The sequence below is a fragment of the Candoia aspera genome, chromosome 1, assembly GCF_035149785.1.
Source record: "Candoia aspera isolate rCanAsp1 chromosome 1, rCanAsp1.hap2, whole genome shotgun sequence".
Taxonomy (NCBI): domain Eukaryota; kingdom Metazoa; phylum Chordata; class Lepidosauria; order Squamata; family Boidae; genus Candoia; species Candoia aspera.
In genome coordinates, this window is record NC_086153.1 from 225,190,703 (window position 1) to 225,702,738 (window position 512,036).

Below are 512,036 nucleotides of genomic sequence, written 5' to 3' on the forward strand. Positions count from 1 at the left end.
AGATGGCTTACAAACTTAAAATGCACAATATAAAAACCTGTCAACCCCCCACCCCGACACCCGCAGTGGCTACAACACAATCAAATCAACCACTTGATCGGCTCCATCTCAGCCTGGGGTCCCCAAGCCTGCTGACAAAACCACATCTTCAGGGCCTTTTGGAAAAGCATCAAGATGGAGGCCAATCTAATCTCCGAGAGAATGATGTTCCACGGGGAACTGATACTAAGGGGATAACTCTATTTGTTTTATGTATTTTATTGGTCGATGACTGGAATAAAGTTTATCTATCTATCTTCCACAGGGAGGGAGCCACCATGGAGAAGTTGATCATATACATTGGTTAAATGAACAAACAAACAAACACATGCTTAATATTGGTTGAATCCCACCTTGCATTTGTAGAGTAGCTTTGGGCTGTTATGCACGTGATAGTAAGATGTCTGGCAAACATATACATAAAATGTTCTCCTACGACAAAAAATAAGTTTGCTGAAGAACACAGTTCATGTGTCTGAAGAACCAAGAGGAAGAAAGTCTAAACCCTCCCAAGCTTGCCAGGCACTCTCTCTGGGACAAATTTCATCCTCAACACACAGTATGGAAAATGGGAAAAGCCAACATGAAACCAAACAGCATTTGTTGAATCCCTCTCTACAAACAGAAAAGAAAAATCCATTAGAATGGAAACATTTTTTACAATTCTGCTGTAACTGTCTCTCACCAATATTGGTGTTAACTGGATTCTAAATAACGACGGCATTTCAGGGCCCCACTAATGGCTACCTTGGTCACTTGTATAATGGCTGTTTTCTAATGAAAAACCTTTTGGTGTGCCTTAGTTTATGTGATGATGCAGGAACAGAGATAAACATGATTTTCATCTACACTGTCTAAGAGCAGCTTCTAGTGTAGTGTGTAATTTATTCTCACATCAGATTTTCAGCTTGGCCACCCCAGACATTTGGCTTTCAGCCCACAACCTGCTCAGGTTCTCTTCAAAACGTTTGGAAAATTATCTCCATTGGGCAAGTGATATTCCCCCAAACTGCATGTGAGAGCCTGTTTTTGAGCTCTATTTGCTAGAGCAGGAGTACAGCTCTTCTCAGAAGGCTCTGTGTTCCCATCCTAGGGCATCAAAGCAGCTGGGTTCGATCTTCACTTTTGCCAAGCTAAGAAGTCTCTGTACTGCATTTGACACACTAAGAGGGTCCCTTGAATCCAAAATATTTTCTGGGCTTCAAGAATTTCACAGCTGGCTCTTGTCTGTGACTGGCTTTTTTAGCTGGCATGTATCTCCCCCACCCCTACCCCCCATAAATGAGAAGACAACTGGAACAATCCACTGCCTGTTCAAGAATTCAGCAAACGTTTCTCTACAGTGAAGTTTCTAGTTAGATGGAAACAAATCTAATTTCCCATCAACCTAAACATGGCTGTATAGTTAACAACACACCGTTGTGCTGATTTGAGTATTGACTGATCTTTGTTCACTTGTTCAGAAGTGACACCGTTGACAGTCAGTTCCTTTCAGCAAAATCTGGATCTTCTAAAGTCATCCATATCTTTCTGTATGGATATAAGGGAGGAAGAAGTGCTGTGTGCATGACAAAGATGGGAACCATCACAAATGTTTCCCCATCAGGGAAGACATGGCCAATCAGAGATTAGCTCTCCTTTGCAGTGGGAAGGTGAGTCTGCCTGATTTTGGTCACCTGACACCATATCTTCCCTGTTTGTAAAAAATACGGGTCAACTAAGATAGCTATGTTTTACAGAATCATAGAATTGGAAGGGACCTTGGAGGTTTTGTAGTCCAAACTCCTGGCCAGGGCAGGAATCCTCATGTCATCCCAAACAAAGGGTGTCCAACCATTGCTTGAAAATCTCCAGTGATGGAGCCCCACAACTCCAGGAGGGAGGCTGTTCTACTGTTTCATAGTTCTCACAGTCAGGATACTCTGGTTTTCAATGCTACAGCTTGAACACCTGCAACCAGAGCAATGGCAATCTCAGGTGATTTAAGTCTTCTCCTTTCAAAAAAGTCGGGCAGATAAGACAGATACATGCTCATTGGTAATCTGACTTGAACCCTTGTAAGCACAGTTCTTGCAGATAAAGGAGGAAGGCAGTTTGGAATACAGCTTTTGGGGAAAAGTTTCATTCAGGTCCCCAAGACTTGTCTGCCTGGCTGTGGCAAACTGATTTAGGCTCTTAGGGTGTAAAAACTAGTTTTTCAATATGAATAAAGGATCAATCATTTCTTTCAGAGAACTCGGGGGAGAGAATCTCATGAATGGAATATGATGTTATATAGCTACCTAGTGGCCAAGTGTTTTGGGGGTGTGCATGTGAATGTCCCATCTTTCATACTAGAACCATCCCTTCAGTGCTCATAACCCCCAGGGAAGATATGATAACTCTCTCTAGGCTGGACTGCCAAGGAGGTTCTGATTGACAGAAGGATGCATTGTAGAAGATAAGAACCTGTAGAAGATAACCCCAGCAGTAGCATTGTCCACCACCTCCAGCAAGGGTCAGCTCACAAACTCCATTAAGAGGCATTTGAAATTAGATCTTGGGCAACCTGAGATTGAAGTAGAAAAACAGAAGCTTTTTTCACCAGGGAACAAAACTTTTGAGAAACTGCTACGGTTTCAGTACAACTTCAGTAAAAACACAGTGATATAATAAGCACTGATGCCTTTGGCAGGAGTCCTCTTTTCTTCCTCTGCTCCTGGTATTTCATATGGATAAGGATAACATCAGTTTAGCCCAAAGTTCTGGCACTATGCCAGTAAAGACACTCTTGAGCGTAGGAATGATGCTATCTGAAACAGTCTCCTTTGCCTTCTACAGCAACGTCATCACCACCACCACCCCAAAAGCAACACAGCAAAACAGCAGCATTGTTAGTTTTAAAATGGCTGAAGCAAGGGCCTAATACTACTGCAGACATCATCTAGTCTCATCTGCAAACAAATCCAAATGGTTGGCCCTTGTCAAGAATGGAGGAGGACGTACCAGTAATGGCACTAGGAATCCCATCTGAAATGCAGCTACAGTTAAAATGTTGGGATTAAAGTTTGGTTTACTTCATTGGCTTACATCCCAGAATTTTGTTTTAACTGCACTGAAGGAGTGGCTATTAAAAAGAACATAGCCTAATCCTGTCCACCTCAGTCTGTGAATGTGCTGTAACAAAGCAAGCATTGCACAAGGTGTGTGGTTGCATCAAGAAGATTCGGGCTCATGGCAAGTTTGAGGAGTGTCAGGCAAGAATTCAGCCTACGCACTTCACACTTACCTCAGGAGGAAATGGCTGCACCATCAGGAGAAGCTTCCTTGTATTGATAGGGTGCTGCAGGTCAAATGATAGTCCCTGAAGAAGGCAAAGGTAGTCATGGATTGAAGCAACAACCAGGAAAGCAACTTTTGCTGCCAATGTGTATCCTGTGAATTCACTTCATTACCTGTGAACATGTAATGAAATCCCCCTGTTAACTAGCAAGTGGAGATCATCCTAGTAATGCTCAGAAACCTTTGAGCCAATCTTAGTGCAAGGGTGGCTCCCTGAACTACAGCTGCCATCAGTCCCAGCACCGTGGCCAATTGTGAAGAATGCTGGGCGTTATAGTTTCAGCAACAACTGGCAAGTCACAGTTTCCTACCTTGCTAGGACAAAAAGAAGGAGCCATCAGGTAGGATTTCCAGCTTCTAGGGTCTATCCTCTGTGGTACCGAGTCCCTTCCTCCTTCTATGCTCATCCACAACAACCCAATGCATTCACAGCTGCAGGTACAAAATTCATTCATATTATAAAGTAGAGTTGCCCCTCAGTGGAGCTTCCCTCCTGGTGACTGCATCAATGCAGCTTTTTTGGCAGTTTATGCCAATTTGCTTTCTACCATGATTTGGATTTCAACTTCCCTTCTTCTATAGTTAGCAACCTGGAATTCCCAGTCCATCCCTCTTGCAAGTACTAATCAGTACTTGGAAGCGTATATAAATGCAATCCAACCAATCAGTCAGTCAGTCAGTCAGTCAGTCAAATCTAATAAATAAATAATCAAATCAGCCAAGGTACTTCAGCCACACTTCAAACCTTTTCAGGAAGAAAACAGTGCCAAGAAGCTGGCAACCAGTCAGTTTTCTCCTCTGACTCCCCACCTTTCTTTCTAAACAAATTGCTCTCTGTGGTGTTCAACCTTTGACTTTCCAGAATAAGGCCATGCTGATTAATGAGCTGCCATTCCAAGTAAATGAAGCTCTTAGGAATATGAAGGTTGTCCTAACTGTGGTTCCTCAGTGAGAACAGCTACAGATCACTTCGCACCATTAAGCACAGAATTTGCAGAGAATCCTTAATGTATCATGGAGGAGCTGATGATAATGACTTTCAAGTCATCAGTAAGGCTGATACTCTTCCAGAGCACCCACAACGGATGTGAAGAGGGGGCCTTGCATGCTGCAAAACAATTCTGGTTCCATTCTAACTTTTTTCAGGATACACCTTTTGGCAATCAAAAGCTATTTTCCATTACAACTAGATTGACCTTCCATGTTCAGAAGCACTGTACAGATCGGATGTTGGAAACATGTGAACAGGGAAGCTTTTGAAGGCAACTGAATGATAGCTGTTAGAAATGGATTATGATGAGTGTTTTACCTGATTCACTGCAGCACTTCTTTGGGATTCTTTTTTCCAATGATAAAGTTAATTGAAAACTAACTTTAGTTTTTGGTTAAAGTTAGTTGAAGAAATAAGTCAGGAAAGTGGAATGGTGGTTCTTTTGAGGTTACTGCACTACAGCTCTTAGTGTCCCTCACTATTGACCATCCTGATTCTGACTGCTGGGAATTGCAGTTCAGCAACAACTGGAGAGCTGAACTACCCCTGCTAAAATTCTAGACAACCACTATGTCATGCAAAGTCACATTTCAGAAATGAGCATCACAGCCAGCCAGAATTTCATAGTGCTCACCTTCCAAAGAAGACTGATATAGCAACAGTGATTTCTTTTTTCCCAGCTCAGATTTTAATTTTAACCAGGAAAGATCTTGGCCTCAAAGTTATTTTCAGATCCACGGAGTTCTCTCTCTTATCCTGGAGCAATTCTATTGTTTGTAATTAGGTTGCAGAATCAGTGAATTGGAGGCTCTGGCAGCTGTTTATGTCCAAGAAATAACATGTGAAGAGCACAGTTTGCTGTCCACTACTTTTTAATGTCTCCATTCTGCCTTAAAATTCTTCCTTGTTTTCAGAGAATCCTTGGTCAGGATGCCTTTGGAGAAGGAAACAGATGGCAACCCCAAACAGCCCTGGTCATGTGAAACGGATGTGCATTCACCCATGGATCCCAGACAGCTTTTCAAGGTTTGATGAGCTCTCTGTCCAACATAATTGGTAAAAATCAAAATAAAAAGGCTGGTGTGGTGGTGGTATTCTCCTCCATAAATTGCAAACACTTCAGTTTTAACTCATCCTGATATGATATCAGTTGCTCCCCTACAACCCATTTACCAAAAACAGAAAGTACACTCTTCAATCTTTGTGCAAAGAAAAGTGTTCTGCCATAAGTGAGAAGATTAGCAGGAATATGCTCCAAATTACCCAAGGACAAAAATCCCAAGGATTGGGATTTTGAAGACCAGATAGCTCCTTTCCACCATATTACTAGTTAACAAATCTATTCTACTTGAATGGTTTAATTCTACAGCAAATCAATTATATTATATGAGACTGAAGAATATTTCCTTCTATATATTAAAAGAATTAAGACATAACAATTCAAATAAAAATGACAAATAGAAATCACACATTAAATATTGAATGATTGCATCCATTTACTGAATTATAGAAATGGGCTAATGCAATTAAATTATAAAAGTTGGGAAGAATCCCTGTAATGTATCTCCATCGTCATGGAACTTATTGGTAAGCAGGCTTATGTTGTATTATATGTGTAGATCCTATTTTTGCATCTAAAATTCTAAAGCCAGAGGAATCATATTAATAGATTTATTCCTATTCTATCCATTATCCAAAGATCCCCAAGTGGTGCTCATAGGCTTGTTTGCCATTGCCTAGTGTAGGTTCAGACAGTGCAGATCTGCTGAAATTTGGATATTAAATTATATGGAATATCTTTCATCTCTGCCACAATAATTTTACATTACAAGATGGAAAAGCTCACTATCCTGGGATTTAAAAAAAACCAAACTGTTCTTTGAGCAAAAGAACATAATTAGGAGCTCAGGTTGCAATGAATAAAGCCAAAGATTGAGTGGTATGAAATTCCTTAGCTTCTGAGAAAATAGTATCTTCAACTACAGACTTCCACAGGGGGAAGGCTAGGGAGACAAATGATGAAATATGTGTGATGATGTAATCACAGAAATTTTGTGACATATGTGCTTGTATCACATCAGAATGCAGTATAAAAGGTTGGAACTGGCTTTGTGACATCACAAGCACATTTTGGCATCATTGGGAATGGAACTATAGCATTTATTGTCCTAGGATGACATTTCCCTTCCCTTCCCTTCCCTTCCCTATAGGAATAAATTCTTCAAAGCTATCAGGGTTTAAATGAATATAAAGATGGCATATCCAAAGGCTAAAAGTTAAAACTAGACAACTTTATTTTGGAAATCTTATTCATTCTTTTTGGGTCATATTAGTAATCAGTACAGTTGTATCTGCAGCAAACTGATGACACCAACATGATGATGTGCACATGGTAATGTCATTGAAATGCCACCCTTATGTATTTGTGTCCTGATATCTCACACAGTACATAATTCACAGTATTTGCATAATGACATCATCATGCACATTTCATCCCTTGCCTCCCTACAGACATCCATGTATCAGCATGAACATCAGAAGAGATCAATGGAATCAGATCAGGTTCATATGTAGCTTCCCATCTTTTTTAAAAAATCCATGGTTAATCCTGTGTTTACTTTGGGAAATAATTATGGCTTATAGCTATAGATAGATCTATTCTGTATGAATTGCTCTATCACCTATTAAAAGTCATCTGTCTGAACTGCCATCACCATTATATTGCAGTTTGGGGAAAAGTGTGAACTCACAACCTGCTGAACTTTATTATTACTGTTCTTGCTAAAGTCATAGAATAATAAATCTTAGGGTTGGAAGGAATCTTTGAGATCATCTTGTCCAAACCCATGTTCAGTGTAGAATCTTCTAAAGCATCTCTGACAGATGATCATCCAATTTTTTAAAATCCCTCTAGCAAAGGAGAATTCAGCACTTCTTGTGGCAACCTGTTCCACTGGCTGATAGCTCAGACCATAAGGAAGTTCCTTCTAAAGTTTAATGAACCTCTTTTCTTATACTTTTCACCCACTGGTTTTGTTCCTGCCCATTGGGGCAATAGAGAATAAGTCCATTCCCTCTTCTGGGTGACAGCCCTTCAAATATTTGAAGTCTGTTATTGTATCTTCTCTCAGTTGTTTTTCCATAGGCTAAACATACCCAGATCCTTTAATTATTCCTCATAGGGCTTGATTTCCAGACCCTTCACCATCTTTGCAGTCCTCTGAACATGCTCCAGTTTTTCAGTTTTTTTTTTAATTGTGGTACCCAGAACTAAATGCAGTACTCCAATCAAGGCAGAGTGCAGTCAAACCATTATTTCCTGTGATCTGGGCTCTGTGGTCTTGGACTCTTATGATCCCACCCCAAGATAGCATTTGCCTTTATAGCAGCTGCATTATCCTGCTGGTTCATGTTTAACCTGTGGTTGACAAGGACACCTAGATCCCTTTCACACATACTGTTGCCAAGCCAGGTCTTCCCTCATCCTATACTTCTGCCTTACTTTTATTTTCTCCCCAGATGAAGAACTCTATATACCATTTTTCCTTGGAGAATCACTGAGTGCTTTACAAAAGCAGAACAACAATTTAAAAACAAGAGAATATAAACCATTAAAAATATTACTAAAGTTCTCTATATTTAAAATCATCTTGATCAGTGCATCAAAATCCTGAGTGGAGAGATTTTCATCTTATATCTTAACCAAGTATGGCAAATCCTGCTGGTGCTGTCTCTGTAGCAAGTCTGCCAAAATCTTTGGGCATTTTATCCATTAGAATTATCACAAGTAAAGTTCCCTCCATAGATCTGAAAGGTAGGCTGTGCGGGCTGTGCAATTTATGTTGACATTCTTACATCCTGACTCTCTAATCTCTATACTGCATTGGTTCTCAGTAGAGTACACATGAGGTACCTTTTCAAAATGTAAAGCAGCCCTTTGTAGCTTCATATCTGTTCTTCTTCAAACTCTTTGGGGGAAGACTTAGAGCTACAGGACATGCTGACTATGAAAAAGATCCTCAGAATCTCTAGGTATTGCTGAGCAAGACAACGATCTAAAATCCTTAGCCAAATGGACTATCAGCTTGTCTTTGTGTAAGTGGATACATGTTTATATATTATAAAATATTCCTTTCCCCCATCTAATTTTTTTGTATATTGAAAACCTCCTGAAATCATCTCATATAAACAATGCATCAGATGGTCAAATATTTTTTTCTGGATTCATTTAACATGTGCACAACTGAAAATCTGTTGTACCTGTGCCAGTGGGAGAGCTGCATTTCTCCTATCCAATCATTTGTTCCATCTGCTGTAGCTTCCTACAGCCTCTTCCTCTGAGAGACATTCAGTGGATGGGTATCTAAAAAGCCTCTTCCAAAAAACAGCTACTGTGCCTAGATTCCATTCTTGATCAGTCCATTAAAGCAGCTGTCTGAATGAGCTCTCTCTCTCTTTCTCAAACTGAATGAAGATGCAACAGCTACAGTGAACACAGCAAACTTTTAAACAGAATCACATTAACGATGCCCAGGGAGATTCAGCACCATATTTAAATGTTTGTTAACCTTGACAAGCCATATAAATGTATCTTGGGTGTGTTCACTAGGTGAAGCTAACTTTGTAGGGCCTAAGATGAAATAATGCTGAAGACAATGCGATCTGACTGGTCTTGAGAACAGGAAATAATTTCCAGGGGGAGTTTAGAAAGCAGGAGCACAGGAAGACAGACTGCATTTGCTGTTTTAGGCAAAAGCTCAGGTTTTGCGCAAGATGTAATGAGTTTAGCTTCTGCCTGAGTTCGCTGAATCAAGAAATAATAAACCAGCACATTCTGCAGGGGCAAGTAAAATCAGGAACAAGGCTGGTAACGTGTTGCAATGAGATAATAAATCCTGGTATTAATTAACTTATAGGGCCACGTTAAAAGAGGAAAAGTATGAAGACAGAAAAAATAGTGATGATAGATAAAAGAAAGGCACAATGGGCTAGCAATTCTAAAACCAAAGGCAAATATTCTTGCAAGCATTGGCAAATCATAACTTGAAGCACGACACTTCCAGGTCTAGCCCTTGATGAGTTCTTTGCGCTTTGTCCTCAGAGGACCTAATGAAGTGCACCTCTTCAACCTAAGATAGCAAAGAACTCTTATGCAACACTTGGCTGAAGACTGAACTGGAAGAATATTGGGAGCATATATTCGGTGTGCATCTATCCGTTGTGCTTCCATTGCATGTGTATGCAAGTTCTGAGTGGGGATCTGCATTACACCATCCAAAGAAGTTCAGGATCTGAAGGCTGGCTGTGTTCCTATCCACAACGATGTTGAGAAACGATAGCTTAGATAAGGACCCTTTAAAACATGGATCAAGCCAGATTCTCCAGTTATTCACTGTGGAAAAAAGCTGTTTTGGGGGGGAAGGGGGCTTTCCTGGATGCCAGACTCTTTTTTTCTCAAGCCATAATTCAGTTCCATATGCCAGTAGCTCCATCCTTTGTCACTACATAGTGACAAAACAAGTTTGTTAACAGCGACTTCCTGCTGAATGTACCTCTATCACTGAATGTGAGAGCAGGTATTTATTGCATTCATGCTTTAAAGTACTTAGTATACCTATGAGGTATTTTAGTTTTATAACTGAATTTATTATTATGTTATATCCATCCTTTTCTCTTGAAAGCTCAAAGCAGTGTGTATGAGTTGGCTGAGAGAGAATACTATCTCAGAATCACCCAATGCCAAAGAACTCCACGTTCAAGTGGAAACTTTGGTCTGAATTTTCATAATCCAAGCCCAACTCTCTAATCAATCGATAGATAGATGATAGATAGATAGATAGATAGATAGATGATAGATAGATAGAGTAGATATAAGTTCTCAGTAGAGTACACATGAAGTACCTTTTCAAAATGTAAAGCAGCCCTTTGTAGCTTCATATCTGTTCTTCTTCAAACTCTTTGGGGGAAGACTTAGAGCTACGGGACATGCTGACTATGAGAAAGATCCTCAGAATCTCTGGATATTGCGGAGCAACACAATGATCTAAAATCCTTAGCCAAATGGACTATCAGTTTGTCTTTGTGTAAGTGGATACATACATATATACGTATACATATACATAAATATTCCCTTCCCCCATCTAATTTTTCTCTATATTGAAAACCTTCTGAAATCATCTCATTGTAAACAATGCATCAGATGGTCAAATATATATTTTTTTCTGGATTCATTTAGCATGTGCACAACTGAAAATCTGTTGTACCTGTGCCAATGGGAGAGCTGCATTTCTCCTATCCAATCATTTGTTTCATCTGCTGTAGCTTCCTACAGCCTTTTCCTCTGAGAGATATTCAGTGGATGGGTATCTAAAAAGCCTCTTCCAAAAACAGCTACTGTGCCTAGATTTCATTCTTGATCAGTCCATGACCTTTCAAAATCAGATTGTTCATGACATTATTTCTGTTTCTGGTCCATTAATGTTTCTGTAATTATAGAATACCATCCATTTGTGGCTTTCTAGGAAGTGACTTTGAGAGGAGCAATGCTTTCCCTAACATCCATACAAAAAGTGTCATTTATTTTATTAGAACAAAATTGCATTCAGGTTTAAGTATCCGCAATGTTTAAATACGGACTGCAGTTTATAACTTGTGGTGGAATTTGTTTTTGTATATGTTAAACCCAACACAGATTCTGAAAAATGATCAGGTGTGCAAACCAGCTGGTAGCCATAACTAACATGTTGTCTATCTCTTTTACAGTTAGAGTTAGGGCCACTTCTCCACGACTGATTTAGCTCCTGAGGGTGGATATTATGCAGCTGTCTTCTGTCTCTGCATATCCTTGATTCCAGGCTGTCACTAGGAGCACAGGTGTCTTTGCCAGCAAAAAAAAAAAAGGCCTATACTTCTACTTGAAGACAGTCCAGAAGCTGCAGCTGATGAATAAATGAGATAACCTAACATAGAATGGTAAAGAGCTTCACTAACGACCAAGGTCAATTTAAGGCAGCGACCATAATCTATAAAGGCCTAAATAGCACCTGATCCAAATATCTGAGAGACCACCTGTAATCACACCACCCAATCTATGTCTTAAGGTCAGTTGGGAACCTTACAGTATTTGTGGCTCCACATGGGATCTGGCTTACAATGAGGTGAGCAGAAGTAGGGCCTTCTTTGTAGTAGTGTCCTAATGGAAGTCTCTCCTGGACATCTGGATGGTAATAATTGCTCCAGGACCCATGGCCTTTCAAAGGATTTTTTCTTTTCTTTTATGGCTGTATAGCTGTGCACTTGATGCAATGGTTGTGTACTTTTATTGTTACAGTAATTTGTTTCACCGCAGATTGATTTATTGCTTTTGTCTTGGTAACCCGTCTAGGTATTTGTGGGGAAAAGAACAATAGGCCAATAAAATAATAAGTAATAATACTAATTCACCAATGCTACTACAAATCTTTCACTTCTAAATGTAAGTGTGAGTCTCTGGTAATGAAGGGGAGAGAATTTTTCTTCTCCTTTTTAATCCGTTCCATGTGAATGTCAGTCAGGCAGAGAAGGACTAATCTCAAAAGAAAGGTGAGTGAAGGGAATTGTGCGTGCATCCCAATTAGTCCAACAGCCTGTGTCTAAATAGACCTGCAGACGATGTCTCCTTTTCTGCTTTTCTGGATCCTGATTCAGTCTTCCCCCCGCACTCCACCATTCAGCCACAATGTCTTACACACCCAGAGACTATGCTGTTCTGCAATGGTATGTGGGAATGACCTTGGGGGACAGGAGGAAGAGCCACAGCCTACACGGTGGTCTGATAAATGAAATCTGAGTCCGAAGGAGGGATGGGGGTGGAGGGAGCATCTCAGAAGGGACCCTCCCTAGTTTTCAGGAGAGTAAAAGTAAGGGAGGGGAGCGGTACTTTCAGACTTGCAAGATTCTGTTACTATAACCTTACAATAGATGGCGTGTTAGTACTCATGGTTGGTGCTTCTTGTCTGGACTACCTCAAAGGGCTGACATGTTCCTTCACTGAAAAGCTGATCAGCTCATTCATCAACTGCATTAATGCATACTAAGGTCCCAGGATGCGAGACTGGCTGAAACAGGAGATAAACCCAAACAAAGTAATATTTTACCAAATGCCACCAGGCTTAAAAGCTTTACAGAGATGTTTGCTTTTCTTAACAGAATCGACATTTACACTGACTTCTCAGTCACATAGCAAACTATCTTTTCTAGCCAGGCAGTGGATTGCTAACTGTGATAATATTACAGATGCTCACGGAGTCAGGAATTTTCTGGCTTATCAGCTGTGTTTCCCTCCACTGATTTTCTTTAGTCTGGGGGTAGGCAAAGGGGTGGCCTCCAGGTGTTTTGGATTTCACCTCCCATCAGTCTCTGCCACCTTAGCCAGGGACAAGGGACTATGGGAAATGTAGTCCACAACATCTGCGAGCAGCATGTTGGCTAACCCCGCTTTAGATTATGAAGTACCCTGGGAGGAAGGAGGAGGAAGAGTGAGATTCATCTTGGCAGAGAAAATGCAACCTGGCAGAGGGACAGGAACTATAGGTTTAAGGGTAGTTGAGTCACTGATATGGGCCAGACAGAAAGCCTAGGTCAAAGGAGACAGGAAGTGCCCCTCAGAATTTGCTCTCCCAAGAAAGAACACCTTGGCCCCTCTAAATAAGAGAAAGGAAAAACTGCTTGCAAGAAAGTGGTTTCTTGTAAAAGAAAGAAATGGAAGCCAAATGCCACTGGCAAGCTGTTGAGAAGAGGCAGAATCAAGGCCACAGACAGCTGTATCCTGCACAGCATCTCTGAGCCAAAGGCAATGGCCCACAACATTTCCTGTGGCTGTGATAGGTCTACTTCATTCATATGAAAGAATTTATATTCATACGGACAGTAAATTGCCTAAATGGTAAAAATAGCAAAAAGCACATGGAAAGATAAAACTGTGGGACAAACACATGGTTGGCATGTAGGTTTAGTTACCAGCAACTCTGATCAACAGGATGATGGCAGTCTGACACCTCTGTCACAGATGCCCTAGGATCTTTTGTAAACAAAATAAATATATACATTTGCTAAATAAATAAATTGTGGGGTAGACCTTTAATAATAAGTAAGATGGAAAAAGTATTATCAGGGGACTGAGAGCTTGACTTGGCATATGGCAACATGAAAATGTATAAATCTGAAGGTGACTGAATGGAAGAACCTGAGGTAGGCTCATTAATTTGGAAGGAATCCCATACAGCACTGGGTCAGAATCAGGCTGGTCATTCACTCAGTTCTGTTCCCAGGCTGCAGACATGGAAAAGCCCTTTTTGGAGCCTGGAGAAGTGGATATGAGTCACTTGTAGTGGCCTTCCAGGTTCACTTTACATCACCCAGACAAGAAAAGAGGCAATACCTGGCTACCTCAAAGAAGAGGGCAAATTAATATGCACATAATTTGCATATGTTAATTTATTGTAGAACTACACATTTATAAATCACTAAAATTTAACCATAGCGCAAACGTCTGTGACAAAGTGTGTGGTATACTTGCAGTCCGAGTGCTAGCAAATCTCTCACTGCCCCAGTCCTTATCATTTTTGATTTTCAAAGTGGATTTCAACACTTTCCAAACAGAGAATTATAATGGAGGAAACATACCATTGTTTTTAAATAGTAATTTTATTAAAGATTATAATTACAATAAAAACTAATACAAACTGAAAAAATAGAAGAATAAAAAGAAAGGGTAGAAGGTGCAGAAAAGAAAGAAAAATAGGGAAAAATAGAAAGAAAAATAGAAAAGAAAGAAAAAATAAAAATATTGTAAAGAAAAAGAAAAGAAATATATAAATAAGTGACCTCCCACCTTCATCACAGCAAGAATAAACAATTTTGGTTAGTTATCACCTTCTCCTAAAATACAGCAAATGATCTCTTCTTCCCATGTCCCATCTTTTATCTATAAACAAATCCATAAAGCATTGTCATTTCAGTCCTGATGTCAGTGAAAGTCCATTAAGTGTTACCAGAGATAACAACGTATCTATTTTAGCCTTGATCAAATAAACCAACGTTATATTCCTTTTACTTCTAACAATCTTGATCTTTAGTCCCTTCAAATAATGTTGTAAAAATGTATTTCTTTTCATTTATCTTTGTCCCTTCTCACAAAATTCTTCAAAACTTTAATAAGCCTCTTTTGTAAATCTCATATAGGAAAATTATCCAAGTCACTCTCTTGGTTTGTTGTTTGTATATCCATTTCTTTTGTATGTCCAGTGTAACATCTTTTTCCATGTCATTCTTGTAGAAATCCACTTTTAACTCAGTCTCTTTCTTGTTAGGTAGAACTTGTTCCTCATCCATAACCTCTTTTTGACACAGTCTATCTATAGAGACAGACACATTTAAAATTAACTTCTGGGTCCATTGTTCAAAAATGTCCTTCAATACATCCAGTGTTAAAGTACTTTGCTTCATTCTGTACTTTTAAGTTGAGTTTAAGTGTTCTTCTCCTTTAACTGTAACCTTTAGTTCTTTCTAGTTCCCTCTAGTGTCCAATTTTTAAAGTCTTATTATGCTTTTTAACAAAAGAATTCAAAACAAAAGCATTTTCCCATGGGAAGGATTCTTTATAATTAATTTCAAAATCTTATTTCAAATTTATCTGGACCCTTAGTCCATTTGTAACTTTCTAAAATCAAAGTTTAAACCCCCTTTTGCTGTTTATTCCCCCCCCCCATTTTTTTTTAAGTTCTTAAACTTGTAGATAAAATTTTTCACTAAGGATTGAAAGAAACTCACCCAGTGCTGTAAAACTTGTTGATCCAAAGATTCCTAATAGCTGAAAAGTAGTTAGCAAGCAATTTCTGAAAATGATTAGAGAAGGAACTATGTGAACCCAGTGTCCTTTCAAAGGCACCGACTGTGGTTTGAGCAAGATGAGTATTCCCTCATCTCCCACAGTTCTAAACCCACCAAAGATTGCTGTCTTGCAATCTCCTTGTGAGGAGCAACTGTCTGTAGCATTTGTGGGCGATCTCAACTCCTCTCCTTGCCCAGAGAGGAATTATCAAAGAGCTGGTCCACTTGCTGGCTCTTCATTTCACCACAGTCACCAGCTCCACTTTTCATGGAGCCTTCTTCAGTCTGCCATTTCTTCCTCAAAAGTCTGAAATATGCCACTGTTTGCTATAAGCAATACACAAGTTTCCTCCTCTTGCTCAGGACAGACAAGGAAAGGGTGAAAGAACATACCCAGATGAATTACACCCTAGGGTACTGAAGGAACTAGCAGAGTTGATCGCAGAACCACAACTGCAGAGAGAAGATGGAAGACACAAGTGTAGGATTGGAGAGACCTGACTTGGCAGTAATCCATGTAAAAAGGATCTAAGCGTTCTAGTACATCAAGGGTTGAACATTTTCCAATAGTGTGCTACAGCTGATAAAAAGCCAAATATTTTTTGGGATATGATGACAGCAGCACAGAGTCCAAATCTCAGGAAGTAATTGCCCCATTTTACTCTGCCTTAATCAGACTCCACTTGAAGTACTGCATCCAGTTCTAGGCATCACACCCTGAAAAGGGTATTAACCGAGTTCAGAGGATGGTTAGGAAGTGTTCCAGAACCAAATCCAATGGTACTGACTTTTCAGCAGCTCTCGACTTCCACACAGAAAGAGAATACTTCAATTTCCAACACTATGATGGTGAGAGGTTTGGATACCAAACCCTATTGGAAATGGTTAAAAGTATATTCAGGTTAGATATTAGGATGAATTACCTGATGAAAAGAGTTGTCAACCAATGGAATAGGCTGCCTCATGAGGAGGTATGTTCCCCTTCACTAGAGGTTTTCAAATCTAGGCCAGATAGTTTGAAATATTTTAACAGATGCATCACCAGATGGAGGGGGTTGAAGAGATGACCTCTGAGTCTTCAACTTTATCCTCCCTCCCTTGTAGGACATGAGATTTCAGATAGCTCACAAGCATAGGCTTTCTCTTTAGCACTTTATCCAAGACTTCTTATACTTTTAAATCTGTTTAACTGCTCCTTTTACTGGGTTTTTCCAGTTGAAAAGCCCATTGTCCTCTTTCAGACAGTTTCTTCTTCTGAGGAACCATAGGTCCATTTCTAAAAAGAGAAAATGGCCCAGATATTTAAAAAAAAATGAGACGAGAATATGAAGTCTGTCTGCATTACTGGATCTGATTGCTGAAGGATACATATTGAAGTCCCATTCCCCCTTGAAAGTGAGCTCAAATTCCTCCAGAGCTTTCTGCTTTGTTTTTAACTCCCCATTCCTTGTCAGATTTCCCTTTTCCACTGTTGTGATTCTACCAAAACTCTCTTCTGAAAACATTCACTCAGTCCCACTGTTGACTGTCTAGGCCTAGGAACTCAGAAAGGCTGCCTTTTGCCAGGTTAGATCAATTGAGGGACCACCTCTCTCTTTTGGCACCTGACTATGTTTTGGAGGGGGTGTTAAGGCAGCCTTAGTTCTTTTTACAGTTTAAGGTTTTACCCATACGTTTATGGATACTTAAAAGATTTGTATGGCTGCCCATCTTAAACACAACTCAGGGTGGCTCACAACAGTAAAACCCAGTAACTATAAACCACAAAACCATAAAATCGAAACAAAACTTTAATCTCTGTTTTATATTTGTTATGTTTTAATTTTGTTTCTATGAATTTTTTTTCATTGTACCTTACCAAGTTGTCCAGAGCCATGAAGGAAGAAGTTAGCACATGCATTTTCTAAATAAATAAATAAATAAATAAATGTTCCTTCCCATACCTGAGGTGTGTTGGGCGGCTACTGTATGGAAAGCCTTCTGGTGGAAAGCCTGAATTTTGGGGCCTCCTTTCCCACTGTGGAATGTGTCAGGCACTCATTACTAGCTTCCAAGACTTGTTAGCTTTTCCACTTTTGTTGAGGTCTATCATTGGGGTGCTGCACTTATAGACATGCTGTTTGGAGTTTATTTTTCTGATTATCCTAAAACTAAATTACACTTTTTCCCAAGTAGGATCTACAACAAAGGAGTGGTAGAGATAGCAACTACATTGCATTGCATCATTCCTTGTTGGCAAAGACTCTCAGTGGCATCCAGAAACAAAGGATGTGACCATGAGAAAAGCCAGTAACTTTATGCTGTCAGTTACAGATCTGGCACAGCTATGGGCTCTTCAAAATGCCCAGACATTGCCAAAGTCTTCTAATTTCACTTGAGTGGGCTACTCAGTCTATTCAACAATTCAGCCTTGGGCATTATGGATACTTCTGTGTTGTCAGTCTGTAAGTTAGGAAGAAATGAGAGGTGATAAGTCTCAGCCATTTGGTGTTCAACTGTTGGCCAGTACCTGAGGTCAAAGTGAAACCCAGTTGCTTCTGCAGTCACATTCATTGCTTATGAAAGATACTAAAGGAAGACTCAAACTAATCCAACAACAATGGATGAATGGCAGAGTGGGGGGTGAATTCAGTCTGTGAGCAAATATGAATGCTTGTCTGGAAGTGTTCTCTCCATCATATACAAGTGTGTATTTCTTAAACTGTGTGCTAGAGGACACCTGTATTCCTGTTTTGCCACTAAGCTGCTGGTCAACAGAGCCATTGCTAACTAGATGATGGTGAACAATTGGGCAAAAGAGAAGGTGTCAGTAATGTTTGTCATTTAGTGGTCCTGAAAAGAAAGAAGAGATTAATTTTACTAAACAGCTTGAAGGTGGTACTGGTTTGACAAAACAGGCTCAGATGAGGGGCAGAAAGAAAAAGCTATTTAAGCTGCATGGGCATTCATTAGAATCCATTATGACATCACACATGTCATGACTTACATAATTTGATGTCACTTGTCCCCTCACCCCCTACCCCTTGCTCTTCATTCCCAGACATCTAAGTTGAGCAAAGATAGTCCTGGGCCTTTCACTGCTGTGGGGCCCTTTTATGTTTCCTCATGTTCATAGCAACATAGCAACCCATTTCTCTCTCAATTGTTCTCCTCAGTTTGATGTGTTCCATAACTACATTAATGGAAGTTATGAATAAGGCCAAAGAGAAGAATGAAGGTTCCAGATTATCTCAAACTGATCACTGTTATTCTCTTGAAAATTCTGTCACTCCAGTTCAAGGGATATTTTGTTTCAAACCAAATTAAGAGACCTTTCTTTAGAACCATTTGATTTTACTAGCCAGATACTACTGCATGAATGCAAGAGATATTGGTAGATTTCTCCTCATCATATCGAATATTGAATATTATTCCTACTGAACAATAGAGGGAAAATAATCATTAGAACTCTTTTAGGTGAAAGTTATTGGAAAATATAAGGTTTTACATGAAGAGGCTGTGTGGGTCATTTTCTCTTCAACATTTCTTTGGGTAAGCAGATTTTTAGCACTTGCTACAACCAAGGTCAAATATCTAAATTGGCTGAATGTTATGTCATCTCTATGACTTCCTTTAACAAATCTCACTTGATGAAATATGCTGTCTTATGTAAGATCTTAAATCCCATTAAAATTTATACCAATGTATTACATGTAAGGAGAAATAGAGTATTATTAAAACATGTTTTTCAATATTCCTTTTATTCCCCCCCCAATTTTTTTTAACAGAAAGAATCATAGTTTCTTTTCATGAAATTGTGTGATGTTCCGTAATCTTGACAAGTTTGTTGTTGTTGTTGTTTTTTATTCGTTTAGTCGCTTCCGACTCTTTGTACCTTCATGGACCAGCCCACGCCAGAGCTTCCTGTCAGTCGTCAACACCCCCAGCTCTCCCAGGGACGAGTCCGTCACCTCTAGAATATCATCCATCCACCTTGCCCTTGGTCGGCCCCTCTTCCTTTTGCCCTCCACACTCCCTAGCATCAGCATCTTCTCCAGGCTGTCCTATCTTCTCATTATGTGGCCAAAGTATTTCAGTTTTGCCTTGAATATCATTCCCTCAAGTGAGCAGTCTGGCTTTATTTCCTGGAGGATGGACTGGTTTGATCATCTTGCAGTCCAAGGCACTCTCAGAATTTTCCTCCAACACCACAGTTCAAAAGCATCAATCTTCCTTCTCTCAGCCTTCCTTATGGTCCAGCTCTCGCAGCCATATGTCACTACGGGGAACACCATTGCTTTAACTATGCGGACCTTTGTTGTCAGTGTGATGTCTCTGCTCTTAACTATTTTATCGAGATTTGTCATTGCTCTTCTCCCAAGGATTAAGCGTCTTCTGATTTCCTGACTGCAGTCAGCATCCGCAGTAATCTTCGCACCTAGAAATAGAAAGTCTTTCACTGCTTCTACATTTTCTCCCTCTATTTGCCAGTTATCAATCAAGCTGGTTGCCATAATCTTGGCTTTTTGAGGTTTAGCTGCAAGCCAGCTCTTGCACTTTCTTCTTTCACCTTCATCATAAGGCTCCTCAGTTCCTCTTCGCTTTCAGCCATCAAAGTGGTATCATCTGCATATCTGAGATTGTTAATGTTTCCTCCAGTGATTTTAACTCCAGCCTTGGATTCCTCAAGCCCAGCATGTCGCATGATGTGTTCTGCATTCAAGTTGAATAGGTAGGGTGAGAGTATACAGCCCTGCCGTACTCCTTTCCCAATCTTAAACCAGTCCGTTGTTCCGTGGCCTGTTCTTACTGTTGCTACTTGGTTGTTATACAGATTCTTCAGGAGGCAGACAAGATGACTTGGTATCCCCATACCACTAAGAACTTGCCACAATTTGTTATGGTCCACACAGTCAAAGGCTTTAGAATAGTCAATAAAACAGAAATAGATGTTTTTCTGAAACTCCCTGGCTTTTTCCATTATCCAGCGGATATTGGCAATTTGGTCCCTAGTTCCTCTGCCTTTTCTAAACCCAGCTTGTGCATCTGGCAATTCTTGCTCCAGGAATTGCTGAAGTCTACCTTGCAGGATCTTGAGCATTACCTTGACAAGTTTATGATGATATAAAAAAATACCATCATTTTCTTTGTCAGTGCTGGGGTGTGGGGAAGCTCTTCTACACTTAGTTCTTAGTGGGGTGTGGAGGAAAAGGGACTGTGCATGTTGCTATATGCAACCAAGAGATCACTCTCAGGCCTGCAACTAGGGTCTGTGTCACCCGGCGCAAACAGGGATTCCGCGACCATTTTCGTGCCCCCCCGTGCTCATTTTGGCGCCCCCCCAGTGCGGCGCCCAGGGCACATGCCCCACTTGCCCACCCCCCTCCCCCAGTTGCAGCCCTGATCACTCTGCAGTTTGTTTTGGAGGAATATGAAACAAATACATGGTATGCTCAAGGCATCCGTTTTGGAAAACAGTAAAGACTGAGATCCTGCACATGTGCTATTAGAATAGAAACTTTTTTGGACTTTAGAATTCCACACCTACCCAATCATCTTAAAACTGCTAAATACTACATCTTGGCAATCTCAAGATTAAATAATTATATATGGGAGAATGCCAACATCTCATATGAGATTCTGCTGTTCCCTCCCAAGACTGCAAGTTTGCAAGATCTCATGGGAGGCTGTTGAAATCTCATGAGATTTGATGACCTTGCAAAACTGTGGGGCATTTCCAGTTGGGCTTGCAGCGCCTTTCAAATACTGTTAGCGGGTAGGGGCTGCAAGCATTGTGACTCATCCTCACCGGCAGAGCTAAGCAGGATAAGCAAAAAAGGCTGGTTCACTTTTTTTGTGAACCAGCAGATCCAGTGGTACCAAAGTCTATGTGGAAGCAGCTTTTCAGCCCAGAAGAAAACCTAATGAAATGCATTTCCCCCCTTTGTTTAAAGTATTTCTCCATGAAGACTTCAGGTTCATATTCAGACTATTCATGATGCAGGGGGATGAAAAAGGAAACAGGTAGGCCAGCCAGTGACCGTTTTTTCTCTTTACAGTATAGTAGAGCAACATCACCCTCTAGAGATTGATTGTGAAATTTCAAGAAGGTTGAAGCTGCATTAGCCTCAAGGCAGTGAAACAGACGGGTCTTTTGCTGTAACTTCATCATTTAAAATCAGGGCTTTGATCAAGAGTGAAATATACAAGCATGAACTATACAAGATGGAGTGCCTGCTTTCTCATTCAGCCTAAGCTGCTGGTTGCCTAGCTGGGCCGGTCTTTCAGTGTTATACAACAGTATCCAGAAATGTTTGGTTCCACACAGTAAACCTATTTATCCATTATGACTGCTGCATAAATACTGTGAATTTCAGGAAAAGGGGGAATTATTTTGTATTTCCAGATTGTAATTTGGAACCCTCATCAGAATGTAACATTCTCTAGGCTTGTTTGTGAAAGCCATTTGGTGTAGTGGTTAAGGCATCAGGCTAGAAACTGGGAGACCAGGAGTTCTAGTCCCGCCTTAGGCACAAAGCCAGCTGGGTGACCTTGGGCCAGTCACTCTCTCTCAGCCCTAGGAAGGAGGCAATGGCAAACCACTTCTGAAAAATGTGCCAAGAAAACTGCAGAGACTTGTCCAGGCAGTCTCCGAGAATTGGACACGATTGAATGGATTTTTTTAAAAGGCTTATTTGGAATTCTTATACAAGGATGTAGCTTCCTCCTCCTTCTCCTATGCTAGGGCCGACAACTGTTAGTTACTGGGGTAGGCCTTTTTTTTTTTTACTTAAAAAAATAAACTTCTAATGGCCATGTACAAGTGACAGCAGCGAGATAGTGACATCACTGGAGAAAGCCCAACTCTCCCCTTTCATTTTGATGCCTTAAAGATGGGAGAAATAAAAAAAAATTATCACTATGAAAAATCAGATGTACTGAGTTTCTATGTTTCGCTGCTAATTTTCAGTGAGGTGATCTGGAGCTGCTCCAGAGCCTGTACACAGCTGGTGGCCAGAAAACTCCCACCCATGATCTAAGCAATCTGTCTTACCATTATCCCCAAAGAGGAAATCAGTTTCTAATAAGAGGACCTTATGATTGTCCTGACCAATAACATATCCTTGATGAACATATCATGCATTACATGCTTGCGTGTTCTGATATATTTATAGAATAGTTGATTTGTAAGAGTATTTTTCAGTTTTTACAAAATAAAATGTTGATGCAATGGATTGCAAGGCATTCTTCTTACATACAAGATACTTTGTTGCCCCCACAATATCCTAAATAAAACCAAGTCTACTTCAAGCTATGCTTGACTACTGGTAATGTCATGGACACCTGGATGCATTTTTCACGGCAACAGCATGGCATTGGTTTGCCGCTGTCGTCTTCTGTGACATTTTTTTTTAATTTCCCAGGCTGGCCTACAGCCTAGGATTCTTTGAAGAGCACCCATCCAAATACTAACCAGGATCTGCTTTGCTTCCAAGCTGAGAGAAGATTAACTACCTACTGCCACCTGCTGATACCATTATGTCACATGAAGAGCATGACATTTCTACTCAATTTCTTTTTTGTTGACAGTTGATTTGGGTTCTTCATAATGCATATCAGCAAGAGCACCTGTGAGGCAACCAAGTTTTCCTTTCGTTTGCCATTTTCTCAGTTTCTGAGGGTATTCCTGTCATCTGTCTTTTCTTATGCAAGCTAGGTTATAAACTTCTATATAACTCCCCCGTTGTTGTTTTTTGCAAATAGATTTCAGCAGCTAAACCTTCCACATGGCAGGAATAACAATGGCATGCTAATTCAAGACATGTATTTTGACTTTCAAAAGTGCTCCATGTCGTCTTTGTTTTGATGTTCCCAAGCTAGAACTTCTTGCGGTTTCTTTGTCTGGTCACATTAATAACATAGCATGGCATTAGCCACATGGCTGACAAATGTGGCAAGCCTGACCTGACCACATAACCAAAGTAGTCTGAACAGAAGACAATATGCCTTGGGCTTGTTCCATGAAAGAAGTGCTGATTCAGTAATATGTAGGCTTTCTTCCAAAAGGTCAATAAGGGCTTCAGTTCTTAGTAGTATCAAATTGCGACATCTTTTTTCAATTATTATTAAGACCTTCTGATGGGATAGCTAACTGAAAGGGTGTCGTGTCTCATATTTTACTGCATGCAGAATGCCCAGTGGAAGCACAATGGACTCAGTACTCTGTGGATATTGCTTTTTCTCATGGTAAAGCTCAGTTTATGTTGCAAGGCATGCCATGTTTTTATCTGTGCTCAATTGCCACTTCTTAAATGTTTGCTTAAAATAGAGCAATCCAGATGGCTGCAACTGGTTTTTGAACAAGACTGTGGTTTCTGTTGCTTGAGTTGTTTGGGTTAAATCTACCCCAAGTCACATTTAATGGAGACTTAAGTAATTAACTTATGTTCCATTAATTTCAAAGGGTCTGCTCTAAAGAAAACATATAGAAGATGTAAACCATTGACTATTTTGGTTGTTGTAGAGATGCTTTCTCCAACCTGATGCCCTCCAAATCTGCCAGGCTAGAATCGCCATAATTCCTAAGTAGCACTGCGACCACCAGACTGGAGAAAACCAACATGAAAGGAGGATAGTAGTGGCAAGGCTGACTCTGAAAGGTAAAAAGTTTGGAGGTCTTAACCCTCTTTTCACAGAAGGCCTCTGGGTTGACACACTGTTGCCCCTTCTTCCTGCCTTAGCGTAGCACCTTCCTTGCTGCCACCACCTATCTTCCAAGGGGATGCTTTTACCTAGCATCTTCTTCCTTCACCACAGAATGTGAGAGAAATAGGATCCTGTTGGATCCTACATGCCTCAGATCCCAACAGCATATGCAACTTCCTGGCAACTACAGGAGTAAAAAGGAAGATTCGAATGAAATGAATTCTGTAGATCTAAGGCATGAGACACCTCTGAGATCTAAGGTGTGAGACACATGACTAGGAATATCAACCCTTTTCCCCTTTAGGGAGTTAGATCAATATTACAAGATATAATTAAAATCAAAAGAAAGAAAAAAAGAATAGAATGTTGAAAGAAAAAAGATTTTTTTTTGTACTTTAGGTTTAAAAACAACCAGAACTGCAGGAAATAATATATATATATAAATTAAAAATATAAAGCCACTAAAATCACAGTACCTTAAAGGAATCTGTCATAAAATGCTATAAAAGAGAATATAAGCTTGGGGCAGATCACAAAATGTGATGGATCTGCTGCTGAAAGATCTCTAGAGGCATCAAACACATAATAACTGAACTTGTAGAGATACAATAAACATCAGAGGCAATAAAAGAGCTTAAACAGCACACAGGAAATAAAGAATAACCATAGTGCAATGCTAAGTAGAATTACGTCTGCTCAAGGAATAGTTCCTTCAATCAGAAGTCCTATTTTCTGATTCAATTGTATCTGGACTAGCTTTTTAGTTTTCTGGAAATTTCAATCTTAATTCTGGGGCTTAAGGAGAATTGTCTCAGCCTCCCCATTTATACACCTCTGGCACACATTTCTTGCTTCTTCTCCTGTATTTTGACTTCTCCTCTATTTTGACAATAGAGCTCTTCAACAAAAGCTCTTCGACCCAGAAAGGAACAGCTTATTGCTGGGTGACCCAAGGCATGCAATTTTCCCTCATGGAGATGCATATTGGAGAAGTCTTCCTGAAAGGATGTATATTGGTAATGTCTGAGTTCTGTCAGATGGCATGAGAAGCTGGCAAGGAGATGGCAGAGTTGTGAGATCCAGCTGGCTATTCACAACAAGCATAGACATCCATTTTATCTGTCCTGGTATGCTGCTATAGCGTAGTTCCCATAGACTTCCCTTCCCCATGGAAGTTTGTGCTGTATGTGTGGGCAATGGACCATATCACATAACCCAGTATTAGGTTGCAACTATGTAGTATAGTTTGTGTGTGTGTGTGGTCAAGTAGTGTAATTTGGGAGTAGAAGTGTGGTCATCATACTAAAGTGGAATTGAAGGTCATTCTTCCTGACCATTCAGTCTTATCTGACCTCTTACTTTTGGCCAGGAAACCAAAAATATACAGCAAAAGAAAAATATTTTTTAAAAAATGAATGGGCTTTATCAACCCAAGATCAGGAAGCATGGACTGCTGAAAGGAATCTCAAAAGATCCTTAGACTTGAATATTTTAGGATTATTTGAAATGAGAAACCATTTCCTCTTGGTATTCTGGCCTTTCACATCCAAAATAAAATCAATTTTACTGAAGAATAGAAAGTTCTACATGAAGTTATCCAATGGCAGATGAATCCAAGTACAGTATTATTATTATTATTATTATTATTATTTATTGATTAGTCTATTTGACCATATCAAAGCATCAGCTGCAGTAAAATACAGTATGACAAAATAAAGTAAGATACAATATAATGAGATAAAATGGGCTACAGTGAGATAAAATAGATAGAATATAGTAAGGTAGGGTAAAATAAGGATAAAAGGTAAGATAAAATAGTATATGATGAAATAGAGTACAGAGATATATAATAAGATGAATATTAGGCTCAAAAACAATATATGTTTAGGTGAATTGCATGCAACCCCAATGAGTTCTATAAAATGTATTCTCTGTGTACGATGTTAAAGAATAGCAACGTTGACCCAATATCTGCAAAGAAGTAATATCACAGATTCCAAGTCCAGGGCAGATGCTAACAGTCCACTTTGCAGTCAGAATACGGTTGTTTCTCTGTATACTTAGGTGACAGAATGACATTCCATAAAGATGCAATGCCCAAGATGCAATGACCCCATCTCTTCTTTGTAGCGGCGGAAAATAGACATTGATAATTAGCAGAGTGGCAGAACCCAAGTCAAGCAAAAAAGCCAAGGCCATTTGCCTCAATGAGGGTATAGATTTGGGTACTACTCTTAAGAGGTGGAGATGAGGAGGCCCAGTCTGCATGAACCTGTGCAACTACAAGAATTTTTGATTTTGAAGCTTCTAGTAATTTCAGAGGGCTATTAGGACATGAATTAAAAACAGAGAAGTCCACCACATCAGACCCTGCCTTAGAATTTTGTAGCTCTGTACAGTAGTATCTCTGCAACAATATTTTTTGTCAATGCTTTAGAACACTCGATCCCAGCCTCTTGCTCTCTAGATGTTCCCACAGTTCCCCAGCCAGTGTGCCCATTGAAGATGATGGGAGTTCATCCAACACATCTGGAGAGGACCGGATCAGAGAAGGCTACCATAGATATAATCTTGGCAACATCTCCTTCTCCTTCAGTAAGACTCTGAATTCTTCTGAGGGTGCAGTCTAAACATCTACTCAGCTGCTTTGCTGAAAAAGGATAAAAAAATAACAATATCTTTACAAGTTCAACTTGCTTTTGCTACTTCCTTTTGCAGGCAATAATTCTCTCCAAAACAAAGAAAGAACACATTCTGCCCTGATATGGCTCTTAGAACTAGGAAACTCTTCGGAAATGTGGATGAGCATACAACCCATTCAATCTGTTATTACTCTTGCTTAGAATCATGGCCACAATTCTAGGTCTTCTTAAGTCTTCAAAATGGTTATCAATTGGCCATGATCATCTTGGTTCTGTCCTAGATTGTAGTTCTAGACACTCTGTGCATGACTGACTCTTTTCAGCTCTGTTCTCTCCATATATTCCTCTTGGTATACTAGATTTAGAGATTTGTTATGATTTACTGTATTTGCCTGAGATATTTTTATTTTATATTCATTTACAATTTTGCCTGGAAACTCACTCTGAGAACCACAGCTGAAGACTAGTATAATTATTTTAAAAAGTCATGGTAAAATAGGAATTATACTGATTTCAAAGTTATTTGGGGAGAATGAACTAACAGCTTAATTAGAGATGGCACTGAACTTTGCCCACATTTTTAAGTGAACTGAGTTAATTTGAATTTCCTGGACTGCAGTGCAGATTGGAACCCAGCTATTTTTCAGATTCCCCAGCTTAAAAATAATATAGTAGGAAACACTGCATACACTAATGCATGCATTGGGAAAAGATGCCTAAAGAAGGTATAACAGTTGCATATGAAAATATATCTGAATTTTCTTACTTTTGCACCTATATTGTATGACATAGTTATATCAGTGGGACAGACTTATGATTGAGTGCATGAGAAACTGTAATTAACCTGGTATAAATAGATTTCCTACACCCACAAAATAAGCAAACAAAAAAACAAAGGAAACAGGCAAAATGGGATGTCCCAATCCCATCATATCCACTTTGCTTCACTGCCTCATCTAATATGGTCCTTGCTACCTTCCCTCAGAACTCCTTCTTGGTATCCCATGAGATGCTTTGCAAGGCAGTGTGATGTCATGGGGAAGGGGTTGGACTAGAACCATGGAGACCCAAGTTTTAGTTCACCCTCAGCCAAGAAAACAAACAAATAGATAATTGAACAAACAACCCAGAGTTCTCACTCAAGGCACAAGTAACCAGGCTCAAATTATCCTACTTTGGACACATTATGTGAAGATCTAGCTCTATGAAGAAGGCTCTAATGCTGGGAAATGTGGAAGGAAAGAGGAGGATGTTCATCTGCAAGGTGGATGGACTCTGTTACAGTGGTGATGTGTGCACTGCTGGAAGACCTGAAAGACCAGGTCTTTTGCTATGGAGTTTCTCCATGACGATCTGTTCCTAAGCAAAACACTTTCTTACATACAAAGCAAAAGGGAGAGAGAGAGACCATGATTTTTGAACATGAAATCCACCAAGAAGTATTTAAGTCTTCTCCTCTATATGATACCAGACCACCTTGGCTCCTGAGTTTTGTTATTCGCTACAGGAAATCCAGTAAGAGTTTCCTGCTGGCAAAGCAGCATTCCTGAACTTCTCCCTAAGCTTGGTCTTTCATGCCATGCATGATATTGAGGGGGTGGGTGGGGAATCCTCATTTTGCAAGGGGACTAGAAGGTGGCATACTTGAAACTAGTTTGCTGCTGACATATTGTGACTTTCAAAATGTGTTAACAACTCAGTGTGGGGTAGGATTCAAGGAAAACCAAGCTTGCATAGTGCCTTTCTGGTACTGTTTCTTAGGCATTTGCTGAACACAGCACATGGAGAAATTGGCTGATCACATGGTTTGATCAAGAACAGGTATTGAAAAGAAAATACTAAACCGGACGATCAGAATGAACTACTTGAGAGGAAAAGATGGGACACTTAAGGCCAGGATATGATGCATGAGTAAATGCAGTACAGGAAGGTAGTATAGAAATGCATCAAGTCCAGTTCAAAACTTACTTATTAACAAAGCCATGTTCTCCCATTACTTCTGATGCATGTTTAAGCAAATTACTTTTGAAAGCTTCCATTGATGAGACTTGTAGCTTTCTTTGGCATGGTAAGATGAGCTGTTGGCTGGGATAGCATGTGGTTAAAAATCCTTCCTGATCCTACAGACATTGCAATCCACATGTACTTGTGGAAGAAAAGAAAAAAAAACTCTGTTAACGCCAATTATCCCAGTTCAAACTTCCCACATCTATACATGGGGCAGAATATATCTACCCAATATCAGTTTTCTAAGGCTGGGGCATAAAGTGCAAATGTAAAGAAATACATCCCAAACTTTGCATACTAAGAGGAAATGTGAACAAAAATACATGTGTTAAAAAAAAGTGTGGGCAAAATTGGATGATATTAGAGAAAAATCACTTGCCCCCAAAATGTTTGTATTATTAATTTGTTCATTACAAAATTTTATATAAATCCCATTTCCAAAGAACTTGAGGTAGTTTACAAAGAGAAAAAGAATACCAACAGTGAAATCAGAAGCATACCGTACAAAAATGTTTCTATTGGGGAATGAGCAAGCACATGGATGCAAATTTTCACAAAGACTTTACAAAAGCAGAAATTGATGCGGAAATAGGATGGAATCTTCATTTCAGTCTGATAAAGTTTGTCCAATAGGCTTTAATATAATTTGGCAGGACTTTTCTTACATATATAATGTGTTCTCACTCCAGCTGCCGCTGCTGTTCCATAGATGGGAAATCTTCATTTGTTGAATTTAACCTGTCATGAACCTGTTAAAATCACAACAGCTGTTCCAGAATTGGGAGATAAGGAGACAACTCATCTTTCTGCCTCCAGCTAACCATCCAAGGTGCAGCATTATTACAGAATCAATCAGCAAGGCAGCACTGAAAAGCTTAAAGCCATTTCTAGGGCTTCTACCAGGTGTAGCAAAACCTGAAATAGCATTTCTCTCTCACTGCAAGTATATGTCATGCATTTGAAGGTGTCCTACCAGTTTAAAAAACGCCAGCTAAGTGTGATTCACATAATTAGAGAGCATATGTAAAAGAATGTCCCACTGAATCCATTTCATGACATTTTTCCACTTGAATGAATACAGTAAGAACACGCTCAGTAGAGAGGCACTTTTAATCAGGCATTTTGTACAAAGTGGATGAGTTAGCTATAGTGGAAAATCTCCAGATTGGACCTCCTTAAATATTCCACGTAAGAATGCTCTCCTTCTGTAGAAACAGAGCTACATTCCACTCCTAAAAGCCAATCAAGTCTTTCACCAATCTTATTACACTCCTAAACCCTTTCCTTCTTTTTGGTTCTCTTATATTGCAAAATAAATTTCTCTTCCTTATTTTAAAACAAAGGTAACTGTATTTGTTCCTGGGAGAAGGTGATGGTTTCATTGGTTTTTGGTTTTTCATCTTTTTCTCCTTTCCTTTTTTTGAACTTCTAAATCATCTTATATTTTGTTGCAAGATGTTACTTGCATTGTAACTGTTTTTACAAATCCACATTTTAAAAAATAGTCTGATCTAGTCTTTATTAATCTTTTCCTTTATTATGTTTATAATCCTGTCCTCATGATCAAACTCCAGACAAAGTGAACATGCAGAGTGGAGAGCATGGATGATACCCATCTGCCCTACCTCTGAATGCACAGGGGCAATGAACATAGAGAAATCCAGTGATCAGCAACCATTATCCTTTTCCTTCTCCTTTGCCTTCTGCTGGACTCAGCTATGCTTCATATGCTATCAGTGATGAAACCGTTCAGATTAAAATTAAAGCAATGGACCTAAAGAGAAATGCTCCTTAAAACTCACAAGAGAGATTGTGTGCAACCCTAATCATGCTCCCAGTATGATTCAAACTTCTATGATAACTTTTCTCTTGGAACGTTTTTGATAATTTGCCCCTTACCCATGAAGAGATGCACCTAGTCTGCTCCCAAATTCTGTCCCATCTATTTATTTATTTCAGCAAAATCCATGCACACCTCAAAAAACATTGAGAGAGGAATCTGAATGTCTTTTCTCACAAGGTATGCATTTGCAGATGCATTTCTCCCAGATCAAATATTTTTAAATATATGTGTTTTCTTAAAATACACCTTTTGAAATGCATTCTGATCCCATTTTTCCAATCAAGAAATATATCACAACATTTGGAGGACAGCAAAATCCAAGCAATAGTTGATTACATTCCCAGCATTGCTTCAATTAGTTGACTGAAGATCACATCAACAATTACAGTAGTATAATTTGCAAATATCAGAATACTCAACCATTTCTACCTTTGAGTACAGAAGATTCCAGGGAATATTTTAGGACTCATTACTAAGAAAATTCACAGTTGTAAACATTGTTAAACAACTCAGAACTAATCCAGAATTATAGGAGTGACAGCCATATTTTGTCCAACTCAACATGAGTCCTAAAATAATAGCCCTTATTACACTTCCAAGGAATCTAATGATTCTTTGCAGAATACAGCAAGCAGTTTGTCCTAGTACCAGAGTGGAATTATACATGATATAGAAGATCCTGACATGCAGCATGGCAACATAAATGCCTACATTCATTTCTACCTCTTTACACTGTGATTCCCCCTGCAACACTGAGTGATTAACCTGAGAATTCTAAGAGGATGTCACTTTTCACTACAAATTTACACAGTCCATATCCATATAATCTTCCTGATTATTATGAAGATATAAATTAATTGCTATTAATTGTGTTGTTGATGGTGGTGGTGGTGGTGGTACTTTTAAGGAGCAAACCTCCAGAGACAGTTGGTTGAATTATTGCTTTGGCATTCAATTAGTTGGAATGCATAATGGATCATCACAAAGCAGATAATTTATTTCACTGGAAGTTAGCTGTATTGTGCAAAGTTTAAGATGCTACTCAGGCATGCTCATGAAACCAGGGGCATTTGTCAAGGGGGAAGCCAAAATTGCAAGATAGTTGCACTTACTACCTTGGCTTTTTGGGCCCCCATCTGTTGACACCTCTGTAAAAAACTAAGTCAGACATTGGGGTCAGCTGAAAATAAGATGTACACTGCCTGATTTTTCCTCCTGAAATTGACTTGACAAAAAACCCATACCAATGACTGAAGCGAATGAAGTAGTGTACAGTATAGAGTACGGGTGATAAAAGTAGATGTCAAAAACCACTGCAGTTTTTGTATGCTGAAATGTAGGGTACTGGAGTAAGTCTAGATCTTCACAAGGAGTTTAAAGAAAATGGCATATACTGATCTTTGTTTAAATTTTGGAGAGGTGGTTAGACTACAGCTAGACATGAAGACTGGGGATTGTTCTAGATGGACTGTAGCTAGATGATTCTGTCAGTGTTTTGCTTTTGAGAACATCTTGATTTGTTACCACAAGGATCACTCTGTAGATGATAGTTGCATTGGAAACTCAGGTACTCCACTTTCAGCAGCTTGGCAGAATATAAATAGAAGTATAAGAAATGAATAAAGTAAGTAACATCTCCCATGCTTTTCCAGAAGATTCCCCAACACTTCTGGTGCAAAAATGTTAGAATCTTTTCCCTATATCCATAAGTGGGATTATCCCATGAGCGGTATACTGGATCACAGAAACCTCCTTACCATTATCTAAAGGGTAACTTAAAAACATCTCATGATCCTGAACACAACTTTGAGGGATAAACACCACCACCACCACCACCACCACCCAGGACATCTGTGGGTCTGTGTGTTGTATGTCAAAGGTAAGCACCCTGGTGTTCTCCAGATACTTTAAGACTGCAACTTCACAGTCTTGGCATTAGCTAAGCTGGTAAAAATTGATGAGGACTGAACTCCGTGACATCTGAAGGCATGAGGTTGACCAATCCCTGTCTTAGGCTTCACAGTTCACCTTACCAGAAATGAGTGTTGTCCATTTCCATCCCCACTGTAAAGCCTACAGTAGTCCTTCAGTGGCACTTGGGGGGTTAAATGAGATGAAGCGTGCCTTAGAAAGCAGACTGGAAGTGTAACTTTTGCTTCCAAATAATCCCCTTTGACTCCAGAACATGTCTTCAATCCTGTAATTACACTCTGAGCTTGCTGTTTGCAGTTAAGGAAATGTGAGCTCCTCTCCAAATGGCACCGTTGTTGACCTGAAATTATAGGGTATGCTTCCCCGAGTGGACACTCTCCCTGAGAATCTCACTGCCTTCAGCCTGATCTCAAGGCCTTGGGTTGAATGCACGCAAGTCTGTGCCTTCTGTGGCTTTCCAGAAATCTAGGGAAGGAAACAGATAATTTCTGGAGCAAATGAGTCCCTTGGGGAGAAAATTTACATTCTTGAGTTTGGCTTCAGGCACTGCAGAGCGCAGCAGTCCAAGTGAATTTGAGAGGGGAATTCTCAAGCAAATTCTCCAAACATGCGTGCTTGTGCAGAAATACTTATCCTAATCTGGCTTGTCTTTCCTTTCCCTTATTTCTCTGTCTTGCTTTCTCACAGTCACATACTTCCTGAATTTGCACAATATCTAAACGTGGATTAACCAAACACTTTTAACAAAACATGCTATAACTGAATCAGCCACATTATGGCTTAACCTGGTTTCATCCTTCACACACCACCCTAAGACAGTGACTGAGTCTGTCTATCAGAGACCACCACCTACCTAATATTAGCCTATTCTGTTAAGACAGCCAAGCAGGATTCATTGATACATCTTTAAGGTTTTATAGTTGGCCAACCAGATTTCAGTTCTGTGACACATATTTTACCAAGTAAGCTCTCTTTTTCACTGAAGACCCTGAGGTTGGTTCTTAATTTGCTCTAGTTGGTGATGTAATTTTCTGTGTTGAACCTCACTGTATTCAGTTTTGCCATCACTAATGTTTGTTGTGATGGGGTGGTAACACATGCCCAGTGGCCTATACAGCAAATGCAATTTATTGATGGGTCATTAATACCAGGATGTAAGCATGGAGAAACAGTTTAGGTAATGATGGAACAGGGCATGTCTCTTAGGTCTTACAGCCCAGTTTTATATATTGCAAATGTCTTGGGGCTGTTTTATCTTATCTGTTTTATTTTATTTATTTATCCCCATGGATGAATACCTGAAATTAAGCAGTTGAATGCTATTTATTTATTTATTATTTATTTATCTGCCAACTCAAATTACATGACCCTGGATGGAATACCTAGATGCTCCTATGAACAAATTCCATCAGCCAGGCCCTTATAAGATATTGCATTTATCCACATGGTAACTGAAGGAATGAAAGATAATTCATCACTGGATGGTTACCCTGTAGCCACAGACTATGTGTGTTCCCTTCCCTGACAAACAAGTCTCCTCCTCATTTGCAATACAAATTTTCAAGGTGTGATAGCCAATTGCTTGAAAACTCTCTGCAATGTTTAAGGGTGGAAAAAGACAAATAAGAATTTTAGACTTTAGTGTAATTTATATTACTGTACATTTTAGGAACAAATGGCTTTATCTGTTTACTTTTAATTTGTATCTTCTTCATGCCGGTTCAATCTAGCAGGGTTGGTGCACTCCAGGTTTCATTGATTAAACAACGCCGTCGGTCTGGACCCCAGAAGCACCCCTTCTCTGTAGCAGCACCTGCCCTCTGGAATGAGGTGCCCCCTGAAATCCAAATGGCTCCCACCCTATGGGTATTTCAAAGAGCCCTAAAGACCTAGCTTTTCTCTCAGGCCTTTGACGAGGATGACTGACGCCCCTTTTTTCCTTTTTGTTCCCCTCCAGATTTGTTTTCTTTGCCATCATTGTTCTGCCTTGTGTTGCTTTTTATGGTTTTTGTATTGTTTTTTGTTCTTAAATGTTTTTAATAATTGTAAATCACCTAGAGTTGCTGGGAGTCAGGAAGCATATTATTATTATTATTATTATTATTATTATTATTATTATTATTATTATTATTATTATTATATACACAGCAATGTGAAATCACAGCTGCCAGTTCTTTAGGGGTTGTCTGTTTCTTTGTTTTGCAAAATTTATATACATTAACTGGTAAGGATGTGCAAGGGTGCAAAGTGATACATATTGACCAAAAGGCAGTTCAGAGAAATGGGCTTTATGCATAAGTAGCTTATACACAGGGCCATTTTGATCCAGCAAAGCAAACCATTGCAATCCCTCTGTTCTGCTGCTGGAAAGTAGCCCTATTCAAAGCAAGGTAGATTTCCTGCAAGGAAGCAGTTTGGGCCAGGAAAGCAACAGGATTCATTCTGCCAATCTGAAAAGGTCACCTGATTGACAAAAAAAAATTGGGTGGCCTCAAGCTGCTTTGGGCCAGTGCCACAGAAGGTTCCCCTCAGTCTTCTCCCCCAGCAATGATCAAAGGACTTTGAGACTGGGCAATTTGTCTATAGCAAGTGCCAAAGCAGTGCAGCCTGGAAGGCCACTCTTCAGGCATTGCTCCTTGGCACATGCCAAGGCAGATCCTGGCTAAGTGCTTCTAGAGCATGCAGTGGCACTGCCACCTGCAAAACCACTTGAAAACCACTTGCTGGAGAAGAAATAGACCTGTTCTTGGGCTGTTCTTGCATCTAAGGTGAGATGCAAAGTACTCCCTTCAGTACAGCTGCTTCAGGGAAAAACAGCCCTTAAAGAATGGGTCTAGTGTGCACTGAAGGACTGTTTTTTAAGCATGCTGCTCATCTCCTTCCAAGCACTTTTACAAATGGTCCAGAGGAGGGTGGCTTTGGAGCATGCTATGGAATTGCCTGCAGCATGTGTTGAAGCTGCTCAGCTGGGATGACCTTTGGTCAGTGCTGGGGGAGAAGGCTCCTTTCAGCCTTTTTCCTCCAGAATATGAGCTGTATTAGAGAAAGCTGAGTGGCTTTCCACAGCAGAGGAAGGCAAAGTATCCAATCATCTCCACATCACTCTTAAAAGCAAGAGCTTCATGAAGCAGCTTTGAGGGAATGCTTCAATCAAAGCCTCATATAGCCTTACTAAGAAACAAGGGAACAACTTCACGTTTTTATCTCAAGGGAGTGTTTCTGTCTTTCTACTCCTTTGAAGCTCCACTCATCTATCCTAACTGGTTTTGAACAGTTATCTTCACTTTTAAGGGGGGAGAAAACAGTGTCTTGTCCTGTGTCCTAAATTTTTCAGCCCCTCTTCTGAACTTCTGGTTTGCCACCACTACAGGCAAACCATTTATTTATTTCTTTGATGAATTTATTACCCTCACTGGCCCTCTCTTAACCTCCCCATATATTCTATCAACTGCTGAATACAACAAGTACGACATGCCAATGTTTGTGTTATCAACACTCTGGCTTTTTGCAAGGATTGCAACTGAGTGGAGAGAGGCTACATACTCACTTTGCCTTTCTGGCTCTGCCCTGGCCCACTCTCTCCTTTGAGCCTCACCTATTTCTTTTCCTGGTCAGGCACAGTTTTTTGAGTATGTCTTTTTGGAGAGAGCTGGGGAAAGGGGACCAAATTTATTGCAACACTGACCCAGCCTTTTGACCTTGAGAGAACTGACAGTTCTAATTCTACAGCTGTGCAAAAAAAAAAAAAAGATTCATAGGAGGCAGTGAGCCTTTTTGTAAGATCTTGTCAGCTATTCTGATCAGCCTTCTGAGGAAAATTCCAACAGGCTTTTATAGAATTCCAGCATTCCACAGCAAAAAGGAAAGCGTAGAATTAGAAAGATGGAGTTTGTCCACCTAACTGACTATGCATGGATGGGCCTTTCTCCAATATTTCAGATGAATATTGAGTGTTTCTGGGACCTTCCATCAGAATCCTTTGAAGGAAATGCAGTGGATTGAACTAGTCATTTTTTGCATGTAAAACAGGTACCCATCTCTGGACGATGGAGCCTTCTGTAAACAAAAACAATGTTCTGGCTTAATTGATGAGGGCAGTATCTACAGTAAGTGGTACTCCCACCTATATGTTATTATGTGAATCACTCAACTTTATTTTAACAGACATATCAAAAGAGTAGAAAGAGCAGTGCTGAAGAAGCACTCTGCTTAAGCAACATGGAAAACACTGGGAAAGCCATCTATTTCTCTCAGAGATAAGAGAGACTTCTGGTAGTCCGTAGCTCCAGATCTGCCATGAAAAGAGATATCCCTTCTGTGAGCACAACACTCTGTCAAGCCACTTGCTAAAACCTGCTTCCACTAGACCCCGGTGCTTCTGGTGTGAAATATCAACTGCCAAGAACGTTGCACTCAGCGCAAAGCTTGACGAGCCGTCTTCAGAAATGCTGGCTCTACATTGCTTGGTGGTGGTGCTTAGCATTTGGTAAAGACAACTATGCATCACTCAAGCTGTTCTGTGTAACTTAAGTCATCCCTTGTGTTTTCAACTACTTTGTAAATCTCGTCTATCCTCTGCTTTCTGCACCAGCCATATGGCTCGGGGGCTTCCTTTCCCTAAAGCAGCCATGCCGAAGGGATCACTTCATGTCTCAGCCTAGCATTTTCCAGCCCAAGAACAGGCCTGTATCTTCTCCAGCCCTGTGTGGTTTTTTTTCCAGAAGTTTCTTATATTATCATTCATACCCTGTGGGATACAATAGCACATATGTCTAAACTGGATGAAATGCACAGCCGCAGCTCTGACCGCTTGGCCATAAAGATTGCTACTGAGTTTAATGTCAGGGCAAAAGTTGAAGTCAAATGCTAACTTGAGGAATTCCAGTCTTTCTATCATACTTTATGAATTTGCTCACTATTTTGGCTTGTTAGAGAGAGCTGCAATCTCCAGAGGTTTCTTATCTGGTTCCTGTTTTAGCACTTTGGTGAATATTTAGGAAGACTCCTTGTTCGGGCTCTGGATGAAATTCATTTGGTTCATGTTTTAATATGAATCTCCTGGTTCACACTTCCCAAACTATCATGGGATATGGCAATTATTCTTTTCTGAACTTTGCACTTCTCTAAATTTTGCAGTGCAGGTCTCCAATCAACACACATACACAAAATGCACATATTAAAGAAAAAAATGGGTAAAATAATGTACATTTGAGGAAATGGTTTCCATAAAGGCATATTGCATGCACAAGCTTTTGACTGTAACATGGTCTGTATGGGTCTGTCTTTTTAAAGGAGTCAAAAAGTAAAGCTTGTCCAAAATGCTACAATCAGGTTGTTGATTTGGACCAGTTATAGAGAATATATGACTCCCTTCTTAAAAAAACATCCATTGACTATCATTGTGTTTAATGTTATGATCCTTAAAGCCCCATGTGACTAAGGGCCAGGTGCACACACTTGGAGGCTGCAGTTGTGGTACACATTTCACTCTGTCCTTTCTTAATAGAATAGAATAAAGAGGACACAATAGCAAAGATGGGGCCACTTTTAGAAAACTTCCAACTTTTTAACAGGGATGTCTGGCGGGGGAGAGGGTGTCAGAGTAGATAAATTTGGTCTAGTGGTTAGGGCAACGGGCTAGAAACCAGGAGACTGAGAGTTCTAGTCCCGCCTTAGGCATGAAAGCCGGCTGGGTGACCTTGGGCCAGTCACACACTCTCAGCCCAGCCCACCTCACAGGGTTGTTGTTGTGGGGAAAAGAGGAGGAGGAAGGAGTATGAGGTATGTTCACCACCTTGAGTTATTTATAAAAAAAATAATAAAGGTGGGATAGAAAATAAATAAATAAATAAATAAAAGTTGATTGAAACTCTGCTTCTATTTTATGTGCTTTTTCTGGGCAACACGTGTAAAGGGGCAGAGGTTTGATTATGCAGTCAGACCTGCCACGTTGACATTTTTTTATTCCCCCTACAGATGCCCCTGTTAAATATCCACAGGATTATCATGTATAAGATAGGCGGCCATATAAATAAATAGATTTCTTTAAAAAAATCCAAAAACAAGGGAAGTAAGGGAATCTTGGATCTCCATATATTCTATTAATGCAATATGTTATGTGGATATACACATGAGCAAAAACGCTGATTTTTTTGCTGGAGGTCTCAATAGAGTGGGAAAAGATTATGTATATATACCTTTTACATGTATTGTTCTGACATTTCAGCTGCATGTGAGAATATTCGAACTGGGGGTGGGGGGAAGGAATTAGCTGCAACCTCAATGGAATTTTTGAATTTACATATAATCTAGGTTTAGGCAAACAGTCTATCAACTGGTCCCCATCAACCTAGGAAAGTCAAGAATAGCCAGGTAGGGTCAGAACACATTCCCCCTTGCCAGCCCACTAAGCGGCAATAATTTCAGTCACGTCTGTTTTCCTTGAATATATTTTATTTAATGTTTTTATTAACCAAGGGGTGGGCAACTTTATTCCACTTGGTGCCAACCTTTCAATTTTTGAGTGGCATCTGAGGAATTCAGTGGGTGTGGCTATAAGATCATGAGGTCCCAGAGTGGGCAGGGCCAAGTGGCCTTTGGGGAAGAGGTTGATAGAAAAATCAGCACAATTTTGGAGAGCATGCCATTGATTTCCTCCCATAACAACTCTCCCACAAACCTTATAAAGCAAAAGAAGGAAAAACCTGTTTAGCCCCAACCACATCCTTTGATGGCCAACCACTGTGTTCTGGTGGCCATCAAAGGATGCCTAGGATTTGCATATGAGCCAGGGGTTGTCAGCCCTTAAGACACAAAAAAGCCCAAGCGCTCTGCCAGATCACTGTGACTCACTAACCACCTCCAGGCATTATGTTATATTTATGGGCAGGCACTGGGGACATGTTCTACAGCTTTACCCTGCTATTTTCAGTCTAGACCAGGGTTTCTCAACCAGGGTTCCATGGAACCCTAGGTTCTGTGAGAGGTCTTCCTGGAAGATCATGATTTATTTGAAAAATTATTTCAAATTTGGGCAACTTCAGGTAAGTTTCATTCTTTATTTTTAGTTTAAGAACACTCTTAATGCATACATACAGGTCTACACATGAAACAAATATAATAATTTTGTTCCTTCTGGCCTATGTTTGAGCCTGAATGTGCAGGGGTTCCCTGAGGCCTGAGAAATATTTCAAGGGTTCCTCCAGGTTAAAAAGTTGAGGAAGGCTGGTTTAGATTGACGGGGGAAGACTGACAAGCTGTAACTGGGTTCAGCTAAAGCTTGATTTTACACAGGATCAAGAACCTCATGGTGGTTGCAGCTAATCTTCATAAACATGGAAAAAACAGGAGTCAAAAGATGGGACCAGAGAATATGATGGATAACAAACAAAATAGCCACTATACTGATTTTTATACTATATATTTTATTCATACTATACAGTAATTTCAAATAATGATTCTTCATCAAGGGAAACTCTAAAATGCAAGCAACAGACCAACAGGCCTTATTGTTTCTACCATTTTATGAAGCTAAATAAAACATGTCCCTAGTTCACAACAACAGTTATTGAACACTAAAAAGGGCTACTATCTTCCAAAAATGAGTAAAATCCAAAACCAGGTTAAAAAAACAGAAATAAAACTTGGAACAGAGAAAACACAAAATTCAAAATAACACTTCACAAAAGATGGCAAGAAAATCATGGAAAGGAAAAAGGCCCATTTAACATGTTGGGGAGCCATTCTCAGGAGTTTGCAGAGCCCTTGTAGCACAGTCCTTGAGGTCTGGAATGTATCCAACCAAATGCCTCCAGGACCACAGCAACCTAGAGACACACCAGTTCACCAGGGGTGAACTGATAGAAAGAAATCCAAGGTAACAGAAAAAAATAACCACACATATACAAACAAAATGTGCTACATCCTGGGATTTTGTCTAGACGACAAGCCAGTGAAAGGCTTTGAATTGATGGAGTCAAATGGAACTTGGCTCATCTCTCATGTTCTCTAGGTAATTGGCTGCCATATTGAAATAAGGTCGTTTAAATGAATCTTTTTTTTAAGGTAGAACGAAGTTGGTTGGTAATGAGGCTGAGCTGTCCACGGCATGGTAGTCACTGGGGGATGGACTGTTCTGATCAAATTCTGAATTCAGAGAAGAAGGACAGAAGACCCTAGAAATGGTAGTAAAAATGGCAGGGGACTAGAAAAGGCTGCAGGCGTGAGGTTCATGTTCATGTGAGTCTTCAATCCTAAACCAAATTGGACTAATTTGGACAGTTTCAGGAAATGTCTGGATTGTTTTTTCCAAAGCAATTTTCATCTGAATAGGAACCTTCCAGAAGTCTCTGTGATTTGTAGGGACATTGTGACACAGGCAATTTTTTTCACAGCTCTCCACGAACCTGCTGGAGACTAATGGTTCTGACTCTTCAGCACCACTTAAACAACTGACCACAAGGGGGCAGTAGGGGTAGATAGAGAATTAAGGATTTACTCTGAATCTCCTCTTTCTGCCTGCTTTTTTACTAAGAGATTGCTGATCTCAGGTGCCTTCGGTATGCCTTCCTTCCCAGGCACACACATACGCTTTTGGACTCCTGGTAGGATGTTGTTAGCTGGTGCTGGGCTTTGCCTATTTGTATAATATATTTTCTGTAAATAAATATTCTTTCTTTATCAGTAGAAAACCTCCTTAAATGCATTGCATCTATCAGTGCATAGTAAGTCCAGGACAGGGAGAAAAGAAAGTTGGAAGAGGACTATTGTTTTGTAATTAAAGCTTGAGTTTTCCTCACTGTGAAAATGTTTGCCATGGTTTTCCTATCATAAAGCTTTCCTGAAGGGATTTAAAACTTACCAAAACTGAAGAGCACTGGAACAGAATTGTTTTACGGTTTGGTACTGTTTGCTCCCTTCAGCAAAGGATCATTACCTTGTCGTGGTGCTGGAGCTTGAGCACCTCAATGATGCCATGAGCTAAACCGTGAAGGGCCACCCAAGACAGGAAGGTCATGACAGAGAGGTCAAACTAAATGCAATCCCTGGGGAAGGTAATGGCAACCCACCCCAGTATTCTTGCCGTGAAAACTAAATGGATCAGTACAACCAGAGATATGTTGGTATACCATTGGAAGATGAGACCCCCAGGTCGGAAGATGGTCAAAATGCTACTGGGGAGGAACAGAGGATGAGCTCAACTAGCCCCAGACGTGATGACGCAGCTAGCTCAAAGCCGAAAGGACGGCTAGCGGCTGACGGTGCTGGTGGTGAACGGCGAATCCGATGTTCTAAGGATCAACACACCATTGGAACCTGGAATGTAAGATCTATGAGCCAGGGCAAATTGGATGTGGTTATTGGTGAGATGTCAAGATTCAAGATAGACATTCTGGGCGTCAGTGAACTGAAATGGACTGGAATGGGCCACTTCACATCGAATGACCACCAGATCTACTACTGTGGACAAGAGGGCCATAGAAGAAATGGAGTAGCCTTCATAATTAATAGTAAAGTGGCTAAAGCAGTGCTTGGATACAATCCAAAAAATGATAGAATGATCTCAATTCGAATTCAGGGCAAGCCATCTAACATCACAGTGATCCAAATATACGCCCCAACCACAGATGCTGAAGAAGCTGAAGTAGAGTGGTTCTATGAGGATCTGCAGCACCTACTGGACAACACGCCTAAAAGAGATGTTATTTTCATCACAGGAGACTGGAATGCTAAGGTGGGCAGTCAAATGACACCTGGAATTACAGGTAAGCATGGCCTGGGAGAACAAAACGAAGCAGGACATAGGCTGATAGAATTTTGCCAAGACAACTCACTCTGCATAACAAACACTCTCTTCCAACAACCTAAGAGATGGCTTTATACATGGACTTCACCAGATGGACAACACCGAAATCAGATTGACTACATCCTTTGCAGCCAAAGGTGGTGGACATCTATACAGTCGGTAAAAACAAGACCTGGAGCTGACTGTAGTTCAGATTACGAACTTCTTCTTGCACAATTTAGGATCAGACTAAAGAGATTAGGGAAGACCCACAGATCAGCTAGATATGAGCTCACTAATATTCCTAAGGAATATGCAGTGGAGGTGAAGAATAGATTTAAGGGACTGGACTTAGTAGATAGGGTCCCGGAAGACCTATGGACAGAAGTTCGCAACATTGTTCAGGAGGCGGCAACAAAATACATCCCAAAGAAAGAGAAAACCAAGAAGGCAAAATGGCTGTCTGCTGAGACACTAGAAGTAGCCCAAGAAAGAAGGAAAGCAAAAGGCAACAGTGATAGGGGGAGATATTGTCCTAACAACCAGGAAACACTCTGAGACAAGGAACTGGTCTCTAATGCTTTATTGCTAGTACATAACAGGAATCCTAACAAACTGAAGAAGCGTGGGAAAAACCCAGACATATAAAACCCAAAGGTTAAGGCGGTCCCGATCTGTGTCTCTTTGAATGGCTGCCCAATTCCTCAGTGCTACGCATGCGCTTAACAGTCTGGATGGGAGCCCCCTGCTCGCCATCCTTACTCATGACATCTATGCCCAATTAAATGCAAAATTCCAGAGGTTAGCCAGAAGAGATAAGGAATTATTTTTAAACAAGCAATGCGTGGAAGTGGAAGAAGACAATAGAATGGGAAGGACGAGAGACCTCTTCCAGAAAATTAGAAACATCGGAGGATCACTCCCTTCCTTAATTCAAAGGCTCTTATTCTATAAAATCCACAGCTATTAATCACATGAAGATCGGCAATTCCTTAGCTAAAATTACTTTTATCTTTTTCATAAAACGAACAAAACCTAAAGAAAGGTACATCATTTTTGGGGAGAGAGGGAACATCCAAAATCTAAACACTGTTTTTTCATATCCCTCCCCAGCCATTAATCTCAAATTTTTAATCCCAAAATTGGCAAGTATGGTTGCAAATTCCATCCATCTCAAAAATGTTTAAGTTATTTTCCACATTCTTTATTTTTTTTCATGAAAAAATGCATTTTAAAAAACCCTTTTTTCCCAAAATTTGTCCAAAAGTTGGCAGATTTAGTCCTCCATTTAGATACTGCTGTATGTGCAAATATCCTTTTATATCAAACAGCCACAAAAGCATAGTCCTCTGTTTATTCCTAGTGCTAATGGAGGTTTTAGGTTTTCAAATCAAGATTTAGATTTGAACTCCCGGTCAAATTAGCTATTTTTGACAAATACTTCAGTACAGAACTATCCATTGCCTTTCTGCAGTCATTTTGCACTTCTTAATATTTCTCCATCTATTTCTCTACGGTTAATAGGTTACACATTTTCACCTCTTTGCTCTAGTTTTTGCCATTTATATAAAACTTGAAATCATTTAATCTATTTTCCCTGTCAGACACAACTGGCTGGGACCTTGATACATAAATTTTTAATCCATGCTCATTGTTGCATCATGCAAAATTGATATAGCATTTGCTGCAGATCATTCTCTTTCCCAGCTAACAACACAGTAGCAACTGCAACCAAAAGTTATTGTGCATTCATGTCTCCAACCAACAAGCTGCTAACATCACCACAAGCGTTCCTTATATACTGATCATAAATATAGTAAACAGCCAAGGGTCATGATAAATTCTTGACTTACTTTCTGCTCAGTATTGAACTATTTGCTAAGCACTCCATTTATGCTCAAGCTTGCTTTAGTTCCATTATATACCAGGCTTATCCAGGGGCATCTTTGGGTGATGGAGGTCAATGACATTAAAATAGCAGGCACAGCCAGATCGTGGGGGCCTAGCCCCTCTTCAATGTGTGCAACATGCATCGCCTTCAGCAAACAACCTTAAATTCCATCTTCATGCAAAGCCACACTGCCCCCCCCCAAATGCTCACTGTTACTTCTAGTACCTCTGGATCAGAATTCTGCTAAACTCTGTATGCTTAACAAAGTTAATCCCCTAGTAATTTTCACATCCATTTTGCTATCTTTCTTTTAGCATGAGGAAGAGTAATAGCATTCTTCTGATTGTCAAGCACATACATACTTTAAGCCAAAACTCATCCCTCTTTCGTTCATTATCACCATTCACAAAAGCATATCATGACTACAACCTATGAATTTTCAGCAAAGGATCGTTACCTTGTCGTGGTGCTGGAGCTTGAGCACCTCAATGATGCCATGAGCTAAACCATGAAGGGCCACCCAAGACGGGAAGGTCATGACAGAGAGGTCAGACTAAATGCGATCCCTGGGGAAGGTAATGGCAACCCACCCCAGTATTCTTGCCGTGAAAACTCAATGGATCAGTACAACCAGAGATATGTCGGTATACCATCGGAAGATGAGACCCCCAGGTCGGAAGATGGTCAAAATGCTACTGGGGAGGAACAGAGGATGAGCTCAACTAGCCCCAGACGTGATGACGCAGCTAGCTCAAAGCCGAAAGGACGGCTAGCGGCCGACGGTGCTGGTGGTGAATGGCGAATCCGATGTTCTAAGGATCAACACGCCATTGTAATGTAAGATCTATGAGCCAGGGCAAATTGGATGTGGTTATTGGTGAGATGTCAAGATTCAAGATAGACATTCTGGGCGTCAGTGAACTGAAATGGACTGGAATGGGCCACTTCACATCGAATGACCACCAGATCTACTACTGTGGACAAGAGGGCCACAGAAGAAATGGAGTAGCCTTCATAATTAATAGTAAAGTGGCTAAAGCAGTGCTTGGATACAACCCAAAAAATGACAGAATGATCTCAATTCGAATTCAGGGCAAGCCATCTAACATCACAGTGATCTAAATATACGCCCCAACCACAAATGCTGAAGAAGCTGAAGTAGAGTGGTTCTATGAGGACCTGCAGCACCTACTGGACAACACGCCTAAAAGAGATGTTATTTTCATCACAGGAGACTGGAATGCTAAGGTGCGCAGTCAAATGACACTTCGAATTACAGGTAAGTATGGCCTGGGAGAACAAAACGAAGCAGGACATAGGCTGATAGAATTTTGCCAAGACAATTCACTCTGCATAACAAACACTCTCTTCCAACAACCTAAGAGACGGCTTTATACATGGACTTCACCAGATGGACAACACCGAAATCAGATTGATTACATCCTTTGCAGTCAAAGGTGGCGGACATCTGTACAGTCGGTAAAAACAAGGCCTGGAGCTGACTGTAGTTCAGATCACGAACTTCTTCTTGCACAACTTAGGATCAGACTAAAGAGATTAGGGAAGACCCACAGATCAGCTAGATATGAGCTCACTAATATTCCTAAGGAATATGCAGTGAAGGTGAAGAATAGATTTAAGGGACTGGACTTAGTAGATAGGGTCCCGGAAGAACTCTGGACAGAAGTTGGCAGCATTGTTCAGGGGGCGGCAACAAAATACATCCCAAAGAAAGAGAAAACCAAGAAGGCAAAATGGCTGTCTGCTGAGACACTAGAAGTAGCCCAAGAAAGAAGGAAAGCAAAAGGCAACAGTGATAGGGCGAGATATGCCCAATTAAATGCAAAATTCCAGAGGTTAGCCAGAAGAGATAAGGAATTATTTTTAAACAAGCAATGCGCGGAAGTGGAAGAAGACAATAGAATAGGAAGGATAAGAGACCTCTTCCAGAAAATTAGAAACATCGGAGGTAAATTCCAGGCCAAAATGGGTATGATCAAAAACAAAGATGGCAAGGACCTAACAGAAGAAGAAGAGATCAAGAAAAGGTGGCAAGAATATACAGAAGACCTGTACAGGAAGGATAACAATATCGGGGATAGCTTTGACGGTGTGGTCAGTGAGCTAGAGCCAGACATCCTGAAGAGTGAGGTTGAGTGGGCCTTAAGAAGCATTGCTAATAACAAGGCAGCAGGAGACGACGGCATCCCAGCTGAACTGTTCAAAATCTTGCAAGATGATGCTGTCAAGGTAATGCATGCTATATGCCAGCAAATTTGGAAAACACAAGAATGGCCATCAGATTGGAAAAAATCAACTTATATCCCCATACCAAAGAAGGGAAACACTAAAGAATGTTCAAACTATCGAACAGTGGCACTCATTTCACATGCCAGTAAGGTAATGCTCAAGATCCTGCAAGGTAGACTTCAGCAGTTCATGGAGCGAGAATTGCCAGATGTACAAGCTGGGTTTAGAAAAGGCAGAGGAACTAGGGACCAAATTGCCAATATCCGCTGGATAATGGAAAAAGCCAGGGAGTTTCAGAAAAACATCTATTTCTGTTTTATTGACTATTCTAAAGCCTTTGACTGTGTGGACCATAACAAATTGTGGCAAGTTCTTAGTGGTATGGGGATACCAAGTCATCTTGTCTGCCTCCTGAAGAATCTGTATAACGACCAAGTAGCAACAGTAAGAACAGACCACGGAACAACGGACTGGTTTAAGATTGGGAAAGGAGTACGGCAGGGCTGTATACTCTCACCCTACCTATTCAACTTGTACACAGAACACATCATGCGACAAGCTGGCCTTGAGGAATCCAAGGCTGGAGTTAAAATCTCTGGAAGAAACATTAACAATCTCAGATATGCAGATGATACCACTTTGATGGCTGAAAGTGAAGAGGAACTGAGGAGCCTTATGATGAAGGTGAAAGAAGAAAGTGCAAAAGCTGGTTTGCAGCTAAACCTCAAAAAAACCAAGATTATGGCAACCAGCTTGATTGATAACTGGCAAATAGAGGGAGAAAATGTAGAAGCAGTGAAAGACTTTGTATTCCTAGGTGCAAAGGTTACTGCAGATGCTGACTGCAGTCAGGAAATCAGAAGACGCTTAGTCCTTGGGAGAAGAGCAATGACCAATCTCAATAAAATAGTTAAGAGCAGAGACATCACACTGACAACAAAGGCCCGCATAGTTAAAGCAACGGTGTTCCCTGTAGTAACATATGGCTGCGAGAGCTGGACCATAAGGAAGGCTGAGAGAAGGAAGATAGATGCTTTGGAACTGTGGTGTTGGAGGAAAATTCTGAGAGTGCCTTGGACTGCAAGAAGATCAAACCAGTCCATCCTCCAGGAAATAAAGCCAGACTGCTCACTTGAGGGAATGATATTAAAGGCCAAACTGAAATATTTTGGCCACATAATGAGAAGACAGGACACCCTGGAGAAGATGCTGATGCTAGGGAGAGTGGAAGGCAAAAGGAAGAGGGGCCGACCAAGGGCAAGATGGATGGATGATATTCTAGAGGTGACGGACTCGTCCCTGGGGGAGCTGGGGGTGTTGACAACCGACAGGAAGCTCTGGCGTGGGCTGGTCCATGAAGTCACGAAGAGTCGGAAACGACTAAACGAATAAACAACAAAACCTATGAATTCCTTCTTTTGTTCACACCCACAACAGTCTAGATGACAACAATTAATGCTTTCTGACATACAGGTGGTTCTTGTTTAATGACCACTCATTCAGCGACCATTTGAACTTGTGACAGCGCTGGATGAGTGGTAGTTACGACTAGTCCTCAAAGTTCTGGCTGTCGCAGCAACCCCACGGTCACATGATTATGATCTGGGTGTTCAATAATTGGCCCATATTTCTGACCATTGCAGCATCCCATGGTCACATGATCGCAATTTGCGACCTCCCCAGCAGGCTTCCCACAAGCAAAGTCAATGGGGAAGCCAGTAGGAAGTCAGAAGTTGTGATCACATGAGGTCCTCACTTAACCCACGCAGTCCTCACTTAACAACAGTAACAGGGGGCTGCCGGGACTGCCATTGCTAAGTGGCGTGGTCATGTGACATTGTACTTTATTATTGCATTGCTTAGCAACGGAAATTCCAGTCCCGATTACCGTTGTTAAGCAAGGACTTCCTGTACATGTTAGCATTTTTGCACATAACTAAACCTGCACCTTCATTTCCATGCATGTAATCTCAAGGACACTTTCATTCAGATCTATTACATCATTGGCTTTCTTCTTCAGTCACAAGCTTCCAACATATGTCTTGTTATTTTATCATTACTTCATGTACTTTACCATATACTCCTCTTACATTTTAAGTTGAAATCTTCCATTTACCATGGTTGTCATCAGATGGGCCATAGATATTGACTTCTATAATCCATCATGATTTTGGTTAATCAGAGGGAAGGTATAGACTAGGACACCAGCTTTTGTCCCACCCTTAGTACATGGACCATTCCTGACTATTGGGAAGAACAATACCAACCAGTTGTAGTATGTTCTGTTCAATATGCCAGAACAGTAACCAGTTTTTCTATAGTCTTCATCCTCATCCCACTAACTAGGAGGTATACCCAGTGTACTAATGATATCAGGGTGCCATGTGTTTATTCTGTTTTATGCCTTGGTTTAAATTTGCACAGAATTTAATACACAAGCTACAAATAAAAAGGAAAAAAGCAAAGAAATATGACAGGAGAGTTCACTGTTGCAAACACCAAATGTCTAAGCAAAATTCCTATGAGCTCACAATGGTTCTATCATGAAGGCTTGCAGCCCAGAAATCCCACAGTTCAGCCTGACCAGAGATGCAGCTAAAAGAGAACATGAAACAATGAAATTCTGCAATCCAAGTTGCAGGATTTTTACGAGGTTCTTAAAACTGGAACTCTGAAAGATTATCTGGAAACTTCAATACAGGTCTTCTTCTTTTTCAATAGAAACATTTCAAATAATCAGGAGCTCAATCCTTCATCTATAACCTTCCTGTGGGAAATGAATGTAGTGTGGCCTTGTGGTTAAGAGACAAATGAACTTTTGAAAGTCCAGTCAAGGGATTTGGGATGTTTGAGGTCATTCACTTGGCTTGCTGCATGCATCTTGGGGGTGAGCCAGGCCGAAAAAAAAAAAGGCTGTTTCCCTTAAACTTATCTTGTAAAATCAGTAAATTTCTCAAACTATTCTCAAAGTCATTTTAATGACAAAATGTGAGAACCTATATTTTACCAAACCTTGGCTTTTCCCTCCTAGAGTAGGCTACTGGTCCAGCTCGTCTGTTGTTCTTCCTGTGGCTGCAGCCAATTCTTTGTGTCTCAGAGGAAGACAGTCAGCCTCTATAAACACCTGGCCAATTCTACTGGACGGCATATTTGCGGCAAAGAGAGAAATAGTTCTTTCCTGGCTCCTGCAATGATCTTAATGTGCTGAAGCAAGTGATCTGGTTACTACAAGTGGTAGTGATCAAACACACATTAACTCACCCTCGGCATTTAAATTCACTTTGTGGGGTTTGACAGACGGTTCAAGAGTTCCTAGTCCATTTGCAACTAACAACTCGCCTTTCATTTCTTTCTGATCCCCCACCCCAGAACCGGTGCATCTAATCTGAAATCCAATCCAATTTTGATTGGATCACACCAGAGATATCTCAGGGAATCATTTTTGGACTCTCATCAAGTTCAGAGCTAGATGTGGGCTCTCCAAAGATCTTGCATAGATTCAGATTGGACTAAACATTGCATTTATAAATGTTTATATTTATTTACTTTGGACTTGGCAGTTAAACTCTGAAGGAGGTAGTACTGGATCCATCCAAGAGCAAACAGTCCTTAATATCTAAGGTTAATATTTGCAGCTGGCTCTAAAGATAAATATTCTGATACCCCAGTACTACATTGGGCAACCGAGTCATTAAAAATCTTCCCTCTAATAAAATGTGTAAATGCTAACCACAAAGAAAGTTTGGCAAGTCCATGCAGTAGTTTTGAGATCTCTTGCTCAACTTTTAAAAGCTTACAGACAATCACATTTGTCATTGCAGGAAAATATTTTCTGCAAAAAGAGCATTGTACATGGGTGTATGAGATCCAGGGGAGAATGGTGGAGCAATGTTAGTTTGTTAGTAGAGTTTTAGGCAGTTCCTAGACAAAATGGTGTCAGCTATAATGTACTGTACCTCATAAACGTCCTGGACAAAATGGTGGCAGCCATAAATATGACCGATGGCTCCCACATTTACCACTCAACTCAGGCTTCCAGTAAAATGCTACCTACCTGTGTTAATCTGACATGGCATGCCAATGCAGCCACATTCACTCTCTCCCCAGCTCTCCATAGCATAAGAAGGCAGAATCTCTATCCAAAATCTCCTTCTCCACTTCATTCTTCAGTTCTCTCTTTCCACTTTTCTTTCTCAACCCTTCAGCTAGACTTCCATACTCATTATCTTGAGAAGTAAATGAGAAAGAAAGCAGGGTGATGAATGTGGGAGCCATCTGGCATACTTATGGCTGCCACCATTTTGTAAAGGAAAACAATGAGAAATGGAGAAATGAGGGCAGAGATGGTTGCCAGTGTTCCATCTCCTTGAAGCCAGAACAGAGGAGAAAGAGTTTCTGGAGAGCTGCAACATGGTGGAAAGTGTACTGTGGTATAAAGACCAGGTAGAGAGAGCTGTAATTGCATGATTGTAACTGGGATTGAACTGGACTTGCCTTGAGCAAAATGAAACTAGGAAGGGCTAATTTGAGCAAACCTGTTGAATCCAGCAACGTTTAACTGTCTGCCTCCTAGGATACTGGAGCAACTGGAATGATTAAAAGTTGGAGAGGGGAAGAGCAGAAGTTTGATACTATGGTGAGAGACAAGGACTGACCCCTTCCCTCTTGAGAGAACAGATAGAATAGCAGGTTGGGAATGCCTGCTGAGATAATTTGCTGAGAGATCCTGGCAGTTACAAGGAGCACTGCACCACCTCCATACGGTGCCAGATATGACACCTTATTCGTGAGCTGAAGATGCTGCTGTTGTACCATCCTTCCATCTGCATAGTAACATCCCTGACTGAACTCCTTGATCTCATTGCTTGAATGGTTGTGGATTTGCCCTGGCTGCTAATCAGGAGCATTACTGCTGCTGCAAGAGTTCCATTGACTTCCCATTTGTTTGCAAGTGCAGTTGAAGGGGCTGGTTATGAGCTGTGAAGCCTCGTAGGGCTTGGGAGTTTGGTCTCTTTGAAACCATCTATTCTGGGTGAAATCCACCCACTCAATAAGTGCAAAGAGAGAGTGCCTGCTGAAAGTTCCCACTTATCGCAATGTCTGGCAGAGGAGGCATGAATGAGAGCATGCTTCATGGGAACTCCCCTTCTATAGAACAGCTTCTCCCAGAAGTGAGGGAGGCCCCTTCTCTCATAGCCTTCCAAATACTTGTCAAGGCCTGGTTATTTCAGGTCTTCAGAGATTAAACTGTTATGTGAAAGACACATTGCCATGAATGTGTCGTTAATATATACTAGGATGTATATGGTTTCTGATAGTTCCACTGTGCTATGTGATCATTTTATTCTGTATTCTCTATTTCTGACTATAAACCACTTAGATTCAATGGATTGAAGTGGCATAGAAGCCTCATAAATAAATGCATTTTTGAAAGGGGTTAACAATGACTTAAATCCAAGGAGAAGTATTCAGTGAGGTCCTGGTATGAAAGCTCCAGCATTCACAGAACTGGGAAGCTGCACAGTCTGTATTATCTGAATGATTCTAAAAGAGAAGGATATGAAGCAAAACCTCAAATAAAAATAATTGTAAAGTGAGTAGTCTGCCTTCTATGCCGTCATCCCGTGCAGACTTTTGAAGAATCAAGGCCAAAGTGTGTAATTTCCTAAGGAAAGTTGAGTTAAACTTAATATTACGTCTATCAGATCTGTGCTGCAAAAATCCAGATGACTACTAGATGGCATCAAACAATTAGAGCTTTCTTTATCTCTTTTCTGCCATCTGGTAGTCATCTGGGTTTTGCAGCACAGATCTGATAATCATAATAATAGTAGCACACTAAAACACAGATGGTACAGAAAACTGGAGAGTAATTCGTATTTAGGGCAAAGGGGGAGAGGAGGAAGAATCTTAGCTGATTTGCCTTGTGATCCAAGCATGGAGTCCAGGCATAAAATGGGAAACTTCAAGCAAGAGAAGGATTCAAGGTGGCAAATTGTATAAATACCTAATGGATGGGTGACTTATATTTGCATTTGATATGCTGCCAGCTGGGCAGTTTTCTGTTAAAAAGGAACTTTCAAGACAACCCTAATCTGGAATATTTCTCTTTGTTGGCATGATATTTTGTTATGTATTTATTCATTTATTATTGGATTTATAGGCCGCCTGACTCCTAGTGCTTCTGGGTGGCTTGCATCTCTAAAAGTAGCACCAGTAAAAGGAAAGGGGAAAAAAAAGAGATGCACATCCAGAACAAACAACCCAATACATCAAAAGAAAATTAACAGAAGCTTGACAGCTCCTTAACCCTAGGCCTGGGAGCAGAGCCAGGCTTTCAGAGACTTACAGAACAGCTGCAGCGTGGGAGCCATATGGATCTGGGGGGGAGGGGAGTCTATTCCAGAGGGCCCAATATAGAAGGTGCACTTCCTAGGTCCCAAAATGTGATGTTGTTTAATTCAAGGGACCTGACGTGTTTGCCCACTCTCCTTGAACTTACTGGGCAGGCAGAAACAATTGGAGACAGTTGGTCCCTCAGATGACCAGAGATGATCATAAAAACCTATTGTGGGAGCCTGGGTGCATAGACAAAAGGAAGATGAAGTCATTACGTCACAATCTTCCAGGTGCTTACCTTCCAGGTTGTACAGAAAGAAGATAGTTATATCTAGAATTAATGTAGAGGCCTCTATCAGCAGTGGCATCCTCCAGAACTAACTGAACCCCCTCCCCATTTCTTAGGCATTTGCAAGCCATTCTCTCCCTGCCAGAAGTTCAGCTGAGGAAGTCTTCAACTTTCCCTCATATATGGCTATTGCTAGGCCATACAGAGAGGTTTCATCCTCAGCTGCCTCAGCATACCCAGACTCAATATAATCTTACAGATAGGGAACAGAAAGGCTGTTGGTTCTCAGTGAACACTATAGACGCATAAGCCAGTAATCAGGACTGCTCCCATTGCATTCTGGTATTTTTGCAAATCTGGAAATAATTAAAATAGACCCACCAATCCCTGCTGCATTTTAATCAGAAAACTTGGGCAACAGAATACCTGTTAGGTTATCTGGAATTGTTCTTAGTTACTGTGTAAGAGTACAGTTCACACAATCTCTTGGTTGGGACCAATTGGAGAGAAGTTATCTGAAGGGCCTCTCCCCCCACCCCCCCATCTCCACTCCCCAGGTTACAAAGCACAATGAAGACTATACAGCATTCTTGGTCAACAAAGTAGGGTACTTTATCAGAAGCAAATATAGGTGGAAGCTTGAGAAAGAAGTCAGAATGTCAAGAAGTCATAGTCAGGAATCCACCAAAATATAACCAAGCCATTTCACATAATTTGGCAGACTGCCTTAAAACTTGGATTAATATGTTAGACAAGTAGCATAAACAAAACAATTGCAAAGGATGTGGAATATATAGGGTTTCATTGTATTATTTGTTGCTTTGTAAGTAATTTACTATTGAGTCAGCAGTTGTCATGAGTTTCTGGCGGCATATTACTTCCATTTGTCCAGCATGCAAACGTTTCACAAAAACTGAATTTCATGAGTGCTCCAAATATTAAAGATCTTGGTTGCAACAATCTTCTTTGCTCCAAGCATGAAGCTTTCACAGACTATTTAAACACACACACATGCACACACAATTTTTCATTCCCACCAATAGACATATGACATACAAATTGGCCGTAGAAGATGAAGAAGTGACTGGCTCCCCCTTTTTTGATGTCATATTCATCATTTTGACATTAGCAGATGGAATGGTGGAGCTGGAAGTTGTTACAGTAGTTAGGATGGTCTACAAGAAGCCATTCTTTATTATTTATTTTTATTTATCAAATTTCATAATCGCCCATATCCCCCCAAAAAGGGACTCTGGGCGGTTTCCAATAAAGCTAAAAAGATTAAAAAACAATAAAAAACAAGATATATTACATAACATATAAATATTAGTATAAAGTATAAAATAGCATCCAAGATGGCAATCAGATTCCTAAATACATGGGGACCACTTTAAGGCACCAGCCACCCCCAGGATTGACTACCCCACTTCCTGCCCCAAGCGAGATGGCGGAGCCAGGTCTTTAACTTCTTCCAGAAAGCCAGGAGAGAGGGGGCCTGCCTTATCTCTGGGGGAAGAGTGTTCCAAAGGGTGGGGGCCACAGCAGAGAACGCCCGCTTCCTGGACCCCGCCAATCGACGTTCTCTCATGACATTTTCTCATTCTCTCATTAGTAGCTCTCAAGGAAATTTGGGTGTGCTTTTGAAGGGAATCAGCTGGTGAAACTGAAAACAATAAAACTTTTATTTTCCCCTAATGCTAATTTTTTGGGAGGAAAATGCAGAAAGGAAGCACAGAGAATTAAGTATAGAAATAGAATTTTTAGATGGCATTGTCCAGGTATATATTGCTATATTGCATTACTGTTGTTTAAGTTTCATAAGTGCAGTGACACAAAAGTTGCCACTCTTTCAATTTCTAGATTTTTCCAAGAATTTATGAAGGTTATCAGTACTAATGGTGACATATCACCATGATTGCTTATAGATTGCAGGTAAAGCTTCAAAAATAATTCATGATTAAATACTATTTCATGTGTTACAGTTTTGGTGTACAACCCTACTGTAAAAGATAGGATTCTTATCAATGTTTTTTGTAACATATCTGCAGGAAACTCCTACTGGACTGTGGTCCTATGCTGTGTATAGTTATAGGAAAAATGTAGTTTGTATACAAAAGTGGGTTGTGCTCATAGGTCATATTGTGAGATAGATTATGAATTAGGCTTAGGAACTTCAGGCCCAGCAAAGTCCAAGGAAGCTCTTATTAATTAATTATCCTGAGTTTTAAAAAATGTCTTTATTAAGTTCTAAATTCTCTCCTTTCTTTCTATGATTTCAGAAAAAAATCTAAAATAAAAAAGGTGTAGCTGTTGTTAGAGGTACAAATTAGAGATAGTCACAATATATGGATCCATATATATCCCCAAAATGTAAACTTTCTTGTGTTATTGGTAGAAAGATGAAAAGCACTTTTTCTATTCGGAAAAGCCAAATTATATGATAAAAGAAAGATACCTTGGGGAGGAACGTGACATACCTTTCTGAAATAAAGAGAAAGATTGATCCAATAAACGCTATTCAGGAAGCAGTGCGGTATCATGGAGCGAAATAAATTTCCTCTACAGGAAAAATAATGAGTAGAGGAAAGGTGGAAATACATGGTCCATCCTGGCCCTGTAACATCTTGTCCTCAACCTTTCATCCCACGTTGATGGGGAAAGTTTCAAGCTTGTGCACAAATGCATTTCACTGCATGGTGATTGCAATCCTCTTTGCAGGAGGGAACCCTAATGAAACAGGATTTCTGACCCCGTGCAAAGGCTGTAAGTATGTTCAGAAGAATGCAGACAGTCTCTCACTTTACTTTCTCTGGTGACAAGAGGAAACTGGGAATTGAGGGGCAAGAGTGGAGGAGGCACTCCTGTTCCCCCTGCAAATATTCATTTCCCAACTGACTGAAGGGTTAACATGACCCAGAAAAGTTCCTTTTGACCAGATTGCAACATAGCACATTGCAAAGCAAACATTCCCCCACTCCCCACTTCCTTAATTTTCTGGTATCTGCTAGCCCCAAGTTGCAAATAAATTTTGCAAAAAATAAAGAGTATATTCCAGGGGAGGCTAAGCATTTTTACATCCCGTTGATTTCCACAGGAGAGAATTAACTATATACTGGTGCACCTGCAGATGATAATATGATTTAAATATGCATAACTTTGGCTAGAAAGTTACAACAATGTCTCCTGCCACAAATTTTAAAAAGGAAACAAAAAAGAGACAAGAGGTCGCACCACAGGAAGTGTATCTGAACTATGCAACTCCTGTGCTAAGAACATAAAATTAGAAATTATGCTCTGTTTTTCCCTGGGATTATCAGTGTGTTCTTCATGAGCCCCAATATCTCATGGACACCTTCTTTGGCATCCTTGGGGCTTCCTTTCCAAACTTCTTGTTTGAAGGCTGGCCATACATCATGGTAACCATTTTGTGAATGTGCAGCTCCCTTTATTGTATTTTATATGCTCTCAGTATTTCAAAACAAAATAATTGAGGACTATCATCCAAGATAGTGTTCCTGTAAATTAGAATTGCAAAACACCAGATATTTACACTTTAGATAGAAAGACAAACAGACAGACAGACAGAATCTCAACAAGGGTCCTGTGGAACCCTAGGATTCTGCGAGAGGTCACTAGGGGTCCCTGGGAGATCATGATTTATTTAAAAAAATATTTCAAATTTGGGCAACTTCACAATAAAGAGGTAAGTTTCATTCTTTATTTTTAGTTTAAGAACAGTGTTAGTGTCATGAGTAAGGATGGCGAGCAGGGGGCTCTCACCCAGACTGTCAAGCGCATGCGTAGCACTGAGGAACTGTTCAGCCATTCAAAGAGACACAGATCGGGACCGCCTTAACCTTTGGGGTTTATATGGCTGGGTTTTCCCACGCTTTCTCAGTTTGTTAGGATTCTTGTTAAGTACTACTAATAAATATTAGAGACCAAGTCCTCGCCTCAGTGTGTTTCCTGGTAATCAGGACAGTTAGTGCATATATACAGGCCTACACATGAAACGAACATAATAATTCTGTAACTTCTGGCCTACATTTGAGCCTGAATGTGCAGGGGTTCCCCGAGGCCTGAAAAATATTTCAAGCGTTCCTCCAGGGTCAAAAGGTTGAGAAAGGCTCGATTAGACAGAAGGAAAAAATATGAGAGTTCTCTGTATGTATGTATGTATGTATGTATGTATGTATGTAACATTTGGATTGTAGCATCCCAGATGGTGTAGCTCTACTGTAAGTTGCCTCCATACATATACGTTTTCATGGAATACATTGATTTCTCTCTACCAAGTGGACCACTTACTACTCCCATTTCCTGTCTTGGAATTTGCTCCATAAATGTTTCTTTGCCCAAAGTTTTGCTTTTGCCATGCATTACCAAGACACTAATTTAAGGGGGAAATGATTCACCAGATATTCAGAACAAAGCAACAGCAGCCAGGGGGCATATAAAATAAAATAAAACTTGATTGAGAAGGACACTATTTTAAAAATTACAGAGGCTCCTAAAGGATATTAGGTAAAGATAAAGGTTTCCCTTGACATTAAGTCCAGTCGTGTCCGACTCTAGGGGGCGGTGCTCATCTCCGTTTCAAAGCCGAAGAGCTGGCATTTGTCCATAGACACTTCCATGGTCATGTGGCCGGCATGACTAAGCAGAACGCCATTACCTGCCCGCCGAAGCGGTACCTATTAATCTACTCACATTTGCATGTTTTCAAACTGCTAGGTTGGCAGGAGCTGGGACTAGCAACGGGAGCTCACCCTGTCACGCGGATTCGAACCGCTGACCTTCCGATCGGCAAGCTCAGCAGCTCAGCGGTTTAACCCGCAGTGCCACCGCAGTGCACAAATGATAGAAGACAGATGCAATGAGCAAAATTAAGTTACAAAATGCAGCAAGATTCATCAATACCCCTTTTAAATGGTGTCCTTTGTCTATCATCTTATTCTTGCTGCTGTATTGTAGCATGAGTGTAAAACAGATTTCACTCTGCCCATGACTATATCTGTGTCCTCCCTCTTTGCAGCTGCAGAAGTTTATTTCTTCCTTTCTTTGGTTTACTCCATTTCCCCATTCTTTGACCATTTCCTAGGAACACAGAGACATCTGCTGGCCTGGAGAGGCATCTGGGGTGCTCAGTATCTCTTCCTCATATGTCTTGGTCTAACAAGCTGCAGAGAGGATTCTAACATATGGTTTTTAGTCAACATTGAGGGTTTCTAAAGGTTTTGATTGCCAAGAAGTGGGATTAACTTTGTTTACTTGTCTGCTTTTCTGTGCAATATTGCTGAGATCAGAAATATTCTGGTCAAAGTGTGCGGGCTCAACTTCTCTAAAACAAAAAAGGTGAATACTCTAGGATCCAAAAGAGCAATGCTCTGCACTGTGAGAACATTTGGGAGACCTTCAAATTGGCTATATAAATAAATTGCTAGGAATGAAACTGTTGCAATACTAACTGGGTTAAAAAGGCTATCAGCCCTAGCCTTCTTTCAGATCCTGGGTTAAGCATTTTCATGAGTGCAGCTTCTCAGCTTCTTATACCTCTTAATAGTGTCAATCAGTTCTGTTAGATTTAAATAGTGGGCTTTTTGAAAAAAAAAAGTTGTAAATGTGAAAACCACTGCTATTGGTAGAGAGGGCTGTAGAGGACTCTTGGAGCAAGAAGGCCTCTACGGATGGTGGACTTTGTTACTCCCAAATGAAGTAAAAGCTGCTCTGGGTCAGGGGCCTTTCCTAAGTCTTCATGATTCCTTGCTGCCTTTTGCATCCCTGTGTGGCTGAAAGAGGCCTTAGAGAGACTTCTTTTGACACACTTATCTATCATCTTGGAGGCTTTTTGATGACTGAGTAGGAAGGAATATGGTGGGAATTCTGAGTTCAATTAGAATCGGAGCCAGAAGAACATTTGGGAGTTAGCTATATGCATTTCTTCTTAATGTCTCTCCATCTAGGAGCCCCTCCATTCCTCAACCACATTAATGTGCCTTTTGTGGGTATCATTCTCTATTGTTTGTTTTGCTTCAGAATCAGGGTTGTGTTTATCTATCTATATCTTCGTATCTTCACTTGACGACTCTACAGAGATCATCTAAACCACTTCAAAGACTAGATCTGAGGATCAGGAAATAGCTTAACTCCACCTCAGCTCATTTTAGAACTAGTCAGTTTTAACCTGTTCCTACTAGTTTTTTGTTTTAATGGAGGTTTATTCTTGCTGGAAGATTTTTTTCAAAAGTCTTTCCTGCAAGGGTGAGATTCCTTTTTCTGCTCTTCAGCTGAGAAAATGGTCAGGGCACAGCCACTGCAGTACAACCAGGGCTCTTTTTTAGTGCCTCCCTCCCAGTCCTGGTGGAATTGACATAGATATACTAAACTATGATTTTGGTTTGCTTGTTCAAAGCATGTCAACAACATTTCCCATTCCCAATAATAATGGGAATTATTATAACGGGAATGGGAATGGGTTTGTGCTGGTAATGTCTCAGTGACATTACAGGTAGGTGACAATTGCCTCAAACACCTTAGAATTCAGATTTTGTCCAGATTCAGGGTACAGCCATAGATTATATCTTTCTATCAATTTTGGTGTTTAAAAAATCTGGCAAATACAATAAAACAATATGAGGAAAAGAGATGCTGGGAAAGGTGGAAGGAGAGAGAAGACGAGGACGACCAGCAGCCAGGTGGGAAGGTTCAGTTACAGTGGTAATGAGACCACTGATGGAAGACCTGAAGGACCAGGTCAGGGACAGATCATCATGGAGAAGATCTATCTATGCTGTCACTAAGAGTTGACATAGACTTGATGGTACATAATCCATAATCCAAAACAAATAAAAACCTCATAAAATCATAAAATGTTAAGAATAAAATAGCTCCAACAAAAATTAAAAATAAATTCAACTGCTGAAAGAACTTGTAATACCACCAGCCAACAATCAAGCCTTCTCCCAAACTTTCTTTGAAAGGAGTGAGAAAACAGGCAGAGAGCAAGCTACGGATTCTCAACGTTTTTTGCTCATGGCTTTCTTCTGAGCCCCGTTTACCTCTGTGATCTCTCTCATAGTCATTGTTAGCTGGAAAAAAGGTACTTTTTCATCTACACATTTAATTCATTAATCTACGCTGTATCATCTATTTTAAACTTTGTAATTTGCAATGTTTAAACTGCTGAAATTAGCACGAGAATGAGATGTGAGGATCATGACAAATTGATCATTTGCCTGGCAGTAAAGTTTGGCTAGACCCCTCAGAAACTTACTGTGGCCCCCTAAAAATATAGCAAGCCCCCCCACTTGAGAACCACTGAGCTGGGCAGCCTTTCCAGAGGTAAGTCCTTCCAGAGAGACAGGCCTACAAAGGCCGACCAGGAAAGCTTCTTAGCAGATTATTGTTTTGCCAGTGGTATCAAGGAGCAGAATATTCAAAGATGCTTAATGGAACCATAACAGTATTGCAGCACATAAGCCATTCTTTCAGCTGTGTCCAGAGCATTTGGCCAGGAAGGCCTGTGACAAACTTGGAAGGGCAAGACAGGAGGGATGGCAGCTCCCAGAAGTCAACCAGGTGCTACAAGAGTGAGAAAGGGTTGCATCATGAGGTGCAAGCAATGTCATCATCTGTGCTAAAGTTGACCTCACTGGCTGTGTGCTATACACATCAGTCATGTTACTAGTTCGCTGTGGCTCCAGGGAGGGCATTCCAGTGTGTACACTTTGTGATGAAACAAAGGAAGGCACACCCAACATGACAAAACTACAACTAAGTACCTGAGAGAATAGTTTCAGATCCCTTCAAGTACAATACAGTCAACATACTGTGATGCTGTCCCATCTTATGAATCCCTTTGGTAAACTGTATTTTGGAGAGATACGTATTAGATGGGGCTTCCACTGCTGAACACAAAATATATAGCTAAGAACCTGTGGGGTGTGTCCTATAAGCGTATACTCCTTGACATCTGGGCTATTCTGTAGAAATTTCAAGAGAGAAAGATCAATTACAATGACTCCTTCATGGTTATTTGGATTGATTAAGAAGAACTCTTTTCTCTGCTATCACTGATACTGGGAGAAGATGACATGTATTATCCATTTCTTCATTTCACAACTGCCTCTAATGACCCTACAGTTTCACCACCGGATTTGCCGAGATTCCTCCAATTCCTTTAAGAGGAGACAATTTGTCTCTTCCAGAGCCTTTCTCTCATAGGATGGAGACTTGAGCTTAGTATCAGGTTCACGAGAAGAGCACCATTTAGATTACCAGAAACCCATGTAAAGCTGGGGATGGGGAAGCATCAGTCCAACATAATCCCTTAGCTAGCCATTCCTGCTTCCTTTCCCCTGTTGGCAAATGGGGAAAAAATTTATTCACAGCTGCTTAGAAAGTGAATGAGTATTTATAAACTAGGCTGGATGATATTCCTCCACCGCAGTCATGTCCTCTATGTAATATTCTCCAAAAATCTGTGACGGAAATCAAGACCAGATCTCACTTGAAATTTACCAGAACCTCTGGCAGAGGAAAAACATGAAAGGAAAAAAAAAAAAGCCATCCATTAAAAAAAAAGGAATGAGTCTACACTTTATACTTGAGCAGAATTTTAAAGAAATGCTTTCAGACTTATGGGGGGTTTGCACCACAGTACAATTTCCTTACATTGGATTTTCCAGCACAGAAATTAGTTCAGTTGGATTCCTGGAAATCTCAGTTGTCCCAGAAATCGTCTTCAGCACCACCAACACAACCATCTTCATCAGTAGTAGGAGTAATAATAGCATAGGGGGCAGGGTGAGAAGCACTGCAGTTTTTGCAAAATGGTGCAGGAAACCTGAAAGCAAATGAGCATGGCTGTCTTCACTTCTGGGAGATGACAATATGTTGTTGCAGGCAGTGAGAAGCAGGGAGGTGAGAAAACACATTTATTGTCTACAACTTGATGGAAAGGTTGTTTTTAGGATAGTGGCATCTCTCCTCTTGTTAAAAAAGAACTGTGCTATTTAAGAAATACATCTTATATGGTTAAAGCACCTTCTTCAATCAAACTGACCATCTGTTGCCTATTAAACCACTGTCTGTTACTGCTGCATTCTTACACAATCCTTTTGGCAAGTAAGGTCAACATGTGCTTCATCTTCCAGTGTGGCCTCCTAAAAGGGAATGACCCCAATTTAGCATTTCATAGAGGCTGCAGGCTTGCTTTTTTATTTTCCCCGTTGGCCATTGCAGAGGGACTGGAACGGAACTGTTATCATTGCCTCCAGCACAAATCAGCTCACTGCTATTCTTCCCCAGCTGGAATTAATTCACCTATCTGTCCTCCGGATTATATATTTAGAACAAATTTTGGTGCTATAGGCTGGAACTACATACTTCTTGGGAAAAAACTGAGAGTTGGAAGAAAAAATGATGGTCAGTTAGCCCAGCCCATACCCAGTATTAGAGTCTGCAGCACCAGAAATAGATGGCTGTCCAATCTCCAGGAAACTCCTTCAGGCAGTTGGTCTCCTTCTCTAGCAGCCCTTATCACCAGTATGCTCCTTTTAATATTTAGCCAAAATCAATTATCCTGACACTTTTGTCACTGATTCTCATCCTGTCCTCTGCTGCAACATAGAACATTCTGTTTTACCTAGCCCTTAAGATATTTGGAGGCAGCTATCATCTTTCCTCTCATCTTCAGGAAATGTCTACCCAGATCTTTCAACCTGTGCTCACAGAATTTGGTTTCTAAACCCTTCCCATTTTGTAATTACTATTCTTTGGACAAGCTCTAATTATCGAAGAATCATGTCATTCTTAACATGTGACTCCCAAAGGTACATACAAGATTCCAGAGTAGGGTGATGCATTAATTTGTTTAATCCAATTTGAATAAGAAGTAATTCCACATTTTCAAAACATTTTCAAAGCATACATATTAAACCTTATTTATACTTCAGAATTCACATATTTCTGACTTCTGTAATGTAGCTTTCCTTAATATACCTTATTTTTTACTTGGCAAAGTCTATAAAAACATTTAAGTTTATTATTAGATCTGGTAGGGAAGGTTTGCTACAGGTTCCATCAGCCAGGGACTTGCATTTGGTGGGTCCCAGGAGGCAGGCCTTCTCCGCCATGGCTCCCTCCATGTGGAACATTTTCCCCCCTGAAGTTAGGCTCACTCTTTCCCTGCTATCTTTTAGGAAGTCCCTCAAGACCTGGTTATGTCATCACACCTGGGGGTCTTTGGGAACCAGAGACATTCTTAGATGGCTGTTTTATCTAATTGTTGTATGCTGCCCAGAGTTGCTCTGTGTGAGATGGGCGGCCATATAAATATGATAGATAGATAGATAGATAGATAGATAGATAGATAGATAGATAGATAGATAGATAGATAGATAGATAGATAGATGATAGATAGATAGATAGATAGATAGATAGATAGATAGATGATAGATAGATGATAGATAGATAGATAGATAGATAGATGATAGATAGATAGATGATAGATAGACAGACAGACAGACAGACAGACAGATAGATAGATAGATAGATAGATAGATAGATAGATAGATAGATAGATAGATAGATAGATAGATATTCTTGAAGCAAATGCACAAAATGAATACAATTTGAGAACACAGTTTTAAGAAGCTGTATGTTGGGCAAAATTACAAGAATCTGTATGTATGGAGAAATGTGCCCAAAAGGGCAGGCAAATTTTAGTGTGAAGTTTTTTAAAACAAATCTCAAATATGAGAATAGAGACCAAACCAAACTTATGGATGGAAATTAGCCAAACCTAAGGGTTACGAAAGGGAAGAAACTGAAAGAAACCAAAACAGATTCACAGAAATGAGAAATCAAGAGAAACCCAATTGATAAAATAGTTCTTTCTTACTCCAGATGCAACCTGCAAAGTCCAACTGGAAAGAGGAGCTGCAACAGATCAGGCAGAGATGATGCTTAACCCTTCCACTGGGGTTCCAAAGGAGTGTTTAAGATTGCAAACACATGTCTGGAAACCAGCTGGCGGAAAGGCTTAAAGCTGGAGATGAATTGCAATGGGAAAGCAGGAGGTAGGAATATTTTAAAAACACATATTTATCCTGAATTAGCAAGGGGAAATTAGTACCTGGGGACATCTGTTCAGGCACAAATTATTCCCACCCATAGCCATAAAGCCAGTGCATGAAGAATGCTTACTCTCTCGTTGGGTAGGTGGTATTTAACCAAGTGACAATATTCTGTCCAATCAGACTTTGCTGACTTTGGTGTTTGGGAAATGGACTAATCCATAGTTTTAGGGAAGCTTTTTGGCTACCCTTGGAAATTTTACATTGCAAGCCCATCCCTTAAAGAGCTGTGTTTTTCTTCTGTGAAGCCAAGAGCCAAATGAGCTGAAGCCTGAGAAATGGGAAGTGAAAGCAATCATGAGCAGAGAACTGTCCAACAGCCAAAAAAAGAGAAGGAAGATGCCTTGTTCTCCACAAAGTGATTAAAACGTAAGAAATGCTTGGAAGCAGCAATTACCAAGATGGGAATTATGTTGTGAGGATCATTGGCCCAAACCAAAAGCTAAAACATTGAGGTAAGAGCATAGGGGATGCCTGTACAATACTGAAGGTGTGCATCTGAGACAGAAGTCTCCCTGCTCCACCATTTTTTTAACCTATGAAAAAATGGGCTGGAAAGCAAAGTTCTAGTCAGATTGTCTCCTGCAGGACTGTCTCTCCTGATCAGCATTCGCCCATCTTTGTGTTCATCTCAAGAGGGGCTTCTCTGCATCCTCAAGCCCCATGAGGTTAAGGAGCTGATGCCCAGCAATTGCCTTCTTAAGTGGTCCCCACATTAAATAGCTTGCCACCTAAAGTAAGGGGAGCCCCCTGACCCACTGCTTGCATTTTATAAAGCCATGAATTCCACCCTATCCTGTAGGGTCTTGAGGACAGACAGTGGAGGTTGAGGGCAACTCCCAATAAACTGCATTTCTTATCTTGGACACAACCCAAGAGAAAGCCCATACAGATGACAAGCAGACCATGGAGAGTGAGGGCATCTTTTAGAGGGTCTTTCTGTTAACCTTACTGTCCAAACAGCTCCTCTCAAGAGGGGGTGCACTGGTGCAAGATCCCAAATCTCTTAAGACTTTAGAAGATTAACCCAACTTCTTAAATTCTGTTCCAAAAAGGACTGCCAATCAATTCAGGACTTTCAATATACATGTGACATGGCTTGGTATCATACACTATTTAATAGCCTGGGTACCACACTTTACCCCAATTCAAATATCTGGAGATTCGTCAAGAGCAGTCAATAAATAATGCATTGCAAGTAGTCAGGCATGGGGAAGACTGGGTAATTGTTGCTACATCAGACACAGTGGTAGTTAATGTGCTGGATTGTGCAAATATACTTCTTCCCCCCACTGCCATATGGAATTCAGAGGTATCTAGGACTCAAGAAGCCCTCACAGACTGTTCTTTCAAAAAATGCAAACCACTTCAGAAGAGATTGACACTCAATCCCAGAGCCTCACTGCCTAGCAACCAAGAGCACTTCTGTCTCACCTGGATTTAATTTCAGGTTCTCTACTCTCATCCAGACCATTAATAAATTTATCATTGGTTAGTGCCAAGGAGCAGTGACTGGATGACTGGATCAGCATAGTGAACATACAACACTCTAAAGCTCCAAATAAACTCACCCAGCAGTTTTATGTAGATTCTGAACAACACAGGGTACAAGATGGGGCCTGTGGGTCATCACAGACCAATGGCCAAAGATTAGTCCCCCAACACCGCCTTCTGAACATAGCCTGGCAGGAAACTTGGAACCACAGTAAAATAGTGCCACAATGCCCATCCTCTGTGATGTTTGTGGGAGGTGTCAAAGTCACATTGCTCAATGTGTGCAATGTTGCAGCATTGTAATGCAGACCCACTCCTTTTCTACATGTGATATGATGTCACACACATGTCCTAAAGGTTTGGAGCTTGCAGAAGCTGCTATCCAGCCCTGCCATGCAGTTCAGGAAGATAACACATCAGTGACATCAAATAACACAAGAAAATCCAAGAGAACTAGAAAGGGCACCAAAATACTTTCACTACCTTATTGCCTTGGTGAAGTCAGAGGTGATGCCCTTTTTCTCATCAACACATTTTGTGTCCTCTTGAGGTCTCATCTGTCATTTTCAATATCTAGAGGAGATTTTTTCACATGTGTTGTACATGCCCAGAAGGAACTACTTGATGGGGCCTTGTAGTGAAGCAACTTGACTATGGGAATTGGGGGTGACACATAGGTTGGCAAAGCACTTTCCCTGAAGTGAAACAACCCCTTGAAGCTTTGCTGAATCCTAGATGTATAGAGTAGCCAGGAGTTGGATTGGCTGTGACTTTACAATGATTATACACTCAGAGTAAGTCACTGGTTCATTGTCATTTCCTTCATTTGAAGAGCATCCAGCATCTTTGCAAATTTTATATAGAGCAACAGAAAATAATGTAATACTTAATTTCATTCTGATCTAAATGTCACCAGTGTAAACCATAACGAGGGAGTTTTCAATTTAATGTCTGAGTAAAATGAATCCTATTTGGAAAGCCAATTGGAATGAAACCAAACAAAAGCCACCACACATTTCATGGCCAGACTAGATATTACATTCTGGTTGCATATGACTTTCCATCAATCCTTGTTCTTCTTCTTCTTAACCCAAAGCAGCCCTGACAGATTACAAGTATGAGCAAAGGAACAGCAGGAGGGAAGAGACACTTTATCATTTATCATGCCAGTGGTGTGTGTGGGGGGGGGTTTCTATTTTCTTTTCCTTTTTTTGCCTCTTGTAGGAAGAAAAGCTCCTGCTTTCAGATACCCATCTCAGTCTCTACATGTGACTGGCAGGCATGCCGCGTATCCTTAGATGGACATGACAAGCTGCATCCCTTCTACACCACTTCTGTTTCTTATAATTCTCCCCAACAGCTGCTCCATCTGGGATGAACTTTGGCAGGTCTCCCATTATGCTTAACAATATCTCTGTGGCATCCGGTTACTGATGAGCTGAAGCAGGACATGGGAGGCCCTTGGGAATCAGCGTGGGGATTCAGAATCCGCATCCTGCCCTATGTTGATAAGCCATGAGCTTGTTCAGTGAGGAAGTGGTGCTCAATGTAGAATGCAGCTGTGAGCTAGCCACCCAGATGCTTTCAGGTGATCAGGTCAAAGGTTCACCACCAACCTTGTCTCTTCTAGCAGTCGGCATGGCACAAGGAAGGCAGGGGAGTACGGAGGAATGATCTCTCAGATATTCCCAAGGAAAGAAGCAAAGTTAATAGTTTCCACAGTGAAGGAACCAACAAAGACACAACATTTTGTCAGGAGTAGAAGGGACGAAGAGAAACTGCTGTTCCTGAAGAAGCTGAAGGCTTCGTTTTAAATGGCAAATGCCTAGGGCTAACTGCATAATTTGATGGAGGGCGTCCATCACTCTTTTCCTTCCCCAAATAGATATTAATTCTGTCAGTTTCTTTTCAACTGAATCTTGAAAGTATGTGTTTTGACATGATTCAGGGTAAAAAAGTAAGCTGTGTTGACTCAGGTTCATAAAGGAGTTGAATAGATCTTCTGGTTGGTTGGTTGGTTGGTTGGTTTATAACATAATTTTATACTGCTCCAATCTCACAACTCTGGGTGACGTGTAAGAATCTCACAAGCAATCTTACCATAGCCAGACCAATGTAGTCAATTAAAAAAAAAAACAATAAATAATGGCCATCCTCCTTCTCCACTAGGCCTCAAATCCATCAAAGGAAAAAGGACATTTTTCAAAAGCTTCCTATGAGGAAGGAGGGGAGCAAAAGTATCTCCAGAAGGAGCAAGTTCCATAGGATTAGAGCCACAACCAAAAAGGCCTGTCTTCTGGCCCACATGCCCCTCATTTGCCATGGGGATACCATCCTGAGCAGGGACTTTCTTGATGACCTAACAGGAAGGGCAGACTCATTATCAAGAACAGGGCCCCTAAGTAACCTGGTGCCATGCCATATCTGGTGATTTGTTGAAGGGTACAAATTAGCCAAGGATGTCTGAGATTCAGCTTGGGATAAATGGAGGAGCACACATCTAAAATGCTATAGTTGCACTGCATTCATGCTTAGTCTGCTTGTTGAATTACCCCATTTCATGAATGTAGAGAACACATTGTTATTAATTACTGTAATTATTTATTTCCCACCATGCAGAATTAGAGAAACTTACAAGCAATATAAACAATAATAATAACTATGCAATATATGTATATTATTTTAAATGAGACGATAACAAACATAGGATATTTCCTACAGGGCAGGTAAGAGGGAAGAATCTAGCTGAGTGGGCACTGAGCTATGAACTAACCAGATTAACTGGGCTTGCACAGAGTATGAAGCCACACAAAAACCTAACCATTATTATCCCTTGGTATGTTAGGCAAATGCAGCTTATAGACCTTGAGCTGACCTGATTCTGCAGTTCTGCTAACACAGCATTACTGTAACTTCATTGGGTATGTAATAGTACAAGTTTCCATGATGTCCAGAAGAAATATTTTAAAATGCAATCAAAATATAAAGGCCTTCCAGTATAGAAACAGGAAGGGGGAAATCAGTGGCTTGGAAAAGGGACAGCAGATGTCGAGATTCATTTTCCTTCCTTAATATGAAATAATCTTGGGAGTAGAGTACTGAAGTGACATACTGGGCAAGAGAAATGGTTAGAATTGGAACTTCTTTCATCTTTCAACTCCTGTCTAATTCTTTAACCTTGATACATATATAATAAAGACTTGAATTGTTGCTGACTCAGCACTTTCCTTCTGAAAGAGTTTAACTTTAGGATGTGCATCTCTCCTCATGGCTAAACTACAAAAAGGAAGACAAGCAAGGGGAGAAGTCACAACCCATTCCCGAGTGATTCAGCACAAGAGAGGATTTCTTTGGAGAAAAGTGGTTGACGTTAGCTTACCAGATAGACTTTCCCCAGGAGGGTGGGAGGTAGAAGTAGAGACTGTGGGGGAAGGGCTTAGGAACCCCCATTCAAGGGAACAAAATGTCTGTGTGTGTGTGTGATTTCAGCTAAACTTCTAATCTGAGGTAAAACAACTCTTAGCTTGCTTTTTAGAAAGCCATTAAATTGATTGTTTAGCAATTCGACAAAATAAATATAAATGATGTTTTATAACTAAAAATAAACTATGAATTACACCAAATCACACCAAATCACATCTAAATAAACCATGCAAATTTTAAAACTGATTTAAAATGCTTTATATTAAAAGATTGTTTTTAAAAATGGCACACTAATCCTAAAGTTGATCAATGTCCTCTCATTATTCTAACGTATTAACAGAGCTATCATTTATTTATTTATCCCTAGTATTTTATATTCCTAATAATTGCTGCTGGAAAAGACAACAGTTTTCCAGCCTCATTCGAATAATGGCAAAAGGCTACTCCTATGAAATCCCTTTGCTCATTAGCATCAAGACCCCTACTGCAACATTGGTGACTGAAACCATATTGCACCTTCTCCAAACCACTTTCTTTCCCCTCCACCTAATCCAAGTAGAGCTGTAAATAATGTGGCTTTCAAGATCCTCCTCCAAAATGATGTCCCATCACTTTTCTCTATCACAACCCCAGGGAGCATAATCATATGGTGAGAAAGGATAGCTGGAGAAGTGGCCAAATGCAGGCATAGCCATTTTCTTGCCTGTCACATACAAGTTTGCAGCAATGGCTCCTTTCTGCATGAGGATCTTCTTTCCATCCATGTTGCTTTCTACAGGTGCAAGCAACACTTGATGGCCACCATCATCACTTAACCCTGGGAACAAAGTCCTGCCCGGGCTCCTTCTCACTTGGATACTTGGACTGGGGAAGGCCCTTTGGCCTACCCCCAGAATAGTGGCTGCCAGAGAATTGCTATTAGGAGCTGGATGTTCAGATATTGTTCCTTCCAGCCAACATTCTAACTGAGTGACTCCACCAAAGCAGTCCACAAGATGGACAGGAGTCTCTTTGCCCCATGTGTGTCACTTAGTGGAATTCGGGCTACTTTGACCTATAGCTTTAGAAAGAAACCCCAGGGCTGTGAGTAGGTTTCTGCTTCCGAAAAGGGACTCAGGGCTTAGCAGCCAATGTTTCCATTTTCTCTTGTCAGTTCCCCCTACAAGCCTCCCCAGCTTGTTTCAATGTCTGGGCAGAGGTTGCTTTTTCTGTCAGAAAGCAATTAGACCCATCCAGCTGGGATGCAAAATTCTGGATATGGAATAGAGGAAGGGAACAGGAAGCAGCTGCAATCAGAGTTCTCATTTCAGCATGAGTTTAAAAGCAGTATCAGCCAGTACCCAGCACAGCATGAGTGGGGTCTCTGTTCACATACATGCATACCTGCTTGTTTGCAGTTCAAAGGAGTTTCCTCTTCAGTTACAGAGGATCACTGCTAAGGAGGCATTCAAGGATTGCATTCCAAAGTCCCAGCTGGCATCCGGAGATGATTACAGGGGTGGATTTGTTCACTGTTTGCCCTGTGCTGACGTTGGTCAGTTCTTCATGGCTGGCTGGGTTCACAAATTTTTTAGGCCGTAAAGTGTCCAAACAAGGTGCTTCATAATACATGGAAGCATGAATGAGGTATCTCTCTCCAGATCATTAAAGCAGCTACATCTTTTGCAAAGTTCATATGGCTGCTTGAAATGCGGCTCCTGTGTCTCCTCACCTGTGCAACTGCAGAAGCAAACTGGCTATGTGTGCACATACATGTGGATCAGCTTTTGAATAAACCATGAGTCTTGCAGAAGACAAGACTGAATTAATGATCCGAAGAGAGGTGTTTTGTCCTCCTGAATGTTGCAAAGCACCTTGTTCAAATGTTTTGCACCCATCCACTGTGCAAACCAGACCCATCCACTGTGATGTGTATGTGATAGTTTATAGCTGAGCACTACATATGAATTTGGCCAAAAATGGCTTATTAAGCAATCATGAAAATCAACTATGGGTTAGGGTGAAGGATGAACTTTGCCTACATGTCCTGAGTTCACGCATTGCCTTTTGGCCTGAAGCAAGAGGAAATGATGAAGGTATTGTTTTATAGCTATCCCCTCACCCCCAATTTTGCTTGTTGTAGGAGACATCTGGCCTCTTCCTATTGACTGCTTTTGACTCCCAGTGGAAAACCAACTCTGATTTGAAAAAAATATATACAGAAATCAACATAAATTGTGTTGGGAGTGATAATCATTCCCTGGAGCTCTGTTCCAAGGGTTCCTGAACTAATTTGATCCATAAAGAGGTTACGAACATGCCTAATTCTGAAGTTATTTTTTTTAATGGCAAAATAAATAAATAAACAAAGGCCACATCACCAACAGAGGAAAAATTGTAATAGGGATTATATGGTGAAGAAAAGAACTAAATATATTACTAAATATGATTATAATAAACATGACAAAAAACTTAATTAACAGAAAAATAATCCATACAATAGCTATAAATGGCTATATAATTCAGTCATAATGTTTATCATTAAATCTAGACCATCTAGCAACATATCGTGCCATCTTCTCATTTTTAGAAGACAGATTTTTCAAAAAAATAGATAACAAACTCATATCAAGGATCCATTTCTTAAAATCAAAATTCTGAAATATTATATTTGGATAGGGCAGCCAGTTAGAGAAGAAGCCATGGCACACTTGGTAAGACTAAAAGTTTTGGAAAGGAAAATGAATGCATGGGCCTCCCTTTCAAGTGTATTTTGAATCACACCAAACACTGTTATTTTATCATCTTGTATCATTATGGGAATTGGGGGTGGGGGGTAGGGAGGATGTTCTTACTTTTTACCCCTTTTACAACATGGCAGGCACCGTTTAAAAACAGTTGGTTTTCTTCTATATTATCTTATCCATGAGTACATTATTGCAAATCATTCTTTTAGCAGTTGCCAGTCCAATTTTGAGAGACTCTATTTGTTAAGATACATATTTACAGACATCTGGGTTGTAGAAAGCATCTTTACTTTGTTTTCTTCTGCTGCTCAGCTTTTCCTACTCTGCCTTTACAGGCTGCAGGAAGTAAGGGTATCTTGGGAGAGTTCCTGGTCAGAGTTTCCTAATCCCGTGCCCAATAGCTTTCCACCTGGAAGCCCAAGTCAGAAGCCAGTCACAATGTCTGAATATTTTGATTGCTTGTGTTACATTCCCTATGATTCTATGCAAATATTACCCTGCATTTTATCAGCTATCTAACCAAAATAGCATTTAACAAGCATTATGCCTTGCTGGCACAGTAGTGCCAGTGGGATACCAGCTGATAATAGGCATGATCTCTGAAAACAGTGGATGTAATATTAAATCACTGAAGATTTCTATTTTCAAGGAGTAGACTGCAAAATGACCTTCTACTGTAGGTTGCAAGAAGGAATTCTAAACTCTCTTGATCCAAAATTGTGTGTGTGTGTATGTGTTTGTGTGTGTGTCAGAGAGAAAGAGAGAGAGTTATTCAGCTCCTAAATTTGCCATCAGCAGCTCATATAAAAGGTTGGCTTGGCTGATTGCCCTGACAGAAATCAGTGGGAGTCATGTGACCATCAAGATGGAAAAAAGCAATCCAATTCAAGTTGTATTATTTGAGGGGTTCAAGACTGCAGTTGCCTGTGTGGTATATCATGCCAAAGCGGCTGTGGAAATGGAAATAAAATAAAATGCAAAGGAGGCACTGCATCAAAGAGAGAGCAGATCCATATACAGTACTTATGAGCATATGGAGGTACTGCAGGCCTGCCAAATGATTTACCACTAATTGGAAAAGGCCTGACTACTCTCTTATTGTGGCCACCAGGAGTAACCTCAAGGTTATGGAGAGGGAACAAAGGATTAGAATGGAAGACACTAGTTTGTGTCTCAAGACCCTTGAGATAATTTTAGCAAAGTTCAGGAAGTTACTGAATTCAAGAAAGAGTACAGTGGCAAATGTAAGTGCATGGCCCTTTTCAAAGCACACCATACATATATACATACCCATCATACTATTCCCTTTCAAGGTAAACAGCATTATGCAAAGTGCAGATAGGGAGTAATAAAATCTAAGAAAAACAAATTAAAGGTAATGGGTAACACAAAAGAAACCACTAGTTTACACCAAATATTTACTGTGAGCTCATCCTGATAGCCTGTTTGCCATAGCATGAAGATGCCTCACCAACCATTTTTGAGGGAAATGTCTTCATAACATTACCTCCATCTCATCCCCAGCATGCTTCTAGCACAACTTAGAGCTGTCTTTATTTGTTCCTGTTTAGTAATGGTGCATTCTCATATATATGCCACTGTGATGTAGTGGATAAGGTGCTGGTCTAGGAGACTAGACCCAGATTCTACCCCTCCTATAGTTACAGAAACCAGCTAGGTAACTTTCGACTAGTCACCATCTCTCAGCCCTACACTGGGAATCAAAAAACAACTGTCCCCCAACCTGCCCTAGACCAGCATGGTAGATTATGTTATATAACCTTCAGTGAAGAGGCCCACATCCTGCAGTGGATTCATTTATGGATGTTTGAAAGATTTACAATGTTAATTACCTTTTTAATACCTTGTGTCTCATCTAAACTACTTCTGAGTCCCATATGTGGTACATGTCCATCAGTTGAGATCTACTGGCTTAGGCAATTCAGCATTCCATATGTGCTTAAGCTTCACTCTGTAGCAGCTTTCCTCAACCTGGCATTCTTCAGATGTGTTGGGATTGAAATTCTTAAAATCCTAGCTAACAATGAAAATTACTTCAGGTGACTTTTTAAAAAATACAATATAATCTTTGGAGGCTGATGGCATGTGATGTAGCCAAATTGTTTTAGTCTGGCTGATTGAAAATCCTGTGTACTCTGAGTTCTAAGATAAAGGAAATGTGCGACATAGATAGTAATTAACAAACAAATCAAGAAAATGTTGTTGCACACATCCTGTAGGAAAACTTTCTCCCTCTGGATCAGCTCCAGATGTGTGGACTTCTAATTCCCAGAATTCTCAGTCATGCTGTACAGTACACAAAGAGTTATCCAGTTCTGAAAGGCTGCTGTAGCCTAACCTAACCCTAAGCCTGCCACAAGAGCTACTGGGGAACTGGTTTAGAAATGGGAAACCTAGATATGCCACCTTTACCTGGACCACAGTGGATAAAAAGCCTTTCAGGAGTGCCTGCAGGGCCAAAACCTGAGAATCTACCTCCATTTTTTATAAGACTTTGCTCCAATTTCCCTTCTCTCCCCAACACAAGTCCAATTAATTTTACTATTTAGTTTTACTATTTTACCAACACAACTCCAATTAATTTTACTATTAAATATCATATCTTTTTTTTTAAAAAATATTTTTTTAAATGAGGGAGTGGAGTTCAGCTACTTCAGAGACTTTGAATTAAAAAAGAGGTGCTGATGTTTTAATTAATTCATAAATGCCTTTCTACCTCCTTTCTACCTGGTTTATTACTAGAAACAGCATTACATTTAAATGAAACAGAAAGGATGTGTTTGATGTCAAATGCTCATTGTCCACAGGGTTTTGCTAAAGGTTGATTATCTGTTTGTAACAACTGGGCAGCCCAATCCTTAAAAATACATTGGAAGGAAATAATCATGGGAAACATTCCCATGAGTACCATCATAATAAAAGTGAAAATGATGAGTGGTCAACAAGGTGCTCTGTCATTGGGCCCAAATCTAAACCTGGAGATATAAAAGCACCTCCCCACATTCTGCTCTGGAAACTGAGTCTGCAAGCAGAGGAATTTGCTCCAGAATAAAGATGCATAAGATTACTCTGTAAATGGCTGTGACCATTTGGAAGTATATCCCGCTTTAAACAAAAGAGAGAGAGAGAGAGAGATGAATATGTGTGTCGGGAGGGAGAAAGACTGAGACTTTTACAGCTAAACCCCCATCTCTTGGCATGTTTGTAACAAGAGAAGGCAAATGGTTTTTGGACTGGGACCTACTTTGCTGGCAGCAGCCCTCATCAGACTGGAGTAGACTGCTGGATAGCAAAGAGTGATGAAAGAGCTCCAGTCCCACCTTCTTCCATCTCCCAGAGGAACCTCAGATTTCACTTCTGGTTGCACAAAGTTCATGGCTCTTTGCCAACAGCCAAGCAGCTATCAGAGCCCTGATGGATGACGGCACGAACCACCTGAGCCAATTTCCACTGGCAGCACCACAGACCTAGCTTTCATCACCCATCAAGCCATCTGTTGGTGTCCACTGGGGGGCTTCAGGTCTCCATTTCAGTGAGGGATATTTTTACAGCTGAATGGTGGTGGAGCTGGGATAGGTGAGAGAGGAAGACTGGACTGAAAGCAAACACTCAGGACAGATTTTGGAAGGGGGTGGGTGGGAGGGTGGGTAACCAACTGTTTTCTATAAACTCAGTAACCAAAGCCAGTGAGCCAACTGACAAAGAGAGTGCTGACAAAGGAGAGTCCTAGGGTAGGCCTTTTTCCTCTAAAATGTACTTGTGCAGCCCAGGAAATAAAACACTTGTGAACACATTTACCCAAAGTTAAGGATTAGAAGCTTAGCAGATCTTCCAGAGTAGTTCTAAGCAAGTACTTAGCAATGCAATCCTACGCATGTGCACTTAAAAGTAAACCAGACTGAGTTTGATGTGACTTGTGCTCATGACAGTGTAGATACAGTATAAACCTGTCTCAGTGAAAGTCATGGAATTTGAAGGTATGCTGGATATACTGTACCTTATATCTCCAGTTTCTGCAAAGGGTTGATGAAATATGCTTCTCTCTTCCACTCACATTTCTTTATCAAATGTTCAGCAAAAGCTAAAACAGAGGGGTGACTGCTGGCAAGACTAAAACTTGACTAAGACTGATCCAAACTATTCCAATTAAGACACCCCAAATATTGTTTAAGGCCAGTCTGAATTCTTGATTATTGTCTCTTAGCCCTAGGAAGAATGCATTGGCAAGCCATTTCTGAAAATGTTATCAAGAAAACTGCAAGGACTTGTTCCTTTAGTCACCAGGAGTCAGGGTTGACTTGATAGACCATAACAAATGGAGGGCAAAACCCATAGAAGGATCAGGAGAGGTAGACACATATCTAGATGATGAAGAGTAGGAAAGGATTCTTTCTAGTAACATTCTTGTTTTTAAAAAAGTGAAGGGGCTGAAGGTCCAGTAAAGTTAGGAGATGGTTTTATGTTCACTTAGAGGTTATCTGAACTTTGTCTTCAGACTATTCCAAGGTAACTTGATCCTCAGAACAAATCTTCTTAAGGATATTGAGAATGAAGCATTCAAATAAAGTTCATATTATTTACCCCACTGGAAGAAAGCATAGCCCACAGTATCTTTCTTTGCACATTGAGTTTGCACACACACAGTCTGCTTCTAATCCTAGTTTGCTTAGAAGTAAGTCATATTGATTTAAATGGTTTGGCTCACCCTTCAAATCACAGCTAGCACAAATGTAGTGATGAAGGGAGTTAAGGCAGGCAGAGTGAGAGGTCAAGGGAAAAAAGAGTTATGTTCTGGTGCAGTGATCATAGGTGAGTATTTCAAAATGTCGAACTTGGTTTAGAATTTCTGAATGATATTACTACTGTATATAAATGACTGACATCTGAGAAAATAGATGGCCCTTTTCAACCCCCACTGAATATTCATGCTGTCACTCAGAGACAGCTGGTCATACTTTTTAAACTTGGCCATTTAAAAGGCTAATTTCTTAGATGTTCAATGTGCGAAGGGCATCAATACATGCTGAGTCCAAATCCATTCACTGACATCAATCTCTTGTTAAATTGAACCTAATTCTCCCATGCATGGACTAGCAGAAGATTTGAAAAGATACATTAAGACAAAATGGTTTTCATGTTATTTCCAGGCATGATCATCAAATCCCTTATTAATAAATTGTCCTTTGCATATTCACTGCCCCCATGGGGGTTAGCAGAGTGTCTCAATAAACATACCGAACTTGGCAAAACTTTACTTGGTTAAAGAGTAAAACAGGATCAACAGATGGAAAAAGAGATGGCTTTTGGCGAATGGAACTGCAACCGAACAGATCAGGATTGACGCGGAAGCATTTTTTCAGCATTTGGACATCTTGGACGTTTTCTTTATGCTCACAAGAAGGCTAACACAAATTTCCTTGGCTTTACTAGGTTACTAGACCACATGGAAGCAGGGCACCTAATTATGTCTGTATTTTGACCTCCTGTTATACATTTAAGGTTATATAATGAAATTAAGCCATAGTGTGCTTCCCTCCCATCTCTATTTCAACATGACAAGATCCAACTACTAGGTGCTTGGCAGAAGGACTGCAGGGGTAGCCTTCATTCATTCAGCTGATTACTTTGGGGTTCCACTGAAGATCTATCCCATAACTTATGGGAAAGCAGAGCCAGTGGTTGGATCTTCTCCTATCCATATACTCTTGAAGAACTGGACGGGAATTTATCAGTAGGAAGAAACTTCCTAACAGAAAGTTTAATCTGTTTTTGATATGAAGGTCATTGCTATGGAATCTGTGGAATGGTTTTATGATTTTTATTTTACAAAGTTTTAAATCATCTAGAGTCAGTCTAAGTGTGAAATGATGGAAATCTTTTGATCAAAGATCAGTGCAATTGGAAGTGGAACCAATTACTAAGCACCCCTTTGCTGGAAGTTTGGATCAGCCCTCTGCCAGGAATGCTTTACTATGGATTTCTGCCCATACAAGGATACAACCAGCCCAAATGACTCCTAATTGTTGATTCTGTGTGTATGTGTTGTTCTTTAACCCTTTGTAATCTTTTCCACACTTTCACAAGCTGTTGCAGCAACAGTAGAGCTGCAATGTGCCAAACTTCTCATAGGCAACCTTGGGCTGAACTTGGTGATTTGATCCCTGGACCAAAGCTCCAAGCAGGCACCAATGGAAATGTGTGTGTTTATTTATTTTTGCTGGCTTTCTAATTGTTGCCAACAGATGCTTCCAGAAAGATTAGATTGGGTACCCAGAAATCCAACACAACATACCTCCTCCCAACCTCGGTTTACAAAACCATAAGCTTTTTCTCCTTCTCTTTCTCTTTCATCCTGGCCATTCTCCTGTTAACAATAATATTCTTCATCTTCTCTCTGAGTTAGCACATGGAAAAAATGATTTCACGCAAAAAATATTTCTGATGATTCAGTCTGAAGAAAGCACAACCCAAGCAAATGAAGAATGCTTGGCTCTCTGGGGTCACTCATCCTTGAAGCATAGGCATCTCACATGTGAGTGACACAAGCAAGTAAATCACCCTGAGCCATTTCCAGATGGAAAGGAAAGGATATATTTCCCAGACAGCATTTTGCACATTGCACCTATATTTAAAGGAGTTGGGGTTTTGTCCATGCCGTAGGACAGCCATAACTTGAAATTTGCCCAAATTGCAAACAAATGGATGAGGAAATACTGTCCAAAATTGACCAGAATTGAAATAAAGGTACAAATTCAGAATTATGAGCCAGGCAGAGCAATCCACAAATTAGTTAAGTCTTTGTAGCCGGATGGAGTTGGTTTAGATCCAGTAGGTCAAGGGGAGTAAAGTGGCTTCATATCCAAGTATTCCAACTTAAATCATTTGTGGGTTGGGATTAAGCCAGATGCTAGTAATTTCTCCATCTCTGGGAGGTTTCTTGAATTAATTGCTGCTGTGTTTCCTTGCACAAAGAAGATGGAAGGCAGAACCTGTATTTGGCAGGGGTATATATGTATTCATAGTCCCTTCCTGATGTCCCCTTTTTCTAGCTTGGCTGCAGCCCTCATCTTTGCCCCTTTGTTCCTTTCTTTCAGTATTATATTCAGTATTAACAGAAATGCTCCCCGAATGGTAGCAGTAGATAAACCATGGCAACAATTTTTAGGAACTAATGATAATAGGAGCAGTAAAAAGAGACTTCTGCATCCAGATCTGATTTTGACAGGATTCTGCCTATTCTAACAGCTCAGTAATCAAGTTATGATTTTGATATGTTGCCCAAACACTTTTTTTGGTTATATTTTTTCCATGAATTAGTTGACTTGTGGAAGAATATAACTAATTTAATTATGTACAGAACAAATCATTTACTCTGGATACAAGTTGCCTAGCATTAGGTAGAACAAAAAAGTTTGTGTTGGACTTCTTGCATGTGTAGACAAAAAGCAAAGCATGCTCTGTTCGGGATTATAATGCTTCTCTTGCTATTAAACCTCACTGCTTCCAAGAACTTTGAAGAACTGGTACACAGCAGGAATCAGCAACCTTCTGGGGCCCATTTTGATCAATGGCTCCTAACATTCCTGAAATCGCATGAAAAATTATTTCAGGTAAAGTCACATGTAAAATAGTAAAATCTCCTGGACTACCATGAACTCCAAAGGTTAAAAATCATATTTTTGAGAGGCATCTTTTGTAGGGTCCTGGTACATTGAATTTTTAGCAATTGACCCAGAGGAAGGGTTAAAAGCTCTTGACACATTTTCACTGATGAAGCTATACCCATTTGACTGACATCCCTTTCTGGATGGTTGATTGCCTGGAACACATATGGAAACAGATTTGGAAGAGAGCTAGTAGAAAAGCAAATTCCAGTATACTTCCTAAATTAGTTGCAGATGCTAAATCACATCCACACACTACAGAATACAGCAAGAAACAGAAGGTTTTCAGTGCTGGCTGTTCTGGGATTTTTAGGATCCCCAGATTGGAGCTGCAAAACTCCAGAGGACCAATGGATGACAGCAAAGAGAAACAAAAAGCTACTCCATTGCTGATCTATGTGAATTTCTATTGCCCCACTTTGGGACCCCTATATTATCAATGCCCTCCCTCCACCCAATAAACAGGCAGCCTGCTTTGCAGCCCCCTTTTCCTTTGCTCTTTAAAGAACTCAACTTGTCTGTCTTGCCAAAGGAACAGAACTACAGCAGGAATAGCACCAACCCTAGAAAGCTGGCCTGGAGAAGGAAAAAAAAAAGTATATTTGAAAGGAAGTAGCTAACTTCCATGCACACACCCACATATCATCCAGTGCGTCCTCTGGCCAAACTATTTGCACTTGGCCCTTTCTCTTCCAGCATTGCCTCATTTGTAGGAGATGACTAACCCTTAGCGGCAGAACCCCATCAACAAATCTGAAAGGAATGTGAAATTATATAGCTGTTGACAATCAAATAGCCATGTGAAATACAGCAAGAGGGGAAAGAAAGGAGGGAGAGTTTGGTCTGAGGGTGATCCCCTGCCTAATAATGCCAGCATTTTCATTTGCTTTCCATAATATATCCTGCTTCTCGAATTTAGACGCCTAAGGTCATTGGCAACCTTTCAGCAAGGGCTGTGGCAGGAGAAGGGGAAAGAGGTGAAGCTGTGGGCCTGCAGAGTTGCTCAGGCAATCCCAGGCAGCATGGCTGTCGATCAGGAATGATATGGATTACAGTCCAACAACATATGGGAGGTCACAAGTTTTTCCACTCCTGGTAGCAGGTTTTGGAAACTGAGATCAGATAGTATTGAGAGAGACCAAGAGGGATCACTTTGAATCTTCTAATCTTCTAATCTTCCCTCATTTTTTATTCATTACAAAACAGTAGTACGTGGAAATAAAGGAAGAAATGTCCATTCAGCGATAAAGCATGTGTTTTGCTTGCAGAAGTTTCTACATTCAATCCTTTGCCTCTGTACTGTGGTTGAAAGGATACAGGCTGGTTGGGGGTAAGGAACAGCTCTTCACCATCTGCAGTCCTCCAGGATCAGGAGTGGGGAACCTGTGGCCCTGCAGATGTTGCTGAACATTGCTCAGGCTAGCTAAGATGTTGCAGCTTGATAACATCTGGTAAGTCACAGGTTCTTCATCCCAGGTCACTAAAGTGACATAAAATTTGCCTTGAGCTCAGTAGAGACAGAAGCTAAGGCAGGAGAGGCAACCTTATTTAACACTCTATACTCCACATGCTCCATATACTATACCTTATACTCCAAATGTGTAATTTTCAAGAAACAACTCCAACTGTACTTTTTCTGCATTTCGGGAACCCTGTTTCCTCTTCACATATAATGAGAGGATACTGAAACACCAAATTAATTGGAATCTTAGTTGGAAAGGGCTATTTAGGTCCCTGAGTCCTACTCAGTGCAGGAATCCAAATTGAAGCATCCTTAACATATGCTTTGAGGGCTACCCTCCTCTTGAAGAGAACAGATGTTGACCTTTTTCTGTGGACATCATTTCAGGTAGGTAAGGAGTGCTGTTCTACCACCTAGTCGTAAATATCCTCCCTCAAATTAATGCATCTCATGGAGAGCTGGCATATACCTTTAGCTGTCACTGGGCAACCAGGTAAGACTAAATTGGCTAACATGTACTTTAGGATTCTAAGAGGCAAAAAATGTAATGTTGTGTTAAACGTCGTAGGAGAAATACAGTGAAGCTAGAATTTAAAAGGAAAACGATTAATATAGTAGGGAAATGTAAAGATACCTGAGGAGTTGGTATTATGAAAGAGAGAGTCCCATCACTGTCTATCTCATTATCTCCTCAAGCATACCAGGGTTCAGTTGTTTTCTATATCCTAACTTTCATTCAGGAGCACAAGGCAATGCACATAGCATTTCCTCCTCCCATTTCCCCCCACAACAATAATCCTATAATCTAGGTTGGATTGAATGAGAAAGGCTGGCCCAAAGTAATTTTGTGAGCTTCTGTGGCTGACGTTGGGCACATGTATGTTTGGATGAGAGTATGTGTGCCAGGGAGTGATGGTTAACATCTCCAGAATTTAGGGATGATAGTGCTCCTAACTGATGGCATGTTTTACTCCCATTTTGTTCTTAAAAAAACAGAAGCCTCAACCAACCACAAATAATTAGGAAAAGAAAGAAAACATCCCAGCTCTGCCTATGTGTGTGACACAGCCATGTATATATTCCATTCATTATCACCACACCCAACATGGCCCTCAGCCCCATGAAAGAGATGTGGCCCCAGACCACCGAGAGATGTCCCACCCTACCAGAACTGAACTCCACTGGCAGAATCAGTTGTTTCTGCAGCTCCTAGTTGTTCAGTCAATCACTTCTGATTCTTCATGACTTGATGGACATAAGTTCACCAGGACTGTCTGTCCATAATTGCTTCTTTCAAGTCTTGTAAGTTTATCTTGTATTATCCCTAGTAGTATTTAACTACTTGTCCTCTGTCAGCTACTTTTTCAGTTGTCCTTGATTTTTACAAGCAACAGGGTCTTTTCCATTGACTTCACATTTATGTTGTAAATATTTTAGATTTAGCTTCATTATTAGTGCTTCCAATAAGTAGTTTGGGTTTACTTCATCTACTATAGAATTTTTTTTCCCTTCCAGTAGTTTGAGATATTCTCAACAATTTTCTCTAGCACTACAATTCAAAGGCATCATTTCCCCCCATTCTGCCTTTCTGAAGATCCAGCTTCCACAGCCATATGTTACAACTGGGAAAATCATAGCTTTGACAGTACATATCTTTCTTGTAAGTATGATGTCTCTGCACTATATTTGTCATAGTCTTCCTTCCAAGTAGCAGTAGACCAGCTTTCCTACTCTTCTTTTTTTTTATCTTCAACAAGAAAGTCCACAAATCTTTCTTGCTTCCTGCCACTGAAGTGGTATCCTAAGCTGGTCTCTGGAGTCATTGATGCTTCTTCCAGCAATTTTAATTCCAATTGCTATTTTCTTGTGGTCCAGCATTACTCATGATATATTCTACATATATAGGTTAAATAAATAAGAGGACAATGTAGAACCTTGGCACACTCCTTTCCCAATTTTGAACCATTTAGTTGCTCCATACTCACCTGCTTCTAGACATTTTATAAATTCTTCAATAGGCAGATGCGGGGGTCCAGTACACATGCTTCTAAGGGTTATCCACAATTTGTTGTGGTCTATGCAATCAAAAGCCTTTGTATAAACAATAAAGGAAAGAAAGACATATTTTTGGAACTTCCTTGCCTCTTCCATTCTCCATCAGATGTTAACAATGTGTTCTTGGATGCTCCTACCGCTCCTGAATCCAGTTTGTACATCTAGCAGTTCTCATTCCATGTATTGGTGAAGTCTGTATTGCAAAATCTTGAGCATTATTACTAGCATTACTAGCATGGAAGATAACTGCAACTAGTTGGTAGTTGGAGCATTCTTTAGCACTGCTGGGTTTTGGTACTGGAAAATAAAATGATCTTTTCCAGTCCTTTGGCCCCTGCTATATTTTCCATACTGACTTACAAACTGCATGTAAGATAGTAAACAGAACAGCTTGTATTTCATCACCTCCTGTAACTTTGTTGTTAGGAATATATTTTAGGGCCCATTAAGCTTCACTTTCCAGAATGTCTGGCTCTAGTGATGATCAAGACTTCATACATACAATCAATTTGTGGATTTATTTATTTTTTTGGTACAGTTCTTCCATATATTTGCAGCATCTGTTCTTAATATCTTCTTTCTTCTCTAGCTGTTTGCCTGGCTTTTTATTATGTTCTTCTTTCCCTTGTTTTCTGTAATTTTCTTAAATAAGTCTCTGATCCTTCCCATTCAATTGTGATCACCAATTTCTATGCATTGCTTATTTCTCTTTATTTCTTTGACAAAGAGCTGCAACTAAAAATGCAAAGTGATTCATTGTTCATTAGATTCAACTCCTTGTCTCTTCTTGCTCTTCTCTGGAATTTACAGTTCAGCTGATCAAACTTTCTCTGACTCTGTTATGTTTTGTTTCTGCTTTTTTCAACATGTTAGCAGAAAACTATTTTACCTTCTTTTGCTTTTTGCTTTTCAGGATATTTTTGTTTGCCTCATCTTTAATGATGTCACAAATTTTAGTCCAGAGTTCTTCAGGCATTCTATTAAATGTATCTAATCCATTAAATATTATTTACTTTCACTATGCAATCAGATAGAATATTGCTGAAGTTGGATCTTTTTGGTCTGATTATTTCATTTGTTTTCTTCAGTTTAAGTTGCCATTTTGCAAGGATGAGTTCATGATCTGAGCTGCAGGCAGCTCCAGATCTCATTTTTGCTGACTGAATAGAGCTCCTCCATCTTTGCCAGTAGAGTGTATAGTTAATATGATTTTGATATTGTCCATTCAGTGATGTCCATTTGCAGAGTCATCTTTTAGATTACTGGAAGAAGGCATTTGCTCTAAATCTTGAATCTGTTTTTTTAGCAGAACTCTTATCAGGCTGTCTCCTATTTCCTTATACACACCAATGACAAAATTTCCCTTATTTCAAACTCTATTTTATTTCTAACTTTAGCATTCTAATCTCCTGGTTTGTAGTTTCCACCTCCTCTTCCTCTCTAGTTGGACCATAGACAGATTACCTCAAGACTAATTAGCTTGCCTTGGATTCAGATTGCGATAGTTTATCGTTTTAGAGAGCTGGGGAGTGCTAATTTGGACAGCCTTTTATTATTATTTATTTATTTCAATCCTGCCTTTATTATTTTTATAAATAACTCAAGGCGGCAAACATACCTAATACTCCTTCCTCCTCCTATTTTCCCCACAACAACCACCCTGTGAGGTGAGTTGGGCTGAGAGTGAGTGACCTGCCAGGGTCACCCAGCCGGCTTTCGTGCCTAAGGCGGGACTAGAACTCACAGACTCCTGGTTTCTAGCCCAGCACCTTAACCACTAGACCAAACTGGCTCTCTCCACTAGGCCAAATTTTATTAATAATGCTGGCTATTACATTTCTTCTTTGATTTTCTTGTCCACAGGAGATCTTATTCACTTTGGATGTGAAGTGTCCTATTCCAGTCAATTTCAGTTCACTGATCCCCAGAATGTCACTGTTAAATCTTTACTTGTAGAGATGAATGGGCTTGCACATCCTACTGATCCTATGAGCTGTACTATGGGAATGTATTCCAGGAGGGACATGCTTGTCAGGCAGGTCTGGACAAGGACTTGGACTAAGTACAGTCCACTGGAGAAGGAAATAGCAGTGCTTTTCAGTATTCTGCCAAGAAAACCAAATGCAAATTCACCGTCTGTAGGTTCTTGTCTGCCTCCCAATCTGCTCCTCACGTTTGGGGAACCCTCTAAGAGTAGATTTTTGGGTCAAGGTCCAATTTGGGGGCAGGTAGAGAATTACAGGGATTAAGAAGGAGGAGAGGTTCCACTTTATATGATGGAAGATCATTTGTATGGCATTAGATATAGTTTGTCATCTAGACTCAAGTGGAAAGTAGAAGAACCCTGTTTTGCTTTTATCTGACTGTACTCTACTGATATGCTCATATCATTCATTTGGATTATGCTGTGGGATATTCTTACCAGGTGGGAAATTGAGGTATATCAACGGACTAGGGGGAGGTTGATTCTCAACAGCCAGCAGCCTGTTCTCTTTCATTATCTGTATCTCAAAGGGCTCTGTATCCAAAACCAGATATTTTTCTTTCACTCTCTCCCTCACACTTTCTGATCCTGTTGTTTTGCCGGGAATCAAAACATGCTGGTAAAATCCTTAAATGGAGCAGCATGTAGTTCAAGACAAAATGGAAGGTTGCTTAAGATCAATTGATGCATAGTAAATCTAACTTGGATCTACCTATGTACTATGATATTGCAGCATTTGTAGGAGGTAGTAAACTGCTCCAAAAGCACATGCATTAATCCAGGCTCAAATAGCAGGATCTGCTTGATGAAGGGACCTAGTTTAGCTATCGTTAACCATTATGCAGCAGGTGTGACTTCCTGCAGTGCTACTGCATCCTACCAACCATGAAGGCACAGGAGATCCTCCTGCATTCAACAGATAATCCTACAGAATATGAATATAGAAATAAATCAAGAAGGGATAAAGTGAGAAGATCAGTTCTAAATGTCTTTAAGAGGAAACAGAACAAGAATCAGTTAAGCCAAACCAATCTTCCACAACCTGGTATCCTCCAGGTGTGTTGGACTGAACAAAGGACATGGTTTACTTTGGAATAATGGTGAAGTCTTGCTTACTGACAAAGAATTAGAAGGTTGTCTCTATCACAGAGCTTACTTTAGCTTTGTGCAACCATAAAGTACAATGCTGCCATCTAATGGATAGCAAAGAAAAAGGAAAAATGTATTTGTATCAGATGGGAATTCCCATTTTAATGCTTTGTTGAAGGAAGCATTGCCAGTGCTAATATTAAATTAAATATACACATGCATACATACATACATACACACATACACACACATACCCTAAGTCAGGTACAGACATAGAAAAGCACAAAAGATGAAGGTGTACTTCATGGGAGTGGAGAAGAAAAGAAATGTCTAGCAGCTCTGATCTAAATTTTCTGAAGCTAAATTAAATTGAGAGCCAGTTTGGTGTAGTGGTGAAGGCACCAGGCTAGGAACCAGGAGACTTGGGAGTTCTAGTCCCACCTTAGGCACAAAGCCAGCTGGGTGACCCTGGGCCAGTCCCTCTCTCTCAGCCCTAGGAAGGAGCCAGTGGCAAACCACTTCTGAAGAACCCTGCCAAGAAAACTGCAGTCCAGCCTGTCCAGTCCAGGCAGTCACCAGGAGTCAAGACTGACTCAAAGGCAAAAGAAAAAAAAGTCTTTTTTAAAATTATTTAAGGAAACTTTAGAAACTCTTTAAAGATGGCTTGTGGGAAAGTGATAGCTACATTTCATCCAGAAATACAGGACAAGAAACATAGTTATTTCAGAGCAATAACATATTGTAGACTGATCCACACAACCAGTTTGCCAGTATGAGTAAGGGCCACAGATGATTTCTCAAGGACAGAAACACATGACAATGTCTTCTATCCAACCCCAGGCCCTCAGGAAGGCAATTTCTACCTATATTTTCCTGCTGTGTGTAAATAGTAGAGTTTTCTGCCTTGTGCTGGCACAAGAGGTGCTTGCTGGTTCATTTGCTGTGCTTCATTTCATTGCAGACAGACGTTTCCCCTTCAAATGGCTATTCTGCCCTATGGCAGAAGTGCCCTCTTCCCTCTAGTCAGTTTGCAGCACTCCAGCGCCATTTTTATTACAAGTTTAGTGAAGGAATAGTGGAAGTGTGGAATAGTGGATTTGTGGTTTGTTTGTTTAGAAGTTCACTGATGGAACAGTGAAATAGTAAAGATCTCACTCCCTCTCTGCCTGCCTCCCTCTCTCTCTCTCTCTCTGGTTGTCAAGAGTTCTGCCACTTTCCTTTTCCAGCTGAAGAGACAGGAAAATGTTAAATGGTGGAGTTTTAAAAATTGATCCACTGATGGAAGCACCTGACAAGAAAGTGTCAGATACAAGGGAAAATCAGCTGAGGGAAATGTTCAGACAAAAGGTTGATCAATCGAAACCACAACTCTCATAGATCTGCTGTATGGCTATGGCTATAGCTATCTATATCCATCCATCCTCATGAAAGGAAAGTGATTGGTGCTTGTTTGCTGCCATGGTTGGGGCAAAGAAGCAGGGCAGTCCATTGATTAGGGGCATACTAAAACATCTGGCTAGAATATCAGCGCATCATTGTGGCCAAAGTAGAGAAAGGGGTTGAAGTCTGAAAAGGGATTTGAAGCTAGTTTATGCACTGGGATCAACCCTCTTAAGACCACAGTGTGCAAAAACCCTCAGTTTGTTAATTTGCATTTGCAGGAGAAGGATGTGGGATTCATTTGTTGTGATTAAAACTTTGTGTTCCAGTCCCTGAATGTTTGGGGAAAACAATGGAATATTCAGAATCAGAACAAGGAGCCTGGAATTCATTACAAAGACTGCATGAATGTGCTAATCTAAACAGCAAATTGTTTCTCTTGGGAAACTGTATCAGGTGAAATTACAGAAAGGCAAAGATATGCAAGAGCACATGAATACTATGTTAGAAATGTGAAACAGTTTTGTGGTATTGGAGAAGATAGGAAAGAAAACTACATGTCAACACACTTGCTGAGCAGTTTAGCACAATCATGTAGGGAGGGGTCTCACTGTGAAGCAGAATGGATACTGGATCTGGTAAAGAGCAGGCAAACTGATGAATTCAGTTCAGGATGGTGTTATGGAAATTTTATGTTCCTATAGCTTTTCTCTATTAATTTTGTTACCTTTATGCTATTGTAGCTTTACAAAGAAAAGTCTCTTCTCATTTCCCTTGTTTTACTCATGGCCACCGTGGGTTTTAGAAAAGGTGAAGTCTGCCTCCCTATTTTTTCCCTTCTTGTCCTTCTACCCTGGAATTCCCCTCCTGGTTTTTCCATTGTTTTCCAGTGCATCCTCAGCATCACCAGATCTTTCCTTCAACAGTGGAGAGATTAAGTCTCTCAGAAGGAGCTTGACTAAGATTGACCATTACCTTATCACAAGCAGGCATGGTTTAAAATTTTTCCTTTTTATGCTCCTCAAGGCTTTTTTAAGTGCCTATATCGTCATAGGTAGATATTGAACAAAAATAGATAGTATCAATATTTCTATCTCTATAATGAGATAATTTTGACCATTACATCTCATCAGGATATTCCTTCAGTCATTGTTTCTATGATTTCCTGTCCTTTGTTTGTATTGTCCAACCCCAGGCTTGGGGCAATCATAACTCATCCAAAACAATCAAATCACAAAGTTTCAGGAGATAATTTAACACGACATTACCGAGTGACTTCAGGATTGCTCAGTGTTAACTCAGGCCATCCAATATTGGAGACCTCAGTTCATGCCAAGAGATTTGCATACTACAGAATTGTCCACACAGCACACACCAGTTCACGTGCAAATTTTTGGTGAATGATCTGCAGGAAAAAAGCACTCCCACCAAAGGCTTTGGTGAGGGTTGTATAAGACGAGTCCGCCACATTCTCTGGATCACTTGCCAAAGTTTCTGAACCAAAAGCTTGTGTGAAAGGTACGATGGAGGCTTCAGACTGGGCTACTTTGGTGTTTACTGCCAGATGGCCTGGAGCATTTGCAAAGCTACCCAACTTGGAAGATCTTCAGGAGAAGGAGAGGGCCTCAGGCGTCAGTGCACAGTGTGAGCAGTTCAACAGAGTTCATTCAAACTACCCAGCCTGCAAATACTTCAGCCAGTCCTGTGAGAGAAGTCTTTCAACTTTCTCCTCACCAAAGAAATTTCTTTTCAGCCTTCTCTCATAGTACAAACTCTGCAGGAGAAAGTTGAGAAGGACTTGGAGGCAGAACAAAGTGAAAGAACATGGTCACTTTGCTGTCAGTGTCTATGGGACCACGTTGCTTTGTGAAGTACCACTGATGGGTTTCAGTCAAATGTTTTTCAAAGCAAAGTATGCCCATCTTTGTAGCTTCATACAGCCTTGATTGGCTGGTGATATTCTATGCCTGTTCTCAGTTGTCAGAAGTGAAAGCAATTGCATAGCCAACTTCAAAACTGCTTGAAAGTACTGGAGTGTGGAAACAGCACTATATGGAAGTGGTCCAAAATGCTTCCATTGTGAAGGACATCAAGGCTGAGCTGGCATAATTTCCCAAATTAGAACAGGAAGAATTATAAATAGTTCTGAGTCAGTGAAGGAGTTGGATTGAGCTTGAGAAAAGTGGTGAAGTGGCAAATAAGAATATGATGAATTTTGAACAGAAGACTGAATATATTCAAGGGTCCTCAAGCCCTTCAAGAAATATCAGGAAAAGGAAATTGAGTCAGACAATAATCTTCAAAAACAAATTGAGACCAACACATGCAACAAATGAAGAATCTCTGACTGAGAATTTGCAGAAGGAGAGTAAACCAGCTGAAGCTAGCAAAACAATCAGTTGTTGAAAGGATAGTTATTGGAGTTGCAATGGGACTATTGAAGCAGAGCATAGAAAACAAAAAGCAAAGAATTGCAGAATTAGAAACCTCTATATGGACAGAAACAAAGAAACTGGATGATTTTTGCAATAATGAAAATGCAAAAATTCAGTATGATTTAAATAAGAAAAGATAACAACTCTAAGGCGAATATTGTGTATTAACTCATATGTTGTTATAAAGGGTGGGGAAATGCTGTGCATCTTTGTACACCATGTTTCTATGTAAGTCCTTCCTGTGAGGGCAGAATAGCTGGCAATTTCCAAGAAACCTAGATGAAAACAGTCCAGCAACAGATTTGTACTATAGTTGCTATACAAAGAGGCAGTTGGTTAGACTTTAGGCAAGTAATCTGTTGTGTATCTTTCTTTCTTTCCAGTTTGTTACAGAGTGAAGTCTGTTATTTTCTATATATTTCTGCTATCAGTTCAAGTCATTTTTAGGTTTATAAACAAATTCTGCCAATAGACTCCCTTGAATTGAGGTCATCTCCTGGTTATTGTATATGGACAGGTCCAGATAGTTTTCTTGGCAACAGTACAACAGTATTTTCCATTTTCTTCTGATTTTTTTTCTCATTTTTTTAACTTCCAAGTCTACTCTAGAATCCTGGGATTTTCTGGTGATCTCCCACCCTTCAATTATAGATAGAGGAAAATGGTTTGAGAAAGAATCTGCATGGTTTTGCCAAAAGTACACTCTGCTTCACTTACCTTTTAGGGAAAATGCAGATACTGATAGACTTACAGCCATTTTGAAACAGGATGGAATGAAGGTGACCTTGCAGTCAAGGTCTGATGAGCAGATAGCTGCTATTGAAGAAGAAACTTGCTGGGTCTCTTGTTCACCTATACTGTACTTCTTTGGAGAATGGAAGAAAATGCTGTAGGACCTTATTCACCTAGGGCGTGTGGCTCGAGTAACAACCCCAAACACCCTCAGCTGAATTATTTGTGTCAATTTTGTTTAACATTTTTGTTCTGCATAGTTTTGTGTTTTTATTAACATGTCTTTATTTATGCCACAAGTTGATTTGATGCAGGCCCAGAGTAAATGTATTAGTGGTATCTCATGTCAATTATCTCTGGCAATTCAATGTGACTATATAGAGACTTCAACAGTAGCATATTAAAAATATATATATTTTATGATGAGGTGGGATTGACCACATCTGACCTGAAAAGATAGGTTCAAAAGGAAGCCACTGCATAACTAATATAAATGCAAATAAGAAACTTCCATGATTTCTCTGCCTAGACAATGCAACACAAGCAGTTGATGGAGTTCTGATAGGATACTGGAATGGAAATGGACAACTAGCTCCCTACCAAAAATATGTCAGTCTTTTCTGGATATGGTGAAGTTCCTTAAACTGATGTTAAACTTAGTTTAACTGATGTTAAACTAAGTTCCTTAAACTTAAACCATACCCTCTGCTTTCATTCAGAATTGAGACATAGTTAGCCACACTGCAGATGGGATTATCAGATCCAAGCCATTTTAATTATTGTTAGAGAAAGCATGATATTTAAAGGAAATCAGACCTCTTAGTTACCTGCATGCCGTTGGATGAGATAATGGAGTGACTGTGAAGTTATAAGCCTGGAATCCTTGGTCAAATCTTGCCAAAGTGAACAACTTTTGAGTTGTTGACTGACTTACAGAACTAAGGTGAAAATGATTGTACCAGTATTAGAAAATATTTTGAACCCTTAGAATATATAACTGTAACCTGGATTTGAAATTTTGTTTTTCAGTCCTTATAGTTGTGATTGGCACTGTCATAGCAATACGATGTTTAAGAAAAAATAATGTATTGTTTGGGTTTTCCAATTCAACAGCATGTAGCTCTGTAGGAGATTACTGTGGCATATGGTTTTGGTGGTCTGGCATGGCTGCTGTTCTGCTGGTGTGAGCCAGCCATTGGCATGAGTAAAAGCAGCTCAGTTCTGCCCTTGAAGGGCAGCTGCACTGTAATAAGGGCTGATGAGCTGACTTGGCTGCTAGTCAGGGCTGGCATGGGGAGATGTCAAGGTAACAGTCCCATTGGTCCAGCCAGGTATATAGATGTTGGGGACTAAAGCTTTGGCAGGGGGACACCTACCTCCTCAGATGGTGGGGCACATGCTGCCAGCCTAAAAATTGGAGAAAGAGAGGAGGAGAGGAGAGAAACAGTCTGTGCAGAGTGAATGGAGTGGCTAGTGAAAAAAGTTGGAAAGAGAAGTTAAGCGTGCAGAGTAGTAGTCAGTTCCTGGTCAGAAAGGGAGAAGAAAGGCCCACCAGTGGCTTCCCTGGAAGAAGGGAAGGGAAGACCCAGACTGTTAAATTGTTCATGGATTGTGCTGAAGTCAGTCCACTGTTGTTGGCTTCCTTATTGGGGTTAGTTCAGTTGCTAGGGCACAAAAGGCATGCTTACCTGTTGCTTCCATTGTTAGTTATGGAGATTTTAAAAATGTTTTCATAGCTACTTTTCTGTAGGATAGCCAGCAGCTAGCACTTAGAATGGACTAGTTGTCCATTAGGAACAAAAAGTGCAAGGCCATATACTATATTGTTGACAGAACTTACATTGGCATATAAATCCAATGAATAAGTACAGAGTTGTGGTGGGTGGTGACTACAGAGAAGATATTTTCAGTGGTGACCCCCCAGGTTTTTTAATGCTTGCCTCAGTAAAACTCACCCTGTACTCATTCTGATATCTTTTTGCCTTTTTTATAAAGCATGTGTTATTTAGATGCTACTTTTGCTGGGTTAACACATTATACTACACCCACCTTTAAAACAACAGTGTTTAATAAATATTAGTAGTCTTGTTCACACAAAACATGTCACAATGATGCATGCTGTGTGAAACAAAATTGACCCACATTATGGTTTAATGCAGTGTATAAAACCAGACATAGTTTCTATTTTAGTAGCTTATTTTAATTTATTTATTTATTTATTTATCAAATTTGTCACCGCCCATCTCCTCCCACCAGAGGGACTCTGGGCGGTACTAATATCAAGTATCAATATTACTTGATATTAGTTTAAACACTTGTGATCTTCTCTTATAATGGCATTCAAAAGGTGGAATTAAAAATAAATACATAAATAAGTACACATATTTTTTCCACCATTATCTTTTCAGTTCAACATGGTTTCATCAAACTACCTGTTGGCACATTTGCTTTACTCACTGCACAAAATGCAGTAAATTGGTACCTACTACCAAATTAGTTTTCCTTTGAATGTTTCTCATCTGTTGTCATGATCGCCGTTGCGATGTTTGCGACATTGTAACGGCTCGCATGACAAAGTGCGGATGCGTGTCAATGGCTGGAGAGGTGCGGGCGATAAACCGGACAAAGAAGGTAATGGGGTTGGGAGATCTACTGAACAAACAAGGTCCCATCGCCCGGTAATCGGCCATTGACGCCCCTGATAAAGAAAGGATCAGGGCGAGGTTCGGAAGGGCGCGTCTGGGCTTTCAAGGAATATCGAAGTCTAATCGCCTGGTAATGGACCATTACCTCGCAGGAAGATAAACGGGGCGATGCCCGGGGCGAATGGGGCTGGACGACCTCTCACCTATCAAGTCTTGATGGCCTGTCACTCCGTGGAACTCGTGGGGCACACCCGGGGAGTGTGGGGGTGGAGCGCTGTTTGGCGCGAGACTATTTAATTCAACTTTTGGCGCGCTTCCCTCACTCTCAGCTTTTTACTGGTGTGCATTCTATTCTAAGTAAAAGCCAGAGCTTAAACTTGATTTAGAGTCTGAGTCTTTTATTTGGTCTTAGGCATTCCTTACATCTGTGCAGAAATGGCCAGATCCACCTCAAATTTCTCTTTGGATAAATCTCTACTCATCCCAGTGCTTGGGTATGTGAGGTTCCGTGGTGAACAAAATTTTCAGTGTAAGATTGTAAGAGTGAATACAGCCACCATCACAAGTACCCTGTGCAAAAGGTAGAGAGTCTTTATTCCTTCCCTCCCTTAAAGTCTGAGATACAATTCCAACAATCCAGACACCAAACTGGGCAATTCAAGCAACAGTATATTTGATATAATTGATTTGGTTTAAAATATTATCATTGATAAAGCCATACATGGAACCACAATGAGTCAAGAAATAGATGTACAAAGGGAAAGGAAAGCTTGGGTGGTGAAATATAAAGAGAATTCTGTCTATATAAATACAGAAAAAGGGGGTTTAGTTTGAGTTTTTTCCTTCCTTCTTGCTACTCTCTCTGTTATGCGTAACTGAGCATCTACATACTTCTTTCTGGGTTTAAAAAAATGAAGATGCAAGAAGGAAAAGAAACATGGTTTCATATAGCCATAAATACTGACAAGAAATCTGTAACAACAGTAAGAGTCAAGTCAAGTAACAACACAGAGTCAAGAAGTTACAATTTTAATCTGGATCTCCCGTTTATATTGGCAATTTTAATGAAAATCTTACTAGATATAAACCCAACCAAAATCCATTGGATGTATTTCTTCTACCACGACCTGCCCCCCAACCTGGATATACAGTAGATGCTTGATTTGTGTTGTTTGGAGTCAATCTGAAAGAGCAGTCGTGAAGTCAGTTTATGGTACACGGCCACTGGTTTACAAGGGATCATCCATATAAATAATGATCACTCCATTGGTTTGGAAAGGCCCTGCTCAAGCAAAAACCACCAACCAATCCTAAATACATTACTTGTTAAGCCTCCGTGATTTCTGGGGTGGTGGTGGTGGTGCTGGTGAAAAGCAAAATGTCATTTTTCAGTTTCTAGGTTCTCAACATTTTAGAGAACAGATGATAGGGAATAGTGGGATGCATAAATTGCAGATTTGGACAATTATAGGAGCCTTGTTAGGTGTATTACCACGTCATCATTACGGGGCTCTGGATTATGGACCATGTTGAAAAGTGAGGGTGAGCAGATCAAAAACTCTGCAACCACTATGATGGCAAAGAATAGAACCAGTGTTTAAAATTGATCAAAATTTTGCAAACAGCTGCAGCAGAAGAAATGCTAATATTCATTGCTTTGCATTATACAGAAACTCTTAAGTCTATATCTAAGGCAGAGAACTTACAATGCACAAAGTTAATTTATTCAGTGATAGTTCTGTCCCTACTTCTAAGTTTTAACTGACTTTTCTTAGCTCAGTCAGAACAGACTTCCTCCCTTCCAAAACTATTCCCTTTTATTTTTTTTTGTCTGTACTAATACTAATGAAATCACATACAGCATTTCATTTAAAATTCAAATGAAACAAAGCAAAACAGCATCTCTTATGAAAACATAAATGTAGAAAAGAGAATCAGTAGATGGAATATTTCATGGTAGGAACTGACTTGAGAAGTTGCTTTCTGCTACTTCCAAACAGTTCAAAGCAATCTTCCATTGCAAAACATCTAAAACACAATTCTTTTTAAATTTGTATTTAGAAACTTCATAAATGGTTGGTTGGTTCCTAATTCTGATTAATGGATTGTGTTCTGGTATGTCCACTGATGGTCCTCTACAGCCAAAGAAGTGAAATCTGAGTAGTTTTGATGCCAAGGTGGACAATGCTATCTTTAGACCGCACCATAGATTTTTTTGAAGTGCTATTACCCAGCAATACTGTACATCCATAGGAATAAAAAATATTGTTTCTGGAAACATGATGTAATGAAAGGGATGATGACCCACATCCCGCCTGTTTCATGCTATCAGAAATAAGTTGGAGGAGGCCTGCAAGCCATTTAACTTCCTGTTCAAATCAGGAAATCCAGAAAAAGAACATTCTTATCAAAAGGATGTCCAGCCAGTATTTTAAGACATCCAGTGAGGGTTCTGCAGCCCTCTAGATAACTATGCATGATTAATATAGAAGACATTACCCAAGAATGGCAAGAATGCTGATAATATAATTATGTGTTTATTTGTTTAAACCACTTCATTTAATGCATAGAAGAAAGGTCCAGCAGTGGCTCTTGATCATGTTAGCAAGGAGATAGTCTTGCTTTTAATAGTGAAAGTGACAGAGGGCAACAGATCAAAAGCTAATATTTCAGATTACTTTTCAGTGTGCCTTACATAGATACTCCATGAAGTCAGTGTAACATTTGCTCTGAAATTTAGCAGGATACATCTTATCACCAGCTTGTTCTTTTGCCAAACATTTCTTAAATACACAGCACAAAAATAACTTGAATTGAGCCTGTTTTGAATCAACCTTTTATGAACTATTCAAACTGATTACTGCCAGAAGATGTAACTTGGCCCTGCTTCCTCTTCACATTTGTTTCTCCAGTGCATCCAGATTAACTGTGGATGGGAACATATATCAGCTGGTTGTCGGGATATTGGTCCAGGATGGCTGTTTTTTATGACTTGGGTCAACGTCTGCCCCAGAACTAAGGACTATCAGTGAACCATGATATAAAACAACAGCCTGGTATGTCAACCTCTGTATTATAGAGAAATGATGGGAAATTATTCCTCATGTCTATATTGAGTTGGATGACCTCTATAGAAGAAGAAGATTGAAAATATTTGCCAAGCTCTGTCAGGATAAAGAGAGACATTTTTGACTCTAACATTAGGCTGATCCAAGCCATTTTGCTGCTTATGAGGAAGGACAAGATGGCGACTCCTTTAATCTACATTGGCAAATCAGGCAGTTGAATTTTCCTTCAATATTGACAATGAGGATACACCTAAGGGCAGCAGGAGGACTTAGTGGCTAGAGGGGAGACTGAGAAGAAGAAACACACTCTGTCTGCTAATGTTCTGTCCCAGCACCCGCTGCTTAATGCAGATGACTTTCTTTGCTACCGATAAGGCTGGGCCTGCTCAAATGTTGTATTTGCCAGATATTTATCAGAGCTGCTGAAAAGGAAATCAAATGAGCCTTAGAAAACGGCTACTTTTAGACATGATATTTAAACAAACCACTGTGAGAGTTTCAGACAATAGTTTGGAGGGAAGAAATGCTGAAGTTCAAGGTCTGTGGAGTTTCCAGTGCCGCTCCTCCTGCTCCCTCACAAACGCTATGTGTTTTAGCTGTTTTACTGCTCAAGAACTTTCTTCAAATATCAAGCTACATATACAATTAGCTTAATCACCCGGTTATTCTAAGGGTGGACACAATTTCAGAAATTGCTAGAGAAAAGTCACTAGCAAACACAGTTCAAACAATCAAATAGCTTTTAAAAATGGAAGAAAAGGGCAGAGCCACACAGAATAAATGTACAACCATGAGGAAGAGAAAAGTGCATTTCGAATAGATTTCTTTGGCAAGATTATGTAATACTCTGTGCACAGAGGGTGCTTTGAGTGCATTCTGTATAAAATCTAACATCTTCTAAATAACCACGTAACATACATGTGCTAAAATTACATTAGACCTGAGTCCCAGGCATTGGATGTGTAGTGGGGTGTTGTCAAATAAAAGCCTGCTTGCCTGTATCCCTAAAAACACAGAAGCAAAACAGCAGCTCTCCCAGGGTTTGAAGCTCACGAGAGGCAAAGTAAATGAGCCTAGAGCAGAGGTTCTCTCCTCTGCATCACAAAAGTTTCTTTGTGCCACTGATAAAGTTGGGCTTATGAGTAAGTCCAAAAACAGAAGATTGATATAGCCAGCCATTCACTCACATCTGGAGCAAATCACTAGATAAACCAGGGAATAAGGCACATGAATTAGACCAGCCTTTCCCAATTTGCTGCTCTCTAGATAGCTTGGTACAGGCACTCCTAGAACTCCTACCCACATGCTGGCTGGGAATTCTGGGACTTGTAGTCCCATTGGGAGGACATCAGGTTAATGGAAGTTGGCTTAGCCTAACAACCCCCATGTTAGAGATTCTAGAAAAGGAAGGAGATAAAACAGGGTGGTGTTGCCAAAATTGTGGCAATAGAATGAAAACTAGTTGCCCTTTTCAGTTCTCACATATCCAAGACAATCCATTCTGGCATGGCTGGATCAACAGTCCATCGTGATGGACCAGGGTTGAGTTTTGAGTCTTTGGTCTACATCCTCATATACAACTGGAGTAGCCCAGCATGCCACTTGAGGAAAGTTGATTACAAGTCATAATTTTCTGACCCAACCAACATATGCACAAAGATTGTAGGGTTTAGGGGAGAGTCAGATTTCCCAGTAGCTCTAGAAACTGCATGTGTCTTTTTGGGTGTTCTGCCTCATGTACACTTTAAGAGCCCTAAGCTGAGAGGAGCACTGGAAAGGTGGTCTACATAAAACCGGCATGATAAGTACAAGGTTATTCCTAAAATGCAGCACTGTCTTGATACAAGCTGGACAAGCAACAAGTTATATAATGTGATTAAGCTTTGCCTCAGCAAATAGGCTAAAAAGAGAGGGATCTTAAACTTTCCATCTTTAGCTCGTGAGTTAGTATAGGAGCAGTGCGCAGGGCATGGCTGGAAGCAGATATTTTGTTGACATGCATGTGCCTACCAATGAATTTACTTCTATGTGACTACTGGATACTTCTGTCAAGTTAACTTCATCAAAAAAGTCATGAACCATTAATTTTCAATATATTTTTCGTGTGACAAGGTAGCAAACACTGAGAAGGGGGACAATTTTGAAAGCAGTGAAAAAAAAATGAAATCTGAAAAATAGAGACTTTCAAAAAATATATATATTTATAATATTTATATATCTATATAGACACAGTATTTTTCTAATTGGTTAATGGCAGGGTGAGACAGTTGCAGGTGAGGGAGGGGGACTCATCTTGCTTGAATTTTTCAGAAGGAGAGAGACATTTATAACAAACATAAAGAATAACTCTCTCAGTCTCCAGCATCCCATCTGGGTGTGGATGGGGCACAGAGCCTGGGTGATGACACCAAAAACTGATGTTCCCACTCCATCCAAGTACCTGACTCAACAACTCTCAGATGCAAAACCCATGCTTTATACAACAATATCCGGAAATGAATCTCTCTTCACACACTTTCACACATACACACACCGTTATCCCTCACATCATTCAGCAATAAAGTACAAATGCATTCATGCTCATTTGCTCAGGCAGAAGATGAAAAATGTGGGGGTGGGGATGAGGAACACTGTGTAATGACATTGCCCTGGGGCACAGTATTAGAAGCCACCGCTTTTACAGCATCTGGGAGGTGGAACTGACCTCAGGTTTTGAACAGCTTAACAAAAGGAAAGCTTTGAACTGTCACCACTCCCCAGACCTGATATTCTCCAGATATATTGGGACTTTAACTCCCAGAATTGCAGGAGAAAATCCCAGAGCGTCTGGAGATGGCAGGTTAGCTATACAGGGAGTATTATGGGGTAGGAGAAATGGAGGGAGCTGCAAATATTGGAGGTGAAAGATAAAAGCAACAGGGCCAAAAAAAAAAATAAATACTTTGTGTAAATTTCATTTTTAAAAAAATTGATTAGCTTACATTATTTTGTCAGTATATTTCATACATACTTACATACATACATATATATATTATATAAGAAGGCAATGAAAAAACCAGGGGAATTGAGGTGACTGCATGTCTCGCAAGTTGTACTGATTTGTAGTGAATATTGCATAAGTTTGTATGAAGGGTCTCATCGACATGGGCTCTATCCCAAAAGGTTTCTGTTCTCTGCTATTTCATGTCCTATTCATGTCAGAACAAAATTGATGCTGCGACCAGTTTCCATTAATGGTTTCTAGTGGAGGCCACTAAATTGTGTTGGAGGGCATCTGTCTGTCCCACCCAATACCATTAACTCACTTAGACTTAGATCCACCTGGCTATATAGCACATTGGACAGTGAGTGCTCTCAGTGATTTCAATCAGATCTTGTTGAGTTGCATCTGTCATTTCAGTAGCAGTGAACAAAATGTATAGAGTTGGGTTATTAACCAAGCATGGGTTGAGATTTCATACTGTTTCCATGCATGATGGGCTCTTCAGTAGTTTTTTACCAGTCTGCACTAGGTCAGCTGATATATAGCAAAACAACAGTGGCTTCCTTGAGTCTAATTTAAGTAGATATTGAAAAATTCACAATAAACTCAAAGGATCTGGTAGAAAAGAACACCTCTTTATCCACTCAGCACAGTATTTTTATGCCTAAAATTTGCCAATTGTAGATATCTGGGAGGATAGTGAGACATTCTCACGACACTACAGACATTCTATGCAATAGATCAATCCACATTATTCACTCTCTCCTTGACATATACCAGGGATGAACAGTTTTTAGACAGTGTATATGTGGCCTCCATTAGAAATGCCAAAAATCATACTAGTAGAAGGATTCAACTGTGATGTTAAATATAAAAAGGTACAGCTTCTCTGCAACCACTACACTTTCTCATTTAGTCTGGAAAGGATATGAAGTTGCTTTGCATGAAATGATATGCAAGATAAAGGAACAGTCTCCCTTTTTACTATAAATGTCAATCTAGCATAACATTATTAGCAGGTCAGTGCAAAATCTAATGTTTGATGCCTCCAAAAGCAAAAATAAAGCGTTATAATGCAACAATGAACGAACTAATTTTGCTACATACTGAACCTCCAATGGACAAATTAATCACATATGGCCACTGTTTTTGAAACAGCTAGGGCCATGCTTAAATCAAAGTCTCACATCAACCCAAGTCTTTATAATGGTTATTCTTAGTGATTTCAAAACAGAATCCCCCTTCCCAATTATTGGATTATTCATCTTGCCTTTGCTCTATTGAATAATTTCCATGCAACTTCCAAAACCACGTATATATCTCCCAAAGGATAAGCCTGGGCAGGACTGCCTTTATCCTAAACTCAAAAGGAAAGGCGTTCCCTAACTCCTGGTGTTTTAACACTTTAGGGAAAGAGTCTTAGGACAATTTATTCTGGACCCCATTGTGTAGACTCTGATAGATACTACTGGATTTTGCTTTGGCTAGCATGCTCCTCAAATTATTACTGAAAAAGAGATTCTCAGCTCTGAAACTCTTTTGCACAGATTGATAGGTGCACATGCATGTGTGAATGAGTGTGACTACTGATTAAAATAAATATTTCCCACTTTCACTGTAAATCTCACACTGCTACTAGATGTTCCTAAGTCTTTCCTTGATGTGATGGAGGCCTATGACCTCAGGGGAATGGGATCATGTGGGTTTCAACAGATACATTTCTGAATAGCCATCAGAGGCAAGAAGCCTCACATTAAAGCCTCACATTAAATACTGAAATATGTGCATATTACAGACAGACACACATGCATGTGCACACACACTCATACAGACACACTTCATACTTTCAGCAGTAGTTGAATTGGGAGCATTTGCTTTTAAAAATGACTGCTTTTTAAGCATCTCTCTCGATATTATTCCTGAAGCTCATATATTCAATGGGTATTTTTGTGTTGGTTTTGTTTTTGCCTTATTTTCTAAATAAGCAACTACTTAGATAGTACTATCCCACAAAGATTACTAAGATTCATACTTTGGACTGCGGGGCTGTATTCTCTGATTTTGTGCTGATCCAAAAGCTAACATTGTTTCCATCTCTTGATCTTGGCAAGGAAAGGCAATGGTGTCAGTTCCTTGGTTTCTGCTACATACATGTGTTTGGTTGGTTTCAGCCTTCCAACAATTCAGATCACCTTTTTTTTAACCTCCCCTTCCCCCCATCAGTTCATGTCACTCCTTCACAATGCACTTCCTCACACTACTTCTCGGAACAACTCCAAGTCCTTCGTCAAAATTCAAGGGCAAGAAGCCCCCTGCAAGGGGGAAGCCACAGTTCATCTCTTGTGAGAGGAGCCAAGCATAACTCTGGAAACAAAATTGACAATGGCGGCAGCTGGCTGATCTGGATCCAGCTCAGCAAAGAGGTGGCAAACGTTGTCCGTCGTACTGCCTTGCTTCCTAGCCACGAAGCCAAAGAGTCTGCATGGATGACAAAGAAATTAAGGAGTAATAAAATCACGTGGGTCAGAGAGAAGACAGGAAATGCCCATTGCTACTTGTGATCACTACTGTACTTAACACTTGTATCAGATAAATGCTTGACACACTCTATCTTCTGTCATGCCATCTGAAATGTACAGGAGCTCAAGAGAAATAGATTTCATTTTCAGTTGCAAAGGATGTGAAGTTTAATTCCCTGAGTAATAAAGACAAGGACTACTCAATGCTATAATTCCGTTCTTTCACTGAAGGCAAAAGACTGCTAATTGGCACTTTCAAATCAAGTTCTAACTACTAAATGTAAGGAGGATAATGCTACTCTGCACCTGTCATTTCCAGATGGAGAAAAATCAAGGCAGCTGGAGAGTCTAATAAAAATACTCATTCCTGTACACATTGCCTAAGATTAGTTTATGGAACCTGTTCCAAAGTTTATGGAACCTCTTTATGGAACCTGTTCCAAAGGGGCTAAACTAGTAGGACATCAGGTTAAACCACTGCTTGACAGTGGAAGCGGTTCAAACATCTTCAATGTGTTTGATTTTTCATGAGGTTTTTTTTTGCCCAATTATAATACATATACACACCCATGCATGCAAGTATACACATACACCACTTGGTAAGCCAAATTATTACATGACCTGAATTATTTAGAGCTCCCGGGGATAGATCATAGCATTAAGTCAGTGTTAGATCCTTAATACAGAGGCAAAATTAGTAATGACATTTGGCATTTATGTTTGAATCCTTTTCTATTGATAAAAAGGGTAGGGTGGGGAAATCTTGAGAACCTAAGAACACAAGCAGATGCTTTGAACATTCTGAATAGAAGGGAATTACATTTTCTTACAGCTGAAATATTTTTTTCAGTTTCTTGTCTTTGGTATCCATCTGAAACCCTATTTCATCAGGAAATATGAAACTCCCAGGGTAAACATATGGATGCTAGAGGGAACTATAGTTTGAGGTGAACTGAAAGTGGATGTTAGTAAGCCATTACTGCTCACATTATACAGACTTTTTATCAGGTTCTGCTCGTGAAATTCTCTAGCTTCTGAAAGCATTGCAAAAAAAATATCACTGAAGTGATAATGGGGAAAGATGGGCATTGTAGGTGATGACTCTCTTCGATGACATTTAATATTCTGGGAAAAACAAATAACTACCATCTAATTCCAATCCCAGTGGAAATTCATCTGTCAATGCCCTGAGTTAGCAAAAGTGATTTCACAATGGGAAAGTGTGTGTGTGTGTGTGTGTGTGTGTGTGTGTATCACTGATCTTTCTGCTGGACCAGAAGCCGGGCATCTGTGTGAATCAGCTTACCTTCTGCCTGGATTCCAAGAGCATCTGTACTGACTCTACTACACCTATGAGTTGGATGGGCCATTTAGGTCATTAAATCCAAACTCTTATTCAGGGCAGGAATCCAAATCAAAGTGATCCTGACAAAGGTTTATTCAGCCCCTGCTTGAACACATCCACAAAAGGAAGCTCACCACCAATCTTGATAACAGGTTCCACTGTCAAACTGCTCTTGTGATTAGGAAGTTTTCTTACATTCATTTAGAATCTGCATTTCTTAAAACCTTAAAAAAAAATCTTAAAACCACTATTGTGTGTTCTGCATTCTGGAATGACAGAGAATACATCAGTCTCATTGCTCTTCTTTGCACTTGTTCTAGCTTCTCTGACTTCTTCCTAAAGCAATGTGCCTACTTTAAGGTGGAGGTAGGGTCTGACTAACGCAAAATGTAGTGGATCTATTACATACCATGCAACTTTCTGCAGCATAATGTTTGGATTGGGTCATTACATTGTTTTGGCAATCATATCAATTAATATGTGCTTTATATTGCTATTCTTGTAATGAAAATTTCTCACTGTAAATAAAGTGAAATATTGTATGTATTATATACTTTTCTTAAGTGAGCAATGAATAAAATCCAAGCAATCCTGAGAATTCACAGACAACAGAGAATTCAACCAGGAGGCTTTTCCTCAGAATACTCATACAGAATTAAGCATCTCTGAGCTACATATCTGAAACTATAAATTCCCTTCACATCATAGTAGGTAGCTGACTCCACCCCGCTTGGTTACATAATATATGAATATATTATCTGGAACAATGGAAGATGACTTAACAGGATAGATTATGGGCCATAGAAGAAAGTGTGTCTTAATTGTACAAGCAATTTGGCTAAGAAGGAGCTCTACATTCAGTTAAGAATTTGTGAGCAAATCAAAACTAGAGGTCACCAGGCTTCACCAACTTTGCATTGTATTCCTTAGGTCCAATTGGAAAATAAAATTGAATGAAACTTAAAAATTAAGTAGTTTGGTTTTGCATAACTTCAGGCTTCTTAGACCTCAGACTTAGGAGGGCATACATGGACCAACTGTTGAATGAATCATTCCTTAATTTACCTCTGCCTCCTTTCTTAGATCAATGTCTCTGAAAGTGTCTTTGAAAGCTTTGGTGGATTTGAGGACTAGGAGAAGGATCCCCTGTCCTGTGTGGCCATATTTATATTTATCCAAACTCTGACATTGATCAAAGTAAACAACTTACTTGGCAGCACCACCAGATTCTGATTTAGTCCACCTGAGGAGAAAACAAACAAACAAAAAAAGTTCTATTTAATTTTCACAGGGAGGACGATTTGACATTTTTTAAAACAGTGAGTTAAATACAGGGTGTACGTAAGAGAGAGGGAAGCCCTGAATGGAATGCCACTGGTTCATTGACTAAACACTAGATCCTTTTCTCTTTAAAAAAATGACTACAACAACCAGGATAGGGGATGAAATCCTTTTATATTTTCCTACCATTTGAAAATCCCCTATTGTCCCTTCATTCTTCTGAGAAATTATCTGCTGCTTAAAAAGTATCATGATCTGACTTTTATAAATATTGGGATTAGAAATTGTTTGGAAGAGTGTTCTAAAATTCAACCCTCAAATGCCAGTATAGTGCCTACTGACCACTAAAAAAATAGATGAACAACAGTGTAATTGTTTCAGTCCTTCCCTATCACAAACCTGCAACTTCATTGACCTGTATCAGTAAATGCCAGTATCCTGGGTGCATTTTACCCGAGACTGAGTTATCATTACTCTGCAAAGAAACAGATTAACAATTCTCTGTTCTTCATTGGCAACTTAGTTTTCTACAGAGCAGAATCAAGTTGTGGGAGGCATCTGTAAATATCAACTGCTGTTGATAATTTCCTGTATATTTGCTTCAACATGGAACAAACTCATTTCTCGGAAATCAAGGAGATCTGGCAGAAGCACCATAGGGGAACAGATGTTTAATTACAGATGTTTCTGCTCATACATAGAAACGAAGGGTCTGCAAGAATGATTAGTTCCTTTCAAGAGGACAAATGAAAGTAGGATTCCATGAATCCTGTCTTGGGCAACTTCCCATTTTTTCTACTAATCTATGTGTTCCTGTCTTCCCATTCCAGCCAATGGTTTTTATTCGTTCTGATACTGAAGCATATCTTGCCATTTCTACCTCTCAATTTGTTCAGGTACAGACTATAACTCATAGTGAGGACCCTGCTGGATATTTGCAGAAGCTCTGGAATTAGTATAAATCAGATAATTTTAAATATATATTAACCTCTTTTATGAATGTATTTGTTCAAGAAACATGCATTAGAGGCATTCTTCCAGATCCAATCACCTGCAAAAGCGGCAGAACCTTTTTGGTGGTGGCTTTTTGGCTGTAAAACCCTAAAGAGATTTTAGTTGGTTCCTTCTCTACTAGCTTTTAAATGCCAAGACACCATGTTTTTAATTCATGATGCATTTTACTCCCACTTTCACTGTTGCTGTTTCAGCCGCTAAAGAATTCAAACTCTTTAAGGATATACAAGACATAGGAAATAAAAAATATGAGGACCATGCCCCCATCTACATACATACTGCTACCAGGAGTTTCATTGCTTGAGTTTACATAAGAATTGAGCAAACAACTTCACTTACTTTCTATCCTGTGGGTCCACATCACAGAAGGTGACAGTAATGATAGGGTAATGTCGTCTGAAGAACAGCCTGAAACAGAAATGTGGATAAGGATTAATTAGACAGCCATCTGAAATAATGGCAGTTGAAGGATGGTGAATCCATGCACACAAATAACTAAACCATCCCAAGACAGCTCATCTACATGAGCAAGAAGGAAAATTCTGACTATATGGCAGATGGTGATAATACTGTAAGACCTGTATGGGCTCTGTATTTGCAATATTCAAAGCTGATGAAACAGTTCTTGGTAGAGATTTATTCTGGTCAAAATACCCTGACCTTTTTTGATACCTTGCAAGTAACATTTCACTCATTGTGACCACAAAGAACTCTGCAATATGATGCTAAGAAATGTTGTAGTGAAGTAAAGAATACATTGGAGAACTTGTCACCAACAAGATACTGGTGTCAGATGCACCCAGGCTTCTCCAAACCCTGAGCCCCAGGCCATCCTGTTCCCTTACTTCCTCTGGTTGTCTGTCAAGGTGATGCCTTGTGTGGAGACTTTGAAGTGGACAATAGTAGCAGAGGGAGGGATGTCAGCAGCCAGCGTCTCGGTGATTGCCTTGGCGATGGCCTGTGGGCCTGTTAATGATTCCATCTCCACTGAGTTTATAAACAGCACATTGCAGGCTGGGGGGGAAAAAAGGGAAGTATTTTTGGGATGGTGGAATGAGGGAGAAGAACAACACTGAAGCATATATAACAATGCTGCTTGCACTACAAGGAAGATAACATATATCAGCATTCCCCTTTGGCTATGCTGACCAGGAATTCTGGGATGAATCCTGGTAACGTATCTGGTGAATGCCAGGCGAGGGAAGGGTGGTGTATGTATGTCATGATTTTCTCTTACACAGCAAACAATACTAAGAAACACAAATACACAGAAACATTTCGTGATGGCTAAGTTTAACGCAGGATTCCCACTAGTCAGAATAAACCTAAACCAGAGATTTATTTATTCATTCATTGGATTCTTACCAACCCTTCCTTCAGGAGCACCCCTCAATTCTGCCCTCACAACAACTTCATGAGGTAGTTGGGCTAAGATTAAGTGACTGGCTTAGTGATTCGGTGAGTTTTCTTTGCCTTGTATGAGCTTGAACCTGCAATTTTCTGGCAATAGTTTAACATCCTAACCATTTAGGGTGCCTTAGATTTTCATTTCTGTTCATTCAAAATGAGTAATCTCAAATCGCTCACCTGCTCCCTGTTTGAGCAAATCAGTTGCTGAGTTGTTGGATGATGCTGTTTCTTTTGTTTCTTCCATAGGATCTTAAAATAAAAACGGAAAGGAGATTATTGTCTATTAATACACACCTATGTTGTTTTTCTGTGTTCACAAAGAGATTATATTTAACAAGCTATATTTATGGAGAAGATTCATTTTCATCTCAGATTTCTGGAAACTGAATAAAAGGGTGGCAACTTTTTTCAAGTTAACTAAAAAAAAGAGGAATGTCTTGATTTACAATACAAGGATCAAAAGACAGTATTTTTTAATATAATTTTTATTAAGAATTTTAATTCCAATAGTAAAAACTAATAAAAACTAAACTTAGAGAAAGAGAAGAGAATGGAAAGAAAGAATAAAAAGTGCAGGGAAAAAGAAAAAGAAAAAGAAAAGAAACAATATAATAAAGAAAAAAAAAGAAATATATAAAGAAGTGACTTTCAAACTTCATCACACCAAGTAATCATGTATAAACAAATTTAATAACTCTTCACCCACTGTAAGGTTAAATAGGTATCTCTTCATCCCATATCCCATCCCTTATCTATAAGCAAATCCATAAAACATCAACTTTTCAATCCTGGTGTCAGCAAAAAGTCCATAAAGGGTTGCCAGAACACTGCAAAAATATGTCTTATTTTAACCTTGATCAAATAAACCAACTTTATATTCCTTCCTTTTACATCTAACAGTCTTAAACTTTAATTCAATCAAATATTGTCATAGGATTTGATTTATTTTCAATTCTTCTTTATCCTATTGCACACATTTCTTCAGGGCTTTAATAAGCTTCTTTTGTAGATCCAATAAGAAAACATTTTCCAGGTCATTCTGTTGGTTTATCATTTGTATTTCCCTTTTAATTTTTAAAACTTCAGCCAGTTTCTTTTTTTATATCCAGTAAAGCATCCTTTTCAAATCATTCTCATGACCTGTCATTTGTAGTTCCACATTCTGTACTTTCTCTGCCTTATCAGATAAAACTGGTTCCACAACTGTCATTCCTTCATTAACATATTTTAGACATAGTCTATCCATAGAAGCAGACATCATTACTGACAGTGGTGATATTGTAATTACTAATTTTTGGCTCCATTCTCCAAAGATCTCCTTTAATATTCTGATGTTATAACTTTTTGTGTCATTTTGTAAGTCCCAGTATTAACTGACATCAAGAACAGGCTTGTATATTTTTTTTCTTTCTGCTTAAAATCTTTAGTTCCCTCTAGTGTCCAGTTTCTAAAAACATCACTTATCTTTTATTATGGCTTGCCAAAATAAATCTGTTTCCCAGAAGTAGTTGTTCGTTTTTTATAATTACTTCCAAAATCTTATAGTAAAAGTAAATATTCTAAATTTATCTGGACTCTTAATCCATTTATAACTTTCTTAGATCAAAATCTTATTTAGCTTTTCGATGTTTATTTCAAATTCTTTAAGTTCTTAAGCTTGTAATTAATTTTTCTTTTGTTCAGAGTTGAAGATACTCACCCGATGACTTTGCAAACTTGTAGTTCCAAAGGTCTCTAAGATGGTTAACAGGCAATTTCAGAAAGTGATTAGAAAGTGAGGTTTGCCAACTTAGTGTCCTTTAAAAGGCTCCTCCACAGTTTCAAGCAAGATGGCTGATCCCGTTGTCTCCTGGCGCTCAAACCCACACAAAACTGCTGTCCTGCAGTTTCCTTGCAAGGAGCAGCTGTCTGGAGCACATGTGGGGGATCTCCCATTTTCTCCTTATCTGGAGAGGTTCCAAGGAACTGGTCTAGTCACTGCTTCCTTGGTCTTTGCCACGGTCATCAGCTCCACTTTCACAGAGCCATCTTTAGTTTGCCATACCTCCCCCAGAAGCCCCAAAAGATAGCATTTTAATGGCTCTTAAGGCCTATATGAACAAATGCATATGAATGCCACAGAAATACCACCCAGGTGTTGTGGACTAAAAACATATCTGGCTTTCAATTAACTACTAAATGGCAGTAGAATTTGTTTATGAAAGGTATCACTATTCCTTTTGCTTTATTAAATATGGGGAGATTCTTATCTTCTGCTCCCTCACTATAAGCCAGCAATTCTCAATCTGGTTCTTGCTGGGAGTGCTTGAACTTGGGGAAGACTAACATAGGGAACCTTTGTCAATCCCTTAATCATCTGATTGAAGGCTCATGTCTTCTAATATGGGCTGAGATCAGCTTTCAAGGACTTCAGGATTTCTAACTGGTCATCTTGACCAAAGTAGGAATTTAAAAGGAGATTTCTCGTGTCCCCGTAGGAATACATAGAAAGGAGATCTTCCTGCCTTTAACACAGATGGATGATATTTCCTGAGCTGTAGTGCAGAGGTGAGCATTCTTTACACTGACACATACTCTGTGAAACAAACTCTCAAGAGAGATATCAAATGTTTTCACTAGAAATTGAACTTATTTGCTCCAGTCTTTCCTCAAGATGATCAGCTGCCCCAGTTTTTACTTTTGCTGTTTCCACTTTTTCTAAAATATTCTCTTTTTATTCTACATATTGTAAACCAGTTTGATACTTTAATAACAATGGATATAAAATACTATATATAAATAAATCAAATAATGCCTGTGTCTCTGTGCACATTTGCCCATATTTCTATTTCAGTGCAGTATCTCCTAAATCCCCATGAGATCTTTCCACACTGTGTATTATAAGCCCCCACCAGGAATTCTCCTTAGAGGATGAGCAGAGTCCTAGGAGCCTCCTGACTGATCATCCAATTCTGGCCAAGACTGGGGCTTACTGAGTCAACAGCAGGGAAATGGCAGGTATAGAGATACTTCCATGCATGGAAAAGCCTCAGTGTGCATGATGGGTCTACTCAAGACTAAGATATAGCTTGTGAGTAGTCCTTTTTTCTGGGTTAGTTTTTGAAGATTTACAATTGGGCTGGCTGGATGCCTGAATAAAGATATATATTATCATAAGCATCCATGATGACAAAGAAATGATGGCACAAGGACACAAGTAATGAGTCATGAGGTTTGCAGTGATTTCCCCTGCCCCCACCCCTGCCCCTTTGCAGGTGGTCTGTCAGTCTGTCTGTCTGTCTGTCTGTCTATCATCTATCTATCACCTGCAGAATGCAGCAGTGGACTAGTACTGGAACAGTATCTGGCATTATCTTTGTTCCTCTATGCATGCAACATGGTTGCTAACTCTGGAATAATAAACTTTCTGTACCTGAATCCCTCAGACTACACCACTAACTCAAAACTTGATACACTCTACCTAATAACTTCTCCTCCATTTGCAGAATATTCTTGCTGTTGCTTCTATTTCTTTAAGTTAAGGCTGACTTAAGACTTTCTTGGTGTTGTCCCTGTGCTTGTCAGGATGAAAAATTCTCTAAGACGACATCATGCTCATGTAATGATGCTGGGAACTTTACCTCTGTCAGGGATGACCAGCTTGCAAGGCAATGCCAGAGGCATGATTGAGTGCTGATACACCAGAGCAGACAGGCAACCTGGGCAGGGAAAAAGACATCTGGTCAAAGCTAAAGGCAACTGATGATGTTACACTGTCATGGCACCTGTTTTTTGGAACATCATCCCCCCCAGAGATTAAATTAGTCCCAACTCTAGTGCCCTTTTATATGGCTTTGAAGACCTGGTTATGCCATTGGGCATATATGACAGAGGCTGGAGGAGGGTTGCACTGATGGATCAAATGGTTTTTTACCTGGCTACTATTCATGTATTTATTTGGGGTGTTACTGTTGTTTCATGTTTTTTTTTAATTGCTATTCACTGCCCAGGGTCACCACACTGAGCTGGATGGCCATATAAATTGAAATATTTACTTATTTAAATTTATTATGGCCACCCACTCCAAAAGTAATAGACACACATTTATTAAACACATTTCTGCCTCTGTATTCTGTCATGATGTCATTAATCCCTTGCTGATGGTCACACAGTGCAAATAAATGGGATGTTCACTGAACTAAACTTAAATGTTCAGAGTCTCATTCTAAAACCTGTTGCTTACATTTCAACTTAGTTTATCAGACACATTCTACTAATCTATTTCTTGGAAATACCTGGTTCTAATTTTCTCTTGTTGTAATATTATCCATTCCGATGTTTATAATATGCTCTGTTTTTACATGGCATCAGTGCTTAGATTTAGCCAGCCTATGCCTATGTTGTATTAAGCCCACAGAATTCTGTGGCAATCAGTTGTTCAACAAGGAATCAAGAAGGTATTTGCACAAAAAGTCAATTCATGAACTAAGCTATTCTGTTATCCAATAGCATTATTTATGCTGCTTCAGACTAGCAAAGAATAATTCATAACATGCACTTAGAAGAATGAAAGGATTGAAAATATTTACAGAGAACTGGAAATGATACCTACTCTGGTGAGAAGTTGAAATTAAATGACAGTGGTATATAATCTGTATTCTATACACAATACTGACAAGTAAGCAATATCACTGCAACCGTGCCATGTTTAGTTATGTTTGAAAGAAATGTATGTTGTACAATAATGCTTCCTGTTCTTGCAAACAACTGTGAGTGAATTTCTGAGACCTCAGAAGTTTAGACTATTTAACCAAGAAGCTTCAGTAGATGCATGTTAGTCAAACATTAGTACCCTGTTCCTTACTTCTAAAAGTCCAAAAAATACCCATGCTGTTGCTACAGAATTCCACAAGAGGGCAGGATGAGACAAAAGCCATGAAGACAAAACTATAGGAACTCACCAAAATTGGGTTCATTGGGACATCCTTTTAGTTTCACACCTTTGGGGCTGGTTTCTATCAGGAAGTGCCTTACCAGCTCATTAGTAATATCTCCTAGAGGGATCAATCAGAATTTCAATATAGATAGGCTTGATTAAGCTTGTCAAAGAAATTGCCACATAAAAGACAGGGTAAACTGGCTATTTCTAGCACAAGAAAACAATGACTTTGCTCCCAACAGCATATTCGCTGGGTCAGTGCACAGGATGGCATAGCTGTTTACAGTTCAGATTGAGGAAAAGCTTTTATAGTGTAGAAAGCTCATTATAAGTCACAATCCCAGGTTTCTCATGCCACAGCTCTACAAACAATTTAGTCTCTGTTCTACAACTACACAATATATTCTCCTGGGATTAACATCTGGATTTTCTATCACCAAAAACCACCTTTGCTGGTCCTAGCTCAAACCTATCCCCTGGGGACTGAAACTGCTGGTTGATTTGAAAGCAGTCTGCTATGCCTCCGTCCTGTGAGGGCAAAGGGGAGAGGTAGTGGGAAGCTGTATGAAGGCTGTACCTTTCTTGCTCTGTTGTACAACACCTGGAGGCGGCGAAGCTACTTTCATGGCCAACCCATAGGCTCCCCGGAAGGAGTGGCTGTCTCGAATGATGAAGGCCCCAGGTTCCTTGTCTCTGAGCAGTGCAATGGCTGGGAAAGAAATAGAGCACACTACATGAACGTAAACGTATCTAAGCTTTTAATAACAACAACATATAAAGAAATGAGTAAGTAAAATTATTATTAGCGGAAAGAAGGGATTTAAGCTCTAACTGCTTCGGGGTCCCATAATGAAGCTGGGCGGCCCCCATGAACCCCACTAAATACACTGCTGCTCCCCCCCCCCAATATGTCAGGAACTAGAGAAACTTTCATACTTTTATGACACCACTATGCGGTTTATGACAGAACTTCGTACCTTTATCGTGTCGTATCACCCATCAACATTTCTGTAAATCAGAAAGTCCCCTGTGCTGCAGCCTTTTCTTATAGGGAAAGTTTTTCACGTATTTTCTATCTGTCACTCATCTGTTTACACACTTTTAAGAAATCATCTGCACTGACTTCTGTAGCATTTCTTCCTAGATTTGATAGGGGGACCCCAGAGTAGGTTGGCTCTTTTCTTCCATGGGCAGAGAGAGAGAGCTCTGATTCTGGAGGAAGAGATACAACCTTGGAATCTTCCTCCCAACACTTACAGAAACATCTGCAGCTTTTGCCTCTCTGATGTCGGAGAGAGAGAAAGAGATTCCTCCAGTAAAAGAAAACATATGCAGCTCAGGGTTCAACTGTGGAGTCCTTGGTGCTCTCTGAGCTTGGTTGTTTACTTGCAGACGTTTCACTGCCAGACTAGGTAACATCATTAGAGAGATCCATGGGAATCTCCAAGATCCAAGGAATAATAGGAAAGACTGAATCCACCACCCTTAGAGCAGCAGACATACTCCCAATATAGGGAGAAATGTATATATGCCCCAAGTTGGCATAACGATGTCCTTTCCCCATAAGGAAGTCACCAAGTGACCAAGTATGAAAAACAAATAAAAAGCTTCTCTTTTCTACCCTATTTGGTGGGTGCTGACATGGCTTTAGATAACTTGGAAGCGCAGAAGCTAGAGCTATCCAAAATGACAGATGTGATTGCCCTGTCCATGGCCATTTGTTTGGGAGATCAGCTATTTCTCTGTTTCTTCTCTGACTTACAGCTCAGTTTTCTTTCAGAAAGATGAGATGAATTCACCTTTATAAGTCTCCCGTGTAACATCTGGAGATTAAGGTGGTTATGAATAATGGTGTCAGGTATAAAAACTTTTGGGGGACAAAAAACAGCAGCATTCAGAGGACAGTGGGAAAAAACGCGTATCATTAGCAATGTCATGAATAAGGAACAAACATGGCCCTGGATGAGTGCATTCCATTCTCCCCTTAAGGGGGATCTTCTAATCAATTCCTGTGATCTAAATGTGAAAGCTCTTTTGTGGTTTGATTCCGGCAAGACTGAATTATACGGAGGGACAGGAATGACCCTGTTGCTGAGAGTCTGATCTGAAGCAGGGCCAACGTTCATTCAGTAACAGTCACTCTACCCTTGAAAGGGGAGATATGAAGGAAATGAGGGATGTGCCAAGCGCTTCAGCTGTTGAATGGATGAAAAGAACTGCTGTTGACAGATACATGAACTTACTCTTTTAAACGGCTCACTCCCAATTATCTGACAGGCAGCTTATCAGCAGGAGCTGGGGAGAGAAGTTTGCTGGGGAGAGAAGTTTGCCACTGTCATGTTCACTGTTTCAATGTGCACTGTACATCGTAACATTTCACATGCCATGGCGCTGACACGCATTTCTGTTTGGGAGGGAGCTGCTGTGAAACCGTGTACCAAGCTCTGTATCTCTGTTCATTTCAATGGAATGTGTTTGGGTTATGTGCTCTGTTCAAGGACTTTTCCCACCGACCAGCAGAAGCTGTTAGGAGCACCTGGGATTGTGAGCCTGGGAAGATTCTACGGGGGGAGGGGATCTCGTTTGTACCGAGGGTTTTTAGTTTGCATTTGGCGCGCTTTTATCATTCTCAGCTTTCTTTGTGATCCTGCATACTATTCTTTAATAAATCAGATATCTTTGCATTCCTGCTCATGAGTCTGAGAGTGTTTTAGAATAAAGCTTGTAATGAAGATTCAACGGCGGGGGGGGGGCAATGGAGGGGTTCAATGGTGGGGGGCGGCGGCAACCCATTTCACTGGAACTGTCGTAATGCAAATGGGCAGCCACTGTGAGACTTTAAAATTTGTAGTGGCACCTGTTGGCTTTCCCTTGGTAATTCTGGGGATCCCCTGGTTGACCTATCGAAGCCCCTATATAAACTGGGAACACAGAACTCTGACTTTTAAGGATGGGTTTTACCAAGCTCCTACAGTGGAGAGAGCTTCACGTGGGGGGGTTGGAAGGGCTGCAATTGCCACGCCGCGCCCTAGTTTGGCACATTTAGAAGGCTTGCCCAATCGATACCAAGACTTTGCAGACATCTTTGGGGAAATGGAAGCAGGTCAGCTACACCCCCATCAGAAAACTGACTGTGCAATAGAGTTGGTTCCCAACACTCAATTGCCCAAGCCAAAAATTGATCCAATGACTCAGAAGGAGCTTGAGGCATTACGGGACTTTATTGACAAAAATCTGTCAAGAGGGTTTATTTAACCTGCAAATTCCCCAGTTGGGGCCCCTGTGCTATTCCGGGAGAAGAAAGATGACACGCTTCGACTCTGTACGGACTATCGGGGGTTAAATTCCGTTTCAATTTGCAACAAGTACCCTCTTCCGCTCATGAAGGACATGTTAGCTCACTTGTCTAAGGGCAAGATTTTCTCCAAGCTCGATCTTCGTGAAGCCTATTTCCGCATCCGCATACGGGCTGGAGATGAGTGGAAAATCGCTTTTAATTGTCCACTGGGTTCATTTCAGTACAAAGTCCTCCCTTTTGGGTTGGCAGGGGCGCCCGGAGTCTTCATGCAATTGATTAATGAAGTATTACATGATCATTTGTTTAAAGGGGTCCTGGTTTATTTAGACGATGTTCTCATTTACACTGAAACCAAGGAGGAACACGAACGCCTCCTCAAACAGGTGTTAAGCAAGCTTAGAGATGCCAAACTTAATGCCAAGCTTTCCAAATGTGAGTTTCACAAGACCCAACTTGACTATCTGGGCTATAGGGTGTCTGACAAGGGCATTGAAATGGATCCTGCAAAAATTCAGGCGATTTTAAGTTGGGAATGTCCCTGCACCCGGAGGCAATTGCAAAGTTTCCTCGGGTTCAGTAATTACTATCGCCAATTTATCCAGGGGTTCGCTGAGATTGCTTTGCCCCTCACTGATTTACTCCGTACCAAGGGCTTGGGGGAGACACACAAAATAAAAAACCCTGGGGCAGTGCTGAATTGGACACCTGAATGCCAGGCAGCATTTGAGAAGTTAAAAACCCTCTTCACTGCTGAGCCTATTCTACAGCACCCCGATCCTGAACGCCCCTTTGTGGTCCAAGTTGATGCTTCTGACTCCTCAGTTGGGGCTATATTGTTACAGAGAGATTCTGAAAATCACTTAAAACCCTGCGCTTATTTGTCCAGAAAATTTTCTGAAACTGAACGCCGGTGGCATGTTTGGGAAAAGGAGGCTTTTGCTGTAAAAGCCACTTTGGAAGCCTGGCGTCACCTCCTGGAAGGCGCTAAATGCCCTTTCGAAGTTTGGACCGATCACAGGAATTTGGAAGCCCTCTGCACCCCCCGGTGTCTCAGTCCTAAACAAATTCATTGGGCTCAATTTTTCAGTCACTTTAACTTTCAGTTAAAATTTATTCCGGGAAAGCAAAACTTCCTGGCCGATGCTTTGTCACATTTACCTCAGGACCTTGACCACGTGGCAGATGTGGTTGGGACTGTTCTCACTGAACCACAAGTGGGCTTAGTTGCTGTCACCCGGAGCCAGACCCGTGCACAGGCATCCCTGCCCCCAGCCCAGTCTGGGAAGCGGAAAGTGCAAGTTCCTTGCCAATTACAGAAAGACTTTCTCCAGGCGCTGAAATCTGACACTTGGTTGCTAGCTAATAAAGACACTGTTTCTTTTGAAAACGGTCTGGCATGGGTGCAACACCGCCTTTATGTACCCGAAACTTTACGACCTGACATTTTACAGCGTTCCCATGATGATAAACTTGCTGGGCATTTTGGTTTTGTTAAAACATTGCATTTGGTTCGTCGTCAATTCTGGTGGCCCACCTTGAGATGCGATGTAAAAGACTATGTGGCTTCCTGTCCTGTTTGTGCAATGTCAAAGCGAAAAGGGGGGAAACCGCAGGGGCTTCTGCAGCCTGTGGCCAGCCCGTCCCATCCCTGGGATGAGATTTCTATGGATTTTATTGTGGATCTTCCTCCCAGTCAGAAGAAAACTGTCATTTGGGTTGTAAAAGTTTTGTTTTCAAACAAGCCCATTTTATTCCATGTGCGTCCATCCCATCGGCCCTGTAACTGGCGCACCTATTTCTCATCCACATCTACCGTCTCCATGGTAGCCCCTCCCGTTTGGTCAGCAACCGCAGGACACAGTTTACTTCCCAGTTTTGGAAATCATTCTTAAAATTGATTGGCACCAAACAGGTGCTGTCCACCTCGTCCCATCCTGAGACTGACGGATCTACTGAGATTTTGAACTCCACCCTTGAACAATTTCTTAGAGCATACATTAACTACCATCAGGACAATTGGGTGGAGTTACTGCCTTTTGCTGAAGTGGCTTACAACAATGCTGTCCATCAGAGTACTGGGCAAATTCGTGTGGTTGCTGGTCACAACTTTGTTCCCATCCCTGAACTGCCACAACCCCCTCCCCAAACATGTTCTGCCTCTGACTGGGCTGTTAAGCTTGCTGATTTTTGGCAGGTGATTCAACAGGCTTTGGCTGATGCCCAGGCTGCTTACAAGTTTCAAGCTGATAAGCATCGTTCTTTGCAACACGATTTCAAGATTGGGGATCAAGTGTATCTATCTACCAAATTCATCAAGTCCCCACAACCCTCTAAAAAACTTGCTCCCAAGTTCATTGATCCTTTCCCTATTGTTGGTCTTATCAATCCAGTTACTGTTAAGTTGGATCTGCCTCACAATTTGAAACGCTTGCACCCTGTTTTCCATTGCAGCTTGCTCAAGCCTGTCCACCACTCTTCCCGCTGGCATCCCCGACCTCCTCCTCCTGCTCCGATCATGATTGACAGCCAACAGCACTTTGAGGTCAAGGAGGTCGTTGATTCTTGCAAGCTTCATGGCACCCTCCAGTATCTGGTCCGATGGAAACACTTTCCTCATCCTGAACGGGTGTCTGCTTGGCATGTTAATGCCCCTGATTTAATTAGCCGTTTCCACTTGGCGTTCCCTTTAAAGCCTGCTGCTTAGTGTTTTCTTTCTTTTGGGGTGGCAGTATGTCATGTTCACTGTTTCAATGTGCACTGTACATCGTAACGTTTCACATACCGTGGCGCTGACGCGCGTTTCTGTTTGGGAGGGAGCTGCTGTGAAACCTTGTACCAAGCTCTGTATCTATGTTCATTTCAATGGAATGTGTTTGGGTTATGTGCTCTGTTCAAGGACTTTTCCCGCAGACCATCAGAAGTCATTAGGAGCACCTGGGATTGTGAGCTTGGGAAGATTCTATGGGGGGAGGGATCTCATTTGTGTTGTTGTTTATTTGTTTAGTCGCTTCCGACTCTTCATGACCTCATGGACCAGCCCACGCCAGAACTTCCTGTCGGTCGTCAACACCCCCAGCTCCCCCAGGGACGAGTCCGTCACCTCTAGAATATCATCCATCCATCTTGCCCTTGGTCGGCCCCTCTTCCTTTTGCCCTCCACTCTCCCTAGCATCAGCATCTTCTCCAGGGTGCCCTGTCTTCTCATTATGTGGCCAAAGTATTTCAGTTTTGCCTTTAGTATCATTCCCTCAAGTGAGCAATCTGGCTTTATTTCCTGGAGGATGGACTGGTTTGATCTTCTTGAAGTCCAAGGCACTCTCAGAATTTTCCTCCAACACCACAGTTCAAAAGCATCGATCTTCCTTCTCTCAGCCTTCCTTATGGTAGAGCTCTCGCAGCCATATGTTACTACAGGGAACACCATTGCTTTAACTATGTGGACCTTTGTTGTCAATGTGATGTCTCTGCTCTTAACTATTTTATTGAGATTTGTCATTGCTCTTCTCCCAAGGATTAAGCGTCTTCTGATTTCCTGACTGCAGTCAGCATCTGCAGTAATCTTCGCACCCAGAAATACAAAGTCTTTCACTGCCTCTACGTTTTCTCCCTCTCATTTGTACCGAGGGTTTTTAGTTTGCATTTGGCGCGCTTTTATCATTCTCATCTTTCTTTGTGATCCTGCATACTATTCTTTAATAAATCAGATATCTTTGCATTCCTGCTCATGAGTCTGAGAGTGTTTTAGAATAGGCATTCATTACAGCCACCCTGAAAGCTGAAATGGGGGCCAATCTGTTTTGTAGACCTTTAGACCATGCCACCCTGAATTTGGAAGGATATCCTTGCGTACACAATTGCTAACCAATCTGAATGTAGAAATTCACTTCTTTGATTGGAAGAAGAATATACAATAAAAACTCAATTCTCCAGACATTTCCTCAGCAGACTTTGGATGCAATGGACAACATTTTACTTGGGACTTTGACTGCCAACTGCTATTTATGAAAATTGGTCTGGAAAATTGACAGAATTTATGTCCTTTGTGTCAATTGATGTCATTTACATCACTACATAATTGATATTTTCATGCTTTTGCATTCATTTGTGTCATTACATAATTGATTTCTATGTAATGACACAAATTGATGCAAATTATGTATGTTTGGATTTAATATAGATTTGGCTTTAGCAAGCACGTCTCCCCACAAATGGACTGTTAAGTCAAGGTTTTACTGTAGCTTCACAGTAATGAGAGATACTGTCCATACTGTGATATATTTAATTCTGTTCTTTGATATCTCTGATTCTGAATTCTTAGGTCTTTTTCTCTTGTCAGTAGGCTTGTGGCTCTAAGCTGATTTGTAGATATGCTGAGGCTCTGGTGTGCAGTAAGAGTTGAGGCCTTTTCCTAGTTGCACCTAATCATGGCACAAGCATGCCTTGGACATCTTTTTGCTGCCATGTCCCCATGATGTCACCTTCATTGCATCCTCAGCGCATTAGTAAAACGAGATCAAGTGGTTGTTGGCAGTACCAACATTAAAGTAGGCTTTTCCTCTATTTCAGCACCATGAAAGGGCAGCCTCAAGATGTGCAAAATCATTGTGTTGGAGGAAAGTTGTGTGACCGCAGTGCTTGAAACAGAAGTACAGTTGTATAGTATAGTTTTTCACTAGCTCAGGGATGGATGGATAACATTTCAACTCTGCAGTGAGGAAAGGCTTTGAGGCTGAGCTAAGCATTGCATTATGCACCTGGTTATTTGTCAGAAGCATGCATAAACTGGCTACATCTACTTTAAAGGAAAAGTAGTCATACAGTATGTAAGGTCCCATCTGGAGTGTACCCTGCAATTGTCCTACTTCTTGGGCTAGTTTGCTCACAAAGATACTGTTTGTTGTAAATAGCCATTTGGGGGAGAAACAGCTAAATTAGATCCATTTTATAAAATCTCAAAAGTTTTCAAAGTATCACTACTTAATAGATGATCAGAGATAATGATCCCATACGAGCCCAGATTCCGCATACCCTCCCAAAAAGCATTACCAGACATTTTTAAAGAAAAATTGCTCCAGTGTGCCAACTTTACATGAGAGGAATAATCAAATTAAGTTTTCTGCCTAATAATGTTCAAGTAAGTCTAGCTACCTTCAGTGCTGGAAAACAATTCCTGCTGTAACAAGAACCAAGAACTTGACAGGATTGTAAGGGTACTAAATAGTAATTCTCAAGTTAAATCCATAATTATAAATAATCAATAAATATATAATATTGTGTACTTCTGCAGAAAGTTTTTCTGAATGTAGGTGGGTATTGTGAAAAGGGTCCATTTGCTGAAGATGTAATTGCTTTTAAACATCAAGCATTTAAGCTATGTGTTACATGTACGAGAGATAATTATAAGGAGTCCAATTTAGCTACAGCAAGTTATCTTGACTTGAACTAAGGCCCCCTCCCCTTCTCACACCCAAAATTGTAAGAAACATTTAAGCAAGCATCTGTCAGAGGACCCAGTTCATAAGGCCTTAAAATAAAGATTAGGAGAAGAAGAACTTCAACTGAAGTTCTTGCAACTTTATGAGTCCCCCTTTTGGGGGAGATGAGCGGTAGCAAAATTTGAATAATAAATACATTTGTTCTACATTAATGCTCTGGGTTTTATTGTGTTCCCTCTGAGAAGCAAAGAAGTATTCCACAGCTTGGGTTTCATTTGGGAAATGAATAGAGGGGAAAACAACCATTTCTGTTCTAAATAACACAGGAGCTCTACACGTGCCTACTGCAACCTAAAATAACTACTAGATACAACTGGCCACTGAGGGACATAGGTGTGAAATAATATATTCTTCAAAGGATTAAGATACTTAATTACAGTTTATTTTTAATATTGCTCACTGGATAAGTTTAGAGGAGAGAAACAAGGTTATATTTTTAGAAGTCCAGTTCTCTCAGGAAGTTGTTGAAAGAACTAGGATTTTAGCTTAAAGATGGAAGGAAGAGTGAGATGAGGCTTTTTTTTTCCAATTAAGAAAATAAACTTTTCTTAATTTCTTAATTATATAGAGAAAATCAAATTTTGTACTTGAGGAGGGACAAGAGAAGAAGATCTACGTGGCACAAGGTGATGGTATAATCACTCTGTCTGATCCCACGGTCAAGGAAGGGGGAGGAGGAGAAGCCTCTCCCAACTCTGAATCCTCCAACATTTTCTAGTTACATCATCTGAAGACACACTGTCAACAATCAGGGATAATGAAAACTGTAATCCAACATCTAGGGTCCCAAGGTTGGAGAGAGGCTGATTAAGGAGTTTGATGCAGACTACTTAATTTCTCAATATAACAATTACATTACTGATATCTGATAATGACAATATTGTCAAGTCTAATGACAATAATGCCATGTAGACACCCAATCTATTCTTCATGATATGCTCTCTCATTCAGAAGTATTCTAATCATTGGTATTATTCTGCCAACTTGTAAAAATAAGGTTATCACATGAGCTGCAAAAACTAGGAGACATTAACCATTCTGTCCATCTTGTGCCTCAGAAGAACCATAGTTATCCACAGAGATCCAAAAGGAGTTATCATAAATCCTGTCATCATGGGGATTCCTGGGGGGAAAAAAATGTTCTAACAGAACATTTAGTGTTCCTCATAGTTTTGTGATTGCTTTGTTTCTATGGAAATCAAAGAAAATCACATCATTGCCTGAATTTGTTTTAAGCATCAGTGAGCCATAACCCTCTTTTGGGGGAGATGGGCGGTAATTAAATTTGAATCATCATCATCATCATCATCATCATCTTATTCTGCTAGAGCAAAAACTCACCTTGTTCTCTGGAGATCTCTGGCTTGTACCAGTACTTCGAGGTATCCTGGACGAACTTTACATTTGCTCTGGTTTCAGGACTGCTGTCTAAGGAACAGAAAAAGAGAAGCAAGGAGAAAGTGACACATTTGTGTAACAGAAATTTTGTGGACTGGGTTTTTACAACATACCTAACCTGGTTACTGAATTAGCCTATTTCTAAGTTTGCACAACATACTGAAAGGTAAATTGACCAAACTCACTGAGTTCACAAAATTTGAGCAACTGTAGAAAAATTAAATCACTAAAACTAACCAGTATTTGCATATATGAATGGAGCTACTAGGTCTTTAACCAAACTGATTAAAAATTGTCATTTGAATTCAGCTACTGTGCACTCGCCCCCAGTTTTAATTGAAGTACATTAATTTGAAATAAATTCTACTTTATGAAGCTATAATCTGTAACTTCTCCTGTTTTTATTAAGCAAAAGAATAATAGTGATGATATAGTAGTGGCACAGAAACATTTAGAAATATCAAATTCATCATTCAGTGTTAAACAAAATATATAATTAATTTTATAAACAGACCATGTAATGTAATGTAAGATTAAAATTGGGAAGAGATTGGGGAGTGGAATAAAAGGCTTGGAAGTTTTATCAAACAAAGCAATGCCATAAAATTTGACGGATAGTTAAAAATTCCTTTTCCTTGCCCCTCTGTTGAAGGGAAGTTAATGAAACACTGGCAAGTAACTTATAGTAGCAAACCACTGCTGCAGATCAGGTGTGGACTTACTCTTCCAAGGTTCCAAGAACACTTGTCCTAAATGGACAAAAGATCTATAATGTACCTCCTTGATCCCTGACACTTAGCAAACACTAGTCCTCTCTCATTGCAAACCACGTACTGAAACTATGATCACATTAAGAAAATTCTTAATGGTGATCACTCTTCATCTGCTAAGTACTGATAGGCAGAGCAAACAGAAAGATAAGAAAACATCTCCTCTTAACTCAAGGGTTCTCTAACTGTGGGTCAGGACGCCCTGAGGGGTGATGAGGAACTTAAGAGGACAATCACATATTTAAAAAATCTGGCCAGGCTTGTGCAGAAAGCGGGGATACTGTGAAAACTTGCTCTGGGTTCTGCTCCTCATTTTGCCTGCACAGCTCTGAAGTAGATAGTTGCAATCTTCTGAGAAATTAAAATTTATATATTTGTTTAGTTTCATATCATACAAGTTCATTTTTTTTAAGAAGGTCAAGATACCACAAAGTTTGACCCTTTGCTATCATCCATTATTCTTAACCCTCAAGTGAGAACGAACAGGAAATGAGGTTTTACCTGGCATTGAGAATTTGGAAAAATCTGGCAGAGTATGATGAAAGGCCATACTGTTTCCACTGCTGGGACTGGACATGCCACTGGAAATGGGTGATGAAGTCTTGCCATTCACTGTAGCATAGTTTGGCAGGCTGTTGGACCTATCCCCTGATGACATCCTTCTTTTCTCCGGAAGCAACGGTTGGGTTGGGGTGGGGCTGCCCTGTCTGTAGACTGCCGAGTCAGGGGAAGAGGAATGTGGGGTAACCCCATGATAGTATGCCGGGGAGACGGGAAATGATGGGGTAGAGGGAGCTTGATAACCTGAAGCACTGCTCTGGCGAGACAATGTTTGGTGCTTTTCCTCCAGAGTCGAGTACCCACATATCATGTGTCGATCCAGACTGGGACTCCCAGAAATAATGGCTGTGCTGCCCCCTGCTATGGGCTGGTGACGAGAATGGCTTGGACTCCCAGGTGATGAAACAACAGTGCCATGGGGACCCATTAAGTGCCTGTTCATACTTGGGCTTCCTGGAATGGCCACCATGTTCGTGCTAACAGTCCTTCGCCCAAATCCTGGGCTAGGGGGAGTATTGGTAGCTACTGTTCTATGGAGGGCATGGGGGCTTCCAGGCATGACATGGACCCCAGATACATTGATCTGGGCTTGAGACCTCAGATGGTTATCTTGTTGAGTGCTGGTTCGGCCATCAGGGAAGTCGGCATTCATATAGGCCGGCAGGCCCTGAGTTGACGTAGATGTATTTTGGTAACTGCTGTATGCTGACGGACCCTGAGAAAGATTAGCAGATTGGAAGCTGGACTCGGCAGATGGCTGGGAGGAAATGGCTATGCTGGTACTGTTTTCTGAAGGGTAGCTACCTATAGAGATCCTGGAGGAAGCAAAGGAACGTATTAGAATACTTTTACCAAGCGATTCATTCATCTTCTGAAATAGCATTTGAAGTTGCAAGAGGTTTGGGGCACAAACATAGCATCTTCATGAATTCCTCACAAAATCAGGGGCGAATATGCTGTGGCTCTTGGACTATATGCAGCCCGCAGTTTCATTTTGAAAGCCTTTAACATATGATGGTTTTGAGTTCTGATAAGAGAGTTGTGTCTTTTCCTTGATTTCCCCCTGGGAAATGTGAAAGTGGGTGAGTGAGAGGGAGCTAAAGGAATGGGGAAAAGAGAAGAGAAGCTTCTTTCTTCACTCTGGTAGCACCCACTGCTCCAAGGTGGTTCCCAAAAGCTTTCTCCTGAGAGAATGGGGCCACCTTGCCCCATTCCCGCTTTAGATCATAGTGATTTAAAATCATGCTCAGACTTCTATCTTTAACATTCATTCAGATAAGTGACCATAATTATTTGTTCTCAGGGGTATTTTCATTTGTGTTCTTCTTTCTGAAATAATATTTAAATAAACTTATTAAGCAATTTCCTATGAGACGGTCATTTTGACTTCATCCTGTAATTTCACAGTTTATAATCCATTCTGGAGCACCCTCTCTCTATTGCAAACGTTTTAGAGAGGAAAGAATTGCACAATTCACTTGGAGTATGACATTTGCACGTGGAGAAATGTGAACGGTGAATATCAGCATGCAGTTAAAACATGCCAGTATTTATAAATTTATGAACAGTTTGGTAAAATCAAAAGTCAGAAGTGAATATAATCACTTCATCTGTCTATACCTTACTATCCTCTTACATGTAGATATCCACAGTTCTATATAGGTCATATATTCAATAGTTATCTCACTTAGAACAGCAAAAAAGGCTCGATTCCCCCACAAGATACTCATAGAAGCACTTTTTTACACAGTGCAAAGCATGTGCCACATTGTATGTGTTTTAAATACTTTCTTGAAACAAGAGGTCACTCTCTTTGCTATGTTGAATGCTTACAGCTTCAGGCTCTTGAGTACCTCTTCGTCCCACAGTCCTTGAGGCATACTTCCTTTCTTTCACTCTCCTTTGGAAATACTATTTACCCACACATTGGGGCAAATCTTCTTTAAGTGATGGCAAGTCCCTCTATTCAAACTTCTAGTATGCTGATGTGGAATGATCTGCCATAGATCACAGCCTTGCATCACCTCCCAATGTGGCCCTGTTCTGAGGCGCTAGGAAGCAATTTCTTGATGCGCCTTCATAGGATTGCTGTGGTTCAATTCATGTCACCATGACATCTCATGGGTTACCATGAGATGTCTTATTTATCCTATTATAGTAATGTGGTAAAACAGTGTTGAGAAACTTGTCACCTTGAAATAAGACAGCTGCTTAGTATCTTCTGAATTATAGAAGAACAAAACTGCTGTGTGCTTTTTTTCCTCATCACAAACTATATTGACACATGGTACATTTTGGAATCCTCCAGTGGGGACAATGCTTAATAATGTGTTTTGAAGAAAAGAAATAATGAACCAGTTCAATTGGGTCAAACTGTCCTGATAGCTAAAGATATGATACAAGAAAGAGCAAGGTAACCTAAAGTTATTGAAGAAGCTGTTACGAGGTCCTTGCTCCGTGGAACATTCTTCCTGATCATAACTGGGAATACCCTCACATTTTCTATTTGGGGAAAATAAATTCCCCTCATTGTCATTGCTTTTGTAACTACTACTACTACTACTACTACTACTACTACTACTACTGTTTTCATTGTGCACAGTTGCTGTTCTTCCTCCTGGAACACGAGCGGATGAATGTAAGCAAAAAGGATGCGGACCAACTGATCTCAGTCACAGAGGGCAGTTCCATGCATCTGGCAGCCGAGTCTCTCCTGCAACTTACCCATCCGTGCTATGTATGGGGCTGCTGGCAGAGGCTGGGCTAGGCAAGGTGAAGGAGTTGTTGAGGGATTCATTCCTTACAGGTGTCTCAGTGCTGTAGGCCTCTGGAGCCAAGGATGCCTGGGGCTTCCCAGCAATACCGCTACTGCCGGCTGCTGCTGTACGCGCCACAGATTCCACGTAGCTCCGGGGCTCTAAATTGACATGCGGGGAGAAAAACAAGCAAACAGAAGAATAATGCCTACGTCACCTGGAGCTATAAACCCTTCTTGAACCACTAATTTTATTTTTTCATTTTTTATTTTCTATCCCACCTTTATTATTTTTACAAATAACTCAAGGCTGTGAACATACCTTCCTCCTCCTATTTTCCCCACAACAACAGCCCTGTGAGGTGAGTTGAGCTGAGAGAGAGGGACTGGCCCAAGGTCACCCAGCCGGCTTCGTGCCTAAGGCAGCACTAGAACTCACCATCTCCCAGTTTCTAGCCTGGTGCCTTTACCACTAGACCAACTCCATTGGAGTTGGGCGGCTAACAAATTTTAATAATAATAATAATAATAATAATAATAATAACAATAATTTTACCCTTCAAACCCTTATGCTCTATTTTTCTTTGCCAAATAAATTCAAAGTGACTTAGAGATAACAACAACAACAATATAATCAAGATAGACCAAAGTACTAAATTAGTTTAGGTACTACCCAGGTCCCCAAAATTAATCAACTTAATCTGTGGGAAGTTTCTTTCTGAAAGTGAGATGACTAAGGAAGCTGTATTGAGACCTTCCGTTCCACAACAATCAAATCCTTCTATGCACAACAAGTACCTCACTGATTCCAGAGACACTGTGCTTTCCAGAATGTCATATGCCAAGATGAAGCTGCACGGATTTGTGTGAAAACTGTGGCTCCCTGAAACTAGTTACAAATATAAAGACTGTTGTCAGCTAAGGCTATTTTAACTGTTGTTTGAAGACAAACCCTGCTTGTGATTGTGAGCTTGTGTGCAATTGCTGTTCTATCCTTATGTAAGCTTCAGTAATAGAAATCTGGCAGATGCTTTTTTACTTTCTCTTTCTCTTCCACTGCCTTTTTTATTTCTTTGCAGGCATTCCTGAAGTTTCCTTTGGGTACCTGCTTTATTCCCTGGATCTTACAGCTGGGGTTGGAGAGGGGAGATACTTTCTCAGAACTGACATTCTTTATTTCATCACATTTTCTTGCATGGTTTGTACTCCAGACCCTTCTACAAATCTGCCATCTTTTAAACACAGGATTTAGATTACTGAGAGGGATAAAGAGAGACAGCTTTAAACCATATGACTTCCAGAAATAGTCATAAGGTTGTAGCATTTTTTTACCCAGTCATGACCAGGACCTGCACTGTTGCCTTCTTCTAATCCTTCATGATTAGACTACCTTAAACACCTTCTTCTCCTTGATTGTCTTAGGATTTTGCTGCCATAGAATTCTACAGTATTCTTGTCCTATGCATCCTTTTTTTTCTTTTTCATTTTCTTCCTGCTCTTCCTTCCAGCAACTGCCAATTCAACATCTGTTACAGGCTCATGCTCTTGCCTAAAATGCCCTCTTCATGCATCTAAGTTCCTTTCAGAACTGTAGAAGGTAATGTCCCAAGGCAGTTGTTCCTATCTCAGGATCCCCAGATGCTTCACATCTTTCACAACCATGATGGTCAATGATCCAAACAGTAATATTGCAGCCTAACATCTGGAGAAATGGTTGGAAAAGACTGTCTTGAAACAAAAAAATCATTCCCTCATACACTCCCCACTCCCAGCTGGAAATGTGGAAGAATTCAGTTTGGTCTTCAAGAGAAGCAGCAATGCAATTAATAACGTACCTACAGAATCCTCACCCTACAGATCCTTCTCTACCAAATTATGAAAAAGACAAGGCCAAATTATATATCCATCTATAAAGTGTAGCTGTGTATTTTCTACCTTCTTATTTACCCACAAATATATGAGGTGCAGTGAGGCTTCTCTCCCTTCCTTCCTTCCTTGATATAGAGGAGAATTAAATCTTCCCTCTCCAATCTAGTCTAGGGACCTGTGTGCTGACTTGCACATAAGAAATAGAGGAACAGCTGCATAAAACATCACATTTGTAGTTTGGGTCATAAATAAGAAGTCCATTACAAGATGCCAGCTGCCTAAATTTAGGCCAGCTACCTTAATTTTAGATCTGAATTAAAATTTCTCAGAAGAATTTTTTTTCATTGAAATGTTCAATTTTCATCTTTTGTGGATTTTTGGCTTGAAAGAGGGCTATTTTACTGAAGATTGTATTTATTTATACTGTTTTATTGAAGAGTCCCCTTTTCGGGGGAGATGGGCGGTGATGGAAATTTGAAATATAAATAAATAAATAAAGATCTGTTTTGTTTTGTTGTTGTTATTTTGTTTTGTGTTTTGTTTGGTCAGCTCCACTTTCACATCTCCATTTTATATATAGTGGAATATATTTCCATTACCTACAGTGGATATAAATTGATGATTAGCTTGACTGCAAATAAGCTCTGGTGCTGGTTCTGAGAGGAGGGAAAAAAGAGGATGTAATATTGCTAAGAATGACCTTCCTCCCAGAAGCAGTGATAGAGAATGCCTCTCTGAGAATATCTAGCAAAATGCCCTCTCAGTTTTATCTCCATATATGAAACTGGGAATTTCAGTGGCTGGGCATTTCTGCTTCCTAAACAAACCATAATTCCCAGGATATTCTGAGAAAAGTTATAAGCACCGAAGTGCTTTAATATGAAGATATAATTTATATTACAATTCAGACCCAAGAAATTGTTTCACATGCATTCAAATCTATGTGGTCTCAATGAAAATGCTGATATTGTTAATTAATGCTAAAATACACTCTCCTTTTAACATCTGTTCAACAACATCATGTTTAAATGTACCTCTTGAGATACTGTAAAATACACAGAAGGGACAATTGAGAACACATTCAATTATCCCCACATCCAGGCCAGGTAGTTGAGGTAGTCTACGGGGCGATTTCCTCTGAACCTTGGACTTGGTAAAAAGAATGTAAAGTATATAGGATAGTACTGTAAATGGTATGCTGGGAATATTCATAACACAACTAAGCTGGAAGCCAGCTAAATAAGGGCACAATTTTACGAAGATGAAGCAGGATTTTGGAACGGGCAAGATCAGACTGGTGGCCGTTCTCCTGCCATGTCCAAGGTTGCTTTTGCCAATTGGCAGAAATGGAAGGAGAGAAGGGAAGAGAATGAGGAGGAGGAGGAGGAGGAGGAGGAGGAGGAGGAGGAGGAGGAGGAGGAGGAGGCGGAGGAAGCTTGGGCTGAACGTTCTGTGAGGCAAAAGCCCAGAACAGTTAGCTTGGCCAAACTGAGAAAGGCCAAAGATTTTGGGAAGACTTTGGTGCTAGGCTGAAGTGCAACCTCAAAAGTTTGCAATGCGTATAATGTGCTAGTATGCCACTTAAAGTAATTACATCTGTTCCTGCTACACATTTCCAGCTCCCCTCCCTATCTAAAAATAGCATGGTTCGGCATTAGCTTGCAAACTAATGAGAAACTGCCAGGAAAGCCAAGACCTCTATGAAATGGAAAAAGGAAAACCAAACCAAACCAAAAACTTCTCTTGTTTATTCCAAAGCTAGTAAGTTCAGAGACTGCAGGAGAAAAGCCAACAAGGAGGAGTGATACTAGGTTGAGATACATTATTTGTTTCTTCTTCATGTATAAAAGTTAAGGGTCATTTTCTCATTGTTTAGAGTACTTTTTCTTTGTGACTATTTTTCTCAGACTAATACGTATACTAAAATCTTGTTCAACTAGCACTGAAGCATATACCAGTGCTAAGCTCTAAACCTCAGCTGCATGCAAATTATTGGAGGAACACTGAAAAAAAAATGACAGTGGAATTCCATTGCCAAACAGAAGAGAAAATGAACTCTGGGAACTCACACAGGGGTTCCTCAATGAAATCCCAAGTTCTGCACCATATCAAACAGTATAAAGAACCAACTTCTCTCTGATTAATTTGAGCAAGTGAACAATTCGTTGTGTGTTAGAGAAGAACCAAGAGGAAGAGTCTAAAGGGACAATTACATGGCCTAATAACATTTTAACTACACAAATTATATTCTGCTACATTTTTCCTTATCCTACTAACAAGAAAGCATAAAAGCACAATAATAGTAGCATTCAAAATACAACAGAGTCTGTGCCACCTTAAAGATTAACAAATCCATTATTACAGCATAAGCTTTCATACTTCTAATCATCTGCATCAGATGATAGGTGGTAGTCCATGAAAACCTATTCTGTAATAAATGTTTCCTAATATTTTTCGTTTACCATAAAAGTGTAATTTCTTTCTGCAACTCACTGATGTGGTCATGAAGATATAGTCCAAATATAGGCAATTATATAATTTTGCTAAAATCAGACCATCAGTTTGACTATACTAATGGTGGAACTCATATTCCCCAGATATTGTTGAATTTCAGTCCACAGCATCTCCAGTCAGCATTGGAGATCCACATATTCCCTATTTCTGCCATTTGGAAAAATTGTATATTTATAGAATTATAAGGCTGAAAGGAGGCATTAAGTCATCAAGTCCAATTCCTTGCTCAGTACAGCAACTTGACTATTTAACCTGTTTCAGCACTACCAGTGAAGAGGAATCTACCAATACTCTGGGTAATTGGTACCATTGTTAATCTCTTGTTAGGAAGATTTTTTCCTAATATTCAGTCAGAGTCTGCTATTATACTTGTCCTGCATTTTAGGTCTTATCCTTCTCTGTGACATCCTTTTCAGTGCTATCCTTCCTTAGCTTTCTCTTCCAAAGCCTAAACTTTTCCTTCACTCTTTTTTTTTCAGAAGCATTAGTTTCTAATCCTTTGATGATCCTTATTGTTCCTCTCTAAACTTATTCTAGTTTGTCTGGATCCTTCTTAAAGTGTGGTGCTCAAAATGGGACATGACAGTTGAGATGGCATCTGTTCAGTGTAGAATAAAGTGAAATAATTACTTCTGTAATTTGGAAAGCATACGTCTCTTTAAGAAATCTAAAACCACACTTTTCTTTGTGACCACATCACACTGCTGACTATTCTGGTTTTAAACATCTACTATTCCGAGACCTTTCAAAAATGGTCTTACCAAGCCAGTTATTCACCATCTTATGCATGTGAAGAATTGTTATGTGAAGAAATTTACCCTTGCCTATTCAATTTCATTCTGTTATTTCCAGCCATTTTCTCTAACTTATTAAGATTGTTTTGAATTTTAGACCTGTATTCTATGGAATTAGCTATTAAATCCCAGATATTAGCTCCCACCTAATTTTACATCATTTGCCAAGTTGATAAGCAATCCCTCACTCTCTACACTCAAGTCATTAATAAAAATGTTGAATAGGATAAGATTGAACATTAAATCTCCTGTCATCAATTGATGAGGAACAATTGATGATTACTTTTCAGCACAATTTTTGAGCCAGGGTAGGTATCCACTTGATTGACACATCATCTTATCCTTTAATATCAAATAGACAACTTTCATAGTGGTTATGATTAAAGAGCAGGAACTGGTATGTTTTCCCCACATCTTTAATGTCTCTAAATGAACTGGAGATTTGAAGGGAAATATTACTACATTTAGCAACTGAAGAACCTTTGAAACAGGTGGGGTGTGGAATCAAACAATGTTTCCCATTTTATTTTGTTCTTTTTTATTTGCTTACTCAAGCATTCTATAGTTTACCAAAAATGGCCTGGGGTTACTGTGTTTGTGAAGCCCCTATTTTTTTTTATTGTTATGGTTATTTTTTAGTCTTGGTGGTTATGCTTCATTACTATTATTTTAATTGTATAGTTTGATATTGTAAGCCACCCCAAGTCTTCTGGAATGGGTGGCCATAACAATTGCAATCATCATCATCATCATCATCATCATCATCATCATCATCATCTCTCTGTTCTGAAATGAAATGAATATGGAGATTTTAAAAATGTATAATATTGGACTATGGACTAACAAAGTTTTATCAGGAATAGGGTGATAGGCCAAGGATGCTAGGTCTCTTGGTATAGATTATTACCTTAAAAAGAAAAAAATAATGGGTTTTTGAATATATCTCACCAACAGTAATCAACTAGCCTTCATAAATTTTGTCTCAAGTTAACATTGTCAACCTAGAATGAGATGGACATCCTGTTCAGGGAATACTTAGGATTCTGTTTTGCTTTATTTAGAATACCTAAAAATGCAGCTGCTTTCTGAAAGATTAAGCTGTATCCCAGCTGTATTCTGTCCTAAACAGCTTCTTAAACATGTAAATTCTTGCCTTGGGTTTTTGTTTATACTGATTTTCTTAAGGTCAGCAGCGGCCTTGCTTGGGGGTAGATGGGAAAAATAATTAATAAGAAAGCAGATCTCTTGTATAGTTACAGAGCAATGCCGAAATGTGAACTCATACACAATGCCTTAAGGCCAAACTGCCCCTAAAGCTGAATTGTGGCCTAGTTTCCTCCCCCCGCCCCCCTTCCTATTTTTACTGATTTTTACAAAATGGAGCTCCAGGAACCTTGTATGGGAAAAAAGGAAATTTAGCCATTGTTTCTCTAGCATGGTGTTGTTTGGGGCGAAGCAGCAGGGAATTTTTTTCATATAAAATAAGCTATACTTATTAAAACATAAAGAGCTCAGAGAAACCTCTATAAAATCCTAAGGTCTGTAATCAAACAAGAGGTAACCAAAGTGATGGTTACTAAACATTCAGATTAGTAGGACTAGAGATATTTACCTAGGAAATAATTTTGAAGAAGGAAAAACAGTCTGCCCATGTTTATATCAAGGAGTTGGAAAATGCTACTCTTAGAAAACTAATAATTTCCTTGCCACTTTCTCTGTCACATTTATTTGAGATTAATGCCTGAGTACAGCAACCCTTGAACAATCTGTGATGCTATTAGATCTATGACAGAAATGCTGTTTTGTTTAGCTTTCTGACAATGCACAGCAAGCCAACCAGGTATCCCAGCAACTGAAATTGTTCCGTTCCCTTCACAGTACATCCAAACTGTTCTAATAAAAGGAAAAGAATGCCCTCCTTACCTTGATAATATTCAACTACTGTTTCCCCATCTACCTCTGTGGTGGAGGGAGGGAGGGAGGGAGGGAGGGAGGGAGGAAGGAAGGAAGGAAGGAAGGAAGGAAGGAAAAGAAAGAGAGACTGATATTAGCAAGCTTTTGCTAAACAGTTGGAGAGTATCAGCAGTGGCTGTGCCTGATGAAAATATCTTTATTATACAGTGGAAGACCTGCAAATTATTATTGAGGTGAGTTATACATGCACTAAATAACATGTGCTGAATGCCTGCAAAGTAATTTTATGAGAAACTACAATGTACAACCAATAAGGCTCATCTCTGGCTAAAGGTTCCTTGTTCTTCAGAGAATTCTATCCTAGTCTTCAATAGACTCAGAAACACGGCACTTGGATTTAGAATTCTGGGTGTCATGGAAAAAAAAATAATAAAGGGGAGACTTAATTTTTAAAACAGGTTGTTTCTATGTTTTTACTATGCTCCTTTAAGCCAGTGCTTAGTAAATAAAAGCAATAAGCTTCTGGGTCTCTTCCAAAACTAACAGGCCTAAATATGCAAAATTATTATTTGAAAAACATAACCTGATGCCCAAGGATGAGTTTCTGAGGATGACAGCCATCACATTAGGGTGAGGCAAATCTCCTTAAAAAAAAAACAGTTGCAGAGTTGTTAAATCTGTTTTCCTCTTCTCTGATTACTACATAATACATTCCATTCTATCAACCTACATTTAAAAGGTGCACAAAAATTGTATTTATTTCACCTTAAATAATATTCAACCAGCATTCTGCATTCTTGTATGCATTTTAAATTAAAATATGCATTAATTTTTATACACATTTTGGCACATTTTTAAAGATGGTATCAGAGAGATTTACATGGCTTATAATGTATGGACATGAAGAAGTATCATAGTGCAAATTTTCATATTAATTAATTAATTTTCATATTAATTCCAGATGTTGCAGGCTCTCTGATTGACTCCCACCTGCTCCAAATGAAATTGGATTCAAACAGGTTTGATGTCAGGAAGCCCTCAATCAATTTGAGAGAATCTTTTCTGTCCTTGAGAGGAATGTTCTCCCCAAAAGAGCAAGTTGGCAGTTTTGGGATGATCTTAGACTGTGTTGCTCCAAGTGCTCAGGTCACTGTGACAGACAGGAGGGCTTCTTACCAGATGCAGATGATGTACCACTGCTGTCATTATCCATGAACTGACTGGATCTGATTACCCTGTTGCAATGGATTCTGCAGGGGGACATCCTTGAAGAAGAATAGGAAATTGCAGCAGGTCCAAAATACAGCAACCAGGCTCTGTCTGGGATATCCTACTGGGAGCATCTAACATCTCTTTTGGGTCAGTTACACTGATTTCCTCTTGCATTCCATGCCAAATTCAATTTATATTGCATATAAATTCCTATATAGCTCAGGTCCCTTCTACTTGAAGGAGCATCTTCCTTCTTATGTTGTTACCTAGGAGTGTCATTCTGCAGATAAGGGCCTTCTATAGGTGGTGAAAGAAGCTGCCTGGAATCAACTGGCTATAGGGCCTTTTTGGTGGCAGCTCCAATACTCTAGAACTCCCTCCCCCTATCAGTCTATCAGCCTTTTCTTCACTATCTTTTAAAACCTTTTAAAAAACACATTTTGATTTGTTAGCATTCCTCCACGTAGCGGTCATGATTATTTTGCTGCCAGGTTTTCATCTGTTGATGCCAAACAATCCTAATCATTTTTTAATTGTCTTTGATCTATTATTTTAATTGTTTTTGTTATTATAAAGCTGTTACTTTGTGATGCTTTGCTCTCATTTGAGACATGATGGCTGTTTGTGTGTTGTGTATTATTTTCAGTTCTGACTCTGAATGTTATTAGTTGGGAGACTGTGGTATATAAATTAACAAAATAATCCAGCAAACAAGTTTCTTTGCTTTATCATCCTAATTGCATTTTAGTTCTGCCATAAAGTGGCCCCTCAAGAAATAAAACCCAGAAAATATGAATTAGATTGTGGGCTTTTTTGGGGCTCTGTGTCATTTAGCAGTGGACCTGATAAGCTTCTTCCTTCAAAGACTTGCTTTCCCCTTGGATGTGTGACTAAGCACATTTTCCATAAAGCTTCAGATCATCCATACAAAGCAAATATGAAATTTCACTAGCATTTTTTTGCTGTTTGATAGCCAAGATTTCTTTTCTTCAAGATCACTGAATGTGGGATCATAGCAATGACAAATAATAAGCGTGATAAGGAGTCACCCTGCCTCTCCTAAGGTTGACAAGCTGATTATTGATTGATTGATTGATCGATCTATCAAATTTCATCACCGCCCACCTCCCTCAAAAGAGGGACTCTGGGTGGTTATTATGGTTGATCACACAGTCAGACAAATGTTTAGACTGGATTTGGCATTTTTGTCCACCTATCAACCTGGACTGCAAAACTGATTTATCTAAATATCAAGTCCAGGACTGAGGCATGCAGAAATTAGGTACAAGATATTTTTATTCCAACCTGATGATTCTGGTCTGTCAGGAAAACTATTTTTCCCTCCATTTTGCTAAGATTGTCAAAATCCAGACATCAAAGATCTGTGTTAGATCCAAGGAGTGGTGGTGGTATTGAACCCTAAGGGTAGTGCAGACGAAGTTCTTCCCTCTTCCTTTGTCCTCAGCGACAGGGTTAAGTTGTGTATGGATTAGAATTATTTTCCTTTGACATGAGTGATCATACACAGTTGGATAGCTATACCAGATCCTAATTAGGGAATCCAAGTAAAAGCAGATTCAAATATCCAGGAGTGCATGGGATACTTGGGATTTACCATTCCAGGAAATATATGGAAGCCTGCTTGTTTAAAAATGCTGCAATATAAAAATGCTGCAGTGTAAAACATCTCTCTACATATGGATACCCTTACATAAAAAACTAAAGGCCTCCAGCCTTAAACTTACTTATTTCCCAATCAAACCATCATGTCCAGTACTATGCAAAAGTTAAGCTCCTTGATCATGTTGCATATTTCAATTAATTCCTAAATGAACAGAAGCCAGCACAGGCTCTACATGATACAAAGTTAAAACACAACGTCTTTCTGCAAATGTCAATGCCTATTTACTACTGATGTGTTTCCAGATTCAAAATCAGAAAGCACTGAATATAAAATACCACTCTGTGAACAAGGGTTTAACATCATGGAAGTTGAAGTAGAAAGTTCAGCCAACAAGTTTTTTAGTCTCCACTCTCTGCAATTGAACAGAGTTTGTACATGCACTGAGGTTTCCTAAGTAAATGCTATAACTAATCAAGATAAGCATGTTAATTGTTCACACAGCTAAAATGTCAGGCTGTTAATTCTTCAAAAACTCTGTTCCTCTGCATTTCAAGGTTGGCAAATGCAGCTTTATGAACTGCACATAGGATTGAGGTCTAGAGCTTTCGTGCATAGAAGCTCTGTTTTTTTTTTAAAAAAAGGAAAGAAACCATCAGGTTTAAATGTACATAGAAGGCAGAAAACTTTAAATTTATTTTAAAATTAAACATATGACTCAATGCCATATTGGACAGTCACAAGTGCTAGACTGCACACCTATTCACAATATTTAACTGAATCCTATTATTTTAGCGTTCTGGGCCATTTAAAACAAAGGGTGATGAATTTCCACAACACAGACCACAATTTGTTCAAATGACATAATCGTTAAGTGCTGGTGAATGTGCCCAGACATAGAAATTATTCAGTTTGTTTGTGACTTACCATGGTGTGCAAATTTGTTTGTTTGTTTGTTTAGAAGATTTATACAACTGCCCATCTTACGTATCGTAATCCTGAGTGGCTTACAAACAACCACAGAATAATAAAAAGGATAAAACCAACATAAAAACTCCTGGTGCCCTCAAAAAAAACATAGTCCTCACATCCAACAGACAGTGTTATCTGGGCTCTAGGTAACATACTACCCAAAGCCAGGTCTTCAAATTTCAGGCCAACAGCATCTATAAAATATGTTGCTGGCTCAGGGAAGCTTTCAAGGGCAATACTAAAGCCTGGGCTTATTAGACTTGGAGAGAGACTGGATGTTAACCTGAATGCATTTGCCTTTTATTGTAACTATAAGAGCAACCAGTGAAATCAAACTAAGGGAAAAATATACATTTCTGATAGAGCTACTATCCACCTGGTAAGAGGAAAAGGAAAAATGAATATAGCAAACATCTGCCTGGTGTTAATCCCTGCTTATCTGGGTGTGGGCTGACAGGCAGAAGACGAGCAGAGCGCATCCATGAACCTTGACTAGCAGTCAGAAGACACGATGAAACTCCTTCATCTCACAACACATGGACAGACTCAACCATACTTTCAACTGGGAAACTGTGAGCATCCTAGACCAAGCTACATCCCAAAACGCTAGGGAATTCCTGGAAGCTTGGCACTCAGATAAATCAGCCATCAATAGACACATAGAGATAAACCATATTGATACACCATTCAAAAGAGGCAATAGAAAAGCTAAGAAGGAAACAAAAAGACCAGAACACATCCTTTCCAGCAGCCAACACCCAGATAAGCAGGGATTAACACCAGGGAAACAATCAAGCAGAAAACAATACCCTAATCAAGGCACTCCCAAGGAGAAAAACACCCCCACCAACACTGGCAGGGCAAGCTACTGTATATAAACAGGGAGCAAACCCCACACTCACCAGCACTGATGATGTTACCTAGTCGGGTATTGAAACGTCTCCAAGCAAACAGCCAAGCTCAGAGAGCACCAAGGAGTCTGTGTGTGTGTGTGTATCAGTTGATGCCCTATTCCTGTTACACAAACCTTTCCACTGTAGCAATACTTTCACTCACCTCCTGTCTGCTGCAACAAAATCTCTGCTGGATTATGAGGCTTCAGCCCCAGTGCTGAAAGTGGAGTTTTGGCCAGTCCTGGCGGAGAACGCACTGTTTCAGATATAGAGAGGGAGAGAGAAAGAAATCAGCAGACCAGAATATTAATAAATTAGTAATACACCCAAACATTGGCTTGTTTCTTAATCGCCAGGATATAGCAAAATCTAAACATGATTGTAAGGATACATGGGCTGCTGGAAATGCCCAGCATGGTTGTCCTTCTGAAACCACAAGAGAACTGGCCCTTGTCACTGAAATGCCTCTGGCTAAGAAACCACTTTTCTTTTGTAGAAAGGAAATAAAACCAACCCCTAATATGCTGGAGAACAAAACTTTCCCTCTTCAGCAAAGTATAAGTTCTTAAGACAACCGAGATAGTAATTCAAGATAACAAAAGGCAAGGGTATATTCTTGGTGTATTGGGAGTAAAGACTTATTAATAACACAGTCTCACCAATATTTGGTATGAACTTTTGGCAAAAGTCTCTCTCAGGCACAGCTGAGGGATGTACTTAAATGGTGTCTTCTCCGTCATCTCAAGAGCAGTGGGGGGGAACCACCTGCTGATAATAGTACAGCCTGATACTTTGTGCTACCACTAACCTTCTAATCTTGGCAGAACAAAAGAATAAATAAATAACTAAAATAACATTAAATAATAATATTTAATAAAAAGGCACCCCAGGCTATTATGCCTAATACCTGCCAAACATTACTATGCCCTTAACATCATGGCTAACAGAAAAAGAGACAAGGAAGAAAAAATAGGTGCTTTTCTGGATTTCCATACAACCCCAGTCTGACAGGTTTTTCAGCAGGTCACAGCCTATACCCATCCAAAAGAATCTGCATCCCCACTTTCTAATAACATAAAAATGGTTCCATGTTATTTGTATCTTTCATCTTTGACTGACATCTACATATTACATTAGTTCTAATTCCAAGGATATAACTGCAAAGGTCTCTTCCATATTTAGCCATACCAGCCAACCAACCCATCAATTATTTAGTCCCAGTGATAGGGAATTTAGAGTGTATATTCCGAAGCAGGACAGGGCTGAAGCCTAGCTAGTTTTCCTGGATTGCAATTAATTGCAATCTCCTACGCAGAAGATATCCAGACAGTGAACACATCCCCATTTCCATTTCTCTCATTTATAAAAAATCAGAATGATTTCATTAAGCTTTCTTAAGTATACTTCCTATTGGCAGCTGTTTTGGAATTTACAGAACAATGCAAAACACAATACCTATTAACTTCCAGATTATTCTTTATGGACCATAAAAAAGCAAAAATATTCTTGGCAATAAATGTCCATAGCCCACCCATCCCATTACCAGTAGTATGTTTGGAAAATGTCCATGAATGAATGGATGACATCATCACATGTTACAGTTTTGCCCAAAGGCAGATATGGCATCTGTGAAAGTCATGATCGTGAGACGGAAAGGGGGACCACAACCACTACATCAAGCCATTGTATATCATAAATAGTAACATCATATACACAGCTGCAGAAGTCTATATTTATAACATGTACATCAACAAAATATTTGCACAATTACATCACCACATATCAGATTTTATGCCTTCCCAATCTAAAAGGAGAACAACATGTAGGCCATTCTTGCATATATACCCAATATATGCAGCAAGGAGCAATGGAGCAAACAGATGCAGATGTATATGTGAGATGTGTTTGAAACAGCAAGTCTCACAAAAGTACTTTCTAACCTTCATGATTTCTTTCAGCTGCTGGTTGTGTTTGTTACTGACAATTCCAAACAATTCAGGCTTTTAAACTTAAAGTCTCATTTTAAAGATTACTGGATGGAAGCAAACAAATGAAGAACTTTTGTCTGTTGAGGGAAGTTTAACACATTTTTCATGGCTTGCATTGCAATCATCTGACTTACGGCTTCAGATGGGTACCCACGCCGGGGCACAGCAGGAGGAGAGAAGAAGGTAGGCAGGCATATTAAAGGAAAGCCAGGAGTTACCAAGAGCTTGCATTTCATCATGGATCAGCTTGGCTGACTAGCATTCACTGCTGAGGGCCAATGAGCAATGGGGAAACAAGCAAGTTCATGTCCAGGATATTATGTAGCCCAGTGATCAACTGGGATTATATACATATACCACTGAATTTTTGATCTCAAGCTCCATGGGTCTCATGCACTTTAGTTTAGTTTGCTGGTAGAGAAGACAAGTCTTCACCAAAGAGTTCACAGAGCAGCCATACACATACATATTGAATATTAAAGAGACCTCTGGCCTGCTACTCTAAGAGTTTAAAAAAGCATATGTCTTGCACAGCCGTCCCCAATAAATGCCCTATAATTATAGGCTCTAATTTTCAATCCCTGGCTATGATGAGGGTGAATTTGGGGAGTTTTAATCTAACACGTCTGGGGAGCACAAGGTTAGGAAAGATGAGCTAACTAAATGGAACCAGAATGCATGTTGTCCCTGATCCACGTATGAAGCAAGGGATAGTGTTATAAAAGTTGCAGTCCTATACCTGCTTATCTGGGATTAGGTTTTAGTGAATTAATAGAAATTAGTTAAATCAAGTTCCATGAGATAAGGGAATATGTGCCACAGAAAGCAATGAATGGACTCAGTTAAAACTAGGTTGGCCTGATCACATTTGTGTTCTACCAATGAAAGCAGGGAAGTGTCCCTGAGAATGTCTGGAGGCTCTCCCAAACACTTGCCTTAGCAATGGGCTGCTTGCCCGGCATATTGCACAGTCCAGGCAATCTTATATTAATCTCTGTTAGTTTTGGGGACTGGAACAAAATCAGAATGTATGAACTTGTAAGAATCACATATGATCTTGGTCAGCTTTTGAAAGAAGCCAATGAAGAGATAGTCCTTATATTTCAAAATGCCAGGAAAGGAGACTACATGAGAAGCTCAGAAGACTAGTTCTATTCTTAATCTTTAATAATCCTTGGGAGGTTATTCATGTGCTGGTTACTATTATTTTTCAGAATTGTGCTCATCTTGATGCTACTTAAACATTCATATGTTATAATTCACTATGTATTGGGAAGAAGGGTAGCTCTTTAAGTGTATCTTATTTAAAATCTACAAATGAAAGTTAATACTAATGTTTAGCAAGCTGACATTTGAGAGCACTCAGGCTGTTCAGAAATAATCCAGTTTAGACATGTTATTTAAAGAAAGGGGTTCTTCCACCCCCACCCCTTCGGGATCTTTGCTTTTTCCCAGTTGCTTAGTGGCTCACTGATGTTGGTTCATATTTAGCCATGTTAGCACTGCCCTGATGAAATACTGGCAGAACTGTTCAAAGCTGATGAATTTTAAAAACCCACCACCAAGTTACTAAAGGTTAGTCACTCAGAACCATGCTTGATCAGAAGAGGAAGACAGAGAGGGCATGCAACAGGTAGGCTGAGATCAGGTTTTCACCAACAACTTCAGCAGCTAAATGAGATCTATGTCTGATCTTCTCAGCTGTTATGCCTTCACTTAAAGCAGAAACATCTACAGAATTCATACCAGATGTGCACAGCCTAACGGAATGAGCTTATTCAAACAGTTAGGCTGTTGTGGTTGCAAATGCAATTACTGCACTACAGTTTGCAGAGAGATAGGACTACTATGGATTAGTTTGTCCATTTGGAGCATTCTCAGTCATGGAAAGCTGATTGGTGCACTGGGCCTCAAGGCTCACCTCTGCTGTTAACCAGCTTGCAAAATTCCAGAAAAGTTAGCAATTAGCTCTTGAGAGCCAGCATGAGCTGGCTCCAGCACACCACTGGATGAATGGCATATCTCACAGTTGAGGTTAATTAACAAGTGCATCTGATGAATGGGGCAGTGGTTCTATGGCAGCTTAGTGGAATTTCAACAGTGAAATATTATCTAAATACAGGAAATTTTGCTTGCAGTTTTAAATACATACAGTATATCTGCAATTAGATTTATATCTTGAATGGGGCAACACAATCCAAAGAGTGCATTTATCTCCTCAGTTTGGGGCTGCAAAGATACCTATCAATGTTACGGAATCAACATTCTTGCTAGGAATCGCTGCTGGCATCAGGGTGGAGTAGCTCATACTGATGGATTTTCTATGGTTCTGCCCCCTTCATGATGGAAGCTTTCATTTGCATTTTGGAGGATTAAGAGATGTGCAGTGTAATAACTGCCCTAAAGCCATCTCCATCAAGGTGAGATACACAACACTGCTGATTGATATATTCAAAATGCCATGCTTTATTTATTTCTACAGGTGCATTTTATAGGACGCATACAGGTCTACCTGTGGAATAAAATGTGGCATTTTGAATAGATGCTTTATTTTCTTATTTATTTATATTTGCAAATTCTTGCCTTCCCACCTCAAGTTGTTTATTTTATGGTAAATGTCATTCTACAGTACACTACAGTACTGTATGAACTGGCAAAGCAAGGCTAAATACGGTATATTCAGAATGGATCTTTTAATACAAAAAGCTAAGGCAACTCTTTCCATTGCTCTCTGCGGGTATGTCTTCTCTAATAGAGGTGTATGTTACTGAAACATCTACAGTATTTCAAGTGTATATTTAGGACTTGGATTAATTTTCATTTTCTTCCCACCTGCAGAGGACAGCTGACCCCCCCCCCCCAATATTCCCAGCATAAAAAGAGGCTCAGAGGAAGAATTACAACTATTACCTAAAATAGGATTTATTTGCCAAAAACCATAGATTTTTCCTCTGGGACATTCCACAGCTAGACTCAGGGGTTAGGTTTAATTAAGACCGGATCCCCTTTACTCTCCCATAAATGCTGTTGGGATATCAATTTTATACTTAGAAAGACTGTTAGTGACAGTGAAAGTAAAATATATATATATATAAAAAAAAAACCAGATCATTTTCTGGAAGCATGTGATTTTCTAAAAACTATACACTAAAAGGAGTATCCCTCAGATATCAGATCAAAGGAATTTCTGTGGCTTATACATAAGAACTCGCAGATTTTAAATGTAAATGAGGATAGGTAATTATTCTTTTAGTTCACAATCCTGCCAGATGCTTCACAGGATGGGGAATTCTTCCCTCATAATAACAAGGACCAGAGCAATTTAATACATTCCCATGTAGAATTTCAGCACTAGGACTTTTCACAGTGAGGAATAATGTTTCCTTAGTAAGGAAGTAAGCCTGCAAATATATTTTTAAAGAGGTTAATAAATTATGCTTTTGTTATAAATACCTTAGAGAAATTCGTATCTATTATGGGTTGCTGATGAATGTAAGAAAACTACTGTCAGCCTTATATACCATCATCTTGTTGATTCCGATAATTACATATTTGCCAAAGTTAGTGGGAGCAAAATTTTGACCTACATAACTAAATTAACTATCAAAAGGGGATTAATTTAAATTATTACATCATTTGCATTTTGTTTAAAAGAATAATTATCCCCTGCTCTCCCCCAAGATTTAGAAGATATGTAATATATTGCTTCCATTACTAGTGGTAATAGTAATCCTGCCTCATTAATGATATGCAAAATCAAGTAAAGCCCACCATATATGTTGTATTTTAACCAGCAAGAAGCTTAAAGATGCAGCAAAACAGAGCAGGCCCCCAGCAGATGAGTCACTTACATGATTATAAGTTGTGTAGTTCTGCCCTACTTTAACTCTATATTCTTGGTGAATGATCATGTACCTTTATGTACTATGGGCAACAAGAAGAAGAGGACAGAGGGCAGAATGGGGCTATATTATTGTTATTGTTGTTATTCAGAAAGGAATATGCCTTTATCACCATCTGGGAGCTACCGGCTGGATTTATACAGTACTTGCAAAACTTTGCCGTTGTGATTATTATGATGGAAGGATGCATATTTCATGGTGATTGCATAAGAAGAGTGCACCAAGCAGAGATGAAAGGTGGTGGGGAAATAGCTGAGATGGGCCGATGGATAGAAGGGAGAAAATAAGAGTGCAATTAAAATGGTGGTGGGTGTCAGGAAGCTGAGAACGGTTTGCCTTTAAGTATGGCTTTACCAAAACCATGTGCCAACCTCCCTCTCCCACCCCTTTGCCCAAGCCACAAAACTTACACACGTTGCTGTAAGGGGTTTGTGGTGAGACAGGGAAGGCAGGGGTTGGGGGAGAAGTCTCACCACCACTGGAAGGTGGGCTGCTTGGAGAGGTCCCCTGTATCTCCTCAAAAGCCTCTTTGTAACTATGGAGATGGGGCTGTGAAAGAGAGGATGAAAGTATAATTAGTTACCAGAATTGAATAATCTACCCTCCTATTCATTCATGCCAACTCTTAGCAAATTAGACAGCAGGAATTTTCTTTTTTCCCCTACATGTCTTCCCCTCTCCTTTGCTCCAGTCCTTTCCTCTGTCATATTTTCACCTCCTTCTCACTCCTCATGTCAAAGATCTTTCTGCTACTACCTTTTCTTCAACTAGTAGCAAGGTGGGGTGGGGGGGAGGCAAAGAAGGCAAGTTTCAGCAGGTATTCCACTATTTATTTTGCTGGGAGGAAGAATAAGCATGGAAATTTCACTGCCCCAAACCAGTACATTAAAATCCCAAGCTTAAGGAAGAACCGGCCATGGGGATGGCCAAGTCAATTTTATGCAGTCTCTCAGTTTTACAGATTTCAAAGCAAGTGTATGAAAATTTACACACATTCTCATCTGTATTTCTTCTAAAGTATACATTTTTGTGTGTATGGTATTTTGTTGCCTTTCCAAGCTGGATTCCCTAATATAATGCGGGTTTTGTGCCCATTATTCCCAATACTTTTGTGCATTCCTTTATCTAAAATACAACTCTTACTTTTTTTTGTTTGAGTGGCAAGCTGCTTCATAATATTCTGAAAAAATGAGGATTTCAATGCACAAGAATATACTAGACTGTGGGTAGGTTTATATTTAAATTCAAATTCAATTTCTTTTTCATTTCTATCTCTACCCAACTAATATTTGAGGAGAGCCTTCTATGCCTGTCTTGTTTGCTTACTCCATTCCAATGCTAAACAAAATTTCCCTTTAATACCTGGGACTTCTCTATCTTCCACCAAGTATCTTTATTGCTGTGCAAAGAGTTAAAAAGGAAATCATCTTTTAAAAAGTACCTCCTTGGGTCTTCCTCCAGGATTGGCAGAGATGGTGCTGACCACCTCTGGTGAGACACAGTGAATTGGTGATCGAACAGTCGGGCTTCGTGGTGAACTGGGTTCCTGGGGACTGTTCTCATATTGACCTTCACTGGTGGTACGTCTCCGGACAAAAGCTTCAACTTCCTCCGGTGACTTCTCTTGTTGTTGCTGCACCCCTGAAAATTCAATGACGTGAGGAAGAAGGATACTAAGTATGGGATGAGTTTTAATACATACAGTATGGAAGATCTCTGAAGGTTGGCATTCAGCTCTTAGGCTGCATCTTAGCATGGGAAAGAAAGAGGCAGTGAGATCTAATAACTTATTAGTAAACAGTATGCAAATTACTCTTCAACAGCAGGTTATTGTAACAATCAAAATGCCACTGATTTAGTTCATACAGTTTTAAAAGATCTTTTAGATTGGGGTACATAAACTCTTTCACACTAAAGACATGTGGCCTCTGAGTGGTACACTATGGAATACCCTCCCCAGAGTAAGCGGACTTGCTTTTATTCAGAATTATAATCACCCAATAAACACTCCTGAGAAGAGCAGTTCATTAAGTATTGAAAATATCAGGGAAACCCCAGGGTACTGTTTTTGCAGCATTTAAATATCTAAATAGAGTTAAAAGAACAGCTTCTTCTCACAGTTGTTTGCTAAGTTGGGGAGAAAGGCAAGAGCTTTTTAAGAAGTTGGGAAGCCTCTAACTGATCTATGTTCACAGCAACACCCCAGGTGCAATAAAAACCTAGAGAACAGACTAGCATTTGCTTAATCAAGCCCAAATTCATCTGTTTGAGATGAGTCCACTCCACATTGGGCTCAAGGAAATTCTTTACTGCTAATACAATACCAGTTCTTCAAAATGTTCACCAGTAAGTTCTGTTTCTTCTGACAACAAAAGGAATGTCCGATGCATAGCAATGAGGTCCTGAAAGTCAGTTGGTGTATTGGATTTTGTTACCGTAGAAAGATGGTTGCAGAAGCAACACATGCAACCATTCAAATATGTCCTATTGCTGCACAATAAACCATGCAGTGAAGGAACACATTTGATGGAGAACCAAAGGGTCAGTTATGAAGCCAAGTTGTGTTTGTTGCAATATCTGGAACTTTTTACAAAAATTTTTTACAGGGGTAGATTCTTCTCACCTCCTTTCTTAAATTTGCAGGCATACACTTTAGAGAAACTACATTCAAGCCTGTTCAGCCCCCACCAAGGAAAATGCCAGGCACCTGGACCTCAACCCTTACCTATTTCTTCTTGTTTATAAAAACAGTAGTGGATGTCCTCCTCGTGCAACCTATCTCTCAAATATGTTTAGGTTTGTATTTGTTTTGCTCTTATTAAGGCAGCCAAGATGGTAATGCATTGGGAGAGATCCTTAAAATGTTCATCAAACAAATTCATGGGACTTTCAATCTGCATTTGAGCCCTTGGCAGATATGGATCTCTCATTAATTCATACCAGCCATACCCCCTTCTTAAGATGGAGAGAGGAGCAGGGACAAGTGGAGAAGCCAGATTTTAGGCAATCCCAATAGAGAATTAAGCAGAAGAAGAGATTCAAATAGCCAAAATATATCAGCCAGAACAAAGGGGGAAAATCTATCCATTTAGAGACAAAGAGAGTTCAAACAGCACCACATGTAACAGTCATTAAGTAAGGCAACAGCAGAGTTTTTTCTTAAAAAGAAGACAGATCATTTTCTGCACCTGCCAGGCTTCAAATCTTTTAAACATCCTTCAGAGCCATTTTCCTTTAAAGCCTTAAATGGCCAAGTTTAAACATAATCACAATTCAGTGAACTAATAAATGCAAAATACACACAGTTTTTCCTCCTTTACTCAAGCCTTATTGCTGGAGCAACACTCCAGAATATAATTATACAGCTGCAAGAGATCCAGTAAAGACTGGATTTAGAACTGTTTTCACCTATCTCTGAATTGTACCATTTTCTTTGAATTACATTTTTGCAGATGAATGTTATCTAATCTATTTAAATAATGCCTCTTTGAGTTACAATTCCTATATAAACTATAAAAGAGTTGCATAGATGGAAGCTGATTTCCTTGGTTAATTAATACAAGCCCATGCACACACACCAACTCCCCACCCTGGTTTATCCTGAATCAAATGAGCACTGAATCAATGCAAGAAACTAGTGGTCAGGTCCAAGCGTCTCTGAGAGAAGGCACAAGCATGTCCTTGAGGAAGAGAATGGAGATTATGATACCACGTAGAGAAGGAATAAAAGAAAGCAAGGGACTACAGTTTCACTGGAGAGAAATTTATTTGGAAGCAGCAAGGCCTAAGCAAGAGATAATGCCCAATATAACAAGAGCAAAAATCAGAATGAAACTGCTCATGTGTGAAGAAAAACCCTGAAATGATGCCAAGGTTCTGTGAAGCAATGCATTCCACTTCTCTCCCACCTCAAAAAAAATGATCATTGCTGGGCTTCTGGTCTTGCTGCTGCAGGCATATTTCAAATATCTCTTGCACCAAACTCCAATCCTCTCCTCTTTCTCCAACTTCATTTTTCCCCCTGCCCTTATGTGCTTTGTTTCCTCTTTCCTTTAATGTGTGTAGGCAGTGGGGGTGGGGGAAGGACAAGGAAGAACAGAACCAGTGTTTCAGAGCCAAGAATGACGATGCCTTGCCTTACAGCAACCAGGCTTGCCAGAATGATTGAAGACAAGCTGAAAAAGATGGGCCCATTTAGTAAATTATATTTATGGCATTCTCTCCCTTCTACATTGTATTTGCTAGCAAAATTATAAGCTTAGTGTTGCATGTCCTTAGGGTAAGGCCATAAAGTATTGTGACCTTTAACCAAGCTTTTCAGTGGTAGGGAAACAATGGGGCCCTCGGGCAGTAGAACAAAGCACACCCCAAGAAAACTTGTCTGTCCTCATTAAAGTTTGGATAATGAAAGCAATTTCAAGCTGTACCACAAAGGACTCATGGAGAACCCTACCTATCATGGCCAACCAGTCATGTTGGGGCATGATGTACATATTAATTTATGCACTCTCTGCATTATCATTTTATAAAACTAGGGATATAGAATATGAAATAGAGGTTGCAGGTGTGGATTGCCAAACCTTTCAGTTTCTTCCTCTCTCTGTGTCCCATTTCTTAAAAGACTTTGCATAACAATGATTCCAGAGACAGGATAAATACAGTAAGAAGTGGCAAAAGCAAAAAAACAAAAAGTTTCCATATCATTCTATTCAAGTGTGATAAAACCATACCTATATTTTATGTTATTCCTATTTAACTACAAAGAAAGCCTAACCTGATGATGTAAAAGGCTTTCTAAGAACACAACAGCAGCTTTAGTAGATGAGACCACATGTCCATCTAGTCACCCAGAGTCACTGGTTTGAGATGGGCAGCTATATAAATAAAATAAAATAAATAAAATCTAATCTAGTATGTTACATCCAGCAACCACTAGACAGATACTCCAGAGAAACTAACATAGCTAGACATGAAAATAACTAACTGGTATTCAGAGGGGCAATGAAATAACTTCTATTTTGCTGTCCTGGCTAACAACTATAATCCTATTTTATATTTCTTGATTCTGCACAGATCTCAAAAAAAATTTGAATTCTATTTTCTATCAAAACTTCTTTCATTCATTCTGGAAGAGACACCAACCCCACCTACTTCATTCTCAAAAATAAGCTGCAGGTTTTTTTTGGGGGGGTGTGTTAAAGAAGAGAATAGAAGTCTAATTCACAAGCCCACACTTGTGCACATATGGGACATTCCTTCTGTAATATACTTTTTTCTCTATTTCATATAATGGCCGAACCTTGATTTATTAAGGCACAATCCAAACAAAACACTGGACATTACAGAAAACAAAAGCAAGGAAACAAGGGTTGGTAAGGTGCATAAATAAATAAAAAGAAGATATGAGATCTGGTGCAATCACTGAAATGGTAAGGAATGGGAAAACCACTTAATTGTTAAAGTTGTAAAATGTGTAACACTTATTTAAGTGGTATCATGAGATACAGAGCTGTTTTTGGTTTTTTAAAATATTTTTAACATGAGAAATAAATGGGACTTTGGACATCTATCCTCTAGCGAGCACATTAGCCTTCTGTCCTTCTCAAAAAAAGCTAGACCTTGAAGTTAAAAAAAGACAAAAACAAAACAGGGAAAATGTGAGGATTATAAATGGATGTTGATCTCATATAACTCACTTTCCTCCACCTCATGGCAATTTCACAGTAAGTACCACATCTGGAAGCAGCCAAAAACAAGATACAGGTTCAAATATCATTCAGCCCTAAAACTCATTGGATGACCTTGTGTCAGTCACTCACGCTAATTCATCTCAGAGAATGGAGGGAGGGGAGATACATTCTTTGAAGGAAATTCATTCTATAAGTATAAAGTGCCACTTGGACATTTTTAATTTTTACTATTTATATTATTTATTACTATACTTTTATATTGTATATTTTATTCATTGTATGATTGTTGCTTTAATTGATTACTGTAAACCACCCAGAGTCCCCCGAAGGGGGGAGATGGGCAGGGACAAATTGGATGGATGGATGGATGGATAAATAAATTAAATAAAATAACATCTATGTAGTTCACCACTTGTATAAGAGTAAAGGTAAAGGTTTCCCTTGACATTAAGTCCAGTCGTGTCCGACTCTAGGGGGCGGTGCTCATCTCTGTTTCAAAGCCGAAGAGCCAGCATTTGTCCATAGACACTTCCATGGTCATGTGGCCAGCATGACTACACGGAATGCCATTACCTGCCTGCCGAAGCGGTGCCTATTAATCTACTCACATTTGCATGTTTTCGAACTGCTAGGTTGGCAGGAGCTGGGACTAGCAACGGGAGCTCACCCCGTCACGCGGATTCGAACTGCCAACCTTCCGATCAGCAAGCTCAGCAGTTTAACCTGCAGTGCCACCACCACTTGTATCCTGCCTTTAAAAATCTCTCAAGGTGGTTTTGCAAAACAAAACAGCAGTAAAAACGCATTAAAAACAAATAGTGTCAATTAGCATATGGGAAATAGTAAAACCAATCACAATAAGCCTCACAGGAAGAAAAGTTTCCACAGTATCTAAAATGAGAATTTAAAAAGCTAGATGGAATTCCAGAATAATGGTGACATCAAAGGGAAGGTCTCCTGATTAGTTCTCCCTCACCGGATCAAATTTGAAAGATAGTATAAACTGAAGGGAAGTGCTAATGTTGTTTTTAATATTAACACGTATTGACAGTGTTTCTTGTTTTTAGACTGACGCTAATAGCTTCACCAGATTTTACAGGAAACAGTATCTGATGGGTTATCTCTGTGCTATGACTCACATGACAATAGCAGGTTTTTAAACTATGATTGCTTTTTAACAAGCCATAATGGCTTGGTTCACTCCTAATATTAAATCATAATGGGTGGATCCACATGTTTCACTAAAGCAACAATTCATTGGCTTAGAAACCAGGAGACCGAGAGTTCTAGTCCCGCCTTAGGCCTGAAAGCCGGCTGGGTGACCTTGGGCCAGTCCCTCTCTCTCAGCCCAACTCACCTCACAGGGTTGTTTTGTGGGGAAAATAGGAGCAGATAGGAGTACTAGGAGTACTAGGTATGTTCACCTCCTTGAGTTATTTATAAAAATAATAAAGGTGGGATAGAAAATAAATAAATAATAATTTATCTTGGGAGTATGAAGAAGAAGGTCCAAAGAGATATAAAACGGCACTAGGCTCTCAGATTACTGTGAAGTTCCCATGACCATTGAGAACCAATAGGGAATTGCCAGATGTTGGTTCAGATCTGCTTGAATTGCAGATTGTCACTCCGAACATTGTTACTGGACACTTACTGCTGTAACAGGTCCTGGCTTCCTCCATAAGCACTCACGTGGTTTCTTGAAAATAGCTAACTTTAGTTTGCAAGCAGTGAGCTTTGCAGGAGAAACAACTGACTTTTGCAGTAATTTCTAGTCCTGAACAACCTGTGTACCCATTGGTGGGGTTGCCTGGTTCACCCTGCTTCTCAGCTTGTTGGACCCTGGTGTGATAGCTGAGTCAGAAATGGGTAACTGCAAAATTCTTCACAGCAGAAAGAGTGTGTTGGTGGCTTCCCTCCACAATGCACAGTGATGCCAGCAGTGTCATAACTGTTTTAATACATGTTTACAAAGGGGGGGTGGGTTCTTTTTGCATGAAACTGAGGAGGTGGCAGGCAGTCCAGTACTGATTGTATAAGACATCTCACTGTTCATCTGTTGGCAAGAAAGGGAAGGTTAGCTATCACATCTTTGCTAGCACTGTTGACTCGCAAGGGAAGAAATCAAACCCATTCCCATGTTGTCTGTTGTTTAAACAAGAAAAACAGCCCCTGAGCACTCTTTCCTTTCAATCATTAAATTTGAAGACTTGGTCAGTAGAAACACTAGCACTCCAAAAGTGCCTTTGCTTTCGAGGAAAAGAATATTTTACAGTTCGTATGAGGGAACCCTTACAGTACAGAACACATAGCTTGATCTGCCTTTACCAGTAATTTGAGCAGTTAAGAGATTAGGACTGGACCCATGCTGGGAGAAACATGGCTAGCACAAAAGCAGCCAAATATTAGCCCCTCCCACTCCCCAGGAATACTAGTGCCTCTCAGGAGAAGAGATAACACCATTTAGAGAAATCTTTGGGAATCACAGGGTGTATGCATTACAGTAGTGCTGAGGCTTTTTCCTATGTGTGAGTGGTTTCCATCATTCTAACAATATTCTATAAAGCTTATGTGCATGAGGCCTAAAAGTGTGAAGTCAATCATGCATGCACTGGTGCCCATTCCAGTTCTCTTTCCACTCCTTTAGAATTTGCGGGGCAGGGGGGTGATGCTTGCATGTATACATTTTCATTCCACAGTGAGGCCAGAAGCCAAAGTGACAGGCTATCAAGCAAACAGCCGTGCTTTTGCACTAATTCTGGAGCTGTCTGTCAGACAAGCAAAGTCTAAATGAGATCACTGTGCCCAGGCCCTCAGGAAGCAGAGTGAAGAAGCAAAAAGCCATCTTCCAAACCAACTAAAGCACTGTGAAATTTTGCAGGTGTTCAAATTCCAAACCTGTAGGGACAGAGCTGGGTGGATTCAGAAGGCCCAAGTATCCTGTAAGTGGCACAAATAAAACAGATTAAACAGTAGTATTTTCTGTTAGAATGGCATTCCTTCTTACTGAAATACAGAGATTGACACAAATCAACACAGTCCTAACTGTTTAAAAGCGGTCCTAACAATGATGCAAAGCTAACTGCAAACATCTATATACCATGGGGGTTGCATTGGTAAAAAAAAGTTGAAACATAACAACAGAGTATTCAGGACTCCCTGCTGCTGAAAAGGAAGTTCCAGTGAAAGGTCATTCTTCTCTGGAGAACTTCAGGCTTGCTGTTCCATAAATTCCAAGTATGTAATAGGACACTATGAAGCAACTGCACTTTCGACATCCATTGACAGCTTCCTGTCTCCAGAGTGGCCCTGGTGAATCAGATCTTCTAGAATTTACACACCCACATGCTCACACTCCCTCTGTTTGCCATGCAGAACTGGAAGCCTCTATCCTGATTCCATTCAGTGCTGCCAGGCTCCATGGAAAGATCTGAAGTAAAACGCCACAGCAGTGCTATAGAACACACACAGGCCCTTGAATAACTCTGGCATCTGGCCAAGCTGTGTGGAAAGTGAATATGCCATTCCTGAACCTTTGCCTCTTTCCACAACAATCCCATGCAAACTCCTCCCATTCACCAGTTCCATGCACACTCCTCCCTTCAACATTTATGGAAATATTGACCCAGTGCCAATCACAAAGCAGTGGTGAGTGTGGTCACCCTGAGGAAGACAAGCTCTCCCCAGCCAGTCCTTGTGCAAGTGATTTCTAGCTACACACCACAGATGAGCATCACAAAGAGCAAATGGGTCTCTCAAGGAGCTCACTAGACACGCTGTAATAGAAGAAGGGAAGGGAGGAGGAAGAGAAGAAAACACAACCAATGATAGAAAGAAAAATGTTGGTGTTGGTAAGGCTGTTTTTAGAGTCCAGTCCTGGTCAGCACATTGATTTGAGACAGATAAACATGGACATCTTTTATTCAGGGTGGTCTCCAGAGCATTGCATATTTGCACCTGAGTAGGGACCTATCATTGCCTAAAGCAAAGATAAAAAAATGTAATGCCTGCAGGAACTGGTCTTTCTGTAAATCCCCACCCTGGATGTTCACCAGGCTTCCCTTCATTTTTTTAAAAAAGACTCTTTGGATGAGGATGAGGATGAGGATGGTGAAGGAATCTGGCCAACTGCAGGGAGCAGGAGTGCCTTTGGTCCCACACAGATACAACGGAATAGTAAACTGCATCTTCTGAGGAAGTTTGCCTTCTAGTTCATGGTGTTTTAAACATGCTATGGGAGATTGTTTGTGAATAGGCAAGTCTGCCATTTTGTGAATGCAGCTATTACATGCTTTCCAAATTCCAAATGTAGCTGCAGGGGAGAAAAAATGCTTGTTTGTGGTGTGAAGTCATCCCTTACACTGAAAAAGAACATTAACTTCTCAGACCTTACTTTCTACAATGAAAGTTAGCTAGTAAATAAATAAATGGTGCCATGTTGGAAAGGACTCTAAATTAGCCATTTCCTTCCACCCCCACTGTATAGAAAAAAGCTGCACCTCTCCAATTTAGGGTTCATGCCACAGCAAGGGAGCCTGAAGCCATGCTAGGAGGATCTACAGCAGGAAAGTCAAGGGAGAAAGACGGAAAAGCAGCAACAGAACAAACCAGAAAAAGAGAAGGATCGCTGTCGGTGAAGAGGAGGATGGGGGCTTTTCATGCTCTTCCGGAGGTCCCGGAGTTTGGCGTTGTATTCTGACAAGGTGAGATGGAGGTAGGGTGGATAGGAGTAGAGGAGCAGAAGGTCAACCAAGGATGAAACAAAATCCATCAGGGAGAGTGTGTGGGAGAGAGAGGACACAGAGAAAGAACAAAATTACAACAGACAAGGGAGAAAAGAACACAAGATAAAATATTAGTTGAAATTTTACCCCAGACTTTAAGACACTGTGATGCGGCTTGAGAGTGGGTCATAAAACAAGACCTGGAGAAAGCTCTTCTATTATTAGTTCTTTCACTGCACCTTGGATATAGAGGGTAACCTCAGGAATAACAATTCTGGGGTAACAAACACCATTCAGACTGCTAACTTCCTTTGGACTCAAACCATGCTTAGGACATAACCCTTATCAGCCTGGTATTTGGACCTCTGTTTCACTCTGGGAATTAAGGAAGACACATGGTGGTCTAGCTCACGATAAAAGCAGGATGTGGTCTGTTGTGGCTTCTTCATCTGTATTCCTCTCACATGTAAACAGGGTGGAAAAGAAGAACTCCACTGGGCAGTGGTGCAGACTGAGCCCAGAGGAAGAAATAAATGGAATGAAATAGAGAGGAACAATAATACCAGGAGGTGAGGGGCCTTGTGGTTATCTCACCTAAGTTGCTGATAGTGTGACAGGATACGGCCAAAGTGCAACAGCGATCATGGTGTAAATGTGGCTCTATGCCTACTCATATTATAAGGAATGGAGTATCTGTGATACAGACATACCTGGACCTCATTCAGCAAACGTTGCTGCACTTCCACTTGACCTAAGGCTCAGCCTAGCTCTCCTTCCTGTCCTGAGTTTCTTCCCCTCCATCACTAGCACTTACATTTCAACGATTGTTTTATGATTTTTTGCCATTGCAGCAATGTGCTCATTTTTTAATATTCATCTAAGTACCCATTTATTAGTAATTACCTTAAGTAGAAAATGCATCTATTTCACAAGCCTGACTCAGTCCTCACGTATTGCCTTTATCAGATACTTTTGCACAACTGTCAGTTCTGTCAGTGTGCATTAATTAGCTAACAACATACATGGAAAAAGTTAAGGTGGCAATTTAATTACGATTCTATTATAATTCCATACTTTTGAAGAAAAGCTTAGACTCAGAACAATTTGCATTTCTTGGAATGTTTGAGAACTGCAATAAACCAGTGGGGATAACAGAGATTGCCTCAGATATATCAAGTACAAAAAAGTTAATATTAAAAGCATTTCTCTCAACCTCTGCCTCAGCAGTTCCATACAGGTTGTAGTCCTATACCTCCTATACCTAGGAATTGCCTTTTGGTGGGATAGAGCAGACATATTTAAGACTGTGCTACATCTGTCATTTGGCAATGAAAAAGTTATGTATTGCTATTAATATGCTTTCCAAATATTTATTTTAATAACAACACTTCAAAACATATGCAATCTCCTACTCCTAGATAGCAAATCTGGATTCAGGGTGGATTTTAATCAGTCCTGAGTACCAGGGACTTTGGGAGTTTCCTCAGCATGCACTTCTACCTCCCATCCCAAAAGGCTCTCATAGGAAGTGTATAATACAAACTAAATTGTATAAAGTCTCTCATAGGAGAGGTAAGCGTATAATACAAACTAAGTTGTATGAAGAAGTCCATTAATTCAGAGGAAGTTAAACTTAGCCCCAACTGTCCCAGTCCTTTGTGGGATGGGGGCTAAATTACTTTGCTTCCCTCTCATGTTGTGTGAATGGCTTACCAGGGTATTAGTTCATTCTTGTGCTAGAAACTGAGATGATGTCCTAGAGAGGCAATATGAAAACAGCCCCTCTGCAGGAACTCCTCTGTAGTTTTCACTTGCCTGAAGCAGTTGGGGGTTGTGAAAAAGGGATGGAAAGTGATATGGGGTAATCAAGCCTTCCCCCTTTGTCTGTACTCACACACCATGAATTGTCACCACTCCAGAAAATAAGGAAGAGAAGAGGGCAGGGAAGCAAGAGCTTCCCGGCATCTTCTGGAATGGTTGGAAAGACTAAAGCAGTGTTTCTCAACCTTGGCAACTTTAAGATGAATGGACTTCAACTCCCAGAATTCCCCAGCCAACCACGCTGGCTGGGGAATTCTGGGAGTTGAAGTCCACACTTCTTAAAGTTGCCAAGGTTGAGAAACACTGGACTAAAGGATCCAGAGGGAAGGACAGAGTTGTTAAGTCTGGCAAACTCAACCCAACAGTAGTGAAATGGATTGTGAAGCAGATTGTGCTAATTGTTCCAAGGCTTCCATGTAGACCATGGCTTCTCCTGGGATGCACAGGATTTTCAGTGATGCTGAAAGTGATGCTTAGCTTTTACTGGGAAGCAAGTCCTCCTAGAGACATTTTTCTGTAATCACTACAGGGGGGCTCCCCTGCCCCTGAATAGGAAACTGGAGTTCTCATGACAGTGAGAACCAGGGAGAATTATCTGTGAAATTCCACACATACTTGCCTTGGAACAAACAGGCAATTTATAGCAAGTCATTGCAAATAACATGCTGGCCCTTGCTCTTTCAGCTTATTCTGGGCATTTCCTTCTCATAATTCTCCAGCATCTGCCAGTTGTTTGTTTTCAAATCAGGCTGCATGATGGAATGGGCAAACCTGTTCATTTTCGTTTCATCTGAGTTTTCATTTTTCCAATCTTATATTTGGGTTCTCCATCAATTTGCAACTAAAAACAAAAAGTCGAAATGAAATTTTGTGTGCCTTTTGTGTGCATTTCCCTCATATACATGCTTTTCCACGTACCATGTACTATTTTTCCTGAGCGGTTTGTCATAAGTGACTTTGTGCATGCTTTTTCTAATGTGTCTATTTTAGTGTGCTCTTTTACTTAATGCATTCATTTTTATGTTTCTGTTTTTGAATTGTCAAACTACATCTTCAGGTCCAGAAACCTGTATTTGGCACATTGGTGCATCAGTTCACATACATGTTCAAGTAGTACAAATTGGGTAAGTTCACCCTGAATTGAAATGTGTACTGAACACATTTCTCTTGTAACTTTATTAAAATGGAGGTTTTGAACATGTTCTAAAAAGTAGTTTCTTCTGCAAAACATTGAAGCTCTCTTCTGGAGAGGATGAACAATCAGTGGATTATGGGTATTACTGCCAATTTCCAGGCAAACAAGCACTACTTACTGCTAAGTTTTGTGTGAACAGACACAACTCCTTTTATCTGAGTTCAGACTGTGAAAGTACACTGAACACCTAAAGTAAATGCAGGGAACATATTTCTACCACTGGTTCACTACTTAAATTATGGGCACCTATACACATTCTAAGTTAGCACAGTGAATCAGCCTTGAGCTTGGCTTTTTTCATCTTAGTGTTTTCTTTATCCCCAACTAAACCATTTTCTCTCTGCTGAATACTTGTAATGCCCATGGCCCAGAGGCTGAACAGCAGCCTTGGCTGGCACTGATGGCTGGATTAGATCCGGGACATTTCTGAGTAACTCTACAATTAAATACTTTTTCATCTAATTACCATCACTGAGACTGCTGAGGCTGACACTGCATACTGAATGCAATCACCACAATATTTCCTCACCGCTATGTATTGTGGTTTACAGAGAATTCCAGAGCTTTAATCCCAAAGACAGTTTTGGGAAGTGTACCCTCCGTAATTTCTGCTTGGGCGAAGCCTATTTAATATGCATCCTTGTTCAATATGATGATGGCACTCACTGAAGAAACTATTGTTTCAAAATAATCTGTCCATGTCAATTAAAAGGGAGGGTTGCTGGAATACAGTATGTATGTATGTATGTATGTATTTATATTTCAAATTTCTGTCACCGCTCATCTCCCCCCAAAGGGGGACTCTTTTAAAAACCTTCATGGTATCCAAGACAAAACATATTTATTTGTTGTCATGTACTGCATGGAATAAAATCTAGAATCTGTATGTAAATAAAAACTCAAGTCTGTTTTAAGATGGCAAGGTTCTAGTCATCAGGTTTTGGATAAGCATTTGTTTAAAGGTGGCCAAATATACACTTATCAAGTACCTGAAGAACTGGGTTTAGTAAAATTATCACTAGGGGTGGAAGAAAAGCTGTCAAGAATGGCATTAGTCATGGTGCAGGAGTGAGGATCTTGAGGGCTAAGGCTTTTTAGTCCACCATGATTCCCTCCCACTGATTATAGCAGGGGCAAAGGTGCTTTGGACGAGGGTTATAGGCCAAAGGGTTAGGTACCTTGTCCTTTTAGGCACTCTTCAAAAAGTGGGATGCTGCTGCTTTTTCAGATATCTAGTCACGCTACTACTCTTCAGCAAAGCCTTTTTCACCGGAAGGGAAACAATTATGGGAATTTCACCCATTTAATCGCATGAACAGTACTCGTTTTCAGTGAATACCACCTTCTCAGTTTGGAGAATGCAGAGCCCTGCTCAAAACTTCCAGTGCTCTGGAAAAAGACATGAAAGACGCACCCGAGGCTATGGAATATCAAGCTTCTGTGGGTGTGGTAGACACTTCCTTCCTAAGTCAACAACTTGCAGCAAAGACACTAAAAGCTTTTTGCCGCTCGCTCACTGGATATAAAATCAAATCAAAGCCCTGCCTTGTTTGCCACAGTCATCCTTGCAGTTGCTGGGTAATTTCTCCCTAGGATCCAACCTATCCAACAATATTGTATTGTATGTTTTAATGTCAACTGCAAACAATTACACATTAAAAATGCGGGCTTTCATAGGTTTAAAGATGTAAATTTGGGGCAAGGGAGGCATAGATGCATGGTACCAGCCCACTGATTAGCTGTGGCTATCAGAACCGAGGAAGAACATTCAAATCCAGACAAGTGAACCCAATGGCCCCCCAAATCAACTCTTCTCCTTCTGGGAGAAGGCAGGAAGGGAATTCTCTACAAAAAGGCGTGGGGAAAGGTTTGTGGTGCTCATTGTTAACTCATGTTATGAAGAGACTATGTACAGATTACAGATAGCCAACCTCTAACAATGCTACCCCAAGTTGCAGGGACTCACAGTATTCCTAGGTTGAAGTGGTGGTGGGGAATCCTCTAGTCTTCAATATGGAACAATTAGGGCTGCAGTCCTGTAGTCCTCTTCCTCCAGCTTAGCTGGCAACAGGGGCAGCCTATCTGAGCTATAGTATGTACTATGCTGGCACTATCAAATACTTGGTGTTTGAATATGATACACTTGCTAAAAATGCTAGCCATTACTGACCCAAGACAATAACTTATGTGAAATATCTGAAACATTTTCACACCCCTATATTGATTCATGCATTGCTACGCATAGTTAGGGGAATTCTTCAGCTCTGCATTTTTCTCCATGAATTGCCAGAGCAGCCCTTCTTCTAGCTATATCAATACTTGAATCTCTTTTATTGCACCACCAATTGCCCCCTTCTAACCTCTCAATCCTTAACCTCCTAGAACACAACTCCTTGGGCATGACATGCAGATAGAGTACGAGGCACAGTGCCCAGGCCATTGTTTAGTACTGAATAAATAGTCAATAGCAGCCATTGAAAAATCTGTGCATGCTTAGACAAAGGCCATTGTGGGTGAATGAAACATTCTTATTTTCTGTGCTACAGTATTTTCACTCTGCCTTTTATGGGAAGAGTTGTTTATCACTCTAATTTGAATGAAAACATCTTGACAAAACAAGTGCCTGAAAAAGCTTACATCCTACTACCTACAAAATTCACATTTAGGTCCCTAAAACAGCCTGTTTATTCATAAGAAAACACAAAGCCCAAACTTTCTTACCTGCTATTCTGTGGGCCACCAGACCTTCAAGATGCAAAGGCTCTTCCCCTGAGGCCTGAGAGGCTTCTCCATGATTCTCAACTTCCTTTAAGGGTGCCTGGGGTTGGACTGCTGTTGTGGATGAGGGAGGTGATGTTAGCAGAGGATGCTGCCCTTCCATGACCTTGCTTGCTGCTGCATGAGGCCTAGGAGATGTGGGAGGGTTTCCTGCCATCTGCCCAAGGCTCTTTCCTTGTATTACAACTGGCTGTTGGTTCTGATAACCATATGGAGAATAGGCCTCTCTGAAATCTTGTGCTGGACCTTCTGGTTCTCCAGCACTGTTGAGCAATAGTTTCATAGGATGAGCTTTAGGTACTGGTTCAGCCATCTGGGGCACACTCGTGCCTAGGGAGTTTTGTGAAGGGCTTCCTGGGATCAAGCCAAAAACATTGGTAGCCTTTGGCTGTACCACCTGAGGTCCAATCACAGGTTGGGCAGACATTGAAAGAGCTACTGGATGTGGCCTGTCTTCTCTGGAAGCCAACGGAACACTCTGGGATTTGTGCATCATGGAGACAGAGGGATCCAGGTCATGCATGAGCATGTTCAGGGCTTCAATGGATTGCTCTATTTCCTTCTGGGAGGCAACTCTAGGGAATTCAGGGATGCTGATGCTTTGAGAGAGGGCTGCTTGTGAAGGGCTGGACTGAGGGCTAGCGCTGGCAATGCTTGAACTTTGGCTGTCTCGAGCACCATCCTGTTGACGCGATGGTGGCCTGCTACCTCCACCTTGTTGCTGCCAAGAATTGAGTCCCCTCTGGACAGCTTCCCGACTGCTTGTGCTCCGGGCTGGTGCTTGGGGAAGCTGGGAAGTTTCAGCAGTAGCTGTGGGGAAGGACTGGGAGCGGTACATGCTGTCTGAGTCACAACCATAGGGATACTGCTGGCTGGAGGCTGGTGGTTGGGGTTGTAACCAGCCAGGTGTGGGGAAGCCATGCTGGTGGTAACCAGCCAGATTTTCTTGGGCAGACACAGAGGGCCTGATGTGCCCATAAGGATCATGAGGGTGACGCCCCATAATGTTCCGCAAGGCATTCTGGTTGTTGTAGGGATAACCACCATTGATAACCATCTCTGAATCATGCAGCTTGTCTAGGCCATTGAAATTGGAGGAACCATTGGGCAAGGAAGTGAGACTCTCCATCCGGGGGGCCTCATGGTAGCCCATGTCACTGGTGTTGGTAGTGCCATCGAAAGAGGAGAGGGTACCTAAGCTACCCACACTGTGTCCATCCTGGTTGGGCAACTCATCATCCAGAATGTCAGTTTCCCTCTCAGCCACTAAGCCAGCAGCTTCCCCATTGACATGAACCTGGGCTGGTATTATATGGCGGCCTGATGAAGCAGAAGCAGAAGCAGCCGCCGGTGCCTCGCTGGGGCTGTGGTTGTGCATGGCAGCTTCGTTTTCCAAACCAAACCCACTGAGCAAGCTCTCAAGCTCCCGCTTTTCTTCAGGGGTCAACACAGGGTTGTTTCCTCCACTGCTGCTGGGGACTGGAGGGACCACCTGCTCATCGGTCTTGTCCGTCTTGGTGGAAGCTGTTGAGTTCCCTGAATCACTACTGACCGAGAGTGTGTGCTCAATGTGGTTGGGGGCGGCAGAGAGGGCAGCGCGGTTGGGGTGGACCGTGCCAGGGCTGCCGTGGAGCGAGTCTTTCTTTTTCACCTTGGCATAGAGGCTTCCGTCTAGGGGCCCTTGGGTGTGCCCAACTTCTGCATGGAGGGTCAGAGAAAGAAGACAAGGAAATCAACAGTTAAGCCAGACCTCCCAGTTTAGACTTAAATGATATCTGGGCTACTGTCTGCTTTTAGCTCCCAAGAGGAGAAACACTGTGACCCTGCCAACTCACTGCCAGGCGCATCATATCATGCCCCCTAGTGTCCTCTGCAGAGAAGAGACACCAATCCGTTCCCACAGGAACTCATTGCAGCTGAAGAAGCGCTGATGAGAACTGGGCCAAAACAACTGTACAGGACTCCTCCCCGCTTTCTTTTTTGCCCCCATCATCTGAACACAGGACATTTTGTAGCAGATGCACTTTACATTGATCCAAGGACACAGGAAACCTGGGAGGGGGGAAAGGGAGGGGGATGTAAAACTACAAAAATATAAACAGTCTCCCATGAATTGCATTCTAGGAGAAGCTGAACCTCTGATTTTTGCTATAAGCCGGGAACTACAAAATGCAGGAGCACCAAGCAGGCCCCTCTACAGGTCTGTTTGGTTTTACTTGGCCAGAAAATGGATCCTGGCAACTGCAATGGAGACTGTAATGAAAAAGTTGGCTGAATGTGCAAGCTTCTCTCTACTGGTTGCTGAGGAACATAAGCGGGAGGGTACTGTTATCTCCAATATTCTGTTTGTGAGCTTTCTGTATGCATTTGATCCACCACCGTGGGAACCAATGTTAGACTAAGGCCATGCATTTCCGACATGTTAGTCAGGCAACTTGACAGGTGGTTAAACACACTGCTCCACATTTACCTACACTTGTCCAACCCAACTCACCCAGCATTAGGGACAGTGATTGTGGTTGTTTTTCCACTGGCAGCTGAAATTCAGTAGGAGGGAAATGAAGGAACCCACCAATCATATTCCTTAACTTGTCCCATATTAAAACTATACTGTCAGCACCAGTTGTTAGCCTCATTACAGAGATAGAATAGGACTTGGTGATCAATGCAGCAAATTTTATGCCAACAGAGTTTTCTGCCAGCTCAAAGACTGGTGAGTTGTCTGCCTGTGCCCTAAATAGGACTTTGGTCATAACTGTCACAAGACAATATTTTCTGAATATTTTCAGAATATTCTCTTTGATTGGTACAGTATTTTCTGTTTTAATGATGAACAGATAGATAGATAAATAAGTTGTTCTAAATAAACAGAACAACTTACCCAGAGATCTTGTCAGATCGGTAAGATTAAATGTGCGATAGATTTAATAGATTAAACCTCTATTTACTTTCTTGTATGAAAGATCCCTGATAAAATTCATAGTTGCATTAGCTCACACAATTGATGCTTCAAAACTGCTTTCTGTGTGGATTTTAGGCATCTTCGAATAAGGCTGTAGCGTTAAAAAAAACCCTTCTATTTAATCATAAAGAAAATCAGGCAATATGTTTTTTTTTCTTCTATTTTGAAGCCTCTATGAAGTTTCCTGGAACTGCTTGAATACAACATGGAATGCACTTGTTTAGGGGGGGAAAATGACTTCTATCTGGCAAAAAGCCAAAGATTGATTCAGGAACAGAAGATGAACTAATGGAAAAATATAGAGTCACAAAGAGCTTATCTGCAAAGAGCAAGCACATCCGAAATGGCCTGACAATTCTAACCTACCACAATTCTTTCCCACAGAACACAAGGGCGCATACATACATGTATGCATATGCATACACACATACATACCCACACAGACACACATCCAAATAGCAGCTATGGAATTAACATGCATTCCAAAGCAGTAACTATACAATTTACGTAAGCAAAAAACCCCAAAAAAGATGAATCCAGCATATACCTTCCTTTGCTTGCCCCAAGAGGAGGCTAAAGTAGTCTATGTATGTATGTGTGTGTGTGTGTGTGTGTGTGTATACACACACACACGTATACACACACACACGTACATATACATAGACACACTAAAAATCATCATCAGAGCACCAAGTGCACCTCAACACAGAGAGAAAATGTTCCAGAAATACACAGTAGTACTCAACATTTAAAATACAAAGCACTTGTTTATTCCATGGCCAGCTGCATAATGGTGGTGTGCATACACAATCCCTCATCTAAAATTTGTTTTCAATAACTATTAGGTGAGGGGAGCCACACACACATCCTTACAAAGAGGCAGTCATAAAACACTTTCCAGGGTTTTCTATGGATTAACATTTAAACCTACCAAATCTTTTCTAAGCTCTCTTGAAGAATTTTCAACATAGTTTTTCAGAACTGACCTTTCCCAGAAGGCTGTGTGCAGCCCAGGTTGTCCAATTTCAGGCATTGCTTTAAAAAGTTAGAATGAACCTCCCACATTCTTCCCGAGGGTTGGGCAGCTGCACATACAAGACCCAAACAACCGATGAATGTTGTAGGGAAGCCACAAGAACAACTGAAGAAAAACATATACTGCAATCTGCTTCTGCTCTCGGAGTCATACCATCCCTTGTGTGCTCTTACAACCTTCCTCTATCAACCTCTTGGAGCTATTAAGTGTCCTTGGTGAGGTTGTATAATCAGAAGAACTGATGCTGCCACAATGGGCTGATGGCACAAACTACCTCTTAAGAAGTGAATTGTTGGGCATACAACAAAACACATTTGTATTTAGTTAGCAGGTCCATAAGGTGCTATCTGGTGCTTATAAAACTCTCCCAAAGTCATCTTGCTGTCAAACGATTATTTTTAATTTGAAAATGCAGCCAGAAGACATACCAGAATGCATCCTGCATGTTGTTCTATTTCAAGGGTCCATGGGAAACTGAGAGGGGCGAAGAGGAGAGAGACTAATCTTGTCCCCAAATACCTCTTCAAGAGGATCACCCACCAATTTAGGATACCCATTAAAGGAATGGTGGGTATCTTTCAGGGTGTTCTGGATATCAAGCTGACCTTGTTCTGTCCTTGCAGTATTTCTATCAAAGCTGCCCCTATAAATAGCAGGTTGGGTCCAGGGAATCATTCCGTGTATCCAGAGGAGGTGGTGTTATTGTATAGAATATGTAGTGGTGAAGGCATCAGGCTAGAAACTGGGAGACTGTAAGTTCTAGTCCCACCTAGGCACAAAGCCAGCTGGGTGACCTTGGGCCAGTCACTCTCTCTCAGCCCTAGGAAGATGGCAAACCACTTCCAAAAATGTTGCCAAGAAAACTGCAGGGACTTGTCCAGGCAGTCTCTGAAAATCAGACACAATTGAACCAATTTTTAAAAATGCTGTTCTGTGCCCGTTACTGCCAGCATTGTTTGATATATTCCCAAGATAACAGTGAGCCTCATAGAGGTGATAACTTCCTGTTCCATTGTAGGGATTGGCATCTGAGAGTGGCACTGCCCCATCCCCATGTCCCCACTTGGAGAGCTGAGCCAATGAATTTTTATCTCAGGTCCTTTCCAGAGGAAACACTGGGATACAGATGGCTTCTCACTTGTGCAAATTCCCATTTCTTTTTGTCTCCTGAGATTGCCCCATTCCTGCGTGAAATCAAAATGCCATGGTGCTTAGCTTCCCCCCGGCCCTCCCCCACTCTGCTTTTCAAGAGTGTCCAGAAGGTTGCTTTGCTACTATCCTGGAGAATTGAGTTTTAGTTTCCTTGTTTCCTTGCTATGAAGGAAAACGCATCAAGGAAATTAGGATGAATGTTGGCAGAGACAGAGATTTTCCCACTTTCTCACTGACAAAATAAATGGTCCTTCCTTCCCTTACTTATCCACCAAAGTCCCAGAGAGTAGCCAAGAGGGTACTCATACAGTGGCACAAAAGTGCAGGAAGTCAGAAGGGTGAGGTTGGTAGCTGTGTGCAAATGCCCACAGTAGTTAAGCCAGAATGGAGGGCCTTTGCCTTCTACTGGCAGTAGCATGCAACAGGGTTGATGCGGCATTCCGTTCTTCTGCACTGCCTGCTCTATGTTATGCAGAACTGTGAAACAGAGAATCCTGCCCACCCACTCCCGCCAAGCCCATACACACTATTGATATGATGATAATGCAGGTTTATCTCCAAAGCTTAAATGCTGAAAACTGTGGCTATGGAGGGAAAATTGCTCTTTGTTACTCAGCTTGCAATGAAATGTGAATGGAACTAATTTCTCACCCACCCTTATTGACATGCCGAGGAGAGGAGAGAAGAAGCATTAGTGTTCCACGTGGTCTGCTTGATTTTCCAGGGGAGATTAACACAACAACACTGCTTACAAAAAGAGTATATAAATGCTGGCAAGAAATAAATACATAAATAAAAACTACTGGTCCTTCACTGTGATAAAGAACTACAGTAGGTGCCACGAACAGGACCTAAATGGTTACAAACCGCCCCAACACGTGAACACCTTTGTTGTGACTTTTAATTAAATGTCATTTCTTTCTCTTTCTTTTTCCTATTTAACAAAAAATGTCCAGCTTAGGTCAAGCAGTTTCCCCCTCAGCCATTTATAAAAAAAGTCTGCTTCAGTGCCCGGTACTAGTAACAGGTGCCTCCCTTGTTAATCTCTATTACAGTAATGAACGCCAGCAGACTCATTCAGTCAAGTGACATGCAGGGAAGAGAGGAGGAAGAACACCCGTTTGTTTATTGACCCAGCTGCCAGAGTTGTCAAAGGTAGTTGATACTGCAAGGATATGAAAGGGGAAAGCGGCTAAGTTTTCTGTATCGATTCAGACAGCAAGAACAAGGATCTCAATGCCAAGAGTAAAGAATCATTCTGTCTCCAACCCTCCCTTTCTGGCTGTGCTGATGGAAGTTAACAGCCTCGTCAGGTAAAGATAGATTCCTTATTCTGCTCTTGAATGTCACACCGTTTGCCCAGATGGGTAATACTATAAGCCATATAATGTAGACATATGGCTGGATTATTTGCTGTGATTCCCCGCTTTTTTCTATATATCTACCCTGCACATCCCAACATTCTTAGAAGGAGGTTCACGCCTTGATATACAAAAGATATCAAAAGAATCTATAATGAAAAGGTGCCGCCAGTTGGGACCACTTCCAGCTCTCTGGAAACGATGGGAGTCAAATCCAATTATAATTTTGCAAACCTAGATGGCGTCAGTCAGTTTACCCTGCTTAAAAATATTAATAAAAAGGGATCAGTTACATGGCAAACAGCAGCTCTGGAGCAAATCCTTTTCTTCTTCAGGTCCTATACGGTGGGGTTCCCAGTTCAGATTAAGTTTAGCTTTTAAGTCTTGTGCAGTAAGGAGCAGCTGAATCAATCAATCAATCAACCAATCAATCACACACATGCACGCACACACACATTCACACACACCATCAGCCATATTTACCCCAAAGCTACTTCTGCTAATCTGTCAATCTAGATAAAGATTTACATCCCTTCTCCTTTGGGCTGTCCTCAGAAATTCAGTGACAAATCATAACATAATAATAATAATATGATTGGCTTTGTGAAGATTAATTTATAATTTATCTCATACAATTAATTTATAAGAGAGTGTGCATGCAAGTTTATAAAAAACAACAGTGCTTCTCACAAAACAGCTTGTTTAAGGCAACATGTAGAGTAGCATCTCTCGGTACTAATCCTCACTGCCTTAAAGAGACTCTGCTGGCCGTTGGGATGGAGGACCCAGCCGTGTAGCAGACCTATGGGAACAGCCCTGCATACTCTGTATTAGAGACCTTCATGCCAGCCTAAAAGTGGTCTACTGTTGCATTGCCTTCTGGTTAAGGAGGTGGGCAGCATCAAGAAGCCCTTCCTTACCTCAGCACCTTCATTCCAGGCAGAAAAATAGAAATCGGTCCCATTTGCCATTCTTTGAGCATGGATCACCCCAAGAGCGGAACTAAACCCCAACACAGGGAAGATGAACTTACCACCCAGGGAAGACTTTGCAGCTGGAGAGGAACTGGGCTTGTTTGTTTACTCTTCAGAGTTGAAGTGCAAGGGTGCTCCTAGAAGAGCTCGCTGGAGCAGACTGTCATTCCATATGTCTTGGGCATGGAAATTAGGTTTATTTTTCCCTTGGCTTGTAGGAAGCGAGTGGGATAAAACCCTGTCTGTAATTTCAGCCAGTCAGATCCCGAGGGGTTCACTTATCATCCCGTAGTTATGTGATTTCAGGATGACATCACAGAAGAGGCTGAGTGACTGGAGTGCAGAAGGAGTTTGCTTCAGCTCCCAGCCACTAAAATGCAGTACTCCAGTCACCAAGAGAGGTGGGGGGGAGGGGGGAAGAGGTGGAGAAAAGAGACAGAATGACAGGAGGGAGTGGAAAGAGAGTGGAGCAAGAGAGGGAGGGTGAACAGAGAGCTCTACCCTAAGGGGAGGAGATCAGAGACACGTCCAAATCATTCCTTTCCACTCCATCCTCGCCAAAACTTTTCTCTTTCTTCCAGAGGGACCTCCCATAACCACAGCAGCATTTTCCAGCTGCTAAACAAAAAAGACATGGGAAGGGATTTATCTATTAAAAAATGGATAAAAAGAAGGGGAAGTCACATCCAGTTTGAAATGTGACATTAGGAGCAGCTGACCACCTCTAGCTGATGATATGATGGATTTAGCCCATCCAGGGTGGGAAAAAAGTTCAAAGCAAAAAATAACACTTCTCCTAATTTCTGGCACTGGTATTTGGTGTGAAATTTTCTTTTTTCTCCTTATCAAGCTTCTAGTGCATTCCCATCAGCCCTGGTAGTGGAGATGCCAGCTTTCTCTCACCTCATGTAGCAATGTGAATGCTTTAACTCGAGCCGGTACATGTACCTTAAAAAAAAAAAAGTCCATGGCTTGAAATTCTCCATGATGGGCCTAGAGGAGAAAGCAGTACTTCGGTGGAGTTTAAAACCTGCTTTTCAAAACCTCGAACTTTGGACCCTCCTGAGTGGCAGAGTTACTTAATGCTTCTGTTAACAGCCAGCTGCAAAACAAGGAGATCTTTAGGACTTGGGTTCCCCACAAAAATTCCAGCAAACACACTCAATACTCAGCTTGCATTTGAAGGCAATCTTGAAGTGAAAGGCAACATTTCTGTGTTAGTCAAATAACAAGGAAAAGAAGCTCCCTTGTCTTTTGGACCGAAAGATCAGTAGTGCCAGGAATAATCTGGGGAGTTGGAGTCTATCTGCAGCATGCACCACTATGCTCAGTTCTACTTCAGGTATCCTGATCCCTGGATTGAAACTGAAAGATAGGATATGCAAGTTCTACATGAAATGGAAGAGTTACCATTTCACCAATGCTAAGGCTAGCTCCAAAAGGAAGGAGACTGGACATTTGCTGGGGAATTCCTGATTAATGACAAGTTCTTGCTCCCATCACACTGTTTTCATTTTTCACAGACCATCCAAAAGGATCAGAGGTCTCTTGAGAGGGCAAGAGTATTGAGGTTGCCTTGCCTGAAGCCTTCCTACCACGTCTTGAACCAGCTCACTTCTGGCTTTTTTATTCATTTGCATTCCACAGCATTGTGAATTGGAACACTTGTTACTGGCAATCAAAACATGGGCAAGGGGAAGTTGCTGTGCCTGTCTTGCCCAGCATGGTGCCCTCCAGATATCTTGAAACTACAATCCCAAAATTCCAGCTAAAGCACCAATTTGGAAAAGGCATGCCTGCAGTAATTGCAGTCAGAAAGCAACCTGGCACTGAGGTTTATTTATTTATTTATTTTTCAAATTTCTATCACCGCCAATCTCCCCGACAAGGTTGTAAAGCCAGTGCTAAAATCCCTCAATAATAGTGCCTCTTCCTTGAAGTTATCCTCTCATTATTTCTCTGTGTGACTTCTGAAAACCAGCTCAACTAGTGCAGAATTTTCAGAATGGATGTAATGGGGATACTTCTTCCTAAAGTTCTAAGAAAAGAATTATTGAGAAGCCTATATTATTTCTACATCATTTTAAGTCTGAGAGGACCCACGCTTCAGAGATATAACGTCCCCCTCCTAAACTCCAGAGTTGAATGCTACTTTAAGAGGAGACATCATATTTGCAGGTTTTCTCACAATGCATTGCATTTCAGGGCTGGGCTGTGTTTTTTTCCCAGCAAAGGCTTCCGCATTGCGGCAATCTAGAAGATTCCCTGCCAGCCCCTAGTCCTGCACCTTGACATTTCAAACCACAGCGGAGGATGTCCATGCCAACAAAAGGAGAAGTAAGCCAAGAAGGCAGATTTCTCTCCCTTTAGTCATCTGCTCAAAGGCAAGGAGACAGCTCCCATCTCCCTATAGGCAAGAACAAGGGGGAAGGAGGGAGGAAGAGTAAAGGAGTCAAATGCAATGATGGAAACAAAATCCTTATGCTTGCTAATGGGAGTTTCATATGGATTGTTGATGGCTTTAGCAGGTGAGGCAGACCGAAGCCACTCCTCAGAAAAATTAGCAGTCAACCACTCTCTGTCCTGCTCCATCTGCTTTCTGTGGTCTGAAAGTGCATTGACTCTTGTGGTCTTTTCACTCATGAGATTACTGGCCCTCTTGTCCTCGCTTGAGACAGACTCCTGTTTTCTCTCCACCTCCCTTTCTGGAGGATGCTGAAAAGTGAACAGAGTTCCTCCTGATTCCTTTGTCTATATGCTAGTAATCAAGGACTACTGTAGGAATACCAGATTGTCTGTCATAAAATCCTTAAGTGAACAAAATCCTCCTCCTCACTACTACAGACACAGACAATACTAACTATAAAGAATCCAGGTGCAAAGAAATAATGGCTGCACAAGAGAGATGGTTTCTATTAAACTTCAAATCAATCTACATTCAACTTATTTGTGTTGAAGGATAAAAATTGTCCCAAGCATATTACCCCCAAGCAATAAACCTTCCACTGATAAGGAATTCTCTCAATGGTATAGCTTATCATTCCTTGGCCACTAAGCAAACTAATGTTCAAGAGTGTACAAAATTTGCACTTAAGAGCTTGCGTTCACACATGTCACTGTGTATTTTATTCCTCTCTAAATTCTATCAAGGTATGTTTTAATCTTCTGCATCAATGAACTCTTTCCTATTCACCCCAGTGCTTTAATATCCGCCAGTCCATATGCAGATTCACTTGATAATTTAGAAAAAGATCAGACTATCACCACTACACGTGCTTTTAATGGTAAAGGTAAAATTAAAATCCATTGTATTATGCAGAAAGGCAATCATGCAGCTGAGAGGACATAGACTGTGAAAACATACCCACCCACTATTTTTATTCAGGCTTACAAGCTATTCTTGCAGTGTATTTACCTTTGGACCGATCACTAGCAGGTACAAGAATGGTGGGTTCAGTAGAGTTCAGACATAAGAATATTGAGCCAATATATTGTCAGCTTATGAGTGACAATATAAAAGATTATAGGTCATAAAAGGTAAGTATAACTATTTTACAATATCCTGCAGCTGCTTTTTGCATGTAGCTGACCGAAGAAGAGGTTGCGCATAAAGATCTGGGAATTATGGGAACTGAAGTCCAGTACATCAAGAGGGCTCCAGACTGAGAAAGGCTGAATTATGGAATGGAATTTAGAGCACATCATGCCTACATGATGCTAAATATGATATATTAAAGTCATGCCTATCTCCTGACAATGTTTCTGTGAAGGTTGAGAATATCTGAGGAACAAAATGAGTGTTGTGGGCATAAAAGAGTCAAGAGGAAAGGAGAGGAGAATTAATGAGACATGCCTGGAATGAACAAGATTTCTTCGGGCCAAGTTGGGTACAGCTATACTGAACGAACCCCAGTCTGAACTCACTTCGGTATGTTTGCAAAGTGCATCTGTCAGCAGGAATCAGGATTAGATAATGAAGAAGAACTGCAGGTAAATGCCTTACAGTTCTTTAGAGTTGAATGTGGATTAAAACAACAACAATTTCAGCAATTTCAAAATGCTTCACTAAACATTCAGAGAATTACAGTACCACTGACATGATAGCAGATTATAGGAAAAACAGAGCAACAAATTGGACTATTTCAGCAGATCTACATAATGTTGATTTCCTAGCAAAACTGGCCTACAGAAAAAGTCATTTCACCCTTTTTGTTAAACTCGCATTGGAGGTTTTAAAAATAAATACTGTGTGGCCATTCACTCCTAGAGATGTAATCAACTCTATATAGTGGTGCTGTGTATAATTATCCAATGGGTATTTGGCATAAATCAATTGCTAAATATGAACAGCACCCGCTGTAATACAGTACTTTATTTAAAAGTATTTAAGCAAGGTGGCATATACAAATGAGCCATGAGCATGATTCTGTGCCACCACCCTCACCCCACCCTCCCTTAAATATGATGCATATGAGATTTCATACATTTCCCAGGATAACCAACCCAGCCTAGCAACACAGGATGGCCACAAATACACAGTGACTGAAGTTGCTGCTAGGAGTGGTCTGTTGATATTCAATCTTATACCTTTCCCCCATGAATGTCCCTTACCCATTTCCAATTCTCCAGTATCCCAGCATGAATAAGATACTCACAGGAGTTCCCACTCCTGTCTGCCCTGCATGCTATTTATGAGGGAGCTACAAAACCCTGGACAAACAGGATAAATATGGTGTCTTACAGATAAAGTCCCTTAAATAAACACCAAGGAAGATCCATTTCAACTGGACCTACATGATTGAGGCCGGATTTATTTTCTCCCTCTATGGCAGAAGAGATCAGACTGAAGTTTTAAGACCATGAAAGGGGCCTGAATTAAATTCAGGATAGTTTAGCTATTAGATGACAGAGGTTCCTGTTTAGGACTTACCAGACAATCAATAAATACATTATCTATACACAGTTACTGTAAGAGATATATTTCTGAGTTGATTCAGATGGTCAAGGGGGTATAGTGACTTGAGGATGATACTAGTTTGAAGTTCACCATTCTGGTTTTTGACATTTAATGTGGGACTGGATTGCCCCACTGTTACAGACCAGGTCAGTTCTCAGCCCTTCCCTTGCATCAGAGAGTTCTGCTGGGTGTGCATTTCAAATAATTTAAAACAATTCATTATTATATTTATTTTAATTTGATGGTAAACTGCTTTGAGGTGCATTTGTATGGAAATAAATTAAATAATAGAAATACGTTAAATCATATATTATTTTGGTCTGTGTCAATCTGACTTCTGGACCATTTTGGTAAATTATTGATGCTGAAAGACAGACAGAAAGGAGCTGAATCTCTGATTTTCTAGAACAGCTCAGTTGCTTTCACTATAATTCCTTCATTCTTAGCAACGGAAATAGAGAGCACTTATGTTAAGAGAACTTTAATAATTCCAATTTGTTTTCAAGCACAATGCAAAGTAGTGCTGAAAATATTTATAGCCTTAATTGGCCTTGATCCAGTTTAACATTAAAGAATATCTCCTCCTATTCACTGACGACAGTAGCTACAATTTTCTTCATGGTGAAATTCACTCCCCAAAGAGGCTCTCCAAACCAGCCAAGTTTATTATTTAGAACAATATTACAAACTTCCCTGTTTCAACAGACTTTGGGGATTAGGAGCTTTACCACTTGTCTAAGCTTCCATATATTGTCTAAATCTGTTTTTAATTTTTTTTACCGTTTCTTTAAATGTTTCAGAAATGAGATTGGGGAAGTACAGGTTCAAATTGCACTCAGCCATGGAAGTCACTAGGTGATTTTGTGTTAGTCACTACGAGGCTATTGTGGTGAAGTTAAAACGAGGAGCAAAACCCAAGTTGCTGTCTTGAATTCACAGAGAAAAAGTGGTATAAAAGATAAAAATGTATGCTTCTTAATGACATAATCATGGTGCCAATATTCCTGAGATTCCAGAGAGCCATGTTTGAAATATTTATTTAATAATGAAACAAGTAAAAAGAAGAAGTAGCTGATAAACAAAGGAAGATTGTGACAGGTAAGGAAGCAGCCAGCAATTAGTATGTGTGAATTTCTACATATAACTCAGCTACTAAGACTGATTTATTCATAATAGATTACACAAAAACCAAGAACACAAAAAAGTAAACAGAAAAGGATGATACATTATTGTGTGTGTGTGTGTGTGTGTGATAATCCTTTGTAGATATCTTCTAAAACTTCAAAAATCATGATCTGCATTTTAGAGCCTTCTCTGGATCAATTTTCATCTCTCTGCGTGCATCCCAGCTGTTGTGCTTTCACACATCAGCAGAATCTGAGGTCTCTTCCTCCATGCCACATAGATGGTCTGCATAGGAATGTTTCTGCTTTCTCATGAAAAACACAATTTTTGTGCCCAATCACCTTAAACCATCTTCAGCCTGCCTGAGCAATAATGTGGCACCAAGAGGGAGGCTCTGTTGTGAGAACAGTAGGAGCATTTCAAAACCAGAGCAAGTGGATGAGCCCTCTGCCCAACTTGGGAACTTTGATCAATTATTGCAATATTACTATATTTATTGTCTAATACAAAGTTAGGTATCCTCTTGGTGATATTTGTTAGAGTAAACAATTTATACACACATGAAGCAGGAAGGGCTAATCACTGCAGCACATGGAACCCTCCAAGTCAGCAGTTTGCTCTAATAAAAGCTATAAGGGTGAGGCTGGTCAGAAGGTTCCTATACAGATCCTGGGATAAGTTCTGTGCCACTTGACTTTTAGGCTCAGTTTCAGATTCAGGAATCTGAGCCAATTTCTTCTATGGTTCTTCCTCCTCTATCTATCATTCCAGTCCATGATAACAGTTGCACTTGGCTGAGGTCTTTTTGTGAGTTTGGATTTAGTCTAGTAATCCTCCTTCCAATATACATATCTAACAACAAATGCTAAATGTGAAATGCAGTGGGCATATGGGATTTATCCTGGCACATATCCCAAACAGAGTATAACAATGGTTTCCATTTAACAGAGAAGTATATTTAAACCTATGAAGGGGGACTTGAATGAAGCATGTCTGCTCCATAGTGATACTCAAAAACATTTAAAATCCTACCTAAAGCCAATATTTATATCCCAATGTGTACTAGCAGGCCAGAATGGCAAGATACTTATATCTTAAGCAGCTGTTGTGTGTATTTTCCATGCTACAACCTGCCATGACCTCACTCACAAACCAGATATAGCACTGCTTACCACTCTTCATTCCCCTGGTGTAAAGGGGCATGATTTACAGGGAGGTTAGTACTTAATTTAGTGAATTAAAAATGATACCAACAATGGGGAGAGATCAACACACTGGACTGTAAATAACAGTGTGAACTCAGCAAGGAAAGCACGAAAGATATCTGAGGGCAAAGTGCCTGGCTGAAAAATATGGATGGATAGCTATGAACAACTATTGTATGAGTTCATGGTACAAATATGTTGATTAGTGAGAAAATATATACAGTACATACACTTTCATTAATCAAGGATGTCTCCAAAGTGCACAGAAGTTTCTATTTATTCTGTAAAGCCAGAAGGTTTAATATTCTCTTCTAAAAATATCTTTTTAACTCTTTATTATGTATGCATTTCTAGAAATCAAATTTATTCTGGAAAATGTATAATCTCTATCTGTATACTCTTAGACAATCTTCATGGGTGTTCTGAGTCACAGATTTAATGTGTAATATATTTTGGCAGGGGATTGCAGAATTGGCATTTGGGGCCAAGTAACATGTTTCACAGTATTTAAAATTGTGGGAGTTACAGGTATTCCATCTAGTAGAAATTCTCCATTGACTCATTTCTTATGGCGGTTTCATATAAGATGAAATCCTTAAATGGAAAATAATTCTATAAGATATCATCATATTGCAATATCAATAAGTATGTGTGGACATACAAGAAGTCTAGGACAGGTCATAGTGTCTTAACATGTCAGATTATCTGAGAATGCACAACACAATCTTCACATGACAATTAATATAACAAGCTACTCCTCAGTTAGCAGCTTTTTATGTTGAATTTTATGTGGCAGTTCTAAATTCTTTGCTTGCTATGTTACAGACAAAATTATGAAGCTTTACTGTATCTTTCTGGGTCCTTGAAAACGTTGGAAAATTACTGTGGGTAATTTCCAGTTTAGTTTGGACCCAGCACATTCCCAGTCAATTCTTATATCATGATCAGAGCAACCATACATGCCACTCAGTACAGCTAGTAAAAATATAGCTTGATGTTTATTTGCTAAACATCAGCAGACATCAAAAACACTTAACAGGCAAAACAGGGAGACAAAAAGGTATGAACAACGGGCAAGAATGTACATTATCTATATATGGACAGTCCCAAAGGGAGCAGTCTTGGTTATTCTACCTTAAGCCTTTTATGTACATAATGGCATCAGAATACTGTAGAGGCAGGAAACAGGACACCAGGTGATCCCCCTATTCTGCACCATAAAGGAAACAATTTGGTAGATGGGGAAGATGTATTCTTTTATATATATAATAACTTTTATAAATGCAATAACCGACCATGAGGTTGCAACATCTGTTCCGTCCTGCATCATACTGCAAATCTTGGAATACTGTGTGATACTTGGTACACTGTACAGTTGGTTTACTGTGGGCTACCATGCTTGCAAAGTGAATGGTAAGGTAAAGGTAAAGGTTTCCCTTGACGTAAAGTCCAGTCGAATCCGACTCTAGGGGGCGGTGCTCATCTCTGTTTCTAAGCCATGGAGCCGGCGTTGTCATAGACACTTCCGGGTCATGTGGCCAGCATGACTCACGGAACGCCGTTACCTTCCCGCCGAAGCGGTACCTATTGATCTACTCACATTTGCATGTTTTCGAACTGCTAGGTGAGCAGGAGCTGGGACGAGCAATGGGAGCTCACCCCGCCGCGCGGTTTCGAACCGCCGACCTTCCGATCGACAGCTCAGCGGTTTAACCCGCAGCGCCACCGCGTCCCTGCATCATACTGCAAATCTTGGAATACTGTGTGATACTTGGTACACTGTACAGTTGGTTTACTGTGGGCTACCATGCTTGCAAAGTGAATGGTAAATACTGTAAATTGGAGGACAGACAAGAAAAAATGTTCATCCAAGCAGCTGAGAACCAGTTGAAGTTCTCAGGTTACAGCATTCTGAAGAGATCTGTTTTATTTATTTATTAAACATACTTGTATGCTGGTGTAATCAAAAATAATTCTCGACGGCTCACATAGAATAAGATATAATAGCAATATAGACCACACTCACATTGTTCAATTTGCTGAGACCCAACCCCAAAGAAGTACTTGAAACCATAAACCCTGCCTTCTACACAAAAAGTGCTAAAGTTGTTCCCATAAATGCCAAGCAAGACACAGGGCAATGTATCTGAGCACTCAGCTTACAGTTTAATCAAAAACTAAATATATAGCTTACTTAGTACCTAATGTAAAAGGTTAGGAAAAGTCCAATAAAACATGCCATCTCCAAGTAATGCTAGCAAAACTATTGCTCATTTTGTTTTTATTGGGCAATCCAACTTGTTGGGCCTTCTTGGGTGTATAACACAGTATCTGGATATACAATGTTTATGGATGCTTGTACATAAGTCAATGCATCCCTGCCTTTTTTCCAAGGAAAGCTTGAGCTGGCATACATAGTCCTGCCCTCCGATATTATCTTTAATCCAGGGAAGTAGGCTAGACTAACATATGGTAACTATTCCAAGGTCACTTAGTAAGTTTCACGGCTGACTGGGGATCTGAACCAGCAATTCCTCAGTCTTTCTCCATCACTCACAGAAAGAAGGAGCCTTTAATTAAACTATAGCTCCTATCTATAAAGAGAAAATATTAGAATTCAAGCTGATGTTTCATGAGATTGCTCAGTGATAGGGATATTAGCCACTGCACATGACTGGCAGCTGAGGATAAATACACATTGAAGAGTACAGGGTCATCTCTCCGTCAGCACAAACAAATGGATTTACAGTCATCCCCCCACCTCATTTTAGTCCATGATCCCAGTGAAACCCCTGATGCCCCCCCTCCCCCAAATCCTTCAGGGCATACAAATATAAGAAATTGCGCTGTTGCCTGCCTTGCAGTAAGCTCTCCTGACAGGAATGCCTGTTGGCATGACACCACTTGATAATTAGAGTGCAACAGGAGTGATTGCTCCTGGCAGTCTGTCACGGCTGTAGCAAAGATACATTCTTCAGGCTGCTAATCCAGTGTTTCAGAGGAACAAGCCTGGGAGTCGTCAAAGGATCCTACCAAGAAATTATACCTGCAAAGGGCTTTGTGTTCTTCTTGGAACATGGAAGGAGGTTTCTTGGATTGGAGTTCATTGTCCCCCCAGTTTCTTTTTTCTCAATTTATTCACCTAAAGGCCAGAGTTAAAGCCATGTTATGATAAACTGAAAAACCCACCAAGGCACATGCTGCCTGATGAATCAGGCTGACAGCTAAAAAATTTACCTTTTTGTAGGTGGGATCAAGCTACTACTAGACTCAATTGCTTTTTTTTCCAGTTAAGAAAACCAAAAAATCCCGCGGCAAACTACCAAAAAGCGTAAGTTTTTGTGAACAAGAGCCTCTTCTATTAAATGCCTGAATTATCACAGTGGGCTGTAAGCCACTGCCATTACAGTATTACATAACAGGTTGTTTTGCTACAGCAGATCAGTATGTTTAACTCTGTGGAGGGTCTAAATCCAGTTACTTCCCCTAAACTTTCAAGAAAATGTATTTTCTTTAACTGTTTAAAAGCTACCTTTCCAGACCAATTCCTGAAAAACTATGAGGTTTCTCCATAGCACTTATATATTAAGGCCATGGTAGGTTTGATTAGCCTTCCCCAGTCACTATAGTCTGCCAAGAAAATGTCGTGAAAGTGGCGTCCCCCCCAAGGGTCAGACGTGACTGGGTGCTTGCACAGGGGACCTTTCACCTTTCACAGGTTTGATTAGCACCAAAGCTTAGGCTGTGGTGATACATTTTTGATTGGGGGGGGGCAGGAATCCCACTATGATTTATAATATATGACAGAACTTGTGAACTAACCAACAATTCAGTGCCTCTGACAAAGTGAGTTCTTCTGCATTCCTCTACTTATCTTAAATGCCACAGCATTCTTAAGTATTGTTAATTCACTGTGCCAGACTGTAACCTTCCGGAATTTGTGATTAAAGAACACATTATAAACTTCATGGTATTAATAATCACATGTTATAAACTTCATGATATCTAAACTCCATGCTAATCAGTTGTTGAAATTCTGAAGTCCCTAATTCTTTGGCATTTACTGGCAGTGGTCTTCCCAAGAAAGCAGAAGGAAAAGGGGCAATATTCTGACCACTGTGAGCTTCTGATTTCTGGATCTACGGCACATTTGCATTGGTATTCTGATAGGCTGGTATGATTTCTGTTTATTTAGTCCTCCCTTGTTCAGTGCTGTCTGTCAGTTTCACAACTGAAATTGCATCAAGATAAAAGGGGTACTTAAACAGGTATGGGACCAGACTCAGCTTTCCTCCCAGGACCCAGATGGAGTGGGCAAGTTCTCGAAAACAATGCAGCATCTGAGGCGAACCTTCCTTTGGGAATGTCATTGGCATTGCCCCAGTCATGTGACCAGGCTTATCATGGCCAAAATGCATTTGCAAGAGAAGTGAAACAACTTGCCAGTGGCAGAGGGGCATGAGATACTTGCCTTAGGGGAAAGAAAATAGAGTGGGAACTTAAACTTAAAAGGGTGGCATTTCTCAAAGGTCAAAAACTCTAAACTGGTAAGAGTTATAAGGTCCAGGACTTGTTTTCTAGCCAAACACAATATCTCTATCTGTTCTTGACTTTTACCCGAAAATTCCTGGAGTTTTTCCCCAGACTTGATATGGATTTTCTCTCTCTACACCTGGAAATGCTATATACTAGTTAAAGTTCCCTTGATGTGTAATATTCACAGCTTTGGAATCTTAAGTTGCAGAACAGTTGCATCTTTATAGTTTGAAGGATAACTTTTAACTAAGAAATCTCTTCACTCATTGTCATCTATTATTTTCTGGCCTGTTTTCAAAGATAATACTCCTTGCTGTTTTGCAGTGTGCAGCTAGAGTAAAGGATAATGCAGTACAAACGACCACTGTGGCAGCAACAGTCTTCCTTTCATGCAATAGTTCCTTGTCGTCTTCTCCTTGTGCACCTCCCATGCAAACCCAGATCTGTTCTAGGGAATTCTCCCAGCAGTCTGAGATGATTTGAGGTGTACCAGGAGAGCGAAAATCCATTCCAACAGCGTGACCACATCTTGCATGCAAAGAAGGCTCAGGAAGAAGGCTCAGGTTCAGACATCACAGGAAATCTTGGCTATACTATCTTCAAGATAGTGTGCTCAAATCTGGCACCGTCCAGATCTGTTGCATAACAATTCTCATTATCCCCAATCATCTCAGTCACTGAAATGACAGTAGTTGTAAACTAACACATCTGGCAGGTCCCAGGCTGGGAAAAGTTAATTTAAGACCTTGGAAATCCATTATCTGGCAGAGCAGATAGGATTGTGTTAAATGTAAGCCCAGACAGGAGAGTTTTTTTGCTAGCATTTGTAACATATCACCTGCAAGCTGACAGTTTCCAGTCTGCAAAGAAAGCAGCTTACAGCCAGATAGCAATTTCTGGTTCTTGATAATTTCATTACTTGTACTACAATAGAAAAAGGTAATTCAGTCTTTGATAATCAACCTCCATCGAAGTTCATTCCTCTGTTCTTCTCTTGAGTCCTCCCACTTCATTAAGGCAAATCCTACAGATTCACATTTCACAGACAAATTGCCTGTACAGGCCTCTGACCTTCCAGTGTGCAGCAGGAAATTAAACATAAGCTTTTATATCTATCCCAGCTCAGCTTCTCTTAAAGTACAAGGTCTGGAAGAATATTGTACTTTGAGAATTAAACCACCATGGCCCAAAGCCTTGCCATTTCTCTTCTATGCAAGCTCTTTGCATCTTTCACATGAACAAGTTTTGTGAGAGAAGCTCCCATCTGTCCATTTTTGTTCTGACTTCTTCAGATTTATGCCAGTCCTTCACAACCAACAGCCAAACTTATGCTTATTCCTGAGGGGCCAGAAAGATGGTGTTTAATTCCCTGATCTTATAAGGCAAGGAAACTGTAAATAATCCATGTTCTGCCTCCCACTTTCAGTCCCACTGTGCTGACCATGTTGCTTCTTTTTCAAAGAGCTTCTATAAGACCGAATACAAAGAGAGACACATTCACGAAAAGGCAGGGCTCCTCACCACACTGGGAAATGTTGTTAATCAGAAAGATCATTTGCTGACATCCTTCATATTTTTCTGCTGCTCTCAGAACATTTCAGACATTACATAATATCTGAAGCACAGGAAGCTTCAGATTATTTGCTTTGGATAGAGGCAAAACCGACATGGCTCGCATTTCCATAGAAATTCACACATTCCAAACAAATAAACGAACTGCAACACAATTTCCAATTTGGCACATTTTCAAATGTTGTGATGCAGTTCTTTGATTTTACAAGAAGTATATACAGTGGTCTTCAATGAAGGTGGTGGAGTTAGCTTCAGTACCCAGAGGAAAGTCTGTTCACTCTTTTAAAACAAAACAAAACCCTCACCACTTTTGCTCATACCCTTTAGAAATTAAGTAGGAAGTCTCCAGTATCAATACCAAATACAACAGGAAAATGAACCAAAGTCCTTTGAATAGATTTTTGGTCCAATTCATCTGAAATACTGTTTATTTAACTGTCACACAAAGATAACTGTCATTAATGAAAAGTTCAGAATTAACAAATAAAAATCCAGTCATTGCCTCCATACTGTCTTTGTCTCCTGAAACTTAGGACAAGTCTATCTTATCTGAGGTTAAGCACAGACTTACAGAAATTTTCACAATCTATCCATTATTATTAATGCTTCTTTACATATCAGATCAAATGCCTCGAATGGGAAGCTTTGAGAGCTTGCAAGGGAATGGGATATTCTACACCTGAATATTCCAGGACAATGTTATGGGGCAATTCAGCACTGACAAATACAACAAGCTTTGCTACTTCCCCATGTCTGAACATTTCTCCATACAGTATGCCCATAAATTGAAAACGATGTTTTTTGAAAATGGGATGTGATTTTCCAAAGGGCTGAAGACTCTTCCTATTAAGCTGTGGAAATCTTCATCTAAGTATTGTCCTGAAAACTATTCTCTTTTGTTCTGTCCAAAACTTAACTGCATCCAAATATACTGTTTTGGATATACTGTTTTTAAATAGCCATTTAGACACATGGGCTGTCAGTCCTCTTAAATACTTTTTTTGTTTTGATGAAAGAACAAGAACAAAGAAAACTGAGAGGTTCCTTTTTCCAATACAGAAAATATTACAGTGTTCTTTTTCCACAGTATGAAGAGGGAAGGACAATAAGCCATTCCTGAGAATTTGAGAGGAAAAAATCTGATTTGTGGTCTTAGAGGGCTGATTCTGTGAAGTGGAGGTGATGAATACATATAGGGAAATGAAGGTACCATTTTAATCCTCAATGAAAAAAGCTAAACTGTATGGCAGGAATTATGAAGTAGTGTCATCAACATTGTTGTGGGTGCATATGACAGTAAGAATCCATAGAATGGAGATAGTGGCATGTTGAGTAAAGGTGAAAGGTCCCCTGTGCAAGCACTGAGTCATGTCTGACCCTTTGGGAGGACGCTGCTTTTGTGACATTTTCTTGGCAGACAGTCGTCACCTTCCCCAGCTGGCTGCTCATTTTACTGACCTCAGAAGGATGGAAGGCTGAGTCAACCTGAGCCGCCTACCCGAGAATCCAGCTTCTGCTGGGATCGAACTCGGGTCGCGGGGAGAGTTTCGGTTGCAATACTGCCACCTACCACTCTGCGCCACACAAGGCTGTAGTGGCATGTTACACTCCCATAAATGCTGATAATGTAAGAACCAGAAATGAGTTTTGGGAAAATTCTGCAAATTGTGTGATTTTCTGCTAGGCAACATGAATGAGATGAGATGGGAATGAGATTTGAAAATACAGATAAAGTGATTTAGGGACCCCAGAATGAATAAGGATGATGTCAGTTTGGTGAGTATCTGCTTAGAAAATGATGCTTGATTTTAATACATGTTTTTATGCATAAGTCTATTCATATATACGTATGGCAAAGGAAGGAGTATACATCTAAAAGTGTGATTTATTTGTTTATGATGAAAGAATGAGAAAATTAGTCAAGGATATAAAAATAATGAAAAGCTCTGAATGTGGGATGAACTTAGCCTTGGTAGTGTCAAGAATGTACATGGCAGAAAAGAGGAAGGAAGGAAGGAAGGAAGGAAGGAAGGAAGGAAGGAAGGAAGGAAGGAAGGAAGGAAGGAAGGCAGGCAGGCAGGCAGGCAGGCAGGCAGGCAGGCAGGCAGGCAGGCAGGCAGGCAGGCCAGCCTGTACAAGAAGTCCTATATGAAAAGAGTTTTATTTTACTATATTTCATTTACCTTACAAGCCACCTCAATCACAACTGCAACTTTATGTGGCTAGAAGAGAGATTAATCTCCTAATCCTAATAGCATGGATGAAAAATGAATATAAGAAAAGAGGATGTGGAAGTTGCCTGGAACAAATAGAAAAGGATTAAATTATGAAGTGCAAAAGAATTATGTTAACGGAAAATAAGAAAAAAATGATTGGTGGAATGATGAAGTGAAGGATGCTGTGCTTGGGGAAAAAATGCATATAAGAAAATGGTCTTTGCAAAAAATGAGAACAAAAGAATGATATTGTATACAGAGAAAAAAACAGCTGCAAGGAATGTAGTAAAAGCAAGAACAAACAGTTAACATTAAAAGAGAAAAATCAGTGATCTTGATGGAAATTTTAAAAATGGTTTTCAAAATGCATGAAGAGGGCTAAACATGGAGCATTCAACAGACTGTATGAAATTTAAAATAACGGTGATTAAATGATTTGAGATTAAACAAATGAAGAAAGGCTGGAAGGGATATTTTAGAGATTTGTATGGGAATGATGTTGAAAAGTGGAATTTCTTATCACAGGCCTTTCATTTTTTTGGCATAGTATTTCTTACTCCTTTTCTGCAGTCTGCATAACTCATAAGGGAACAGCATGATGGGAATGCATATATCTATGTATGTAGTAGTAAAAGGTGATCCACATGCATGGCATGAATTGTCTTCATTGAAAGAACAGATGTGTGCACATACGTCTGTGTGTAAATAATATGTTTCTCTTAAGTTTCCAGGAAAAAAACCCCACCATTGTAGTATGATCCCTTGTAGTCATCTCTGAGATTCAAATGGAAGGGCAATCAACTCCCATTTCAAAGTACACACAAATCATAGACTGAGAAAATATGCATCCTGAATTAAATAGGCCAACATTAGCCAACATTCCATTTTTTCAGTTCAGTTAAGTAGTAATTATGCTAACATTCACTGTATTCAAACCACCATTCATTAAATACTTCATTATTGTGCTTATTAATAATCATTTATTATAAGAATCAAAGTGTTCTTATTGAAAGTGCTTTTTCTTGATCTTGATCGCTTTTCAAATACTCTGTTTTTCTCTTGGGGTTTAGGTGATCGTTGCTTGCCAACAGAGACACTAAAATGGAATTCTCTTCTTCTCCTAGTTGTTTTAGCTAATGTCACAAATTAATATAGCTGAAGCGATTTAGACTCATTCCTGTTTCTCTAGACCAGCATCCAACTGGTACTGGATGCCTGGACTATTAAAATAATAATAATAATAATAATAATAATAATAATAATAATGTTCTTGGTTAGGACTTGAATTATTATGTTTTTACCAGTCTTAGACTGTGAATCTAACTGTAGATTACTACTACTACTACTGTAGATTACTACTGTAATCTAAACTGTAGATTACTACTACTACTAGTACTACTACTAATAATAATAATAGTACAATTCCTTGTTGCTGAAGAAAACAACTAATGAGATTTTCTCTCAGTGAGCTAAGTAGAGGCTAAATCTTCTTAGTGCCAAAGATCATTAGGGGTGAATTTTCCTTCTCTGCAGTGAGTTCTCTTCTTTACTGCTTAGTTAGACACAAGGACATTTCATATTTTAAAAAAACCTTTAAGAGAAATCTTTCCTTGGTTTTAGCAGGCATTTACACCCATCCAAGTGAAAACATTGAAATCTTGTTGTTTGAAAAAGTGGATAGAATGGCAATCTGTTTTTACAGCAGCAGCAGCAGCAGCAACAGCCTCATAGTGAATATCCATTACACACCCAAGCCTGCATTCCCATTTTCTGCTGACTAGAATCCAGAAATTATTCCATGCCAGCTTTTTCAGACCCTACTTAAGAAGAAGAGATGGGAAGGAAACAACACCATTTATTCCGCTCAGTTTGAGGATCACAAACTCAGTTTCTCCATCCCATAGGAACGTGAGGCATCTTGTTTCTTCAGAACCCATTGCTCATTCAGAGGACTCAGGTGACAGGCCCCACAGAACATCTTGGCTTTATTTTCTGTGACTTATCATACACACCACTCTGGCACTCTGCAAACATTTGACTCACGCCATCTGTTCCTCAGGCAGCAGCCTGTGACCTTCATGCTGTCCAGAAAATACATCTGTTCCCACCATTCCCCATTCCTCTTCCTGCACTGGCTCCAAGACCGGCTGCCCAGGATGGAGCCTCTACTATGTATGGGGGCAGCAGCGGCAGGAGCAATCGTGACTTAGCTACTGAAAGAACAAGGCAAATAAAAAGCTGCTGCCGAGCCTTGCCTCCTGGGCTCAGTTAATATTGGCCCTGGCAATACGGGCCATCTTTGGGACCGTAGTCCATTGGACTCTTCTAAAGGAGAACCAAAGAGTAAATTAATCAAATCCAAAAGGATTCTTCTAGATGCAGAGCTCAAGGCACTGAGCTCTCCTACAAAATATATTTCCATGAGCTGTAGACACTACCGTTTGCCTCCCTATTTCTGTCCAATTGATTTCTGCCTGCTAAGAGGAATTTCACACAGAGTGCTAAAAAATGCCTTTTGAGCCCCTTTTGTGAATGTTGTTTAGGGAAAACAGAACAGGGTCCTCATAATTCTAGCCAATGTGCCATAAATCACTTTTTAAAAAACTGACTGAGGCTGTGCTATGACTAGGAAACACGATGTGTCTCAGTCTTTCTGCATAATCCAGAGCAAGTAGCTCTCCTGATTTGCTGTATCAAATATAGATTGTAAACAATGTAAGATGGTGTCAATGTCAGTCTTACGCAACTCAGAAAGCACAGAGTGTCTGCTAGTCATACAATGGAAGCAAAGGAAAAGATGCTTGCTTGCTTGCTTGGAGATGGTACTGTATCTATTCAGATGGTGCATAAGCGTATTTGTGCCTGAAAGCTGGGTTATGTCCAATGGCAGTCTGTGTCACCTACCGTCCATGCTGTCTTCACGACGTATATTGAAGTTTTCATAGGAATCTCTGCGGATGAGTGGATCTGAAGTGTTGTAATCCACTGAGACGCTTGGGCCATTCTCCAGATGTTCCATGCCTGAGAAGCAAGGACAGCATAATTTCAGCAAGAGAGCTTTTTGTGTGGGGGAAGTGAGGAAAAAAACACTAACATGATAAAGCAAAGAAGAAAAGTCAGAAGAAGTAAGATAAAGGGGTAGCAGGTCCAATGGGTCATAGATACACCACAGTGGAAGAGAATCAAGATCTTGAAGCTCAATTGCCAAGTCAAGCTACTGAAGCAAGGAGGAACCATATCTAGAATCGAAGCAATAGCCAAAGAACTTGGCCAAGGAGTAAGAAAAAATATAGACCAAGGAACTCCCTGTTTACTTACAAATAGAATCAATAGTAGCTATTCAGGAATGTAATGAATGGAGTTTCAATTCACCAGGCAAAGGGAAATGGCAGTCTGTTTGTGAGGACTTGCAGCACCTGGTGACTCAGTGGCTATCTGCTAATACTGACTCTAGTATGGATTTTGAATCTTTCATACAGGGGAAAGATGAGGAAATTATATCAGGCCACTTATCATGGCAGCAAGTTTAACAAAACAACAAGTGTACAATTTCTGAGGCCTGTAAATGGGGAGGGGTAAAAGGAGGAAAGCAAATGAAAGTGCTAAGTACCAATGGCTGACTATTAGAAAAAAGTAATACCTTGAATCTTCTCAGGACCATAGGAGAATACAAATTCCACCTTCCCATACTCGGGAAACCGCTCATCTGAATTTTTTAAAAAAGAGACAACATGGTATTCAGTAGGGATGTTTAAAATGTTCTGTGAACGGAAGAGGCAGTATTGAGTGGTCTGTGCCTAGACTGAAACATACAAGGCCATTGGTAGTACAATCAGTGTCTAAGCAGAGGTATAAGGGAGAAGGTTCTGGAAAGACCATGTGAAGTTGGACCAGCTAGGGATGCCAAGCCTGAATTCAACAACATGGCAGGGAGGTAAGGCTCTGGGCAGATAAGCTGGTGGGCTGGCACACAGGCCATGTATGGAAGGGCACATTAGTTTTGCCCTAATCCCCCATAGGTCTCCTCTAGATACTTTTTCATCCAAAATCCAGAACAGCCAAAATGCTCCAGGTTTCAGTTTGGCTGGATCATGACTTTCCCAGGACAGTCCAGCCAAACTTCCAAGCCACCATGCATTTGTTCTGCACATGAAGTGAGACAAATGTTCTAGTTCACACCTCTAAATGTCAGTTTATAAATATACTCATGCTGATAATGGTACATACCAACTGGTAATGGCCTAGTTTGCAGAACCTGTTGCATTTAATAAGAGATATTACAGAATGTGAACAGAAGGTTCTCAGTTTCCTGACAGGAAAATTGACTTCAGCGTTGTCATACCAAAAATATTATATCCCTCTCCTTGGGCAGTCCTTTGGTGAGGATTTAAGAACTTCAGTGTTTGTCTACCCTTATATTCCATTACAAGATGGCTCATCCTCAGTCAGCATTGGTGGAGCCACAGGTAGAAACCCAATTTGAGTTCCAAAATTATTTTTGTACCGGGTCTCTGAACTTTATTTTCTTCTGAGAAAAGACAGCCCCATTTGTCTTGCTGACTGCGCAAAATGAAAAATAAGATCACTGGGGATCTTATCCTCTTCAAGCATGCACTGAGATTATTAATAAGGCACAGGAGACCTTCTTCTTTCTAGTGGAGCCAAGAATTTCCTTTTGGATAGAATTGGCCCTGGAATGGCTGACAGCCATATGATCATTATTTTCTCAAGCACTGATTTTTGTCCACTACTGGCAGAACAATTAGAGTTAGGTCTGCTGTCTGATATTTCAACGCTCCATAAAAGCTTGGGGGAAAAAATTAAAAACTCCTAGACTGCTTTTGCAGATTTCTAGACAGATATTTATATCATACTATATAAAGATGACAAACTAAAGTATCATTCAGCGAACAAAAACAAGATAGAGATGGCAATATAAAGAAAAGGAAAGGAAAAAATATTATAGGCCTAAATACCAATTTCAGTACATTTCAGATATAATCTAAATTAACATGATTAAAAACTACATACAGTATTTGGAGGTGACAATATAAATCAATGGAATGCCATGTAATGGTTACAGCTACAATACCTACAAATCTGTACCTGAATTTTTCACAAGTGCCCACTAGATAAAGGGAAATGTCTTCTAATCTGATGATATACTAAAAATATTGATTTTTTTTCCTCCTTAGCACACCTTTGTACCATATCATTCTAGAAAAGCTACAACTTGGTTAAAATGGCCCCCACAAATCCTGTCATGCATTTTATTACTACATGTCACCCCCACATACACTTCCTTTTCTTGAACAAAATTGTTTTTACCTCTAAAAGCATCATCCAGGTCTTCCTTATTGAAGACAATAGCCAAATCATGAATGGCACAAGTATGGAACTGCACCCGAAAGATTACATCCCGAGTCGGGCTATGGAATTCCTTGTGATAGCATTTCAGCTGCCAGAGAAAAACAGGGTTGTCAGCCTTCCCAGGTAGAGCAGACAGGAAACAAAGTGAGATGAGCTAGTTCTACTTTATTGTATGGCTACATTAACTGAATCTTGCAAGTCTGAAAGTACAAATCTCCCACCGTCTCCTTTACAGCCTAGAAACTAGGGAGGGCCCCTTCTGAGTTCTTCCTCTTCTCATTATGCAGCTGTGGGCTATGCCCTCTCTTATCTGACCGTTCCCTAGGCAGCATCTCTTCGCCCTGTCTCCCAAGGTCTTTCTCACATACCATTACAGGGGTAGAGGGAACAAAATGAAACATGCCATCAAATGGGGACCTACCTGGAAGTATGAATGATTCTAGCCACCTGCAGGAATACTATAACTTCAACCCTTGTGTGCTGCAAAGACATCATTTCTCTGCATTTCACCACAAAGACTGTGAACTCTTCCTGAGTACATGGAATGCAGACCACAGATTGTGAATTTGTTAGGCCTGGAATGTCTAGATGGGGTGGCCAACTGAAGCGATACTGTATGAACCAAAGCTCCATAGTGGTAAAAAATGAAAACATAAAAGTCTTGCTTGACTCTTACCAAAATATCTCCCTTTAAGAGGAGTCCTGGTTCTATGGTGATACAGATGCTTGTTTGGCTATCTCCCTGCACATTGCTATAAAGAAGAAAAAAGAAGTTAAATGTGGAAGATAATCAAAGCAACTCAACAGCTAAGATGTCTTTCCATCTCCCATGTCCAGGAACCAGGTAGTGTGGTGTCGTAAAGTATCAGACCAGGATCAGGACAACCCAGGTTTCATATCACTGGATGACTTGGGGCCAATTACTCTCCCGCAGCCCAACCTACCTCACAGGGTTGTTTGGGGGGAAAAATTGGAGGAGGGACTGCTATATACAACTCCTTGAACTCCTGGAGGAATTTCTTCCTTAAAAGAAGGAACTAGTCTGCCATTTTGATGTTTCCATTTTTATTCTGTGCTACATTCGCTAAATTATTTTTACTAATCCTGAAAGACTGCTGAGATCTGCTGAGACTGATCCAGTAGATACCTGTAGCAAACAGTTTCTATTCTCAAAAGGGTGATGATCCACAAAAATATGGCTTTTCAGGAATGCCCTTGCCAAATTTTGTTGCATCTACTCTTCATGAAATCTACTCCAGAATATACTGTGAGCAGTTGGTATATCTGGACCTGGTACACCATTTCCACTTCTAGGTTTTCTGTTATGCACAGGAATACCTGAGAAGCAAAAGTTTTCTTGCATGTACATAGACAAAAGGTTGCCATAACCTTCGTTTCATCCAATATCTTGTTGCTCTTCCATTGTTACCACAGCTTCACTGAGCAAATTCATTTAATAAATTCAATTTTAGTTGGTCAAGGTAAATTGTAATTGATGGGATTATGATTTAATGGTACATTTGCTGATTTGAATGGGAGGGAAAGCAATAAAAAAGACTGTATTTCACATTTTTCTTCAATAAAGGTTTCATGGAGATTGATTGTACATGTACATCAAACTGATTAATAAATGGTTGATTTAAATTCAGGTAGGTAGAAGGGGAAAAAAAGACATTAATCAATGAAGTCTTGTTTCACACAAAAACAATGTGCTATTTTCTCTCTGGACAACTTGGGCCAATAATGTTTTCTCAACCCAACCTACCTCAGAAATTAAATAATAAAATGAGAGATAATCCCATAACTTCTGGAGCTATTTAGGGGAAAGGCAGTATATAAATGTAAGCAAAAATGCATAAATAAAATTAAGCTGAAAGCCATGAAGAGAAGACTAGGAAAGGCTGAGATAGAGCTGCTAAGTCTCCTGAGGCCCATTATATCCTTGGTTATAATAGTAACAACAATAGTAACAAAAAATGCAGCCTCCAGGCACAGCACAAGTCCTGCCCCAGCCACATACTCTAGAGCAGTGTTTCTCAACCTTGGCAACTTGAAGATGCATGGAATTCTACTCCAAGAATTCCTCAGCCAGTCTTGCTGGCTGAATTCAGGGAGTAGAGGTCCACACATCTTTAAGCCACCAAGGTGGAGAAACACAGCTCTAGAGGCTCTAGGGCAAAGCTCAGAATAACATGCAGAACAAGGTCTGCAGGATATCACCTCTACCACAAAACTCATAGAAAGTTCTACTCTGATTTGCATCATGGCTGAGAAGAAATCTGAGTGCTGGAAATAAAAAATAATAATGCCAATTCCATTTACTAGATTCCAGATGTGTAGACTGGTTGCATCGCCTGATATATCTTGAGGAAGGGCCGGCAGCCTGGGAAACATAAAACAGAGACAGAGAGAAAGGGACCTTCATTAGTCAGTGAGATTAGTTACAGAGAAGGGAACACAAACAGTAAGGGGCCAAGGCAAACAGTCTCGCTGGAGGAGAAGCTTTCAGTGACACTACCCTCCTTGTAATAAACAATACGAGGCTTGTGACAGTGATAGATGTTGTGAGAAACAATAAGGCATGGTCGAGCAGCAGGATTATGCTTTATTTTGAGGCCCAGCCTAACAGTTCCCCTGCTCAGCTCTGATACAGCACTATGCTAAGTGCCGAAGCTCAGGAAACAGAAAATGAAATGAGCTAAGGTAGCCTTTGCTTTACAGTTATATGCCCAACATCCAGATCAACATGATCAAGTTAGGTAGAGACAAATATTTCAATGAATCTAACCATATACCTTTTAGACTGCTGAAAGCTTATCCTACACTTTAGCATATGAATCACTCACTGCATTATGTTGATGTTACACAGGGTAGCTCTATTCTTTGCTCTTCTCAAACATCCCGATTAGGAATATAAGAGCTGTATTCTGATTGAATAAACCATAATCATTTTTAAAAGAAGTGGTGGTGGGAAGCTGGCTTGATTTTTGAAGTAGGTAACATCTGATTCAATCTCCCCAAGTAAAGTAACAAGCACGCTAACTTACACTAGGAAACAAAAGACATGTTTTAAAAGTAGAGGTTGTGACTGTGACTAAAGCCCATTCAAGAGTTACAAAATGAGCTTAGCTCTATATGAAAGCAATCCCAGTTTGAGAGCCAGTTTGGTCTAGTGGTTAAGGCACCAGGCTAGAAACCAGGAGACTGAGAGTCCTGCCTTAGGCCTGAAAGCTGGCTGGGTGACCTCGGGCCAGTCCCTCTCTCTCGGCCCAACCCACCTCACAGGGTTGCTGTTGTGGGGAAAATAGGAGGAGGAAGGAGTGTTAGGTATGTTCGCCACCTTGAGTTATTTATAAAAATAATAAAGGCGGGATAAAAAATCTAAAAAAAAATCCCTAATACCCTGCCCTCAACCCTGCCATTACTTCATCCTCTGCTCAGCATCTATATGTACATTGTGAACATTAGAAAAGGATCTTAATAAAGTCTACTATTACTACTACTACTACTACAGCATTAGGAAAGAAGTCTTTGCTCACATACCTGTATGTTTAAAGGTTTGTTTTTATATCTGTTCTTGCTACATACATGGACTTTTGGAAGAGAATGATGAAACTTATTTGTCACTGGGAAGGCCTTGGGCCTCAGGGTTCAAGAGAAATTCACCACCTACTGTATTTCTATGACAACGGATTTAAAATGTATCAAAGTATCTCTCCATAGCACAAACAGCAACACTGAACAGAATCCACTGGAATCCCTGTTTCTCTGCTCAAAATCCACACCTCTTCCCATACTTCAAGTCACCTTAAAAAAATACGAATTTGCATTGAGTATATGTATGCTTTTCTAAATCGTTTTTAAAAATTCTACAGATGGGATTTTTTTTTTAAATCCATTCAATCTTGTCTGATTCTTGGAGACTGCCAGGACAAGTCCCTGCAGTTTTCTTGGCACCGTTTTTCACTACCCAACTAAAACAACAGGTGGAAGCACCTAGCCAGCTTAGTCTGGGTCAGGACTGGTTAGTTCTTCGATGGAAGACTACCAGGAAACTCAGGCTGTAGGATGGATTAGAAAGTTGAAAAAAAAAACCCTATAAGGCAATTGATAATGTGGGCAAAAACTTGCATGAATGTGTCCAAATAATCACACTGAGCTTGACTCTACATTAATAACACAGACAATAAATCAGATTTTATATCAATCTGCTCATCCCTTCTTGGGTCTCCTTACACATACAGTTAAGCCCTTTTTATAGTAACTAAGACTGAAGGCAGTCCATGCAGTAGCAAGGGGAAGCAGAAGTGGTAGAAGTGGCTTCACTATTTTCAGCTACAAATGTAGGGTGCTACTCCCAGGAAAAATGAAATCTCTTCAAACACAACCCTAGTACATCAGTGGGAGCAATCCCATTCCCTATCTGGCTTTCTATTTCTACAGAGTTTTTACCATAGGAGATCATTCAAGAACAGGATTCCTCCACTGACACTTGAAAATGGTGTAGTCTATTCTGTCATTTCAGCATGCCTACAACCTTATTCCCTTGGCAGATGCCTGGCCATAAAGGTAGTCAGTAGAGAAAAGGAAGAAGTTATAGGGAGTGGTACGGTATTTTTCCACCCAGTGGAAAGCTATAATTGAATGATATATACAATGTGTGATGGAAAGGTCGATTACCTCCTTTAGATTCAAAGTTGGGTATTCCATGCATGATGACATGATGCAAGAAGAGGGGCTTGTTGTTCATTTTGATGGTGCCAGACAGCAGACCGCTGAAGTAATGGACATATCTAGAACCAAGATAGTAGCAGCGCAGTTAGCTGGAGTCTCTTGGAATATTTATATTTCAGTGAGTCACTAGGGATGAAGGGGGCATTTATGCCATCAAGTCTAAAACCATTATCCTGTATGCTACAGTTTGGAATAAGAGACCATATTGTGACCTTCTGCATGAGAGCTTTTCAGATATTTGAATAGAGGGAAAGGGATGGATAGATAGATAGATAGATAGATAGATAGATAGAAAGAAAGAAAGAAAGAAAGAAAGAAAGAAAGAAAGAAAGAAAGAAAGAAAGAAAGAAAACATTGCCTTGTCAAATAATCTAAGGATTTGGGGAGGGTGCTTCTTTTATTAAAATGTCAGGATTTCTTTATGATTTCAAGTGATATAATAATTTTGTGGGGAAAAAAATTAAAAAATTCTCATACTTTTCTTTCTGTTTGTCTTGTTGCCTTTAGAGCAAACATGAGAAAGAAAAGCAAAATGCTGCTGTTATTTTCAACCATTACAGATAAATCTCTGGTCATGCCATTTTCTTTTCCCAGTATTGTTAGCACTAATGAGTCTGTTGACCTTGAAAACCTATGACTGGACATCTGGATCAGGCTTCTAGATGAATACCAAAAAAAACATAAAGATGGCCATTTAAGAAGATGGCCTCCCAAATTTCATACAGCAAAGTGGGACATCTAACCTTTTTCCTCTGTTGTTCCTTCATAAGTACTTTCTACAGTGCAAGAAGTTATCTAACCCTATGTATGTTTAGTTTAGGATGAATCCCTTTCAACATGACTGTACAAGTATAGGCCTCAAAGGGCTATTAAGTCTCCATTTTATTTTATGTAGAACTGTGGATGGCCTAATTCACAATAAATAATTAGTGCTAATTATTTTCAGTACTCAAAAGACTGTCATAAGAAAGATTCTTTAAAATACTACTCAAATTTCAGATGTTGATGTTGAAATTTCCATTGTGTCCTTTAAAAGGAAAATGCATGCAAAGAGGTTTTAGTGGCTGCAAGACTGGAAAGCTTTTGCCCAAGAAAAATGATAAGTATAGATCTTTGCTGGCTCAGCACCACCAAGCGAAATTGAGTGGAAATACATTAGAAGCTAAATAGGACCCTGGTAGCTTAATAAAATTCAGCAGGCATTTGCAGCATTGGAAGTGTTCTGAACATCATTATCTACATTTGCAACTACAGTATCTACAAATATTAAAGGTCTCCAAGCAAAAAGAGTTGATTTTAGGTTAGTTAAATACGTTTGTTTTACAAGCATGTATGCCATATCTACAATGTGCAGAAGCAGCCCAGAACCCAACAGAAATCTGTGGGTCTTGTGTTTGGAAGCTATGGTTCTGATCTGGATTATAATTGGAGTTGAAGCCTACTTCATCTCTCATTACAACTACTCTGTGGTTTGTTAAATTCTGGTTCTGAACAAGTAATGAATAATAAATACTGGGGCTTTTTCTTTGTACACAAACAGAAAGGATATTTTTTATGTGAATGGAGAGGCTCAGTGTGCCCTCTGAGCATCTCTACACATACGTATGTGTTGAGAGCAGCATCAGTGTTTGTCCCCAAAAGGGAAGGAAGGCTAACCTCTTCTGAGATGGCTGCCCAGCTGGGATCACCTTGTCCTCGTAGAACCTCTTCATGGCAAACCGGTCCAGAGCCTGATCTGCACTGTGGAATAAAGAGAAGTGTCAGTACAGGTCTGCCTAGAAGTTCATTCTGCAGTACTTTGGCCCACCCATCCACCACTCTTTGTTTTCAATCACAAATACTAAAATTGCATCAGTAAAATTAAATTTGCTGATTTAAATTTAAAACTGCATTGGGGCAGTTTAAAAACAACAATTTAAGCTTAATCATCTCTGTACCAGCCTTTCTCAACCTGGTGCCCTCCAGTTGGGTTAACTAATTCCTACACATCAGGAAGGTACCAGTTTTGAGACAAGTATTCTGTTTTAGATCTACATCTAGACCATGAGCCACTGCCTCTTTGTCTTTTGTAGCAAGTATATTATCTTGCCCCCCGTTTGAAGTTGTGACTGGGGTTGGGATGGATTACTTAATTGTAGAAATGCAATGTGACATCTCTCTATCAATAATGAACCTTTAGTAATCTAATACTGAGAATAACACACACACACACACCAACACTTTGCACCCCAGCTCAGCAGCTCTACAATGTAAAATATATATTTCATGTGGGTAAAGCTCATTAACAGAAGATGGTCTAAGCAATTTCCTGATCCATGTAAGAATTTTAGGCAACATAACAGAAATATGTAACAATGCCACTAACTTTGATAATCATGTCAGAAAGCTTGGAAAATATGTGTATGTGTGAGTATGTGTTGGGAGGAAAGGCAGGCTTTGCCTAAGATTTGGGATTCTGTCATACTTCTATCAAGCAGTCCTGCTAAGTTTCTAAACAAGCAGATCTCCAATATCATTACTAATCCGCTGTCTCAAAGCCACTGCTTTTCTAGCTCTGCGTACAAAGTCAACATGAGGTTCTCTTACCTGGCTGAAATATTGCTATAGTGCATGTAAGCAGCAATAACAACCCCTGTTCGGCCTCTGTTCCCCTGCAGACATGAAGAAAGGGAGAAAGGAAGGAATCAGTTAGCACCCTCAGTAATCACACATGATGGAGGAAAGACTACAGTACTTGTACCTTCACTAATGCCATTTGGACAACACTTTCTGAAGGGAAGAGATTTTAATTAAATGGGAGAATTAACCTGTTCCCAATATATTCACTCACAAGTCCATTTTGTCCTCTCTCTCCATTAATCTGATTTTTAAAACTCCACACAGAAATGAGCATTCAAATTCCTATTTGTAAATGTGCTTTTCCCATACCTTGCTTCTCTAAATATGTTGGCCACAAAATGCATAAGAACTTTCTGAAAAAGTGAAAGCTAATCCATAATAAACTCCATGTATTAGTGCAGGGCAATTTTTCCCAATCTGGCATCTTTCAGATACTGTATATTGAGATCCCAGCTCTCAGGATGCCTCGTTAGCATCCATCATCTGATAAAGAATTTTGGATGCTTCAGTCCACCTCTGGACACCTCTGGAGGGCATCAGGTTAGGGAAATCTGGAGTAGGTGGTGCTGATCTGTACTGAAATTAGAAAAGGTTAAATTCCTTGCACATTTCCAAGGATAACTTCCCATAATGCGGACATGTTTGAATGGGAACAGACTCCACTTGGACCAGTCAACTATTATGAGAGATGAACAGAGGCACAGCTTAAGTAAGTCAGCAAAGGTAAACAACCAGGAATGTCTTACAGGAAGGCATGGCTGAACAATAGTTTCCAAAGGGGTGGAAAAGCTATAAAGGGTGCTATAAAGACACACACACTTTTTTTTAATCCAATCGTGTCCAATTCTCAGAGACTGTGTGGACAAGTTCCTGCAGTTTTCTTGGCAAAGTTTTTCAGAAGTGGTTTGCCATTGCCTCCTTCCCAGGGCTGAGAGAAAGTGGCAGGCCCAAGGTCACCCAGGGTGCCATAAAGATGAACACATGTATTATTCCATGAAGGCATATGGATCATAGTCTGATGAAGCAAATTAAACCAATAGATGGCGCTGCCCCCTTGAATAACTGTACTGAAGGGATTTTTGGATTTTGCTTTTGTATGTTTTGGTATTTCACAGTTTTCTTCTGGGAAAAATTGTGGAGAAAACCTGTGTACCTCTGCTACCCCTCAAACATAGAGATGAAGAACAAATTGTTTTGGGCATTATCACAGGGTTGTTTTAAAATCAGAAAGCCAGTACAAGGCGACGGACAATTCAGAATGTGGAACTGGGAGTGTGACAGGGCAGCTATGTCTACTCTCTTTGCCCCACTCTCACTGACAGGAGAATATCTGCCTTCTTGGTCCTGATCTGAACTGATGGGGGTATTTAACTAAACTCCCCTCCTGTCCTTCACTTCACAATGTTCCCTGGCATTAAGCATGTTTATCTCATCTCAGCACAAATGATAGAAGTGAAAGGAACAGAAAAAGAAAGGTAGTGCATCTGATAAAATGTTAGTACCCTCGTGCATCTTCCTATTTCAAACTTTTTTTAAAAAAATGGATCCTATCTGATCCAATTCTTGGAAGCAGAGCAAATATGTGAGCAGCTGCAATGTCTAATTTGGCTCTGAGTCTGTTGTCAGTCTTTATATGTTTCAGGGATAAATAACTTGGAGCCTGCAGATTAATTTTATGAGGCCCTCTGTCTACAGGTAGTCCTTGCTTAATGACCATTAATTTAGCGACAGTTCGGAATTACCACGGCATGAAAAAACCTGACTTATGACTGGTCCTTGCACTGATGACTGTCGCAGTGTCCCCATAGTCATGTGATTGCAATTCAGGCACTTGGCAACGGTTCGCATTTATGACCATCACAGTGTCCCATGGTCACGTGATCACCATTTTCAACCTTCCCAGCCAGCTTCCAGCAAGCAAAATCAATTGGGAACCGCATGATTTGCTTAACGACCACATAGTTTGCTTTATGACCGTGGTGATTCACTTAACTGCCACAAAAATGGTTGTAAAATTGGGTCAGATTTGCTTAATGACTGCATCGCTTAGGGACCATAATTCCAGACCCAAGTGTGGTCATTAACCGAGGATTACCTATATTTCAAGAGGCTCCTATAAGAAATCAATCACATCATAAGGGGATTTGAAACAATAAAAAATCGGTAGTATTTAAAACTATCTATATTCCTTTACTCACGATCAAATAGGCCACAATATCAAATCATGAAAGACATCAAATCATTGAGCCACAGAACATGGAGTTGGAAGCAGTCTTAGAGGTCATCTAGTCCATCCACTGCTCACTAAAACATAATGTCTTCAGTACACTCACAATCTTCTAGTCAAAGTGATCTTAAATGGTGGTGTAGTTCCGCCAGAAAGGCCAAGTGTGCAGGTTAGGAATTTTCCCAAATGCACCACTCCCTGGGGAATTTTGGGCAGTGATTGATGAGCTGGAATGCCTACTAAGTTGAACAACTACTACTCATCCAATATCTTCCCTACATCCCTAGTGACACTTTGGGCACACTGACAAACTTCCCGCTTCTCCCATCCCCATTACATTCCCTGATTTAATGTTACTCTCACAGGAGAACAACATACCTGCTTTTTCCACTGTCTGCAATTCAGCCTAGGGGCTAATGTGTTTAACAAAGGAGCAAGAACACACACATATATTTGTTTCATGAAAAACTTAAACTGTCTGTGCCTTATAATGCAAGTGGAAAGAACAAAAAGTTCAAGTTACAGCAATAATGCTGCCTTATCAGAGTAAGACAAATTGCACACTAATAGCAAGAGAATGGAAGCATAGAACAAAGGTCTTGACATCTAGCAGCTCCAAAAGAATAAAAACAAACTGAGTTGCAGCAGAGTCATTTTCAAAATCTGGCAACCAAGGATAACGTTCACACAACCCTGGTTGATGAATCCATCCATTTTCTGGGCTTGCACAAGACACTAAGCCATAAGCTAAATAGATAGGCTGGGTTTGCAAGCATGCTAAGTCAACCAACAGACAGACCAACCAAGGCTAAAACAAGCAAAGTTTGGCCCATTGGACAAGTTGAGATGACAGCTCTTCAACTGACTGCTTATACACCTTACATTAACCCAACCAAAGAATATCACCCAAGAACAACAAGCACTGGAAGAAAGCTTCTAGTGACGTATTAGGCACTGCAGACTCACTGAATTTTATCCCAGTTTCACTGTTAAAGGTTTTTCTTCAAAAATTCTTGGAAGCCTAGTCTGATGCAGCTGCTAAAACTCATGTTTTATGTCTCTCGAGGCTACAGCATTCAGAATGTCCAGGGGAGGGGGAATAACTTCTAAACTACATCAAATCTGGTACACTACAGAGCATCTTTAAGAATAACAGTATCAAATGATGGAAGCACCAGCAGTGCAGATGCATACATAGGCCAATCACAAATGCACAGCAACAAACAATGATACCAGAGTCCTGAATAGCGCCATAAAGCTGAAAACTAAACAGTGAGAACAGGAAGTTTGTTGGAAAAAGCAGAACATATTCCCATCACAAGAAAGCTGTGCTGAGACTACACATCCTGTTTTCACTACTATCTATAACACAGGCTGAGCATCCAGCTGAGGCAAATTCTAGCACAAAATTTGCAGAAACTGCTTTAAAGTAATCAGGGAGGGGGAAAAACGTATACAGTCATGCATAGCAATTTGCTGTAAGTATGGCAATAGCATGCACGTACCAGTTAGATCATTGCAAAAGTAAGAATACGTTTTCTATTCATGGATGACAGTTCAGAAGATGATCCTTTAGCCATAAGCAAGAAAGTTGTGGGCAGGAGAATGAGGGTGTCCTAGCCATAAACAAAGCTGTCCTTGAGATCACATGCACTGGTCACGTATTTGCTTCACAAAATCTAAATTAAAACTATTCCGAGGCTCCATTTGCCACTGTCCAATCTGTTTGCCACGTGATCTTTGCCTTAACTGTGGCACCTAAGCAGAGGCAATCCCACAGTTGCCCCCACAACCACCATCCAGGGAAATCCTTCTCTTTCCTCTCACCTTATTATGCAGCACTACCACATTGTGTGGGTCAGCATTGAGCCACGTGTCCATGGCCTTGCAGATGCTGCATATCTTCTCCAGGGCAGGTGTGTGCAAGTCAGGCCATCCAAAATCCAGCACCTGTCACAAAGAGAGAGGGGGGGTCCAAGCAAGAGAAGAAAGGCATGAAACTGTTACGAAAGGTTAAGATTTCTCAAGTTCTTATGGTTACCAGACACTGTCTCACAAGTTGTTCAAGAACACAACATCTGCAGGATTGGTTCTACCATTAGGCAAATTCTTTGGAGGTATCATTTTAAGACAGTCATTTTCCCATTCTTTTTTTTTTTATTATTATTATTATTATTATTATTATTATTATTTATGATTGCTGACTGCTGACAAAGGCACCCTTTGGATGTTCTATTTCAGTCATTCGAGACACAACTGCAAATTCCCTGGATTGGCAAAACAAGACAAGTTATGTCACATAATGACCTGCAAATTCTGAGAAATCCTTGTCAGAAATTGGGGGGGGGGTACATTCTTAACCAAGAATGAAATTGCAGTACCAACCCTCGTGAATCAAGCCCGATCAAAACTGCTATCAACCTTATCTTAAAAATTTGCTGTCCCACCCAAAAAAGTTTAAGAAGAAAAAACCATGCATAATCTGGGTGGATAATATGAAATGAGGATTTTTCCTAGAAAAAGAACTCACCCTGGAAACCTGTTTCATTTCCAATTACACACACCATTTAAAAGAGTGGAGCCTTGCCCTAGTTCCATGGCATTTTCTCAATTTCTCTACTCTTAATCCTTGCGGAGAGTATCCCTGCAAACAGATCTTATGCAAGAATAGAGAGCTGCATGCCACAAAGATGTTTGGCATACCAGAAAACATGAGGCTGTAATTCGGGATGAGTGGATGGATTTCACTGACTCACTTTTAATTGCTTTTGAGTATTTCAAAGTTTGTTCGGTCTCATTTCTTTCATTAAAAACTGTGATGGCGAAATTTGTATGAAAATTAGTATGTGTGTTTCCATAGGTTCTTCTCCAGTAAATACATATTTGCTTGGCATTTCCCCCAACATCGGTATTTTGATAGAATAATTTGACTGGACACCTCCATCACAAATTTTGGAGAAGTGCAAAAGAAGGGTAATTATCTTTCAGCTGGCACATCAGTACACATAAGGTCAGTTAATAATAAACATGAAGCAAACCATGGTTTATTGGTTTATGGGTTTCACTATGCTCACAATGTCACAAAGAGACTTTAATTGCCACAAGCCCTGTGCTTACAGCACTTTGAGATGGCCCTGCTTTCCATCTTCCAACCCTTCTGATTCTGGTTTGAAACACATTTGGGACTCATCTGGGTAATGTTGATGGCTTGCAGATCTCCTTTCCTTTCCTTTCCTGTTTCCTTTTCCTTCCAACTCTTCCACACATCCAGTAACCCAAGCAGGGAGAGCAAGAGTGAAAATGATCCGAGTTAATTAGCTACAGACTAACTGGAACTGTTGGTTTCTTTCTGGGTGTTTTCACAGCTTGTCAGTTTCCAGGACAATAGCTTCCTCAAAATGGAAGTTTCTTGTCCATGGAAACAACAGTGATATATCAAAATTTTGCCCAATTTTGAGACCTTGGTAACAATCTTTTTTAATCACCAGGGGGGAATCTCAAGCCCAAATCAGGACTACATCTTCATTTAGTAACTTCCTTACAACAGCATTTAGTCAAAGGATCAAATTCTTCTCTATTAAGTTGAGTTACGTTGGAAGAAGCGGGCAAGAATCGACATTAGTTCCTCTGAGTAAAAATGTAGCTTCCTTCTCAAATTACCAAAGTTTATTTGGTGGTTTGCAGTTGCAAAATGTTTGACAAATGCTGCCTTATAAAATATGAAGATTACTAATGCGGTCAACCTTCATGGGCAGATAATGGACTTTACTCCGGAGGGGAAGATGTGTGTTGATTGACTATGAATGTGAAGACTTCTGCTATGACTTCTCTAAAGATTTTAGTACAGCATTTTGCTACAAGCTTTGGAATTTGTTGTTTTTTACTCTGAAAAGTCAGGATTTTTAAAATAAGTAAGTTCCCATACCCAAGAAGTGTTATGCAAATGCAGAGTAATCAAGGAAGTCAAGATCATGAAATATTACATGTAATTCATCTCACTTTTCCATTTATTATTGCTGCATTCCACTCCAGTAAAACTGCCTTTTTAAAACCCTTTCCTTTCTCTGCCTCTCAAGCATAGAGGTTCACCTTTCGTTCTTCTTCTGTTACTCCATCTTGCTAATTCAGCATGAATAACCTCCTGCCATAATCACCTGATAAATACAGTGGCAAGCCTAGAATACAGTGGTAGGGGCATTTCCAGAATTTAGAGCAGAGGCAGAGCCAAGTGCCTTGGGGAACAATATCTCTGGAGGACAAAGACAGTGGCTATACAGTGGGATTAATGGCCAAAAAAAGAGTAGGATGCACACAAAGAGAAGGCAGCCCTCTCTGATTGCCCAATTTCAAGGCAAAAGTAGCTGAAAAAAAGTGGATCAGGTGCCTGGGCTATGATCTTGAAAGACAGTAAGTGTATAGTAAATGAAACTGGTCATGTCTCCATAGTTAGCATGGACTTTTTAGAATACAGTCCAATGAATCATATGTAAACAGTGAAGCCTATTTCTTCATTTCAGGATCTGAAAAGAATTATAGCTCTTCTTTTGGAGATGTACTGTCTGGCCATCAAAAAGATGCATAGAGGAAAATTTGCATAATCAGTGCATAAATCTACACAAGCCTTCCTAGGCTATTGAGACCACTTATTTTATTATTCAAAATAGCAACTGGAATGCAGACATACTAGTTTCCTAGCAAATATTGATTTCTCCATTCCGAGAAACAGTTTTGGAACCTAGGGCCCAAAAGCTCATTTTTCCTGAGTTACAGAACACAGAGAAATTTAGTTTCATAGTTCCATCACTAAAAGAGTAGGAGGAAAACATTAAAATGTACAAACTCTAGCAAGCCTGCCATAATTGTAAACTGCACAGAGTCCCTCTGGGGGAGATGGGCGGCGATGACATTTGATTGATTGATTGATTGATAAATAAATAAATAAATAAATAAAAAATTGTAGAATTTTGACCCCTTGCAATTTCATGAGATTTCAGATAAGACTGCCAACATCTTGAGAAATGTTGGTAATCTCACAATAATTAATTTTATCATGAGGTCCTGCAGACATCTTCTTGGTCATGGGCACCTAGTGCCCACAGGTGCCCTGCTGCTGACCTCAAATTTCAGGCAGTACAATACATGCTTACAGGAGGTCTTTCATTATTCAATGAATGAATAAACTAGTCCTTTATTTACCAATTACCGAGGCTGAAAGATGTAGATGCTGGAGGTAGGGAGAAATCAAGGACTATGGTTGGGTAATAAATCCAAAGGATAGTATTTGTAATGTACAAACTTAATTTGTAGCTGAAAAGAAATAAAAAATTATAAATGAGTTATTTTCTTAGGCCAATCCTCTCTCTCATTCAACCACTCTACTGGAAATGTTATTTGTCTAAGTAAAAGTCCATCTTACCTTGGAATGCAGCTTGCTGATGTCATGCCTCCTCTCTGACAGATTAAGAAGCTAAGAGAGAGAAAATAAATAGACAATATTAGAAGAGTTGCCTTGTGTGGTATATCTTGGGCTTGGTACAAAATGGTGGAAAAGCACCTGGAAGCAGAAAATAAATAGTTTCAGGCCAGTGAAATACATACATACATATACAAGTTTCCTCTTTCCAAACTTTCCAAAACTTTAAGCATGAGTTTTTTAACTTTTCTTTTCATTATTAATATCCCCAAGCACACTAATTATATTACATGCAGCTTACTGAAATTAAAACTGAAAAGGAACTGTGACAGATGAGGATTTTCTTTAAGGATCTTGGCCCTGTTAGATTTACCTCATATTAAAATATGGTGTTCAGAATTGATAATAAAGGTAAACAGATGAATTGGCATAGGGATGCCCTATCACAAAATAACAATTCACACAATAAGGGTAAGTAATTAGGAAAGAAGTAAGCCCAGAAAGAAGTTCAGACCAGTATCCAGAAGGTATTACAACTCTTTCTGAAGTGAACCCTTAAGACAGAATGCACTCATTTCTTGGAAAGTTTTTCAAAGCAAGTTATGAAATTGAGTCACAGTCTTCCAAAGTTCTTACCAAGTAACTGTCCCCATGCTTGGATTTAAGCATCTGAGCCACCTCCTTCAGGTTGCTGCAGAAGGTTTGCTCTTCCGACAAACTTGCAAAGTTGACAGCAATTATCCGTTCTGTGACATATACCAGGTCTAGTTCACAAGTGTCTTCCATGGCCTGGTTTAGGCTCAAGTTCCTAGCCAAAGAGAAACAACTGAATAATCAACAGTTGAGATAGAAGAGCAAAGATCTAAGTTGTGAAGGATCTGCCTGTGTACTCATCAGCAAGCACTGTTTCATTTTACTTGTGCTGTCAAGTCTGAAGTGTGATCTTGGAGTGTTAACAAATCAGCTTCTCAAATTCTGTTCACGCCCATTTTTTTCCAGGGGGTCCTTTCAATTACACTTCCATGTATGTTTTTGAACCTGAATTGGGGAAACAGGGTATTCCTTTCAAAATTACACTTCTCCCCATGATGATATTTGTAGCTTCCTTTTTTATTGGAATGCTGGTACAACATAGATTATTTTTCCATCAGGCAGTATGGCTGGTATTCAACAGGATATGAAAGCAAGGGATTCCCAGGGACCACTGCAGCAGGGAAAATACATTTCCACCAGACAAGCGTTTCAAGAAGTATCATGGCAGCATAGGATGGGGGCAGGAGGGGCAAGGGAAAGCCAGGAAGGAGTGCTGAGTATACTGCCTTGAACACCTGATGGTAAGTCAGAATTCAAATCTAACATAAAGACATCAAAATTAAGCCTTTTGTACAACTGGGTGGCAAAGCGCTAGCTGTTCAATAAACACAACGAAGTGTCTTCTAGCGCTTATAAAGCCACTGCAAGGTAAGCATCCATGAATTAGAGACCCTTCATGAACTAGAATAACATCTACATTAATGGCTTTGCGTAGGTATAAAATTCATGGAGGACAAGACTCTCAGGGGTGTTGTATATCCCTCCACATTGACAGCAGCAAACCTCAGAATAATAATTGCTGGAATTAGAACTGCTGGTGCTAGAATGCTCATGTCCTGCCTGTGGGTATCCTGGAGACATCTGGTTGACCACTGTGGGAAGAGAATGTCTGATCTAGTCTATCTCTCTTTTGCTTTTCATATCAATTTACAGCAAGGCTGAAATATTAATGGTACTAATAGCAAATGGATTGTATTCCTAATTAAAAATAAATCAGTGGTTGGGGCTTCATAGATAAGATGCTTAATACAGAAATCTCATCCACTCTTCAGCCTTACCTTGAAGGTTTACGTTGTGGCTGCATAATTTTGGGGGATCTTGCAAACACCTAAGGTAGCAAAAGAGGGAGAGAGAGAGAATGAATTCATTTTTTTTCCCAACAGAGATTGACACAATTAGCAGGAAAACTGAAGAAACTGAACTTCTGCTTATTTTCCAAATCCTATATGAATAGCAAAAGTACAATCTAAGGTGTGATGGGATATGGAGAGTTGTCAAGTTTGCGGTGGCTCATACAATCTCCACTTTCTAAAACATCCCATTATAACTGATGCTGGAAAGTTTATTTTTAAAGTACTTAAAATGTTTTCTTTTTTTCTCATTTCTCATACATTTGCAGCACTTTTAGTGTTGCAGCTTGCACTTCATAGCATATTGAAAATACTCATTGAAAGTAACACAGGAGGAAAATCAGGGAAAATGAAAAATCAGAGCAAGTCCCAATTCGTTATTCCTTTTGGCAGACCAATTCATATAGAAAAGATTAAATATATTTGGGTTTTGTTCAGTAAGATGCTCAGACTAAATTACAGATCTTTTCTGCTGGTGTCCTTAGAAAAGTGGAAGGCAAAAGGCATACAAGATGTAAATTGCCTCTTGAAGCATCCTGCACCTACTCACATACATTTGGTATGAAATAGCCTAGGAACTTTAGGGAACTTAAAGGGAAATTATTTATCTTCCTTCATCCATGAAAAAACAGATTGTTCTGTCCACAACCACCTCTGCTCCAACTAATTGCTGGCCTTTGTTGATTCTACCCTTTTCTTCAATTAAAAAAAAGTATAAATAGAAAGAAAGAATTCCATGTGTGATCTCATTTTCTGAATTCCTTAGTCCAAACAGAAGAGATAACTGAGTAATTAGCAGCCCCAAATTTTACAGCTCCACAATAGCAGACATGAGGCTATTTATCAAGCTGAGCAGAGCAAAAGCCACAAGACAGAAACGAGGAGGTGGCACCCTGTGGAAAAGTCAGTTAAGACAGTGTTGAAAGCATCATGTTCTTGAAAGAAGTCAAGATAACAGAAGCACTGGAGATCCAGTGAGCTACACATCAACATAAGCCTAACCACCCACCCTTGGCACATGGAGTAAGTAACAGCCATTAAGTGGTTAGGGAGCCTATTTCTCTGCAAAATATTTCCACTACAATAAAACCCATTGTACTAAATTTGCTGGTGCTCTCCCCCATTCATTTTCTTGTATAGAATATGGCTATCATTTCCACACTAATGCAAGGACAAACCATGAGGCACCCTGTCCTGTCTCCTGTATCTGATATGCTGTAGGAGACCAAGAGAATATCCATTACACAAATGCTTAGGTTCAGTCTTGACACAACACTTGAGTGTGCATGGCTAGAGGATGACCTGTCCTATGACCATATGTTCACTCACACAGAAGCAGAGTGCATCCATATTCAGCAAGCCTCAAACACTCACAATATACCTTACATAACCAGTGGGGGTTCTGAGAAAATTGATGAGTGACTGTGAACATTCTCAGTCCATGGGGCATCTAGTCTGAATGAGCACATTCATTTGAAGGGTATACGAATCAAAAAATTGGATGGAAAGTGTGAAAAGAGTTTATAAGGTCATAATGGGATTTGGAGGAGTGAGAAAGGAAACTATGCTGGCTGATAGCACATTTTCTTAGCAAACTTGTGAAAAAGGAATGATTTATTTATAAAACTGAATCTCACTTGCTCCATGAAAACACCTTAGCTAAACTCAGTTTTAAAAAGACGTTTGGGGACCTTTACAAGTTGCCATCTTAATATGCACTGAACGATTCAAAGCACACCTTTGCAGTTAGAGTTCCTCTGAATAATTCAACCTCTGATAGCATTTACAGATTAGAAGAAAAAAAAGATTGTATGAAATCTGGCTTCTAGATTTAATCTTAGGCCACCAAGTACTACAGATTTCTCAGAGAAGGGAATTTCACAGAACCTTGGAGAAGCACAGTCATACTGAGCACCAAGAGGAAGCATTATAATACACTGCAAGGTCTCTTCATGCCATTAGAACTGTACTCTGCTTTACCTTGTCTAAAACCTTCACGGAACAAAATAACTGAGTAGGAAATGTCTGAGTTGTTGGAGCAGGAAGTTTATAACTATACACTGTTCCCATTCCACCCCCCACCCCCCAAATTCCTTATGTGCTCAATGCTTTCAGTGACTTTATGACCCAAGCAGGAGCACTAAGTAGGGGTTCTAATTAAAGAAATATATGAGGAGAAAAAATATATTCACACCCCGTTTGTTTTACAATCTTTCATTTAAACCAAGAGCAACCAAAAATAAAGTGTAATTTAAACTCCCATCCTAGGATTTCTTGCCACTCACACCCAAACTTGGTGTTAATTTTGCAAAATTTCAATCACTAAAACTAATCATCTCTTTTCAGATAGCTGTTGAATTATAAGTAATCATATAAAGGAGCCAAGACAAAGCAGCATGATATACATAAAAACTAATAAATTAGTAATATCAAGTTAACATCATCCAGTGATTCATACTTTTAGAGCTATCTGCCTATACATTTTTAGGGTTTTAAATGGGTTTAGACTTTCTGAACCTATGTTGTTGTGATAAACCAAGATTAATTCCCATACCCGATTCCCAAATATAATTCATGGTGAGGTACCTATCCTGTTTTTCTTACAACTAATTCATACTAAGATACTTACTACTTCTTAGAGAGATATGAATGAGTTTGTCCCATCCCATCAGAAGGCAAATTATTTCTTAGCCTGGGTCCATTTCACATGAAAACTCTAATCCTGAGTTACAACTATCAGTTATGGTGTTTACATAGCTATGCCCAAGCAAACAATCTAGATAGTGGCTTAACTCAAGGGTGAGCAACATTTATAGGGTCATGTGCTGCAAATTAGTCTCCTGATTTCCAAAGGTCACAGGAGGTCACCCCATTTAGTCTGATTTTTTGGCTTTAGCGGGGGCTAAGGAGGAGGATAGAAACAGGAGGCCTCCCAGAAAGAAACCTTCCCATTCTCAATCCCACCTTAACCCTCCCATAAAGGCCAAAAATATGTCAGTGAAATTCAGACATGTTGCCAGACAAATTTCAGCAACATGATCTCAGGCACTAGCGGGGTGCAATTGAGATGCTGGGGGACTATGGGCACCTCATAGATTGTCCTATGGTCTAGTCACTAGTGGTTAAGGCACCAGGCTAGAAACCAGGAGACTGAGAGTTCTAGTCTAGAAGTGGTGGTGGGAAGCTGGCTTGATTTTTGAAGTAGGTAACATCTGATTCAATCTCCCGAAGTAAAGTAACAAGCATGCTAACTTACACTAGGAAGCAAAAGACATGTTTTAAAAGTAGAGGTTGTGACTGTGACTAAAGCCCATTCAAGAGTTACAAAACAAGCTTAGCTCTATATGAAAGCAATCCCAGTTTGAGAGCCAGTTTGGTCTAGTGGTTAAGGCACCAGGCTAGAAACCAGGAGACTGAGAGTCCTGCCTTAGGCATGAAAACTGGCTGGGTGACCTCGGGCCAGTCCCTCTCTCTCAGCCCAACCCACCTCACAGGGTTGCTGTTGTGGGGAAAATAGGAGGAGGAAGGAGTATTAGGTATGTTCGCCACCTTGAATTATTTATAAAAATAATAAAGGGATAGAAAATATATTTAATAAATAAATAAACAAACTTGATGGCCTTTTCACACCATATGCTAAGATAAAGGACTGCCTCCCATAACATGTTGAACTGCAAACTACCCAACCATATTCTTTTCACCTAGTCTAGGATGTTGTGTGAATCAGGACATCAAATGGAGTTGACATCAAATGTGGGTTTTTTATGCTATTCTCCTGGAGAACTCTAAACTGGGCTCATGTTTCCTGAATAAGGTGTTTTTAACAATATTGTAAAAGCCATGCACATTCACTTCAAGAGTGACCGTATCATAGAGCCCTGAAACACAGAAGGAGAATCAAACACATATAAAGCAGCAGGGTTATGTGTTCGGTTTTCCTGAAAAGCATAGAATACTTTTAGAGCCACTGAGCTGTTGTATTTGGAGAATGACCTCACCAAACCTAGAGAATCCCATACCACCAATCACATCAAGTCTACCTTTTGTGGTTTCCTCCAGTGCACCTCTATGCACTTCTAATGTCTCTGATTGTATCTGGCCTTAAGGCTGTAATAAACTTGATTTGATCTGAATATCTCTGATGGTTGGTAGAAGGAGGACACTGAACTAATGTGGAAATATTGAAATGGGAGTCTCCTGCAAATACACAGAACCTACTAAAAGTGGTCAGAAAGGAATAAACAGTATCTCATACAGTATATCTGGTCCATTTCAAAAACAAGATGAAAATAATTCAGAACTTTAGAATTCAGTGAAAAATTCAGATGAAGAGAATTTTAGAAGCATTTTAACTTGAAATAAATGCAATGCTGATGACCCAGAGTGAGATTATGCATACCCTTTCACTTTCTCATACAAAGTTATGAGTCTCTTTCATACAATTACATGAATATTCTTTCATATACTGTACATGCATACAGATCCACAAAAGTTCTTCCTTCTTCATATGTACATGGAAAGACATATACACAGAAGGTCATGAACTATTCTCACATACAAACACAGTGAAACACCCATGTTTAAATTTGGTCTGCTGAAGTTAGTGGTGTATAAATATGAAAAAGTTCTTTCTCCAATGAAAAAATATTAGCTGGCTTGTGCTGATACATAGGCACTGAATACCTTTTTCCCCATGCTGTAGCTTTGGAAGAGGATCCGGTTTAAAAAACATACTAAGTTTGTACAACACATAAACCTTGGTTAGCATTTTTCCAAACCTAGTCCATTTAGTTTGTGATTCAATGTATATTGTGAACCCAGAAAATGGATTAATTCAGTAACCAAACCAAACTTTTTATGAGAACATAGCAATCTATAGTCAGATCTATAGGCAGTATGATCTTCCCCACATTTCCCTGATGATTGCAATGATCCCATAATCCTAAAGCCTGATCCAAAAATTCCATCCAGCCAACCAAGGACCAGAGACAGATGCAAATTCCTTTTGGTAGATGTTTAATATATTTCCCACTTTCTCCCAGGGGGTAACTCAGAATGCAATTTGGCATCTCCTTCCCACACATACCCACTATCTGGCCTTAAACAAAGACTTACCTTGGGCAGAGATAGAGTTTTCCTAATCCAGTTTGAAGCCAAGGTGTCCATCTTTCTGAAAACGCCATCCAAAACAATCCCTTTCTCTGATGCTAAAAATCAGTCCCAACAAGTACACAGTAATAAAAGCAGAGTATTTGATTAAGCAGCAACATAAGCCTGGCATACAGCAGGCATCATGCTTGTGGTAGATAGCCTGTGATGCAATGGCTTTGGTCCCTGGCTCTCATGGGGCAGCATCCTAATTATAAACAGTTCCCCTTGTTATTACTTCCAGTGGAAATAAAGCCCTACCCTTCCTGAAACTCCCTCCAACACACACACATACACACACACACACACCACGAGAAACCGTCAGGCAGATATCAGCTGATAGGAATAACAGCTTCCAGGCAAATTAAGCCATCAGAAGAGATATTGTCCAGAATTCAGGTCGAGGCAGAAAGATGAGAGGGACTGACTAATCTCTTAGAAGGCTGGGATTGCTCTCAGCATCACTTCCCTCTTTCCTAATTGTCTACAGTTGAAAAGAAGGTGTGTGCCAATCTGTTGCAACAAAAGCCACAAAACAACCAGTGAGATGTCAAAGCTATTCATATAAAATAGGGGTGGGTCACATGCAGCTTCCAAACTACATTCATTGTGGCCTTGGTGCAATAGACAATCACTGATCAAGTAGTTACTTACAATTTCAAGGAGAGAAATAACAGGAAGCATAGGATGAGTCCTAAAATAAGCTCATATCACAAAACTCAGAGAAGTGAAGGATTAGGGAAAAAATGTTTTTCTGAGGGTTGTTGGGTTTTTTTGGCCCCTTCCTGCCCCTCCAAAACCTGGAAACCTGAAACATTTTGGAAAGCATTAAAAAATAAAAACACCACCAACAAACTATTTTCTTTTAAAATCATGAACGAATATTTATTGCTTATATACTACTGTTCTTTAATTCTTCCGTAATGTTTTTTATTAGCTTATAATAGGAAGGCGTACTGTATATCTACAGTTCCAGAGTGAGGACAAGCAGCATGGATGCAAAAGTAAGGTGCTCTCTATGGATGGTCCCTCCTATGTTCATCGAACAAGAAAAAAGGATTCAGTTTGTTCAGGGTATGCATATGGCTGGGGTTTGGGGGGGGCATTGCTCTAGAGCAGTGTTTCTTAACCTTGGCAACTTCAAGCTGTGTGGACTTCAACTCCCAGAATGGATCTTGTGTTCCCTAGGCCTCACAGGAGAGAAGCAGCACAAAGGAGTAAGTTTTAAAAATTAAGCCAGTAAATTTAATTACTGTTGAACTAAATTATATATTTACATTTAATATACCAAACATAACAGTAGCATGAGTAACACCAGACAAACAAGCAAGCAGAAAACAATACCCCAATCAAGGCACTACCAAGGAGAAAACCACACCCCCACCAGCACTGGCAAGGCAAGGTGCTGCATATAAACAGGGGGCAAACCCCACACTCACCAGCACTGATGATGTTACCTAGCTGGGTAATGAAACGTCTCCAAGCAAACAACCAAGCTCAGAGAGCAGCAAGGACTCCACAGTTCAACCCTGAGCTATGTATATTCTCTTCGATTGGGGAAGTATGAGTAAATCAAATTTTACAGTTAAGCAGCTGCCATTCTTCCCCCGTTACCACTACTGAAGTTGCATTTGGCTAACTGGGGAAGAGATCAGAGGAGGAGACACATTATGGTCCCCTAATAACTTCAGCACATACAGTCCAGTATTTAACTTCATCTAGGACCAAGGCAACAGATTTGTCTCCAGGACTTCTTCACTGTCCTTGTAATTCATCCATGGTTACTTATTCCTACAAACACACAGGAAGTTACTGAGTAATCTCTGGCAGTCTGCAAGTAATTGATTTCACACAGATGTGTCTTTACTGAAGCGTTGTTTTGAATAGTGAACCACCATAGAAAATCAATAGGAAAAAATATAAAAGTTAGAAAAATATAAATGGAAATGGGTATTTGGGGGAGAGATCCTCCCATAGCAGCCTCCGATAATAGTTGTTTTATACAATAATTATTTTTGGAATTCTGGTATTATTATTATTATTATTTTTATTTTTAGGACAGTCTATTACGCATGCATCTGCCTAGTCTCTCTAGGTAATAAAAAATTCCATACAGGAATTTTGCAAAAGCTGGACAGAGCATCTGCCCTACCTTCAACAAACACTCTGCTTCTGTGTTGGTCGTGATGGGAAGATTTCACACTTCTTGTCAATACCAGGAACTAGTTGGAGATGGCACTGGAGAAATAGAGCAGTTCCAATTCTCCCTTATGGGCCAAGGGCCTTTTTTCGAGGAAAAGCGGGTCAGTAAAGTATTTATGCAGGTTGGTAACTTCTGGGGTCTGATTTATGACAGAAATAGGATCATACTTAAGGGTATGATATATATATGATATATCTTAAATATACTTAATCAGTTTGAAGGGTGATGAGATTCATTATTTATTTTACCGCTGTGTCAAACTATTTTGATTAACTTTAATTATGCTGTTAAGCATGTTGACTTTCCTCAGGGGCCACAAGCAGGGTATAAATAATGGAAGAGCAGAAATGTATTGCGGCAAGTAATGGAAGATGTAGGATTGATTATCTGCCAGAGTATCAGACTAAACTGGCTTGCCTTGGCTATGTTGTACCTTCACTCCAAAGTAATGGAGATAAAATATGCTGTTTTCATTGGATCAATGGTGTTTTTTCTGCTGACAGATATCTGAGCTCAGTTCTTCATGGTTCTGCCATCTCTACTCAACACTTTTTCAAGAACTTCGAAGGGCTGCACTGGAGAGGAAGGAAGGGCAGTCTCCTTTTATTAGGTACTTACAAGACACTTCCTTGACTGAAGCCACTACAGTTGCATATTGCAGGTAAATATGAGTAGTACAAAAGCTTTTTTCTGAGAAACTGGTCCACCTCTGGTGCTTTCCTTAACAAAGAAACCCTAATATGCTGCCTGAGAACCCCTGTACTCATATATCAACCACACTGAATAGATATAAAAATAGATTAGACTCTGTTGCTGGCCAGTCAAATGAACTATCACATGTCAGATTAGAACAGTGCTCTCCAAAGACATTGCTAAAAGGCCATGGGCTAATAGGCCGATGACAATAAACTTACGGAGGAGCTTCTGTTGATGCTTACAGGTTACATATCTAATATATAAAAGAGTCAGTGCCAGAAGATTCTTATTTTCCAGAGCACACAGAAGCCCTGCTCAGTTCACATCCACATGATTTGATTTTAGCTTCCTCAATTGTTAAACGATTGGATGGATTGCCAAGAAGAAAAAAAAGGCATCTCATGAGCAGCAGCAGCAGCAGCCAGCTCATCTCCTCTTTCCTCAAGCAATGGGATCAAAGATTCTGAGGTGCCAAAACAACTGCAAATGATTAGATATGCTTATCTGGAGAGGCATAACATAGTATCCGACAAGAATGGACAGAGCTAATGCAAGATAACCTAACCTACCAATCTGGGCAGTCTTGCTAAAGGTTTTAGGTGAGGGTCTAAGCCACAACCCTCTTGGACTTTTGGAAGGCTGTTTAAACCTGGCTTTCCCCCAAGCATTAGGGTCAGAATGTTAGGGGACCTCAATACAGCTAGTCCTTGGTTAACAACAGTAATTGAGACCGGAACTTCCACTGCTAAGCGATGGAGTTGTAAAGCGCGACGTCACGTGACCACATCGTTTAGCAATGGCAATCCTGGAACTCCCCACTGTTATCGTTAAGCAAAGATCGTGGGTCGTTAAGCGAGTTCCAGGTGGCTTGCAAGCAGGCTGGCAGGCAGGTAAGGTATGGCACAAGCATGGCAGGGCCGGGGTGGCTGTTGCTGCGCAGGGGAGAGTATGAGCAACTTACTGGAGTGACTTGCAACCTTCTCTGTGGTCTTCCCCACTGACTTTGCTTGTGGAAAGCTGGCAGGGAAGGTTGCAAATGGGGATCATGTGCCCACAGGACACCGCAACCATTGTAAGTGCGAGCTGGTTGCCAAGTTGCAATCACATGGCTGCGGGGGTGCTGGGATGGCCAGAACTTCAAGGACTGGTTGTAAGTCTCTTTTTGCAGCACCATCATAACTTCAAACAAGTGCTGAACGAATGGTCGGTAAGCGAGGACTACCTATATACATGTGGTTGTTTTTATGGAATTGCTATGTAGTACCCAAGCTTTTCTTATACAGGCATACCTCAGAGATATTGCAGGTTCAGTTCCAGACCACTGCAACAAAGTGAATATCACAATAAAGCGAGTCACACAATTTTTTTGGTTTCCCAGTACATATAAAAGTTATGTTTACACTATACTGTAGTCTATTAAGTGTGCAATAGCATATGTCCAAAAAAACAATGTACATACCTTAATTAAAAATACTTTATTGCTAAAAAATGCTAATCATCATCTGAGCCTTCAGCGAGTTATATCTTTTTGCTGGTGGAGGGTCTTGTAAAAAAAACCTCAATATCTGCAAAGTGCAATAAAGTAAAGTGCAATAAAAAGAGGTATGCCTGTATTAGATTACTTTAAACTGGTTGGGGTGGTGATTTTTTAATTGTTTTGTATGGAATAGTCCCCACCCAGAGTTATGTATTTAAGATGGGCGGCTATATACATTTTCTAAATAAATGAATAAATTTCCTCAGGCAAACTGGGATGGCTCTTTTCGCAGGGAGTGCCTCTTCATAGCCTTGTCCTTGAACAAGGACATCAGGCTTAGGGCAAGATATTTTTCATTTTTTCCCAAAGAAAAACAGTTTTGTTTCCAGACACTCCTTGACTCTCAAGAAATTTCCATCCTCTCAGAGCTGATCCAGATGTTACATTTCAACAGACTGGGCCTTTTCTTTCATACTTCCTTCTTTAAAGCAGGAAATCACAGATTGTACTTGCTAATTTTGTAACTAGAAAAAAATGTTTCTTGCATTTATGTAGTTAACAGAAGATACCTCGGTGACTTTCCATTCCCTACCAGATATTACAGCTACATGCAACCAGACCACCCATGGGAGCAATGCTAGATACTAAGTGCCCAGGTAACCACTTTCCAATACTTTTTGACAATGACTTTTATAAGATTGATATTTCTTAGATGTAGAATGAAGAATGTGGTTGCTAAAGAGTTGACAACGACTTGATGTCACATAATCAATAGTGAAAAAGCACCTTCAGAATTCAGAATTGCATAATATTGTCAAGCCACACATATAGTGTACATACACACACACACACCGTATATTCCAATTATTCTCCAATAAACAGGAAAACTATCACAATAGGTTTGAAACTTAGCTTTCTTTTCTCGGGGTAACAAAGTGAATATACACTTCGTGTAAGGCCTAGATGTCAGTGTATTTGACTTCTGGTTTCTTTGTAAGTGCTTCACAATGCTCTTAATATTGAGTTTCCTAAATTTGTTCCCATATTAGTGAATGTTATGTTCAGAATGTGCAAGGATGATTTTATTGCACTGTCATTGGAAAAACAATGTTGGATTTTTTTTCTGTTTAGGACTTGATGCTCTAGTTCTACTCTGTCTCAACAAGGACCATTGAATTGAATTTATGACCCATGCATAAATCTACTAAATAAATTAGGGCTGTTCATGCTTCAAAAATAATTTGGGGAAAAGTGTCTTGGATCTTGCATAAGCCTGACCCCAGCACCTCTCTACTTTTCATTAAAGCAGCCCATAATTTTTCAGGTTTCTGTGCAAATCTAAGAAAAGTTGTCGTTGTGCCTGAAAAGCCTGAAAAAACAATAGGCTGCTTTAATGAAGCAGAGAAGTGCAGGGCTCTGGTCTATGCAAGATCCAAGGTGCTTTTTCCAAATCATTTTTGGAAAAATGAGAAGCACAACTCAAGACGGCTCTTCCAAACGTGCCTGTTCACAAAGTCAGCTTGTAATGATTTTAAGTAAGGTTATATAGACTGAATCTTGAGTGCAGTTAGGAGAGGTTGGAGCTCGTTTAAACTGTGTTAGCTGGGTTTCTCCTGCATTGTTTCCAGGCTAGGAACACCTTCCTCAGGAGTTATGCTTATTCCCCAATTTCTCTGTCTTTAGGAAAGAAGGCAAAACCTTTCCCTTCAGTTGGGACTTTTAGACTGAATTAAAGATAATTTCATTTGGGTTAATTAAGTGGATTAATGGGTCAAATTAACGATGATTTTAGTTGCTGTTTCAACCAGATTTTAACTATTTTATATTTTGCTTTGGCTTTGTATCTATTTCCATCTTCCATTTCCTAGGAGTGGAAAGGCAAGGCAGAGTAAAATGAAAATGTAAATAAATTAAGGTGGATTCAATTAAGCTGGCTTTAATGCAATGTCAGAGAAGCCATTTCCTAAGTCATATCACTTGCCATTTCCTAAGTCATATCACTTGCCAACTGTTTAGCAGTGATGTTTCATTCCTGATACTAGACCAAAGAGCTGCACTATGTTGACAGGCCTTAGGGACATCCCCCAGCCCCACCCTTCAGTTCAGCTGGCAAATAAGATGCAGTTCTACTTCCAAATGGGTTAGAAACGTGATAACACAAAGGAAAGACTGAAATAGCTGTAAGAGCCAGGGTTTGGGCAGCTCTCATGGCCGGAAAGGTTGCAGAGAATTAGAGGGTGAGCTACCTGACACGGAACAGAAGAAGTGGGCACAATGTAATGTGGATCACTAACACCATTTCCCCTCCAAACTCTAAAAGAGGGAAACTTACCGGGGTATCTACATGCTTTGCAGGGCTCTCCTCAGTGGATGGCTGTACAGAGAAGAAAAACAGAGAAAGCATGAAAGCCAAGTTCAAATTTAAAGCTCCTGTTTATAAAACAAACGTTCATATTCCCAAACAACTTTCCTATGTCCCTCTTCCTTCCTGTAACTGTGGTAGCAGATTCAAAAGGTCTGGAATCCCTGGAAGCCGGGCCAGTCTCCCCAGTTAATGACAAAGTTGAATTTTAAAGGATAGAGAGGAAGTTAATGTTGAGTGCATAACAAATCATTCAAGCCAATTTTAAACATGTATTAAGTCAAAAGGGCTTTATAACTGTGCACAGTGGTTTGCTACAATTTTAACTCTGTGTTTTCTGTCTGGTCCTTTTTCTATCATCTCTCTCTGAGCTAATGCGTGAACCCTCCCTTAGTTACCCTCAACAACTCCATCTCATAGTCCTTCTGCTTCAGTTCCTTCAGCCTCAGGAGACTCTGACGCCTCCAAATTCACTGTCCATCCTTTCTCTCTCTCCAGTACCACTTGTCTTTCTGCTCCAATTTTGACAGCAGCTCCTTATCTCTCATTCCTTACCACAAAAGTATCCTCTATCTTTTTTCTTTTTCTGCACTCCACAGAAGTCTCTGGACTAAAAGTCCCGTGTGGCAACTACCTGAAAAAATGGTAGCTTTTACTGGCAAGACAGGATGAATTATTTTCTCCAGCACCGTGGTTCTCATCTGAATCCTCATCTTCAAATCTTGTCTTTGTTTTGCTAATATCTGCATGAGATCTGATCATGGTGGATCACTCATTGACATGTTTACTTGTAATGTTAAAAAACAATCACCTCATGGGGCTCTTAGGTTCTTCAGCCCTTCCTTTGAGGAAGTACAAGCCATCAAATTTGTTCAAAGGCTCCAGTGGTTTCCTGCAGTTGGCTTTGGCAGCAGAGAAGCTTCAAACCCCAAGCCAGAGGCTTAACAGAATTGGGTAAACTACTGGAGAGGATATAATTCTGGTTTTTTTTTAAAAACGGCACACAACTGATGTCCTAGAAAACTGGAAGGGTTTGTTTCCAAAGGCCCCCTTCACTGATTATAAAACGATACAACTGTACCCACATGGTTTTTTTTTAATGGCTAGATGCCTGAGCTTAGCCTATTCTGATTTGCAGATTGCATACACGGCATACTGGGATAACAGCACAGCCAACACAGGTTTTGCCTTTTCTTCAGCACTGTTTGTCCTGAAATGCTGTGGCAGTATCTTAAGCCCTATTGCCAGGAGCAAGAACATGCCTCTCCTTTTATGGGAAAAGCATTACACACAGCATTCAGTTTGCTTGCAGAAGGTTCCAGGTTCAGTCCAAGCTTGTCCAGTTAATAACAACTCAGGGTCAATGTTGAGACCTTAGAGAAGTACTGCTAGGTCAGAACATACAGTACAAAGCTGAGGGAATATCAGTTTCGGTAACTGTCGAAGAATTTACTCCAAAGCAACTTAATTTCTAATCTTTATCCATGCCAGTCAAAACTTGCATCAAGGCCTGCCCGTGCATAGTCTGACCCAACTGTGGCCTACAATGAGTGTTCTCTGATCTAGAAAACCAGCTATTTTGCATATAACCACATCAATTTGCAAATAAGAAAATCCATCAATAAAATCCATATTTTTATGGATTGCACGCTTCATATTACAAATGATGACAACATACCCGGGCATAAGTGGGGTGATACAAATGGGGAAAGACTGATCGAAAATCATACCCAGCAACTTGCAAACGTTTCTGGGCTAACTAAACAAAATGCGCTGTTTTTGCAGACTAACTGATTACCGCCAGCTTTTTCTTAGTGCGAGTTGCATTTACAAAGCTATGTTCATATGACATACTTAAACAGATAGTTTAAAGATACCACAGGCAAGAACAGCCTCCAATTAATCGTGAAATATAATTGTGGGTGCCTTTCCTTGACCAAGCCATGTCATGTTATCTGAACTCTGAAAAGAGGGTTAACTTTAGGTTCCCTCTCTCTCCAGCCTGCAAACATACAAAGGCCTTACAAAAAACATAGCTGCTACAGGCATTCTATCTATTGTGGGAAGCTCTCTTCATCTCATGCACCTGCTCCCTAGTAAATTGAGGTAGTCTTCCATATGCTGGGCTGCCTGTTTTTTGTTCACAGATGAAAATTTACAGCATTTAGAAGTGGTGGCAACCCCAGTTAAGTGGCTCTGTGGATGGGAGCATTTATTTATTCACTTATTTATTTATGTGCATGCCACCCAATCCTAAAAGTCTCTACAGAACTACCTCCCTGGGCAGCTGAAGTGCATGCCTAGAAGTGTAGACAGCTGCCTATTCTTGGTCCATTCTAGCCTAATGGTATCAGCACTGTCAGGAATGGCATTTCAGGGTTTCTGTCTGAAGTATTTCTCTGTTTTATTTAGAAAGGTCAGGAATTGAATTTAGAAAAATAAAAAAGAAAGAAAGAAAGATAGAAAGAAGCCACTTCTTTGTATCTTTTTTCTTTTTCTTTTTTTCTTTCTTGCACTTTTACCTTTCTCTTTGATTTCCTTTTCTTTTTTCTTTCTTACTTTTTATTAGTTTGTATTAGTTTTTGCTTTTTTAAAAACGTTTAATAAAATTATTTTTAAAAAATTAAATTTAGGACCTTTTGCAATGTTTGTGTTTTATGACTGATCTACATCAGTCCAGCAGTTTCCTTTCAGGTATTAGAACAGCATTTAAGTCCATTTTATTTGGAAGTAGTTTTATTATTGGCTAACTAAACCATTCCCTGAGCAGCACCTTAATTTAATCCTAATATAACAGACAATATTTCACTAGCATATTTATGATATGAGATTGCCTTTTTAAAAATTCATCCATAGCAGTCAAAGCATGGGTAATATTAAAATTAGTACTTTAAATCCACTTTATTGAAAACCATCTTGACAGTTAATTACAAAATCATTATTTAAAAAAATCAAATCAATAGGCAAATAAACACAATTTCTTCCTGCTTGGTTCTTTGCCCAGAATGATGTTAAATGTTCAAAGCATACTGCAATTAACAACCTGAAGTTTGATGAAGCAAAGAAGCATGGGTTCCTAGCTCATCTGAATTACTTGTAAAAACTGCTTCCTCTTTGCTGAACTGATACAAATAATAAAAGCACTGAGGCTCAGTGCTACTGAAGGTACTTGTTTCCAAGCCAGCAATCATGAAATGTCAACCATACCTAAGGCTATTTGGAAGCTTACAATGGGCCAGTGTTTTCTGTGGTTTATGTGCCGTGCTGTCAGAGTCTTGGTTAAAATGGAAATAAAATTAAAGCTTTACCCATTAGATCCTGCAACAGTTCCAGGTTCCACTTCGTGTTTTAAATTCTCATGTTGTGCACATATATTAATGCATCTTTTGTAAGATTTTCCTCACAGCTTTTTTTATCAAACTTTTAATCATTATTTTTAAGCAACTCAGTTCTTTCTTAGTTCAGAAATTGTTTCCCCATATCTGTGCCACAAGATACCATAGCTCTTGTGCACACTGCTACAGCTACAGTAAATGACTTCCTAAATTCCTAAAAATTGGTCCCAAATCCATTGGCTTCTGCTAATAAGAAAGAAGATTGAGTCAGTGTTTACAATTCTTGTTCAGCTGTTCAGTTCAAGTTCATTATTTGCAGCATCAGTACCTTCCTGCTTTCTTTCCATTCAAAGCTCAGAACAATGTATCACAAATTGAAGATGCAACCATAGCATGGGAGAATAGATGAAGTCAACTCAATATCCTGCAAACTCCCGCCAGGGTCCCCATGTCTCAACTCCAGCCAATAGAATTTAGACATGCAAGTCAAAAGGAATGTTCCAGATGGAATGCCCCTATTGCTATCAGACAAAGGGCATGAGGCAGCTATTCTGTCTTTCCTCTCCTGAACAGATTTTCTGGGAAAGAAAAAAGATGGAAAATGAGCAGGCAAATAGGAAGGTTAGAAAAAGGAGATAACAGTGTCTGCATTGCCAATAAATTCCATGAATAAGTGCAGGACGAGTCATCTACAGCTTCTACATCCACAACATTTGTACTGATCCAGCATGGATGCTACCTGTTCTGAACTCTTGCCTCAGCGTGCCCCCCAATTTCTGGACTCAAGCAAGCAGTTAAGTTTCTCTGCCTCATTCATATACATTAGCTACTAAAAGTGATAACCCTGATTGCAACTGTTGGGGAGAGTGCCTGGCTACACAACGTTCGTGTCATGCCATCATTCCAGTTTTCAGTGTGGATTTATATGAAGGAAAATTGACAGTGGAGGTGGTATGGGGAAAGGCAAAGGATAGCAATTCATTTCTTTTCCCTTTTTCTATGCAGAACAAGGGTTCCTAAACTTTTTGCCATCACACGTCCCTTTAATGTAATTTAATGTACACACCTCCCCTAAAAATCCAAACACCAAAATGAACACAAATAAACAATGAAAACAATACAATAAAACTTTGGGAAAGGTGGATTTAATTGTAACAATGTAACTAAAAGCTTCTTCACACCTCCCCTGGACTCTGTCTGCACCTCCCCAAGGGAGGTACACCTCACCATTTGGGAAACCCTGATGTAGAACAAGGGCAAAGTTGCCAGGCTCGGGGTGGGGGGGGGTGCGGGGGAGAGGCATGTTTGATTATTTTAGTAGCCTCCCTCCCATTGGCTGGCTATAGTGAGCATTTAATGGGTTTCAGTGTTCCCTGCCTGCTTTCAGTGTCCTGAGAGTAGCAGGCTTGAAGATGATTTCAAGGGTCAATTCAAAACACTTTGGAGGGATTGTAGGAACACTATAGTACAGTGTTTCTCAACCTTGGCAGCTTGAAGATGTGTGGACTTCAACTCCCAGAATTCTCCAGCCAGCATAGCTGTGTAAGTATCCCTGTAGGAACACCATAGTGTAAGTATCCCTGAAAGGACCTTCAGGCAAGGAAAGTGTGATGTCCTGGGTTACTGAATATATGATCATGCCTTGGTTTAGGATTGCTCATAATGTTACTAACATTCATTTTTTGGTGTTGGCTTTTTTCCTCCCTGCAAGTCACAGACCAAATTCTGTGAAAAGACACATCTCAACCCTATGTATTTAAAAATATGCAAGACCAATTCAGGAGGAGATCTTGACCTAATATGATAATCTCTTTCATCTCTATGTAACATGGGGTTTTCAGGCAAATTATAAACAGGCAAAAACTCAACAACAGGGGACAGGGACCAGTGCAAATACTGCAGGATGGGAAGAAAAGGAAAGGAGTATCTATTTCAGGAGAAGAACCTTTGCTAATGGTAATGTGGATCCTAAGCATTAGGAATTTGGCGCAGCAACTGCTTTCAGGAGAAGCATTCCCTTACTAATGTTGGGAAGTAGAGTTAGAACTCTGCTCATGTCAAGGAACTCTCAACATGATAACATTCTGCCAGAATAATAGAGCATGGCAGATATCCTTGGACGCAGGACAGATCTCCACAGGGAGCTTTCAGGAGAAGAACTTCTAACATCCCCCAGTTTCCTTGTCAAGCCCACAATAACGGTTCCAAAGTGGCTACAGCATGTGCCTTCTACAGATAAATTTCCATGTCATCCTGGAAAGCTCTCTCAGGGACCTACATCTGGTGTATTTAATACTGAAATATGCCAGTGTGTGTACAAAGATTAATCTGTGTACTGAGATAACAAGAAGCAAGTCACTTATGGAAATAGTCTTTCAGAGCATCTTGCCAAGAGAAGCTTGAAACCCCGCCCCCCCCCCAAGTCAATTATTCTCTCGAGGGGGGATGCTGGATTTGGAGGTACATTGAATATGTTTGGGTCTTGGCCAAGTTTTCTATAGGCGCCACCACAAGACAGGTCCCAAACGATAACTTGCCTAGTTCCCTTTCTGCCAGGTAAATCATTAAATGGCCCCCAAAGCATTCTCAGTGCTAGCAAGCAAGTTTCCCACATAAGTTGCTTTTGGCAAAGGATCGCAGCATATTTGGAAGACCCCCCTGTGCCCACCAAAGAATGGAGACACATTTAAATTCTCAGATTAGAACATTAAAAGCTGAGCATTGGGAACATGAGCTTTGCCTGTTCTATCTGTTCTGCTTATTGATATAAGTGTAGGATAAAGCAATTCTACTTCTATAATTTTGTATTCCTAAATGGGGCTTCTGAGACAAGCATCTCTTTTTTATTATCAAACCCCAGTAATAAAAGATATATTGCCTCTGTACAAGGGTGTTCCATTTCAAAGCTATGTAACCATCAGGGCAGTTACAAATAAATGTGTTCAGAGGCAGGACAGTGTATCTTTGATTACAATGCAACAGATGCTGATTCACAGATGCCCCCTTTTAGCAGCAAATGCCTGCTTCTTTAGCTGCCATATGAAGTTGTGGTCAAGATGCTCACTGGATCCTTGCATTGGAATCTGGGCTGACATGCAAGCTGCTCTCGTAATGCATACAGAGCAACCCCCTAGGACACGGGCTGCCACTCCATCCACATGATCTTTCTGCCTCTGGAAAGATATGGGACAGATGAGGAGATGACATCACCTAGAGCTGACACATGGACCAACCACTGACCACATCTGTTCCCCTGTCAAGCTGTCCTGAGACTGCTTGAGATTTCTCAGCCCTTTTGCAAAACTGAAACAACAACAACCAAATACTTTGCAGCAATTTGAATAATAACCCCATCTCTCAAATGCATGGAGCAGAGTCCCAAAAAAGACAATGCTACTCCTCCAAAAAACCTTTTCCTCCACTGTTCAGCTTCCCTGAAAACCTTGCCTGGATAATCACAATAACTAAAACAAAGTTCTCTTTTTGAATGGCAAGCCAAGCTCCTACCCAGTTTTGTGCTACATGATCACAGGGATGCAATTTTCTTACACATGTTGTTTAAGCAAGCCTACATCAGCATCAAATTTGTCACCCCTGTGATTTCCAGATGCTACCCCATAGTGGAAACTCTTCTCTCTATGAAAGGCTGTGCTTATTTTAAGGGCAAGTATTGGCAAATATTCATCCCCTGAATAGAAAACATTTGCCCTAGTTATCCCAATCAAGGAAATGATCTTCAGGTTTCTTCTAAAAGTGGCTTTTCTTACTATATAGCTGTTACGGGGCTGACCCCAAGCATCCATCCCACCCACCCCCACTTCCTGGGTAAGCCAAGGACACAGTTTCCACCACTAAACTCTGCTTGAGTCACACTTGGCAGAGCCAGACTAGGGCTTATAGTATGATTGGCCCAGCAAGTGGGTGGTTGTAATATGCAAGAGTTACCAAGCAATTTGAAGCTTTTGCTAAGACAGACCCCACCCTTCCAGGCTCAGTAGAATATAATCTGCCAAAAGAATCTGCCCTTGAAAGCTGGACACTTCCCACACAAAAACAAAGCAAAACAAAATAAAAACCTCATTGTGTTAAAGTATTGTTATATTAACCATAGTGGAATGCAATGTAAATATGATGGGAGGGCAACATCCCAATAGAGGTAATGATTAACTTGGTGCAGGAGATCCAATGTGTACAGCAATAACCTTCAATGAAAGGGATCACTCCAAGGGGCTTGCCCAAATTTGTCACACAACTGAAGAATGCAGGAAAGCCCAACGTGGATGGCAAGAAAGAAGTAAGCACCAGCCCTTGGGCTACAGTTTGCTCAGAATTGCATGGAATAATTACACCCATTAAATGATCAACTGATGTGAGTGTGTACATGTAGGTGTATGGGTGATGAAAAAACTCTCAGTTCTAATTTATCTAAGGACCTACTTTGGCTATCCTTTCACTATTGCTCCTTGAGTACATATCTCAAGCATAATAAGTCCTGGATACCTGAGACTAATTCTGGTATCTTGATTCTGAGGAAGTGGATAGGGTGATCTGTGGGATGAGTTCTACCACATGTGGTCTCAATCCATGCCCAAACTGGATCTTTCAGGAAGCACAATGCAGTAGGATGATGGCTGGATCAAAGAGATGATCCCTGCCTTTTTGGGGAAGGGTTATGCCTGTTGCCTTGAAGAGGCCCTTCCTGGATCCAGCTGATTTGGACCAATAGTGTTTCATCCCAAACCATCCCTGTTTAGAAAAGGTTGTTGAGAGAATGATGGAATTGGAATTCAATGTCCTAGCAGAAGCAGATTATCTAGTTCTTTTCCAAACAAGATTCAAACCTGGGCATGGAATAGAAACCAACTGGTCACCCTGACAGATGACCTCTGTCAAGGCTTGGATAAGGGACTGCACCCCTCCTGGTCCCTTTAGACCTCCTGATGACCTTTGATACCATTGACCACAGTACCCTTCTGAGCCGCCTGCCCAGGGTTAGGAATGGAGAGCATGTTCCACTTCTTCCTAGGCAGATGATATGAGGCAGGAGAGTGGGAGAGCAGAAGACATTCAAAAAGCTGCTCACTTATGGGTTGTCACAGGGAGCATCCCTTTCCCCTCTGCTGTTTAATATCTATATGAAGTTGAGGGAGAAGTCAGTTAAGGATGAGGCATCACCAATATGTTGATACTACCAAATCATATGTCGCCATCCCTGGCAGAAAAAGTCTTTGCCTGGAGGTTGTGAGGAATGGGATGGGAAGAAACAAGTGATACTGAAACTTGGAAAACTGGACTTGCTGCTTACCCAGAAACCATCTAGCATTTTGCCTGACCCACCGATAGCTCTCATTGGGGATGCACACCCTCTGAAGGGGGAGGTCTGTGATTTACTACTAGATAGGCAGGTAGAGAAAGCCAGTTTGGCATAGTGGTGAAGGCATCAGGCTAGAAACCAGGAGACCGTGAGTTCTAGTCCTGCCTTAGGCACAAAGCCAGCTGGGTGACCTTGGGCCAGTCACTCTCTCTCACCCCTAGGAAGCAGGCAACGGCAAACACTTCTGAAAAACCTTGTCAAGAAAACTGCAGGGATTTGTCCAGGCAGTCACCAGGAGTCAAGACTGACTGAAAGGCAGCCCCCACCCACAAAAGAGGGCAGGTAAAGGCCATGCCCAGGCCTTTGCTCAGGTGCAACAGGTCTGCTGGTGTTTTTAGGGAAGCTCTAACACAGGAAGTAGTGGCTCTGCCTGAAGATTATCAGCTAGATATTGAGAAGGCTCAGGACATTCCATCTTCTCCTTTTTGTACAGCTGGTAAACCTCAACCATTCATTATGAAGTTTCCTATATTTGTTGTGAAGAATGACATTTTACAAGAAGGACTGATCCGCTGAGTAACTGAAAGTAGAGATTATAAATCTCGTATTACATTTTCCCAGATCGTACGAAAGAAGTTCAACAACACAGATGTTCAACACCAAGAGAAATATTGCTTGAATCTTCCATATTTCACCAGGTCTCTAGTTGATTTTTAAAGTTATAATTATGCTTATCAAATGGCACTTAGAAATCATTTTGTAATCATGTAAAAAAATAAAAAAAATCTTATCCCTTTAAGCTTCCATGGAAGGAGGAGGATTAATTATTTTTTCTCATGTTTTGCTATTACTGTATGATTATTTCTATCCAGGCTTTTAAACTTATCTCTGGCTCTTAATAACACACATGCTTATTATATTTATATATGTAATCGGCTACAGGGAATTATTACAAACAGCAGGAGTTTTTACTATCCTGTATTCCTTTTTCTCCCCTTGTGTTTTCTCCTCCTGCCCCTTCCTTTTCCTTTTTCTCTTCTAAATTTGCCTTCATTAAAAATCCATATAGGCTGATCAGTAGAACTTTTTTCCCTTCCCCTATTGGTTTCTATAGTATTTAATCATGTGATTAGCTTATCTAACAATTTTAACTACTGCAAAACAGGGTTTAGAGATATTATTTTTATTATTGCTTTTTTCTTAATTAATGCATTTTTCTCATTTTGGGAAGAAGTAGCTTGTCTTTTGATACAATCCAGATGCAGCATGGATGGATATAGCATATGCCATTTTTCTTTATCATTGCTTTTAAGACTATCTGATGGCAGTCTCCTTAGTAACATGAAATATTAAAGGACTTGGTCTCCAGCTAAGCCTAAACAAGTATGAACCAAGTTTAAGGAAAAGGGTAGGAAGAGAACTGAACTTGTTTATCTGTAGGACCCCTATTTCCCCTTTTATGGAAAGTTTGGATGGAAGAGGTTTATATAAGTGACAATTCTAAACAGTCAAGAAGTGTTGTCATTTTAATTAACAGATTTTCTAAACTGAAGAAGTATCAGATAGAGAAGTCATTTTTAAATACTTATTGACAAACTGGGTCATCAGTATTTAGGAATCTTGAATTTATATGGTCCAACCACAAACACATAATTGTTTTTAATATCTGTAAACTAAATCAGCAGACCATGTAATAGCTGGAAGTGATTTGAATTAAACTTTTAATCCCTTTTAAGATTTCACTACCTAAATTATATTCTCAGATTCATAATATTTTGCAAGACTACATGAATGAATTTAACTGACTGAATATTTTGTGTTGTATTAATCCTCCCCAAAGGGAATATACTTTCCTTCCTTCCATGCAGAGAAATTCTTTTTGGTTAGATGATTTCCTGATAGTTCATTCTTCGGTTTCTAAATTTAAAGCATGTGATTCTATTACAATTTCAGTCCATGCTTTTGCGAATCATACTGTTTTATCTTTTTTAAAAAGTATGTACATTCTTTATATGGTCCTTGAATGTATCTTTGCTGAATGGAAAAGATTTTATTAAACAGATGGAACAGGAAATGGCAGAATTTTTTTCTATTAACAGTGATTCAGTTACATCACTGTCTTTGATACAGGGCATCTCCAAAGTATTTATCTGAGGTTGAATGATCACATATGCTGCTTATAAAATGAAGCAACAAGCTTAAAGGGAAAAGTTATTGAATTATTAATTCCTTATTATCCCTACCCATTTCCTGACCAATATCATTAGTTTAGTCTCTGTTAAATATGAACTTAATATTGTCTTATGATTCCAAAGTAGAATTTTATTATATTGCACCAAGCAACAAGATTGAAAAAGGGATTCAATACATTCTTCAGACTCAAATAAATTAATATTACACCATTTATTGGGGATGCAACTGATATGCAGATTCCCATTCTTCAGCAATAGATAGTAAGATAGAGTTTGCTTTTAACAGAAAGTAAAATTACCATAATTATCAAAGGACCAGATCATATATTAACTTTTACAGACAGACCAAAACTCTCTATTCCTAATCTCATTTCATTAATGCGTGAGTTTCATATCCTCTCTGGTTATTCTACAAATTGGAATAAATCAGAATTTATGCCAACAGGCCATAACAATAATCTCAACAATTATTAGTATTGTGGTTTTAGGTTGTGTTCTAACTATTTAGTTTATCTTGATTAAGAATTCCCAGGGAGCTTTCAAAGAGATGTGTTATTAAGATATAGTTTGGACTTGTCTTATTGCCACATTTTAGGGTAAAATCAAGAAGATTTTTAATATGACTCTGTGCAGATTGCTGTGTTAAATATGCATGTGCCCTTCTTTCCTTTATACATACTATTTGAATCTAGTGACATGAAGAACTGTGGATTTTTCAGATAGCAGGGCTGGCTGAGAAAGTTATCTCTGAATACCTGCAATCTACACATGATCTGTAGCAATGGATTATTGATATGTGTCACTTGTCAATAACTCAAGAACTTTTTTCAACAAAAGGGCAAGGAAGATTTTAAAGCAACATTGTGACATTAAATTCCCATATGGTCTGAAGGAAATACCCTGTTACCAGCAGATACCATCCCTCCTGTTGAAAAGGGAGTGGTTTCTAGGCCATTATATCACATAGACAAGGGAAAGAAACACAATAATTTGAATTTTGAATTCACTGTAAATAGTGACTACTGTGCAGTCATTGGACTGTTACTGGGCAGTCACTGGAATTCTTTTGTAATGATTGCATTACTTTTGCTGCAATAAATCTACCTATTAAAGGTTTGGTATTCTTGGAAATCTGTTTTTATGACTTTTTCCCTACTTGAGGTCATCCAAACTAGGAAGATTTTATATGGGCTTCACTCCAACTCATCAGCCAAATCTTACAACATCCAGGAAATCTCAGGATATCATTTTCTGATCTTAGGCTTCTGAGCCATTGTGAGGTCTTAGTCCTAATGTCACAGGATATATGAGAAGTCTTCTAAGCAAGGCAAATCTTGACAGGCTTTCAGTAATCTCTCACCTGTGAGAAAGGTAAACAAAGACAATATTGCTTCTTGCTAGCCCTATAACAGCTCCTTAGCCCATGCAAACTTCATTGCTCAAAGGAGAGAGAGGCTCTTCTGTGTGTATGTTACACTCCTCCTCCTCCTCCTCCTCCTCATCATCATCATCATCATCATCATCATCATCATCATATCCTGCCTTTATTTTGTACAACTCAAGGGAGCATACATTATTCTCCCACCTCTTATCTTCACCATAACAAAAACCTTGTGAGAATGGGTTGGGCTAAAAGAGAGAGAGAAAGAGTGGCCCAAAGTCACCAAGCCAGCTTCCACATCTAAGAGAAGACTAGAACATACTATCTCCCAGTTTCTTATCCAGCACCTTCACAAGTACACCAAATTGGCATGGAACAAATCTAGATCAGTATCCAAATAGCATAGTTCAACAGTTGATAATAAGTCATTGTATTTTCACCAATGGAAGAATGGCTAGACAATCTTTACAACCCTAATGTGATATCAAAAGCAAGATGCCGAGTTGAATTCAATGGTATAATTATGTTGGTAGATCCAAAAAGTAGAAAGTACAGGAGGGATCCAGCATATTGACAGAGAAGACCAGTCAGAAGCCCTAGTGCATAATGGGAAATATGCTTCCTTATCATCCATTACACATGTTGAAAATGATGTATACCAGTAAGTATACAAGCAGTAAAATACGTATCTATAATTACATTCTCAAAACAAATATAAGAATATTCCTGCTTTTCTTTCATGTTCAGGTTTTAATGGAAAGGTATACAGATCTTGTTTGTATGCAACCAAACTCTATGATATGAAATGTGCAGGGTTTTTTTTAATATTTTCTCCATTTGTCATATTTTTGGAAATGTTCAGAAAAACCCATTAAGAACATCCATACTTGCAGCACAGTTTGCACACATATGGGTGCTTTTCCAACAAGCTGTTGCCTCTTATAATTCTTAAACTTCACCTACATATCTTCATCTCAAAGATCAAGTCCTTTAAGCAATTTCCTGGGCAGAAAAGCAGGATAGACAAAAGCAAAGGACAAAGAAAAGAAGAGGAAAACACACTTACCAGCTCATGATTGCCAGCAGGCATGCAAGGTGTGGCAGCCTATAAGAGCAAGGCACAAAAGAGACCAAACATTAGCAATGGGAACACAGAAAAAGCAAGATAACATACACATCACCTGAGCAATGGAGGTACCTCCCTCTTTACCATCTAACAGCAGTCACATTGATGCTGAGCTGCTCTATCTGTAGGTGGAAATTATTTGCTCCCTGTAAAGCAACTGAAATTTCAGCAGATTTTGGAGTAGGTGCTTGGGAAAGGATCCAAAATGTACAGAGATTGCATGACCCCACTGTAAGAGCCCGCATAAACTTGTTTTCTCAAGCAACTGCCCAGGAGTGAAAACTCTTATCAAGGCTGTACTCTACAGAGGATTTGCTTGCTAGACAACATGTTTCAAGCTGTAATTCAGAGAACAGAGGAGCACAGTATGTCCAAGAGCTGCCAAGCCCAGAGATTGGGTATTATAAGTAAACATCAGTGGGTAAGGGCAGGAATACTGCAGTTTTGACACTTACTTTAATTTTTTAGTTTTTACAACTTTAAAGAAAGCAACTACTTGACAATAAGGCAGGAATTGGGCAAGTTGCAGTTGTGGGCTTTGATTAGGCCCTGAACCCATTTTTTGCATCCTTTATTTTCAAATTTTAGTGGCAGCTTTCAAAAACAGCCCAGTTTATGGCTGAAAATAATAATAGTAATTGTAATAGTAGTAATAATGTGCAGTATGAGAACTGTGCAGTTCTCATACCATGAAAACAGAAGCAAACATAAACTATAAAAAATGCCACTCCAAAAATCAAAGTAAAATAAAATGGGAAATTTCAGCCCATTTGGGGGAAACCACCGTGTCAATCTCTTGCATCTTGTGTCCCTTAGCTTCAAAAAAAAAGTGTTGCATCTACCACCAAAACTGGTTATCACATTTATACCCTATGGAATTCAATAGGGCTTACATTCAGGTTTCCCTTCATTTTATTTCCAGAATGTGGAATGTGAAGAAGCTGAACGAGAGAGTGTGATGGACCCAAAATCACCCAGTGAAATCTATGGTTGTGTGCAGACATACACAAAGATATGAAAGAATAAATGCTAAATCAGGTACATCCTGACTTTCTAGAAAGCGGCAAAGAGATGGAAAAGCCCAGTGAATTTTTTTGTACAAGTCCTGATAGCTCTAATTTGGAGTAAAAATATAACGTTGATCTTGCTCAGCTTTGCATTACATCCTGTTGAATACTAGCATGCCTTGCTCAACACCGTAAGATAACTAGTTTACATCAGAAAAGTATGTTGTTTCAGATCAGTGCTCAGGAAGCATTTCTGCAAACTCTCTTTCATATGGGTTCATTTCACAGTGCTGATCTAAAATAACAGACAAACCCTACGTTCTGAAGGTCTGTAACATCTGGAAGATGTTACATCTTCTCACAGCCATAGCTACTTTTTAAGATAAAGAAGAACAGGGAAACAACAGTGGCATGATGGCCCTGAATTCCACTGGAATACATGATAGCCAGAGATTTAAAGTACCCTAGATTCTGGAGCATAACAGTGGTTTAGTCTTTGACATGAATTTGTTATCCACATATTCTCTTCATCATCATCTCAGATTTAACGAATAACCCTGACATAGGTGTTGGGTACCACCTTTAAAGCCCTACATGGCATGGGTCCAGGTTACCTGAGGGACCATCTCATCCCCATTACATCGATCCATCCCACTCGGTCATGCAGAGAGGGCATGTTATGGACCCCGTCTGTAAGAGAATTCCGTTTGGCGGGGTCCAGGAAGCGGGCCTTCTCTGCAGTGGCTCTCACCCTTTGGAACATCCTGCCGCCGGACGTGAGGCAAGCCCCCTCTCTCCTTGCCTTCCGGAAGAACCTGAACATTTGGCTCTGCCGCCTTGTTTGGGGTGGGAAGGGTAGCAGTTATTCTTGGCGATGGCTGGCACCTTAGAGTGCTCCTCAGATACATATGAACTGAATTAGATCTTTTACTGCCATCTGGATTTTATTTTTATTTTTATTTTTTTATATTTATATTTTGCATTTGTATTTATATTTTATATACCATTTATGGCTATTGTTTTTAACTTGTTAGCTTTACTGTAAACCTCCCAGAGTCCCTCTTTTGGGGGGAGATGGGCAGTGGCAAAATTTGAAAAATAAATAAATAAATATATACCATGAGCAAGTAATCATAATATGCTGTTATTAGTATTAGTATTAGGGTTTAAGTACTGGGATTTCTTCACGAAAGTTATTGATTTTGAAGCAACTGACCATGGTTGTTGTTTTCTTCCTGGGCCATCATTAACTCTGAATTTCAGGGAACTCTTTGAAAAAAAAAAAGTTGCTACATAGCATTTTAGAATATTAAAAATGTTTCCCCTTTGCCTTCATAGCTCAGGGGCCTCCTAGGTGATCAAGAAGCTTCCCCAACCTAACTAGCTCATCTGATCCCCAGAGGCCCTTTATGTGGAAAAACTATTTTGAGTACTTATAAAATAAGTAATAATAAAAAAGAAAGTTGGCCTCAAGTAAGAGAAGTCTATCCACTTAATTGAACCCCCATGTTACAGAATGCTTATAGAACAAAAAGGGATGAGGAGGGTTTTTTTTTTTCCCCCCACAAATGCCATGTAAACATCAAATCCAGCCAAACTTTAGTTTCAATCATTTCCAGAGGCAACTGCATTTGGCCTTTTGGTCTTTGGGAGATGTCCTTCTATAATGAGCCAGTTATTTTCTCCTCTTTGTACTGGAAACTGCTTATAATCTTTACTGTTGTAAACAGAAAAGAAGAATGAACTTACTGACTTCCAAACAGCAGAGGGCCTCAACAGATTAGCTTGTGAGAGCACATGAAATCTAACCACATTTTGGAGTGGTTTGCAAACTGTTCCTGCATCTTCATTAATAGATACAGGTTCATTTGCCAGATTAGGTATGCCTGACAACCGTGTATCTTCTGAACATGACTGAAGGCAACACACCAGCTTGCATCATTCAGCAAAGACATTACATCTACTCCCATCGCCCCAGTATTGTCTGCCTGCCACTGTAATGCCTTATGTCCTCACTCATTCAGTACATACAAAGGTATTCTCAGAGCCTTTCCCCACTTGCATGTAATTCTGGTACAGACATATCTCAACTTTTTTGTTTTCTCTTTTCTGTTGTATCCTCTCCTTTGCACTGGCAGTCCAGAAATGCAAAAGTGGGGCAATCTGTTTAGGAGCTGCACATGCCACTGCTGTGCATGCAGGGCCAACAGAGACTTCCATGAGCTGGCTAGAATGGGTATCCGGTAAAATTCTGGTACACCTGAGTTTTCTAACTGGCTAGGTCCCACCAGGCAGCTGTTTTGTGAACAGGCAAGCCCCTAAACAACCATTTTGTGGGGGCACTAATAACATATATTCAAAATTCCAAATGTGTCCCCAACCCAAAACATTTGAGGACCTTTGGTGCAATAGCGATGGCCAGATCTTGATACGGAGAATAAATAAATTGTTGACAACAATTTGCCAATTGCATATGCATGTGTCATTAGGGAACCCAGCTGCCAGTACTGAATAATTACAAATGAAGCACTTTTAAATGCTGCTCTTAAATCTTAAGATGCATTCCAGTACTGAAGATCTGTAGGTGACGCCCAGCTTTCTTCATGGAATGAAATGGGTGGCATCATGGGGGGAGTGTCAGCAGTACAGAGAAAGAGCACACTTAAACTATATTATGTATCTCTTCTATCCATGACTTTACTTCCATAAACAATCCCAGACGTTCCACATCACAGACCATAGAACATAACTTAATTGAGTGTACCATAATGCGTAACATCACATCTCAGAAGACAGGAAGCACTCCATAGGACTATATAAGTGAAGACACTGCAGTTGCTGCCCACAAGAAGCTGAAAGAGCTGAAAGGCAATGACAGTTCATCTTAGGACACACAAGGGTTACTTGGACTATGAGTGGGCAAATGTATTTGGCATACAAGGGAGAGTGATGCTAATACCAGGAGATATGAGCCAGTCAGTTGAAGACAGGGAGAGAGAGAGAGACACTTAGGTCATATTTTTGCAGCCCTATCAGGCAACAAGCTAGGGCTGGGATACCCCTGAACAGCTGATAGTTCCAAGCAAGTGTGAGCAGGTTGCCCCCTACAATGTTCTTGTTGCTTGCTGAGCTGTGTCTGGGGAAAAAACCCTCCCCTTGCCTTTGATGGAGTTACATCTTAAAAAAACAAACAAAAGGGTACCACCAGGCAGCCACATGAAGGTACAGTCTAGCAGTCCTTGAGCCAAAAGAAAAGAATGCCAGCAATTTGGTGCCCCAGCAGGCCCTTGTCTCAGTAACAAGGTTAGTGAAGAGTGCTGTCCTTACAATTTTCTAAGGGTGGGGGGCACATTAAGGAAAGTGATTAGTGAATTTCCTGGGTTCGTCTTCCTTTTCACCAAGCATCATCTGCCAGTGGGAAGAACAATCACCAATCACTCTCCTTAATGTAGGGTGGAGTGGTGCTGAGCAAGTATAGTCAGGTGCTTTGAATAGTAGAGCTAGTATGGTGTGGTGGCTAAGGCACCAGGCTAGGAACTGGGAGACCATGAGTTCTAATCTTGGGCTATTTCTGAACAGAGGACTAGCACTCATTTCAATGAGTACGAAACTTATGCCCAACAGTAGCCTAGCTGGTAAATCACAGGCATGGAGGAGCAGCGCAGGAAGAAGTAGAAAGAAGAAATTAATAACAAGTGATCTCCGTCCTCAACTAGTACTGCATAGGAACTGCCGCGTGGCCAGTCAGCAGCAATGGCCAACAGCACCCAGAAGTATCTTCTGAAATTATTTCCTGTACCCCCTTAAAAACATGTCAGATAATTTACCAAGTAATTAACAAGTCTCATTAGGAAATGTTTACTCCCCACTCCTTATGTAGCGACCTGCCCATCAGATGCACATTCCTGCATTATCTTCCTACTGAGGCCAGAGAAGAGGTTTTTGCACTCCTAATTGTTTTTATGTAATAACTTTTTAAAGCTTTAACAATGTATAAAGAAAACATATACTATAAACCAAGGAGGCAAAATGTCAGTAATAAATGTAATAGCACCATCCTTTATTAAAGTAATAAAACAGAAAAAAGTACAACCATATGAAATCCCTTGTTGGGAGAAGCAGTGGGAAACTTGGTGACAGAACCAGTAACACAACCAGCAAAACATGGTCCTCTTTCCCAGCTTAAATCAACTGTCTGTGCAGCACACCACTAGCCCTGTCTTTGAAACACAGGTTTAGCACTCTTCCAAAAGCACTAAATCCACATTTTAAAAAACAGGTCCAGCACCTTTCAGAATACAGTAGTGCTAAACCTGTATACAGGTAGTCCTCATTTAGCAACCACAACAGAACAGCAACTCAGTCATTAATCAAGGTGGTTGCTAAGCAAAACCACAACTGTGCTTATGATCCTACTTCAGCTTTCCTTTGCTTGCAGACCTTGAAAGGTCATAAATGCGAGGATTGGTTGTAAAGTTACTTTTTCATCACCGTCGTAACTGCGAACAGTCACTAAACAAGGTGGAATAAGGAATAAGGAGTAAGTATAGGAATAAGATTGATCCCCAAGACCTCTGGAATATGAAACCTAAGCTGGCTTAGTCTAGCTACATTTCAGGCTGGATCAACTGTGACCCTGTATTTATCATAAGGTTGGGGAGCTGGCCATAGTGGTGGTAAGGGCAAAGAGATGAATGCTTCATGATAAGCCTGATTATATGCCTGCTCCTGAGTTCCAGAGGCACAAGTCTTTGAAAACACCATAATGGACCTTATTTGATCAGACAGCTTCCTATGTACTTAAAAAAAGGATCCAGCATCCATTCACATCCACTATTAATGTAGGGATAGTAATATAGGGAACAGGCATATGTAGGGAGCTGCTCTGTGTGGTCTGCAGACTGGATTTCAGTTGAGAAAAAAACTTGGTTTTGCCCTAACCATGCCAGGCATAGATAATGAGTGAATGAGATCCACCCTTGCTTTTCCCAGGTGGATCTCAGAGTCACAACTCTTGCTTACAACTACACAATCCATTTGACCCCGCAAAATAGTTTTGAGGCAACTGTCACAAGGCAGATACATGTCCATTTGGGACACCTATTGGTATACACCTGAGAACCTTAGGTGGTGTTGGTGGTTATCATCATTATCATTATCATTGTAATAGCAACTATGGCTTCTCTACTTGTAGAAGTTCTACCAATCTATGAATGCTTTTTTTTTTCATTCCTTGTCCTCCCATGTTCCACAAACTGTTTAGACAGGACTAAAACACTAGGCATTCCAGGTTCTTTTGTGGTCTCCAGAAAGAGACAAAGACATTCTACACTCCCACAGAAGAGACAATTTGTGGACAGATTATTTTTTTAGTGGCAAGCCACTACTGCATTATCAACACAGTAGAACTATGTCTGGGTAACTCACGTTGGCTACATGGGCGATGTCTCTGGAATTACAGCTTGGCTTTTTGACCATTTGGACACAGTAAGAACCTGACTGCACCCCTACTATATGAAGGGAAAAGAGGAACAGTGAGATGATAATACTGTTTTCCTATTTCATTTGATTAGTTAGGCTTTCAGATTAGACGGCAGCAATGTTACAGATGCTATTTGTACTAAGTACTAAGTAGCTGATAGCACTGAAAATACACAATAAAGAATGTTTCCTGAGGCTAAAACTATTTGCTGTACCCACTAAAAAACATCTCTGATAATTTACCAAGTGACCAAACAAGGCTCATTAGGAAACATTTCCTCTCCCCTCCACATGTAGCAACCTGCCCATCAGATGCACATTCCTGTATTATCTTCCTACTCAGGGCAGAGAAGAGGTTTTTGCACTCCTAATTATTTGATCTCCCTTCCCACCCAAAGGCTCCCTGCAGCATAACTGTTCCCTGGCCAGCACTGTACACATTCCAGGGTCTCTGTTTGTGTTCTCTCCTCTGTTTTGTTATGGGCTGAGTGGTTGTGGCTTTTTTAAAAAAAAAAAAACCCTAATGGAGAAATGCTACCATAAAAGGGCCTACTCCTAGCCTTCAGGGCTGGCCCTGATCCACAAAGCACAAGGAATGTTCTGCTTGGACCCACTTGTGAGTTACAAGCAGGGAGAGATTTTGGCTCAGGGAAGAGATTATGTTTACACAGCATCTCCAGGCAATTGCACAGAGAAGGCCAACATTTCAGAAGCATCCCTGTGGGGTCCTGCTGTACACCTGCATTTACTGTAGCTCCTTCATGAATTCAGTGGATTGCTTCCTTCCATCACAATTTAGGTCATCAAATTATGGTTGAATCATGTGAAATTCGGAGAGCAAATGACACGTTTCCTCACTGAAATATTCTTCTTGGATGAGATTCCCCAAAGCATGACACCATTGGGTAACCTTTTTAAGCTTGAGAAATTCATGCACAAATAGCAAACAATATTCAAGAGACGTATTTCCTTTTCAATATAGGAAACACCAGGAAAAAGAATACCACCAATATAATATCCTGCTCCTGAGCTGCAGAGGCATGAGGATTTGAAAACAGGTTAATGGATCATTATTTGATCAAACAGAGTGCTTCTTACGTCCTTGAAAAAAAGGATCCAGCGTCCATTCAAATCCACTATTAATGTACAGATAGTAATTTACAAAATAGGCATGACAAGCCCTCTCACCAGGTTATACAGTTTTGGACTATCTGGTGAATCCAGCACCATGCCTGGCAGAAGGGCTGAAAGAAATGGTCATCTCTCCTTCCTTTCCCAGAAGTTTTTAAAATCATTTTCCCTGCCATTGCAAAGACTGGTCTCAGTCTTCCCCTGGATCAGCAACAGAATGGAGGGAAGGAAGGGCTTTGAATCCAAAACTTCCCACAACCCATCCATACCACACCTTTTCCAACATCAGAGTTCTAATACCAGCGAGGGAAAAACTATGGATTTTTCCATGGCAACTGGTAGGAAGAAACAGATGAGGAATTTATATTTCTCACTGAGATGCTGAAACTCTCTCTAACTCTCAGCTTCCGGTGGAGAATGGCAGACTGAGTGGCTGTGCCTGTGGGCTTAGCGGGTGTAGCTGACATCGCGGCAACTTTTTTCGGGCTCAGGCAGGTTCTCCTGAAGCTCAGAAATGTTTTCCAGATAAAGGAAAACACCTGGAATCACCCCATCTGTCCTCCAGATGGCTGCTTACAGCCAGAAGATCGCAAACAGTGTTTCGCATTCAACTGGTAAGAGCTAGCCGGGAGGTGGGGAAATAATCACTTTCCAAGCTGCACTGTAGCTTTAAAGGGACACTAAAACTGGCTACCCCATTTCTAAATCACCAATTTATATTTTTTTTAAGTACGCGTACCCTAAGAGAGGCTTTCTACAGCAAGGAGAAGCTGGCTGTCTCGGTGCTTATCATTATTTTTGGGATTACATTTTTTAAAAAATTCTTTTTTAAGTTTTGGATTTCATTCTCCTCCCAAATATAAAGGAGGATTGAGAGCAAACAATTGTCTTCCTGTTATTATTTTTGTATTAAATTTGAAGGTACTAACATTTTCCTACAGGTTGAATCAGCTGATTTGAACCTTCAGCTTTCTGTTTTCACTTTCCCTTGGGAACTGTCTATTTCACTTTCACTTTGTGTAAACACACTGCTGAACTTTTTCATATCCTCGACTTCTGCTGGTTAAGCTCCTAGGTGGCGCCATATTCTACTGTGTGAGACATGGAAGATTTTAAACAGATTTTTTCTGACTTCCACCATGATTTTAAATAGATTTCTTCTAAATTCTACCAAGCTTTTATGCAAGATATTCAGGACACTGTGGAAAATATGAGATTTAAAATGTGCCATCAGGTTGTGGATGTGGTGGACGAAATTGAGAAATTCAACAGTTATAGAAATGTTTAAGAATGAGATTGGAATTTTTATTGAGATGCTGGATGAAGATTGGATAGTGGACTTGGAGAAATTTAAGGGAGAGAAAGATCTGCAAGCCACAAGTGAAACTGACTTTCTGGTTGAATGCCATGAAAAGAAGCTGGAATTTTTGAGGGGGGCAGTCAGGCTGTTTGATTCTTTTAAGAGAAAATCTCTGTGCACATTGTGGGGATATGTAAATGCTCTGGTTTATTTTGAAGTGGGATAAGGGTTAAAGAATGCTTATTTGGTTTGCTTTAAGGGTCTGATTGATGTCATTTGCTTTTGAAGATTTGGATTAAGATTATTAGGGTAAAAAAATAAAAAATGTGTTCATTGGGATGGAAGATTAAGATTACTAAAACTGTTGTATTATCAAGTTATTAACAGACAATCTATGTGCTTTTTAATTTGATTCTTATTTTAGTAGACAGAAATGTACAGAATAGTGGTAGGAAGGGAATAATTAAATATGTTTTATCTTTTGGAGGGGAGAAAGATGTTTAGGAGGTTTATATATTTTTTTTATTCTTTTAATATAAGGGGGAGGAGTAACTGTACTTAGTGATTTTTATTATGTGCCAAAGTAGAATGATTTATAGCAATAATGTGGTTTTGGTTTAATATAGAGTAAGAGATTGATTATGGAAATTTTTCTATATCCTTGCTGTTAAAAGTTGGAAGCCACATCTTTCTGTAAATTTGAAAAAAAAAAATTCTCTTGTGTTTTTTTACCTTTTTAGTTATTTTTTTCTTCTTTGCAGTTTTTTTTTTGTAGTTTTTATTCTCTCTTGAAACCTAATAAAATTTATTAATAAGAAACTCTAACTCTCAGGGACAAATCCAATTGGTCCTTTGGTTTTTAGATACAATCTCAGTGGTTACAGATTGAAGCCTAAACTACTTGAAACAAGCAAGTTACTCCGTTTCCCTTTTATTTATTGACTGCCAGAGTTGGCCTCTTGTGTGTTTTCTGCTGCTTTTAATTTATTTTAAATGTATTTTAAGGATTGATTATTATTATTATGTTTTTATATTTGATAATATGGAAAAACAACTCCTTTTTTGGAGGGGAATATCAGGGCACACATTCCTTAAATAAGTAACACAAAAGCTAAGTGACATTCCACAAACAGTGAATCCCTTTTGTTATGCACTTACTAGGGAGCTCTTACGAAATACCATCTATATTCTGAAGACTTAAACAACTCTGTGTAATTTTATAAAAAGACTTTTGCTACTTTTCCAAAACCATGTTTGTAGCAATTTAAAAACACACATAACAATAGAGTTTCATAACCAGACCACATGGACACCCACCCACCAGAAAAGCCTGGCATTTTCCCCTGCAAGAATGTGGTCCAGATAGTAAGTGCCTTTTACAGACTTGCTTCAACTGTACATCTCTAGCCTTAGATGGAAATACCGTATGTTTTAGTTTTGAAGATTACCCAAGTAATAATTTTAACAAAAATAAGGGGCAATGGTGGTAACTTTATTAATCATGTATTTGCCAATGAGGCTGACAGTTAGCTATCTCTGCTCCACTCTTTGTAATTTTATAACATATTTTCCCTGTACTTTGTACATACAGAGCTCATCAAGTTCTTGACAGCACTTGTAGTTGGCACACAAGTATTATCTACGGCATGGAGTACTGGAAGGAGTTTGCTCAGATGTTAGTCAAGGACTCAGAAGTGCTGCTGAAATGACTAAGGGGGAAATAAAGGATTGTTGCCACGCAGAAATCCAAAATGCAAAAGAAATTCTAAATCTCAATCCATCCATCCACTTTATAGCAACAAAACAATGCAAAACAAAACCTCAACTGAGTTTGTACGCTGTACTCAGTAGTGGTGGTGGTTGACCAAAATTGTTCTTCCTCCAGATGAAATCATGTGTTATTGCATTGTTAATCCTTGTGATTCTGGAGGATCAAATGAGGCATGTTTCCCTGCAATTTATCTAAGATAAAAGTGTCCTACTAAGCTGTCAAAAACCTATCATACAGGCTCTGGGCCTGCAACTACACTTACAATACAGTGGAGGTAATTAATTTTCACTTCAACTTCATCACATGTATTCAAGAGCCAGCAAGATAAAGGCTGGCAGCTTTGTCTCTTCTTCATAAAGGCAGGTTAACACATCACAATGAAGAAATATGCTAAAAATATGCTCAACAGACAAGTGACATTCCACACCCTTTCCTAAGCTGGAACTCTCCATAGTGACTGGAAATCTTAGAAGTGGCACTCTCAGTGCCTCTGGGGGGTTCACCTATTGGGAGGATAAACTGTAGTCTAAATTGCCTTCAGAGTGAACAATGTGAGTCAACACAGTTGATTCTGCATCTGTTTGGTGTAGTGGTTAAGGCTCCAGGCTAGAAACCAGGAGACTGAGAGTTCTAGTCCCGCCTTAGGCCTGAAAGCTGGCTGGGTGACCTTGGGCCAGTCCGTCTCTCTCAGCCCAACCCACCTCACAGGGTGGTTGTTGTGGGGAAAATAGGAGGAGGAAGGAGTATTAGGTATGCTCACTGCCTTGAGTGAGTTATTTATAAAAATAATAAAGGTGGGATAGATAGGAAATAAATAAATAAATATCTAGATATGCCTCCCTTCCCATTTGTACAAAAGTCATACAAAATCCCCAACATTTGGAATATACAGCTTGTGACTTTATTATGTCATTGTTTCACACATCTAGAACATGTACCCTGAGAACGCCATGAACAGCCAAGAAAACAAACCAATGGATCATCAAACAAATCAACCCAGAGTTCTCACTCAGGGCACAAATGACCAGGCTCAAATTATCCTACTTCAGGCATACAATGTGAAGACCCAGCTCTCTGGAGAAGGCTCTAATGCCAGGAAAAATGGAAAGAAGGAGAAGAAGATGACCAGCAGCAAGGTGGCTGGACTCAGTTACAGTTGTGATGAGTTCACCATCAGAAGGCCTGAAAGACCAGGTTAGGGACAGATCATCATGGAGAAAATCTGTACTTGTGGTCACAGAGTTGACAACGACTTGATGGCACATAATCAATCAATCAGAACATTTACATTCTGAGGAAGAACAGAAACCCAAGTCAAGGACGTCATGATACTGGCTTCTAGAGAGGCTGTCAATGGGTCTGAGAGAATCAAAGGGGCACACACACATAAAACCACGCCATCCCGTGGACTATTTAAGGCCTAAGTGCTCAGGAAAATACCAAAATAAAGAAGCTCATGCCATTGGCACCAGAAAGGATCATCAGTCAGCTTAAAGCAACACAGTTTTATCTATTTTTACTATTGGCTTGTTTGATTATTTTAAACAACCTCAAATTCACTGGCAACAATATGTCAGCGCATTTGATAAGTGCATTTATTGTGCAGATAAATAAATCCAAGTTAGTGACACATGACTACTTTTCTGTTATCATTTCTGGCAATACAGTGTAAGTCTTCAGACAGAAAATATTAAGTATTTGATAAGTTTATGAGTTCAGCTAAAGAAAGCGGACATTTCACAGAGCCTACAGAATGTAGGATGAATAGAATTCTTTGCTTCTGACTCCAAAATTAATAAAATAATTCTGTAAGTTATGCATTTGGACTTTAGGGCTGAATTCTGAAATTTCTTTCTCAAACAAAAAATGAAATTCAGTTTCTGCTGATAGATTCTGGATCAGGTTTTGAAAGGCTGCTGGAAATGGAGGAGAGAGGAAGAGGTGGAGAAGATCCCACTGTGTGAGTAGTCATCTGCCCATGTAAGATGTGCAGAGAATAAAAATATCATTGTTTTGCTACTCCACATTGAGGATAAGCTCATCTTAGATACTAGACTCTAATCTGCTTAACAAGGTTCACTGTCTTGGACTTTAAATAAAGCAGAAGTGAACAATATGTGGTCCTTCAAGTGCTGTTCAAATCTAACTCCCATGAGTCTTACCCATCCAGAAGTATGGAATGATGGGAGATGCAGTCCAACAATATCTAGCGGGCCACCTCCTCTCTGTTCCTGACCTGAAGGCACCCAAAAGGACCTCTCACACTGGATCTACATGGATCTGTTAGCATCCTTTCATCTCCTCTGAGGCAAATTGGTAATGTTCCTCCTCCTCAGGGGGAGCTGGGCGGTAGTACAAATCCGAGACGTACGTACGTACATACATACATACTATACATACATACATACATGTTTTTCAATCTTGTTGCTGGCCACTGAGGAGAAGATATCTCATTTTGATCCAGATGACTCCTCAGCTGTCTGCTAACTGTTTCCTGTGTCACCTATCTCATAATAGCACCAGTATATCTTCAAAAAGCTCCCATAATCTCCACTTCACCCAAACTCTCTACAATCTGCAGTACTTCTGATCATTGGCTCAGCATAAAAGCCACTACACACATGTCTATGAGCCAGATACAGAACAGCGTTGATAGTACACTGGGAACATATTCCGTATTTCACAGAAGCAAATTTATGCAGCAGAAGTCGAGAAAAAATTAGCATATACAACATGCATTGTGAAAATGAAGTAGGGACACTGAGTGGCATCAGATATTTGGACAAGGGGACTGAGCAGCACAGCACATTTATTACATCTGGACAGAACTGGCTGTTCTACAACCAAGGCGAGTAGCCAATTCAGAGATTTTCAAAGTCAGGATGATTGCAGAGGTCATCTGGCCTAACCTCTCATCTAGCACAATTTAGTACTTTTTTCTTTTCCAATTTTAAGCACAGCATTTGTGGCCTGGTTACTTAATGCATAAAGACATGATGGATTATCTTCTGTGTGGGTGGGAGTGGAAGAAAAGTCTTGTTTTTGGATTTTGAGCTTCCTCTGAAAAATTATAATGGAAAGTCACATTAATTTGAATGCTGAGGAGTAACACATGCCCATTGGCCTGAGCTTGCAGACTTTCTGTTTCTCTTATATTTGCCTCTGTCCACACCAGGATGAATTCCCCATTAGGTAGTCCTCGACTTATGACCATTTGTTTAGTGACCGTTCAAAGTTACGACACACGCTGAAGAAAGTGATTTGTGACCAGTCCTCACACTTACGACCATCACAGCATTCCCCAAGGTCACATGATCAAAATTCAGGCATTGGCAACTGGCATGCATTTACAATAGTTGCAGCGTACTGGGGTCAAGTGATCACCGTTTGCAACCTTCCCATCCAGCCTCCAACAAGCAAAATCAACGGGGAAACTGCATGATTCACTTAATGACCACCACAAAAGATGTCATAAAATCAGGTGCGGTCACGTGATGCCTCACTTAATGACCGCACTGCTTAACAACAAATTTTCCAGTCCCTATTGTGGTTGTAAGTTGCGGACTATCTGTATTTTATTAACCTCTTGCCACATACAATCAGCAAAGGCACCCAGGAAGATCTTGTTCTACCAGCTACCCCTTGAAGCTGCCCTCTGCTGGCATGGGCCAACATATTTGTCCAAAGTTCATCTGCTTTAAAGTCTAGTGCATATGATCCTCACTGTCAAGCCTTAATTTAAAGACCATGCCATTTCCCCAACACATGGTCAGCCTCTATAAATCAAAAGCAAAGCATTACTATCTACCCCATTTTCTCCTCTCGCCTTATAAAGGCCTGAAGCATGCTTCTCCCGGGTGGGGGCTACACAGTGCTGATGGAAAGCAGGCTGTGTGTGGCTAGCCGCTCCTCCTCTGCCAAACTGCTGAGTAAAGGCACAGCACCAGGATGCTAAGAGATCATGCCATTACTCATTTGCCTTGGAACTGCTGCCCATACTCATCCATCAAGCTCCCCCATAATTCTTATCCTCCTCCTCAGTCCTGCTCCATTTATTCTTAATTGCTGATTCCTTCCCTTATATAGATTTTTCCCCCTGCAGCCTTAGGAAGGGAAAGGGGGAAGCATGCAAGGGAAACATTGATCCTAGAGGTCAAGGCCACCACCCACTGGTTGTAGCTGCTTAACTGGAACGCCTTGGGAGTGAACCCACGGCTGGAACAGGGCACTGCACCTGCCCCTTATTCATCGGCTAAGTGCTCCGTGTGGAGCCACAGGCATGTAACTCTGATCCATGCGTGCAGGTTGATTGAAGTCTGGCACCCACGTTTTACAAGCGAAGATGGGAAAGGGGAAGGCCAGGCCAGGAAAACAAGGTTCTGGAAGGGTCAGACCAACATTGTAAAAGAACATGGCATTTTGAAAATAGTGAATATGATGGATTTGAAATGCTGCATCATTACTATGCATGAAACCAGGCACAGCACCTAATAAGACAAGTCAGGGTTATGCAAGACCCCATTCCCATGACTGAATGCTGAACATTCAACAGAAGATGTAAGAACTATAGCTGTAAACTTTTACATTTTATTTGAATGTTCTCTTGCAATCTGATGAGAAAGCAAAATGATCTGCCTTTCTCTCCTACAAATAAAGGCAAGTGGCTACCCTCAGAAGCCATCTACTGTATAATTTTTTCAAAATTTTGCTTGGAGACATGCTAGGTCAACATACAGAGGCATTCCTAGCATCACTCCTAAAAGCATTTAAAAATGACTGGAACCTCCACTGAAGGTCATTACTCATCTATGCTTCACACTAAACTGAAAAAGCAAAAAAAAAAAAAAGTGACATGACCATTTCATCAAATGGCAAACCGCTCACTTTCCAACCATTTCAGTATTTGCCTACCTTTCTTGATCTTCAGGAGGGCTTTCTCATATGATCAAGAAATTCAGCTTGGTCACATGTTTTGATCAGCCCCCCACACACACTCATTTGCACATACTCTCTTTTTCACACACACATACAGAGAGAGAGAGAGATCTCGCTGAATCAAAATTGCATTTAAAATTCAAAAACTATTTCAAATTCTGTTTTCCAAACATTTACGAGAACTCCAAATTATGACATAACATTATGCATAAGTACAAAAGCACACAAACGTGCAAAGATAATATTTCTATCGGTGCAAGTTCTATACAGCCAAATGGCTTATAAACGGAAATGGTTCATAGCAAGTAAACTTTTTCACGTACCTATCTATCTTATAAGCTGTCCTTTCTTGAAGTTGTGTGTGAGTGTGTCTGTGCATATGGATATGAATTCCAAACACAGATGCCCAAACCCCATTAAAAGCAATGGGTATTATATGTGCAGCCTGAATACATGAATTGTGCTTATTTCAGTGGGACACTGGCAGGCATTCTTGTGAATTGCTCCCTTAGCTCCTTAAAGCATTTTTATGGGCACTACCAAACAATTGTTTGTTTGTTTGTTTGTTTGTTTGTTTTCACAAATGTGTGGACTGATTCAGTTCTTAGAGGGCAACTCCATGTGATAGGAATAAGAATAGGAATATGATTCAAGATATTAGGGGATTAATGCAGCCTGTATGGGTGGCATAACGGGCCAAAATCAGACGCACACTTGTATCTCCTTCTAGGGTACTATTTTCCATACCTCTGGTTTATTCCTAAACTAAGCTGTCCCAGCACCGCAGAAAGCTACCATTCCAGACTCAACCTACAGTATAGCAAATGCCAAAATGAGTCACTTCATATTGTAGAAAGTCTTGTACACAGAACTTGAATTTCTTAAATGGAAGCCCACTCATTGTCTAAGATTGATTTGTTCTTTCTGTGTGCAGATTTTCTATCCTGTCCACAATGAATGGATCTGTTTGTCATATGTGAACACACTGAAATGCTAGAGAAGTTATTTCCTTCTCTTCTTAAAACTCCCTGTTATAACAAAACGGTTGATTCATCCTATATTCCCATTACTTGCTGCCATCTGATTCTTGCCTCTTCTCTTATGTATACTGTATATTCTTTCCATTTATGTAGGCTGTAAGCTTTTTGAGCAAGCACTGTATTACTTCCGTGCAATACTGCCAGTACTATATAAATACTGAATCATATAAGCAACATCTCTGTTAATTTGGCAGCTTCCAGATGTACTGGGAGTCTACATCCCAAAATTCAGCAGGCTGGAAAGGTCTGGGAATGGCAGTCCCAGTATATCTAGACATTTTCTAAAGGCTTAGTTAAATTTTTCCACTTTGGCCAATGCCATCAACTAAATACCAACAAATCTGATGTTACAACAACTTTTGTGGAATCCTGCTGGTTAGAATGGATGTTTCAAGATATAACCAAGGCAGGAGCAAAAGCAATTAAGTCAATTGAAGAAAGAAAACAGCCTTGAACAATGAGAACTTAAGCTATGAGCACATTACTTCCATGTTCATGTTGGATTTGGGAGAATATTGGGTAGGTAAGAAACATTTTCTGTGGCCAGTTCCCTCTCTCTGCCTCAGGAACTCCTCTGGTTGAGCATATTGGAAGACCTCCCAGTGCCCTCGTGTCACAATGAATGGCTCAAAACTTACCTCTGATGCAGATAAAACTCTTTTATTTTTTCCCCACCAGATTGTCTTAAACCAGGGTTTCTCAACCAGGGTTCCATGGAACCCTAGGGCTCTGAGAGAGGTCACTAGGAGTTCCCTGAGAGATTACAATTTATTTTAAAAATTATTTCAAATTCAGGCAACTTCACATTCAAGACGTAATTTTAATTCTTAATTTTCAGTTTAACAACACTGTTAATGCATATATACAGGCCTACCCATGAAACAAATATAATAATTTTGTAACTTCTGGCCTATATTTGAGCCTGAATGTGCAGGGGTTCCCCAAGGCCTGAAAAATATTTCAGGGGGTCAAAAAGTTGAGAAAGGCTGGCTTAAACATTCCACCAGTGTGCAACATCATTGAAAGTATAGGCTGTTGATGAGTAGAAAAAGAGCCAAGTTCTTTCAGGTACAAGCTGAAGGTCAAAAGTAGTTATTTAGCATGAAGCTTCCTCAAGTCTTTCCCAAACTCTCTCTGCTTCAAAATGTAATGACGAGCCATCAGTTGCTTCACTGCAATCATTATCCTCAGCACTTTAATTTCTCCTATTCTGCCTCTTGACTGTAAAATGAACTTCCCTTTCTTCTCTCCCTCCTACTTCCCTGAAAACCTTATACATCCTTCCTTATTAGATTTATATTGCACCTTTTTTCCAGGAGCTCAAGACAATGTAACTAGCATTCCTGTTCCCATTTTTCTCCTACAACAAGCCTGCAAGTAGACTGGGCAGAAAGTGGCCTTAAGTCATTCAGAGAGCTTTCATTGCTGACAGGCAACTTGAACCTATTAGGAGTAGCCTTCCTGGGCCTAGTCCAATACCTGGACCACAACATCACAGTAGCTTTTTTAGCCCTGATAAAATTTTACTACCATTTCAATTTCTGACTGTAGCAATTCATCCAATAACAGCCTGGTTTATGAATAGTGAGTCAAACTAGACGAAAGATAAAATATGAGTGTAACATGTTTTCATTTTGATGGGAACAATGGAGGGGATGCAATCAGGACTGGAGTTTTGGTGTCCTGCAACTTCTAATCTTTCCCGTCTATATCACAGTCCTGAAGAAGGTCTAATGCTATTCTCTGAAGCTTCTATTTCATCTAAAAGACAGAGTGTGACTGGCATCTGTCACATAGTTTGAGAATCAGTGCATCATCCTTGAATACATACAATTGCAGCAAAAGTAAATTGAGTTTCTGTGGTGCCATCACTGACAGAATAGGAATGATACCTTCGTGCAATCCAGGAGAAAAGAAGTCAGGGAAAGAAGGGGGATTATGTATTTCTGTTTATATTTTCTACAGGTCTAACATGTACTTGCAAATAACGTGGAAAACTGCCCCATGTGTCACATAGTGGTCTCAGTCTTCTAACTCAGTAAATTTCCTCTGGCACTGCTTGCTTTCTTTGTAAAACTGAAGGAAACATGGTCATTTATGCATAACACATTTCCTCCCATTTTGGAATTTCTAAGAAATGCTGAAAAGTCAAAGCTGGGGTAAGGAACGAGGTATTCAGTAAGTCTGCCTCCACCCCCCCCAAAAAACCATGTAATTAATAAAGTGACTTTTTATCTTCAAAATTCTAGAGGCCTGGATCCCCTCAATTCTAGATAATTCTCTATTTTGTATTTGTAATAACAATTCTCCCTGATTTAAAATTTCTAAGTGTGGCTTAGCTGCACAATATAACCATGCTTGCCTGATATATGTGTAAAACTGCTGACGTATGTGAGTGTAAAATATATTGAAACCTCTAATAATCTGAGAAAACAAAAAGACAAAATAGAAGAAAACATAAAATTATTATTTAGTGTTTATTACATGTTAGGTGCAAATTCCTTAAGCACCTCAGAACTGTGAGGTTTTTCCCCCCACATTTTAAATTATTTATTTATTTATATCGTTTATATAGCTACCCATCTTATACCGAACTCTGGGTGGCTCCCAACCAACAGTTAAAACAGCATCATTAAATACATTTTCCCCCTTTGGATTGTATATACAGTACCCCTGCTATTGACTCCAGAAAACCATCACTTTTTATTACACATTTCTAACCACTTGGACAATTGTATAGAAAGGCAAATAGCTTTCAGTATAGAAGTTGCCCATTCCTACTTTAGATCACAGTAGTCACCCTTCCTCCCTATAATCAATTATTTCACGGCATTAACTGTAATGTGGGAATCACTGCCAAAAATTAAAATGAGGAAACAAAATTCTAAACAGCAGAGGAATTTCAACCTAGCATGCAGCTCCTATGCAAACCAAACATTAATTCCATCTTTCATTAATCTGGTGGTCTCCAGACGTGTTGGACTACAGTTCCCAGAATGCTCTGCCTGCTATGTTTCTAGCTGAGGTTTATAAGAGACATCTTTGAAGAGTGCAAGATTAAAAGAGTCACCAATTGCTTCATTACACAGTCTCCAAAATCCTGTCACCTTGCAGCAGAATGGGACAGATTGTCTTCTCAACAAGATAGTTGATTTTTCAGTGGATAGTTCAGCTCTTAAGCTTTTAAGAAAGTATTAACCAAAGTCCAAACATCCCAGACTCTTTGATACGGAATGCATATAAAAACATGACTGTCACTGATTCAGCTCAACATATCTAATGTAAGCACTTTTTATTACATTGTCTCAACATATCACATTTATCTGCATCTTAGACATACTGGAATCAGGCCGTTCATTCAATTCATCAACCATGGAGCTGGGGAAAATGCACATCCAACATTAAATGGGCATTGAAAAATTAATTTAAAGTGTTAGGATTATTTTCCTTGATTCATTTTTGCAGCCCTTGGAATCAATTAGAGCTAGGCTGAAAGAGCAAGAGACCTGTTCAAGGCCATACAGTGAACTTCTGAGCAGAGCAGGTATTTCTATCACTCAACCAGCAATGGTACCTTTAACAGCCCATTAATTTTCTCAGTTGAATGTGGGCAGGGCAAAAGAAAGCCCTGAAAGTAAGGTGTTTGCTAAATTTGTTCCAATAGAAGATCATATCTGTAGCTCAGGGCTGAACTGTGGAGTTCTTGGTGTTCTCTGAGCTTGGTTGTTTGCTTGCAGACCTTTCATTACCCAGCTAAGTATCATCATCAGTTAAATTTGTTAAAATAAAATTATCTCAGCCAGTGTCTAGATGGAAAATTCCTGGAAGCTTCTTATGAGAAAATTCAAATATACTGTAGGTGCAATAATCAATGTTTTCCTCCAAGTGATGTGTGTTTTCAGAGAAAAGGGAGCCAAAACTGTCCTGAAGTCAACAATCCATCAGATCTGGTTTATACTTCTTTTCAAAGATTAGAAAAAATAGTTTCAGTATGAAATTTGGGGGGGGGACCTGTTTATATCTCTTCTATTTAAATGGAACTCAATGCAACCAGTGACTTATATTTATACCCTAAACATACGTGAAGAATTTCACACTCTATTCTATTACATGCATGCAAATCTCAAAGTTGACTCCCATTTTCTTATTACAGATACACAAATCAGTTCATTTTTTACTGTTGAATGTACTGCCTTAATTTCACTAGATTACCCCAAACTCTAATTAAGCGTGCAAGAATTGGCTTTCTATCATCAATAATTTCATTTAAAATTATTTCCTCTTTGCCATTAGAAAAGAGATCGAAATGATTTAACTTTCCCTTTTAAGAAAAATGAACCAATTTCTTGTGCATTTTTTTGTCTTTTTATAACTTGTCCCACCCTAGATACCTTTTCTGAGATGAGGCAACCAGAAATGTATACAAAATTCAAGATCTAGCAATACTATAGTTTTACAGAAATGATACTCCATTATTACACTGGAGTTCTACCAAATAAACCCTAACATGGATTTTGCATTTTTTCATAACCACTAGTCATTGAGTTGATATTTTCATTCTAGTATTGGACCCCAAGATCACTTGCCCAAGATATTCCTTTACATACATGGTGCATCATTCTAAGCTTACATTCAGAGTATGGAGAGATCTCTATGAATTGTGTCACACTCCACTTGGGTTTTCATTATCATAAATAAGGTGCTAATATCTGCAAATAGGCCTGCCTTACTGCTCACCCCTAACAGTGGAATGTACGAATAGATCAAAATTCTCACAGTGTCAGTACAGATCCATTTTGAAACTGCAACTCTAAAATATCAGATTGGCCTCATACATCTTGATACTTTCAAAGCCCTTCAAAGTGTTGGTGAGGCACCCATTGGCAGGCCTCCATATACTATTTACCTTTGGAATATTAAGAAAATGTTTTCACAGCTCTATATTAACAATATTCAGCTATGCTTTCCCTACTCTTTCTCTATTTCTGTAGAAATAGAGCCTGAAATTATTATGGAAAGATGATCTGTCTAAAAGGGGGAATTATCTTTCTGATATGAGGGCTGAGACTGGAGAAACTACACATCCCACTCTGGAATAGGGTACTGCCCTAAAGTGTTGTGATCTGGAAGAAAGCATGGTGTCTCACTGAAGTACAACACTGGATTAAAACAATCAGATTCTGAGTATACACCTGTAGTAAGTCCCAGTCCCACAGGGAATGTGGACATCAGTTTAAAGTAGATCTTGCTATTATAGTAACAGTTTCAGGATAAAGGTGATTTGAAAACAGCAGTTCTGCAGGATGGAGAATCAAGTTAAGATCTACTGAGTTTTGGGGTCTGTTGTTGTTGTTAGTTGCTGTCGAGTCATTTACGACTCATGGCGACCCCATGTATAACAGAACGAAATGCTGTTCAGTCTTGCGCCATATGCCTGACTGTTCCAATGTTTGCGTCCATTGTTGCTGTAACTGTATCAATCCATCGCATTGAAGGTCTTCCTCTTTTCCGCTGGCCCTCGACTTTACCAAACATCATGTCCTTTTCAAGCGATCGGTCTTTCCTGATGATGTGCCCAAAGAATGAGAGTCTAAGCTTAGTTATCTTTACTTCTAGGGAACATTCTGGTTGTATTTCTTCTAAAACTGATTTATTTGTTCTTCTGGCAGTCCATGGTATTTTCAGTAATCTTCACCAACACCACAATTTGAATGCATCAATTCTTCTTCTATCTCCCTTTTTTAATGTCCAACTTTCACAGGCATATGTGGCAATTGAGAAGACCAGAGCGTGAGTCAGACGCACCTTTGTTTTTAAACTGACATCTTTACTTCTGAAAACTTTAGATGGCAGATTTTCCCAGCATGATACATCGTTTGATTTTTTTATTACTACTACCCTTGGCATTGATCGTTGGTCCAAGTAGAATGAAATCGTTGACAACTTCAATTTCTTCTCCATTTATTTTACTATTCCCAAAATGAAAAGAAAAGTTGTTTCACAGTCTCCTTTGCCTTGTATATTCATTCCTTCATGTACATAGATACACTATTTAGGCAAAACTTGTGCATATTTGCAAACTTGAAGTTCTCCAACTCTACTGACTTCCCCAGACATCCTTAGTTCTTTGATCTACCATCTGTCTTCATATTGGGTATACTGTAATGCCTCCATCAGCAGTTTGCCAACATCTCTCACTCTGAATTCTTTGCAGAAGCCCAATAATCTGCCTCTATCTTGTAATATTCATTATACATGAGGTACTTTCTTACAGCCTTGGACAATCTTTTGTTTATAATAACATGAGTACAGGATTTTTTTTTTTGCATTAATTTTTCTTTCCATGCATGGATTATTTTCTCAACTGTTTTTTTCCATTACAATCCTGAGCCTTCAAATGCTCAAATCTTTGAGTGGATATTCCCATTCCAAGATCAAATAATACCAATTACATTATAGATCTGTTCTGAAACCATACATCTATGGATGTCAGATTGACAATGTAACAATACTTAATGTCAATGTAAATCTGAGAAATGGGACATCTTAAGAAAGAAAAACAGATACCCTGGAACAGAGGAGGCCTATAGTCCAAGGATACACACCTAAGATGCTTCCAGATTGAAGGCTCCTAACACCATCAGGCAAAATATATTGTAGGGCTGGTCTTCCTTTGGCTAGTCTACTCCTTACCCTTCAATGGTATTTTTAGTAGAAGCCATGGGAAAATACAGGGGGGTATCAAAAGGAAGACCATGACATCTGGAACCCTTCACTATTTCTCTAAATTTGGCAAGGCAATGGCAAAATTAAAGCCTCACATAAAAGTACCTGTCCTAACAGTGAGACACACACTGAGACGAGGAGTAGTTCTCTAGTGTTTATTACTGCTACATAAACAGAATCCTAACAAACTGAATAAGCGTGGGAAAAACCCAGACATATAAACCCCAAAAGCTAAGGCGGGCCTGATCTGTGTCTCTTTGAATGGCTGCTTAATTCCTCAGTACTATGCATGCGTTTTCCCCCCTGGATAGAGGCCCCCTCCTGCTCACCGTCATTACTCATGACATCACTCTTTGGGAATTTCTTATACTGTATGCTTCTGTTACTAAGGGCCTAAAATCTGCTTTCTGAATAGGGCCACACTTTTCCCCCCATGTTCTGGACATGGGGAGCTGAGGTGGTTTGGCCTGAGTCAGAGAATGAGTCAGTGGCTTGGGATCTACAGAGATTTCCCCTCCGCCCTCTTTGAAACACCACACCCTAGACAGTATGCTTGCTGAGTTATTAAAACAAGATGCTAGACTCCTAATTTATCCAGCTCAGTGTTATCAGATACCAGCACCAGCCATTTCAAGGTACAGTGGAGGTAATTTTGCAAGATACATGGACAAGTAAAAAGTGTCATTTTCTGTTTGAACCCAGCTTTTCTAACCAGTTTATCTCAGTAAGTACTGGATCAACTCTCCTGAATCCCAGTTTTTATGAATTTGTCTAGAAAATATGGAGCTGGGTTCCTTAACTGTTATCTAAGATCAGGAATGGGTTTGATGAGAATAAACAAATTAAAATTATAATCCAGAGAAGATCAAATTTTGTTGTGTAGTAGGAAACCAGATTGGACAATTGGGATTGAGTCTTTCTTAATGACATTCCCCTGGAAAGAGCAAGTACCCAATCTGGGAGTGCTTTTTGAGCCTACGTAGCTGCCTCTAGAACTCCAGATGGCAACAAGTCAAGGTTGTTGACAAGAGCACATTTCCACAAGAGCACATGCCGCAATTGTTCCTAAACTATTCAGCTTTGGCGATGGTCTCCCTTGGTTGCAGCACAGTTAGACTATTGCAATGTGCTTTGCACAGGGCTCCCTTAAAGAGTATCTGGATATTTCAAGTGGTGCAAAATACTGCTTCGTTTGGCTGCTAAGCAATACAAAATACCACAAACATATTATTTCTATATAGAAAGATTTATACTTATTGCAAGTGTCTAGGCACAGTTCAAGCTTCTGGCTTTAGCCTTAAACCCCTAAGCAGCTTAAGGCCTGATTATTTGAGGGGATCACCTATCTCACTAAAAACATTGTCTAGATACTACAGTTACTAGAAGAGACCTTCCTAAAGATAACTTCTGTTTCTGAAGTCTTCTCACCTGGCTATTGGTAAGCTAATAATGTCCCAGGACCAATTCAGTTCCACGCAAAATGTCCACACAACTAATTGTCAGGCCCTCTGGCTGCTGCATGAACTGAAAATGATTCTTTTCCAAGCATGATTCCCCAAGAGTTTTCTTTAGTGAGGTCAATTAGAGATGAATGGGACAGAGTTACAAGAATTCCAGTAACTGCACTATTTTCTATTTAGAACCAATATTTCCCTGCCTACATTAAAACAGAAGAACAAACAAATCAGTTTTAGAAGAAATACAACCAGAATGTTTCCTAGAGGTGAAGATAACTAGGCTCAGACTCTCCTACTTTGGACACATCATCAGGAAAGACCGATCGCTTGAAAAGGACATGATGTTTGGTAAAGTCGAGGGCCAGCGGAAAAGAGGAAGACCTTCAGTGCGATGGATTGATACAGTCACAGCAACAATGGATGCAAACACTGGAACAATCAGGCATATGGCACAAGACCGAACAGCATTTTGTTCTGTTATACATGGGGTCGCCATGAGTCATAAATGACTCGATGGCAATTAACAACAACAACAACATTAAAACAGAGACATTTTTATTTTCTTTCTTATGATCTGGCAAGGAGGCAGGTCTTTTTACTGAAAACAGAGAAAGTTGCAACTGACTGTTTCACATACTGGTCTCTTGAATCTTTTTTTTTAAATAGTTTTTATTAAAAGATTTTATATATATAATAAGAAGTACATTCAAAGAAAATGATATAGTCAATGTGGAAGAGAAAAAAGCAGAAAATTAAGAAAAAAGAGACAAAGAAAAAAGGAGATAGAAAAAAGAAAGCAAAAATAAAAGAACAGAAAACATGTAAAGAACTATAAAGACATGGCTTCTGATCTTCCTCTTGGCAGTTATACATACAATTCTAATCAAACCTCTCTAAGATTACATCATAATCCCATTCTTTCTATAACCGATTCTTTCTAATCATCAAAACCATAAGTCACAAAATCATTTTCTTTTTTATGCAAAAATATGTGGCTTTTGCCTGTATCTTTACCAGTCTAGGAACACACTATTACAGTATATTAATTTCCAAAAGTTGATGGAAGATTTTGTAATCGTTACACAGATAGATATTATATTTTTATGGAACACAGTCCCTTAGGCATTTCACCCCACTCTTTCCACCTTCTCACTTAGGCCTTTTGGGTTAGCTACTTGTGATTTTAACTATTATTTATGTATTTTAACCAGATTTTAATTATTATATGCTATTTTGGTACAGGCCCTGAGCAGCCCACAGATAGGCAGGAAGACTATAATTTGAAATAGAAAAGAAAGTTTGCTTTCTCTGTATCTTCTTCCCTTCAGAACCAAAAATGCAAGCATTTCTGGTGACCTCATGACCAATCACTTCTCACCTAATGCATCATTAGTTTATGTGACTTCATTTGCCAGACAATTCTGACACCTTTCTTCTGCTGGTAGCCAGGCACCATTCAAATTCAGATTCAATTTGATCCAGATGTGAATTCTACAAACTAAGTTTTTTTCCCCCTGTTTGAAGATCTGAAACAGGAATATATGTGTGCTGGGGGACAGAGAAGGGGCTCAGCTGAATTTATGCTTTCGTACATGATGTCATATGAAAACTGTTTAATGCAGCAGTGACAACAATCTGGCCCTAAGCAAAGTGTCTTGTTAGCTGTTGGGATTTTTTCTTTGCATTTCTTTTGGTGGGGGAGGGGAGAGGCTATTACCCAGCAGGGCTAATACAACACAGCACACAGCCACATGGTTGAACTATTTGCATGCCTAAATGCAAGATAAAGAATCGTGAGTGCAGGCACAAGGCCATGATGACAGCAGATAGGAATCTCAGGGTCCATAACAAGATCATGTACACAGCCATCCCTTTTCTGTACATTGTGATAAGCACACAGTCTTGTGCCCAGCACTGATAGAAGGGGGATGATTTGATTGGCATGTTTATACAAAGAGATAAGGAGAATTGTGACTATTATTATTATTAGCTAAGAGGTAGGATATACTGATGAGCCCACACAATTTATCTTAGTTTGGAACAGCTGGTTTCATTAGCAAATATGAAAAATGAAGGTTTTTGTTCCTTTCCATTAAACAATATTTTCCTCTAAAAAGAAAAAAAATGGAAGACATATGTCATAAATACCTATCCAACAGGGACTGAAGTTGGCCCACTATAGTGTAATTCAACTTTCATCCCCGACCACAGTGAACAGAGAAGCAAAAAAATGGCTGAATATAAATGACCAGTAAGTAGATATAACATTATAGAACCATGTTATTTCCCACTGTTTAAAAAAAAAGTCTTGTAAGACCTGCAGTTTAAAATTATGTTTTAATTCCACGTCCAATTAACTGTGGGAAAAACTACATGTTAACAGCACTAACAAGCTCTAATGTGAAGGTAATCAGAATTGTTGCAAAGAATGATGAACTGTCAGGATATCTTGCTCACTGGAAATTCTCCAACTCAGTAATGGTAGATGAATTTCTCTGAAAAAGACAGCACATCCACCATTTCTAACTCCCTGCTACGCAAGGTTTTACAGATCTTGAGAAACCCACAGGAAACCTTGGGAGTCAAGTCACTGTAGAAAGGGTTGCTTGCACTCAAAAAAACGTCCTTTGTATGCAAAGGGGCTGTTTCCTTGTTATATGTACAAATATATAAAATAACAGGAACCAAGGCTGATGTTTTCACCTCTTGTCCCTCACGCTCAGGAAGCTACTGTGAGAATCTAAATCTAACTGGAGAGGAAAGTACAAGAACAGCATCAGCAATTACTATCTGCCCCCCATCCCCCAAAATACGACAAACAGCCTGGAGGACTAGACACAAAACTGCCTGGAGAACCACATAAAGCTCCACCTATCTTCTTCTGCCCTTGAAGGCTATACAGTAATGATTTAGGTGCAGAAAGGAGGAGAAACAAAGTCGTAATTACATACATTTAGCATGACTCCATAGGTGCTGTGCAGCACAGAGTGTACATTCCAATCCCGAATTCTACTCCCTAGGAATCTCAGCCTACATTATGATTCCCAAAAAAGGCAAGTTTCTGGCTTTTATAATATCTGAGAAAAAGTCTGGAAATATGCAAGGGTGTCTGCTAAAGGTTATGAAATCAAAAGGGAGCCAGAATTCCAGTGATAAAGGTTGGGATGCCTGTTCTTGGCAGATATAGCCCTATTCTTCATCCTGCTTTCTAACCCTTTCCTGAAATCCTCCACCTTCAGGTTCTGGTCCACCTGAACCCTTTTCAATCTTCCTTTAATAATTCATTTGTTATGTGCATCTTGATGAACTATTCCAGCAACAACCACAGCTAAATAATTTAGAGTGAAAAATAATTGCCATATCTATTCATTAATGAAGAAAATGCCTCCCCTTGCCCCCAACCTCTTTCATCTACACATAGGAATTTACACACAAATCTGCCATAGGGAAATATCTGGAATCCTTTCATACACCAGCAGCACCATCTCCCACCAGCTGTTCAACAAGTCCATTAGCAAATCAGCACTTAACTAAAAGAGCTTTCATGTTATTAATACCAAACTCTTCATCAGTAAACCGAACAATACTCTACTGCAAGGGTACATGCCATAGTTAAAGTGTCGCTTGTTTATATTTTGAAATGATTAATCCACTGCATTCCTTTGTGTGTCTTATTAGGGAACAAAATAATAAAACAGACTCAGCCATGCCACTAGAATCTCCCATTAAGACACTGGCCTGATCTATGTTTGATTTCAATGTTTTTAATTCCTGTCAAGCTGTAACTTGGCCTGCTGTGGAATCCTAACTCTTTTTGGATAGATATTTTTACTTATTTTACTCAGGATGACTGATAAAACATTACTAGCGCTTCAAAAGCTGTCATCTGAACTTGAGTCATGCATTATAAATGGCATGGGGAAGTTGCTGTTTACTCCAGATCAAAATTTGAAGAGTTTACAAGAAAAAGCAAGAAAAAAGAGCATATGTTTTATTTTTCCTTCTCATGTTATTATTTGAGCTAATCTGCCAACATCCATTATTAGGCTGCTCTTTTGCGATCAAATGTCAGGAAAGGATCTTTCTGGTTCACATAAACTCTGCTTAGCTACCGATTCTAACATAATGGAAGCCCTCCTTAAAAGCTAGTGATACCCTGACTCCTGCAAGGCAAGAATAAAACAAGGCTGCTTTTTAAAGACCAAACATGATGAACTGAAGATCTGTGACTGGACCTCTGGTCTCCCTAAATATTAACAGAAAACACGAACTAGGTGATACAGTTCAAGATCCAGGAGCTAGGTGAACGATAATGTAAACTCCAAAGAGGATTCTGTTCAGCCCAAGTCTTTTGCCTCCTTCAGAAAAGTCAGTGGAAATGGTAAGAAGAAGCTTCAGGTCAGAAGGAGCAATTGCTGTCAGCACCGTGCTTTGCTTTCTGGCCTTTCAAAACAACATGATTGCTATACAGTACATCTCACCCAGCAACTCTGGTGTCCACAAAATAGCAAAACTGAATGCTTCCTAAAAAAAACCCTCCCATTTGTTGTGCTCTCTTAAACCAGACACCAGCAAGTGGCTGCTCCCTACCAATCACTGTTTGCATAAGAGGAGGCATTTCATTCGCTGCCAGGACCTTCAGCTTTCTGCTGTTGGCTCCCAGGCCTAAAAAGGCAAAGTTTTCCAAGTACCTCCTTGGTACTCACACAGGGTGACGCTGAAAATTGGCTTGGACCCATCCATTCCGAAGTCTGCAGAAGATCCCCTGATCTGAAACCTGCCGCTTTGCCTCAACTGTTTACCAAAATCCACTCCTTGCAGCGACCTACCTTAAAGACAGCCTATGATTATATGTATGGAACAGCTGATCTGGAGGAAACCATATTTATTGTAAAGAGCTGCTAAAGAATGCCAGACAAGTGGTCCACACAGCCTACGAGTATTGTATCTCCAAGAACTGCTAACATCGGATTCTGAACAAAGCAGAAGCAGATTATGAAATAATACAGACTACCAGTAATCCATTCATGTCTCTTTCTAAATAACAGCAATAAATTAAAAATATATGAAGGACTCTACTGAGGCCATATGATCATAAGTTTGGTGGGATTGCTACTGCTTTAGAAATATATGCATGTATCACACTTCCATTCAGGTTGAAACCTATTGGTTAACTAATAAACTGACTTATATTTATACACTTGTAGACTTAAAAGCTGACCTATCTGTAAAACAAGAGGCAGTTCATGTAAATATTTTCATGGGAGGTGGAAATGAACTTTTCCCTTATAGATGTATTTCCTGCTCTTCAGTCAATTTCCCAGGTTTCAGCAACGACATTCCCACCCAGATTCACTCAATTTTTAAGAGGCAACTCTAGCAATACTTTAAATGACAACATTGTGCCAACATATATCATGTTCATCTTTATTTTTGTGAAAAATTGCCTCCTCTAATTGCTGAATATCAAATTCATATAAAAACAATTAATGTGTGTATGTGGCCTTTTCCTTCTGCAGCCCAACAGCTAGATCCCATTCTCTGATAAGCTCTCGTTCTCATATCCTGTACGTTGTGCATGCCTCATAGAAGCTCTTAGCATTACCATTAAGAAACCAGTTTAACTAGCCTGAGTCCTACTGCAGTTAGGAAAAGGAAACAGAAGCTGATGTATTAATTAAATTGAAATTAATTCATGAAATATGATCTATTTTGTCTGCTATTTCCATTGTGCTATACTTGTGCTATACTACACAATGGAAATAGCAGGAATAGCAGTTTTAAGGAACTTGTCCTTAAAAATCTCCAACCCTTCAAATAGTTCTCTAGATGAACATCCAGGGCATTGCTTCTCTGATCTCCAGGCCAACAGCCCCCTGTTCTGCCCATACAACACAAGCTTTAGGGAGTTTTCTTCCAACACTGTCATCCAGTTACCCATTCGTCCTCTTCCTTATGCAAACAGCTTCCCACTCATCCTCTTTCTTGTAAACAGAAAATTATTTCTATTTAATGTCAAGTGGAAGCAAGAGCGTTTTTCAAAAAATGTTTGTAAATAACCACTCGCCTGTTCCAGGAATTATCTCAAGGTGACCAGGCTGGGAATCTTTCTTCCCATTGATCCCTATGTCCATTTTAGGCCATTAATGACTCACATGGATATGTGTCAGAAAGAGTCCTAGGAAACATTTCAGCAGGCTAGCAACTTTTGTGGGCTTCTTTTCAAGATTGCTTAAATGTTATGGAATGTCCACTGCCCATTTCAACATCTACAGATCCCAAGCCTGTCTATTCTCTAGAGCCGTGTTTCTCAACCGTGTCAACTTTAAGATGTGTGGACTTCAACTCCCAGAACTCCCCTGGCTGGGGAATTCTGGGAGTTGAAGTCCACACATCTTAAAGTTGACACGGTTGAGAAACACGGCTCTAGAGGCTTAAAAAGTAACTCCCATTTATACCACTTCTTGCAGAATCTCAAAACTCAATATATGCTAGGAAAGTAGTCTGATATCCCTTTTACAAATCCCCCAAAATCTATTTTTATCACCAGCCAGATTCTAAAGAAACATTAACAGCGCAGGTACAGGATTATTATATCTTAGCAACCAATATGTGCTATGAACCATAGGTGATATTTACAAAGGGAAAGCTATGCAAACTTTTGACATTTAGAATGGATCTGAAAATTCACAAGTAATGTTTCAACACACTCACCCCAAACACCTGGAGTTTTAACTTTTGGAAGAAATGTTGAAAGAGATGACAAAGGCACTGTAGAGTTTTAGCCTACTTCATGTGCTAATGAAATTCTGTTTGCTCCAATTCTCCCAACTAGGCGGATCCAGAGTTTGTTATGTCTGTCTTTCCAGATAAATGATTTACCAGGTCTGACTTATCTCAAGCAGTAACTACCAGGTGGGTGGCAAAGGGGCAAGAAGGGCAGGGGGGAGGGAGAAGTCTTAGTTTCAAACACTTGCCTTACCTGAGGACTTCACTTCCCAGGCTGAACCTTATTTCCCAAGCAGAGCAATGACCCCCAGCAAACCACATGCTGAAATATCGTATGAAGTTAGGAAGTCAGAGTCAGTTTCCTCCATTTATTTCAGGTCAGCACACAGCCTCAGGGAATGCTACTTACATCCCCAACAAAGCAGGCTTTACCTGTCCTTCCTTCACTCATTCATTCACTCACACACACAAAACTCAAAGCAAAATCCCAGACTGAGAAAAAGGGCTGATCAATGCGATAACTCTTCTACCAGTAGCATATGTTTTCCCACTCTTTATATTGTATATAATTGATCTTACATAATAGTTTCAACCATGTTCTGTACAGGTAGTCCTCACTTAACAACCACAATTGGGACCAGAATTTTGGTTGCTAAGTGGAGCAGTCATTAAGCGAATCCAACCCAATTTTATGACCTTTTCTGCAGCGGTCGTTAAGCAAATCACTGTAGGCATTAAGCAAACCATGTGGTCGTTAAGCAAATCATGCAGTTCCCCATTGATTTTCCTTGCCAGAAGCCAGCCAGGAAGGTCAAAAATGGCGATCATGTGACCACAGTACGCTGCTACAGTCATAAATGTGAACTGGTTGACAAGTGCCCAAATCATGATCATGCAACAGTGGGGATGCTGTGATGGTCCTAAGTGTGAGGACAGGTCATAAGTCAGTTTTTCCCACCACTGTCGTAAGTCTGAACCATCACTAAATGAATGGTTGTTAAGTGAAGATTACCTGTATACCTTCCTACTTTCCACATTCTTATCCAGTTGGTACAGGCCAACAGAAGTTCATATAACAATAACTGTTTTTGGAGGTCTGTGGTGCAAATTAAGCTAATTTTCCAGAATCTAACATTCTTATCCCAAGTTTCTATAAAACATGCAACTAATTTGAATATCTGTTGTTCACAATGTACCTTCACATAATATAGCCTTGCTTTAACCCCTTAATCTCTGACGTCCAACCAAACCTTCTCCCCTACTTTCCCCTATATTGTCTTCTAAAGATCAGAAGATTTGGATTGTAACTTCTTGGATTAGCTACTTGGTCTTTTTCCCCCTTTTTTTAATGGGAAAGGGGGGGCTGTCTGTCTTGCTCATGATGCATTGGACCCAAGAACTCTGATAGCACTGTATAAATAAAAACAGCACCTATCTTGTGGTTTTTCAGTATTCTTTCAAACTTTCAGCTTCTTGCACTTTTGTTACATTAGGAATCCTTAAGTGAACTAGCTTCTATTTTCTTCTGAACTTGTGTATAGCTTTCAGGCAAACTGAAACTCCTCTGTGCTAGCATATAACAAATAAACATGTCCATCCTATAATGAAAAATTAAATTGCATCAGTGTGTCCTTTTTGGCAGTACACAGAAACTATGCCAAAGACCACATCCAAGTCAGCTTTCTGATGATGCCAGGTTCAGCAACTTAGTTGGAGCATATTCCCATTTTCTTGTTTCCTCCCTCCTAGGCTGCAAAGAGTTTTTGGATCTATATACCCTACTGGAAATTCAGGCAAGGGATCACATCCAATCCACTCAAATCCTGTCCAATAACTTGACACAGACTTGCCAATACTCCCAGTAGTGCCAGCCAGTGTGCTTTTTAGCCATCTAGTTCCCACCCTGGTTGTGTAATAAAACAAACAGCATGACCCTATGTACTGGGCCATGCAGATGGAATATATGCATTCTCCCCTGAGCATTTCAATGCATTTTTTCCACCTCATAAACTTAACACAGCACACAACTCCAAGTGAGAGATTCACATGTTTAACCTTAAGCTGTCAGAGAGAACAGTGCCAGGGCAGCAGCTGCACCAAGACAGCTTTTTATGGAAAAGACGACCAAAGAGAAAAGCTGCAAGCCGCTAGAGCAATTCAACACATGAACCTCCTACCAGCCAGAAAAAGAGTGGCAACATCTCTAGAAGACTTTGTGTAGTGATTCTGATATGGAGAATGCCTTGTTTCACCGGTATGAAATTTGCCATCACAAAATTGAAAAAGCCAATCATAGTTCAGCTCGCAAATCAGACCAGTTCTGGGTTAGTGTGAACAAGACTGATCACTTCTGTTTGGCCCTTCCTGCTTTAGGAGTGTCTAACTGAACCTCAGAAACAATATCTTATTTATTTAGCATAAGGCTAATGTTGCCTTGTTTGCCTTCCAATAAACCAGAGTTGGAAGGTATAGTTTGTTCTCAGCTTCCAACTCTGGCTTGATAGTAAGTGCTTGCATGTTAGCCACTCCCAGTGGCAGAAGAGACAAACAGCAGGAAAAAATAAGCAATATAAACCATTTTAATTCTTGTTCATGGTAAGTTCAGATTCTTAAGAATTCTGCATTACCGTAATGCTCACGCATCACAATATTGACTGGAGTGCTAGATTTTATTGAAGAGAACTGTGACAAGATGGGGTGGCCTGCCTGGGACAGGATTATAAAGCTTGAGAGGTGGGATGCCTACCTGTCAAAACTATGCAAAGTATCACATAAGCACCTAGAAGCTTCCTGTCTAATTAAGACACCTGAGAGTAGGCAGTCTGCTTTTAGTGAAAGTATATAAAAGGGCAGCTCATTGGAGGGGGCTGCTGTGTGAATCCAGACACAGTTGGAGGAGGAATCTGCAGCTGAGGACCAGGCAGGAGGAAGCAGGACCAAGAAGAAAGATCTGCGGAGCAGACTGGCTGATGGAAAAGATTTTTCTGCCTTTCCTCTCCAGACGAAAAGTAAGCCCAAGACATGAAAGTACTGAAGCTTTTAACAGAGTGAGCATATCAAAGTATTAGGAAGAAGCACTTTGGATCTCACACAAGCCTAGGACCTCTCTGCTATTTATTAAAAAAATACCCTGACTGACTGACTGATTTATTTTACTAAGCTAATATGCTATTCCAATCATGAGTGGCTTACCAACCTCCAAAATAGTAGTAAGATTGAATACTAAAACACAACAATATAACAATATAACCTTTCAAGCACCAAGGAACAATCATAGGTATATATGCACAGTCATTCCCCATGCCAGACAAGAACAACCCTTCCTGCCGAAAAGGCCCACTGAAACAGCTAGATCTTGATGGCTTGACAAAAAATGAACAGGGTCTGGGCCTGTCTAATATTAGGAAGAATATTGTTCCAAAGAAGGAGGAGGAGATCTGACCCTGGATTCCTATGACTGACATTTCATAATGATAGGGACCTGGAAGGAATCTTCTCTTCCAGATCTCAAAGGATGCGTAGAGAAGATTACCTCACAGATATTCTGGTCCTGAACCATGAAGGGCTTTCAAGGTGACAACTAGCATCTTCAAAACAAACTGGTAAGCAGCACAATTCCCAAAACAGGGGTGCTACTTGAGCAAATCAATTGGTACAGATAACTGCTTGAGCAGTTATGAGCATTCTGAGCCACTTGAAGTTTCTCAGTGGTCTTCAAGGGAAGCCCCATATAGAGCAAACTGCAGTAATTCAAACAGGAGACCAAGATATAAACTACAGTGAGCAAAACTTCCCAATCCAGAAAAGGCTATAAATGGTGCACAAGGTGGATCTCTGCAAAACCCCTCCTAACCACAACTGCCATGTGCTCTTCAAACATGAGCTGTAAGTCCAGGACAACCCAGCATTTATAAACCATCTCTGCATGGAGAAGCATAATTCCATCCAGAGCCAAAGGTGAAATATCTGTCACTAGGTAGACCAGACCAGGAAATCACTCCACAGGAAAAGAAAAATCACTTTTATTGAGATTGGCTATAATAACAGAAACTTGCAAGTCTGTGCTGTACCCCCTCCTCCTTCTTATAGTTCAGTGGATTAGGGAGGTGTCTTCTGAACTGCTTCCGAATGCTGTCTTGTTCTGCATGAAATATTTCAGCCTCTTTTGCCTAGGTAATGGTTCCAACTTATCTCCATCAAGGTCATCTTCCTTACTGTCTACAGAATCTCTGGAATCAAATGGCTTCTGCACCCAAACCCACTCTGCTTTGTTAGGATTCAGTCTAAGCCTGTTCATTTCTATCTAGTCACTTTAGTCTTTAGTCATTGGGACAGAACCTAAACTATATATTTTGTTTGGCCTGGAGTCAAGATATACAGCCAAGTATCACCTGCATGATCATCATAGAGAAAATCTATCTACGTGGTCACTAGGAGTCAAAAACAACTTGTTGGTACATAATCAATCTATCCATCACCTGCATATTGATAATACCTAATTCCAGACTAGATGATGACCTCTCCATGTGGTTTCATGTAGATGTTAAATAAGAGGAGGGAAAATGTTGACCCCTACAAGACCCCACAACAGAGGCCCCAGATCTTGACCTCTTACTCTGCTCCCTCCCCCTTACCACCAACTGGAACCACCAAATTGGAAGGAGAAAAACCACTACAGAATAGCATCCCTACACCAGCTCCCCATAGTCAGTCCAGAAGGATATCACAATAGATGGCATTGAAAGTCACTGAGAGATCAAGCAGAACCTGGAGGTTCTCCTATCCTGGACCAGTCACAAGTCATCATAACAGAAACCAGTGTAGGTTCTGTTCCATACCCAGGCCTGAGCTCCATCTGAAAAAGGTCCATATAATCCACTTCCTCTGGAGTTCTCTGCAGCTGTAACACTGCTACCTTTTCAACAACCTTCCCCAAAATGCAAGATTGAACACAAACCAGTAGTTGTATAAAATGAGCCTGAAAAAAAAGATGTGGAACTTCCACATGAGCCTGAAAAAAAAGATGCAGACATTTTAAGAACTGCATTAGCTTTAATGAGTGGACCCCTGAAACCAGAGATACGTTTTTCTCCAGACTCACACAGAAATCTGAAAAAAAAGTCTGGCTTTCATGAGTAGCAAAGAGATGCTATGCTTCCACCAGATCTAAAACTCTCTTTCCAAACCTTTTTTAAACCCTGCATAAACTATGACACTGTACACATCTGCAAGAGGGAAGTGAAGATACGGTGTGAAATAGGCAAAGAACAAGAGGGCATTGGGTGAATATGAAAAACATAATTGAAAAAAAATCTATCTCCTTTCTAAATTACATGCTATTTACCAGGTAAAATAAGGAGGTGCAAAGAGAATCCACCTAAGCACCCTTGGGAGTAAGCAGGCACACTTCTGGTAAACCTCCAATCTAGAGCAATTTTAGGATATTTGATCTGAGCTAAGATACTGCAAGAACCAGCAAGCTTGTGAAAGAAGAGCTGTCTCAGAGGCAAATACCACTAGTCTATCTCAAACATTTTTCAGTGCCAGTCTCCCTACAGAAGATTGCTATACCACCATACCTAACGGGAAGGGAACTGAAGGAAATGAAAAGTAAATTAAAAAGGCAGAGTGAATTTTCTTCCCATATTTTAATAAGAAATTAGGGGGAAAGTGGTTAGCATTAGGCTCAAGAAAGGATGATTGAAATATAAAACCATGATTTTTCAAGACATGAATGGTAAAAAGAACCTAAATGTAAGTAGGTTTTCATCGTACAGAGGTGCATTTAGGCTTTGTGCTATGCTCAGAAGTGTTAGTACAGAGAAACCTTTAACATGATGTGTGCTTAATGGCTCTTCCAATACATAAGAGAAAGGGGGCAAGACAGAACCAACACCTTTTGAGGTTCTTCTTTGGGAAACCATAAAGCTTTTGTGTCACTGAATAAATTATAACAGAAGCAGACTGCAAAGCCCTCCCCTGTGTGTGCCAATCTCTGTGTGCCAATTAATTGTTCAGTTTATTAGATTCTTGCCTGATAATTCTAGTGTCTGGTATTTCTTCCCTATCACCATTCCAATTATTGGCCAGATCCATTTCAACAGAGTGGAATACTTTCTAATACTTAAGACCCTTGCCTATTTTTCTCTCAGAACAGATATAGAATACCACTATTAATACTCAATAATATCAGTCATTGATTCTGAGCAGGCGTAATGCAGACACCAGGGGCTAGAGTAAATAGTGGGACAGGGAAAGAAGATATCAAAGTTCAACTTAAGTAAGCACAACATAAGAACACTTCCCAAGCAGGCAGAAAAAAAAACTTGGAACGGAACTTCTGAAAGAGTTTCAGCAACCCCAGGAAGTCTCATTAATGTTACACCCTTCCACAAAACAATGCATCAACCGCCCTGTTTTAATTGCCAAAGCAGATTTGTTTAAAATAAGTGTAGCTCTTGGCTAAATATTTGGACCACTTGCTGCAGCTTGCCCTTTTTTAGCCCACTTTAGGAACCTGGGAAAAGCCCAAACTACACTAAAGCTTCTAAAAGTTAAGCATCACTTCACTCCTTGCCGTATACTTCCACCTTATATATATATATACGGTTTATAAGGTTACAGAACCTTATAAGGTTGAGCATACCATGATACATGAGCCTTGATTAGAATCAAATCAGGGCCAGGACCATAATACCATTGAACTCAATTTCCTCCATCAAATAGAAAAAAGCTATGGTAGCTCCAGACAAAGCAAGCCCTACTTGCAATTTAGTATAAAGGTGGATTATGGTTTCTAGGCCAGGGCTGGATAATCTTGTTCAGATGTTTTTGCATGTTGACTCTCAAAATCTACTACTATTGTCTATGCCGCTGGAATACTTAAAAACGTCTGAAGGGCATTAGGTTGCCTACACCTGGATCTAAGGTCCAGGTAAACTACAAAATTAGTCTCTCCAAATCCCAGCCTGTATTAGCAATACTCAGTGCAGGGTGTTTCATCTGAACAAAATGATTCTCCTCAAGACTGAAAGTGACGGGTTTTGCATTGAAACTCATTTGTTCTGCAATGTGGCCAGAATTCCTGCATAAAATGTTCAGTCATTAAACATTCCTTTTCTTTTTCGCATACTCGGTGCATATTCTGCCTGAAGCTTGTTGATTTCTGCAACCTCTGGCCAATCATTAACAGCTTCTAACTGTGGCCTCTGTTTTGTTTTTCTGAAGAATGATGTATCCATTTCTAGGCTTACAAGAACTGTTTCTTTTTTCAAAGAACAGCTGAAACCTAAATACATCTGTGCTGAAGTTCTACCCTAAAGTGCAAAACCAAGCCAGATGTTTTATTGCATTCTTCTGGCTGCTAAGGAGTGGCATATACCTCGAGAGAGAATGAGAGCATCTAAACTCAAGAAGGGTTTTTGCCATGCTGTGGAACTGAAAACTCTTCCATTTCATGCTCCAAGTGGCTTCAGGATTCTTGAACTTGCAGTATCAAGTATTCTCAATGGCAGCCAAAATTGAAAAAAAGAGACTCTACCAAGGGACACCCCAATCTGAAGAGTGGGCAAAATTATTCTGTATCTACATAAGTCAGGATTATACTAAGAATGAGTTTATTGCTCTCATTAGCATATAAGTAGGGATAGTTTTACAAGTTGGTTATAACATGTATTGAATAGTGGCTGTCTGCAGCCTGGTTAATGAAATGATTGTAATAAAATCTGAAGCAAGTTATACAACCTATTATTTCAAAACACAGCTGATATGAATGTGAATAATTCACACATTTTGTGCATTTTACAGATCTACATGTGGAGCTATTTCAAAACGTGACAGGTAACTTCAGCTTGTTGCAACTGCAACAACAACAACAACAAAAAAAACCCTACCAATTATCTGCGTCATACTGATCCTGCCACCAACATTTCCTAATTATGCCTGCTGCTTTAACACACCAATCTTGGAGAAAATGAACAATCCTAAAAATTTTTGCAACTCTGTTTTTATTCAAACATAAACAAGCTCAGTAAGTAATGTGTATTCATGTTTCCATGTTGTGTTGATTTATGGTCAATCAAAATTTAACTTTGCTCTACACATTTTATCTAATTTTAAGCACTCTGGAAAAAATCAGAACTCCTAGCAACAAGGAAGAATATTACTTTGAATTCTATCTCTGGTACTCTCTCCTTATTGCTTGCTGCCAAACCTCACATATCCTTGCAAATAATCTGCCGCCATTCTTCATCTTCAGCTAATAAACAAACATGTAGAGGAGTAGAGCTTAAGTGAAGATACTCATCTTCAGCTCCTGATTCCTCCTCTTCACCTTCTTATTGCAGCAATTGCTAAAACCGCAATTACCCAATCCTGGCATTGCTTTACTTCAAATAAGGGGTGATGCTATGAGTTGAGTGTGCAGAAAGACAGATAATCGTTTCTAAATGCCAAGGAAGGGATATGCTGCTCCAGCAGAAAGTTACACAAATGCACATAATTGAAAATAGATTAGGGAAGAGAAATAGAGGAACAGAACATAATCTTTCAACTAAACTGTTTCTCCCATGGGGCATGATTATTTTCTCAACCTTTCAATGGGCAGAATCAGCTTAGTAGTAGTTGACTCTTCCCCAGCACACAAGCACCAATGCCAATTTAAACTAACCTCCGCAATCCAAACTTTCTCCAGAAGTTTACTACTTCCTTAGAATGTCCCATTACCTTTGGAACATCTCATCATTTCACAAAGAATTGTACCACCCTTGTCTGATTCCAGCCCCCTAGAAATTCACTTTTTTTTAAGAGCAGGACCCAAGGATCTCAAATGAGTAATTATCTTCTCTTCATAAGCAACTACCCAGACCTTCTACAGCTGCTTTCCCCAGCTTCCCTAGACAATCAGGAAAAAGAATTGACAGATGAACAATACCTGCTTCATTACACTGCCAAAATCCATCCTTCTGGGCTGTTTTATTTAAAATGGTCACCTCCAAGATGGTGACTACCTCCAAGGGGACAGGAAACTCTTGATCTCACCTTAGTTAAGCTTCTCCCTCCTTCATGATGAGCAAAAACCAGCCATTGCTTGTGCAAAAGTTAACCTGAGCAGAAGATGTTAGTCAAAGCTGGCAGAGGAAAAAGACGTTACACACTATTCAGTCGAAAATGGAGAGAAGCCAGGGACTTGGATTCAGACATTGGTGAAAGGGCAGCAGACCTGTTCGCCTGAGGCTTTTGGGGCTGGTGAGCTTGGGAGAGCAGTGTGCAGTGATTAAGCAGAAAGGAAAAAGCTTTCAGAACTGTCTCAGAAGGGATTTTCCTTTCCAATCTCCACCTTATTAGCACAGCCTCTTCCCACCCACCCCCCTCCATGCATCGCTGTCCAAGTACAACATCACACACGCCCAAAAACAACACCACTGGCTGTGCTGGGCTCTTTTTTTTTTCCCCTCCCTCAGCTTTAAAGGGCATGGCATCCATAAACTAGCCTGTAGGAAGAATCAGGGTGGGAGTCAAAGGAGGGGATAACAAGAATAGATTGAAGGGGGAGTGAAATAAAACATTGCAAGAGTCCTGTGCAAACTGGCTGCCTGTCTGAGCCTTATCAGGCAGTCCAGACATAAGGCTGGAAAGCCTGGCATGCAGGAGAGGTTCTACCAGTCCTGACAGGGCTGGGAGACCCCTGGCAAGTAACCACCCACCCTCCCTTTCAGAAAGTCATATTTTCATAGAACTCAAATTGGTCTGCACTATACATGTGCTCACACAAAGCTGGAGGTGAGTTATGAGGAGCCAGAATGGACTGGATGACTTTTGATTACAGATGGGAGGCTCACATATTTAATGTGTTAATTTTCCTGCAAAAATAAGACCAATAGATTTAGCCCGAACACTTTTTTCCCTGATGTTACCCACTCAATTACCTTCCTACCTCCCTACCTATTATGCAAGGGTTCTCCAACCTCTTTGTTGTATATATTGGCCACCATAGAAATTTCTAGTAATTTTAGAATAACAATCAACTCTGCCTAAAATGTGTAGATTCTGGTCTAATAAAAGCAGATGACCCACTTTTAATATATACACACATATTAGTCATAAAAGGCACCCCAAGCATACCTTCCTGTCATTTTTTTTCATAACTACTCCTTGAAGAATAGAGAATGATGGAAAGATACACACATATACAACTATGTATCTGCTTATCAATTCTTGTCAGACTGTATGCCGAAAAACTGAGAAAGCCACAGTGTCTTCCTCCTTAAGCCATAATTGCAGGATTAGATATTTGCTATTCCTAGACCACTTGGTAGAATTAAGAATGGTCATAGTTATTAAGAATGTATGCAGATGAAGACTGGGTGCTTAAAGTTTAGGGAAGTCTGAGAGAGAGGGAATAGAAAGGGTGCACTTCTCAAGGACAAACTTCTTGTTACACACCAAAGCTTCATCTTTTTTTACCATAATCTCTTTTTACTGCCTGCAAATATGTTCCCAGCACAGATTTGTCCATTACAGATAGTCCTTTGTGACAAAGGAACTTTAACTGCTAATCCTACAGAAGGCCATGGCTGCAATTAAAAATGTTTGACAAGGAACAATACTCTGTTTGCTTGTTTTAGGATGTCACCTTGAAATCTTCAAGAAAAATCGTATCAGATTCCATTATGTTACATAATTCACACCATTGAATTCACATCATTGATGACATCATCACACATGCAATGTCACTTTGACATTACCGAGTTGCTACCAGACACCTATGCCACTGTAATTTGAAGGAACCCCTTTGGAACACGTCCTTTTAGCTGGGACAGATGCTAGCATATAGTACACTGAGTATCAGGAAGAATCCGTGGAGCTTCTTTAAACCTGCTCGAGTATCTGGGCAGCAAAATTCCTTTAAGTGCAATTCTCTAAAATATACCATTGGGAATGCCCCCTCCTTCATTTATTTGTTTATTCATCTGCCTAGTTTTTAATTCCATCAGCTGAAGGGGAATCACTCAGCATACACCGTATCACCCCTCTACACAAAATGCACACATACCCCTCCCTGGCTAGAAGCCTGCTTCCCAAAACACAGCCAGCCTTGATGAGTCAAGCTTTCCGGGTGCCTCCTCCTCTTCCCATCCCTACGACAGACTTTGTTGCACATCTGGATCCACTTGTGGCTTAAACATTAGGGGCACTCAGAGATGGCTGCCTATAAAAGCTAGAGCAGCCAAATGTTTCTAAGAAAGAAGATTTCTTTAGATTTTTAAAAACCTACTAAGTCAGGAAAGAATTTCTGCTGTTCCTGAGCTCACTCATGAGAGGCTGCAGAAAAATGCAGCTTCCTTGGAAAGTCTTGAAAATGGCATTTCCATGCAGAATGTTTGATCACGATGACATCATTTAGAAAAGGACAGCTAACATACCAGGATAATATGAATGAAGAAAGCCAAAGATGAAGAAAACCAGATATCTCATACAGTGGTTTTCCCAGGTTTTAATGGTTAATAAAATTAATATTCACAAATCTCACTACCTTGTAACTTACTCCTCCACAATCTTTTCCCTTTGTGTTTAGATTGTTTTGCCTGTTTTTTCCAAAGACTATTACTCCATTTCACCTTTATTCTGATCTGCCTAGAACATAACTGTTGAATCGTGCCATACATGTGCAAACCTGGATCTGCCTCTGGAGACACCCCTGCTGTTCTTTGTCTGCAGCCTGCAATTTGCTGATCATGCATCAGATGTAGGCAAAACATCTGCTGGCTAGCTATGCTGTTTAAAGTGCCCCAGACCATTTTGGGCAAACATGGGCCAGAAGACCTAGTCTGTGAAAGTTGTGATTGTCTGACCAGGTATTTCATGGGCAAAATTGCTTGCATTCATTCCAAGCTGGAAGCCAAATGGACAGAATCTCCTGAGATGAGAGAGGTGGTATCTTGTGTTATCTGGGAAGCTTTTGAGCACTAGTCTTGGACTGACCATAAGTTGTACGTAAACTGACCATTAAGTTATCGAAGTATATTCTCTCTCCTCATACCTCCTCAAAAAAGAAGACTAAAACCATCACTCAGCTGATCACACCCTAGATACTATTGGTAGGCACATTCCCTTGGTAAGTACATTATTTTTCCTTTTCCACTCTTAAATCGCATGTAATATCCCTTTTTCATATCTATTTCCTTTTTTACATCGATTATATCCCTTTTCACATCTATTCCCATCCTCTTTTCTGCATCTTTTCCTTTTCGGTAGATGTGTCTCATATATTGTTCCTTTCGACTGCTTTGACCCCAAGATTTTTCTGACTTCCTGACTTTTTAATCTTTTGTTATAGTTACTTCCTCTCAGGATTGTGCAACTTCATTGCTCACCTCTGCGTTTTCTGGCTTGGCTATTTTGCTCAACTATGGCATCTTTTTTTCCCTCAACCCTGGCTTTCTCCAAGTGTTCACTGGCTACATGTTTGTACTTTTTCTGCAGAATATCTCTGATATAAAGTCTGCTTTGCTTATGATTATTTTTCAGTAAAGGTCATGCTTCCTTCTCACAGACACTGGGTTGACTCTGATCAAAATGAAACAATTTTACTTTCGTTAGTAATCACTCCTCACTACCAATGCAATTTTTTCCTATTTTATTTTCACAGTCTGCTATACATCTATTCTCATCCTCTTTTCTGCATCTTTTCCTTTTCTGTAGACATGTCTCTTCTATCAGTATTAGGCCCTCTTGTCTTTATTCCTAATATTCCCATATGGGGTCCCATTATCTATCAGTTTAATCTTCAGTTTCAGTGTATATAACAATTACTTATACCTGTTTCCTTCTCCTCTCCTTATCTCTGCTATTTTCTCTGCCCTCTCTTACTAGAAAATCTGTCCCCTTTGTTTTTCAAACTTTGTCTACTAAACTGAGCTTCTCAGTTTGTCTTGTTTTGTAGCCTTTTTCAGCCATTATCTCTTGTTCTTGATAATGGCATTGTTTGTTCTGTTCTCATTTACAAACTTAGACTACTTTTTAAATTCCCGTCATTTCTTTTCTTCCTATGTTCAGGCACTATGCACATTTTGGCATTTCAGCTGATGAGATATAGTTAGAATTCACTCCTTTTTTTTTTCTATGCAAACAGACAACATTTCAGTTAATTCTCCTATTATTTACCACATTGGGAGTCTTATTATATTATTCTTGTTTTTTTCCCACCTCTACTCTTAAGCCTCTCTGTTTAATCTTAAAGGCTGCTGCCCATTTCCTCTACAATCATAAGAACATAAAAACCATGCTATTGCTTTTTTTTCATGTGACCCTCCTTTCGTTTTAGTTTCCTCCTTTCCCTAAAATATCTTATATTCATATTAACACTGTAAATGCAAGCTATTTTTAAATATAAACCATTTGCAGTTGATATGTAAACTGCTATATCTGTAGAGTGTCTGCAACATCCATAGACAACAACTGTTTTGTGAACGGCCACTATCTTTACTGAATGGTCATTGTCAATACTTACTTCTCATTCCTCAGTGAACTCTTACTTTTCTACCAACTGCCTCAGCCAAGGAGGGGAATCATGCATACATTTTTGTCTCTCAGTACAATACTCCAAATACTGGATGAAGAAGAATATTACAAGTCATAATAAATATGATAGCTTTTGAAGTGTCCAAGGCTGCTTCTTGCTTTTGCTACAACAAGACTTTCATGGTAGTACTTTTAGAAACAATAGCACTTTTAGCACTTCATAAATGCATATATAAAAAACATTGTAGAGAGCAGTTGCTTCATGTCTGTGCCAAACAAGGTGCAGGCTTGCACAGAATGACCAAAGATGTCATGGTTTCATGATTTGTCATGTCTGGATTAGACTGGTTTAATTTAACTTTAAACACAGGCAACATTAAGCAACATGGACTGTGTCATTAGGCATCTGAGAAAACTTGTGATTGCCTCCTACCAGCTCTCAGCAACGGTCAACATTTCCCTCTCCTTTTCAGTGAAGAATGTATATACAATGACCAGCTCTTTATTTTATGTCTCCCGTTTCCTTCCTTGCCATTTAAGGTCTCTTCCTATCTACAGCTACAATTGGCAAGCCTTGTGAGGACAGGAAACATCAGGGATCCTCTCCAAGGCAAGATGATTATTTTTCTGACCCTGCCTATTTGAAGCTGACTTCTCCCCCTGGACCAAAGTGTACAGCAGATGGAGGCCTTTTAGATGCTATGTGCTACTTATCTGTCTGCTAATAGCCTCCTGGAAATCACCAAGTTAAAGTTTCTGTATAAAGCACAACACACAGGCAGACAATGCTGACTCGGACAACATATCCCTCTGAGTCATTCTGCCAGCCAGCAAGAGAGTTCCAATGAAGCAGATGATGCAATGAAGCAGAGGAATGACAGAGTATTGACCCTGAAGAGATGTAAAGTCATACATGGGTATTACCACTGGATATGGAAGAGTAGCTATGAACAAAGCAGCACACTTTAAAACCGTTCTTATTCATGCTCATGAAAATGATGACAACACCAATGACACCAATAACAATACCATAAAGGTACCAAGAACAAGGGCCTAACTGTTCAATGATTACTTTCATACATTTGAAGGAGTCTTCTAATGCCTGACCTAAGAATGTTGTTGGCATCCCAAAAACATCTCAACCCATCCAGTTTTTACATTTTATAGATTTGGGTGGTCTCTTGCAAGTAAAAACAGCTTGATTTTGCAAGGAGCTGTTACATTTTTTTATACTGATTGCTGAAAGACTTCCAGATTTCACTACATGCAATCAGTTCACTTGAACTTTTACTGAAAGGGACTTTGGTATACAAATCTATCTATCTATCTATTTATTTATTTCAATAAACATTTCTCAATAAAAAGTTCACTGAATGATCCATAACTAAAAAATGAAAGCCATAAACCAAAAACAAGTTAAAGAGCACCAAAAAACAATAATTACGTTGTGAACAGCCAACCTACATTCACAATACTGCCAGTCTTAATGCCAGAGAGGGTCTGAGTTTGAACAGGCCCCTCAGGCACAGGCTTTAGAGTATGCTTTCAGGAGATATTCTCACCTCTTAGGGAAAAAGAAAAGACTTATCCTCTTTATAGACAAAAAGCAGAACACTGGGGATATGGAGCAAGAAGTTTCTGCATCTGAGCTGTGGGCAAAAATGGAGTCTACCATCTCCTCAGTAGCTCCGATAAACGGCAGAAATAACCATGAGAAGCCGGGGAAGGTCCATAGACAAAGGAATACATGGGGTTGCCCTTAAAGACCATCCAGAAGCTGCAGCTGATTCACCAGCAGACTAGTCCTACCTTGTGGTTTGCCTGGAGCACTGCAGGTATGTTGTAAATCAGGCTTCAGATATCGTAAGTTTTAAGGTACTTTTTAAAAAAATTAAATGTGTTTCCCTCTTATGAGATTGATTCATCTCCCAAAGGAGGAAGAAAGCATCACACACTGTACGTTTTTCCCCATTTTTCCCTTTTACAGCCACTCCTCATTTAGCAGCTACCTCATTTAGTTCACAAATACAACAGTAATAATAAATTTTTTAAAAAGTCATTTTCTCACCAATGTGCACACTTACGCCCAAAATTCTGCACCTGACAATGCACGCCAGAGTGAGAGTAACATTGGTGCTGCTGCATGAGATAACTTTATCTGAATGAGATGGCAGCAACCAGTGATCTTTGCAACGTCTCACTCTTGCTCTCGCTCTTTCAGTCACATGGTTCACTTAGTGACCATTTTGCTTAGTGACCATTTCCTTCCGATTTAGGGAGTGAATTGCGGTCACTAAACGAGGAAAGGATGTATTCACCAGAATGGCAATACAGGTTGTGGAAGCCCCATCTCTCTTAAAGACCAAGCTTAGGGGAAGGATGCCAGGCGTGATGCCCTCTGGCACAGAGGTGGTGGCAGCATAACTACAAAGCACCTACACCAAGGCAGGAAGGTGGGGCCAGAGTGAGTAGACCTGAAGACCTTCTGGGAGACAAGGTTTAAGACCTCCAGTCTTTCCCCTTAAAGACCTAGCTGTGCTGCTACAAATGTAAAGACATTCAAAAGCAGTAAAATAAAGATGCCTGGAAGAAACGTATATAATGCCAAGAAACTACAATAAACACACTAGGCAATCCTCCCTGAGAAGAATATCCCACAATTAGGGAGCCACCAGGGAAAAGGAAATCTGCCTACTAACTGCTATAAACTGGACTCTCATCACATAGAAGCAAATAGATTACATCAAACTACAGTAAGCAGCAATCAGGACTGGCAATTCTGGACTAGAAACAATTTACATAACCTATCATAAATTCTTACAAAATTCAGCCTGGGATAACAATACTGCCTAGATCACTGTTCCCATTTCCTACATAAATGCTGCTCAGTTTTATGCAGATAGGATTTCAGTCTCTGGAGCCAGAGGTTCTACAGGATACTCTGAACTGGGTTAGCATTACTTCCATTTGCCTTGTCACTAATGAAGTGACCAAAAGAGAAGTGAGTGTCCAGGGATCCGCATACACTCCATTTCTCCAAGTGTGACAACATTCTTGAGATTCCAAAAGCTGCTTTCCAGGCTCTGTGAACTCCACTTCCTTGAGAAAAATATATAAAATCTTTACGGCTTCCCAAAAATAGAGGGAGGGGGAAATTCTGGGAAATGTTGGGAGAAAGCAAAATCCTCCTATTGAAAGAATGCAACTGCATTAACAGCAACCAAACTTCAGGATCTGGAAGGAAAAGGTGATTCCTCTGAATATGATTCCCACAAAGCCAGCCAAATGTATGGTTACTTCTGGAATCAGTTAGCAGTAGATCTGATGGTATCTCAGAACAGGGAAATTAGACAGGAAAGTTGAACAGGCTCCTTCAGCCAATAGATGAGGCCAAGCAATGTTTTCAATCACCAAGGGCCAGGGTTTCAGTTTCCTACCCAGAACTGCCTTTCTGCATGAACAAAACAAACAGAATTATGTTAAATGTACACATCTGCTTCATTTGCATAATTTGCAAAGGCTGTTAGAATGTTAGGTTCCTTGGCTGGAGAAATTGAGGAGGTACCTTCTCCACACTTGAGCACAAAGACCAATAGCTGCATGTGCCCCTTCTGTGCTGCCATTATTTTGCTGGAATTATGACGATTATGTGATAGAAAATGAAAAACACGCATACAAAAAAAAGCCCACATTTTTATGTACTTTCCAAAGAAATGTCAACATGAGGAACTTTATAGAGCTACAGTGATGTGACTGAGGCCCTCCCATTCCCATAAATTTCAACACCCATAGGAACCATCTACACTGTGTTGTATCAGAGGAAATCCACACAAACTGGTGCTTCCTTTCCTTGTATACTCCTTGATACCCTAACAGATTGTTATAATGCCACACCTCTAGTTTAGAGCAAAACCTTGGTGGGGACATGCTTTACAGCCATCCTGACCAATAACAATGTAATACAAATAGTTAGAAGAGCTTCTTAAGCAATTCATTTCCATTCCTGAGGCCAAGGTGGGTATATTTTTATAGTGGCAGGAGGAGAGGGAAGACCTCCTTAACTCAGAATGTGATTAATTGCTGTGTTTTTTTCACCCTCTAATGTACACTAGGGGTTCTTCTATTAAAAATAGTAGGGGTAAAACTAATAGTAGTAGTAGTGAGATATATAACTAAGAATAGAGTCCTGGAGCCCCAAATAGCTGGGGGTAGGTATTTCAGAGTTGCCCTCATAAGTGAATAGCAATGACACATCCCAGAAACATTCCTCCCAAACCTCACTGGAGTAATACATTGCCTCTGAGCCAAACACTGACCTAGAAGTTCACTTCCTGTTCCCAGCCTTTCTCAAGACCCAGGCCAAATCTTGGAGTGTGAATAGCAACTGATGTTAGAGGAGAGGCTCTTCTGAATGTTTAGCAGAGGCTGGGGATGGGGAGGAGAAAAGATACCTCTCTACAGGTTACCAAGGGGGAAAATTTCTCTTTGCTTTCTCAATTTGTAAGAGATTTCAAGCCACAATGGGCTTGCACCTTCTCTGGAGAAACTGGAGGAGGAGGGATGAAGTGTGAAAGAGCAATGGAGCATGAGCATGATATGCTGACTTTCTGAGCTCCTTCAGAAGCCCAGGACTGCCACCCTGAAAGTGCAGAGCATTAATCCCTTTACAACATCCCTCTGCCTCACTCTATTTAACTGTAATGGTATGTGGGAAAGACCTTGGGGGATAGGGGGAAGAGATGCTGCCCAGGGAACAGTAGATAAGAGACAGCATTGCCCACAGCTGGATACTGGGTGAGGCAAGAGGCTCAGAAGGGACCCTCCCTAGTTTCTCAGAGTGTAAAGGAGATGGCGGGAGAATTGTACTTTCAGACTTGCAAGATTCTGTTAATGTAGCCATACAATAAAGTAGAATTAGCTTATCTGGTCATGTTTCCTGTCTCGTCTACCTGGTTATGGTGTCATTAACAGAGCAAAGGAGGACAGTGGGCACAGTCCATTCAGGAAGGCCTTAGATAAACAGAGAGATGAGACTGAGCTTCTGTCCTCTAGGATGACGTTCTCAGCACTACAAGGATTCCCATTCCTCCTATACTATTGAGTATGATTGAATTCATGCAACAAAGAATGGTTACCACACATCAGGTCGCCCCTAATGTGTGAAGGTAGTTGTGGCTATGGAAAGTAAAGAATTATAAGGGAGACAAAGACTATGGGTAAAGCTGCCATTGAGAAACAGTCCCAGGCATGGAAGTTCAAGAGTAGGCCTGAAATTAATAGGATTTCAGTGGCACGGGAGTTGCTGCAAAATACTGATTATCAAGAAGATGGAGCAACTTCCCTATGAGAACAAGGTAACAACCCTGGTGTAATCTTTAGTTTAAAAAGACTCAGTAATTACCAGATTTGATAAATGTGTATAAAACAATGTGGAGAAAGTAGAACTACACAATAAAGCTGGGAGATCAAGGGGGATTCTATACTATATGACTACAAGATATTGTGGTAGCCACCAACTTCAATAGTTTTTAAAAGACTAGATAAATTCAAGGAGGAAAAGTCTTTGGTGGATGCTAGTCATGAAGTCTATATATTTCAAGAGACAGTATTTCCTGAAGAATGCAAACGAGAGGATGCAATTGTCCTCATGTCCTGTATTTCTGTATTTGCTAGTTAAGAGAACAAAATGCAAGACAGATGTAACCTTGCTCTGATCTGCGATGGTTTTTTTTACATTCCAATGTTCTTATATCTGCCCATTATAAATGTGAGAAAAGAATAGATTTGAAGGATGGAAAAGCTTTAAGAAGCAGAAAGAGGCCTCTCCCTCTTCATTTTTAAAAGTATTATTCAAATGTAAATCCCAGAGAGAAAGGAAAGGGGGTTTTTATCTTACAGAATAAAACTGTAAATCAAACATGTTGCAAACTGGACCCAAAACAACCTGCAAAAGTATCACAAAGTGCAAATGTAAAATTGTGTCCTTGCTTCTGTTTGTTTTTCTTCATGCTGTTAAGGCCATCAATAGGGTTTAGAAACTCTGCAGGTGTTTTAAATGTTCCCCCCACTCCACAAAAAAGGACGAGCTCCAATCTTGTTCTTTTCAGCCCCAAGACAGAAGCCCATTCCTTGGCCGCTCTGCTAGATATAAGAACATGTGTCTGGAGTTCCCAGCACAGGAGTGGATGGGCCTGTGCCGAGTGCTAATAGAAATATACAGTATTTTTAAGCTCTCCTCTATCACCTCCAAGTTAAAGAGGGGCACAGGTAAAGGCAGTGGGGAACCCTATATTGCTCCTCACTCTGCTCCTGCAAGGAGTTTGCTCAACTTTACCTGATTTTGTTGAACAACTGTTGTCCTCAGAACACAATGTTCAGGCTCAACTAAATCTTGGCATCCAGGCTTCTCTGGCTGCTGTCCAACAGCCTGTTTAATAATGTACACATGGCTGTTAACTTAGATTTCAGAAGAAAACGCAGGAGGGGACGGAACAAACAGCTTGTGGTTCAGTAACAGACCAGGCGGTGCAGATAACCCACTACAACAAACGGACAGAAGGAGGAATGAACAAGGAATCTCAGAAGAGCAGTTAGCTCTTGGGATGTAGAGTGTTTGCGAGCAGGGCAAAGTTATCAAAGCAAGTGCCTGCTGCAAGGCCCACAAGATTTCTAGCCAAATGGAAATAAGAGTCTGCAAGGATAATCCAGTGGAAGTGACTGGACATCGAAATAAGCCATGGTGTATAGCCCTGGTAATAAGCCAAGGAAATTTTATACTCCCACACACTACTCTCCCCCTCAGGGCATTGCTGTGATAAATACAGAAGTTTTCTTCCATTTCTGAGCAGCAGCTTGCCATCCAAACCTGGGCAAAAGTATTGTTAATCTTAGATATGTTTTGTTTGAAGCAAGCCAACTTCACATCATGGTTTATGAAGCAGGCTTGGCTCAACAAACCTAAATTAAGAATAACTATTGTTTAGAGTTCAGATGTAAAATCCAACTGCGGTTCATTAAAAGTGAGAGCAGTAGTTCAGAATTCCTCTTTGTGGACAAAATGGGGAGGCGGGGGGAATGGAGGAAAAATGCCTAACATGATAAAACATGGTTTCTTGTCATGTTCAGACTATTAATAATAGCATGAAGAAAAACAGATGCAAGCAGAGGGCGGAGGAAGAATTTGATACCATAACTAGTGCTGGGCCAGACCCTTCTTCTGCATTTTTTCAGTCATTCTCATTCAACCTTTTTTCATTCATTTTTTCGTCCAAAGGAGAATACAGTTTTGGTGACGTTCTCCTCAGGGTGGTGGGCAGTTCTTGGCCTAAAACCCCTCCCTATGATGCCTTTCAAAATAGGAAGCACAGGGAACCAGCGAAACATCAGAGTGGTGGACAGGTGGGTAATCAATAAAACTCCCAGAGGCAACAGCCCCCTCCACAAATTCTAAGGCACTTGGAGAATGAAATAGAAAAATAGGAGCAACTTTCTCAGGGGGAAAAATGGAGGGGGGGGGCAGAATTCAGAAGATAGTTTCAGCACATTATTTTGGGAGAAGCCATATTTAATGAAGCTCTTTTAAAAACTGAGCAGGACCCACTATCTTACATTTCGAGTGAGCATTGCTGCTGCCTCTATGGCCTTTATTTTATCTGTACCTCCAAGAAACACACACACACATATTTCCAGCAGAGAAGAGAGAGTTGGCAGGGACTGGTGCTTTCCTGAACAGCAATGCTTTTCTCCTGTTATGAAGGGGACCACGGCTCCTATACCATATCCTCACTGGGAAAAGGGATGGTTCTAGTTTAAGGTCAAGATGGCACTGGCCTAGGGGCACCAAATTTTAGGGGGCACTAAAATGGAAAAGACTTCCGAAAAAAACAATAAAAAAGCGAAAAGCAGTAACAGAACATTCCGTGAGCCAGCGCACCCGCTCAGGGGTTAAATATAATTTCGCAGAATTGTTGCCATATGAAAACAATGGGTGATGATGTAATTAAAATCACGTACTGTGTAGATAGGGTAAAAATGTCAGAGAAAAGAAAAAAATGTCCAGGGCTGAAATTGGCCACACTCTTGAACTTTCAACAATTACTTCTTCTATTTCTTCTGCATCAGTTTAAATAAGTGGTCACTCTTAATAATCAATCAATATTCCAGACCCAGAAAGGATCTTAAAAATAACACTTGCAGAGTAATTACTTTCCTTCTTCTTGGTCTCCTTGCTGTGCCTTCCACTGAGAATTTAAGATCAACTTAAGGCTGCAGTGAAAAGTATGGGGATCCAGCCTGCAGAACCCCACTTCTACAAAGTGTTTTGCTAATTTCATCCTGAGTTGAGCCGGAAAGTATGCCTGGACTGCAAAATACCTGGCTTTTAAGCTTTCAAATGGCCCAGAATGAACAACCACAGTCTTATCTGTAGATAGAAACTTTACTGGACCTATAGTTTAGAGTTCTAAGAATCAAACATAAAATTCAGAACTTCATAAACAGAGCTCTATGTAAGAAGATGAGAAGCCAAAATTCAACACAACAGCCCTCTGGAACCAGTCAAATTTCCAATCTAGAACCTCATCTTTAGTACTGGAACTCATTCATGAACACATGAGATAATAATGAAGAGCAAATAATATGTTTCTGAGAAAATAAGGAGTGTAATTCTTTCTCCAGTGAGTATTCACAGACAACACCAAAACAAATGTAGAATTAGAGCTTCAAAGTCAGAGGATCCAGCCTAAAAGATCAGTACCCTTGTCCTCTTTAGAGATTATATTCCAGAGGCCAAGGAAAGTCCTGGAAAATGCTAAAAATGTGAGAGAGCAAAACAGAAGAAAATATTTGTACAGTATAGTGCAGACAGAAATAACAAGGGACATTTTATAGCAGTAATTCAAATATTCTATGGATTGAGGCAAACAATTAAAAACCCTCACTTCTATTTCTACTATGATAGTTTCTATTAGGATAGTATTTTATTAGGGTAGACTTCCATTAAGAAACATGAAATTATTTCAACACTAGACTACGCCTCACAGAGTTTTCTGACAACAGGGTTCTATGGAATGTCATTAATAAGTAGATTTTTGTCACCCAAAACATATATGAATTATTTGATGATATGTATTTGACATTTGACAGTAATCAGAACTGGCCTTCTGTAAGTGTGTATGTGTATGATCATAACTATTTCAGGTTATACATTAAATATGCAAACATAGACACAGAGAGAGAGAGAGAGAGAGAGAATTTTTAAGTAGCCCCAATTGCTATCTTATATTTTGTACCTGTATTTGAAAGCTGAAATATCAACTGGAAAAATTTTCACTAATATTCCAAATGTGCAAGAAACACAAGTTGACTGAACATTTTCCAGCCCAGTTACAGTCCGCTCTCCCTCCACATGGCTCATACATGATACATACTGTTTAATTCTTCCTCCCTGTCTTATCTTCACAACAGCCTTGGAAAGCATATTCAGCTGAGAGGACATGATTGCTTCAGGCTGTGAATGTTGGGGCTGAGTGGGCACTGGAATCTGGGCCTCCCTAGTCACAGTCCCACTCTATGCCATTCTGATTCCCTTTGGCAGCAGAATATAAATGACAATTCAATTATGCATTATACGCAGCCAGTGATAGGAGAAAACACAGCTGATTTCTTGTTCGATATATTCTACTATGAAATGACCCTTCACTCAGATTTGTGACCTTGGGTGGGAGAAAAGGGGAGAAAAAAAAGTGAGGGGAGGAAATGGAAAACTATGCTTGTATATTACAAATTCAAAGCAAGCCAAGTTCCTTCATAACCTTCCATTCCATGACCCATGAAAACAGAATGTGTTTGTTTTGCTGATCTCTCCCAATCTTCAAACTCATGAGCATCTCAGAGTCCCAGAAGGGAGAAGGCCCAGGGGCAGAGTTCATCACTTCTCATGCTCTTTCCATCCTGGAATCTGGGAAGAAACCTAGCTCCAGTGGCAGATGGATGGATGCAAATCAGTGCAAAAAGCATCATCTTTGTTTAGCTTCTCTAGGCTTCTGTCCCTCTCTCTCTTTCTCTCTAACTCTTGAAACCAAACTTCCATGGCAGAAAGCCACACAGTGGAAATTTTCTGTAGCTAAGTACAGCCTGAGGTTAATAACTTTAATATTAAACACTGGCTACTGGTGTCATGAGTTGCTGCTGAATAATAGTAGAGGGTCAGCCATCTCACTTTCTCACAAACCAAGACAGTTTTGTACTGACTTCCCACCTACCCAAACTACCAAAAGCTGCTAGAATATGCTGGTATACTACTAGTACTGACAAAGGCACTGAGATATCCAAACCTGGCATATGCACTATGATCACAAGTCCTGGCCTAAAGACAACTGAGGTTGAAGAACCGAAGCCAGCAGACAGAGATTTATGCCAACAACCATCAGATCCTCTCCATTTTTCAAAACAGAGAAAATTGTCTAAAACTGAACTTCAGCTTCATTAGCTTAAAGGAAAAAAGCAAGAGGAAGGGGAAAGTGAAGAATAGACACGATCACAAGGAAACTGCCCAGGATGAGTACTGATCTGGAAGACCTTAGCTATCAACCTATAAACAGCTGAGAAAGTTGACAAACTTCAACCAGAAGGCTTTCCTCATTAGCTAAGGCTCTAAATCCCAAACAATGCAGCGCTGAAAGAAACCTAGGATGGTAATACTGAGTAGATATGTTTGTATAGTTTCTTGGGCCATGGTGCCAAGCAATTTGGCTGAGGAACTTTATAATATCAATGCTTTAAAATAGCACCTCTTTCAAAAGTAAAAAATGCTCAGACTTTCAGATAATTTTTTCTGGCATTCATCTACTTTCTTTCCTCCTGACCAAAAGTCTAGCTTCGTTTTAAATTTATCAAGAGGCCTGCCCAGAGTTCCTCCAATACAATTGCTCCAAAACGTAAGATCACAAAGAACAATCTAACCATGCCAAGCCAAGATACAAAAACAATTCAGATCATCAAAATGGAATAGACATCCAAAGTTGTCTGAATGTATCAAACAGCGCTTGAAGAGTAATAAAAGAACATCTGAATGTGCGGCTTACTGGGTATTTAAGCCAATCACAACATTTGCAGTCAAAGTTAACTGGCTCAGACTGAGCGCATTCACTCACTTCTGTACACCAAAAGAGTACACATCTTTGCCTTTACTCCAGCTCAAAATAAATAAATAAATAAAATCCACTGTATAGTTATGAAAACAAATAACAGTGCACAGTTACAAAATATAATTTTAATACAAATAAACAGAAGAGTGCCACCTACTGATACAATTCAGAACAATCTCTGGTGGTCTTGATTCAGCTGGGGATTCATTCAATGTGTGTATGTGTGTGTGTTTATGCTAATGTGAAATCAGACATCAAAGTAACTTGCAGAGCTGAATTTTCATGGGTTTGGGGGAGCTACTTCCATTAAAAATTGTTTTCTTAATTATGCTAATTTTTTTGTTGAAACATTATAAAGACACCCTCAAGTTCAGCTTGATTCTTTATGACTGCATCTGAGCAGCTTTCCTGGCAACCGAATACTATTGGTTTGGCGCCACACAGACACAAACACACACACACATATATATATATATAAATAATTTTTTCACTTCCCAGCCCTGGTATTCCGAGATGGTCTACCATCCAGCTATTAAGCAAATGTAATCCTGCTTAGCTTCCAAGCCCAGACATGGTTAGCAGGTGCTACCACTTGCTGAATAAAATAACATACAAGCTATTAATCATACTAACCCAGAATTTCTCAACCAGGGATCCATGGAACCTTAGGGTTCCGCAGGAGGTCACTAGGGCCTCCCTGGGAGATCACGATTTATTTAGAAAATTATTTCAAATTCGGGCAACTTCACATTAAAGAGGTAAGTTTCCTTCTTTATTTTTAGTTTAAGAACACCATTAATGGATATATACAGGCCTACACATGAAACAAATATAATAATTTTGTAACTTCTGGCCTATATTTGAGCCTGAAATGTACAGGGGTTCCCCAAGGCCTGAAAAATATTTCAAGAGCTCCTCCAGGGTCAAAAGGTTGAGAAAGGCTGTACTAACCCAAGGGTAGGCAACTTCTTCATTGGCCATTCCAGCTGGGATTACTGAAAGCTGTAGTTTAGCAACAGGTTGCCTATCCTTGCCATAACCTATCAAGGAAATCTTGCCACTCTACGTAGGGCATATTTGCAGAGAAATTGATAGAAAAAAACAGTATCTATCATGCATACTATACAAAGACCAGTTTTGCATTTCCCAAACTGGGAAACCGTGTTTTTCTTGTTTTAGAGATAAAAGCTGGAAGATAGAATCTGAAGTGTGAAGGCACCCAGCTCCAAATTTCTCTCCCTTGTCCTCAAACACAAGCAAATAAAAACTATGTTCAGTAGGGATTTTGATGCAGAGTAGATTCTAGCTAGGTAGCACAAGATGTTCTTTATGTGTATCTTGGGGAAGTATTTTACTGTAGAAAGTGACCCCATCCTTCTCTTTCACCCAGCATCTCAGCCTGCCCCCAGAGAGAGGGATCAATGTTACTTTCAAATATTTGACATTTTGCAGCTGGCCAGGAACAAAAGGATTCTGCAGGAAGAAGGTAGAGGCTTTGCTTAAAAATCAAGCAGATGAGCAACCATGGAATAAACCAAAACAGAGAAGGATGGGATTGAGGAGAGGAAAAGATGCAGCCTCTTGCAAATGAATTAGTTCCTCTACCCTGTACAACCCCAGGAGTTTGTAAGCAGACAAAAATTCTCATAACTGTGTTGACCTTTGGGATAAAACCTTTGCTATAAGAACAGCCTTACATGGACATTCTCAGCTCTTAATAGCTCCCAGCTGATAGACTGTGTGTTCCCTGGACTGGTATAATTTCTTTTCTTGCACAATTGGTTTTTCTCCCTGACAACTTTCTTCCTAAAGAATCAGTTCATTTCAGACTGACTGTTCTTGGTTTTAAGTATCCACCCAGATACAGCTATAGAAACTGTCCACTCAAAACCTGCCTTCTTTTGCTGCCATCATGAATTTGATTTGAATCCTGGAGCCAAGCTGAATGTTTATGTGCTTGTTTAACGGACTGGCTCTTAAGCAGAGGCAAGGAGTCCTTCTTTTACACTAAATAGGCATACCAGGCACACAACTGAAACCTTCCAAGACTGAAACCTTGCTCTGTTATTTGAATTTTATTTTTTCACTAGCCAGCTCCCAAAGGCCAATAGTACAGACAGGACTGTAAATTGCAAATCAGAGATTATACTCTAGAACAGGGTTTTTCAACCAGGGTTCCATGGAACCCTAGGGTTCTGCAAGAGGTCACTAGGGGTTCCCTGGAAGTTCACGATTTATTTAAAAACTCACTTCAAATTCAGGCAACTTCACATTAGAGAGGGAAGTTTCCTTCTATATTTTGAGTTTAAGAACACTGTTAATGCATATATACAAGCCTGCACAGGAAATGAATATAACTAATTTTGTAACTTTCATACTTGAGCCTGAATGTGCAGGGGTTCCCCAAGGCCTGAAAAATATTTCAAGGGTTCCTCCAGGGTCAAACGGTTGAGAAAGGCTGCTCTAGAAGAAGGGCTATCTCTGCTTCAGATAACCTAAATATGAAAATAATCTCCTAAGAACAAATTCTTTAAATCAATGATGCTTGAAATTTAGAACAAAGCATTTAAAGTACTTCTGCTCCATTCCATCCTGTCGCTCTTCCACCACAACCAGCTCTGAGGATCACGGCATGATACTAGGCAAAGCTATGTACACCACGTGGTACAGTTGGTTTCTCTCTTCATTCTTCTCTGCAGTGGAAATGAGTTGTGTATTGCTTATGTGCCTAGAGACCCCTTTTTGCTTTTTTCTGCACATGAAAGCAGGTGTCAATCAGAAGTGAGAAAAAGGAGGTGCCTTGTTAAGGCTTATAGTGAAACGCTTACTAGACAGATGGTTATAAATGACCCACATTGTTTCTTAGATCTGGTGCAGCCAGTCCTGGCAGAGTAGAAAGAGTAAGTTGACCGCTTCTCAGACACCAGATGCTGAGTGACACTGCATTCCTACCCACCCACTAGAGTACATATACTATTCTGCTTGAGTCCTCCAAACTACATGTAGTAGAAATAATACTGAAGGCAGAGTAAATTACCAATCTAGTCAGATTCTGTTCATGAATTAGAGTTTTTCTTCAGAATCATACTATAATCTAAACCATTCTAAGATTGTCTCATTATGCAACAGGGTGAACCAACATATTTCAGATGGCAATGTGAAGAACAGAGAAAAGTTGAAATTGTATTTCAGCAACGCATCAAGGCTCAATTCTTGGCAAAGCAGGCTATCATATTATCACCCAAATATCTTGATCCTACACTGTCTGAGATCTGATTAAAGTAATTATTTGGGAAACATGTAGGCATGTGTATTTATAAAACTATCTAGTAGTCACAGGATTATAATACTGTGAGTGCTACTAAGACTAATAGAGGAGGAAACAGGCATTTAAGTAAAGGAGTAAGTTTTTGTCTGGTGTTTTACTGATGCATTTGTATGCACTGATAAAGCATCTTTGAAGTGATGGTATATATATTTATACATAGTACTCCCCAATTATAGCTGGTGTGCAATCTGGGGGTCCTCTTAGACTCACAGCTCCTGCTCAAAGAGCAGGTGGCAGCTATGGCTGGGGAGCTATTGCACAGGTTCATCTTACGCATCAACTGTACCCATTCCTGGACCAGAGGACTTGCTCACAGTGACTCATGTTTGGATTACTGTAATGCACTCCACATGGGAATGCCCTTGAAGAACATTCACAGAAGCTGCAGCTGGTCCAAAATGCAGTAGCATGGGAAGTTTTGGGTATCTTCTGATACTCTGATATACGCTTCACTGGCTTCCAGTAAGCTTCCAGGTCCAGTTCAAGGTGCTGGTTACTCCCATAAAGCCCCACATGGCATAGGAATAGGCTATTTGTGGGACTGTCTGTCCCCCATTGTTTCTGCCCTTCCCATCAGGTCTAGCAGAGAAGGCATGCTCCAGGTACCCTCCATTAAACAATAGGCAACCCCAGTCATGCCTCTCTGGGCTGTGCCGGCCCTGTGGAACAGTATCCCCCTATTGATCCTGATGGTACCGACCCCGTTAACCTTTCATAAGGCACCAGAGACCTGGCTGTTCCCCCAGGCATTTGAGCCAGGAAGTTAGATGAGCTCTACTGGTGATGTGGCTCTTTGTTTTGGGAGTTATTGTTTTAATCAGGGCATCATGCGTCATATCTTTGTACATCACCCAGAGTCACTATTGTGAGATGGACACTTCTGTAAATCATTTAAATAAATAATAAATACTCAGATTCTTTTTCTGTAATGTTTTAGCAAAGGGACATAAATATACATGAATGCTAAACAAATAAGAATCATGATACAATTTTATATAACTCATACATCGTGTTTTTGCAGTACATGTGCCCATTTCCACAATAGCAATGTGGGGATGGGAGAGAGAAGCAGATGAAATGATGGAACCAGAAAACGTCATTTCTTTCAGTTCAAGAATGCATTATTATTATTTGTTTGTTTATTTAAATATATTTGTGGTCCAACTCCAGTGCCCAACTTGAATTCATTATTATTATTATTATTATTATTAATTATTATTATTATTTCTTTATTTCTTTATTTAAATTTATTGGCTGTCCAACTCCAGATCAACTTTCATCTTAGAAATGCTCCTAATCAAAGAAAATCTCAGGGGATAGGGAATACAGGGTAAAGAAAAATCATAGAGCTATAAAGGAAACAGAAGAAACCCCTTGTTCCTAAATCAAACACTCAAACACAATTGCAAAATTTTCCAAGACATTTTCCTTATTTTATTTGTTTAACATGGGAAAGCAGTAGAAATTGTGATTTGAAAACTAGAATTTTGGAATACAACATTTTGATACATCTGTAAAAAATTATTCCCAGAGATAAGTGAGTACTGGGACAAGCTTTAATTCAAGGAAGAGGGAGTTGCAAAATTGTGTATAGGAGGGGTGTTCTTCTCCCTGCATTCCTCATAAGGCCCATAAGCTAGGCCAGGCTGCTTAAAAAAACCTTATGTAGATTTTAAGAGGGTAGGAACAATATTCCTTCTGTTGGGCTCTGCTTTGCCCATATGTTTATGCAGCTGAGGGTCTGCTCCATTACCTGTTTATACCAGGATCTGCCCAGTGAGCTCGATCCCCACCCTTTTGGCCCTTCATCCTTCTCACTGCCAGCATTTTGCTCAGAAAAAAATTCCCCCCTTGTAGTTTCAAATGGATCAAGTGTGCTAATCCTTAATTCAACATACACATATACTTTATTGTGCTTCAAAAGCATCTTTCACCTTGGAACTTCAGGGGTGATAACATCACACCAAGAAACTATTGATCTCTGCCATTAAGCATGGAAGGTATTACAAGGCAATGAGATATATCCCTCTGGATCTCAGGGGTAGCATCTTAAACAAAGATATATATACATCTAGCAAGGAATCAAATCTGATTTTCTTCCATGCAGGGCTTTTATTGTGGACATTTTGCATTTCTTCAGCACACAAACAGCACCATTTGGTTATTAAGAACATGGATTTCCTCCCACGTCTTTTAGACCTACAGGCCACCCAGCAAAAAGACAAGCCCATACGCCAGGCCTTGCAAGAAAGCTAGAAGCCAGTGCATAAAAATATAAGACATTCTATGTGTATAAACTACAGCCCTATCTAGTCTAGCATTCTGCAGCCACAGTTGTCAACCAGATCACAAAAAGCAACTGTCTTATATTTTAATAGGCTGCGTTATGACAAAATATTGTAATATTATCAAGGTTCCTTCACCTACTTCTCTTTTAGCAATGCTAAAAGCAATGTTAATCTCATGTTGGCAATGCCAGTCTGCACTCTACATTCTGCATGACAAGCAGGTAATCTGTGTACCTGGCTGCATAGGGGGTGGGACACCCCACCCCCAATGAGTCCACATATACAAATTGCCTCTACTTCTGGATAAATTCTTTTCCCCTCCCCTCCTTCCCCATTTGTGCCAGCACAGCTTCAACAGTGCTGGGGAGGAGGGCATGGGAAGAAAATCCTCTGCTTGCCCCATTTTCCAGCGCCATCAAAATCCCAGAAGCCACACATCTCGCAACAAGAAAGACAATACTTGGAAACAAGTGAGAGAACACTTTGACCTTCTATGGCATTCTGGTGCTGACCTAAATGAAGCCATTCTTGAAAAAAGGAACTTCAAAGGCATGATTGCAGCATGAAACCACAGGTGACAACTAATCCAAATATTATTTTCTTTTGCCAATGGCTTCAATAGAACAAAGCTTTTGAATCTCACTACAGGTGTTGGTTAATTTAGTAACAGACTGAGAATAAGACAAAGGATTGTTAATTCTACCTCTTGCTGTTGAGGAAGTCAGTGGCCATGACCCTTGAAGCTTATGCGATAATAAAAGAGTGAGTTTTTTAGGAGTCTCAGAATGACAATATTGCCTTCAAAAGGAACGGTAAGCTGTAAAATACCAACATCTGTAAAACTTGTCCTGTAATGCAATGATGCCAAATGACTATTTGCTAATATATTCACCAATTTTTGGTGGGTGGACCCTCCCCTCCAAAAATCTGTCATCACCTCTTCATTCTTCATGCACCAGTGTTTCTCAAATAGGCCATGGGTATGCTGGAAGAGCCAACATCTTTTGTACCGCTACTGCAGGTCACTACCAAGTACAAGATGTAAGGCAGCCTAAGCACCCACGTGTACCCATTCCACACCCGTGTGGCCCTGGTGGAATTTCTCATGCATATCTGACCTTCTCTAAGGCTGAAAAGGATTCAGGAAGCCCTAGCCATCTGGCCAAAAATTTATGTTTACAAGGGCCAACGGCTGGTCACATAACCATAACTTTCTCAGGCAGAAGAGGAAAGGAAGAGAAACCAACAGTTGAACAATTCCAGAAAGCACTTGCTTAGCAAAATGGGCTCTTCCAAAAGTTCCAAACTTTTGCCTTCACAAAAGTCTAAGCCCCAGTAAGCAAGAACTCCTCTGCCCCCCTCAAGCTCATTCCTACTGGTTGCTTCCGAGGCCTGCTTTTTAACAACCAACCTCACAATGTTTAAAGCATAACACTGACCAGATGTCAGCACTTTTAGCAATCAAGCGCCAAATAAGTTTGAAGCCAATTCAAGGAAAGCTGCTCCCTTGGGAAATGGGGTTGGGGTTAGGGAGGTAGAAAAGAGAGACCAAGCTTCATATCCCCATGACCAGGAACGCAAGGAAAGAGAGATGCCAAAATGTTGAGGTAAGAGCATATGAATAGCACACAACAACTTTATGGGCAGCCCAACAACCCTATTGTGAGTGACAAGCAACTTCCTACCTCTGCATTGGAACTCCCAACACATCAACTGGGGCAGCCAGGTTTCCAAGAAAGGAGCATTCATAAAATATGCCAAGCAAAATCCTTGTTCTTGGAAGACACTAAAGAAAGTAGAAAAAACCTCAGCAGAGGGCAATACTGGCTATTTCTACTTTGAAACAATAATAATGAGAATAACAATAACTTAGTAGAATAAGCTACTAAGCTACGATTCCATAATAAATTAGCTTAATATTGGAAAAAGGAAAAAAAACACCCTCAGAACGTAGCTTGTTTCAAATTATCCCAGAACCTTGTTCTTTAAATACTTAGCTCTGCAAGTCATTTTTCTATGGTACTTTCCCTCATTTTTTTAAAGCTACCTTTCTAGCCCTGAAAACATTCAGGCAATTTAAAAATCAGAAGCAGGGAATTCAGGGTGACTTCAGTGTTAGCCTCAGTTGAATTTATTAAAAAAAACATTTTTAATCATTTCCAGTCACAAAAATGTAAAATGAACACAATATAAACCAGTAATAAATCCTAGTAGGAGTCAGATTTCCAGTGGTCAGAGAAATAAAGAGATGTGGGTGATCTGTAGAGGGCCACAAATCCCTGTTCATCTTTCTCTACTGCCTAAATCTCCTTCCCTTTCATACCCATTCCTGCACCACAAACTGATCCGCTATCTGAGTTCATGCTTAAAACGATGTTTGTCTTGGTGTGGAAGTTTGACTCTCCTGTGTGGATGTAGAACAGAACAGAGACCAAAATCCTCCACAACCTGAGCTCTGTTCAGCAGAGGTTGGTCACAGGCCCTCAAACAGAAATTGTGTGTTTCACACATGGAAAGGAGCTTTTCTCTTTAAATGTCTCCCATTAAATAGATGCTTCAGATCAAAATTTCCTGAAGGAACCCCAGTCATCATAAATTTAAGCCTGCTTAGAGAAATAAGAGACAAATGTGCACCAAATGCAAGGCATAATCAGAGAGCATCACAAATCAATTGCATTCTATGCCAGGCATGGCCAAATTTCTCTTTCCTGGGGCCCCATTCTATTCCCTAGATACAATTTCAGGAAACAGATTGGTTTAACCTCATTGTGATTACTTAGGTTCTACAATAAAGTTAGCATCACGTAGTTGTATGAAGGACTTGTTATATATTCAGCACAAGGGCTCAGAAATGTGCAGTCGTCAACTTGAGGAAGAGGAATGGGATAAATGCAGCTCAGGAATTCAAGTGCTTCCTGCATTACTTCTTCAAGAGGCACATCTACAGTGGCACTTTTCATGAATGAGCAAAAATTAAAGAATGGCAATCACTCTAGAAAGGTGGCAAAATTGGTTTTAAGTCCTGCTGTGCCTTTTGTCTAAGAATGACCAAGACAAAAGTTGGACTAAAAATGCAAAGTTTGGTAATCCTATTCTCTATGAAAAGTGTATGGAATCCAGACTTCTAGCCTTATGCACTCTTTATGCACTTAATATTCATCATCAGTCACAAAAAGATAACATTAGAAAGTCCAACAAGCCATTCTAAAAGTCACTAAAACTGCTGTCACATTAATTAATTAATTCATACATTCATCCATCCATCCATCCATTCATAAGATTTGTATGGCTGCACATCTTAAAACACAACTCTGGGTGGCTCACAACCAACAGTAAAACCCTGAAAAAAAACATAAAACCATAAACACAATCAAAACCCAGCACCTCAGGCATCCCCTTGGGATGCCCCAACAACCAACCCAAAACATCCTGACTCTACCCCAGTGCCTGGATAAAAAGCCTTGATGGCCTTCTGGAGGGCTAAAAGGGTGGGGGCCTGCTGGATCCTCAGGGGGAGGGTGTTCCATAAGGTAGGGGCAGCCATGGAAAAGGGATACTTCCGAGGTATCACTAGATGGCAACATTTCAAGGAAGGGACCTGGAACATGCCTACCCTATCCAATCTGGTAGGATGGACCAATACCCTCAGGGAGAGGTGGTCCCGCAGATACCACAGTGTTCTTTTCACTGAGCATCCAACTATAATTGCTGGCCCCTACCAGAGGGTAACCTACATAATTTTTTTTAAAAAACTTGGTTTAAATATTGATCCAATAATTATTCCACCTCCCCATTCCTTTTCTCACATGCACTCTCCCTTACCACCTCTTCTCCAAGCATATTGTTGTATTTACAGGCACTGCCCATTAAATGAAAAGTTGAGAAATGTTAAGTAAAGCAAATATAGCATCTTTTAAAAACAAAGAACAAACAGAAGACATCTAATATTTAATATTTAAAAGATTCCAGTCATGTGACAAGTATCACAATGCTAGCATTGAAAAATGCATGGGTTTAAACACATGAAAGGTGACCTTAGCAATGAAATCATGTGCCTTTGAAAGGCCATCAATCAACTAAGCGATAAACTCTCAGAGTGACCTTGGCCACGGCAGTAGACCTGTCTTGGGCCCTCTACTCTTGCCCTAATCTTTTACTAAGCATAGTTGGGTTGGCCTTTCCTCACACTTTGGTTATTTACTCGTCCTCCGAAAAGTTAGTATCCCTCTTCAGTTATCCCTGTTAATCAGTTTATTTTTGTCCTCAGCCTATTTTAATTCATATCCGTTGTTCTTATAGGGCACAAACTTGTCAAACAACCATGAGATACACAGGGAGAAAAAAAATCTGAACATTTTTTTTTAAAAAATGAAGAAAGTTGGGTAAGTTGGGTAAATATATCATCCCATGCACCCCTTATGCAATGCATGGGATGATATATTTAGATCAGATCAGAAAAAGGAAATATTTCCAAACATTTCCTACCAATGATACCTAATATAAAGCATTAGGTACCGGATAGGGCCAAACACTGTAGTAAACTATTGTGTGGTTTGATTTGGATTCAGCATGTTGTGGGAATCTGTCATTGAGGTTTGCAAACTATGATTAATGACATACTACACTGTACAAATGCAGCCAAACATGATTTATGCAATAAGCCAAAATTAAACAAATTATGGCTTAGCATATGTGAATCTTGTCTGTGTAATGATCTGCACTGACAAGTAACATAAATATAACCACCACCACATCTACATCTGCCATTTGAATGAGTACATACAATTCCCGATTTAACTTGACAAGTGGAAATGACTCCACCTGGCCTACTTCAAAGAACTGCTGTGAAGCAGAGTCAGGTGATCTCACATTTGCTGCCCTAGGCTACTGAGGAGGATGGCACACAAATGAGAAAGTTCAATAAGCATTTTACCTCAAAATTCACTTTTTCTATGAATTATCAGCTTTAAACATGCATCAAATCCAATGAACTTATGTGCACTTACATTAATTCCTGCTTCTCCGCTTCTTTTAAAATTTAGATTGTAAATTGTCATTGTTATGTCACTCTATAAAATTCCAGATAGGCTATTGGTGCTAGATAAATACAAATTATAACCTAGAATGTCAACCTGGTTTGGTGGCTGATTCTTAAGTTATGGTTCTGAAGAAATATTCTCACAATGGTAGCTCCGCTTTACAACCATACCATAAGAGACCTTTTCATCACTGGCATGGAAAGTCACTCTTTACCAAAGCATCCCTTGTAGTTGGTGGTGGAGCTGTTGACTCCCCCAGGTGTCGGATTTAGCCATGGAATGTGCTTCTCTAAAACTGTGTGCCTTCTTTCTGCAGCTGCCAGCACATGAAAGTATTTCCAACCCTTGTCAACATGGTGACTATATTCAGGGGGGTTGGCATTAAAATAATAGCAGCAGCTCCTGAAAGCGAAAAAGAATTGTTAGCAGCTATTGTAGTAAGAGGCAATGGAAGGAGAAAAGGGGCAGGACATGACACAAAGGCTTCTCTGACAAAACAGGTGATCTTTATCTTTCTACAAAGGAGAAAGCTGTACATGCCACATGGAGTCAATAAGAATCAAACACAGAGTTCAACTCTTTTGTCTACATTTAAGGTTGTGTCCTCCAAATGGGTGCCCTCCAGATGTACTGAAAGCGCAGTTGCAAACAATACCTACCAGAAGAAAAATGAGCAACTTCTAAAGAAACTAGTGTGGATACACACCCAACTCTATAAATTGTTCAAAAGCAAAAGGCAGATTTATAGGAAATGTACATAGCCAAAAAAAAAGGTACAAGAAAGTCACCAAGCAACTGTAGGGACTGTGTCAGAAAGGTTAAAGCACAAAATGAGCAGAGGCTCAAATGATAAGAACGAATTTTCCAGGTATGTCAGAAAGAAAAGGAAAAGCAAAGAGGTTGTAGGTATGCTGCAAGGGGAAAGGGATGAATTCATAACAGGTGATAGTAAAAAGAGAGAAAGTTTCATGTTGTTTCACAAAAGGAAAACAGGCCTAACTGGCTGTTGTCATGTGGAAATTGCAGATCTGGATAGAGGATAAAAGAACCCTTAGTTAATTTAAGTGAATTCAGGTCTCCAAGTCCTAATGAATTACATCTCAGGGTACTAAAGGAACTAGCAGAAGTGATCGTAGAGCTACCAACAGTAATCTTTGAGAATGCCCATCCCGGAAAACCGGTGGGGCCCAAGAAGTGCAGAGGTGGACAAATGTTGTCCCTGTCTTCAAGAAACGAAAGGAGGAGGACCCAGGAAATTACAGATCTGTCAGCTTGATATCTATGCTGAGCAAGGTCCTTGAGCAACCTATTAAACAGCATATTGGTGAGAACTTGGACTGGAATGCAACACTTAACAAGTTTGTTACAAACAAGTCATGCCAAACTAACCTTATCTCTTTTTTTTCTGCAGAGTTACTAGCTTAATAGATCAGGGGAATGCAGTGGACATAGAGTACTTTGACCTCAACAAAGACTTCAATAAATTTTCTCATAATATCATCATTAATAAAATGGTAAAATATGGGTTAGATGATACAACTGTTAATGGGATTCATAATTGGCTAAATAACTACACCTAGACGGTATACATAAATGACTTCACATCAGATGGGACAGTATTATTGAGTGGAGTGTCACAGAGCTCTGTCCTGGCCCTGTGTTGTTCAACACCTTTATAAATGACCAGGATGAAGGGGTTAAGGGGATGATTATCCAATCTGAAGATGACACAAAACTATGAGGAGTAGCTAACATTCCAGAAGAGAAAGAGACAATTCTGAAAGATCTAAACAGGCTTGAACAGTGGGCTAGAACAAAGAGGAGGAGATTTAATAAGGAGAAATGTAAACTCCTGCATCTGGGGAGAACAAATTCAGATTAGCTATTAAGAGGAATTCCTTGATGGTAAACACTGTTAACCAGCTGTCTCACAAAAAGGTATGTTCCCCTTTACTGGAGCTCTTCAAACAGAATCTGGATAGACATCTCTCTGAAGTGCTTTAGCAGATTCAACATCAGCAGAGTTTGAGCTAGATGATCTGAGGTTCCTTCCAACTCTATGATTCTGTAAGATTGAGATTCAGTCCTGTCCTACTTCCAGCTCATAAAACCGCTTGAAGTTGTTTTGGCTAAAATTCAGAACAACCAACATGTTTCTAGGCTACCACTGCACACTTACTGCACTTAAGCAATGTGCTAGAGATTTGGAAGCCCAGCTGGGTTAATCTGCCCTTCTCAGGAATGTTAGATTACAATTCCCAAAATTTGCAACCAGCAAGGCCATGATCTCTGAGAATTCTTGAGGGTGGCTTGCGCCTTAGAGCCCCTCCCACCGGATTGGAATTTTTATAGCCACTTGGATTCTATATTTATTTATATTGTATTGTATATTTGTAACTTGTTTTTACTTTTTATGGGATTTTAACATTATTGTCATAGTATTAATTTTACTGTAAACCGCCCAGAGTCCCTCTTTTGGGGGAGATGGGTGGTAACAAAATTTGAATAATAAATAAAATAAATAAATTATAGGAGTTGTGGTCCAATGAACCTAGCAGATATCAGGTTGAGAAAGGCTGAACCTATCTTTGAACTTTTGTGGGGCACATGACAATTGCATCTTCAGAAATGCAAGCACTTACATTCAGTTTCAAATAAAATATATGCTAAGGGCTGTGATCCTAAGCCATTAAAGTACACGTGAAATCATTCCACTGGAATCAATGGAATTTATTTCAGCATAATATCTTTGGAGGCTAAGGTGATGAGAATAAGTCAAAGCATGAATAATGTATCAGTGGTTAAAAACTTAATACAGAAATTGAGTTAAAATGCATTAAGTTAATGGACTGTTTGAGCTTGAAGAAGTATAATATCTTAACTCTTAATGGAAATATTTTTGTCTTTTATTTTTTTTAATTAGCTCACAGTTCAATTGTGTAGATTTGGCAAAGCTAAAGAATAGGTTATGGTCACCAGAAATGCCCCCCAAATGGGTATGCCAGATGGCACATCATCTCCAAGCTGGTTTTAATGCACACATCCATATAACAGGTACTCAAAGTAAATATTGCTGCAACAAGGATGATGTAACACAAGAAAACTATTACTCAGTGACAACTGCAAGATAAATTATTAATTCTCAGATTGTAAATTCTCTCCCTCATGTTGCCAAATGCTAAATTTCTAGCCCTCCAGCCAGCCCTTTCTAGATCTAACTTTCTGAGGAAATTTAACATACTTATTAATTCTGACTGATGCTGTAAACCAACATTCCTTATGCCAGTACCTTCCAGATCCACTTCCATCATCCCCAGGCCAACAGGACCATTGAGATAACAGCAGTGGTTCTTACACATCTGAAAGGCACTAGCTTGGGAAATCATCTATAAATTCAAGAAAAGGAACCTGCACCCCTTAAAATATTTATATATTTGTTAGATTTACATCCCCTCCTTTGTTCAAGTGCTGTAAAGTAGGTCGGACAGAAAGAAAGAGATCGGCCCAAGTCACCAACTGAACTTCCATGGCTAATGGCAGACTTGAACCTGTCTCTACCCAGCATCAGTCCAGCACCTCAACTTCTGCACTAAACTGGTTCCAACAGTATCATTTTTATATTTTCTATGAAGATGGCTGACCAAGGTTAGGTATGGGGCAGGCCATTCAGAAAATAATACTGAAGGATTATGATTTCTTTGACTGAGTCAAAATAGTAACACATGGAAGGAAACCCTTCTAGTTTTTAAACAGGCTCCATCTTATTAGATTCCTCTTACCTGGTAATTCACCATACTGTGCTCTCCATCTGTTCATTTTTTTTTCCAAACATACAGATACTAACTTCTATACTGATGTTTCTACTAGTCATTGAGACAAAGACAAAATAACAGCTAAATCAACTCAAGGTTCTCTGCAAGGCTTCAACTTCTCAGCAGGTCAATTAAAGGTAGCAGAGGCATGCAATATTTCACTTCAAGGAGTATACAAATGCTATACGCTCACACATGTGTGTATATATAAGCACACACACATATACACACATTAACTAGTGCTGTCTCTACGGCAAACAGATTTTCAAAATTGTTAACATAATACAAAAACATATCAACCTTATTTATCAGAGGCAAGTGTGAAATGAGTAAATACACCATAAATAGAAATTCTTGTTTCAGTCTACAGCTCTTCAAAAAACAGCTTGTAGCTCTCTGTCTTTATCTATAGATTACAATCAGAAGACTGAGATCTGCAAGAAAGCTATTATAATGCATTTGGAGAACAAAACAAAACTTTCACAAAAACCATAGATCATCCATAAAACATGATATGAATGCATCTTAATCTATCAGGAATGAGCCTGGAATGTATACAAATATTAGATCATCTCAGGTAAAGAAATTACTTTCATCATGGGGCAGGGACATGGGGGAGTGATATTTTATGTTTTCATAGATTATATATTATTGTAAAATGCTGGGAGTTTGTATAAAGTTGGCAGAAATGAAATGAAATGAATCTATATGTGGGATTTGTTGTTGAAAAATATTGAATTGAATCTAAGTGATCCTCTGGAAAAAAAATGATGAAAATACTAGGAAAGACGTATCACATTTTGTGATTCAGAAGGATAATAAAAAACCAGTTGGTAGGGACTCAGGAATAATTATTCTGGGATAGCATGGAAAGGATATACATTCAGATCATCATCATTGCCATTATTATTCTTGTTTTCCTGCATATGTTTAATGGCAGACTAATGCACCAAAAAGAAAAAGACAGACAAAGTGATGGATAAGCCATGATTTCTTATGCCCTCCCAAACTCAGAGGGGATGCCTTTCATCTTTTCTTCCCTCCTTCCCTCCACTCTTCACAATAGAAAGGAATAAAATAAAATAAAATAAATTCCAGGTTTAATATCATTTTTTCCCATTACAGGAATATATTAACAAATGAGAGATCTTTGGATCCTACAGATCTACAAACTCTTCCAGTCTACCCTGGAATGCCTTCATCTCAAATGCTTCCATTTTCCCGCTTTACATTACATATATCTGAGGAACAATGCTGTAGAGACAAATTACAAAATGCTATTATTCCTGAAATGCTTTCAGGGATCAAAGGAATGCATCCAGGAACTAGCAGAGGCCATGACTATTTATTTATTTATTATAGAACCCTCACACTCCCAGGCCTCTGGTAGAGGACCAGAGGCTGAGGAAGACACATACCACCCATATGGGTGAGAAGGGACTTTTTTTTTTTAAATAAGACAGCGGTGGTGATAGATGTAGCGGTGCCAAGTGACAGCAACATCAGGAAGAAGGAGTATGAGAAGCTGGAGAAGTACCAGGGCCTGAAGGAGGAACTGGAGAGGATGTGGAAAGTGAAGGCCAAAGTGGTCCCAGTGGTGGTAGGAGCACTCGGGGCTGTGACTCCTAAGCTGGGAGAGTGACTCCAACAGATCCCAGGAGCAACATCAGAGCTCTCCGACCAGAAGAGTGCAGTGCTAGGAACAGCTAAGATACTGCGCAGAACCCTAAAACCCCCAGGCCTCTGGTAGAGGACCCGAGGTTGAGGAAGACACATAGGGGTGAGAAGGGAATTTTTATACATACATACATACATACATACATACATACATACATACATCTTTCTTCCAGGAAAGCTCAGTTTGATGCTCAGTTATTGCATCAAAGGCATGGCCAGTGGCTGACCGTGGAACAGATCATGAACTGCTCATGTGCAAGTTCCAAGTTAAGCTACCACCGTTTTCAAGGATAATATCAGGAATCACTCTGAAGTCCTAAACTTCATTGATAAGGAATCAGAGGAACCATGAAATGAACTTAAGGAAGTTGTTTTTTTTAAAGAATTTTATTAAATTTCAGAAAAAGATAAAAGATACAGAAATACAAAAAGTTACAAAAAAAGAACTAAAAAATATGAAAACACAAGAGAATTTTTAAAAAAAATAGATTACAAAAAGTGACTTCCGACTTTAAACATCAAGGATATCCAGCAATTTTCCATAATCAATCCCTTACTCTCTATTAAACCAAAATCACATTATTTCCATAAATCAACCCCTTAGCACATTATAAAAATCACTAAATACCATTGCTCCTTCCCCTTATATTAAAAGAAAAGAAAAAGTATAAATCACCTAATCAACTTCCCCACTCAAAAATAACAATTACTTAATTATTGCCTTCCTACTACTATTCTATACATTCCTGTCTACTGTAATAAAGATTAAAAATAAAAAAGCATGTAAATTGTCTGCTATTATAATTAATAATATAAGAAACATGAATATTAATTTTTTTTAAAAACATAATATTCTTAATCCCAATCATTAACAATAAGTAAAATCATCTAAAGCCAAAAGACCAGATAAATATTTTTAGCCCCTTAACCCACTTCAAAATAGACCAAGACATTTACATATCCCCATAATGAACACAGAGCTATTTTCTTAAAGAAATCAAACAGCCCAACTGCCCCCCTCAAAAACTCTGACTTCTCTCCAAAAATCCTCCCATGCATAATGACCCCTTCTTTTCCATAGCATTCCATCAGAAAATCAAATTCACTCACGTCTTGCAACTCAATTTCTCCCTTAAACTTCTTCAATTCAGCGTTGTCAATTTCATCCAACATTTCAACAGAAGCCTCAGTCTGGCTCTTAGAAGAGACATCACCATGGCTATTAAATTATTCAATTTCTTCGTCAGTATCCTCAACCAGATGGCAGATTTTAGACCACATATTTTCCACAATGCTCTGAATGTCTTGCATAATAACTTGGCAGGGATCAGAAAAAATCTGCTTAATGTCTGCTTTAATATCTTGGTGGAAGTCAAAGAGAACCTGGTTAAGATCATCCATGTCTCACAGAGTAAATTATGGCGCCCCCTAGATATTTAACCAGCAAAAGTGAAAGATAATGGAAAATTTCTGAACTGAGTTAAGATAACAGACAGTTACCTGGAGAAAGTAGGGGCAGGAGAGTAAAAGTTCAGAACAGCAGATTCAACATGTAGGTAAGGTAAAGGTAAAGGTTTCCCTTGGCGTAAAGTCCAGTCGTGTCCGACTCTAGGGGGCGGTGCTCATCTCCGTTTCTAAGCCTTGGAGCCGGCGTTGTCATAGACACTTCCGGGTCATGTGGCCAGCATGACGACTCGGAACGCCGTTACCTTCCCGCCGAAGCGGTACCTATTGATCTACTCACATTTGCATGTTTTCGAACTGCTAGGTGAGCAGGAGCTGGGACGAGCAACGGGAGCTCACCCCGCCGCGCGGTTTCGAACCGCCAACCTTCCGATCGACAGCTCAGCGGTTTAACCCGCAGCGCCACCGCGTCCCTCAACATGTAGGAATAATACTAAAATCTTCAAAATTAGCACAAAAATAATAACAGGGAGACAATTATGTACTCTCAACCCTCCTTAATATTGGATGGAAAGCAAAATCCAAAGCTTAAAATAATTTTTTCAAAAAAAATTAATCACAAAAATAACGATAAGCACCAAGAGAGTTTGTCTCTTCTTAATGTAGAAAGCCTCCCTTAGGGTACAAATACTTTTTAAAAATTGGGTGCTTTAGAAATGGGGTAGCTGGACTTAATGTCCCTTTAAGGCTGCAGTGCAGCTTGGAAATGGTGACATCCCAGCCTCCCAGCAAAGTCTTACCCATTGATCGTGAACACTGTTTACGATCCCCTGGCTGCAGTTCGCTGTCCAGAGGACAAATGGGTCAATTCCAAGCATTTTCCTTGACCGGAAAAACACTCCTGGGCTTCAGGAGAAACCAGCCTGAGTCCAAAAAAACTGCCAAGATGCCAGTTCTGCCCACGGAGCTCACAGGCACAGCTGTTCAGTACGCCATGTTCCCACCGGAAGTCAACTTAAGCAAGTTGTTAAGGAGAATGTGAAAAGAGACTGCCAAAGATCAAGAAATAGAAGAAAGCAAGTTGGAATAAACAGATGAAATTGCCAAGAAAAGAAGCCAAAGCCAAGAAAGACAAAGATCTCCAGAAGGAACTTAATAAAGAATTTCAAAGAGCTGTTAGAAGAGACAAGAAACAATATTACGATAACACCTGTAAAGACATCAAAATGGAAACAGTCATGGAAAAATAAGGAGAGTCTTCCATAAGATCTCTGAACTCAGAAGGAGGTTCCAAACTCAAGTTGATATGCTAAAACAACCAACTGACAGATAATTAACTGAAAGAAGTTCAAACAAACAGGGAATGAGTATGCTGAAGTTGTGTACAGTAAAGAGATCAACATCCAAGATACGTTAGAAGACATTCCCTACTTACAAGAACCTCTAGTACTAGAAGATGAAGTCATTACCAAGATGGAAGGCTACAGGAGTTGGTGGAATATCTACAAATATATGGCAAGCAACAGAAGAAGAATCAGTAAAGGTTCTAACCAAGCTATGACCAGCAAATCTGGAGAAAGACACAGTAGCCAACAAATTGGGTCTATTTACATACCAATAGCAAGGAAAGGAGACTTAAAAAAGTGTCATACAATACCTTTAATTTCACAAGCTAGCAAAATAATGCTTAGGATCATTGAATGCAATATAGACTTCTATGTGGAAAGCTGGCTTTAGAAAAGGCTGAGGAACATTAGACATTATTGCTGATGCATACTGAATAATTGAGAAATCCAAACCCAAAAGAAATCAGTATGTGCTTCATTGATTATAGGAAGGCCTTTGATCGTGTCAACCATCTCAAGCTATAGAATGTACTTAGAAAAATGGGAATCCCAGAACGTCTCGTTGTTCTCATGTGAAACCTACAGTCAGTTTGGGAGCTGCCCAGAGTTTGATATAAGATGGGCAGCTATATAAATGTTTTGAATAGAACAGAACAGAACAGAATAGAAAACTTTTATTGTCATTTCACTATACACCAAGTGTACATTAAAATGAAATTTCACTGCAGTTGGCTCAAGCAATAAAATAAGAATACCATGATTACTAAATATGTAATATATATTCTTTACCCATTCCCCTTCTCTAATCTTTATCTCTAATAAATATCAGTCCTAAACATCAGCATGTGTACCCATGGAGTGAGAAGGGATTATTAAGAGTTCAGGAGTCTAATAGCCCAGGGGACAAAACTATTGCCTAATCTAGCCATTCTACATCGAATGCAGTGGAACCTTTTCCCAGAGGGTAACAAGGAGAACAAGCCATGATGGAGGTGGAAGGGGTCACTAACAATGTTTTGGGCTCTGGACAGACAGCGTGTATGCGCTATATCCTGAATGAAAGGAAGTGAGATCCCAATTATCTTCTCTGCTGCCCTCACCACCCAATAAATGAAATAAATAAATAAAACCTATACACAAGCCAGGAAGCCATTCAGAACATGGTAAACCACACTGGCTTCACTGGCAAAGGAGTGAATCAAGGCTATGTACTACCCCCCTTATTTATTCAACCTACTTTATATGCAGATTATGTTTTGAGGGAAGTGGGATTGAAAGAAGATGAGCATGGCTTTAAAATTAGAGGAAGCAGCATCAATATTCTATGCTATGCTGATGAGACGGCTCTGATTGCTGAAAATGCAAATGATCTGCAAGCTGTAGTAATGGTAGTCAAGGAGCACAGTGAAAACGGGACTAAGATTAAATATAAATAAGACCAAATCAACGGCAACAGGTACAGCAACAATCCTGAGAACTGACAATGAAGATACTTAAGCGGTAGATAGCTTCTGCCTTTTAGGATTGACTATCAACAGTAAAGGAACCAGCAGACAATATGCTGCAGACTAGCATTTGCTGGAGCAGCAATGAAGGCCCTGGAAAAGAAATTCAGATGCCATGATGTGTCTATACCTACAAAGATCAGAATAGTGCAGGCAATGGCTTTTCCTGTAACATTCAAGTGAACTTCAAAGTAGACTTTGAAGAAGCAGGATAGAAAAAGTAGTAATGCTTTTGAATTTTCGTGTTGCCGAAGACTCCTACAAATATTGTAGATAGCCATGACAACAAAGAAATGGATCAGTGAACCTATCAACCCAGAGTTGCACAACTAGCACAAATTACCAGGCTCAAATTCTCATACTTCAGACACATTATGCAAAGATGTAGCTCTCTGGAAGGAGAGAAGTCTATAATGCTAGGAAGGATGAAAGGAAAGAGAAGAAGAAGATGATCAGCAATAAGGTGGATAGACTTAATTACCACAGTGATGGGTGCACCAATGGAAGACATGTAGAACCAGGTTAGGAAAAATCATCTTGAAGAAAGTCTATGTGGTCATTAGGTGTTGACACCAACTTGATGGCACATAATCCATCAATACCCATATTTCTTCCAGGAGCTCAATGCAATGTACATAAGCACTCCTTCCTCCAGGCCATATGTTGATTGCTTTAAGCTGAACATTTTCTCTAACAAAACTGGAACAGGCAGAGGGAATGTATACTTTACCACTGCATACCTCTGTGAATGTAATGTGGTTCACATAGGGATTTCCTCTTATTTCATCCTCACAATAAACAGATGAGGGAAGTTGGGCTGAAAGACAGTAACTGCTCCTCAGTCACTCCCACAGTGAATGGGGATATGAACTTGGATCTCCTCAATCTAACAACAACTAAGAATGCCATTGTATTAACTGCACATCAGCCTTTCCTTAACTTAATAATCTCCAGATGTGCCATAACTACAATGCTTATATTAATAGTCCCAACACTATAGGTGGTACCAGCTTGAAAAAACACAAGTATATACTATTCTCCTGTCCATCTTCAATTCTGTGTACTGTACATCACGAAGGGAAAACGGTTTATGTAAAAGACTCCTGATCTGCAGTCCCCAAAGAAGGATCGGGGAAATGTGAGAATAGCTGGATAACAGATGGATTTGAGCAGAATGTTCTATTCTGTAACAAAGTTCTAAGCTTACTGAGATGGAATGGGGATCACTGATAAACAATAAACAAAAGTTGAAAATGAAACAATTTAGTATGCATGTATGTAACATATTGACAAAGAAACCAGAAATCTTCCTAACTTTCCTGCCAACTTTCTTCAGCATAATATACATTTCCATCCTCCAAATGCTGACACTCCAGTGAAAGATCTGATTGTAGACCTACAGCTGTAAAATTATGCCTTGCTTGGTTGGTATTATGAAACTTCTGTTCTGAGGGTATTTTCAGCTTCAAATCTGTAGTTGGAAATGTTCTGAGGAGTAATGACAATATAACCCAATTGTGGCTTTCAAAGGCCAAAATGAACACTGTGTTCCCTTAATATTACCTGGTTCACCTGTCATGCTAAGTCATAATATAGTGAGGTTTGTTTGTTTGGCTTACTGTAATGTGCAAACCCATGCCAAAAAAGTCATAATTTACAAACTACCATGAGTAGTTACATCTTGACTGAAAGTGTCATCCCTTGCTCTCCGCATAGATAACATAGATACAGATATAAATCTTGATATTGATATACACAGGAGATTCACTACAGAAACTTCCACCTCATTCCTCTGTGGAAGTGTTTCTGAACAACTGTTCCAATGAACCAGCCACATCCTGTTCCAGATTACTACAAAATATAAGGGATTCAAGCAAATCAATTCAATCCTGCAACTCATTTTTACTCCTCCAACCAACCCCACTTGGCTCCCCTCAAAATGTCATTAAATATTCTGTGACCATTGAGTATACTCAATCCTTATTTTGTGGTTAATAAGAGTTTCCTTACTCCTTTGTGAGTTTTTTAAATATATCCTGCCCTCTAGTTAAACAACTTCAGAACTCACCTATGTTTATACCTTAACCTCATTTCTCTCTGGCTCTGTTTGGCTCTAGCCTGTCAGGAATAGTCTGTGATAGTTACCTGAAGGAATGATCATGCTTTCCTCTTGCATATAACAGACGTTTCATTTTGACTCAGGTTTTAGATTTTTTAAAACTCACAAAAATTTGTATGCAGCCAAATATAAATACCATGGTTGAATATTTTAGTAGAGTTTCAGGGAAAATGTAATGTTTTTAATAGTGAGACTGGAGATTAAAATCTCTCTGACAGATTGTAAAACTTCAACTATTCACACAATCCAGCAGATGCCAAAACAGGATCTGCCCTCCAAGGCCAAATAATAGCTTGAGATGGAGATATCTTTATTAGAACCATAGTACAGAAGTGGTTGTCAGTGGTGAGAAGAGACACGGTGTTGTCAAAAACTGAAAGGAAAAGAGATTTCTATGAGCTGATTAGTAAGCAGTTAACTTATTTTTACAATTTAAAACCCAAATTGTCTATGGTACAATGTAACTATACATATTTTAATCATTCATCTAATAGTGAATTAGGGCAGTATTGGAAGTTGAATTCTGATTTTCACATCTTGTAACAAAGGGCATTTGTAGATACAGTGATCTATTTTCTGTCTTCCAAACCTTCTGAATCCAGTTTTAAATATATGCAAGATCCATCTGTGTTGTTTTGTCTATTTTCAGATCCATGTGTCATCAGTGTGGGTATGTTTACAGGTCTGTGAATCTCTGGAGCGTTCAGAAAGCTTACTAGCCCATCAGTACTTCTTTGTATGACACAGAATGTTTCATTTCAAATTATTTTGAGCATGAAACTACCCATCTCAAGGGCAAAAATGTTGCTTCAAGTATGAGATGACTGTACTGAGTACGTTTGTGTTTTGAACTTGAAAAAGAGCATTTCAAACTTGGAGTAGCTCTGTTTCTAGTTCAAAATATTTCCTAAAAACTCAAAACAAACCATTCTGTGATCAAGGCAGAAGTTTTTGTACTCAAAAGCTACGGTTTTGCACTTGAGGCAGTCAAAAATGAAACTGTTTGCAAAACTCTAGTGTTTACATTTTCAGCCTGACTTCAGAGAATTGCCGGCCCACCAGTGCCTGCTTGGTAGCCAGTAAATGAGAACTAGCTCCTACCTCTCAGGTCTATGTCTCTCTTCCCCCTCTTCACAAAAATAAAAGATAATAAATTGCTAGTATTACCCTTGTTTCTGTGGTTGCCATAATGGAAACATTTTCATCTTCAGAAGTCCTAAAAGCTTTTGTGCTAGCTTTTGGGCTCCTTCACTTTATCGTGCCAGGATGCTGCTATGATGAATCCCAGGAGTTAGGAGGTGGGGAAACCAATCATCCTTTCCACTGACAACACAGACCATTCCCTCAATAACAAGGCAACCATACGCTGTTCTTTCATAGCAAGCATTTGCTACCTTGAAACAAAATTTCCTGATCCTGCATATAAACTGATAAACTAGAACAATGTAGGATGGATGCTCCCACTATCAAATGGCTTCTCAGTTGGCTAAACAATCATAGCCAATGCATGGTCCTAAATGGGTCTATGTCCACATGGAGGGAGATATGCAGTGGAGTATCTAAGGATTCTGATCTGGACCAAGTACTCTTCAACAACTTCCTAAATGACTGAGATGAGGGAATAGAAGGGAAACTCATAAAATCTGTGGATGACACAAAGCTTGGGGGATTGCTAACAGCTCAGAAGAAAGGCTCTAGGTTCAAAAGAATCTGGATAGACTTGAACACTGGGCCTTATCCAACAAAATTTTCTTCAGTGGTAAGAGATGAAAGGTTCTGCACTTAGGTAGGAAAAAACAGATGCACAGGTACAAGATGTACCTATCAGCCTTTTGTCAGGCTCTGAAGACCTGGCAGTTCTTCCAGGCTTTTGGGCCAGGTGAGCTCTGTTGATGTGGTTTTGTTTTGGAGTTTATTTAACCAGGTTGCCATGGGTTTATACTGTTACGATGGTTTTAATCTTTGTACGCCTCCCACCACCACTGCTGTAAGATGGGCAGTTCTATAAACCATTTAAATAAATATTTTTTTAAAAAAAATACCTGGCTCAACAACAGTACTTGGGAGAAAGATCCGTCCTGGTGGACCACAGATTAAACAAAAACCAGCAATGCACTGCAGCTGTCAAAAAAGCCACTGCAGTTTTGGGCTGTATCAACAGAAGTATCAAGTTCATGGGAAGCGATAGTACCGTTCTATGCTGCACTGATCAGACTGCACCTGCAATACCATGTCCAGTTCTGGCTGCCACAATTCAAGGACACTGAGAGACTGGAAAGAGTGCAGAGAAGAGTGACAAAGATGGTAAAGGGCTTGGAGGCTAAGCCCTATGCAGAGCAGTTAAAGGAACTTGATATGTTCAGCCTGAAGAAAAGAAGGCTAAGGGGATATATAAAGGGATGGTACGGGATGCGGTGGCGCTGCGGGTTAAACCGCTGAGCTGCTGATCGGAAGGTCGGCAGTTCGAAACCGCGCCGCGGGGTGAGCTCCCGTTGCTCGTCCCAGCTCCTGCTCACCTAGCAGTTCGAAAACATGCAAATGTGAGTAGATCAATAGGTACCGCTTCGGCGGGAAGGTAACGGCGTTCCGTGTCGTCATGCTGGCCACATGACCCGGAAGTATCTATGACAACACCGGCTCCAAGGCTTTGAAATGGAGATGAGCACCGCCCCCTAGAGTCAGACACGACTGGACTTTACATCAAGGGAAACCTTTACCTTTACTACAGGTGCCCTAGGGTAAGACAAGAGCTAATGGGTGGAAGCTTTACAGAGAAAGAACTAAGTTTGAAATAAGGAGGAAGTTCCTGACTGAGTGGTCTATTAAGCAGTAGAACAGCCTCCTGAAGTCATGGATGCTCCATCACTGGAGGTTTTCAAGAAAAGATTGGTTGGCCATTTGCTCAGAACGATAGGAAGATTCCTACACTAGGCAGGAGGTTGGAATAGAAGACCTCCCAGGTCTCTTCTAACCCTATGATTCCACGATAATGTCACTGATAACAGGGATGTTTCAAAATTGTATGCCCCAGGTCATGTGATCAGCACAAGGCTCGTCTCAAATGAATACCAGGCCTTTTCTCATCTAAACCACTTCAAATGTCCCTCTATTGTGAACACTTTCGCAATGGATGATAGAGAAATGGGATTTGTTTGACTCCAATTTGTATTACATTTTAACATATGAACTATGCCAGAGCAAATCTTTTTATAAGTGGTTAAATCGTTTTATAAGTGCATCACCATCCTGCTACTTCTTCCCCAGTCTAGGCAATGGATTTGTGATCCATATCTTTTTGATATCCCACCATTACTGTTACTACCACTTTCCTTTCTAGAATCTATGCAACCATCAATACCCTTAGAATTTCTTCTAGAAAAAGGTGCCTGCTCATATCCCAGAACTACATCCTGCTACCTGTCTCAGGTTCTCCAAGGTCTCTACTAATCACAATGAGCATATCCATTTTAATACCCATTTCAAAATGCCTTTGGTTGTTAATTAAAAACATTTTGTCTCTCTCCCTAAATCGATCTTTGCCATGGCTCATACATAAAGTTAGAGAGTCTGTTTGAGACCCTCAGGCCACCTTCCTGAGATGAATTATTTATAAAAAAAATACTACTAATAAAGGCAGGATAGAAAATTATACATACATACATACATACATACATTATACATACATACATACATACATACATACATATATATATCCCATGCAACATTAAGGCTGTTCTCTTCAGGGTCCTTCTCTCTGCAAAGAAAGTCCCGAATCACAATGCACCAGTAGATATACCATTAGTGCAACATGTCTAGAGATGCCAGGTTGACTATCATTTCTAAAATTCCCAACCAGCATGAGTAGAGTTCCAACACATCTTGAGACTGATATACAATATATTCAATAATGTTTGGGGAGTGGTAGTCCAGCACATCTGGAAAGCATCAGATTAGGGAAAGTTGAGCTAAATGAGAAATATATGCAAACATGCTTATTAACGGAAAGCCTTTAAGTGTAATTTTCAAGACAGAATAGGAGGAACCGTCAGGAAAAGAAAGGGAAGAATCAAGAACAAGGTTAACACAATCAACCTGGCCATGGCAGCAGAAATGCAAAGACATCACTGAGTAGCCAGGCTTAGAAAGCAAAGGTCTTAGGGAATAATGATCTGGCAAAATCATAAAGTAACACATCATTCCCTCTTCTTTGACCTTGTATATCTACCCATACATGCAATACAAATTGCAGTACGTATGAAAGGCCACTATCAGGCAATTTGTTCTCAGATAACTATGTGATTTTTGCCTCTGCATATATACCCATCATAAGGACACATAGGAAGAAAGTGTCAGATGGGGAAAAGAAAACACAGTGGTGTCCCAGTCATAGATATGGCTACAGCATTATCTTCTAAACTGGCCCAATATATTGTCCAGGTATCCACTGCCAAGATAATGCAGCCAAGTTCCTCTGCCTCAGGGTTATGTAACATGACACATTAAATATTACAATTCAACAGCAGTTTCTGGAGGGGACCAGGGACCAAAATATGGGCTTTAGGAGGCAACATAGATCCCTGCAACTCAGCTTGTGCATTGCTACTTTACATAATTTTGAAGCCAAGAAGGTTCCAGACGGCCTCTGCAATACGTTTCTGTGTATTCCCACCAGTTTTTAATCAATGCTGTAAAAAATATCCCAGGAAACTGGGCAGCAGGAGTCCATTTATTAGCATTCAAAATCCCCTTGTGGCACCAATTTCAGTGATGGGACTAAGGGATGGTAATAAAAGGAAAGCATGACTAGATATATATCTAGAGGTGAACTGTTGGGACTGGATTTATTTATTTATTTATTATTTTAATTATTTATTTTCTATCCCGCCTTAATTATTTTTATAAATAACTCAAGGCAGGGAACATACCTCATACTCCTTCCTCCTCCTCTTTTCCCCACAACAACAGCCCTGTGAGGTGAGTTGGGCTGAGAGAGAGGGACTGGCCCAAGGTCACCCAGCCGGCTTTCGGGCCTAAGGCGGGACTAGAACTCACAGTCAATGTCTCTTTCCTTTATGGCTGTCACTGATAAATACAAGAAACTGTTCACATTAATCTGCCTAATCTCTAAGAATTCATGCAGGCCAGCAGAGAGAAAAGAGGACTGATGCTCAGATCACACTTGAGCCCTCTAGATGGATTTGAATTTGGCCTCTGTACCCAGCCCATTAATGCAGGAAGCTTGTCACAGGGACTACCATAATGCAAAAACGAGAAAGCACTCTTCAGAAGATACATTAAGAGCCAACTCGAACAGAGGTACTATAGAACAAAGCAGGCAAAGAAGGATCTTCCTGAAGCTCAATGCATCTGCTCCAAGTATCTTACTGCCTATGCGAATAAGAAGGATGGACTAATTCTCTGGTCGTTCTCTGGTCCTTGCATTTATTCTACAGCCTGGCCCACAAACAAGGTAAGATGGTTCACCTTAAAAGCTTTTGAAACCTTTCTTGCTAACACAGTGCCTCCTCTGGGTGTGTGTACATGGGGAGAGGGGGCGAAACCTAGACAAACCGCCATAACGCTAAACCGGGAAGGAATTTTTCAGAAGACCCATTAACTGTTTAAATAACATACTGAGGCAAGCACACTGCTCTGCTTGCAACATCTCAGGACAGAAGCGCTCCCAGAGAGCTTGGAAGGAGAGCTTCGAGACGTGGTGAGAAGTTGGCGAACTGTGCTCGGAACAATGATCGCTGTTTTAGAAATCAACAGAAGCGCGACGAAGGAGGAAAAGCCAGCAACCTCTGTACCGCCGCCAGTTCCTCATCCCAGTGGCTTTCAGAGCAGATTCGCATCATCAGACAGAAAGACAAAAAGCAGCCCGAACCACAATGTTGTTGTAAGACACAAAGAGTCAGAATAAGCCGTTCTTACCTTGGCTTCGCATTTCTTGTGACAGGACAGCTTGCAACCTGTGCAGAAACAGAAACAAGGGGAGCGGGGTTGGGGAGGGGAAAGGGAAAGGGAGGGAGGGAAGGAGGGTATGAAAGAAGAGGGAAATTAAAATCAAAACTCTTGCCTTCCAAAGCAAAATGTGCAAGAACTGGGGAAGGAAAGGGGCCTCACCCGGGAAAAACGAAGGCCGGGCAAGAAGCAACCGATGAGCAAAATCCCCCCCTTCCAATTTTTTTTAAGCAACCAACATCGAGAAGAACAACAATGATCAACAATAACAAGATCTGAAAACTACGTTCCAAAAGGAGCTGCTTCCAGGTTTTTTGAAGGGCTCTCGCAAGGAGGGGGGAAAGAGCTACATACACCGCGTGTGCAGGAGGGAGGGGAGGCAGAAAGAAGGGGGGAGAGTACCCTCGCGGCACGCTGGCACCTAGCCAACGATAGCCCAGGCTGCACAGGTACAGCCCGAGCACGCCAGCCCGCTCCGACAGCTCCAATCCTGCAGATAATACTAAGCACATTGTTCGGGAGCTGCTTGCCAGCCCACTGCGCTGTCAGAGGCTGCCCTGAGGCTATGCATTTTTCCCCTTTTTCCTCCCCCCACACCCTTTCGTGACTAAACTTTACACACACACACACACACACACACACACCAGTAGGCTGAGCCCTCCCTCTCTTGGGGAGTCAAGTTTCTAAGTCATTAACTCAGCAAGAATGTTGAAAATGTACAGGCAGTGCTCCCCTCCTTGGGAGGCAGCATCACTTTTCGAGTGTTATGGATTCGGAACAGGACCAGAAAAAGAGAGAGAAAGAAAAGAGGGGCATTGTTCTTCCCCTCTCAAAATCTAGGTTAGAAAACAAAAAAGATGACTTACTCAGCCCAATATTCTCATCTGAAACTATTGTGTAAGCGGGGCAAACAGAAAACAAAGCTGCAACTTGTATGTTATTACAGAAGTTATTTCCGTTTAAAAGGAAGGGGGCGGTGGTCTTGTAATCTGTAATCTCACAGAAACCTTTATACATGATTGCTCTTCCTATTTTAATAAAGAACTTTGGACAAGGGAACAGGTCTGCCCCAAACAAGCCACTAACAAACTCATGTTCTGGAGTCCTAAATTATCTACGAAATCTTCCATAACACAAACTGGGAGTTCCAGTAACACAGGAAGTTCACAGATTTTCCCCCACCTTCACCAGCCCTCCCCAATACTCACAAAAAGCTCTGAGCATCAGAACTCTCTGACATTCCTCTGAATGGGGATGGAGCGATTGACTTAGTAACTGAATTACAATCCCTGATCAGAAACTCCAGAAAAGTCCAAGGGCACAATGTGCAGTATGACTTCCCAATAAATTCAAGTCACTTTAACTCTGGCAAAATTGGATACACTAATTTGTTGGGGAAGAATCATCATTTGATTACTACAGCAGGCCCTAGCTAAACAAAGGAACAAACAAATATTTGTGCTAACCTTTCTGGGTGACTGTCAGACAAAAATACCAGACATATTTATTTTTTTCTTACAAGGAACATTAGCTAAGTGATCACTAGGTATCCCCCTAATGACAATACATAGCATGACAATGCATGGGCACTCTCTCCACCTGCCTTTCACTGTTTGGATCTATGCACATCCCATACGCATTTGACAAAACCTGCCTTCAGGCAAGGTCAACATAAGGCCTGAAGTGGGTGAACTGTGTGCAAAGCCCTCAGGAAGAACCCCCCAAAACCAGGAAGATACATCTTCCACCGGTAGAGTTTCTGCCTGATTTTCAGAGATCCCCTTACCCCACAGGCTGCCTCACTTCATCCACACTCTTAAGGTGGGTCTGGCAACCTTCGGAAAGGCTTTTCAGGAACCCCTGGAAGCTATAGGGATTCCACACATTCCTTTCTACCAGTGCAGTGCTGGATGCTACTCCAGTTTGAAGGCATTGAGCCAGAAGTTCAAATAAACAAGTTAAATGTTAAAGAACTAAGTAAGTTTTGGACAACCCCTGTTAAAGGGAAAGCAAGTTTTGTACTGCAAGCTTCCCTGGCATCTGCATGCCATATAGGCATTGTCACTTCCTGTTGCCACCCCTGAACTGGTCTCTGCTCAGGAAAGATGAACAATGAATGAAATACAGTAGGATTTTGTCTCAAAGACTACACTTCCTTATGGATACAGCATGGTGACCCTGGGCCAGTCCCTCTCTCAGCCCAACTCACCTCACAGGATTGTTGTTGTGGGAAAAATAGGAGGAGGAAGGAGTGCTAGGTACATTCCCTGCCTTGAGTTATTTATAAAAATAATAAAGGCAGGATAGAAAATTAAATAAATAAATAAATAACCAATAATTAAGCATTAGCTCTACTAGCATCCTTTTTTTAAATAAGAATTTTATTAAGTTTCAAGCAAAGATGAAAGCTACAAAAAACAAAAAGCTACAAAGAAAAAAAAAAGAAAAAACTAAAAAAAAGTGTGGAAAGAGCCTTTTTCTTAAAAAAATCAAACAGCCCAACTGCCCCCCTCAAAAACTCCAACTTCTCTTCACAAGACCTCCCATACACAATAACCCATTCTCTTTCATGGCATTCCATCAGAAGATCAATTTCTCTTATGGCTTGCAACTCAGTCTCTCCCTTTAACTTCTTCAATTCGACTATCCAATCTTCATCCCGCATTTCAACAGAAGTCCTGATCTCACTCTTAGAAGAGGCATTTCTGTTGCTGTAAAATTCCTCAGTTTCATCCACGACATCTCCAACCAGATGACACATTTTAGACCTCATATTTTCCACAATGTCCTGAATGCCTTGCATAAAAACTTGATAGGAATCAGAAAGAATCTGTTTAAAATCTTGGTGGAAGTCAGAGAAAGTCTGTTTAAAATCCTCCATGTTTCAAGCAGTAGATTATGGTGCCCCCTAGGAGCTTAACCAGTGAAAGTCAAAGATCTGAAAAAATTCTGGAATGTGTATACATAAGCGAAAGTGAGATGTGCAGACAATTCCCTAGGGAAAGTAGAAACAGAAAACTAAAAGTTCAGAACAGCCAATTCAATGTGCAGGAAAATGCTAATATCTTCAAATTTAATACAAAAATATTAACAGGAAGACCTGTTAATTCACTCTCAATCCTCCTTAATATTTGGATGGAAAACAAAGTCCAAAACTTAAAAATATTTTTTTTAAAAAAATTGACCCCAAAAATAACGATAAGCACCAAGAGAACCCACTTCTCCTTGCTGTAGAAAGCCTCTCTTAGGGTACATATACTTAAAAGAAATATAAATTGGGTGATTTAGAAATGGGGGGCTGGTCTTAGTGTCCCTTTAAGGCTACAGCACAGCTTGGAAAATGGTGACCTCCCAGCCTCCGGGCTGCTCTTACCAGTCGAGCGCAAAAGCTGTTTGCGATCTTCTGGCTGCAAGCTGCTGTCTGAAGGACAGATGGGGGGATTCCAGGTGTTTTCCTTTTTCCGGAAAAACACTCTTGGGCTTCAGGAAAAACCTGCCTGAGCCCAAAAAAACTGCCGTGTTGTCAGTTCTGCCCACTGAGCCCACAGGCACAGCTGTTTTGTCCGCCATGTCCCCACTGGAAGTCAGCTCTACTAGCATCCTAACACTCCTATTTTATTGCTTCCTTTAAAATAATTGCACTGCCAAAGACTGTTGCTTCGCTGTCAAAGTTTGATAACACAGTCTAGGATGAATCTGAGGGACATGCATCAATAGATTGTTCTCTGCAATCCTACAGATGCCACTTTATCTCAACTGTATGAAAAAGGTAAAAACATATTTTCATCTGTTTTTGAAACATCCTTCTAGTTTAAAAATAAAGGAGAGGAAAGAGATTTATAGAGGTTTGTAATATACAGTACATTCTAGCTAAATATCCATTACTGTGATTCTGAGAAACCTCCAATAATGATGGAGAGATTTGGTTTTTCTTTCAGTGTCCTTTTTAGCAATTGCTGATTTTCGGAGATTCCCTATTTGATGCCAAGTGTCATTGCATTTGGTCTCACTGGCAACTTTCCACTTATCTATGAATTAAGTAACCAATTAAATAACCACAGAGTTGATTCAGATTCCAGTGGGATATGTGTAAATAAATAAATAAACCTGGCAGCTCTTTGGGCATGGCTTCCAATTGGTTCAACAATTTATGCACCCTATACAGTGAAATCCAAGACTGCCTCTTGGCTGGTGGGTTCCATGGTCTATAGTTCTAGGACACAGATTTTCAGGGTATTTAGAACAGGCATCTCTTTTGTCATTATTTGAACACACGTTGTTCATTTGCCATAAAGGTAATGAAAGTCACCCATTCCCTCAACTCTGTCTTCTTTAAATGTGTTCATTCATTTTTTTCCTCTTTCTCAAAAGCAAACCTGAGCATTTGAGTCAAGGACATAATAACACATCTTTGATTAAATTATCTCAGGGGACATAGTTATTTGCAGCAATCCTATGAAAGATTTGCTTCTTTAAGCTTGCATAGTTGTTTGATATTGTGGCACGGTAGATAGTGGCCCTGTGCCCGTAAAACATGTAACTGAGTCAGAAGAGATGTTGTAGGAACACCAAAAAGGAGTTAATTATCCAGTCAACTAACCCCTGAGGGGTTAAATTTAACACCCAAAGGTCAAGTCCTTCACAGAGCTAAATCAGTCTCATCTACTCAGTCTTGTGGGAACATCTAAATCCAGTCAACTGAACCATTTTCCACACATAAGCCACCAAGAAAAATGTTCCTTTATAAAACTTTACATTATGTCTGGGCAACAAAGAACATACCACCTAAACATTGATTGGTTGCAGTGCCCAATCCCTGCCTACTATTGCTTGTCTGGCCAATGCAGAAGAAGCTAGAAATATCATGCAGCTCTTCCAATGCTCTCCTTGAATGAAGACTGATGAGATGCTGGGAACTTCCTAAAGAAAGTGGATGGGGGCTTTGTGTTCCCGACCATAATTAGTTGGAATCCAGTAAACATCTCTGAGTGCTGGCAAAATGGCTGGTAAGGGGATTTGACTGAGTAAGTGGCTGACATGGCTAGGTATGTTGTGATAACAGGGCCAAAGTGTGGTATCCCCATTATGACATTTCCTGTCCTTCCTATACAGCTTATATCTCCTTACCTCTTTCTGTAACTCTGCATTTCTATTATAGTCACTATATGTAACTTCTCTTTTAAAACCAGGCACCAGCTGACTCATCTTGAATTCTTTTTGCTCACCTTTGAGACAATGCTGTAGTGTGACGTTCCACAGGTGCATTTGTATAAAGCACCAGGAAGAGAGTTTAACTTCAATAAAATGTCCAAGGCAAGCAGAAGGCTTGAAGCACATCCCCAAATACCAAAGCATAACTGCAATTCTATGGGGATGCTACAAATACATAATATATGGCCCACAAGCAATAGGAGGTGTCCTGACAAACAAGTCACATTCCCATTCACAAGGAAGCGAAAAGAAAAAGAAAGACGAGCTGAGACGAGACAAACCAAGTCAAGTCAAGTCAAGTCAAGAAGCAGAGGGAGTTGGAGATGAAGGAAGAGCACTTCTTGAGCCAGGGAAGGTAGGATAACCATGGCTGCTCCAGCCATCCCCTGAACTGATGCTCCTGCTAGGAACACTTTATAGCTTCTTTCTCTGGGAAGGAGACCTCTTTTGCCAGTTTAGACCACTATATTGATGATACAAAGCCTCATTTTTAAGAAGAGCTACAAAGGGTGTGTGTGTCTGTGTGTAAATTTTCCTTCCCTTTTTTCTCCTCTTTGTTGTTATTCTTTGAAGAACTGGAAAAATTGCGTGTGGGGGGGCGGGGGGGTGTTACGCAATATTTTATTTTAGAATGATGATTAAAATGCTTGTGACAAGTTAGTCATATACTGAAGCTATAGCTCATAAAAATAAATAGGGTGAAACATGGACAGTATGTGAATGGAAGGCCACGTATTCAGTGGCGTAAATTAGAATGGGACGTAAAAAAAAAAAAGTCCAGCAAAGGCAATGGCAAAGCACTTGCATGCTGTCACCAAGAAAAATCCATGGACGTGTTCGTGAAGTCATCAAGAGCTGAACTCAACTCAACGGAGACTTGATTTCACTCCTGCAGAACTACAGAGATCTTTTCCTGCTTGAGATCATTCCATTCCCATGCTGAGGAGGGAGAACCTCTTTGCAAGTACCAGATTCCCATCAGCCTCCAGGGGACACTGCCATTATCTCAGAAGGAGGAAGGAAGAATGAGACAAGGCCTTCTTGGTTTGAAAACTCCCTTGAGCGAAACAGGCAGCAGTCAATATATCCTTGGAGAGGTTAGATTACAAATGAGAAACCAGGCTGCTCTCCCTGCTTCTTGATGAAAATTAAAGAAGTCTGAAGGTTTTGGAGTTGGGAGGAACTTTCCTCCTCCTTCTGTCCACCCTAGAGACCCACAAAAACACAGAACAGCACAAAGGAGCTAAACAAAAGCACTTTAGGCTTATGCTTTCTATGGAAAGGAAGGAATTCTGAATTTAATATATTATACTCTATCTCAGTGCTATTAGTATATCTTATTACATTTGTCAATTAGAATTGAGTTCTTACAGATCCAGATTTTCAGATCAAAATCACCCCCATGACTTTTAAAAAGAGCTAGCGTTTAAAATCTCATATACCAACTCTGACTGTTGAATGTTGAAGGTACACACAACACATTTTATGCTGCTAACGTGGCAAAGTGAAATTAAATCAGCAAAGGGATTAAAAGAAATTATTTTCAAATTGCCAGTTTATATCCCCCCCCTTGGTATAAAAATTTCTGAAAATTGTACACACTTTTGGGTTACCTGGCACTGCTGCCAAACTGCTACATTTCATATATCACCAGCCTAAGCTTAGGAAGGACCCAGACTGAGACCGTTTTGTCCAGAAAGGCCAACTCTAAACCGCAGATTGGGTTGGTTTGGGATTTGCATAACTCAGGCATTGTCTTTGGTAAATCATGGCACAGCATATATTTATTCAGTTCTGGTTTCTTCAATAAATCATGGTAAGCATGCTAAGGCTTAGAGTGATATTTGAACCTTGGGCTGGGCTGGCAAAAAAACAGAACAAAGAGTAAATTGCAGGAGGGGGGAAAGCTAATCATTCTCATGCAGATCCCCCCACCATTTAAAAGTAACCCTACTGAAGTCAATGGGTTACTTATACATGTAAGAGTTTACTTTACAACTATATTTCGAGCTTGGTAAAGCCCACTTCTGCAACCCTTGCCTTATGGACAGGCAAAATAAGACAGGAATATAGCACTGTATTATGCGTCATGTAGAACCACCATTCCAATTCTTTTTCCAGATGATCAGAAAACAGCAATGCTTTAGCAATGGTCTCAGCAACTAGCAGCTGCTCCTGCCAGCTGTTCGCCAGATTTGGGCTTAAAGGGCCACAATTGCCAATCCAAGTTTTAGGTTGCTGTATAGAGAAAAGCTAGAATGCAACTCTGTTTTCATCAGCTCGGCAGTCAAACAGCAACTTGTCCTCAAATGATTTAGTGTTGAGTGTTTTTCATGATTTTAAGGGTTGGGTTCCTAGTTTTGCTGTGATGAAGAAGCAGCCCAGAACCTCCACCCACTGTGGCTTAGTAATAAATAACATAGATAAACAAATTTTTGTAGCGTTTTTCTTGGGGTTGGGGTTTGCTTCTAGTAACATTAGAAAATGTCACTGATATAATATGGGATGGGTCTGCATTGCTGAATAAGTCTTACTTTAAAATATGGATTTATTATTTTGAATGTGCTTTTGCTTGATCTCAGGATCTAGGAATAAGCACTTAAGTAAACTGAGTTTCCCTTGAATTGAACTATCTATACTTTAAATTAATTGCAGTCTTTGTCTCCATCAAAAGAAATCCAAAGGGTCTGAAGTGTTCACACTCCAAACACCATTTCAATTTTTCAAAGTACTCCACATGCATTATCACTATGGTAGTGTCAAGAAGTAATCCATAACTAGGCAACCCATGACAATGGCAATGATGGAAAGTAAGAGAAGAATGAATATATCGTATACTTATCCTATAATTAACAAATTGATCAAAACTAGCTACACTTTCAATTAATACTTTGAGATTTATTTGCAATGCAGAGTGAACAAGTTTAGTAAGGGCCACAGGTCTTGGTACTGTTTTTAATAAATTAATAATAACATGTATGGTGGAAATGTCTGAGTTAAAAGCCTCCATTGCCATTTAACTCCCAATGCTATGAACAATATACAGTATAGGAGATGGATGGATGGAAATTAGGTTCGTGAGTACATTTGGAATTCTGATGAAATCAAGATCACCATTTTAAATGATTGTCAAAGGAGCATGATTATCAACAAAATGGCAGCTATGCATATCCCAAAACAGTCCCAAAACATTCATTCCCCAGAATGGCAGATTAGTGAGGCCAACAGTAAAATTACTGCCTTAACATTGAATATATAGCAGAGGTGGAGGCAAACTGAGAATATAAACACATTCCTTGGAATCCTGCACTCCCAGCATATAATCTCCCAGTCATTTATCATCCAACTGCAGAAGTCTTGTTCTTCATTTGGAAGCACTCTTGATCCCCTAATTGTTTGATACAGAAGATACTGAGGTGCATTACAATGGGAATAAATACAGCAGGCTATGAGGCTTTGCTTAATCCAAAGGAAAGGAATCTCCCTTCACCTCAAGGCTAAATTTACTTAGCTATGGATGGGGCCTTTTAGAGACCATCAATTGATAAGAACATCTTTGGCAGCTCTGGGTTTGCTTGTATGGCTGAGTTGACAGTTGGGCCATACTTCTGGATTTCTGCACTCTGAGACCCACTCCATCCACTTTCTTCCCCACCCCGCTCAAACAGCCAAAAGTTTGATTTGCTGCCAGCCAAGCCTTGGGTTGGGTTGGGTCAAGTTCAATCAACCCAGAGCAGTTTACGTTGGCGGCTGCAGCCCTTGCCAGAAACAGCATCTGTTACTTTGATACACAAGACGGTCATTGTTCTTAGCAAGGCAAGGTTATAGGAGCAAGGGATTGCTCTACAGGATATGTTACCTTTGCCTTTTTAGGCCAAAATCCAAACAGAAGGGGTAAAAAACCCTGGTTGGTTGGCTGAGTAGCAAGAAGAAGGGGAGCCTTGGACTCTGCTCTCTCCCCTCTCCATTTTTGTTTTTTTCTGAGCTGAGTTGAGTATTTTAAACAAGCAATGCACGGAAGTGGAAGAAGACAATAGAATAGGAAGGACAAGAGACCTCTTCCAGAAAATTAGAAACATCGGAGGTAAATTCCAGGCCAAAATGGGTATGATCAAAAACAAAGATGGCAAGGACCTAACAGAAGAAGAAGAGATCAAGAAAAGGTGGCAAGAATATACAGAAGACCTGTATAGGAAGGACAACAATATCGGGGATAGCTTTGACGGTGTGGTCAGTGAGCTAGGGCCAGACATCCTGAAGAGTGAGGTTGAGTGGGCCTTAAGAAGCATTGCTAATAACAAGGCAGCAGGAGACGACGGCATCCCAGCTGAACTGTTCAAAATCTTGCAAGATGATGCTGTCAAGGTAATGCATGCTATATGCCAGCAAATTTGGAAAACACAAGAATGGCCATCAGATTGGAAAAAATCAACTTATATCCCCATACCAAAAAAGGGAAACATTAAAGAATGTTCAAACTATCGAACAGTGGCACTCATTTCACATGCCAGTAAGGTAATGCTCAAGATCCTGCAAGGTAGACTTCAGCAATTCATGGAGTGAGAATTGCCAGATGTACAAGCGGGGTTTAGAAAAGGCAGAGGAACTAGGGACCAAATTGTCAATATCCGCTGGATAATGGAAAAAGCCAGGGAGTTTCAGAAAAACATCTATTTCTGTTTTACTGACTATTCTAAAGCCTTTGACTGTGTGGACCATAACAAATTGTGGCAAGTTCTTAGTGGTATGGGGATACCAAGTCATCTTGTATGCCTCCTGAAGAATCTGTATAACGACCAAGTAGCAACAGTAAGAACAGACCACAGAACAACGGACTGGTTTAAGATTGGGAAAGGAGTATGGCAGGGCTGTATACTCTCACCCTACCTATTCAACTTGTACACAGAACACATCATGAGACTTGGTAGGCTTGATGAATCCAAGGCTGGAGTTAAAATCACTGGAAGAAACATTAACAATCTCAGATATGCAGATGATACCACTTTGATGGCTGAAAGCGAAGAGGAACTGAGGAGCCTTATGATGAAGGTGAAAGAAGGAAGTGCAAAAGCTGGCTTGCAGCGAAACCTCAAAAAAACCAAGTTTTTTTGGTTTGAACCAAGTTCAAACCAACCAGTTTGATTGATAACTGGCAAATAGAGGGAGAAAACGTAGAGGCAGTGAAAGACTTTGTATTTCTACGCACAAAGATTACTGCAGATGCTGACTGCAGTCAGGAAATCAGAAGACGCTTAATCCTTGGGAGAAGAGCAATGACAAATCTCGATAAAATAGTTAAGAGCAGAGACATCACACTGACAACAAAGGTCCGCATAGTTAAAGCAATGGCATTCCCAGTTGTAACATATGGCTGCGAGAACTGGACCATAAGGAAGGCTGAGAGAAGGAAGATCGATGCTTTTGAACTGTGGTGTTGGAGGAAAATTCTGAGAGTGCCTTGGACTGCAAGAAGATCAAACCAGTCCATCCTCCAGGAAATAAAGCCAGACTGCTCACTTGAGGGAATGATATTAAAGGCCAAACTGAAATACTTTGGCCACATAATGAGAAGACAGGACACCCTGGAGAAGATGCTGATGCTAGGGAGAGTGGAGGGCAAAAGGAAGAGGGGCCGACCAAGGGCAAGGTGGAAGGATGATATTCTAGAGGTGACAGACTCATCCCTGGGGGAGCTGGGGGTGTTGACGACCGACAGGAAGCTCTGGCGTGGGCTGGTCCATGAAGTCACGAAGAGTCGGAAGCGACTAAATGAATAAACAACAACTGAGTTGAGGAAATCGGACAAGAATCCAGACATGCTTAACTGTACTTTGGAGGGGAAGCAGGCTATCAATATCTGGCATGATTTGCCTCTGTGCCTCTCCCAACACCTTTTGAACCTTACCTTTAAAAATGTTCTTTGTTCTCTTTAGCCTTATCTAAAGCACTCTCAAGTGTTCATTGCTATGGTAAGCTCTGTGAGGACTGATCAGCTAAATCAAACTACAGCTCGATGCCATAACTAAGCTGTGAGTCACCAACCAATGTATCCAGCAATATCTTCCTTACCATCATCCAGGCTCCAAGCTTCTTTTTCCACCATTTTGGGCGGTGGGGTGGGTATTTTTAAAGGGCTTTTAATTAAAAATATTTTAAAGGGAAAGCTATCAAGCTGCAAAAAAAAAAAAACCACCAACTTCAAGCATTTATTTCTACAAATGTTTATGGACTATACATAACCAGTACTTTCTCAGTAAATGTGTTCATTCGTCCAGAAAAGGTATGCTGATTAGTAGACAGCATGGGAAGGGGTGAGGGGGAGGCCAAAGGCATAGAAGAGAATAACCTTAACTGTGCACCTTCTCACACACTGGAGTTTTATAACCAGCCAAATCATCCATATAACCATGTAGTAAGAACATCTATGATACATTTCCTAAATGCCAAACATCCCCATTGACCTAAATAGAGTGGAGGAGGGTTGCTGCACTATGCTGTTTTGCAAGTTAATGATGGCTCTGTAACCCTACACACTCTTTAACCTGAACATAGGGTGACTTATTTCTGAAGAAATATGCTGTGACTGTACTGTAATAGAGACAATATAAGCTTCATTCATCAGCTTTGTACAGCATTTCTGTGCAAGGAGGCGCAGAACATACCAGTGGGGCAAAAGGAATAAGGCCTGCAGGTTGGCAATGCTGGTATTGAACAATTACACAAGGAAATATACACAGAACTGCAGGTTTGAGCCTGTTTTTCAATTTGTGTTTGTGTGTGTGTGTGTGTGTGTGTACACCAACATTTTTCCTAAAATGTTCATATAATTTAAAGAGATTAGATTATCGTTGCAGTTGTTGATTCTTTCTTGCTCTTATCGCAATCAGTAATATATTATATATTATTATTAACATTGTATGTGTGTGTGTATGAATATCCATTATACATTACAATATTTATTAACAATATTATGTTCTGAGAAAATATATGAATGCAGTCTGAAAGTATGTAAATATTAAAATAACTCTTCCAGGGTTCTTGTGTTTACTTGCACCATGTATAAATGGTAGGGGCTTTGGAGCCAAAACAGAGACTATGGCAGGCAGTAACATGTTCTGGAGCAATAGTTATGTCCATGCATGTCACACATAAGCCATTGGATTCCACAGCCAGCATCCATTCATCCCTTTCTGAATGTCCATCTTTCTGTCATTCATACATTCATATACACATACATATCCCAAAGTCAATAAGAACAGGGAAATTTTCCTGGAATTCCTTTAAAAAGCTGATGCTTGCTTCTGTTCTTCCTCCATTGCTCAGCTATCCACTACCACCTCTATACAACAACTTCCATGATAGCGTAGGTGACCTTTACAGCTAGAACTATGCAACTGAAGCTCTGTCTTTCTCATTAATTCTAAACTTTCATTGATTGCATAATTCAGAATTTTTTTTCCAAAGAGAGACACAGAATAATTGAAAGCATTTTATTGAGTAATTTTACTTAGATTCAGTACTGAAAAAATACAAATATTTATGGTCATATTAATAAACAATGGCTTATAAAAGCAAAATAGCACAAGCACTATAGCCTTATGTTACTGTCTTCCCATCAGATGCTGGTTTATTATTCTCCTTTATTAACCAACATTAAGCCAGTTTCTCAGTTTAGACATAATGGGGAGCTCGGGTTTATCCAGGATCTCTGCACTGAAGCTGGTACATGATGTAAAGAGACTTTTAAAAAGGATTCGTTTTACTGTCTCGCTGAGCCAGAAATAAATCAGTTGAGCACAGCTGACATCATGGATGAAAGCGGTCTGGATCTGCCTTCCAACTGGTACAACCCTCATGGGGAAGAATTTCAGTGAGCTACCAACTCTCACATAGTTAGGACTCTGTTGATTTTCATGTTCAAAAATAGGGAAGTATTTCTACTTCAGAATTAACATTAAAATATGTCTCTTCTAGATAACATGCAGAAAATTATTATTGGATCTTTTCAGTCGTACCTGGAGCACAGTGATGGTCTAGGTCATTATATACAATTACTTGCCCCATAAAACCTTGCCTGGTTTCTACACTGATGCATTTTGGTAGATCATCTTTAAACTGTCTTCTACAAAACTCATATGGCTTCTACATTTTACCCCCAATTTTCCAAGTATTTAGTATTTTCAGAGATTGCATCATCCCAAAATTTTCATATAATTTAAATAGGGAGATTAGATTATCATCACAGTTGTTGATTCTTTCTTCATTTTATTGCAATCAGTAATATTAATATTTTAATGTATTTATTTGATTGTTTTTAGCTTTTTGTACCCTGTCCAGAGTCACTTGTTTGTGAGATGGGCAGCTGTATAAATTTGAAAAATAAATAAATATGCATGATAATTTCATTGTTTTATACAGATAAAAAAAAATCACTGGAGCCCTGAGGAAGTGATGTGATTGAAGATGTAGCATTTATTGCCATTAAAATTGCATACATTTATTTCTTTTATTTATTAAATTCATAGATTGCCACTCCTCAATGATTTTCAGTGGATTATAAAATTAAAGTTCACTGAACATCAACTAAACATCCATGGTGTGATAAAAAAAAACCCACAGCAATGACAACTGCTAGAGACATCTCCATTCACCCAAAAAACACTCTGAAACAATTCTATTTTGGATCACTTCAGAAGGCTAATATAGATGGGGCCCATCTCACACCCAGAATATTTATTATATTCTTTCCTTGGCATCTAAGCTAGTTAACTTTGGGGGTCTCTTCTAGCCATAAAATTCAGTGAATACTGCATGATATTCTTTGGGATGGTGTTTAACTTCCATTGTGCTCCATGTTGTGACCAGATGCAATTATGGGCCCATCACTACCCTGGAGAACACACATGAGTCAACAGTGTTGTTCATATGCTGCAGATTATCATGAGAATCTGATAATCTTCTGCAAGACCAAGTGACGGCTCCCTAGTCATTCAAGTAGCTCATTGAGCGATAGAGCCAATGCTGTTTTTCAGACTAAGCTACTTCACAGAGTTGTTTTGGGAAAAGAAAACAAGGGAAAACACCCCACCCCCTTTAGCTCTCAAAGGAAAGATGGGATGTAAGCATATATATAACTAAGTCAGAAAAATATAAGACTCTGTGTAGCAGCTACCCTGAGCACTGCAGGGGCTGTGAAAGACCATGCTATTCCTGCCGCAGTATTATCGTTTGTATATTTCACTCAGTGTGATGTACCCAAGAATCACTCAAGTGAAAGCACATTGAAAGGTTCAGAGACTCAAATAGCTGGAGGACTGCCAAGAAGTTATCCACGTTCCCAGAAGAGCCAGAATCCTTAAAGCCAGGGAAGAAAACAGGCAAAGAGACACATTATCATTCCTCTTGAATTCCATTTATCCTTGTTTAATTTCTATGGTTTTCTATAGCATTTTTTGTTTGTAAAAGGCTTCACTATTCTTATCTGAAAAGGAACAGTAATAACCTCCTGGGAGAAGTGGAAAGCATTCTGGAATTGCAAGCATTTGAGAACTTCTCCAGAAACACTTCCATTTGTTAATATTTTACTCAAATTAAACCCTCATGTCTCATATAGTTCAGTCACTTGTAATACACCTAATGGCCAAGATATGTTTGCCAGTAAAGCCAGACTCTACTAGCTCTCCAGCAGAAGCTGGAGCCAGAACAGCAAATGCTGTTTGAGGCCATAAGAGAAGATGCATAGACAGGCAAGATATAGGAAACCAGAGCAAAGATGCTGGCTTTGAGCATTTACAAAAACTGAGTTCAAATCCCTGCTTTGCCCCATCCATGTTCCTAATATGGCAACTGCAGCATCAAGTGACAAATTGCATGTGTGAAAGAAATTACTGCAGATCAAATACCGTAAGTGGCACTTCCATGCTAGCTCAGTTCAACTCACATACTGATCCTCTAACTGAAGAGAAAGAAGCTGAGGAATAACATATTTGGTAATGAAACAGCCCTTAACAGGGCAAAAGTCCACAGTCTGAATTTTTTAACAGAAATATGAGCTTAAGTGATCTCAGGGTTAGAAAACAAACAACTTAAATGTTTCTCTGCACTCTTCATGTCGATATGGGGGTGACAGTTGAAAGATTGCAAATTTTTAGTTTTACTTAATTATTTATCTAGTCCAACATCCTGTTTCCCACAAGAAAAGGGTCAATTAGAGGCTTCCAGTTAGACCACAGTCACAACAACAGACTTTGCCAGCTATTACCTTCCTCAGCTCCACCGAGCTCCTAAAATCGACACAAACCAGTAGTTGTTAGCATTCTGCCCTCAGGTTGGAAATTAAACCATAATGGGTAATGGTACTTAATAATCTTATCTCCCGTGAGTCTGTCTAAGCTGTTTTTCAAGCCTACTAACCCAATGGCAATAAATTCCAGACATTCAGCATGGTGTGAAGAGCGTTCCAGCTGAAGGACACAACATCTCCTTCTCAGACCTACCACCCCTGTAGGATCAATGAGGACCACTCAAAGGAGAGCCACAAAAAGTGCAGAATCTAAACTGCTAGAAAATAGAAGATACAGGGAAAAAACCAACCCTATCCAGTGCCTCTCAGACAGGGCATAGTTGCTCTCAAATTTAAATATCTGGTGGCCTGCCATAAAGAAGTGAAAGTGGGAATTGTTCACTAAGGCCACTGAAACATGAAGTAGGAGTGCAGGGTCAGGAAATCAGATATAGGGATGCAGCATGGAAAACTTCCGAACTTTACTGATTACAGTGCTCTCCAATTTGACAAAATATTAGTTGTGTTCATATAACACAGACTTGCCCACAGTTAACTGAAGCACAATTAGCCCCATTTTCTGGTTTGATCTGACATACTGCACCATATACTAATTGGGTCTGAACAACACACTAAGCTAAAATGTGCTGGCTAGTTTTTTGGTCTGGTATAGTGTCTAAACAGAGCCATTTCATTATGAAAGTATAAGAAGATAATTCTATCAGGAGCAATTTAGCACAAGGATATAGATGACAAAGCCACCCAGATGTTGCTGAACTACAATTTCAGCAGCTTTAGCCAATAAATGCAGGTGGATCCTGGGAATATTTCAGCCACACCTGAAGGGTCACAGTTCCTCAGTACTGAACAGATCAAGGAAGTATCTTCATAAGATGGTAGCACCTCACTGACCCTGGTTGTCTGGATATAGAGTGAAGAACCATGCTGAGGTTAGAAGATTTACCTCTAGTGTTTATTGTTCTACTCTATAAGACAAAACCCTGCTAAACTGAAAAGGCACCAACAACTCCTACCATAAAACCCCAGAAAGCTAAGGTGGTTCTCTTCTGGTCCTCTTGACTGGAAACCGAAGAGATTCAGTACTGCACATGCGCTTTTCCCCCTGGAGAGGGCCCCCCTCCCCTTCATCAGGATTCTCCGTAACACTGGCTGATCTCAGAAGCTAAGCAGGGTTACCTTGGACAGGGATTCCAAATACTGGGGGTACCTGGTATTCCAGCAGCATTGGCTAGACTGGGAAGTTGGGGAAAACATCTCAGAAGAACACTAGTAGAAAGGCAAGAAAGGAGAGGAAAGGGAATAACAAAACTGGTTTGTAAGGCTAGGAATCCAAAACAGGTCAGCATGAAACCAAAACTGTGGTTTCTGAGCAATCCAGTGTAAAATTTGGAAGCATTTGCATATTACTGAGTTATAGTGATCTTTGCTCATCTTGAAGTTAAAGAAAACTACCCCAGCATGAAATTTGCTGCCTCTACTGCTGACCCCTAACCTGCCTCTATTGTGTCTGTTCCCAGTCATTTCCAGTCACCAGAATACTCTTCCAGGTAACGGATGACAAAGTCTACAAATGTTACACACTTTGAGGCTAACACTGGATGGAAATTGAGTAAGAGAGAAAATACTACTTTATCACTGGTACACGTAAGGACAGCTTCACCCATTTCATTCATGAAATAAAGGATGAAATAAAGACAATATAATGGGTATACGGCAAGAAAAGATGTTGCCAGGGCATGTTTGTGCCATGATTAGTTGCAAATAGGCTCCGAGAATGTAAGGAAGGGTAAAAGAAAGATGGAAATGACTCTCTTCTTATTATGAATGATGGGCATGGAATCAGACTGAATAGTTTCAGTTTGCCTGCTTCTAGGGAGTTAACTAAAGTTGGAGCAGATCTCCTCTTTTCCTGCTGGGATCCTGCTTTTAGAGATTCCACTCAAAGGTCCAGTTCTTCTGACTGAGAGAAGATCCTCCTTCTCTACCAACACCTGCATCCTCCAGACAGCATTCTACCTTCCCTGCCCTTCTGAAGCCGTAGAATCCCATGAGGTTTATCTCCACCTCCATCACTAGGAGGTAAAAGCTTGCTAGTACTCATGTTCATCTAGAGATCTCCACAATATTAGGTTGCAGCCCTGATGGAATCCTTGCGTGATGGTATGACTATCCATAGGCCACCAAAGCTTTGATCTGCATAATTAGACAACATATGCAAACGCAGTGAGAACAGCAACAAAAAGTCTGCTGCCCATTCTGTACCAAACAAGGTGCAAGGGCTGGGAGGAAGGGATCAGACCCCTTCCTCATCTTTACCTAAACTATTCAAATGATTTATTTTGTGCTTCCGGCTTCAATGTTACAGGGACTGCCCAGGTTTCAGCAGGATTAAGACGTGCAAGTACCATAGAGTAGAAGCGCACTAGCTTGCAGAGAACCTTTAATCAATCTAGATTTCCAAGCAGAGATTGGTGGCTTAATCAGCCTTTAGGCATTCTCTGCCTCTGTGGTTGTTTCCTGCCTAAGGGAACATAGGAAGCGGGCATTGTTGGAGCCTCAATAAGCATTTCCTCCCTTGTCTGAGACATCGGAAACAGAGCTGTGCACCTGACCAGGTCTGATAAAAAGAACTTGGCAGAACATATTGGCTGCCCAGTGACTTCCACCTGATCTGTATCAGCTGCGTCAGAATGACAGCATGAGCGGCTGGGCCTACAGTGGGCCATCCCATTCCTTCCGCCACACGTGTGTTATTTGAGTCACATGCAAGATAGGAAGGTAGTGACCTCCCTATCCCTTTAGTAACCTTCAGCTTAGCTTTGCTAAGACAAGATTTACATGGGAGAATACTTCCCAGTCACCAGCCTTCCAGTAGTGATATGCAGTCAATTCCAGCTGAGAGACCTACCTAGCATGAAAACAGGGCACACAAAAGGCAATGTTTGGCTAAGTTTCTACTCCCTGTCCTGGATACTGGTCTTGTGGGTGGGTTACTAAATTAAAACCTGCTACTTGTTTTGCCCCCTACAGAGATAATTTAAGGGCTATTTACACATCCATTGTGCTGATAATGAGCCTGATTGGGAGGCTGTTTATTGCAGCCTTCCCCAATTTAATGCCCTCCAGAGGGGTTGAGACTATACCTTGCTAAATTTTACACCAGTATAGCCTAGCTAACCCACAGACGTTCGCAACATTGTTCAGGAGGCGGCAACAAAATACATCCCAAAGAAAGAGAAAACCAAGAAGGCAAAATGGCTGTCTGCGAGACACTAGAAGTAGCCCAAGAAAGAAGGAAAGCAAAAGGCAACAGTGATAGGGGGAGATATGCCCAATTAAATGCAAAATTCCAGAGGTTAGCCAGAAGAGATAAGGAATGATTTTTAAACAAGCAATGCGCGGAAGTGGAAGAAGACAATAGAATAGGAAGGACAAGAGACCTCTTCCAGAAAATTAGAAACATCGGAGGTAAATTCCAGGCAAAAATGGGTATGATCAAAAACAAAGATGGCAAGGACCTAACAGAAGAAGAAGAGATCAAGAAAAGGTGGCAAGAATATACAGAAGACCTGTATAGGAAGGATAACAATATCGGGGATAGCTTTGATGGTGTGGTCAGTGAACTAGAGCCAGACATCCTGAAGAGTGAGGTTGAGTGGGCCTTAAGAAGCAGTGCTAATAACAAGGCAGCAGGAGATGACGGCATCCCAGCTGAACTGTTCAAAATCTTGCAAGATGATGCTGTCAAGGTAATGCATGCCATATGCCAGCAAATTTGAAAAATACAAGAATGGCCATCAGATTGGAAAAAATCAACTTATATCCCCATACCAAAAAAGGGAAACACTAAAGAATGTTCAAACTATCGAACAGTGGCACTCACTTCACATGCCAGTAAGGTAATGCTCAAGATCCTGCAAGGTAGACTTCAGCAATTCATGGAGCGAGAATTGCCAGATGTACAAGCTGGTTTTAGAAAAGGCAGAAGAATTAGGGACCAAATTGCCAATATCCGCTGGATAAAGGAAAAAGCCAGGGAGTTTCAGAAAAACATCTATTTCTGTTTTATTGACTATTGTAAAGTCTTTGATTGTGTGGACCATAACAAATTGTGGCAAGTTCTTAGTGGTATGGGGATACCAAGTCATCTTGTCTGCCTCCTGAAGAATCTGTATAATGGCCAAGTAACAATGGTAAGAACAGACCACAGAACAACAGACTGGTTTAAGATTGGGAAAGGAGTACGGCAGAGCTGTATACTCTCACCCTACCTATTCAACTTGTACACAGAACACATCATGAGACTTGGTAGGCTTGATGAATCCAAGGCTGGGGTTAAAATCACTGGAAGAAACATTAACAATCTCAGATATGCAGATGATACCACTTTGATGGCTGAAAGCGAAGAGGAACTGAGGAGCCTTACGATGAAGGTGAAAGAAGAAAGTGCAAAAGCTGGCTTGCAGTTAAACCTCAAAAAAACCAAGATTATGGCAACCAGCTTGATTGATAACTGGCAAATAGAGGGAGAAAACGTAGAGGCAGTGAAAGACTTTGTATTTCTACGCACAAAGATTACTGCAGATGCTGACTGCAGCCAGGAAATCAGAAGACGCTTAATCCTTGGGAGGAGAGCAATGACAAATCTTGATAAAATAGTTAAGAGCAGAGACATTACACTGACAACAAAGGTCCGCATAGTTAAAGCAATGGTGTTCCCCGTAGTAACATATGGCTGCGAGAGCTGGGCCATAAGGAAGGCTGAGAGAAGGAAGATCGATGCTTTTGAACTGTGGTGTTGGAGGAAAATTCTGAGAGTGCCTTGGACTGCAAGAAGATCAAACCAGTCCATCCTCCAGGAAATAAAGCCAGACTGCTCACTTGAGGGAATGATATTAAAGGCAAAACTTTGGCCACATAATGAGAAGACAGGACACCCTGGAAAAGATGCTAATGCTAGGGAAAGTGGAAGGCAAAAGGAAGAGGGGACGACCAAGGGCAAGACGGATGGATGATATTCTAGAGGTGATGGACTTGTCCTTGGAGGAGATGGGGGTGGTGACGACCAAGAGGAAGCTCTGGCGTGGGCTGGTCCAAGAGTTGGAAGCAACTGAACGAGTACAACAACAACAACAACAACAACAGCTGGAAAGGCTGGCTCACTGTCATTGTACATTCATCTCATTGCTACAAGATATGATGATGGCCACTAACAGAGAGATCTTTAAAGGGGGATTCAACAGACTCATAGAGGATAAGGCTTTCAATGGCTATGATTCATCATAGCGTTGTACTATTTCACAAAAGGGAGGCAGCATACCTCTAGGAGGACAACTGTAGATGATTGTTCTTGGGTCCTTTCTTATAGATTGTGTGTGTGTGGGGGGGGGGGTGCCTTCAAATGAGTGTTGACTCCTGGTGGCTGCCTGGACTAGCCCCTGCATTTTTCAAAAGTGGTTTATTCTTGCCTCTTTCCTAGGGCTGAAAGAGAACAACTGGCTCAGTTCACTCAGCTGGCTTCATGGCTAAGGCAGAACTAGAACTTTTCTAGCCTAATGCCTTAACCATCACACCAAAATGGCTTTTTTCTTAGAGATTTTTGTGACAGATATGGTACTAGATTTGATAGACATTTGGTATGACTAGCAGAACTCTGATTCTGTTCTTAAATTATTTTCTTAATCCAGCTGCACAAGTGCATTGGGCCCCCTTGTTTTGCATGTCATCACTCAGGCCATTTAGAAAGTGTGCAAAGTAACAGAGTTGTCCCTTTGCATACAATCTGAATATGAAGAGCCAGTTTGGTCTAGTGGTTAAGATTCTGGGCTAGAAACCAGGAGTCTGTGAGTTCTAGTCCCGCCTTAGGAATGAAAGCTGGCTGGGTGATCTTGGACCAGTCACACTCTCAGCCCAACTCAGTGCAATGTAGACTAGCCTCTTAGTGGTGCATCCTGGGCAACGTGACTTGTCACAGCTAAATAGTCTACACTTCTGGCTGCTGGACCTCACAAGGATTTCCCAGCAAGAAAAAAAAACCAGCATGAACACTGAACTGCTATGCCATACGATAAAAAAAAAAATCTGAATATGGCAAGACCATGCCCTAAATAAAGTTGCAGTCCCATCTATTAAGGTCAGTCAGTTATAAACCTTACTCACTGGTCAATTTTTATCAGGTCAATGTTTTAAATGATGCACTATGTGCACAATGTTTTTACCTGGATCTAGTTTACACAGCAGTAGAATCAGAGATAGGACAAGGAATAAGTCTCCAATACAGAACATGAGTTGTTACCAAGAATCAAACTCTGTGTTTGGAATTTTATGAAGTTTCTTAGATAAGCAAATGAAGGCTAAGAGAATAAATTTTACTAGGAAGACTGGGGGTGGAGGGCTCACATCTAGTTTAAAACCAGAGCAGACAGAGGAGAACTGTTCATTACAAGCATTTACTCCATTAGCATTTCAAACAGGCAATGACATCCTAAACAAATTAGAGTATGTGCTGGAAATGATGTTTATTTGGAAGGTCCATGAAACGAGACAGGCATATGGTTGACGAAACACAGTAGGTTAATTCATACCCTCAGCTCTTTTCTAAGAATGTTGCCAGATCTTGAATATTCTGCTGTTTGCTTTGAAATGACACTCAAGAATGAGAATATGATACAAACTGACCTCAGGCTCATTCTATATCCTCGGCCCATTCACACTCAATTTCTCACATGCACACAATTTTAGTACATCCACAGTAGAAGTCCCATGTGTCCCACAAGTTGACTGCATGCTAAAAAAATAACATGTACATCTATCTTGCTGTGTGTAGTGCAACAGGAAATCTCAGCTGATCGCAGGATGTTGTATGTCTTCTACAAACACACATAAATCTATTTCACAGTAGAAAATTGTCTCTCTTTCTGACTTCCCACCCATCTGCAGTTTGCAGGCCAAGGATAAATGAACTTTCACTAAAATGATAGACATTTAGGAAGTTTGGCAGGGATATAACCACCCTGGTTTGTATGCAAGCTCAAATTCAAACTAGGGTATATCACATATTTGTTCTTGAACAAGGTTGAAAACAGAACAATGAAATGTTAAAAAGTGTAAAGATGTGCATAATATCCATGGCAATTATTAAGCAGTACTGGCTAAAACCCTATTCTAGATTGGTTCAAAGTTCTGAAAAGGCCATTAAAAACTTTAGCTGGTAGCATTCCAAAGAATAAGTTGGAGTTTTTTTATATGAAAATAAATAGTGTTACATTCAAAAAGCTTGCCTAATTTTTGTTTAGTTCTTTTTATATCAGGTATGTATTTATTTAAGGTAACTTATATGATGCTTCTTCCAAGGACTCTTGGAAAGAGGCCTCTAATTTTCATATTTTTGAATGATTGTGAATTACCTGTGAAATTTATTAGATTTTTTTTCACAAGGAGAATACAGATTACAAATATATACTGCATTCAGCTTCTTATTCAGAAAACTTTATTCAACTCAAACCACAAATCCATCATCTTGCCCTCCCATTATTGTCACTGGAAATGTAAACATGACTATATATGTGTGTGAACATGTTGTTTCGTAATGTCTCATGAAATCTGCCATCCATTATAGCCAATCAGGCTATTGCAAATCACAGTCTAAATAACTGTCCTAGTCAGTGCACAGCCCTAGCTTGATAGATTGTACTTAATAACCAAATATCTGAAAATGGACGGACATTTTTCCTGATAGCAGGAAACCCCTAATTTAATTCAAACATACCTTTTTGCAGCAGAATTATCCAATTGTACCTAATCTCCTGCCCACCTATTACCAAAAAGTTGTTATCCTCCACAATTTCAGAATGGTGGTCAACTCTATAACAAAAAGTTCATGTTGTCTGCAGGGTGGCAACTATGCCACTTCTTGTCTTTTCAACAACCAAGCAGTGACTGCAACTAACACATTTTGCCTTCTTTACAGTCTCTTGCTTTCCACTGCTACACTTCATGAGCAATCAGGGACTATCCACGTTTGAGACTAAGTCTGTTTCCTCACTAGTAATTCATAGAGTAACCCAACTATTATCAGTGTTCTAAAGCCCGTCTTCAGTAGTGTCAGGTTGGTTTAGTGATGGCTGGATATTGTTCTAAAACACTAAAAATCATTAATGAGAAAACAGCTTCAGAAAACGGAGTCCTCTGCTTATAGCTTTCAGTACCACATCCTCTTCCAAACCAACTCTTTCCCTCTCTCTGTGAGATGAAGGAGGAAAGCCAATTCTTCATCACTCTTTAGCACAAGAGTAGGCAAATTGGAACCTCCCAGATGCTTTACACTTCAGCTCCCATCAGCTCCAGGTAACATGGAAATGCTCAAAACATCAGGAGGTCACTAGATTGCTGGTTTTTTTGGTGGTTTATATGCCTACAGCAGCTGCTTTTTTTAATATGTAATTTTGCTTTTCTTCACTTTTCTGAATCTAGAGATAAAATATCCAGAAGTCACATTTTGTTCACAAGACAGTGACAACCATTTCTCCATAATTAGAAGGGGTGGGGGGTAGAATTCATACAAGTTCAGGTTTAGACATTACAAATAATAGTAGAAATAGAAAGTCTGGAATTCATGGTGTATGAGAACTATGTCATCTTCAGTGTTTGATTAGAGCTGCAGAAACACATGCTTCTTCTTCATTTCTGTAATATTTTTGCATGACCACACTTTGAATCACCCACAACTCAACCTAGAAACCAACACTAGTGCCATGCAAAAAGTTCAGCATCTTCTCAGTCTACAGATTGCTGGGGGGGGGGGAATGTTATGCAAGTCTGGTCTAGCAACAAAAGTAGGCATCTTTAAACAAGACGGCAATGATAAGCAACACCTATACAAATAAATACTTCATGTGACTGTGTTATATGTGAATCACATTTTTACAAGCTACTAAAGATTTTATCCCTTCTACTTCAGAGATTTCCAAGTTTGGTCTAGATGTTACACTCACCACATGTAGAAATCCATTTGGTGGTGTTTATCTTCATTTGTAATTTCTACCATGTGCTTCTAGCATGTTGGATCTTTCACTACCACTTCCCTCATTTTATGATCATTTAGTAGTACATTTTCCATTTTAAACTTTTGCATTATATTCACAAAGAGACTAACTCTGAGTCACATCACATGTCTTGCCAAATAAGCTGGCTGCATGTCTGGAGATTATGTTGCACTTGGTTTTCGATGATTGTGCTTCATAGTACTGATACTTTTTGAGTTTTTTGCTGCTGATTGTACAGATGGGCAAATCAGTCAAGTTCTCTTGTGCTCAGTTCTCATTTCTCCAGTTTTAAGTTTGTTCTGTCCCATTCCTACATTAGTTTGTGACTTTATAAAAATTTGCAGAAAAATGTACAATTCTATATATTTTAAAGTTGCAAATTGCACCACAGCATTCAGCAAGGTACAGATTGGGGCATATAACTGTAGTTCAATTAAAAATTCCGGCAAAATGGATTGGATAAACTTGCATTAATTGATAGAGGTGACATGCAGTTAGACAGATTTTGCTTTTTCAATTCTAGATGTACATCTGATTCATTCCTATGGTTCCTGATCTGATGAAAAGCAGATAAATGATCTGATAAAAAGCAATGCAGGATCAGGTTTTGAAAAATATGTCATCCACTGTCCCATCATGCTATCCTTGCAATCAGCTATGAATGGTGGGACATGAAATCCAACATTTCTGAAGGAACCAAAATGGGGCACACTGCATTAGAGAATCAGTTGCAAGTCTATCCATATTTCTGATTATGCCAACTAATTTGAGTGAATTATTCACCACACTGATAATGTCCAGATCTTCCTGGCAAGGAACAGAAAGCCAGAACAAAATGTTTAAAAATTCATCATTGTACCCCTTTAGGCACTTTTTCTGCTGAAGCTGTTAGCCAATTCATCAGCAATAATTCAATTTCATTCACCAGCACTACTGTACAAAGTAAAAATAAAAATGTGGAAATAGTGGCATCTTGTGGCCAGCTGCAAAACTGATAGAATGAAGAGTCTTACGGCATCTTGAAAACTAACGTACTGATCATAGAAATATCTATGGACCACAATTCACTTTCTTAGACTGAGAGCCATGAAATTATCTTTATTAATTAATCGGTAAATCTCTAAGAGGCTACAAGATTCCTTGTCATCATTTGCTGTAAAAGGATTACATGGCTACTTCTGGAAATGTCTTCTATTATTTCAATCCACAGTTCCTCAAATGCTTTGTGAAGCTGCCCTACAATTGTCTTGATTGTGAACTATATTAACTGCCCTCAATACATGGAGAACCTTAGTGAAGTGAAGGAAAGGAGCTGGAACAGGACAAGAGGAAGCAAGCCATGAATGGTGGAAGTGTCATGGAGGCGCAGTAAGCTGAGAGTTTATGCCAATGAAGAACAGACCCCCTCTCCAAGTTCTATTCTGCCAATGGGGAACAGACTCCCCCAACTTCTGCAGAACAGCAGTGCTAGTTTTTTTTCTTTTCTTTTTTTAAGGGTTCTGCTATTATTTCAACAGATCAACTCAGCTTTTGGACACAGAATCACAAGACTGGGCAAGTCCAAACGTGCTTTTGAACTTCCACAGAAGTCCTACATAGAAATATCCTGAACTTCTACTTGGACAGCATAAGAAGATATCTCAGTATCATTGCAAGAAAACAGGAAATGGATTGGTTTACCTCTGCTCCCTGTTGCCTAAGAATGACCTTCTGTGGATACAGATGATTATTCAGAGTCAGTTACCACTGTAACTTATCACATAAGTAACCTATAGCATTTAACCACAAAGAAGCCCATGTCTGTGAAACATTTAACCAAGTTGGGGAACTGGCATGTTGTGCAAATTGGTAAACCTGGTTAGAAGGGCTATTAGAGGGAGTTTAGGGCTAAACTAACTCTCCTCAATCAGAGTTGATGGAGGGTTAACCTTCTTGTCCAATTGGTGGGACAGAGATTATACCTTTGATGGCCTTGGAAAAACAGGGTGTTCCAGGAATTCTGGCTCTGTGTTCTTTTTACATTTCCCTGTTGCCATGCAGTGGGGGTGGAAAACTAGAAGAAAGAGGCGAGTAAGAGTCTCCACTCACAATTCTGTCCACAGTAGAGCTTCTCCAGTGAGCTTACCATGAATTATTCTCCCATTCTATGCTTTTTAAAAAATGACATGATAGCTTCCCAGTCTTTTTTGTACTGAATGGATGGGAGAAGGATGTTAACAATGGTCATCCTTGGAGCTGGAATTAATTATTGTGTAGCCCTGATGCATGAGGATAAGCCTTTACTCTGGGGGAGCGGCTGATTCGGTCAACTGTCTGTGATGAATGCAATCAGTGAATTTTACCATGCTCTTTTCTTGCTTATACAAAGAGGGCATAGGGAAGGGCCTTGAAGGACAGGAGGAAGAGCCAATACCAAGGCAACAGTCTGATAAGCAGGGCTTGAGTCTAGGCCAAGAACATAACTTGAGAAAACATCTCAGACAAGCCCCTCCCTAATTCTCATGAAGATAAAGAGAGGGAGGGGAAAAACACTTTCAGACCTGCAAGGTTCTGTTACTATAGCTGTTACGATAGAAGTAGTCCTGACCTAGATGGCACTGGTTTCTTAGTCTGCTCTACCTTGTAGGGCTGACATCAATCAACGTGCTTCCCCACATAGGAAAGCAAAACAAAATCACTTTCACTGCATGGCTGAAGACAGAAGAGAAACAGAGTCCCACATTATATGCATGATGCTATATTTTTAGAAACTCACCATGGAGCGAGCAGCCTTACATAGTTACCTGCTGGATCTCTAGAACATGTGGCTGAAAACAGAAGGACAAGAGAAAAGTCCTGCTCTGGATCACATCAAAGGCCAATTAAGCCACCATTCTGTTCACACGATGTCTGAACAAATGCCCATAAGAAGCCCACAAGTGGCATGTAGGCTCAAATGTAAGCTCTTGCACGCATACTCTCCAGCAACTGGTTTTCAGAAACATTTAGTCATCATCACTAGCAGCCTCTGATTATATTAATCTACAACTGGAAATGGAGCCATTTTTCCTTATTTCCATGCTGGGACTATTTGTCTGATGGTGGAGGACTAACACTGACTCACATGATTTTGGCCAGTACAATTCAATGATCTGTTCTCTAACAGCAAACTAGTTATAACTATTAGGTGTGGAAGCTCGAACTTTGCCCTCCCATAACTGCCATCACTCACCTCGGCAGGTACTACCTTCCCGGGTAATCGCCTGACGACATATCCCACATGGCTTTACTTTCTTGAAACTCTTCACTTTGAAAGTGTGAGATGTGGATGCTTCAAGGTCCTGAGGCTGCAGGAAAGAGATACAATTGTCAGAAAAAAAGCAAAAACTCACTTCATCTTTAAATCAAGAAATGGATTAAAAATTAAGCCAGAAGCAGGAAAGGAGTAGGCAAATCTCCAGTTGGTTCCCAGCAGATTAGCAACTCCCAAGTTGATAAAACTGAAAAAGCAGTGGGGCAGGGGTGGGGACAGGTTTACCTGTCAAAGGATATATGTGTGGCCTTCCATTCTGATTCTAAAAGCAAACTCCTGGACTAAGCCAGGACTTAGACACACTCTGTTCCTCATTTTCAACTCTGTCTTGTTCAGCCACTGTTTCCCATGTGATTTCACTTTGGGGGATTATTATTTATTTATTACATTTATAGCCTGCCTTTCCTCCAAGAGGCAGAGGACTTACCTTAGGATCATTTTATCCTCACTAAAACAGCCCCATGAGGTAGGCTTGGCTGAAAGAGCATGCTTGGCCCAAAACTCACCCGCTGACTTTCCACAGCTAACAGTGGATTTGTATAGAGGTCCCAGTGTAATTCTTTAATCACTATACCACACTAGGTCCCAGGTTTCTGGTTTTAAAAAAGTAGATCCCACAAAGTTAAACTTGGGGTATCATTGCTAAGAGTCCATCCTATCCATCTGCTGTATTTGAATTGATTTGCACATGACATGCAACTAATAAATAAGTGTTCCAAAAAAAGATGGGTACCGTACTGGAATCAAAACTGCTGAGACACATACTTTGGTGAGTAGCCAGCCTGCATTCAAAGCACAGCAGCCTCCCTGCCAGTCTAAATGTGAGACAACGTCAGAATTCGAATACACATTTTCTCTCATGGCCCCCCTCCAGCCCCTCCCTCTCATAGGGGAAAAAGCGTTTTCTTTTAAAACGAGAAGCAGAACTCTAGCCAGTTGCTGTGCCTGAGTTGGGAAAAGTAGGGGGTATACCATCTCCCCAGCAGCTCTGATAAATGGTTAGAATTATCCCAAGAGGCTGGGGAAGGTCCAGGGATAAAGAAATAAGTAAAATTTTAGGCAAAAACAAAATACTAATTTATTTTGCTGCAGAATGCTTAAGTCCAGCATTACTTATAACTCTGTACTAACTTAGTTATTATGTTACTCAGACAGTCTTTTGTTGTGTTTCATGACAGCTTTGAATCATACATCAAGCATGTTTCCACAGTTACAGTATTTTACTTTTTAAAATATTTTTGTAATAATAATTGGATCAGAGAGATCCTATTTGTAGCAGATCAGCACCATATTGTGACCTACTCAGAGCACTATATTGTTGATTGAATTTTCTTCCTTTTTTCATAATCAAGGTGCATCTACCTCCTTAAACATCAAAGGCTTGCATTCAGGGTATCTAAAGTTTAAAAGGATTTGTATAGTTTCTCTTAAAAAATAATAACAAACTTTTGATTTTGTACAGGGGAAGGAAGAGCTGAAACCTCTAGTCACACATGTTTACACTACATGGCCAGTGAGTCACATTACAGGGGGGGGGGGTTCCTCAATTTTAACCTCTTCATTGCCAGTAAGGCACTACAGATCATGAGGGCCCCATCTCTCTCGTACATCAGGGTTAGGAGAAGACAATCAGTGAGGCATCCCCTGGAAGACAGGTCATGGTAGCAGGAACTACTGTGCTGCTTTCCCAAGATAAGAAGGCAGGCCCAGGATATGTAGACCTAGAGGATTCTGGGAGAAGATTTGAGTCCTCCAGCCTTTCATCCTGTAGGCCTAGTTATGAGAGAGCGAGTGCCACTCTGGAATCAAAACTGAAGTACCTATGGAGTTGCCTCAGCTTTGCAGAGCCCCAGAAATGACCCTGACGAAAGTATGCAGAAACAGTTAAAAAAACAAAAGCATGCTTTAAACCCAGGAAACAGAGGAAGTGTAAGAAAGATGCCCCACTCTAATTCAATGGAGGGAGGGAGGGGAAGAAGTCAGACGTTCAAGGCTGATGTCAGCCCTTCGAAGTGGGCCAGCTCAGCAAACAGATTCCATTAAGTTTGACTGGAATTATACTTCATTGATATAGTGCTATAGTAATAGAGGGAAATCTTATACATCATACAGATAGTCCTCGCTTAACAACCATTTGTTTAGTGATGGTTCAGACTTACGATGGTGCTGAAGAAACCGACGTATAACCGGTCCTCACACTTACAACCGTCATAGTGTCCCCACAGTCATGTAATCACAATTTGGGCACTTGGCAACCAGTTCACATTCATGATCATTGCAGCAGCCCGTGGTCATGTGATCGCCATTTTCAACCTTCCCAGCTGGCTTCTGGCAAGCAAAGTCAATGGGGAACCATGTGATTCACTTAACGACCACATGGTTCACTTAAAGCCCACTGTGATTCACTTAATGGCCACCGCAAAAAAGGTCATAAAATCGGGTCAGATTTGTTTAATGACTGCTTCACTTAGCAACCAAAATTCTGGACCCAATTGTGGTTGTTAAGCGAGGACTACCTGTATATATCCTTGGACATCCTCACAAGGACCATTGGAAAAAAGTCTTAGAGAACACATTTGAAGTAGGCTTTATCTGGTGGATAAAATTACATCTTTTCTATTAAGCTAACTTGTTTGTTAATCTGACGAGTTTTAATGCTTTAATTATTTTATTCTTAGCCACCTTGAACTCAGTTTTTAGTGGAAAGGTGGCATTCCTTCGGATCTAACTAAAGGCAGCTTCTTGGTTTAAACATCAAACTCCCTCCACACACCCCTCCATTTTTCTTAATAATTCAAATGCTGTAACTGTTTTGTGAACATGAGTTGGCCAAATAAAAGTATTGCCCTGATACAGATTTTCAAATTATATTAAGAAAGCATTTCCTTGCTGCACCACTGGGTGCCAGTGTTTTATACAAATATATTAACAAACCAAATCTGTTACTGGTTAATAATTTGCTGGCCAGTGACAGTAATAAAGATCATCAATCTATCTGACTAGTGGTTTCCAGATATGGGGATAAACAAAAAAGTAAGAAATTAGAACTCTGTTACTTTTTATAGCAAACTCTTCTCTTGTAACTCTATGCTATCTAACTTTGCTACACTTGGCTGCTGTGTTTAGATCAATGCTTTCATCAATTTTTGTAGGTTTGAGCACTACAGTACCTTTCTTGAAGATAAGTAACAGGGAAAAAACACATTGGCAAGAGAGGAGAGGGCAATTCACAGGAAAATTCTCCAACCTCAGATGTATTCATACATGTTCACATTTTAGTCCTGATTTGCATATTTCTCATTATAAAGTGATTTGATATGGCAATGAAGAGAGCAGGCAAAAGCTTAAAAGGATTACTTTGTAGAACTGAGGAAATGTCCCTATACTTCAGGTATTTCAAAAACAGAATTCGAAATAGAAATTATTTTGAAGGTTGCTTCACATTTGTATTTCTTGCAAGGGTAAATGGCCTTGTTTAGTGAAAGAAAACAGCTGCACTGACTTTCCATCAGTTGTATTCATGTGCTTGTCAGCTACTTTTATCTGTCTGTATGTCAGCCACATCCCAGACCAGAGGGAAGGATCTGCACAAATAAGCAGTCTTCTGATTGGTTTGCACATACTTCTAGAGCTTCCCTGACCCAGTATCTTCTGCATGTTTTAGGACTGCCAAATTCTCAGCCATCGTAGCCAAGGCTATTCTAGCTGGAAGATGATGGGAGTTGTAGTCATAGTAATATGAAGGAGGTTACAGTTAGAGAAGCCTGTTCAAGGTCCACCTTCCCATCTGATTTACCACATGCATGTCAGCCCTACTGAATTTCCAGAATAATTCTACAGATGGATGAGTGTGAAGGGACAAGCTCCTATTTCAGGAACAAAAGCTATGTACAATAAACTGGCTTATAAGCACTCACTGTTTATTTAGCCTAGCTCACTGTCTCTCTGGATGCTGGATTGTGGTTTCATCTACCCAGAAAAAGCCTAACAATGAATTATATTTTGAACAATATTCAAACTAAAACTACAGCTTTACAGGCAGTAAAGTCACAGTTCAAAATTCGTAATTCATGTTAATTAGACTGAACATACCACAGATGACCACTTGTGGTCAGGAGGAGCCAGTGGTTTACTTGCCTATAAGCCTAGGTAAGTAATTAAATTGTGGAGAAATTACTGGAGAGAGAGAGAGAGAGAGAGAGAGAGAGAGAGAGAGAGAGATGAATTACCTTTGTACTACTGGAATGATTTTTACAAGTGAATTGGTATGTCTTGCCAGAAAAGGAAGGGAGAATTAAAAAAAAACCTTAGGAGAATGAAAAGTAAGGTTCAGGAATGTCTCTTCGACTTCTGTTGAGATGCTGGATGAAGATTGGATAGCTGAGTTGAAGAAATTAAAGGGAGAGATCAAGGTGCAAGCCGTAAATGAAATGGATTATTTGATGGAGTGCCTTGGAAAAGAAAGGGTTATTATGTATGGGAGGTTTCCTAAAGTGAAGTTGGAGAATTCATTTTTGAGAATTCATTTTTGAGGGGGGCAGTTGGGCTGTCTGATTTCTTTAAGAAAACAGCTCTGTACATATTGTGGGGATATGTAAAGGCTCTGGTTTATTTTGAGGTGGTATAAGGGTTTAAGAATATTTATCTGGATTGCTTTTGGGTTTGGCTGATTTCATTTATCTTTAACAATTTGGATTAAGTTTATTAAGGTATAATAAAAAAATAAATGTCTGGTTTTGGGTTTGACATGATTAAGGTTATTAAAATTGCTGTATTATCAAGTATTTTTTTTATTTTTTTATTTATTTGTCATATTTCTTTACCACCCATCTCGTAATGATGACTCTGGGTGGTCTACAAACAGTTAAAACTAGAAGAATAACGTATCGTTAAAATAAAACAATATAAATATACATACAAATACATATATAAATATATAAGTGCAAAATATAAAATATAAAATTCAAGATGGAGAATAAAAATATTATCATTGGCCCCATCAAGGTGCCAACCACCCTCAAGATTGGCTGTCCCTCCTCCCACCCCAAGCAAGGTGGCACAACCAGGTCTTAACCCCCTTCTGGAAGGCTGGGAGAGTGGGGGCCAACCTTACCTCCAGGGTAACTTGTTCCAAAGGGCAGGGGCCACGGCAGAGAAGGCCCTCCTCCTGGACCCTGCCAATCAGCAATCCCTCATGGACAGGGTCCGTAACATGCCCTCTCTGCCTGACTGGGTGGTATGGGCTGATGTGATGTGGGTGAGGCAGTCCCTCAGATAACCTGGCCCCATGCCATGTAGGGCTTTAAAGGTGATAACCAACACCTTGAATTGGACATGGAAGCAAACTGGCACCCAATGCAGCTCACACAGCAACAGTGTTAGGTGTGCCGTCCTTGGGGCTCCCAAGACTACTTGCGTGGCCACATTCTGCATCAGCTGTAGCTTCTGGATACTCTTCAAGGGTAGTCCCATGTAGAGAGCATTGCAATAGTCTATACAGAGGATGACTAGGGCATGGGTGACTGACCAGAGGGACTCCTGATCCAGGAAGGGGCGTAACTGGTGCACAACACAAAGCTGCTCAAAGGCTCCCCTGGCCATGGCTGCCACCTGCTCTTCGAGCAGGAGCTGTGAGTCCAGGAGAACCCCCGGGTTCTGCACCGGATCTGTGTGGGGCAGTGACACCCCATCCAGAGCCAAAGATGGTAGATTCCCAGATGCCAGGGAGCCCCTAACCCACAGCCACTCTGTCTTACCAGGATTCAGCTGAAGCCTGCTGTGCCCCATCCAGACCCCTATAGCCTCCAGGCACCAAGAGAGAGTGGTCACAGTATAATGGTAGACATTTTTTTTTTAGTTTGATCTTTAGTATAGTAGACAGGAATGTATAGAATAGTAGTAGGAAGGAAATAAATAAATAAATGTTACTTTTGGGGCGGGGAGTTGATTAGGAGGTTTATATATGTATATTCTTTTCTCTTTTAATATAAGGGGAGAGAGCAACTATACTTAGTGATTTTTATGAGCCAATAGTATGATTTATAGAAATAATGTGATCTTGGTTTAATACAGAGTAACAGACTGATTATGGAATATTGTAGTATATCCTTGCTGTTAAAAGTCAGAAGTCACCTCTTTCTGTAACTTTAAAAAAAATTATCTTGTGTTTCTATACCTTTTTAGTTCTTTTTTTTCTCTTTGTAGTTTTTGTTTTTCTGTAGTTTTTACCTTTCCTTGAAATTTATTAAAATTTTTATAAAAAGAAAAAGAAAAGTAAGGTTCAGAAGACAACCTCCTTGCTGATGATGTGAAAATTAAGACCAAACTTCATTATGAAGTACATCAGGAATTGAGATTTTGCAGCCAAGCAACAGCAAGGAATATGATGGCCTTGCAACTTCCACATTTAATGATATCATTCACAATTCATTCTCTTTTCTTCTGTCTCTCTCTTTCCTAGTCAAAAGGAGCTGTCATGGCCATTCTCTATCCAAGAGGCAGCGGTGGGGGCAGGGTGGTTTGTTCCTCTCATGTGCCAAGATTAGGTCAAGAAGAAGGCCTATCATCCTTCAGGATTAGATATATGGAAAGGGAATCAAGTCTATATTCTGTCTACTATCCTCTCACCCCCACCCCCCACCCCCATCCACCAAAGGATTGGGAACCATCTGAGATAGTACTGTTAGTCCCGTTGCTATCTATTCCCAATTTATTCTTCCATGCCTTCATCTAGTTTTGGATAAATATGCTATCTATGCTCAGCAGCAAACACACTTCAGACTCCATTGCCCAACCTGACATAAGCATTCTTGTTGTCCCTGATGTTATGTGAACGAGCCCCAAAGCTTTGCAAAGGAAGCACTGCGTGGAAGTATGAATGGTAGCTGATTGAATGCCTCAACTAAAGAGGACCACAGCCTAGTGTTGCTATGTTATCATCTAGTCAAGGGTTGCTCTAGGTAAATGAATCCCTCCTGGTATTTACTCTCCACTAAAAAATGCCCTAAAATCAAGCTAGACTCCTGATGACTACATGGTCACAACCACACAGTTTTCTTGGTAGAGTGATGGAAGTTGATTTGCAATTGCCCAGTCTGGCCTACTGCCCTGGACTTTCTTGATGATCTTCCAAATATTAACCAGGACCTACCCTGTTTAGCTTCCAAGTCCAGAATAGGGTGGCCAGATGCTGCCCTTTTAGTTTACTCATGGTATGGTGCCTTAATTACGTACACTTCACAGCAGCATCCTTCATTTCAGAGTCACAATCAGTAACTTGGACAACATCATTCTAGAGGCTGTTCTTTAAAGAGCACAGAACAAACACATCCTTCTAGATTTCTTTTTGGTCATTCTTAATAGGTAAGATTAAACTGTGTTAAATACAGGGTATATTTCAACTAGCTCTTGGATTATACCATATGATAAAGGAAATCTATGTTATCTTCCTTTGCATTATTCAAGCCTTATTAAAGCCTTCAAGGGATGCTGAAGGAGCAGTAGCTTCCCCATACAAACCCAAACAATCCAAGCATCCCAGTTAAAAGGTTTACTTGATCCCAAGTTTCCTGGGCTGAGATGACCTCTGTTCCTTCCCCTCCCCAAACTTCTACTAATTCTCATCCTACTAACCTCTAGGGAAAGTTGAAGACAGTAGGGAAGAAGGCTGTTTATTTAATTTGAACATGAAGAATGAAGTACTGTCAGCCTGGTAAACCCTATGTCTGGGTCCCAGGCTACAGCCACATTCCCCCTTCAAACTCCACTAGCTCATGCTTCTCTCTCTCTCTCTCTCTCTCCCACACACACACACACACACAAGCTGCTCTTCCAGCAGACCCTGCCACTGTGTGTTATATTCCTTGTACCACTTAAGGTAATACTATTTTAATATGACATTACAGAAATGGGTTTAATATCCTGTGGTTTCTTTTCCTTTTTTAAAAAGAAAAAACATGCAGCAGTGAGCCAATCTCCATTGTATAGGACCTGGGTATGGCCTCCAGATTCAAACCCAAAGAGTGGAGTCTTAGAGGTCTTGTCCAGATCCCCCTAACTGCAACACAAACCTACATAGCTATATAAGCAGTGCCCCGCGAGATCAGACCCCTGGCCCATCTAGCCAGTAGTCTGTTCTCCCACTGGCCAATCAAGTGCACAAGGAAGCCCAGTAGCACCCTGGTAATTGTATTTTTATGCCCCCTCCTCATGTTATTGCCTTCATCTTGTCCCCTTCATTTCATCCCCAACCCACAGGGGACACAGCTTAAAGTCATATTTAGCTGTTCCAGTTTTAAAGTAGTGGCTTCCCCCTTTTCCTGACACAATTCTGGCCATGGATACCATCTGGCACACTTCACTAACAATGTGGTTACTATCATGGTCAGCAGTTGGGGTCTGCCCACCTGCTCCAGGCCATTTTAGGATGCAGAAGGCCAGGTTACCTGAGGGACCATCTCATTCCCTTAACATTGACCCATCCCACCTGGTCATGCAGAGAGGGCATGCTACAGACCCCGCCAGTAAGGGAATTCCACCTGGCGGGGTCTAGGAGGTGGGCCTTCTCTGCAGTGGCACCCGCCCTCTGGAACATTCTGCCCCTTCACTCCTGGCCTTCCGGAAGAACTTGAAAACCTGGTTCTGCTGCCTCGCTTGGGGTGGGAGGGGCACCGGTTCTTCTTGGGGGTGGCTAGTACCATAGATCTCTCCCCAACAAATAAGATCTTCACCGCTTGGATTTTATACCTATTTTATCTTTATTTATTGATCTATTATATTGTAATGTATATGTTTTTAATTCTGATTTTATTGTAAACAGCCCAGAGTCTCCTTTTTCGGAGAGACGGGCAGTGATAGAAATTTGAAAAATAAATAAATATCCTTTGTACATCGATTGCCAGCAGCTATCCTGCATGGCTGCAGGAAAGCTTGGATCCCTGGCTTTCAGGGAGGCTTCCAGGCACATAACGTCTGGCCTGGATTTATCAGTTCTTAGGTTGGCTCCTCATAAACATGAATTTTGCATTCTTTCAGAAGACTGCTAGAACCATATTCAGAAAGTGGCCCATTGTGAGACCACCAGCACAAAAGAAGACTTGCCTCAGAGGCACTGGAGGCGCTCCCTCCTGCTTCACTCCTCATACCTCTCTGTGCCTGCAGTCTGTTAGTGACTAATCTGCCATTTTAAGCAGCATCTATCCTCACACAGTTCTGCCCCACCCCACATCAAGGAGAGTGATTGTTTTCCCACCAGCAGATGGATGGGGAAGCAAAGCTGGGAGAATCTACCAATTCCTTTTTTTAACTTGGCCTACAGTTGGAGCATAATAGGACAGGATCCTTTGCTTGCCCTATTTCTTTAGTGAATAGGGATTAACAATGCAGGCAAACCCAGTTTATACCAGCATATTTTTCTGCTACCTCAAGGACTTATGGATTTTTATTTATTTATTTTTATCCTGCCTTTATTATTTTTATAAATAACTCAAGGCAGCGAACATACCTAATACTCCTTCCTCCTCCTATTTTCCCCACAACATCAACCCTGTGAGGTGAGCTGGGCTGAGAGAGAGTGACTGGCCCAAGGTCACCCAGCCAGCTTTCATGCTTAAGGCAGGACTAGAACTCATAGTCTCCTGGTTTCTAGCCCAGCACCTTAACCACTAGACCAAACTGGCTCTCAATAGCCAGATAGTGCTTTAACATGCCCATCTGGAAGAATCCTTAGATTTAAAATTAGAAGCAGCCACAGGTTTTGCTACCCATTCTTTCCCCTAGTCTTTTCTCATCTTCTTGTGCCCCATCCCTATAATATGAGAGATGCCAGGTTTCTTTTACAGATGCTAGGTTACAGGATGGGCAAACAGATCATGAGAACAAATGGGATTAATAATCATTGCTTCACTGGAAACCATTATCAATCATGTTGACAAGAAAAAGAATCTCGTGTCCCACTGTTACTTGGTTGGTTTCTCTAACCTAGGGATTTTCCAGGTGAAGCTTTTAACGGCTGTGTTCACATACTGAACTACAAGCTACTCAACCGTGTTTTAGTCTCTTGTGTTACATCATGCTAGTCCATGTGATTGTTTTATTGTTGAACATGTTCTTCAAATCTAAAATGGGATTAACTAAGCTAAGGTTCAGTTAGGTACAAGTGTATTGTGCAAACACGGCCAATGTGAAATCACAATGCCTTGTTGATACAATTTTTCAGAACTTCCAAATGATTTAATCAACCAGTTATGATTCTATGTTTTCCTTCCATGATTCTTCTAACTTCAGAAAAATACAAGAGAGGAAACATCAGAGAATGTTAAAGATTTTTATTGCAGTGAGAAAGGAAAATGCAAACTGAGGCTAAGTGGAAGGAATTATCCCCAGAGAAAGTAGATTATGTGTTGGTGATTCTTCTGTTTTCTTTTATATTTGCCAGTTAAGAAGCAGAGAAAATCAAGTTTTCCATAAATTGTGAAATTGACTAGTTGGTATTTTTAGAGTCAGGTTGTATCAGCCCTACAAGGTAGAGCAGACTAAGAAACAAACGCCACTTGGGTCAGGACTACTTTTATTGTAACAGCTACAACAACAGAATCTTACAAGCCTGAATGTGTTTTCTCCCTCCCTCCCTCCCTTTACCTTGAACTAGGGAGGGACTTGTCTGAGACGTTTCCTCAGGTCAGTTTCTTGGTCTGGGCTCAAGCCCTGCTTATCTGACTGTTGCCTTGGTAGTGGCTCTTCCTCCCACCCTTCAAGGCCATTCCCTGGGCCCTCTAAGATTACATCTGGTTGTGCACTCTTAGAGCAATTACTCAGAAGCAGGGCCGCACCTAGGGCCTGTGTCACCCGGGGCAAGCATGGATTCCGCGCCCATTTTGGCGCCCCCCCAGCACTCATTTTGACACCCCACCAGTGTGGCACCCGGGGCAGATGACCCGATTGCCCCCCCCGTAGTTGCGCCCCTGCTCAGAAGTGTCAGAGTTCCCTCCTTGCGTCTAGACTGGAAACAGTTAATCCAAAGAACAAGAATCTAACAGCTCTGATTAATAGTATTTATCAGAAAGGAGTTACAACACAAGAATTTTCAACGAGTACCCCGCTTTCAAACCAAACATCTGTATGTAGGCTATTAGGGTAGTCTTCTCCTTTTTCCTCACACTTTCTATGTAAAGGGCTGGACGCTTGCCTCTTTTCTGAAGGAAAGGCAGTCTGCTTCTCTCCACTGTTTTGATAACTGTCATTCCTATCAGTGCGAGAAGTAACTCTCACGATTTTTAAGTCTAATTGCAAATTCACTTGCCCAGTACTGCAAGCACTGTCCCACTCACTACACTCTCCAGCCCAGCACACAGATTTCTTTTACTTGTTGACTACACATAGATCCCACCCACTTTGAAACATCATACAGAGACAATCAAGTGACAAGGCTCTTCATCCCACATTAGTCATTATGCTTTTGGGGGCAGTTTGAAGACTTGGATCTCATTTTGAGGTTTATTCATAACCCTCTTAACTAGGAAGGAAAAAAAGCTGCAATGCCGCTGGTGGTAACGGTTCAGAAACTGTAAAACTGGATGCACACAACTCAGAAGGCAAAATGCTGGAACAGAGTACAAAAGTCACTTCAAACTGCTGAAAGATGTAGAGTGATCAATTGAGGGAGAAAGTAAAGGGGACCACACTGTGAGGTACATTCATCAAAAGAAAAAAGAAAAAAAGCCACAGACAAATACTGAAGCTCCCGTTCATTCCAATGGAAACTTTCCTTTCAATGTAAACAGAAAATGACAGGTCCCAATCCAAATTAGATTCACAGCAGGGGAAGCAAAGTAATAAAACACCCCTGTTCACTACGGGTTTTAAATCCCTATCAAGTCTCATGTACTTTTTTACATACACACACACTTCATAAATGTCATCTCTGGCTTTAAGTCTTCAGGTCTTAGGAACTAGGAATAATAATAATAATAAAAAAATCCTTCTATTTTGTGTTGTAATAATGTTTAGCCACCAAAAAAGACACAAGCAAACAGTGTATTGCCTCAATTTTCTGATATTAGGAAACTAAATTAAAACTGAAAATTTAGTTTTCAGAGTAGCTTCACAGATCACATTCTTCTGGCTACATATTTTGGATTTGACAGATGAAATTTTAAAGTGACACATACACCTTCAATATAAGATTTATAAAAGTGGTAGGGAGACAACTATAGATTATTCTTGCTTTGCCTGACTCCAGCCTGCACAGAGCAAACAGAAATGAAGAGGCTTCCAAAACCAGACTGGAGTGTTGCACGTTCCCATCTCCCTTCCTGTAACAGAGAAATGTACTTATCCATGATGTGAGTTCAGCACATTGTGCTTCCCCCATAATTATATCTTCAGCAAAGGATCGTTACCTTGTCGTGGTGCTGGAGCTTGAGCACCTCAATGATGCCATGAGCTAAACCGTGAAGGGCCACCCAAGACAGGAAGGTCATGACAGAGAGGTCAGACTAAATGCGATCCCTGGGGAAGGTAATGGCAACCCACCCCAGTATTCTTGCCGTGAAAACTAAATGGATCAGTACAACCAGAGATATGTCGGTATACCATCGGAAGATGAGACCCCCAGGTCGGAAGATGGTCAAAATGCTACTGGGGAGGAACAGAGGATGAGTTCAACTAGCCCCAGACGTGATGATGCAGCTAGCTCAAAGCCGAAAGGACGGCTAGCGGCCGACGGTGCTGGTGGTGAACGGCGAATCCGATGTTCTAAGGATCAACACACCATTGGAACCTGGAATGTAAGATCTATGAGCCAGGGCAAATTGGATGTGGTTATTGGTGAGATGTCAAGATTCAAGATAGACATTTTGGGCGTCAGTGAACTGAAATGGACTGGAATGGGCCACTTCACATCAAATGACCACCAGATCTACTACTGTGGACAAGAGGACCACAGAAGAAATGGAGTAGCCTTCATAATTAATAGTAAAGTGGCTAAAGCAGTGCTTGAATACAATCCAAAAAATGATAGAATGATCTCAATTCGAATCCAGGGCAAGCCATCTAACATCACAGTGATCCAAATATACGCCCCAACCACAGATGCTGAAGAAGCTGAAGTAGAGCAGTTCTATGAGGATCTGCAGCACCTACTGGACAACACGGCTAAAAGAGACGTTATTTTCATCACGGGAGACTAGAATGCTAAGGTGGGCAGTCAAATGACACCTGGAATTACAGGTAAGCATGGCCTGGGAGAACAAAATGAAGCAGGACATAGGCTGATAGAATTTTGCCAAGACAACTCACTCTGCATAACAAACGTTCTCTTCCCACAACCTAAGAGATGGCTTTATACATGGACTTCACTAGATGGACAACAGCGAAATCAGATTGACTACATCCTTTGCAGCCAAAGGTGGCGGACATCGATACAGTCAGTAAAAACAAGACCTGGAGCTGACTGTAGTTCAGATCACAAACTTCTTATTGCACAATTTAGGATCAGACTAAAGAGATTAGGGAAGACTCACAGATCAGCTAGATATGAGCTCACTAATATTCCTAAACCATATGCAGTGGAGGTGAAGAATAGATTTAAGGGACTGGACTTAGTAGATAGGGTCCCAGAAGAACTATGGACAGAAGTTTGCAACATTGTTCAGGAGGAGGCAACAAAATACATCCCAAAGAAAGAGAAAACCAAGAAGGCAAAATGGCTGTCTGCTGAGACACTAGAAGTAGCCCAAGAAAGAAGGAAAGCAAAAGGCAACAGTGATAGGGGGAGATATGCCCAATTAAATGCAAAATTCCAGAGGTTAGCCAGAAGAGATAAGGAATTATTTTTAAACAAGCTATGCATGGAAGTGGAAGAAGACAATAGAATAGGAAGGACAAGAGACCTCTTCCAGAAAATTAGAAACATCGGAGGTAAAATCCAGGCAAAAATGGGTATGATCAAAAACAAAGATGGCAAGGACCTAACAGAAGAAGAAGAGATCAAGAAAAGGTGGCAAGAATATACAGAAGACCTGTATAGGAAGGATAACAATATCGGGGATAGCTTTGATGGTGTGGTCAGTGAGCTAGAGCTAGACATCCTGAAGAGTGAGGTTGAGTGGGCCTTGAGAAGCATTGCTAATAACAAGGCAGCAGGAGACGACGGCATCCCAGCTGAACTGTTCAAAATCTTGCAAGATGATGCTGTCAAGGTAATGCATGCTATATGCCAGCAAATTTGGAAAACACAAGAATGGCCATCAGATTGGAAAAAATCAACTTATATCCCCATACCAAAAAAGGGGAACACTAAAGAATGTTCAAACTATCGAACAGTGGCACTCATTTCACATGCCAGTAAGGTAATGCTCAAGATCCTGCAAGGTAGACTTCAGCAATTCATGGAGCGAGAATTGCCAGATGTACAAGCTGGGTTTAGAAAAGGCAGAGGAACTAGGGACCAAATTGCCAATATCTGCTGGATAATGGAAAAAGCCAGGGAGTTTCAGAAAAACATCTATTTCTGTTTTATTGACTACTCTAAAGCCTTTGACTGTGTGGACCATAACAAATTGTGGCAAGTTCTTAGCGGTATGGGGATACCAAGTCATCTTGTCTGCCTCCTGAGGAATCTTTATAACGAACCAAGTAGAAACAGTAAGAACAGACCACAGAATAACGGACTGGTTTAAGATTGGGAAAGGAGTACGGCAGGGCTGTATACTCTCACCCTACCTATTCAACTTGAATGCAGAACACATCATGTGACGTGCTGGGCTTGAGGAATCCAAGGCTGGAGTTAAAATCTCTGGAAGAAACATTAACAATCTCAGATATGCAGATGATACCACTTTGATGGCTGAAAGTGAAGAGGAACTGAGGAGCCTTATGATGAAGGTGAAAGAAAAAAGTGCAAAAGCTGGCTTGCAGCTATACCTCAAAAAAACCAAGATTATGGCAACCAGCCTGATTGATAACTGGCAAATAGAGGGAGAAAATGTAGAGGCAGTGAAAGACTTTGTATTCCTAGGTGCAAAGATTACTGCAGATGCTGACTGCAGTCAGGAAATCAGAAGACGCTTAATCCTTGGGAGAAGAGCAATGACCAATCTCGATAAAATAGTTAAGAGCAGAGACATCACACTGACAACAAAGGTCCACATAGTTAAAGCAATGGTGTTCCCCATAGTAACATATGGCTGCGAGAGCTGGACCATAAGGAAGGCTGAGAGAAGGAAGATCGATGCTTTGGAACTGTGGTGTTGGAGGAAAATGCTGAGAGTGCCTTGGACTGCAAGAAGATCAAACCAGTCCATCCTACAGGAAATCAAGCCAGAATGCTCACTTGAGGGAATGATATTAAAGGCAAAACTGAAATACTTTGGCCACATAATGGGAAGACAGGACACCCTGGAGAAGATTCTGATGCTAGGGAGAGTGGAGGGCAAAAGGAAGAGGGGCCGACCAAGGGCAAGGTGGATGGATGATATTCTAGAGGTGATGGACTCGTCCCTGGGGGAGCTGGGGGTGTTGATGACCGACAGGAAGCTCTGGCATGGGCTGGTCCATGAAGTCATGAAGAGTCGGAAGCGACTGAACGAATAAACAACAAACATAATTATATGCAACTGAGTTGGATGTGACCCCTGGTGACTGAATGGACAAATGCCCACCATCTCACCCTGTTTCCAGTGATAATCCATAGGTCTTCCAGGAATATTCCAGCAATCCTCCCCGTCTGATTCCTCCAACTTATCCATTGTCTTCCCATTCTTCTATTTCACTCATTGTTTTCTCAGTACAAGTGTTTCCTTTTTCCAAACTATCATCTACTAACGCCGCATGCACCAAATGTGAGAGTTCCTGCTTGCTGACCACCTTCTCAAAGGAGGAAGCCATCTCTACCTGGTCTTGGACCAACTGGTGGATTCTTCTTCACAGTAGCTTTAGTAAAGTCTTCAGATCCATAATCTGAAGATATTTATCTCTTCTTTCTCTTACTTTTGCTGGACATTTCATCTGTGCCTTGTGCTTTCCTATTTGACAGCTGGTCTGTTCCATTATACCTCACTTTCTACTGGAGTCAGCTTCTGAATATATTACCTGTCTGCAGATATTTTTATCATTCTATAAACTCATATATAAAAGATTCATTTGCCTCCATTAAATCTTTCCATGATTATACCTTGATTTTTAAAAAACCATTTTTCTTTTCTTATTTTCTTCTTCTGATTGTTGACATTCTTGACAGAGGTAACTGTTTTGTCCTTGCCCTTTCTTGAAATTCTGTGTTCAGTCGTCGTATGTCTTCCTTGTCGCCCAAGGTTTTCATTCTCCACCTTTCCCCAGCTATCATGATAGTTTGTTCGAAAAGCCATTTGTATCTTCTCATCTTTGAAATTCTGGGAATATTCTTTCGCTTTGACCTCTATAATATTTCCTATTTCTTCCAATAGCTTTTCAGGTTCTCTTTCACTGAATCTGTTTCGTACACTGATTTTATATGTTCCAGGTTAAATATTGCCGACATACCTCGTCTCTTTATTTTTCCAAGCTTATTTGCATACTTGACACTAATTTATGGTCTTTCTACCATCTGCAGCTGGAAGCATCTTCACTGATTGTCCTGCACTCATCTAGCTTCTGATTCCTATTATGCAAGCAGTGTAATTCTGATGTTGTCTTTCTGGTGATACCCACATTTGGAGATGATGTTTATGTTGTTTGAAGCAGCTGTTGCATGAACCAAGAATTCTCTTTGCAAAATTCCATTTATCTATTTGTCTTTTTCCCTCGTCAAATTCATTCCCCAACTTCAGAATTCCAATTATCCATTAGTGTTACTAGATGTTGGAATTTCCCATAGAATTCCTCGGTACGTCCAACCATTGCATCTGTAATAACTGCATCCTACTTGTATAATACTGGTATTTGTTAAATATCCACAGTTTCTAGATTTCTGTTCCTTGTTGTGCTATAGCCGAGTACATACTAAGCAATGAGCTTTTTAAATACCATTAAATATTCTTTCATATTATCTGTATATCATCTAATCGTCTGACTTAGCCATTTCCACCCACCTAAACCCACGTATTTCTGATTTAGTACACTGCATTTTCAGTTTGACAGTTTTGGATTTTCCTTGGTTCAGGCTTTGCACATCCCATGTTCTGACAGTATGTAAAACAAGGAACTTTTCTTTCAATCACATCAAGGTGGCAATCGCTAGGAGGGCTTCCCTATATTCTTCTCTATATAACAGTGCTGTGTAGCACATGCTAGAGAACTAGTCACCATGCGTGTCACATCTGGGGTATAAGTAAAATTACCTTTGCAAAGGAAGGATGGAGACCATGAGTTTCAACAGCAAATTCATGTCTACCATAACATGAGAAGTCTCAGTTTCAGGGATCCAGTATGGACGAATGATTCTCCAAAGTCTGTGACATAACAGACTTCATAGTAGGGATTGTTACAGTAAATTTTCCAGAAAGTCTAGACAACCCTTTTCCAACATGGTGGCCTCCAGATCGGTTATACCATATCTCCTATTATTCTCAGACCACCATGTCACTTATTGGCATAATAGGCGTTGTTATATAACATATATGGAGAGCTTCAGGTTGAAGCAAGCTGGACATCAGCCATGCAGCAAAGAAGCCATTCCCACTGTTATGCTTGGTCACAGGCAACAGCCGCCTAAACAGGTCCTTTCTCCCTCTTTCAAAACAAACCACAAGGAGATACGAGTAGCATCTTCCCATGTATCTAAAACCTCTAAAGCCCCTCCAAAATATATCTTATTGTAAGTCAGCACAAAACATGGCAAATATTAGAACCAGAAATTTGGCTGGGGAATGATGAGGGAAAGAAAAGGTTGAAGAGATACAGGCTTCCTTCCTCTCTTTCTTCCCGACATTTGGAACAAGACTATGACTTGAGTCCGACCCCATACATCAAGGATGAAGAAGGCAGCACTATTTTGGTTTGGGCAAAGGGTTATGCCACAGGCCTGAATGTTTTATGAGACAGGTCCCAGAAGAGTTATTCTATCCCTTGTCTGGCAAGCAGATAATACCATATACATACACTTAATTTGGATCCTTTTATACTTGATGGTCCATATGGAAAAAGGAGGGAAGATGTGCTGAGTTAAAGGTGATCAGACTGCCATTAGCTTCCAGCTGTTGGCAAGCTGGGCTGGCAAGGAAGTTCCCAGGCCTTGATCCTCAATCTTTCTTGGTTCGTACTGGCTCCAAGGGGACTGTGGTGGAAAATCTCCCTTTTCCCTGTCTCCTTTCCCTCAATGAGTGTATAAGGGGGCAGCCAGTCATAAGCAAAAGATTCAGGAGGAGGGGAAATTAATCTGGGTCTTTTCCAAAGATGAAGTTGTCAGTGTAAATCTTCCCTCCATGGTGACTCAAGCACTAATTAGATTAGCATCTTTGCTGAGCAGTGCTCAGGCACACTACAAAGTCAGCATGTAACTCTTGAGAAGAAAAATTGCAGCTGCTTCAGGATGTTTGGCATGGGGATGCACTGGCAGATGCTATGGTGCTTTATCATCTCCATCTCTTCTCCACCTCCCCCTTTAAAGAAATAGTTGAAGACTCCCACTCTCATGTCTGGTCTCATGGCTTGGGAACACTGCAGCCCATATATTCCTGCCCATATCCTGAGATCACCCTTGAAGAGCCTGCACTGGATGTCCTTTCATGGTTAGGGGCAGCATGTACTACCCAGGAGTGAGTCTTTTCAGAGATAGCCCTGAAAAGGCTTTGTTTTTAACGACAAACTTGAGAACTAAAAAAAAAAAATTGTTTTTAAATAAACAACAAATGGTTGATTAAAACTTTGATTTTAGGAAGCTACAAAGAGACTAAGAGTCCAGATAAATTTGAAATAAGAGTTTGGAATTAATTATAAAGAATCCTTCCCTTGAGAAAATGTTTTCGTTTTGAATTTTTAAAAAAAAACGTAGTAAGATTTTAAAAATTGGACACTAGAGGAAACTAATGATTTCAATTAAAGAAGAACACAAAAACTTAACCAACAATTACAGAATGGTGCAAAATATTCTAACACTGGAAATATTGAAGGATACTTTTGAAAAATAGAGTCAGAAATTAATGTTAATAATGTCAATACCTGCCTCCAAGGATAGACTGTGTCTAAAAGCTGTTATGGAAGAGGAACAAGTTTTACCTGACAATATATAGACTGAGTTGAAAGTAGATTTACAAATGACAGGCTACAAGAATGACATGGAAAAAGATGTTACAGTGGACATACAAAAGAAACTGGCTTATGTTTTAATAATTAAAAGGGACATACAAACAATAAACCAAGAGAATGACCTGGATAATTTTTCTATCTTGGATTTACAAAAGAGACTTGTTAAAGCTATGAAGAATCTCATGAGAAGGGACAAAGAAGAAATGAAATCAAGTTCTCCAACATTATTTAAATGAACTAAAGATTAAGATTGTTAGAGGTAAAGGTGAGGAATATAAAGTTGGTTTATTTGATCAAGTTTAAAATAGATTTGTTCTTATTTCTGGTAACCCTTAATAGACTTTTGCTGACACCAGGACTGAAAGGACAAAGCTTTATGAATTTGTTTATAGACAAGAGATGGGATATGGGAAGAAGAGATCAATTATTATAATTTAAGAGAAGGTGAAAAGTTACTAAAATTGTTTACACTTGTGATGAAATTTAGGAGTCACTTCTTTATATATTTCTTTTCTTTTTCTTTCTTTTCTTTTTTCTTTCTTTCTATGCTTTATGTATTTCCTATTGTTTTCCCCTTTGCACCTTTTACTCCTTCCTAGTTTTCTATCTTTCTTTTTGCTTGTATTCATTTTTACTATTGTAATCATAATCTTTAATAAAATTACTTGGAAAAAAAGACAAGCAGAAACAAGATAAAGCAGACAGAAAAACTTGTCTAAAAGTGTTTCTCTTCAGCCATGTTTCAATTTAAAAGGAGAGATTAAAAATTATTGATTTTCCCATAACATGTTGTTATTGTCTCTGGTTTTAAAGAGCAAGAGGTGTGTCAGAGAGAGAGTGAGAAAGTGTGTCTGGTTGTTACTCTCTTTAAACACTCAATCCCTTGCATCTTGCTGAGTGGGACTGTGGGTGAATACATGTTTCCATTACATAACCCATCTTCCCTTCAGGAATTCAAGGCAGGACTCCCTTCTCTGAGTATTCCACAACAACAACACTATGAGAGAGGCTGGGCTGAGAAACTGGCTGCCCCAAGTCCTCCCGTGAGCTTCCATGGTTGAAGGAAGATTTGAACCAGCATCTTCCAGGTCCCAGTTTCACACCTTAATCTCTACAGCACCCTGGCTCTATAACTCTTCATCTGACTAAATGCTTAGCGTGATTGAGAGCTGTCAGTTTTAAAGCCTCTAAAGAGGGAGCTGTCATCACACAGACCACACACATCCCCACTGAGGAACATGGCTGATATCCAGGAGCAAACAGTTAATCAGCCAAAGGGTTCACATTCTCCAGATAATGTTGTCTACCTGAGAATCTTTTGTGTGGTTGGTTGTAATCATTTTTAATTTTATTTTAATTTTGTTTGCCACCCTGAATCACTTGTTGAGATGGGCGGCTATATAAATTGATTAAATAAATAAATCTACTTCCCTCACCTCAAAAGACATTTATCTTGTCACAAACCAAAAGCAAAGAAATGGTAATCTAATTCAATATAGGAAGAATCATGCATTAATATTTTAATCCATCAGTCTACCAGAGTGTGTCATTTCTGAGAAGAATAGCGACTTGCGAACTCATGACATACCGTAAAAAGAAACTGTTCCAACAACTGGCTAGGTCACACAGCACACCAAAACAGGTTGGCTAACTACAGCTGCTGTGCTCACATAACACACTAGGCCCCCAAACAAAATAAATTGTATTTTGTCTCAACGTGATGGCCTAGTTTAAGATAAGGGCTGGGCTCCAACAAACCACTGAGCCATGAGCTATTCAATCCCATTTTACCCTAGTCTAGTGTGTTGTGCAAATTTAGCCAATGAGTTAAACTACTGGGGTAGAGCTTGAGCCTAACACAGGATGAGACTCCTGCTGAATATAAGATTTGTTTTAGTGGGTGAAGAATGGGGCTATTTGCACTGGGAAAATGGTATTAATAAATAAAAAGGAATTGCTATTCAATGTTTGCCTTGATTCTTCCAGGATTTTTCATCTGTTGGTCTGCCTTTAAGACAGGTAAAGGATTATTTGCCCAGTTGGACCATGCATTTTGAGCACAGCATGTCTTGGTGCTAGGACAGAAAGCTAAGGATTGTGAAATCCTCCCAATAAAACTAAGCAATGTTTCCAAAAATTTACCCTCCTCCAATCTGCCACAAGGCATCCCTTCCCAGATGGGATCCTGCCAACCCCTTTTCCTTCCTTCATTAGGGGGGCAGAGAAATGGCAACAGGACCTCTCTCCAGGCTGACAATATGGTGTTACTTTGTTCCAGGTCAGCCACTCCCCAGATCTGCTCAAAACGTAGCTTTTGTACACTTAGTCTAAACAACAGGATTATAGTCAGGCAGCCTACAGTCACAGCCAGACAGGGAACCTAGTAGTTATCACCCAGAGAGATACTATTTTCCCCTTACAAGAAAAAAGGTGGAGGCCCACCATGCTGTTTGCAGTATCCAAGCTCTCCCCTCAGAATCTCCCAGCTTTCTTCAGAATAACTGAAAAGGACTCAGAGAAAAACAAGCAATTCACAATGGCCAACTAAAGGACATTAGAGACCAGGATAGGATCAGGGCTGTTTCAGGTCTGATGTTTAGCTGAAAACCCCAAATTGCAGGAAAGGATCCAACACAAATATTTGAGAAACCGAAGTTACACTGGAGAGGGGGAAGAGAGAGAATATGTTACCTACACATCCATGATGTACCAAGCTCCCACGTTTCCGGCAATCACAAGTTAAGATTCAACCACAGCAGCTGAATTTCAGGCAAGCAGCTGAAAATCAGAGGGGGCCTATAACTCTCAATCCAAATAAGACCCTAATTAGAAGATATGCACTACGCTGAAATGCAGAACTCAGGACCTTTCTAGAAGATGCTGTAGCTTCCCTCCCTAATTTTTGTAATTTAAGTATTACAACATTAGCCACCGTCCTGTTCTAGTGAGAATATATTCCATGTTCCCATGACTAAACGCTGCAGTTGATTAGAAAATACTTGGGAGTGGGATCTTGGCACTTTAGCACTGGGAAGCTGCAAATCTTAGGAAGGAGAAAGGTCCAAGGGAAAAAAAAGATAGGGCAATACACTTCTGACATATGTCAAATATACAGAATATCTGTAATATGTGTAAAAGATCCAGAAAGTGAAAAAGTGATTTTGATTGATGTTATGACAATTAGGGGAATCAGTCCAGAGCCTGTATTTCTATCAACGTCGTGTCCTGGGGGATGGAGAAGAGAGAATAACATTTCCTTGGTAACTCATTTGCACGGAAAGAAAATGTGATTTCTCGGAAAGGCTGATTTAACTGGGAGGGCTGCCGTCGGGTTCTCCTGCCAAGCATTAGCAAAGACCTCTGCATTCCCTGTGCAAAATCAGCAGTGCCTAGAAAAACTCTGAAAGGATGCTGGATCCTGAATATACAGCTTGTGGGGAAGGTTGCCCTTCAAAGTTCGCTCCTCCCTAGATGTGCCCTTTTCTCCCCAGGCTGATTCATTCATGTACTGACTGAGCAAGAAAGCAAGATTGCAGAGCACAGCAGCCCAAGTCTTGTAGGGGTGCCAAATGTGAGTTGCTTTTTAATCAGGAACTCACCAGTGGGCACATCAGGGTATGTCTGCTGGCCTTTCCCCTCTAGCTTTGCTTCCAGGCGAGGCAAAATAATTCCTGCGACCCACAAGCAAGCCTGCATTCTTGTATTCTACTCTCACCCCACCCAACTCCATCAATAGGCATTTTGGGGTGGAGGGAGATTAGCCTACTTTTGTTTCTAGACAATTTCCTCTATTTTTCCAGAGTTGGCCCCAGCCAACACATGACATCAGAGCAAATAAAGGTAGAAACCGCTCCTTCCAGTCTAGCGGGGGGGTGGGGGGGTGGGCAGGGAAGGCAGGAGGACAGAGAAAACAGACTGCCAGCATGCAGGTCTGTATCCCATATGCATATCCAATATATACACTGGATTTGTAAGCTCAGGAAGCAAGAAACAGGAAACAAAATGACTCCCTTGGCATGTCTTAGATTGCATCGTAGAGCCACAAAATTCTGCAACAGAGGGAGAATTTCTCCTGCAGTGCCAATTCAGTCCATCCCCACAGGGTGCATGTGCTACAAGAGGAAAATGCAGGCTTGGTTAATTGAGCACTATCACCTAGAAGAGAGTGAAAGACAGGAGAAGGAGGCGGTAGCAGCAGTGGAGGCCTTCTCCAATGACTTGTATGATGCAATCCAATCCTGGGAAAACTATCTTCTATCTGTACACTTTCCATATTCCATCAATTTTTTTTTTAATCCATTCAGTTGTGTCTAATTCTTGGAGACTGCCTGGACCAGTCCCTGCAGTTTTCTTGGCAAGTTTTTTCAGAAGTGGTTTGCCATTGCCTGCTTCCTAGGTCTGAGAGAGAGTAAGTGGCCCAAGGTCACCCAGCTGGCTTAGTACCCAAGGCAGGACTAGAACTCACCATTTCCCAATTTCTAGCCCGGTGCCTTAACCACTATACCAAAGTGGCTTCCATATGGTTTTTAATTTGGTTTTAACGGGATTATTATTTTATTGATATTTGTATTTTGTTTTGGGGTGGTGGTGGTTGTTGTTGTTGTTGTTGTTGTTTTGTGGTTATTTTAATTATGTAACCACCCAAAGTCATGAATGTGTGTTGGACAGCTATACAAATCAAATAAATAAATAACAGCCAGCACTAAATCTCCATATATTTCACCAAATCAGACATCATTATCAGCAAAAGAGGAAAAGAGAAAGAGAGTGGCAATGGCTCCTAGTCTTTTGTGAGATCCTATCTCTTCTTCTAATCTTAACCCATGAACCTGTCCCAAGTCATTGATGGCCTGAAGCATGCCAGCAGCTGCACACCTTTGTCCCAGGATGGTTGTGACATGATCTGGTAGTGGAAGACATTAGCATTAGTCTGTTGCCATGGGTAGATCACTCTGATTGCTCTTAGCCTCACTGGAGTCAACCCTCCCTGCAGGGAAATAGTGCCCATTCAATCAGCCTACCAGAGGTGATTGATGGACCCAGTAAGGTTCAAGAGAAAGCTTGAGGTTTTCCCTGAGGATTTAGTGGGCAGTTCAGCCAAGGCCTTAGTTGCTGCCTGGCATGGGTAGGTGGCTGTGGCCTTGAACCATATTGCCCTTATGCAACCTCTCCCTGTGTGCCAATCCCAGGGTGTACCTTGGTTTACTGAGGAGTTATGGGAGGAAGCACCAGAAGAGATGCCTGGAGCACCATTGGAGAAAGACTTGAAGTGATCGAACATGGATGAGAGCACCTATTAGGAGTTACCTCATGGCGAAAAGGGCAGCAAAACATCAATATTTCTCCACCCTTATTGCATCTGCCAGTAGCAACTCAACAGCTCTGTTTAGGTGACCCGGTCCCTACTGAACAGGGAAGGCCCCCAGGATCATCTACAGGGCTGCTGTAAGGAATATTCAAGCTATCTGGCAGATAATGTCACTCAGATCTGCTCCAACTTGGATTCTGACTGGGCAGGTGTGGCTGAGGCGCCTGGGACCTAGTCTTGTAGTGTGATTTGGGATGAGTTTGAACTGGGGACTTCTGAGGAAGTGGACAGAGTTCTCTGTACTGACAGTTCGGCTTCTTGTTTATTGGACCCAAACCACTCCTGAGTCAAGAAAGCAAGCCAAGGAAATACTTGTGGCTGGGTTCATACTGTGGTGTTGGCTTCTTTGAGGGAGGAAGAGGTACATCCTCCTTCAAAGGAGGCAGTAGTGCATCCCTTCCTCAAGAGGCTGTTTCTGGACCCAGTGTCTTTAGATAACTATCGCTCTGTCTCCAGAGTGTCCCCACTATTGCAATGGGGCTGCCCTTGAAGACTACGTATTCTGGAGTGGTCCAAAATTCAGTGGCATGGGTTGTGATGGGCATGTCTCGGTATGCCCAGGTGACACACCTGCTTCACAAGCTGTCCTGGTTATCAGTATGCTTCCAGGTGGGATTCAAAGTGCTGGTTATGACCTATAAAGCCTTATGTGGCATAGGGCTTGGTTATCTCAGGGACCGCTTATCCCCCATGGTGTCTGCCCAGCCAGTGCGAGCTAACAGGGTTGGCACACTTCAGGTCCCTCAGTTCAACAGTGTCATCTATCAGGACCCAAGACACATGCCTTTTGTGTCATGGTGCTTGCCCTCTGGAATGAGGTTCCCCCAATATCTGTGTGGCTCCCACCCTGATGGCATTCCAGAAAACTTAAAGACCTGGCTGTTTTCCCAGGCCTTGAGTTAGGGTTAGGCTGACCATATGTCCCATTCTGAGCAGAACAGTCCCATTTTTTTAACATTTCCAGACCATCCCATCATTTTAATATAAATGTCCATTTTGTCCTTAAAAACCTTACTTAAAAATTTGAAAGTTCCTGTGAACCTGTCAGAATGCAGGCTGACTTTGAGTGGAAGGAGGGGAAGCTCAGCAGAAATGGCAGGAAAAAAGATGCAGAGCTCAACCATATGGGAAACCTAAAAAGAAAAAAACAGGAGCAGCTGATAGGCGGTGATCAAAGGGTGAGCCGATTAGCTCCTGCCTTGAAATGGCGGGAAGAAAAGAACGTAAAAGCACAGTCAGAGGAGGAATGGCTTGTCGGGGACAACCGTTCACTAGACTCTCCAGCCCAGCCTTGCCTCTCGCAAAGGAAGGAATCCAAAGATTCCCAGCCCGAGAAAACCGGAGAAGTTCCTGCCTGCCAATCTAGCCCGTCACCCAGCCCTGCCCCATTTTGCCATCCCAATGCCCCGTTTTTAACCCTGTCCCATTTTGCCATCCCAATGTCCTGTTTTTGTCAAGGAAATATGGTCAGCCTAGTTAGGGTGCTTGGGGGTCGTGTTGGATTTGAAGGGTATGAGTATTGTTAGCTGGATTTGTCACTGATTCTTTTTTATAATTCCTTTTTTATAATTATTATACTGTATTTTCTATTTTGTTTGATGTTATTGTACACCACCCAGAGACAGTTTGGAGTTGGGTGATGCCTAAATTGAATACATTAAAATTAAATTAAATTAAATTAAATTAAATTAAATTAAATTAAATTAAATTAAATTAAATTAAATTAAATTAAATTAAATTAAATTAAATTAAATTATTGAATTGAATTGAATTGAATTGAATTGAATTGAATGGTTGGGCAACAGAGCTGAGAATGAAGAGAAAGCTTATGCGGGGGGGGGGGCAGGAATGCAGATCCTAAGATATAAATAAGAGTAAAAAAAATAGTATGCCAGAGTTTATATCATTTTGCTAACTATTAAACAGGCTTGGGATGTTAAGAGTGCGTGCCCATCCTCATATTCTGGAGATGGTACAACTGTGCTGAACTTACTGGCTACAGCTAAGGTAGAAGTAAATTGAGGTGGCAAGTTAAATAGGTAATAAGCAAAGGGCTGTCAAGTAAATTTCAAAATACTCTAAGCCTGCTTTTCCCATCCTGGTGTCTTCCAGATATGCTGAATTACAACTGCACTGCCTTTGGCCATTCTTGCCAGGAATAGTAGGAGTTGTGATACAATGTGCCTGGATGGTACCAAGTTGGGGAAGATGGCCCCTAAGCGTACCTCAACCAGATATGAAAAGTAAAGAAGTTTTTGTAAGCAAGTTGACTAGATTGCTGCCCTACAATTATCATCTAAGAACTGAAGGAAGTCTCATTTTTACCACCAGTAGAAACCATGAGAAATATTGATTATATCATTGTCTAGCTAAGAATTTAGTAAATCATTGCATTGGTGGCTTCTGCTCTATCCAACACTTATTCTCACCCCATCCTCTTGCAATAGTGACAGGACCCCTTGGGATTCTTGGACTTCCTTCTCTGTCTGCTCAATCTCCCCAGGAATCTTCTCCAGCACTTTAGCCTGTTGACCTTGTCAATTATTCCCTTGGCCTTGTGACCTTCAGCCCCCCTAGGAAGAACATTACTAAGCCAAAAAGCTTCCCAAGAGAAATTCAGTCACAGAAGTAGGAACAGAAAGAGAGAAAAGTGCCATTACCTTAAATGTCTGGGACTAAGTGCATGTCCAGCCGAGCTAAAAAGTGTCCTAAGCGAAAAAGCAAGTAGATGAAAGAACATCTCTATTCAGACAAAGGCACAAGAAAACTATTGTCGCTGCTCTACAATTAATAGTTAATCCCAGCTAACCAACAGATGACACAGGAGAGGACAGAACAGAAAGGGTACCAGTGCAAGGAACTGACATGGAATGATGGCTGAAGGCCTTAAACTGCCTTCTTGAGATTCATCAGAAAGAGGTAGTTCTTCATCTTACAGGCAGGGCCTCTAAACCCTACCTCCCCTCTACGGCTTGTGGTACTGCAAGACTTTGCCTGAACCGAGGGTCACTACAAATACCTCACACTATAAATTTAGCCTGACTGTCAAGTGTTCTTCTTGGAATATGGCTTCTTCTTGGGCAGAAAGTGTCATGAGTAAGGATGGCGAGCAGGGGGCTCCCATCCAGACTGTCAAGCGCATGCGTAGCACTGATGAATTGTTCAGCCATTCAAAGAGACACAGATCGGGACCGCCTTAACCCTTGGGGGTTATATGGCTGGGTTTTCCCCACGCTTCTTCAGTTTGTTAGGATTCCTGTTAAGTACTAGCAATAAATATTAGAGACCAGTTCCTTGTCTCAGTGTGTTTCCTGGTTGTTAGGACAGAAAGGACTACTAGGAACAAGGCAAGATGTTGGTCAAATAAATTCTTTACATTACCATAAGGCCAAAAATACTGGCAACTTATGTCCCATATAGTAAAACTAGTTAGACAGAAAATACTCTTCAAGAAGGTCACTATCCTCACCTGAATCTATAAGTAAAAAGCAGGCATGAAGCTGGGTTTCAGCACAGATGAGATTCAACAGAAGTGCCTTCTAGTCTAACTAGTCTTAGGAGAAAGGATGGGGGAGAGGGGTATTTTCACTTTCCTCTGACTTCCCACATCGTTTGTTTTAAGAAGTTGCTCAACTAGTTGCTTTTTATTTGTTTTATTTGTTTTTATTGTTTATGTTTATTATTATTACTATTATTATTATTATGTCTTTTTATTTATGTACACATTTAATTCTTCCTTTCAGTCCAAGCAATTTTCCTCCTGTCACACCTTCTTTACCAACTCACAAACACATTATTACTGTAGGACTGCTGAATCATGAACAAAACAGCTTCCTTTTAAATTGTTATCTAATTAAGAGGGATTATTCTCATTAAGTTCACAGGCCATGACTGCCCCTAAATGGAATGGGAAGTTTACTTAAATACAGAAATTGCATCACCCCTAAACTATACAGACTGGAAATCAATCCAGCCCGTAACTGATGATGAGGACAAATGTATTTGTTTGCTAATTTAGAAAATGTATATTTCCCCAAGAAATTAGGTTAGTGTTTAGAGCAGCCAAGTATATTTGTTGAATACAAATTTATCCTCAAAAATGCTACAAGGCCAAGGCATTTAAAAAAAAATTAAGTCTCTCTGAAGTTGAATTCAATTCCTGGTAACTACTTGGCGATGTTAATGTTGTTTTCTTGGCCTCAGTATGGAAATAGTCTGCCACTGCTGCTCTCTAAGGGGTTTTGTTTGTTTTTTGTTTTACTATGCAGTCTAGTAAATCAACCTGGTAGTAGTTTCCCAGCCAAATACTAACCATAACTGACTCTGCTTAGCTTTCTCAACATCAGTCAAGATTAGGATTCCTGAAATTCATGCTTTCTTCTTATTTTGTGAATGAAATAATTTTAATAAGGAAAAAAATGTTATGTAAAATGGTATTTTATTGTTAGGAATATACAGCTAGGATACAATCTAGGAGAGATTGTTTACATTTTTTCAAAAAACTATGTAATGTTTAACAATTGTTTGCATTGTTTGCTAAGGGGATTTTCGAAAATCAACCACTTGGCCATTTTTTCTGTAGATCTGGTGGCAGGCACATTTCAGTATGAACTATCAACCTACATATGTTTAGGGCCCAGAGAAAAAAATTAGGAACCAATGAGTTGTTTTGAGTTCTTATTGTACTCTATGGCAAAACACTTCAAATTAAATGCCCCACTTGTCCCAAATGCAGGACAAGATTACAAACCATAATGTGTTTGTTTCTGGCTTAGAATATTCAAAATGATTGCTTGGTATTCAGAATAGTTCAAGCTTGGAACATTTTACATTAATAATACCTATTATTTAATGTAAGACAAGGGAGAAATTGCATTCCATTCCATATATAATTATCTCCTGTGAGGTAATGATTTTTATGAATGCAGATGTAAATTATATAGTTGCCTTCTCATATCATATATGGTAAATAGATCCCAAATTATATTAAAACTAATCAAAAACACATTGAAAGTACAGATCCAAGATTCTGGGATTTACTTTTGTGTCAAAAAGAATATCAAATGGAATTTATTAAGAAATATAACAATACCCAATATGAAGCGTCAAGCAATGCAACCAGAGCATAATGCTACATATACAAATGTTTCCTTTTTTTTCTTCTAGTTTGCAGTGGTTTTTCTTCCTACTTTCCTATCTTTTTTCCCCTTTGCAAGCTGGCAGGAAGGGACAATTTTACTCTTTATAAACTGCTCCCAAAGCCTTTTTGAATTGAAGAACAAAGAAGAACATGCATTCAGAATAATAGGTATCATTTATTTACAATTATGTAAATCTCATTTTAAATAACTAAGAATATAATTTGAATCACATTTTTATTCTGCATATCAGACATTTCCTAAAGAAGATATGCTATCTGACTGCTTTAACCTACCAGCTTTCATTCTAATGGAATCTTTCTATAGACGCATATTCCAAAACCTTTGAACATAAAGGATAACATTTGTTTTGAATTACTGAATTATCTGCTTAGCTATTATTGTGAATTTGATGAATTTCTATTTGGCTGCCTTTCCATATATATGTAAAAGGTCATTTTAAAAATTCACTTAAATATCTTCACTTCTGCCTTGTATACCAGTTCTTGGGCAAGTTGTTTCTCTTGTAGCTCTTAATTTATGCTTATCAGCAAGAGATATTTTGTGATTGTCCACACCTATCATGACAGCTAATCTGTGAATGAGTACTCCCCTTTGGCAGCCATTCTGATATATGCTTAAAATTCTCAGTGATGGGTTAGACTTAAGGTCAAGGATCCTCTGTGAGCCTCAGTAGTTCCTTAGCATCTAAAATCACAAAACTTTCTAAAAATTACAGGCTGCTTATTGCAGTGGAATGAACATTTCTTCTTAAAGTGAATTGCCATAGCATTATGGTTTGTACATTCCTACATATTTGTGATATGTTTAATAACAAACATAATATGTGACCAGTTCAATCACAGTTAGCATCTATGCTGGATGGTGTCTAAGCTGATCAGATGCTTCCCCCATATGTCAGCCTTTAATGAGAAGATATTTTACATTAAAAAAATTAGGAGGAGGATCTTTGGTAGCAGGTCAAATATCTAGTTTTAAGAAATTATTGATTATACCTTTAACATACCTGTTAAATTCAGGTGTAATGTCAAGCTTATTTAAGAATTTTTTATAATTTAAAAATTCAATCATGGTAACAAAAAGTCCTTTGTATAATCTGATATTTTAAATGGTAATTGATTTTTTATCATTTTATTTTTTATTGAACAGAGCTGGCCCAAATTTTGATGAGGAGTCTTAAAAATATGATTAGCATCTAGGAGTCCAAAATATATTTCAGCCCTGCCAAGAAGCCTCTGTTAAAATGCTTTTGATTATAGATAAAGATACAGTACTAATCAAAGCGAATATTTGTAGCTCAGGGTTGAACTGTGGAGTCCTCAGTGCTCTCTGAGCCTTGTTGTTTTCTTGCAATGAAATGTCTGCAAGAAAACAACAAGGCTCAGAGAGCACCAAGGACTATACAGTACTAAATTAGAAAAGGATGCTTCTGCACTTGAACTAATATCTGATTATTAGATAGATTTCTTCACTCCAACCCCACACCTCTCAGAAAGCTGCCACTGATCTTTTATGTTGGTTTTGAAAAAAACCAAATCAAGTTCCTGAGAACTGCCAGAACCATCAGATTACAAAAAGCTGGAAGTGATCACGAGGAACTGGAGTTCCTGGTCAGTACCCCATGTTGTTCAAACATTTCCTCTAAAGCATCTGGAACTAACCATTATCGGAGAAAGGATGCTGGCTGCAGTGAACTCTCTGACCTAGTGAGGCTGTTCCATGCTCTTGTCTAAAGTGATAAATTACATAACATCATGTAAATCATCCCAATCATATATATCCCCCCTCCCCCTGGAACCAGAGAATAACCCCACATGTACACAGGAAGGTTTAAACTCTGGACACTTTCATTACCTCATTTAGGGGTCAGCAGGCAAGAAATAGGAGACCATTGCAGAAGGAGTTGTTACCTGCAAACACTCCTTCTAAGATCACACTCTACTTTCACTTAAATGAATCAATGTATTTATCATGATCTCTGATGTCAAGGTAGGGATCACAGATCTTGGACCTTGTAATTCCTTAACATAGGACTGTAATGACAGACAAATGGCTTTGTCATTCTCTATACACAAAGACACACATCAAAAACCATTCCCATGAGTCCAAGGAAATTTGGAATTTGTTTCTTGTTCAGCCACAGCACCATGTTTTATAACAATCTTCCTCAGCTTAACACCTCCCAGATATGCTGACTAATTTTCAATGGCCATGCTGACTATGGATTATGGGAAATGAAGTTCAACACTTCTGGAAGATGGTTGCAAAACGCTGCCCTACAAAGACTTCAAAGTATTTGGTTCTGTTCTCATGTTTGGGCTGTTCTCAAGAGCAGTGACTTCAACCACAGAAACTGCCAGACTGTAACTGAGAACAGATAGAAATAAACGCCTTTGCAAAATTGCTCAACACTCACATTTCAAGCATGCAGTGAATTCAAAATATATGTCTGAATAGCCCCAAGACAAGTTATTGTGCCAAAGTAGTCAATGAATGATCACAAAGGCTGCATTTGCACAACACACTTAACTTAGTTACTGAATTAACCAGTGTTCTTGATTCACACAATACACTGAAACATAAACTAACGAAATGGGCTAAGTTTGCAGAAATAAAGCTAGCCACAAAAATGCAGCCATTGCATTTTAACTGACCTACATTTGTTATATGAACACAGCCATACAAATATTTACTTGTATCAGTCCTCTAAGCTGTTGTTTCTAACGGGGGAGAGAGCAACCCACTGCGGCAAGAAATAAGCCAAGATATTTTATCTCCATATTTTACTTTCAAACATTACTATGAAAAACTTACAGCAATATCTCTTTGGAGTAAAGCAACCTATATATTAAATGTTCGTGTTTAGAGTCCCTTACAACTAACTCCGGACTTTCACTCAGATTAGAAACTTATCTAAGCCCTATACTTCCTCATTTTCCAAGAACATTTCCCAGGGTAAATTGATTATGTATAATTTGGGGGTGGGGGGAGAGAAAGTGACTCCTTAACTTCATTCTATCTTCCACCCCCCACCCATCCCGGTTCGCCTTTGGGACCACCCAAAGTATCACTATGGTAACAAAGCGATGTCACAAACAGTAGGTTGTAACTGTAGGGACCAGGCAGACAGGCCGAGCTCTGAAGAAGCAGGGTTCTCTTTTCATGCAAATGTATGCTTGATTAGTTATGTTCTGACCGCCCCCCCCCCCATGCAAGAGCACAAAAATCTTGCTTTGTAACAAATGGGTATCCTGGAGGGGTTGCAGTTGTGACTTCTATCAGTGTTTGGTTAGCAGCATTACCAAAAAGGGTACTAGGGAAGCACCCAAGTAAAATTCAAAATTATTTTGCCACCTTCTTTTATTCTTTTTAATGTCACATCTAAACCCTGGTGTCGTAATTTCCTCCCCATAAGAGGCAATGGTTCCATTGGACAAGCTTAAATTACAAGTCCTGCTTGTTCTCATGCAAGCCATACTCAGAGACATGAAAAAGAGGTGGACATGTTATAGATCTAATGTTACATCAGCTTTTCCCAACTGGGCACCCTCCAGATGTTTTGGTACTGCAATTCTCCAAATTCCAGCCCAATCCCTTCTTTACCCCAGTCAGCTCTCTTCACTCTTTCAGGCACCCATTAAAACCTAGCCAACCTCTGCTTGCACTATCTGGCCTCCACACCGCTGAAGTCAGCCTTTCTTCCCCACTCCTCCTCTCCCAGTCTATCCAAATTATCTCCTTCCACACCACCCAGACCGGATAGTTTAGGGGGGAGGGGGCACCCTGGTTTTCACAAGCGCAGGGAAAGAGTGAAAATAAACGCATCCCTCTCACGTTAACGAAGGGCAGGGTGAAGGGGGAGAGGGAGAACGTGCTTTTAAGGCCCAATCTTTGGTCGCCCGCGGTTCTAGCGGCGCAGCGAGCCGGAGAACTGGACATCTGCTTCTCAGCAAGCATCAAAGGCTTCCCTCGCGAACCCGCATCCAGATGGAATCCCTTAACGGGGCTTTCCTCTCCTTCCCTCTCTCCCCCTCCCGCCCCGGCACGCCTTTCTTCCATCCAGCCTTTCGGAACGCTGCGCGAGCGGAGCTTTCTAATCCATCCACCCCATCCAGTGGCGCGTACACACGTACACAACTCATATCGAACTCTCTCTCTCCTCCTCCTCCTCCTCCTCCTCCTCCTGGTTGAAGCCAGGATCCTTCTTCCCCCTGAGAGAAACCCGTCGGATTCAGCGCCCAAGCGAACCGAACGAAGTAAAACGGAGGGGTGCACAACACTTACGTACCCAGAGCATACACGACAGACAAACCCAGGTCATCCTGTCATCCGATCGGCCCGTGGAGGGGCTCAGGGAAACCGAGAGCATTACAGCATCAGCTCACATCCTCCGGCTAAGCCAGGGCAGGAGGGGCAGGCACAGGCGCGGAGAAGAGAGCCCATCTCTCCCACCACCGCTTTCCCGTCCTAGTGTCAGTGCGGATTTTTTTTCCCCGACGCTTCTTTCTTAGGGCAACTGCTCACCTCTCCTAAGGAAGGGGAGAGGGGGCGGGACCTCTGAAGAGAACCCCTCTCTTTATTGCCACAAACCCCTCCCTCTCTCGACCCCTCCTGGCCGGCCAGCTGCAGAACTTTGCCGCGCTTTTATATCGTTGAATAGGTCCCGCTGCAACCGCGGCGGCGTCACCAGAAAAGGGGAGCGCGGGGCGGAGCGTCGCGTCTGGATCTTGGGGGAGAGCCAGGATCAGTTATGCTGCGTATTGCGAAAGGACACCAAAACTGGATGATTCAGGTGCATTTAGCCCCACACCCCGTAAGCCATAGAAAAGTATGGTGTAAAAAAGTAAGGAAGCGCCTCTAACAAATCTAAGCATTTGATCATTCAAAAATCAGTATTCAGGAGGACTGAAATCCTTTGGGTAGGAAAAAGGTCATCACTCCATTGGCATTGCACCAAGCAAGTTCTGATGTTAAACGTACAATACCATAACGCTTTATTTTCTGATCAGTCATAATGTTTATGCCCCGAATGAGTTTCATTGCAAACAAGAGCGTTGTAGTCTGGAAGGATCAAAGTCTACAAGGGACAAGAAGAAGACACTGATCGTTTTTATTTTAAGTATGGCTGCCGGCACCATTGTTGCAATCCAAGTGCACCCACCACATCTCAGAAGGGTTTTGCTTAAAAAAAAAAAGTAGTAGTAGAAACTTTGGATACAGTTCTATTGTAAAAGCAGGACAGTGGGTGTCTCCTACTCTCTGTATCAGTATGAAAGGGGTGGGGAAAACAGATCATTGTTTATTAGAAGAGAAATAGGGGGTCCCATAGTATTCATTATAGGGGGAGTCTGTCCTCTGATCTCCTAATACAAGATCCTGCTTTTGACTCTGCTTTCACAGATAGTTCAGATGCCACCAGAAGCTTACTACTGTCAAGTGACAACTAGGACTGGGATAGATCCAGCTTAGATTCCCAGCTAAGAATATGTTTGTAAAATGCCACTCATAAAAATAATAATAGCAATAACAATATTTCTTTTTACCAAAGCACAATACAAATCAGAAAGAGATCAATTGCAAACTCCCAACCAGTCATGCTCACAACCTAGCAGCCAAACCAGTAAACGCTCATTAACAACAAAGCAAGCACCCAAAACATATACATATACATATTTAAAATAATGTCGTACAGTACAACATATGCATTCTTAATTAAAATAAAATGGGTAGTTACTGAGGAATTCCAGGATTAATGAGAGTAAGGTAGGATAATCAGGCACTGCACTAACCCACAAGTCAAACAAAAATGGTCTTCATGCCCCTTTTAAAAGCCATCAAACACAGAGATGAAGGGAAGAAGAGAGCTAATTCTAGAGTTGAAGGACCAGGTCCCAGTAAGTCTGCAACCAGGAGACCATGGTCCTGGAGGGAGGAACAGGAAGAAGGCCCTGCTCAGAGGAACATAAAAATCAAACAAGATTGTAGGGAGACATAAGACATGAACAGTTTGGGGGATGATTGGGTGTTGTGAGGAGAGGGCTCTAAAGACAAGCCCCAGTCACTTAAACCAGGCTCTGGCACACATAGCAAGCCAGTGAAGAGTCCTGCAGTGCCACAAGACATAACCATGGTAGATAAGGTCCAGAACAGTGGAAACAGCACTATTCTAAACTCTTCTGGACTAAGTTCAGGGAATGGAGGGAGGTATCAGGAACGCTTCCCAGGAAATTACTGCAGTAATCTTAAGTAAAAAGCCTGCTTTGGATCATGTGGTAGACTGATCTACCATCACCATCCCTACCTTAAGAGAAACACCACACTCCTGGGATTCGAAAAAGCCCAGCATCTTGATCACAACTACTGTTGACCTCAGGGCCATGGCAGGATTGATACAACATGGCCATGTCTACATTCCAAAAGTGGGTGGAGCCATTTTTTACTTAATTTGGATTTTGTATTTTATTTTATATGTACAGAATCATGGGCTCCTTTATTAATACAATATTTGGGAGAGTTATAATTGCAAACTTTAAAAAGAAGCTGTAACTTTTTTCTTCATCAGTAGAGGGTGTTGCAATGTTGAATGTTCACAGCCATTTATCCTGATGAAAAGGACTGCATTTTTTGTTTGGTTGGATGGTTTTGGAACAAACAATCCATCAGAAGGGGGGTAAAAATGTAGCTTTTTTCATTAGTAGAAGAGAATATGAAACAGAATCTCAGTGTCCTGGCTTCCTCTACTAAAAATAATTGCTGCAGCCTCTTTTCTTTTGGAAGGAACAGAGAAGCTGCAGCTTCTCAAGAGGTTGGGGAAGAGAATGAGCTAAGAGGAAGACAGCTGAGAAGCTGGAAGAGAATGGGGCAGTAGGCTGGGAAGGCTTAGACTGGGTTGGGAAGAAAACACTGGGAAGAATTGGACAGAGACTGAGGAAAACAGTGAGGAAAGGTTGGAGAAGAATGAACACACAAGGAAGAATTGGATGGGTGAGAAAGGAAGTGTTTGGAGTGGCAAAACTGTTTGCACACCTTCTAGATTATAGATTGTAGTTACAAGGCAGGCTTCAGTCCCAGCACCTCTCCTTTTTGGACTTAACCATCAGATCTGAGATGAAGGACATCTGTCCATAAATCCTTGTGATGCTGAAGGAGAAGCATGATCACATAACTGTAAGCAGAAACTAGAGAGTTCAGAACTTTCTCAGGGTTTCATTCCTCCAGTAGGACAAACCAGGAAGAAAATTAAGCAGGGGGACGGGGGGTGGGGGAGTAAAGCAGTGAACATGCTTGGAAGGGGTGAGGGAGATTGAAGGAGGGATATTAATGGGCTTTAGCTTCTCCAAGGGACTAGCCAGCAAGATGGTGACTTGTTTAATCCATTAACTCAAATATGCATTACCACAGCCTCTCACTCCTAAACTAATTGGTGGCTTACCCAGAAGGGGTCCAGTGTTCAGTTACATGAAAGAGTGGAGAATGAGCAAAATATGCCCAGAGGCTCTCAAAGCAAACAGCACAATATTCAGAAAAGGTAACTCCTTTCTGATAATAACTTCATGAAACTGAGATGCCTTATTAAGCATCCAAGCAACAGCATGAGGCTCAAAGAAGAATGTGACTTTTCAACTTTGGAGAGTTTGCATCAATGCAAGGAAGGGCAAGTAATGTGGGCGGGGGGTGGGAGCTAAACAGCTTTTAAGGTGGCAAAGCAACAGCAGCAGTAGAATTCAGTGCATGGGTCTTTTATGCACTCCTAGTGTAACACTGGACTATTTTGTCAGCTTCATACTGCTAGGTTCTACCAACTGGGATGCCTTATTAAGAACAGCTTGGTCCGAAACCCTGTTTCCCCTGAACAGCCATGCTAACATTTGGTTCATATTACCTTTCACCAACCCAGAATTCAGTTCACATTCAATTTCCAGATTAGACAAGCCTGAGGAACACAGCAGGGGGTGGACTGGCTGCTTGGAAAGAAAAAAGTAGATGAAAGAGAAATGAACCATCATCATGTTTTGGATTTTTCCCAAAGCACAGAAGGGGATAGAAATATATTATCCTTATTCTGCTAGAAACAAAGGCTTCTGTGCATTGCCTGATGTACTGTGAATTGAGGTGTTTTAGCAACACTGGGCTTCTATTACTCCATCTAAAAGGCCTAGAACCACCTTCCCCAGGCTACTATCCTCCAGATGTGTTGGACTACAGCCATGTTGCTTGGGCTGATGGAAGTTATAGTCTAACACATCTAAAGGACAATAGGTTGGGGAAGAAAGCATTTTTAGCATTAATTCAAATGACATAGTACAAAGACATCCTATCTGTTCAGTTATACAAATTAATAAACATAGTCTTGGAAATTTGTTCACAGATGTTACTAGCCCATCTGTCTTTAATGTGCCTAACTTTGTAGCACACAGCCTCAGACTAAAAGAAGAAGTCACCTTCCCTTTACTTGGTAACCTGGGAGATATCCTTACTCCTCCAGGACAGAAGTAGGTGGACTGAACTGAATAAACCTGCTCAGGAAATAGTCTGTAACTGGAGCACAGGCGTAGCACTTCCTCAGTAGACATGGTCTTCTTGTGAAGTGGTACCAAAGGACTTTCTGTCCAAATCATGCTGCCCTCTGGGCAGCATAGAATTAACCCAGATATGCCATTGCCCTAGAGAGGGGAGGAAAGAAGGAAAACCAAAAAGAAAATTAAAAAATGTTTACCAACAAAGGGGGGTTAACTTCCTTCATAGTGAATTCCAGGACTGTTCACAGTCATAGGCAGCATTAGTATATAAAAAAGATCCAAGTAGCCAGAACTGACCATATCAGGATAAAGTTCAGTCTGTCGTTTTAAGAATTTTTTCTTTAAGAATATCCATCTAAAATGGATATTGCATAGGTTGTTGCAATTAAAGGTAAATTAAAATTAAAGCTATATCATTTATCTATCCCTGTTTATATACTGCCAAATCAATAACAACTGCCAGTGGCTTACAGCAGTAAAAATATTGATGAACCCTGTAAATGCAAAACAACCCCCTAAAGAACCACAAATCAATTATAAAAGTAGCCTCTAAGAGGAGGAGGAATAATAATAATGATAATAATAATAATAATAATAATAATAATAATAATAAAATAATAATAATAATAATAATAATAAAAAAAATTCTATGCCACCCCAATCTGAGCAACTCTGGGTCATTAAAGTCAACAACTCTGGGCTGATAAAAGGTGCCTACTCCAACTAACAGTATCAATGTTCCTCCAGTGCCTTGAAAAGGTTGGCCTTAATAGTCTTCCAAAAAGCTGCCAAGGAAAGTGCCAGTCATCCCAGAAAGACTCTGCCTCTGGACCCTTACCTTCACACCTCATGGGAATGAGTGACATGAAACAACAACAACCAAGATGTGCACACAGGATGGGCCAGTTCCATCTGGTTCTATCAAGAATGCTTTTCCCCCACCACATGCCCAGCACCAAGTACACTGGTCCACAGACTTTTCCATAATGTCTAGGATGTTGGTGAGGAGTCTTACCACAATGGCAAATATTCTTTGAGGGAAATGCTGGAAGTTGTAATTCAGCAATATTTGGAGGGCCACAGGAGTCCCATCTCAGAAGCTGAGGTTTGCTGAGCTACACTCTTCCCCACTTTTGCCAGTACATTAGCAGGTGAGAAATAGGAATCAACACATCAAGTTCAGCAAGAAAATTGTTACAGATTCCAACTGAAAAAAAAGAAAGGACTTGGACATCTTTAGGGAATTCTGTCACCCAGTACAAACAAATCTATCAGTTAATTACATAGATTTGCTCTACTGCTGAGTACAGGACAAAGGATGAATGGGCAAGGGAAGCAAGAACTTAAAAACCAAGTAAGATATATTTAGTATTCCACCCCATTCTTATCCTATCAATGTTCCTTAAACCATTCTGAAAATTAAAGTCAGTAAAACAAGATTAAATATTTTTCATTTTGCATTCAAGGGAGTTTTACTGCCAAGTTTGAAGGCTAAATGATAAGTTTCCATCATTTTCATTCAGCTCCGCATATAGGTTCTGATTATAATTGACTTGCAGCTGACATCTTGGCAGCATATCCTGCTAATTAGCTTGCAGGAGAGCCCTCATCCTTTAGTGCTGCAACAGACCTCAAGAAAAAGGCACTTAACTATGTATATTCCCAACAGCTATTAATATCACCAATCAGGTAGGGGCCAGAGATCCTGCTTTCTACTGAACCTGAAAAAGAGTAACTACAGTATTGGCTTGTTTCTGGTGCAGTGAATAACCAAAGGCTGGATTGTTACTTACAGTCTGCAATTCAGGATAGATACCTAATATCTAAGCAAAATATAGGAATGCATTCTCAATGTTCTGGGTAAACCAACTGCCCAATGCCTTGTGCTTTTTGTCTGTTTTTTAACAGTTTTCTAAAAATGTAACTCTCACAGAATTCTCCTTCCTAGGATCCAAGGAGATCTATGGAGATATCTCCGCTAGAGATATTAGAGTCAATTGATTTCAAAATTTGAAGGCCTCTTGCGCCCATCCCCTGACTTCCAAAAAGAGGGGTTCCATACACTTAGCCATAGTGACAGTTATAACATTCCAGTCAGAGTTGTGAAATGCACTGACCCACAAAGAGGCAACCACATTTTAGCTTAGCAGGTTCTGCAAATCCAGCACCTTTGATTAGTTGGTGGCCCAGTCTGTTGTACAACCCAGAAAATGGATTTAGCTGTGTAAATTCTGGGTGTTAGCCACATGGAAACACCACCACTATTTGATATTGAATCTATTAAAAAGATTCAGACACTTACAGCCGTTTGTAAATCCAACTTTAATTATATCCCAGCCAGAGAAGCTGAAATACATGGAGATTTCATTGTCCTTGGAGTGGTGAAATTCAGAGAAGGTCTACAGTTAGTTATAGCTTCATAACCAACAGTAAAGGACAACATAACATGATTCCTGACAGATTTAGAGTTTTCTTCCCCCCTCCCTCTCTCCCTCTAACTAGTCCTTTTTGTTTTGTTTTGTTCTGGGAGGCCCTATCAGTTTACAGCTGTGCTATCAAAGAGCCAACTCATTAAAGTCCTTTATCACCTCGTGTTTTTACTGCTGTTTCCCCTCCTCTTTAAAAACTTTACAAAGTGTTAGATGTAGCCAAGCCCTCCATAGCCCAGCTGATTTCATTGTCTAGTGGGATAGGCTTCAATCTCCTGGAAACCCAAAAGACACAGAGGGGAAAGGCAACAGGAGAGAGTTGCCTTCGGGGAACAAGGGCTCTTTTTTGCATGGCACACTGACACACAAACTACCCAACATTCGTTTGTTGCACTCCCCCATCCCGTATGTTCAGTGTATAGCTAAGGCAAACTTTAATTCAGAGATTTTCAGTTCAGTTTCATAAACTTATACTAAGGATGGAATCTGTGGCCTGCAAGAGAGGCCTTCTAAGCTTGTCTTCCAACCTCAAGAGTCCACTAAGATCATACCACTGTAATTTCATTGCAGAACACCCAAAAATAGGCATGCAGTTACCCTTGGAGAAGAGTTTTAAAAGGGGGAAAGGTGAATTGGACAGAAAAGCCAAGGATGCCCCCTTCTCTGGATATTGTTATGCTGTTGACTTGCCACTATAGGCAGGGCCGCAACTGAGGGGGAGGGGCAAGCAGGACATGTGCCCCGGGCGCTGTGCTGGGGGAGCGCCAAAATGAGCACTGGGGGGGCTCCAAAATGGGCGTGGAATCCATGTTTGCCCCAGGTGACACAGACCCTAGTTGCGGGCCTGACTATAGGCATCAGCTGCTGATTAAAAACAAATAGTACTGCCCAGTCACAAAATGTGTGCCTGTCCTTGTCCTACACAAGAGGACCACAATAGACTTAAAGCAGCATGCTGAGGTTCTACTCTTAAGGTGGATGGACCAGAATCCATTTTGTAAGGTGTCAGAGGCTTTCAGAGGTAAAAAGCTTCAGAATATGCAAGGCTAAAGGTACCCATTTCCATTCCTTAACACCCCCAAAACAAAAAGGGGAAGAAATATTTGCCCCATCACATACTGTGGAGGCCACAAAAAAAATGGTGCCATGTGGCATTAGGGTGCACTTTTTGTATCTCTGTCCTATAGTAATGTATAAAGTATAAAGGCCACAACAAAAAAAGGAAACAAAATGGCGCAATTCAGAGATAAATTCATCTTTAGTATTACATAGGTACAAACAGTAACAAAGTCTTTTCAAAATAGACTCTTGCAAGAACAAAATAGATCCCAACACTGTGGGGGAGGCAATGAAGAAAACACTTGGCATCACTTCCAAGATCAGAAAATGATGTTATCTGTTGAGTTTCTACTTCACCTCTTGGCCTGCAAAATAAAGATCCTCTTTTATGTCCCTAAAGAAAATCAAACTAGGGTCCACACCTCTAAGATATTCATTGATATAAAATGTATGTGAGATTGGGTAATCACAGACTGCAAACTCAACAATGGTTAGTTTACAGATGGTTCAGAATGAAATTTACCTTTGATGGAACCTCAGTATTATGTCCCTTGATATGCCTTCCCAAATCTCAAAATATGATAGTTTTTAGCAGAATTCGTATAATATTTGACATTTGGATGAAAAATTTAAACATCCAGAAATTAGCTGAATGCTGTTGTTTCAGCAGTACCTTAGGGCCAAACTATCAGGGTGAAAGACACAAGTGACTGGATCTCCCATTTCTTTTATGTGTATATGCAAACCTCCACTTGAGAATGACTTGATACCCAATGCAATTATTGAAACTTCCATTTGCCCAGTTCAGGAAGGACTATCAGCATCAAGAAAATGATGGCTTCAGCAAATACTTTTGCTTCTTTATTCTAGTCTCTAGTTGCTTCCAAAATACCATTTTATTCCTCTTCTCCCAGAGAGCCCAGCATATTTGCCAAAAATAAACACAGCCAAATGACCCCACACACACATACCTGAGCCGTGGCCTAGGAAGAAAGGCTGACTTTTATGCCTGCATTATATTTTTCATGAAAAAAGAAAATCCTCTAACCTGTTCTTTCCTCCACACCTTCAGAGCTAGAGATTCTGGCAAAAGGACCAGAGGTTTCAATACTAGTTGCTTGAATTTTGGCACTTGTCATACTCAGAGGCACAGAAGGAGAGGTAGATCCTCCAAGACTATAAGTAAGGTGTCTGGCTAACCGCATGCAAGTCTTCCCAGCAGGGGAAAAAAAAATACTGCAAGAATCTGGATGGATGGAGAAGAAAGATTTATTCCTATTTTATTGTAAACCACCCAGAGTTGCTCTCTGAGTGAGATGAGCGGTGACTAAATTTGATATATACATAAATATATATAAAAGAGTCTCTACCTCATTCACACATGCAGACACATAGAATTAAGCTGTTGTGGCTGAAGCAGTTGCTTTCTTGGGGTACCTGCATGCAGCTAGAATTGCTGGACTTAAAATTAACATTTGGAGAAAAAGACAAAACAAGTAACATGGCCAAAGAGATAATGATAAAATGGCATTTCAGTTCTGGAACTTTTTCCCCAGGGCACTTCAGTTGTAGACTGACTTTATAGAATTTCCCCCTTTTGTTTTTTGTTTACTTGTTTGTTTAGGTGAACTAACTTTTTTTTAGTTGAGCTGATTTGGGGGGATAGTTTAACACTGGTTTATTAGTGCTATGATTTGTTTCCCTTTTAAAAAACGAAGTGTATCAGTGAATTCTTGTTAACTTACTGGTGGTTCCTTTGTAAACTGAGTTTGTTTTGCCAAAGGTATACAACCTGAAGCTCTTGGGGATGGCTAGGATAAAGGCAGAAAAAAAAATTGTGAAACAAGAAAGAAGTCATCTTCCTTCTTCCCACACAAGTTTTCCCTTGGAGAGAAGACGATGCATCAACATCAGTGGAGATGACGATAACCGAATGAAAATTTGAGACCTGTTTTGCTCAACACACAAATGGCCTTCCATATAAAATTACAAGCCAAACAGATCTGGAGTCCTAATGAAGATTTCAAATTGGAGACTTCATTACACTCAGGGCATCAAAAGGGGCTACTCTGGCCGACAAGACCCCCTTGCTGGGTCAGGCAGCAATCTGGGCCTCTCATCCATCAGCACTGGCTCACTAATTACATTTAAGACCAGCCCAGGTGTCTCTTGCAAGGCCCAAGGAGCCAGCTAGACCACTTCACAGTCCCCCTTGCTCTATAAATCTTAGCCACAGCCCATTCACCAACATAATGGATCCAGGCTGCCCTCCAGGGTCAAGCTGCATGGGGGGTAGGGACCCAGTTCATTAGCATGATTTAAGGAATCATTATGAGGTGTAATGGAAGGAGCCGCAGATTAGCCATCATTGCATTCCCCCACCAACAGAAATGACTCCAGCCACTTAGCAACCAAGAACCTAGGAAGAGTTAGGCAATCTGATTCTCTCTTGCCCTTTTCACCCATGACTGTCAAATCCCCTTACCAAAACTCAGACTGCCTTTGTGTGTCCCAAAATGTTGCCAGGCATCCAATGCACCACAAAATAGGATGTGGAATGAGACCTTTCTTACTTATTTAATCAATTTATATTGCTACCCATCTCACATACGTGACTCTGGCTTATGATAAACTTTTTTTTAATCCATTCAATCGTGTCTGATTCTCAGAGACTGCCTGGACAAGTGCCTGCAGTTTTCTTGGCAAGGTTTTTTGGAAATGGTTTGCCATTGCCCTCTTCCTAGGGCTGAGAGAGAGTGACCGGCCCAAGGTCACCCAACTGGCTTTGTGCCTAAGGCAGAACTCGAACTCACAGTCATCCGGCTACTAACCCAGTGCCTTAAAACCACTACACCAAATATAGATACTAAAAGCTAAATAAAACACATACCATACAAAAAAACAAAATATACAGCAACCAGAATCATAAAACAACTATTAACATAGCCAGGTGACACCTTAAATTTTTGATGTAATTCCCCCTCCTCTAAAACCTCAATGATCTAATCCCAATCCAAAGCATGAAACATGAAACATTTAGATCAGGAGAGCAGAGTAGCTGATATACAGTTATAGCGGGTCTCCTGATTTTGCAATTATAGGAGTCTTTGAAAGGTACCTTTTAAAACATTACCTAACAGAAGGGAAAACTGAATCTCATATAGCTTCTATTAGCATGGCAATATTTGTTTCAGGCCATTCTTAAAGAAATAAAAATTATTTCAGGAACTAAAACTGCTTTCCCTAATTTTATGTCTTCCAGATGTGTTGGGACTACAAGTCCCAGAATTTCCAGGCAGTTGCAGTTCCAACATATCTGGAGGCTCCTGGTTGGGGAGTGTTGATTTAAACACAGGACAAGCCAAACAATAAGTCTTCTCTGTGTAATGGAAACTAACATTCTACCCTAGTAATTATGCAAATTAAATTTGAATGTAGTTAATTAGCCTACATTATTTTCCCTCTCCAGAACTAAGGGGAAGATGCATGGCTAACATCAGCTCACATCTCCTTGGTAATATGTAGTATAAGGAAGCTGTGATAGTGACATCTAGGCATGGCCTTTCTTTTCTCATTGAATAAGTTCTTCTCCATCTGCCTTCTGATTTGATTTGCAAGAATTTTAACAAGTATTCATTCTGGAAACTGGAATATTAGCTTGCTGCATTTTTCAGTCTTCATCTTTTCCTTCCTGTACATATTTATGGTGTGAATTTGCTTATATGGTCACTGGCTTACATCACAACAGGAATCCTGATATGATCCTTGCCATCCAAACAGTATAGGCTCCCTCATACCTAAATATCTGAAAATCAGAAACAGAAGAATGATAGAACCCAAAATCCCAGGAGAAATTTGGAAGGCATCATCCACATCCTTCACAACATAATTTCATCTTATACTATACTTAAATATCAATTATATTTTAGAAAGAGGCAGACCAGCTAATGCTCTGATTCTACCTAAGACAGCTTCCATTTGAAAACTCCCCTTCACCTATGTATACAAATTCCCAGAGGTTCTGTAAAATTTCAGACTAGTGTTTTATGTAGCCCTACTTGGAATCGATACGACTGAACATGAGACCTTTTGAAGGTAAGTCATTTGTCCAGCAACAATCAATCTCCAATGTAAGATAGTGACTGACCCAAAGTCACCCAGTGAGCTTCCATGGCTGATTGTGGAATCAGGATCTTCCCAGTTTTAAATCCGAACCTTTACTCTTACAATGGCTTTCTTGACCCAGATTCTATAATTATGCAGCAAAGAAAAGGTACAATCATGATTCAGCCCTGAATTAACCATGGGGCGAAGAGGGATACACAGACAGTTTTGCTTCTCAAAGGACCAAACAGTCTTGGCCCAGATCCCAAATTACTTTAAAAAAAAGAAAAGAACACTCTAGCCTTTATAAAATCCAAGAATCCAGCATGTACTATTTGGCTGAATAGTTTTGTAAAAAAACATCCATTCTCCCCTTCCTATGACCGGATTTGCACAGCATGTTAAGCCATGGGTAGTGTTAATCAGCCAGAATGACTGGGGGAAAGGAATGTGGGTCTTGTGATCTTCCATTTAGCATCTTCCCTTTTCTCTCCGTTTCTTTCATCTTTTTTCTCTGCCTAGAAACCTGTTAAGGAGAAAAGAAGGGAATACTGTAGCTGATATTCTTAGAGTTATTCATCTAAAGACATTCTGCAGTTATTCCCATTTTTCTTCTATTATTATTATTATTATTATTATTATTATTATTATTATTATTGGAAAGACTTGGTGGAAGAGATATGAAATAAAAAGATGATGATGTCTCATCCTTGTAAAACAACAGAGCCAGTCTGGTATCGAGTTTGAAATGCTGGACTGGCCCTAGGGAGATCCAGATTCAAGTCTACCCTGAACCATGGAAGTTTTCTGGGTGACTTAGGCCAGTTGTTCCCTCTCAGGCCCACCTACCTCACAGGGCTGTGGTTGCTGGGGAAAACCAGATCGTGTTCCATGCTTAGATATAAGTGCACACTAAATATACCTAAGGAAAAAAAAATACTAAATACTGGTTAACTCACAATGAAACCCTTATCTGAAAATATATTCCATTTTGTTATATGTAAAATTTTACCAAGAGAGTAAGTGAAAATGTTCCATTCCTTCCAAATGATTTAACACTGTAAATATGCCTATTCACCTAAATACTGATCTGGGTATTATTGGGTAAGAAATATTCAAGCAGACCTATCTGAGATTATTCCTTGTAGACAGGACAGTATATTCATGTAATAGATACTTCTTAGCCAAAAAGTCTCATGGTTGTTATTTTTTAATATAATTTTTATTAAAAGAAAATTTTACATATGATTTAAAAACTACAGAAACATAAAAATAACAGTAGAAGAAAGAAAGAAATATGAAAGAATAAGAGAAGTGAAAGTTAACAAAAGAAAGAGAAAAAGGAAGATATCTAAAGAAGCAACTTCTGATCTTCTTTGCAGCAGTTACAAATATAGTAATTACCATCTCCACCCTCCCAAATTACATATTATGGTTCCCTGCTTCCCATAAACAACCCTTTTTAATCAATAAATCCCAAAATCACAATTCATTTTTATCCATTTTCAGCAAAAAGTCCATAAAGCATTTCCATTCTTTTATAACAGTAGTTGTCATTCCCTCCTTAATCAAACAAGTCAATCCAGCCATTTCTGCAAGCTCTGCCATCTTCACGATCCATTCCTCCATCATGGGTATTTCTGTATTCTTCCCAAGAACCCTGTTTTTAAGCAATCCTCCTGTGAAAGAGCTCGGCAACTGGCAGCCCCAAAAACGTTTTGCCTTCTGTGGTCCACTAGTAGCCAGTCCACAATTTATTGTTATACAGAAACAGCACGTCCACTTTAAGAGCTGCTGGTATGGTCTCAGCCAATGCTCTTCTTCCCAAAATGGTCTTCAGTAAAATTCCACACTGACTAGAATCCTGAAACATTTGACACCCTGATCACATCTGTCTTCTCAGTTGCATGCATCTAATAAGAAGAACAGGCAGCTTGGATTCTACATGGGATTCACCCTATAAGAGGACCACCCCTCTGAGAATATTCTCCCAAAAGCAAGGGGCAAGAGCAGCCACCCATAAAAGACACCTTGCTGAGGCTGGTGCGACTGCTGCCAAGGGCCAGCCAAACCCAAGGACTGAAAAAGGCCATCCAAGAAATTCAACATTTAGGCAGAGTTTTAGGCATTGCTCATGTGAAAGTTGCTTTATTTTTGTTTTTAACTGAACTGGGGATGGTTAGGGAAAAAAATAACCTTTGTCTGAAACCTTCCTTCCTTCCTTCCTTCCTTCCTTCCTTCCTTCCTTCCTTCCTTCCTTCCTTCCTTCCTTCCTTCCTTCCTTCCTTCCTTCCTTCCTTCCTTCTGGGAATCACTTCACTTGTATAGTATTCACAACAGCATGGCCAGGCGCACCCTCAAATATTTATTTATTTATTTATTTATTTATTGCTCAAATTTAGCCACCGCCCATCTCCCCCAAAAGAGGGACTCTGGGCGGTTTACAATAAAATCAAGCGCAAAATATAAACATTAAAATCTCATAAAACAGTTATTATAAAATACAGTAAATAAATAGAATCCAAGAAAGATATAAAATCCAGGCTGGTGGGAGGGACTCTAGGGTGCGAGCCACCCCCAAGAATGGTTATTCACTTTCCTGCCCCAGGCAAGATGGCAGAACCAGGTCTTCAGGGCCTTCCGGGAGGTCAGGAGTGAGGGGCCCGCCTCACCTCCAGGGGCAAGATATTCCAGAGAGCGGGGGCCACTACAGAGAAGACCCGTTTCCTGGACCCCGCCAGATGAAATTCTCTTATGGACGGGGTCCGCAACATGCCCTCTCTGGATGATCAGGTGGGGCGGGCCGATGTAATGAGGATGAGAGGGTCCCTCAGGTAACCTGGCTCCATGCCGTGTAGGGCTTTAAAGGTGATAACCAACATCTTGAATTGGACCCAGAAGCAAACTGGCACCCAATGCAGCTCGTGCAGCAAAGGTGTTATATGTGCCGACCTAGGGGCACAAAAATGGCCCATGCGGCTGCATTCTGGACCAGCTGAAGCTTCCGGATACTCTTCAAGGGTAGCCCCATGTAGAGCGCGTTGCAGTAGTCTATATGGGAGATAACCAGGGCATGAGTGACTGTTCGGAGGGCTTCTTGATCCAGGAACGGGTGTAACTGGCGCACAACCCGAAGTTGCGCAAAGGCCCTCCTGGCCACGACTGCCACCTGCTCTTCGAGCAGGAGTCGTGAGTCCAGGAGAACCCCCAGATTACGCACTGAGTCTGTCTAGGGCAGTGCAACCCCATCCAGAACTAAGGATGACAATTCCCCGAAGATGAAGCACCATCAATCCACAGCCACTCCGTCTTACCAGGGTTCAGTTGAAGCCTATTGTTCCCCATCCAGACCCCTACAGCTCCCAGGCACCGAGAGAGGGCAGTCACTGCATCACTTACCTCGCCCGGGATGGAGATGTATAATTGGGTATCATCAGCATACTGATGATACCTCAACCCGTGGTGACGGATGATCTCACCCAGTGGTTTCATGTAGATGTTAAACAAGAGAGGAGAGAGAACTGAACCCTGCGACACCCCACAATGGAGGGGTCGAGGGTCGGATCTCTCCTATCGCCACCGACTAGGACTGGCCCTGGAGGAAGGAGGTGAACCAGCGCAGAACTACGCCGCCCACCCCCAGCTCCCTGAGCCGTCCCAAAAGGATGGTCGATGGTATCAAAAGCCACTGAGAGGTCAAGGAGAGCAAGGATGGATGCACTGCCTCCATCCCGCTCCCGCCAGAGATCATCCATAAGTGTGACCAATGCAGTTTCTGTCCCATATCCTGGCCTGAAACCTGACTGGAAGGGGTCCAGATAATCCGTTTCATCCAGGACCCTCTGGAGTTGCAACGCCAGCACCTTCTCAACCACCTTCCTTAAAAATATCTCTCCCTACAGCAACTTGGGGGGTAGGAGAGTTCACAACTTAAAAAAAAAATTCTGATGAGGCTTGTGCAGGCAAACTGGGAGCACTTTCAACATTCATTTGGGCTTTGTTCCCTGCGATGCCCATATAAGCCAGCTGGAGGCTTGTCCAAACAATGTAGGGTAATTTTGCGTGGCGTTCCCGCTTTGCCAGGGCACGCAAAACTCACCCCAGACTTGACTCCTTGTTTTGCCTGCACAAGGCCCCAGTGGGCAACATTTGAGAACCCCTGGAATAGAGAGATTAAAATTAAATAATTAAAAACCATGTGTTTATGTCTTGCCTAACCCTAAAATCAATGGGATCAATCTGTAAAGGTGTCCATCTTATTCATGGATGCTCATACAGATTCATTTATCGTTTCAAGGGGTTGTGGTCCTGCAAGGTTTGAGAACCGCAGTCCCTGCCTGGTTCCCAGATTGCAATTCCCTTTCCCTGCCATCAGAGGTCAAAGGGAATGGTGCAGCAAAGCCTCAGTCTGGCTCTAAAGGTCCCCTCCTTGGTAAGAACTGTGCTACCAGTTGCTCTCTATTTGCAAGGCCTCAAGATAAGCCTCACCAAGAAAAAGCAGGGCTCCCATTTGTTCAGGGCAGGGGGGGAGCTGTCAATACAGGGCAGCCTGTGCAGCTTGTGCACACAAAATAACACATACGTAATTGCACAAACACAGCAAACTATTGAGCAGGAGAAAAAGAAGCCCAAGCTGTACAAGAAGAGGACACCCACCTGTGTAGGGGCTCTAAAAACCTGCTTCCAGAAAGAGCCAAGATCAGCGATTGCTATTAGGCATTGAGATTTCAGAGATTGGTTTACTCCTCACCCCACCCACTCCCTTTCTTTCCAAGTCTTTAATCTTCTGCAACCTATCCCCTCAAACCTTTTGAAAATGAAATAAACCAGAGTAAATCAATGTCGCCCATAACAAAGAGCACTTCTCTCCACCCCACCTCTTATTTAATCAGAAGAAAAGTGACACCAGGAGCAACAGCAGATAGCATCTTGGGCAAACTATTCAGCTGCCAATAGGCAAAAGATTAATGCCCAGGCTTTTATTTTTAAAAGCCTGCAAATATCTCGTTTGGTGAAAAAAAGAAAGAAAGAAAAAAAAAAGGTCTCCCAGTCAAACACGCATGAAGACCCACTGTTTCCTGCCTTAGTTAAAAGGTTTTGGTTTGCTGGGGTGGGGTGGGGTGGGGAAGGAGAGAAAACTAAAGAAAGACCCCCAGCCTTTTTGGGGGTAGACACATCTGGAATGTGTAGACACATCTGGAATGTTAAGTGTGTGTCATCATAGACACCCTTGGAAAAAATTGGGAGGAGGGGGGTCCATTCCTAAAATAAGGAACAAATCTGATTTACCAGAGGGCCACTACCTCTAGCTAAGATATTTCCTTTTACCTCTACCTATCTTTTTTTTTCTGGGCACACTTCCAAACAAACCAACTCAGTTGCATATTTCCTAGGAATGTTTATGGGGCCCATTTGGGGCCCAAGGCATTCTGTGAAGCACAGAAAGGATGATGTTGGAAGCTGGTCCTTAATTTGCAGCATGCTGCCTCCTCCATTTAATTAAAATCTATTTTTAAGGTGCCAACATCTTGAGGGAGGTATCTGCAGGAATACAGGTACCCATGAATACCACTCTGGGAATCCCAGCATTATTGCTTACACAAGATGATGGCTAAATATGGCTCAGCATGGTTGCCAGATCCAGTAAACAGCTGGTCATCCTTCTCTCTTGCAGCCAATGTCCAGTTTAAAAAAAAAAAAAAGTTAATGCCATCCTTCAAAACCAGGCCATTTGACAGGTTCGCATGAAAACCACCTTTAAAATTAGTATTATTTACTTATACCCTCTTTTTTTTAACAGTTACTCCTTCTTGGGTAATAATACTGTATGTAATAATAATAGTAATATTCCCTACACATATTACAAGTATAAATTAATAAGATAAGACTAATGGACATTCACAAACATCAGTAGTTTGTCATTTCCTTTCAACTGAATATGGCATGTGAGGATTTTTACCTATTTCTTTACACACACACAGCGTTTCCCATGTTATGGAGCCATACCAGAAGTGGGAAAGCTCACAGTCTACAGACACTATGTGAAAAAAAAAATCAACCCAGATTAGAATAGCCAACATATTTTATAGCAAAAGGCACCAGTTTTGTTCTCAAAACTTGAGCTTGGTTTTGGGCAGAAATTTCAATGAAGCATTAAAACAAACCTGTGTGTAGAACGTTGTTAGGGCTTGAGAAGTAATTCCAACCTAGCCATCCCAAACGCTTAGGAACACTGGCAGCTGCCTTCTGCCAAACCAGTCAACTACAAACTGTAGTGTTGCCTATTTTGGGTAGTAGCAGGACTCCAAGCAAAGGCCTCATCCTCTGCTATCTGGTCCTTTTGACCTGGAGAAGTCAGGGACTGATCTTGTGGTAGTGGCTCACAGATAGTGCAGTCCATGTACTCTACCACTAAGCCACCATCACAAGATTCTCCAGCATGTCTTCCCCATATTTCCCACTTAGTGTACAGTACTGATTCCATAGGCCTCCCCTGTATATGAGCCAAGTTCTTAGCATACAAATCTGGTAAGAATAGGGGTCCTGGAACAAGCATCAAGAAATCAGACCTTAAAGCAACACAGAAGATCCCCTTAAATCTCTTCTGGTTCTCTGAACCACGAACAGAACATTTTCTGCCTACCATCCAGCTGTCGGCTACAATCATGAGGACTAGAAACATGGGGGCTTTCTCTTCTTGAGAGAAGAAAAAACAGTCTGAGAATGTTCAGTAGATGCTGTGCTTTGCAATCATGTTCTGCCTGGTACAGAATAATCACATCCAGTACAGGATTCCAGACCCCTTTGCCAATAACCTTTCCCCTTTCCCATCCGGTGCTGTTTTCTTACGCTGCGTCTCATTTCTGCAAGCCATCCATTAAGAAAACAGATTATTTCAGTTCCTTGGCCTCTTCCCCTCAGATGGTGACTGTGTCCAGGTTGCTTTAATTTATTCTCCTTCCCATGTTTTTTTTTTCACCAGAGCTCCGTAATTTATACCATGTACACCTCCTGCTGGCTTGCAGCACAACACATAAAGGAGGCCTCTTTGCAGGCAGCTGGCATAAATGCTGCTTTGCAGAGAAAGCTTGTTTCACGCAGTACTGCCGGAACGCCCCCCAGTGTTTTACATCTCTGGGTAACTCTGTGCACATACACATATGCTATTCCCCAGCAAGCTCCATTTGTGCATATGTTTTTGAGAGCTGTAGATTTCTTCCAGATGAATCCAAGACATGAGTTCAGGAGAGTGAGTCAGAAACAGGAATCCCAGATACTAACATTGTTCACCTTCACGCTTTTTGCACAAGCAAATCATGTGACGGGAATTTCCAGCCCATTTGTCTCCGTTCCCTCACTGTCAAGAATGAGTGTTTTTTAAACAAGAGAATATCTTTTTCCCACCCACTCTCTGTAATCAAACAATCTTTTTAACATAAAATTCCTTCAACCAGGAAAAAAAAATTATGTGCACGTATCAATCTGCTGCAAATTGGCTGACATTCTTTTGTGCAGTTTTGAAAAATAGTTCACTAGCTGATTCTATTCCTTTGCATCATTAACCAATAACAAATCTGTAAACGAAAGCCATATATCTTCAGAGAAAATCCTTTACTCAAGGGAGTAATTAGAGTCATGATTTACACTAGTGTCACTAGTGCTCCCTACCATGGTGGCCTCCTTAAAGACCCATCAAGCATGTCTCTTGGTGACTGGGAAATGTAGACCCAACCAATCTGGAGTTTATGGAGAAACAATGATCTAATAGTACACATCAGGAAAAACTGGAAAGGATTTTGCATGCATGAAACACACATGATATGTATATGTATATATAGTGTGTGTTTCATACATGCAAAATTTCACACATACTGTGTGTGTGTGTGTGTGTGTGTGTATATATACACACATACATACATACACACAGTATATATACATGCAGTGTGTGTGTGTGTGTGTGTGTGTGTTGCACATTGCAGATATATGCAAGGAAAGTAACCAGCTTTAAAATTAAATGTCTTTTCTTGCGTTTTCAAAGTATTTCTTCAAGAAGACTGTTTGCTCCTGTTGTTGCAATATTATGCCAGTGGTACAGCAGTTAGAACACTTGTTTCATGTTCAGGTTCAAATGTCCCCAGTTTGAAACTGGGTGTTTTGAAGCAGTGAAATAGTGTACCCCTGGACTTAATTTTAAAAAGCCCAGGAGAAAATAGGTTGCTGAGAGAAAGAACAATAGTAGTTAAAACAAAAGAAATGTATTGCTGCTTGGCTTCCAACCAGCAGTGTTTTGCATGTGAAACCAGAGTTCTAACTACAGTGCTACTGAAATAACATTGTAACCCAGGCAGAAAAAGATTTTCTTGAAAAACCCTTTGAAATCCTTTCTCTTCAAAGTAGCCGATGAACTGGTGGGGCTAGCTTGTCAGAAAGTAAAATGTTCCCGCCAAAACAGGGGGAAGTGCTTGAGGTAACACAAGGGGAAAACTTTAAAACTGAAGCTGGAAAACATACCCGGGAGGTCACGTTTGTGATAGGAGGGAGGTGAATGAAGAATGGCAATGTCTGTTCCTGCCCTCCCAAACATAGTTGCTATCCCAATCTAACAACAGGGCAACTAGGTACTGCAGATAAACCCATAACCTGTATGTTTTATCTCAAGGAGTGCTTTTTAAAAAAAACTATATTACTGTTTTCTTTTTTAAAAGGGAGTGGGGGTGGAAATTGCACCTAAAATGTATTACCTCCTACTTCTGTAATTTACTGTTAATGCTGTAACAAAAAGAGAGCCTTTTTGGTGGCGTAGAAGTGATCCCATTCTGGACCAGAAGGCTGTCAGACAAAGATTCTTCCGAAAGTGTCTTCACATTCTTTACAGCAAGCCTTCTCTCCCACTTGGTTTGTTTTGCTTTGAAGGTCTTGTTGGACCTCATCCTGGACCAACAGGATAAGGACCGGGGAAAGGTAAGAGAGCTGTTTGTAGAGACCCATGATTTTTCACTTGCTTTTCAAGGGAGGGAGGGAGGACGGAAGGAAGGGAGGGAGGGAGGAAGGAAGGAAGGATGGAAGGGGGTAAGGGAAAGGGGAAGGGAAGACAAACGTAGGATGGTTATGACCTGACTTGGAAGCAGTTTATCTAGGAATCTAAATTCCATGTTCATTTCCATGTTGATCATTAACTCAACATGGGAAAATGTGTTTGCTTTAAAAAAAAGTAAATGCAATCTTAACAGAAGCACTGCATGCAAATCATGGAACATAATTGTCCCACTTGATTATGCACAAATTAGGTCCTATCTGAAGTACCATGGCCGTTTCTGGAAGCCACATGTTACAAAAAGCCTTGATAGATTAGAGCATATCCGGAGAGCAGAGACAAGAGGAGCCTGGTAAATGAGTTCTATGGGCAACCATTTAAGGGAGTGGGTATATTTAGCTAGGATGAAGGAAAAGTAGGAGGAGCCATGTTAGTTGTCTTCAGCTGTCACATGGATCAGATGTGTTCTGATCAGAAAGCAGGACCAGAATTTATGAGTGGAAATTACAAACACTGTATGCAGATTTCAGCTAGACATTAGCAAAAGGCTCTAATTGCTAAAAGCTAGTCTTACAGAGAAGCAGATGGTTCTAGGACGACTGAGCTTCACTGGAGTCTGTAATAAGTAGTGGGTTGGTCTAGACCACTAAGTTCTCTTGCCAATTTGAAAATTCGATGATTTCTAGAAATTGCTAAAAAAAAAAAAAAGCAAACCTATATTGCTATGAAATATCCTTAGGCTGAAAGAGGCCAGTTCTTGGGCCTTCCAAACAGACAACTGCCACCTATTCATTCTGTTAAGACTTGTGCATTTATAGCCATTCTGTCGGGGAGACAAATTCAACATGTGACGCTTTGCAGATCACTGGACCACCATGTCTGTGAAATAGTGCTTGTTCTATTTATTCTTCTCATGCAGTTTTTAGACATATAGCAGGGGGGCGATGAGGGGGAGCAAAATGGCAACCCTATTATGGAAGGAAGCCAACATGCTAACTGGCTATATAACTAAATGAACTGTTGGAAAGGAACTGGCCTGATCACCTTCCCAGCCTCACATCACTCTTGAGAGCCGCAGCTGAGCAGTTCCAAATATTTCCCAGGCACAACTGCATGGATACCTATTAATATTTTACACTTCCCACTATGTGAGATGAGATGTGATTTTGATTGGGATTATTGCCAGATTCTAGCTAAAAAAATATATTGGGTGAGAAAAGAAGGTGGCTTCTGGCTGACAAAGCAACTCTAGGGCTTTCTGGGTGATATAACCTCTTCAGGCTAGCTTTGGATCTAAATGTAGAACCAAAGCAACTTTTATGGCCCTCATAAACAGTCTGCATCTGCAGACCAGCCAAAAATGCTTCCATGCTGATTTCTGTTGATCTCTCTGTAGCATATGATAGTATAGAATAGCAACATCTGGTCTTTTTCTGTAGGAATATCTGTGTCTGTCTTGGTCACTTCCTGGGGTTGCCTTCTGGTTACCAAATGAAACTGTCAATTCAGATTCCACAAATATATGTACACAGCAGGGCTTCCTTGGTAACAACACTGACTCTATCAATCTTCTTCCCTACAGAGATTTTTAATTGATTGATTGATTATGTGCCATCAAGTTGGTGTCAACTCTTAGCAACCACATAGATAGATTTCCTCCATGACAACCTTTCCCTAACCTGTTCTTTCAGGTCTTCCAATGGTGCATCTGTCATCACCGTAACGGAGTCCATCCAGCTTGCTGCTGGTCGTCCTCTTCTTCTCTTTCCTTCCACCTTTCCCAGCATTAGAGCCTTCTCCAGAGAGCTGGTCTTCACATAATGGGTCCTAAGTAGGATAATTTGAACCTGGTTATTTGTGCCTCGAGTGAGAACTCTGGGTTGATTTGTTCAACGATCCATTTGGTTTCTTGGCTGTCCACAGTATTCTCAGGAGTCTTCTCTAACAACAAAGTTCAAAAGTGTCAATACTCTTCCATATAGAATAATAATACAGAGATTGGCCTGCTCTAAATCCTATACTCTTTTAGGCACTTAGCAAAGTTTTTTGCTGGTATTTTGGTGAGTTCAGTTTTAGAGTTTACCATAATTGCTATTCTTGTATTATAAACTTTAGTTTTAAACTGATATTCTTATTTTTCTTTGTATGTGTGTATAAAATTCTGTTGTATCCTGTCAGCAATTCTGTATTCATCTTCTGTTCATTTTGATTATGCTTTGTTGAAAGCCATTTTATTTATTTATCTTCCCCAATGGGGGACTCTGGGCGGTTTACAATAAAGGTAATTTTAAGGTTCCTTTTAAAGGTAATTTTAAGGTTACTTTTTATAAAGAAAAGCAGAACACAGCTTACATTTCATAGGGATGCAGTAAGTTAACATCAGACTTTTTTTCTCTCTCTACAGAGCTGTATTTTAGCCCACATTATGTGATACTGACATGCATCTACACAGAAAAGCATCCAGCACATTGTAGCTGGGAGTCATCAATCCATTGAAAGCACCCAATAGCTATCACTGTTCTGAATTGCTATCTGGGAGCTGTGCTCATGTGAAGGGAAGTTAACGGGTTCAAAGTAAACCAGCCAAAGTGTGGTCTGGTAAGTCCAAAACTTAGCAGTACAGTCTATAATCCACCCAATTTATCTGACACTTGCCACGAGAACAGGAAGATCGCCTTGTGCTGAGCAGTATGTCTTTGGTCTGTTGACTGGGATGCACATAACTGCATGTTCCTTTTTCATAAAAACAAACCCTTTCCATAGAATAGCAACATGAGCGTTTCGGTTTGAGTTCTTCTGCCTGATGTGCCATGTGGAGAGGTGTTATTTGCTTGGAGGCCCATTAAGTTACCTGAGCCCTCCCAACAAACAATTTCCCTATGTTTCTATTTTCCTTATTTGAAAGAGAATGAATCTCAGCATGGCTACTGGGAAGTAACAGCCATAGTTGAATGGGACTGACTTTGTATATATGCATAGGATTGTCTGTTTTTCCACAGACTTTCCATTCTTGTCTCCTTAGGATAGGATATCCAACTTCCCCCATTTATTACCCAACCATTTTGAATCAAAGTTCAAATTCAGTCTGTTGAAAAATCCTTTTGTTCAACAGATTTATTTGTGCTTTAGTATTTCCCACCCTAACAGCATCTGCCTGAAAGTTCTCAAAGGACTCAGGGTTAAATTATCAACCTCCTAGCAAAAATATGTAACTTGTCACTCAAATCAGGTTCAGTGGAAGGTGCCCAGTTCTTAGAAGGGGAGCAAGAGAAATCTGGAGAATTATAAGCTAGTCATTTTAATGTCTCCCTTGATCAAATTTGTAGAAATCAAAGAAAAAAAGTAACTAAACTCACAGAGGAATAAGTCTTGCTGAGAGAAAACCAGCATGGATTTCACAACGGGGAATCCTGCTTCACTTACCTTCTAAAGTACTCTGAGAACATCAACAGGCAAGAGATGGAAATGGTCCCGTTGACATTGGATACTTTTGGAAATGGCAGGCCTCAGGTCACATCCCTATGTGGATTATGATCTCTTAGTTTCTGTACCTTCTACATCTCTGAAATATTGTCCAGTAGCACTTGCATGAAACTGAAGAATGTGGAGAAGAAACAGCTAACATCCCACCAGGCCTACATTGAACTCTGCCCATGAATCCTCCTCATCTATGCCAGAGATACCAAGGGAAAAAAGAGGCAGAGAAAAATCTCTATGCACCAAAATCATGGGCCTCTGGCCAGACAGTGAAGACAGGTCTCAGGGCACAGCCTTACACCTGTCCCTGAAGAAAAAGAAAAAGGAGGGCATTCAGTATCCACACAGAAAGATATTGGAAAAGAAGCGGGACAAGCTGTTATGGGAATGTGTATGGGTAGTCCACACCATAGGACCAAAACCAAGAATACTAATGCTACCGTTATTCTAAGGTTACAGTAACAGAATCTTGCAAGTCTGAAAGTGCCTGGGTACCTATTAATATTTCCCCCAGTTTATACAGAATGAGATGGCAGGTGTTTGGAATGCTTGAATTTTCACTGAGGTACTAAATCAGAGGCAACTGTACATAGAGATATATATGTAAAAGAAACAACACCCCTGGCTGCATTCACATTGATGTCATTTTCACTTTCACATATACAACGCACATAATCCGCATACTACATTAATGCATTTTCTGTGTTTGCACTGTAGATGAGACATATACCAACCAAAAGGACTGGATTTCCATAATATGCTAAGCCACTAAAATAAAACAAAACCCATGGTTAATAGTTATCAAGTCTAACATGTACAAATGCATCTACAGTACTAGGTCTCTGACTAACCCAGTTAAGCATATCATAAACTTTTTGCCTGGCTGGTGCTTTATAAAAAAGCTTTTTATATTGTCTGTTCTAAGCATTACCTAATTAACTAGTGGGATAAATAGAAGACTGAATTAATCGAACCTTTATAATATGGGGAATCCCAGGGAAATATGTTCTTGGTTTAAGGAATTGCATACAAGTGGTGTAGGAGCACCAGTATGCAATACCGTAAACCAAAACCATCTTTTTCTCGGTGAGCCCCCTGCATGCTTTTGCTTTTGAACCCAACACTGCACAGATCTAGTATGCAGCATAATTTAAGAATGGCATTCTGGTGAAAATTATTATAAGATATGCAGTCTCTTTTTTGCTGCAAAAAGGATGCAAGGAAGCACCCCCAGCCTGGCCTTGTTCATCCTGTGCACTAATGAGAGGATCCAAGAGATTGGGTCACAGAAATTTCACCTGCATCTCTGTTCTAGCCAGCTTCTTACCTGCCCTGGCATTTGAGGATGACAGACAGATGAAGAAGAGTTGTCAGAACCTTCCTGCACTCATTGCTCATTCTGTAGGGTGCTGTCCACACTCTTGTAAAGTATACAACAGCTTTCATGTCCAAAAATTTCCTACTGCATGTTTATGGCATCTGTACCAGGTATCTGTCTTATCTGGCTTTTGGCTTTTTAATACAACTCTAGTCTTCCCGAGCTCTTTCATCCTTCTAATTGTTCTTAGGATTAAAAAACATAAAACAGCCATCTAATCCTATCCCTTTCCACTAAGGAGGCTCATCCATGCTTTGGTCTACTGCACACACCTCAGCTGAGAGAGTGTGGACCATAATTAAGAGAGATACACATAAAAGCACCAGCAAAGCAAAGAGTTCCCAGGTGAGTCAAGCAAGCGTGCCAAGCCAAGTGCTATAAAAGAGGCAGAAGGAATCAAGGTAATGGCACGGTAAGCGTCTTTTCCAAAATTGGATGTTCCATTGTTCAGAAGAATGTTCTCTAATCTGCAAGAAATGATTGTACAATACCTCCCCCTTCCTGGTTCTGATATTCTTTTTTCTCCATGGCGTCACTTGGGAAGTACTCTTCACTTGATGACACCTAATGACAACATTTGTCATTCCATACTAAGAAGAATAGTTTCATCACTGAATTGCTCAAGTTCTAAGATGCAGCAGAATGACTTGGGCTCTGGGGGAATATACTGTCCCCTTGAAGAAGCATGAAAGTTTCTTTTTCTTTTTCTTTTTAATTTCCTGCACAGAGCATGACTTTGGGGGGGGGGGAAACAGGAGAAAATTGGGCTCACAAGAAGAAGTGGAATATATCTGAGAATAAGGCAGAATGAAGGAAAATGTCCCCCCAGAGATGGCAATGGTGTTGGGGATCTGCTGTAGAGGAGCACTAAATAGCCCTGGGGCCAGGTGTGCAACGGGGGTACAGATCAACAATGTCATGTATGCAAATGCACCCTGCTGTGATTCTGAATTAAAAGCAAGTGACAGTAATAAGATAAACACTGGCCCTTTCTCCCCACCACCTTCCCTTCAGGAGATCCCAGGCACACAGCCAAATAAGTGAGCAATTATCGACTGTCATCCATTCAGGGGAATCACGTAAGCAAAGATACCTGTTCCAAGCAAGGTGCTGAAGCCAAGTTCTGATGCTAATCCTGCTTGGCAGCAGATCCACAAAGGAATACAAAGTAGATAATTAAAGAACTGGAAAGACAGATCACCAAAATCAAAGGGGCTGCACGTAAGAAATTAAGCCACCACAGTCTTTCCCATGTTTTGAACTATAAGATCATTAATTCCAGGAAAGATGGTCAGAACATGGGTAGTTCTTCAATTCAGCCTCCAAATGACTTGCAAAGATTATCATCTTGGGTTTACCAAACTGGCCAATAATCCTCTCCTTGCAGCAATACAAAGATGCACTATGTCAATCACTCCCTAAATTCCATTATGCCTGTGTGCCCATCAGTTACAAGTAGGCGTACGAATGGTTTGTTTGGACCATGCTGAGTGATTAAAAAATAGCTCAGTTTGTCTTAGGTTTAAGCCTTCCCAGTGCATACATATTTGACTTGAGATCTGAATCATGATTCAGAAATCTGCATCTTGTTATCTCCTATTAACTCTAATTAGAAATAAACAATACATCAACATGTTTCCTATTAAGCACTGTAATTGGAGAGTTCCAGTAAAATCATTCATTGTGATTGGAAACTATTGCTGAAAGTCATAAAACTGCCCCGCTTCCCGCCCAACGTTCCCTGGCCTCATTTCCCATCCTGGAGTCTTTCTTACATGGAAAACCTGGGAAGAAGAGTGTCACTTTTTGCAGATCCCCTGCCTGTGTCTCTGCTCTACCAGATTACTGTTGAAGCTTTGCAATGATTCAGATGGGGGCCGATTCAAAGGGGTACCACTTTGATTCAGATAATCCCTGAATTTTCCATATCAGACCAATTTAATTCAGATACCCCCAGTTCTGATGCCCTCCTCTTCTTATTGTTGTTCTTATAACTAAATGCTGGATAACGTTTCTTACAATGAAACGTTATGTAAGTACTTGTGGCAAACTAAAACTCTTTGCAAGAAGCAAGTTAACACAACTTCTCAGCTTCTGCAGCTTTGAGGGGATGTGTATGATAATGTAGGATTTGAGAAGAAACAATGAAAACACACCCCTCTAACTGTGTTCACATGAACTGTCTCCTCTCTGAAATCAATCCCTGGAGAAAGTAATCCTTCTGTTGCAGCAAATGTTGCCTGAGATATCCAAGCTACATCAGCCACTTAGCAGTTTACATATTGTCAGCCTCTTGAAAGGATTTAATCTGAAAGGCGCCATGCCTTTTAAGTAGTTAAAGTCATGAGAAACCTGTGGCCTTCCAGATATTAGCTGAACTGGGTGGGAGTGGATGTTCAGTCAAATCTGGAAAATGACATTTAAAATAAATATGGTTTTTTAAAGAAGATGATTAAGAAACCACAAGTGCATAATGGGTGGGACAGCTCTGGAACTTCAACTTTTAATCCCTTACATCAGCAACAGCACTTTCAAGCCTTCAACCACTTACATAAGTGGGTCCTCAGCAGATCTAATTGGCAGCAGCAATACTTCGAAGAGCACTGGACAGCATGGTCTGAGGAAACTGTCGTTCTTACTTCTCACACTAGCTGCCATTGTCAGCACTACACTGGAGTCATTGCAGCAAATTTACAGGGTAGCAATGTATATCCTACCAGCCACTTCCTAGTTTGCTGCAAAATAAATGTTGATGGCCAGTATCCTCTCCAAGGCCTCAGTTCAGCAAAGTGGGCTGCAAGGGGAGAGGGGCAGAGCAGATGTCTCTCCCTTCTTCACAGTCTGCAACTGAAACTCTGTGCTCCTATAGTATGGGAACTCATTTAGCCTGGTAGTTGCAGAACCTGCTGTTGGCCATCACCTAGCAAGACCCTGCACGGAGAACTCCTTGGCCTGCCCACCCCACTCTCAAAGATATCCCTTTCCAAAAGCTGGTGGTCACAGTATCCCCTTCCCATACAAACATATATTCTCCCCCAACCCTCTGCTCCCATCTCTCTGGCCTTCTGGAAGATCATTGGTGATGGAGAGCAGAAGATCTGCAGCAAAAGTACAGCTCAGTCCCTGAATTGGATTCTATGCTAGGCAAGAAGAGGAAAGAACTAATCATCATCATGAAAGAGCCAATGCAGGGAAACCAGGATACAAACTGACCAAGATGCAAAGCAAGGCAGCTTCGTTCAGTTGGAACCACAAGCCGCTTTATTAAAGGATCCTGCAACAGTAAAGAAAAAGAAGGCAAAGCTGGTCTCAGGACTGCTGGGCCAGGAAAACAGCAGCTACCCCACAGGGTTAGAAAACATAATGGTTTGTTCTGAAGCCTTGTTCTGGCACAAGTCCTCCCACTTCCAGTTCTCATCATGTTCCTCATTTCTAGCCCACAGACTGAAACCTGGTCTACTGGATCGACTGGATTGGGCCAATAATCAATGTAGTCTAGTATCTTGTCTCCCAGAGAGGTCAGAAAGGAAGCTGATGCTATCATTGTATGGTAGACTCTCAGTCCCCCATTCTGAGCCACCATGGCTGTCCCTTACATGGATCCAAATCACTTCTACCCAATTTTCCAGCATTTATAGACACCTCTCAACCTCTACCAAGAAGGTTTCTACTGAAATGGTTCAAAAATCGTGGAGCTCTCTGCCTTTCAAAAGGTGTACCAGATTAGTCTTTGCACATGCTCATTTGAACAAAAAAAAAGCACTCAAATTCTATCCTTACAGGCCATTCCTAAGCATCTTTACTTCCAAGTCTTCCTGTTTTTAGCAATGCTTACTTTCAAGGAAGTATGCAGAGAACTGCAGCTTTGCTGATGGGCTAAGAACTACCGTCATGCCTTATTGGACAGCTCAGGGTTCCTCCACCAGGGTTCCATGGAATCCCAGGGTTCCACAAGAGGTCACTAGGGGCTCCCTGGGAGATCACGATTTAAAAAAAAAATCAAATTTGGGCAACTTCACATTAAAAAGGTAAGTTTCATTCTTTAATTTCAGTTTAAGAACACTGTTAATGCATACATACAGGCCTACCCATGAAACGAATATAATAATTTTGAAACTTCTGGCCTATATTTGAGCCTGAATGTGCAGGGATGCCCCGGGCCCTGAAAAATATTTCAAGGGTCCCTCCAGGGTCAAAAGGTTGAGAAAGGCTGGATTAGATAATGTGTGAACTTTGCCAGTATAAGGCACCTTTCCATGTACCTATGGATAAAAAGTCCAGTGAGGATAAAAAGCCATCTTGAATTCCTTGGAATACAAGTGGGATGAAAATGAAGCATACATAGTTACTACACAGTTACATCCATGTTGTCTTCTTTGCAAAAATATGGCAGCGGCTGGCCATGGCTTTCTTCCAGTATCATTGTCCAATAGGCTACCCTAGGGTTTCTCAACCAGGGTTCCGTGGCACCCTAGGATTCCACAAGAGGTCACTAGGGTTCCCTGGGAGAACACAATTTATTTAAAAAATTATTTCAAATTCAGGCAACTTCACATTAAAGAGGTAAGTTTCATTCTTTATTTTCAATTTAAGAACACTGTTAATGCATACATACAGGCCTCCCCATGAAATGAATATAATAATTTTGTAACTTCTGGCCTATATTTGAGCCTGAATGTGCAGGGGTTCCCTGAGGCCTGAAAAATATCTCAAGGGTTCCTCCAGGGTTAAAAGGTTGAGAAAGGCTGGGATAGAGGCTCATAACAATGTCCAAATATCAGCTCAGGCTCAGCACTTGCTGGTTGACCTTGAGGCAGTCATTCTCTCTTATCTTAATGTAACCTGCCTCTTTTCAGAATAAAAATGTTTCCTAACGCCATGAAATCCATGGCCAAGGCACAGTCAATGGCGATTCAAAAGAGGATAAATAAGCTATTCCTAACCTGATCAAACTCCCATGATGTGTTGCCAAAATCACAGCTGGTTTGCAGAAAATAAGTTTCAGAAAAGTTAAAATAAAATACTGGTCACAGGTAACACTGCAGAGGAAGTAGCTTTTCACTGAGCTCTCGATTTTTTGTTCTTTAAAATAAAATACTTTTCTAAGGAAATTAATATGTTTGGATTTCTATATTGGTTAGGACCATAAAATGTGAGGAGGAAAGTAAAGAACTGTATTTTACATCACCCGTGATGTCACAGGCATTGTCCAATAGTATTTGTGATACTTATCCTTCCACAGGGCATTTACTAATGCAAAAAGCATAGCCGCTAGGAAAAGGGGGGAAATTGCATCTGATCAACAGCAAAGTATTGCAGCCTAACTGCTGGGAACATGTGTTTTCCCAATAACAGATGTGCCAGCTGAGATTTTAATTCCCTAAACACAGTAATAACAGCCTGTTTATTGCACAGCAAATGGCCTTTTGCAACCAGCATGATTTTTTTGTAATTCCACAAATGCACTACACTTTAAGGGCATAATTTGGAAACCCACACAAAATCTGATGTTTCAGGACTGTTGATTATTGAGCAAACTAATGCATTGTTGTTAATATTTCAAATTGATTCTCAGATTTTATTCATAAGAATTTTTAGGCTTTAAGGTTGCAGAGACAGGCCCCAGAGTGTACTGGCAATCAGGAATCTGAAGCCTGGGGCAGATTAGGAATGATTCCCATACAACTGGTTAAATTATTAATAACCAGCAGGTTTGCGTGCTAACTCATACCACAAACTCATGCCTCTGTGTTGGTTACAGATATTAGCCATTGATATGAGTGAGTTTCTCTACTTAGCTAGGATTTGAAACTAAAGCCCAGTTCAGCCACTGCTAACAGGAGTGCACATATTCTAAGTCTGTGGGAACTCTGCTTGGTAGGGATGCAAGATCCCAAAGTTAGCTTTTTCTTGCTCTCTTGACTGTAGTACAGGAACAGCAGCACAGTTGTGTAGGATTTCAATTATTTTTGAAGAGGGAGAAACCTTCATCCCCCCTTCTTTTGATATGCAGGAATTGTGCAAAACAAGGATTTGCTTAATTTATTCTGATCACAGAATTCAGTTCTTCTCAGGATGGAATTTGGGCTCCACTATTGCAGAATTCTGGTTTCTTTCTCTGCAAAGTGTATGCTCTTGCTATAGATTTATGATGTAGTGTGTTTTACACCCACAGCTTAGTAACCAAGTAAAATATACAGTATTCCCCTGCAAGAATACGGTCCCGAACTCTCTTTGCTCTTTCATACTCAGGACTGAAAGATCAGCCATTGAGTTTCCACTAGCCTCAAAAAGTTGCATGACTTGTGCACTTCTAGTGTGGGGAGAAAGAACCTTCTGTATCAGGGAATTCAGCCCTAAAGGAGAGAAGTTTCAGGTGGCTAACAAAGGCGAGCCAGCTGCGTTCCAAAAGCAGATGTTCAGCATCCAAATGTCCTTAAGATTCCTTCAATGCACTGAAAAAGATGCCTTAATAGAAAAAGGGATACAGAAGACGACGGAATACTTATTTTCTTTTCCCACCGATAGGGGCTGCAGGGTGAATGATCTCAAAGGACCCACTGGACATGGTTTCCTTTGCTAACCAGCCCATTGTCCAGATACTGACCTCAGCGAGAAAGAGTGGGCAATAAGTTCCTCCCTCCCTCCCTCACAATAGGGAATCGAAGAAGGACAAGTCCAGAAGACAGGAACACAAAGACATAATGAAATGGTTTGCTGACTGAGCTTTTTCTGCATTTTACAGAGCTTTTGGGAATGAGCATTCCAAAGAAATTCTTTCCCCTCCATGATTTCTCAATATCATTTCTTGCCAAGAGCTGTGTGAGCATCTGATCCTGGGCATTCTTTCTCCGGGACAGCCATGCTGCTGCTGTTGTACTATGCCTGACTATTCCCCCCAGCTGGCCCTAACTTTGGGACTATGGCATCCAACTTTTCTCTAAAGCCTGAGACAAGCAAACTCTGACTTTTCACAGATGCAAACTCTACTCCACCTCCAAAAGACTCCAGTAGCAGCTGGTATCTTTTCCTGCTGCCCCAGGGAGAATGCAAGGCATTCAAGAAGGCAGAAACGGCCTGAATCAGGAACCCAGGGCTGCAGTGATTTTAGAGGAGCTTCTGATTCAGAAAGCTTCAGCTTCTGAAGCTTCTGATTCAGCTTCTGATTCAGAAAAGCTACCCAGAGTGGTATAGAGCTACCTTTGCAGATTTAACCATTGGCCTTTTGTTGAGGGCCTGCCCTATAATGCAGCAGCAGGTTCTTGCAGTCTTCATTACTCTCATCCTTCTTCATCCCCTACTGATGACATTCCAGAGGGAACCAGGGAAGGCCCAAAATACCTGAAACCAAGTATGAATGAACAGGACAGACCCTTGGGGCGGTGTTGGGAGCAGAGACCAACAGCCTGCCGAACAGGTAAGGAACGCATTGCTCATTAGTCCGGGTATTGTATACCAACCCTTCCCCAAAGGTCTCGATTGTGCCTGCATTACCGTTCCTTATAGCCTGGTGATGGGAACTGTAATCCACCACAGCTGGACTACACTTGGAGGAAGGCTGTGCGATGCCAATGGCTCTTTCGGAAGTAGGGCAAGAAAGCAACCTCAGTCTTGGGGACCAAGCGCCTTTTTCCATGAGGTGTGTAGACGAACCTGCGCGCGCTGGGATCCGCGCTAGAAGCCGGAGAATATTGCATTTCTGAATATGCGGAAGGAGACAGCCGGAGGAGGGCCCAGCGTGAATAAGAGAGGGACGCTGTGCGCGCCGCGCTTCTGTCCGCGGCTGAACGCGAGGCTTCTGCAGTCTGTGTGCCCGCCAGCAGGTCAGCGCGGGTGGTTGTGCATCCATGCGAGAAGCTGGCACCGCACGTGTGTCGCTAATTGGGGAGAAGGGCAGTTTATGGCCCCCAAGGCGAAGATACTCGGTGGGGAGGGCGAAAACTTGGGGGTAGGGGGCAGGCGCGAGTGAAGCATCAAACGGGCAAACCGGGCAATAGACGCGAGCCCAGGCGTGGTGGAGAAGCACCGGAGAAACCAGAAGGCGTACCGCTTTGCCGCCTCTCCTCGCTAGAGAACTCCGCGCCCCCCCGCGCCGCTGTTTGGAGGCCATCCCGCTCCCCCCTCCCTCGCTCCGGGCCCTGCTCCCTTACCTCCCGGTGCAGGCAGAAACGCAGGGGCAGGAGGCAAGAGAAGAAGTATTTTCCCCAGCGGATCAGGGAAGCAAAACACCAGCTCAGGCGCGTCATCGTTGCAGCAGCAGCTGCTGCGACTGCTAGGATCCCGCTTCGCTCCGAAGTGGGAATCCCCTTTCGTCTTCCTGCCCCTTCGGGGATTGTGTGTGTGTGTGTGTGTGTGTGCGGGCGCACGGTTGCGTGACTTGTGGAGAGGGAGTCTTTCCAGCCTGGGAGGGAGGGCAGGAAAGAGGCTAGCGGGAAACGGCTGTTGATCCTGATGCTGCAGCCGCGGCGCGTTCCGCTCGTTTTCTGGATCCCAGCCTCTGCAGAGCGCTGCGCGCCGCGGCGCTGGAGGAAGAGGCGGCGAAGGCTTCTGCGGAAGCAACTGGACGCAACGGCGGCGGTGCTGGCCCGATGGATCCCGCAGCCTTGACACGCCGAGCGCGGCTCCCCGACCTGCTGAGCGCTGGCGGAGCCGCCGACACCGCCCCCTCCTGCTTCTCCCTGCCCCCCGCCCGGCAGCGGCAATGGCAACGGCAACCGATGGCGCGGTCGCTTCAGCCCCGCAGTGCGTGTGTGAGCGCAGGAGGACGGCGAGCTGGATCAGCTCCTTTCAGCCAGCCGGGCTGCACTCCGGGCAGCGCCAGGTGGGGGGAGGGCGGGAGGCGGAGAAGCACGTGCCGCAGCCGCGACCCGGACCTGCCTTGACGCTCAACCGGACCGCGAAGGACAGCAGAGTCCAGCTGCGTCGTCGGCCTCGGCGGTGCAGAGCATCTCTCCTCCGCCCCGCCTCGCGTCAATCCTAATAGACCCCGAGACTGACTTGGCCGTCCCGCGGGGCTCAGCTAATCAATAATCATCAGCCCCTAACGCTTGCTTGCCCGAACTTCAATAGTGCCAACCGCGCGCGATCGCCCACACTCCTTTGCACACCTTCCCCTATTGCTCGTTCAGCAGATAAATTAAACACACGCTTGCCCTTTCCCTCCTCCCTCAAATCATCTCCATCAGTCATCTCCATCAATCCATCAATCCAACTTTTCCTAAACGGGCCCTCTTGTCAAGGGGTGTGTAACTTTCTGCCCAGTTCCTGTCACCTTTCTTTCTCAAAGGCACTGCCGATCCGGTGGCCACTCTTGTCAGGCTGGCCCAGTCCACATTGCTCTAAAGACGGCACCCGTGACCCTTGTGGTGTGTTCCAGCGGTGACTGAACAGGACACCAGTCCACATGCTCACCAATGCATACACTCAGTGGCTTTGGTTTCTGAAGAGGGTCCTATTGGCTCAAGCAGGCGAGCCTTTGCTTTGGGGAAAGAGGCAGCAGCCTAGTGAATGGTAGCAGCAGTCAAGAGGTAAGAAGAAGGGAACTCTGCAAAGCCCACAGGTTAAAACCTCTCTCCCTTGGGTGGAATAGAATGTGGGGTACATAATTTGAGGAACTTGATTTCAGAGGGGGAAAAAATGGAATCACATCCTGTTAGCGATAAGAGAGCCTGTTTCTGTAAGGCTCCACACTTACCTGAGACTCATAGACTAAATGCAGCAACATTCATCTATCAGTCTGCATCAGTGCAAGCTTTTTCATCCAAGGATTGCAGCTGCTGCAGCTGACATCCCTACCAGAGAAGAATGTAACCAGACAAGTATGCAGGGGTCCTCAGAGAATGTTCTCCCTTTTGTGCAAACACAAAGGGAGAAACTCCTTTGAGGTTAGCAGGAGGCCGTGAATATTTGGAAATAGGGACCTTGTGTGTGAAAGCTGCCAGGTCCCAAATTACAGAATGCTGCAAATTATATGGTCCTCACCCTGGAAAACTCCCCCAAACAAACTGGTCATCAATGCAGATTTTCACAGGACAGATGCAGCAGCTCCGCCCCCTGCCACATCCTCCCCTCCCCATTCCCCCAGCAGCCAAAATGTAGAGACGACTTTGTAATCAACCACACAGTTGAAAGACTTGGAGAAACTCTCTAGGATGAGGAACAGCAATCAGCTTTTCAGATTTTCCTAAAAACTAACAGGTTTTTTAGGAACTAGAGGCCTCTTCACCTGTTATGGTGTGAATGGTGTCATTTTGTCCAGGAGCTAAAGCGCCTATTTCCTCCAGTATTATCTCCACAACAACTCTGTGAGGAAGTTTGAACTGGCTCAGTCACCCAGCAGACCTCCATGGTAGAGGGTAGATTTGAACCCAGGTCTTCCTGTTCTTAGTGCAATCATAGAAGGATGTAGATACACATGTAGGTTTAGCCACAAACCATCTTAACAAACGACTGTGGTTGAATCTGTACAACATGCTAAGCCACCAATAACTTAACCACACAGTGGCTTGGTGCGATGTATTAATACAGTCTCTGTAGTCAGTCTCATTAAACCAAGTTTGGTATTCTCCTGAGCCACGTGTAATGGGAGAATGTGTATGTTCTTCCTGATTCCCTCTCATCCTAGGAACATCCATATTAGGTGGATCCCACAAGCTGCATCTGCAGTTATGTAGAGATTTATATTCTCCAAAAGCACTTTTTCCCTACCTATGTTTTCTGTGTGGTCTCATCCCTGCAATAAAAAGGCCTGCTGGGGTTATAATTTCTTCCAGGCCAAAGAAAGCAATTGCCTAATTAATGTACTGTTTCTTCTCACTAAACAGCTTTCCTTGTAATCACATGAGCCTTGGGGGACAGACATTATCAGGCTTTGCTCACAGCACAAACAGGCCTGGCAACAATTTGTTTCTGCCACGTCCCCGTGGCACGGCCTTCACCTCCTCCCCGGCCCATGATTAAGACAGCTTTAAGTCATCCTTAGCCGGGCTGGTATTGACACTGCTTTCCCTGTTAAGCTGAGAATATGCAACAGCAGTTGCAAGGTGCGTAAAATCTGCATTGAATATAAAGGCAGGTGGCATCATAGTGGAGGCTTCCTGGCTGAGTCAGGCTGATGCTGGTGTGTCTCCCCTTCTCCAGTTCTTCAACAGCTTCATCTGCTCCCCTGTCTGCCGTTGTCTCTCTCTCTCCAGAGAGCTAGACATGCCAGCACTGGACCAGCGGTCTGTCAGGATGGCATGGGGCAGTAGTGCTAGGCCATTTGGCTGGCAGTAATGGGACTGCCTTAACTCTGTGGCCTTCACAAGTTTAGTACAAGGCTGAAAGGGTAAAGTGATCAGTCTTTCCCCTCCCTCTGAGTTCTCCCAAATAGAGCATATCGGCTTCTGGAAGTCAGCATTGGTTTAAAGAAAGAAAGGGAAGACGACAGAAATCCTAAATCAGTGTGCTGTTGATGACCCGGCTGCCTTTGTTACCCGAATCTGTTTTTCTGGCAGTGGTTTTTGTTTTACTTTATTCAGCTCCAGTAACAACAGAAAGGGGTGTAGGAGGAAGAGCACAGAAAAGAGCCAAAGACGACAGAGAAAGTCTCCGGCCAGCACTGCATTTGGCACGTGTTTTTCCCATCAGCCAGTGATGTGCAAAAAAGGGAGAGCAACCAAGCCAGAGCAATCAGCTAATTGCTTTACTCATCTCACGCTGCACATGCAAAATCAGAACAGGAGTATTCAGGAGTGAGTTAGAAGAGATGCAAGAGAGACACACATTTCATGCGGCATAGTTTCTGCCAACTTAAGGATATGCAGGTAGCTCTTTAACTCAGCAGTGGAGAAAGGCCCTGGGTATTCTCTCACCTTAGGTGGCTCTGCAGATGCTGTAGTTCCCTGACAGTGAAAGTCTCTGTCTCTGGTAAATTAAGTTAGAAAACTACCTAGTTCTGGTAAATCAGTCAATAAAAGGCTTGGTAAACAGTGATATTGCCAGTATTTAATGTATTCCCTGTGTGTTTTCTTAAAAAATAGAAACTATTTCCAAATGGATAGCTAGCCATAATGGTCTGCTGTTGCAAAAAACACCAGAGGCTTCTGGCATTTTAATGACCGAGAAATGTATTACGATGTAATTTTTTATGAAGGGAATTCAGTTCATCTGATCTCCTTGTTTACAATGTCCTCTCTCTAGGCTAGCTGAGAAGAACACTGAGAATGCATCTGATGGTGGACTATAATCTGTGGAAGATTATTTATCATATGCTGTAACAAATTTCTATTCAAGAAGCTTTCTTGGGATTTGTTTTGAAATGGGAATGTTTCTCAGACTTCTACTTGGATTAAAAAGGTAAAGGTTTCCCTTGACATGAAGTCCAGTTGTGTCCGACTCTAGGGGGCGGTGCTCATCTCCGTTTCAAAGCCGAAGAGCCGGCGTTTGTCCGTAGACACTTCCGTGGTCATGTGGCCGGCATGACTACACGGAACGCCGTTACCTGCCCGCCGAAGCGGTACCTATAAATCTACTCACATTTGCATGTTTTTGAACTGCTAGGTTGGCAAGAGTTGGGACTAGCAACGGGAGCTCACCCCGTCACGCGGATTCGAACCACCGACCTTCCGATCGGCAAGCTCAGCAGCTCAGTGGTTTAACCTGCAGTGCCACCACATCCCTGATTGGATTACTTTGATCCAAATGCATTAATATGCTTTAAACTTGGCTTATGTTTGTAAGGCAACTCTAAGCAAGCATTTTGTGCCTACGCCTGCAGTCCACATTCAACTCTTACAGTTGGATGTGAAACTGTTTTGGTAAATACACAAGTTCATCAATTGCTGCGTGTTAAAGATGTTTATTCTTGTTTTATTGTAAACCTCCCAGAGTCACTCTTTGAGTGAGATGGGCGGTGACTAAATTTGAAATATAAATAAATATAGATACATAAATATCTCTGTCCTGAAAGTTTCCTAAATTATTTTTTATTCTGGACACAAAGGCGTTCTAGTCTCTTCCTTAAAACATAGTGGCTGGCTGGCAGGTAGCACTATGAAACTCTGGAGTATTGAGCACAGATACAGATTCTGGAGCTGCTTCTTTGTTGCTGCAGAAATTTGGCAACTCGCTTTTCTGTTGTTTTAGGCTTCATGCAGCAGCAGCATTTTAAAAAGGTTATATTTAGACGTGATATTTTTGTTATTTATTTATTTAATTAAATTTCTATCGCCGAACATCTCCCCCCAACGGGGGACTCTGGGCGGTTTACAATAAAATAAAGGTAAAAACATATCCACCTAAGTCATAGTTAAAAATATAAATAGGAAAATAAATATAAAATCCAAGCGGAGGTGGGACCATAATCAATAAGGGGTGCTACGGCACCAGCCACCCCCAGGTGGAACTATCGCTCTCCCCATCCCAAGCAAGGCAGCAGAACCAGGTCTTCAATTTCTTCTGTGATATTGCTAAATGATACTGGTTTTTTAAAAACCTTGGATTTTTAAAAAAACATTTCCCCCATTTTCTGTAAAGCTTCGAGTTGTCTAATTTTTGATCCTGGCTTTCATTAAAAGAGTTGCTTAACCTTGATACAGTGAGAGATGGACAGACAGACAGAAAAAAATGTACAGCTTAGAAATAGAGCCACCAGGGTATAACTAGACCAGGGATGACAGACTATACAGGACAATGAAGGCTTATTTCATTCTTCCTATTTGTGTTTCTTTCCTTAGAGGGGGGACCAGACTAAGTACTGTAATACAGATTCTTCAGAACCTCACCCCAAACCAAAAGAGGTTCATTATTAGTGTTTGTGCAATAAGCTCTTTTTCCCTTGCTGAGGGGAAGAGATTTTATCCTGTGCTTTGTGAACAATCTCATCTAATACTGAATTTTCTATCTGATTTTATTCATTCTGTTGGCTGCGCTACACCTTTGGCTTTGCTCCTCATCCTTTTTGCATCTTGTTAACAGCAAGGTCAGTGTGGCTGCAGGGCTCAGTACAGTCCCATTTCTGCTGAAGGGTAGGGCCCATGAGACACGTGACTAGCTTAACACGTGCAGTGGAAACACAGGAGGCCTCAAATTCAGATTAGATTGAGGACTTTCTCTGAACAATATGGAGGCTGCCAGAAACAACTGGATTAAAGAAGGGCTAAAAATCTCAGAAAATGCAGCTGAGGATGAGAATGGCAATTTGGCACATCTGTGAGGCACCAGGCTCAAATAAATTGACTTCGAAGCAGACTCGAAAGGCCCTCATGATAAAACATACATCTGCCATACTTACATGGTGCTTGTCTCTTGGTTCCTGTCTCCCCAGCATAGATCCTGACAGCTTACTTTTATTGACCATTTACTGAGAGATGAGGTTGGAGGTTTGTGAAGAAATATATCAAGTACTTGGTGAATTCATCACAGAGAGGACATGCTATCAGGAATGTTTCAAGTTTAGCTTCCTAGCCACTATACTTCAGTCCCCCAGAGAGAATAGACTAACCTTGATTCATTCTCAATGTGAAGCTTCTGGTTTGGCATCTGGTATGATCTTGTCCTGTCAAAAGGCTTATTTTTGAAGGTGGAAAAGGCAGAGGCCTGCATCAGATAATTCATCTGAGTAGCCCAAGCAGGATTGTACTGAGCCAATCTTTTAAGAAATCCATCACTAGGAATTAAGTTGAGCTGCTGTGATCAGCGCTACTGATCACATTGCCAGAAAATGCTAGCTTAGTGGTAAAGCCACCTACTGGCTTCAGCACTGCACTACTGCTGGATCTGACCTCAATCTTTCCCTCTCATTTCCTTCTAAGCCAGTGCAAGCAGAATACTAAGCTAGTGACTGCCTTACCAGATAACCTCCAGCAACAAAAGCTTGTTCAGTGTTGGACTACAATGCTTGCACTGGCTTTGACAGTATATAAAAACTTATGCAAAGCATGACCCTGCCCTTCAAAATGGTAGCTTTGAGTCCTACTTAAATCATCTGAATTTGCATACATTAAGCCTATGGCTACTGGATCTGGGCTACAAAAATCTGAACAAGCACTAGATGGCACCAAAAAACTTCCTGTATCTCTTTGCTGCCATTTAATGGTTGTCCAGATTTTTGCAGTCTAGATCTGGCAGCCTGAATTAAGCCAGATTTTTTTTAAAACATAGATTTATGAACATGCCCTGGTACCGTGATATTCACTTTATGAATATCTCAATCTGTAGAGATCGGTTCATTCACTGTACTAAGTGAAAAACCAAAAAAGACCAATTATAGTCCAGTATTGTGTGTGAACTAGGCTACTATATGAGCAAAACCAACAAATAGCATGCATGAACACCAAACCAGTACTCCAAAATAGTTATACAGGTAGTCCTCGTTTATAGCAACCACAACTTGGACCGGTGAGTTGGTTGTTAAGTGAAGCAGTCACTAAATGAAACAGTGACTGTGCTTATGATCTTACTTCAGCTTTCCTTTGCTTTATAGACCTGCAAAGGTCATAAATGTGAAGATTGGTCATATAGTTACTTTTTCATCACCGTTGTTACTGTGAACAGTCGCTAAACGAGGCAGTCACTAAACAAGGACTACTTGTACATTCTTATAGAATCATATAGTTGGAAGAGATATTAAAAGTCATTTAGTCCAATCTTGTTCAATGCATGATTCTACAACTTTTCTGACAGATGATCATCCAGTGAAGGAAACTCACCACTTAATGTGGCAGCCTATGCTACTAGCTGGCAGTTCACAGAGTCAGGAAGTTCCTTCTGACATCTAGCTTGATCCTTCTTCTCTGTAGTTTTGACCTACTGGTTCTGGTTCTGCCATCTGGAGCAATAGAGAATAAGTCCACTCCCACTGCTTTGTGACAGCTCTTAAGATACTTGAAGACTGTTACTATATTTCTCCTCAGTTGTCTCTTCTATAGGCTAATCGTATCCAGATACTTTATTCACCCCTTGCCATCTTGATAGCTCTCCTCTGAACTCACTTTAATTTGTCTCTGTTCTTTTTGAAAGGTGGTGTCCAAAACTTAGTGCATTATTCCAAATGGGATCTAAGGCAGAATAGATAGAAGATTTACTTCTCATTATTTGGACTCTGTGCTCCTGTTAATACATCCCAAAATAGTATTCGCCTTTTTAGCAGCAGCGTTACACTGCTGGTTCACATTTAACTTGCAGTCAGAAGGACATCCAGATCTACATGTACTACTGTCAGCCAAGCCAGATTCCCCCATCCTATACTTGTGTGTAACAGTCTTCCTACTCTGATGTAGAACTTCGTATTTCTTTCTGTTAAATTCTATCCTACTCATTTGACTCCACTGTCGAGATCTCCATGAATCTTCACCCTACCTTCCCAGCTTTGTGTCATCTGCAAAGTTTGTAACTATTCCCTCACCTTACAAAAAACAAACAAACAAACCCAGTTTTGGGCCCCAAAATGGCCCCAAAATGCAGCCCTGTTGCACTCCATTCAATACTTCAAGCTGGAGACATTAACAAGCACTCTTTTGGTGCATTATTCAGCCAATTTTGAGTCCATCTCACAGGAGTGTCTCTAGTTCATATTTTACCATTTTATGAGAGGCTATAATGAGGGACTCCGTCCATTACTTGTACATGCCTTCTCTTTAGCATTTTGAAGAGCTATGCCTGTATCCATGCTAGTCTCTTTATATTTCTCCCACAGTAGCAATGGGTGTACCATTGCTGGAACTATCATTAGAAGACCTGAAAGGTCAGGTTGGGGGCAGATCATCCTGGAGAAAGTCTAAGTGATCACTAAGAGTTCACATCGACTTGATATCAATCAATCAATCAATGCTTGAAAATGCACCTTCGCTATCTCATTTGTAGGAATTCCCATCCTTCCTGGACACTTCTGTTCTTTAGGATTTCAAGCTGTTGGGTCTCATCCAACAGTTGCTCTCTGAAAATACCCGTCAAATTTCTGCTAGCCCCTTCTGTGCATCTTCTGTATGATCATGCAACCAGAGGCCTGATTGCCGATGCACTGGAACCATCTCCTCCTTAGTGTTATGTATGCAGACTTCAAAATGCAACACACCTAATAGACTGAAGTGTCAATAAAATCTACCAAAGAAAAGAGGAAAGAAAAATGTTACTGTGGTTTGAAATAAATATGACAAGTAAGAAGGAACTTGGCCTCACTGCCAAGACACCAAAAACTTTGCTTACTATATACTAAAATGAAAGAGTTATTAACAGTAGCAGTAACTGCTGAGATAATAACAGTAACAACAACAGTAATAAAAGTGCTTAGCTAATAGTGTTTTTGACAGAGCAGAGTCACGGTTTAAGCCTGGCTTCACCTCCAGAACACTTGGCTAATTACTCTGCCAGGCACTTTAATCAGGAAAATGCCACTGAGGCGTCACACAGCCATTGCTCAAGAATTCTCCAGCAAGCTCCCCCCTTCCTAGTCAGCCCTGGCCCATTTGCTTTATAATCTCCAGAGAGCTCAGGCCCGACTCATTTAATTTTGCACTCTGACCAAGGACACACAGCAGTCCTCTGGCTTCAGTGGGGCATGGGTGGGGGTGGGGGGAGACTTGGGGAGGAGCTCCTTTAAGCTGATACCCATCTTGCTTATCCCTGGGGCTGCTGTATAAAGCATTCAGAGCTGAGCTCCCCCCTTCCCTAAATAAACAGAGAATTGAACGTGGCCACTAGATGAGCAAAGAAATGTTATTTAGGTTCACCCCAAGAAAAAGCTCCACATTTCTTGTGGGTAATAAGCAGAAGCCTATTATAGGGGTGAGACAGGATGTGATTTTAGAAAGGACTAGAAACACATCCTCTCCTTTGATTTTTAGCCCTGACTTACTAGCACTAATAACTGATCTCCGAATCACATAAAGCAGCTAGGTCTACCTGTCATCTGAATTTCTTATTATGCCAAGGGCCTTGAGGGAAATTACTAGTCATGTCAAGAGTATTGCAGGAAATTTAAATGCTCTGGGTTTACTAGGATTTTCTTTGGAAGGAGGGCAAGGAATGAATCTGTGGTGGGCCCACATGGGGCATTGTGGCCAGGTAGCCAAAGAACACGAACGCATTCTTTCTTTCTAGAGCAGGAATGGGGGACCTTTGACCTTCCAAAGTTGCAGGTTCACAACTCTCAGCAGTTCACCCCATATGGCCAATGATCAGGAATGCTGGAACCTCTAGATCAGCAATTCTGGAGAGTCATAGATTCTCCATCTATAGTGCAGAACCTCACTGCATACCAGTTTTGTCTTCACTATTCACACGTTTTATTCCCCACAGCTTTTGCCTAGTACTGCAAGCAGAAGAATAGCACAGTGCAAATACTTGGGATAGCCCTTCCTTACTTTCCCAGTTTCTATTTGCTAGAGTCGACACCAACTTGATGGGACATAATCACTTTGCTACTGGATGTGTGTGAGAAAGAGAGATAATTTGTTGCATATTTAGTTCTACATCCTGAGAAACATAACTTTAGAATGGAAGTGGCAGGTTGGAATCCACTGTTAGATTTTTGAATGTTTTGCTATGAATCAGCAAGGGATTCTGATTTACAGTGGCTTAACAGTAGTAATAACAGACGAAACTTTAAATATAATTCAAGGCTTCTGAAATGATTTCAGTTTGATGGAACAAAAGGAAGAGATGTATTTTTGAAAGAATGCTGGAGCCAAAAATGCCTGGCTAAGTACATTCTCAGAGGCACTAATACTATATGTTCTGAGTTATTGCATTGCATCAAAACATGGTTTGGTTTGACTGTAGTGGCTGAATAGGCCATAGTAATAGTTCACATGTAACTCTAAACTGTAAACGCTGTGTTACAAACAGAAATGATGGGAATCACACATCATATGAAGCCAAAATCAAGCAAAGTGTATAATGGTTTAATCCACCATGATAATTATGTGAGTTCATTTCCTGGCTCAGATTAATAATGTGGTTTCTAGTACACAGTCAAAGTAGCCCTGGCAAGCTTGACTATCACTGGCAAAAAGCAAAATCAGCTGGTCACTGAAGATGATGGGGCAAAGAACCAGGAAACACCAGCTGATATCACATGCTACATGCTTGTGATATCAGTCATATTTCCTCTTTGTTTTAAATACATACCACCAAAACCTCAGCATTAAGTCTGTTTCACTAATTCATTATATCTTTGAAGTTACATTTGGGGCAGATGGATTTTCCTCTCCCAACTGTGTGAGCCTGTAGCAAAGCAGGTAAGGCAATCTACTGTATCACCTTCTTTATTTTATTTATTTGTTTATTAAATTTTTATCACTGCCCATCTCCCCATGAGGAGGGACTCTGGGCGGTTCTTGTCATCTCTTTCTTCCCACCCTTCTTTTCACCCAGTGGCTTTCTATTGTGGAGGTTTGATCTGAACCTCTGAATTGTTTTTTTGAAAACTAATCAAAATTGCTCCATTTCTAGCTGAATTGGAAACTTGACTAGAAGCAAAAGTTTCTTTATCTCTTTGCAACCATGCTGAAAGAAGAGAGAGACGCAATCTAGTCTGAGGCTTATGCCTATCATGTCAGACCACAGTTTAGGGCAGAGATGTACAGCTTCTTCTAAGCTAAAAGCTACACTTGCCCTTTCAATGGCATGCAGAGGCCATGGTCTAAATCAGTGTTTCTCAACCTTGGTGGCTTTAAGATATGTGGACTTCAACTCCCAGAATTCCCCAGTCCGCCATTCTGGGAGTTGAAGTCCACACATCTTAAAGCCGCCAAGGTTGAGAAACACTGGTCTAAAAAGTAGGTAGATCCAGGAAAATAAAGAAGGAAGTGGGTGCCCCCCCCCGCACACATTTCCCCACACAAACATTCCCCCCCCCACACACACATTTTCCCCTATTACATTAAAGTAGTGGAAACTCCCTGTTGTGTATGTGGAGGGGCAAAATAACACTTGCTTTATAGTATGCCAAATGATTCCAACATCTTGCCTTTCCTAATCATGGATCTGCGCAGCACTTCAAGCTATATTGGCAATATTTAATCATTCTGTATTTGCCTGCACCATTAGTATCTGCGTGACAGGAAGTCCTTCAAATATAAAATGGGGTGAATTAAATCAAACCCTAGTGTTGATTTCTTCATTTTTAATCCCATTGCTATTGCTACACACACAGCATCTCATCTTTTGCTTCCCCAGCTTCTCAGGTTTGAATCCGTTGCTCTGGGTGCTTAGGGAATTGCGCGTCCTAATCCTTCACTTTAGATTATCATCACTCTCATTGGGGATTCTGGTCCTGACACAGCAGAAAAACAGTTTTGCAGATGAGATTTCAGACTGGCTATTGGCAACAATTCCAAAGGCTTTTCTGACTGGGCACCCAACAATTTTGTAATTTAAGTAATTAACTCACACAGTGATCTAAGGGAGCAAAGACTTAATCATAAGGAAGGCCTGGGGAAGTCACAGCTGGAAAGAAAGTTCAGGATGGCTATGCAGCTTTCATATTCAGTGGTATGACGGAACACAAAAGGATGGGAGGGATGTTGCATTTTCCCTCTGAGATTTCTATTTGGGGAAAATCTAATGACTCTATGGTTTGCACACGAGAGGAGTGTAAAGGAATAATTGGAGTATTTAAGCAACCTCAAGAATTCTTAGTTTTGAATTCACAAAATATGTTTTTCACTTTTGTAATGAAGCAGGGGAGATTTTCATCAATTTTATATCTAAATTCCAAAACATTCTTCTTTATGCCACAGAATACAAGGCAAAGAAGCTGAAAATGTATACCTTTCCAGTTGGGTAACGCCTGTTGGCAACGCGTTCCCAACTGCACTTTTGCTCCTCATAGGCACTGTAGAAGAGAAGAGTCATTGACCGCCTTCCCTAGAACTTGGCCACTAGAACAACCTGGGCCAGAAGATAGGAAAGGAACACCAGTGATAACCAGATCAGCCCTGCTGCATCTGCTGGCTCTGATATCCAGAAGGAATGTACACGCTGTGTTTGAGGAGAGACCCTCCTAAAACTGAGAGGGGACAGCATGCCTCCTCTTGCAACTTCCCTTTTCCTGTGCAGCAATCTTATCTAAGTCCACATATCACTCCCAGCCATAATGGATGGTTCTGGCTCCACACAATGTGTCAACTTAGTTGGTAAATCACAGTTTATAACTTAGCATGAAACCTGAACCCAGCCACTGTTACCTATATGCAACTCTGGTTCATTTCCAGTGACTCTCATTCAAATTTATAACCTAGCTTTTTTTTTTCAAGACGCCTTTTTATAGGAAGACTTTCCAGCAGAATCAATATATTGTGCAAAAACTAATTATCATTCTCATTTATAGTGCTTGGGCTACATTTTTTTTTCTTTCAGTGCTGAACATCTTTTTTCAGGGAATTCCTGAATAAGCCACAACTTACAAGGTTCACATACCTCTAAACAAGCATTTCTCAACCATGGCAACTTTAAGATGTGTGGACTTCAACTCCCAGAATTCCCTTGCCAGCCATGTTGGCTGAGGAATTCTGGGAGTTGAAGTCCACACATCTTAAAGTTGCCGAGGTTAGAAACACTGCTCTAGGCTATACATCAAACCTTAACATAGCATTCTAAGCTTGGGCTTACCCATTAACATGAGAAGCCCTGCAGACACCTACCTTGCTACCCATCAGACCCTTGGCTCCTTTCTGCTTTTGAAACTGTTTTATTTTAAACAGCATCAGAAAGGAAGCTGGCATATTGCAAGGCAAGAATTCCCTTTATTTTCAAGGACTCTCTTGGATTCCACATAGAAAATAAAAGGGCTGAGCAGCTGGAGTCTGCCTATCTAGAAAAAATAAATAAGTAATTGGTAAATAAGTATCATGAATGGCAGGAAGCAACTTCAGCAATTTGCTTTCCTGTAAATGGGTGTTTCATGAATGTTCATTTCCACTGGGGTAGGCATTTGTGAATGATTACCTTCGTACAACAACCATTTCCTTGAGCAATAAAAAATGGTCTCAAAATGTCCAATGACCCCACTTGTCCAAAATGCTTGGGGAAACCTACACTAATCCATAACCAAAATCAGCCACACTATGATTTAGCATACAGGTAGTCCTCCCTTGGCAACCATTTGTTTAGTGATGGTTCAGACTAAAAACGATGTTGAAAAAAAATGACTTACGACCGGTTCTCACACTTAGGACTGTTGCAGTGTCCCTGCAGTCACGTGATCTCAATTTGAGCGCTTGGCAACTGGTTCACATTTATGACTGTCACAGCATCCCATGGTCATGTGATTGCCATTTTTGACCTGGCAAGCAAAATCAATGGGGAACCACGTGCTTCGCTTAACAACCATGTGGTTTGCTTAACACCCACAGTGATTCGCTTAACGGCCACCACAAAAAGGTTGTAAATTTGGGTTGGATTTGCTTAATGACCGCTTCACTTAGCAACCAAAATTCCGATCCCAATTGTGGTCATTAAGCGAGGACTACCTGTAATGCATGAAGCCATTGTGTGAAGTGACTACTTTTAAGTAGTATACCTCTTCACCATGCACATGTACTACGTTACAAACTTTTAAAGGACTTTTTTTGGTATCTTTAAGAGTAAGGTCCCAGAGAGAATTTTTGCAGATTCAATTTGTCATGTTCTGATGAGAAAAGGGTATGTTTTCTGTTTTTTGTATTTTCCCATAAAGTTTCAAGATGCTGTTCTGCATCTGATATCCCTCCAAAAACGATATTATATGGAGCCTTTACCTCTTCACCATCTGTTACATGTGATCAAGAAATTACATAATAATGATGGAAAAAAGAGATTCATCTTGAAAAACTGCCCAAAGGCTTAGTGTTTTGAAAGAGGGGCAAGAATGGTTATGTTCACTATCTAAGCAACCTCTAGAGGGCAACAGTAGCCTCCCTACTGGTTACATGTACAGCTTCATATACATGTATTTGTTCTCTCTTTCTTTTATCTCAAGTCCTATGTCAAATTATTTTGTTTTCCTACAAAAAGAAACTCATTTAAAGTAGTATGGCTAAAAAATAGAAGTTTGCCATATCTTTTGCCCTATTCACCCTTTGACACCTTTGATAAAGCCCCCTTATAAGTACAACGTCCTTTTAAAAGAAATCGCAAAAGAAAATGGCGAAATGCAAAGCTCTTGCTAGAATGACTCATAAACAGCCAAAATTCCATCCAGATAAGAGTTCTTTCTCAAGCAGTGATAGAAGACCAAGCAATCTCAGCAGCGGCTGCATGAATGATTACATGCTGGTGGGGTACAGGGAGATGATCCCCCAGAGCCTTTACTAAGAGGCCTACCACCATGGAGAACAACTCCAGGAGCCAGATTAAGGGATGCCACACTGCCCAGGGCTAAAACATCTGGGGCACCCTTTCTTGGTTGTTAGGAAACAGACATCTGGGGATTGGGAGTCCTTTCCTTTAGTTCTCATGGCATGCAACTTCTTTCCCCACATCCCTCCAGATGTGGTAAGACCTCAGCTCACCAAATTCTCAGCCAGCACGGCCATTGACTCGCATTCTAGACACTAGATTAGCTGATCCAGCTAGGAGGTCACTAGTTTGGGGAAGATTGGCATAAAAACATAAAGTGTAACAGCTGGAATGGTTCTAGCAGTGGCAGCAAAAACAATCTAAGAAAAGTGGAGTTGACATTTTTCATCATTATCCTTCCCACCATGAGATTTCATACACAGTGCTTCAACAGTGCCATTAAAAAGATCTCATTATAACCTACAACATATTAATTTTTATTTGTTCAGCAAACTTAAGTTCTATAATTAGGAAAAGAGTTGGGACGAAAATATTTTAAACCCATCTATAAGTTCCTTCAGCAAAGGATCTTTACCTTGTCGTGGTGCTGGAGCTTGAGCACCTCAATGATGCCATGAGCTAAACTGTGAAGGGCCACCCAAGACGGGAAGGTCATGACAGAGAGGTCAGACTAAATGCGATCCCTGGGGAAGGTAATGGCAACCCACCCCAGTATTCTTGCCGTGAAAACTCAATGGATCAGTACAACCAGAGATATGTCGGTATACCATCGGAAGATGAGACCCCCAGGTCGGAAGATGGTCAAAATGCTACTGGGGAGGAACAGAGGATGAGTTCAACTAGCCCCAGACGTGATGACACAGCTAGCTCAAAGCCCAAAGGACGGCTAGCAGCCGACGATGCTGGTGGTGAACGGCGAATCCGATGTTCTAAGGATCAACACACCATTGGAACCTGGAATGTAAGATCTATGAGCCAGGGCAAATTGGATGTGGTTATTGGTGAGATGTCAAGATTAAAGATAGACATTCTGGGTGTCAGTGAACTGAAATGGACTGGAATGGGCCACTTCACATCAAATGACCACCAGATCTACTACTGTGGACAGGAGGACCACAGAAGAAATGGAGTAGCCTTCATAATTAATAGTAAAGTGGCTAAAGCAGTGCTTGGATACAATCCAAAAAACGATAGAATGATCTCAATTCGAATCCAGGGCAAGCCATCTAACATCACAGTGATCCAAATATACGCCCCAACCACAAATGCTGAAGAAGCTGAAGTAGAGCAGTTCTATGAGGATCTGCAGCACCTACTGGACAACACGCCTAAAAGAGATGTTATTTTCATCACAGGAGACTGGAATGCTAAGGTGGGCAGTCAAATGACACCTGGAATTACAGGTAAGCATGGCCTGGGAGAACAAAACGAAGCAGGACATAGGCTGATAGAATTTTGCCAAGACAATTCACTCTGCATAACAAACACTCTCTTCCAACAACCTAAGAGATGGCTTTATACATGGACTTCACCAGATGGACAACACCGAAATCAGATTGATTACATCCTTTGCAGCCAAAGGTGGCGGACATCTGTACAGTCGGTAAAAACAAGGCCTGGAGCTGACTGTAGTTCAGATCACGAACTTCTTCTTGCACAACTTAGGATCAGACTAAAGAGATTAGGGAAGACCCACAGATCAGCTAGATATGAGCTCACTAATATTCCTAAGGAATATGCAGTGGAGGTGAAGAATAGATTTAAGGGACTGGACTTAGTAGATAGGGTCCCAGAAGAACTATGGACAGAAGTCCGCAACATTGTTCAGGAGGCGGCAACAAAATACATCCCAAAGAAAGAGAAAACCAAGAAGGCAAAATGGCTGTCTGCTGAGACACTAGAAGTAGCCCAAGAAAGAAGGAAAGCAAAAGGCAACAGTGATAGGGGGAGATATGCCCAATTAAATGCAAAATTCCAGAGGTTAGCCAGAAGAGATAAGGAATTATTTTTAAACAAGCAATGCGCGGAAGTGGAAGAAGACAATAGAATAGGAAGGACAAGAGACCTCTTCCAGAAAATTAGAAACATCGGAGGTAAATTCCAGGCAAAAATGGGTATGATCAAAAACAAAGATGGCAAGGACCTAACAGAAGAAGAAGAGATCAAGAAAAGGTGGCAAGAATATACAGAAGACCTGTATAGGAAGGATAACAATATCGGGGATAGCTTTGATGGTGTGGTCAGTGAGCTAGAGCCAGACATCCTGAAGAGTGAGGTTGAGTGGGCCTTAAGAAGCATTGCTAATAACAAGGCAGCAGGAGACGATGGCATCCCAGCTGAACTGTTCAAAATCTTGCAAGATGATGCTGTCAAGGTAATGCATGCTATATGCCAGCAAATTTGGAAAACACAAGAATGGCCATCAGATTGGAAAAAATCAACTTATATCCCCATACCAAAAAAGGGGAACACTAAAGAATGTTCAAACTATCGAACAGTGGCACTCATTTCACATGCCAGTAAGGTAATGCTCAAGATCCTGCAAGGTAGACTTCAGCAATTCATGGAGCGAGAATTGCCAGATGTACAAGCTGGGTTTAGAAAAGGCAGAGGAACTAGGGACCAAATTGCCAATATCCGCTGGATAATGGAAAAAGCCAGGGAGTTTCAGAAAAACATCTATTTCTGTTTTATTGACTATTCTAAAGCCTTTGACTGTGTGGACCATAACAAATTGTGGCAAGTTCTTAGCGGTACGGGGATACCAAGTCATCTTGTATGCCTCCTGAAGAATCTGTATAACGACCAAGTAGCAACAGTAAGAACAGACCACGGAACAACGGACTGGTTTAAGATTGGGAAAGGAGTATGGCAGGGCTGTATACTCTCACCCTACCTATTCAACTTGTACGCAGAACACATCATGTGACATGCTGGGCTTGAGGAATCCAAGGCTGGAGTTAAAATTTCTGGAAGAAACATTAACAATCTCAGATATGCAGATGATACCACTTTGATGGCTGAAAGCGAAGAGGAACTGAGGAGCCTTATGATGAAGGAGAAAGAAGAAAGTGCAAAAGCTGGCTTGCAGCTAAACCTCAAAAAAACCAAGATTATGGCAACCAGCTTGATTGATAACTGGCAAATAGAGGGAGAAAATGTAGAAGCAGTGAAAGACTCTATATTTCTAGGTGTGAAGATGACTGCAGATGCTGACTGCAGTCAGGAAATCAGAAGACGCTTAATCCTTGGAAGAAGAGCAATGACCAATCTCGATAAAATAGTTAAGAGCAGAGACATCACACTGACAACAAAGGCCCGCATAGTTAAAGCAATGGTGTTCCCCGTAGTAACATATGGCTGCGAGAGCTGGACCATAAGGAAGGCTGAGAGAAGGAAGATCGATGCTTTGGAACTGTGGTGTTGGAGGAAAATTCTGAGAGTGCCTTGGACTGCAAGAAGATCAAACCAGTCCATCCTCCAGGAAATAAAGCCAGACTGCTCACTTGAGGGAATGATATTAAAGGCAAAACTGAAATACTTTGGCCACATAATGAGAAGACAGGACACCCTGGAGAAGATGCTGATGCTAGGGAGAGTGGAAGGCAAAAGGAAGAGGGGCCGTCCAAGGGCAAGGTGGATGGATGACATTCTAGAGGTGACGGACTCGTCCCTGGGGGAGCTGGGGGTGTTGACAACCGACAGGAAGCTCTGGCGTGTGCTGGTCCATGAAGTCACAAAGAGTCGGAAGCGACTAAACGAATAAACAACAACAATCTATAAGTTCATTAAGCTTAACAGAATCCTATAACCTTTAATAAACAGAATGACCGTCCCATAAGCTGGATGCATACAGTGTGCTAAGTCAGAATCAAACCACAATTATGTCTTAGTGCAGTGTGTGAACTGAGCCATTAATTTCACAACTGTGTTTCGAAGCTGAGGAACTTTAGGGCGACACAGAACCTCAAGCCACTTCTGTACTCTAGCATCATCTGGAGTCATCCAACCATCATTGCACCAATAGTAACAAGGACAAACTTCATTTCAGCAATAGCCAGGTGAAGAAGCTGTACGTTGGTAGTGCAGAAAAGACTTTAGTGTGTACCTTTGGCCACTGTGCCATGTATATTATCAAAAGTGTTTATCCATCTTTACTGAAAGATATCAAAACACCATCAGCTTTGTGAAAGGCCATGGCATCTAAGCATCGTCTACACGATGTTAATCAACAGTTTAAGTTGATTGCTGAGCTTCAGATTCATTTTAAAACTGGATGCTAAACTGTTCGAAGTCCATGGTGATGTAGGAGAGTAAGGGATGCTTCCAGGTGAAATTAAATATTGTACTTTCCCTCATTTGTAGCAGTGTTTTACAGAAGAGACCTGCCAATATCATATTCTATTTGCAGCTCTCCCATGTTTTCTCATCTCATCTTCTATCAGTGTTTTGTGCCTAAGAAAACCCACTGAGGAAGAAGAGAGCTCCACATCGCTTTTGATAGGTCATGCAAGGAGTCCTCTGTCTGGAAACACTTGGTAACATCTCTTCTCTGTCAGCTCCGCAATGGTATCAGAAAACATCAGCCAAGAGCACTAAAAGTGACAGGAGAGCCAGGTTGATGAGAACATCTTAAGAGGATTGCAAGTTCCAAGCAATCAAGGATATAGTATACTTAGATTTCAGTAAGTCATTTGATAAAGTAGACCACAGCCTACTTCTTGGTAAGATAGAACAATGTGGCTGACCAACTGCACTCAGGGTGTGGTCCTTAATGGAACTACGTCTACATGGAAGGAAGTATGCAGTGAGCTACCTCAAGGTTCTGCCTTGGGCCCAGTGCTCAACACCTTCATAAATTACCTAGATGAGGGGATTGAAGGGGTGCTCATCAAATTTACAGATGACACAAAGCTGGGGGGAATTGCTAACACTTTGGAAGATAGTCTCAAGATTCAGAAGGATCTTGACAGACTTAAGCATTGGGCCCTATCCAGCAAGATGAAGTTAAGTGGTGAGAAATGTAAGGTCCTGCACTTAGGCAGGAAAAACCAGATACACAGGTACAAGACAGGCAGTACCTGGCTCAACAGTAGTGCCTCTGAGAGGGATCTAGGTGTCCTGGTGGACCACCACTTAAGTATGAATCAGCAGTGTGCTGCAGCTACCAAAAAAGCCAACACAGTCCTGGGCTGCCTCAACAAAGGGATAGTATCAAGATCACAGGAAGTGATAGTACCACTCTGTACCACACTGGTGTGGCCACAGTTGGGATACTGCATCCAGTTCTGGTCACCACAATATAAAAAAGATGCTGAGGCCCTAGAAGGTATGCAGAGAAGAGCAACAAAGCATATGGGGTCTGAAGGCTAAATCCTATGAAGAATGGCTAAAGGAACTAGGTATGTTTAACTTAATGAAGAGACTGAGAGGAGACACGATAGCAGTCTTCCAATATTTGAAGGGCTGCCACAGGGAACAGGGAACATTGATTTATTTTCCATAGCACCTGAGGGTAGGACAAGAAGCAACAGGTGGAAGCTCATCAGAGGGAGGTCCAACCTGGAAATAAGGAGGAATTTCCTGATAGTGAGAACTATTAAGCAGTGGAACAGTTTGCCTCCCTGAGCTGTGGCTGCTCCATCGCTGGAGGTTTTCAAGACAAGTTTGGACAACCACTTGTCTGAGATGGTTTGAGGATTCTTGCCTTGGGCAAGGGGTTGGACTAGAAGACCTCCCTTACAACCTTATGATTCTGTGATTCTATGAAGGACAGGAGTACAGGATCATCATAATATGTTCCTTCTGTTATTTGTCACTGTACAATTGTAAGCATATGTTCACTTATAATCTGTTTGTATAAAATGGAAGTAAATTCTTACTACTCATTTCTGAAGATTGGACAATGTGTCATAGTTTAGTCTGGCAACAGCAAAATTCTTATCCTCACTGATTCCCTCAAGAAGAAGAAAACACTTTTTCCCCCCTCCTCTCCTCAGTTTTCTCTTCCCACATATAAAATAGATGTGAGAATGAAACAGAAAATAATTTCAGCTGAAACAGTTCCAGAACAAAAATATACACATAAAACCTCTTTAAAGACTGTGACATGACGTGTGAAAAGAAGAGATGTGTTGGCAGGGCAGACTGAGCTGTTTTTCCAAAAGCCTTGTGAGGCTTTTTATCTCTTCCCTGGATGACCACCAGACAGTAGGGTGGTGGAGGGGAATACTGGCTTTATCAGAGTCAAGGTGCTGTTGACAGGGAGCAGCAGGCCTTTTTCTACAAAATGACTGGACTTTCCACAGCAAGGACTCCATTTTCATGTGAAACTGTTAGCTTCCTCCCTGGCCTCCCAGATGCCCTAGACTACAGCTCCCATCACCCAATAACAGCTAAGCGATTTGGGGGAATGGAAGTTTAGATCCAGTTTGGGGAATACTGGGATACGGTTGCAAACACAACTATCAACACTACATAGGTGCTCAAATCACCCTGTAAAAGTCAAATGGATTTGAGGTCAGGGCTGGTTTTGCTGCAACCTCAAATGTTACTGAACTACAGCTGTGATTAAGTCACTTCTGGACAGCCACAGATTCCCCACCCCTGCAAAGAGAAGACAAAAACTGCTTTCTGAGGGGAAAAAAAAGTATTGTTGCCTAAAGCAGAATTGGTGCATTTGCAAATCAAGTCAAATCAAATGTGCAGGTAGTCCTTACTTAACGACCACAATTGGGACCGGAATCAGGTCAAATCATATTTATTGCTACCATCAAAGATCAGTAATATGGGAGCCATGGGGTGCATTTACTCATCTACCCGCCCCCCGCAGTGATGCTCTGCAAGTCATTAAAAACCTGGCTGTTCTCCCAGGCCTTAGGATATGGTATTTGTTGAGCATGATTGACTGCTATTTAGTCTGCCAGGTCACTTAGGTTCTTCTTTCTTCTTTTCCTATTTTAAGTATAAGCCACCCTGAGTCATTCTGAAGCTTCTAAACCTACTAAATAAATAAAGAAATTTGCCATACAAATGCCCATATTTATGTATGTATGTAAGTACGTAGTTATTACATTTATATGCTGCCAGACCTTGTGACTAGTGGCAGGTAATGCCAATGATAAGGCACAACCATTAGAACATTCCCTGTAAAATATAAATCAATCAATCAAGGAATTAATATCCTAAACACATCTATCTCAAAGAGCGCTGGTGTGCAACATAGAAGTTCTGAGATTTTAACAGCTGCTAAACAGACTTTCAATGAGCAGCTTTCTCTGGTATGCCGATGTAAGGACTGGGAAATGCTAGAGTTTGCATCTCTTCCTGACCTGCAGCTGCTAAGGCGCAGGGCATTTGTTGGGAAGGAAGTGGCAACATACAGTTATTACACGACCCAAAGTTTTTGTTCCTTCTCTTCCACCCATAAATCTCTCAGATAGCGCAGTGATAATCTGACAAATCCCGGCAGCACTGCATTGTCACGATCCATTTGAAAGCTGGGAGGGAGGGGGAGCGAATCACCTGTAAATATTGGAAGAGAGATAGGCACCGCTGAACAATGGAATTGAAACAGACTAGGTCACCTTGAGGGCCTGGGAAAGGAAGAAAATGCCCGCCTTCCCAAACAGGCTTCCAATTCAAGCTACCGATCCCTTTTAGCCCTAGGCTTGTCACTGCTTCTCCCTCTACAGAGCAAGAGGGAAGCAGGCAGACCTGTTTCTTGAATGGGGTCCAGCTGCAACAGCCCCATTCAAAAGGAACTGGGAACAGAACTACAAGAAGGCGCAACCCTGGGAATGGGCAGAACAAGAGCTTTGGCCAGGACATAAGAGTCCATCAGCAACAGGAGATAAGGCGAAAAGGAGAGACACAAGAACAACTGGGTATCTAACTGGGGGATCAGAAGGGCTCTTTTAGTAATACGATGACTTGCTTAGAACTAAGGAATGTATCAGGAACATGATGGAAGGGCTTTGCCAAAGCAAGGGGGCAGGGACAAGGAGGCTGAATGCAAGGATTGAAGCTGAGAAAAAGAGCCAAAAAGAAGCTGCTAAGGCTCAGGGCATTTGTTGGGAAGGAAGTGGCAGGTCCTACCAGTGATTGCTACCTTTTCTTGGTCAAAAGTCTTGTGTTTTAATACTTGGCTGGGCAGGCTGAAATTTAACATGTGTTCTTTCTGGTTTTAAAATTATACAGATGGTCAGCGCTTAACTTGTCACATTTCCATCTGTCGGAATGGGGTGAAATTCTCAAAAGCAAAGTAGATAGCTACTCGAACCTCAATTATTGGTGCCACATGTACTTGGCTGCCAGGTGCAGGAGACTATTCTCCAAAATATGTACGTTATTTAGTTAAGACCTATATCCAGGCTGCAAAGACCCAGATGACCACTACATGACCTCAGAGAATAAGAGTTTGCTGTATCTCTTTGCTGGAACCTTTTGATCATCCAAAACATTTTTGCAGCCTTGATACGATATGCTTATTTAATTCTAACAAGAAGCATATAATCTGGAATTAGTTGATATTTTGGAATGAATTTTGCTGTTCTACTGTTTGCACAAAGGAGATGATGTTCATGACCCACTCAGGTGCTAATACATGCTGACTGAACCAGATGTATTTTTTTCATTTGCATCTTGGATAAATTCCATCTGAAAGGCTGTCATTGTAAATAAGGCACTTGTACAGTTTCCTTCAATGAAATCCTGTTCAGTCCATTATGACCAGCATTTTCATCTCAGATACAAGTTATTTAAAAATAAAAACTCTTTTGTAAGTTTTCCAACAGGATCCAAAACATTGCTCACAATAATAATCTCTTTGAATTTTATGTACAGTCCAGGAATTTCCTTCATAATTCCCTTTGTTAATGCATCTAAAATGTACTAATTTGAAGGAGAAAATGTTCTTGAGAAATAAATCAACTGCATGTTATAGTTCTGACCAACAGATCAGATAAGAATTCGTCTAGCCTTTAAATCTGATGTTCAGAAATAAGAAGGGTTAAAGAATAGGCATGTAAAATCACTTTCTGTGAAGATCTGCATGCATCCATCTACTGTTAAAAGCATAGTTGCATTGGCCAACCTACAAACTGGTAGCCCTAAATGCAAACTGAAGTGTCTTCTTTGATTTGTAAGATTTGACTGATGTGAGAATGATTCATTAGCCAAGTATAATTTCTCACTCTTTAGCATATTTATCATAAAACAGAAAATGAATTCACTGAGGCCATTTCTTTATATCTCATAACTATAGCCACCTGGAAGATGTGAAATAGCTCTTATTCTTCAGGAGCAAAGGGATCTGGGATCTGCATAAGTAGTTCATGCATCCATCTCAGTATTTTCTATTATTAGTGATATTAACTAAAATGTAGAACAAGCAAGTTGATGAGAAATTAAACAGCGTTGGTAAGGAATAACTGCTGGTGATTTAAAGAAAGGAACTGCCTCTATCTCCATTACAAAGTTCTTATCAGAAAGTAGAAAGCTTCCTTATATATAGTCTGGTCATTGGACCAACTTGCAATATTTCTTCCTGAAGATACAGGAGAGAATCATGAAGTGTGGAATCATTAAGTTATGACTGTCCCCCAATGAAGAAGCTTAAAACTCCTTTCCTGGCCTGGTAGCACCAGTAATTCTTGAACAGATCAAAAGTGTCCTCAACACATCCCTCTAAAATAGGCCTGTCAGTATAACTTCCACGCTCTGGATTGGAGGAAGCTGAAACAAAATAATGACTTGTCCAAGTCTACCTTGTGGGCCTCTAAGTAGTTAGGATGCATCATTCCTGTCAAATTCATGCATCCCATCCCATCAAGATCTTCCATTTGGATACCACATGATTCACCTGTAATGCAGGTAAAGAAAGTGTCTAGATCTGTGGTATCTTGAGCTTGGAAATACTCACCAAATATGGTTGGAAGTCTCAGTAAATAAGATGTGAAGTTTTCTAGGAATCTGTTGTGAGTGGTCCCGTTACACAAAATCCTAGAAAGCCTGATGAAATTAGTGTATAGACAATATGTCCAATAGCACTGTGACAGATGCTGTAGCTGGAAATATTCCAATACAGGTGTGCAGAAGAAAAAGTATTTCTGCTACTAAAAACATGATTTGTCCTTGTAATCCCTGAGATCACTTCTTGAGGCAGGATTTCTGGCATAAAAATTCTGAGTGGGCATCCTTGTGAAGGCAGGGCCATAAATCATCTGCTGTCTTGAAGAAATGGCACATATGAGTTTTGCTGAAGATATATGCACAGGTATGTCCCCACATAATTAAAGAGATGAAGCAAGGCTTCCCTTGTCATCCTACTTCTTACTGTTACTGAATTCATTCTTATTAAATAAGTATTTCTGCTTAAGAGGGTCTTCCCTGCAAGTCCAAAGAGAACTAAACAGTCCTACAGAAAGAAATGTTGCCAATTTTTTTCTGCAATAGTTGCAGTTCTTAAAGTGTTGCTGGACTGTGCAAGTCTTTCACATCCTCTTCTGAGAAGGCCTAATTGGGAAAAGTATACAGAAGGAGATCTCATGACAAGAGAGTGTTCCTGAATTGGGTGTGCTTATTTTAACACATTTATTTTCTGAGCCCAAGTTCTGGAAAATGCCTGCTGAAGAACAGCCTTTTCTAGCTTACAAAGGGCCACTTGCAAGAAGATGTGAGACATCATTGTGCTCCTAAATGGTCTTCTCCAAAATGTCCAACACACCTTTGGACTCCATTGGGATACCTGCACAGAACATCAATATTTCTCTTTGGAATTTAAATAGCGCATTTTTACATCCATTGTTTCATGGATGCATAGGAATATGTGCAAGATGGATGGATTGGGAAGTGGGATGTAAATGAAGTAAATGGAGACTTGTAAGAAACTAAACAGTAGCTGAAGTCCCCACACAATTCTTTTTCTTCTTCCACCCCTATTTTTCCTCCAAGTCTAGTATTGTCTATTCTAACTCATAGTCAGGCCATTCCAAAGTATTTTGCTGCCTGCGGCAAAGGACAAGATAACACTTAAATTCCTACCTTGGCTTCCATGCACCAGCCCCAGAATGACTGCTGAATAGAACATACAGCTTGGGTTCAGAGTTATATACTGAAACACAGAGTAGAATCTTTATTCCAACAGGTTCTGTTCTACCATTTGGAAATAGAGGAAATAAGTATTTTTATTAATAAAAAGAAAATATGCAGAGTGAAGGGTTTTAATCTCTGAAGACCAGATGAAAGAAGATGCTGTAGACTGACACCACTCTGTAGAAAATTCCTGATAGAGTCATAGCCATCTTCAGACACAGTGTAAAAATGTCAAAAAGGTGTCTACCTATGATGCATATATTTGAAAGTAGCAACGTGCTTCTTTTGTGGGAAAAAACTTGCTTGTTCCACCACCTTCTCAGGTACCGAGCACTTTATTTTCTAAGAGTTCCTTCATTAAAGAGATGTTCCTAGGTTTTCTAATGCTACCTTAATTCTTCCATGACCCTTCCCAGTGAGCCCTGACCAAAGTCACTTCCACTGTCTGGTTGTTGGATGGCTCAGAGAGGTTTTGGGTGACTTACTTTCTGATGTTGCTGCTGGATTAGATAGCCTATTTCTGGAGGCAGATGACCTATGTTTAACCATGTTCACTGGGTCACTCTGAGATGAAAAGTCCCACAAACTTTGCTTTCCTAGAAAATGGGAAGAGGAAGGGAAACACGCAATTCCCTCTATTTCTGAAGTCAGTGGAGAAGGAGAAAACCATAGCACATTTCAGCTGTGAAATGCAGCAGGCTTGGCTACAAGCCCACTCTCTTGTCAACAGCAGCTTACTTAAGACAAAAAAGGAAGAAATCACATTGATTTACATCATTTTTCATAATGGCTAACATGCTTGGTACAAGGAGGAAATGCTGACTAGTGAAACAGCAGACTGGAGCTTGAAGCCTCAAGAGGGCAAGCTAAGTCTGAACTAGAGAAATAATTGAAATGGCTTTACTCCTCTGAATACTCTTTCAGCCATGAAGCACTAGAATGGGACATGCTTCTACTCAAAAATATAGACCAATACAGGGTTGCATCGTATTCCTTTGCATTTTGGGTGAATCTGGGAGGAGCATTATCAGAATGTTTGTATATTATTCCAGAAGGTCAGCTTTTTCTAAATTGATACAGTAACTAAGTAGCTGGGGATGATGGGAAGTAGAACACATAAGGAAAGTCTTGCAAAATGTTGATATAGGCATTCAGTGTAAGGGTTGATTTTGTTGATTACCATTTCCTTAGATATGTTATTTTGGCAATTATTTTGTTAAGCTATATTGTACCTTTTTACAATGCTCGGATTTATATTTTGCCAGACAGGAAGAATCCAAACAAGGTCAGCAAACTCACAAAGGAATAAGCATATGTGAATCTCCTTTATTTTTGAAGGTTTTAGTATAACCCGGTTTGTACTAAACAGTTTATATTTTTCTGTTCATTGACGTTACACAGGACAGGGAATCCCTCCAACCCATCACTTACTTATGTCAGGCTTTTATGCATTCATATATATCAGGTCACACCTGATGGGAGGACAGGAATGAACAGAAAATGTCAAGAAGGCCCATTCCAGAAGAATCAACCTACTGTTGCCCCATCTCTAACACCATCTTTTTCTGATCTGTGTGGTCACTTGGAGTTGAAAACAACTTGATGGCACTTAATCAATCAATCAATCACACCCAGAATCTTCCAGCTAGCTGCAGGAGGCCCTGAACCCGACCATTGCACCCGCCAAAGTCCCTCAGGATCATGCCGTTAATATTCAGTGACAAAATGCAAAAGGAGGGGAGGGCTCTGCAAGGCTTAATGCATAATTCCAACCTACAGAATCCCCTAAAATAGTCCCAAATGTTTAGCCCTGCACTCTCCACAAATATCATCACATCACCAGACATGCCCTTTGTGCCTCCAAGGTCAATTTGAAAACAATTGAAGTACAGCAGCTAATATAAAAGTTGCCTGTCCCTGCTTTAAGGGAACTGGTTGAAAAAGGAGGAAACGCTTGCCAGCCATGCATTTCATGGCCACGTTCCCTGGTTCCCTCAGGCTACCTTGCCAAGTGCATCATTGTTCTGATTAAAGAGAACTGCTTACCTAGTAGTACTGTAACAAATGTAGACATATAGAGATAAACCACTTTTGCACACCATTCAAAAGAGACAGTAACAACCCTAGGAAGGAAACAAAAGGACTAGAACACATCCCCTCCAGCAGCCCACATTCAGATAAGCAGGACCAGCACCAGACAAACAGTCAGGCAGAAAACAATACCTTAATCAAGGAATGCCCCCCACCAACATGGCAGGGCAAGCTACTGCATCTAAAGAGGCAGCAAACCCCACACTCACTCACACTGATGATGTTACCTAGACAGGTAATGAAACGTCTGCATGCAAACAGCCAAGCTCAGAGAGCACCAAGGACTCCACTGTAAGAACTTTAAATCTACCACTTTAGGGCAAAGCTGAAATAGCCCAACAGTAAAATGGGGGGGGGGGCTCAACCAACTAATCCCCACTGCCTTCTGAACAAAACCCAGAAGAATCTGAAAGTTGGCATTTGGTGCCTATGCAAAGGAAAGGAAGGAAGGAGAATGAATTTCTAAATGAAAGTACTCCTTGTGACACAGCTTCCATTATTGCTTTGTGTTCCAAACATCGTTCAGCTTGGGTTGTAACAGAATAAAGTGTATGAGGAGGGGCAAAGAAAGGAGTCAAGCTGTGATGGACAGAGTCTTGCAAATGGCATGCCCTATTCTTGCTGCAGCGGATTGGTGGATTGGTGGATGTTCTACCTGCCAGCTAGTGGCATGCAAAAGAGGGAGGACAGCAGAGCCGGAGGGCCCAGTCGTTTACTTTGTCTATCATAAGGCAAAACTATATTGGCTATGAGTTAGAATAGAGGCAGGATAGCATCAGCAATGGCAGTAGCAAGTACATTGGTATAATTATCTGCTGACTCAAGGATGGGTGGGTAGCATTTTAAGTCAGATGTGGGAGGTGGGATCAGGCCTATGTGCATACCTCTGAGAGGTAAACTTGGCTATGTGAGCAACACCCATGCAAGCATGCTGCACAGCAAAGCAGATTCCCAAATTATTATTAGGCATTAGTGGGCCACTACAGTCTAATGATGTGGAAGGGTCAGAACAGTGGCAGTGTCCTCCAGTGTAAAAGCAAAAGAATCCCTCCTTTTTCTTCTTGCTGAAGCTTTAAAATGGAACAAAAAATCACATGGGAAATCTGTGGCAGAACCAAGAATTAAATCCAAGGCACCATTGCCATGAACTTTTGATCTGAATATTTTGTTATTAATTTGATAGTGTAACCGTGCTGTCATTCAGAGTTCCTTGTTCCTTTGTTTTTCCATTGGGTTTAAAGCCTGGGTCATCTTGTGTTGGCACAGCTTTATTTTTTCCACCTCCAGATTTAAGAAAGATAAAAGATATCATGAAGGCCAATGGCAACTTCAACATCCCCCTGGCTGCTTCTGAAGAGGCTCCTTTTTTAATATGTGCGATGAAGCAGATGTGTCTATACTGCCAGCACACCATGTCCTTGGTGCAGTGCTGCAAGGCAAGAAGCAGAGCCTTCATGCTGCAAAGCAAATGCTGCATGGAATGAGTGCAGGTAGACTCTCTTGCTGTGCAACAGTGGTCCATGCGTCTGTTTGGTGCATATACTCAGAAGCTACCAAAGCGGGGACTTAAGCTATGGCAGGGTTTCTCAGCCAGGATTCCATGGCACCCAAGGGCTCTGCAAGAGGTCACTAGGGGTTCCCTGGGAGATCATTATTTAAAAAAATATTTCAAATTCGGGCAACTTCACATTCAAGAGGTAAGCTTCATTATTTTTAGTTAAGAACACTGTTAATGCGTATAGACAGGCCTACCCATGAAACGGATGTAATAGTTTTGTAACTTCTGGCCTATCTTTGAGCCTGAATGTGCAGGGGTTCCCCAGGCCCTGAAAAATATCTCAAGGGTTCCTCCAGGGTCAGAAGGTTGAGAAAGGCTGATCTATGGATACGTAGAGACTGTGGATACCCGATACTGCTAACCACGGACACTTTCTCGCATGAAGGGGAAAAGACTCTGTGACATCACTCTCACCACCATACCATGTCTCTCTCTCTCTTTTTTGTTATGATGGTGGCACATGGAGCCATACTGATCTTCACTGAGTAACTGAAAACAAAATAAAATTAATAACGCATTTAAAAAATGGTGGAGGCAAAGTAATGCTGACCCCTGCCCATCTGAGATCCCTCAGGATCTGAGAACAGAACCTTGGAGGGGGGATTATTAATTTGTCACTGTAAGCAGGCTGACCTAGACAATCGTTACTCCTCTGGTTAATCCTCTGTCTGGTTAAAATATGAGGCCACACCCCGAATGGGAGATTTCTGTCACCTTAATACTTTGTTTCTCATTTTGCTTTGCCTGTCTAAATCAAAAGTGGTTTGGAGGTGGACAAGAATGTACCTACATGGCTGCAGAGTATGGAACAAGATTTCTAGCACAGATTCCAGACTATTAAACATGGTCCTGAGACTTAGCTTTCATGATAAAGACTTAGCTCTTATGATGAAAAACCCTACAGGTTTTTCATTCTCAGTACTGTTATTGTAGTTCTGTCCAAAGCTTCAAACTTGAGAACCTTCTACAGGTAGACCTCACTTAATGACTGACCTGTTTAGCAACAGTTTGAAATTACTGTATGATGGCACTCAAAACCGTCCCAGCATCCCCATGGTCACGTGACTGAGAGTCGGGCACTTGCAACCAGTGGGTGTTTACGACCGTCACAGTGTCCTGCAGTCACATGACCACCACTTGTGTGCTTCATAGATGGCTTCCAACAAGCAGAGTCAATAGAGAAGCTGGCAGTAAAATCGCAAATTGCGGTCAAGTGATGGCTCACTTAACAACCGTGGCTGAAGTGAGGTTGTAAGTCCGTCGTGGTCCCTTGATGTCTCGCTTAATGATTGCATCGCTTAGCAACAGAGTTGCTGGTCCCAATTGGGCAAGGACTACCTGTATTATGCAACAGTGAGCTGTACCAAGTATGCTGTAATATACTAGGAGGAAGGAACGATACTTTTAAACTGATTTAAATTGAGTAGAACAGATACATTCTTGTGTGACTTCTTATACCAATTTAAGATAGGCCAATCGTTTTGCGATATTTGTCTCTAAGAGTTCTTCTACCAATTAGATATGATAATGAAGCCAAACCATTCTTTTATCTGGATATGTTGACTTCTATTTGTGCCTTTGTAATATGTGCTGGGAAGTGTAACATGCAATTCCTCATGGTGGGTCGTAAGCATAATTCCATTCCGTGCAGTATTTCCTACTACCCGTTTCTTTCTGTAGCTTCAGGGGAAAAAAATGTTATTCTTATAGTAAAACCCTTTCTATCGTGAACATGGTCTTTGGCATCATTCATTCTCCCAAGCTAATTTTTTACCATCCTCTAAGAATGTTTAAAAAGTAAAGCAATTCAGTAAACACAAGAAGTTCTGTATTCTCAAAAGGGAATGATTCAATCCCAATGGACTGCATGAATGCATGACAGTATTATGGCAGACAGGTGGTGAAGGAAAAAGAAACATGGAAGAGAAATTGGAATAAAGAAAAAAGTGCAAAGAAATCTTGAGGGAATTTGCAGGGTTTTTTTATTCTCCCATAATTAAATTTGAATAATAAATAATAAAATAAATAAAATACCAACTGGCAGAACCCCACTTGAAAAGGAGCAAAGCAGGAGTGAGAACCTAAAGGTGGAATCGTTTTCTCTGATCATAACATATCTTTGCTGTGAAGCATTGCAGGACAGGATGATAGGTTTTAGTCCTCCAAAATAGAAAAGAGTAACTTTCTCAGGAATAATGTTTAGCAAATATTTATTTACCTTCTTACTTACTTATTTCATTAATATGCCTCCCAATTCCAGGGGTTCTAGGTAGCTAACAATCTCACCATAAAATAAAAACATCCATAAAAAATAAAAATATTAAAAACAAAATCATAAGGTTAAACCAGAAAGTATAGAAGGTGTATGTTTGTGAATCCTGCTCTCAATTAGATCATCCCATCCTCCTGAGCTAGATGATGATGATGATGATATTTAGATTGAGATTTACAAGCCATCTGACTCCAGAATGACCCCAGGTGGCTTATGCTTAAAATAGAAAAACAATAAAAAAGAGCCAAACTGCATATCATAGAAGGAACAGATGAGATTTGACCGCTTTCCTAAAGTCCAGGAGGGAGGGAGCTAACCAAATCTTTGCAGGAAAGGAGTTCCAAAGGTTGCAGGCAGCTACTGAAGAAGTCTGCTTCTGAGCCCATCAGGAGGCAATCACATAGGGATGGGACTTAGAGGGAGTTGACCCTGTTTGATCTGGGTAAACAGGCAGATAAGCAGGAGAGAAGGTGGTTCCTCAAATAACCAGGTCTTGAGCCATGTAAGGCCTTAGAGGAGTTAACCAGCCCCTTAAATCACACCCAGAAACCAACCAGCAGTCACTGTGCCTCCATAAGCAGTGGGGGCACCTGGGTATACCAGGAAATACCCATTACTGCTTAGGCAACCACCTTCTATACCAACTGTAGCTTCTGAATATTTTTCAAAGGCAACCCCATGTAGAACACATTACAATAATCCAAATGGGAGGTGGCTAGGATGTAACTGTGAACAGGGCTTCCTGATCCTGGAAAGATGCACAAGATGTAACTGTGCAAAAGCCTTTTGTGGGTCCAAAGGACCCCTGAATTGTAAAGTACCTCTGAACAAGGGAATATAATTCTGTCTATAGTCAAAAATGTTATTTCTCTGGAATCATTAGGGCCATAAACCCATCTTGGAGGGAATCAGTCTGAGTGGCTGGGAAGCTGGCTGGGGAATTCTGGGAGTTGAAGTCCACACATCTCAAAGTTGCCAAGGTTGAGAAACACTGCTCTAGACACTGGTTCAGCACTTCTGTCACATTACCTGATGGGCCCAGGGCTGGATGCATAACTGAGTATTACCAGTGTACTAATGATGCCAGATCCCACGGTGACAGATTTAACATCTGTCCCAGTGGTTTCATATAGATGTCAAAAAGAAGTAGGGAAAGGAGAGAGCCCTGTCCAGATTAGATGCCACTCAGGAAGGAGGAGAACCACTGCAAAACAATGTCCCACACTCCAATCCCCCAAGAAGTTCCAGAATTATACCATGATCTCTGGTACTGAAAGCGACTGAGATGTCAAAGAGGACAAGACAGCTGCACTCTCCCAATCCTGGTCTCTCCTTAAGTCATCTGCAAGCATGACCAATGCAGTTTCCATACTGCACCTGGTCTGAAACCTAACTACCAAAGGTTCAAATAATCCACTTCACTTTCTGGATTTGTAGGCCTGCCACTTTTTCTACCACCTCTCCTAACAAAGGAAGGTTTGAGACAGGTCTAAAATTGTCCAAATCTTTTGGATCAAATGATAGTTTCTTAAGCAGTTGAAGCATCGTCTCTTTCAAAAGTGACAGGAACATCCTGTTACTCAAAGAAGCATTGACTGCTATCAGAATCCAACCTGTCACCTCATAGGAAGTGTTAACAAATTATAAGGGGCAAGGATCCAAACAGGAAGTGGATCTATCCACTTCCTCAGGACTTACAGGCTCAGAGTGATCCCAGATCATGTCACAAGGTGAAATCCCAGTCATCACCATTGGCACTGCTCAGCTGCAGCTCAACTCCTCTCAGATCTGAATGGTTTTATCAGCTGAATGCCATGAAAATTCTTCACAGCAACCCTTGAGGTAGTCTTGGCAGTCATCTTTCCCCAAAAGAGAACATATTCTTTTAAAGAGTGCTGCTGGGCAGCATTCAGCAGATGAAATCATATTCCATCAATATAGGACATTATCAAACAGAAAACAAAGAAGATCTATCTAAAATTGGGTAATCTGATCAACTGGACAGAAATTAAGAAAGTTGACATAGTAGTTTTTGGCTTTAAGACTGACATCTTCTGAAAATAAACTGTTTTCCTGAGTTATCTTTTATTTTATCCCACAGGCCCAATACTGGAGACACAGCAGTCCTGGGACACCAATCATGCTGCTATACATCCTTCTGTCTCTTCTTTCTCACCCCTACCATGAGCAAAGGGGGAATCCTAATTATTTCTATAGCAACCGAATGGGATATCTCTAAGCAAAAAGGAAAGTCAGGCTGAGATTAATCAGAAAGCAGTGAAATTAATCTCATAACAAACCAATGATGCCTCAGGGAAAAATGTGGCCAGCCTGTGCGCAGACAGACAAATCAGCATTCTTTGCTAGGATGTCAAGTGCTTAATGCTAAATCAAGAGACTGGGAAGGGGGTAGGATAAGTACAAATCAAAGTTGCCCCAGAAATATACTATCTGTGCCAGAACTGTGACACCATCTGACTTCTTGATACTTTAATTGTGTGGACAGGCCAAGGATGTTTCTTGGCAAGGGGAGAAGGCACTCTGCACAAATTCAAAGGTTAACTTGGCATTAAACACAGAATCAGCTTTGAAGTTCAAAGCAGATTCTTGGCCTGGTACACATTAAGGTTATCTCTTTCCCATTCGTTTCTTTCCTGGCCCGGAATAAATATCCAAGGTTGTTCTTGAGCATAGTGCTCTTGCTAAGAAGGAGGGTTCTATCAGTTAATGCTTTCATCCCCAATATAAATATCTCGGCTAATCTGGTTGAATACAAAAGCTCCCTTATAATTTGAAAAGAGATTGTTCTTGTGCCAAAAAGGAGAAATCCCACTCAGGCAGGAAGAAGCTTGTCTCTCAAAAGAACAGAACACTCTCATAACCAGACAAGAGCACCAGGACTATTATTTCTTTATTGGAATTATTTAGATCTTGCCTTTCAGGATACACAATCTGTAAGTGTATGGCTTGTAAGTGTCTCCATACAAGCATTCTCACACTATCAGCAGTTTGTCAACATTGAACAAGTCTTCGGGATCCTTTCTACGGGGCAATTCTTGAAATGCATATAGCAGGTACAGAAAAGTAATTGCATGTCAGGTAGGCAAGTAAAGAGTTAAATATCCCATACATCTACTGAGACTACTCAGGCTAATAGTATAATTGCAGGAAATTAGCCCAACTGCATTATGCCACCCAGGGGAAACATTCCTTGATTTCTGCTTACTCTTTATTGGGAAAAATCATATAGAAACAACTTAAGGGAACAGCAGATTGAGCTAAACAGTCTGTAAATTGGCACAAAATATGCCACTTCATGCTTTCTTTTGAAGATTAAACACAGCAATGTGAAACAATTCAGAATTAACTGAGAGGGATTTTTTGGGTCAAGCTCGGGCATTTTCCCCTACTCTTCTGGAGAAGAGCCCAAGACCAGCAGTGGAAGAACCTTGGCAGAGACAATGCCATAAGCAGGGCCAATAGTGCAGGGTCTTTTCATAGAACCATAGGCACTTGTGTTATATTGGACTTTAGAGGAGTGAGCCATCTAGCTCAGTATTCTTGGTACAGGCTGGTATAGCTCTCCAGCATTTCAGGTAGACATTTTGTTTCATCTGTATCTGGGGAAACCAGGGCTTGAACTTGAAACCTTTTGGACACAACGCATGAGACCAGCCATTGAACTATACATTAAGAAGTTCAGCAGGGCAGGTTTAGGGCATGGTGGTGGTACTCTAGTTTTTTTAGACTTTTTTTAGGTTAGCATGTTGGGCATGAATCATGGGGAAGAAATTTTGGAAATATCTGCATTTGCTATAAGAGGGCAACAGACCCATTGCCTGTTAGTTTCCGTTCACACACAGAAATGCTGCATATTTGTGGTGATGAGTGTGGAGGATCATATTTGTCTGCTAATGATTCAGAGGCTGTTTCCCTAGGTGATCTAATTCCCTGACACTCCCGCACAACCATGGATGGCTTAATCAGGAGAAAGGGCAAGGTAGCAGGAGGCTGCCAAGAATCTTCTCGTCAAGTGTTTTCCATGATCCCATCCAAAAGAACCCCATACCTTTCATTTTCTATGCCTTCCTAAAGGACATTCTATAACACCCCTTAACATATTTGAAGATTGTGTGTGTGTGTGTGTGTGTGTGTATTCCTCTAGATTCTCAGTGCATAAGGATTTCCCACACAACTCTCCAAACCAGCAGTCCCTTTCTTTAGCTTTATAGAACAAATAGCTCTACATAGGATCTCCACAGCTCCACATAGGATTAAGCTAAAAGACTCATAGATACTTCATGAGCATTTTGGCGGGTTCCACAGCTGCTCCCTTTGTAGGTTTTATTTTTCTTGGCTTTATCCCAATGTTCTTCAGAGCTGCATACCTAAACAAAGGCCATTCTATTCTCAAACAGCCTTGCGAGATAGGTTTTTTAAAAAGGCAGAGAAAGACAACTAGCCCAAAGTACCTGGTTTTGAATCCAGGCCTTGCCAGCTGAAGGCAAACATGCCACAATGGCCCTCTACTTACTTACAAAGTTTTGATGACATTTAGTCAGGGAAAAAGTACTTCTTTGAAAGGTGAATTACAACAAATTGCCCTAACTTCAGCGCTGCTGGCATCTGGCAATGATTTGTTAACTACCGTCCCTTGAACGAAGTCCTTTTAACAGTGATACCTACAGAACGTGTCTGCATGGTGAAGTATTCTGGGGCAGATTTTAAGGTGCACACTTAGTTCATTCACTAGCACATGGCCACTGTCTATTGGATCTCTTGTCACTGCTGGGCATAAATTGATAGGGCACCTAAGAACACAGGAAAATTAAAATCTCCTGGCATCTGTCTTTCCCAGTGGTTGCAGGCCAGCGGTCTTTCACAGTAGCCTGTCTATCAGACAGATTGCCTAACTGAGGAATGCCCATAAACTTCCAAGAAAAGTCCTTAAAGGCATTCCCTGGTTTAAAAACAATCACAAGATATTCTGACCAATTATAACTGATGGCCATACAATGGGTATGATGGGGCAAAGTAAACTTTGCCATCTTTCATGTGAGGATGAATTCTTTTGTTTGGAGAAGAGATGGGGATACCACCTCACCTCTGACGTTCTCAAATAAGAGTCCCTGCCTACTGCGGGGCTCCACTGTGTTCCACATGTTTGCCAGCACTGTAAGTGCTCCCATATTGCGCCTTATTCACATATCCAATTCTTGGTAGCTCACCCCCATTCCCCTCCTTAAAGCCCTTTTTTATTCTGGACTCTTGCTTCTCCTAAATGCCAATTATCTAAGGAGAGGAACAATGATGCAGTTTTGAAAGACCTGGTGACTGGTAGTCACACAAAGGAAGGGACTCCCTGACACTGTCAGAAACATCTGTCATGAGTATCTATATGGCAACCTCTCTGAACCTGCTCTCTCTGGAGGGATGGGCAACAATGTCCACCATTCCTAGCCAAATAAGACATTATATGCAGGGATGATGATGGTGTAATCTAACACATCTTCAGAATGCCAGTCAGTGAAAGCTGCTTTGGACACATGGCAGTGGGGATTGCAAGACTGATTACAAGCCATTTATTTTCATATATTTATTTAAATGTTCAATTCTAGTTTTCCAATGAAATTGAAGACAGTGCACACACACAAAAAATTGGCACAATCCCTCTTATTTTTAATTATTCAAACAAAACAAGATGAACTGAAGCACAGCTCATTGGAAGGAACAGTTTCTTGGTGGTGGACTGAAAAATAAAAGTCTTGAACTGCCATTAAAAAAAATTAGTTAAGAGGGGCCCAAAAGGGCCTCTTTTGAGGAGAAAGATATTCCAAAATGTCCCAGGTTGATCAAAGCCATGTAAACTATGAAGTAATCCAAAATTTAGAATACAGCTGAGAAACTTGCTTACAATTATAGTTTAATTCTTTCCAGACTTCCTATGTCTGACTATCCATTTTTATTCATCTAAACATGTGGCACTGATAAGTTTGGCACTTGTGTTACAGAAAATAGGGACTACTGTAGTTCACAGGGACACTTCTCAAATAGCCAGCAGAATACTTTTTCCCCCAACTCGAATTACCTTGCGTGCCACTAGCAAAGAGAGAGAGGAATGTGCAGTTGGGGCGCGCTGCCAGTGAAGCCCCAGGGCCACGGGCCAAACAAACAGGTGGTACTTGAGAAGGATGCTTATGATGCCCCGGTGCGAGTGGTTCCAGTCTCTCCCTGCTTTTACTTTCTCGAAACTACCCCCCACCCCCCGCGCTCCCGCTGCTACTATTACTATCCTCTTCCTCCGTACCTCCTGCACTACCCCGGACAGTTCTGCTCCTGCTGCTCGCTAGGCACTTACAGCGTTTTAGGGCACCGTCGAACTGATCGCCGTGCCGCTGGAACAATAGGAAGCCGGGCTTAAGATCGCCTCAGGCGCTCTACCTCTCGGCTCTCCGCCCTCTCCTCTCAGAGCTCTTTCCGGGCTGGGAAGTTTCGCTCCCCGTTTAGTTTCCCCGCTGCGCCTCCGCCGCCGCCGGAGTCCTCCCTCTGCCAACCTCGCCCTCCGGCAGCCCCCGGCTGCTCCCCTCGGCGGCTCCACACGCGCCGCCTCCGTGGCTCGGAGCGGTTCTCCGCTTCCTCCGGAGCGCTGCCGGACGACCCTCTCTACTTACCCTCGGCAGCCGCTTCCTCTTCCTCTTGCCCAGCTGCTTTGGGGCTTGCTTTTCCCGCCTCAGGGGCGCAAACGATAGCAGGGGGCGAGGGTTCCCCTCATAGCACCCCAGATTCACCGTACATCCCATCCAACCGGGTTCTCACGGTGATGGTGGGTCATTCCGACCCCCGCCTCTGCCCTGGACGGCACAGATTTAGGGAACCGGGCAGCTTTCCAAGGAAGGGACAGCGGCTCAAGCCATCCTCCCCATGCCCAAACTGCAGGCTCCGCACCGGGCACGGAGAGCGGGAGAGACTGCCTGGCTGGCTCTCCACTCGGCGGCGGCAGCTCCTCCGTCCCTCCCTCGCTCCGTCCCTCCCTCGCTCCCTGCCTTGCGCCTGCCTGAGGGTGGATCAAGGTACCTTTCCCCGTTTCGGTGCCTCTCCCTCCGGGGCGGGGTGACAACGATAAAGCCCCTAAACATACACCTGGGGGAGGGGAGCCCGTGGCTCCCAACCTAGGCGGCACCGGGTCTAGAGAGGGCCCATGCACCAGCTGGGAGATACTGGGATGAAGAGGATCTATTTTCTGACAGCGCCCCAGAACGGGAGGGGAGAGGGAGGGAGCTCAGGCAACTGGCACAGGTTGCAGCTCCTGTCTCAGAGCCACAAAGAGAAATTGTCTCTGAGAAAGAGGAGAGAGGAGCGGAAGGGCACGGGGGCACATGGTGTTGATGGGGGCGCAAAAGCAAGCTCTCTAATGAAATGAAGGATTGTCTCCCTCAGTACATCAGGAATCTCCATGCCTGATGGGGGGGCTATACCTGCCACCTCCCAAGGTGCATCATCTGCACTCTTTGTGGGAACTGACTACAGTGATATGTGCAGACACTTCATGTGCAAACCACCCTTCATTTTCCTCTCTAATGAAAACTGAGATTGTTCTCCGTCCTTTGCACACAGTGGATAAACTATTGCTAACATGAGCATTGTCCACTGCTTTGTGAGACAGCTGTTGATGTGCATCTTAGAGCATTTTCAGTGATGTAGTGTTGCTTTGTACTACTTGATCTTTGAAACATTTTTTTAAAAAATTTGGATATGAAAGGTTCTGCTGGATTCAAACTTCAAGAGAGGTTGACAGATGCAAAAACATATGGATGGACCTCACAGTCAGACAACTGGTTAACGTTGTCAATAAAGATGCCTTTGAATCAAGCTCAAGTCCTCATAACTATATCATGCAGTCTTCTTGGCAGTGTTGGAGAAGTGGCTTGACACTGCCTTCTTTTGGGATTTTAAAAAAAATTTCCTAGTCTAGCCTACCTGTCAGTAATTCTCCAGAATTACAGGCAAAATCCTTTTCTAGCCCCATCTGGAGATGTCAGGAACTGGACCTGCATGGAAAGCTTTTTCTGTGGAAAGCAATGCTGGCTTACATAATTTTGTAATTATGGTGGATAATTTTTTTTAAATTCAATATGACAGTTCATGCATTTAATGAAATGAACTGCAGACCATAAAAGCTTCAACTGAAGTAAACATTTGGGCATCTCACAATTCTTTGGTGTGTTGTTACTATTGACTAATCTGCCTAATGTGCTAGAAATTTAAGGGGATGGGATTTTAAAATAATAATAATAATAATAATAATAATAATAATAATAAGGGATGGGCTTTAAGAACACCCCCACTCATTATCAGAGCTGGATAGACTAGGGAGCCACCCCAGAATAAGACAACTTCGTATGCTCACATATAAGCTAACTAAAAACTGTACTACTTTTGAAGGTAAGTGACTTAATTTCATTAGCTAACTTCATTAATTTTTACTTTTAATTGTCAGTTGAAATATATTTATATCAAAGAAAGCAAAGTTGTAATAGAGAACAAGCAAGAGGGCATTCTACATTCAAATGGCCCTACAGAAGTACATTTGTTAGTATAATTACAGGTGATTTTAAAAACACACACACACACATTCTTTGTGAGGAAGTTCAGGAAGAACACTAGAACATTTTCCCCAAAACCACTCAGCAAACTTAAGCCGGAGACCTTCATATTCGAGAATGGTGAACAAATATCCATTTTATCCATTTTATCCATCTTAACTACCTCTCTTCCTTCTTTCTATATTGGCAATTGGAGATGATAGATAGGCAGGCAGGCAGGCAGGCAGGCAGGCATTACTTTGTATGCAGTTGCATCACTTCATTTACAAATCTCCTATAATCTCCAGGATAACAAACAACAGAAAAAGGTGTTCACACAGATTCAATCTCTTTTTGCCTGGATGTGTAATAATTTACCGTTCTCCAAGAATAGCAAACGAATAGGGATATTTGGCTATAACTGTCAGAAAAAGAAAACAGATTTTTAAAAAACTTTTCAGCTCTTTTGCCCAAAATATGTCCTAGCCCAAGACATACAGGAAATAACTGGGGTGGCCTCCACCTTGTTTGAATAGGGCTGCAGTTCTGCATTTGCATCAGAAAGACTGATGCTTTGTTAAAGAGAGTCTAACTTCTTTGTAAAGACCCTCACATGAAATTATAGGCAGGGAAGTATACTCATTTGGGAAGTTGTGATGAGTCTTTTTAACTAGCCATTTCAAGCACAAGTGTGATATACTAACTCCTTGGTAAATGCACTTACCTGTGCAGTTGAACCAACAGCTTTCAGCACCTACTTGTGAATGAACTTAGCGGAAGCAAGCCTTCCATGCTGTAATTCCTAGCAGTGGTCTGGAGCACCAAGTCTCAGGAGGAGCACCTTTGCAAGTGGCAGTCTTTAGATTGAATGATAAAAGCAGAGTTGGGAGTTTTGTCTATAGGCTTAATTCAGCCCTCCAGGCTGCCCCCTCTAGCCCCAAGGCCTCAATCTCAAATGCTTCTCCCCTTCCTTGGCAAGAAGCCCTATGCTGGTCTTTCCCAAGGACTTTCTTTTGCCTCTTGCTGATCTTTACAGATATGTCCTGAAGAAATACACAAGATGGGCAAAAACAGGACTTACAAGAAATGAAGTGGAAAAAGGGAAAGTTGATGCACAACTTCACTTAAAAATGGAAGATTACAGTTCTCTATCTAGTTATTTCAAACATAAATCCAACTAGAGAAACAGATCTTGCTCACTCTAATAACATAATTTTCCATTACGGAATGGAAATCTGTGCAGCCCACCTCCCAGATCTTGCTGTTCCAATTCTACCCATCAACCCGGATTATCGGTTATACTGACTGGAGCTGTTATATCTGGAAGGCACAGGTTGTCCATTCCTGATCATGGAATAGGTTCACATTCCTCTCTGGTTAGGTCCTATGCTGACTGCTAGCTTTATTTAAAAAAAACATGTTTGAACATCAAATGACTACTCAGTGCCTGTCATTCTTATGAAGGATTTTTGAGTCACTGGAAGAACTGAAGCTAAGCTGGGACAATAACAGTGGAAACCTCGTCATTCAGTACTGACTCCTTTATGAAGCAGTTTTGCTTAACCTTTGCCAAATTGTTGGTCTCCAGATATGTTGCCCATCTTGTCTAGCCAGCATAGAAATCAGCATTACATCTCCTTCAGCTTCCATTCTTCAAGTCCAGCCATATTCAAAATCTCAGAGCTGGCAACATAGTTAAATGTTCTTTAGTGATTCTCTTGATTATAGCAGCTACTTCCCAAAGCAAAAGAAGGTCATTTTCACAGCATCTGCCTTTCCAGTTACCCCAATTTTTGGCTTCCAGATGTGTTGGAGTTTCAGTTCCCATAACTCCTTAGTCAGCATGGCCATTTAAATTTTTCCTGCTCATCTTATCTTCTTTCTGCATCATGTCTTTCCAGGAGCACAGCAGATGTCAGGGACTTTCTTTCTTACTATCTTATATCAAGGAGATTTTCAGGGTGAAGAGTGGAATATCAATGCTTTAAAAATTCAGTGAGAGAAGTAGACACACACACATGCATATATAACTATACATTCTTTGACTAGGTATACAGCAAATGACAACAGCTAGAACATGATAGATGTGCTCTCCAGTTTTTCCTGTAACAGCTCTGAATAGCAGAATCTTAACATCTAGAGCTACATGAACTTTGGAGCCTAACCTGAGTTATCCCCATGGTGTAACACACAACAGCAAATATATGTGTGGGTTCATGACTGCAACCTGGAGTTCTTTTTCAGTTTCTCTAGAAGTTCTTCTGCCTAAGATAAACTATATTGAACTTAGCCTGATCTGTAACATGAAAAATGCTCGTGTGGTATATTGGCATGTTATAAGCAAACATGAGAGTGGACAAGATCGCTGCTGTCCGTCATATACTGAATCCCCATGCCTCCCATATTTCTCATCAGCACATGGCATTATGGATATATTATTATTATTATTATTATTTGTACTATCAAAGCTTTTTCAGAAGACACAGATTGGAACCTTAGCTCATTGGCATTACTATCTGCAGAAAGAGCCTCAGAATACAAGTGTATTGAGTATAGAGAGGGGCCAAAGCAATGGGATCCAATCCCACCCCCACCCTCCCTTTCATCACACTGCTAGGACAGAACTCAGTTGTGTCTTCATTGACAACTACTCCAGTAGACATGACATTTGGAGAAAGTGCCAGACAGACAAAGAAGTCCTGATTAACTGATCTAGGCCGTCTCCTTTTGACCAAGAATGCAGCTGGTGAGGCAGGGTGTCTACCTTATGTGGACTCTGACCTCATGGCTTTTCCTCCACCCTCAGGACTTACCATTACACCATCCATTGACTTCATAGGTGAAAGCCCAGGTCAGTTCCCTGCTAGGGGGATACATTCCTGCCATATTTCAACTAATTGAAATCAGAAGTCACCAGCCACCAAAGGGCATGGGAATGGGGGTGGGAGGGGGAGCTGCAACTCTTAGAAGGCAAGTTGTGTCTAGGATTGCATACCATCTATCTATCAAAGGGTTTATATAAACTCTTTCAAGTAACTAACATACAATGGAGTCATCACAATTTCTCAAGGCCTCATGGGCAGCCAACCAGGAAGTGCTACAGTTCTGGACCCTGTTGTAAATAATGTTCACTCCACTGCCATCCGCTTTGTTTCTTCACTTTGCCAACTGAGAAAATACAGATGCCTTTCTGGCTGTCTCTAACTTCCCTTTATACCATACTACACAGTTTCAACAGGAAGGCAAAAACCTTTTCAAAGACATGGTGAAAATAGTCTTGAATTGCACTAATAAGATGAGACATGGACACTGGAATATTGTCTTAACCAATCCATGAACTAAAATGTGACATTTGTATGATACAATATTAAGATGCAATTAATTCAACTAAAGGTTTTTTTAATGTTTGACACTCCAGATGATGTTTAGCAAGGGTTATGTCTTAACTTCCCTGTGCTGGAAAATGTAATATTATGAAGGTGACACTGACTCATATATTTGGGGTTGTTTTGTAGTTGTGCTGGTTTGGTTTAGTTTAATATTCATAAAGTTGTTAATGCGGTATTGGGAAGAGAAATAAGATTTAAAATATGGATGTACTGTTAAATTATACACCAAAATTTTGGAATTTCATTAAATAAGAAATCTGTGTAAGGGAAAACAGAAGACAGTTGGACAAACATTGCAGAAGGGCGTGGTTTGTGTACCCATAGTTTGATAAATAAGCCACAAATGGCATAGTTCACACATCACACAAAAGCACCATCCAGGCAATCATAGTGGTTGCATTTACACAACACACAAAGCTTAAAGCAAGCAAACTACTCTGTATCTAACACATTATGTGAACCAAGTTAATGTCAGTAGCATGACATTAACATCTTTAAGAAAGTGCACCAATAGCCTACTGAATGACCCTTGATGTAAATAAGATATCATATACCACTTCCAGATAAACATACTAGTTATTATTTAAATATCTTCATCTATGTATGCCCCTTAGAAATCAAGTAAATTTACAATACAAACATCAGTTTGATGACATAAATATTGTTTAAATAGAGAACAACATGAAAACAGACAAACAACAGAATAATTAAAGAACATCTTTTCCTGTTCTGATATAGGAGATTGGGGTACAACAGACTACAGGACACAATGGAGGCCTGCCATCTCAGAACTCCAAAGTTCTGGAAAACTTTGAACCTTCACTCTCTGCAAACAGAGTTGAAGGTAGCCACCTTTTGATGGGTTGCAGGCTGCCAATCAAGTGAATCAATGGAGACCAGATGGTGGAGGGGATGACAACAGTCTTTCATATAGAAATGTTAAGAGATGGTCACCCTTTCCACTCCCTGCAACCCTCTTAAAACTCCTTTTCTTTCTTCCTTCTCCAGCTTATCTCCATCCCTCACTAGGTTTCCACATATTCTTCTCCCCCAGCCTCCTATATCACTAGGTTCCTCCCTCCCACCCCCGCCTTTAGATCCTGATACTAAGCAACACAATAAAACCCCTTTTTTAAACAGGATATGCCTCTCTCTTCACTTTTGCACTTAGGTGTACAGAGACTTTGGGATCAACATCCTTGTCATGATTTATATTTTGTATGTATCTTTTGCCACAATGATTGTGTGTATGCACGTACATAAACAGGTGCATCACCCAAGACTGATACTCAGGAGAAAGCACTGATGTCAGAGTTACCATAGGAATCAAACGCTCTAAGTAGCATGCTGTGTTAAGCTGTTTTTCCCATTTAAACATTAACAGGAACTGTTAATTAAATGCAACATTCAGATCTGCAGGTTATTACACCTGACATTTCTCTTCACTAATCCTAATGCTGGAGCGGGGAGGGGCAGAATGTGTTTGAATTAGTAGTTTTGTATTTGTCAGTGTGCATAAAGCTATTGAAATGCAATCTTCCCATCCGTCCCACCTGAATATGCGAAGTCAGGACCATTAATAAAATGTAATCTGAGAAGACCTGTCGATCAGTGGAAATCTCATGGAATGGTTTCTTCCCCTTCAGTGGAGCGGTGTGTGTATGCACGTACATAAACAGGTGCATCCCCAAGACTGATATTCAGGAGAAAGCACTGAGTTTTCAAACAGAGGCTGGATAGTCGACTATTGGGGATGGTGCAGTGAATCCTGCAGTGTGAAGGAGGTTGGACTTGATGACCTCTTAGGTACCTTCCAACTGTATGATTCTAAGGGTCCACTGTATTAAAAGGATAGTTGAGAACTGTAAAACCAGGATCACCAACTAGTGAGAATTAGTGGATTGAATGATAGAGTGAACTCAAGTCTTCAGTTTCATCTACACGAAGCTCAGCCTAATTTATGGGGTTATTATCAAGACCAATGGGATAATTCCACAGAAATTGGAGGGAGCGTTGCTGCTTTTTTTTCAAGAAGAAAACTAAATGTGCAATAAGGGAACTTTATTTCAATGTAACCGTTTGTATAATTATGATAGAACATTGTTTCTCATTTATTTTTTTCTCAGCCTGTGATGTTCTCCAAATTATTTTATTCCACAGACTAACAATCATGATTATAGGTGGTTTTCAGCCAGATCCTCTTTTAATTCTGAACAAAAAATATTAAAGCTATTTTTATATGCCTTTTATTTAATATGTTTATATTCTGTCTTTCTTTCATTTTGTTATCTCAAGGTTGGATATAGTTCAGGTGGTCTCCCATCTAGATGTTGGTAACACCCAAATAATCAAGTAGATTATGCTTTCAGAAAATTAAACAATCAAAGAAAATTATGTTTCAGATAACTAGATTCATATACATATGGTTTGATTTCATTTTGTAGAGAAAATATTTCATGACCTTGGGAGCTAGTTAACATAATATTCCAATATTAAGGTTGTTGTTGTTGCTAGTTGCTGTCGAGTCATTTACGACTCATGGGACCCCATGTATAACAGAACGAAATGCTGTTCAGTCTTGCGCCATATGCCTGACTGTTCCAGTGTTTGCGTCCATTGTTGCTGTGACTGTATCAATCCATCGCATTGAAGATCTTCCTCTTTTCCGCTGGCCCTCGACTTTACCAAACATGATGTCCTTTTCAAGTGATTGGTCTTTCCTGATGATGTGCCCAAAGTATGAGAGTCTGAGCCTAGTTATCTTCACCTCTAGGAAACATTCTGGTTGTATTTCTTCTAAAACTGATTTATTTGTTCTTCTGGCAGTCCATGGTATTTTCAGTAATCTTCGCCAACACCACAATTTGAATGCATCAGTTCTTCTTCTATCTTCCTTTTTTAATGTCCAACTTTCACAGGCATATGTGGCAATTGAGGAGACCATGGCATGAGTCAGGCACACCTTTGTTTTTAAACTGACGTCTTTAGTTCTGAAAACTTTAGATAGGTCTTTGATGGCAGATTTTCCCAGCGCGATAAGTCATTTGATTTCTTGATTACCAGTTCCCTTGGCATTGATCGCTGATCCGAATAGAATGAAATCATTAACAACTTCAATTTCTTCTCCATTATTTGTGACATTGTTTATTGGTCCATTTGTGAGAATCTTCGTCTTCTTCTCATTCAGGTGTAGTCCATATTGCTGACTTTTTAATACCTTAAGTATTTAAGTATTTTTAATACCTTACGTATTAAGGTACCTTAAAAAAAAAGAGGTGCTTTTTCCCACTTTGCTATATGGAGGTAAGAGTTGGGCATGTCAGGAGAAACGTAAAAGTAAGTTTAACCAGTGAGAATGGGATATTTAAAAAGTGAGTGTGGTAAAACAAAGAAATGGGGAAAGAAATAATGGGTGCTAGATGAATGTGGTTTGGATACAAAGCACTGAGAGAATGATAGAGGATTGAATTGCAAAACAAAAATATGAAGGAAGAGTGAATGAGTCAAGAGGAAGAAGATGGAGGGAGTTTATGAGATCTCAAAAAAAGAGAGGCAAGGTGTTTAAAAAACAACAGCCAGCACACAAAGTGGTATATGGACATGATATAAGCAACTAGGATGGCTCCTAATGGCAGAAAGCATATCATGGCTTAATCTGAAAGGGAAAAACATGATGTGTGTGTACATATGTACAGAAAATAAGCTTGATGTTTTAAAGGAGCAGTTTTACCACTGAATTATAACACTGAATTGATTTAGGACTGGAAACTCTCTCCCTGTCCTGGACAGCTCCATATAGAAATAAGGCAGCTAAAATCACAGCTCTGATTCTGACTAAAGACCCACCCACCAAATCTACAGCTTATAAACAAAATTGGGAATGGAGGAGGCAATAGTTGGTCAAAGACAGCCAGATTCTCTGTGGAATCTAGGAATTCCAGCAAACTGCCCTTCCAGCTGATTGTTCTACTCCATTTAGACATGTTTAGTGTCTGACAAATAAGGCAAAAAGTAAGTGAAACCCCAGATGAGTTTTTAATTATAATCTAACATGGCAGGGCAATTGAAGAGAGTACCTTAATTCGGTCTTCTTTAAAGTGGAGCAAAAAGGGAAAGTCTCCTGCCTCAACAGGGTAGAACAGCCATCTCCAAACCTTTCCAGATCTGCAGGACCAAACATTTGTGCACAGCTCCTACACCAGCTGCATCTTTCTGCAAATTTAAAATAAATGAGTGTTTGGGGTAGAGGGACAGAGAGGCATTCATTTCATCTTCAAACTTTGTGAGTAAAGGCATATAGAGCATTAAAAATGAAAGGCTCTGTGTGGGTGTCAGATATCAATGCTTTCTGAATGGCTAGCTGATCAGGCACTGGAGCTCAGGAAATCAATGCCTTTTAAAAGGTATTTGTCACAAATTAAATGCTTTATAAAGTTCACATGAAAGCGAGATAGGCTTATGCTACAATTTATTCTACCACATGAAAACAGTGTTCAGAGAACTCAGTCTTAGCTTCCTGAAAAGATGACCACATCTTGAAAACTCACCTTTTATCCAGTAGTTCTCCTCCTTCTCTTCCTTCTTTGAAAAATACAGTTGCACTGCATGTGGTGAATGAGTTCTGCTTTGAAATGGTAGGTTACTTGCATTCTTCTAAAGCAAGTAAAAGGTTAAGTGGCAATGCACACTTCCATATAGGGAAGGCAGGATAGAAAGCTAAGAAAATTTGGAGAGAAAGGGTAGAGGGAGAAGAGAAGAGAATTTATGGTTAGTGTAAAATCAGAGAAAGGAAAAGGAGACAGTGGATGTGTGGAAAAGTTGTCTTCCAAGTTCAGTCTTTCCCAGCCTGGGTCCTTCCCAATGTGTTGGACTACAAGTCTCCTGAATTGGCAGGTTCAGGGTTGAGGATCACAGGAATTCTACCTAAAGACATCCACAGAGACCCAGACGAGGAAACAGCTGAGCTTCTAGCTCAGCACCATCTACTTTGATGGGGCAGAGGCTGTTCAGGCCTTTGGATGGAAGGTGGCTTTTCCCGGTACAACAACCTGGTCTTTTTAAGGGGAGTTGCCTGGGGCTGGATCTGGGCCTTTTTTACATGAGCCCTGCCACAGAGCCACAATCCCCTTCAGTCATCCCACATTCAGCCGGCTTGGTAAGTAGGCACATTTTTGCCACAAATCAGATATTTGTAACTGCTATACCTGTCACTCATGTCAGCCAGCTGACAAACAAGGAGAGAAATATCTGCAAAAAATTCTGTCTCCCTGGTCTTGCCGTGGAGGTAGCAGGAGAGCTTACAAAAGCTGGATGTGTTTGCCTGACAGGGAACTTACACAAATAACTAGACCAGTCAATTATTAATCAAAATTCCTGCCTGGAGCTAGATTAAGCTAGAAATGCAATTAAACGAAGGGAGATTAACACAACAGGGAAAAAGTGGGCCAGTAGCTTAGTGCTGCTATTCCCAATTCCTTTGTTCTTGTTGCTTTTCCCAGAGAAGCTGTTCTTCTGAGGTGGGGAAAGGCTCAAGAGAGGTCTTGTCTCTGTGAAATATCTCTAGGTTGCAGCAATCAGGCCTTTTTCCATCCCTGATATTTACTGGTAGCCTCCACTGTGTGGTACATTTTCATTTGACAAAGAACAAAGCAGACAGGCTAGGCCATAAACCAGAGCAGTACAACATTTTAATCACTGTCCTGTAAACATCCATTCTCCAGCTAGCATATTTGAATCTATAGATCAGACTTTCCCAACCTCTTGCTTCCAGATGTGTTGAGATCATAGTTCCCAGTTGGCCATGGTAGGTAGCCATATGGTCTCCATGTATCATGAGGACCCTAGGTGGGAAAAATGCTCTACTTCAGCAGGGGTGCTGTTGTTGTTTTTCCCCCCAGAAGCTCCTTTGTATTACATCCCATGGGTTATCTGCAACTGTATCCCCACCTAACAGGAAGGACTTTTCTGATAAAACTGCAGTTTTAACGCTGTATAACTTACCTAAATTAAACAGGATTAAAACTGCAGTTTTATCAGAAAAGTCCTTCCCATCTGTTGGATGGGGATACAGTTGCAGTGGTCAATCTGAATCCAAGGCAGGTGTCAGGAAACTGTGGCTGTCCAGAAATCACTCAACTACAGCTCTTGTCATCCCCTATCATTGGCCATATGGGCTGGGTTCCTCAAAGTATAGTTCAGTGACTATCTGGAGGGCTACAGAGTCCCATACCTCTGGGTATGTTTTCGCTACAGGTAGTCCTCATTTAGCAACTGCAATTAGGACCAGCAATTTTTTCATTAAGCGAAACAGTCACTAAGTGAAACCACGACTGGGCTTATGATCTTACTTCAGCTTTCCTTTGCTTTACAGAACTGTGAAGGTCATAAATGTGAGGATTGGTCTCAAAGTTACTCTTTCATCACGGTCATAACTGCAAACGGTTGCTGTACAAAGCAGCCACTAAATAAGGACTGTTACTATTCTCTCAGCTCTCTTCCATTTTGTTTTTTTTTTCAAATCCTTAAGGACAAGCTGTCTCAAAATCCATTTAGAAAACAACTTTGTTTCATCTGTTGATTTCATTTTACTAGAAACTGCATCATTTCATAATTCCTTGCATTGGTCCCATCCATGCACTCCATTTCTGAGCATACATTTTGTATATTACATCTAATTTACTAGGTATGTTTATTTCCATCTCCTAAGTAGCAACCATGTCAGTCTGTTGCAACTCAGACAAAAATATCTGAGTGCAAAGACACAAATTCAAATTTACTTTCGAGAAAAATAAAAACGTAACAGTCTGCAATTTTAAAAGGAAAGTTTATGGACTTTTTGAAATATGTAAGTACTGGGACAGGGATAGGTTTGCTCAAAAGCAAAGTGACAATGAGTGTGTCCAGACCAGCATTTCTAATTGCTGCAAGATAGACAGAAATTCAACCAGTGAAGCACAGGCATTGCTAGTTAGAGGCACTGTTATTATTCATGGACTGGCCCCATAAGACTAGGAGTGTTAATATTGTAGCAAGTTTAAAAGCTGAAGTGTGTGAACATGCCCATTTGCATATTAGTAAAACTTCCCACACCCCTGCCTCTCCATTCTTCCTGTTTCTCACACAGCTGTCAAAGACTGAAAAGCCTTGGTCAGAGGAAAGGTGGCAGCTTTTCAGGGCTGGATGTAATCCCCTGCTCAGTGGATTCTTGTAACGCTCTGCAGCGGAAAGCTCACAGGATCCTTCCGCATACCATATTTTTGTGTACAGGACTGGAGGCAACTGTTGCTGTAGTTGTTTTGATTTCCAGCTCCAGCCAGTGTGTGCTACAGCAACAGGGAGGATGGGAACTGAAGTCCAAAGCATCTAGTGGGCATCAATTTGCCAACCCCATTGCATAACAGCAACATGTCCAAGTAGGCACTTAATCCAGTAAAATGTGAAAGCACCAAAGATATCTCTTTGAGGAAAAGTTTGTTTTCTGTGAAAGAGATCTTGCTTCATTCACGGAATCAGATGTGAGATGGCATTGTTTTCCATTCATAATCTTCTTGAATTTTGGCACTGCTTCTGCTGTTTATTTTTTCTTACTGGAAAAAAAAAACCATTGAGGAGGAAAATCCCACAGTACCTGCTTGTTTATAGAGATGAAGCCATCCATTTAGGAGCACCCTGAATTATTTGTTTAGGTGCTGAGATCCAGTGCAGCTTCTTCATACTTTAACCCCACCTGCAAAGAAGTGTCTACAAGCCATCCCTCATATGCTTTATGCACTGTATTCCCTAATAATCCTGTGGGGTAGGTTAGACTAAGAAATGATCAATAAGTCAGCATTACATAGTGGCTGTGGCAAAATGAATCTAACATTTTTTGTTCTTCATGCAACAGTTCAGCCCAAGGATGGGTAGCCTTTTTGGCATAGAGAGTTGCATTGTTGCCCGTTTGGAGGATAAGAGCTGTGCTGCCTGTAGTGCACCACACACACATATTGCCCCCCCTTTCTTTCCAGAGATCTTGAGCACCTTTGCTGAGAAGAGAGAAACAATAAAATATCTCACTTCCTCCCATTCACCAGAATGCCTGTTTCCCACTGCAGGAAAACAGCAATTTTATGTATGGTCACTGGGAGGGGTTTCATTACAAGCCCACCCAGGAATCCTGGTCACAATTGCTGGTTTTCTGCTGCCAGGAACTCTCAGCCAATTAGCTGACAGGTGGGAAACATGGGCAAGGTTCCCCACAGTGCCCACAAGTGGCATTTCTGACATAGCTAAGTGCTGCACCCAGCCTGTGGACTGCCCACCCCTATTCTAGTCTTTATACCATACTGTGTGTATGCACAGCTTCAAGTCAGTGTTGACTTCTGGACAAGTCCTTGCAGTTTTCTTGGCAGGTTTTTCAGAAGTGGTTTGCCATTGCCTCCTTCCTAGGGCTGAGAGAGAGTGACTGGCCCAAGGTCACCCAGCTGGCTTCATGCCTAAGGCAGGACTAGAATTCCTGGTCTCCTGGTTTCTAGCCTGATAACTTAACCACTACACCAAACTGGCTCTCTTATACCATATTGACTTTTATAATATTCACTGTGTACCTTCATAACATCTGAATCAGTCCTTAATGAATGTCTTCATTTTATTCGTACTGTGCCGAAGTTGTACAGAAAGATTTTTGCCCCCTTTTTTCGCCATTAGCTTTAAGTAAGTATGGATTCCAGACTTTTTTTTTTTCTGTTAAGATATCCTCCTATGTCCAGAAGGTGGTGCTGGTGCTGTATGCACAAATAAATCACACAAATGCATTATGCACATGAAGAGGCACTTCAAACAGCTGGTATATTTCAAGCTCTGTGCCTCTTGTGCCCAATTAAGGCATGCTGAAAAGACATCATTCTGGACAACACAATATTAGCTATTAAAAGCATAGGTAATAACAACTTTTACAGAAATTCATACTATATATAAAGATATTAGTATACTTATAGTAATGTAAATGCATACAAAGATTTGAGGCTTAAAGTTCCAAGGAAGATTGTCTGGGACGCTTCTTTTAAGTTTCCTTTTTTACACTGGGAATCTAGTTTTGAGCCAAAACATAATACGAACCATCATTTCGGAAAGACGTACATATAGAAGCATGGTCTGTCTTTCCTCATAACCTGTCAGTGAGATGAATATGCTTTCTTCAGTTATGCGTTTAGATCACATGTATGTTTAGCTCAAATCTAGTACTGGTTCATATCCTGTTTATTTTCAACAGAATGGCTCTCAGATGTGTGCCTAAGATTGCTTCTGGTGCAATTAGCTTTTTATTTCTAGGCCCAGGGTTGGATTGGGTTCACAAGCATGCAAACTATAATGTAGTTTGTTTGCTGTTGGGTAGTTTTGGTTGTAACCCATAATTTATTACTAGGTCAACCCAGCCATTTGTGGTTTATTAAATGAACAGTGGTTTTGCAGGATGTGTGAACCAGGCATCTGCTTCTGAGTTAGTTACATTCACAGATTTTGAGCTTCGGATCTAGAATGTTCACACTTGTAGCAGAAGTGATAGAATTGTAAGTTTGTAACCTAAAATTTTTATGTGTGTGTGTATTATACACACATAACACCACCTATTGGCCATTAAAAATCTACTGCGATTCTGTTATTTCAGAAGAAGAAGGTATGTTTCTGGTAGAAATTTCGCAGTGGGAGCATATCCTCCAAAATGAATGGCAACAGCTGTTCACGTCGCACAACCATCAAGCCTTTTTAGATGTGGCGGTGCCTTGCTTCGGCAAACCTGGGGCCTCGTCTAAGGAGGCAAATATGGGCCCTCGCTCCACCGGCCTTGCTACCTCCTGTTCTCACGCTCTTGGGCCGCGGCTCCGACTTCGCCCTTCCCCTCCGGGGAGGAAGATCAGGCGCTGCGCCTCCGGAGGAGGAAAGGCCAGCAGACGCTCGAACCCGGAAAGAGGTTTTCCGTCGAGAAACTTTCGGTTTGCGGGGGAGATCCGGAGGTGGCAGAGGAGCCGGTGGGCCAAGGGCTGGACATGGCGGTGAGTCTCGCAGCCTGAGGCACTTTATGTCCGTCCGGCGGACGGGCAGAGAGAGGCGCTCCACTCCGCTTTCTCTCGATCGCACTCCGACGTCCGGTGGCCAGCGCGCAACTCAAGCCGCAGGACGTCGAGGAGCTCCGCCCCGCCCCTAACCTGCCTCACCGGGAGGCGAGCTGGCGGGGCTTGCGATGAAACCGGGCAAGATCATGGGTTGGATTTGGATAAGTGTCTGGAGGTGCAGGAAGGGTCCCCCATGGTCAAGGGCTTTCCCTCACAGGAACTGGTGTGGAAATCACCCAAAGGAAAAAAGGGAGGAAAAAGGCAGGGATATATCTTCCCTCCGATATCCGGAGGGCAAGGGCTGCAGTGGCCCCTTTCTCCCTTCCCTTTATCTGCAAGGCAGCTTTTTGAGGATTAAATACAGACCTGTTACATTTAATTCAGGAACTGAGCCCAGCCTTCCGAAAACACTGTCAGACAGCCTAGTGGTTCACAGCATCATCAGAAAGACCTGGCAATCACAATGGCACTGGTTTTGGTTTTGCCCCCAAGACATACTGAATCCACTTTTTTCCCTGTACTATAAAATGCCCACCAAATCACAATGCAGAAAATAGCAAAGAGAGTCCAAATGATGCAGCCACTCTTCCTGTTGCCACAGCAAGGCCTGAGTCTGAAAGGGTTAGATCAGGCCTACATTAGTGCCCCCTTTTCTGGAATCCAGGGAGATTCCAACATCACATTTTCCTTCTGGGGAAGGAGTGACTTCCAGTGGAAAGAGGAAACTGCTCTTGTCTGGCTGTTGAGAGATCAGGCGCTAGAGCTGGTTTTTCTAGTGCTCAGCTGAGATCCAGCCTTTCAAGTCAGGTATGTGCAGCCCAGAGTGCTCAGAGACTGGGGGGAAATGCCAGGATCGCCAGCAGCTTCCGTCTGTGTGAAGGAAGTCACTGTAAACATGTAACTGTCTCTATCAGGGTGGTTGAAAACTGCCCACAGGTATGACAACTAATCCTCAGACTTCATGGAGTCTGCATTTGGACTTGCTTATAGGAAAACATCTGAAAGGTATCTACGGTGTAACGTGCAGGACTGAGAGATCCAGACCTTCTTCCTGGTGCAGGTTTGAGAGGCACAGGCCAAGGGTGGGGAGGGAGAGAGGGCCATGTGGTGTGGACCTTAAGCTCAGAGGTGGCTCAAATTTAGACATTCACATTTTTAAAAAAAACAGCATTTAAATAATGCTTATGCTTTTTGGATGCCATATTTTGTGTCTGTGGGTCATCATTAGTTGTTCTAACCATGGGCTGCCAAAGCTGGGAGTTGCCAAGGCCTCTCGTGGACTCTCAGAAGGCCTGAAGTGGTCTGTAAATGTTCCTTGAATAGGCCACAGATGCAAGGCATGCTGATTGTGGCCTAAGACCTTTTCAGTTGGTAGGCAAATATAACAGAAGGCAAGCTTGGTCACTGGGATAATTTGTGCGGTTCCCAGTGTAGCTAGAAAATATCAGAAAAAAGCATTGATGAGAAAGGTTGGTAGAAAGCTGAAGGGGAACGAGGTTTGATTTTGTGATGGTTGTTTCTGTTTTCTAGTGCAATTCTTGCCCAAATTGGGGAGGGGTGTTTGTTTGCCCCCCACTTCCCTTCAAAAGAACACAGCAGGATGGAAAATAGGGTGAGGATAAGGGAATATATGAAGGCAGGAAGTGAGGTATGGGTGGCACAGAGGCTCAGGCAGAAAAGCCCTTTGAGGTTGAGGGTAGACAATGAGAAACTAGTTCAGAAACTATTTCTGCTGCCTCCTGAGTTCACATCACCTGGGACAGAAGGGAACTACCTAACAGCTGGAAGAAAAGTATGTCATTTCCACAGCTGGCATATTTACTATCTCTTTTGAAAATTATTAGGGTAACGGAGAAAGCTTGGGCTCTTAGGAATCCAAAATCTCCTTTAATTGACTCCTAAACTCAGGTAAGCTAAGCAGGATCAGACCCGATTAGGACTTGATGGGGGACCTCCAGGAAATACTAGGACCGTGGGCCAGACTGAGAAGTTGAAAAACCTTCTCAGAAGATAATGGCAAACCACATCAGCACTGTTGCCAAGAAAACTACATAGATCTGTCTGTGATATCCCCAGGAGCTGAGCTCATTGTAATGGAGACTCACCTCCCACTTTCCAGGGATCACTTCCAGAAGAGGTGATGGCAGAAGTTTCCATCACCACAATGTGGCTGCCTCCAAGGTTGATCTCCACCCTTATTTGCAAATCACCCTGTCCATGGAGAGGGAGATCTGCACTGCCTGATTATCCCTGCAACTGTCAGTCTGAATTCATCAGGCAGCAAAACTTCTTGGGTTATCACTTGAAGGAGCACCTAGAACAGCAATTGAAGGAGGAGCAGGAGAACTAGCTAATGAACTAACTGCCTGCTTGCCTGCTTTTTCAGCCTCTTGGCTTCCTTTTTGTGAGCTATGAAGAAAAGACAGGTGGGTCCACGATTTTAGAAGACAGATGTTGTGAAACACTCAGCCTAATAAACTGGCCATGTGAGATTAGTTACTTTAGTTCCATATATGTTTTAGGGAAGAAATGATTGCTCAGAGTTTTCAGTACTTTCTGGGTGGAAAAAACCCCTTTTTCCTTTATTAGGATTCATAATCACTGAATGTCAATAATCTGCAGAATGTTATGAGCACATGAAGAAAAATTCAACTACCTTTTTTAAATGTAGAAGATTGCATATTGTGTATTAAATTCAGACTCAACCTATTTTTATACCGATGTTTTTAAAATAAGAGTTATTCATGTCTGTGTGGCCATCAAGCTATGCGATTCCCAGAATAAGGAATCCCTAGCAGTAAATATTTAAATAACAATACATATTTAAATAACTTATATTTTTATGACACCCAAATCTGCTTCCTGAAATAGCTGTGCTATACTCCCTGACTGTAAAGCCAGCTCTGAATTTCCTTAATTAACTGCTGTTTCCTTTGAAGGAACGGTGATGTGGAACTATGGCTCCTGACAAAGAGCTACTTCATGTGATCAAGGAATTAAAGAGTAAGTGCATGGAGGAGTCAGTGTGGCTGCTCTCTTCACTCTATGCATTGCTAAAATAATGGACATTATCTGGGGTCTGCTTTGAGGTTGGGCGTATTTCTCACATATCCCCTGGACCGGCTTTCTTTTATATTATGTATAGTTTCATACCTGGTATCTGGACAAAGCACAGTTCATGGCTGTTGAATAGGCAGTTCTGCTGACCTTCCCCTTAGGCAGACCACTTAGAACCCAGCCAGAATGAGAAAGAATGGCCAGATCCCAGCTGCAGAGGGTAGCCTGTTCATATTGGAGCTATTTTTGCACTTTTGCTCTCTGGGAGATTAGCATCGTCCCTGGGCAAACCTCTGGCTGAAAAGAACTGACCACAAACCACAGACAAGAGCCTATCTTGTCACAGGCTAGAAAAGAAACCACTCAAAATGAGATAATTTACCCAATGGAATTATGTGTATGCAACAAAGTTTAGCATGAGTTTACACTGGGATCAGTTGGGCTTCTGTGGCAAACCCCATGTATCCTCCCTGCATTTATTTGGTTGGAGTTGTCCACCACATGCCTCCCTGCAAGTTGCCAGGCCCTGGACAGCAGATCCTTGAGGGCCCCGGTCTCCGGCTGCTGCTTCTTAACTCCAGGTCAGTCAACAACAAGGCCCCCCTCATATGCGATTTGATCGCAGAGGAGGGGGCAGACCTGGCATGTATCACCGAGACCTGGCTGGGCCCAGAAGGTGGGGTAGCCCTTTCGGAAATGTGCCCAGCTGGGTTCCAGGTGTGGCACCAGCCGAGATGCCAGGGTAGGGGAGGAGGGGTGGCTGTTGTCATCCGAGAGTCTCTGGTGGCCTTTAGGGGCCCTGCCCCACAAGTGGCCAGTTGTGAGACCCTGTTTTTCAAGTTGGGTTCCCAAGAACAGTTGGGAGTGCTGCTACTGTACCAGCCTCCCTGCTGCGTAGCAACCTCCCTGCCTGAGCTGCTGGAGGCTGTCTCAGGGTTGGCGGTGGAGTTCCCCAGACTTATGGTTCTGGGAGACTTCAATCTGCCTTCCCTGGGACGGGCCTTGGAGGCAGCTTGGGAGTTCATGGCTACCATGGCAGCCATGGGCCCGTCCTAGATCATTCAAGACCCGACTTGAGACAGTGGCCTCACCCCGGACTTGGTTTTCTTGTCGGAGCAGTGGCAATGTAATCTGAGGGGAGAGCCGCATCTATCTCCATTGTCATGGTCAGATTATGCCCTGGTGGCCCTGAGATTCTCTTATGCCATCCCCCTCTGCAGGGAGGCGGGACCCATTCGATTGGTCTGCCCCTGGCGACTGATGGACCCAGCAAGGTTTCAGAGGGAGCTGGAGGTTATACCCGAGGATCTGCTGCATGGTCCAGCGGAGGCCCTGGCTGCTGCCCGGAATAGGGAGGTGGCCCGGGCCTTGGATAGGATTGCGCCTGTGCGGCCTCTCTTGCCTCATCCAGCCTGACACTCCCCGTGGTTCACAGAGGAGCTGAGGGTTTTGAAGAGGCGTAAGAGACATCTAGAGCACCACTGGAGGAAGAAAAAGACCGAATCTGACCGAACACAAGCTAGAGCCACTATTAAGGCCTACCTTGTGGTAAGAGCGGTGAAACAGCGGTATTTCTCTGCTCTTATTGCATCCACAGATTGCCGTCCGATGGCCCTGTTTAAGATCACACGTACCCTTTTGGGGAAGGTGGCTCCAGTGACCCACCTACAGGGCCATGTGGAAGAGTTTTCTGAGCATCTGCAGGATAAAATTACTCAGATCCATTCCAAGTTGGACTTCACATGTGAAGAAGGGTCTGAGGAGATGCCGAGTGTCCTAACAGTCAGGAATCATGCTGAGACGAGGAGTAGGTCTCTAGTGTTTATTACTGCTACATAAGACAGAATCCTAACAAACTGAAGAAGCATGGGAAAACCCAGACAGATAAACCCCAAAAGTTAAGGCGGGTCTGATCTGCGTCTCTTTGAATGGCTGCTTAATTCCTCAGTACTACGCATGTGTTTTCCCCCCTGGATAGAGGCCCCCTCCTGCTCGCCATCAGTACTCATGACACCGAGGGAACATTTTAGCCTTGTTATCTGGGAGAGTTTGATCCTGTTGGACCCGAGGAAGTGGACAGGATCCTCCGGATTGTGAATGCCACCACCTGTCAGTTGGATCCATGCCCCTCCTGGCTGGTGAAGGCAGTTCGGGAAGTGACATGTGGTTGGGTCCAAGCGATGGTAAATACATCCTTGAGTGAGGGGGTGTTCCCGGCTGCCTTTAAAGAGGCACTGGTGCACCCCCTCCTCAAGAAGCCATCGCTGGACCCAACTGTGCTGGACAATTTTCGTCCAGTCTCCCACCTCCTCTTTTTGGGGAAAGTGGTTGAGAAGGTGCTGGCGTTGCAACTCCAGAGGATTCTGGATGAAATGGATTATCTGGACCCCTTCCAGTCAGGTTTCAGGCCAGGATATGGGACAGAAACTGCATTGGTTGCACTTACGGATGATCTCTGGCGGGAGTGGGATGGAGGCAGTGCATCCATCCTTGCTCTCCTTGATCTCTCACGGGCTTTCGATACCATCGACCATGGTATCCTTTTGGGACGGCTCAGGGAGCTGGGGGTGGGCGGCGTAGTTCTGTGTTGGTTCACCTCCTTCCTCCAGGGTCGATCCCAATTGATGGTGATAGGAGAGGAGAGATCCGACCCTTGACCCCTCCATTGTGGGGTGCCGCAGGGTTCAGTTCTCTCTCCTCTCTTGTTTAACATCTACATGAAACCACTGGGTGAGATCATCCATCGCCACGGGATGAGGTATCATCAGTATGCTGATGATACCCAATTGTACATCTCTATCCTGGGTGAGGTAAGTGATGCAGTGACTGCCCTTTCTCAGTGCCTGGAGGCTGTGGGGGTCTGGATGGGGAACAATAGGCTTCAGCTGAACCCTGGTAAGATGGAGTGGCTGTAGATTGACGGCGCCTCACCCTCTGGAAATTGTCATCTTTAGTTCTGGATGGGGTTGCACTGCCCCAGACAGACTCAGTGCATAATCTGGGGGTTCTCCTGGACTCACGACTCCTGCTCGAAGAGCAGGTGGCAGTCGTGGCCAGGAGGGCCTTTGCGCAACTTTGGGTTGTGCGGCAGCTACGCCCATTCCTAGAACGAGAGGCCCTCCGAACAGTCACTCATGCCCTGGTCATCTCCCATATAGACTACTGAAATGCGCTCTACATGGGGCTACCCTTGAAGAGTATCCAGAAGCTTCAGCTGGTCCAGAATGCAGCCGCACGGGCCATTTTTGTGCCCCTAGGTTGGCACATATAACACCTTTGCTGCACGAGCTGCACTGGGTGCCAGTTTGCTTCTGGGTCCAATTCAAAGTGTTGGTTATCACCTTTAAAGCCTTACATGGCATGGAGCCAGGTTACCTGAGGGACCCTCTCATCCCCATTACATCGGCCCGCCCCACCCAATCATTCAGAGAGGGCATGTTACAGACCCTGTCTGTAAGAGAATTTCATCTGGCGGGGTCCCGGAAACCCTCCTTCTCCACAGTGGCCCCCGCCCTTTGGAACATCTTGCCCCCAGAGGTGAGGCAGGCCCCTTCACTCCTGTCCTTCCGGAAGGCCCTGAAAACTTGGTTCTGCCATCTTGCCTGGGGTGGGAAAGTGGGTAACCATTCTTGGGGGTGGCTCGCACCCTAGAGGCCCTCCCACCAGCTTGGAATTCTACCCTCTTGGATTTTATATTTATTTATTACATTTTATAGTAATTGTAATGTGTCTGGTTTTATGAGATTTTAACATTTATGATTATAGTTTGATTTTATTGTAAACCGCCCAGAGTCCCTCTTTTGGGGAAGATGGGCAGTAATTAAATTTGAAAAATAAATAAATGTCTGCGAGAATACAAGGCAGATTATTCTAAGCCCTTTTCACGGCATCTACAGTGCCTACCAGGGATGTCCATAAACTGAAGAAATGATCCAGATTTTTCACTGATCCAAGACTGTACACATAAGGGGTAATGAGTGTTTGACTGTAGGCACAGACACTGTCATACACAGGCCTTGAACCGATTAGCATCAGGGATGGATTCACTGGGCAAGATCCTAACCCACACTTGGATGGGTTCTTTGCCAAACAGGTTAGCAGGACTGGAGGAATAAATAAAATGAAACCCTTAGTTAACTTGCATTGTTAGAAATTCAACAATAAAAAATATAGACCCTCCCAGTCCTCCCAGTCAATTTATCCTGTCTGGAGGGAGTGGTACACCTGAAAGCTGAGCTTTCTGGATAAACGTACTGTATAAATAATAAAACAGTGAGTAGGGCAGCCCATCAATTAACACATTTTACTCTATGAGTCAACCTGCCTTCTATTGATTGATTGATTGCCTCTCTGGCCAGAACAGATCATACTGTTTAAACAAAATAAATAAATTCCTTTGCTTTGGCCAAGGAGGGAGGCAATGGCATGAATAACCTTGCTTGGCTAAATGAGATTTTCTTTTATGCTCTTTCTATCATCCTCCTTTCTGCACATGAGCACTCACGTGCGCAGCCTTTAGAAATGTTTTATGGGAGTTGCCCTCCCTTTTTGCTAGACTATCAAGTCTTTTTATGGGGTCTCCCCAGATATATCTCCCCCTTGTTCCTCATTCTGACATTTGGGCTATAATGGGTATGTTTGGCACACTCTCTTCACCTGATTTGAACTTTAGCAGGCAAAATGCTACAGCAGGACTCAAATGTTTTATGAATTGGGATATGACCACTCCGACTCTCTCTTTTCCCCTAGATACCCTGATCGACTTAAACAAAAACTATCGGGAGCGGGGTCTCCCAGTGACAGATGGTAGCCAGGAACTGCAACCATTCTGTGCCCAGCTGGAATTTCTGCTGCAGGTATGAGGCTTGATCATCAACTCCAGGCCTTTGCTTGACAATAGGGTAAATCTTGAGCACCTGGAGGTGATAGCAGGGGTTGCTCCAGTTTTAAAAGCCCTCTGCTAGGGCTTAATTCAGATCTCTGGCAATGTCATCTGCTCCTCTTGAAGCAGGGGGAGAGTAAGAGGGAGGAGAAGGAGGTATAAGAAAGAAAAGAGAGAGAGAGAGAGAATAGTCCTACCTAATTCTGTGTGCTGGTAGCCACCACTACCAACAATCCTCATAGACAACCCCAAAGGAATACTGTATAGCCTCCAACTGAAGAATGGTTTTTTACTCCTGGATTACAGAGTACATCACAAGAGTTACAATTTAAGTGAGTCTAGCTACTAATTTTGTAGCATGATGCACTCCCAGCTTTTGAAGTTGTTCCTTACGCCATAGGCAAAGTCCCATCTTTGTGCTGCCCTAACAGAATTTTACCTTTTGCTATGTGATGAAGAGGAGGAATATAGAGTTATTTTTCCCCAGCATTTCTATTTGAATTTCCAATATAGTATTGTTTATAGTATTCCCTAAAACATGCTTATTTAGAAAATCTGTAATCCCCTATTCTTCATTTCTGTCACCAGTCAGCTTATAATCAGCTACTGAATCATTTATCATAGCATCAGCGAAGGACACATAAGCATTAATACTACTATTATTTTCCCCTCCTCCATATTCTAGTATGATTTGAAAGAGAAGAAAAACCTGTTTGGACAGAAAAAAGATTACTGGGATTTCCTGAGCCGAAACCTGACCAGGTTGTACAGTGACCCACATGCAGGGGTTCAACATGTCACCTCCTTGGACAAAGTAGGATTAGTTTATATTTTATCTGAGCTTATTGTGGAATATGGGGTAGTCTAGGTTGGTGAGAACAAATTGACTATGCTGCATTTCCCTTTGCCCTGGGAAGACATAGAGAAGGTGTGGGAAATTTTCCACATCTGGAGTGCTCCAAATGTTGCTGAGTTACAATTTCTAATAACTAAGCTTGCAGGGCTACTAATGGAGGACTTTTCATCACTGGATCTGCTAGCTGGGCTACTGTAAGCAGAAATTCAGCAACATCTGGAAGTCACCCATCATGGCTTAAACAACCTACTGTTTTAGAAGCAAAACATTAGGATGCATTCATGAAGATGACAGTAAATGCTGTTACATTTCTAGAGTTCTACTTCAAGCTGGTGCCCTCCATATATAATATGCTACAAATCTAGCATGCTGGATGAGGATGCTGGGAACTGTAGTCCAGTTCATCTATCTGGTGGTTGTTAGATTTGAGAAGACTGAGGTAATGAATTGCATCATTTTTTTAAAATCTCAGAAGGGCATTTCATTTTGTAAGAAACATTCAAAATCTTACAAAAGGAAGTATAGTTACTATGGCAATCTGGTTAGTCAAAACTATTTGCCAAAAATATACTCTAAGATTAGATCTTCACATTTATCTCTTTCTACAGCTCTCCATTAAGCTTTTTAAGATCTACCCAGGTCCATAATGTCCTTTTTTATTTTTAATGTCTAGGACCAAGATAGTCTCAGTACAATTTCCTTAATTTGAACATATTTTTTCATCCCTTCCAGCTCCAGCTTTCCATGACAGAAGCATTCTGTTACTCAACATATCATGGACATATAAAAAACAAACTGCCATGGTTATTCTAACCATGGTTTGTTGAATAGACCCTTTAGCCTGCTTCACAAGTAATTCTGAGTGATAAACTAAAGTTTAGAAAACTGCAACAATTGGGTTTGCACGTTGTGGTAAACAAAACTGAATATACTACATTATCTCTTAGGACAGTGTACACATTTGGGATTTTATTGAATAGAGTTACTGAATAGATCTACCTCCATTGTTGACAACCTGTTTGCGCACAGGAGTTCATACTGTATTCTGGGATATCATCTCATTATTTCAGTGGAAAAGAATATGTTTTGGAAGAAATAATGAGATGATGTCCCAGAATTGTACTCTGTGTTTGAAATAGGAATTAGTCTTTGTGTTTGACAAAGGGATCCTGATAAGAAATGGGCATAATGTTCCTATGGTAACATCCATGACATATAGAAATACTTCAAAGAGACATGGTATCTAGTATTTTTAAAGAAGAATCTTTTTCACTTTAATTTCTTCCTTTAAGAGGAAAATATTTTGAGATTTGGTCATCTAACAAATATAGTACAGGTAGGTCATGATTCATGTGAGTTCAAATAATGCAGTACAGTATTTGATTTAGTGCAAATTATAAATTGATGCCAGGTCACGTTTGATGTGACCCAAAGTTTGGTTAGTTTGAAGTTAGTGTGCACACAGCTGAGGCTAGTGCATGTGCAGTTGCAGTTGGGATTTTAGATGCTGCTAATCTTTGTGTGTGCAAAATGGAGAAAAGGAAGATTCCATCAGACGAAAGCAGTACAAGTTTTAAAAAGAAGAGGCTTGTTATTACATTAGATCAGCCTTTCTCAACCTTTTCACCCTGGAGGAACCCTTGAAATATTTGTCTGGACTCGGTGGGGCTTCCAGTGGGAATGGCGGACTGAACGGCTGTACCCGCTTGTTCAGTGGGCAGAGCTGCCAACATTGTGGAGATATGTAACTGCTTTGGTTTATTTTGAAGTGGGATAAGGGTTGAAGAATGTTCATCTGATGTCAGGGCCAGCCCAAGAGCAATGACGGGTCAGTGTATTCCAAACTCCAGTTCTTTATTTGCTCTCACCGTACAGACAGAATCTTGCCAGACTAAAGCTACCCTAACTAACCTAACCTAAGGGGAAATAACTGGGGAAGCTCTAGGGCGGGGCCACCCTGAGCTTCTTCACTTTCCTACCAACGCTGTCCGGACTGTGAGTCCTCTTATATCATTGGAATGTGCTCCCTCCTTCCTGAGAATCAGCGGCAGCACTGAAATCCACCACATCTGGTTTGCTTTAAGGATTTGATTGATGTTGTTTGCCTTTAAAGATCTGGATTTACTGTTTTGAATTGGCTTTGTTTTGGGGTTTATTAAAATTAAAATTATTAAAACTGTTGTATTAGGGTTAAAGAATGTTTATCTGGTTTGCTTTAAGGATTTGATTGATGTTATTACCTTTTAAAGATATGGAATTACTGTTTTGAATTGTCTTTGTTTTTGGGTTTATTAAGATTGGGATTATTAAAATCGTACTATTAAGTATAATAGCAGACAATTTATGTGCTTTTTAATTCTTCTTATAGTAGACAGAACTCTATAGAATAGTGGTAGGAGGGGAATAATTAAATATGTTTTATCTTTTGGAGGGGAGAAAGATGTTTAGGAGGTTTATATGAACTTGTTTTCCTTTATTTTAATATAAGGGGGAGGAGTAACTGTACTTAGTGATTTTTATTATGTGTTAAAATGGAATGATTTTTAGAAATAATGTGTCATGGGTACTGATGGTGAGCAGGAGGGGTCCCCTGTCCAGGGGGGAAAACACATGCGTAGTAGAAAGAATTTGAGCTGTCATTCAAAGAGACACAGAACAGACCCGCCTTGATTTTTGGGGTTTATCTGTATGGGTTTTCTCACGCTTCTTCAGTTTGTTAGGATTTTCTGTCTAATGTAGCAGTAATAAAACACTAGAGACTTATTCCTCGTCTCAGCATGGTTCCTGCTTGTCAGGACATAATGTGGTGTTTTGATTTAATACAGAGTAAGAGATTGATTATGGAAATTTTTGTATATCCTTGCTGTTAAAAGTCGGAAGCCACATCTTTTTGTAAATTAAAAAAAAATTCTTTTGTGTTTCTGTACTTTTTTAGTTTTTTTCTTCTTTCTTTGTAGTTTTTTGTTTTTTTGTAGTTTTTATTCTTCTCTTGAAACCTAATAAAATTTACTATTAATTTTTTTTTTTCAGGCCTCGGGGGACCCCTGCACGTTCAGGCTCAAATATAGACCAGAAGTTACAAAATCATTATATTTGTTCCATGGGTAGGCCTGTATGTATGCGTTAAGAGTGTTCTTAACTGAATATAAAGAATGAAGCTTACCTCTTGAATGTGAAGTTGCCCGAATTTGAATTTTTTTTTAAATAAATCGTGATCAACCAGGGAACCTCTAGTGACCTCTCATGGAACCCCAGGGCTGCACGGAACTCTGGATGAGAAACCCCTAGCCTAGACAGAGTATAAAAATAAATAGGTCTTTTTTTTTTAGCAAATAGGGCAATTTAAGGAGTTCTTTACTACTTTGGCCTATACATCAGAATATACACTTTTTTACTTGACAGCTGAAAACTGCTGTGGGGAAGGGCCGTGCTTTCATCCGCTATTGCCTGGTCCATCAACAGTTAGCTGAGACCTTGCAGCTCTGCTTCATGGAACCAGAAGTCACCAGGTAAGAGCCCTTTCTTCAGCCCCAGTTTGAAAGAAGCTTGATGTCTGTGTTCGCATCACGTCAACTGTGTTGGAAAGTTGAGCTTTATTTATTTATTCCTGGTTAAGCTACCGTGTGGGAAAGCTACTGTAAAACTGGGGTCTCTGTGTGTCTCCACATTGGTGAGAACAATTACTTCACCTATTCTCCAGATTCCTGAATTTTAGGACCTCCAAGAAAATGCTAGTGCAATGATTTTACAAGACGCTTCCATAAACCGCCTTCCATGAAATAAAATAAAAAATTTAAAAGCTATGAAATTGACAAGAGTTAACAAAGGCTACTGGTTTGTGTTGTTGCTCTTGTTTTCTTGTTTGGTGTGGAGTAGGAGTGATGAGATTTTTGTTGCTGCAGATAGTGTGGTAGCTCAGGGCACTGTTACTCACCCCTTGTTCTCAGCAGTTCAAGTCAACCTAAATTTAAAACTTTTTTTAAAACTAAGAGGTGGGACCAGAACAAAGAAAGGGTGAGTGCCAAGATAAAAATTACTTTTGATTTCATTTAATTTACACTCTAATGCAATTATTTAAATACAATTAATATGATTATTTCTCATGATTAAAAAAATATCTATCCTGTCACATTAAAGCTTAATGTAATGTAGTGTAAATTTGCTGTAAATTTTTAAAGAGGCTCTGAGAGTCTCACCAAAGATTTTGAGGGCTCTGTGTTGCCCTGGGCCTCAATACAATGCTAACCCTGTTTTAGTAGGGCAATCCTTGGTTGGCAGAGTCTGCCTAGTTCAGCATTTTCACTGTAGGGGGGTGATAGATGTATGTTAATTGTATTAGCTTCTCTTGTATGCTCAAGGTTCATGATAATTAGGAGGTCTGCCACCTTCTAAGCCAGTTACATTTGTTTGGATCTGGTCTATGGTGGGAATGGAACGGAGGTAACACTGGCAGATGGGATTTAGTATCCTCTGTGGTTTGTTCCTTGCAGTGAGTGGTACTATGCACGTAGCCCCTTCCTGGACCAAAAGCTATGTACAGACATTTTGAGCTCCCTCTATGAGTTGGATGGCGTTGCCTTCCATCTGGCCCTCTGCAGAGAAGATTTGGATGCTGCGTGGCCCACAGTCTCAAAGTGAGTAGCAAAAGACACAAGCCTTCTCAAATACGGGAACCAGAGATTCACATATAGCCACCTCACACTGATATTTCTGAGTAAGGCCTCTTGGAGCAATGTAAGGGAACATTTCTGAGGCTTGTTGCTCAGGTAACTGTATGCTGTGGAATGTGTATTCCTCCAGGCCCCAAAACACTACCGTGAGAGAGATATACTTTTAATAGGACAGCTGCACTGGAAATTGTAAGATAATCAGGCTTTAGTTATTGTCTTATTTATTTACAAATACACTTCTCTAGTATTATAAAATACATATTCATTCTTCTTTCCTCCTCCATCATTGTTCTCCACATCTTTACAAGATTATTTGTTCCCCATAATGTGATTCATGTACTTTCGCTGCTGGTGGGCCCTCAGACTCTGTGAAGCTTGCACAAACTCTTTTATGTCCCTGTGGATTGTTTGCTGTGCCTTTACTTAATGGTCTATAATGCCCCTGGGTCTACTCCCTTTCTAGAAAATACCCTTCTTACAGGTTTAGGCCATGCCATAATCTGTAATGCTCTCTCTAGGGTAGTGGTAAAGAATCTGTGATTACTAGATAATGTAGATCTATAGCAGCCATGGTGGGGAATGCTGGGAATTGTAGTTCAGCAAGTTCTAGAGGATCACAGTTCAAACTGACTTCAAGTGGCTTATCTTGAGAGATGTCCTCCAGAAATTTTATGAAACGGGACATGAAGTAGGACATTAGATGCAGAAGTCAGTAGCTTCCTCCTTGATCCATTATTGTTGTTTTTCCTAGAGTTTTGCCACAACATTCCACTAGAGCTGCAAAGTACACCCAGCCATGGGATGGATTTTCTAAGGTACACAATTTGTTTGTTTGTTTAACCTTTCTCCTATCATGGGGCTCTAGGTGTAACCAATGACCAAACCCTCACCTGCTTACTGTGATGGTTGCCTTATTCAGAAAAAACACAGACTCACCAGCCAGGGCTAAGGATATCTGGTTTATTAAGAATAGAATGCAGACACGGAGAAAGACGGGAATGAGCACATGGCATGCGAGGTAGCCGGTAAATACCCGCGGTGCGGACCTGATCCTTCCCCACCCCCCATTGTCCCAAAGTCCTGACCAACGGTGAACCCAGAGTCTCGATGGGCGATCAGGGGGATTAGTGCTGATTACCTCTGTCCTCTTCCTGTGTCCGGAGCAGGTGTGTCCCCGTGGTAATGCAGAGATGTCAGGGAGATAGGATGATGGCTTCCCGGGTCAGGGCCAAGGTATGGCTCCTTTGTCCTTTATCTGTATTGTCTTTCAGTGCTTATGGGATTAGCACTGATTCTTTCCTCCCCACTCCCTTTCCCCGGAAAGGCATGTTCCCCATTGTGATGTATGTATACATCGCAACGGGGGACATGACACTTACCTTCAGGAAGCCAGCTGCTTTACAGTATGTATCCTGAGGCCACACCAGTTTCTTACCTGTCTCCTTCACACATGCAAAATTTTTCCTGCCAGAAGATGCCAGCAATGGAAAGACAAATGGTTGTCTTTCTTACTGATTAAAAGAAAGAAACTTGAGATCTTTCCACATACTCTCCACAAAGTGTGATTGTGGATTCAAGGAAAAAATGCAAAAGTTGTTTTGTGAATCTTCTGGCTGAGATGCTGCGTATTCAATTTTCACAATAAATAAATGAATAACATGTATTATGTATATCATATCCAAAATTAGAATTGCAGAAACAGAATCTCTAGATTCAAAGTTGAAATTAGGTGACTTCCACAATTTCCTGTAAAAGATAATTATAGAGCCATTTTTCCCAACCTAGTGCCCTGCAGAAAAGTTTGGAACAATTCCCACAATTCCCAGGTAATCCTTTTTATTATTTGAAGAAAGGCAAACATTTAGAAAAAGTTACAAATTCAATTTTATAATTAGGGGAAGAAGTAATGGAGATATTAGGGCTTCTGGTCATCAATATCTCTCCTAGCCAGCTTCTTTCCCATTCTGTTTTGCAACATCAGCTTTGCAGAGCTCATCCTGAGTGAGGAAAATGAATATTCAAGCACAGTAAGTACTTGCAAATTGCTCTGCAAATGCTATGTATGCTGTCATTCTGACTTGTGCAAAATGTTTGTTGCTTTTATTTTCATTCATAGTACCGTAGCGGCAGTGAGTGAACTTTCTCAAAACCAGCCTTTCTGCAAAGTCTCTTACAGCAGTTCCTAACCAAAGAAGCAAGATTGTCATAGAGTCTGAGTAGGCAGGTTTATTGCAAGGAAAAAAGGGGGCAGGTTGCAGAATCCTGGGTGTGTGTACCTTGGCCCTCATTTATCTGTGTGTATGTTACCCATTGCATTTGATCTTCTTTCTAACTGGTCTTGGTTTAATGGGGAAGATGCTAATTGCTTATTTGATACTACAAAAAAACACCCATCTGTTCTTGGACTGCAATATTTTGGAAACATCCATTTCTCTTCTCAGCCTGAGGGAATTCCATCACACTTTGTTTATGAACATGTACAATGTTTTAGTGACTGTAACTTTAATTCTTTTAGTATTTCTATCAGGGTAGTATCACCTTGTACCAAATACTTATTTATTCATTTATCTTAGGTTGGAAACTCAAACCAAGAACATGGGCTTCATCAAGGAAGCACTTTAGGTTACAGGAGCAAACTCAGAACAACAGATCAATATGTGACTGATTCAAGTGTGGATGATCAGTTGAGACCTGGGCTGGAACAGCCATTGGAGAAATGGATTGGGGTCTGGCGAAGCAGAAAGAACAGTCTACTGCAGATGGGTTCTCTTCTGAAGCTGAATCCTTTTATGGAAAGGCATGTCCAGTGTCCACCTTCTGGCAAGGAGCAGAAGAAGGCAAATGGTGATTTGAAGGTCCATTTGGAAAAACTGGGAAAGGAGCAGCCAAGTAGCATGTCTTCCACCGAAGGAGTATGTTATCCTCAACCTAAACACAGCCTCTGCAGAAAGGTAGATGGGATAATGGAAGGTGACAGCTTATGGAAACAAGAAGACTTGAGAACATTGATAGGGGAATTGAGTGTTTTACAGCAAAAGTTGGCCCTGCAACAAGAGGAGAATACCTCTCTAAAGCAAAGTCTTTCTGAAGAGAACCGTTCTCTGAAAGAGGAACTGACAAAATATGAAGAACAACAGAAAGAGAAAATAGGCAAGCAGGAAAAACAGCAACAGGAGTTGGCCAAGGTAGTAAAAGCACTCGGAGAAGCAGAATGTAAGATTGCCAATTTGACTGGTGAATGTCAAGAGGCAAGGGCCAAGAAGGATGGTGTTGAGACATCTCTCAAAGAGGCAGAACAAAGACTGAGTTCTCAGGAGGCAGAGAGGAGAAAACATCTGGCACACATGGAGGCCCAAGAACTGAGGCAACAGCAACTGTTTTCTCGATGTCAGGGACTGCAGGAGAAATTGAAAGTATGTGAAGAGAGCCTGGAGAGGTGGGAAGTACATGCAGCAGCCATGAAGAGCCAACATGGCCAACTGGAAACAATCAAGGAGCTGTCAGAAGAGAAATGTTGCAGGGTGGTAGAAAGAGAAGAATGTTCAACTATACTGGAAATAGATCCATTTAAGGAGAAACTAGACAGGAGCTTGGCTGAAATAAAGGACTTAGAAAAGGAGAAGGAGACTCTAATGGAAACCCTTGTGTCTCAAGAACAAAGTCTGGTGTTTTCCAAACTAGAAATTAAAGACCTTCAGAAGGAGCTGCTGGTAAGTCAAGAGCATCTTGTCACTCTCCAGGTGTCTCTGGAGAAGCAGGAAAAGGCCCTGAGGGACTGTGAAAAAGCAGCTCAGAGTTTGCAAAGAGAGCTAAATGACCAATCTGCCTGCCTAAAGGAAACCTTGGAGAAAAACACAACCCTGGAAGCCCAGTTAGAGGAAATGGCCAGCAAAAAGGTCCGGCTGGAAGCTGAAACTCTTGAGGAACAGAGCAGATGGGAAAGAACTTTGCAGGCACTCACAGGCCAGCTATGCACTTTTGAAAAAGAAGTGGTCAGGCTTCAAGAGGAGAGGCAACAGCTCCAAGCCACTCTGCAACAAGCCCTTGGAGAAGGAGAAGTCCTGGCAAAAGAGGCAGAAACTACTACTGCTATTCTGGAGAGACAAACTCAGGAGATTACATGGCTTAGAGGTGAGCTGGAGACATTGAAAGCCACCAGCCAAACTCTACAGAAAATCCAGCAGGAGAAAAGTGAAAGCATAGCTTCAGCACTAAGAGAGGAGTGCCTGAAGCTGAAAAATCATGTGGAGCAGCTGCAGCAGGAGAAAATGCAAGCCACTGATATAGCAAAAAGGCTGAGTGAAGAGCTGGGGCAATGCTGGAATTGGCCCACAGAAGATGCCGTTCTGCAGAGGGCACTGGTTCCTTCCATCACAGTGACTGATCTAGCATGTGAGAGCAAAATCAAGGAAACCAGGGATCCTGTCAAGGAAAAGGACATTGCCACAGAGGAAAAGAGCCATGGAATAGCAAAATCACCTTTGACAGTGAAAGAGGTTCAGGCTGATGTGCTTCAGGATTTGGAAAGACTTGTAAAGAAGGGTGACAGTGCCAGACAGAGAACTGAAGTCCATGAGAAGGTAGGTGTCTATTATTCCATGATAGCCAAGGGTACCACTAACCCTGAGGATAGTTCCACATGTAACTGATATTTATCTTTTCAAATAGGATAAGACCTATGGCAAGCCATATACCACAAAGCAGAACTATAAAGAACTGACATTTCTTTGCCAAAGTGTCCCAAGGTGTCACGTAGTGTTGAGGATACCAACTCTGCTAGATACCACTAGCATTACCTATAAATTGAAAACACTCAGGGATCAGTGTGGGGAGGCCATATGTTTATTTCTAGAAAAGTAAGTGAGATTTTGTGCTAGTTTTCTGATGAATTAGCTCCCTTTGGTATACACAGACATCACAGACATTACCAAAATGGAAGTATTTTGGGGGGGGTTTTCTGTAAGGCTAACATAAAATGAAGCTGACTCAGGGATGTAGTAATAGAAGTGACAGCCACAATTCTCTGCACTTTGGTAGGATGGAAGTCGGCATATAGCTATTATGTGATTGAAGGATTTGAGGGTTCAAAATCAAGTACTAATTGGCAAAAAGATTAGAGCTTAAAATAATTTGGGGACACACTATTTGCATTCAGTTTAATAGATAACTGACTGTATTTTACTCATATTCAAAATTTCAACCCTGAATCTAATTTTTGGTATAAAATTCCAGTTTCTGCCAAGGGATTGATTATTTATTTATTTAAACAATTTCTAGAGCCTCCCATCTCATGATGGGCAGCGTGCAGAGATTAAAACCAAAAACCCCACCAATAACACAGCTCATAAAATCAATATTCAAAAACTATGCTATAATGCATGCCTGGTGTTAAAACAATCATTCCCCTTCAAACCACTAAGAAAAAAAACAATCAAACAATGGAACTTGCATATACTCCTGGCCCAAATGTCTGTGGGAACATCCAGGTCTTTAACACCTTGGCAGGACAGGACCTGGAGCATGCCAACTCTGCTGATTCTGGTGGGGTGAGCGGAAACCACTGGAGACAAGAAGTTCCACAGGTAACCATGTAGGGCTTTATAGGTGATAGGTGATAACCAGCACTTTAAATTGCACCTACTGGGGGCCGGTGTAGCATAGTAAGAATTACACTTGATCAAGTAAGACTTGCATTCCTCATTGTGCTACTAGGATTAAAATACAAGTTAAATCAAAATTGTTGAAACCAGCAATGTCATAGTAGTATAATCATAATCTGTCATCAGCCATATTCATGGTACAAAGAAATCACCTGGTGCTACTTCAGGAGCAACTCCAATTTCACACATGCTCGAAATTCATCCAGAAAAGACAGATCTTAATCACTTTCCAGAACCAAAGCGATGATGGGGTCTTCCTTATCTCCAGAAGCACACTGTTCCAAAGGAGGAGAGGTGCCACAGAGAAGGATTACCCTCTGGGTCCCTCATGGCAACATATCCTAGGGGTTGGGACCACAGCAAGCCTTGCCTGCTGGATCTCACCAGAAGGAACAGATTCCACACAGAATTGTTTTAGAAATATGTCAGATCATTAACTCTGGAGTGTCATGTTTCTGTAGACTTACTTCAAGAAAGTAGGACTCAGTGAAAACTGTATTACAAAGATAATGCAGTGTTTAATATAAGCTTACCATCACATATAAATGTAATCTGAGGCCTTTTCCCAGAAGCCTTCTTTGTGCAGTGGCAAAACATTCCACCATGTTGTTCTTCTATTGCCAGAACTTCAGTGACAGAAAGAGGAAAAATAAGGCATCTTCAGGATCCTGCATTTTTGGGTTTTCACTATTTTGAAGCATGTACAGATAGTCCTCATTTAGCAATCACAATTGGGAATGGCAACTTAGTCATTAAGTGAAGCAGTCATAAGTGAAACTGTGACTGTGCTTCTGGTCTTACTTCAGCTTCCCTTTGTTGTACAGACCTGCAAAAGTTGTAAATACAAGGATTGGTTGTAAAGTTACTTTTTCATCACTGTCGTAACTGTGAACGGTTGCTAAATGAGGCAGTTGCTAAACAAGGACTAGCTGTATTGCCATCTGTAAACTTTGTTCCTTCATCCTGGTCTCTAGAGTATTTACAATTATTTTCAAATCCATTAATCAACAGAGTGAAGTCATGGTGAAATATGAAAATTCCATTCTCACAATTATTAAGAGTGGGGCTAAGAATTAAACCACTAGTGTCATGTGCTATAAAGCAGACTTCTTTAACAAATCAAAGAAAAACAACTTTTTTTTTTATTTTGGATTATAACTCCCTTCACTTTTGACCATTGTCCAGGGTGGTTGAGGCTTATGGGACTTGTCATTTGAAATAGTGAAAGGGCTCCACATTGCCTGCCTAGCAGAATAATTGAGAATTTTAGGATTTTGGCTTAAATGAAAGGATTCTTGTCAATAGTCTATTATGGTATTCTTAGAAGCCTCTCTTGTGAAAAATTGGGTACTGGACTTAATCTTTGATCTGAGCAGCAGGCTTTCTTATGTTCTTTAAAAATTTCTGTACAAAAGCTTGAGTTGTGGAGTTTGGGTTAAAATATAACTTAATTTAGGGACTAGGAATACTGAGTAATCAGCAGCTACATGGTTCTGATTTTTGGCATTGATGACCAGTGGCATTTTCTGAAGAACTGTTGTGATGATTCAGTTTACACCCGCTGCCAAAATCAGAGCTGTTCCTACCATTAGGAGAGCTGTCACTTGAGGCAGCAGCTGCTGTGGAAACAGCTGGACCAAGGCTATTTCTTCTGGTGGAGGACAGAGGTGTGTATGTCACCCAGACATTCCTGGTTCTTTAAACTAATCTGCTGCCTCAGGTGTTGCGGAGGACACTAGCCCATTTCCCAGAACAGAAGTAAGGTTTATATGCCTGTCTAGCTGACTTCTGAATGAGGCCTGGGAAGAAGGGAGACATCATGTTTTCATTTGAAGCCAAAAAGGAAAAAATGGGCATGACTGACCAGAGTCTTGAACACGTCAAAGTGCTACTAGAATCTATGCCTTGATAATAATCCTTATTCCTGGGAGACAGGTGCAGGGCTGCAACTGGGGGGGGGGGCAAGCGGGGCATGTGCCCCGGGTGCCACACTGGGGCGGTGCCAAAATGAACGCTGGGGGGGCGCCAAAATGGGTGCAGAATCCATGTTTGCCCCAGGTGACACAGACCCTAGTTCCGGCCCTGGACAGGTATGGGTGCTCTCTGCCTGATAGTCACTAATCTTCTATGCCCTCTTGTCATACTTGATTTCCCAGAGTCTAGCTGGCCATTTGGACAAAATGACAGAAGATGTCCGGCAGGCAAAAGAAATGTTAATAGCCAAGGAGAAAACAACAGGTCATCTCATGGAGCAGCTGAACCGGTGAGGGCATGAACCCATTACATTTAAAGCTGTATTTAGGGGATGGGCTATGGCTCAGTGGCAGAGCTCATGTCTTGTATTCAGAGCAAGTGATGCTTGAAGAAAACACCTGTGTCTAAAATCTTGGAGATTCTTTGCCAGTGCCTGCAGACACTAAGGGATGATAGAACAAAGGTGTGACTCAGTGTAAGGGACCACTTTATATTCCTAATCCTTTTGAAACATAGGAAGCAGGGAGTTCTCTCAACGATCAAGTACTTCTTGTTTTCATCCTGCTTATATTTTGCAGAAGAAATGTAAAATCTCTATGTTGATGATGTTTTATAGATGTTTTATAAATGTATGATGTTTCTAGTGATACATCTCATTTGCTTTAAATGGCAAGGCCGCACACAAGGCCGCTCCGGTATAGTGAGCATGAAACTGAGACATAATTTCATTGGACAGTGGGCTGCTATCGGTGAAAAGAAGGCCCTCTGCAGTTATTAGTGTATACTAAATTAGATGGTATGTCTGGCATGTATACTGGCTGTTTGATTCCTTGTAATGGAGTGGGCCCTTCCAAAGGTATCATGCTCAGAGATCACAACAATGGGAAATCAGCAGTCTAAAGTACTAGGATAGACTCCAAACCGAGGCTTGAACTGCAGTAGCAGCATTGCTTCCTGCTTCTAAACTAGAGCAGGGAACCTATGTGATCCATCAAATATTGTTGAACTACAACTTCTGGTAGCTAGCCAGCATGTCTAATAATGAGAGATGCTGGGAGCTGCAACACTGGATGATCTGTATGTTTCCTTTCCTTACTGGAAAGAGTTTCAAAGCACTTTTTTGGAAGGAACTCTGAAGCATTCCACAGCTCTGATAATCATAGTAGACCCTGAATTACAAGAGCGTTTCTTTACTGCTTAGGTCTCAGCAAAAAAAAGAACAATTACAACTTTTGCTGGAGAAAATCTGCCAGGAATCTGAGGAGAAGGAGAAGAAATTGAAAGAGGAGCTGTCGGAACAGGGAGTCCTCATCAGCAATATGAAAAGAAAACTTCTGGAATTACTGCAGTGAGTGAAGAGGAATAGATAATGGCTTTCTTCCATGTTGGTTTTAGCTTTGGAAACTTGTACTTGTGGGGGGAAAAATACTAAATAAGTTACAGGCCAGGAAAGCTCAGATGCTCCCCTTCCAATGTGTCCAAGGTAATCAAGGAAGCTCTAAAAATAGGTAGCTCCTCTTTTAGAACTGGCTCCACAAAGGATGACCCAAGGAGGCCCTTCCAGCTTTTAGCCAGTTCACTTTAATCAAGCTTGCTGCCAAGTCTTCCACCATCCAAGGGGTGGGAGGATGGCACCAGGGGGCAATTTTCTCCATTTGTCCTGTGGCTCCAAAAAAAAAAAATTAAACCTCTAGGTATGATCAGACACATGAGCAGCTTTACTTTACTACTTGCATTAAGAAAACAATATACAGGCAGTATTACACAGGTACAAGAAAAACATTTGAATAGCAATAAGCTATTGAATTCAGTGGAATGACTCTCCCTGTATCCTGAGAGGCTTGCTCAGAGACAGAGGTTTGTATACAATAGGTTGACTAGTTTCCTTAAAGATGCACCACATCTCAAAAGTACAGGACATATTGAAACAAACTAACTGTCATCCCTCCCTAGTAATAATGACCACAGCAACAGAGGCTCTCTGCCAAAGTCTCATATAACAGATCCCCTCACTCTCTTCTTCTTGGCTCCTTAAGCTCTGTCTACTGCCATGTTTCTCAATCTCAGCAACTTTAAGATGTGTGACTCCCAAAATGGCGGCTTCTCCACAGAGCCAGGCCTTCACAATACCTGGCATTGGTTTTAGTAATAGCACTTCAGATCCTGATTAGATGATAATTAGCCAGTTCATCTTTGCTACTACGGTATGCTTGAAGATGGGAAAACGATAGTCAATTATTAGGAATCTGAGGTGATTCAATAAAGGTAAAAAGTGAAGCTAAAATTGGGACCCACTAAACAGAATTGTTTTTAATCAGTTCTGGGGAATAGAATTTCCTCTTGGTGCCTTTCAGACTGTAGCTGGTTAAATAATTAATGTAACTCTGAACCAAGGTAGGGGGAGATGGGGAGCTGATCAGCATCCACTTGAAAACAAGAGACAGAGAAATGTTCTCCTTTGGTAAAGGCCATGGAAGTGTGACTCCCTCTGCCACTGAAATGTGGCATTCAGTTTGAAAGCATGCGGACTATGTTCTCACTGTGACTACTCTCCAGAAGGTAGCAGAGTCGTTTGATCTTGCAACTGCTGTTAATTACTTCCAAGCAGTTTTTATGGTAATTTTCTTTTTGGTCTGCTAAGAGAGATCATCTTGCCTTTTCTATTCGTCTCTCTGAAATAGGAGGTACATGAGAATTCTCTTCTGAAGGCTGATATATAGCAATCAGTGCTTTCCTTGCACAGATACATTCATAGTCAAACCTGTGTTTTGACCTGTGAAGATCAAATTGATGTCACTGTGTACTGACAGGGGACAGTTTCCACTGACAGGTCTGTTGTATTGTATGAACTCATTTTCAGCCAGGTGCTCTGTAGTAATGAGTGACCAGTTTTGCAAAACTGGTTCAGATTTCAAGGTCCCAGCTAGAGACATATTCACCATCCCTGAGTATTTTACGCAACTTGATATATTAGTGATGGGATGTAGCCAAGAAGAACATAGTCATTTTAGCACACAATGCTTAATCCAAAATTGTATTAACAATTCTTTTGGAATTGAACCAAAATGTGATGATAAAAGGACAAGACCAAACCATCTGAACTGCACCTCCAAAAGGAAGATTTCTGTAACCAATCTTATTAAACATTAATAAGGTTTAAATTAAACTGTAACCAATCTTATTAAACATTAATAAGGTTTAAACCAGAGAATTAAACATTCTCTGAGGCATTCAATATACACAAAGCAAACGTTTTGCTGTAGTAAGTCATTTTAAGATTATAAGAAACAAATTTGCTGTATAAAATTACCTTCCTTTGGTTTACCATGGCAGGTCAGTCAAGTTTCTTATGTCAGAGTTCATGTAAATAAGTATCAATTTCATCAACTTCCTGTAAAAAGGAAGTTACAGTTCATTCCTCTGAAACCTCTAAGCACTGTGGAACTTCAAAAGTCGCAATAGCATCTGGACTAAATAAGCCAAACACTAAATAAGCTTAAGCTGAATAAACTGCCAAGAAGTATTTTGAGGTAAATCAGACTATTTACTTTCTGCATTTTAGGGAGAAAGATGCTCTGTGGCAGAAGACGGAAGGCATCGCCTCCCCAGCTGTGAGTTCAGTTCCTCAGAATGTGGGGATGTGCGCACATTGCAAAAAAGAGTTCAGGCTTATGTCACGCCGCTACCAGTGCAGGTGATATGTTTATTCACATCTATTTCTCATTTAGATTTATAAGACCGCCCAACTCAGTTCTGACTCTGGGTGGCATTACCCAGACACAATACCTAAAAATGAATAAAAGGTAAATATAACAGGGGGAACAAGCATCCCATAACCAAAACAGATACTGCACTCTAAGTGGGCACACCACAATCTATCCCAGAGCTTGGAGGGAAAAAAAACAGGTTTTCAGAGAGTCGTTCCTTCTCTACTGGGCTGGCAGACAGCAGTGAATGTGTGGCTTGGCTGTTGTAGCCGATCAGTGCTTGGGAAGTATGTCCTAAAGCTGCCAGGCCTTAGTAGAGAGTTCATATTTTTTCCTTGGCAGAACTGGATGGATGGGGCTTGGATTTTGTCCTGTGGTTTCCTTGGCTTTCAGATTTGCACAGTACAGCTGACCAGGGTAAAGTAGCTTGCTTCAGAATTGCCTGGTATCTTTTTGGATTAAAACTGTCCCTCTCCTGCTTCAGTACTACTAGGTTTGCAGCAACACATTTCAGGGCCTCAGTTTAGGGAAGGCGGCACGATGGCTGAGTGGTTAAGACGCCAGGCTTGTTGATCAGAAGTTTGCAAGTTCAGCAGTTTGGGAGCCGAGCACCGCATGACAAAGTGAGCTCCCGCACTCGCCCCAGCTCTTGCCAACCTAGCAATTCAAAAGCATGCAAATGCGAGTAGATAAATAGGTACTGCTTCGGTGGGATGGTAACAGCATTCCGTGCCTGTCATGCCGGCCACATGAACACGGAAGCGTCTTTGGACAACGCTGGCTCTTTGGCTAAGAAACGGAGATGAGCAGCGCCCCCTAGAGTCGGACACGACTGTGCAGGGGAACATTTGCCTTCTGTACTTCCCCTAATGAAGGAAGCAGCATTTAGAGATGGAGGAAGTGACAGATGAGAGGAAAACGCACTATGGAGAATGTTAATGCACCCATCTCTGCTGCTGTGCTCCTGATCCAGTTTTCAGGTGGGGGGGCATACTTGTCTGAATTTACCTCATAAAAGAGATGGAAACTCCAATCAGGGGTCCCTGGCTCTTATTTACTTTGGCTCAGCTGCCACTGCATTAGGTACCTTCCACAGCCCAGGAGGTTGACCATTCTTTTCCAGTAAACAGTAGCAGAAAAGGGAAGTCTAAACCCTAAGATATGATGTTGCCATTTTCTGAAGCAGTGAAAACAAGTGTGGTAAGAAATATCTCATGAGATAAAAACAGAGTACCTTGACCTTTAAACAGCTAGGCTGTATCATACCACAATATTATTTGCATACCACACCATTTGCAGAGGCCTGCAGAGACTGGGGCAGATGTGATGCCATCATACTTGTTTATCATGGCCTCATTGACTTTTCCATTTATGATGTGCTTTTACAATACACTTACTGATCTTTTGCCAGCTGTGCTAATCAGCCCAAGTTCATATGTGCTAATGGCTCTCTGATAGTGGCCCTATGGTTGGGTAGTTCAAGGAAAACATTCGCTTAGTGTTTGGCTACTGTGAAAATGCAAATTCTTTGTTGAGGATCATTGGGAAAGGGATAAAAAAGGAAAGTGCTGATACTGTACAGCTTCTGCACAAATCTGTGGTGCGTCCATGCTTGCAGTGCGGTGTCCGGTTCTGTTCTCTGCACCTCAAAAGGATATTGTAGCCTTGGAGAAGATGCAGCTAAGGGTCAACTAAAAACAAGGGGCTAGAGTTACTCCCCTGTGAAGGAAGGTTATATGATGTAGAGATGTGAAATGGCATAAAAGTAAGTAGACGTTCTTCCCTTCTCATAATACTAAGTCCTACAGTTATCCAGTAATGATGAATGACACAAGATTTAGGACCAAGAATAGGAACCTTTTTCTTTCACACAGCTGTTAAACTGTGGACTTTGTGATCAATAATTGTGATGCACATGGGTTAGAATAGTTTTATAAGAGGATTAGACAAACTAGTAAGGTAGGTTGCTCAATGGCTAGTGCTTATAATGGCTATACCTTATACCTTGACTGTTGGTGGCAGGACATCAGTTACTGGGACCACAAATGGGAAGATTTCGTGCCTGGCTGTGGGCCTCAGTTGGCACCTGGAATACTGGACCGGATAAGCCTTTGGTGTGATCTAGCAGGACTCTTCTAGTGTTTATACAGTAGATATTTACAGAGGCTCATGCCTTTTGAGGTGAGGAGAGGCAGTCAGTTGCATTGGGCTCTTCTTGGTAATGGCCCCCTTCCTGGGGAGCTATGGCTGGCTTCTGCATTGGTGTATAAACCTCACTGAGCATAGTGTAATCCAAGAAGAAAGATTAGCTTGTGCTTCTCTACTCATTGCTATCACGACAGTTAGAATAATTAGGCGGTACTGCTGATGAAGCTGAATGTTCAGTCATGAATGTGTAACTCCTTTTCGATCAGACAGAGATGGGCTGGGAATCAGGTCACCAAATCAGTCATCAGTGAAAGTGATCTCCTGTTCTCTTTCTCTCTCACTCCCACAGGTGGTGCCAGAGCACTGTGTGTCATGCTTGTTCAGTGAGCAGTGGGCACAAGGAGCGCTACTGCATAGTATGCTACCAGAAGAGAAATGGTCAAAGCACATGACCCTTGATCTCATCAAGCCATCCCATACTACCCAGCCATATTGCAAGTTAGTTACTCACCTAGGGGCTGTCCATGAGTGGATCTGAGACATCAGATCCAGATCCAGAAGAATAAAAGCAAAAGGACTCTTGCAGTGATAAAAGAGAACTGCCTATCCCTGTTCAGATTGAGACTGACCCTGAACAAAGGACACTGAAGTGGTATGGAGCATCCCTATTTTTTTTTTAAGATGCAACACTAACACTATTAGTTGTTTGCTTCAATTGGTATTCCAATGAGATACGAAGCCATCCTTCCAGATTCAGACAATCTTCTCCATATGCCTTCAGACCTTGCAGCAGTATATTCTCCCAACCTTCCCACATAAGCAATAAAATATAAAACCATTTGGATAGGGAGACCACAAGGCATTCTATCCAGACTAAGTTGTGGAGAGAGTTGTTGGCCAGGCTTAAATACTGTACTTTGATTCAGTTGCTTGGGGAGATAGAGGCATAGAGGAGACTGAATTAATTTCTTCCCGTATAGAATCAGCACTCTACAGAATAAAAAGGGGGATGTGGAAGGGAATGACTTCATGGTAAACACTCTATTTTCACTTTACAACAGCAGTGCTAAAATGAAAAGACAGAAGAGGGAATACAAATGAATGTTTTGGCCAATGCAAGATTTCTTCCAGTCACCACTTTTTGCTCTGCCTCTCTGCCTCATTCATGGACAACTCAGATGATGCTGACGTAAACTTCCAACCTTCCCATGTTGTCCTTTGTCTCTATCATTCCAGAACAAATCTATTCAGGAAAAAGCATTCAGGTTCCAAATAGCACATGAAAGAGTTTTGCTTCATACTAAAATTCAGTCACCAATACCTGGTGCTATTAAGATTAGCTGGGTTGCAAGTCCCATGGTCCTCAGTCAGCAAGGACCACGTTAGCTTAGTGTTGTAGAAAGTGTGGTCCAATGCATGATCTGGAAGACATCAGCCTAAGGGAAGCTGATGTAAATTTAGTAGATCTTTACATCATTAGTACAGAGTAAGAACACTTGCATGGTTGGGAAAATGAAGTGGGGGATTTATGGCTAGGGAAGAGTCCTACCCTATGAATGATTATTGTGCTTCCAATTGGTATATGTTTATTCTGATGGAGGGGAGATATTACAATTGGAGCTGGGAATCATAATTTGGCTGCAATCCTATGCACATCAGACTGGAATTCAGATGTATATAATTGAATGAATCTTGCTTCAGAACAAACTTGTATAGAATTGTATCATTTATTATGTATTGCTTTGAAATAGGCTATGTACTTAAGAAATTAAATTTAATGAAAATCACTTGGCTGGTTTGTTGTAAATTCAGGAAGCACCCATATTTTAGGCTGTTTCAGAAGAGCCATGATGCATGGATGATTATACACTATTTTAGAAATAGTGGGAAAGTTATTTCAACAGCACTGAAAAAGATTAAAGTTAATCCTGCTCTACATATGCTCATGAGTTGGCCCATTACTCATGCATTGCTTTCTGCTGGATAAAAGTGACTTTGTAGGCCCTAGAGCCTTATTTACAAGCCCGTCACCCTTCTATGACAAGCAATACATCAGTCTAGGACTTCAGGCACAGCTAGTTGAGTAATGTGGAAGTGAGAAGTAAGGAAGAAGGAGATGAAACATGATTTGCCTTTAGTTTGTTTTCTGGCCTGGGATTAATGACCTGGCAGAAAAGACAGTTTAAAAAATTCTAAACTTTCCCATGGATAGCACAGCAGATTAATTTCAACAATCCAGAGCATGTCATTTTCATCGTCATATAAATGCCATATTCATGCAATGATAAAAAATCAGCCAGTAATAAACATCAACAAACCACATTGAAATAAGCTAGCCCCAACATAAAGTTGCACTAAAGAACATGAACATTTAACTGGGTATTAAACCACTGGCAAAAAAAAAAAAAGCCCAAGAAGCAAACAAAACACTATAAAAGTTTTTTATGCAGAATCTATCCCCAAATCTAAAATATCAGTAGAAGCCCAATATTAGACTGACTGGGCACCATTTAATTCTTTTTTTTACAATGCCCTGAAGTTAAAACCCAAGTTCTTTGGCCTTTTGAGCCAGCAGTAAATTCTTATTTAACAGTATTTATGGATACTGTAGCAAATTTATACAGTCTAATACTACGCTTTGCAATAGACACGGGAAGCCTTATTTTCATCCATAAAAAGTACAATAAATGCATCTTAAAGCCCTCCATAGATGGAGCCTTCATGCTGATTGTATTCTTACATGATATGTAGTATTCAATTTTATATTGGAGAGGATATAAGGAAAAGGGAATTTTCTTGAATTTTTGGCCAGATGATGATGATGATGATGATGATGATGATTCAAATACTACAACTGGAACTCCTTAGGATGGAGAATAATATAGAGCAGGGGTCCCCAACTGCTGGGCTGCGGACCGGTACTGGTCTGTGGCTGTTAGGAACCAGGCCGCACAGCAGGAGGTGAGCAGTGGGCTGAGCTCTGCAGCAACGGCAGAAAAGTTGCAACAGAGCCCAGCTTGACAGTTAGAAACAGAGCCAAAAAGAAAGCAAGCCCATTGGCTGCTATCTCCAAACGGTGTGAAGAAAAAAGAATAAAAGGTCAGGAAAAAGGAAGTGCTTGAATCATCCCGAAACCATCCCCCCCACACCCCCGGTCTGTGGAAAAATTGTCTTCCACGAAACCAGTCCCTAGTGCCAAAGAGGTTGGGGACCTCTGGTATAGAGAATAGACCTTTAAGAAGCAAAATATAAATTATTTTTATTAATAAAAGCAAGCCAAATTATAACCTAATGTTGGAAGGATATGAAAAGAGATTTCATTAAAGCTCTGGCTTTATAGAGTTTGGCCCTTGGCTTTCATGGAAAAAATAACATAAATTAAAATGAAAATTATTTATTATTTTATTAGGTTTATTTTATGCTGATTAATATTCATTTATTTTACTTGCTTACTAGGGCTTATATGACGAGAAAATTCTAGGGGCTTACAGTAAGAAAGTTAAGAACAATTTTTTAAAATGATGGCTAAATTGCAATTACAATCATTCCCATGATGCTCAAGGAACGTCCAAAATATCATACAAAAATCACCCATAGCAAGAGTAACTCACTATTCCTAATCATTCCATACCCAAGGCTCTTTGGAAAAGTCATGTTTCAATGGCTTTCCTAAAAACCAACTAGGGTGGGATCTAATTTTAGACAGTATGCTGTTCAAAAGAAAGGGGGGGAGGGTATATCTTTCTTGAAGAGCCCAAATAACACATATCCACCATCTACAGAATTGCAGAAATACTGAGAAAAACAAAAAAGTAACAAAAATGGTACACTGTCAAAATTGTATACTGTATTGTATTTATCTATACATATCTAAGGGTTTGAAAAAAAATTAAAAAACAACCATTCTGCTGTCAAAGGGCAAAGGATGTCTTTGACATCAGGAGAGCTTGTTGCTGGGGATGACAGCAGATCTGTCTTTTGGCACCAAGAATCAAGCTTCCCTCCTTCATGTTTCATACCATAATTCCCACCTGCCAGAAACAAAATGGTCATTAATGGCATTTTAAATAGCATTCTCTGTTTAGACAGCCATCTGAAAGGTCAAGGACACAACCCCATATTCCCTGGATGTAAGTTCAATTGAAAAAGGTCTGTTGGTTGTGAGTAGATACTCTTGGGAACATGCTTGGTACATGTGACATGTTGTTTGGCAAACGTTAAGTTGTTTCAAAAGCCCTTTTTAACTTTGTGCTTACTTGCTTCCTGTTAAAACCGATAAGGTATTAACATACTTCACTTCTTTGTATCAGATTTGGATAGATACAGATATTCAGCTTACAGATATTTCTCTGACTTTTTTTTTATGAAAAGAGGTTAAAAGGCATCAACCTCCATTCCCTGTTTAAAAATGGTTCAAGTCCTCCTCCTCCTCCTCCTCCCACTTCTCCTTCTCCTCTTCCTCCTCCAAAAAAAGTTCTTACAGTTCTTATAGTGATCACCTGAGATCAAAATACTACAGGAAGCCTGATGGAAGTTATCTCTGCCATGTGACAAATGAGAGAAGAAGGGAGTCCAAGACACCGGATCTCTTAATGTAGCAGAACCAACTCCTCCAGTTTGTTCTCCCTTTGTCACACCTTGGTGGAATAGCTGCCCTAGAGCTGATCCCTCTGCCCTCTCGCTGGAATGTGACACGATACCCTGGTTTATTGTTTACCACTGAATTATGAATTTTCCACTTTACCCGTAGCTGACAGTACTAGAAGAGAAACAACAGCCTTCTACCCTTGAGCCTTTTAACAGTGGCTGGATTTGCAGAAATCACCAGATGAAGATTTCCACCAGCTGCCGTAAGGATGGGGATGGGGATTCTAAGACTCTAGATGTTGTTGGAGTCCAGTTCCAACTTCTGTAAGTCCCAAATTACCTGGCTAATGATTAGGGCTGAAGGGGGGTTAGAATCCTGCAATACCTAAAAGGCCACAACTTCTGCAATTTCCCATTGAAAGGCATCAGAGGAAGAGGTAGAGAGGAGTATAGAGCAGGGTGGGGAGCAATCCTCAAACAGATTGCAACTAGCACTCATCAGTCCCTGCAGGAAAGAAAAGTATGCATCCATTGCATCCTTTATCTAGCTTTTTCTTGTCTAACTGGGCAATTAAGTAACTGAGTGCAATGGTGCAAGCTCTTAGCCAACTGTTTGTTCCCTCTACAGGTTTCCTGGTGCCATTGCAGAAGCTTCTTATTCTCTTAAGTAAGAGGCTGCCAGCAGCTACTGGAAGGGAAGCACAATGTCTGGACCCAAGAAGGAGGTAACGTGTGTTAACATACCAATGATGTCACTGAACAAATCTTAGTTGCTAAATTAGATAAATGTGAGGCAACTGCATCTATGTGTTGCAAATGAATAAGAGCATGCTTTTTTTTAAGGGGGGAAATAGGAGTTCTTTCCTGTTAGAATGCATGGGATGGATGTTGGGAACTGCATGCCTAGCCGGTAACACTGGGGAGAGGACCTTCATTTTGCTTGAGAAAAAGAGAAAAAAATTCTTTCTGTCAAACTGCCTACCACCCATTAAAACTAAGCGTGTTTGTAAAAGGCAGTATATAATTAATCACCGGTAGTTCTCAGCTTTGCCTAGCTCTGGGAGATGAGGGAAGTTGCACTCCAGTGCATCTGGAGCCCATCAGGCAAGCGGGCAAGTGGAAGTTGCATTGTCTTCTTAGAAGGAAATCCCCCTGAGTTTGAGGTAGCATCAAGTGTTTAGCTAAGCTGATAAATGGAAAATAACGTAGAGGGGAAAGGGAATGGCCTTGAAGGGCAGGAGGAACAGACGCTACCAAGGCAACGATCAGATAAGCAGGCCTTGAGCCTGAGCCAAGAAAATAATGAGAAAACGTCTCAGACGAGCCACTTCTTGCTTCACACAAAGATAAAGTAAAAAGGGAAGCACAGACAGACCTGCAAGACTGATGTCAACCCTACAAGGTAGACCAGACTAAGAAACCAATGCCATGATAGGTCAGGAGTACTTTTATTGTAATAGCCATAGTAACAGAACCTTGCAAGTCTGAATGTGCTTCCCCCTCCCTCCCTTTATCTTTGGGTGAACTAGGGAGGTGCTTGTCTTTCTCAGGTTCTGCCCCAGACTTGGGTTTCTTTTATCTGACTTTTTCTCTTGATAGCAGCTCTTCCTCTTGTCCCTCAAGGCCATTCCTTCTTCACACTACATCCCTACAAGTTAGATCAGGACTACTTTTTTTGGTAACAGCTATAGTACCAAAATCTTGCAAATCTGAATGTGCTTCCCGCTCCCTCACTCTTTGAAATGATTCCTAGATCGAGGCTGCAAAACTCTGGACAACCAATAGATGGAAGCATAATTCTAACTTTAATTCTTTGGTGTCATCTAATGGTTATATGGATTGTTGCAGCCCAGTTCTGGTAGGCCTACTCTTTCAAAATCTTTGGGGCTATATTCCTTTAGTGGAGTAAAGTGTTTCAGAAGAATTGGGGATAACTTTAAGCCTTCCACATCTGATTCCTCCAACCACATGCTCTCCAAATACATCAAGAGTACAATTTTGTCAGGAATTTGGGGAATTATAGACCCAATAGAACAGGAAGTGCCAGGTTGGGGAGGTTGCTGAAAATTTATTTATTTGTTTGTTTGTTTGTTTATATTTCAAATTTTGTCACCGCCCATCTCCCTCAAAAATGTTCTAACTATGCCTCTTTTTATGCTTTCCAACCCACCAGAATGTTGGAAAAAGTAATATAAAGGGGGCAGGACCCTGTTCATCTATCAGCACAATAACTCTCCAAATACTGAACAGAACAGGATGGGGGAGAAGCCAGCAAAGGAAAGACTGAGTCCAGAAATGGACCAGATCAGGCTTGGGGCTGTGGAGGGGAAAAAAAAAATCCATTTATTTATTTATTTACCAAATTTCACCACTGCCCATCTCCCCCCAATGCAGGCTTTTGAGACAGTCAGGTGGGCAATGGCTTGGAATGATGGTGCCTATTATAAGCCTCTGTTCCTCCTCCCCCTGGCTCACATAACGCAGAGTGGAGCCAACCTTCTGTAAGTCCCTCAAAACTTGGCTGTGCCAACAGGCCTGGGGTCCCAAGGGAGTGGTGAGTGGATGAGGTGACTCCATGGTTTGTCATATCTAATGCTCTCTCCTTACCTTTTAATCATAATATTAATGTTTTTAATTGTCAATTTTTTAATATTGCTATTTTTAGTTTTTATTGTATATCGCCCAGAGCCACATTTTGTGAGATGGATGGCCATATAAATATGATAAATTTATAAATTAATTAAATAAATATGCAGCCCTCCCCATGCTTCTCAAAATTGGGGGGGGGGGATTATTGCTGATAAAAGGATTGGAAAGAATTCCAAAAGTTATGCTCTGCATGCTTTTTGAAGCATTTTTTTTAAAGGAAACCATCCCTACAACTGTGCCTGAAAGTGCAGTCTAATACACAGCTACATAGCATAGTATGACAAAATTCTGTATTTGTCAGAGGGACATAGGAACCAGCTTGAAACCAAATTGGCTCATTATTATCCACAGTGACTAACCTCTACTCTCCAGGGCTTCAGATATTTCAGACAGATGTTTTCCAGATGCAGTAGATACATCAGAAAATGAATCTGAGTTCTTATTTGTGGAAATCAGGTATTCACCTCCTGAGCAACTGCACTAGCTCCATATTCTATGGAGTTTTAGCAGTTCTGTAGTTTCAAATATTATTTGTATTTATTACTAATCATTATTACATTGCTTTTAAGTTATGGTAGATTGTTTTTAATTCATTGCTCCCCACTTTCTAACACTGGTATGTGTGCTGTAATTAAACAATATTTCTCAAGACTCTAAGGAAGTGACATTCAGGCCATAAACACAATAGCACCTTGCCTCCTGGGGACACCGATTGAGAAATATGGTGGCTCTAATACTACAGTTCCTGTACATTGTGACCAATTTGTAAAATTGGCTGTATGAATACATGCTACGCTAGCCCCCAGAATTGATGGGGGAATCCTGGGAAGCTTTGTTTTCTTTTGAAAATTATCCTGCTAATCACAGCACCTTACTCTTCTAAGATGCATCTTTCAATCTGTGCTGTAAAGCTGATGTCAACAGTTTACAGCAGATGAGGAGGATGTGAGGGTTTTTTTTACAAAAAACTGTTGGGTAACAGTTGACTGGGTATCTTGGAAATGACTGTGTCTGCGGTCTTATGAGTCCCAGACTTCAGTGCTTGGGAAAAAATGTTACAATCCTTGACTTGCAGCAAGCTACTCTACCTGGTGTAAGAACTGGTTCTCAATCTGATAAAGATTCAAGGTACTGTTACGTAAATAACCAGCTGCAGTGATGTCCACAGGAGGGATCAAACCAGTAAATGTGATGAAAGCAGAATCCCACCATTGCAATGGACGCCCTTCGGCTTTTGCGTCTGTGTCATGACATCACATGCGCATTCAAAAGGAACAGAGCTTGAGGTGCAACAGTACGATGCTGCTTTCATTATTTTGACTAAAGCAGCCAGAGCTGCAGGTGCCCATGGCCAGCTGCAGACATCCTTGTTACCACAACAGAAAGTTGCTTTCCCTCTTGTGCATGTGAGGATGTGAGAAAGAGATTCAAGAAGTTGCAGCCCTAAAGAGCAACAAATACTGGTTCTAAGTGGAAAGTTAGTTTACTTGCTAGAGTTTTGTACCCCTTTCAATAAATCTTGCTAAAGAGAACTCTGTGAGAGTCATGCTTGGAAAAGAATCACTTCCAGTTCAGGCAGCTCCCAGAGGGCGTGACATCTGGACTGAAAAAATATGGATGACCATTAGATGGCAGCAAAAAGATACAGAACATTCAAATTATTTCCTGCCATATAATGGATTTTCATAGCCCAGATAAATAACTCTAACCAAAATACCACACAGAATATGGACTGTGTAAAACTAGAGAAATTTCCCCCACCCCCCAAGATGGGTGTGTAGAAGTCATATAAAACCCCATACATGGAGCCATGACATAATGTAACACTTGTATCTCTCTCCTTTGAGAGCTTAAGGGAAGGTGGACTGTATATACCATTCTGATAACATAATCAAGAGAAAATCAGGGACAGGTCAGGACTGGGAAATAATCCTGTCCGGTCCAAAGAAGCCAAACAGAGGTAAGGCTTGACTCACATATTAGGCCAAAGAATATGATTTCCGTTATTTGCACTTAGCATATTTTGTGAACCACTGTGGTTTGCAACCCGTGGTTCATAGCAGAGTATGCAACACGTTGTGCAAACCCAGCCAGCTGCGGTTAACTTAGTAAGCCATGATTTTTTCAAAAAAGTGGCTTGGCATGAAGAATCAAGTGAGAAAGAATTTCAGAAAAAAAACTGTTGAAGGAGATAGGCCCTAGATATCTGGAATCGCTAGACTGGTGAACTGTTACTCGGAATCTTCATGCTCAAAAGATTCTAGCAATAGGATGTGTCTTAACTAATCCTTTTTGCTGTACTGTACATTACGGGGAATGTATGCTAAGAAAATGGTTTTGGAATGTATGGAAGTTAAACTGGCTTTATGTCAATGGATATTATTCTCTAAATCTGTAATTATTCTGCAACGAACTTTTACAGTTAGTATTTTCTCTGCAAATAGATATTGTATTGTAATCTGAGCTTTGCCATGCATTTTTTTTTTTTTTTACTAAACTATGATTAAGTTAGGATGACCATATCTGGGCTGAAAAACTCCAGACAATTACTAGAGGGCAGAAAAGAGTAATGGTTTTTGGTATCTCTTTGCTGCATCAGATGGCACTGCATCCATCACACTTCTTTTCTTCAAATAGATGAAGTCAGATTAAACATCTCCCACAGACTCAACAGCATTTTCATGGTGAATGGTTATTAGCTCCATTCTCAATCCACCAATGGAAATTTTTGCAACTCTTCAACCTGTGTACTTGGCACCACTGAAAAAGGGCAATCTCCCTCTCTTTGCCTAATCCTAACCTTATTATAGGTTAATCAGTGTGCCAGTGCCCAGTTCATCTGGCATTAAATGTATTCTTGATATTGTATAATGTGAACAGTACCAGCCCAATACATTTTGCTGCCAAGCATACACATACACATGCCATACTCACCTATTAGAATCAATACTTTTTAAAAATCTTACAACAGAGTTCAAACGGCTATTCATGTCTCTTCTAACTACCTCTTCTTCATGGTACTTTCTAAAACAGGATTCTTCATTCAGCTGCATCACACTGTGGTTCACATTCAAATGGTATGTTTTAATCACTGCTGAACAAGTCACAATGACCTGGTTATAAATAACCATGGGTCATAAATCATGGTTTAGAAATCACAATGATTGTCTTCACAAATTGGGCTAATACATTTATGCAATATGTGAACTCTGCTTCTGAATGTGGAGTTTTAGAGTTTTAGTGATATTTTCATTCACATAACCTATTTTACAAAAGGATGCATTGTATCTACACTTCCAAATCTGTCATTATTCTGACATTTGGTGTTCTCTTATCACTAGTATTATGAATTAAAATCTTGGGTCCTCCACTGAAAGCACCTTGAACAAATTAAAATATCCATTCTCCTGTTTGGGAGAAATTATTTGTCACTGTAATATTCCTTAAAAAATCATAAATGGGATAATTAGTTAAATGTAGGTGATTTGGGAAAAATATAATCCCATTTAGCTATTTCCAGAAAGGAATAGAGTTTTCGTTTTGAGTCAAATATTCTCTTCTACTCTGGCTTTGATGACAGGAACTAATGGGACAGTTGTTACTTTGATGTAAATATCTGATATTGTAGCATACACTCTGAGTAGTATTGCAGTTCATTTTTTTTGCTGGATTGTTGAGTAGATGCGTATTTTTAGAGAGGGGACAACACTGTCCTATGTCACAAATTTTGAAATCAGTGTGGCAACATAACTGGTTGCAGAAGGCAGGCAATGAGTACACACATTTTTCAACAAAACAGAACAACAAGGTCAGTAGCTAGGAAGGAGAAAAGTTTCTCATACCTTCACTACCTATAATTTCAGCCCCCTAATTCTATTGACAAACTGAGGGATAAAATTGGAAGAAAGCAAATCTACTTCTTAGAACTGCTACGTCTAACTGTATCAGTCCTTTGAGAATAATTTAAAACAAAATCACACAGCCCTCCCTTCTCCTTTCTACCTCAGTTAACCTTAAATTGTTGGCCTGTACTAAATTTTGATGTTCCAGTACAAATACAATCCTATATAACCAGATTAGTTATTATTATGTATTCACTGCATTTAGAGCCTACCATTTTTCTGAAAATTCAAAACAGCTTATGTGGGGCTGCCCTAATTTCATCCCTACAACCACAGTCCTTGAGGTCAGTTGGACTTAGAGAAAGTGACTCTGCTCTGTTGTTGAAGGGGGATGGGGGGCTTGAATATAGTTATCCCTGATCCAGGTCTAAAATGTAACCACTACAGTGCATGACACAAAAGTCACTATTAGGGCTGGCCTTACCATTAGGCAAAATGAACCAATTGCTTAGCTATAAAGCTGGAGTTCTTAAACATTTGCCATCACACTTCCCTCTGGTGTAAGCTTAATATGCACACCTCCCCTAAAAACCCAAACACCAAAATGAACAATGAAAACAATACAATGAAACTTTGGGAAAGGTGCATTTATTGTAACTAAAAGCTTCTTAATCGCTCCCCTGGACTCTGTCTGCACCTCCTCAAGGGAGGTACACCTTGCAGTTTTGGAAACCCTGGTGTAGAGTGTCAAGGAGATGGACTTGAGGGAAATAGGCAAGAACTGTTCAGTAAGCAAGGAGGGCTGAAACATTCCTTAAGTCCTGGGAAGTAAGATGGTATTTGGAAGAGTCTCAGGTAGACTCCTCCCTGATTCACTGGGATGTAAGAGGGAGGGGAAATGGAGCAAAGTCAGGCCTACAAGATTCTGTTATTACAGCCTATCTCAATAAAGTATAGCTCTAATCTTCCTCAGGAGTTGGTTTCCTTTTTTAAAAAAATGATTTTATCAAAGATTATAATTGCAATAGTAAAAACTAAAAGGAAGGGAGGGAGGGAGGGAGGAAGAGAGGGTAAAAAGTGCAAAGAGAAAGAAAAAATGTAGAAAAAGAAAGAAAAGTAAGAATATAGTAAAGAAAAATAAAAGAAATATATAAAGACGTGATTTCCAACCTTCACACAACAAGTTTAAACAATTGTAGTAACTTTTTACCTCTTAATTTATACCCAATGATCATCCCATGTCCCACCTCTTATCTATAAACAAATCCATAAAGTATTGTCATTTTAGTCTTGGTGTCAGCAAAAGTCCAGAAATTTGCCAGAAATAACAACATATCTATTTTAACCTTGATTAAACAAACCAACTTTATATTCCTTCCTTTTAGTTCTAACTATCTTAATCTTTAGCCCATTCAAATAATGTATGGAACTTGATTTCTTTTCATTTCTTTTTTACCCCTTCTCACAAGATTCATCCAAGCTTTAACAAACTTTTTTTGTAAATCCAACATAAAAGAATTTTCCAGGTCACTCTCTTGGTTTATTATTTGTAATTCCCTTTTGATTTCTAAAGCCTCAGCAGATCAGGAGTTGGTTTCCTGATCCGGTCGACCTCACAGAACTGACATCAGGGCAGCAGATGTTGGGAGTAATGGGAGCAGCATCTTGGCAATTACCTTTGGTATCTGTGGAGAATAAACCCACCCCCACATCCCTATAACAGCCCTTTAAGTCTTGGAAGACTGATATCCAGTCTCCCCTCAGCCTTCTCTTCTTTAGAGATGCCCTCTTCCTTTCATTGTTCTTCATTGGACTTAATCTCCAAGCCCCTTACTATCTTTGTCACTCTTTCCTGTACTCTTTCCAACTGTTCAGTGTCCTCCTTGTACTGTGGTGACCAGAACTGGACACAGTATTCCTGGTATGGTCTGATCAGTGCAGCATAGAGTGGAACTATCAGTTCCCATGATCTCAGCACTGTACTTATGTTGATGCAGCCCAACATTGCATTAGCTCTTGGGGCGGTTGAAATGCACTGTTGGCTGAGGCTTAAATATGTTGTCAGCTGGGACACCCAGATCCTTCTCACAAGTACTGCTGTTGAGCCAGGTACTGCCTTACACTTGTGCATCTGGTTTTTCCACCTGAGTGCAGAATGTGATATATTTCACCATTGAACTGCATTTGTTGGAAAAAGGGGGGCAGACAGAGAAACAAAGCATAAGATTGTATAGGCTTGTGCTACTGTGAATTCTGTGTGTTTTCTACATGCCAACCACCAGGTTTTTCCTAATTTCAAATGCTCTCAGTAGAAAGTATATACTACATGAAGTTTTCCTCTATGACACGTTCTTCCAAATGAGCAAGTTTTTTATAACATATTCAAAATATATAAAATATTTCATATAAATGTAGAAGTCTTATGGTTCTACCAGCTGTGTGTGTTTCAAAACAATTCACTGTACTTTATACCCAGAAAATATAAGTGATATAAAATAGATAATGAAGGGTTCTATATTAATTCAGCATTTTATCTGATAAGACACATCTTCCCTGGTTAGAAACTGAAAACAAAAGTGTACTTAGTATCTGCCAGTCTTTCTAATTTGAGACACCTATACACAAATGGCAAGTTCTCTGAGGAAAAAAGAAAAGAAAAACTTTCTCCCCACAACAGATGGCAACGTTAACTGTTCAGTCTAGAGAGCTCAATCATCCCTGGTTACCCAATAAATATGTGGCTCAGCAGAACTGGCTTTGACATCGATTAATCGGGAGAATCAGCTGTGCTGAATGAAAGCCCCCTGTCCCTCGACTGGACCGTGGCCTTTTCTCTCCAGACTGGGATAGAAAGTCTTTGTATCAAATGTTTTTTTTTTAAACTGCATTGATTTAATCATAATTGCACAGGCAAGATTATTTTTATCCAGCATACTGAATTTACAATATAAAAAAATACAGATGTAGGTAAAAGAAAAAAAATCAACGTTTTTGATCCTTCAGCTTCCCTCTAAAGTTTAAGTTCAGTTAAGCTCAAATGAAAGTGGTGGCTTCATCTAACCAAATGTCTGTAACTAGATTTTTATTTTGGACAGTGTTCACCGTTTCAATGTGCATTGTACATCGTAATGTTTCACATGTCAAGTTAGGTTGCTGATGCGTGTTCTGTCTGGGAGGGGTCTGTGAACTCCTTCTGCTGGGTTTGTTATCTGTCTTCAGGGGAATGGAATGTGTTTGGGTTATCTACTGTGTTCAAGGTTTTCTTCCCAGGAGATCAGCAGAACTCATTACCAGCACCTGGGATGGGGAATTTGAAACGGTTGGGCGAGGGGAGGGATTACGTTTGTACCGAGGGTTTTTAGTTTGTATTTGGCGTGCTTTTGCTCATTCTCAGCTTTCTCTGTATTTGCATACTATTCTTTAATAAACCAGATATTCTTAAGCTCTTGCTTGTGAGTCTGAGTCTGTTAGGATAGGCAATCATTACATAAAGCTGAGAATCCTAAAGTTTTACCGTTAGCCTCTTTCCAGATTTGATCTGTGAGGTAGTGGAGCTAGCGATGACAGAACCTAAATCAAAGACCAGTGGAAGTGCAGAAACGAGTGACGGGGTGCCAGATTCCATGGTTAGGAGAACAGAGAGGAACTCTACCCCAGAACTATGTGGGGTCCAGGAAGGTTCAAGTTCCAGCTCGGAGGAAGAGGAGGTTGGAGAAGGAAGAGCACCCGAAACCACCAGAGTGTCGCCAGGCGAGCTAATCACCTGGGATGAGGCACAGGGACCCCTACCAGGGATGTCCAGGACATCCTAGAAGCAGTGGTACCCGTTATCCCCAACAGTCATAAGGACGCAGGGGAGGCAGGTGGACAAATGAGGAAAGGAGGACTCTCAAACCCCTGAAAGGCTAAAGGTAATGGAGGCGAAGTTGGAGTCGATGGAGTATATGTTTAAGAAATGGTCAATGGGATGGGAGCCCCAGGTGAGGAGCGAAGGGGAATCAAGCGCTAGGTATTCCTCTCCTCCCCCCCCCCCTGCGGCGCCACCGCTGGAGAGAGGCAGGAGATGGCACAGGGCAGAGGCGAGACCTCCCAGAGTTCGGCTCGCAAAATCCCCGCCTTGAGATCGGAGATCCCCAGCAAGCAGGGGCGCGAATGGACGACCAGATGTGGGACGGGGGCCGCCTGGAGCAGGAGTGAAAGACTTTGCCATCAAATTTGATGGGGATCCAACTAAGTTGTCATTCTTCCTCACAAATGCAAGGAGTTGTATGGATGAATTCGGACCATATTTCCGTTCAGAAAGAGCCAAGATAAATGCCATTGCCAACAAGTTGAAAGGGAGAGCAGCTGACTGGTATGTTCAGTTATGCGAGGGCGAAGCTCCTGAGCTGGAGGAGTTCGAAGAATTCCTGTGGGCATTGAAGTTACACTTCGTAGACCCCTTAGCCAAAGAAAGAGCAAAAAGAGCTTTAAAGGAGCTCAGACAGGGGCAGCGGTCAGTAGCAGACTACACCCTGGAGTTTAAGTCTTTGCCTGGGAAGATTGAGGACTGGTCCCAGTCTACCTTAATAGAGCAGTTCAAGGAGGGTCTGAATATGGAGGTCCTGAGGTGGGCGTTGGGCAGAGACGACCCAGACACCCTGTATGAATGGATACAGCTGGCCGGGAAGGCTGAGCATGCCTGAGAGACCTTGTCGCAGGCAAAGAGGGCGGCGAGGCAAGCGGCGATCGTCAAGGGACCCCGAACTGCTGCAGCGGCTGTGAAGCCTGGGTATCGAGCCTGGGAGGAGGAGAGAGAGCGGTGTTATGCCAAAGGCCAGTGCCTCTGGTGCGGGAAGGAGGGGCACAGGGCAGCTGCTTGCCCGAAAGCCAAGGCAGTGGATCGGTCAGGAAAAGCGGCGGGCAAATCACCATCATTGACCAGGAAAATGATGGCGGCCAAGGGGGAGACCAAGGTTGATGAGGTACCCTACTTCAGGGGAGAGGAGGAAAGCAATCCTAAAGAGCCGGCGGGAAACGCCAGCCACCTGCTCTGAAAAGCGCCTGTGGGCAGGTGCTGGAGAATGGGCGCGAAGATGTTTTGGTGAGTGCTAACTGTCCCACTCTGAATGTGAAGGTAAAGTTGGGCTCCCGCACAAAGACTGTTGAAGTTTGGGTGCTAATTGACTCGGGGTGTTCAAGGTGCTTAATGCACCCAGACGTGGTTGCTGCTTTGGACCTACCCAGCTTTCCCCTTCAGCAACCCATGGTTTTCACCCAATTGGATGGTTCAGAAGTGGGGGGGGGGACCAGTGACCCATTTCACAGGAACGGTGGCATTGCAATTAGGTAGCCACCGTGAGGGGCTACAGTTTGTAGTGGCACCTGTAGGTCATCCCTTGGTCATCCTAGGGATTCCCTGGTTGGTCCAAAGAAACCTCTACATAAACTGGGAGCACAGGACTCTAACTTTTTCAGATGGATTTTACCAAGCCCCTACGGTGGACCAAGTTCCTGGTGCTGCGGTGGGGAGAGCTGCAGCGGCAACCCCAAGTTTCTCAGGGACACCTCTGGAGGGATTACCGGATAGATACCAGGAGTTTGCTGATGTGTTTGGGGAGATGGAAGCGGACCAGCTCCCTCCTCATCAAAAAACTGACTGTGCGATAGAGTTCGTCCCCAACGCTCAACTGCCCAAGCCGAAGATTTATGCAATGACTCAGAAAGAGCTTGAGGCACTGAGGAACTTTGTGGATAAAAACTTGGCCAGGGGATTTATTGAACCAGCGAATTCTCCAGTTGGAGCCCCCGTACTGTTCCGGGACAAAAAGGATGGCACGTTAAGACTCTGTACAGACTACCATGGGTTAAATGCGGTCTCAATATGAAACAAGTACCCTTTGCCGTTAATAAAAGACATGTTAGCCCATCTGTCAAAGGGCAAAATTTTCTCCAAGCTGGATTTGCAGGAAGCCTATTTCTGCATCCGCATCCGCATTTGGGAGGGGGATGAGTGGAAGACTGCTTTTAATTGTCCATTGGGTTCCTTCCAGTACAAAGTCCTGCCTTTTGGTTTGGCGGGAGCACCCGGGGTGTTTATGCAACTGATTAATGAAGTGTTACATGACCATTTGTTTAAAGGGGTACTGGTGTACCCCTTTAAACAAATATTTAATCTGGATATTGTTTCGATTTACATGGAGACTGAGGAAGAGCATGAACGCCTCATTAGGCAGGTGCTTAACAAGCTTAGGAGTGCCAAACTTTATGCCAAACTGTCCAAATGTGAGTTCCACAAAACTCGACTTGACTATCTGGGGTATAGGATATCTGACAAGGGAATTGAGATGGACCCTGTAAAAATTCAAGCGATATTGGGGTGGGAACGCCCACATACTAGAAGGCAATTACAAAGTTTCCTCAGATTTAGCAACTATTACCGCCAGTTCATCCAGGGGTTCACTGAAATTGCCTTGCCCCTTATTGATTTACTACAGACCAAGGGGTTGGGGGACACACGCAAGGTGAAGAACCCGGGGGCAGTACTCAATTGGACACCAGAATGCCAGGCAACTTTCGAAAACTTAAAAGCCTTTTCACTGCTGAACCCATTTTGCAGCACCCAGATCCCACGTGACCCTTTGTGGTTCAAGTGGATGCTTCTGATTTTTCAATTGGGGCACTTCTGCTGCAAAAAGATTCTGACAATCACTTGAAGCCTTGTGCTTATTTGTCCAGAAAGTTTTCTGAGACCGAAAGGAGGTGGCATGTTTGGGAGAAGGAAGCTTTTGCAGTAAAGGCAGCTCTGGAGGCATGGCACCATCTCTTAGAGGGGGCTAAATGTCCTTTTGAAGTTTAGACTGACCATAAAAATTTAGAAGCGCTCCGCACCCCTCGGAGGCTCAGTCCCAAACAGATTCACTGGGCTCAATTTTTCAGTCGTTTTGATTTCCAGCTGAAGTTTATTCTGGGTAAGAAAAACTTCCTTGCTGATGCTCTCTCACGGTTACCCCAAGATTCTGTCCACGCAACTAAGATCGTAGGTACTGTGTGGACGGAGCCACAGCTGGGTCTAAAGGCTGTGACACGCAGCCAAACCTGGGCACAGCTGCCTCAGACTCCAGTTGCACCGGCAAGGAGGAGGACACAGATTCCCTCTCAATTGCAACAACAGTTTCTCCAGGCACTGAAATCTGATACTTGGTTGCAGGCGAACAGAGACAATGTTTCTTTTGACAGTGGTTTAGCTTGGAAGCAAAATCGCCTCTATGTGCCTGAAGAGTTACGGGCTGAAATTCTGACCCGTTCTCATGATGATAAGGTGGCTGGGCATTTCGGGTTTGTGAAAATGTTGCACCTGGTTAGGCACCAGTTTTGGTGGCCCACTCTGAGGCGTGATGTAAAAGACTATGTCGCTTCCTGTACTGTGTGTGCCATGTCGAAACGAAAAGGGGGGGAAAAGCACGGGCTCCTGCAGCCAGTGGCAAGCCCATCCCGCCCATGGGAGGAGATTTCCATGGATTTTATTGTTGACCTTCCTCCCAGCCAGAAGAAGACAGTAATTTGGGTAGTAAAGGATTATTTTTCCAAGCAAGCCCATTTCATTCCATGTGCTTCTATCCCTTCTGTCCCACAATTGGCACGCCTCTTTCTAATTCACATCTATACGCTCCACGGGAGGCCCTCCCACTTGGTCATGGACCGCGGGACACAGTTTACTTCCCAATTTTGGAAATCATTTTTGAAATTGATTGGCACCAAGCAGGCATTGTCCACTGTGTCGCATCCTGAGACTGACAGATCTACAGAGGTTTTAAATTCGACCCTTGAACAATGTTTAAGGGCATTTATAAACTACCAACAGGACAATTGGGTTGATTTGCTCCCTTTTGCTGAAGTGGCTTACAACAATGCTGTCCATCAGAGCACGGGGCACGCCCCTTTCTGTGTAGTTTCAGGATGGGACTTCGTGCCCATCCCTGAGTTGCCACAACCTCCTACCCAGCCCTGTTCTGCTTCTGATTGGGCTGCTCAACTGGCTGATTCGTGGCCAGTGATTCAGCAGGCTTTGGCTGATGCCCAGTCTGCTTACAAATTGCAAGCAGACAAGCGCAGAGATGTTCAGCCTGATTTTAAACTTGGCGATCAGGTCTATCTGTCCACCAAGTTCATAAAGTCCACACAGCCATCACAGAAATTGGCACCGAAATTTGTTGGCCCTTTCCCCATTATTGGCATTGTAAATCCAGTCACTTTTAAGTTGGATTTACCTCACAATCTGAAACATTTGCATCCTGTTTTTCATTGCAGCTTGCTCAAGCCTGTCAGCCACTCTTCCCAGTGGCATGTCCAGCCTCCCCCCAATGCTCCGATCATGATTGATGGGCAGCAGCATTTTGAAGTGAAGGGCGTCCTTGATTCCCGCAGGCTTCGTGGCACACTTCAGTACCTTATCCGCTGGAAGCACTTCACGCACCCTGAATGGGTGTCGGCTCGCAACGTTAACGCTCCTGTTTTAGTTAGACGCTTTCATCTAGCTTACCCTTTGAAGCCTGCTCCTTGACATTTTAACTTTGTTTGGGGGGGGGCGGTATGTCATGTTCACCGTTTCAATGTGCATTGTACATCGTAATGTTTCACATGTCAAGTTAGGTTGCTGATGCGTGTTCTGTCTGGGAGGGGTCTGTGAACTCCTTCTGCTGGGTTTGTTATCTGTCTTCAGGGGAATGGAATGTGTTTGGGTTATCTACTGTGTTCAAGGTTTTCTTCCCAGGAGATCAGCAGAACTCATTACCAGCACCTGGGATGGGGAATTTGAAACGGTTGGGCGAGGGGAGGGATTACGTTTGTACCGAGGGTTTTTAGTTTGTATTTGGCGTGCTTTTGCTCATTCTCA

The 512,036-nt window shown here is 40.8% G+C and overlaps 2 protein-coding genes across 19 annotated transcripts; one reads left to right on the forward strand and one right to left on the reverse strand.

Moving 5' to 3' along the window:
* Positions 1-93,698: 93,698 nt before the first annotated feature.
* Positions 93,699-343,064, reverse strand: TNS1 (tensin 1). Of its 16 annotated transcripts, none has more exons than XM_063288856.1 (34): positions 342,965-343,064; positions 315,166-315,203; positions 230,409-230,447; positions 217,091-217,132; positions 205,163-205,212; positions 203,928-204,099; positions 203,295-203,345; positions 199,706-199,828; positions 195,619-195,683; positions 194,689-194,772; positions 192,979-193,091; positions 190,621-190,681; positions 188,975-189,050; positions 188,257-188,386; positions 186,569-186,634; positions 185,833-185,949; positions 159,776-161,530; positions 153,923-154,009; positions 152,213-152,254; positions 145,066-145,265; positions 144,035-144,173; positions 137,898-137,990; positions 133,046-133,081; positions 125,915-126,107; positions 123,131-124,005; positions 121,803-121,889; positions 112,246-112,377; positions 111,691-111,783; positions 110,371-110,448; positions 106,928-106,999; positions 106,186-106,354; positions 105,680-105,748; positions 104,256-104,288; positions 93,699-101,659 (listed from the first exon to the last, which is right to left on the reverse strand). In XM_063288856.1, the coding sequence occupies exons 3-34, from the start codon at positions 230,430-230,432 to the stop codon at positions 101,515-101,517; spliced, it is 5,472 nt and encodes a 1,823-aa protein (XP_063144926.1). In that variant the 5' UTR covers positions 230,433-230,447; positions 315,166-315,203; positions 342,965-343,064; the 3' UTR covers positions 93,699-101,514. The 16 variants fall into 16 exon arrangements, with proteins under 16 accessions (XP_063144926.1, XP_063144916.1, XP_063144912.1 ...); XM_063288846.1 differs by lacking the exon at positions 342,965-343,064 and adding an exon at positions 315,598-315,718; XM_063288842.1 differs by lacking the exons at positions 315,166-315,203; positions 342,965-343,064 and adding exons at positions 270,978-271,173; positions 271,266-271,357.
* Positions 343,065-468,030: 124,966 nt separating this feature from the next.
* On the forward strand, positions 468,031-493,870 carry RUFY4 (RUN and FYVE domain containing 4). Of its 3 annotated transcripts, XM_063288859.1 has the most exons (11): positions 468,031-468,132; positions 472,936-473,042; positions 473,754-473,882; positions 477,327-477,433; positions 478,415-478,558; positions 479,346-479,409; positions 481,168-483,174; positions 486,411-486,517; positions 487,430-487,576; positions 489,791-489,922; positions 492,433-493,870. In XM_063288859.1, the coding sequence occupies exons 1-11, from the start codon at positions 468,087-468,089 to the stop codon at positions 492,533-492,535; spliced, it is 3,093 nt and encodes a 1,030-aa protein (XP_063144929.1). In that variant the 5' UTR covers positions 468,031-468,086; the 3' UTR covers positions 492,536-493,870. The 3 variants fall into 3 exon arrangements, with proteins under 3 accessions (XP_063144929.1, XP_063144928.1, XP_063144930.1); XM_063288858.1 differs by lacking the exon at positions 468,031-468,132 and having other exon boundaries at positions 472,795-473,042; XM_063288860.1 differs by lacking the exons at positions 468,031-468,132; positions 489,791-489,922 and having other exon boundaries at positions 472,795-473,042.
* Positions 493,871-512,036: the final 18,166 nt, after the last annotated feature.

Coding starts and splice junctions, on each gene's coding strand:
- TNS1 (XM_063288841.1), bottom strand. CDS start 271,004: ATGGATTTTGGCAGTGTAATGAAGCAG. Junction 105,749..106,185: donor TTGACAGACAACCAGAGGAA/GTAAGGGAACAG, acceptor TTTCTGTTTCAG/GCTGTTCTTCAGACGACATT. Junction 101,660..104,255: donor GAATCTGGTGGTGCTGCCAA/GTAAGTTGTTTA, acceptor TCATCCATGCAG/ACTCTTTGGCTTCGTGGCTA.
- RUFY4 (XM_063288858.1), top strand. CDS start 472,815: ATGGGTATGTTTGGCACACTCTCTTCACCTGATTTGAACTTTAGCAGG. Junction 483,175..486,410: donor GAACTGAAGTCCATGAGAAG/GTAGGTGTCTAT, acceptor TTGATTTCCCAG/AGTCTAGCTGGCCATTTGGA. Junction 489,923..492,432: donor TCACGCCGCTACCAGTGCAG/GTGATATGTTTA, acceptor TCACTCCCACAG/GTGGTGCCAGAGCACTGTGT.